Source organism: Natrix helvetica, assembly GCF_964273705.1.
Source record: "Natrix helvetica genome assembly, chromosome: 9".
Lineage (NCBI taxonomy): Eukaryota > Metazoa > Chordata > Lepidosauria > Squamata > Natricidae > Natrix > Natrix helvetica.
Window position 1 is genome coordinate 2757562 of NC_138560.1, and position 548866 is coordinate 3306427.

At 45.7% G+C, this 548866-nt stretch overlaps 21 protein-coding genes and 1 long non-coding RNA gene across 52 annotated transcripts; 13 read left to right on the forward strand and 9 right to left on the reverse strand.

The window, feature by feature from the left end:
- Positions 1 to 19283: 19283 nt before the first annotated feature.
- Positions 19284 to 57174, forward strand: MEIS3 (Meis homeobox 3). 4 transcript variants are annotated; one of them, XM_081961600.1, is made up of 13 exons: positions 19284 to 20610; positions 25674 to 25879; positions 33049 to 33196; positions 37099 to 37149; positions 38465 to 38515; positions 40262 to 40405; positions 45552 to 45663; positions 47791 to 47936; positions 50987 to 51063; positions 52322 to 52380; positions 53832 to 53918; positions 55045 to 55127; positions 56343 to 57174. In XM_081961600.1, exons 1-12 carry the CDS (start codon positions 20599 to 20601, stop codon positions 55092 to 55094), a joined length of 1143 nt encoding a protein of 380 aa, XP_081817726.1. In that variant the 5' UTR covers positions 19284 to 20598; the 3' UTR covers positions 55095 to 55127; positions 56343 to 57174. The 4 variants fall into 4 exon arrangements, with proteins under 4 accessions (XP_081817726.1, XP_081817725.1, XP_081817727.1 ...); XM_081961599.1 differs by having other exon boundaries at positions 19285 to 20610; positions 56402 to 57166; XM_081961601.1 differs by lacking the exon at positions 37099 to 37149 and having other exon boundaries at positions 19287 to 20610; positions 56402 to 57164.
- A 15786-nt stretch (positions 57175 to 72960) lies between these two features.
- On the reverse strand, positions 72961 to 130875 carry SLC8A2 (solute carrier family 8 member A2; the record flags this gene model as incomplete). The annotated part of the gene is made up of 8 exons (XM_081961651.1): positions 72961 to 75175; positions 76302 to 76577; positions 78921 to 79020; positions 80937 to 81061; positions 91809 to 91826; positions 92437 to 92540; positions 108751 to 110584; positions 130773 to 130875. 8 exons carry the CDS (start codon positions 130873 to 130875, stop codon positions 74799 to 74801), a joined length of 2937 nt encoding a protein of 978 aa, XP_081817777.1. The 3' UTR covers positions 72961 to 74798.
- A 2150-nt stretch (positions 130876 to 133025) lies between these two features.
- On the reverse strand, positions 133026 to 146699 carry KPTN (kaptin, actin binding protein). Its single transcript, XM_081962632.1, has 12 exons — positions 146288 to 146699; positions 145059 to 145141; positions 142584 to 142668; positions 141375 to 141429; positions 139713 to 139788; positions 138513 to 138586; positions 137438 to 137547; positions 137178 to 137291; positions 136873 to 136945; positions 136633 to 136768; positions 135307 to 135516; positions 133026 to 133492 (listed from the first exon to the last, which is right to left on the reverse strand). Exons 1-12 carry the CDS (start codon positions 146625 to 146627, stop codon positions 133352 to 133354), a joined length of 1497 nt encoding a protein of 498 aa, XP_081818758.1. The 5' UTR covers positions 146628 to 146699; the 3' UTR covers positions 133026 to 133351.
- A 7432-nt stretch (positions 146700 to 154131) lies between these two features.
- NAPA (NSF attachment protein alpha) lies at positions 154132 to 173744 on the reverse strand. The gene is made up of 11 exons (XM_081962792.1): positions 173491 to 173744; positions 168133 to 168215; positions 167377 to 167493; positions 163660 to 163706; positions 162901 to 162978; positions 161960 to 162015; positions 160270 to 160354; positions 158443 to 158547; positions 157432 to 157500; positions 156354 to 156404; positions 154132 to 155662 (listed from the first exon to the last, which is right to left on the reverse strand). Exons 1-11 carry the CDS (start codon positions 173592 to 173594, stop codon positions 155561 to 155563), a joined length of 897 nt encoding a protein of 298 aa, XP_081818918.1. The 5' UTR covers positions 173595 to 173744; the 3' UTR covers positions 154132 to 155560.
- A 1818-nt stretch (positions 173745 to 175562) lies between these two features.
- LOC309396981 (E3 SUMO-protein ligase ZBED1-like) lies at positions 175563 to 183345 on the forward strand. Its single transcript, XM_081962631.1, has 3 exons — positions 175563 to 176262; positions 177964 to 178117; positions 178965 to 183345. Exons 2-3 carry the CDS (start codon positions 177970 to 177972, stop codon positions 181016 to 181018), a joined length of 2202 nt encoding a protein of 733 aa, XP_081818757.1. The 5' UTR covers positions 175563 to 176262; positions 177964 to 177969; the 3' UTR covers positions 181019 to 183345.
- ZNF541 (zinc finger protein 541) lies at positions 183340 to 215712 on the reverse strand. Of its 5 annotated transcripts, none has more exons than XM_081962625.1 (18): positions 213570 to 213708; positions 212206 to 212235; positions 211258 to 211592; positions 209384 to 209624; positions 206028 to 207759; positions 205039 to 205097; positions 202859 to 203018; positions 200719 to 200862; positions 196675 to 197008; positions 196000 to 196063; positions 193437 to 193579; positions 192682 to 192785; positions 191594 to 191669; positions 190652 to 190740; positions 188928 to 189068; positions 187355 to 187536; positions 185360 to 185543; positions 183340 to 184173 (listed from the first exon to the last, which is right to left on the reverse strand). In XM_081962625.1, the coding sequence occupies exons 3-17, from the start codon at positions 211559 to 211561 to the stop codon at positions 185384 to 185386; spliced, it is 3933 nt and encodes a 1310-aa protein (XP_081818751.1). In that variant the 5' UTR covers positions 211562 to 211592; positions 212206 to 212235; positions 213570 to 213708; the 3' UTR covers positions 183340 to 184173; positions 185360 to 185383. The 5 variants fall into 5 exon arrangements, with proteins under 5 accessions (XP_081818751.1, XP_081818752.1, XP_081818753.1 ...); XM_081962626.1 differs by lacking the exons at positions 183340 to 184173; positions 213570 to 213708 and adding exons at positions 215373 to 215460; positions 215586 to 215712 and having other exon boundaries at positions 185315 to 185543; XM_081962627.1 differs by lacking the exons at positions 183340 to 184173; positions 213570 to 213708 and adding an exon at positions 213757 to 213775 and having other exon boundaries at positions 185315 to 185543.
- BICRA (BRD4 interacting chromatin remodeling complex associated protein) lies at positions 215663 to 290139 on the forward strand. Of its 8 annotated transcripts, XM_081962617.1 has the most exons (17): positions 219023 to 219150; positions 219233 to 219364; positions 259226 to 259267; positions 261475 to 261520; positions 262334 to 262376; positions 262819 to 262884; positions 264269 to 266269; positions 267307 to 267630; positions 271576 to 272271; positions 273376 to 273721; positions 274515 to 274642; positions 275038 to 275163; positions 276156 to 276220; positions 277208 to 277356; positions 278269 to 278360; positions 279510 to 279612; positions 280779 to 290139. In XM_081962617.1, exons 4-17 carry the CDS (start codon positions 261480 to 261482, stop codon positions 282020 to 282022), a joined length of 5424 nt encoding a protein of 1807 aa, XP_081818743.1. In that variant the 5' UTR covers positions 219023 to 219150; positions 219233 to 219364; positions 259226 to 259267; positions 261475 to 261479; the 3' UTR covers positions 282023 to 290139. The 8 variants fall into 8 exon arrangements, with proteins under 8 accessions (XP_081818746.1, XP_081818743.1, XP_081818742.1 ...); XM_081962620.1 differs by lacking the exons at positions 219023 to 219150; positions 259226 to 259267 and adding an exon at positions 215663 to 215796; XM_081962616.1 differs by lacking the exon at positions 259226 to 259267.
- Positions 290140 to 290595: 456 nt separating this feature from the next.
- On the forward strand, positions 290596 to 323806 carry EHD2 (EH domain containing 2). Its single transcript, XM_081962555.1, has 5 exons — positions 290596 to 291711; positions 296532 to 296629; positions 311173 to 311585; positions 316096 to 316260; positions 317628 to 323806. The coding sequence occupies exons 1-5, from the start codon at positions 291314 to 291316 to the stop codon at positions 318162 to 318164; spliced, it is 1611 nt and encodes a 536-aa protein (XP_081818681.1). The 5' UTR covers positions 290596 to 291313; the 3' UTR covers positions 318165 to 323806.
- A 4755-nt stretch (positions 323807 to 328561) lies between these two features.
- Positions 328562 to 341991, forward strand: NOP53 (NOP53 ribosome biogenesis factor). Of its 2 annotated transcripts, none has more exons than XM_081962553.1 (13): positions 328562 to 328920; positions 329811 to 329875; positions 331853 to 331937; positions 332103 to 332305; positions 332699 to 332769; positions 332861 to 332956; positions 333143 to 333247; positions 333801 to 334001; positions 335870 to 336045; positions 336522 to 336588; positions 339411 to 339487; positions 340558 to 340614; positions 341503 to 341991. In XM_081962553.1, the coding sequence occupies exons 1-13, from the start codon at positions 328577 to 328579 to the stop codon at positions 341606 to 341608; spliced, it is 1653 nt and encodes a 550-aa protein (XP_081818679.1). In that variant the 5' UTR covers positions 328562 to 328576; the 3' UTR covers positions 341609 to 341991. The 2 variants fall into 2 exon arrangements, with proteins under 2 accessions (XP_081818679.1, XP_081818680.1); XM_081962554.1 differs by having other exon boundaries at positions 341925 to 341991.
- An 8108-nt stretch (positions 341992 to 350099) lies between these two features.
- LOC309396952 (gap junction delta-2 protein-like) lies at positions 350100 to 357642 on the reverse strand. Its single transcript, XM_081962568.1, has 3 exons — positions 357318 to 357642; positions 353634 to 354099; positions 350100 to 350594 (listed from the first exon to the last, which is right to left on the reverse strand). Exons 1-3 carry the CDS (start codon positions 357386 to 357388, stop codon positions 350232 to 350234), a joined length of 900 nt encoding a protein of 299 aa, XP_081818694.1. The 5' UTR covers positions 357389 to 357642; the 3' UTR covers positions 350100 to 350231.
- An 8706-nt stretch (positions 357643 to 366348) lies between these two features.
- LOC309396960 lies at positions 366349 to 367215 on the forward strand. Its single transcript, XR_014176182.1, has 2 exons — positions 366349 to 366771; positions 367145 to 367215. It is a non-coding gene; the product is annotated as an uncharacterized lncRNA (long non-coding RNA).
- Positions 367216 to 368829: 1614 nt separating this feature from the next.
- Positions 368830 to 371893, reverse strand: LOC309396983 (thyroid transcription factor 1-like). The gene is made up of 2 exons (XM_081962633.1): positions 371558 to 371893; positions 368830 to 370587 (listed from the first exon to the last, which is right to left on the reverse strand). Exons 1-2 carry the CDS (start codon positions 371802 to 371804, stop codon positions 370082 to 370084), a joined length of 753 nt encoding a protein of 250 aa, XP_081818759.1. The 5' UTR covers positions 371805 to 371893; the 3' UTR covers positions 368830 to 370081.
- Positions 371894 to 376552: 4659 nt separating this feature from the next.
- On the forward strand, positions 376553 to 381618 carry SELENOW (selenoprotein W). Of its 2 annotated transcripts, none has more exons than XM_081962159.1 (6): positions 376553 to 376685; positions 379190 to 379214; positions 379391 to 379444; positions 379979 to 380053; positions 380473 to 380590; positions 381027 to 381618. In XM_081962159.1, exons 1-5 carry the CDS (start codon positions 376657 to 376659, stop codon positions 380545 to 380547), a joined length of 258 nt encoding a protein of 85 aa, XP_081818285.1. In that variant the 5' UTR covers positions 376553 to 376656; the 3' UTR covers positions 380548 to 380590; positions 381027 to 381618. The 2 variants fall into 2 exon arrangements, with proteins under 2 accessions (XP_081818285.1, XP_081818284.1); XM_081962158.1 differs by having other exon boundaries at positions 381061 to 381618.
- A 1403-nt stretch (positions 381619 to 383021) lies between these two features.
- LOC309397051 (histone H3.3A) lies at positions 383022 to 388200 on the forward strand. Of its 2 annotated transcripts, none has more exons than XM_081962744.1 (4): positions 383022 to 383164; positions 385291 to 385449; positions 386217 to 386370; positions 387387 to 388200. In XM_081962744.1, the coding sequence occupies exons 2-4, from the start codon at positions 385322 to 385324 to the stop codon at positions 387513 to 387515; spliced, it is 411 nt and encodes a 136-aa protein (XP_081818870.1). In that variant the 5' UTR covers positions 383022 to 383164; positions 385291 to 385321; the 3' UTR covers positions 387516 to 388200. The 2 variants fall into 2 exon arrangements, with proteins under 2 accessions (XP_081818870.1, XP_081818871.1); XM_081962745.1 differs by having other exon boundaries at positions 385294 to 385449.
- A 16682-nt stretch (positions 388201 to 404882) lies between these two features.
- Positions 404883 to 422953, forward strand: CRX (cone-rod homeobox). 3 transcript variants are annotated; one of them, XM_081962162.1, is made up of 4 exons: positions 404883 to 405012; positions 414828 to 415052; positions 418619 to 418770; positions 421077 to 422953. In XM_081962162.1, exons 2-4 carry the CDS (start codon positions 414956 to 414958, stop codon positions 421698 to 421700), a joined length of 873 nt encoding a protein of 290 aa, XP_081818288.1. In that variant the 5' UTR covers positions 404883 to 405012; positions 414828 to 414955; the 3' UTR covers positions 421701 to 422953. The 3 variants fall into 3 exon arrangements, with proteins under 3 accessions (XP_081818288.1, XP_081818287.1, XP_081818286.1); XM_081962161.1 differs by lacking the exon at positions 404883 to 405012 and adding an exon at positions 413816 to 413918; XM_081962160.1 differs by lacking the exon at positions 404883 to 405012 and having other exon boundaries at positions 414643 to 415052.
- Positions 422954 to 433791: 10838 nt separating this feature from the next.
- On the forward strand, positions 433792 to 526802 carry PRSS16 (serine protease 16). 2 transcript variants are annotated; one of them, XM_081962557.1, is made up of 14 exons: positions 433792 to 434057; positions 437568 to 437761; positions 438276 to 438375; positions 439776 to 439905; positions 440960 to 441083; positions 442143 to 442220; positions 443164 to 443211; positions 444447 to 444719; positions 445719 to 445860; positions 447210 to 447389; positions 448505 to 448650; positions 449902 to 450038; positions 450182 to 450329; positions 526793 to 526802. In XM_081962557.1, the coding sequence occupies exons 1-12, from the start codon at positions 433991 to 433993 to the stop codon at positions 449950 to 449952; spliced, it is 1533 nt and encodes a 510-aa protein (XP_081818683.1). In that variant the 5' UTR covers positions 433792 to 433990; the 3' UTR covers positions 449953 to 450038; positions 450182 to 450329; positions 526793 to 526802. The 2 variants fall into 2 exon arrangements, with proteins under 2 accessions (XP_081818683.1, XP_081818682.1); XM_081962556.1 differs by lacking the exon at positions 526793 to 526802 and having other exon boundaries at positions 450182 to 450460.
- Positions 450269 to 457910, reverse strand: LOC309396955 (uncharacterized protein). Of its 2 annotated transcripts, XM_081962576.1 has the most exons (4): positions 457818 to 457910; positions 457457 to 457545; positions 453195 to 453418; positions 450269 to 451616 (listed from the first exon to the last, which is right to left on the reverse strand). In XM_081962576.1, the coding sequence occupies exons 3-4, from the start codon at positions 453384 to 453386 to the stop codon at positions 451416 to 451418; spliced, it is 393 nt and encodes a 130-aa protein (XP_081818702.1). In that variant the 5' UTR covers positions 453387 to 453418; positions 457457 to 457545; positions 457818 to 457910; the 3' UTR covers positions 450269 to 451415. The 2 variants fall into 2 exon arrangements, with proteins under 2 accessions (XP_081818702.1, XP_081818701.1); XM_081962575.1 differs by lacking the exon at positions 457818 to 457910 and having other exon boundaries at positions 457457 to 457672.
- Positions 458436 to 465841, forward strand: DMAC2 (distal membrane arm assembly component 2). Its single transcript, XM_081962569.1, has 6 exons — positions 458436 to 458549; positions 460361 to 460548; positions 460848 to 460928; positions 461689 to 461828; positions 464325 to 464487; positions 465568 to 465841. Exons 1-6 carry the CDS (start codon positions 458532 to 458534, stop codon positions 465752 to 465754), a joined length of 777 nt encoding a protein of 258 aa, XP_081818695.1. The 5' UTR covers positions 458436 to 458531; the 3' UTR covers positions 465755 to 465841.
- On the forward strand, positions 467561 to 487607 carry B3GNT8 (UDP-GlcNAc:betaGal beta-1,3-N-acetylglucosaminyltransferase 8). 6 transcript variants are annotated; one of them, XM_081962564.1, is made up of 2 exons: positions 467561 to 467618; positions 485527 to 487607. In XM_081962564.1, the coding sequence occupies exon 2, from the start codon at positions 485537 to 485539 to the stop codon at positions 486809 to 486811; it is 1275 nt and encodes a 424-aa protein (XP_081818690.1). In that variant the 5' UTR covers positions 467561 to 467618; positions 485527 to 485536; the 3' UTR covers positions 486812 to 487607. The 6 variants fall into 6 exon arrangements, with proteins under 6 accessions (XP_081818690.1, XP_081818688.1, XP_081818687.1 ...); XM_081962562.1 differs by lacking the exon at positions 467561 to 467618 and adding an exon at positions 468034 to 468303 and having other exon boundaries at positions 485527 to 487606; XM_081962561.1 differs by lacking the exon at positions 467561 to 467618 and adding an exon at positions 468034 to 468313 and having other exon boundaries at positions 485527 to 487605.
- BCKDHA (branched chain keto acid dehydrogenase E1 subunit alpha) lies at positions 489403 to 502174 on the reverse strand. The gene is made up of 9 exons (XM_081962558.1): positions 502058 to 502174; positions 498160 to 498336; positions 497362 to 497448; positions 496601 to 496709; positions 494663 to 494824; positions 493627 to 493833; positions 492707 to 492848; positions 491843 to 492014; positions 489403 to 490955 (listed from the first exon to the last, which is right to left on the reverse strand). The coding sequence occupies exons 1-9, from the start codon at positions 502157 to 502159 to the stop codon at positions 490785 to 490787; spliced, it is 1329 nt and encodes a 442-aa protein (XP_081818684.1). The 5' UTR covers positions 502160 to 502174; the 3' UTR covers positions 489403 to 490784.
- On the forward strand, positions 503552 to 519286 carry EXOSC5 (exosome component 5). Its single transcript, XM_081961686.1, has 6 exons — positions 503552 to 503714; positions 505661 to 505774; positions 507571 to 507692; positions 509945 to 510085; positions 510834 to 510923; positions 518360 to 519286. Exons 1-6 carry the CDS (start codon positions 503567 to 503569, stop codon positions 518450 to 518452), a joined length of 708 nt encoding a protein of 235 aa, XP_081817812.1. The 5' UTR covers positions 503552 to 503566; the 3' UTR covers positions 518453 to 519286.
- An 86-nt stretch (positions 526803 to 526888) lies between the features above and the next one.
- Positions 526889 to 545975, reverse strand: TMEM91 (transmembrane protein 91). 5 transcript variants are annotated; one of them, XM_081962572.1, is made up of 5 exons: positions 543907 to 544031; positions 543866 to 543875; positions 531876 to 532347; positions 529420 to 529563; positions 526889 to 527640 (listed from the first exon to the last, which is right to left on the reverse strand). In XM_081962572.1, the coding sequence occupies exons 3-5, from the start codon at positions 532290 to 532292 to the stop codon at positions 527482 to 527484; spliced, it is 720 nt and encodes a 239-aa protein (XP_081818698.1). In that variant the 5' UTR covers positions 532293 to 532347; positions 543866 to 543875; positions 543907 to 544031; the 3' UTR covers positions 526889 to 527481. The 5 variants fall into 5 exon arrangements, with proteins under 5 accessions (XP_081818698.1, XP_081818699.1, XP_081818696.1 ...); XM_081962573.1 differs by lacking the exons at positions 543866 to 543875; positions 543907 to 544031 and adding an exon at positions 545648 to 545975; XM_081962570.1 differs by lacking the exons at positions 543866 to 543875; positions 543907 to 544031 and adding an exon at positions 542297 to 543122.
- Positions 545976 to 548866: the final 2891 nt, after the last annotated feature.

Here is a 548866-nt window from a genome sequence, read left to right on the forward strand (position 1 = left end):
TCTTTCCCCCCTCTTTCTTCCTCTCTTTTCCTGTCTCCCTCCCTCTCTCCCCCCTCTCTCTTTCTCACCCCTCTCTCCCTCTTTCCCCCCACTCTTTCTCTTCCTCTCTCTCTTCCTCTTGCTTTCTTTCCCTCTCTCCCCCTCTCTCTCCCCCCCTCTTTCCCTCCCCCTCCCCCTCTCTCTTCCTCTCTTCCTCTTGCTCCTTCTTTCCCCCTCTCTCTTCCTCTCTCCCTTCTTCTCTCTCTCCCCTTCTCCCTCTTCCTCTTTCCCCCTCCCCTCTCTTCCTCTCTCTCTCCCCCCTCTCCCTCTCACTCCCCCTCCCTCTTTCGCTTTTCCTCCCTCTCTTCCCTTCTCTTCCCCCTCTCTCTTCCTCTCTCTCTTTCTCCCCCCCTCTTCCTCTCTCTGCAGTTCTATCCATCTTTGCAGGAGTTTATTTTCCTAAAGGAAGCCTGACACTGATTGTCTTCCTAAATAAACGGGCCTGATAAATATTTAACACTGCAACAAAGGAACAGAGAAAAGCACTAATGCATGTATGCCAGTTCTGACAGCAGGCAGGCAAAATAGATGAGGAGGGTTTTGCTGATAGCAAGTTTAAATATATATTTCTCTATATACATATATATTCTTTCGATGATCCTTTGGCCTGGATCAACACCGCTTTGTTATTTCGTTTGTTTCTTTTCTAAAAAACAAAAACAAAACAAACACAAAACAAATATTGCACCGAGCGCTTTGCAATAATCAGTTTGCTAAATTCTCTTCCCCCCCAGGTTGGTGCCGAGACATTCCAGCATCATTTGTCAGCTCCTTTCGGTTTATCTGCCAGAAAATTTGCAATCTAAGCCTCGTTCAAATAAAGAAGCTTGCCACCACAGCACAATTCTCGCGAAAGCTTTGCTGGAATAAATGGACTCCTCTCCATTTGCCCGAGGATTGTGCTTTCCGTTTGATCCGGGCGCTGGGTTTTTTTTTCTTTTTTTCTTTTAAAGTTTTAAAACACGGGGAGGAAATATATATATTTTCTCCTCCTTGATTGAGCAGTGGGTACGTTCCAAGTAATTGCCAGAAATCAGACGCTCCTGCCGGTTCATTTGACCTCACCCCCCGGAGACAAAATTAATAGAAAATTTTATTCTTATTTTTTTGAAGTGATGGGCGAGGGAATGAAGATCAGAGCCACGGCCTGATTTTGCTCTTTCCCCTTTATTTTTTTAAATTTCTTCGGTTTAAGCATCCTCTTCAAGCAGGCCTCCTAAATATTTACCTTTAGAGAAGGACCAAAATTTCTAACCGGGGTGGAGGGCGGCGGGGGGGGGGGGGGGAGAGAGTGGATAGTTGTTCATATTAAGGCTGCATTATTATTACTATTAGTCTTCTCATCGTTCCTAACATCCATCTCCTCCCACTTATGACTGCAGGACTTTGTGGCTTGTATCCTTACGATTTATATGGATATTGTTTCCTAATTGCTTATTTGTACCCTGTGACTATCATTAAGTGTTGCACCTTAGGATTCTTGACGAATGTATCTTGTCTCTTTCTATGTACACTGAGAGCATCTGCGCCAAAGACAAAATTCCTTGTGTGTCCAATCACACTTGGCCAATAAAGAATTCTGTTCTATTCTATTCTCTAATCTATTCTATATATTATAGTCCCTATTCTATATTTTATCTATCCTATACTCTATATTCTATTCTATATATTCTTCTATTCTATTCTGTTCTCTATTCTCTATTCTATTCTCTATTTTCTGTATTTTATGCTCTCTATTCTATTCTCCTATATTCTGTTTTATATATTCTATTCTATATATTATTTTATTCTATCATATTCTCTTCTCTTCTCTTCTGTTCTCTATTTTATTCCATTCTATTCTATTCTCTATTCCCGTCTATTCCCTTCTCTTCTCTTCTCCTCTTCTCTTCTCTTCTATATTCTATTCTATTATTTGTGTTGCTCAGAAAAGTTGAACCGTTCTTCAGCTGCCTTCAAAGGAAGGAGAAACTGAGGCCCAGAATTAATTTGGGGGGTGCAAATGAAACCCCTCACCCTAACCCAGCTGAATGTTGTTTTTCTGGTTTTTTGCATTTGCGATACAAAACAGAAAGTAAAGTTTTGGCGGCCTTTGGTTTCACTCCTGGCCAGCGGCCTCTGCGGACAGAGCACCTCTGCTATTCCACCTGTGCTGTGTCGACATTTCTTGGTGATTCGTTTATCTCCCTTCCTTCCCTTCTTCCCGACTTCAATTTGTCCGGGCTTCTTTAATATGCAGAGGCCTCCTCTCGCCCCTTCGCTCCCCGTAATATATATTTCTGTGAGAAAAACCTTGCCTTAAGTTGCCAAACCTGATTCTCTCAGCTTGGCCCAAATGTTTCCTTGGAGTCCAAATTCGGTTAGGACAAGCAGGGTCAGAAAAGAAAAGACATTCTGGAGCCAAAGAAGCTGCCTTTATATTCTCATTGGTCAAAAATGAGATTGCTGGCAGGATACGAGGAGGACTGCAGAATCGGTTTCCAGGTGGGGAGGTCGGCAGGACACCCCCCCCTCAGTTTTAGGAGAAGGGGAGGGGCTGCTTTCTTCCCTTCCGCTAAAACCCAAGGGGTCCCCCCCACGGACCCTTCAACCAGGAAACAGATTTAGAACCCTGCAAAGGAAAGTTGCAAGTTAACTTGGGAATGAGCCTCTGCAAAGGAGGGGAAGAGCATCCTCACCCGTGGTTTCCAACCGTGGCCAGGGGAAGCCATCTCCAGCCCTTGTTGGCGGTTTTCCTGATGCAAAGGACTGGCCTGTTTAAGGATAAGGGAATAATGTGATTCTCCTTCCCTTCCTTTCCCCCCTTTTCTCCTCCTTCTTCACTTCTTTCTCCCCCTTCCTTCCTTCCTTCCTTCCTTCCTTCCTTCCTTTCCTTTTCCTTCTTTCCCTTCCCTTTCTACATCCTCTCTCTCCTTTCCTCCTTCCCTTCTCCCTTTCTTTTCTTTCCTCCAGTTCTCTCTTTCCTGCCATTCCTTCTTCCTTTTCCCTTTCTTTCTTTTCTTTGCTTCCTTTCTCTCTTTCCTGCCATTCCTTCTTTCATTTCTTCTCTTTCCCTCCTCCTTTTCTTTCCCTTTACCCCTTCCTCTCTCCTCCCCTTTCCTTCTTCTTCCCTTCTTCCTTTCTTCTTCCCTTCTCCTTCTTTTTCTGTCCTCCTTTCCCCTTCCTTCCCTCTGAACCACTGATGTGTGTGTGTGTGTGTGTGTGTGTGTATGTATATATGTATATATGTATATATGTATATATGTATATATGTATATATGTATATATGTATATATGTATATATGTATATATGTATATATGTGTATATGTGTATATGTGTATATGTGTATATGTGTATATGTGTATATGTGTATATGTGTATATGTGTATATGTGTATATGTGTATATGTGTATATATGTATATATGTATATATGTATATATGTATATATATGTATATGTTTTTTTTGTTTTTGTTTTTAAATTTATTTCTTAGCCGCACCCTCTCCCGAAGGACTCGGGGCGGCGTACAACAAACATATGAAATAAATATGTAAACAAGACAAACATATAACAGAGACATATACCGAGACATACACAAGGAGGAGGTCGGCTGATGAGTAAAAAACAATTAGAATACAGTGTTTAAAACCCCTAAATAATTAAATATAATTAAAATACCCAGTTAAAAAACCCGTCAGGAGCGATATGGTTAGATCAAAGTTGTATGTATCACACACATATATATGAACCATATACATATATATTTCATATTCTCTCCCTCCTCCCCCCCTCCCCAGATACTTCCAGATTCCGGCTCCCACCCCAAATCAAAGTACATCGACTTGTTTGTTTAATTGCCACCCTGTAACTTATCAGCCCCGGATCTGAAGGAATTAATTGAGTGTTAACGCATTTTATCTTTGAACAAACGAGCCCCCCAAATCTCTGCACTTAATTGCCTTGGCCTGGCTGAGAGGCGGTAATTATCTCTACATTAGCTGGAAATTTCTCCCCTGACTGGGAGAAGAGCAAGGAGGGGTGGTGGCAGCAGCAGGAAGGGAGAGAGAGAGAGAGAGAGAGAGAGAGAGAGAGAGAGGGAGGGAGGGAGGGAGGGAGGGAGGGAAGGAAGGAAGGAAGGAAGGAAGGAGGGAGGGAGGGAGGGTGGGAGGGAGGGAGAATCGGTAAGAAAGCCCAAGCTAAGGAAATCTAAACCCATCCTCACCCTACCTTCCTTTCTAACAAAGTCAGTTGAACGAAGCCTTGGGAATCTTTTCTTCAACCACATTCGCTTAATGACTGCTCAATTCACTTAACAACTGCTGGGGCTCACTTAACAGTCGTAGCAAAAAAAAAAAAAAAGGTCACAAAAAGGGCCACGGCTCATGGAACAAGCACCTTGCTGAAATTCTGCTCTCAACTGTGGTTGTCATTTGAGGATCACCTGTTCGAGAAATGTCTACTCTTCCTACTATTGCAGTCTGACCGATTCACCCAAAATTAACCCCTTTTCATGGCTAAAAAGACAGCCCTTCAAGCAGGAAACAATCCAAGTTCTTCTCTCTGGGCCGTGTTAAAAGCCACCGATGCAATAAGTTTCGGGGGAACTTTCCGAAAAGTGACACGCTGCCAGCAGCTTTAAAAGAAAGGACGAAAATTAAGAAGGTTTAAAGCAGGGGTGTCCAAACTTGGGAACTTTAAGACTTGTGGACTTCAACTCCCAGAATCCAAACTTAAAGTTCCCAAGTTTGGACACCCCTGCTTTAAAGGCTCGATACAAAATAATCTGTTTCTTTGTTAAGAGTGTCAGGAGAGGCCAGCCAAGGCAAGGCATGAGGGGCGGGGCCAGCCAGTAGTGGGATCAGCCAGTTCTCCAAACAGCACGCAAAGTTAACAATCAGTTCAGCTGAACCAGGACGAACCGACTGAATCCCACCACTGCAGAGGTGGTTTGCTCCTGTTTCGGCCTGGATTTGCCAAACCGGTAGTGGCGGTGCCCGGAGGCTCCGCTCACCTGCCCGGACGCTTCTGCTCATGAAGGGAAGGGAAGAGAAGGAAAGGAATGGAAAAGAGAAGGAAAGGGAGAAGAAGGAAAGGAAAGGAAAAGAGAAGGGAAGGGAAGAGAAGGAAAGGAACGGAAAAGAGAAGGAAAGAGAGAAGAAGGAAAGGAAAGGAAAAGAGAAGAGAAGGAAAGGGAAGGTAAGGAAAGGAAAAGAGAAGGAAAGGAACGGAAAAGAGAAGGAAAGGGAGAAGAAGGAAAGGAAAGGAAAAGAGAAGAGAAGGAAAGGGAAGGGAAGGAAGTAATTCGGCATCAGAACTAAATCCCCCCACCCTTCTTCTGAAGGCACATCTTGCAGCTGAAACTGGAACAAATCAGCTGAGGAACACTAGGAATTCCTTCTGTGGCTGAGCCATGAGAGGATCAGAACTGGATCTTGTCTGGGCCACAGATCCCATGAATCTACTCCGAGAAGGAATGGAACCAGGCCTCCAAACATGGCCCAGTTTATACATTTGGAGATCCGATGGGCTAATACGCTTCGTTCTGGATCTACCAATGACTCCCCCCACCCCCACCACCCCGTGGAGGTTCATCCCATCCTCAACTGTTTGGGGGGGGGTGAGCAGTAACCTTCCCCCCAGTTCTTCTGGAACCTCAAAGAACGGAGGGACCACAAACGAAAACGCTGGACCAGGGAGAGACCCGGAGGGGAAGATGCTGAAATTTAGTATTTAACTCTCTCGTTGCACACGAAGCCTCTTCTCCACCCTCCCACCCCCATTTCAGGCCACGTGACCAACACCCATCTGGCCTTTTTCCCATGCCGTGCCAGGCTGCGATGATGTGCGGCTTTTCCAGGCAAAAATGATGGATGGGCCGCCGTTTGCCCCCTCACCCCTGTTGCTACGTGGGAGCATCTGAATCACCATAACCCCCCCAGCCGCCAGCGAACCAGCGCTTTGGAAAGCTCTCTGGAAGGGAAATGTGGGATTCGGCTGGTGTGTGTGTGTGTGTGTGTGTGTGTGTGTGTGTGTGTGTGAAAACAGGAAAGGCGTCTGTTGGGGGGGGTGAGAAATCCAATATGCAATTCCCCCCCCCTCTTCTGTTCAATTGTGTCTGGTTCTGCCTGGAGAAGGCCCTGCCAGTTGGCCATTGCTGCCTTCCTAGGGCTGAGAGAGAGTGACTGGCCAGAGGTTCTCCCCCCTCCAGCTTTGAGCCTAAGGCAGGACTAGAACTCACCGCCTCCCTGTTTGTAGTTTGTTTAGTTCACCACATTATCAGTAGGGGGGTCACGGAAGACCAATACTTTAAAGAAATGGCTTTCTTTAACATCCCATTTTTTAGATTTTAAAAAACATTATTTTTATCAACTACTCAAGGACGAAAAACATACCTAATACTCCTTCCTCTTTTCCTCACAACAACCCTGCGAGGTGAGTTGGACTGAAAGAGGGAGCCCAAAGTCATCCAGCTAGCTTTTATGCCAAAGGTAGGACTAGAACTCACCGTCTCCTGGTGATTCTCCGAAGTCACCCAGCTGGCTTTTATGCCTAAAACAGGATTAGAACTCCCACCCTCCCAGTGTTTGGCCTGAAGTCACAAAGATGGCTTTTATGCCTGATGCAGAACTAGAACTCCCAATCTCCTGGTGATTAAACGGAGTTCGCCCAGCTGGATTTTATGCCTGAGGCAGAACTAGAACTCCCAGTCTCCCTGTGATTGGCCTGAAATCACCCAGCTGGATTTTATGCCTAAAGCATGCCTGGAACTCAAAGTCTCCTGGTAATTTTCCAAAGTCACCCAGCCAGCTTTTGTGCCTAAGGCAGGACTAGAACTCCCAGCCTCCCGGTGTTTGTCCTGAAGTCGCCCAGACGGCTTTTGTGCCTAAGCCGGGACTAGAACTCCCAGTCTCCCAGTTCCTTAACTTGGTACCTTCCCCACCAGACCAACGGAGTCTATTATGGGACGGCTGACAAAGCGAGAACCTTGCAAGGCACCTTAAATCCCTCAGAAGAGAACCGGTGAGTCTTTTCTAAGTCCGAGGCCATGAATGCCACCACCCCCCCCCCCGCCCTGCTCTTCCACCTTAGACTTTTGACATCACCCAAGCAGGGCCAAAAACCCGATCTTATCTGGATCCTCCCCTTTTTCAACAAAAATAAATAAAATAAAGCTTTCCGTTTTGTTTTGCCTTTCAAGTGCTGCGCCAACGTGATCCTGACCTCCTTTTATCTCCTTCCCCCCCCCTCTCTCTCCAATCCAGCCCCCCCTCAACCCGCCCTCCGAGTTGCTCTGTGTGGGGATGCTGCGGTCATAAATCACTGCCTTTCCAGTCCATAAAATCAACAGGACTGGAGTGTTTTAAGTTGCTGCATTAGACCAGCCCCTCCATTACAGGCAAGAAAAACACGTCAGAAAGGGCACTTTGGGCAATGCCCCAGACAAGTAAAAAAATATATTTACGGCCTGGCAGCTGTGAATTTAAAGGCCCGGGGCTAACATTTATGACCTCTCGTTACCTACAATTTTCCCTTAAAAGAAATCTTTGCTCTGCTCTTCCCCTTCCAATCTCCCTCCTCCCCTCTCTGGTGGGGCCATCCAATCGTTCTTGCTCAGGCTGAAAGCTGGGGGCAAAGACCCCCCCCTCCTCCTCCTCTGAGCTTCCTCCCCCTTTCTCCCTTTGCCTTATGAAACACTTTTCCCCTTGCCCAGATAAAGTAACTTAACTAAAAGGAGAACGCGTGGGGTGGTGCCCATTGTCACTTCCTTTGGAAAGAAAAACATCACTCCAATAAGGAAAGAAAATAGAAATAAGGAGAATGAAATATGGTAGGCATTTATTGGCTGCCCCGCTAGGGTTGGGGATGGGAAAGATCCTAAAAAGAAATGAAAAGAAGGAGAAGAAAGTCCTAAATTGGATAATCCATAAAGGAAGAGAAAGTTGCATTTGGGAGGATCATAGCCACCATATGATGTCCAAGCCACCAAATAACAGAATAATGCAGAATAACATAGAACAACACAGAATAACAAAATAACACAGAATAGCAGAATAACATGAAATAACAGAATAGAATAGCAAAATAACACAGAATAACACGGAATAACAAAATAACACGGAATAACAGAATAGCAGAATAACACAGAATAGCAAAATAACACAGAATAACACGGAACAGCAGAATAACACGGAATAACAGAATAACATAGAACAACACAGAATAACAAAATAACACAGAATAGCAGAATAACATGAAATAACAGAATAGAATAGCAAAATAACACAGAATAACACGGAATAACAAAATAACACGGAATAACAGAATAGCAGAATAACACAGAATAGCAAAATAACACAGAATAACACAGAACAGCAGAATAACACGGAATAACAGAATAACATAGAATAACACATAATAACAGAATAACATAGAATAACATGAAATAACAAAATAACACAGAATAACAGAATAACACGGAGTAACAGAATAACACAAATAGCAGAACAGCAGAATGGCATGGAATAACAAAACAGCAGAATAACCGAGTTAGAAGGGACCTTGCAGGTCTTCTAGTCCAACCCCCTGCTCCCTATACTATTTCAGACAAATGGCTGGCCTATCTCTTCTTGAAAGCCTCCAGGGATGAAGCACCCACAACTTCTGGAGGCAGGCTGTTCCACTGGTTCATTGTTCTCACTGTCAGGAAATGTTCCTTAGTTCTAGGTTGCTTCTCTCCTTGATTCGTTTCCATCCATTGCTTCTTGTCCTGCCCTCAGGGGCTTTGGAGAAGAGGTTGACCTCCACTCCTCTTCTTTGGGGCAGCCCGTTAAATATCAGACTGCAAATATTGGAACAAAGGGAAGTGATCACGCCAGCAATGAACACAAAAGAAACACAACCTTCTTACAAACAGGGCCCACATTTCCAAGCCAAAGAAGGGAAGGGAATCGGATCCATCCCAGCTGCCTGGAAAAACAGACGGGTTAAATTAGGCTCCTTTGCCAAACGGCCCCCAAACAGCTTTGTTCACACTTCCAATTCTCTTTGTTCACACCAGTGGCTTTCTCACACCCTTGAACTAAAGAGTTTCTCTGCCACCCAGAGCTCCCGAAGATCCAGCTGCTTGGGTTTTGCAAAGGACTCTGTTGCCCTCCCCCCAGAATCTAGACTCCTACATTTGTTTTTTAACCCCCATCCCCCCCCAAAACCCACCCAGAACTCCAAATTCCGCCAAAGGTACGGGCAGTTTTTGCATCCTGGATCCCATATTTGTGGGTTTTATTTTATTTTATTGTATGCCACCTAGTGTCACTTTTTTTTATTCCGACTTTATTTCTTTTATTAATACTCAAGGTGGTGAGTATGCATACTCTCTCTTTGTCCTCCCCTTTCACCCCACAACAACAACCACCCTGTGAGGTGGGCTGGGCTGAGAGACAATGATTGGCCCAAAACCACCAATCAATCACCATCTTCTGGGGATAGCCCCCAAATCACCCAGCCAGTTTTCATGCCTAAAGTGGGACTAGAATTCCCCATCGCCTTGTGATTGGTCCAAAGTCACCCAGCTGGCTTTGATGCCTAACTCAGAACTAGAACTCACCATCGCCTGGTGATTGGCCCAAAGTCACCCAGCCAGTTTTCATGCCTAAATCAGGACTAGAACTCACTGTCTCCTAATGATTGGCCCAAAGTCACCCAGCTAATTTTCATGGCTAAGACAGAACTAGAACGCACCATCGCCTGGTGATTGGCCCAAAGTCACCCAGCCAGCTTTCATGCCTAAGGCAGCACTAGAACTCCCAGCTTCTGGTGATTGGTCCAAAGTCACCTAGCTGGCTTTCATGCCTAAGGCGGAACTAGAACTCACTGTCTCCCGGTTTCTCACCAAACACCTCAACTGTTACACCAAACTTGATTGTGAGATGGCTGGCTTATATAAACACAATGCGTGAATAAATAAATACGTTGACTTTCTACGTTAAACATTTTCAAGCAGAAAGATTGAAGCGGGCTTAAACTGTCCCTGGTTAGGAGATGTTGATTTACACACTCCTGTCTTCTTGATTTATTTTAGTATAATTCTTTCACCGCCACTTTCTCTATTATATGCATCATGGATGATGTATGCTTAAAAAGCTGGGTGGAGAACCTGCCCACCCATTATTTTTTTTTAAGAAGTGTATGCAACTTTTGTCCCTGTATATATATTTTTAAAAATCATTTATGACAAAGGGATATTTCATATGCATTTTCTTCTGTTGCTGTTGCTTTGCCTTCTTCGAAAGAAGGGAAGGTTTCCCACTCAACCCCAGAAAGCAATTCCTTGTGGACACAACATCTGGAATTCCCATTCGGATTCCTTCCTGCAAAAACTCGGGAGAGAAGGCCAAACACCAGTGGTGCAGAGGTGGGTTTCAAATCCCAGTGCTTTTCCTTCCCTTCCCTTCCCTTCTCTTTTCCTTCCCTTCCCTTCTCTTTTCCTTCCCTTCCCTTCTCTTTTCCTTTCCTTCCCTTCCCTTTCCTTCTCTTCTCTTTTCCTTTCCTTTCCTTCTTCTCCCTTTCCTTCTCTTTTCCGTTCCTTTCCTTCTCTTCCCTTCCCTTCTCTTTTCCTTTATTTTCCTTCTTCTCCCTTTCCTTCTCTTTTCCTTTCCTTTCTCCCTGCCTCTGTTCTTGTTTTTCTTTCCTTCCCTCCCCTCCCCTCCCCTTCTCTCCCTCCCTTCTTCTCTGTCTGGCCTCCCCCTCCCTTCCCTTCCCCATTCCTCCTCCCTCCCTCCCTCCCCTCCCTCCCTTCTTTCCCTACAGCCTTAGTAATCACTTTTCTGCTTTTCATCCTCGTCCTCTCTCCATTCAGTTGCTGGATGATTCAACCTAGCAACACTGCAATATATAACCACTTGGGTCCATACTTGGGCCAAAGAACTTGGGGAATGAAGTTTTGGATCCCACCGCGGGAGAAAAAAAGAATTATAAATGAGGCCAACCCACTCCGGGCCTCACAAATCCACACGGCCACTAGATGTCAGCAAAGAGTTGCACTTGTCCCTACTTCCGCTGTGCAACCATAGTCCAGGGCTGTCCGCTGTCTGTCAAGATGGCATCTGCAACAGTCACTGATTGCATCCTTCTGATGCCATGCTGATGTTTTTGACCTCACCCTGGGGACACCCCTGGAATGGCCATCTGGTTATGTGCAAGTTGCAACCCAGGTGCAACCCTACTCTAAACCCCAATGGAAACTGCGCGGTTGAAACTTTTATAATTTAAATAGAACGGAATGGAATGGAATGGAATGGAGTGGAGTGGAGTAGAGTAGGAATTAGAATAGAATAGAGAATAGAATAGAGTAGAATAGAAATTAGAATAGAATACAGAATAGAATAGAATAGTGTAGAATAGTAGAGTAGAATAGAAATTAGAATATTATTTATTTATTTATTTATTTATTTATTTATTTAAACTTATTAGTCGCCCCCTCTCCCCACAGGGACTCGGGGCGACGTACACAAGCAACAGTCAGCACAGTGTCATACAGAGGAGGTAAAAAATAAATAAACAAATTACAATACTCAAAAAGGTTAAAACCCCAATAACATTAAAAGTTTAAAAACTAAAATTGACAATTAAAAATGACCTAGGGGTGGAAAAGTTGTCGAATTATGCCAGGCCGGCTAGCTGAAACAGGTGGGTCTTCAGTTTACTGCGGAAGGAGCGAAGATCGGTTGTTGTTCTAATGTCTGGGGGGAGGTCGTTCCAAAGGGTAGGGCCCGCCACCTACTCCTGGGCACCGCCCTCTGACAATCTCTAGAGGACGGCACCCGGAGGAGACCCTCTCTGTGTGAGCGAATGGGTCGCAGGGATGTATGGGGCAGGACACGATCCCACAGGTAACTAGGCCCTATGCCATGGAGCGCTTTGAAGATGGTAACTAACACCTTGAAGCGCACCCGGTAGGCCACAGGAAGCCAGTGCAGCTCGCGCAGGAGCGGTGTTATATGGGAGAACCTCGATCTCCCCATAATTACCCGCGCGGCTGCATTCTGGACCAACTGCAGTCTCCGGGTGCACCTCAAGGGGAGCCCCATGTAGAGAGCATTACAGTAGTCCAGGCGAGACGTCACCAGTGCGTGAGTGACTGTGTGCAGGGCCTCCCGGTCCAAAAGGGGTCGCAATTGGTGCACCAGGTGAACCTGGTGGAACGTCCCCCTCGCCACGGCTGCCACATGATCTTCCATAGCCAGCCGGGCATCAAGGAGGACGCCCAAATTGCGTGCCTGTTCCACCGGGGCTAATTGTTCATCCCCGATGGCCAGCGATGGAATGTGCTGGTTGTACCGGGGTGCCGGAAGCCACAGCCACTCTGTCTTGGAGGGGTTGAGCTTGAGCCTGTTGTCACCCATCCAGACCCGCACGGCTTCCAGACAACGGGACATCACTTCAACAGCCTCGTTGGGGTGGTTTGGGGTGGAAATATACAGCTGAGTGTCATCAGCGTACAGATGATATCTCACCCCAAAACCACGGATGATCTCGCCCAGTGGTTTCATATATGTGTTGAACAGGAGAGGCGAGAGGATCGACCCCTGTGGGACCCCACAAATGAGGGGCCTCGGGGTTGACCTCTGCTCCCATGTCAACACACATTGCGTCCAGCCAGAGAGGTAGGAGCGGAACCACCGCAATACGGTGCCCCCGATCCCCAACCCCTCCAGACGGCGCAATAGGATACCATGGTCGATGGTATCGAAAGCCGCCGAGAGGTCTAATAGGACAAGGATGGAGGAACAACCCCCATCCTTTGCCCTCCAGAGATCATCCACCAACGCGACCAAGGCCGTCTCCGTGCTGTGACCGGGTCGGAAGCCGGACTGGCGCGGGTCTAGATAATCATCTTCCTCCAGGTGACGCGGGAACTGCTGAGCCACCACACTCTCAACAACCTTCGCTAAAAAAGGAAGGTTGGAGACAGGACGATAATTAGAATAGAATATAGAATAGAATAGAATAGAGTAGAATAGTAGAGTAGAATAGAAATTAGAATAGAATAGAATAGAATTCTTTATTGGCCAAGTGTGATTGGACACACAAGGAATTTTGTCCTTGGCGCAGATGCTCTCAGTGTACATAGAAAGAGACAAGATACATTTGTTAAGAATCCTAAGGTGCAACACTTAATGATGGTCACAGGGTACAAATAAGCAATTAGGAAACAATATCCATATAAATTGTAAGGATAGAAGCCACAAAGTTACAGTCCTGCAGTCGTAAGTGGGAGGAGATGGGGGATAGGAAGGATGAGAAGACTAATAGTGATAGTAATGCAGCCTTAGTGAATAGTTTGACAGTGGGGAGGGAATTATTCGTTTAGCAGAGTGATGGCGTTTGGGGGAAAAACTCTCCTTGTGTCTAGTTGTTCTGATGTGCAGTGCCCTATAGCCTCGTTTTGAGGGAAGGAGTTGAAACCATTTATGTCCAGGATGCGAGAGGTCTGTAGATATTTTCACAGCCCTCTTTTTGACTTGTGCAGTGTACAGGTCCTCAATAAAAATCCAAAACTCTTCCAAAAAAACATGTAGTGTTAAAACAGAGATGGGCAACCTCTCCTTAGCTAGAAACAAGTTACTCTTATAATTCCCGTTTTTTTCTGGAGCAATGCTGCCTCAGGGCAGAGCTGAATCTCTCAATTTCTCCCTTTCTTGTTCTTGTTTTTTCTTCGGAAAGGAGCTCTGCTTTTAAAACTGTGCTCTGCTTAGCTTCAGGCACACGTCCTGGTGTGGTTGTGCACTTTACACTCAGAAGGACCACCGGGAATTGACACAGATCCTGTAGGGAATTCAAGGGCCCCCACGGCAGGAGGATTTCAGGGCCTCCAGGTTGCCAATATTAAAATTAAAGCCATAAAACAACCATCATTGAAAACAACAACAATAGGAAAACCATGCACGCTGATTTTCCCACCTAGGTTTTTAAGTCCATTCTCAATAAATAAATACGCCAATAAATAAATAGTTCAACAAATAAATTAAGATAGATGATAGACAGACAGACAGACAGACAGACAGATATCATGGGTGGATGAATGGATGGAAAGACAGACAGAGAAAGAATAAATAGATAATAAGAAATAGATAATCTAAAAAATGAGAGATAGATAGATAGATAGATAGATAGATAGATGATAGATAGATAGATAGATAGATAGATAGATAGATAGATAGATAGATAGATAGATAGATAGATATTGGCATTTAACTCTGATTCCTTTCCCTTCAGCCAGTAATAGTATTTTGGCAACAAAGTTTGCAAAAATTCCTCGCAGTGTTTTTTCCTTAAGCTTCCTCTTAGGGAAGATAATTGAGCAATTAGCAACAGATTACCTTTAGTGGCTCTTTTGCTTTAATGAACCCTTGTGTAATAAAGTGCCAATTAAAAACTGAAGAGGGAGGGGAGGGGAAAGAGCTGAGAAGATCCCACCCCATGGCTTTCTGGTGAACCCAAAATAGAAGGAAAATGTGAATCCAAAGAAGAAGGAAGGAAGGAAGGAAGGAAGGAAGGAAGGAAGGAAGGAAGGAAGGAAGGAAGGGAGAGAGAGAGAGAGAGAAAGAAAGAAAGAAAGAAAGAGAGAAAGACGAAAGAAAGTGAAAGAAAAAAAGAAAGAGAAAGAAAGTGAAAGAGAGAAAGAGACAGAGAGAGAGAAAAAGAAAGGAAGGGAGGGAGTGATAAAGAGAGAAAGAAAGAATGAAAGAAAGAAAAAAGAAAGAAAAAAGAAAAGAGAAAGAAAGAAAGAAAAGAAAGGAAAAGGAAAAGGAAAGAGAGAAAGAAAGTAAGATAAGAAAGAAGGAAGGAAGAAGAAAAGAAAGAGGCAGAAATAAAGAAGGAAAAAAGAGGAAAAGGAAAGAGAGAGAGAGAGAAAGAAAGAAGGAAGGAAATAAGAAAAGAAAGAAAGAAAGAAAGAAAGAAAGAAAGAAAGAAAGAAAGAAAGAAAGAAAGAATGAATAAGGGGTTTAAGTGAACAAGAAGAAAAAGAAAAAACTTCCAGAATTGGAAATTTCCTAAGGCTGGATTGGTGCGTACGATTTTAAGTACAGATAATCCTTGACCACAATTAAGCCTAACATTTCCACTGCTGAGCAAGTCAGTTGCTAAGTGAGTTTTAGCCCCATTTTATGACCTTTCTTGCCACAGTTCTTAAGTGAATCACTGCAGTTGTTAATTCCCCACTGGCTTTGCTTAACTGATGACCCCCCCGTGCTTATCTGATCACATGACCCCGTGACACTTCAACCGTCATAAATACAAGTCAGTTGCCAAGCCTCTGAATTTAGATTGTGTGACCACGGGGATGCTGCAACAGTCGTAAATGTGAAAAATCATCAGGGGTGTCGTAACTTCGAATGGTCACTAAACAAGTCAAGAACTGCTTGTAAAAGACAGCCCTTTATCTCTCCTTTGAATGTCTTTAATTGAATCCATCATTCTCTTGGCCTGGCTCTTGAATTTTCCTTGGCAAAGCAAAGTTATAAACAATATCCTTTTAAAAAGTATTGTTGTTGTTGTTGCTGTTGTTGTTGTTGTTGTTGTTGTTATTATTATTATTATTATTATTATTATTATTATTATTATTATTATTATTATACGATTGTATCACAGCGCTCAGTTGATTCGCCAGATATGGCATTGATTACTAGTCGGGCCCCACCCATGGGCCTAGGACGTCGTAACGTATTTTCGTAATATGTGTGCAGATCCAAGCAGTGCAGCTTTTTGCATTTGACTGATGGTGATTTTGTCAAGTTTTAACTGTTTTAAATGTAATTCCAGTGCTTTTGGAATAGCACCCAGTGTGCCGATTACCACTGGAATTACCACTGCTGGTTTGTGCCATAATCGTTGGATTTCAATTTTTAAGTCCTGGTATTTCGCGACTTTTTCATGTTCCTTCTCCTCAACCCTGCCATCACCTGGTATTGCGATGTCTATGATTGTAACCTTCTTTTTCTCAACCAGTGTGATGTCTGGTGTGTTATGCGCTAGTATTTTGTCTGTTTGTATACGAAAATCCCACAGGATCTTGACCATCTGATTTCCAGTGACTTTTTCAGGCTTATGTTCCCACCAGTTTGTTGTTGTTTTAATATTATAATTTTTGCACAAATTCCAGTGGATCATTTGTGCTACTAAATTGTGCCGCAATTTATAATCAGTCTGCGCGATTTTTTTACAGCAGCTGAGTATGTGGTCAACAGTTTCATCAACTTATTCATCTTATTCAACAATTATTTTATTCAACAATTCATCAATTATAATTATAATTATGATCATCATCATCTTTTGGAAGTTGCCCCTTTCAGCTTTAGTTTTTCCAAGAAATGATTCCCCCTAAGAGAGACACCTGGCCAGCTTCACATTCAAGATACTGTCAAAAAAGTCAAGATAGTGTCTGCAGTGGGATGATTGACACTTGGACTTTTATGCGCCTGCTTCTGTTGCATCCCTACTCTTCATTTTGTAGCACATCTCTTGCAGAAAATCCCCACAGTGTGTTATGTCCTGGTATGGACTCTTTGCATTTTTGTTTAGTGCAATTCAGTATGCAGCCAGGATGATCAATAACCACCATTGGTGGCTTTTTTCAAGTCATCTTGTTTTAGCCACATAGTTGGGGGAGGACCAGATAACTGGCTGGGTTTACCCAATCCATTTAAGCCATACAACGTGGTTTATGGCTCGCTAATGGCTGCGTTTTCGTACTTCATGAAAAGCAGACCATGATTGGCTTCCTGTAATGTTTTCTCACATCAAGCTGGTTAATTGAATATGGGTCTTCCCCACCCCCTCCCCAACCTCAGACAAATCCTGTCCTGTCCCAATAATTCCAGCAACCTTTTCCTTCCCACTTAGAAAGCAAACTTCTTGGTGGAGAAATCCATGAATAGAATAGAATAGATTGGAATGGAAGGGAGTGGAGTGGAATGGAATAGAAATAGAAATAGAAATAAATAGAAATAGAAATAGAAATGGAAATAAAATAGAATTTAGAATATAAATAGAATAGAATAGAATTTAGAATTTAAATAGAATATAGAGTAGAACAGAACAGAACAAACCAGAAAAGAAAATAATGGAATGGAATGGAATGGAATAGAATAGAATAGAATAGAATAGAATAGAATAGAATAGAATAGAATAGGAAGGGACCTTGGAGGTCTTCTAGTCTAGCCCCCTGCTCAATCAGGAGCCCCTGGCCTATACCATTTCAGACAAGTGACTGTCCAGTCTCTTCTTAAAAACCTCCAGTGATGAAGCACCAGGATTTCTGGTGGCAAGCTGTTCTACTGCTTAATTGTCCTCAATGTTAGGAAGTTTCTGCTTCATTCCAGGTTGCTTCTCTCTTTGGTTAGTTTCCATCCATTGCTTCTCATCCTGCCCTCTGGTGCTTTGGATAATAATTTGACCCATTCTTCTTTGTGGCAGCCCCTCAATTCCTGGAATTCTGCTATCATGTCCCTCCAAGTCCTTCTTTTCTTTAGACTAGCCAAACTCAAATCCTGCAGGAATCCTCCTTCCTAGGCTTCAGTCTCCAGGCCTTTGACTTGGGCTAATCCTTTGAATGAAAGCTTTCTCTGGGTCAAGTCATTCTGCCTTTGAACCCGGCAAGCCCATCCTAACTCTCTCCCATGGCTGGGAGTAGGGGGTGGGACATGCCAACACATCTAGAGGTATGCATTTGTCACCTTCCTCGCTGCCACCACCACCAGCAACACCATTTCTGTAGCTCTTGGATCCCAGAGGTAGAAGCCTCAAAGGAAGATGCCTCCCCCACCAAGGTCTGTTGAGATGACCCCTCCTCTGTCTGTCCCCATCTCTCCCTTCCTCCTTTTCTTAAGCTACCTTGAGCATTGATAGAAAAGTATATTGGTAGGGTTGAAATATGGTTCAGCCTCGGGGCTCCCCAAGCTTGGTGACGTCATCAGTGCTAGAAGGGTTTGGGGTTTATGGGAGGAGGAGGAAGAGGAGGAGGAGGAGGAGGAGGAGGAGGAGGAGGAGGAGGAGGAGGAGGAGGAGGAGGAGGAGGAAGACTATAGGGTCCTGGGAACTTGGTTGTTTTTCTTGCAGACATCTCCTTACCCAGTTGGGCAACAGCATCAGTGCTAGAAGGCAGGGAGGTTTGCAGGGAGGAGGAGGAGGAGGAAGAGGAGGAGGGGGAAAGAAGAAGAAGAAGACTATAGGGTCCCGGGTTGTTTTCTTGCAGACATTTCATTACCCAGCTAGGTAACATAATAAATGCTAGAGGGAGTGGGGTTTACAAGGAGGAGGAGGAGGAGGAGGAGGAAGAAGAAGACTGGAGGGTCCTTGGAGTTTGGTTGTTTTCTTACAAGCATTTCATGACCCAACTAGGGAACATCATCAGCGCTAGAAGGGAGTGCGGGTTGTGGAATGAAGGAGAAAAAGAAGATGAGGAGGAGGAGGAAGAGGAGGAGAAGGAGGCTGTGGGGGTCCTACGTCTGAGCTCGGCGATTTTCTGGCAGGCGTTTCATGACCCAGCTGGGGAACTCCATCAGGTGCCTTGAGCGTGTTGGGGAAGGGACGCCTCTGAGCCGGTCCTAACCTCCCATCCCAAACAGGTGCCTGGATGGAGAAGAGGAGGAGGAGGGAGGGGGGAGGGCCTGGGGGGTGTTCATCCGAGGCCGCCCCTTCTCCTGGCGGCAAACCCGAGCCAGGGGGGGGTCTGGGCCGCTTCCCGACGGAGCCGCGAGCCGGGAAGAGAACGAGTTAAAAGCGAAAGGCCCTTCGACTTCCGGATGTCTTCGGAGCTGCGGGGAGAGAAAACGCGCATCTTTCTCCGCCGGCCTCTCCTCCTTCCAGCCAGGCGACGCGGGAGGGGCGAGGGGGGGGGGCTGGGGTGGGTGGGGGGCGTCGAGGGGAGGGAAAAGGAGAGCAAGCAGCGGCGGCCTTGAGGGGGGGGGAGAGGAAGGCAAGCCGCCCCTTTGATCCTCCCCCACATCTTCCTCCTACCAGCCCCCCCCCCCAAGCCAAAGTCTCAAGTCACGGGGAGGGTTGGGGGGGGCAACTTGCTCGTTCATTTCCTCCTCTTTCTTTGCCCCAACCATTCATCCCCCCCGCCCCAAATAGATCCACTGCTGCTTTAAGGGGAGGAGTGCTGGGGGGGGGGGAAGTGGCAACCCCCGGCTAGTGTGTGTGTGTGTGTGTGTGTGTGTGTGTGTGTGTTTCTCTTTCTTTCTCTGCCCACCTCCCCCCCCCCCGGGCTCCGCTGATTCCGGTGGTGAGTTTGGGTAGGGGGAGGGTTTTTAGGGAACCTCTGAGCCACCCCTAAACCCCAGACCTACCTTCCTTCTTTCCTTTCCTCCCTTCATTTCCTTCCTTCTCTCCTTCCTTCTCCCCTTCCTTCCTTCTTTCTTTCTCCCTTTCCTTCCTTCATTTCCTTCCTTTCTTCTCCCCTCCGTTCCTTCCTTCGTTTCTTCTCCCCTTCCTTCTTTCATTTTCTTCCTTCCTTCTCCCCTTCGTTCCTTCCTTTTTCTCCCTCCCTCCCTCCCTCCCTCCCTTCCTTCCTTCCTTCCTCCCTCCGGCACCTTCTCTAGCTTTCTCCCTCTATCAACACTCCCACCAACGCTCCCTCCCCATTTCTCCGCCTTTGCATCTTTTGCCCGGATAGGACCGGAGGCGCGTTGAAAAAGGGAAAGGGAGAAAGAGCGACGCGCCGGGCGGGGGCGGGCGGGGGCGGGCGGGGGGAGGAGGAGGGGAGGGGAGGCAGGGCGCCCGGTTGGGAGTTGAGGTCCATTTTTTGAAGCCGAGAACGCGAAGAGAAGGGCGGGAAGATTAGAAAGGAGCGTGGAAAAGCGCCTTTTTCGCCTCTCTCTTTTTGGGGGGAGGGGGCTGTTTTCCTTAACCCCCGTCCCCTTTTCCAATTACCACCCGTGTGTGTGTTTGTGCGTGCGTGCGTGTGTGTGTAGACACACGCAGAAACCACCCCGAGGAGGAGCTCATCAATCATTGGAGGCTGACATTTCTCAGTCCTGGATGGGCAGCCGCGGTGGCAAACGGCAGAAGCCCAGATCTACTTGGGAGAAAGCGAGGGGATCTCTCCCCACCTCGGCCCCTCGATCTTCTGCCCTTTGCCCCGGCAGCCCCCCACTTCCACGCAGACCTCGGACCAAGCCAAGATTTCCTTAAACGCACTTAAAGAGGGAGGGTGAAAAATAAAACCTACATCCCGACAGGACTTCGGAAAGAGGATGGCGCGGTTTTCTTCGTCTTTTTAATTCTGCTTTCTTTAGTAGAGCGATCCGTTAGATCGCTCCCTTCCCTGCGGGGTGGAGAGAGAGAGAGAGAGAGACTCGATCCCAAAGCAAAACTCTTGGCCAAAGACTTTCCGGCTCCCAGCTCTTCTTCCCTCCCGGCGGCATTGGATTTGATGGGGCGGCAGCAAGGGGTCGAGATGAAGCTTCGGTTTGGGGGAGAGAAGTGACGCCTTTCCTGGCTCCCCCCGAACCCCGCTTCTCCGGGGGGGAGACGCCAGGAGGACGAGAAACGCTGGAGAAAAAACTCGGGAGCGTCTCATGGCCCAAAGGGTAAGTCGGGAGCCTCCCAGCCGCTTCCCCGACTTTTCAGCAGACTGGTTTTTTTAAAAAGGAATATTTAAAATAATAATAATCTAATAAACAGGCCCTGAGTGAAAGGTCGGGCTATAATTTTAAAGTTAGATCTTCCGGATTGGAGGGTTTTTTTGGGGGGGGGGGTAGGGATAGAGAGTGGTGTGTGTGTGGTGTGTGAAAGGTTAGGTAGGATCTTGAAAAACTTTAAGATGCGCTTAAATGGCTTTCTCTGAGATTCGCGCTCCGTTTGTGTAAATCGCTGGTGTTTTGTTGTAGTTTTACGCCCAACTTCTTACTTCCTCAATTGCTTTGCTGGTTTGTTTGTTGGGACACCCTGGTTGGTGGACTGGGAAGTCTCGGAACAAATTTGGGACTGTAGTGGTGGAAGGAAGGGAGAAAGAGGAGGGATAACTAGAAGATGATAGATAGATGATAGATAGATAGATGATAGATAGATAGATAGATAGATAGATAGATAGATAGATAGATAGATAGATGAGAGAGAGAGAGAGAGAGAGAGAGAGAGAGAGAGAGAGAGAAGGATATGTAGAGAGAGAGAAAAAGATAAATAGAGAGAGGATGAATGAATGGATGGATAGATAGGGATAGAAAGAGAGAGAGAGAGATGGAGAGAGAGAGAGAAAGAGAGAGAGAGGATGGATGGATGGATGGATAGGGATAGATAGGGATAGATAGATAGATAGATAGATAGATAGATAGATAGATAGAAAGAAAGAAAGAAAGAAAGAAAGAAAGAAAGAAAGAAAGAAAGAAAGAAAAAGGATAGGTAGATAAATAGATGATGGAGAGTGAGAGAAAGAGAGAGACATACAGATAGATATACATGTATAGACAGACGAACAGACAGAAAGATAAAGAGATATAGATAGCTACAGAGAGAGGGAGAGAAGGATAGGTAAATAGATGATAAATAGATACCGTAGGTGATAGATAGATAGGTAGGTAGGTAGGTAGGTAGGTAGAGATTATAGATATACAGAGAAACAGATGTACAGACAGAGAGATACATACATACATAGATAGATAGATAGATAGATAGATAGATAGATAGATAGATAGATAGATAGATAGAGACAGAGACAGACAGACAGACAGAGAGACATTTTTTTCTTTTTTCTTTTAAAAAGTCATTTCTCTCTTTCAAATGAACGCAGCCCTTGTCACTTCCCGAGCAAACTGGAGGCCCCAACTTCTCTTCCCCCTGCATTTAATTTTGTGAGTCGAGAGCTTCCCCCCCCGCAAAAAGCGTTGGGGGGGGGGAGGCTGGCGGAGCGGAGGGTGGAAGAGAAGAAAGAAAACCCCTCCAAAAACCCCAAATACCGACTGAGTGCCGCGCTGGGGTTGGTCTCCATAGCAAACTCTGCCCAAGAAGAGAAATGCAGAAGGGGAAGAAGAATTGAAAAAGCCAAGGAGGAGGAGGAGGAGAAAGAGCTTGACTTTCTCTGCGGCCCCCCTGGCCCCTTTGAAGTCCGGCTGCTCATTTGAAAGCTTCGTTCGGCGGGGAGAGGTTGGGGAACCCTTTGGGGCGCCTTTGGAAAGTTTTTCCCACCCCCTCCCTCTCCTGATCCCCTCCGGGGAGCAGCAGGAAAGAGTCAGGAGTTAATGTCTCTGCAGTTTGGGCTTGCAAGAAATTCAGGTCTATACCCTGGGAGCCTAAATCTCTCCAGCCACTGTTTCTTTCAAACTGGGGGAGAGAGAGGGTGGGGTGCTGATATCCCCAGGTCTGGAATCTCAACTATATTTATAATATAGATTTACGTGTAGAGTTGTATTTGGGGGCAGGTATAATTCCAGACAGCAGAGGGGGGGGGGGGGGGAGAGACCCGGTATTTTCTGCTAAGTATTGAGGGTATTATTATTTCCTTGGTATTTAATGACTATTTCATTCAAACAAAATGTAGCTTACATTTTCTTTCTTTCTTTCTTTCTTTCTTTCTTTCTTTCTTTCTTTCTTTCTTTCTTTCTTTCTTTCTTTCTGCTTTTTCTTTCTCCTATCCTTCTTTTTTCTTTCTTTCTTTCTTCCTTCTCTTTCTCCTACTTCCTTCCTTCCTTCCTTCCTTCCTTCCTTCTGTTTCTCCTATCTCTTTCTTTCTTCTCTTCCTTCCTTCCTTTCTTTCTCTCACTCTTCCTTCCTTCCTTCTTTCTATCTCCCCTCTCTCTTTCTTTCCTTCTCTCTCCAAAACTGTCTGCAACAGTATTTATTATTATATCCAGTTCTTTTCCGTCTAACTTTCCAAGATCTAGAAATCAATTGCTTCTGGTTTTTTCTTTTTAAAGGAAAGCAGGGAAGGGAAACATCCAAGTCAGTTACAATTTATTAATCCCAAAATCAGTAGGATCAATACTTTCCAAAGCACGGTCTGAATTATGATTTCCCTTTAATGTCTTTTTGTGAACATATAATGTTTGTTCGCCTGTGTATGTATGTATTCAGGCTTCCAAAACTCTTCCCCTCGGAGTATTTTCTTTTTCTTTTTAAATGTATTCTGAAAAGTCAGCGGAGTCTTTGCGGGACTGAGTGAAAGGGAAGAAAAGAGAGGGAGGGAAAGGTTAAACGGATCGGCTCCTCTTGGCTCGTAGCTGAGCTGCAAGAGATGATTTAAATAAGAATAGCTGTTTGGCAGGCTGGAAGAAACCCCCGCACTTCTCCCCCCCCTCACACACACACAGAGGGAGGGGAAGTTTTTCTCCGTTTTGCTTTTTTCTTTAAAAAATGATTGTAAAGTTTAAAGTGCAATGCAGGATTTAAACTCATTTATAAAGACGGTGACCTTCTAGAAAGAAAGAAAGAAAGAAAGAAAGAAAGAAAGAAAGAAAGAAAGAAAGAAAGAAAGAAAGAAAGAAAGAAAGAAAGAAAGAAAAGAAAAGAGGGAGGGGGAGAAAGACAGAAAGAAAGAAAAAGAAAGAAAGAAAAAGAAAGAAAGAAAAAGGAGGAAGGGAGAAAGGAAGGAAGGAAGGAAGGAAGGAAGACTCAGCACCATAAAAGGGTTGTGTGAATTGTATGAAGACAGAAAAGGAAGAGAGGGAGGAAGGGAGGAAGGAAAATTAGTGCATGTTGATTTCATTTGGGGACAGCAATTAGCAAAAAAGTGGGCTAGGTCAGACTGAAAAAAATTGGGAAAAATTGATTGAACATGAAAAAGATCAGGTTTGGTTTTTATTCTTCTTTTTCAATGCCCAATTGCAGAGGCGGAAATATAGAGGGTACATTTTCTGTGACAAAATCCCATTAATAAATAAATATACAAAGAATAAGATGTAAGCAGGAGTGGAGGAGCATCTACGCAGATCTGAATTCTGTCTCAAAAGTTTTGTTTCTTTCAAGGAAAAAAAGTGTCTCTATTTTTAAAAAAGGAAGGAAGGAAGGAAAGGGAGAAAAGGAGAGATGGAAAGGGAGAGAAGGAAGAAAAGAAGGAAAGGGAGAGAAGGAAGGGAGAAAAAGAAAGAAAGAAGGAAGGAAGGAAGGAAGGAAAGAAAGAAAGAAAGAAAGAAAGAAAGAAAGAAAGTTTCTCAAACAGCCACCTAGGCGCTACTGCTTCCGTTCTAGGAGCCAACCTGGGAGACGTAATTCAGTGAGAATAATGCATTTTTTTACGTGTGGAGATGTGCATTTAGTCAAAGCGAGGTTTGTGTGTGTGTGTGTGTGCCACATTTGTGGGTAGGGTGAGGTGGAGGATTTCAGTTGAAAAACTGCAAACTGAACGGCGTGGATTTTCCCCGGCAGACCTGCGTGGTGCAAACAGATTGTCTCGTTGAGTTTGGAGTTGAGATAGTTTTTTTTTAAAAAGCATCTCTCTGAATTGCGTGTGTGTGTGTGTGTGTATGTGTTTTGGGGAGTCCCCCAAAATCGAAGGCGCAAGGCCCGGTTGCGCTGCGGTGGGTGACGGGGGGGGGGGGATGAGAGGGGTCCGAAGTGGTGCTTGAACTCAACCAGCCCTCCCCCCACCCGCCGCGTGAAATTGACTTAAGTGGCGAAAGGCGCAAAAGGTGGGCAAGAACCCTGGTCAAAAACCGGGGTGGGGGTGGGGTGGGCGGAAGTTTGGGGTTTGCTTGTGGGTTTGTTCTTTAAAGAGTGAGCCGGCTACCTGAGCCCACAGGCGCAAACACAACCCGCCACCAGCCGCGTTTTAAGGGGTATTCGGGACGGGCGAGGGAATATGAAGGATACGAGGCCGCGTTCAGGGGAGAAGGGGCCCAGTTTTTGGCGTGTGTTGTGTGTGTGTGTTTTGAGGGAAGGGCTTGAATGCCCGTGCAGATTCTCAGCCATCCAGGACAGCGTTGGTTGCCTCAAAGGTGCTTTTTCCAAAGACAACTGGACTATTTATATATATATATAAGGCATAATACAGCCCAGGTTCAAATCCCAGTAAGGGTATGGCTAGCTGATGAGAGCTAATTAGCTCGAAATAGATCTATACTAGTCTCCCTTTATTTATTTATCAGTACAAATACAACACACACACACACATATGCATTCCTTGGGAAACGCTTCGCTACTCGTGATGAAGAGGCCTCTTCTTCTTCTTCTTCTTCTTCTTCTTCTTCTTCTTCTTCTTCTTCTTCTTCTTCTTCTTCTTCTTCTTCTTCTTCTTCTTCTTCTTCTTCCTCCTCCTCCTCCTCCAGGGGAAAAGAAAACACATTTCTCTTTGGAATTTGCCTTTGGAAAAAGCGCCTTGGAGGAATAAGGACTGGTTTGGCGCCATTCCTCTCGCCTCTGTCCCCTTCTGCCCCCTCCCCAAATACTTCACCCCATCTTGGGAACAACAACCCTACGGAGATGCCTGCTTTGAAAGCCCCCACCAGTTTCTGTTTGAGCGAAAATGTCTTAGTTAGGTCAGCCTGGATCGGGGCCAGCAATTTCCTAGTTGTAGGGCGGGGGATGATGGGGGGTGGGCGAGGAAAAGGGGGCTGCTCTGCTTAAATCGGGAGTCTGAAACTTTCTTTTTTTCCCCTTCTTTTTCTTTTCTTTCTTTCTCTCTCTTATCCCCCCCCCTCCCCGATCTGCGTCTGCCACATAGTACGATGACTTGGTACATTACGCCGGAATGGACGGAGGGGTCTCTCTGCCGGCCTTCGGAGACCCTCACTCGGGCAGGGGTCTGCAACACCACGCTTTGAACCAGGGAGGCCCCTATGGATCGGCGGGGGTTAACCACCGGCCGGGGATGCCTCCGGGACTGGGCTCCAACGACGCCTTGAAGAGGGAGAAGGACGAAATTTACGGGTGAGTTTGGCTGACGGTGGCGGGGGGGGGGGGTCCTCTTGGCAGCGCGAAGGGGGTCTCTTCCCTCCTCCTTCCCTCCCCCTTTTGGGCCGTCCGGACCAGACCTTCCTTCCCACTTCTCCTCCCGAAAGAAACAGATGGCGGCGACCTGCTAACTCGCGACGCACGTCGGAACCCCTCTTCCCGCAAAGCGGCCTTAAAACACGGGTGTCCAGGGAGTTGAAGGCGCCCAGGGCTGGGGAGGGGAGTGTTTATGAAGAATCCCCTTCCCCCCAAAAAATCGTGTCTGGTCTCAAGGAGTCAAGAAAGACCGAATAGCTCGGCTTGGCCAAATGAAATCCAAGGACAGGTTCGATTCGGCTGGACCGCTGGATTAACTCTTCCAGTAGATCGAAGGCGGATTTCCCTCCTGGTCTCTTCTCTCTCTCTCTCTCTCTCTCTCTCTCTCTCTCTCTCTCCTCTCTCTCTCTCTCTCTCTCTCTCTCTCTCTCTCTCTCTCTCTCTCTCCCTCCCTCCCTCCCTCCCTCCCTCCCTCCCTCCCTCCCTCCCTCCCTCTCTCTCTCTCTCTCTCTCTCTCTCTCTCTCTCTCTCTCTCTCTCCCTCTCCAAGAGAGATCTGACCGGCCGCCTTATTTGCCCAGGAACGAGGGCGGCTCGCGTTTTGCTTTCCGCGACCGACTCGATCCACCCTTCAGTCGGGAAAGCAGCAGATCCATTCCTGCTTTTAAGCTCGTCTTCCCAAACGCCAGATCCTTGGTTTTTAGCTAGGCCGAATTGCTCTCCCCGACCTCGACCTCCGATCCTCTTCTTTCGGTTGGGGGATCCACTTCTACCGGATCTCCTTTCCTCTGGGATCTTTTTTTTAGCCTTAACTTTCGGAAGATTCTTCCAACTTAGGTCGCTTAACTAATTGAAGAATCTTCTACTGAAGCTGGGAAATCGGAAGGATCTTTTCTCACCTTGTTGCTAAGAAATTTTGCTAGTGGGGGATCTGACTTCTTTTCGGGTTGGAGGAAGATCCAAGAATCCACTACCCCAAAGATTTAGAGATTTATCCCTTGCTCAGAAATGGATTTTTCTCTCTCTCTTTCTTCCTCCTGAGTATCTTTTTTGCCTAGAATCCCCTTCTTAAGATGGCCTGCTTGCCTTGGGTGGGTGGATCTCATGTCCGGGGGTGGGGGAATCAAGTACCAGCACCTTTTCTAGTGAAGCCCAGTGGTATTTCCTTCTCTTGACACCCTCCAGTTGGTGTGTGGATGCCTTGCCCAGGGCATGGTGAGAGCTGGGCCAGTTTTATCCTTAGTGGGGGAAATACAGCCCCACCCGTTAATTGACCATTTAGAAGCAGTGTTTCTCAACCTTGGCAGCTTGAAGTTGGGTGGACTTCAATTCCCAGAATTCCCCAGCCAGCATAGCTGCCTCTAGGGCCAAATCCTTGCAAAGGTCTAATTTGTACAACTGGAGTAATGTTTCAGAAGGAACGAGGATCTGGATGTAGTATCATCTGGACATAGTATTCATTTTCCACCCAGAGTTGCTTCAAACTGAATGTGTGGCAAATAAATTTAATAGATAGATAGATAGATGGATGAGAGACATAGATAGATAGATAGATAGATAGATGATAGATAGATAGATAGATAGATAGATAGATGATAGGTAGGTAGGTAGGTAGGTAGGTAGGTACTGTAGGTAGGCAGGCAGATGGATGAGAGACATAGATAGATAGATGATGATAGATAGATGGATAGATGATAGATAGATAGATAGATAGATAGATAGATAGATAGATGATAGATAGATGATAGATAGATGATAGATAGATAGATAGATAGATAGATAGATGATAGATAGATAGATAGATAGATAGATAGATAGATAGATAGATAGATAGATAGATAGATAGATGATAGATAGATAGATAGATAGATGATAGATAGATGATAGATAGATAGATAGATAGATAGATAGATAGATAGATAGATCAGATCGATAGAAAGAAGGATGGATGGTGGATGATAGACACAGATAGAGAGAGAGTGAGACAGGCAGACAGTCAGAGAGAAAGAGAGAGAGACAGACAGACAGATAGATGGATGATAGACACAGATAGTGAGAGAGAAACAGGCAGACAGGCAGATAGATGATACAGAGAGAGAGAGAGAGAGAGAGGCAGGTAGGCAGGCAGGCAGATAGATGGATGATAGATAGACACACACACAGAGAAAGAGAGAGAGAGAGAGAGAGAGACAGACAATAGATAAATACAACATGCCTTTAGTCAGGCTTTAGCAGCCTATACAGGAGGATAAGCGACTTTGGGCAACAGATTGAAAGAGCAGCACAATTAGGGCTTGATGGAGCTTCCCATTTCAGGGGCAATCTACCTCACACCACAGAAGATCAGGAGGGGGAGAGCCATTGCCCCCCCCCTGAACCTCCCATGCGATAGACTGGGTTGCTTCACAGGGGAAGCAAAATTCGGTCGATGCTCCTTAATCCATCCGCCCCAACTGGTAGGAATTTCTAAGACAGAAGTAAGGGGAGGGGATGATAAACTACTTGCTCCCTGCTCAGCCGAGGGGTTACTTTTCCCCCTCCCTCCTTCGTTTAATTAATGTGATTTATCATTCCGAGTTTTTGCATTTAGATGGTTCCACAAACAACAATTTGATTTCTTCCTGTATTGTTTGAGGTGGAAACTTTCAAGGGGGGGGAGGAGGGTGAATTTGGAAATGTTAAATCACTGTGGCAGGAGTGAAGCCTTTGTGTGTGTATGTGTGTGTTGTGTTTGTGTGTGTTTGTGCAGACTTTTGTCAGACCAAAGAACAGATCTGAATCTCAGCTTCTCCAAGGTCATCCCTGCAAGGAGTCGGACACAGTTTCCTTCTTATTGAATATATGAGTAAAAGAATTCCATTTATCACCCTGCGATAAGATTTAAAGCCCAATAAGGAAACTCAGAGAGTTTTTCATTTTGTGGCAGAGGGAATGAAGCATAAAAGGCTTGGGGAATCACTTAAATGGGGTGTCCTGAGTCCATCCAATCGGCGTGTTTTCATTCTGGCCAGGCAATGTTGCAAGCCCACAAAGAGAAGCTGGGAAATTGCCCAGATAGTCTGCTACCAGATCTGGAGGCTCCACTTCTCGGTTGGTATTAATTACTGCTGTTGTGGCTTTTTTCCACGGTTTTGCCCAAATGCAGCCTTTGGCAATTCTGAAATAACGAAGAATAGAACAGAATAGAGAATATATAGAATAAAATAGAATAGAATAGAGAATAGAATAGAAAATAGAGAATAGAATAGAACAGAATAGAATAGATAGATAGAGGATAGGTAGGTAGGTAGGTACTGTAGGTAGGCAGGCAGGCAGGCAGGCAGGCAGGCAGGCAGGCAGATAGATAGATAGATAGATAGATAGATAGATAGATAGATAGATAGATAGATAGATAGATGATAGATAGATAGATAGATAGATAGATAGATGATAGATAGATAGATAGATAGATAGATAGATAGATAGATGATAGATAGATAGATAGATGATAGATAGATAGATAGATAGATAGATAGATAGATAGATAGATAGATAGATAGATAGATAGAGGATAGGTAGGTAGGTAGGTAGGTAGGTACTGTAGGTAGGCAGGCAGATGGATGAGGGTTAGGGTTGACCCCTGTCCTAGTTTCTCAACCCGATTATTCTTGAGTTGGCACTCTTAGATGCCTGCACTGTTGGCATTTCTTTTTCTCTGCTCACGCATGGTAAATATTTGCGCTGCTGGATCTGCATATTATGGCTTTCTAATTACAAGTTCTTTTTAAAAAAAAAAAAGCTTAAAAGGTGGACGATGTAGAAAATTGAATTCTGGAGTTGCAGAAGGGAGCTCAGCTTCCCTTTCCGATCACTTCCTTTCTGTAGGGTTAGGAACTGAGACTAGAACAAAGAAAGCTGGAAGGGACGCTGGAGGTCTTTTAGTCCAACCCGCTGCTCAGGCAGGAAACACTTCTATCATTTCAGACAATCACTTCTTAAAAACCTCCAGTGCTGAATGTCCATGGAGATTTTCAGTCGTCCAGGTAATGGTTGTCCCCCAAGGTGGGGACAAAGTCCAGTTGTCTTTTGAAAAAGAACCTTTGGGACTCCAGTGTTGGAGTACTAATGGGTGGAAACTAATCAAGGAGAGAAGCAACTTAGAACTGAGGAGAAACTTCCTGACAGTCAGAACAATTAATCAGTGGAACAGAAGTTGCCTCCAGAAGTTGTGAATGCCCCAACACTGGAAGTCTTTAAGAAGATGTTGGGTAGCCATTTGTCTGGAATGGTATAGGGTTTCCTGCCTAGGCAGGGGGTTGGACTAGAAGGCCTCCAAGGTCCCTTCCAACTCTACTATTGTATTGTATTGTATTGTACCCACAACTTCTGGGTGGCAAGTCGTTCCACTGATGAATTATTCTCGCTGTCAGGAAATTCCTCCTTAATTCCAGGTTGCTTCTCTCCTTCATAAGTTTCCATCCGTTGCTTCTTGTCCTGCCTTCTGAGGCTTTGGAGAATAACTTGACTCCCTCTTCTTTGTGGCAGCCCCTCAAAATACTGGAATCCTGCTCTCACCCCAACCCTGGTCCTAGGCTAGACATCCCCAATTCCTGCAACTGAGAAAATTGGGTGCCGAAATCAAAACTGCCCATCCTAAAAGGCAGTCTAAGAAAACAGCAAAAGAGACAAGTTGATTACTTAAAGGGACATTTCCCACCCCTTTTTTTATTGACAGCTTTAAAGAGCTTCAAAACCGTTTTCAAGTGGCCCTTGAGACTGAAAGACCCTAAAGAAGATTGACAGATTTCTTTCCATCTTCCACTTGCATCTTAGAGACTGCAGTAGCAAGCTGTGGCTTTGATTTGCCATTTTCCTCCCCGTAAATTGTTGGATCATTGCAAGATTAATACACACACACAGACACACACATAGAGAGACAGACATACACACACACACACATCCTTGTTTTGTTTCTCCTACGAAATCAAAATGTTCTATAGAGCCACTCACTTAACGGTTACTCCGTGCCGGGCCTCTGTTGCAAATATTTGTGTAACATGTGGTGCGTGAACTTGTATAATGTCTCGTTGGGAACATGCTGCCTCTCCTTTAGCTGTCCATCCAAATTCAGCTGGAAAAGAAGAGGGGGGGGGGAAGGAGGAAAGGAATGGAGGGGTGGACTTTACGGGTTGGACACCCACCACAACATAAATCAGGGCAAGGAGAAAGCCGGCGTGCCCCCCCCCCCCCCCCCCCCGCCAGCAAGCCCAGCCTTTAAAATAACTTTAACCCTAGGCAGACCCAAAAGTTTCTTGGAATCTTTTCCTGGGGGAAAAAAAAATTCAGCATTCATTCTTTTCTTGCAAAGTTACAGATCCTTGCCTCGTTTCCGATGTAGAGAGAAATGGAAGAATGAATGGTATTTTTTTTTTTAAAAAAAAAAAAGGTTGCAAGGGAAAGGCTAAAATAAGTTTTTGTTTTTTGGGGGAAATAAGGAGGAATTTCCTGACCGTAAGAATGATTAAGCAATGGAACAGCTTGCCTCCTGGAGGTGTGAGTGCTCCCATTGCTGGAGGATTTCAAGAAAAGATTAGTCAACCCTTTGTCCCATAACGTTTGCTGTTTTGGGCAACGGGCTGGACTAGAAGACCTCTAAGGTCCCTTCAGTTTTAGGATTCTATGATTTTGTTCCCCGCCCCATTATGTTTCTTTTGGGGGGCAGGAAGCCTTGCTCTGATGTGTAGGTGGAAGTTCTGCAGCAGTAGTGAGATTCAAATATTTTTTACTACTGGTTCTGTGGGCGTGGCTTGGTGGGCGTGGCAGGGGAAGGATACTGCAAAATCCCCATTCTGGGACTCGGGAGGCAGAGAAGAGAGGGGGGTGGGGCCAGCCAGAGGTGGCATTTGCCGGTTCTCCGAACTACTCAAAATTTCCAGCCAGCTGGCTGGAGAATTCTGGGAGTTGAAGTCCACAAGTCTTAAAGTTCCCAAGTTTGAAGACCTTTGGCCTATAGCGTCCGGTTTAATTCCTGGAGCCTACCTTTTTGAAATGGGGGGGGGGGAGAAGAGAGGTTTTTAAGAGAAGCAGGCAGAGGGGGGGGGCTTTGAAGTCTTACTGAATTATGGGGGGGGGGACTTCCTTTCAATGGCAGCCGTAGGAGGCCTGTGGAGATGGCAAAAGTTGGGACTTTAGTGTCCTTCTGTTTCCTGGATTGCAAAATATGTTCCCTTCTCATGAAAAAAGTCTTGAAAAATTCAAGATTTCTTTGTGGGAGATATTGGTGCTCTCTGAGCCTGATGGTTTCTTTGCAGATGTTTTGTGACCCAACTAGGGAACATCATCAATGCTCGAAGGAAGGGGGGGGTTCCTTTCTGTTTATGAACCTCACTCCCTTCTAGCACTGATGATGTTACTTGGTTGGGTCAAGAAACACTTGCAAGAAAACAACTGAGCTGAGAGGAAACTAAGGATCCCACAGAACTCCTCCTCCTCCTCCTCTTCTTCTCCTCCCTCCTCCTCCTCTTCTTCTCCTCCCTCCTCCTCTTCTTCTTCTCCACCCTCCTCCTCCTCTTCTTCTCCTCCCTCCTCCTTCTCCTCCTCTTCTTTTTCTCCCCCCTCCTCCTCCTCCTCTTCTTCTCCTCCCTCCTCCTCTTCTTCTTCTCCACCCTCCTCCTCTTCTTCTCCTCCCTCCTCCTTCTCCTCCTCTTCTTTTTCTCCCCCCTCCTCCTCCTCCTCTTCTTCTTCTCCACCCTCCTCCTCCTCTTCTTCTCCTCCCTCCTCCTCTTCTTCTTCTCCTCCCTCCTCCTCCTCTTCTTCTCCTCCCTCCTCCTTCTCCTCCTCTTCTTTTTCTCCCCCCCTCCTCCTCCTCTTCTTCTTCTCCCTCCTCCTCCTCCTCTTCCAACTCCACTCCCAGTAGCACTGCTGATGTTCCCAAGTAGGGTCATGAAATGTCTGGAAGAAAACCCCCAAACTCAGAGAGCACTCACAACCCTGAGCTACCAATATTTTCTTCTGTGGGTAAAGATTTGAGTTTCTTCCCACCAAGAGCTAGGATGAACCAAGGTTTCAACTCTTGCAGCTGGTTCACCCAACACTGCTCCTTCATCTTCTTCTTCCTCTTCCTCTTCTTAGGCACCCCTTGTTCCCTCTGCTGGCCCTGGTCTTTGAGAAATGTGAGCTGGCCACCTGCTCTCCCCGCGACACGTCTGGTTCTTACCCGGGAGGAGATGTCTGCTCATCGGATTCCTTCAACGAGGACATCACTGTCTTCGCCAAACAGGTTGGTTTCTGGAGAAGGGATGGCATCACAGAGAGAGAGAGGGAGATGAATGGGTCTTGGCAGTAAAAGATAATAATAAAATATACCTATAAATACATTTCCTACTTTAATAGCCTCAAAGAATATTTCTTAGCCCACTGGTGAGCTGTAAATTATTTGTGGCCCACTTGGCTTTTTTTAAAAACAGCTCTTCATTGGAAGAGTTCTAAACTCATGGCAGGTGACCACGTGATGGACTCTTTATAAGCCTGCATTAAATTGAAAGTCTTGGAATAAAATCCGAAAGACACATTTCATATTTGGATAAAGATCTGTGGTACAAAGAAGTGGTGAGCTGTAATGTATTTCAGAAGATAAGGAATTCAGATGCGATGATAGATAAATAGATAGATAGGATGAGAGGGAGAGGGAGAATGATAGAAAGGTAGAAGATATATAGAGATGATAGATGGAATAAAAGATTAGATAGATAGATGATAGATAGATAGATAGATAGATAGATAGATAGATAGATAGATGATAGACAGACAGACAGACAAATACATAGAATGATAGATAGATATAGAGATGATAGATAAACAGATAGAATGATAGATATAGAGATGATAGATGATAGAGATAGATAGATAATAGAGATAAATACATATAGAGATAGATAGATGATAGATAGCTATAGAGATGATAGATAGATATAGAGATGATAGATAGATGTAGAGATGATAAATATATAGAGATGATACATAGATAGGTAGATAGGTAGGTAGGTAGGTAGGTAGATACAGGTAAACAGAGAGAGAGTAATGACAGGTAGATCATCCATCTCCTTAAAACAGCAATTATTAGAAAGTCCTCATTAACCAAATATTAACCTTTTCAATATATGGACACTCCATTTGTTGAACAGTGTCAAACATTGGCAGCAAAAAGCTATGGGAAGCTTATCCCACCAGGAGGCAGGGATAGATTGCCCCCAACCCCATGGAGATAGAGGGTCAGTGGTCGCCTTCTCACACCTCCCATCCACTTCAATCTGTGGATTCAGGAAAATTTCGCTGAAATCAGGAAGCGTTTTTCTTTCCCATCTTGATTCCGATCATAAAAATTATGACGTGGCCATTGCTGGAGACCTCAATTTGTCAGGTTCCTTGGTGGGAGATTGGGAGGGGCTGCAGTCAAAAAATGCAAGTTACCAACCAACCTTCATTTATTACATGAAAATACCCAATATGGGTAGTCCTCCAGTTACAACCACTGCTCAGTGCAAAATTTCTGTTGCTCAGTGAGACATTTGTTAAGCGGGGTTGTCCCCCTTTTTATGACCTTGCTTGTCGCCGTTAAGTGACTCACTTCGAAGAATCAAAATATACTCCTTCATTCATTGCCCCCCCACCCCCCCAAAAAAGTGAATCACTGCCGTTGTTAAGTGAGGAACAGGGTTGTTAAGTGAAGCAGGCTTCCCCATCGACGTTGCCAATCAGAAGCTCACCCAAGTTGATCACATGACTCCAGGACTCTGCAACCGCCATAAATATAAGTCTGTGGCCAAGTGTCCGAATTTTGATCATGTGACTGCAGCAAGGGTGAGTTCTTGCAGTTACTACTGCCGGTTCTCTCGTGGGTGCACGGCGCATGCGTTTCCAATCCCTAGTGCCGCGTAACGGTGTGAGCTCCCGTGACTTGTCCCAGCTTCTGCCAACCTAGGAGTTCGAAAGCACCTAAATAACTGCAAGTAGAAAAAGAGGGACCACCTTTGGTGAGAAGGGAACAGCGTTCCGTGCGCCTTTGGTGTTGAGTCATGCTGGCTACATGACCACGGAGACGTCTTCGGACAGCGCTGGCTCTTCGGCTTTGAAACGGAGATGAGCTCTGCCCCCTAGAGTCGGGAACGAATAGCACATATGCGTGAGGTGAACCTTTGCCTTTAAAGACAAGGCATTCTTGAGCATGTCCTTTCTGCAGAAGAGGAAAATCAAAGTGGTGATAAGAGAGAAGGAATCTCAGCTCTGGCTAAGTAGGAGTGCTAGGGACAGTTTGGGGGAAGAGAGAAAATGGCTTCCCACCCACCTCCTTGATGTGAGAATATAGGTATTTTCTCGTCTCACATCAGTTCAGAAGCCCCTGTGTTAGTTCTAGCTGAGAAACCATCATTCAAACCTAAATTATATATGTGGTTTGACCTTGACGTCTTGAGGTCTTGTATGGAAAGGAAGAAAATAATCGTACCCATACTTCCCCTCTCGGCTTGATATTCAGGCCAAAAGAATGAAATTCTGCTCCCCCTTCCTGAGTGAAATACTGAAGGCACCCATTGACCTGAGACAGTGTTTGATTAAAAATCCACATTTAGGATGATTCATTGGCTTGCTAACCCCGATCCATCCATCAAACGTTTCAAAGCCGAATTCTCCCTCACTTACCCAGGCTGAGTTTGGCTTTAGCAAAAAAAAAAAAATCAGTTTCTGTGCCTGGAACAAGGCAAAGGGCATTCGTAGGTTAGAAGATGGAATAATGATAATTTTACCCTTATGTTCTTTAGATTGGAAAATGGGGTTTAAGGGGAGGGGGGAAAGAGGATCGAGAGCTTTCTGAAAAAGTGGGGGGAAACAACTAAATCCTTCCCTGCGAGGATTTGAAACCTAAGTTTAAATGTAGTGTCACAAGATGCTTTAAAAATGCCCTACGCAAAAAAAAGTGAGCGATGGAAACGCAGCATCCTTGCTTGGGCGTGGGTGTGGGTTGGAAGGCTAAACGGGGCCCCCCGTTGCTTTTCAATTCTCCCAAGTCCTTTAAAAAGAAAAAAGAGGATTTGAAGCTCCTGTTTTACAAACGGTTTTGTCCTTGAGGGAGAATCTGGCTTTCTTTCTTTTTTGCAATTGACCGGACTCGGTTTTTATTTTTTTATTTTTTTACAGACAAAGCCAATTCAAAGACGGAGATTTAGCCTCTTGGCCTCCTTGGGTGCTTTTTTAAAAAATTAAAAAAAATATAGAAATAAACCTTATAGATTAGGGGTCCCCAAACCATGGATGCAGCCCACTACGGGGCCGGGGCCCATTCAGAACTGGGCCACGGAAGTGACAGGTAAAAAGGCCCGCAGCTCCATTTGCACAAGGGACAGGTGCACCAGCTCATGCAAACGGAGCTGTGTGTGTTTGTGTGTGTGTGTGTGTGTGTATGCTCACCCACCATGCGCATGGCTCCATCCTCTCTTCCCACCCCTACCCCCACCAGTTCACGGAGCTGGAAAGCTTAGAGACCTCCTGTTAGAGGCCAGTGTGTTTCTCAATTTGGACAACTTTAAGATGGATGGATTTCAATTCCCAGAATTCCCCATCCGGCTGGGGAATTCTGAGAGTTGAAGTCCACCCACCTTAAAGTCGTCCAAGTTAAGAAAAACTGGACAAGAGATGCTTTTGGGGGGGTTGATACCCTCCCTTCGGTCGGAAGCATCCAAGAATCCCTGGATGGATAAGATTCCCCACCGCAGGGATTTGATCAGATGGAGAGAAAACTGACTCGAAGAGGATGTGTGTGTGTGTGTGTGTGTGCGTGCGTGAGCAAACTTGGAGGAAGTTTAGCAAAGGCAGTGGAGAAAAAGACAACTTCGGAAAGTAAAATGCACAGATTTTTTCCCCCAGCTGGAATTCTGCAAGGAGGGAAAATGTCACTTCGTTCGCCATTTGTTTTGTGGGTTGTTGTTGTTGTTATTATTATTATCCTAGGAAATGAGAGAAACAGATTTTATTTCGGGTTTCCCCCCCTTTTTTTCTTTCTTTCCAACAATGCACGGCTTAGATTTCCCTCTGTGGTGTTTTCCCCTTACTAACTCTCCTTCTCTTTTCTTCTCTTTCTCCGTCCCTGCTCCTGCCTTCCCCATGTCTCTCTCTCTCTTTTTTTTTTAGGTTAGGACAGAAAAACCTTTATTTTCTTCCAATCCTGAACTGGATAATTTGGTAAGGATGCTACTTGTTTGCTTTTTAAAACAAAAAACAAAGAAGTGATTCCCCCACCCCCTCGCGAAGTGTTATTCTTCGTCCAACTTTGTTTTTGTTCTCTCTTTATTTCTCTTTTCCCTCGTAATGATCCCCCTTTTCATTTCTCTGTCCGGGTGAATCGGTCCCTCCTCTTTATAAATCCATCTATCCATCCATCCATCTGGGCTGGGGAATTCTGGGAGTTGAAGTCCACCCATCTTCACATTTGTCAAGGCGGAGAATCACTACCTAGAAGAGTTTCCAAAACATCTGGATCCAGGATTCCTGTTTGCCTAGAGAAGCTTAAAATGACCAATTAAAGAGAAGGACTAGGGGTGACGTGATAGCAGTCTTCCAATATTTGAGGGGCTGCCCAAAGAAGAGGGGGGTCAACCTACTCTCGAAAGCCCCTGAAAGCAGGACAAGAAGCAATGGGTGGAAACTAATCAAGGAGATTAGCAACCTGGAATTAAGGAGAAATTTCGTGGCAGTGAGAATAATTCACCAGTGGAACGACTTGCCTCCAGAAGTTGTGAGTGCTCCAGCACTGGAGGTTTCTAAGAGGAGATTGGATATTTGTCTGAACTGGTAGAGAGTGTCCTGCTTGAGCAGGGGGTTGGACTAGAAGACCTCCAAGGTCCCTTCCAACTCTGTTCTTCTGTTCTTCTAACCTACCTTTGAGATCAACTACCCATTTCCTTCTCTGTGCTTGTGAGATGCAGGGATCACGTCTGTCTCTTTAGACCAGTGTTGGCGAAACGTTTCGGCACCGAATGCTGAAATGGGAGCTTGTGCGTGCCTGCTGAAAACCAGAAGAGCAGCTGCCCGGCATGCATGCGCGCACCAGGCAGCTGCTCTTCCATTTTCCAGCATGCGCGTTTGCACACAGCCAGCTGGTCTTTGCGCGCACATGCGTGCCAGAAACTGGAAGAGCAGGTGGCCAGTGCACATGCATGCGTCAAGACCAGCTGGCTGGCGCACCAGAAAATGGAAGAGCAACGTGCAACGGCTCGTGTGCCCGGAGAGATGGCGCTGCATGCCACTTCCAGCACGCGTGCCATAGCTTTGCCATCACGGCTCTTGACATTTTAATTGGTCCGTGATGGTTCTCGTTGAACGTTGTGAATTTCCCCGGGTTAAAACCTTAAGACCCAGCTGAACTGTTGCATGGCTTGGACCCTGCGCATTCCAACTGAGCCATGATGTCCTGTGAAGTGCGCTGGAATAAACAAACATACGTTTACGCGGTGAGCCACAATCCACACTTTTCCCCTTCTCCTTTTTGTAATTGTAGATGATCCAGGCTATTCAGGTGCTGAGATTTCATCTCTTGGAGTTGGAGAAGGTAAGGGAGTTTCTTCTGAAGTTTGGTTCGTGTCCCTGTTGTGGCCCACCAGTGGCCAGCAGAGCTGGCAGCAGATTCGGACAGTGAGGAGGTTGGGGAGGAACAAGGGCCAGTCCTGGAGTCTGGGGAAGGCTCGGATGAGGGCTCTGTGTCAGAGGCAGAGATGGGGAAAGAGCCATATGCCAGTTATCAGCTGCCTTCGGAGTCAGACATCAGTGAGGCAGAAGAACAGCTGGAGCCTATTCCCAGTGTGTGCATGCGCAGAGTTGCCAGACAAGAGAAAGAGGCTCCAGCTGTTCATCTGCCTCACTGATGTCTGACTCCGAAGGCAGCTGATAACTGTCAGACGGCTCTGGCCCCATCTCTGCCTCTGACACAGAGCCCTCATCAGAGCCTTCCCCAGACTCCAGGACTGGCCCATGGTCCTCCCCAACCTCCTCACTGTCCGAATCTGTTGCCAGCTCCACTGGCGGGCTACAACATCATACATTTTTCCATGTTTCTGTAAAATTGTAATCACCACTTTGTCCTGGGGAAAAAAAATGTATGTTTTTGAGCTGTCTCTTGGAACAGTGAAGCAGAAAAATTCAGAATTTTATCTAGGGAGGTGAGGAAACCTTTTTAGCTGCCATGATGGAATTTGAAACAAAACAAAAACCAAATTCTCCTCCGGCAACAACAACAACAACAACAACAAATGCAAATATTTCCCTTTTTCTCGCTCCCAACAGCAGCTGGCTCCAATTGTGAGGGTCTCTTCCTATGGAAGCAACGGAGAGAGAAGGCTTAAAAATAGACTTTGAAAGCAGAGGGGTTGATCCAGAGGTCTGGTGCTAAACTCTGGGGGTACCCAGGAGAAGGCTGCCCCCCCCCCAATGCTTCTGTGCTTTGCTCAAGAGATAGACTTTAACTTAAGACTTTATACTGCTGAGGCTTTAAGGCAGCGTTTTTCAACCATTTTAGAAGCTGGGGAATTCTGGGAGTTGACCTCCACTGTTCTTGAAATTGTCAAGGTTGCAGTCACTGCTTTAAGAAGACTTTAAGGAGAAGTTCTATCATTTCTATATTTGTTTCTGCAACTTATATCCGGGTCAGTTCTGGAAAGACTCTTATCTTCTTCTGTTCCCCTTCCCTTCTTCCTTTCCTTTCCTTCTTCTCCCTTTCTTTCTCTTTTCCTTTCCTTTCCCCTTCCCTTCTCTTTTTGTTTCTCTTCTTTTTATCTTCTTCCCTTCCCATCACTGACCCCTCCCCTTCTCCTTCTCCTTCTCCCTTCCCCTTCCTTTCTTTTCGTTTCCTCTCCTTCCTCTTTCCTTCCCCCTTCCATCCATCCTTCCTTCCTATATTCAATATTCCTTTCCTCCCTTCTTCCTTTTCTCCTTTCTTATTTACTTCTTCCTTTCCTTTCTTTCCCCCTTCCCTTCTCTTTTCCTTCTCTTTTTCCTTCTCTTCTCCTTTCCTCTTGTCTCCTCTCCTCTCTTCCCTACTTCCCTTCGCCTTTTCCTTCCCCCTTCCTTTCCGTTCGTTTCCTCTCCTCTCCTTCCTATTTCCTTCCTCCCTCCCTTCCATCCCTCCCTCCTTCCTATATTCAATATTCCTTCCCCCCTCCCTTCTTCCTTTTGTCCTTTCTTATTTACTTCTTCCTTTCCTTTCCTTCCCCCTTTCCTTCTCTTTTTCCTTCTCTTCTCTTCTTTTCTCCTTTCCTCTCCTCTCTTCTCTACTTCCATTCCCTTCCCCTTCCCCTTCCAGGTTCATGACCTCTGCGACAACTTCTGCCACCGTTACATCACCTGCCTGAAGGGGAAGATGCCCATCGACTTGGTCATCGACGACCGAGACGGAGGGTCCAAGTCCGACCTGGAAGACTTTGGGGGGGCTTGTCTTTCTGACCAGGTTGGTCCAAAGTCGGGCGGCCTTTTTGGGCCAGACGGCCGAGGTGGGCAACAGCCCCACTTTGCCGGCAAACTGCCCGGGGCTGGGGTGGGCAGAGGCAGGAGGGGGGCCATGGATAGCCCCTCCCAGAGCAGAAATTGCAGACCCCAAGTAACACCCCTTCTCAGAAGTGGCGTTTTTTTGGGGGGGCACGATCCCTGCTCAGTGCCCTTGGCCGGGTCAGATGGCAGCGTCTTCCAGCGGTCTGCAAAGGTGGGGAATCGCTCTGACTTCTTTCTTCTGACAGCCACATGTGGAAGCCTTTATCGGCACCAGCAGATGTGCCGTTTTTGGCAGGAATCGGATTTCTTTCACAAAGGCTCTGGGGGAGGTTGGGGTGTTGTTGTTTTGTGAGCCATGAAGTTTGTGTGTTCTTGTATTGTTGGGCCGTTCAAAAGGGAAGCGATCTGGCAGACATTGCACAATGACTCTTATAGGCCATGGCACGTTGGCCATCATGGGAGGGTTGGGGGTTTTTTTTGGTTATTCTGTGGGAACTGAGGGTTGTGTTAGTTGCTTGTTGCGGTCGTTTTCCTTCACACTGGCTACCAGTTGCTGGACGGCCCTCTGAAAAAAGCTCATTTCTCACCCCGTGTGACTGCTTTATTGCTTTTCTTTATTCATCTTTGTTCTTATTTATTATTCAATAGTTTATTTTTTCCTTCCTTCCTTCCTCTTTCTTTCTATTTCTTTTTTTCCATTTTTTCTTTTTCTTTTTTCTTTCTGTCTCTCTGTCTCTATCCCTTCCTCTCTTCCTTCCTTCCCTTCCCTTCTTGTTCTTTTTTCTTTCTCTCTCCCTACCTCTCTTCCTTCCTTCCTTCTCTTTCTTTCTATTTCTTTTTTCCTTTCTTTTTCTTTTTTTCTTTCTGTCTCTCTCTCTCTCTCCCTCCCTCCCTTTATTCCCTTCCTTCCTTCCTTCTCTTTCTTTCTTTTTCTTTTTTCCTTTCTTTTTCTTTTTTCTTTCTCTCTCCCTCCCCCCCTTTATTCCCTTCCTTCCTTCTCTTTCTTTCTTTTTATTTTTTCAAAGCTGCAGCCCCTTGACCTCCCCTTCCCATCGAGGGTCCAAGGGCAGTAATGATAAGGGTTAGGGACAAAGCAATGCGATCTATTAGATGCTGAGCCTTCCATTTCTGACTTTGATTGGAGAAGAAAATGGTTCATTCTCAAACAGAAGCCAAATTTCCCCCTCTTGATTCCAGGACTTCACACACAGACACAAGAGAGAGAGAGAGAGAGTCAGAGACAGAGACAGAGAGACAGAGACAGAGAGAGACACACAGAAAGAGATACACAGAGAGATGCCGAGAGAGACAGAGACACAGAGACAGAGACAGAGAGACAGTGACACAGAGAGAGACAGAGACAGAGAGAAACAGAGACAGACACACAGAGAGAGACAGACACAGAGGAACAGAGACAGACAGAGAAGGAGAGAGAAAGACAGAGAGACACACAGACAGAGACAGAGAGAGAGACAGAGGCAGACAGAGACACACAGAGAGACGCAGAGAGAGACAGAGAGAGAGAGACAGAGAGAGAGAAACAGAGACAGAGACAGACAGACAGAGACACACACACACAGAGAGAGAGAGAGACAGAGACAGTGACACAGAGATAGTCAGTCAGACAGAGAGACACAGAAAGAGACAGAGAGGGAGAGTGAGTGAGTGAGTGAGAGAGAGAGAGAGAGAGAGAGAGAGAGAGAGAGAGAGAGAGAGAGACCCACCATTTCCACTCTTGCAACATTCATAAGTTGCAAAGAAAAGGGTCAGGGGCTTGTAAATTAATCACCCCTGACAGTCAGCTGGTAATGAAGGAGACGTAGTTGGCCAGCATGGTCTCTCCCACCCCTCAATTCTTCCCCCCTAACACAAATTCCCTCCTCTCCCTCCCCCCCTCTCTTTTTCTCTTCCAAGCATGCTAATGCATCGAAGTAGTTTTCTTGGCTGCAAGCGACTTGCCTGAATTTTTAATGCACCCACAGGCTATGGGGCTTATTGTTGGGAGGATTTGAGGGGGCAGAGGGGCTTTTTATTGGGGGGGAGACATAGGAGAGGAGGGGCAACGTGGGGAGGAAAAGGCCCTTTCTTAATACAGGCTGTCCTCAACTTATGACAGTTTATTTAGTGACCGTCCAAAGTTACAACGGTGCCGAAAAAAGTGACTTAGGCCCCTTTTTCACACTTACGACCATTCTAGCATCCACATGGTCACTTAGTTTATATTCAAATGCTGGACAAACTGACTCATCTTTATGACGGTCGTCGTCTCCCGGGGAGGTCACGTGATCCTCTTTTGTGACCTTCTGGCAAACAATGTTAATGGGGAAATTCGTTTAACGACCACGTGACTAATGTACCAATGGCCGTGATTCGCTTCACAACGGTCACAAGAAAAGGGGTGACTTTGGGTCAATCACCAGGAAGTGGTGAATTCTAGTCCGGTTTTAGGCATACAATCTGGCTGGGTGACTTTGGGCCGATCACCAGAAGACTGGGAGTTCTAGTTCCGCCTTAGGCACGAAAGCCAACTGGGTGACTCTGCGCCAGTCACCAGGAGGTGGTGAATTCTAGTCCGGCTTTAGGCATACAATCTGGCTGGGTGACTTTGGACCAATGACTAGGAGACTGGAAGTTCTAGTCCTCCCCGCTGAGGCATGAATACCAGATGGGTGACTTTGGGCCAGCCCAACCCACCTCACGGGATTGCTGCTGTGGGGAGAATAGGAGGGAGGAAGGTATGTTGGATATGTTCTCTGCATTATTTGTAAAAGCAATAAAGGCAGAAATACCAGTAAACCAGGGGTGTCCAAACTTGGGAACTTTAAGACTTGTGGACTTCAACAAAAAAAACTGTTTGAGATCCCAACCGTGTGAATCCCACTCCCTTAAAACCCCCTTATGGTGGACCTATGAGGAGGCTAAAAATGTTTGGAAAAAGATCAAAAATTGGCTGGAGGCAATAACGGGGGTTAAAATAGAATGGAAACCTGAAATTTTTTTATTAGGAATAATGTCTGCAAAATATGAAAAAGAAATCCAGTATTTAATACTACATATAATTACGGCGGCAAGGATTGCCTTTGCCCAGAAATGGAAAAACAAACTAACTCCAAGCAAAGATGAAATAATAAGGAAGGTTATGGACTGTGCTGAAATGGACAAATTAACTAAAGAAATTCAGGGAAAAGAAGAATCAGAATTCTATCAGATATGGGATAAATGGTATAGGTGGATGGAGGAAAGAAACAAGAATCAATGAAGGAATATAACAAAACTCAAAAATAATAGTTATGAGTAAAATAAGAGAGTTAAGAATGGTGAAATCCAAATGAAATACAATAGAAGGGGAAATAATATAAGGTGAGCGGTATCGATTGATAATTGCTATTAGAAAGAACAGGAAGCTCCTGTTATTGCATTGTGTAAATGTGTTGTACGTCTAAGTTTTCTGTGTGTGTGTGTGTGTGTGTATCTTACATGTTTGTTAATAAAATTGGGGAAAAAAATCCTTCCACCTCAAAAGCCCCTCTTGCTGCGGGGGTCCGGGAGCACTGTCCCTTTTTAAGGGGCGATGGGATCTTGCAGGGGGGAGGGTCTCAATTGTGCAGGCACTGATCAAGGCGCTCCGAGCGAAGCCGTCGGGTCTGGTCTTCATTAGCTGGGAGTGTTGCTCCCCTTTGCTTCCCAGAGCTCCTAACAGCGACCCCCTGACCCACCCACCCCATGCCCCCCTCCGCCTTTCCCCATTTACTATGGGCTGCAAGTGCCGAATCCCCTTCCTCTTAACCCCTTGAACCTCCCTGCCCCGTCTTTGCAGGACTCCTGTGATCAGCGGGCGGTGGGTTAATCAGGCAGGGCAACGGGGCTAGGGGCAAGCTCTCCCCCACCCCCCCTCCTGGCCAGGGGTGGGGGGTGGGCTGCAACCCGAGCCCCTTCGGTAGCTGTTGGTTCCTTCCCAGAGCAACCCACAGAGCCCCCCCCCGCTTGTACCCCTTTGAACTTGGTTCAATGGGTTGAAATGAGGAGGGGGCCCCAAGATAATGACCTGTGGGGGGGAGTGTGGCGGGGAGGGGGGAATCCCGTGAAAGCTGCAGCAGCCCTCTTGAAAGAGGTGGGGGAGAGGGCAAGGAGGGGGGGGCTAGGAGAGAAGGAGGGTGGGAGCGGCCCCACAAAATCAGAGAAGTTTTCCTGCACTTTCCACTGCTTGGTGATAGGCAGAGATTCATCAGGTGAGGCTGTAGTTGTAGCCTCCCCGATGAAGAATGGGTGCAGGAATCGGGTAGGACTACTCAAATGAATAGATGCGGTGGCTCAATGGCTAAGACGCTGAGCTTGTCGATCAGAAAGGTCGGCAGTTCGCCGGTTCGAATCCCGAGTGCCGCGTAACCGAGTGAGCTCCTGTTACTTGCCCAGCTTCTGCCAACCTAGCCGTTCGAAAGCAGGTAAAAAATGCAAGTAGAAAAATAGGGACTTCCGGTCGGTTCCAGAATTGAATGGGGGGGGGGGCTTCCGGTTAGGACCTTTGTGGCTCTTTGAGTGTTTAAAGTTGCCGTCCCCTGTTCTGGAGTCTCAACATCTGGAGTTTTTTTTAATATTGGGGGGGGGGACACCCAAATTGGATGACTTGAACCCGAGGGTTTAGTCTCTGTGAATGATTCACCTGTCAGGCCTGCAGCCATCTTTTCTGTTGGATCTTTGGCCTGCCAGACTTTCTAATATTCTGCTATGCCTTTTCTATGGTGGGAAAATGGGAGGAGGGATTGTACGGAGTTAGATGATAGGTAGCCATAACAAAATTCTTTCTAGAAAGCCAAGGTCATCCTTTGTCTCTCCACCTCTCCACCTGACAGGAACTGGATGGGTGGAACTTCCAGCATGGCAGTGGGAGACTGGACCATGGGATGGACCAGTGGGTGTGGGGGCAGGATCTTGAACTTTCAACTGGGTGGGGAAAACAGGGAAGCTTTCAGATTCGGCTTTTCCCAGATGCGCCAACATGGCTCTCTTCATCAATTGGAACTTTGAGCGATACTTTGCCTTGGATTCTGGTTTAATTTTGGATGCTATTTGGAACCCTGACAGCACACCATTCTCTTTGTGTGCAGAGCAACTCCTGGATCCGAGACCACGATGAGACGGGGTCAACGCCCTCAGGGACGCCGGGACCCTCCAGTGGTGGGATTGCCTCCCAAAGTGGAGACAACTGCAGTGACCAAGGTGCAGAAGGAGGCGGTGGAAGGCTTACATTTTCACTACGGGAGGAACTGAAGAGCGCAAAATGGACATACTGTGTTTCACCAAAAATAAGACCTAATGGCTCTTTCGGAAGCCCCTCCCCCAAAAATTATAAGACCGGGTCTTATTTTCAGGGAAAGACGTCAGGAGAAAGGGAATGGTGTGGTGGCCTAGAGGTCGAGCTCTCGCCTCACAATCAACAGGCTGTGAGTTTGATAGAGGCAGATATTTCTCTCTCTGGGCACACTGAGAATATATCTGCTGGGGGGGGGGCAAACTCCTCATCGGCAACAGGGAAGGGCATCCGGCCAGTAAACACTCAGCTCCATTCAGTTGCCCCCAGACTCCACCACACAAGGGATTATAGAGTCATTAAAAGAGGAGGAGGATGACGGTAGGAGAAGGGGACATTTTATACAATGTTTCGAAGGGTGGGTCAGGATAAGCTTTAACCCAGAGATCTTCAAACTTGGCAACTTTAAGACTTGTGGACTTCAACTCCCAGAATTCTACAGCTGTAGAATTCTGGGAGTTGAAGTCCTCAATTCTTTAAAGTTGCCAAGTTTGAAGACCTCTGCTTTAGCCAGTAGGAAAATTCTGGGAGTTGAATCCATACCTCTTACAGTGGCTAACGGCTAGGGAATTCTGGGAATTGAAGTCCATGCCTCCCAAAGTGGCTAAGGATGTTCTGATGAAGAGTTGTGCCATTTTTCTGATTCTCTTACATGCCCGCTCCAGTTGTGTGACTTTGCACAACTTCTTGGGGGGGCGGGGTGTGTTAGAAAGAAGCAGGGTTGGGTCAGTACTCATATAGGGGCTGATGAGGAGGACTGTGGGATGCATAATTTACATCCCCTCCAGGCATGGCTTTTAAGGACTTTTTTAGCCAGAGGATATAAGAGCGAAGCAGCTGTTTGAGGGGGTTGGAATTGTCAGAAGGAAGAAAAACTTGGACTTGGGACTTGTTAGGTAAGACAAGAAAAGTGTTTGTTACGCAGCAGACGTTACAACCACACATGCCATTTTCTCTTTTTTTGGAGTGTGGCGATGACCCAGTTTGAACGATTAAAAAAAAAAAAAGTCAGCAAGGGAAAGGAATAGAAACCATCCCTTATACAGGTTGTTGAATTTCAAGCTTCTAAGATTGTTGGCCCCGCAGGGACAAAAAAAGGGAAGACAAATCTAGTTTGTTATTGAAAAGGATGTTGGTTTATTGCTCTCCTGTAAGGAGCACAGAACCTCTGGCTGGCCTCTAGAGGGCTCTGCCTCTTCTGTCCGTGATCACACTTGGTGCAGTTTCAACACTTGCCATTAATATAGCTTTCAATGGGCACCCCCCACCCCAATTCCAGATGTACTGGGTCACATCAACTGTCAAGTGCCAGCCCAGCTGGAGGGCCTCATCCTGTTTCAAGAGGACCCCACTGTCCTAGATCTGAATTTTGCTGTTTCCTTGGCTTTGGACATCTAGCTAAAGCTCTTCTCTTCTCTTCTCTTCTCTTCTCTTCCTCTTCCTCTTCCTCTTCCTCTTCCTCTTCCTCTCCCTCTTCCCTTCTCTTCTCTTCCCCTTCTCTTCTTCATTCTCTTCCTTTCTTCTTCTCTTCCTCTTCTTCTCTTCTTTCCTCTCTTATTCCCTTCCCTTCTCTTCCCCTTCTCTTCCTTTTCTCTCCTCTCTCCTTTTTCCTTTCTCCCTTTTTCTTCTCTTCTCTCCATTTCTCCCTTTCTCTTCTTCTCTTCTTTCCTCTTTTATTCCCTTCTCTTCCTTTTCTCTCCTCTTCACTTTTTCCTCCCTCTCTCCCTTCCTCTTCTCTTCTCTTCCCCTTCTCTTCCTTTTCTCTTCTTCCCACTTCTTCCTTCTTCTTTTCTTCTCTCCATTTTTCCCTTTCTCTCTTCTTCCCTTCTTTCCACTCCTCCTCTTTAATTTTCTTCCCATTTTCTTCCTTTCCTCTTCTCTCCACTTTTTCTTTTCTCTCTTTCTCTTCTCCTCCCCACCCCACCCCATTCCCCTCTTTCTCTTAATTTTCTCTCCTTCGTTTCCCTCTTCTCCTCCCCTTCCCTCTTCTATTTCCACCTCCTCCTCTTTCCTTCCCTTCCCTCCACCCCTCGCAGGTGATTGCCTGGATAACAGCGTGGCCTCCCCTAGCACAGGAGAAGATGATGAGCTGGATCGGGACAAGAAGAGAAACAAGAAACGTGGCATTTTCCCCAAGGTGGCCACAAATATTATGCGCGCGTGGCTTTTTCAACATTTGTCGGTAAGAACTCAAATAGCGCTTGGGGTCTGAAGTCCAGGTTGTAGGCGGGCGGGCGGGTGTTGCAACCCAGAAGGCCCTTGGTGGGCATCCAGGCTAATGCCCACCGCCCAACCGCTTCCTGTCTGCCAGGCAATTAGATAGAGCCTCTCCCTGGTTAGTTAAACAAAGGAAAGTTAATGAGCGCTGGCCAATTAGCGGCTAATTGAAGGAGCTATAAAGCTATTAGAGGCTGGTGAAGAGTAATCAATTCTGGCCAATTACCCTGGACAGCCTTGGCAGGGAGGGGAGGGGGAGGCTGGGGAAGGAGGCAGCAACGGGTAAGGGAGGGGAGGAGGCTTTGCCCTGCCGTTTTCTTTGAATGATGATCGGTATGTGGCAGGCAGTCCTCGACTTACGCCCCGTTTGTTTATTGACCAAATCTCTATGGAGATTCTCAGTCATCCAGGTCACGATTGGCCATGAGTGCATGCAACCTTCCTAGGCTGAGATTCAAAACCCTCCTTCATTGCCCTGCGCTCTGGACGGAGGGGGCTGGGGGGGAACAGAATGATGGATGCCCTGCCTGCCTGTCTGCCCATATCTATCTATCTATACATCTATCTCTCTCTCTCTCTCTCTCTCTCTCTCTCTCTCTCTCTCTCTCTGTCTATCTATCTATCTATCTATCATCTATCTATCTATCTATCTATCTATCTATCTATCTATCTATCTATCTATCTCTGTGTCTGTCTATCTATCTATCTATCTATCTATCTATCTATCTATCTATCATCTACCTATCTATCTATCTATCTATCTATCTATCTATCTATCTATCATCTATCTATCATCTATCTATCATCTATCTATCTATCTATCTATCTATCTATCTATCTATCTATCTATCTATCTATCTATCTATCTCTTTCTCTTCTACCTACCTACCTACCTACCTACCTACCGTCTATCTCTCATCTAATCTTTCTACCTACCTACCTACCCACATCCACAGTATATTCCGCCGGCCAGCCATCTTTCTCCTCAATTTGGCCTCCTCCAATCTCGGTTACTCTCTGGCTGATAGGAGCCCACCCCCTCCCTCACCCTAAACAGTTGTGACATAGATGGAGGTGAGCAAGTCGTTCAGCCAAGAGCGAAAGGACGCTGGGCTGACAGAAAGCTGCTCTCTCCGTCCCTGCAGTAGCCGAGCCCATCAGCCATCAACCCCGCAGCCCCAAATCATTCAGGCAGCTGGTCTTCCTTCCCCGGGAGTGCCAGCATCCGAACAGGGCAGGATGAACTCTGAACTCTTAAATTAACCAGCTTCCTTTAGGGAGAAAATTCACCATGGCTAAAATGGATAAGAGCAATGGATGTTGCATTTCTAGTTTTTGTTTGTTTGTTTACTTTATTGTCATTGCATCTCGTAGGACGAAATGAAATGCCATCTTCAGTGTACATTATACATAAAAAATAAAACAAAAGCCCACAACCTTCACATTCTATACAATTGAATTTAAAAAAATTGTATTAATATTGCACTATACAGTAGAATTCAATGTAGTTACTGCCCTGGGATAGAAGCTTGTTTTTCAGCCTCTTTGTCCTTGCTTTTATTGCCCTGTACCGTCTGCCAGGTGGTAATAGTTCAAAAAAAAAAAGGGTGCCCAGGATGAAATGGATCCTTAAGGCAACGGGAGCTGTAAAGCTCTTCCAAAGAGGGGAGAGGACAACCCAGGATCCTCTGGGCAATGACGTTGACCCTCTGGAGCCCTGTTCTATCTTCCTATCTAGAGTGGCAGTCTCGATGTTTGCAGCAGACCAAATATGGACAGTAGTTGAGGGAGACAATGTCCCCATTGGTGGACAACCCCGTTTCCAAGTGGAAGCCCCAGCTGGATTGGAAACTTGAGGGGAAATGAAGGCCAAGGTGTCAAAAACCCGAGGGGGTAATGATCCAAGACTTGGAATTTGTCCCCCGGCTGGTGCCCCACTCCTGGTGACCTCTGAAGTCTGGGAGGACCGTTGCTCATCCATCACCTGGTTGTCAGATGGAGAGGTCTGGCTGTGACCTCTGAGCCCAGACTGGCTCATCCATCATCTGAGCTGGCAACTGAAAGGATGGGCGGGGAGGGAAGGAGAGGAAGCCAGGATGGGGTCCACCTCCAATCAAGGAGTAAGATGTCATTTCCCTTCTCCTTCTCCTGCTCCCCCTCTTAGTCTTCTTCCTCCTCCTCTTCCTCCTTCTCCTCCTCCTCTTTTCTCTCTCTCTCTCTTTCTTTCTCCTCTTTCTCCTCTTCCTGCTCCTTTTTCTCTTTCTTCTTCCTCCTCCTTCCTCTTTCTTCTTCTTTCTCCTCCTCTTCTTTCTCTCTTCCTCTCTCTTTGTTTCCCTTTCTCCTCCTTCTCTTCTTCCTCTTTTAATTTATTTATTTCTTTTTCCTCTTTCTCCTCCTCTTCCTGCTCCTTTTTCTCTTTCTTCCTTCTCTTTTCCCTTTCTCCTTCTCTTCTTCCTCTCTCTTTCTCTTTCTCTCTGTTTCTTTCTCCTCCTCCAGTTTCTCTTTCTCTTTCTTCTTCTTCTTCTTCTTTCTCTTCCTCCTCCGCTTCCTCTCTCTCTCTCTATTCTCCTCCGTCTGTTTCTCTCCTCCCCTCCCTTTCTCTTTTTCCCCTGCACAAAAACTGAAAGAGTTGGGGGCCCATCATTCCCTTTCCAGGACACGCCTCTCTGCAGGGCTGTTGTGTCTTCCCCATACATGATATCCCACATTCCTTCGGAGACAAGGCAAGCAATACAGAATGAAGGAAGAGGGAAGGAATTATTATTATTATTATTATTATTATTATTATTATTATTATTATTATTGTTGTTGTTGTTGTTGTTGTTGTTGTTGTTGTTATTATTATTATTATTATTATTATTATTATTTTGCTGCAGCTTAAAAAAAAGTCATAATAATATAAACATTGGTGTTTGAAAGCACAACTTTTTTGCCTTCGGTTCTGAAACCAGGGAGCAAACACAGTTGGCTCAATGTTTCGGAGAACACCTTCTCTTCTCTCTTCTCTCTGTGCAGCATCCTTATCCCTCGGAAGAACAGAAGAAACAGTTAGCCCAGGACACGGGACTGACAATTCTGCAAGTCAATAACTGGTAAGGATTAGAAAGTGAGAAGACAAGAAATAGGAAATCTTCCTTCGGCTGAATCTGCGTCTCATCTGCCCCAACCAGTTGTAAAATTCCCTTGGGAGGAGATCCTCCCTGTTGCCCCACTCAGCAAGACCTGTTGAAAGTATAGGTGGCTGGGGAATTCTGGGAACATGATGACTGGGGAATTCTGGGAGTCGAAGTCCACACATCTCCAAGTTGCTCAAGGTTGCAGAGAGTGGTGAGGACAGCAGAAAAGATTAATGTTCTATCCAGGACATGGCAGAGAAGCGATGCTTGAGCAGGGTCCGTCCATAGGATTGTCTGGGACGCTAAACATCCTCTTCACTACCTGTTCCCCTTGTGGGAGGGGGCTTTGTGGTACCCAAAGCAGAAAATCCAGGTTCAGTCACAGTTTGGTTCCAAACAGCATCAACCTTGTGAACTCTCAAGCTTCCTGACTGTAGAACAAGAAGCAATGGGTGGACACTAATCAAGGAGAGAAGCAACCTAGAACTAAGGAGAAATTTCCTGACAGTGAGAACAACTGATCAGTGGAACAAATTGCCACCAGAAGTTGTGAATGCTCCAACACTGGAGGTTTTTAAGAAGTTGTTGGATAACCTTTTGTCTGAAGTGGTGTAGGGTTTCCTGCCTAAGCAGGGGGTTGGACTAGAAGACCTCCAAGTCTCTTCCAACTCTGTTGTTCTATTCTATTCTATTCTGTCCTGTCCTATCCTAGATTCTATTCTATTCTATTTATTCTATTTCCTTCTTTCTTTTCTTTTCTTTTCTATTCTGTTCTGTTCTGCTCTGTTCTATTCTGTATTCTATTCTATATTCTATTCTGTTCTGTTCTATTCTATTCTCTATTCTGTTCTATTCTATTATTTTCGTTTCATTTCTTTTTTTCTTTTGTTTTCTATTCTATTCTGTTCTTTCCTTTTTTCTTTCCTTTCCTTTCCTTTCCTTTCCTTTCCTTTCCTATTCTATTCTATTCTATTCTATTCTATTCTATTCTATTCTATATTCTATTCTATTCTGTTCTATTCTGTTCTATTCTATTCTATTCTCTTTTCTTGTCTTCTATTCAATTCTTTTCTATTCTTTTCTTTTCTATTCTATTCCTCTCTCTGCTACACGTTCAAGATGGACAAGGATTAATATTTACATGCATTTATATGTTAGGGTGTGGGTATACACACAGCTTTCAACATTGAGAACAATTAACTAGTGGAACATCCTGTCACTTTATCTCCTGCAGGTTTATTAACGCCCGAAGGCGCATAGTTCAACCTATGATCGACCAATCAAATCGCACAGGTAGGAGGGATTCCATTCTACTAAGAATCTGCGGAAAGGGGTCACTCTATATATTGATTCCCCAGGATGCTCCTTTCCCACTCCATACCGTCCAGCCACTTTCAGGAGCCCAAAGGGGACCAAGCAGGTTGTAATGCCTTATTTTTAAATTTTATTTCTTTCAAGATGGCAATAATACTCTTTCCTTCTTCTTGCCCCCCACCCTACAACAACAACCCTGTGAAGCAGGTTGGACTGAGAGAAGTACTGGCCCAAAGTTACCCAGTTGGCTTTCATGCCTAAGGCGGGACCAGAATTCCCAGTCTCCTGGTGATTGGCTGAAAGTCATGCAGCCAGCTTTCATGCCTAAGGCGGGACTAGAACTCTCTGTCTCCTGGTGATTGGCCCAAAGTCACCCAGCCAGCTTTCATGCCTAAGGAGGGACTAGAACTCTCAGTCTCCTGGTGATTGGCTGAAAGTCATGCAGCCAGCTTTCATGCCTAAGGCGGGACCAGAATTCCCAGTCTCCTGGTGATTGGCCCAAAGTCACCCAACCAGCTTTCGTGCCTAAGGAGGGACTAGAACTCTCAGTCTCCTGGTGATTGGCTGAAAGTCATGCAGCCAGCTTTCATGCCTAAGGCGGGACCAGAATTCCCAGTCTCCTGGTGATTGGCCCAAAGTCACCCAACCAGCTTTCGTGCCTAAGGAGGGACTAGAACTCTCAGTCTCCTGGTGATTGGCTGAAAGTCATGCAGCCAGCTTTCATGCCTAAGGTGGGACCAGAATTCCCAGTCTCCTGGTGATTGGCCCAAAATCACCCAGCCGGCTGTCATGCTGAGGAGGGACTAGAACAGAAGTGGTATTCAGCCGGTTCTGACCAGTTCTAGAGAACTGGTAGTGGAAATTTTGAGTAGTTCGGAGAACCAGCAAGTACCACCTCTGGCTGGCCCCGCCCACATCTATTCCCTGCCTCCTGAGTCCCAGCTGATTGGGAAATAATGGGGATTTTGCAGTAACCTTCTGCTGCCATGCCCACTAAGCCATACCAAGCCCACCAAGCCACACCCACAGAACCGGTAGTAAAAAAAATTGAATCCCACCACTGGACTAGAACTCCCTGTCTCCTTGTGATTGGCCCAGGTTCATCCAGCTGGCTTTCACACCTGAGGTGGGACTAGAACTCCCAGTCTCTTAGTGATTGGCCCAAAGTCACCCAGCCAACTTTTCATGCCTAAAGTGGGACTAGAACTCGCTGACACCTGGTTTCTAGCCTGGTGCCTTAACCACCAGGACAAACTGGCTGATTTGGGGAACAGGTTCCAAACAGGAGGCCGTTGGATGGCCTCCCCCCATGCCCCAACCATCCAAAGCTGCCTTCTGTTTTAAATGCCTGCAGAAATCGGATACCCTTAAGAGTAGGGGATGTATCTACCTATTCTCTTTCCTCTGTAATGTTTCTCTCTTCCGAGCAGGTCAAGGTACGCCGTATAGTCCTGACGGGCAGCAAATGGGAGGCTATGTTATGGATGGGCAACAGCGCATGACAATTCATCCCCCAGGTGAGTCAGAATTGTACGGCTCTTCGACAAAGGGAGAAAGTTATCCTGGGTAGCCCAATCTAGTGTCAGCATTCCAAATATCACCCAGAATTAAATCAGAGTCCAAGGCAGAGCTTTCCTCAAAGCTCCAATTTAATAAGAGAGACATGTTGGTACAAACTGTGGAAAACTCGAATCTGAAAGCTTCCTGGGTTTTCCACCCAGTTGAAAGTTCAAAACCTTGGCCCCACACCCACAAGTCCATCCCATGGTCCAATCTTCCTCTGCCACGCTGGCATTTCCACCCATCTAGTTCCGGTCAGGTGCAGAGGTGCGGAGACAAAGGATGACCTTGGGCTTCTAGAAAGGAATGTTTCATTTTGACAACAACACAGTCTACAATTCTACTCCTTACTATTCCCACTCCCAATTACCCCACTAATGAAACAGCATAGTAAAAGGAGAGAGAGTGTGGCAGGCCAAAGATCCTAAAAGCAATATGACTGCAGGCCTAACATCTAGTTTTCCAGAATTCCCGAAAGAATATCCTTGGTGTGGGGGCTTTGTGAAAAGAGGGGGCAGTGGAGGGTCTCACTTGTCCGGTAGGAAGAACCAGGACCATACTTAAGTTGCAGTTAAGAAGATTTGCTGCTCAGCCCTATACACAAGAATGCAGTCAACTAACGTTCAACACTAAATTGGCACCGGATAAGAGTCAGTGGAATTCCAAAAAGGTTGAACTTAGTCCATTTGTGAGTGTTGTGGCCTGCCAATGGCCAGTGGAGCTGGCAGCAGATTCAGACAGTGAGGAGGTTGGGGAGGAAGATGGGCCAGTCCTGGAGTCTGGGGAAGGCTCTGATGAGGGCTCTGTGTCGGAGGCAGAGAGGGGGCCAGGGCCGTATGCCAGTTATCAGCTGCCTTCGGAATCAGACATCAGTGAGGCAGACGAACAGCTGGAGCCTGTTCCCAGTGTGTCCAAAGCAGAGCTCTTGTCTGAGCCTTCCCCAGCCTCCAGGACTGGCCCATGCTCCTCCCCAACCTCCTCACTGTCTGACTCTGATGCCGGCTCTGCTGGAGGGCCACAACAGGTACAGGAGTCATCATCCATAGGAAGGGTTTAATCTTCTGTTTCCTCCTCTTCCTCTAGGACCAATGGGAATGACGATGGGTATGGAGGGCCAGTGGCACTATATGTGAAAGTCTGAACTCTCTGTTGACATCAGAGGGGAAGTGAGTATCACGGAGACCCCAGTCTCTTCTAAAAGAGCAGCAGCAGGAGGAATGGGCCAACTCGCCATGGCCAACTCGCCGAGGGACAACTTAACAGTTCAATTTTATTCTTTAAAATAAATTTAAAACGTTTTTCATTTTCGTCACTCTCATTTCGTCCCTTCCTTTTGTAGCCTTTCTTTAATGGGTCTCCTCCACCATTTCTTTGATATTAGGGTAACTTTTGTCCCTCAGAGAGTTGTCGTATGGGGAGTTGACTGTGGCGAGTTGACCATGGTTCTTTGACCATGGTGAGTTGGCCATGGCAAGTTGGTCATGGTGAGTTGGCCATGGTGTGTTGGCCATGGTGAGTTGGCCATGGCAAGTTGGCCATGGTGAGTTGGCCATGGTGTGTTGACCAGGGCGAGTTGGCCATGGCAAGTTGGCCATGGTGAGTTGGCCATAGTGAGTTGGCCATGGCGTGTTGATCATGGTGAGTTGGCCGTGGTGAGTTGGCTGTGGTGTTGGAGGAAAAGGTCCTAGGCTCCTCTTGAGGTTGAGTATGAAATGATTGAAAAATTATGCCTCCTGGTGGGACAGATTGGCCCATGAGGACTAGCCCCTTCAGGCAGAAGAGGAGATCCACGCCAGAAGTCCCATCATAGCTTCTGGCAACCATTTTCCCCTACTTTCCCCCCTTCATCATGCCCAGATTGCCATTCCGCACCCAAGGTGACAGATTCCTCATGCCAACTTCACAAGGGCTGTATCTGCTTAATATATTTGATCGTCTCAATTAGCTGCTGCAGGTCCTAAGCTGGAGGTGACATCTCCCATGGCTGTGTCATGGCAATTTGAGAAGTTGGGAAGTTTATCATTGAGTGTGTTGCTCAAATCCAAAGAAGGATTTGAGTCAGAAAAATTGCTTCAATTTAGGGTTTGTTCTTCTCGGTCAACCAAAGAAGCTTTGTCCCACAATTGTCTTCCCACTTCCCACAATTTCTCAACCTTGAGAACTTTAAGAAGTGTGGACTTCAACTCCAGGAATTCTGGGAGTTGAAGTCCGCACTTCTTAACGTTCCCAACTTTGGGTAGCATTGCTCTAGAGTGGACGTCCTACTCTCCAACAAGGCCACCAAGGTAGCAGAAAGCTCTCCAGGGGACACGAGGCAGGGAACAACCCCCAGGCCTATTTTACCACCAACCAAGCAAGGAAATCTCTTCTACCCCAACCAGGAAACATTCCAGAAGAACTTCATGGCCTCCTCCTCTTTCTTCTTCTGTGGTTCTTGCAGGACTCCAGTTCTAGGCTTGGTGACCTTGGAGAAGACATTTCCTGGTTTACCTGCACAGGATTCATGGAGCATCTGGATCTGGCGTGCCCTCTCCTTGGACTTCCCCTGCACTTGACAAGAATGTCCTTCCTCCCCACGGCACACATCAGCTCTCTGCACTGCCACACCGCCCTCTCCTCCAGGAGACAACGTGCATGGACCACGTAGCCCATGCTTTTCCTTCTACACCTCCCTCTTTCCTTTACTCCGTTTCCCGAAGGAGGAAGTCTCCCGGCTACACGTCCCTCCGACTTCAAGGGTTCCAAAATGGCCAAGGTTTAGGCACCAGATGGTGGAGTGTGACAAGCAAGTCCTCCCAACATAAGAAGAATGGACAGATGGACAGCACTGGTCAACTCCGGAAGAGAACTAAGGGGCAGGGGGAGAAGCAAAGGGGTTAATTGTTAAGTTGTTGGTCTCTCTCTTTCTCTCTTTCTCCCTCCCCCCCCTCTCTCTCCCTCCTCCCCCCCCCCACAGAAAATATACATGAGTCTGTACGCCCCTCTCTTCCCTCCACCTGGGAGATTGCTGTTGGCCACATTGGCCATGCCCATTCATCTTTTCAAACAAGACAAAAATTCCCAAAGGTTGTGTTTGGGGTTGTTTTTTTCTTCATTTCTGTCCTTCCTTCTTTCCTTCTTTCCTTCTTTCCTTCTTTCCTTCTTTCCTTCTTTCCTTCCTTCCTTCCTTCCTTCCTTCCTTCCTTCCTTCCTTCCTTCCTTCCTATAATTTAATTATTCATGTGGATGATCAGAAAGGGGAAGTAAATTAAATGACACACTTTTCTTTTGTGTTATTTTGAAGGGTGGAAGAGATTTCTTTCTTGCTTTCTCTCTCCCTCCCTCTCCCTCTCCCCCTTTTCTCTCCCTCTCTCAACCTGGTATGTTTCTCCCACCCACCCCTGTTTGGTGGGGTTTCCAATGCTTACTTAATGTAAGATTTTTAGGAACATTTTATTCACTTATTGTTCTCCATAAAATAGAGGATGACTCGTGGGAACACACACACACACAACAGTGGGTTCTTTGGGTGGAAGCTTTCAGATTCGGGTTTTCCGCAGGTGTGCCAACATGTCTCTCTTCATAAATTGGAACTTAGAGCAATGCTTTGCCTTGGACTCGGATTTAATTTTGGATGATATTTGGAACTCTGATATTAATCCGAATCTGAAAGCTTCCTGGGTTCATGATCTTGTCCCCACACCCACAAGTCCATCACATGGTCCAATCTTCCACTACCACACTGACAGTTCCACCCATCCAGGTGCAGAGACAAAGGATGACCTTGGGCTTCTAGAAAGGAATGTTTTATTTTGACAACAACACATTTTACAATTCTACTCCTTACTATTCCCCCTCCCAATTACCCCACTAATGAAACAGCATAGTAAAATAATGAGAGTGTGGCAGGCCACAGATCCTAAAAGGAATATGACTGCAGGCCTGACACAAGTGTTATCTATGGTTTGGTTGGATGGAGATCCTAGAAACTGTGACCAACAATGTTTGGTTGGCACAGGATGTCCATTCCCGGTTCCTGGAGGTGATCCAGTCACCAGAGGGTCTACCCAGACAAGAGAGATCAAAAAGCCAATGTTACGCACTCATCAAATCATGAGATTGGAGGGGGTTTGGGAGGTCCTACTTCCACCCCCTCCCCAAGGCAGGTATTCTTCAAACCACCCCAGATTATCCCAGACAAACGACGGCTTCATACTTCTCACAGAAAGGAAAGTCCTCCTTATTTCCAGTCGGAATCTCTCTTACTCTTAAAAGCTTCCACTCAAGGTTCTTGAGAACTTTGGAGAAGAAATCCACTCCCTCCTTCTCTGTGGCACTGTTTCGTCTAGGTCTCAAAGCCCATCGTGGATTTTGTGGGCTTAGCACCACGGAGAGAAATGTGCTTGCGATTTCCCCCACTTACAGTACTGGTTCTTATTCAATGCGATGTTAGAACATTTGCTTCTGTGGAAATGCTTACGACAGTCTTGCACTGGCTGGGGAATTCTGGGAGTTGAGATCCACACCTTGTTCTTACCTAGGCTTCCCGAGAAAGCATAAACCACAATCTTAGTCCCCCAAACGTTCTTTTATTTAGACGGCTGTGAATTATGGTCATTCACAGCCCACAAGGCTTCCCCAACAGTCTGTGAAGATTCCGACAGATGTCTGCTCGAGTTGCCACAGTCTTTCAGGGGAACGTTGATAGGCAGCCACCTTTATCTCCCTTGAAACGCTACCAGAGACCTAATTGCCAAATTAGTTTTGCAAGGCCAAACTTAGCACAGAGTCTTAACGGAACTTCTCAGAGCTTGAACCGACCTGATGAACTAACTGCTTCCTGCAAAGGCTCACCTCCGTTTGCTCCTCTTTTATGTCTTATGGGAGGGGTCAATCATCTCCAAGCCTTACTCCCAAGTCGACCCTGTTTTCTTAATTGTTCTTGCCTTCTGGCAGCTCTGCGCATGCACACACTGGGAACAGCTCTCCCTGTTCCTCTGCCTCGCTGTCAGACTCTGGAGACTCTGGAGGCAGCGCATAACTCCCAGGTGGCCCTGGGCCCCCTCCCTGCCTCCAACGCACAGCCCTCGTCCGAGCTTCCCCAGACTCCAGGACTGACCCATCTTCCTCCCCAACCTCCTCACTGTCCGACTCTGCTGCCAGCTCCGCGGACTGCTGGCGCACCACAACACAGATCCTAAAAGTTCCCAAGGTTGAGAAATACATCTTTAGAATGACGGGAGATGTAAAATAACAAATTAAATTAACAACATCATGTCTACAAGCAAACATTGAAAAGAAATACTTCAGCTTCCTAATCGCCTCAACTCATAATGGGGTCTATTCAGCCCCAAATAACTTGGAAATCCCAACTTAGGTTCACACAAAACTCTTCAATTCTAAAAGCTAACCCAACATTACATGCTAAGATAGGATTTCTTGACATGAAAACTGGCTGGGTATTTCGGGCCAATCCTTAGGAGACAGGAAGTTCTAATCCTGTGTTAGGGTTAGGGTTGCCCAGGTGACTTTGAACCAATTCCTAGGAGACTGGGAGTTCTAGTCCTGCCTTAGCCATTAAAGCCATCTAGGTTATTTTGGGCCAATCACTAGGAGACTCTGAGTTCCATTTTGGGCATGAAAACCAGCTGGGTGTCTTTTGCCAATTCCTAGGCGATTGGGAATTCTAGTCCCGTCTTTGCTATGAAAGGTGGGCTGAGTGACTTTGGACCAATCACCAGATGACAGAGAGCTCAAGTCCTGCTTTAGCCATGAAAGCCAGCTAGGTGACTTAGAGCCAATCACCAGGTGACAGGGAGCTCAAGTCCTGCTTTAGCCATGAAAGCCAGCTAGGTGACTTAGAGCCAATCACCAGGTGACAGGGAGCTCAAGTCCTGCTTTAGCCATGAAAGCCAGCTAGGTGACTTAGAGCCAATCACCAGGTGACAGGGAGCTCAAGTCCTGCTTTAGCCATGAAAGCCAGCTAAGTAACTTTGGGCCAATCCCCAGGAGATTCTGAATTATACTCCTATCTTGGGCACGAAAACCATCTGGATGCCTTTTGCCAATCACTAGGAACCTGGGAGTTCTAGTTCTGCCTTAGGCATGAGAGTCAGTTGGGCCAGTCAATCCCTGTGAGCACAACCCAACCCCACCTCACAGGGTTATTGTTGGGAAAATTGGTGGAGAAAAGAGTATTAGGGTTAGGGTTATTCATAAAAATAATGATAAATGTGACAAAGCAGGTGGCATGGCAAGAACCCTGGGAAAAAAAAGGCAAAATAACCCCCTTGGGGAGGGGGGATACTGCACCTTTTTTTTGAAAAAGGAGGAAAAACAGCTTTCTCTCCAGAGGTCTGCTACCTCTTGTGACTTTTTTTTTAAAGCATTCTTTTAATTCAAAAGACAGATCAAGAAACTTGACTTTGGTCAAGTTTCCCTTTTGGTAAGAGTTGGCCATGCCCACTTCCCCAACCATATACCAGAATAACAGAGTTGGAAGGGACCTTGGGGGTCTTCTAGTTTAACCCTCTCTTCTTAGTAGAAAACCCTATACCTGGCAAACCTATGATGGCAAACCTACGGCACGCGTGACAGAGGTGGCAGGCACAGCTGTCTCCGTGGGCACAAGCGCCATCAACAGCTGCTCCCCTGGTTTCCATCTTCCATCCAGTTGATCTTTTCAGAGCACTGGAAAACGCCCCCAAAGAGGCCAAAAACAGCCCCCAAACCAGGCCTTTTTTCGGACTTTGTTTTCAGGCTGTTTTCAGATTGTTTGGAGGGCATGCCGGCCAGCTGGTCTTTGGATTTCTGGTACTCCGTTGCAGTGGGCATTGGCTGCTGAAAAGGTTCCCATTACTGCCCTCTACCATTTCAGACAAACGGTTATCCAACCTCTTCTTAAAAACCTCCAGTAATGGAGCACCCACAATTTCTGGTGGCAAGCTGTTCCACTGGTCAATTGTTCTCACTGTCAGGAAATTCCTCCTTAGTTCTAGGTTGCTTCTCTCCTTGATTAGTTTCCACCCATTGCTTCTTGTTCTGCCCTCAGGTGCCTTGGAGAACAGCTTGACTCCCTCTTCTTTGGGGCAGCCCCTGAGATGTTGGAAGGCCGCTATCCTGTCTCCCCTGGTCCTTCTTTCCTCTAAACAAGACATCCCTAATGCCAGCAACCGTTCTTTATTATGTCTTGGCTGTTGCCCCGATAAGATGCGCTGAGCAAAGCAGCAGTGAATTAAAGAGGAACCAAAACACGACACCATCCCACAAATTTGGTTGCCATGACAGGCGGTTAGTGGGCGAGCTTTCGAAACATTATTTTTTTAAAAACGATTCCATACATCCACGGTAGAGATCTCGGCTGGAGGATGCCAAGTTTATTTCCAGTGGTCCTCGACTTACAACTAGTTATTTGTGGTTCAAACCCCTTTCCTTTTCTTCTTCCTTTCCATTCCGTCTTTTTGTTTTCCTTCCTTCCTTTTTTTGCTTTCCTTCCCTTTAATTCTTTCCTTCCTCTTTCCCTTCCCTCCTTTTCTTTTCCTTCTTTCCTTTTTCCTTTCTCTGCTTTCCTTTCCTTCCCCTTCCCTTCCATTCTTTCCCTTTTCTTTTTCTTCCTTCCATTCTTCCTTTTTTTATTCTCCTTTCTTTTCCTTTCCTTTTTTCCTTCCCTTTCCGCTTCCCCTTCTCTGTTCTTCTCTTCTCTTTTCCTTCCTTCCTTTTTATCTTTCCTTTCTCCTTTCCTTTCCTTCCCCTTCCTTCTCTTTCCTTTCCTTTTTTTCCCTTCCTTCCATCCGTCCTTTTTAATTTTTATTTTCCTTTCTTTTCCTTTTTTCCTTCCCCTTCTCCGTTCTTCTCTTCTCTTCTTCTTCCTTCCTTCCTTCCTTCCTTCCTTTTTTCCTTTCCTTTCCTTAGTTTCCCTCATTTCCTTCCCTTTCCCCCTTTCTCCTTCTCCTTCTCTTTTTCCTTCTCCTTCTCTTTTCCCTGCCAACCTTCCTGGCCCCCATCACCTCTCCCACGGGCCTCTGCCCGCCAGCACCTGGCCCATGTCCCTTCCCCCCCTCTCTTCCCTTGCCCTGCTCTCCCTTGTCCAGGGACTGACGGCAACACAACCATTCCAGGTTCCTGATTCAGGCCTCCTAATTTACAGGGCCACTGCATCCCCTTGTCGTCAGCCTGATTCATACCAGCAGCCCCTGTTGTCGGTGTTGTGCCTGCGTGCATTTGTGCGTGGGGGGTGGGGGTGGGAGGGCGCAGAGGGGGCAGGGGGAGAAATGATGGATGGGCCATGCCAGAGAGGTAGAATTAGGTGTCGAAGACCCTGGCTCTCCAGAAGAGAAAAGAGGAAGGCGTAGGGAGGGGGGGGCAACGAGGAATCATAATAAAGTCATTTATCACTCAGCTACGCTCACCAGTCAAGCCAGCAATCCCGGGGGAGGCAAGAAGAGGGAGAAAGGAGGGAAAGGGGGGGGGGGGGGGAGAGAGAAAGCTGGTTTGCATGCATGTTTTCCAAGCTGCTGGTTTTTAAGAAATACTCATGTGAGGTTGCAGTGAAGGGAGGGGGGTGTTTCCTTCTTTGGTTGTGGAGAACGGATGAAAGAATGTTATCAAAGGCAAAACTGGATGGAGGGGGGGGGAAGCAACATGGCTCCCTAGGGCAGTGTTTCTCTGGCAACTTTGAGACGTGTGGACTTCAACTCCCAGAATTCCCCAGCCAGCATTCCCGCACATCTTAAAGTGCACTAGCAAGCTGGCAGGGGAATTCTGGGAGTTGAAGTCCACATGTCTGATCAGCCACCAGCATGCTGATAGTGGAATTCTGGGAGTTGAAGTCCACTTGTCTTACCGTCCACTGGGATGCTGGCTGGGGAATTCTGGGAGTTGAAGTCCACCTGTCTTTACAGTTCCCAAGGTGGAGACACTCTGGGTTTGAACCTCTCAATTTCCACAATCCACCCCATCCGATATATCTGTGAGTTGGAGAAATCCTGAGCTTTCCTGTCCGTCCGTCCCCCTTTCGCTCATCCTACATAGAGGCTAGAAGTGAAACTGCTGCTTCGCACCTGCGGAACTCCCCTCCCCATGAGCCTGAGTCAAGGGAGAAGTCGGCTGGCCTGTAGACAGTCCGATCGGATCGTGCATAGTTTGGGAGCATCTGCTGTGGCACCAGGTCGGCTTCGAAGGGGCTGTCAGGAGCAACCTTACGGGAGTTTGGGGAGGGGGGGAGACCTAATTGAATTTCTTGCATTCTCCCCACCTAGGAAGCCTGCTCATCATCTCCCTTTATGACGTGCATGGGCCATAAAGCACCAGATGAACGAAGGCTGCTGTATAAACAATGAAACTGGCATAAACAGGAGTGGCCCACCGGCCGTTTTGCTTTGCTTAAAAATCAAGAGCGCTTTCTGACAATATTTACAACTCTGATTAAGAAGCGTAAGCAAAGCAGGGTCTTGGGTTACAGCCCCCTCCCCTGACGGTACCCAAAACAGGGCCTGGAAACTCCATAGGTCTTTAAACCCACCCATCCTTCTCTCTTCCCAAATCGGCAATCGGAGCTCTTTAACCTCTGCTCTCCTTGCAGCGACAGAATCAAAAGTGTGTGTGTGTTTTGTGTGTGTTTTGGGGAGGTGGGGGGGGGGTCCATGCATGATTCCTGGCTAACTTCGGTTCATGGAACACTTCCCACCCTCCGTGGTCGAACTTTGCATTTTTCCAAAGTGTAAAAGCTGAGAAATTCTAATTTGTCTCTTGTTGGGTTCTTCCTAAAGAAACTCCCTTTTCGGACTTCTGCAGCGGTGACCGACAGGCAGGGAAGGTCAAAAAAGTCAAGATGGCAGCTACACGTACTTAGGGGCTGGGTGAAGAGGAAGGATAGCTATTCCTGGCAAATCCAAGCTTGGTGGCTGGGGAATTCTGGGAGTTGAAACCCACATGCCTGAAAGTTCACGAGCATGCTTTCTGGGGGATTTTGGGAGTTGAAGTCCACCCATCTTAAGGGTCATAGCCTGCTGACCAGGGAATTCTGGGAGTTGAAGTCCACCTGTCTTAAAGTTCACTAGCATGATAGCTGGGAAATTCTGGGAGTTGAAGTCCATCCATTTTAAATCTCATAGCCTGTTGAGCAGGGAATTCTGGGAGTTGAAGCCCACATATCTTAAAAGTTTGCTAGCATGCTTTTGGGGGAATTCTGGGAGTCAAAATCCACCCATCTTAAAGCTCATAGCCTGCTGACTAGGGAAGATAGTTAAATGTAAGCTAAGTAATGATATGGGGAAAAAATGGAGGGGGAGCTTGAAATATATTTTGATGAAAAAAACTGAGATTATAAAACTTGGGGCATGGATTGATGTATAACTATACAAAATTATTATGAGAAAAGCTGGAAACTGTCACCAGACCCACACTTTGCCCCCAAAATAAACTTTTTTTTGGCGGGGGGGACTAAAATGCAATTGCTATATATGTCTACTTTATTTTTATTTAAAGTAGGATATATATTAAAATTATTAATATGAAAGATATTTATTGAAATGAAACTACTAACACCATCAACAAAGAGGATTAGGGGACTGGAGACTAAAACATATGAGGAACAGTTGCAGGAACTGGGTATGTCTAGTTTTATAGAAAGAAGGACTAGGGGAGACATGATAGCAGTGTTCCAATATCTCAGGGGTTGCCACAAAGAAGAGGGAGTCAAGCTATTCTCCAAGGCACCTGAGGGCAGAACAAGAAGCAATGGGTGGAAACTAATCAAGGAGAGAAGCAACCTAGAACTGAGGAGAAATTTCCTGACAGAACAATGAATCAGTGGAACAGAAGTTGCCTCCAGAAGTTATGAATGCCCCAACACTGGAAGTCTTTAAGAAGATGTTGGATAACCATTTGTTTGAAGTGGTGTAGGGTTTCCTGCCTGGACAAGGGGTTGGATTAAAAGACCTCCAAGGTCCCTTCCAACTCTTGTTGTTCTATTCTATTCTAACATTAAATGGAGCCTGCTCAGACACTGAAATATGCCATCCATGCAAGCGAGATGAAGAGAGTGGAAGAGAGAAGGGAGACAAGAGGAGGAAGAGAGGGGTTAGGAGAGAGGGGTGGGGGGGGGAAGAGTAGGAGAGAGGGGTTAGGAGAGAGGAAGGGAAAGTAGAGAAGAGAAAGACAATAGAGGGAAGAAAGGAGGTAGGGAGGAGGAGAGAGGGAGAAGAGGCAAGAAAGTGATGGATAGGGTATAAATATGGCATAAGGGAAGCAGAAGAGCAAATGGTAAGAGGGATTGATATAAGATTGAATAATACAAAATAGTGTTGGTTATGATGTAATGGTATATACGTGGTTATTGGTATGAAAATTAAAAAAATAAACATTAAAAAATGCTGGAAACAGATGGGCAAAGGGCACTCTGGCCTCCTCCTGCCAAGCCCTCCCTGGGTCTCCGGGAAGGCGGCTGAAAACGCAAGGCTTGTGGCCCTCTTTGGTTCAATTGCAGGCTAATGAAGGGTCATTAATCATCCAATTATACACCTGTCAGGAGGGGAACAATAGCGCCGAGCCGAGGAAGGCTGGGGGTATCGGAGCTGGCGGGGGGAGCCCCTCGGCAGAACAAATCCAGGGGAGACAATGGGACACAAAGCAAGAGGCGACCCCCGGAGCAGGCAGAAGGCAAACCCAGAGGTTGGAGGGTAGCTGGGGGGGAGGGGGAATTCAGCTTGGGGAGGGGGTGTTGTCCTGGGGGTGGGGTGGGGGAGAAACAGGCAGCCCACCCTTGCACACCCAGTCAACGTTTGGGTGAGCTTTTTCACCTGCCGGTTGAGGAACAGCTCAAGAAAGAAGGAACGGTCCTAAACCCAGATTGCTGTCCGTCATTCCAGGCCAGGCCAAACAAGGAATCTAAGTTATGCAGGGCAATATTTGGCCTTGGTTGTAAAGTGATAGCAACAGAATCCTGCATGTCTGAATGTGCTCCCCCTCACCCTTTATCTTCGTGAAAATAGGGAAGGTCCTGGCCGAGTCGCTTCTTCACATTGCCTTTCTTTCCCCGGACTCATGTTTCTTTTATCTGATCTGTTGCTTTGAATTACAGCTCTTCCTCCCATTTCTCGGCATCACCAATGGCCAACCAGGGCACCTTTTGGACCTGTGGACTTCAACTGCCAGAATTCTTGAGCCAACCATGTTGGCTCAAGAATTCTGGGAGTTGAAGTCCACAGGCCATAAAGAGGCCATTGTTCCTCATCCCTCACTAGACAGACTCAAGAATGATGTTAGATTGTAAGGGGGCTCTCCAAGGCTGGGGCTCCACAAAGTTAGGAAGATGGCCATACCCATTGATCAAAGCTTCAACCCTTCAGCCATGGATGGTTGTGACACCCCTCTCCACAAACCTGGCCTTTTTTTTTTACCCCACTTGTAGATACCTTTCGGGGCAGATGCATTTTCAACACCTTTTTATTGGATGAGCTCCATCTGCCCAGATTCTCAGAAGTTCAAGAAATCCACCATTGACCACCCAACAATCAAATTCTTCACGCATGTTCTTCTGGGGTCCTTCTTGAGCATCTTCTTCATCTACCGTATCTTGATGGAACACTCTTTGATGGATAAGAGATGTGGGTGCCTGATGGGAGATTGTTGAACTTGGCAATGCACATCATCTCTAATCCCTTCTTGGGGAAGGAGAACTTGGCCATCATGAGCCATGTTTAGATTACTGAGAAGTGCTCTACTCTGGGCTTCCCTTGAAGAGTATCCTAACCTTCACCTGGGGAAAATTGACATGAAGCAGATAGTATACCTGACGTGTGATTGACAATTCAGAAACAGTTTCTACTTTAGTCTGAAGCTGCTGAGAACGTCGTGTTTTGAAAACAACAAGACAGAAGGCCGTCCATTTCCAACTTTTCCTTCACCTCTTTAGATGTTCTTGGACTCCATCTGCCAAAGTCTGAATGACCCTGGCTGATGGACATGGTTGGTGGAGAACAAAATAGAAGCTAGAGGACCATAAATTTAACAGGGAGGGGGGGGGAGAGATATGATAGAGAGAGAAATGATAGAGGTGGATGGACGGATAGATGGATGGATGGATGGATGGATAGCTAGCTAGCTAGCTAGCTAGCTAGCTAGCTAGCTAGATAGATAGATAGATAGATAGATAGATAGATAGATAGATAGATAGACAGACAGATGATAGATAGAGGAGAGAGATGATAGATAGAGGAGAGAGATGATAGATAGATAGATAGATAGATAGATAGATAGATAGATAGATAGATGATAGATAGATGATAGATAGAGGAGAGAGATGATAGATAGATAGATAGATAGATAGATAGATAGATGATAGATAGATAGATAGATAGATAGATAGATGATAGATAGATAGATAGATGATAGATAGATAGATAGATGATAGATAGATAGATAGATAGATAGATAGATAGATAGATAGATAGATAGATAGATAGATAGATAGATAGATAGATAGATAGATAGATAGATATGGGAGATGAATGGATGGGTAGATAGATGATAGATGGATGATAGATAGGAAGACATGCATATGTGTGACAGAGGGAGAGATGTGATAGATAAATAAAAATATAGTTAAATTTATTTTCCAATTTATTATGGAAAAACAATAATGCCTGAGCAACACTTTCCAGAGTTTTTCAGTTTCCCCCCCCTTGTTCTCAGTTGTATCTCTAAGGTGTGTGTATTGTACGTGTATGCACCGGCATTCGCAGAGCTTCGATTCCTCAAACACCTGAGCTTATACTGCCACCTAGCGATCCTTCTGCCTCACTTTTATGCTGAAAATTATTACTTTTAAGTCATGGACTATGTTCTTTCATTTTGACTACTCATGCCTTTTTTTTTTTTTCTTCATGGCAAATTTATTCAGGCTAGTGTTTCTCAAACCTGGGGACCTTAACATGGGTGGACTTCAACTCCCAGAATCCCCCAGCTAGCTTGGAATTCTGGGAGTCGAAGTCCACCCACCTTAAAGTCCCCAAGTTTGAAAAATACTGGTTTAGTATAGTAGGGAACATTGTTGCTGGCTTTCATAAAATTGTCAGCACTTGTGTAAACCCTCTTATTATGGAAATTTCACTGTATTTTTTTTTAAATTTCCTTCGAAATCTCTCTGATGCAACAGCCTAGGGGGGAAAAAAGGCCAAAGGAACATCAAGGCAAAAAACATGGTGCTGAAGTTTATTTTTCAGTTCCATTGAGTCCATCGGGAAAAAATTGTCATTAGGCCTCACCTCGGTGCTCTATCCCAAAACTATATTTTAAACCATTTTGAAGTGTGCATAATGTTATATTCTGAAGTTCCCATCGCGTTGCATACGCTCCGATGCATAGGAGCTAATGTACGTACACAGGGAGTCCTCGACTTACAACCATTCATTTAGCGACAGGTCACAACATTACAACGGCATTGAAAAAAAGCGACTTACAACTTCCCTTCCCTACGGTCCCATGAGCAAACGATTCGGCCACTTGGCAACTGGAATGGACTTACGACTGTTGCACTGTCCTTGGATGATGTGATCGCCACTGGTGCCAGCTGGCGTGCAACAAGAAAGTTAATGGAAGAAGCTTAACGGCCGTAGACATTCATTTAAGAACCATGGCAAAAAAAAGATCGCAAAATCGAACATGATTCACTGAACAACCACGTCGCCTAACAATGAAAATTCTGGTCCCAATTATCGTAAGTTGAGGACTACCGGAAAATGCCAGAGAATTTTATCCACAGAGGCACTAATTGAAAAGAAAAAAGAAAAGAAAATCAGAAATTTATCTTGAACACCATCGCATTTGTTTCACACCTCGTCTGTTCGGTTCTTCCTTCTAAAATTAATTGTATTCATAAAGCTTTTTGGGGTTTGTTTTTTTTTCCCTGGAGGAGATTCATGCAAGCTTTTTAAAAGCAACATACTTGTTTTTTTTTCAAAAAAAAAAACTCTTTTAGTTGTTTGCAGAACAAAAGGCAAGAGAATGCAACGGTTTATGGCAATCTGTACACCCACACACACACATAATGCAGAAACCAATTTTGTTTTTAAAAAAATGAAAAAACGTTAGAAAGAGCCAGAAAATTAGAAAAGAAAGAAAGAAAGAACTGTAAAAGGGTTTTTTTTCCTTCTTTTTTTTTTTTTTTTTTTGTCCCTGGGGATGCTAAACCAAAAACTCTACAAAGTTTCATTCATAATAAGGTCTTTTCTGTCCAACGGAATAAGGTCTTAAAAATACTGCCTGGATTCCCATCCCTTTAACGGAAGAACAGAGTTGGAAGGGACCTTGGAGGTCTTCTAGTCCAACCACCTCCCCCCTGCTCAGGCAGGAAACACCTATCCCAGTGATGGCAAACCTTTTTGGCACTGAGTGCCGAAACTGTGCACACAACAGAGCACCGGAAAGGAAAGACTAACTGGCTGGTGTGCACATACCTGTTTTTGGCCATTTTGGGGCCATTTTCAGGCCGTTTTGGGGATCATTTTCATGCTAGTTTTTTGGCTGTTTCCAAGACCATTTTCGGCCCGAAAACACCCTGAAAACAGCCTGAAAATGGCCTGAAAAGTGCCCCCAAATGGCCTAAAAATCACCCCAAAAAGGCTTGAAAATAACCTGCAGATGGCCCCAAAAGCCCTCAAAATGATCTGATTTTTGGGCAGTTTTTTGGCTGTTTTCAGGCCATTTTCTGGCACTCCAGCGCCCGTGAAGAGCAGCAGGATACGGCATGCATGCTGAGAGGGCTCTGGTGCCAGAGGTTCCCCACCTATCCCATTTCAGACAAACGGTATTTCCTCCCTTGCTGTTCCACATTTCCGAAGACCTTCCCTCTACCCTCAGCTTGCTTGCCGCTCTAGAATATCGTTCCCGGAATTTGCGTTGAGAAGAAAAAAGCGGGTGGGACTTTGGGAAGGGGAAAATAAATATTGCCCACTGGATTCTTTAAAAAAACAACAACCCCCAAACCCACGTCGTACGGCCTTGTTTGGAAAGTGGTTGGAAAATGAAAAGGGGAGAGGAATGCTGGTTAGTTGGAGACAAGCCAACATCGGCTTCACCTGCCGACGGTCAAGAGAGCATAGGGAATGCGCAAGAGAACGACTGGCACGAGGGTCATTTTGCTAAGAATTCTAGGTGAATTCAGTGGGGCAGCTCTTCTCTGTCCGGTGCAAATGTGGGGGGGCATCCATGGCTTTTCTCAGTACACCCACTCCCCATTTTTAAAAAAACAACAACAACAACAACAACAAGCAAGCATTCGAGACAGAAGAGTGAAAGCAGGCTAGTTTCTACGCTTGGCCATTTTACGGAGAGGCTGAATTAGGCGGCCCAAAGGGACATTAACTCTGCAAGCCGTCCACCTTTTAGCCTTCCCTTTCTCGTTCTGGATTGGTCCAAAGTCACCCAGCCAACTTTCTTGCCCAAAAGGGGACTAAAACTCCACCAGCACCTGGGGATTGATCCAAAGTCACTCAACCAGCTTTTGTGCCTAAGAAGGGACTAGAACTCACAGTCTCCTGGTGATTGGCCAGCACCTTAACCACTACACCAAACTGGCTATCTTTGCTATCCTCTCCTTCGTCTCCCTCCATCGTTGTTCCAGCTCCAGTTGGAATACTGTCCTTTCTTTGCACGGCTACCCTGTTCCGTCTTCTGCCTTGGCTCCCTTTTAGATCCGTTTGGAAGGGGCATCATGGCCTGTTTCTCTGGTCAAGCTGGATTATTCCCAGTCTTGGCATGAAGGCAACAAACGGCGGGGTTGGACGGATGATGGTTTATACCTTGAATGCCTGTGCAGTGGCCGAGAGTTGGAGAACCTGGAACCAGCAACATCTACTGGTTCTGAGGCCACGATCACCCAAACCCAGTAAGCTTCCTTGTGCTATTATGGTACAAGCTCTGATGCATTTGGGGGGGGGGTGCGCCCAGGGTCTGTGATGTGTGTACAAAAGAGAAAGACCTTACTTCAGAAAAGAGGCCAACGAGGCTTTCGTTACTCGCCCCTAGTAAAGGATCCTCCCGCTGGACAATTGGCTTGAAGCAAGTGCTTAAGTATCGTTTCTCTCATTCAGCAACTTCAAAATGTGTGGAACTTCAACCAGAGGTGGTATTTAGCCAGTTCACTCCAGTTCGGGGGAATCGGTAGCAGTGGCTGCAGGAGGTCACGCCCACCTGCCCGGACGTAATGTGCGAGCATGCGCAGAAGGCGGTGTGCATGCACAGGCTCGCATTTGCAAACCGGTACAGAGGTTAAGTGAATCCCACCGCTGACTTCAACTCTTAGAGTTCTGGGAATTGAAGGGCACATATCTTGAAGTTGGTGAGGTTTAGTTCTAGATATTCCTCCTCTTTGGCTGCCTCCTCTTCCTCTATCTCCCTTCTAACTGTTTCAGCATTCATCATCAGAAGGACGGCTCCTGCCACCCTAGAAAAATATTATTACAAACGGGAAAAAAATTTCCCTCGTTTTTCCCCAACGAGACGGGGGGGAGGGGGGAACCATCCACATGTGCTCATAATCTACAGCAGGGCTGACTGGGGAATTCTGGGAGTTGAAGTTCAGACAACTTCCAACTGCCAAAGTTGAGCAACAATGGCCTTGGGTTCCTTGGTCTCGGACCTCCCAAATCCTGAAAGGAATCAAGTGGCGTCATCAGAAATCTATTCTTGGGCCATCCCTCCTAGAAGACACGAATAGACCTCTGACTCAGGTGATCTGCATCCCGTCCCCCCAAAATGCCTCTGTTCCCTTTAATCTGCAGAAGTCAACAAATGCAAAATTGGGGTCTGTGAAGGATCAGCACCAGGTCTCCTAGGGAAGCAAAGCCATGGATGAGTTGCAGAAGATGTAGGCGCTCTAGCTTGGCCTGCTGTCCCTTAGGAGAGCTGTCCATGGTCCTGAAGAAAGCTTCACGTTTCTTCCCACCCCATCTAACCTCTGCGTAGAAAAGATGGGGGTAATATGGGGTGAAATTCAGCCGGTTCTGACAGGTTCTGGAGAACCAGTAGTGGATATTTTGAGTAGTTTGGAGAACCAGCAAATATCACCTCTGGCTGGCCCCAGAGTGGGGAGGGAATGGAGATGTTGCAGTATCCTTCCCCTGGAGTGGGGAGGGAATGGAGATTTTGCAGTATCCTTCCCGTGGAGTGGGGAGGGAATGGAGATTCTGCAGTATCCTTCCCCTGGAGTGGGGAGGGAATGGAGATTCTGCAGTATCCTTCCCCTGGAGTGGGGAGGGAATGGAGATTCTGCAGTATCCTTCCCCTGGAGTGGGGAGGGAATGGAGATTCTGCAGTATCCTTCCCCTGGAGTGGGGAGGGAATGGAGATTTTGCAGTATCCTTCCCCTGGAGTGGGGAGGGAATGGAGATTCTGCAGTATCCTTCCCCTGGAGTGGGGAGGGAATGGAGATTCTGCAGTATCCTTCCCCTGGAGTGGGGAGGGAATGGAGATTTTGCAGTATCCTTCCCGTGGAGTGGGGAGGGAATGGAGATTTTGCAGTATCCTTCCCGTGGAGTGGGGAGGGAATGGAGATTCTGCAGTATCCTTCCCCTGGAGTGGGGAGGGAATGGAGATTTTGCAGTATCCTTCCCGTGGAGTGGGGAGGGAATGGAGATTCTGCAGTATCCTTCCCCTGGAGTGGGGAGGGAATGGAGATTCTGCAGTATCCTTCCCCTGGAGTGGGGAGGGAATGGAGATGTTGCAGTATCCTTCCCCTGGAGTGGGGAGGGAATGGAGATTCTGCAGTATCCTTCCCCTGGAGTGGAGAGGGAATGGAGATTCTGCAGTATCCTTCCCCTGGAGTGGAGAGGGAATGGAGATTCTGCAGTATCCTTCCCCTGCCACGCCCACCAAGTCATGCCCACAGAACCGGTAGGAAAAAAAATTGAATTTCACCACTGGGGTGACATCTTCTACTCAGTCCTTCAAGCCCAACCTCACAAATCAAGCTCTACCACTACTGATTTCAAGGCGACCAAAACGTCTTACAGTACAATACAATAGCAGAGTTGGAAGGGACCTTGGAGATCTTCTAGTCCAACCCCTTGCCCAGCCAGGAAACCCTACACCATTTCAGACAGATGGCTATCCAACATCTTCTTCTCCCATCCTCAGAACATCTGTCAAGACTTGACTTCCAAGTTCTTCCATCTCTCCTATTGGCATGCAAGCACGACAGGGGGATGGCCCTATCTCTAAAAATCAGCAGTTGACTAAATCAGGGGTGTCCAAACTTGGGAACTCTAAGGCTTGTGCACTTCAGTTCCCAGAATTTCCCAGCCAGCATTCTGGGAGTTGAAGTCCACAAGTCTTAAAGTTCCCAAGTTTGGACACCTCTGACCTAAATGTACACCCAGATGCCACATTTGCCCCAAGGCAAAATCTTGACCCCCCCCCCCAGAAAAGAAATCTACGAACACTGGACCACACAGGTTGGAGAGGTGAACAGATGTTGCTCTAGATGGCACTCCTGAAATTCTGGTTCCATTCCGGTGCATTCACGTCCCCCTTGGCAGAAATCCAGCCCGATTCCTTCCTCTTCTAGCATTCCTAATGCAGGGAAATCCCTGCTTAGACCTTATTGGCCTCGCATTACACCGATAGCATCAGACAACAATGGGATCACAACCCCCATCCCCCCCCCTGCATCTGGCCACAAGGGAGTGAGAACCTGAGCAAAGATTCACCCATCCCAGCTGCCACCTTCACTCCCATTGGTCAAACCTGCCATCCAGCTGTGGTCATTGGCTTCTAGGGAGAAAGGAAGGCGTCATTCAAGGAGGTGGACATAAATAGAGGAGCAGAAGAAAGCATCCTGCCTTACAAGAGGGACATCAACTGGGGGGAGTGTGCAATCTTCCCAGGAATATGGGGACCAAGAAGGAACATGGTTTCTTGAATCCCTTTGTCCAACAAAGCAGAAGACTGGAAACCAGTAACTTCCACAGAAGTGTATAGATCTGCCCCAACTGTTTCCCAGTACCCATAAACGCAGCAAAATCCCTCGACTGAAACTCTGGTCTCCTGCCCTCCGGATCTGAACTGCGGAAGGGGCTGTACTGAGGCCAAATACACCCCCCCCCTGTTGTTCCTATGAATGGAGACAGATGCAACTGGTCCACCTTCTCCAGATCTGATTGCACTCCACTTTAGACCCTAGGAAAGGGCCTGGAAAAGGTCCAGCAGCAGGAGAGACTTCGTAACACGTCTTATTTTGCTTCTGACACAGATCTTCTTCTGCCTGTCTATCTCCCGAGTTTTATGAGCCATTGGCTTCAAAAAAAAAAGAGAGCAAGATCGGTTTCCAATTCTCTCCGCGTGTAGTCAAGGGAGTGCTGGATTCAGGCCAAGGGTACCAGCTTGGAGAAAAGGATATAGCCACAGGAAAACACTTGAGGAGAAACACAATGGGGTTCCTTGGGAGGGCCAAAGGATTGTGTAGCAATTGGGGCAGGGGGGTTAACACAATCCTCTGGGTTCGCACACCTAGCCTCAGTGCTTAGGAGACCCCCACCCAACATTGGAACAGACCAGGGTCCCTTTGCTAGAGGCCAGCAAGAAGGGAGAAGAAGTCTCTCAGTTGGAGAACAAGAGTTGGCCAACCATCAGAAGATGCCTGAAAAATATAGTCGGTCAAAAACGAACGGACAGGTAGAAGAGAGGGAAGGACATCTTCCGTCTCGATCCGTCTCCCATCGTAGATGGCGGAGGGTCTTTGTCTTCAGAAGAAGCTTGAAACCGTGGAGAAAGGGGCCACGGGGCCACGTGGAAGCTGCCGCCAAATGAGCCCCGTTGCGTCCACTCTCCCGCATCACCTCCTTCCGGGGTGGGGACCTCCTTCAGAAGCCCTTGATGTGGCAGTAGGCCTCCAGGCCGGCAAAGAGGATGTAGATAAGCCACAGGCCCACAAAGAGGCAGGTGGTCAGGATTTTGGCGGTTTGGGGTCCGCCCAGCTCTCCCCCTATGTGCGGCCGCCGGCGGTACATGAGGACGCTGATGCAGACGAAGGCAAAGATGGTGAAGAGGGTGACAGAGAAAGCCAGCGTGCCCGTCTGCACCTCGAAGTTCTTGCCTTGGAAAGCCCAGTAGATGGCCGCCACGGACCAGGCCACCCCCAAGCCCAGGAAGACGTTGACCGCGTTGCTGCCCGTCACGTTGCCGATCGACGCATCCGCACACTGGTCCTGCAGGGCGGCCACTTTGCTGGCAAACGTATCTGCGGAAAGAGGAGAGCGTTGAGCGTGTACAACAGGGGCGTCAACTTAAGGCCCGCGGGGCCCGTCCTGGTCTACCCAGTGGGAATGTCAGGCCTGGAAGCCGTCTTTTGCTTTGGGTTGCCACATTTTCTGCTGTGGGAAAATGGGAGGGGGGGGTTATATGCAGTAGGGGACATATGTATTCCGAATCTATGACACGCGTGCCAGATGTGGCACACAGAGCCCTCTCTGTGGACATGCGTGCCATTGCCAGCTGCTCTTTTGGTTTTTCGGCATGCATGGTTTCCAGATGGTCTTTGGGGGCACCAGAAAACGGCCTGAAAACAGCCCAAAAATGTCCCAAAATGCCCCCAAAACAAGCTGGTTTTAGAGCCGTTTTAAGACTCTTTTCAGGCCTGAAAACGGCCCCTAAAATGGCCAAAAACGGTGATTGCAAGTGGGAAGAACAATCCCAAGCCACTTTTCCCAGTAATTCACTAAACAAACGATTGCAAGTTGTTAACCGACTGGAGTCTGATTTTTCCGCCTGATTTTCCAGCAGAAAATACAAAACAAAAAACAAAACAAAAAACCACCCCATCCCACCGATTGGAAATGCTGAATTCACTTCTTCATTCTTCCTGGTTCGGTTAATGACTATGTGATTCATTTTACGACCATCCTAAAACAGTTGTAAAATGGACACAAGGTGCCTCAACTGACAACCGTAATGCCTTACGACCAGTGGTGGGTTCCTAACCAGTTTACTACCAGTTCGCTTGAGAGAGGGCATTCTGTGCCCGCAGAAAAATTTTGCGTGCACGCTGCTGGCTTCGCTTACGCGCCTGTTGTGCTGTGCATTGCTGCACATGTGCAGTTTACTAAAAACTCTTCTGCACATGCGCAGAAACAGGTCAGCAACTGCAGAAGAGACGGGGAATCAGTTCGGAAGTGTGGCAGGCCTGGGTTACTGCTGGTTCCAGCGACCCGGGGCGCCAAACCACTAACCAGGCCGAATCGGTAGGAACCCACCACTGCATACGACCAAAATTCAGGGCTCCATGATGGTCATAAATCAAGAACCACCCCGGAGGTGGCTGACTGGGCTAAGGGCCTTGTGACGAATAGGGCAGGTGGGTAGCACACCTGGGATGGAGGTGCCCAAGGCCACGAAGACGACCGCGTTGACGGAGTCCTTCAGCCCCACGGTGCAGCCGAAGTGGGAGGCCAGGTCGCCGATCAGGGCGGTCAGCATGCCGATGACCAGAATGCTAACACTGAAGCAGGCCCAGCCGTTCCAGTACTCGGTGGGCGGCACGCAGGCGAAGAGAACCTTCCAGAAGACGGTCAGGAAATGCATGACGTAGTCGAAGCAAGATGGCAGCCTCTCCTCCCTCCCGTCTTCATCCTCGTCTTCCACACCTGGGGAGAAGAAGGATACCTGAGCCAGACGTTCGGCGCAGACGGGAGAAGGTGGGCAGAAAAAGATGGGTAGGGAGTTGTGATCCGAAGGTGGTGTAAAACAGGTCCTTCCCATGAGGTCCTTGGTGGTCTCTGACTTAGAGGGGAGTGGGGTTCAGGAGGAGGAGGAGGAGGAGGAGGATGACAACAACAACTATGAGGGGTCCTTGATGCTCTCTGAGCTTGGTGGTTTTCTTGCAGACGTTTCATTACCAAACTAGGTAACATCATCAGTGCTAGTAGGGAGTGGAGTTTGCTCTCATTTTGTATCTAGTAGCCCTGTCCGTGTTGGTGGGAGTGTTCTTGATGATAAAATGAGAGGAAATCCCACTCCCTTTTAGCACTGATGATGTTACCTAGTTTGGTAATGAAATGTCTGCAAGAAAACGAACAAGCTCAGAGAGCACCAAGTACCTGTAGTTGTCATCCTCCTCCTCTCCACAAACCCCACTCCCTTCTAGCACTGATGATGTTCCCTAGCTAGGTAATGAAACATCTGCAAGAAACTCACCAAGCTCAGAAATCATTGACTCCACAATCCTCCTCCTACACTTCCCCTTTTCCTTCTCCTTCTCCTCCTTCTCCTTCTCCTTCTCCTCTCCACAAACCCCACTCCCTTCTAGCACTGATGAGGTTACCTAGCTGGGTCATGAAAGGTCTGCAAGAAAATGGCCAAACACAGAGAGCACCAAGGACCCCATCAGTTCAACCCTGAGCTGCATATATTCTCTTCTATTGGAACTCCACAGCTGTATGTATAGCTGGGAACCATCTGCCACTTGAAACTGATGGGCTCCCATTGCAATCAATTGGGTCAAGGTTTGGAGCGTTATTTCATAAGCTTTTTAGCCTAGTTTCCTCCTCCTCCTCCTCCTCCTCCTCCTCCTCCTCCTCCTCCTCCTCCTCCTCCTCCTCCTCCTCCTCCTCCTCCTCCTCCTCCTCCTCCTCCATCATTGGTAGAAAGAACATTCAGAAAAAGAAAGCGGAAAGACATGTAGCGTGTAGCAAAGTTGTCTTTTTCCTTGCCGCAAGTTGCAATGGCACAGCTGTTCCCAGGGCCCTTTTTGTTACAACTAGAGAAATTAAAAGCCAGGCCAAGGGATGGATGAAAAGAGCTGAATATCCCGGTACACGAATAGAGAATACAGGCAAAGCTTTTGACCAGAGCCAAAATATTGCCAAAAAACCCAAACCCATGGCAAAGAAGTTTCACATTTCTGCTATGTAGGATGTTGACCAATAGAGGGCGCCCTGGCCTTGCAAGAACATCAGTGCCAGACCCAATGGCAGGGTGGTGGGGTTTTTTTTTGGGGGGGGGGGGTTATCATTGTCCATTGGGGGGGGGGGATAAGAAGATAAATAAGGAAATCCCCCTCCCCAAAGGGGTTCAACTCCAGCCCCTATTATATCCTTCTATTAGTCTAGGAAAGATCAAAAGTGTGCAGAACTTTATGCTGGCATATAGTCCCAGCCGCCAAGAAATTAAAAGGCGCTTGCTCCTGGGGAGGAAATCTATGGCAAATCTAGGCAGCCGACTAAAAAGCAAAGACATCACCCTGCCAACAAAAGTGCTTATAGTCAAGGCTCTGGTTTTCCCAGTTGCAATGGATGACTGTGAAGGTTGGACCATAAGGAAGGCTGAGCGCCAAAGAATGGAGGCCTTTGGACTCTGGTGCTGGAGAAGACTCCTGCATTGAGTCCCTTGGACTGCAAGGCCATCCAACCGGTCAGTGCTAGAGGAGATCCACCCTGACTGCTCTTTAGAAGGCCAGATCCTGAAGAGGAGACTCAAGTACTTTGGCCACCTCATGAGAAGGAAGAAGGACTCCCTGGAGAAGAGCCTCATGCTGGGAAAGATGGAGGGCAAAGGAAGAAGGGGACAGAGAAGGAGGTGGCTGGATGGAGTCACTGAAGCAGTCAGCGTGAGCTTCAATGGACTCCAGAGGATGGTAGAGGACAGGAAGGCCTGCAGGAACGTTGTCCATGGGGTTGCAATAGGTCGGACACGACTTCGCAACTAACAACATGGTCAGAGTCGCTAAGCAAGCATGTAAGTATTTTTTTCAGACCGTTCTATCCCTTTTATTGACAATTTGGCTTACAGAATGGTCAAAGTTTTCTTCTGATATCTCGCCCATCTTCAACCTGTCAAGGTGGGACTCTCTTATCCCAGCATTTGTCTGCAAGCTTCCTGGCAGTTTCATTTCGTGGAGCAGATTTCCCTAAGGGCCGTTTCCTCGATGCCTCCGAGCTAGCTCCAGTGGGAGGGGAGTGGCGGTGTGTGTGTGTGTAAGTGTCACTTACCTGCACTCACAGTGATGGCCTCCAGGAACTGCTCCCGCCAGGAGTGGGTGCCGATCACCAGTGCCAAATTGGTTTTCTTGATGAGCTTGTCCACCGTGTTCTGTGGCAGAAAGAGAGGGGGTGAGGAGGCCGGGTGGAGGAGCAGGTCTTGGAACTGGGATCAACTCCAGGTAGGCAGAGTGGAGGCGGGAGCAGCAGCAGAGAAGGGGTCTGTTGGGGCAACCCTGGGTAAGATCTGGACTGCAACCACAACTGGTTAAACCTTGTGGTTTCCAAATGTCCCATGAGGCCTCTAGAATGCTAGGCCAGGGGTGTCAAACTCGATTTCATTGAGGGCTGCATCAGGGTTGGGTTTGACCTGGGGGGAGGGGCATGGCCAGGGTGGGTGTGGCGAGCTCGACATCACTCATTGAGGCCCCGTTTCCAGCCACAACGGCCTCCTGCAACCCTCTGCCAGTGAAAACGGAGCCCGGGAGCCCTGCGTGTGGTCCTCCTGAGCCCCGTTTTCACTGGCAGAGGGCTGCAGGAGGCCGTAATGGCCAGAAACGGAGCCCGGCGGGAGCCCTGCGTGTGGTCCTCCTGAGCCCCGTTTGCACTGGCAGAGGGCTGCAGGAGGCCGTCGCTTTTTGCATGCCAAACCAGCCATAATGCCGGTAGCAACACACTCCCAGTGGGGAGGTAACAGCGTTCCATGCGCCTTCGGCATCTAGTCATGCCAGCCACATGACCACGGAGACGTCTTCGGACAGCACTGGCTCTTCGTCTTTGAAACGGAGATGAGCACCGCCCCCTAGAGTCGGGAACGACTAGCACATATGTGCGAGGGAAACCTTTACCTTTAGTTTAGTTTACTGTGGCAAGATTCTGTCTATAGGTGCGCGACTGTAAAGAAATCTACTTGGTAGGTTCACCGTGTGACTTCCTTGGTTTTGGGAGGCCCCTGACAAGTCCCCTCTCTATTCAGCATCTGGCAAGCATCAGTGTAGGAGGGTGGCACGGGGAGATGTCACACCACTTCCCGGAAAAATACGCAGCCTCCCCATGTCATTCCCTGGGGGGATCTTGAAAGTCCCTACAGGTTCTCTATGTACATCTCCCCAGTACAGCAGCGCCCCCCAGGGAATTTCTCAGCCCCGGAGGAATCCGACTGAAGGAACCAACTGAGGCAGGGACAGGCGCTCTGCGCAACGTCCAGAGGGAGCCCCGTTTTCAGTGAGCGGTCATAATAATGACAATAAGAATATTACGCTCTTCTTAAAGGAGCCGTGGGTGGCGTGCGATGAGCCAATCCGTCTATCTGTCTGTCTGTGTCTGTCTCTCTGTATATCTATAATATCTATCTATTTATCTATCTATCTATCTATCTATCTATCTATCTATCTATCTATCTATCTATCTATCTATCCATCCATCTATGGTACCTATCTACTATCTATCCTCTATTTACCTATCCTTCTCTCTCTCTCTGTATCTATCTATATCTCTATACCTTTCTCTCTGTTTGACTGTCTCTGTATGTATATCTCTCTGTATCTCCTTATCTCTCTCTCCATCTTCTATTTATCTATCTATCCTTTTCTTTCTTTCTTTCTTTCTTTCTCTATCTATCATCTATCTATCTATCTATCTATCTATCTATCTATCTATCTATCTATCATCTATCTATCTATCTATCTATCTATCTATCTATCTATCTATCTATCTATCTATCTATCTATCATTTATCCATCATTCATATCTGTCTGTCTGTCTGTCCGCCCATCCGTCCGTCTATCCATTCCCTCATTTGTCCATCATCTGTCTGTCTATATCTATCATCTATCTGATAACCATTTATTTTTATTATTTATTCTCCCTCCCTCTCTTTCCCATCCATCCATCTATCCATCTATCGATCCCTGAGCTTAAGTTGAAATAGTCGTCCAAAACCGCCCAGGGAATTGTTTCCTTCAGACCCGAACTGAATTCCTCCACTGTCTCTCGCTTAAAGGGAAGGGAAGCTGCCCTGTTCCTTACCTTGAAATCATAGGACTCTTCTATGATGACCTCCAGGCGGGAGTTCTCCCCCAGGATGGGCTTCCCCATCTCAGCGATCCGCCAAGCTTCCTCCTCCTCGGCCGAGAGTTTCTTGTCACCATCGGCTAAGTCAAAAAAGAAATAACATCACCCAACATCTAGATTGGATTGGATGGTTATTTTATTCCAATGTTCCCTTCCTCTTTTCCTCTTTTTTTCATCACAACAAACCTGCGAAGTAGGCCATGCCTGTGCTGAACTGGAATGCAAATCTAGAGCTCTCCAGTCCTAGTTTAGTCTGGTTTTTTTTGGGTTGGTGGTTTTTTTGGTCCATTTTCTACTAGATAGAGATACACTGCTCCTAAATAGGGAAGATCCATTTAGCAGTCAGAATAAAGCACGCTTGATGCATTCCTTAGTTCTCCTGCTGGTTGGGAATTCTGGGAGTTGAAGCCCACGAGAGGTCAAGATTGGAGAACTTTGCTTTAGAGAAGGGGTCACCAACCTTTCGGACCTCAGGGACCACGGCTTTCATAATTTTAAATCCCACCATTGGACCCAAGCTGTCCCGAAGAGACAGTGGGAGGTAAGGGGAAATTCCGGGGGACCCAGAGACACTCGCAAAGTCTCTGGAAACCCTGGTGAAACCCCTTTTTGCCTGCGGTCAGGAGCCAGCCCCCGGGCTGCCAAAGCGGCTGACGGCTCCGTGAAGCAAGAGCAGGAGAGAGAGAAAGCATGCCGTGGTTTGGTGAGAGTACTTGAAGAAAGTTTTTCTTTTTTGCTTAAATTATACAGAGGGCACTCTTAATTTGGAAGATTAAAGGAAATAGAAAATAACCGATGACTTAGCGGCGGGTTTGAATAGAGCTAATTGAAACCATTTGGGCTTTTTGTTCTTCCCTTTTTATTTACTGGAAACCAGACGGGACTTTTATTACTGTTGTTACAATTGCGGTTGAAGCTCTCTTTATTTTTAACTCCCCCTTCCTTATTTTTTCTTTTTTTTTTAAAGCGACTTTATCAGAGCCTTTTTTCTTATATACCTTTTAATGCCTGAAAGATTTTTTTTTTTTTTCCTCTTTGTGCTGAGCTTAACTTTCTCTTTTAGGCAGCGCTTCGAGGGGCTAGGGACTGGATACATTTTAACACTGTTACTTTAACACTGCCATCTAGCGGACTTTGAAACATTGTTGCCAATTCCTACAGCTGGGATTATTTTGAGAAAAAGACATTTATTCAAGGTCAGGACCTGATAAGAAGCAAGGAACACAGATGGTTTTTGCAGGCTGTTCCTTGTGGAGCTGTAAGGTCTGGAAACTTATCTTGGAAGACTTATAAGAGAAAACTGGAGTGACTTTGGAAATTACATCAAGTGTTTATACTATTCTCCTGGGGATGTGATGACTTTTTCCCTTTTCTAGTTGGTGCGTGTGTTGTTTCTTTCTTTCTTTCTTTTTTTTTTGAAGTCCTGGAGCCTGGAAGCGCTGAACAATTTTTTCCTTCTTTTTTTTTTCTTCCTTGGTCTGCAATTTTTTCTTTTTCCATTTTTCTTATTTCCCCTTTTTTTTTCTTCTTGAAATAACAGAGATACATTTTTTTTTCTTTCTCTCCTCCCGCTCCATTTACCCACCCTTATTTTTCTTATACAGATTGTCTTTTTCTTTCCCTTCCCACCCACTTTCTCTCTGTGCCCCTTTCCCTCTTCTGCCTCTCTCTTATATCCTATATCAAACCTTGCTTTCTCCCCCTATTACTTTTATCTAACTACTATACACTCTCTTCCCCTATTTCCCCCCCCTCCCTCTTTTCCCCTTTCTACCTTCTTTTTTTTTCTAGTGTTAACTGCAATTGGACTGAACCACAAAACGAAGAAGAAGAGAGAGTAAAATAGCAAGATGAGTAGAAAGCCAACACCAGTGGGTTCTACAACAACAACCCCTGCCTCCTCACCGGCAGGAGGACAAAGATCAATACAATCTATGATCCAACAGGAAAAAGAGAAGACCATATCATTAGATTCAATTATGCAAGCAATACAGAAACTTCAAACAAGCTCTGATGAAAAATTTGATACACTTGTAAAGAAGTTGGACAATGTGGAAACGAAGATGGAGAACATAGAAAAAAAAACAGACGAAGCAGAGAGAAATATAAAAGATATACAACAGTGGGTCAAAAAACAAGAAGATGTTATGCAAAAAATTGCTGAAAGAGAGAAGCAGAGAGAGAAGAGGGATGAAGAGTTTGATTCCAGATTGAATGAAGTGGAAACAGAAAGCAGTGTAATAATTGGACTGGAGATGGAGCGCTCTGAATATTTTTTGAGGTTTCAAAATATAGTAGAAGAAAAGGGTGAAAATCTGCCACAAATAATATCCCAAATTCTCATAGAAATACTAGGGATACCTGAGGAGAAGATAATGGACGGGATAGATGAGACATTTCGAGTTAACACAAGATATGCAACGAGGAGCTCCCTCCCAAGGGAGGTCCATGTAAGATTTACGAAAAAAGCACTAAAACTACAAATCCTGCAAAACACAAGAGATAAAAAACTGCAATACAAAGGCAAGGAGATTGCAATTCTTAAGCAAATACCAAGACGGGTGAGAGAGAAAAGAAGAAAATATCAATTCTTGACTACAGCCTTACTTAAAATAGGAGTTAACTATAGATGGTTGATTCCGGAAGGCCTCATGTTTGTATGGAAAGGACAGAGATATAGAATTGATACAATTGAGAAGGCAGAAGCTTTCTACACAGAACATTTGAGAGGAAAGCCAGAAAAGCCTGGAAATGAAGAGCCACCGGTGCAACTGCTGGATCTACCCATAACCGAAATTGAGAGGACAGAGGGTGCTGTAGGTGGAATTGACATTGAAGAAGGTGCTGTTGGGGGTGTAGAGAGTAGAGCACAACGGGAACCAAGATCAACTAGAGCTATAAATCCTATATATAAAACATAAGGATGGAAGGAATAAAATTACTCTCAATTAATATAAATGGACTTAATTCGCCATGTAAACGAACGAAAATATTCCACAAATTAGGGAAATTAAAATTAGATATAATTTGCTTACAAGAAGTACATATTCAACAAAGTAATAGTCATTTATTAGTACAACCAAAACTGGGAAAAAACTTTACTTCGTTAGCGGACTGTAAACAAAGAGGTGTGACCTTCTACATTAAAGATAAAATCCCTGCGAAACAAATCTACACAGACGAAGATGGAAGAATTTTAATGGTGGAAATAATGGACAATGCTAGGAAAATACTGCTAATTGGAATTTATGCCCCTAATGAAAAACAAGATGACTTTTATAAAAAAATTCACAAGAAAATTTCTGATCTAGACTATGCTGACATTTGCATGATGGGAGACTTCAATGGTATTGTAGACCAGAAACTGGACTATAAGACCCACAAAACAACAAAACAAAATAGAAAAACACTCCCAAAGTCCTTCTTCAGGATGATGGATGAAATAAATCTAAAAGATGTGTGGAGAGAAAGGAACCCCATTAAAAAACAATATACCTTTTATTCAAATAGACACTCATCGTTCTCTAGAATTGATATGATTTGGGCTTCAACGGGCATATCCAGCAGCGCACTAGATGTGGAGATTGAACCAAACATCTGGGCAGACCACAATCCAATGGCAATAGGTTGGAGACAACAAAGAAGAAGATCGAGATGGACACTAGATAACAGGATATTGAAAGAGAAAGAATTTGTAAAGAAAATGGAAAAAGAATTGACTTTCTTCTTTAAAGAAAACAAAAAAGAAGATACGTCTTTACAGAATCTTTGGGATACAATGAAGGCCTTTTCTAGAGGTTTGATAATAGACTATATAAGAAAGAGAAACTTAAAGAAAAGACAAGTGTCTAAGGATCTAGAAAAAGATTACAGCACATTGGAAAAAGAACTACAGAAATCTCCACAAAAGAAAGAGATTAAAATAAAGATGGACACAATAAAACACAAACTTGACCTATTGGAAAAGGAGGACCTGGCCCAAAAAATCAGAGGCGCCAAACAGAACTATTTTGAAAATGCAAATAAACCAGGCAGATGGCTGGCTTATAAACTGAGAAAAGAAAGAGAGACCAAGAAAATACTACAACTAAGAGATGAACAAGGACAATTGCATCATGGAAATATGGAAAAAAGGAAAATTATTCAAGATTACTATGCCAAGCTGTATGAACAAGAGAACATAGAAGAGAAAGAAGTGAAACAATATTTACAAAACGCCAAACTCCCCCAAATACCAAATGATACTAGAACTATATTTGAAGATAAAATAACAATGATGGAATTAACTGAGGCCCTTAAAAGACAAAATAATGGGAAGGCCCCGGGACCGGATGGCCTTCCTGTGGAATTCTATAGAACATTAGAAAAATCCTTGGCCGTTCCATTACTAGAAGTCATGAATGAAGTAATGATTGAAAGTAAAATACCTAATTCATGGTTGGAGGCATATATTACATTAATACCCAAAGAGGAGGCAGACCATACGCAAATTAAGAACTATAGACCTATCTCCTTGTTGAACTCAGACTATAAACTATTTGCCTCAATACTGGCAGAGAGACTGAAAAAATACCTAAATGGGTTTATCCACCCGGACCAAAATGGTTTTTTACCAAAGAGGCAAATTAGAGATAACATAAGGACAATTCTAAATACCTTAGAATATTATCAGGTCCACTCTGAGAAGCAAATGGCTTTGATTTTCTTGGATGCGCAGAAAGCCTTTGATAACGTGAATTGGACATTTATGACTCAACAAATGGAACAAATGAATTTTGGCAAGAATTTTATTCAAGCCATACAAACGATATATCACAAGCAAACAGCCAAGATAATGATAAATGGAGAGCTGACGGATCCAATTGAAATTAAAAGAGGTACGAGACAAGGCTGTCCACTGTCACCACTGCTTTTTGTTTTAACATTAGAAGTACTAAATAGAAAGATTAGAGAAGAGGAAGAAATAAAGGGAATGATCATTAAAAAGGAAGAATACAAGTTGCAAGCATTTGCTGACGACTTAGTCTTCATCCTTGAGGAGCCATTTCAATCTGCACCTAAACTGATAGGAGAAATCGAGGCGTATGGAAAAGTTGCAGGTTTAAAAATAAACAAAGACAAAACAAAGATTTTAACAAAAAATATACCCCGAAAACAAAAAGAAGAATTGGCGGAAAATTTGGAAATGCAAATCACAAACAAAGTTAAATATTTGGGGATTCACCTAACAGCCAAGTGCAGCACTCTCAAAGAAGATAATTATATTAAATTGAAGCAACAAATTGTAACAGACTTGGCGAAATGGAAGAATCTTCAATTATCAATGATTGGTAGAATCGCAACAATCAAAATGAATATCTTACCTAGACTGTTATACCTGTTTCAGACTATTCCAATTAAGTTGGGGAAAGGATATTTTGAAGAATTAAATAAAATAGTGTTGAAATTTATATGGCAAGGGAAAAAAGCAAGAATAAAATGTAAATTGTTACAAGATTCCAAATCAAGGGGAGGGTGGGGTTTACCTGATTGGGAGTTATACTATCAGGCAGCTAGTCTGATGTGGATCAAGGAATGGATAATGCTAAGAAATGATAGGCTTTTGAATCTAGAAGGTCATGACTTGCTGTTGGGATGGCATGCATACTTATGGTATAAAGGAACTAAAAAACATGGTTACTTTAGAGACCATTCTATAAGAGAGGCTCTGTTATTAAACTGGCAGAAGGTTAAGAGGTCGCACTACTTGAAAATTCCAGTCTGGATATCAACTATTGAAGCCTTTTCATATCCAATAATATTTAAAAGGGAAGAAGCAGTTAGATATGCTGAATTATTGAATGCAGAGGGTGAACTTAAATCTATACAAGAATTGAAACAAGAAGGTATTGAACTCAATTGGTACTCATATGTGCAAATACATTCTAGATACAATGAAGATCGAAAAAATGAGGGTTTTTATGATAAACTGACTGAATTAGATAAAATTTTAACAGGTAACGATGAAAAATTAATTAAAAAATTTTATGATTATTTATTAGAGGTGAAATTATATGAAGAACAAGTGAAAGGAACTATGTTAGCCTGGGGAAAAAACTTTGGACATGGGATTGATTTAGAAAAATGGCAAAAATTGTGGACTCAAAATTATAAAATGACAATGTCAACTGCATATAAAGAAAATTTGTATAAGATGTTTTATAGGTGGCATTTATCCCCATCGAGAATAGCAAGAATGTCGAAGAATAAGTCTGAAAAATGCTGGAAATGTCAACATACACCCGGCACATATTACCACATGTGGTGGACTTGTCCTGAAGCTAAGAGATACTGGACTAAAATACACATGTGGTTGGAGAAAATGATACATAAACATATAGACTTGAAACCAGAACTTTTCTTATTGGGAATAATACCAGAAACATACAATAAAGACTTGAAATATTTGATCATAAATGTCTTAACAGCTGCTAGAATTGTATTTGCTAAATACTGGAAAAATGAGAAAGTACCAACAGAGGAGGAAATTGTTTGGAAGATAATGAACTGTGCAGAAATGAGTAAACTTACATTTGAAATTAGAGAATTAGAGGATGAGCAATTTTATAAAGTATGGGACTTGTTTTATCAATGGTTGGATAAAAAAACTTGGAAGTGAATCTTTTCTTTTTCTTTACCCTATCTTATATGTAATAATAATAGAAAGTTATACTTAATGTTTTGAAAAAATCTCTCTCTTTTTTCTTTCTTTTTTTTTCTTTTCTCTTTCTATACATATTAAGTCTTTATTATGAAATAGACCATTTACTTATACGAGATAAGAATAATAATGTATTTAATATATAAGAGTGAGATGATTTAAACTGTTAGGTATGATTATGGCTGGTGACTATTTTATAATATAAAATGGAATAATGATGATGTAATGAACAATGGATGTGAATATAGATTAAAATATTTAATGACTACATGGATTGACAAATAATAATGGGAAATTAAATTTGGAGTTGAGGATGATTGGAAACTTTAAGATTAATGGAAAATAGAAATGTCTTATATGAAGTAATGAGTTTCTTTTTTTCTTTGACTTAATCTCCACTTTTATTTTTGAGAGAATGGTGATACAATTTTATAAAGACCTATTGTTACCTAGTACATAATTGTAGAGATAAAGAAATAAGGGTTGTCATAAAAGAAAGAATACTATGGTAACTTGAACATGCAATGCTCAATGAAATATTTAACTATATTTAATGGATAATTAGTGAACGCATCCTTAATTGTAAAAACCATCGCACAAAAACTTGTAACCAAACGACATGCTTGATGAAAATGTGTTTTTTTTTTACTTCCCTGCTCTTGTATCTTATGTGTTGTCTTGTCTTTTTAAAGAAAAATAAATAAACATTTATAAAAAAAAAAAAAAAAAAAAATAATTTTAAATCCCACCAACCACTAATATGATCTGCCTAATGACCGGCTAGGTGGGCGTGGCTAGGTGGTCATGTGACTGGGTGGGCATGGCCAACTCAATGTCACTCATGTCTAGGGGCACCTTGCCGGACTCTACTCGCCCCTCTCCTCCCAACCCCTCCTCGCCTGCCTGGGCTCCTTAGGGCCCCAACAGGAAGCCGTTGTTGGAGCTAAGCAGCCCCCAGGAGAAAGAGTTGGCAAAACAGTTCAGTTCAAATCAGATCTGACTGAGAAGGAGGCTCAGTGGAAGCACCTCACTGAGGACTAGGAGCATAGGCTTTCCAAGCAGAGGGAAGACCTGCGGGAATGCAAGGCCAGGTGCCGGTGCCTGGAGGCTCAGCGGGCTGAGATGGTCAACCAGTTCCAGGCCATGATGCAGTCCTACTGGAACGAGGCCCTCCGGCTCTTTGCCACCAGCGGCTCTTCCCCCCAGCCTTCACCCAAAGCCCCCCACCAGGAGGCCGAAGCAGACCCCAAGTCAGAATTTCTGCCCCCCTCCGACCCCCACAAAAAGACCCCGAAGGGGGAGACTCTCTGCAGCAACACAAGCCTTCATTGCACGTATCCGTCCCAGGGTCCGTAGTTTGAGGACGCCTGATTTAGTGCCATATAAAAAACGCAAATAATTTTTCTGCGGACCCCCAATTGGTGACCCCCTTTTTTAGAGCACTCTTCCTGGATTGTGTGATGAAACAACATTCTTTGTTTTTCTTAGTTTATCTTATTCTTGGGCAGAATTGAGAGCTAGGCAGAACCTCAATCTCCACCCCCACCCCCACCCCCAAAAATGGAAGAAAAAAATCATCAGAATTTATTGCGCATTCCATCGTCAAGTTTCCCCTCCACCATCCCAAGATCTGTCACAGTTCTCGAATTCAACAGCTCTTCAGCTGGGTGGATTTCAGCTCCCAGAATTCCAGGGCTGGCTGGGGAATTCTGGGAGTTGAATTCCATCCCCTGCCTGTCTCTCTCTGTCAATAAAGGAGAATATCTGTAGCTCGGGGTTGGCCTCGCTGCCCTCCGAGCTCGGTGGCTGTCCCTCAGAATTATCCAAACTAGGTAGCATCATTTCTCCGGGATCCAAGACCCAACCAGAGAGGTTTGGAACATTTTGCACGGACATTTCGGCTGGATCCTTGATTTCGGCGGGTTTTAATTTTGCCTTTGGGCAGCCGTGAAATTCCGTCCCTGTGTTGTCTCCCTCTGCCGCGCCCCTCCCGTAAAACCCCCTGGTCTTTTGGCAGGTGCTGCAGAATTGTGGGGGGTGGTCTTCTCCCAAGCAGAAGGGGCTTTAGAAGCAGGATGGGCTTGATCTCTTGGAAGCGGCTGCACATTCCTTGCACAGTGCATAGTTTCTCACCCACACACTCCCTCTCCCCCAGAATGGAGCTAACGTACAAAATGCTCAGGCGCAGCGCATACAGTTTCTCCTACGCACTTCCCTCCCGTGGCATCCCCCGCTCCCCATTGCAAAGGAGGCCTCCTCCTCCTCTCTGGCACAGATGTGGAGAAGAAGGCAGCTGTCATGGATCTGGGATCTGGGCGCTGCCCGACGATGTATTTTCCTTCCAGGCCTGTCAGGTGGTGGGGCAGGATGGGGTTCGCCCCCATTTGCCAGCAAGCAAGGCAGGGCGAAAGTGGCCAATGTTTTTTTTCTTCTTCTGGTTGACAGGTGCTGTTTCCCGCACCTGGGTCAGGAGGTGCGAAGAAGGCACGTGCATGGGCCGATCTGTGTGCCTGCTCACTCCCCCCACTGCCCCTCCCCACTCCCCGCAAAGGAATTCTTTCACCGTCCTTAGAAATTCTTTTCACATTTTGCGCAGGTGTTTTTGTCAGAATGACAAGAGTGGGGAAAGGGGCCTTGGAGGTCTTCCAGTCCAACCCTCCGTCGCCCAAGAAGGTGACCTCATCCCATTCTGGACAAAGGGCTGTCCTGTCTCTTCTTTTTTAAAAAAACAACAACAACAACCTCCCAGGTTGATGATAAAGAACATGTGAAATTGGGCTCGATGTTCCCTTTGGTGCAAAAGGCTACGTAAGGGTGAATGGGATATATTTAGCAGTAGCCATAGACTTATATGCTGCTCCCTCTAAGCGGTTTACAGAATCGGCCTCTTGACCTCAATAATCTGGGTCCTCGTTTGACCGACCGCAGGAGGACAGAAGGCTGAGCCAACCTTGAGCCAGTCAGGATCGAATTCCTGGCAGTGGGCAGAATCAGCATGCAATACTGCATTCTAACCACTGCACCACCAGGGCCCTTCCTTCCTTCCTCAATTCCTTCCTTCCTTCCTTAATTCCTTCCTTCCTTAATTCCTTTCCTCCTTCCTCAATTCCTTCCTTCCTTCCTCAATTCCTTCCTTCCTTCCTTAATTCCTTTCTTCCTTCCTTAATTCCTTTCTTCCTTCCTTAATTCCTTTCTTCCTTCCTTAATTCCTTCCTTCCTTAATTCCTTCCTTCCTTAATTCCTTCCTTCCTTAATTCCTTCCTTCCTTAATTCCTTTCTTCCTTCCTTTCTTCCTTCCTTCCTTAATTCCTTCCTTCCTTAATTCCGTCCTTCCTTCCTGAATTCCTTCCTTCCTTCCTTCACACTTAGCAATAGCCTTAGACTTATATACCGCTTCTCAAGGCTTTATAGCTCTTTCTAAGTGGTTTACAAAGTCAGCCTCTTGCCCCCAACAATCTGGGTCCTCATTTTACCCACCTCAGAAGGATGGAAGACTAAGCCAACCTTGAGCCAGTCAGGATCGAACTCCTGGATGTGGGCAGAGTTAGCCTGCAATCCTGCTTTCTAGCCGCTGGGCCACTATGGCTCTTTACACACCCAAACCCTTTGATAATCATCGATCACATTGAGGAAACATTTAAAAAAGGGGTAAAATGGGTGCAATAAAACACCCGAGCACATTACTTTGAGGCAGAAAGGGAGAACCCAAACGTATGGCAAGCGAGCAGAACATCAATAATTTTAACAAACTGGACCCCAAAATGCCATCTAGGCCTGGGCAGTACTGGTGGGTGCCTGCGATGCATTCTGAGTAGATACCCCCATTATTATCTTATTATTATTTCATTAAATTTATCGGCCATCTAGCTTGCCGTGGGGGCAGTCTAGAGTGGCTTACCAACAATAAAAAGAAAGAAACGAGAAGAACAGAAGTAAGGTAATAGAAGAATAAAATAAACAAGGAAAGAGAGCATAACGAGAAAGACATCTATAGGATTACCGAAAAAGAAAGAAAGATGGACAGGCAGAGAACAGCGAAGTGAGAAGGGGAAGTCTGCGGTCAGTCTAACTGTGGATGGAAAACTGGCTGGACAAGTGAGAAAAAGGGGAAAGGGGAGGGGGCTTACCTTGATGGAGCAGGAGAGCTGCAAGCAGAGAAACAGAGGGAGAGGGAGAGAGAAATTATGCAATTAGTATAATTGCATAATATTTAGCATAAAGGTAGCACCAAAACCTGAGACCCTAAATTGAGTGGGGACTCCCATCAAACGAACCCTTTGTAGATAGTCCTCAACTTAATAAAGCATTCGTTTTAACGACTGTTTGAAGTCACAAAGGCAATGAGGCCTGTGATCGGTCCTTGCACTTACGACCGTCGGGTGGACTTCAACTCCCAGAATTCCCCAGCCAGCATGCTTTAAAAGGGGTGGACTTCAACTCCCAGAATACCCCAGTCACATGCGTTAAGATGGGTGAACTTCAACTCCCAGAATACCCCAGTCACATGCGTTAAGATGGGTGGACTTCAACTCCCAGAATTCCCCACCCAGCATGCTTTAAGACGGGTGGACTTCCATTCCCAGAATTCCCCAGTCACATGGTGGACTTCAACTCCCAGAATTCCCCACCCAGCATGCTTTAAGACGGGTGGACTTCCATTCCCAGAATTCCCCAGTCACATGGTGGACTTCAACTCCCAGAATTCCCCAGCCAGCATGCTTTAAGATGGGTGGAATTTCCTCTTCGGTCACTTACCGGAGATCCCTCTTTTCAACCAACGGGGTTGGCCCAGTTCAATGAAGAAACTGTCTTTTTTCTCGTATTCTTCCACGTCCACAATTTTCACATGCAGCGATTTTCTGTGCAGCGAAAAAGAGGGAAGAAACCAGGCGAAACGGATGAAAGTGGAAAGGACTTTCTCGGCCTAGAGAAGCTTCAAAGCGTCTACAAGGCATCTGAAAGGCTGCCCTAGTAACCCCTCCCTATGTGGGTTGATTAATTGATCTGACTTTTATCCTGACTTTATTCATTGCTTCTGAAGAGCACAAGGTGGCGAGCGTATCTACCTGCCTCCGTCTATTTCCCCCCCCAACAGCAACCCTGTGAGGTAGGTTGAATTGAGAAAGTGATTGACTGTCACCCAGCCAGCTTTCATGCCTAAAGTGGGACTAGAACTCACCGTCTCCTGGTGATTGGCCCAAAGTCACCAGCCAGTTTTTATGCCTAAAGCAGAACTGGAACTCACTGTCTCCTGGTGATTGGCTCAAAGTCACCCAACAGACATTCAGGTCTAAGGTGGGACTAGAACTCACTGTCTCCTGGTGATTGGCCTCACCAGCAGTTTTTATGTCTAAAGTGGAACTGGAACTCACTGTCTCCTGGTGCTTGGCCCAAAGATACCTCCCCCAGGCCGGCTTTTATGGCTAAGGTAGAACTAGAACTCATGTCTCCTGGTGCTTGGCCCAAAGATACCTCCCCCAGGCTGGCTTTCAGCACTAAGGTAGAACTAGAACTCACTGTTCACTCAATTTTGTCAGAAGCACTAGTGATAACCAAAGATAAGCTGATTGAAGAAGCAGATGGAGGGTTTCAAGCTTATACAAGATATGCAATAAGCAATAAGTTGCGAAGAGAAGTGCATACAACACTTACTAAGGAAATAACCAGAATACTGAGGCCACAAATGGCAAGAGACATAAGACTGCACTATTACTGGAAAAACACAGGTTGATCTAATCTAATGAAAGCATATAATAAAAAAATTAAGTCAAATGTAGTTAAATTTAGAGCATTATGTTTAAAATGAAGGGATAATGGATATAGTTAAATAATTGATTGATAATGATAATAATGCATATATATGTATTGGTTTGATAAGAGGAAATTTGATATAAATTGCAAATGGTGATGACGAAAGGAGGTTTAGAAACTCTGTTATTAAATATAACCAATTTTTATTTAGAACATGTTATAAAGATGTAATGTTACTGGGTGATATTGGGAAGAGCTAATGGAATGGGATTATGTGGTTTTGCTTTATCTCTGGAATATTTTATATAAAAGGACATAAAAACAATTATAGTCAAATGAAGGTTGAGGTATGATGATAGTAATATATATATAAATATATTTGATTTAAACTATATGATTTGATATGAATTGTAGGCGATGACCGTGGAAGGGATGCAAGGAAGTTTTTTGTAACCAATCGACACACTTTCTACAGTTTGTAATGGAAGATGGTTTTGTGTGTGTGTGTGTGTGTTTTGTCCGTTTGTGTTTATTCAAAATTAAAATAAAATTATATTAAAAAAAACACAGGGCAGCCACTAAGACCACAAGGGACCCCTGATGGATACAGGCAGAGAGGAAGAGGACTCTCCCCAGCCAAAACCCAAAGACCCCTTCGGCCCACTCCCCATCCGCCCGGCACCCGCCCATGTGCCCACTTTCCTTCTTCAAATTGCATCCCTTCAACGGAAGCAAGCAGATTCGGGACTGGCACGAAAGGAAGGAGTGGGCACCGCCTTCCACCGGCCCCCTCCTGGGCGCAGCACCGGGGAAGGGTTGCCATGGTAACTGAGATTTTTGTTGTTGACCTGAAGTGCTAAGAAATCAATTACTGACAAACGATCAGGGGGGGGGCGTTTTCTCTCTCCCCCCTCCCTGCCTCCAAAAGGAAGTGGCTGATGGGTTGGGCAGTCAGAGAAAGAGATCAAGTCCACCAGAGGGTTGGGGGGGGGGAGGGGGAGGGGGCTCAAGCAAAAAATAGAGAGGGGAAGCGCAACTGATTTTGATTGATTGGTTTTGGATTGATCGATGGGCTTGATTCCAGTTTAGCATCCCTGATCTTAATTGCAACATTTAAGAAAAGAGGGGGGGCCACATGAACAGGCCCGATACATCGCCGTCCATGCGCCCTGGCCCAGAATCTAAGTGCATTGCAAAATCAAGAAATTGCCAAACTACACAATTATATCTATCAGATTTAAAACTGGTTTTAAACCACGCTCAGTGGCTAAGACGCTGAGCTTGTCGATCAGAAAGGTCGGCAGTTCGGCAGTGCGAATCCCTAGCGCCACGTACCAGAGTGAGCTCCCGTGACTTTTCCCAGCTTCTGCCAACCTAGCAGTTCGAAAGCACGCAAAAAATGCAAGTAGAAAAATAGGAACCACCTTTGGTGGGAAGGGAACAGCGTTCCGTGCGCCTTCGGCGTTGAGTCATGCCAGCCACATGACCAAGGAGACGTCTTTGGACAGCGCTGGCTCTTCGGCTTTCAAACCGAGATGAGCACAGCCCCCTAGAGTCGGGAACGACTAGCACATATGTGTGAGAGGAACCTTTACCTTTTGGGAAGATATGTTGGGTATTCATTTAATGAAAAGAAGGACTAGGGGCGACATGATAGCAGGGTTCCAGTATTTGAGGGACTGCCACAAAGAAAAAAAAAACATATTAAGAACAATTAATCAGTGGAACGGCTTGCCACTAGAATAAAATAGGGCACTATCTAATAAAATGAAATTCAATGGTGAGAAAAGTCAGGTTTTATATTTAAGCTAGAAAACCCAACTGCACAGGGACAGTATAGGTGGTACCTTGCTTAATAGTAGTAACTGCGAGAGGGATCTTGGAGTCCTAGTGGACAACCATTTAAATAGGAGCCAGCCGTGTGCAGCAGCTGCCAGAAAAGCCAACACAGTTCTAGGCTGCATCAACAGAGGGATAGAATCAAGATCACGTGAAGGGTTAATACCACTTTATAATGCCTTAGTAAGGCCACACTTGGAATACTGCATTCAGTTCTGGTCGCCACGATGTAGAAAAGATGTGGAGACTCTAGAAAAAGTGCAGAGAAGAGCAACAAAGATGATTAGGGGATTGGAGACTAAAACATGTGAAGAACGGTTGCAGGAACTGGGAACGTCTAGTTTAATGAAAAGAAGGACTAGGAGAGACATGATAGCAGTCTTCCAATATCTCAGGGGTTGCCACAAAGAAGAGGGAGTCAAGCTATTCTCCAAGGCACCTGAGGGCAGAACAAGAAGCAATGGGTGGAAACTAATCAAGGAGAGAAGCAACTTAGAACTGAGGAGAAACTTCCTGACAGTTAGAACAATTAATCAGTGGAACAGAATTTGCCTCCAGAAGTTGTGAATGCCCCAACACTGGAAGTCTTTAAGAAGATGCTGGATAGCCATTTGTCTGAAATGGTATAGGGTTTCCTGCCTAGGCAGGGGGTTGGACTAGAAGACCTCCAAGGTCCCTTCCAACTCTGCTATTGTATTGTATTGTATAAGTTGTGGATGTTGCAACACTGGAGGTTAGAGATTGAAACCCTGCTGTCGTGTCACCCCTAGTCCTTCCGTTCATTAAACGAGACAGACCCAATTCCAGCAACCGTTCTTTAACGTGCTTTTTAAAAATAAACACCTTTGGAAAAACAAGTCCGTCTACTCTAACTGTGCAACATTATCCCCAAGGGGGCCCGGCATTAGCCTGTCAAAACATCCCTCGGTATCGCCGCTCCAGAGCCTGACACTCCCGAGATACAAACAGGCAGATGACGGAGTGGCTTGGCAACCCTTTCGCCTGCCTCTAGCAGCTGGCTGGCTGGTGGGGAAGAAGGGTTATTCAGATCACGAGACCCATTATCCTCAGCCAGCCTGCCCGACAGCATCATGCCTCATTAGATGGTTTGTAAGCCCTGGCTGATAAGCCAACCAACCTCCTAAAGCAGTGATGGAGAATCTTCTCAGCGCTGAGTGCCAAAGAGGTTGTGTGGAAGTGTCGCGTTGCATGCACTCATCACGGCTGCACTCCAGGAAAGCCGAACTTCCAGGTTCTAGCATGCATGCGCACCCAAGGATAAGCTGGCCAGCACACAGGCACATGCTGCTTTTTGGCACTGCTGCGCGCACGAAGGATAGCTGATTGTGGTGGGCGCAGACGGGCCACCAACCTGGGAGACAGACTGGCAAGGCCTCGCATGCTGGGCGACATGGCTTCATGTGCCACTTTGGGCACACGGGCCATAGGTTCTCCATCACCTGATCAACCTCGGCTACTTGAAGACGGGGGGACTTCAACTCCCAGAATTCAGAATGCTGGCTGGGGAATTCTGGGAGTGGAAGTTCCACCCACCTTCAAGCTTGAAAGGCCCTGACCTCCCATAGAGGGGTGTCCCCAACCTCCCACCATTTCCTTCCGACGTCATGTCAAAGGAACCATTCTGGGAGACAAGCTGGACTCCAAATAATTTAACAGACCTGTCCCTATAGTGGTGGGATTCAATTTTTTTTAATACTGGTTCAGTGGGCGGGGCTTGGTGGGCGTGGCATGGCCTGGTGGGCGTGACAGGGGAAGGATACTGTAAAATCCCCATTCCCTCCCAATCAGCTGGGACTCAGGAGGCAGAGAATAGATGGGGCGGGGCCAGTGGTGAAATTCAGGTTTTTTTTTTTACTACTGGTTCTGTGGGCATGGCTTGGTGGGCGTGGCAGGGGAAGGGTACTGCAAAATCTTCATTCCCACCCCACTCTGGGGCTAGCCAGAGGTGGCATTTGCCATTCTCCGAATTACTCAAAATTTCCACTACCGTTTCTCCAGAACTGGTCAGAACCTGCTGAATTTCACCTCTGGGCGGGGCCAGCCAGAGGTGGTATTTCCCGGTTCTCCAATCTACTCAAAATTTCCGCCACCTCGCCTTCAAGGAAGCTCCTCTCTAGAGTAGGCTTATTCCGTATTCCTTTGGCTTCCTCTGTAGGAAATGGAGTGTCAGCAACTGGGGGCGGAGTTAAAAGAGGGATTAGCCTAGAATCTCCACATAGTCACAAGCAAGCTAAGCCCAGCTCCTCTTGGATTCCACCGTTATCTAACGTCAAGCAAGGGCTAATGCTACTTGAGAAGGTTCCTTCGCAGACACTTTTTAGCAATCAATCCAGTTTCATCGGACCTTCACGGAGGCACGGGGCCTTCCACGCCTGACCCCTTCCAAAGTATTTAGCTCAAGTTCCCAGCTACGGATTTCCTCATCGCCGTTGCTAGTTTGCTTCATTTCCCCACCCCTCCAAGATCAGTCCAAAAAGTATCCCAGCGCTGCTCCTTTAAATTCGGTCCTCCAATCGGGACCAAAGACAGACGAGCCCCCATCGAGGGAAACCCCCCCTCCCCAAGGTCTCAGCAGCAAAAGATCCATTCTGCTTCCACCTGTCCGATTCGCAGCCCTCTTAATTCCAGAGACGAGCGGGATTTTATTCACAAGATTGCCCAGCTACCTGGCCCATCAGGCAGGGCAGCATTTCCCCAGAGTGAAGGCAGGGAAAGGTTGCCTGGTTCTGTTTTTAAATCTTTTTCCATGCGAGGGAGAAGCCAAACTGGGCATCTCTTGGGCGCTTGCAACTCTAGGTGGATCTCGGTCAGAAGAGATTTGCAAGCCGGGAAGCGTCTGGAGTTTAACCCTTTCTCTCCCTTCTCTTCAAGGCCGACTTACTCAGTGCCAGATCCCAATCGTGACCATATCGATAGAAGAGAAGATTTGTAGCTGGGGCAGAATTGTGGGGTTCTGGGGGCTCCCTGAGCTTGATGGGGTTTTTTTGCAGATTGTTTCGTGACCTTACTAGGTAACATCATCAGTGCTGGAAGGGAGTGGGGTTTGCAGAGAGGAGGAGGAGGAGAAGGAGGAGGACTGTGGGGTCCTTGATGCTCTCTGAGCTTGGTGATTTTCTTGCCGATGTTTCATGACCCATCTAAGTAACATAATCAGTCTATAAGGGAGTAGGTTTGCAGGGAGGAGGAGGAGGAGGGCTGTGGAGTCTTTGGTGCTCTTTCAGCTTGGTTGTTTTCTTGCAGATGTTTCGTGGCCCAACTTGGTAACATCCTCAGTGCTGGACGGGAGTGGGGTATGTGGGGAGGAGGAGGACTGTGGGGTCCTTGATGCTCTCTGAGCTTGGTTGTTTTCTTGCAGACATTTCATGACCCAATTAGGCAACTTAATCAGAACTAGACAGAAGTGGGATTTGCAGAATGGAGGAGGACTGTGGGGACCTTGGTGTTCTTTCAGCTTGGGGGTTTTCTTGCAGACCTTGGATTACCAAACTAGGTAGCATCATCAATGCTGTAACAACAAGATGCTTTGCAGGCCTTCCTTTCTGGGGGTTGCAACAGGCCGGTTTATTTTCCTCCATCCAGAGGCTGATGGACCCCTTCCTTCCTTCCTTCCTTCCTTCCTTCCTTCCTTCCTTCCTTCCTTCCTTCCTTCCTTCCTTCCTTCCTTCCTTCCTTCCTAGCCATTCTCCTCTCCATCTGTGGAACTGTTAAAATTGCAGCTTTTCCAGCCACGTCCCTCTCCCTCCACCCACAACATAGGAGGTCCTTCAAACTAAAGACCATCCCTCTCTCTCTTTCTCATTCTCTCTCTCTTATTCTCTCTCTCTTATTCTTTCTCTCTCTCTCTCTCCATCTCTCTTTGTCTCACTTTGTCTTATTCTCTCTCTCACTCTCTCTCATGCTCTCTTTCTCTCTCATTCTTTCTCTCTCCCTCCATCTCTCTCTTTCGGTCACTTTCTCTCTCTCATTCTCTCTCTCTCCATCTCTCTTTCTCTCACTTTCTCTCTCATTTTCTCTCTCTCGTTCTTTCTCTCTCTCTTTCCATCTCTTTCTCTCACTTTCTCTCTCTCTCTCTCTCATTTTCTCTCTCTCATTCTTTCTCTCTCTCTCTACATCTCTCTCTCTACATCTCTCTCTCTCTCTCACACACACACACACAGACACACAAACCATTTTGGCTCTTCTGTTCTCGGACCCTCCTCCTCACCCCGTGCTAAATTTAGCCCGGCAGACAGAAACCTGTGACAGGTAGCAAATAAATAAGTTGAGCCGAATAAAAACCCTCCGCCTTTGGGAAAATATTGGAAAACATCATCCATCATCTCCGGGCTCTTGAATGAAGAGAGGCCAGGGAGGCTCTTGACACCGGCTGGCTGGGAGAGAGGAGGGCGGCGGAGGCGGCTAAATTACACTCCCGAGTGGCCTGCTCGGAAATGCACCCAGAGGCAGGAGGGGGGGTTGTGAGAAGGGTGGGGGGAGACAGCAGGGTCTCTCCTGCGGCTGGCTGATGGGAAGGGGCTCAGGCCGCCTTGTTTTGCTGCCTGGGAGGGAGAGGTTTAAGGTTTATTAAATTTATAGACCGCCCCCTCTCCCCGTAGGGACTCGAGCAAGAAGGATGGTGGAATAAGAGTTTAACAGAGCAGGAAGGGACCCTGGAGGTCTTCTAGTCCAGCCCCCTGCTCCAGCCAGTGAGGTTCGGAACAGAGGAAAAGGGGAAATTCTTTTGGCCCAAATGCATGAAGCGAAACCCACTAATGGATCTGGCCACACCACGGAAAGGCTTTCAATCCGTGAGAGATTCAAAGGCAGTTTGGATTCTGTGGGTCTCCTGAAAGGATCTGGCCCACAGATAACAGGATAAGAAGAGTCGGAAGGGACCCTAGAGGTCGTCTAATCCAGCCCCCTGCTCAAGCCCTGCTCACACAACCTGCTGACCAGTAATCCCAAGCAGCCCTTAGCCCAGGGGTGTCCAAACTTGGGAACTTTAAGACTTGTGGACTTTGAAGTCCACAAGTCTTAAAGTTCCCAAGTTTGGACACCCCTGCCTTAGCCCCTCCGTTCCCTCTGCAGCCCTTGGAGCCCCTCCGGCCTCCCCCCCCCCTTTGACCAGCAGTTAAGGAGCCTCCGCACCGGCGGCCGGAGAGGCGGCCTCGCAGCGCTGCTGGCGGGAACGGGCTTCTCGTGGGGCGGCGAGCGGCGCCTGCCTGGGCTGTGTGGGCGGATGGTGGAGAGAATTCGCCGGCTGCGACGGCGGGGGTGGATTTGACAGCCGCCAGAAACGAGAACACGCGCGAGGGTGCGAATGGCATGTGCCGCTGTTGGAGCAGGAAACAGGCGCTTCTCAGGTGCGGAGCTTGGATGCCAGGACGACAGAGAAGGGAGGGAAGAAAAAGAAAGAAAAGGAAAGGAAAAAGGAAGGAGCGAGAAAAGAAGGAAGGAAGGAAAAAGAAACCAGGGAACGAGGAAGCAAAGGAGGAAGGAAAGGGAGGGAGGAAGGAAAAAGAAAAAAGAAAAAGGTAAGGAGCGAGAAAAGAAGGAAGAAAGGAAAATGGGAAAAGAGGGAATGAGGAAAGGAGAGAGGAAGGAAGGAAAGAAGGAAAAAGAGAAAAGGAAGGAAGGAAGTCCTCCTCCCCATAAACCTTACTCCCTTCTAGTACTGATGACGTCGTCTAGATGGGTCATGAAACGTCTGGGAGAAAACACCCAAGCTCAGAGAGCACCAAGTGTTAGATCTGGGCAACGAGAGACAGACTGCGGACACGACGTGACTTAACAGCTCTTTATTAGTAATAGTAGTGATCCAGCTTACTCTGTGGTCGGAGGGTTCCCCTTTTATAGGGATGAGGCACGCCCATTGACCAATCAGAGGAATACCTGTTTCCCGCTGTAGGAGCGGACCTGAGGGAAGACTTATCCCGATATATGCTAATATCTAACACCCCTCCCCTCCTAGATGGGACGTTGCGGTAGGTGACATAGTCCTTTAGGTAGGTGGGTGTTTGTCTTGCTCGGGAGGAACGTCGGAGTTCAGGTTGTGTTGGAGTACTTGCAGGATTGGTTTCCTGTTGGGTTGAAGTAGTTGCAGGATCGGGTGCTTTTTCTGTTTCTGGAGGTCTTGCGTTTTCGATGCTCTTTTCCCTGGTATCTTGTTCGGCTGCGATGACGGGGGTTTGCTCAGCGGCTGTGATGACGGGGGGTTGCTCAGCTGCGTGCGTGATGTCCTGTCCCCCGCTTAGCTCGCCGGTGTCGTCGTTTCCTGGGATGAAGTTTCCCTGCGGTTGTCTTTCTGTGGACAGGAAACTTTCGCCCTCATCCCTTAAGTTGGAGTGTGCTAGGCGACCTCGAAGCTGATCGATGTGCCTTCTCCAATTCCGCCCATCTTCAAGCTCTAACAAATACGATCGAGGGCCCATGATGCCAATGACCCTTGCCGGTATCCACAATGTCCCCCCTGTGTAATTTTGAGCATAAACAGTGTCTCCTTCTCTAAAAGATCTGACCTTACTTGTAGAGTCTGGGGGAGCCGAGGTAGAATAATTCGGGTGGAGCCTGTCCAGGTGAGATCGTAGGCGGCGACCCATTAGTAGTTCAGCGGGGCTTCTACCCGTCGTTGCGCTCGGGGTAATGTGTTGAATGAGGAGGTAATGGTCAATGCGTGTTTGCCAATCCCCCGGGCCCATCCTGGCGAGGGCCTCTTTCGCGAACCGCACCATTCTTTCTGCCTGACCATTGGACGCTGGATGGAATGGCGCGATGAGGGCGTGTCTGATTCCCAACCCTGCTAAAAATGTTTCGAACTGCATGGCCGTGAATTGGGGCCCGTTGTCCGATACTAACAGATCTGGTAGACCATGGGTGGCGAAAAGCCGCCTAAGAACCTTTATAACTGCCTCTGCCGTGGTTGATGTCATTAGGACTACATCCAACCATTTAGAATAAGCATCTACAACTATGAGGAAGGTTTGACCCTGGAATGGCCCTGCAAAATCAATATGAATGCGTGACCAGGGTGCCTTGGGTTTCTCCCATTCTGTGGCGGGCGCTTCCGGGGGTGCTGGTCTCGACTCCTGGCATGGATCGCAAGTGGCCACCCACTCCTCTATTTCTTTGTCCATATTGGGCCACCACACATAACTTCTCGCTAACGCTTTCATTCTCACGATCCCCGGATGCCCCATATGTAAAGCATTCAATACCTTTTTTCGTAGCGCAAAAGGAATAACAACTCGATCCCCCCACAACAAACATCCCTGTAACACGGAGAGTTCGTCCCGTTTAGACCAAAACATTTTGAATTCCGGGCCCACATTTCCCTTTGGCCACCCCCTCCATACCCAAGTTTGCACTTGTTTTATTAAATTGTCCTTCGAGGAGAACCTTGCAACGTCGTAAGAAGAAACCGGTCCCGAATCCAAACAGTCAATGAGCAATACCGGTACTTCTGGAGTGGGGTCTGGCAAAATGTCTGGTAATGGGCAACGGCTGAGCGCATCTGCGTGCCCTAGAGTGGAGCCCGGTCGATGAATTAACTTGTAAGAGTACGCAGCCAGGAAAACAGTCCACCTGGTCATACGTGGAGAAAGGGAGACCGGAGTGGGGCGATTTCCCGCCAAAAGTCCTAACAGCGGTTTGTGATCAGTAATGAGTTCAAAATCGCGGCCGTAGAGGTATTCATGGAAACGTTTCACACCTGCAACGGCAGCCAATGCTTCTCTGTCCATTTGGCTGTAGTTCCTTTCGGCCGATGAAAGAGTTCTGGAGTAGAAAGCAATGGGTGCTTCTTTCCCGTCGGGCATCCTGTGGCTGAGGACTGCTCCAACCCCGAACGGCGATGCGTCGCAGGTCAATACCAGCGGGAGGGTCTGACTGTATTGTACAAGTAGTGAGTCAGTGGTGAGCAGGCGCTTTACCCCGGCGAATGCTGCAGCTTCTGCTCGTCCCCATCTCCATGGTGCGTTCCTCTGGAGTAGACGGTGTAGTGGCTCAGCAACGGTCGCCTTCTGTCTCAGAAAAACGCTGTAGAAATTAAGTAGTCCGAGGAAGGCCTGCAACTCGGTTTGATTTCGTGGTGTGGGGGCGTCCTGGATCGCCTTAATTTTCTTTTCAGTGGGGTGAATTCCCTGACCATCAATTCTATAACCCAGGAATTCTACGCTAGGCACGTTAATTTGGCATTTTTCTTTTTTCAGGCGGAGACCCTTCTCTCTGATTCTGGCCAAAACCGATCTGACTCTTTTGTTTAGTTGCTCCTCGTTTGCAGCGGACACCAAGATATCGTCAAAATATGGGACGACTCCCGGTATCCCTTGCAACAGTCGTTCCATGACGCTCTGGAACAATCCTGGAGCAATACTTACGCCGAATTGTAGCCGGTTGCATTTAAACGCTCCTCTGTGCGTCACTATAGTCTGGGCCTCCGCTGTGGCGCTATCTACTGGCAGTTGCTGGTAAGCTTGTGCCATATCTAATTTAGCGAAAACTTTTCCTGGCCCCAATGAGTGCAATAGGTGCTGTACTACGGGCACCGGATATGCGCTCTGTTGTAGCGCGACATTAATTGTGCATTTATAGTCTGCGCACAAGCGGACTGATCCGTCTGACTTAACTGGGGTCACGATAGGTGTCTCCCAACGCGCGTGATCTACCGGCTCCAGGATTCCTTGTTCCACTAACTTATCTATCTCTTTATCTATTTTTGGGCGGAGTGCAAAAGGCACTCGTCTCGGTTTAAGCCGGATTGGCGCCACATTTGGATCTAAATTGAACGATATTGGTTTGCCCACATACTTACCAAGACCGGAGCTGAACACATCCTCGAACTCCTTAAAGATCTTTTCAGCGCTGCTGTTTCTCACGGCGTTGATTCCGGTGACTTCTAATCCCAGGGCTTCAAACCAATCAAGCCCCAGGAGGTTCTGCAATGGCGCGCTGGAGATGGTCACGGGCAGCTGGGCTTCGATGTCCTTAAACTGGATGTGGAATGTGCCTTGGCCCACGATGGGGACTTGGTTCCCCTGGTAGTCTCGTAGCAGGACGTCAGGAGCGCGCAGTTGGCTCTTTCTGAGGCTGGGAATGGCCTGTTTCATGGATGCCCATGAAATGATCGTCAGGGTTGATCCTGTGTCAACCTCCAGCTCGCAGGGTGAGCCCTCCAAGAGGACTGTGACTTTCAGCCTTTTGGGCCGCTTAGGGCGGACCTGATGTATCGTGGTGAGATACGTTCGCAACTCCTCTCTCTGGGTCAACTCTATCTCATCGTCTATATCCTGAAAATACTCTCGTTGAGCGTCTTGGTAGAACGCTCTTTCGGCTCTCTGTGTGAATTCTCTCTGGGGATACGCTCGCTCACTTTCTTGTGAGTAATCTCTCTGGGAATACGCTCGTTCAGCTCTTTGGGGAGTTTCTCTCTGGGTAAACACTTGTGGATTTTTCTCTGGGCGCCCTTTTTGATTTCGCCAAGCCCCTGGGTTGGGCTTCTGTTGGCGGTACATGGGTGGCTGCCGTGAGGCAGGGACTCCGCTCCGGCACACTCGTGCGATGTGCCCAAGTTTGTTGCAGTGCGAACAAACAACGTTCCTGAACCTGCAAGTAGACCTGGGGTGATTCCCTCCGCAGCTTGCGCAGGGCGGCAAACGGGATCCGGGTTTCCCCCCAGGCCTCCAGTGACTGCTCTGCATTAGGTGACTGTCCTCGAACTCGGGATCCACGTAGTCGGGGCTTGCGTCTTCGTAGTGGACTCTGGTTTGTCTCGGTGCTGGCTGGGTTTCGTTGACCCTTCGTTGTATGGTCACTGCTGATTTCTCCGCTGATTCCGACGCTCTTGCTTTGTTCAATGCTGACTGTAGGGTTAGATTCGGGTTGGCTAACAGTTTCTTTTGCAACGAAATGTCTCTTACCCCACAGATGAATTGCTCTAAGATATGCTCTTCCAAATCCCTGTATTCACAGTGGGCTGCTATTCTTCGTAGAGCTGCAACAAATTGGTTAATGGATTCTCCCGCCTTTTGAGTCCTCATGTTGAACTCTTTGCGGCTGACATGGCGGGACGGTTTTGGCGCGTAATGTGTTTCCAAGGCTTGTTTCAGCGTCGCCCATGGTACTGCTTGTATTGGAGTAGGCGCGGTGAGGTCTCTGGCCGTATTGAAGACTTCCTTTCCGCAGTAGCCGAGGAAGATATTTTTCTTTCTTGCATCGGTGATCCCCGTGTACTCATTTGCTTCGAGGAAACACTCGAAGCGAATCATGAAGGCTTCCCATTCGTCGGTTGCTGGGTCGAAAGGAGCGGGGGGAGCATGCATCGCCATCTTCTCAGTTTGAATTTGCCGCGCTGCGGTGATCTGAGATGGCTGCCGGAATTTCTGCCGAATTCCTGGGCTGGATCAAATCCGGAGATTCTTGAAGTAGCGTTCTTCGTCCTATCTGTCTCTCAATCCCACCTTCGTCGCCAATGTTAGATCTGGGCAACGAGAGACAGACTGCGGACACGACGTGACTTAACAGCTCTTTATTAGTAATAGTAGTGATCCAGCTTACTCTGTGGTCGGAGGGTTCCCCTTTTATAGGGATGAGGCACGCCCATTGACCAATCAGAGGAATACCTGTTTCCCGCTGTAGGAGCGGACCTGAGGGAAGACTTATCCCGATATATGCTAATATCTAACACCAAGGACCCCCCCCCCAAAGATATATTTTTTTTTTATTGTGAAAGCTCTGGGTAGGACTGAAGGTCTCCAGCAGAGAAGATCCCCGATTGGCCTCCTTTTTCCTCTCCCCAGGATGGCCTCCCCAGTCCCTTCATCCTGCATCCAGGAGCCCTGGGGGGATAATTGCTTCCTTGATCCTTGGGTTTACAGGAGATTAAGCCCTACTTCGCATGATGACTTGGGAGGGGAGGGGAGGGAGGGAGGGAGGGAGGGAGGGAAAGGGGGATGAGCAGAAGAAGCTGATGGGCAGTAGGGAAGGGGTTGACCTCCCTGGGGAAGGAGCAGGAGGCCCAGCCTTGGTAATCACACACCAGCAGTGGGCAGCCTTACTTACTTACTTACTTTATTCATATTTATAGACCGCCCCCTCTCCCAAAAGGGACTCTGTTCTGCTCTGCTCTGCTCTGCTCTACTCTACTCTACTCTACTCCACTCCACTCCACTCCACTCCACTCCACTCCACTCCACTCTATTTGGCAGTTCGAATCTCCCCAGGCTCAAGCTTGACTCAACCTTTCATCCTTCCAAGGTGGGTAAAACGAGGGCCCAAATTGTTGGGGGCAAGAGGCAGACTCTCTCAACCACTTAGAGAGCACTATCAAAGCACTGTGAAGCAGTATATAAGTCTAAGGACTATTGTCCTTCCTTTTCCCCTTCCTTCCTTCAAAGCATCATACCAACATGTCAAATCAATATCAATCAATGCCTTTTTTCAGTCTGGGGGATTGGGAGGAGGCAAGACGAAGGCCAGAGAGGAGGCCAGGCCAGGACTCTAGCTAACTATCTTGATCTATCTATCATCTATCTACCTACCTACCTATCTATCTATCTATCTATCTATCTATCTATCTATCTATCATCTATCTACCTATCTACCTATCTATCTACCTATCTTTAGCTATATCTATCTATCTATCTTTCTCTATCTATCATCTATATCTATCATCTGTCTGTCTTCTATCTATCTATCTGTCTATCTGTCTATCTATATCTTTATCCTATCTATGTATCTATCTATATCTATATCTTTATCAATCTATCATCTATATCTATCTATCATCTATCTATCTATCATCTGTCTGTCATCTATCTATCTATCTATCTATCTATCTATCTATCTATCTCTATCTATCTTGATTTATCTATCATCTACCTATTTATCTATCTTGATTTATCTATCATCTGCCTATCTATCCATCCATCCATCCATCCATCAGTTATGGTCCTAAGTTGAGGACTTCCTATGAATCTAACATCACCGATTCCATTTTCCCAAGATATAGACATCCCTTACCAAGGACAAGTTCTCTCCCTTCTGGAACTATGTTTAAAACTCTGGAACTTGGATTTTACTCATCTGGAAAATGTTTCCCAAATTCATCTCATGGGAAACCGCCCCCTTCACTGACTTTCTGCTCCCGCCATCATCGCCCTCCTCCTCGGTGGCCCCAGGTCAGCTATTTCGGTTTCAAATCCCAGCCTGAAAAGCGAGCGATGGCCCAGGAAGGAGGAAGGTGTCTCACATTCTCCACTCAGCTATGTTGGCTCTGTTCCCAGCCTTTCAAAACGTATCAAACCCCCCCCCCTCAATTTTTTGGGACATCATCCCAGAGAAGGGGGGCGGGGGAGGAAGAAAGCAATCCCCAATTATTGCTTTAATTCACAAAGCCCCAGATTGAAGGGAAGCTTTGCAAACCAAATCCCTTCACCCGGGATAATGAATTTAAATTGTAGCTTTATTCTCTTTTGCTGACTTTTTCTAATAAAACATTTTTTAGGTGGGGGAAAAAGAGCATCTTGCAGGGATGGGGATAAAGTTTAGGCTGGGTCTGGAAAGAGGTTGTCTTCATTTTAAAAATAAATATTCCGTTTGAATGCTTTTACAATCTGCTGCTGGCTTAATCTCCCTCTTCTTTTAAACAACAAAGAACAACAGAAGAGAATCTTTGGAGCTCAGGATTGGACTGTTGGGATCCTTGGTGGATTTCTTACAGATGTTTCATTACCCAGCTAAATAACATCATCAATGCCAGAAGGGAATGGAGTTTCTGGAGAGGAGGAGGAGGAGGAGGAGGAGGAGGAGGAGGAGGAGGAGGAGGAGGACGACTGTGACTTTGGGCCAACCACCAGGAGTCAGTGAATTGCAGTCCTGCCTTAACCATGAAAACTGGCTGGGTGACTTTGGACCAATCACCAGAAGACAGTGAGTTCTAGTCCTGACTTAGACATGAAAAGCAGCTGGGTGCCTTTGAGTCAATTCCCCTCTCAGCCCAAACCACCTCACAGGGTTGTTGTTGTGCAGAAAATAGATAAGAGGAAGGAATATTAAATATGTTCACCATCTTGAGTCATTTATAAAAACAATAAAGGTGGTTTATTTATGTATATAAATAAACGAGTTTGAAGACACCCTTGAACCATTCTCCCTATGCTCCAGATTAAACTATCTTCCCAAGATGGACATCAAGAGAACCAACTCAATTCAACCCAACCCAACCCAATGCAACCCAATCCAACTCAAGGCAATTCAACCCAACTCAACTCAACCTAATGCAACCCAACACAATTCAACCCAACCCAACTGAATCCAACCCAACCCAACCCATCTCAACTCAATTCAATTCCATTCATTCCCCTAGTAACCACCTGTTTCTACTGTCAGGAATGTGGTTTCAAACCTTCATTCAGGGTATCTAATTTCTGTCCCCCGCTCAGTATCACAATTGACCTCCACACAAGGGGCGCTCCGTTTACTTACACGGTTTCATCGTCCTTGAACTCCAGTTCCCCGCAGGAGTCCTCATAGTCCACACCCCCTCCTTGAGCCGTTCCCTCCACTGTCTGGTAGGGGACCATCACAGTCCCTCGGGCTCCTGAGCTCCGGCTGACTTTGACCTCCAGGGTCCCTTGGCACTCACTGACCCTTAACAGTTTGTCCTGGAAAGAAAAAATGCCTGCATGGTCATCGTCCAGGATAGTCACGGTGGCCACGAGCGGGGCCACCAAGCGTCCCTTGGGGTGCTCGGTAGAGTCCGACTCAAACATGCCTTCCGCGTCGCCCACCCGCAGGTTCAGAAGCCGGACGAAAAAATGTTCATCTTCTTCAAAGATGTCATCATCAATGATGCCGATCTTCAGCTCCTTCTGGGTCTCGCCAGGTTTGAAGATCAGGGTGCCCTCGCTGTACTCGTAATCTGAACCTGCTTTGGCCGAACCGTCCTCAGTCTTGTAGTCTACGTAGAACGTGTTGTAGGTGTCTCCACCTTGTTGGCAAGTCACGGTCAACGTGACCGAGCCACAGTTCTCCAAGCAGTGGTACATGAATGGCTCAAAGAAGATCTTGCTGTAGTTCTCCTCCACCTCGGCTTCTGAAGGCACCTCCAGAAGGTTGGTGGACTTCTTGGAGAATTCTGTGACATGCTTCTTGAGGATGTTGCCTGCCCCGGTCATCATGCGTGTCGCCTGGATGCGGTAGAATGCCCGGCTCTTCTGTTGATGCAGTAGTGCATAGTAGTTGGCAATCTCCACCAGCTGCTCCAGCTCTTTATCGGGATGCTTCTGCTTGAGGTCTTTGAGGATTTGGATGACTTCTTTGCGACTCTCGTCCAACTCTTTCTCCTCCTGGGTGATGACGGGGAGGGGAGCCACGGACGCCGCACTGCCATCCACGAAGGCACTCTCTCGGTGGTCGTTGGCCACGAATCCTCCGTCCATCTCGATGCCTTTGGGGAACTCCCCCTCAGTCCCGATTATGATCCCACTGCGTGGGTCTGCCCTGTACCGCTTGTAGACGTACTTGTAGAACAGCAGCCGTTTGTCAGCTATCCAGGCAAAAACGACACAGACCGGGAAGAAGACCAGGGTCAACAGAGCCTCCCATACTTGGACGATCCCTGGCGAGATGACCGCCAAGATCAGGTACAACCAGATGTAGGCGAAGATGCTCCAAGAAGCAGTGACAAAGAAGACCCTCAAGTGTTTGATCTTGCGGCTCTCACCGGTGGGGATGACGTAGACACAGATGGCGATGACCACAAACATGTTGAAGGCCGCGCTGCCCACAATCGTGCCAGGACCCAGTTCCCCCGCCTGGAAGTTATGGCCGCAGACCTCGATGACAGACAGGAGGATTTCAGGAGCCGAGGAACCCAAGGCCATGAGGGTGAGGTTAGAGACCGTCTCGTTCCAGATCCTCACGGTGCCAATGCTGGTCTCCCCGTTGGCTTTGGTGATGGTGATCTCCTTCTCTTTGGAAGTGATGACTTCGATGGAGGCCATGAAGCGGTCAGCAATGATGGAGACCCCCAAGAACATGTACATCATGGCCACAAAGTAGACAATGGCCCGGGCAGCTTTGTCTCCAAAAGAAGGGTTGTCCGGTTGCCAAACCGGGAGGAGAACTCCGGGTTGACATTTAGTATATCCTTCGCAGGTGCCGTTCGCTTCTGGGTCAACTTTGTTGGCACCAACCCAGGAGACATTCCCAGCACAAAAGACCCCAGCGAGCAAGATTTTGGTAAGCAAGGAAGAGGAGACCCTCAGCTGCCGCCATGGAAGCTGCATCCTTCTTGACTCGTTGGGGGCCACAGGATCTGGGAGGGAAGGAAAGAAGAAGGATTAAGGCACCAGATTAGAAAGAAAGAGGCGGTGATTTCTAGTCCTGCTTTAGGCATAAAAGCCAGCTGGATAACTTTGGGCCAATCACCAGGCGATGGTGAGTTCTAGTCCCACCTTAGGCAGAAAATCTAGCTGGGTGACTTTGGGCTGATCACCAGGAGACTGTGAGTTCTAGTCCCGCCTTAGGCATGAAAGCCTGTTGGGTGTCTTTGGGCCAGTCCTTCCCTCTCAATGCAATGAACCTCCCTGGGTTGTTTTGGTGGGAAAAATAGGAGGAGGAAGGTAGGTTTGCTGCTTTGGGAAAACCACACTTGGATAATTGCATTTAGTTTCGGTCACCCGAGAAATTCCCTGACAGTGAGAACAATCAATCAATGGAACAGTTTGCCTCCAGAAGTTGTGTGCTCCAACACCGTAGGTTTTTATGAAGAGACTGGGTAGCCCCTTGTCTGGAATGATAGAGGGTCTCCTGCTCGAGCAGGGGGTTGGACTGGAAGATCTCCAAGGTCCCTTCCACTCCTCTTACGCTCCGAGTTCAAATCCTATCCTAGCAACATTCCGCGCACCTCGTTAGACAAAGTGTTTTCTGAGCCTGGACGACCCCTTGTTTGCTTCATTATCCGGCAAGTAAACAAATGAGTCATTTGCCCACTCAGAGAAAAAATTAGCAAGGGAAGGGGGAAGATAATAATTATTATTTTTTTAAATCTGCTTTTAAAACAATTCCTGACGGAACACAATATTTAAAGAGCAATAGCAAGAAATAGTGGTAAGCAGGGAGGGGAGAGAGAGAGAGAGAGAGAGAGAGAGAGAGAGAGAGAGAGAGAGAGAGAGAGAGAGAGAGAGAGAGAGAGAGAGAGAGAGAGAGAGAGAGAGAGAGAGAGCATCACACTGTAATTTTAAAAGCCAAGGAACAATCTGCTAATCCAAACTTTTTTTAAAAAAAATAAAAAAGCACAATGTTGTTGTTGTGATGGAATTTGCCTGATTCTAGAAGATGAGAAAAGAGCGAGGACCAAAGGAGGTTTTGCCAGGGAGAAAAGGATTAAGGGATCCTTTATTCTATTCTATTCCATTCCATTCCATTCCACATTCTATTCTATTCCATTCCATCCTATTCTTTTATATATTCTATTCTACCCATTGCATTTATTTGTCCCGCATCTTGTCATCTCTGGGCAGCTTTTGAACCATCGCTAAGCAATCTGTCGTAAGCCGAGGACTCCTTGTCCTTGCCTCGATTGTCCTGATAGCTCTGGATTACGGGGGCTCCATGCTCCACTGCCGGCTCTCCTCTGGGGGTAGCAAGGCATTGCCCTGTGCTGAGCAGCTGCTGCCTATGTGATTTTCCAGCTGCAATGAGGCTGCTGACTCAGGGCTTCCTCCAGTTGAGAAGCCTCGGGAAAGCAAGCTGGTTGGGAAATCCCTCCGACTTGCAGCAGGGAGAAAATCGGGCTGGAAGCTCCATCTCCTTCTCCAGAGGCTCCGGACCACTTCGACCCAAGTCGCATTGGGAGAAGGCGGATGAGCTGGGTTGGTGAACAAGAAGGTGTCAGAGTTCCAAGAAACACCCCCAACGAAAGAAGACTCCAAGGCTTGAGATTCCTCAAAGTTCCATTTTATTAGAGACGTCATGTTGGCACATCTGGGAAAACCCGAATCTGAAAGTTTCCAAGTTTTCCCCACCCAAATGAAAGTCCACGTCCCTGCCCAGCACCCCCACGTCCATCACATGATCAGAATAGAATAACAGAGTTGGAAGGGACCTTGGAGGTCTTCTAGTCCAACCCCCTGCTTAGGCAGGAAACCCTTCACCACTTCAGACAAATGGTCATCCAATTTCTTCTTTAAAACTTCCAGTGTTGGAGCATTCACAACTTCTGGAGGCAACTTCTGTTCCACTGATTGATTGTTCTCACTGTCAGGAAATTTCTCCTTAGTTCTAAGTTGCTTCTCTCCTTGATTAGTTTCCACCCATTCTTGTTCTGCCCTCAGGTGCTTTGGAGAATAGCTTGACTCCCTCTCCTTTGGGGCAACCCCTGAGATATTGGAAGACTGCTATCATGTCTCCCCTAGTCCTTCTTTTCATTAAACTAAACATACCCAGTTCCTGCAACCGTTCTTCATATGTTTTAGCTTCCAGTCCCCTAATCCTCTTTGTTGCTCTTCTCTGCACTCTTTCTAGAGTCTCCACATCTTTTTTACATCGTGGTGACCAAAACTGGATGCCGTATTCCAAGTGTGGCCTTACCAAGGCATTATAAAGTGGTATTAACCCTTCACGGGATCTTGATTCTATCCCTCTGTTGATGCAGCCTAGAACTGTGTTGGGTTTTTTGGCAGCTGGAGATGCCTCCCAGTCACACCACTCCAGGTGCAGGGCAAGGTGTCCTTGATTCTCTGAGAAAGGAATGTTATTTTGACTATATCTCTCCCTTCCTCCATATAATCTCCCCTCCCATTTTCCCACAGGAGAAAATGGGCCAGGCCTGAAAGCCCAATGCAAAAGTTGGCTTCCGGGCCTGAGAGAAGGTCTCAAAAGGGCTCAGAGGTTGCTGGCCTCATGCTTGGAAGCCAGTCAAGGAGAGAAGCCACCTACAACTAAGGAGAAGTTTCTTGGCCGGGAGAACAATTGAAGATAGTCCTTCTTACAAAGGTTCATCTTGTAAGCATCACAAAGCATAGAGTTGTAAGTAGGGCTACCTGTATCGGATGGGTAGGGCCTTGGGTAGCTAAATAATTGTTTCTCGAGTTTGACACTTGAAGATGGGTGGACCTCAACTCCCAGAATTCCCCAGCCAGCAAGGCTGGCTGGGGAATTCTGAGAGTTAAAGTCCACACCCATCTTCAAGCAGTCAAGAATGAGAAACTCTGTGTAAAATAGTTTCCGAAACATCTCGATCCAGGATTCCTTATTAGTTAGAGAAACTTAAAATGGCCAATTAGAAAGTAGGACTAGGAGTGACATGATAGCAATTCCAATATCTCAGAGGTTGCTACAAAGAAGAGGGGGGTGGGGTGGGGGTCAGGCTATTCTCCAAAACCCTTGAGGGCAGGACCAGAAGCACCAGATGGAAACTAATCAAGGAGAGAAGCAACTTAAAAGCAACTAAGGAGAAATTTCCTGACAGTGAGAACAATTAATGAGTGGAACGACTGGCCTCCAGAAGTTGTAAATGCTCCATCGCTGGAGGTTTTTAAGAAGAGATTAGATGGCCATTTGTCCAGAATGGTATAGGATTTCTGCTTGGGCGGGGGCATGGACTAGAAGACCTCTAAGGTCCCTTCCAACTCTGCTATTCTTCATACACACCCACTTCTGCCAGTCCACTTATTTCAGGCAAGAAAGCACTTCTCAGCTGCTGTTTTCTATTAACCAAAAAAGACACCTGCTGAAAAAGGCCACTGGATCAGAAAATCCTCATTTTGTCCACAACCACGAGAAGCCTGTGGCCGATTTTGCAAATGCCAAGGCTATGTGGCAAGCAGGAAAGCCACTGGATTCCTGGCTGTGTGATCTTTTCTTCTCGGTGAATTGTAAACTGCAATAAGGCATTCTCACCTACGCCTTTTGCAGGTCTAGCCAAGGTTAGGATGATTTTCTGCAGAGGCTCAACTACGTTTTCTGCACTTTTAATTTTTTTGTACCAATTCTTCTTTTTCCATTAGATTCAATTTATGTACTATTAGTGCCATTTGATTTTTTTTTTAGGTTTTTTTTTTGTGGTTCTTTCTGTAATTCTAATTGTAAAGTTTTGTGTTCTTTTTCTGGTGTCTTTTGATATTATTTCTTTTTTCTTGTTTTTTCTTCCTATATAAGTTATGGCTAGTCCCGGGAAATACATTTTGCAATGGTCTCTTCTTTTCTATTCTTTTTTTAAAAAGAAATCCATGTCTTTTCCCATTGTTTCTATAAACTTTGTCTTTTAATATGGATTAATTCAACACCCATCTCAGTTTTTCTTTTGTCTTTTCCAATTAACGTTTTCTGGATTGTGATATATCTATCTATCTATCTATATCTATATCTATATCTATATCTATATCTATATCTATCTATCTATCTATCTATCTATCTATCTATCTATCTATCTATCTATCTATCTATCTATCATCTATCTATCATCTATCTATCTATCTATCTATCTATCTATCTATCTATCATCTATCTATCTATCTATATGTGTGTGTGTGTGAAATACCACTCACACATCATCATGAAATCTCCAGAACCATAAAGCCTACAAACTTGAAATTTGGCACATATGTTCCTCTTGGCTTCTAGTTGCTTGCTAAGAAAGGATTTTTCAAAATGACCATTAGATCATCAGTATTTCTTATACAGTATATTTATATAGAGAGATTAACACACTCTGATGCTAAGGAGTTAGATATTCTACTCCCCCTCCCCACCTGAAAAGAACTCTGCTCCAACTTCCAGTTGCCTCACATTCTGTTACCTCAGTTCAAACTGGCAGATGTTCCACTCCTCCACTCAGGAATGGTCCGAGGTGCCTTACAGTACTAAACGTTGGTACCTCACCAAAATGTCTACGCTTTCAACCTATGGAACTGCTTCCAGACTCAACATGGCAGGAGCGATATTCCCCGTATGTGTTTCAATCACCGACCACCCCCGAGCTAAGGGATTGTGAACTGGATTTCTCCTGCATAGCCCAATCACTTAGTTTCATTGCGAAGCACGGGTATCCAGCTAGTTTCCCATATATTTGCTTCTAACAAATAGGCCCCAAAGAATTTAACCTGTTGGAGCCAAAAACCTTTTGCCTTTATTTTAGAATGAATAAGTTGGCCTCCAATATTAAATCCCCGGTGATCTCTTAAATAGAGATAGCTGTGTTACTACCGAGACAGAAATTACTGTAATTTTCTCCCTCTCTCCCCCTCTTCATGCTTTATCCTGTTTTGATTACTGTCATGGATAGCTGAATACTAATTTGATTTTAATAATGACCTGCTGGCTTTCTTTAAAGGGCAGAAAAGATTTAACAACATAAAATTAAACTAATGTCAGGCTGAAAGTTATTGTCTAGCATATTCAATTTTACTCGAGTGCGTGATGTTTGGAAATGTTCTGCTTGTTCCTGATGTGTTTTATTCTGTTTTGGTTTCCTTGGCTGTTTTTGATTCCCCCTTTAATGAGACACGAATCAAAGGAAACACAAAAAAAGAACAGAGGTCATGTAGTCCAGCCCGCTCTTCCTCGCTACGGAGGGACATAATCTTTAGACTGTCAATCTTGCAAAGCCATGTATGTATAGGTCGTCCTTGACTTGCCAATGTTTGTTTAGCGACCGTTTGAAGTTATAATGGCACTGGTGGGGAAACAAGTAACTTAAGTCTGGTCCTCACACTTACGACATTGGCCATCCCCAAACTCCCATGATCAAAATTTGGGCATCATCCAAAATTTGCAACCAAGGTGTTTTAAAAACAATTGCAGCATCTCCCAGCCAGCTTCTAGCAAGGTAAAGTCAATAGGATTCACTTTAACAACCATGTGATTCACTTAACAACTGCAGTGATTCACAGAGCAACCAGGACAAAAAGGTTGTAAAATCAGATGCAAGTCACTTACCAAACCACCCTGCCTACGTATTTCCCTTATTTTGTATATGTATGTTACCTATATATTTCACATATTTTGCATATGCATTTTCACTATATATTTTCCCAATATTGCATAGGTATTTTAACTATATATTTTACATATTTTGCATATGTATTTTACCTATATGGTCTACATATTTTGCACGCGTATTTATCTCCCTCTTTGAAGGGAGATTTGAAAATGTGAAGCATAAATAAATATGTCAAGAAAAGGATGCTTGGATGGGGGGGGTGGCCCCATCTGTTTCTTTTTCTTCTTTTTTGCTTCTTCCCTGATGCCCCGATTTTCTTTTTAGCGTGGACTTATACTTTCGTTTAGGAAAATCAGAACAAGCAGCGGGGAAAAGTGGTCTCTCCTGGAACTGCTGACGCGACTTTAATAAACGAAAGAAAGCCGATGCTTTCTCTCTTTGCAGTTTTTCTTAAAATAAATAAATAAATGCAAAAACATTATTTCAGAGAACGAAAGACGCCACACTTTCCAATGAGATCAATTCCCTGGGATCCATGCGCCTACCATGTCACTCAGTGGAAACTGAATTGCCAGGAGCCATAAGAATCCAAAGGGTCTTGTGTGTGCGTGTGTGTGTGTGTGTGCGTGTGTGTGCCCACCCTTTATCAAGTTTAGCCTAGGCGAAATGTAGACCGGGAAACGTCACGTCTGTGAAAAACCCATCTGCGCCCGCTTTGGAAGGCCACCTTTTGCAATCCTCGCTGTGCTCAAGCCGTTAGCAACGCCACTGTTCCCGTAGCAACTGTACTATAAAAAGGATGCTAAACGCTGGGATATAAAAAGAAGGAGAAGCATGACGGATGCTGCAACAGAATAAAAGAAGAACAGAGTCGGAAGAGACCTCGGAGGTCTTCTAGTCCAATCCCTTCTGCTCAGGCAGGAGACCCTACATGGGCATTTTTTCAGACCAAGGGTTGTCCGATCTTCAAAACTTCCAGTGTTGCAGCAGCTACAACTTCTGGAGGCAGCTGTATTTAGCGTCTTGAGATCAGCAATACCGTGTTTCCCCAAAAATACCACCTACCCTGAAAGTAAGTCTGTTCTGAGCTAGGCTTGCCCCCAAAGCACAAGGCAGAGTCCTGGTCCCGACAAAAAACCCTTTTATTAAACAAATGTTTAATACATTTACCCTTTCAAAGGAATATTTAAGACTAGACCTTATCTAGCTTGGAAAGCTGCCCTGGAAATATTTTCCAATGAGGTGCTTTTGCAAGGAAAGGCTGGGCACAGAGTCTCGGAGATTCACGGACAGATCTTCACACTCCTGAAAGGAATCTAACGCCCGAACGAACGAATCGTTTCCTGCAAAAGCCCCCTCCCCTTTCGCTCCTCTTTTATTTCCTATGGGAGGGGCCATTCACCTTCCACCTGTGGCTTTACTCCCAAGTCGACCCTGATTTCTGAGCTGTTCTTTTCTTCTAGCAGCTCCGCGCATGCGCACACTGGGAACAGACTCCAGCTGCTCCTCTGCCTCACTGCTGTCTGACTCTGAAGGCAGCTGATAACTGGCATACGGCTGTGGCCCCCTCTCTGCTTCCGACATAGAGCCCTCATCTGAGCCTTCCCCAGACTCCAGGACTGGCCCATGGTCCTCCCCAACCTCCTCACTGTCCGAATCTGCTGCCAGCTCCGCTGGCCACTGGCGGGCCACAACAAAGTCCTATCCTAGCTTGATTTTTACACCTGCACCCCAAAACAAGCCCTAATTAAGACCGCGCTCAGGGTGCATGGGTAAAAATTAAGCTAGGGTGGGGATAGGGGGTGCAGCTGCCCTGCTACTTACCTTTGGACAGTTGCAACCAGGCCTCATGGACCCCAACACCTGCCTTGCTGGCCCATTTCTTCTACAGCCGGCAAGACTAGCAAGGTTTTTCTGAAGGCCTCTGCATAACAGAGCCCTCGGTCGATCTGGAGCTCTGCTATCGGCCGCAGAGACTTTCAGGAAAGCCAGTCACAGAAGAAGACATTCCTGAAGGCCTTTGACAGTGAAAAGAGATCAGGGACGACACCCCCAAGTGAGGTGGGTCAGTGGATGCAATCCCCCCAAAATAAGACCTGGTGCCTGTCACTGCGTTAATTGTTTGCTAGCTGAACTGAAAAGTTACTGCGCAGGTCATAGGCCTTATCAGCAATGATTTACTGCGCAGGCTTCTTAACACGTTTCTTAATACATCACACATTCCAGAGACTTCTGTACTTTTGCTCTTCTGTTCGTCTGCCAAGAAGGTGGACGACAAACTGCTCTTGCCAAAATGTAACAATTAGATAGATTTGTTTATTTCTTATTTTCATATTAAAAGTTTTGTTTTAATTAGAACATGTTATCGGGTCTTACTTTCGCTTTTTCTGAAGATATGCTTTTTAGGAAAGCTGACGGTCTACACCTCATTAGCTCAGGGTGAAATTTCCCCCGACAATGCCTTGTTTTAGTGGCAAACAAATAAAACAACACAGGATCTTATTTTCGGGGAAACCTGGTAGATAATCATCACATTGCAACCATTCATTTAATGACTTTGGGAAGTGACGACGGCACGGAATTCCCAGAATTTTCCAGCCCACCGGAAGTTGAAGCCCACCGGTCTTAAAGTTGCCAAGCTCAGACACTCCTGGTTTAAATAATACTAGCAGTCATGATCTGCACAATACAAGTCATCCTAGACTTACAACGGTTCCGAAGAGCCAAGGTGGTTAGAGTTTCAGGGCTGCGGGCTACTTCCGCTGACTGCTGGCTGCAGTTCAGCAGTTCACATCTCACAACAGGCCCCCAACCCTGCCCCACCACGGCTGAGGGAAGTAAGTAGGCTTAGTAAGTAGGTTTAGCAGGTAAAGAAGGCTTGGGAGAGACATGACAGCTGTCAAGCCTGAGTTTGATTTGATGCATCTTCCAACACATAGCCACAGGGAAGAGGGGATCAAATTACACTCAGGATAGGAGAGGAAGCAGTGGATGGAAGGTGGTCAGAGGGAAATGAGGAGGCGTTTCCTGACAGGGAGAACAATTAATGGGAGGCCTTGCCTCCTGGGGTTATGGGTATTCCATCGCTGGAGGTTTCCAAGAAAAGATTGGTGCAAGGGCTCCTGCCTTGGGCAGGAGGTTAGACTGGAAGATCTCCAAGGTCCCTTCCAGCCTTAGGATTCTATAATTCTCTGAATCCATGTTCTCTGGTGCATGTGGGTTTAACGTAGATCAGTGGTTCTCAACCTGTGGTTCGGGACCCCTTTAGGGGCTCGAACGACTCTTTCACAGGGGTCGCCTAAGACCATCGGAAAACACCTATTTTCGATGGTCTCAGGAACCGAGAGACCAATTTTATGGTTGGGGGTCACCACAACATGAGGAACTGTATTAAAGGGTCGCGGCATTGGGAAGGTTGAGAACCATTGACTTAGATCAAAGCCATGGGGAGCTGTCCAGCATTTCAGGAGCCGATGGGAGAAAGAAGTCTCTAGCGTTTCCAGGAAGGAGAAACCAGGACTTCTAGTTTCCAACATCAACATTCCTGTAATTAACATAATAGCCTCATTAAGCGTATCTGGGTGAAACACCAATTAAAAGATCCGGGAGTCTCGTTCTACTAGAGGACAACAATGGGCCTCGAATTAACATGTCTCCCCTTTCCGATTGAGGGTTTGCTACTTCTTAATAACTGCCTTAAGCGGCCTTCATGACTAATACAGACACAGACACACAAACACACACACACACACCCCGAGTGGCACATTCAGGACTGGAAATCCAGATGGTGTGTCTCCTGATGTGAAAGCGGCAACAGACTCTTTGGGGTAGGAGACTGGGTCTGCCAGGGGCTTTTGGGAACAGGTGTAGGGGATGAAGAGGGAGGCTAAACAGGAACATGGCCCAACAGGTGGGGTCAAGACAGACCTATTTTAAGGGCCCCATCTGGAATCCTATTGGCTGCCTCCTGTCGGCCCCTGATTGGTGGAGGTGAAGCTGCAGTACCACCCCACAGCCAGCAAAAGTTGGGGGGGGGGGGCTGTGGCGTATCTCAGAAAAGGCACCTCCTTCTGGCCCAGTTGGGCAGCTCTTTCCCACCAAAGCACCAAAAGAAGCAAGTTACGACCAGTCCTCACGCTTACGACGGTGCTTCCAACAAACAAAGTCAACAGGGGAAGCCGGATTCACTTCACCGCCCTGGGATTCCCTTAACAACAGCAATGGCTCACTTAAGAACTGTGGCAAAAGGAGTTTATAACACTGGACGGGTCTCACTCCACCATCTTGGTTAGCAACAAAAATCCGTGGCCTCCGTGTCATCGTAAGTCGAGGACAACCTGTATTGCCCAAGAGCCAGAAACAAGCATCTTCCTTGCTTTTGGGCTTCAAACAGGCTGATTCCCCCACTCCACCCCTAATAACCTGGCCCCAGAGGCAGGGTGGCAGGGAGTTTTTGCAGTTCCTCCCCTCTCCCACAGGTTTTCGGACAGCCAAGGACCCGCCTCCCAATTGGCTCACCGTTGGCCTCACATCTGCAGGTTTCTTATGACAGCGTCCCTGCCTTTTCCAGCGGGATCCCACAGGGAAGTCCACCAAGAGGACAAGGGAAGGTTGTGATTGGCAGATCAAGGCTGCCAGCTTGATGCTACTCATCCCTCCCGCCCCGCCTCCTGCAGCTGTCCCTGTCTTGTCACCAGGCAAAACGCCTTGCGAAGAACCTGTTTCTACAGCAAGTCTACCTTGATTTTGCAGTCCAAAAAATACCTAATCCAATCATTTCTTTGCGGGGGTTTTTTCTGCCCCCTTCCAACTTGCCTTTTTGTTGTTGTTGTTGTTGTTGTTGTTTGGTGCCTCTAAACACAACAAGGCAAAAGCGCCAACCAGCTTTGGAAGAAGGAAAGAAGCTTCTTGGATGAGAAGTGAATGATCTTCAAAAAAAAAAAAAAAAGCAGGAAGACCGGTTGCCTCCTGAAGAAGCCCCTTTGGGACCGTCGTGACCTGGATGGCCGGAGAATCTCCGTAGAGAAGAAAGCAACTAGTAAATGTTCAGCATGGTGGAGACTCCATGTTCAAGAGCAGTATTCCTCTACCTAACAGAGACACACTGTAATACCTTCATTGAAGACTGGGATTCCATATACATTCAGTCACTGTGTTACAGTTACATTTATTTGTTTTTTATTAAAAATGAATACATCTTTTCTAGGCAATGACTGTATCTAATGCTCCCTGCTCCTCCCATTTTCCTGACCAGAGCAACAATCCTGTGAGGTGGATTGAGCTGAGAGAGACCGACTGGCCCAAAGTCACCCAGTCAGCTTTATGCCTCAGGTGGGACTAGAACTCACCGTTTCCTGGTGATTAGTCCAAAGTCATCCACTTGACTTTCATCCCTAAGGCGGGACTAGAATTCACTGTCTCCTGGTGATTGGCCCAAAGTCACCCAACCAGCTTTTATGTCTAAAGTGGGACTAGACTTCAGCATCTCCTGGTAATTGGCAAAAATTCATCCAAATGGCTTTATACAATACAATACAATAGTAGAGTTGGAAGGGACCTTGGAGGTCTTCTAGTCCAACCCCCTGCCTAGGCAGGAAACCCTATACCGTTCCAGACAGATGGCTATCCAACATCTTCTTAAAGACTTCCAGTGTTGGAGCATTCACAACTTCTGGAGGCAATTTCTGTTCCACTGATTAATTGTTCTAACTGTCAGGAAATTTCTCCTCAGTTCTAAGTTGCTTCTCTCCTTGATTAGTTTCCACCCATTGCTTCTTGTCCTGCCCTCAGGTGCCTTGGAGAATAGCTTGACTCCCTCTTCTTTGTGGCAACCCCTGAGATAGTGGAACACTGCTATCGTGTCTCCCCTAGTCCTTCTTTCTCTTAAGCTAAACATACCCAGTTCCTGCAACCGTTCTTCATATGTTTTAGTCTCCAGTCCCCTAATCCTTTGTTCCTCTTCTCTGCACTCTTTCTAGAGTCTCCACATCTTTTCTACATCGTGGCGACCAAAACTGAATGCATTTCTGTCCTATGAAAATATTCTTCTTTTGGAAAATAACACATAAAGGTCCCTCCAAGTGGGTGGGTGGGGGGAAGACCAGAGGTAATAAGTCAAGCCGCTTCCTCTTGATATTTAAAGTTTCTTGCAGAATCAATACTAACGTTTATTCTGGCCTTCTGGAAGAAAAAGTCTTTAGATTAAGGAACATTCTCCCTCTCCCTTTGGAAGTACATGGGGATTAGCACACGTTTGAAATACCCCGACCCGGCGAGGCAAGGGAGAAAATTAGTCAAAATTAAAAAGGTCTTTTCTCATTAATGTGCAGAGCGGCTTCCAAAGTAGATTGCAAGTCAATAAAGCCTCATTAGAGAGGGGTGGGATTTAATACCCTCTTGAGAGCCGTGTGTTCTGTGCGGGAGAAATGGACATGATTCCTAAGACCGGCCTCACATGTGCTCCCGAAGGGGGTCTCAGCTTCCCCTGCAAAGGGATAGGAGTGGGCTCCCATTGAACGATCCCAGGTCACGTCATTTCTACCGCTAGAAACAGTTGCTAGGGAACTCCTTTGGGCCCACCCACTTTCCACAGCCTCCGCTCTTGCACACGTCTGTCTATAATTAGTGTGCAAAAAAACACCAGCAATCGATAGATGCACCGAAAAGGAGAATGCATCTCCTTTTAGGACAGAGTTTTTCCAACTTGGCAACTCAGAGAGGTGTGGACTTCAACTCCCAGAATTCCTCAGATAGTGTGCCAATGAACTTGAGCTCTAGTCCCACCTTAGGCATGAAAGATGACTGGGTGACTTTGCGCCAATCACCAGGAGACGGTGAATTCTAGTCCCACCTTAGGCATGAAAGATGACTGGGTGTCTTTGGGCCAATCACCAGGAGATGGTGAATTCTAGTCCAGCCTTAGGCATGAAAGATGACTGGGTGTCTTTGGGCCAATCACCAGGAGATGGTGAATTCTAGTCCAGCCTTAGGCATGAAAGATGACTGAGTGACTTTGGGCCAATCACCAGGAGACGGTGAGTTCTAGTCCCGCCTTAGGCATGAAAGATGACTGGGTGTCTTTGAGCCAATCACCAGGAGACAGTGAGTTCTAGTCCTGCCTTAGGCATGAAAGATGACTGGGTGTCTTTGGGCCAATCACCAGGAGACGGTGAGTTCTAGTCCTTGATTAGTTTCCATCCATTGTTTCTTGCCTCGCTTTCTGGTGCTTTGGAAATCAGGTGGACCCCCTCTTCTTCGTGGCAGCCCCTCAAATATTGGAACTCTGCTATCATGTTCCCCCCGGTCCTCCTTTTCACTGAACTAGCCAAACCCAATTTCTGCAACGTTTCTTCAAATGCATCCAAAGAGATGCTTCTCCAGCTGCAGGAAGGTCAGAGTTCCAGTTTGCATGAACAGACTGGAAAGCAGAAGGTTTTCTTAGAGAACTTAACCCATAGCCTTGCAGTTGTCACCATGACAAAAACACATCCTTAATCTGGGCTCCTGCCAACATTGCCTCTAAATTCTTTAGAGACTAGGATGGCAAATTACAGTCCTGGGTTTGGGGAGGGGAGAGTGGGGCACTGGGAATGTCTGCATACTTAAATCTTGAAATATTATACATGCATGTGATGCTGCATCTGTAAAGATGCTATACCAGAAACGGTTTTAGGAATTAAAAAAACAAACCAGAACATCTGCATTCAGCAAAGGAGGCTCCCTTTCTGTTTCTTGCAGTTTCTTATTTTTATCAAATCTGTACAAATGCCAACCATTCAAGCTGGGTTTTTTTTTTTGTGTGTGTGTTTTTAAAAGGGGTTGCATTAATATTTTAATGTACTTGGGGTACAGGTTACTTCAAACATATGCGGTTTTCTTTGCAATTTTGTTAAGCTGTGCAGCTTTTTTTCTCCTGAAACGTCTGGAGATCGCATTTCCATAAATACATGCATATTTGGACAGACTTCTCCTTATTATACCCAGCGCCGTTACATTTTAAAACGAAAACCCGATATTCAAAGAACGATGAATAGGTAGGGTTGGAAAATGCAAAACGGCGTACGTCTGCATTCCAGTGGGGATCATTGGGGGCTCTGTATCTCCCCCTTTCCCACAGCCCCATATAGGTTCGGTAGCATCTCCCGGGCTCCGTTTAATCTCTGGGTGCAGGAGATAAAATCTGGCAATTGTCGTATGCCAGCATGTCTTTTGTGCCTCTTTCCTTTCAGCGGTGGAATAAGGTGGCAAATTAAATCTGAGCTAGCCCAGGGGTGCACATCTACCAATTCATTTCTGGGTGTTGCCTATTCTATTTGTGGGAAAATAGTTCTACAGTTTGTAGAAAGAGAGGAGCTGCAGGAGATCACAAAAAGGAGAGTTTTGCAAACCACAGGAGGGGAGACCACAAAAGCACAGGAGTTTCACAGGGGAAAGTACTGTATGGGCAAAGGTAAAGGTTCCCCTCGCACATACGTGCTTGTCGTTCCCGACTCTAGGGGGCATTGCACATCTCCGTTTCAAAGCCGAAGAGCCAGTGCTGTCTGAAGATGTCTCCGTGGTCATGTGGCTGGCATGACTCAACACCGAAGGGGCACGAAACGCAGTTACCTTCCCACCAAAGGTGGTCCTTATTTTTCTACTTGCATTTTTTTACGTGCTTTCGAACTGCCGAAACTGGGACAAGTAATAGGAGCTCACTCCCTTCTGCGGCGCTAGGGATTCGAACCACTGTCTTAGCCACTGAGCCACTGCATCCCCTTATTGTGTGGGAGGGGGTTACAAATACTATACTACAGCAAGGTAAGGGGTGGGGGGGAGGAAGTGCCTTTTTTGATGGCAGAGAAAGGTGTGGAAGAGATCTCTTCCACATTTTGATGCATGGATTTAGCCATCTGGATTTTTCCCCCGTAGCAGATTGGGACTTGTTACTAGGATATCTGCCTCTTGGAGTAGAAGGTAGTTGGTGCAAATTTACTCACGCATGGCATGGAGTAAACAACCAGCTACACCTGTTCCTTTTCCCTCCTCCTTATCACTTCCTTGGCACTAACAGCAAATTACGAGGCAGCGATACAACACACCAGTGCTTTCCGTTGAGCTCAGCCAAGGTAGCAATGGGAGAACATCTGGCTTTTTTGTCTATGGCAGGGGATTCCAACCTTGGCAAGTTTACGCCCGGCAGACTTCAATTCCCAGAATTCCCCAGCCAACAAAACTTTTAAGCCTGGCGGACTTCAATTCCCAGAATTCCCCAGCCAGCAAAGCTTTAAGCCTGGCAGACTTCAATTCCCAGAATTCCCCAACCAGCAAAACTTTTAAGCCTGGCGGACTTCAATTCCCAGAATTCCCCAGCCAGCAAAGCTTTAAGTCTGGCGGACTTCAATTCCCAGAATTCCCCAGCCAGCAAAGCTCCAGAAGTCCTCCAGGCTTAAAGTTGCCAAGGTTGGAGATCCCTGGACTATGGAGATTCTCAGTCCTCCAGCTCACGGTTGTCCCAAAAGTGGTTTGGAAGACGTTTCGCTTCTCATCCAGAAAGCGGAAGAAGCTTCTTGGATGAGAAGCGAAATGTCTTCCAAGAAAATCCAGAAAGTCCAGTTGCCTCTTGGGGAAAAAAAAGCACCTTTGGGAAATCTGGTTTGCATGCAGCTGTAATCTTTCCCAGGATGGGGAAGAAAGGATAATAAAAAGTAAACGTCTCCCTGTGTAATGCAATAGTAACCGATCATGAAAAGATTAAAAGATTTGAGGGGCTGCCCCAGAGAAGAGGGGGTCAATTTATTCTGCAAAGCACCAGCAGGCAGGAGAAGAAGCAACGGATGGAAACTAAATCAAGGAGAGAAGCAACCTAGAACGAAGGAGTTCCTGACAGTGAGAAAAATTAATCAGTGGAACAACTTGCCTCCAGAAGCTGTGGAGAAGCTCCAACACTGGAGGTTCTTAAGAAGAGGTTGGAGAACCATTTGAAATGGTAGAGGGTCTCCTGCTTGAGCAGGGGGTTGGACTAGAAGACCTCCAAGGTCCCTTCCAACTCTGTTATCCTGTTACAAAACCAGTCTGGCACTTTGGCTTCAGTGCCAAATCTTGCGTGAGAAACGGGACAGGCCTGCAAGCGTATAAACTTCCTTCCTGTCTTCCCTAAGAAAGGCTCAAGGCATGTACAGGAAATCCTCGATTTATAACGGTTGGCTTAGCAACCGTTCCAAGTTACAACGGCCCTGTTAAAAAAAAAAGTGGCTTAGGATTGTTTGTCACACTTACGACCGTTGCAGCCTCCTCGAATGTCACGTGATCAAAATTCGGACACTCGGCCATGGGTTCGTATTTGACGGTCGCAGCGTACTGGGGTCACATGATCCCTTTGGGCGACCTTCCGACAAGCCGAGTCAAGTCAAGGGGGAAAACGGATTCGCTTAACAAACCGGGTGGCTAACTTAGCCAACTGCAGCAGTTCGCTTCCCAAAGGGGCCAGACAAGGCTGTTAGAAAAAGGGAGCAAAACTCACTTAGCCCCCTGTCCTCGCTTAGCGACAGAAATGTGGGACTCGATTGCGGCCGTAAGTCGAGGACAAGCTGGGTACCGTACAACTGGAGAACCCCAGGCGGAGGACGGAGGATCTAAATTCAATATGAGGAAGAAAGGAATCCCTGCCAAATTCACACATACACACATACACACAAACAAATTGTCCTGTGGATAGATGAGAGCACTTAACTCTACAGAGGGCCAATTTAGGCATTTGAAGAGATTTTAAAATCAGAAAACATCCTTTTTCTCCAACACCTACCTACCTACCTATCTACCTTCCTTCCTTCTTCCCTTCTTCCTCCCTCCCTCCCTCTTCCTTCCTCCCTTTTTCCTTCTTCCCTCCCTCCCTCTTCCTTCCTTTCTTCCTCCCTCCCTCTTCGTTCCTTCCTCCCTCCCTCCCTGCTTCCCCCTCTCCCTGCTTCCCTCCCTCTTCCTTCCTTCCTTCTTCCCTTCTTTCTCCCTCCCTCCTCCCCTCCCTCCCTCTTCCTCCCTCCCTCCCTGCTTTCCACCCCCTTCCTTCCTTCCTTCCTTCCTTCCTTCCTTCCTTCCTTCCTTCCTTCCTTCCTTCCTTCCTTCCTTCCTTCCCTGGTGCAGCTGAGATGTGTAATGGTTTGAAGGGATTTCTGCAATTTCACACTTCTCCTTTTTCCAGCCAAGGGGCTCACACAGGGCCATTGCTTCCTCAAGCTCCCCTAGCTACAGAGGCCCTGGGACACCCCCCCCCCCAATCCCTGCCACTCCAGCAAAAAAACGCTTCCTTCACATTGCATATTTCCTGGGGGCTTCGTGCCCATCGTTTCAAGCCCGTTCCAAATGTTTTATTCTCTGCTTTGGGAGCCCATCAGCCAGCCTTCCAAGCCTGGAACCTGGGCACCCGGATGCCAAAAGATGGGCTTGTTTGTTTGTTTTTAAATCAAATCACATCCACTGGTTGTTTAAAACCCCGGGAATCTGGATGGAAGATACTCGAGACGAAAACATACAAATGCTTTAAAGGCATTTAACGGGCAGGGTGGGTTGCCATCCCTAAATCACTGTAACGTTTGCGATTGGCACCTCCCCTTCAACGTTTCAGCCCCTCCCGTGCCATCAAGCTCTCCTAGAGACCCCTATTTGCAACTTTTTTTTGATGGTGGTGGGGGAATTCGAACCCTGTGCCAATTCCCGGGGGCAACCATTTCTCTGGATCGACGTATACAGACCCCCACACACTAAAGATATGTGCTTGCTGGACGCATCCCCCTCCCTCCCCTCACCCCCAAGATCCTGCGTTCCTCTGCCCTCCCTCCCCCCTTGCCCATCCCATTGGTCCGGTGAATCACAAAAACATTTTTGAGGCTGGTGAGACGGGAGGGGTTGGGTAGGGCTGAACGCGTATCTTCCTCCCCCCGCCCGCCGCCGCCCCGCCCGTAGCGAGGGAAGAGGTGGAAAACGATCTACTCGGCACCTCGGAAGTTGTGTCTATAGCAACTGTCCTAGCCCGACGCCTGGGAGGCACCCAGGGAGACAGAAAAGATGGTTGTGGGGGGGGGGGGGAGAAGCACGATAGAAGGAAGAAGGACAAGGCTGCTTGCTCCTTTTAGTCGGTTCTTTTCCATTGGAGGGGGGACGCAGAGACCCCTCTATTTCCTATCCTCCTCTGGGTAAAATCCAGCTGGCTCTCGGTCCTAACTGGCCAACAATTCCTCGAGGGTATTAAAGCTGTCTCCCTCCATCCCTCGGTCCTCCCACACCCTCGCTGGTAGCCAGGGAGGGGATCCCCCAGCAGGAAGGGACGGAGGGAGCCCCCGCGCCAGCCCAGTCCAGGCTGGAGAGGTGGGGTCGTAGCAGAATCCCAAAAGGCTGGGGAGGGTTAGACGGGGCAGCAGGCGAAGGGGCTGGCGGTGGAGTGGAGCCAAGGAGCAGGGAATGCTCAGCCCCCGGGAAAGCGGCATTGAGCCCCGCCAACAGCTGCGATCGCCACTTACCTCCCCAAGCCCTTCCTTCCTCCTTTGCGATGGCTGAGCCGAGCCCACCCGGTCACTTCCTAGCCATGCGGGCCTCCGGGGTGGGTGGCTTCGGTGGGGCGGCCGGCGAGGCGGGAGGCGGGGGGGAGACCCCAAGACAGGAGCCCCGGGAGAGCGGCCGCTGGCAGAGAAGCGGCCCCAGCCAGCCAGCCAGCCCGCCCGCCCGCGTGCCTCGCTCGCAGCCGAGAGAGCCCGCCTCTGGGGGAGGTGGCGAGGGCTGGAGGGAGGGAGGGAGGGAGGGGTTGGCGGGCGGGAGAGGAAGAGGAGGAGGGAGGGGAGAGGAGGAGGAAGAAGAGGGAGGAGGAGGAGGAAGGAAGGAAGAGGAGGAGAAGAGAAGGGAGGAGGAGGAGGAGGAAGGGGGAGGGGAGAAGGAAGGAAGAGGAGGGGGAGAGAGGAGGGGAGAGGAGGAGGAAGAAGAGGAAGGAGGAGGAAGGAAGGAGGAAGAGGCGGGAGAAGGAAGAGGAAGGAAGAGGAGGAGGGGAGAAGGAAGAGGAGGAGGAGGAAGGACGAAGGGGGGAGGGGGAGGAGGAAAGAAGAGGGGGAGGGAGGGGAAGGAAGAGGAAGGAAGAAGAGGAGGAGGGAGGAGGAAGGGGGAGGAGGGGAGGAAGAAAGGAAGAAGGAAGAGGAGGAGGAGGAAGAAGAGGAGGGAGGAGGGGAGGAGAGAGGAGGGAAGAGGAGGAGGAAGAGGAGAAGGCTGGGCATCGGGGAAGGGGACCCTGAAAGGGTCGGTGGAGGGGGTCAGCGCCCTCCAACAGCGGAACAAGAAGGCGCCCATCAAAAGATGGGGAAACTACAAGCCCCATCATCTCCAGTAGCCAGAGGCTGAATCCATCTGGGGTCCTCGGATAATGCCGGGTCCGGAATGCCTTGGCAGGAGAGACACAACATAAAGGGTCAACTCTGCCAGTTCTCCCCACTTGGCCTTCCTAGACTCGCTCTCTCGCCCAGGGACGGAAGAACCATTTCAGCACCAGGGAGGCCGGACAGCTCCCCATCTCGGACGGCGCCTCCAGCCGCCTTGAATTTGATTTCCTGCCTACCAATTGGCCGAGTTTAGGCTTCTACCTCCCTCAAGCCTTCCCACGTTCATTCAGGGAAAAAGCCCGACCTGAAGGCTGGAAGGTTTGCCTTTTGGCCTCACCGGATGCAGGACTCGAACCCAAATCCTAGCCGGCAGTCCCAGGGTGCTTCTTTCCCAGTAGAAATTATTTATTAGATTTTTATCCCACCTTTTATTACTTCATTGGTAACCGGAGGCTGCGGCCATTCCTAATGCAGGTGATCCTCGACTTACAACCACAATTGAGCCCATTATTTCTGTTGTTACGTGAGATGTTTGTTAAGCGAGTTTCGCCCTGTTTTACGACGCCACCCTTGTGAAGCGAATCACTGCAGCTGCTAAGTTAACCACCGGGCTGTTCAGAGAATCTGGTTTCTTCCCCGTTGATTTTGCTTGTCAGGTCGCAAAATGGGACCACATGAACCCAGAACGCTACAACTGTCATAAATAAGAAACCAAGCTTGGGGATGCTGCAACGGTCGTAAGTGTGAAAAACGGCCACCCGTTGCTTTTTTCTGTGCCCTTGCAACTTCAAACGGTTACTAAACGAACTCTTGTAAGTCAAGGACTACCTCTACTCCTCCCTCCTCCCATTTTCCCCACAACAACACCCCTGCGAGGTGGGTTGAGTCGAGGAAAAAGGGATCTCCCTTTCCAAATCTCGAAAATGGGAATGTTGTGTGGATATTTTCCTTCTAGGCAGGTTTGAAATCCCACGGTTCCTAACCATGGTCTACTAGCTGGATACATGTACTTCGCGACGAAACTATGTGATCGGGCTATGCAGGAGAAATTCAGTTCACAATCCGTTGTCTGAGTGGTGGTCGGTGATTGAAACACATAAGGAAATATTGCTTTCTGCAGCTTTTAAGAAGCTCGTCGGAATAAGAGATTTTGCAGAATCTGTTTCCAGCCCTCCTCAGAATTTGGATTCCTGGATGTCAACAGCCCGAGGTACGCATGTACACACCTCCATCCCCAGGAGACACGCTGCTGTGTGACTTATGCAACGAGAGGAACTCTGGCTCCACCTCCTTCCCAGCCGTGGGGTGATTCCTCTCGCCTGAAGGCATCTGAACAGCCCCCACACTTCCTACAGGTGAAGGCAAACACACCTTGCGTACCAAGGAGACGCTGTGGGGCTTCCTGACCTGACAAGGACACGGCTACGGTCGCCCCCTCCCACCCTTTCCCATCAGGCTAAGATACCCCAACCCCCCACCCCACCCCTAATTGCAATGCTGCAAACTTCAGCTCTCTTCTTTCTCCCAGGCCATCTGTTCTCATTCGCCAGCAAAATCTGGAACAGGGACAGCTTTGTCGCTGTGCTGAGGAATAGGAGGAGGAGGAGGAGGGAGGAAGAGGGGGAGAGGAGGAGGGAGGAAAAGAGGAGGAAGAAGAGAAGGGAGGAGGAAGAGGGGGAGGGAGAAGAGGGGAAGAAGGAGGAAGGAGGAGGGAGAAGAGGAGGAGGAGGAAGAGGGAGGAGGAAGAAGAGAAGGGAGGAGAAGAGGAGGAAAAAGGGGGAGGAGGGAGAAGAGGAGGAAGGGGGAGGAGGGGGAGAAGAGAAGGAAGGGAGAAGGGGGAGAAGAGGAAAAGAAAGGAGGAGGAAGAGGAGGAAGAAGGGAGAAGAGGGAGAAGAGGATGAGAAGGAGGGAAGAGGAAGAGGAAGGAGAAGAGGAGGAAGAAGGGGGAGGAGGAAGAGGAAGAAGAGGAGGAGGAGGAGGGCCAGAATCTGGAGATGTTGGTGTGGGGAAGAGCAGGGACACCCACAGCCTTCTCCGTTAGTACCAACACCCCCTCAACAGGCAGAAGGCTCAATTGATGGGTATTCTTAGCCTCAACTCTGAAGGGGGTCTTTGACTCGCAAGCCCATGGGGCTGCCTCTTCCTTTCAAAGGGTTAACGATAGAAGTTACCCCAGCTGTTGCTGCTCCTGGCCCCAGGGCTGAAAGAGGAGGCTCCTTCTTTTATTAAAAAATCTGCCTGGACAAAAAGCCAGAATGAGAGAAAAGCAGAGTTGGAAGGGGCCTTGGAGGTCTTCTAGTCCAACCCCCTGCTCTACCGGTTCCAGACTGTCCAACTCTCTTCTTGAAAACCTCCAGTGTGGCAGCACCCACAACCACTGGAGGCAAAAACCGTTCTCCCGATTTCACTGTTCTCACTTTTGGGAAATTTCGCCCCAGTTCTAGCTTGATTCAAAACATCCAACACTCCCGAGCAGCTCCCAAGCAAGAACTGGGTTCGAGTTCCTGCCAGGGTAGATTGCATACATCTTGTGTGAGCTGATATGGCATCCAATGGCTTTCGGCTGGATTCCTTCCTTTTCCATCGGCTTAAAAGGTAAAGGTTCCCCTCGCACGTATGTGCTAGTCATTCCTGACTCTAGGGGGCGGTGCTCATCTCTGTTTCAAAGCCAAAGAGCCAGTGCTGTCCGAAGACGTCTCCATGGTCATGTGGCCGGCATGACTCAATGCTGAAGGTGCACGGAACACCGTTTACCTTCCCACCAAAGGTGGTCCCTATTTTTCTACTTGCATTTTTCACATGCTTTCGAACTGTTAGGTTGGCAGAAGCTGGGACAAGTTAACGGGAGCTCACTCTGTTACATGGTGCTCGGGATTCAAACAGCCGAACTGCCGTCCTTTCTGATCGACAAGCTCAGAGCGTCTCAGCCACTGAGCCACCCTGTTAGAAGAGTAAGAGGACTTTACTCTCAGAAGCTCTGGGGAACTGCGCGGTGGACAGAGAGGACTCCAGGTTCGAGTAACTTAGCAGCCATTATGAGCCTTGCCCTTCCAGATTATCAGTCCTGACAGGGAGGAGACCCCACTCATCATACACATAGTCCTTGACCACCATCGAGCCCAACATTTACGTCGCCAAGTGAGAAATTTGTTCAATGAGTCTTGTCCCATTTTTCTTGCTACCGTTGTTAAAGTGACTCACCAAAGCTGTTAAGTGAGTGACACGGCCGTTAAGTGAATCTGGCTTCGCCCCATTGACTTTCTTTGTCAGAAGGTCGCAAAAGGGGATCAGATGATCCCCTGGCCCCTGCGACCGTCATAAATAGGAAGCGGTTTGCCAGATTTTGATCTCGTGAGCCCGGGGATGCTGCCATGAGTCGTAAGTGTGAAAAACGGTCATATGTCACTTCCCCCCCCCCAGAGCAGCCGTTGCAACATTGAATAGTCACTAAACCATCTGTTGTTAAGTCAAAGGACAGTCTGTACAGATATTTATTTTCTATTTAGGATAGTTTGGGTCATTTGGAGTAGCGCCCCCCACTGGAGGCCCAGAGTCAAGTAAAGTTACTAAAGTTTGCTGGCCGCAGAGCACTTCCTGTGTTTGTGGCACATCGTTTCTGCTCGGCCGCAGTTATGCCGGCGAAAGCGTCACGGGAAGGGATGGGTCTTCTCACCGCCCTTCGCAGCCGCCTCAATGAAACTTCCACGCTCTTTCCGGGGCCCTGCAGAAGGGAGTCCTTCGGATGAGGCTTCCTCGTTTCTCGGGGATGAAAAGAGCAGGGGGAGGGAAGGCACAGCCCAGCACCTCACATTCTTGGTCCTTGGCCCTCCGTATCCTCAACCCTGGAATTTTGCTCCTGCACGGAAACATTCGGTTGGGGAGCCCGGTTTGCCGCTTCCACCCGAAGCCGCCCTAGGAGGCACTGGACGACGTCGGTCAGGCTGTGCTGCATTGAGGGGGGAAAGACGTTCGCTCGTTTGAAAATGGATATTGCCGCCTTTTCGCACATGGCGACTCAAAAGCGGCTTACAGGGATACAAGAACTCCGAAAATTTGATTCTGTTATGTTGTACTATATTAATGTATTTGATTCTTTCTGTTCGTTTTTATTGTTTGAAATGTGGTTTTATATTCTGTAAGCCACCTTGAGTCACCCTGGGAGAACAGGTGGCAATATAAATTCAGTAAATAAATCATCATAATATAATATAATATAATATAATATAATAATAATAATAATAATAATTATAATAATAATAATAATAATAATAATAATAATAATAATAATAATAATAATAATAATATATGTTGTATTTGTACTGATGAATAAATAAAGGGAGACTAGTATAGATCTATTTTGAGCTAATTAGCTCTCATCAGCTAGCCATACCCTTACTGGGATTTGAACCTGGGCTGTATTATATCTTAGGCAGGAGTCTTAGCCACTAAGCCACAGGCTTGCCTCCTTATCAGTTGAGCCAGGGAAATAGGTATGTATTTGTGTTACAACCCCTGGTATGCCTAAATATGTGAGGAAGGTCACTACTCCCTCTTTCTGTCCTTCGGCTCATCACAGAAGACCATGCAGGCAGAAAACCATATTTTTATTTTTAATGTTGCCTTTTTATATTTGTGTTGTATTTGTACTGATAAATAAATAAATAAATAAATAAATAAATAAATAAATAAATAAATAAATAAATAAATAAATATATATATATATATATATATATATATATATATATATATATATATATATATATATATATATATATATATATATATATATATATATATTATTTCTTTATCAGTACAAATACAACATATATATATATGTGTGTGTGTGTGTGTGCACGCGCGCACGTGGTATGTATATACATACATACATACATACATACATACATACATACATACATACATATATATATATAGGCTGTATGTATGTATGTATGTTCCAGCATAACTCTGGAGCATCTCGAGCAATTTCAACCAAACTTGGTACACAGATGACTTACCCTCTAGAAACAAATACTGGGGGGTTAAGACACCCCTGGTGTGTGTGTGTGGTGTGTGTGTGTGTGTGTGTGTGTGTGTGTTCCACCATAATTCTGGAATGCCTGGCCCGATAAGGAGAGCAAGTGTGGCGTCCTAGAGCAGCAATTGTTTCTGATGTCAGTTCCTTCTCAGCTTCCTCTGGAAAGCAAGGCGTAATGTTTGCCCTCCAGTGGACCAATGGGGAAGTGCCTGATGGATTTGGGGCAAAGTGCCAGGATCGTAGACAGGGTGGGAAAGAGGAGATCCTGGGAGGAGGAAGAAAGAGGGCAGGGATGATGGGCATGGGAGTAGGAGGAAGAAAGGTCCCTCTCAATGGCTCCCTGTCAGACGAAAGCTTCGACGTTTATAAATACCCAGGCAACCCTGGGTAACCAGCTAGTAAATAAATAAATCAGGAACCAACGCAGCTCCCGCAGGAGAGGTGATACATATCCGCACAAAACCATGCAGGCCACCGCATTTTGCGCCAATTGGATTATTCCGGATGCTCATAGGGGCAGTTGAAGGAAACAAATACATTTAGAAGGGACTAGAATTTTTGCAGGGTAACCTATTTGTAATTGTTCGTTGTAAATTGAATTGTAGTTCAATTGTAACTTGGACATGAACATTCTGGTAAATGCTGCTTCTGCCTCTAGGGGGGGCTTTGCTGTAGGTGCCTTCTACACCCTGCCCCCCCCCCTCTTCTTCTCCCGGCACACAAACCTGGAGTATGTGCAGCCCCTTCAGACACACCACAGCCAGTTCGCAGAGTCCGTCGCAGGTCAGGTCTACGTAGTCCATGGACAACAAAGGGCTGGGGAAAGTGCGCTGCCAGAGGAGGTGGAAGCCCCCGCGAGGCTGCTGGGAACAGGGGCGTCTCGCTGTGGTCGCGACACAAGTGTTTTCAGCCCGGTATTTGTAGCATAAAAGCTCCTAAAAGACAAGAGGGTTGCATAATACTGCCAAGCAGGAGATGGGGGGGGGGGGGAATCAAGCCATGTAGGTCTCTAGAAATCTCAGTACAGGTAGTCCTCGACTTACAACCGTTCGTTTAGTGACCGGTGAAACTTACAACAGCCAGCACTGAAAAAAAGTCTCCTTTGGCTGTTTTTCACATTTACAGTCGTTGTAGCTTCCCCGCTGTCATGTGACCAACATTCAGACGCTTGGCAAATAATTCACTTACGACGGTTACGGTGTCCCGTGGTCACTTGATCCCCTTTTGGGACCTTCTGGCAAGCAGTCAGTGGGGAAGCCAGATTCACTTAAGAACTACTTATGTGACTAGCTTAAAACTAACTTAAAATTCGTTTAGCAACCGGGGCAAGGAAGGTTTGATAAAAATGGGGCAAATCTCACTTACGCACCGTCTCGCTTAGCAACATAAATCAGTTGCTAAGCCTCAAACATCAGGCAGTTAATGATGGCTGCAGCGTCCCGGGGGGGGGGTCATGTCATCATGTGAAAAAATGGTCATAACTCGCTTTTTTTTCAGAGATGTCGTAACTTTGACAAACTGTTGTAAGTCGAGGACTACTTGTGTTTGAAATGCTGAATTGCTAGCTATAATATTTAAATTTAAAGCCATTTATGTTTTTACCCAACAAAACCTGTCCAATAATCTAGGACTGGGGTGTCAAACTTAATTTCATTGAAGGCCGATTCAGGGGTGTGGTTGAGTGTGTGTGTGTGTGTGAGGGGGAGGGAGGGAGAGGGGGAGAGGGGGAGAGAGAGAGAGAGAGAAAGAGACTGGGTGGGCATAGCCAACTGGGTGGGCGTGGCCAGCCTAACACCACTACCCAAACTGCTGGCATGTTTCCTCTTTGCATTGGGTGGACCGGGCTGAAGCGATGTGGGCCAGCTCCTTACATTTTCCAGGATGGAAAATTTTCCAGGAGATTTTCCGTCACCACATCGCGGGCTGTATCCGGCCCACAGGCCTTGTGTTTGACACCCCTGATCTAGGAAACTACCTTTAATCGTAATTTAATTGGAAAAAAACCAGACAGCCACACTTTGCCCCAAGGACAGGAATGGCTAACCTCTTACCTGCCCGTAGGTGCCCAGCAGGATCTCCGGCTCGCTATCAAAGTCGACATCTGTCACCAGGGCACAGAGCACGCTGTCGTACTGGTCACTCAGGGGCAAGACCAACTGGTCCTCCAGACCACTCTGCAGCACGCTCCTAGAAGGAATAGGGGGGGGGGAGGGGATGGGACACAAGCTCTCAAGCAAGCGGAAGCCAGTTGGGTGGGGGATCAGATTTCCCATTCCACCTACTTTACTCACCGGTAGACGACCGAGAGTTCGAGGGTGCTGGTTACGAGGACGCTGTAGCTTTGAGGGTTAGGATCGGTGGAGCCTGGGTGAGATGCAAAGGAGCAGAGAAGTTGGGTTGAGTGAACGTCGTGCTTCCCATCCTTGAAGGGTGGACTTCAACTCCTATGCTGGCTGGGGAATTCTGGGACTTGAAGTCCACCCCTCTTCAAGTTGGTTGAGAAAGGTGGAGATAAGGATTTACATGGCTCCTCTGGGCCACCAAGGGGGGAGAGTCTCCTTCCCAATTCCCCTTTCCCCTTCCCTTCCGGTCTCACCTTTCGTAGACACAATCCCGGGTGGGTCACCTGGCTGGCCGATGCTTGGGAGAGCAAAAACCAGGACCTTGGAGATGGGACCGTCCTGTTGGATGCTCCAGCTCTGCAGCACCACTTCAGTCCAGAAGAAGAAAAAAGGCACCAATCAATCCACCCAAGCGACCCTCCCTTACTAGGCTGCAGTCCAAGCTTTGAGGAGGAGCCAGAGCTAAGGCCCCCTGGAGGAAAGGAGTGGAGGAGGGAGGGTGGGGGGGTCTTACCTCGCTCGGCTGGTTCAACCTGAGCGACTCGGATGTATCCGCTCTGGCAGCCAAAAGCTGTGATCCGATGCCCCGAATGGGGAATGTTGTAGACGTCGAGCCACAGGACGCTGCGAAGAGGGGAGGGGTCGTGAGAGAAAGATTTGGGGGGAAGGAGGGCGGGAAGGAGAGAAGGGAGGGAGGGAGGAAAGGAAAGAAGGAGAGAAAGAAGGGAGGAAGGAAGGGAAGGAGAGAAAGGAGGAAGGGAAGGCAGGAAGGAGAGAAAGAAGGGAGGGAGGGAGGGAAGGAAGAAAGGAAGAAGGGAGGGAGGAAAGGAAAGAAGGAGAGAAAGGAAGGGAGGAAGGGAAGGAAGGAAGGAGAGAAGGAAGTGAGGTAGGGAAGGAGGGAAGGAGAGAAAGAAGGGAGGGAGGGAAAGAGAGAAGAGAAGGAGGGAGGGAAGGAAAGAAGAGAGAAAGAAGGGAGGAAGGGAAGGAGAGAAAGGAGGAAGGGAAGGCAGGAAGGAGAGAAAGAAGGGAGGGAGGGAAGGAAGAAAGGAAGGAGAGAAGGGAGGGAGGGAAGGAAAGAAGGAGAGAAAGGGAGGGAGGAAGGGAAGGAAGGAGAGAAGGAAGTGAGGTAGGGAAGGAGGGAAGGAAAGAAAGGAGGGAGGGAGGAGAGGAAGAAAGGAAGCAAGGGGAGAAAGAAGGCAGGAAATGAAGAAAAGGAATGAGAGAAAGAAGGGATGGAGGGAAAAACAGAAGGGGGAGGGAGGAGGGAGGGAAGGAAGGAAGGAAAATGGGAATGAGAAGGACAGAAGGAAAGTAACAGGGAAGGAAGGAAAGAAAAAGAAGGAAGGTCAGGGCTCCATTATGTCATAAGCTGAGGATTACTTGTGTTAAGTCCCTACCGCGTCTAACGCACTAACCTCTGGTTTCATTAGCAAGCCCCAATGGTTGGTTTCGGACAAGATGTCCAACTAAACCCAATCAGCCCCATTACGGCTTAGCGGATGATTGAGCCAAGTCAAGACCCGTCGTCCCCTTTCATTCTGCCGCCCCCTCCCCACTTCAAGCCTTGATAACAAACTGGGTTTGCCTACTTGCTTGGCAGCTCCTTAAGCTCTGGAAAGAGATTCTCGACCGGCTGCTCCTCGAATTGATGGAGCTCTTCATTCTGCAAAATCAACCAATCAATAAAACAAGGTACAGGTAGGTCCTGCGGGATGAAGAAGAGGAGGAACAGCTGGGTCCAGGGCCTAACAGAAGGCAGAGGAGAGGAGAGCAGTGGAAATCTATGGGCTGGTCCTTGGGACAGAAGAGCCACTGTTGCTAGTGAAGCCCCTCCCTAACTCTGGGGATAAAAGGCAGGGGCGGAGATGAATAGGTGTAGCAGACAACTATTCATCTCGTGCTGTTAGCCTGCATTGAGAGAGAAACTTTTTGCTGGGGCTGCTGGGGCTCCTAATCAAGGCCTCAATACAATATAATAGCAGAGTTGGAAGGGACCTTGGAGGTCTTCTAGTCCAACCCCCTGCCTAGGCAGGAAACCCTATACCGTTCCAGACAAATGGCTATCCAACATCTTCTTAAAGACTTCCAGTGTTGGGGCATTCACAACTTCTGGAGGCAATTTCTGTTCCACTGATTCATTGTTCTCACTGTCAGGAAATTTCTCCTCAGTTCTAAGTTGCTTCTCTCCTTGATTAGTTTCCACCCATTGCTTCTTGTTCTACCCTCATTTGCCTTGGAGAATAGTTTGACTCCCTCTTCTTTGTGGCAACCCCTGAGATATTGGAACACTGCTATCATGTCTCCCCTGGTCCTTCTTTTCATTAAACTAGACATACCTAGTTCCTGCAACTGTTCTTCGTATGTTTGAGCCAGTCCCCTAATCCCCTTTGTTGCTCTTCTCTGCCCTCTTTCTAGAGTCGCCACATCTTTTCTACATCATAGTGACCAAAACTGAATGCCGTATTCCAAGTGAGGTCTTACCAAAGCCTTGTAAAGTGGAATTAACCCTTCACGTGATCTTGATTCTCTCCCTCTGTTGATGCAGCCTAGAACTGTGTTGGCTTTTTTGGCAGCTGCTGCACACAGCTGGCTCCTATTTCAATGGTTGTCCACTAGGACTCCAAGATCCCTCTCACAGTTACGACTGTTGAGCAAGGTGCCACCTATATTCTGCCTCTTTTGAGTTCACTTCGGAGGGCTTGTCGTGTTTGGGGAGCTGGGTCAGAACAGCACTGTAGAGGAGAGGGACTAGAATACCCAGGCAGGGAAAGTCCATCTGGAGGTCTCACCTCTTTGTAAAGATGAATCGCTGGATCGTTTCCACTCAGAAGGAAGACGGTCTCAGGCCGATCAGCAACCTGGACTCTACACCATCAAAAGTAGCATCGGATAGGTCAGCTTTGAAATCCCACCATCATTTTCCACAAGGAGAATAGATAGGTTTTCGCTACTTTCTGCCCTCCCCAGCCCCCAGGAGCACTTTGCAAGCCTCCCAAAGCCTCTGCACGTCCATTTCTGCAAAGGGGGCGGGGTTTCGGGAGGTCAAAAGTGCTGTATTCAGGGTATAAGATGCACCCAAATTTTCACCCTCTTTTTTGCGGGGGGGAAAAGGTGCATCTTATACTCTGAAAAATATGATAGGCATTGCCAAAGGTGAGATAGGGCCATAGAGGGAATTGCTCTCTTGCCAAGTCCACTTAAATGGAGACTGGGGGAAGGAAGGAAGGAAGGAAGGAAGGAAGGAAGGGAGGGAGGGAGGGAGGGAGGGAGGGAGGAAGGAAGGAAGGAAGGAAGGAAGGAAGGAAGGAAGGAAGGAAGGAGAAAGGAGAAAGGAGGAATGATCCTGTGTTCCTGATCAGATCCTTGTTCCTTCTCCAGTCCGGAAGGATCTGGGAGGAGACCTGGCTAAGATAGTGACTCACGATGAGGGATAAAGGACTTTCTCATCGAAGAGGAAGCAAGGCTGAGTTTAACCATAGTAACAACTTTGGGGCTGCAGTACACCTCCAACTATTTTAATTTAGAAAATTCTTGGAGCTCTACTCATCAGCTGGGTGGAGAACGCAAGCATCTTGAGTGCAGCCGAGAGCCAGTAGCTCAGAAAGTGAAGCAGACAAATATAGAAAGGGTATGTTTTCCCCGAATTACATTAGTCATGACAGACTTACGTCATCTCCAAGTTCAAGGCCATAAACATCATTCACTGGAGAATAACTAATTTTCCTTCCTTCCTTCCTTATCCCGCCTTCCCCTTCCTTCCTTTTTCCCTCCCTCCCTTCCCTTCCTATTTCCTTCTTTCCTTCCTCCCTCCCTCATCTTACCTTCTCCTTTCTCCTATCTCATCCTTATCTTGCCTTCTCCGTCCTTCCTTCTTCCCTCCCTCCTTTCTTCCATTCCTACTTCTTTCCTCCCTCCCTCGTCTTGCATTCTCCTTTCTTCTCCTCCTTCATTCCTTGGCTTGCCTTCTCCTTCCTTCCTTATTCTTCCTTCCCCTTTCTTTCTTTTTCCCTCCCTCCCTTCCCTTCCTATTTCCTTCTTTCCTTCCGCCCTCTCTCATCTTACCTTCTCGTTTCTCCTATCTCATCCTTCGTCTTGCTTTTTCCTTCCTTCTTCCCACCCTCCCTCCTTCCTTCCATTCCTACTTCTTTCCTCCCTCTGTCTTGCATTCTCCTTCCTTCCTTCCTTCCATCCTTCCATTCCTATTTCTTTCCTCCCTCCCTCCCCTTGCATTCTCCTTTCTTTTCCTTCCTTCCGTGTCCTGCCTTCTCCCTTCCACTCCCATTCTCTTTCCTCTCCTGCCTTCTCTGCCCTTCTTTCCTTTCCTTTCCGTCCTTCCTTGCCTTTCCTAAATGACAAATAAACACTGATGTGTGGTGCTTCCACATGGATACGTCTGCGTTAACGTCGGCGGGGGAAGGCAAAAGATTGGATAGGTTTGTTGAGGTACGTACTCTGCGTGGCACAGCTGGAAAGGTGTGAACTGCAATTCCAGGTTCAAGCAGCTTTCTGGGAAAAACCCCAAAGGGGAAAAAAAGTTAATACGTATAAGCACCAATGAGAAACAAGCATGATACCGGTAGCCCTTGACTTACAACCATTAGTGAACATTCAAAGTCACAAGAGCACTGTAAAAGAGACTTACAACCAGTCCTCGCACTTACGACCATCACTGCATCCCGACAGTCATGTGATCAAAATTCAACCAGACTGTATTTTCAATGGGTTGAAGCATCCCAGGGTCTTGTGATTGTCCTTGGGGGGTCCTTCCCCACTGGCTTCCAGCAAGCAAAGTCAACGAGGGAAGCCGGATTCACTTAATGACCACTTGATTCACTTAACAACTGCAGTGATTCACTTACGCATGGTTAAGGAGGTCACAAACTCAGGCCCGTCTCACTTAACAAATGCCTTCCTTAGCAATGGAAATCCTTGTCCCAATTCTGGTTCATAAATTGAGGATTATCCATAGAAAGGGTTGTTGAACCTTGGCAAAGTTAGGCCTGGAGGACTTCAACTCCCAGAGTTCCCCAGCCAGCTGGCTGGGGAATTCTAGGAGTCGAAGTCCTCCAGGCTTAACCTTGCCAAGGTTGGAGACTTCCTGATCTGCAGGGTTTTACATTAGGCAGGGGTATCCAAACTTGGGAACTTTAAGACTTGTGGACTTCAACTCCCAGCATGGCTGGCTGGGGAATTCTGGGAGTTGAAGTCCACAAGTCTTAAAGTTCCCAAGTTTGGACACCCCTGACATTAGGGGATTAGGAGAGTGCCCAAGAGAAATAATATCCTCAAATTGAAGGGAAATTATCACCCTCAAGAAATAGGTACTATTATCCCAGCTGGGTACAATTTCCGAGGTATTCTTTTAAAAATATACCAAGCCAAGTGTCGGCAAAAGGGAGTCTCTTGATTGCAAGGTAAAAGGCACTGCATGCTGGGTCTTGTAGTCATCATGGTTTCTATCACTTGGGGCAACTCACTAAGTGTCTCTTTTCTCTTGCTAAAACAGGCGCTGTGGGGAATCAATTGTTTGAAACACATTGTATTGTTTTATAACAAGAAAACATTTGTCCCTGCATGAATGAATGAAGGTTCTCCCTATTTTTCTTATATCCATTCTCTTAAAGGGAAAACCTCGAAGAGGCCAGGGATGGAAAACTCACGTGCAATGGAATCCAGATTATATTCAGAGCCGGGCTCATAGTCACAGTAAATATTAAGAAAAGGGCTGGCTTTGTCTCCAGAATCCTGAAAAGGAAAATAAGACCATTAAAAAAAAAAACACGAGATAGTTCTTAAGTGAGCTCTGCCCCATTTCACAACCTTTCCTGCCATCGCTGTTAAGGAAATCCCTGCCGTTGTTCAGTTAGTCGCACTTCGAACGGTCACTAAATTAAACCCTTGTAAGTCAAGGACTGCCTGTATTATTCACCGACCTGTCACTAAGTGGATAAAGATGAGTGATGGAGAACCCTTGGGCACAGGTTCGAGGAAAAAGATGAGAAACGGGTAGGCAAAAAAAAAAAAAAGGAAAAAACCCCCAAGAGAAAATTCACACACAATTATCGTATTAATGTTTTTTTTTCTTTTAACACCAGCGTTGCATGTTAATAAAGCCTATAAAATATTCCTTGGTCTTCTGCCAATCATTCCGTCCCACCCAGTTGCTAAGCAACAGCAAGAAGAGGCGGAATAACCAGTAATAGTCAACTGGGAATATGAGGGACAGGAGATACCCCCACACACACACAGAGCGTATGAGACATAGAAAAGCAGAGATCTCAGTGCCTAGAGTAGCCTCTAGATTTTATCTTATTAAAGCAGCCTTGTCCATATGTATGGGGACGAGTCTCCTTTGATTTGAGGGGTGAGGCCCAGTGGTTAGAATACAGGCTACTTCTGCTGACTGCCGGCTGCCTGCAATTTGGCAGTTCGAATCTCACCAGGCTCTATGTTGACTCAGCCTTCCGTCCTTCCAAGGTGGGTCAAATGAGGACTCAGATTGTTGGGGGGCAAGAGGCCGACTCTGCAAACCGCTTAGAGAGGGCTGGAAAGCACTGTGAAGCGGTATATAAGTCTAAGTGCTATTGCCCTTCCTTCTATTCTTTTCTTTCCTTTCCCTTCCTCCCTCCCTCCTTTTCATAGTGGTTAGAATGCAGTATTGCAGGCTAATTCTGCCAACTGCTAGCAGTTCGTTCCTGACTCAGTCTTCCGTCGTGCCGAGGTGCATAAAATGAGGACCCAGATTGTTGGTGGGAAATATGCTGACTCTGTAAACAGCTTAGAGAAGGCTGTAAAGCACTGTGAAGCGGTATATAAGTCTATGTGCTACTGCTATTTATGCAAATGAAAAATCCGGACAAATCCGTGGATTGAAGGAATCCTTTGAAGTCACCTCTGACCACTGCACGGCCTCCAATAATTCTATTTCGCTTGCAGTCAACCTCCATTTGCCCAAAGGTAAAAGGCTATTTTGTTCTTGCATCGATGCTGACGGGTTCAGCTTTAGACACAGAAAAGAGAGCAAGCACTGGGCGCCTTCCATCGTCCCAAGTTTGCCCTCTGCTGTTTTAAATGGTAGTTTCCGTGCTGCCAAGAATAAAGCCGTGAATTGCTCAGAGGCACCAGGGAACTTCAGAGGCAGGATAGTCGGTGTCGGTAGGCAAAGGTTTCAAACAGTATACAAGTGTAGGTGGTCCTTGACTTACAGCCATTGGTTAAGTGGCTGTTCAAAGTTAAAACGGCACTCCAAAAAGCGACACATGACCCTTTTTCGCTGTGCCCCAGGCAGGGGTGGGCTTCAAGAATTTTAGCAACGGGTTTTCTGCCTGGTTGCTGGGTGGGCGTGGCCTAATCAGCCTCCTGCACCACACTCTGTGTGTGTGTGTGTGTGTGCGTGTGTCTGTGTCTCTGTGTGTGTATATTTTCACCTCCCCGAGCTCCAGAGGCTTTTGTGAAGATTCCAAAGGATGACCTAATTAATTTACGAGCCTCGAGACAAAGTTCAAAAGAAATCCATTCATTTATTAGGATCAACATTCTGGCATGTTCTTTGGTAGAGCCGAAACTGATTCCCACTTAATTGCGTTTGAACTTTACCCCTGTATCCCCTCCCTTCTGTCTGTGTCATAAATCACATTCACCAACAAGATGCTACAGCAGGCTATGAGCATGCGCATTTCACATACACCAGCTGTAGGAATATGAGACCTGACTCTGGCCAAAGGTATGCATGGAATTCTACTCCCCCCTTTTTTTTAATGTCGACTTGATAGTCATGGAAACGCTTTACAAGTTGACATCTGGCTCCCCTCACTTCACTACTATCAAGTCGACAGCTTTCCTCAAGACTCTGGGAGGGCAAAAATGGCCTCCAGAAGCTCCCTGGAGGCTGGATACGGGGCCATTTCCGGCATTCCAAAGCCTCCAGGATCCATAAGGTACCTACTGAGGACAGCCGCTCAGTAGTCCAACTTTGTGATCAACCTGAGTTTTCAACAACAGCAAAGAAAATGTTTGATTTGCAGCCTGCAGGATTTCTGCAAATATGCCACATACCTTAAGTGAAGCTAGCAAACGGGGGCACGTCACTTGTAACGAATTGCAGGGAAAACGAATGAATGAAATGACCTGCATACCTTAATGAAGGTGATTCCCACGACAAGGCCTCTTTTGGGAGACGGTTTGTTGAAAGTGTCAATAGAAACAATTTCAGCATCAACTGGAGAAGAAGAAAAAAGAGCTACTTAATGTTACGCAACCCTACCAAAGATCCCACAAAGAAAATAATCTCTTGCAGATAATGACATTTTACAAACGTATCCTTTACGACTAGGAATCTCCTTCCTACACAGGTAGCCCTCGACTTAAGACCACATTCGAGCCCAAAACTTGTGTTGCTAATTGAGACATTTGTTAAGTGAGTTTTTGCCCCATTTTATGACCTTGCTAAGTGAATCGCTGCAGTTGTTAAGTTAGTAACATGGTCATGTAATGAATTTGGCTTCCCCATGGCCTTTGCTGGTCAAAAGGTCATAAAAGTTGATCAAATGACCCCAGGACACTGCAACCATAATAAATATTTGTTGATAAGAATCAGAATTTTGACCATATGACCATGCATATGAGGATGCTGCAACGGTGATAAGTATAAAAAAGCCATTCCACTGATCAATTGCTCTAACCATTAGGTTCTAATTATCCTCTGAAGTCTGTGTCCGTCTTGTTGGGTTGCAGAGCCAAACCAGACAGTGATGGAGGTGCTAGATTTACACCCTTTTTAAAAAAACAACAGACTAATTAACAAGGTGCAGGTCCCTTACATTGACGTGGCAGAGACTTTCCTGATGAACTTTTCCCTCTGATAGAGAAAAAAGAGTCCGGCATGTCTTCATAGCTTTTAATAAAATATATATATATATATTTTGGCAGCGTGTTGGGAGTTTGGTCTATTATGATATCTTATCGCTGCTTCTGAAACAACGAGAAATCAATATGTCCAGGATGCGAGAGGTTTTGGATATTGGAATTGGAACATTGTTATCACGTCACCCTTAGTCCTTCTTTGCATTAAACTAGACATGCCCAGTTCCTGCAACCGTTCTTCATGTGTTTTAGCCTCCAGTCCCATAATCCTCTTTGTTGCTCTTCTCTGCCCTCTTTCCAGAGTCTCAACCTCTTCTTATGTGGATGCAGGATTCCAGGCGTGGTCTTACCAAAGTATTATAAAGTGGCATTAACCCTTCATGTGATCTTGATACCACCCCTCTGTTAATGCAGTAGGGAAGGCCAGGCAGGAGCCCTCAGCCCCCCACTCCCAAACCCCCCACCCCAGACATGGGCAGCCCTCCCCACCTCCCACCCTTACCTGGGATGTAGGTGAACTGCACCTCCCTGGCCACCGGCCGCAGGTTCCGCTTCATGTCTTGGTAGCGGAAATAAATGACTTTCCCTTTGAGGGTGGCCGCCAGGAGCCCCCCAGGGCCTTCCCCAAGCCCCCCCGCCTGGCCTGGCGCCCCCAGCCCCGCAGAAAGGTCTGGTTCCCATTGGGAGAAGAGCTCTGCCCCGGCATCCTCCGCCCCCGCCTCTTGTCCTCGCCCGCCCCCGCGAGCCGCCCCGGGCAAGGCCGCCAGCCCGTAGACGTTGCTTTGGGAGGAGAAGCGGGTGAAGCTGTCCTCCAGGAAGGGGAAGCTGCGGGGAGGCTCCATCCTGATTCAGGCACCGCCAAGGACAGCCCCGTCCGCCATGTCTTCTCCCCCCCTGAAACAGGACGCGACGGTCAAAGGGGAGGGCTTTCGACGGTGCAGTCGCACGGCGGGTGACGTCACCGGGCGGAATATGCGCTCTTTGATGGCAGCGAAGCTGGAGGCGAGGCGGTGACGTCATCTAACAGCCAGGCTGGACTGTTTAAACCAGGGTTTTTTTTGGCTTTTGTTTTAATTCTGATCTAAATGGAAATTATTTCAAAATGTGGGCTTCGTCGGGCAGCCCTTGTTCTTTCCGCATTTAAAGTATTGTGTCGTTTCACCCTTCGACTTTGCTTCATCGCTAGAGCCGCTTGTCCGAAATAGTGTAGGCACAGGGCAGGGGTCCCCAAACTTGGCAACTTTTAAGACTTGTGGACTTCAACTCCCAGAATTCTGCAGCCATCTCTGAATTCTGAGAGTTGAAGTCCACAAGTCTTAAAGTTGCCAAGTTTGAAGACCTCTGGTATAGAGTCTTCCTGCTTGAGGAAGGGGTTGGACTAGAAGACCTCCAAGGACTCTTCCAGTTCTATTTTGGTTGATGGATTGATTGACTGTAAGAAAGCCTATGGGGACCTTAAAGTCACTTTTTAGGAAAACTGGATTTTTCTAAAGGGCAGCTGCAGCATTGTGAGAGATTTTTGGGACTCAACATACTTGAAAAGGTTGTTTGTCATTTCAAAGGTCTCCACAAACACAATGGATTTGTAACCCATTAAAATTAATTGATAACATGCTTGAAGTTTAACTAATGCTCACTACCTATCTTCTTACCTAAATCCCACATTAGTCATTATGCCTTTAATAAAAATGGTCCAATTCCTGTAATATAACTTTACTGGTGCTTTCTCCCAATTACAGGTAGTCCTCAGCTTACGACCACAATTGAGCCCCAATTTTTGTCGTTAAGTGAAACATTTGTTACGTGAGTTGCCCCCCTATTACGACCTTTCTTGCCACAATTCTTCAGGGAATCCTTGCAGTTGTTAAATTAGTGTTGTTAAGCGAATCTGGCTTCCGCATTGACTTTGCGTGTCAGAAGATTGCAAAAAGTGATCACACACACATACACACACACACGACACTGCGACCGTCATAAATGTTAGTTTTCAAGCGTCTGAATTTTGATCACGTGGAAATGCTGCAACAGTCATAAGTGTGAAAAACAGCCGTCTTTTTTCAATGCCACTGTAACTTGAACGACACCTGTATTATACCACCTGTACATTATTTTTTTATTTCACCTGTCACCTTAGTCGAAATCTCACCCACCCCCAACCATTTGTGTTTCGGCCTCTTCAGAATGTTTCACTGGCTGTGCAGTGTTTTTACCAAAGGGCATACAGAATTAAATACACACACACACACACACACACACACACAGGCAGCCAAATTCAAGCATGCAGGTGTATTTTTAGACAGGTAGAATTACAGCCAGTGTCCAGGATCACAACTTAGAAGAACTGATGGGAAAGAGAATCAGAAGGGGAATCCAGAAGGAAAGGGAGCAGGGAAGGACAACAAGGAGAGATGGGCCTGAAAACAAGACTTTGATAGAACGACCGTTGACTTACCTGAACGGTCCTTCTATGTGCGCTGCGAGGGGAATCCAAGCATGGGTTAACTTTGTCCATTAGCCTAGAGACTGAGTTATGCAAATTAGATGACCACGCCTCCTCTGCCTGGAATATTCAGTTTTGCACGAAGGACAGCCGTTAGAGAGGTAAGTCAAAGTCAGTCACGACGGCAGTCGAAAGGTATCATAAGTCACGTCCAATATAAGTCACGTCCAGAATACAAAGGTCAAAAGTCAAAAGTCACGAGAAGAAGACCCGGACCAGCCCAATCATCGGGCGGGATTGGATTCCCCTCGCAGCGCACATAGAAGGACCGTTCAGGTAAGTCAACGGTCGTTCTCCTGTGCGCTGCTTGGGGAATCCAAGCATGGGACATGCCAGAGCAGTTGACCTAAGGGCGGGAAGTAGGCTGGTCAGGACCCGCAGAGGAGGCGAGAACCTGTTGTAGCACACGCCGCCCAAAGGATGCTTCAGCCGAAGCGTAAGAGTCCACTTTGTAGTGCCGAATGAATGGGGACGGCGACGCCCAAGTGGCTGCTCTGCAAATATCCTCAACCGAAGCCTGAGTGGACCAGGCCGCTGTTGTCGCCGCGCTCCTGGTGGAGTGAGGAGTAATGCGTCTGGGAACCGGCCGGGATTGAGAGTCATAAGCTAGTGCGATGCAGGCTTTCAACCAACGTCCGATGGTATTGGGGGAAACTTTCTGCCCCATGGAAGAAGGCTGGAATGAGACGAAGAGTGCCTCTGTCCTGCGGAATGCAGCCGTGCGCTTCACATAGCGACGAAGGGTCCTCCGAACGTCCAGATGATGCCATTGTCGCTCCTGCGGATGAGAAGGATGCGGGCAAAAGTCTGGGAGGACAAGCTCCTGCGCCCTGTGAAACAAGGTATTGACTTTGGGCAGGAAAGATGGATCCAAACGGAGAACCACTCTGTTGGAATGGAAGATGCAAAGATCAGACCGAACTGAGAGAGCGGCCAGTTCCGAAACTCTCCTGGCAGAAGTAATGGCCACCAGGAATGCTGTTTTGAGCGTAAGTAGACGCAAGCTGATGGAGCGGATGGGCTCAAAAGGCGAAGATGTAAGCGCCCTGAGTACCAACGGAAGATCCCAGGTAGGATAACGGTGGACAGTTGGAGGCCGGATGTTGGAGGCGCCCTTCAGAAAGGCCTTGACCCGCGCGTGTTGAGTTAGCGACCGGGCCCGACCGCCACTAAGGACTGTGGACAGAGCGGCGACCTGACGGCGTAGAGTGTTCGGTGCCAATCCCTTCTCTAGGCCCGATTGTAGAAAATCGAGGACCTGGGGAACTGATGCTCTGGTCGGAACGATGGTATTGCGACGGCACCACCTGCAGAAAGCCTGCCACGTGGCTTCGTAAATACGAGTAGTGGAAGGCCTGCGGGCCGCCTGAATGGTGTCGATGACAGCGCTGGAGAAATGAAGACTGGTCAGCTTAGCCCGCTCACGTGCCACACAGCTAACTGCAAGAGCTGAGGATTCGGATGAATGAGAGCCCCCTGGTTGAGCTGGATCTGGTTGTCCGGGATGCGCCAAGGGCGGCCGATGGACAGGTGGACGAGGTCGGCGTACCAGGGACGTCGAGGCCACATTGGCGCCACTAGGAGAACCTCCGCCTGTTCCGAAAGTATTTTCTGGATGACCAGAGGGAGAATCGGCAGTGGCGGAAAAGCGTACAGTAGGCCGGGCGGCCAGGGGCTGCGTAGAGCATCCGTGCCCTCCGCCCCCTGAGTTCGGAACCGGGTGTAATATCTGGCTGTCTGAGCATTGCAAGGCTGGGCAAAAAGATCCACCTGCGGTGTGCCGAACCGGTGAGTTAGCTCCCGAAAGAGGGAGGGATGGAGCTGCCATTCCGCTTGGTCGACCGTCGCTCGGCTCAACCAATCCGCCTGCGTGTTGGAATCGCCTGAAATGTGCTCTGCCTTCAATGACAGCAGTCTGGCCTCCGCCCAGTGATGTAACTTCTCCGCCTCCAGCATCAGGGCCTTGGAACGGGTGCCCCCTTGACGATTCACGTGGGCCTTGGAGGCTACATTGTCCGTCAGAATTAGAATGTGATTGTGTGACACAATGTCCCTGAACTCCAGAAGGGCCAACCGGATGGCTCGGAGTTCCAGCCAGTTGATGCTGTTGTTGATTTCCTGGCTGGACCATCGGCCCTGTGCTACCCGATCCAGTACATGGGCTCCCCACCCATACAGACTGGCATCTGTTGTCACCTGGATGCGATCCGGCTCCTTGAACGGGCTCCCCTTGAGGAGTTTGGAAGAAGCCCACCACCGGAGGGATCGGAGTGGCTTGGGTGGTAGACGCACCTTGATCTGGGTGTGGCTTGTGTGAGCTCTCTGGAAGGGTAGCAGGAACCACTGGAGAGGGCGAGAGTGGAATCGGGCCCAAGGAACCACATCGATGCACGATATCATCTTTCCGAGTAACTGGGAAAGAGTGGCCAAGGGGATGAGTCTTTGAGATGATATCCGACTCACCAGCGCGCAGATGCTCTGCCGTCTGTCCTGGGACAGGAACACTTCGCACGTCCCGGAGTTGATGATCGTGCCCAGGTGGAGCAACGACGTGGTTGGTCGTAAGTGGCTCTTGGCGAGGTTCAGGACGAAACCGTGGCGGCGCAGGGTGTCCATCGTGACTTCCAAGTCCCTTACCGCCTGGGCCCGCGTTGAGGACAGGAGCAGGATGTCGTCCAGGTAACAGTTGACCCGGATGGGCACTGTGCGAAGCGAAGCTGCCACAACTGCGAGAAGCTTGGTAAACGTGCGAGGGGCCGATGATAGGCCAAAAGGCAGGGCCCGATATTGGAAATGACGGCCCGCATAGTGGAAGCGGAGAAACCTCCTGTGGGCCTGATGTATTGGAACATGGAGGTATGCTTCCTTTATGTCGACCGATGTCATCAGGTCGTCGCGACGTATGGATGCTAAGATGCTTCTGAGAGACTGCATCTTGAATTTTTGATATTTTATGAAGAGATTGAGCCGCTTTAAATCCAGGATGGCCCGCCATCCTCCGGAGCTTTTGGGAACTAGGAATAATATTGAATAAAAACCTAGCCCCTCCTGCCCTTTTGGAACCTGCTCTATAGCCTCGATGGACAGGAGGTGTTGAATCTCTTCGTTCATTAGGCGCCTTTTTTCTTGGCACCTGGGTACCGGACAACGGATGAAGCGTCTTGGTGGGAGGGACAGAAACTCCAGAGTGAGGCCCTGCCTCACTACTTGAAGGGCCCAGGCGTCGGATGTGGTCTCCGCCCATTGATGAGCGTAGGCCAGAAGCCGAGCGCCTATGGCCCCCTCCCCCTGGGAGTCACCGGTACCTGCGAAAGGACCGGTTACCGCCCCCTCGAAAGGGCCGCCTAGACTGAGCCTGTGGTTGGGACTGCTGGCGACTCCTATCCCTAGAACCGAAGCGGTCCTGGCCCCTATCCTGAGCTTGATTGCCTCGGTTATATTGGGGAACGTAAGGAGTGGTGGTGAATCCCGAGTCCCCAGCCCTGAAGTTCTGGCGTCTATTATATGGTTGCTGTCTCCTATCATTGCGTCTGGTGGCAGAAGGGAGGACTTTACGTTTGTCCCTAGTCTCGATAAGAATAGGATCAAGAACGGAACCAAACAGAGCCTCACCCTTGAAGGGCGTGGAAGCTAAACGCCATTTAGAACGAACGTCTGCCTGCCAATGGCGAAGCCACAACAGGCGACGAGAGGCTACATTAGAAACTACGGCTCGGGAAGCGAACTTGGCCGCGTTAAGAGTGGCATCCGCAGAATATTCCAGAGCCGCCATCAATTTTGTGACATCCTGGTGAAGTCTCATGTCATCAGGGGCAAGCCTAGCTTGTAGTTGCCTGAGCCAGACCAAAGATGTACGATTAAAGAAGGACGCCGCAGAGGCGGCGCGCAAGGCCCAGGCCGCTGCTTGATGTGTCTTACGTATGACCATTTCGGCCTTGCGGTCCTCAGCCTTCAATCCCTCAGAAATCTCCGAAGGAATGAGTGCAGGGGAGGCCAGGGCCGCAATGGGGGCATCCACAGAAGGAAATTGGAGAATCTTTCCCAATTCCGGAGTGGAGATGTATAATTTCTTGTCCCCATTACTAGGGGGGGCCACAGCAGTGGGCTGCGCCCACTGCTTCTGAATAACGTCGCTAAAGAGCTTGGGAAAAGGAATAGCTTCCTGTTCTGAAACCTGCTCTGCAAACAGGCGCTCCGTGGCATCCAATCCCACAGCGGTGCTATCCTGGGTGGTGGAACCGCCCATATTAGTAGTAGCCTTGGCCTTATATAATAAAGACTTAAATAAGGTTGGGCGAAATAACCCTGAGGAGGGTTGGTCCACTGGAATGCCCTCATCATCGGATAATTCAATATCTAACACCTCCCCTTCCTCCATCAAGGCCGATTCCTCACTATATTCAGAGGGAAAAGGTGAGGAAGGCTGGGCCTGGGAAGTGGAAGCCTCCCTAGGCGCTGAAGGGGCCCTGGGGGTGTAGGATCTACGCTGTAACTCTGCATCCACCCCCCTCGAAATGGCATCAGATATCATTTGATAAAATTCTGGGTGAAGGCCCATTTCCTGTCCCTCTGGAGGCCTGAGGCCTGCAGCCGTGGGTGTGAAGGTTGCAGAAGGCCCAGCCCTGGGCTGGGCCGAAGCCACGCCCTGTGCTGGCAAAACCGGGAAAGATTGGCCTTCCAAGCCTCCCTCCTCGGCAGATGGGGCCTGTGGTAAGGCGAGGTCTGGAGACCAGCCTCGATTGCCAGGAGAAGCAGGGGGGGAATGTGGTGTGGAGCCCTGAGGGGTCAGCACCGGAGGCGAGGGATTGGCCGCCCTGGGGGCCCTGGATGGTGCCCTGGTTCTGTCCCTGCGCCTTTGGGCCCTGTCCGGGGCTGCAGAGGAGGCCCGAGAAGCATGGGTGGAGGCCCTGGTTGCGGCCCTACCCACCCTGGGGGGAACATCAGCCTCGGATTCCGAGCGGGTCACATTGGTGGTGTTTACAATACCTCCAGAATTAGTGGATTCTGCCATACTAAATGCGAATGGAAGCGAAAAGCTCAATCTCCTCACAAAACACCTTTAACGAAGGCAAGCAGTAACACTGAGAAGCAGCTGCAACGAACTATCTCTAGCCGAGCGAACCAGGCAAGTGAGAAACGTGGGAGAGAGCCGTTGACGCAGCGTCGCTAATTAGGAGGGAAAGGAAGCCCCGCCTTCCTTCCCCCATGCAAAAGCGCGCGAAGAAATCAATCCAAAATGGCGCCCGCCATTCAGGCGGGACTTTTAAAATGCGGCTTGACTGCAGCGCTGTGCAAACAGCAGCGGAGAGCAGCGAAAATAGGCAGAAACCGATTGCATCGGCTTGGGAGAAAGATCGCACTTCGCAAAGTGAATCGCTCCCTTAAAGGCGCGGAACGGAGCGGCGAACCAGCCCCTGAGCGCAGCAAAGCGGCTAAAAGGGCGGCGAACCAGCCTCTGTTACAGCCGAAGGAGTAAACAGCAACCTCCTGCTGTGCAAGCTTTGCCGGAGATCAGCGTCTCGGCTGAGCTGATAAATGAGCTCCTCTATTCATTTCCAAGGTCGTAGTAAATCCAGGCTTAGAGGAATCCAAATCTTTTAACTTACTTTGTCGATTAGTCTAGAGAAGATTAGAATTGCGTCTCTTCAGGCTGGACTGAGTTAAAAAACTGAATATTCCAGGCAGAGGAGGCGTGGTCATCTAATTTGCATAACTCAGTCTCTAGGCTAATGGACAAAGTTAACCCATGCTTGGATTCCCCAAGCAGCGCACAGGAGAAGCAACAGAAAATTTGAAGGGGGGGGGTATCATTATACGCGACGCTAATGAAGTTTCCACATGCAAAGTTGCTTTTTTTTCTTTTTATTGTTTGTTGTGTGCAAGTTTATTTCACTATTAGTTGTTTTCCGGTAGACATTTTGAAACATGCGACAGAATTTGAAGTCCACCTTCCAACAACGGAGTAAGGAAACATTAAATATGAGAAACCTTCATGAAGGGGCTAGATTACATGATAAAGCTCTTTCTCTTAAAGCAAAGACAAGGGGGGTAGGGGGAAATAGGGCAGCTTTCATGACGATGTATACAGAACACTAAACTGGAGAAATGTTCTTTTCAAACTAAGCCAGGAGGGAGAATCATGCGAGACGAGAGATCAAGACAGCTTGCACACACAGCTTCTACGTTTCAAATTTTAGGAGGGGTGTTGGTTTTTTTTGGCTACCTGCTGCATAGTTTCAAGATTGATCTGCCTCTTGCCAAAGAGGGACGGGAAACTGAATGTCCTATATATCACTCTTGACATGGATATACAATGCCATACTTCTGCCCCAATCTCTAAAGCCGGGCTGTCCAATCTTGGCAACCTGAAGACCTTGTGGGCTTCTTGCTGGCTGGGGAATTCTGAGAGTTGAAGTCCATGAGTCTTAAAAGTTGCCAAGGTTGGACGCTCCTGATCTGAAGGGGTCAAACTGGGTTAATACACATAAATTCAAGGTAATTCAGGCTGCGAGAAAGGAACATGGAATGAAGCAGAATTATTTCATACAGCTCAACGACGACAGCTAGCATTTGTGAGGGAGGGGGAAGGGTTTGGGGTTTCCTGCATTATTTGAAACAAGGCAGGTGAGAGACGCTTAGCAAAGCCCAGCTCCTTCATTTAGAGATCAGAGCCATTCTGTCCACCTTTAAAATATTATTTTGGGAAGGAGAAGGGTTGACTGAAACTCAGGAAAGGGGCTCCCTAGCCTTGCAATGCCTGTTGGAAAAGGGAATTGGAACTGCTATGGTTAAAAAGGGGGGGGGGGGAGAGAATGAGATGAAGCCACAAATATCACACAAGGTGTTCTTTCTGCGGTAAAGAAGAAGCTATTTTCCCGTATCAGTTTCCATTAAGATTTTGAGAAGGGAAGGGGGGGGGGACACACACACAAGAGAATGGCACCATCAACAAAAAACGAAATTACTAAAGATGCTTTAAATATTAAACCATCAACGAAGCCAAGGGGAGGATGTAAATGCTGACTCGGGAAGTGAGGCAAGGCTTGGAGGACTTCACATCTCTCTCAGAGTGATCCACAGGTGACGCATCCCAGCCCTGTTCACTGCAGCGCAAAGAGGCGGGATGAGAAAGGAAGCGAAAATGAAGAATTTGCCACTTGAGTCTAATTCCTTCGTGCCAAGATCCTCTTTTTTCCCCCACCAGAGCTGATCCAGGCAGAGTTCTGCAAATAACAGGCCAGAGGATGGAGGGCAAGAGGGTTGTGGTTGTTGTTGTTAACGCAGATCTTCCTCTTCACCCTGTATGTTTTTCTTGATGCGCAGAAGCATGGTGGTTAGCCATTGGTCCAGGCGAGAGATTGAGTCGTATTCCTTCACCTGGAGGGAGGGAAAAAGAAAAAAAAAACTGTAGCCAGGAATATTCTAAAGCCACACAAAGCCTTAACAGGGATTTTAATATAGGTAGTCCCTGACTTACGACCGCAAATGAGACCAAAATTTCTGTTGCTAAGGGTGACCGTTGAGTTTTGCCCCATTTTATGACTGTTCTTGCCACAGCTCTTAAGCGAATCACTGCACTTCCTATATTAGTGACACCGTTAAGTGAAGCTTGCTCCCCCATTGATTCTGCTTGTCAGAAAGGTCACAAAAAGGGGATCTCATAACCCCGGGAAACTTCCGACCGTTATAAATATGACACAGTTGCCCAGCTTCTGAATTTTGACCATGTGATCACAGGGATCGTGCAAGAGTTTCTAAGCGTGGAAAAACTCATAAATTATTTCCTTCGGTGCTGTAACTTTGGAACGATTGAAAGGTTGTACACTCAGGACTTCCTGAATTCCCACCCTCCCTAGTCAATTCCCCTTCCAGATGAGATTCCGGAATTCCAAGCCGTTTGCAGCCTTCCGGTCTGACGTTCCCTAGGTATTTCTGATATTTGATCCTCCATGATCACATCATTGAAACTCCACATGTCCAGGAGGCAGAGGAAGCTGGGGGAGGGGGGGAGACAACAAAAAAATCGAACTGGACAGCAACAGAAAGGAGGAGGATAAACCAAACTTACTGATTCAGTGTAACTGTCAATATTTTGTTCCTCGTGAGCATCCAGCAATTTCTAGGAAAGAAGACAGGACAGGTGTCGTTAGGTCAGTTTCCAAATAAAGCAGTATTGACAGAGGGCAAGGGTCAGCCATTGATGGAAGGGAATTAGAAGGCTCATTGGTTGGAGCGCAGATGTCAGACACTGGCCGAAGAACCTGTCCTTGCTCTTGTGGACATTGTGCAATCTTGGGTAAACCAACCTGATATAAACCATCGAAGAGAAAGGTTTCCTCCCTATTTGTCCCAAAGTTCTGGGTTTTTTTTCCCAAGAGGCAACTGGACTTTCTTGGGGTTTTTTGAAGATGTTTCGCTTCTCATCCAAGAAGCTTCTCCAGCGGCAAATCCTTCCATTCTCCACCATCCGGGCAGAGCTGAAGAAGCTTCTTGGATGAGAAGCGAAACGTCTTCAAAGAAAAATCCAGAAAGTCATGAAAAAGCATCCCACAGTCAAACATCTCCAATCTTTTCTGGAAATCTAACCCCCCACCCCACCCCCACCCCCCAGTGCCTAAGAATAATGCCATTATTGTACGGCTTAACTCCTAGCTCCTCCCCACTCCTTGCTGACCAATCATATTACCAATTTCTAACTCACAGCTGTCGTAATCTTTGCATAATGTCATTCAAAGTCTTGTACCTAACAATCTAATCCAAATTCACCTTCTGTACTTTGAGACTGAAAATGTCACCCTCCTCTCACATGCATACGTTCAGCGAGACTGGCCTTAAGACTCAATAATATATGTGGGTCTATGCATAATTTTGTATGCATTTATTTATTTTGTCAGTTTATGTCAGAGGTCTTCAAACTTGGCAACTTTAAGACTCGTGGACTTCCACTGTTGGCTGGAGAATTCTGGGAGTTGAAGTCCACAAGTCTTAAAATGCCAGGTTTGGGGACCTCTGGTTTATGTAGTGTATATTGGAGGTGGAGACCCTTTGAGAGCTGTAGGCGACAGAATTTCATTTTAATGTAGGACATGCACATTCAAAGTGACAATAAAGTTATTCTAAGTCTTCTGAGTCTAAGAACTACTCACCTTAACCAGTTTGCATTCTCTGGAATCCGTGAAAGCCGGGAACATTTCTTCGTACTTCTGTACAGCCAGCTGATTGAAACGAAGGAAAAGAATGGAATGCCAATTAGGGGGCTGGGTGAATCTGAAGGTATAATAATAGCAAAGGACCTCACAAGAATATTTTCAACCAATTCACTTGCTTGGGATTAGATATGGGTCAGTGGAATTCAAGGGGAGATTGCACTTAGTTTGCTTGTGGCTACTTAGGGATTGTAAGATGACCCCTCTTTTCACCCCACCTTAAGGTTCTGCCATTCCTTCTCCCACAAATATATATCTTTGCATTCCATTTTACCTTATGCTGTTTTATCTTACTCTTTTATCTTTACTCCATTTTATCTAGTGCCTTTTAGTCTATTTTATTTCACTGTACTCTATTTCACTGTAGCCAAGAAATTAAAAGACGCTTGCTCTTGGGGAGGAAAGCTATGGCAAATCTAGACAGCATACTAAAAAGCAGAGACACACCCTGCCAACCAAAGTGCGTCTAGTCAAGGCTGTGGTTTTCCCAGTCGCAATGTATGGCTGTGAAAGTTGGACCACAAGGAAGGCTGAGCACCGAAGAATTGAGGCCTTTGAACTCTGGTGCTGGAGAAGACTCCTGCGAGTCCCTTGGACTGCAAGGCGATCCAATCGGTCAGTCCTAGAGGAGATCAACCCTGACTGCTCTTTAGAAGGCCAGATCCTGAAGAGGAAACTCAAGACTTTGGCCACCAAATGAGAAGGAAAGACTCCCTGGAGAAGAGCCCAATGCTGGGAACGATGAAGGGCAAAAGAAGAAGGGGGCGACAGAGAAGGAGGTAGCTGGATGGAGTCCAGAGGATGGTAGAGGACAGGAAGGCCTGGAGGAACGTTGTCTATGGGGTTGTGATGGGTTGGACATGACTTCGCAACTAACAACAACAACAAGTCTATTTCATTGCATTTCACTATCCTATCTTATCTCATTTTACAAAACGACATGGTCCAAACCTTGGCATTGAGCATGTCAATGCAGAAATGACAGAGGGCTGCTTTGAAGAAGTATTCCTTTGCACTGTATTTCAGCAAGGGACTGTCCATGGCACTGGTCCCGACCTGGAGATTGCAGAAAAGGTGGGGGAAAAGAAGAAAATCAGAAAAGGGGTTTTGTTCTGAAGGAAGTTTTTTTTAAAAAAAATGGAAGAAAATGATATGGTGTTTATACCACCATAGTCAGGATACAGCACCTGCCACAAAAGAGATATGAGGACATCTGGTTTGGTTTTCCTAAGGAAAGTCAGCAAATCTTACAACAACGAGGAGTCCAAAGATGGCAGAGCAGAGAAGTGGGGTGGGCAGGGGTGTGGTTGTTATATGAATCTATGTTATTATTCATTGATTTGTATCTGTGATGTTGTTGTAGCCCGCCAGCAGCCAGTGGAGCTGGCAGGAGATTCCGACAGTGAGGAGGTTGGGGAGGACCATGGGCCAGTCCTGGAGTCTGGGGAAGGCTCTGATGAGGGCTCTGTGTCAGAGGCAGAGAGGGGGCCAGAGCTGTATGCCAGTTATCAGCTGCCTTCAGAGTCAGACATCAGTGAGGCAGAAGAACAGCTGGAGCCTGTTCCCAGTGTGCGCATGCACAGAGTTGCCAGACGAAGGAAACAGCTAAGGAACAAGGGAGTAAGGCCACAGGTGGATGTTGAATGGCCCCTCCCGGGGAGATAAAAGAGGATCGAAAGGGGAGTGGAGTTTGCAGGAGACAATTAGTTCATTCCCGCATTCTTGCCAAGTATTGCGGCATCTGAAAGATATCGTCCTGGCCAATATCTCCAAGCCTGATCAAGGTCGGTAATTGTGAACTATCTTGAAAGACTGTGGGAGAGGAAAGACTGCTGGCGAGGAATTCACTGTAAATTAAATAAAAGGGGTTTACTGGGATGAGGACTCGGCTTTGTGCTGCTGGGGAAGCCTAGGTCAGAACAGATGCCTCCCTTGGACGACTCCCCAGATACCTGCTCAGATGTCAGCTCAGGGGAGGATGAGCCCATTCCTGGCACGTCAGGAGCAGAATTGATTGATAGCTCTGAACAACTGCCTTCTGCACCTCATCTGAGAACACGTAGGGCAGAGAAAAGGCAGGAGCACCCCATGTTTGGAATTATGCCTTGGAGTCCCGATCTTGCAATCCTTTAAACAAATAAATCTTGGCGCTCTCTGAGTTTTGTTGTTTTCTTGCAGACGTCTCATGAGCCAACTAGGTAACTTCATCGGTGCTAGAAAGGAGCGGAGTTTGCAGTTTATAAACCCCACTCCTTTCTAGCACTGATGGTGTTACCTAGTTGGGTCATGAAACGTCTGCAAGAAAACCATGAAGCTCAAAAGAGCACTCTTCTATTGAAACAAATCATGAAAATAGTTTCTTCCCCCAAGTTATGGAGGGAAGTTTGCTTTGTGTCCATTTGGTACTGACTGCTTGGGTTATGGTGTATGTATGTACCTTCCTCTGCCATTATGCTGATCCTTATGTTTGTGCTTTAATGTATACATTCTTTGGAGTCAGTGTTGATCTGGGTAGCCTTATAAACGAGCAAAGTCATGAATTACCTGACGTTTAGCAAAACCAGAGCTAGTCACAATAAATCTGTAAAACCCACAGAAGCAACATTCCTGTTTCTCTTAACTCAAAATTCCGACTTGCCCCCCTTTTATTAAAACTGGCAAATCTCAGCCCTGGTAGATATTCGTTTTCACATCTCTATTGTGACTCGGTATGTTAAGGAGGTGCAGTTTTACGAGGGTTCAATGAAAGGCGGCGAAAAAGAAGAAAAGCAACTGTACCTGCTCATAGATTTCAATAGCTTTCTGGTACTGCTCCAGCTGAGCTGCATAGGTGGCCACTTTCAGCAGACATTTGTTGGCAGAGCTGCAGGAAGAAAAGAAAAAGGATTGGAGGCAACTGGGCACGGGAAAACCAGCAGCTCCTCTTCCTCACCTGCCAACACAGACTCCATCATGCCCACCCGGGCAACATCAGGGGACTCCCAAAGTATCCAAGGCCCAAATGCAAAATATGCAAATATGAGTTTTAAAAGTAGCTTGAATGGGAGACGGTTGGGTTTGAATTTTCCCCAAGGCTTTTTCTCTTGCTAGTCTAGAGAGACTCCAAGTAGAACTGCACCTCTCCAAGGCAAGGACTGAGATAATGTGTCTATAATGAAGATTTCCAGAAAGGACTCCTAGCAACCAGGCCCTCTGCTCTACCCAGGAGTCAAGATCTTTTCAAACTTGAGGACAAACATGAGGGTGGAGGGTCACCTAAGAGGCATTTCTGACTTCTTAGGGGTCTTAAAGCTGCTACCGAAGCAATAAATCTTTTCTCCATGGTAACTGCATTCAGAACAATCCATTCAGAGGAGATAACCCATAAGGAGTTGGGCCCTGGGTGTAAAGAATTATGAAAAGTATGATTCCACCTTGGATGGCAGATGGCCTGAAGACACTCCCAACGCCTTGTTAGCCTCCCAGCTTTTGAAACTTTTAACCTGATTCATTTCAACTTGTACGTTTTAGCTTGTTTTAACCCTGTTCTTAAGCTATGCTGTTTTTATGCGTGTGTTTATATGGTTTTCCTTAATTTGTTGTAAAATGCCCAGAGTCACTGAGGTGAGCGGAGGGGTGTAGAAATTTCTGGGAGTGATGCAGCTGCTCGTTCTGATGCCAGAGATAATGTGTGCCTGAGGCACCAGTCAAGCTGTGATAATTTTGCCCACAGCTCCTATAGCAATAGGAACAGGAACAGCACTTAAGTCTTATAGACTGCTCCACAGCGCTTTTACAGCCCTTTCTAAGCGGTTTTCAGAGTCGCCTCTTGTCCCCAACAATCTGGGTCCTCATTTTATCGAGGATGGAAGGTGGAGTCAACCTTGAGCCAGTCAGCATAGAACTGCTGGCAGTTGGGAAGTAGCTTGCCATGCTGCATTCTAACCCCTGCACCACCACAGCTCTAGGAAAATTCTTTTTATTGCAAAAGTACCCATCTGGGGCAGACTTCAGACAAACTGCTCCAAATCTCCACCACTATCCCAAAACAGACCAAGTCTAAGTTTATAGAGAACTGTATTTCAAACCTGCAGCAGCCATTCACACGGGGAAAGCAAAAAAAAAAAAAAATCTAATAAACTAAGCAGTCAAAATAAGGCTGGATTAGTAGTGTAAGATTTAAGTCAGAGAAACTCGTGAAAACGTGAAGTAGCAGGCAAGCCAGACCGCATTCTCGTTGCCCAAAGCACAGGCTGTGACGAAATATTGCTTCAGTTCTGCCTTCAGGGAACTGAATCACAAGATCAACTCGAAATATTGTGTTAGCTCGCCATCAGTGGAACACAAAATTCCTCTGGCCATTTCCAAAGCAGAGAGGCTGTCCATCCAGCTTTGATCCTTTTAAGCCAGTCTGTTTTCTGACAAACAGGAACAGGAAACATCACAAAGCAGCCCGGAGCAGAAATGGAAACCGGAATGCTTAAATTACCTGTTTGATTCTTCACCTTTGTAGTAATCTGCCGCTTGTTCGTAATGAGCTATTGCCTGCAAAGGAGGGAAAAAGAGAAATGGAAAGGAAACTGAGCATATCTGTGGCTTGAGTTGAGACCAAAAGTACACACACACACACACACACACACGGACTGTTTCCCTGCAAGACCTTAGCAGATTCTTCCTAAATAGCCAGTTTTCCTTACACAATAGGACCTTGCATGCCAAAGCTGCTAGACACAAATATTTTTTTCCCCTCGTGCCATCACTCTGCTGAACACCTAATTCTCACATGACTGTTTTATGCCTAAAGATATTTACTCAGGCAGTAGGGCTGTGTTACTATTATCCTTCTCATCTTTTCTACTACCGTCTCCTATTGATATCTCATGATTATATTACCTTGTTTCGTATGTTCCCGGAGAGCTTAGGCACCAGAGGCAAATTCCTTATGTGTCCAATCACACTTGGCCAATAAAATAGTGTATTCTAGTTAAATATTCCAGCCTTTCTCCATTTTGGCAATTTATTGTACTAGCGTCAACTCGCAAAGCATCCCTGGCATGACCTGACTACTAAGGCATTTGCAATGGGAGACATGATCCTCTTGTCTTTCCAGTCAAAAGTTGTTCCAAAGGAACTTTAAGTTCCAACTGTAACTCTGACTGAAAACTGGCTTAACGAAGCACTAAACCTAATTCCTGGAGTCCATCAGTTCCCCTTCCCTGCCCATCTGCCAACTAAATCCTTTGATACTTTTCCAAAGTTTTCACAATCTCAGGGTAAAGCCGCCAGAGCAGTTCTTAAGAGTGAGAGGAACGGCACATAAATTGAATGAATAAGGCGTGCTAAGATCACTGGGGTCGCGAAGAGTCGGACACGACCACTGTAAGCAAGCTTGTTCAGACAGGGTCTACATGATTGGCCTGTTCGCCATACCTTTTCAATGTCCACCAGCTCAGACTCGTAGATCTCAGCTATGGTTATATGGTGCTTGGCTGCAATGGTGAAACGGCCCTGAGAAAGAAAGGCCCGGGAAATAACATGAATTAGAAACCAACTTTTGGGGATACCTGGATGTCTGCGTCCCGCTCGAGGCAGTGCTAATCCATGGCTTATCCTCCTCAGCTATGCCGAAATCAGGAAATTATCCTTAACCTCCAGATAAAGGTCGTCAAATTAGGCATGGCTTATTTAACAACCACCTTGTTTAGCCACAGAATTCTGGACCCGATTTTGGTCATAACTCAAGGACTATCTGTAGTTCACTGCAAATTCTGTAGCAAGAAGCACAAAATGTCATGTACCTCTAAAGGGGGGGGGGTGTTTATTTCCTCTATGCACAAACCTTTGTCAGCATTATGACGGTACTACACAATTTGTGTGTTAGCCAGACAACCCGTCCCCACCACACACACCATTTGTGGTTCCTTGCTTGGGAGCCATGTCTTTAAAAAGCCAACACGGAACTCGTGAAAAGCCACCCTCTATGTCATGGGTGTCCAAACTTGGGAAGTTTAAGACTTGTGGCCAAGGCTAGCTGGGGAATTCTGGGAGTTGAAGTCCACAAGTCTTAAACTTCCCACGTTTGGACACCCCTGCTCTATGTGGATTTGCCAAGTGAACGCTTTTGTCAGGCATAAAATGTTCCCTGTTTTTAATTGAGAAGGGGGTTTCTGAATTATATAAGCAGCTTACCATGTCTGTGTAGATCTCAATAGCTCTGAGGAGACAATTAATGGCCTCTATTAGAAAAGAAAGAAAAAGAAAGTAAGCCATTTTAAATACATGTAACATGAAGAAACGAAGCCATTCATCCATGCAGCTCCAGCTAAGCTCCCTTGAAAGGGAACAGAAGGCAGGAATATTTATAGCATATTTCTTTTCTTGGATGAGATCAAGAAGCACTTAAGGGAAAACTGCGGAGTTCTTCTTGGATCCGGGACAGAGTATCTCGAGAACAGAAGGGACTTCCTGAAGTGAGACCTGGGCAAATTGTTGGGCGCCCTACTGCCAAGGATAAACATTAAGCAACCCTTGGAAGGGTTCCAATGCTGCCATCGTGTGGCTGCTTGAAGAACTGCAACACTTAACCTCTTAAAACACTTGTACAGGTAGTCCTCAAGTTACAACAACCATTCAAAATTACAGTGGCACTGAAAAAAAGTGACCCATGGTCGTTTTTCTACAGTTACAATTTTTGCATCCCCCTGATCATGGGGTCAAAATTTGGATGGTTGGCAACTGACTCGTATTTATGACGGTTGCAGTGTCCCCGGGTCACGAGATCCCCTTTTGCAACTTTCTGACAAACAAAGTCAATGGGGGACCCAGATTCACTTAACAACCATGTTACTAAATTAACTGCAGTGACCCACTTAACAATGGAGGCAAGGTTGTAAAGTGGAGCAAAACTTACTTAAATGTCTCACTGAACAACGCACCAATTCTGGGCTCAGTTGTGGTTGTAAGTCGAGGACTATCTGTACTGAGATTGCGGAGAATTGGGTGACCTCAGGTCCAGCTTTTGAAAATAACCCTTCTGTGGCCTCATTTCTGATTTTGTTGACACAAATTATACGTAACAGCCGCCTGTCGATCCACATTTCAAATGCTTCTGGTCTCCTCAAGTGGCTTTCTGTGCAGAGATCAACTCTCTACTCGGTAGAGCAGGATCGAAAAGATGTAACGTCTGACAAGCCTGATTTTCAGTCTTAGGCTTATGTCGGAACTGCAGAAGACCTTTTCCATGTTGAAGGAATGCTGTTCAAGTTTTCTCTCTCCTTATCTTTACTTACTGGCATTATTCCAAGTATTTTTTTTAATCAAATTATAAGCAGCAGAAAGTTTCCATGTCCCGCCATTTTCTGCTCAAGAGAGGGCATTTTTTCAGTGGCTCAAAGGAGTCCTCAGAGCATCCTGGCCTGTCTCTACCTCCAACACACTATTTTAACAAGAGAATGAAGTGACCGCTAAAGGCTTCCCCTAACCAGATTTCCCCTTCAAGATCAGAGCTCTGGCCAATGTCCAAGACAACACAACTGCATCCTAATTTGTTTTTCTTTGGAACACCTGTTCTGAATGGACAAGGACCGCCGCCCCCTGCCCCCCCGGGGGTACAGATTTGTAACCGACACTGTTTGGCTCCAAAGCATCAGAATTGTTTCCTTTTCCAGACTCCAATCCTAGGAAAAGCCTTGTTTAATTAAAAATAAATAAATACGGGCAACCCAAAGGCGAGAAGCACCACATTAAAATCCTTTGGGGAAACTTGGTGCAACAGCTTGGATCGTCTCTTATTTCCTCTCCCTCTCATAGCCGATAATCAGCTTCCAAGTCTCCAAAAAGATTAAACAAATCCCTGGTGAGGATTAAATGTGTTTTCTCCTCGAGTAACATTTTCATCTTTCCAAACTATTGTCTGAATCACAGTAGCTACCGGAAACAGATCTCTTGATTCAACGGCCTGCCGTTTTCTCATTAACAAGTGCTAGCAAAAAAGGCCAAAAAAAGGATTTCTCTTCCCAGAAATAGACCCAAAGGTGAGAAGCCGTGCCTCACAAATGGTGGCTCAGTTAGGAGATCTTGCCAGGTATTACATTCAAGAGACCTCCCCCTCCCAAAAAAGGTAAAATCTTCCTTGTAATCCTCTCCTAATAACAAAGGCCGGGGGTGGGTGGGTGGGAAGCAGATTCATAATGCAAAGCTCAGATTTACTCTAAGCTACAGAAAAAGCTGACTTCTGGGCAAGCCCTCCTAAACTTAAAACTGTAATGCATTAAAATGAATTTCTGCACTCATCGATTAGAATTAGGCAGAGTTATTAAACTGCAACGCTGCACCTAAGGGAAGATATCTCTGTATATCCCGTCAGGAAGTGAGCTGCCAAGTTTTTGCTCTTCGGTATTTCAGCAACCTGCAGCTTGATGGCCCATTTAAAGGCAGATCAAGTTGGTTAAGCATTAAGAGGCAAAGTGTAGTCCACTAATGACATTGGATTAATAAAGCAGGTACTCAGAAGTAGAGGATATTTTGCAGCTTGGGGCTAAACTGTGAAGTCCTTGGTGCTCTCTGAGCTTCAGTGGCTTTGTTGCGGATGTTTCATGGCCCAATTAGGTAACGTCTTCAGTGTTAGAAGGGAGTGGGTTTTGGAAGAGGAGGAGGAGGAGGATTGTGGGATCCTTGGTGCTCTCTGAGCTTGGTGGTTTTCTTGGAGATGTTTCATGGCCCAACTAGGTAACGTCTTCAGTGTTAGAAGGGAGTGGGGTTTGGAGGAGGAGGACGACGACAACTGTGGGGTCCTTGGTGCTTTTGTTGCAGACATTTCATGACCCAACTAGGTAATGTCTTCAATGCTAGAAAGGAGTGGGGTTTAGAGGAGGAGGAGGACTGTGTGGTCTTTGGTGCTCTCTGAGCTTGCTGGCTTTCTTGCAGACATTTCATGACCCAACTAGGGAACATCATCAGTGGTATGTGATTATGCTACTACTGATAATGTTACCTAGGTGGGTCATGAAATGTCTGCCAAAAAAAAAAAAAAAACAAGGCTCAGAAAATACAAGGATCCTGGATACTCAAAATCTTTTCATCCCTATGAAGTATTTAATCAAAATCTAATTACTCATATTTTCTTATTTGAGTTGAACCAGCTGAAACTATGATTCACAGTTGCTCAAGAGAAGCCAGGGTCTTGAAGCTATTTCCATAGGCCAAGGAGGTGACCTCACAACAGGAGAAGGTGCTGCACATCCAGGTGGCAGGGTCATGTGTGAGTTGGCCCCTGAAGCCATTGCTTAGATCAGTTCTTGTCTTCCCCCCTCCTAGTCATGCTCGAAGTGACCAAAAGGGAAATAACTATCAATAAGTCAACAGCTATGTTGACTTATTTTCTTTTTCCTTTTTGGGGGGAGGGGGGGGATGAAATATATATTTGTTGAAGCCTAAAGCATTGTTGGATACACTGCATGATGAAAACTCACATAAATTGGAGGTGTCAAATTCAACGCCTGGGGGGCAGTTTCAGCCCACAGGGTGCTTAGATCTGGCCTGCATGGCTGCCCTGGAAGCAGCAAAGGACTGGCCCATGATGCCTCTGCCAGCCAAAACAGAGCTTGGGAGGGTCGCTGGCAGAGGGCTGCAAGAGGCCGTCGCAGCTGAAAACAGAGCTTGCTGACAGAGCGCTCGTGCCACCTCCTGCGCCCCCCGACATGAGTGATCTCGATGCCAACCTCGGGCCGAGGTCAAACACAACCCTGGAAATGGCCACGAAAGAAATCGAGTTTGACACCCCTGCTGTAGATCAAACCGGTTTAGTGGACGTGATGGGAGATATGAACAGATCATCCTTACAGCCTGAGGGGTAATCCTATCTTATTCTGCTAAGGCCGCAGGAGGACCTTACCCCCCTTTACTTACCTTGCGGATCAGCCTTTTTGAAAGCGTTACCGGCATCCACAAAGCTCATAGCTGCGTCATGCTTGTTCTGCAGCTGGAGGTGGAGCTGAGCAGCCTGACAGAATGCGTTCCCAGCAGCTAGGAGAGAAAAAAAGAGTCAAAAGGGGTGGGGTGAGGGGAATGAAAGGCTGGGGACTTTTTAATATATCACTTAAAAAGTTCAAAACCAGGTCTAAATTCTGAAGAGTTTGTGTTTTATCCTCCTCGGTTAGAAACGAAAGAGTAACAGGAAGGAAAAGGCTTGGAGCGTACAATCTTAGTCACTTTGTCATCACTGCTATCAAATCTTAGGGTACACCCCCACTGCTTCTAGAGCAGTACTTAAAACTGCAACCACCTCCACAGCTTTGGGCAGTGGCAATTCCACAGCCAAAGAGGTTGGTGGGAATATGAGTCATTGTTCCATGAAACTAGCCAGAACAGCACTTGCCCAGCCCTTCCTGGTTCTGTAAGGCTGTTCGGGCACTTCCAACAACTCGGGCTGAGGAACGTTCCTCTTTGAGGATGATCTATCATAGGGGTCTCCAACCTTGGCAACTTTAAGACTTGTGGACTTAAACTCTTTGCTGGCTGAGGAACTCTGGGAGTTGAAGTCCACAAGTCTTAAAGTTGCCAAGGTTGGAGACCCCTGATCTATCAGCAGACAAAGTGATGTACGTGTATCTTAGCAAGCCAAATATGCCACAGGATGGGACACAGGGTCAAACAGCTACATACCACTCCAGTTCTTGGCCATTTTGAACATGTTAGCCGCTCTGGCATAGATATCGCATGCTTCTTCAATCCTGGAGGAGCCACCTCTAGGGAGGAAAAGAACACGGTGCATCAGCAGAGAACAGGTAGAATCGTTTACCTGCAAAAGTGTAGGAGATGACCAGGCTGAGCCAGAGGGAGGGGTCAAACGGGTCATCAGTCACAAGTCCCTTCGTGCCCACAAGGCATCTAGGTCCAGCCCACCTTGATTCTATTGACTCCTATCTACTGCCAATTTGCTTTGACCATTAGTAGTTCAGATTCTTGTAGAGAGCTTAAACTTGCAATAAATCTTCTGATTTCCCTGGCGCTTGATAAGAAGTATCTAAAGAAAACCCTCTCTTTCTCCATACTGAATATCCAACAGTTGTAGCACTTAATATGTTGGCAAACAAAAGAAAGAATATAGTTATTTTTTCTTTGTGCATAAACATCAACATGTACCTTTTTGAATAAGAAGCTATTATTAGTCACATAATTCTAACAAAAACTCTGCATGCAATTATATAAAGGCATGGCTGTAGGGCCCCCAAATACAGGTTATGTATTTCACAACAAGAAACATGAATCAAAGGAAAGGCAAGTATAGCTTTATTTCAATCCAGAGAGTAATATGATGTATGAACAAAACAATTGTTGTTTAAAGTATATGCTTTTATAAGACATGGAACTGATTAAATTAGATCTGCATTTCTTAATACTTAGAAAATACTAAAGCAATTTTCTTTGGAAAATTAAGTCCCCCTCTTAGAAATAAAGAGAACTGTGTGCTACTGAATTGTATTAAACAGACCCCAACATAAATACTAAAAAATAGAGCTTTAGATTTATAGCATAATCAAGTCACACAACCTGTACTTTATTGGATTTTAATGTTTCCGTTCAAATAGCATTGGCTACTGAAACTTTTAAAACATACAACTTAAAAACGCTAATGCTTTAACTGTGCCCACTACAGTTAAACCTATTAAACGAGACCTCATGGCTGGAGCTCAGGAAAAATAGTTGATTCGTGTTTTCCAGAAACCAGACATCATATCTGCCACAAAATGCTGCACCTGGTTATGCCAGCTCTGCTCTAATCCCAACAGTTTGTAGAAAGCTTAAATTTTGTCCTACGGTTCCAGCATATTCCCTTCCAGAAAGCAATTTTCCCTGCTCTGTGACTAGAAACCTACAATTCATTTTCTTCGAGAATTACTTACAGATGGCAGCCAGACTTTGCCAAATGCCAGAGTTTCAACCAAATAAAACCCAGGAAAAGAAAGTATTTTTAGTTAATGTTCTCTTGGAACATGAGAACAGAAAGGAAGGGGCCAAATTTAAGGGGCCAAAGAACATAGAAATAATATCTCAACGCATGTATTTTGAGATGTTAAATTTCTTCAGTCAGTTCTGAAAAATGTACAGAATCCAATTTGGGAGATTTCCAAGCCATAGTGGTTGGAAAGCTTGCAGCCTCTAAGGAAAGTTGTCAGTCACGGCTTAGCTCAGAGACATGAGTGATAAATTCCAGAAAAACATTTTAACTGTTGCCCAAGATACATGGAGTATGCTGGCCTGGGAACAATTCACAGGGCTGGATGCAAAGAGGCATTTCAAATACAAAAAAACTCTCAGAAAATTTTGGACAATTAAATAGAGCCTTAAAAAGGTGGGCCATTGTATATCCAACATATAAGCTAAATGCTAGGGAGCCAAAATGTTTTCTCAGACTACAATTCTACACATTTTATCCTTGTTAACTAAGGAGAATTTCTTAAAAGTAATCCAAAATGCTGCCTGCCAAATAGTTAAGAGGACTTTCTCTTAACCCCCCCCCCCCAAAAAAAACCAACCCACCACCATGCTATTTTCTTATTTTTTCCGAAGAAGCCAAGGTCATGTTCAACATGGAAGGGATTTATGTACTGTGTTATATTAACTAGCCAGTCAGTGGCATGTAAACAAAATAAATAAGTGTAAGAGGCGAATATTTTAATCCACACAATGCATTGGCTGCCCTCACGGGTCCAAAGCATTTAACCAAGTGTGTATTTTTAAGCCTTTTAAAACCAACACATTCCAATTTACAGAGTTGGCATTTGCTATACATGCTATGGAAATTGTCTCTTGGGACCTTACTAATTTTGTAATGGACAGAAGAAATGTAGAGTAAGTTTGACAGGATCACAAACCTTGACCAATTTAGCAGTCAGAGTTCTTATCCCGGGAATTGCATTTTGCTATGTGGTAGATAATTTCGACAGCCTCCTTTCACAGTACTTCCATAACATTTTTTTTTCTGGGAGTAGACATTGTTCTACACAAATCCCACCTAGTTACTACCAGTGTGTGGCGCCCCCCTAATTGCCTCTGTGCACATAATTATTCCCAGCAAACCTAGCATAAAAACAGCTAGGTGGCATCATTATTGCCTGCAGAGGAAGTATCTGGAAAACGAGCATCTTCATTATTAGTTTCTCTACCTTCTTCCAGGTAACACACACCATCAATGCTGGCAATAAGGTCTACAAATCTACAAATTTTTGCCATACCAGGCCTTTATTCACAGTCTGTGGGTGAAAAATAAACACCAATGTCCTGCTGCAGAAGTATGTGCCACCTCTCAAGTCCCATATTGACATTATATAATAATACAAGGAATTAACCTTTGCCATACACCCTCCATTCTCTCTTTGCCCACTTGGCAACAGTTGGTTGCATTGTCTGTGGGAGGAAAGACATATAGCTTTAAAAAAATGAAGATCAAACTGCTGCACTTCCACTCACTTACATCATGCTTTCAGGGAGGAAAAAACATTTTCGCTTGAACTAGAGACATTACTTGGATGCATGAAGAAATAACCTTAAGCAATTGGTTGGGAAATATTTTGTCCCATTTAACTGACCTACTTTTGGCATAGGGCAACTTTTAACTTTGGTGACTTGGTTATCTAACATCTATTCTAAATTTGACTTCTGCACCAGGCCACTCCCTGAGTGAAGGCTCATTGTAGTGTGTGTGCATTTCATTCTCCAGCTCTTTCTGAAATGCAATGGGACTTTCATTCACTCGGTTTTGTAAGTTGACTATGCTGCCCCATTGGTCTTATGCCTGCCCAACTTACTCTGATCTGCAAGCTCCTAACCCTACAGGTGGTCCTTGACTTACAACCACTCATTCAGCAACCACTGCAAGTTATGACAGCACTGAATGAGCAGTAGTTATAAGCGGTCCTCAAAGTTCCAACTTGTAGTTACATGATCACGATGACACAAGCGTGGGGCAACTGGCTCACATTTATGGCGGCTGCAGTCACTCATGATCACAGAATCGTGATTTGTGACCTTCCTTGATGTCTTCCCACAAGAAATTCACATAAGTTGCTGACACCATTTTTTCTTGAGGGGTTCTACTCCTTGCTCACTAGTAAGTGTCGTAAAATATCACATGACAGCAGCGTGATGCCGCGAGTTTGATACCCGTGTCATAGCATATGCATGCAGCCCTCACCAGGCCCCTGTGCTTCCTGGTGCCAAGAGCACCCTCCACACTCCTTGCCTGGAGCTCTCATCTCTTCCCACTTAACGATCCACATGGTCCTGTAGTTATGATGGCAACCGGGACCAATGTCACTAACTGGAGTGGTCACATGAGGTTACACTTTACAACCACATCATTTAGCACCAAGCGTTTTGGTCCCAATCGCGATAATAACTTGAGGACTGCCTGTAGAGCTCAGCAGAATTTTAACTTTAGTCAAATGAAAATTCATGAAGGTGAAACAATGAATAATAAACTACACTGTTGTTCTCTGATAATATCATTCATACCTCTGTCATTCCTTAAGATTAAATTAGCATAGGAAATGTATCCTCCTTATGACCTCCTTCAATCTTGTTTTGGCAACCACTAAAATCTGCTTTTTTTTCATACTGGGCTTCAAATAAAGATTAGTGCCTTAAATCAAATAGATTAGCTGTTCTACAGAGCTTAGCCCTGCTGCCTGCTCCAATTTTTAGCAATTATATTTCTACTATTTTAATAGTAAAAAAAAAAAAATTCCACTAGCACCATATTACTACTAAGACCCATACTTTACAATTTCTTTGAGTTCCTGGAAGTCTTACCCACACATTTCCAGACAGTTGTTGATTGGGCACCTTATCATCATTCAGCATCTTTTTTTTAGATCAGTATAAGCCCCCAAATGCGAACAATTATGCCAATTCAAATAGAGCGCAAACCCACTCCTTCTACCACTGAAGATGTTCCCTTATTGGGTCATGAAACGTCTGCAAGAAAACAACCAAACTCAGAGAGCACCAAAAACTACACATTCCTCCTCCTCCTCCCATTCCCTTTTGGCATTGAAGAAACTCAGAGAGCACCAAAGACCCCACAGTCCTAATCCTCCAAATCCATGTGGGAAAACCAGTTTCACTGAACTGCACCAACTGCGGTGATTCACCCTTAACAACTGTGGCAAGACCCCTCACTTCCTGGACATACATTGTCTCAACTCCTGCCCTCAAAAATTAGGCTATAGAGCACTGCACACCAAGACAACGTAGACGCAAGAACTGTTTTTTCCCTGAACGCCATCACTCTGCTTAACAACTAAGTACCACAACACTGTCAAACTATTCACTAAGGCTGCATTATTATTACTATTAGTCTTCTCATCATTCCTAACATCCATCTCCTCCCACTTATGACTGCAGGACTTTGTGGCTTGTATCCTTGCGATTTATACTGGTATTGTTTCCTGATTGCTTATTTGTACCCTGTGACTATCATTAAGTGTTGCACCTTAGGATTCTTGACGAATGTATCTTGTCTCTTTCTATGTACACTGAGAGCATCTGCGCCAAAGACAAATTCCTTATGTGTCCAATCACACTTGGCCAATAAAGAATTCTATTCTATTCCAATTTTCTACTCTACTCTACTTTACTTCTATTCTAAAGTCTTCATTATTCTATTCTAAACAAAAAACCCTTCTCGCCTGGCCACCTAAATTGGGGGGGAGGGGGGGCTGGTCCCTTGTGGTCGTAAGTCGAGGACTTCCCGTACCAGAGTCCGCCTAAAAACCGTTTTCTGCCCCTCAAAAAACCCCACCGCGAACCTGACGCAAGGCAGCAAGGCCCGCATCCGAGAGACCGGGGCCCGCCTGACAGCTCGGCCGTACGGGCCAAACGCCTCCGGGCCCCTCACGGCGGGAGAAGCCGGCCCCACCTTCTCCTCTCCCTCTCTCTTTCTCTCCCTCCCTCCGTGTCGTCGGCTCTTCGCCTGACAGGCCGCCCCTGACAGGTTCTGCCGGCGGCGCTGGGCCTTACCCGAAGAGTCCCGAGAAGAAGCCGTGGGAGCCGCGGACTTTCTTGTCCGCCTCGGCCAGCAGCTGCAGCGCCTCCTTCTCCTTGCCGCTGGTGTCCATCGCCATGGCCGGCGGAGAACGGCCCCGCGCCCCGCGGAGAAGCCGAAGCTGAGGGGAGAAAGAAGAAAAAAAAAAGGCCGGACAGACGAACGAGCCTAACTGTCTCCCCTCACCGCGGTCGCCCTCCCTTCAGGCTGAGGGGGAGAAAAAAAGAAGAGACGTCGCCTGACGCCCCCACGTCGGCACGCACAGCCAATGGGCGGCGGCGGCGACTGTAATTCCCGCCCCCAACCCCGTCGGCACGTGACCTAAGCCGCGCCCACCGCCGGAGTCTCCCTCACGTGACTCAAGGCCATGCTGACTCACCAGCGTCACGTGAGCCCGGGCGACGCCGCAAGGGAAGACCGCTCGGGTGGTAGAGTCCAGAAGAGGGGAAGGGGACGGGGAGGGGGGTTTAAGGCCGAGTTGGGCTGTACCATTTTTTTTATTTACGGGGCAGATTTGAAATCCAATGCTTCCGCTCAAAAGAAACTGGAACTGCGGACTTTTTCCAATGGGCGCTTCGGTTTTTTTGGTCCTCCAAATTGCCCATGGTCCGCAGCCAGGTTGGTTGTGGATTATGGGAGTTGTAGTCCAGTGAACTCTTGGTACACCCAAGCCAGGAAGTTCTTGGGAGGCTTGAAAATCAGGGGAAAGAGCACATTTTGCAGGCGCCAAATTTGCAAAATGCAAAATTGCAGCAGTCTGGCCTTTCTTGATTTGCTCCAATAAAGCATTGTGGCCATCTCAGGATCTCTTCTAGATCTGGGGGTGGGGTGGGGGTTGTCTCCAAACGTGGCTATTTTTTAAGACTTGGGGGGCTTTGACACCCAGTATTCCTCAGCCACCATGTCTGGGGAATCCTGGGAGTTCAAGTCCCCAAGTTTTAAAGTTGCCAAATTTGGAGATCCGTTAGGCATCTCGAAAAGGGTGGCTCAGTGGCTAAGATGCTGAGCTTGTCTATCAGAAAGGTCGGCAATTCGGCGGCTCGAATCCCAAGCGCCGCATAACGGAGTGAGCTCCCGTGACTTGTCCCAGCTTCTGCCAACCTAGCAATTCGAAAGCACGTAAAAATGCAAGTAGAAAAAATAGGGACCACCTTTGGTGGGAAGGGAACAGCATTCCGTGCGCCTTCGGCGTTGAGTCATGCCGGCCACATGACCATGGAGACGTCTTCGGACAGTGCTGGCTCTTCAACTTTGAAATGGAGATGAGCACTGCCCCCTAGAGTCAGGAACGACTAGCACATATGTGCAAGGGGAACCTTTACCTATGCATCTTGTAGAGGAAACCAGAATCCCAATTTCCATTTTCCAAATTATTGAAATCCAAGCATGCTGGCTGGAGAATTCTGGGAGTTGACATCCACATATCCGAAAGCTATCAAGATTGAGAAACACTGATCTAGCCCACTTGAACTGGCTGGACTTTTGGCCTAAAATCCAGAAAGATTCTTAAGCTGCAAACCATCCTAAAAGGGCCGTTATATAAAGACAAGTTTGTGGCTTCACGTCACTCTCAACCCCTGGGGAGTGCCTGGACTAGTTACTGCAGTTTTTCTTGGCAACATTTGCAGACATGGTTTGCCGTTGCCATCTTCCTAGGGCTGAGAGCGTGCGACTGGCCCAAGGTTACCCAGCTAAATGCCTAAAACAAGACTAGAACTCACAGTCTCCCGTTTATTAGTCTGGTGCTGCTTTTAGCCACTACACCCAAGAGGCTCCAAGTGGCTGTTCAATCCCCTCGAGAATCAAAAAACATTTTCAACATCAAGGTGCTTTCCAACTCTGTTATATCGTCACTCAATCAGAATAAAGCTGGGAGGGACCTTGGAGGTCTTCTAGTCCAACCCCCTGCTCAAGCAGGAGATCCTATAACATTTCAGACAAGTGACTGTCCAGTCTCTTCTTAAAAACCTCCAATGATGGAACAGCCAATAACTTCTGACAGCAAGCCGTTCCATTCGCTAATTGTCCTCCCTGTTAGGAAGTTTCTCCTTAATTCCAAGTTGCTTCTCTCCTTGATTCGTTTCTTGTCCTGTCCTCTGGTGCTTTGGAAAATATGTTGACCCCTCTCCTGTTTGCAGCAGCCCTTCAAATGCTGGAATCCTGCTACCGTGTCATCCTAATCCTTCTTTTCTCTAGATAAGGCAAACCCAAATCCTGCAACCATTGTTTTCAATGTTAATATCTGTTAGCTCTTGTCCTCAGCATTTTTCTTCTGCGGAAAACCAGAAAGCTACAGACTTCGGACAGTCTTTGCCAAGGAAGTCCAGCATCCGGGTAGCAAATCCCAAATGCTGAGGACACCTGAAGGGGAAAAAAACGTAACACCACTAACAGCACGATAGCAAAATAAATAAATACATAAAACTTTGCAGCCATCGCCCTCCCAAGCATTGAAAGGGGGCTTCTAACGGCTACGCCAGATAAGGGCATCCTTTGTGGCTTTCCAGCTAAGCAGGAGAAAGACAAGCTTTCAAAAATAAAAGGCAGCCTAATTGTCCCGGGAAGGAGCCCCCTCGCAATCCGGGGTGGGGTGGGGGACGCTTTTAGCCCTGCTGTGAACTTTTTAGAGGAGCCCTACTGGAATCACTTCCCCCTGTAAAGGTTAGCCTGTAATCCCATTTTGCTGCACCAGGAGCTGTGAGACCGCAAAGACCCAGAGGCTGCCCTCGTCTCAGGATAACAAAGGAGTGAGTATCCCTTTGCAGCCTTTGTTTTATCTCCCTGTTAAGGATGGCAAGGGAATCTGGGGTGCCAATTCGGTTGCCTTTGGTCCTTGGAAACTTTTCGCCTTGCCGTTCACACTCCCAAAAGCTGCCTTTGACGCATTTGGGGGGAATGTTTTAACGGGAAGGAGGCGGGATGGGCAGAGTGGAATTCCAGCAGCAGAAAATTCACCTGTCTCTAAGGAACCTTTTGGCTTTCCTGATGGATGGATGGATCCGGCGTGTGTGTGTGTCGGCAAGATTGGGTTGAGCCCCTGGTGGGAATTAAAACCTAATTCGCCTTGCCTCCCTCGGGATTCAAGTAGGTGCGTTTTGAAGCATCTCTTCGGCTATCGGATGAAATTGGTAACGGTGAAATTGATGTCATTGGAGAGCTCGATACAGGCAAAATAATGCATTCAAATTTGCATCCTCGTTTTAAATTGCTGTCCCAAACAAGCCCGCTGTTGGCACAAGCACAATATGCGTTTATTTATTTATTTTCTTCTTAGGTGGTTGCAGCAGCATACAGAATTTTTTTTTGAGGCAAGTGTGCAACAGATAACAACATCGTGGAGAACGATGGGGGTTGGAATCTGCCCCAGGGAAAGCTGCCCCAGCAATATGGGGCTGCAAGCTTGAATGGAATAAATCTTGTGCGATTCTGAGATTGCAAGAAGCAAGCGATGAAATAAATTGTCTCATTAATAAAATATATTAAACATACATTATGTTTTATGTATGTGTGTGTATGTGTGTATATGTGTGTGTGTGTGTGTGTGTGGTATTTGTGCTGATAAATAAATAACCACAAATTTATTTATTTATTTGTGAAGCCATAAATAAATAAATAAATAAACAAATAAATAAACAAATAAATAAATAAATAAATTGGGCATACCAGGGGTTGTAACACAAATACACACACACACACACATATATATACATACACACACACACACACACATACATACATATTACTGTAATTATAATGTACATTATAATACATATATATAAGCCAGCCATGCTAAATAGACAGACTTTTTTAAAAAAACCAAAAAAAATCTGGGACAAAGAGATTTCTAAACAGTTTGGTGGTATTAATAGTCTATCTCGGAAAAGGGTATCTGATCTTGCTGACTTAATAATTAAAAGCTGGCTGGGGAATTCTGGGAGTTGAAGTCCAAACGTCTTCAAGCTACCAAGGCTGAGAGGCACAGCATTAAATCTGATTTCTGAATTGTCCTCTAATATAATTAATAAAAGATCCTCACCCTTACCAGGACACTATGATGTTTTAAGTGATGGGTGTTGTAGTCAACAGCATAAGAACATTAAGTAGAACAAGGATATTTTTTTTCAGGGTGAAATGAGGGTGTAAAAACCAATATAATGCAATTGACCAATCTCTTATCATTTTATATGTCAACCTTTTATATTAGCACTGGATTACAGGCCTGTGGCTTGTCCCAAACCAAAATATGCAAAGATTCTGCTAAGAAGGTCCCAATCTTGTATAAATCCGTCATTTTTCATTTCGTTCTCCTGCAAGGTGAATTGTGTGGAGTTATTTAGCCCCGTAGCTCTTGAGGAAGTCACTATGCGAAAAAGCATGAAGATTGGATTCGCGTATTGTTTCTGATCCTCTTTTGCCCTTTTTCTCCCCCTCTTGATCCTCACTTTAAGACCGCAATGGAAGATGTGAGTTCCAAAAGGGTCAGCAACTTCTTGCAGAAATGTGTCAAGCTTGAGGAGACTGATGGGGAGCCCCCACCCAAGGAGATCTTGGAAGTTCAAAGTCTCCCTCTACTCGCTCCATCCTATCCTCAGACAGTGCAAGGTATGAGAATTTCTCCAGGAATCGCTGCACCTAGAACGGTGTTTTTTCAACCTTAGGACTTCAACTCCCAGAATTCCCCAGGCAGCAACTCTGGGTGTTGCTCTCTTTAAGTAGAATTATTCATGTATTTCTCTATTTATTGATTAGGGTTTTTTCCCCTCCCTTTACGACTTTGTAAATAAGTCAAGGTGGCAAACATACCTAATACTCTTTCCTCCTCCTACTTTTGCCACAATAATTCTATGAGATTAGTCGAGCTCAGAGAGAGAGAGTGAATGGCCCAAAGTCACCCAGCTGGCTTTCATGCCTAAAGCGGGACTAGAACTCACCATCTCCTGGTGATTTGCCCAAAGTCACCCAGCTGGCTTTCATGCCAAAAGTGGCACTAGAACTCACCATCACCTGGTGATTGGTTCAAAGTCACCCAGCTGGCTTTCATGCCTACAGTGGGACTGGAACTCCCAGTCTCCTGGTGATTGGTCCAAAGTCACCCAGCTGGCTTTCATGTTTAAAGCAGGACTAGAACTCATCATCTCCTGGTGATTGATCCAAAGTCACCCAGCGGGCTTTCACGCCTAAGGCAGAGTAGTGATTTCTAGACCAGCCCCTTAACCACTAAACCGACACCCTGGCAATTTGTAAAGGACAAGAGTGATTGTATCGTAGAAACTGGGAATGCACCTAAGATAAGAATTGTCATGAGATCCAAGTAGCCGAATAATAAAAAGTGATGTCAGTCTTGGACGATGGTGCTCCCTCTTCCCAATCCTTTGATATGTGGCCCATTCAACTATGTTGAACCACAAATGTTGGGGTTACTATGTCCTCTCCCCTTCCATTTTGACAGAGGAGATTTCAATGGTTTTCAATACTTGTGCAGTGCCAGCCAATCTGGGCCCCTGTGCCAGGAGGCGGCGCGAGAAAGGCAACGGCCACGACGGGACCAGCACGTCTCTCTACGTCGACCGCCGGAAGTCCAAAGTGTGGAACTACTACACCAAGCTGGGCGACGCCTACGTGGAATGCAACGTCTGCAAGAAGCAGCTCTCCTTCCACAACAGCACCACCACCATGAGGGAACACCTGGTGCGCAAGCACAGCATCCGCGACACCCTCCTCTCGCAGCTGAAGGACGACCAGGTGCCGGAGCCCGACTACGTGGCTCAGGAGAGCGCCATCAAGAGATTTCGCCAGCTGACCCCCGAGAGCAACAATCCCTACCACGCGGGGGTGACCTGCACCGAACCCAGGACGGACGTGATTCTGGAGCTGGTGTTAGAGATGATCTTCCGGGACCTGCATCCCCTGTCCGTAGTGAAAGACAAAGGTTTCGGCCTTCTCATTGGCTACTTAGAACCCACCTTCGTGCTCCCGTCCCCTGTGCAGCTCTCTAGCATGCTGTGGCATCGATACAACGTCGTCAAGCAGCACTTAGAACATTACTTGCAGACCGCTCAGTCAATTGTCATCTGCGCCGAGTTCTGGCTGTCTCACCCCAACCAAAGGTACCTGACCATCGTGACGAATTTCATTGATGGAGAGTGGCGGCGGGCCAGGTGCATCCTAGAAACCCAGCAGGTGCACGAGAACAAAGCGGAGAGCAACCTGGGAGAGCGGCTGTATGCGGCCCTCACAGACTTCGGCTTGTCCAACAAATCGGTCTTCTGCATGATGCACGACAGCCTGCAGGGTCTGGAGGCCCACGGGTCCCAGCTGAAATGCGGCTACGGCTGGACCAGTCTGTGCTGCGCGGCTCACCTGCTGCACCTTTGCGTCAAGGCCGGCCTCGAGGCAGAGCAGGTGCAGGAAGCGCTGGCCACGGCTCGGAGCCTTGTCCGTTACTTCCAGCAAGACGCCAAGGCGACTTGCTCCCTCAACAGCAAACTGGAAGCCATCAACAAGACCAAGCTGAAGTTGGTGACGGACACCGGGGCTCGGTGGATAACCACCATCGAGATGTGCGAGTGCCTGCTGGACCTCAAGTGGGCCGTCATGTCCGTTTTGGAGGAGCATCCCAAGGGGCCGTCAGCGGTCCAGAATTTGGCCGATCACCAGTGGAAGCTCTTGCAGGACCTGGTGCCCGTGATGAGGACGCTTAAGATCGCCACGTCCTTCTTGCGAGAAGAGCAGAACTTCTCCATCTCCTCCCTGATGCCTTGCATCCACGGCATCATCACCGCCATCGGGCAGCAGTCCGAAGAAGCCAGCGGCGTCATCAAAACGGTGGTCAACAACATCAGAGGGGAACTCACCCAGCGTTGGGGTATTTTGGAGGAGAATAAGTTGCTGGAGAGCCCGGCGGTGATCGCGTCGTTCCTAGACCCTCGGTTCAAGGAGATGAGATTCCTCAGCCCAGGTCTACGGAGCGAGTTGCACAAGAAGGTCAAGGCCATGTTGTCCCAGTTCTTCAACCCTCAGACCCCGCCGACCAACCCCTTCTGGGTGCCCAATGCTGACTACAAAGCAGAGGTGAGCGAATCCGCCAGCCAGCTGGCTGCTCCTAAGGACAGAGGTTCAGGCGGACAACCTCAGAGTATGTATGACATCCTTCTGGGGAAAGACCCAACGGAGAGCATGCCCGAGATCCATCAACAGCTGGAGAACTACATCGTGGAGCCTCTTTGCAAGCGAAGCACTAACCCTTTGGATTGGTGGAAGAGCAACGAACACCGGTTCCCTTCGGTGGCTCGGTTAGCCCGGCAATATTTAGCTATACCGGTGACAGTCGTGCCGCCGGATCAGGCCTTTGCTGCGAGTGAAAGTGCGCTGGGGCACCGGAGAGGCGTGCTGGCTCCCGAAAACCTGGACCAAATTCTTTTCTTGCACCAAAATTTTGACTTTTTAGAATCGATGCGAAACGCAAACGAGAATCTGAGTAAGTCTGGGCACAGCCAGTACTGAATAATTAAAAAAAAAAAACCAGGCGTGGGAAGAGCATAAAAATCAGCGTATCCTGATGCAGCCAATACACCGGGAAGGGAAGGAGGGAGGAAGAGGACAATCAGTTTTAGAAAAAAAAGGATTAAAAGATGATTTTCAGGTCACTTTAGTCAAACTGGAATCGGGGATGAGCTCATCCTTCGGTTTAAAAACCAGTTTGCCTCCTGCCTAAGCTTTCCCTATAGTGTAGATCAGTGTTTCTCAATCTTGGCGACTTTAAGTCTTGTGGACTTCAACTCCCAGAATCCCCCAGCCAGCACAACAGTTCATTTAGTGACAGTTCAAAGTTACGACAACACTGAAAAAAGCGACTTACGACCGTTTTTCACCCTTACGACCGTTGCAGCATCCCCATGGTCACCTGAACAAAATCCAGACAAGTGGTTGATATTTACAACCGTCCTGGGGTTACGTGATCTGCATTTGCAAGCTTTCAACAAGCAAAGTATGTGGGAAATCCAGATTCCCTTAACAACCGTGTTGCTAACTTAACAAATGCTATGGTTCGCTTGAATCCCACCACTGCTCGGTAGGATGTGAACAGCTCAAACGCAGCCCTAACTGAATTAAGAAGCAAGAGTAATACAACACAATAGCAGAGTTGGAAGGGACCTTGGAGGTCTTCTAGTCCAACCCCCTGCTTAGGCAGGAAACTTTATACCGTTTCAGACAAATGACTATCCAACATCTTCTTAAAGACTTCCAGTGTTGGGGCATTCACAACTTCTGGAGGCAAGCTGTTCCACTGATTAATTGTTCTAACTGTCAGAAAATTTCTCCTTAATTCTAAGATGCTTCTCTCCTTGATTAGTTTCCACCCATTGCTTCTTGTTCTGCCCTCAGGTGCCTTGGAGAATAGCTTGACTCCCTCTTCTTTGTGGCAACCCCTGAGATATTGGAAGACTGCTATCATGTCTCCCCTGGTCCTTCTTTTCATCAAACTAGACCTACCCAGTTCCTGCAACCATTCCTATGTTTTAGTCTCCAATCCTCTAATCCTCTTTGTTGCTCTTCTCTGCACTCTTTTTAGAGTCTCCACATCTTTTCTACATCGTGGCAACCAAAACTGAATGCAGTATTCCAAGTGTGGCCTTCCCAAGGCCTTATAAAGTGGTATTAACCCTTCACGTGATCTTGATTCTATCCCTCTGTTGATGTAGCCTAGAACTGTGTTGGCTTTTGTGGCAGCTGCTGCACACGGCTGGCTCCTGTTTAAATGGTTGTCCACTAGGACTCCAAGGTCCCTTTCACAGTTACTACTGTTGAGCAAGGTACCACCTATACTGTCCCTGTGCATTTTGTTTTTCTTGCCTAAATGTAGAACCTGACTCTTTTCACCATTGAATTTTATTTTGTTAGATAGTGCCCAATGTTCAAGTTTGTCAGTAGCTTTATAGGAGCGCAGGAGGAAAGGAAAGCAAACTCATGGAAACCAATAGGTGAAGATGTGCAACCACCAATTGCGGTTAGTGCCTGAAATCAAACAATAATTTATAAAATGCCAGGATATATGCCTGCTTTTCAAAGTGTTTCATTTTAAATAGAACGCCCTGGAGGAACCTGGGTTTTGTTGCCATCCGTAAGACACGTGCTGGCTATATTGCAAGTCATAATAATGGCCTCTCGCTTTGAAAAGGTTCATAGAGATAAAACTCATAGTGCTTATTTATTCTATTTTAATCCTGTTTAGCAAGTAATCAGATGCAAAGCTAGGTGTTCTGAGCGAGGCTTCCCAAGAGCCTGAACAAACTTCTTGTCCTGACAAAAAACCCTTTTATTAGTTTACTGTGAATTCTGCTCATTCACATCCAGCAAAGCCTTTCAAGGGAGGATTTACGGTCACAGACCTTATTTGGATTGGAGAGCTGCCAGGCTGATATCCGCAAAATTTGGCAAGGAGCCTCGGAGAGTCACAAACCAATTAATTGAACTTATTGTCTCCTGCAAATTCCACTCCCCTTATGGGAAAAAATGGTTTAGTAGTCATCATTTTTGGTACTCATTGTGCCCCCCCCCCGAAAGAATTAACAATGAGTGCCAAGATACCACTGTATCTGGCAGGGAGGAGTAAACCACATTCCCTTAACCAGGATTAACAAAATTAATTTAGGATGATGTTCCATACTTTGTTTCCTCTTTCCTATATGGGCTTGTCAATAAACCGAAAGGAGGTTAACAAGATAAGCACCCAGTCTATTCACCGAGGTGAATAGATTCAGTGGATAAAATAAAGAAAATAATTCAGTTTATCTGTCTAGTGTTGTTACTGGGCAGTGCTGAGCTTTATGTAAAATTATATTGACTATGTACGCGAAGACGCCTAGAAAAATACAGGTAGTCCTTGACATACAACAGTTCATTTAGTGACCATTCAAAGTTACAACGGCACTGTGGTTGGATCCGGCCCACGAGGCCATCCTGGAGAATGTAAGGGGCCGGCCGTGTCACTTCAGCTCAGTCTACCCAATGGGAAGAGGAAACATGGCAGTAGTTTGGGGAGTGGCGTCAAGCTGGCCACCCCCACCCAGTTGTCCATGCCCAGTGAGTGGCGTCAAGCTGGCCACGCCCACCCAGTTGTCCATGCCCAGTGAGTGGCGTCAAGCTGGCCACACCCACCCAGTTGTCCATGCCCAGTGAGTGGCGTCAAGCTGGCCATGCCCACCCAGTTGTCCACTCCTCCCCCCACCCCCAAGGTCAACCGCAGCCCTGATGCATCCCTCAATATAAATTGAGTTTGACATACCTGCTCCAGACTTTTGTTTCCTGGTCTAGTCTACCTGGTAGGGTAATGGATTCTGATCAACACACAACAACAGAGTCCCCCATTCTCTCTGGATTTCCGATCATTTGGATCGGAGCTAGCTAACCAAAGAATAAATCCAGAAAGCTGTTTGCAAGTTTTTTGGTTGCAAAACCCAATTTAATAACCAACGCTGAGGGCATATAAAATAACAAGAACAGATCACTTCGGCACTATAGGGTGAATCAAAAAGCAGTTGTACAATATCCGTCACAGAAAAAGATACGAAATACAATGGCAATTTCTCACTGATCGGTCTACTTTATCCTCCTTCAAAATAAAAATAGTAATATTAACAGAACTCTACAAGACACAGCTGGGGAGGGATGGGGGGGAGGGGAGAGAGAGAGAGAGAGAAAGAGAAAGAGAGAATTAGAGTATCATAACATTTAAACTGAACAAGATATGCAACAAAATACGCTAGGCAGAGGATGTGATTTGCAAGTTTAAATCAACTTGTTAAAATTACCTGTTAAGGTTATACCTTCAAATCTGGAAGTTAATCCTCTGAAATCAGCCCGTTTCGTACGGAGCCCCCATAAAACCCGTCTAGTTCGGAGGATTACGTTCCAGAAAACCATTCTTAAAACACGCCCGATCAGAAGATCTTGCCATGCTTAATAAACATACTTCTAAGTCTTTGTATCTCAAATTTAATGCAGTCTTAATTCGTGAAGTCACATAGGATGGAATAGGAATATATCCGATGCAATAGAATGTTGAGTTTTTTAAAGAAATTTAATCTGTACTGGCACAGAAACTCCCCCCCCCCCCAAATACCTTTAATACAAAGGGTTAAAGCTGACATCGTTAAGTTGATCTGTGAGATGCTGTTATTCTCTTTTTGTTTCTATTCGGTGAATGCTTCTTGGAAGAGAGATGATAGGGGAGTCTCTTTGTGTTAAAATATACGCAACAAACTGCTGGAATCAACAGTAGTTCGACCATCTTCGTTTTCCCCTTATTTCTTGTAAATTTTACGAGTCTCCCTATGCCTGTTTGTCACAGTGAATTCCCTGTCTTCCCCTTTGTCAGCTTGTCTTAGAGCAGGGGTCCCCAAACTTGGCAACTTTTAAGACTTGTGGACTTCAACTCCCAGTGGGATTTTGGGAGTTAAAATCCACAAGTCTTAAAAGTTGCCAAGTTTGAAGACCTCTGTCCTAGAGTGGAACGCAGAAGCTGAAGACATGATCGTGTCAAACCGTACGGTGAATTTAGCTACTTGTAATGAAGGATGGAGGAGGGTGGGGTTCTTAAAATTCTTAAGGGCACCCCTGTGCCATCCAGGATGTCAACTCCTGGCCTTCAATACGATAGTAGAGGGGTGAATGAACTTTGCAGGTGTTAAGCTGGCCTCTCCCTTGCTAACTCAAACCCAGGTATGTCAAAACTCGTCTTTATCTATTGTGGGAGTGTTAAAACATAATTTTTACAAGAAACCTGATTTTTTTCTTGCGCCCCCCCCCTCCCCTGGCATCTGGTAGTTTTAACAGCATTCTTACCCCTGAAACTGCTCCTTCCCAGTTTTACCACTGGAGGAAATTCATGTCCAAGTTTTTCTCTTCCTTCTTTGGTTCGTTTTTCAAGTGCTTTATGGGCCACTTAATTTTTATCATTGGTTCCATTTGTTCCTGGAGTCGATGGCGCTTCATGTGGGCATTCCGACTTTTTATCTTGTCAAACACCCTAGTAGTAGACCAGAGGCAGCACTCTTCAGTTGTACAGTTCTATCCCTCTTTTTCTCCCTCCTTCTCTCTCCCTCCCACCTTCCCTCTCTCCCTTTCTATCTCCTTCCTCCTTCCCTCTCTCCCTTCCTCCTTCCCTTTCCTATCTCTCTCTCCCTCCTTCCCTCTTTCTCCTTCCCTTTCTCCCTTCCTCCCTCTTTCCCTACCTTCCTCCTTCCCTCTCCCTTTCTCTCTCCTTCCCCATCTCTCCTTCCCTCCTTCCCTCTCTCTCCCTCCCTTCCTCCTACCCTCTCCCTTTTTCTCTCCTTCCCTATCTCTCCCTCCCTCTTTCTCCTTCCCTCTCTCTTCCTCTTTCCCTCCCTCCTTCCCTCTCCCTTTCTCTCTCCTTCCCTTTCTCCTTCCCTCTCTCTCTTCCTCTTTCCCTCCCTCCTTCCCTCTCCCTTTCTCTCTCCTTCCCTCTTTCTCCTTCCCTCTCTCCCTCCCTCCTTCCCTCTTCCTCCCTCTTTCCCTTCCTCTCCCTCCCTTCCTCCTTCCCTCTCCCTTGCTCTCTCCCTTATCTCTCCCTCCCTCCTTCCCTCTCTCCCTTCCTCCCTCTCCCTTCCCTTTCTCCTTCTCTCCCTTTCTCTCCGTCCTTATCTCTCCCTCCCTCCTTCCCTCTCTCCCTTCCTCCCTTCTCCCTCCCTTTCTCGCCTTCTCTCTCCTTTCCTCCTTCCCTCTCTCTCCCTCCCCCCCCCCCATAAACACACAGAAGCAATTATTATCAGCCAGTGTAAGCGAACACTAGTAAACGGTGCCAGATACATGGCAAATGTAGCACCACTTCTGCATGAGCTGCACTGGTTACCGGTGTGTTTCGGAGTGCAATGCAAGGCTCTGGTGGTTACTTTTTAAAGCCTTGCATGGCTTGGGACTGTGGTGCCTGAGGGGTCACCTTTGCCCAAGACCCTCTGCTCACCCAACCAGATCGAGAGGAAGGGCCATGCTGCAGATCCCGTCGGCCACAGAATGTCGGGGACTAGACTTCTCCATGGAACATCCTCCCTTCGGAAATTAAGAGTGGCTCCAACCCTGTTAAGCCTTTTTTTTAAGGTCCTAAAACCCTGGATGAGTTCTGGAGTTTGAGATGCTGAACCTGCTAGGTTTCCCCGCTGTATGGTTAACTGGCCAATTGTCTTGGCTGTTCTGTATATTTATTTTGGATATCTTTATTGTTTTAAAATGTTTTTAGCATTCCAAATGTGATGTGTTTTTTTAAAAAAATGATAAGCCGCCCAAAGTCATTGACAAAGACGGGAGGCTGTAGAATGAATGAATGAATGAATGAATGAATGAATGAATGAATGAATGAATGAATGAATGAATGAATCATCATCCCTTGCAGGGTGGAGTCTGGGCAACTGAATGGAGCTAAGTGTTTACTGGCCAGATGCCCTTCCCTGTCGCCAATGCGGAGTTACATTCAACAGATATATTTTCTATGTGCGCAGAGAGAGAAATATCTGCCTCTACCTAGGAGCAAACTCAAAGGCTCCTGATTGTGAGGAGAGAGCCACTGCACTACTGGAATGAATGAATGAATGAAAATAAAAGTAAACATAAAATAATATAAAATGAAGCAGGTTCTCTCTTTGCTCCAGCTTTTTCTAATGCGCATGGACCAACGGCCATCAGAGGAAGGCAAAGCTTTCTGAGAGGCCGCAGCAAATGAGCCCACAGATAAAACATGGAAGCGGGGAACTCCTTCGGAGATTAAGCATCGTAACCGAACACGACCGTAAAACATCAAAGAGCACAAATAAACGGGCGTACTACCTGGCACACTCCTTACAAGGGAAGACCCCCTGGCCGCTTGTGCTTCTGGGGGCATCTGGAACGTCCTTTTGGCTGCTGGCTGGACTGAAGGCACCAGGCGTTGCCTCTTTGTAATTTCTCGATTTCGGCTTGTTCTCCTGTTCAGGGAGGTGGCAGTACCGTTTCTTGGGGCTGCATACCATCTGCAAATCATGGAACATCCACACGTTGGTTTGATTACAATTCACTCAATTTCCCAATGACCAAAAGCTACTTGAGCCATGAAAAGCCCCATCGTCCCAAACTGTCAGTCAGTCACAGTAGAAATCAAGAGGTCCCCAAACCTGGCAACTTTTAAGACTAGTGGACTTCCAACTCCCATGCTGGCTGGAGAATTCTAGGAGTTGGAAGGCCACAAGTCTTAAAAGTTGCCAGGTTTGAAGATCTCTGCAGTAGATCAATACAATAAACCCTAAAAAGCCATGTGAAAAACAGAAATGAAGACTGCACCTGCCATCATTATGTACAATACTCTTTTAACTTATGGACCTTAGTTGAGCCTGCAATTAGGATAGAATAAGAATAGGAATAGAATGGAATGGCATGGAATAGAATAGAAAAGCAGAGTTGGAAGGGACCTTGGAGGTCTTCTAGTCCAACCCCCTGCTTAGGCAGGAAACCCTACACCACTTCAAATGATTATCTAATCTCTTCTTTAAAATTTCCAGTGTTGGAGCATTCACAACTTCTGGAGGCAAGTTGTTCCACTGATTAATTGTTCTCACTGTCAGGAAGTTTCTCCTTAGTTCTAAGTTGCTTCTTTCCTTGATTAGTTTCCACCCATTGCTTCTTGTTCTGCCCTCAGGTGCCTTGGAGAATAGGTTGACTCCCTCTTCTTTGAAGCAACCCCTGAGATAGTGGAACACTGCTATCATGTCAATCTTAGTCTTTCTTTTCATAAGACTAGACATACCCAGTTCCAGCAACCGTTCTTCCAATGTTTCAGCCTCCAGTCCCCTAATCCTCTTGGCTGCTCTTTCTCTGTGCTCCTTCAATTTTGTTTATATTTGGAGTAGGGTTCTAGGACAGGGATTGGATCCCTGAAAGCCTCCGTTTTTATTTTAAGGATCAAAATAAAATCAATTCGCCAGCCATTTTGGGAAAGTGCAAAGTGCAATCTTCAAATGGGTACAGTACAGCCGCTTCTAATTCATGAGGCAGTCCGTCCTTAACAGTTTATGAGGAGCCCATGGAGCCATAAAGGAGCTGCAACAACTTTTAACCTGAAAATCAACAAGCTGCAACGGTGTGGAAAGAACCACTTTCTAGATTGCAAAATACAAACACGGAAAAAATACCACGGATTTTTACAGAACAAATATTTATTCCGACAGCTTCACGAAAGGGAAATCAGAATCGGATCAGGGAAATCTCCTGCAGGACCCTGAAAATTAGCTGCGTGAATTCTGTGTTTTCTAAAGTAAGCAGTGGATATGGTGCAAGGAAGCGGGGGGGGGGGGGTGTAGCTTTTTAAAAAAATCCATCTCCTAAATCTCAGCTGTTGTTCCTAACCAACTTTTCAATCTTGCTCTACCTTTTCTTCCTCCAATTCCATCTCATCCTGCTTGGTCCTGGGTCTCTTTTCTCCCACCTGCGCTCGGGTGCAGTCAAATTTGAGTATTTTTTTCCAGCTGTAGTAGTATTCGACACACTGAGAAACGGTCTTAGTTTGTATCTATTGAAGGAGGAGGAAAGAAAAAAAATCATTTCAATATGGGCAAAACAGAAGGAACCGTTCTGACCTGGGCTTCCCCAAAAAGCAGGAGGCAGAGTCCTGGTCCCAGCAAAATCCCTTTTATTAAACGAATGTGTGTCATTCCCATTCAGCCAAGGCCTGGCAAACAGTCTTTCAAAGGAATATTTATGACTACAGACCTTATCTAACTTGGAAAGCTGCCATGTAATTTTTTTTTCCAAATGAGGTGCTGTGCAAGGAAAGGCTGGGCACAGAGTCTCTGAGATTCACGGACAGATCTTCACACTCCTGAAAGGAATCTAATGACCGAATGAATGAAATGTTTCCTGCAAAAGCCCCCTTTCCTTTCGCTCCTCTTTTATTTCCTATGGGAGGGGCCATTCAACGTCCACCTGTGGCTTTTCTCCCAAGTCTACCCTGATTTCTGAGTTCTTTTCTTCTGGCAACTCTGCGCATGCGCACACTGGAACAGACTCCAGCTGTTCCTCTGCCTCACTGCTGTCTAGCTCCATAGGCATCTGATCACTGTCAGATGGCCCTGGCCCCCTCTCTACCTCTGACACAGAGCCCTCGTCCGAGCCTTCCCCAGCCTCCAGGACTGGCCCATGTCTCTCCCCAACCTCCTCACTGTCTGACTCTGGCTGCTGTCAGGCCACAATAGGAATTCTTTTAAACAGTTCAATAAAGATGTAGATGCTGCCTTTAGAAGGGTGCAAGATCAGATTTAAGATTCAGGTACAGAAAGTCCTCAACGTATGACCACAACGGAGCCCAAAATTTCCACTATTAAGCGAGACCATTTTACGACCCTTCTTTTCACAGTTTTTTTTTTTTTAGTGCATAATAAACATTGTGTTGTCAGGGTATTCAATTTGCTTAACAATACATATTACTAAATTCTTAATCTCCACCCTTTTTTTCCCAACCACTGATAAAATAGATTCCATATTTGATAATATTCTGTATCTTCTTTCTGTTTCATTTCTAATGTCAGTCTGTCCATTTGTGCACACTCTAATATCTTAGTCATTTCTTCATCTCATGGTGTTTCTTCATTTTTCCAGGATTGCAATCCTCGCTGCTGTCAAAACGTGTGATATTCATACTTTTCCTATCAAGTTCTGCTGATATTATACCTAGTAAAAATAGTTCAGGTTTAAAATCTACATGCTTTTCTATCATCTTTTCTAGCTATGTATGTATTTTTTCCCCAAAAGTTTCTTGCTTTGTCACAAGTCCACCACATACGATCGGTTGTTCCCATTTTTTGATTACATTTCCAACATTTGCTAGACATATTTTTAAAGTGTGAAAAAAATGGTCGTCGGTCACTTTTTTTCATTGCCGTTATAACTCTGAACGGTCACTGAATGAACAGTTGTAAGTCAAGGAGTACAACTTAGGATAAAAGTGACCTCAACTGCTCAGTGTAAAATGAGCCACTGGGCTGTGTGCCCTGAGAACAATGGATTGTAAAGGGAACAGAAGAGCTGGGATATTCAAAACAAAGGATGTATTTTTGAAAGAGGAAATGAAAGCGCTCCTTTTGTGGAAAGGCCCACCTTCTTTTGTATGAGGTAGAAGTCCTTTTTGTGCAAGGCAAAAGATTTCTTGAACAACTGCTTCTCAGCAGGCGTCCACAGATGTGAACCTGGAATACCAACAAGAAACAAATGAGCAATAGAAGCAATCTGCTTAACAAAATTAACCTCTTTGTTGCCTCCCTTTGGCTTATTTTGGTCTCCTGAGGAAAACCGCCTTTCTTAGCGAGTTTATTGATACCTCTGAAAAACTCAAGAGCCTGTTTCCCTTTATTAATTAACATTTAACGGCCACACAGGTGAACTAACCAAGGCACATTTCCCAATAAAGGATACACAACATTAGACGTATTTCCTATCACAGTAGTGGACAAAATGTCCAATTTTCCACAAAATTTAAATTTAAATCAACAGTTAACTGACATCCCTTTTTATTATTGCCTAACTCCTAATTTTTAAACCTTGAAGCTTCTTTTCTTCCAAGGACTTACTTGCCAAATATCACTGACTTTACAATGAGTGCCCAAACTGTAATTTTCCATTTTGCATTTTTAAGAACGGCATTCTTTCCTCCCATCAAATGAAGGATGGTGGGAAAAGGGCAAGGAACTTAACAAGATTTCCAAAGGGTACAACCCCCTCTATCCCCAAAGAATGACATCCTAGAAGAAAACAGAGATGGGCTCACTGCACAACCTCACTGCTCCAGCTGCTAAATTTCACTGCTCCTCACTGCTCCTCACTGCTCCAGCTGCTAAATTTAAATATCTACCGCTACTGCTGTTCTGTTAGGGTCAACAGAACAACGAAGCTCAGAAACTCCCCCTCCACAACCACCACAAGCCAATCGACCACAACGGTGTGTTCTGGCTGACTGCACAGCCCCACTGCTCCAGCGGCTGGATTTAAACATCTGAACCCCATGGCTGTGTACCCTGACCAACGGAGGTAATCTTCTTTTACCTGAGTAATGGTAGTTAGCCAGAGGATGGCCAGGAGGCTTCTGGGGCCCTTGGAGTAACATCATCTCCAGTGCTTCCTAGAATTGGGTTTAGAGAAGACCATGGTTAACTCTACTTGTCAAGGAGAAAGAGCCGGGGAAATCTTAAATGATATGGGTGTATGGACTATGCCAGGGATGGCCAACCTTTTTGGCACCCAATGCCCAAACCGGAATGCATGTGCATATATGTGCACATGCCAGAGCACCGGAAACCCAAAGACCAGCTGGCCGGGGCACGCATCACTTTTCTTTTACTGTTTTTGGCCATTTTCCAGGCCATTTTCAGGCTGTTTTTTGCCCCCCAAAATGGCCCAGAAACAGCCTGAAAACAGCCCGGAAAATGGCTCTGAAAATGACCTGAAAACAGCCCAGAAAATGGCCCAGAAATGGCCTAAAAACAGCCCGGAAAATGGCCCAGAAACAGCCTGAAAACAGCCTGGAAAATGGGCCAGAAACAGCCTAAAAAGAGCCAGGAAAATAGCTCTGAAAACGACCTGAAAACAGTCCAGAAATGGCCTAAAAACAGCCCGGAAAATGGCCCAGAAACAGCCTGAAAATAGCCCAGAAAATGGCTCAGAAAGGGCCTGAAAACAGCCTGGAAAATGGCACAGAAACAGCCTAAAAAGAACCAGGAAAATAGCTCTGAAAACAGCTGGAAAACGGCTTGAAAACAACCCAGAAAAAGGCTTGAAATGAAAACGGGCTTATTTTTTGTCAAAAAACCGGCATGGATAGTCTTTAGGAAGTCTATAGAGTGCTGCTGGGGGGTTAAAATTGAGCAAAACATGGCCCGTTTCGTGCTCATTTCTGCCCTCCCCAGCCCCCAGGAGCTCTCTGAAAGCCTCCTAAAGGCTCTGCACGGCCTTTTTGGTGAAGGGGGAGCGGCTTCGGGAGGCCAAAAATGCTGTATTCAGTGTATAAGACACACCCAGATTTTCAGCCTCTTTTTTGAGGGAAAAAGGTGCGTCTTATACTCTGAAAAATACGGTAGCTCCCCCCCCCCCCCTTTCTTTCCAGTTCAGCTGGATATCCCACTGCAGCATCTTACCAAAATGTTTCCTTGGGCTTCGTGCAGACAATGTATGGCTAGCTCTAAATTGGTCCCTCCGCCTGGCATCGCGCTGGAGCAGGCCAACTTTAGCAGATCTGCCACTGCAAGAGAGAATTCGTTTTAAAAAGGATTTGTTTAAGCCAGGGGTGTCCAAACTTGGGAACTTTAAGACTTGTGGACTTCAACTCCCAGAATTCCCCAGCCAGCCATGGAGTTGAAGACCACAAGTCTTAAAGTTCCCAAGTTTGGACACCCCTGGTTTAAGCTCTTCTGCTCAGCAGGGACTGCAACAACACAAGTACACAGGCAGTCCTCGGCTCACAACAGTTGGCTTGGTGATCGCTCAAAGTTACAACAGCTGCCGAAAACAGCGAGTTACCACTGTTTTTTCCACGCTTGCCGCATTCCCCGCCATCACGTGATCAAAACCCCCACGCTTGGCACCTGACTCACGTTTATGACGGTTGCGGTGTCCCGTGGTCAAGCGACCCCCCCCCTTTTGCAACCTTCTGATCAAGCAGAAGCCAGATGCACTTAACAACCGTGTTTCCTAACTTAGCGGTTGTAGCGAATCGCTTAACAACTGTGGCAAGAAAGGTTGTAAAGTGGGCCCAAGCTCACGTAACAACTTAGCGACGGAAATTCTGGGGCTCAACTGCGGTCGTAAGTCGAGGACTCCCTGGAGAAGTCAAAGAAGAGTGCGCAAGTGGGGCGGGAAGAGCCTCAAAGAGGAGGAAAACCTGTCCTTGCACCTCTCTTCTGGGTCTCCTTGTTGGTGACGATGTCGCCCCAGGGCTTCCAGACCAGGGAGGCTGGGTGCTTATAGTCCTCTAGAGTTGATCTGTCTTGGAGATCGGGTATATTTGCCTGGAATCGGCTTCCAATGTTAATGTGCCTGAAACGACAGTAAGAAGAGATGTGGAACAGTGTCGTTTATTTCTTTTCTTTTTTTTTTAAAAAAAAAAGCATGAACGAGGAGGTAACTGTTGAAAAGGAAAAAGAAGAAGAAAAATGGATGCTTGTATAAAGAGTGTCTCTGCGCAGCCTTAGAAGGGAGAATTTCTCCAGCTCTGTTTCCTGAAACTGACCTAAACTCTAAGGAACCCTTAGCACAGCGGTTCTCAAATAGTGGGGCGCGCCCCCCTGGGGGGGCGCGAGGCTCCGTAAAGGGGGGCGCGAAGGCTCCCTTTCCATCTGGGTGCAACGGCGGCGAAGGCGTGGGTGAGGCATAATATATCCCGCCTGGAAGTGGCAGCACTTCGGACTGTGGATTTTCATTGGAGCCGCGGGCTGGAGCTGTGCAAGAAGCCTGCTCGGGCGGGGGTGGGAGGGAGGGAAGCATGGGACCGCCCGTCTTCGCCACCGCGTAGCTCGCCTCCCCGCTAGCAGCTCCACCGCCAGCATTCCGTCTGGAAGCTCCACCGCAACAGCCGCTGTTGGGGAAGGGACAAAGGGGCGGCGGTCGCCCGATCTTGCCACCGCTACCCCTTCGCCCCTGGTAACGGCGACTGTTGTGCTGCTGCTTCCAGCTGGGATGCTGGAGGAGCTGCTGGCAGGGAGGGAGGGAAGAAGGGCAGAAGGGAGGTGGAAGGAAGGAAAGAAAAGCAGACACGCCGGAGGGAAAGAGGAAAGAAGGCAAGCAGGCAGGAAGGAGGCAGAAGGAAGGAGGGAAGAATGGAACTGGAAGGGAGGCAGGGAAGGAGGGAGGGAGAAAGGAAGGATAGGAGGATAGGGAAAGAGGAAAGAAGGCAGGCAGGCAGAAGGGAGGGAGGTGCAAGGAAGGAAGAAAGCATAGATAAGCAGGAGGGAAAGAAGGCAGGCAGGCAGGAGGAAAGAGGAAGGAGGGAACTGGAAGGGAGGCAGGGAAGGAGGGAGGGAGAAAGGAAGGATAGGAGGATAGGGAAAGAGGAAAGAAGGCAGGCAGGCAGAAGGGAGGGAGGTGCAAGGAAGGAAGGAAGCATAGATAAGCAGGAGGGAAAGAAGGCAGGCAGGCAGGAGGAAAGAGGAAGGAAGGAACTGGAAGGGAGGCAGGGAAGGAGGGAGGGAGAAAGGAAGGATAGGAGGATAGGGAAAGAGGAAAGAAGGCAGGCAGGCAGAAGGGAGGGAGGTGCAAGGAAGGAAGGAAGCATAGATAAGCAGGAGGGAAAGAAGGCAGGCAGGCAGGGGGAAAGAGGAAGGAGGGAACTGGAAGGGAGGCAGGAAGGAAGGGAAGGAGGAAGGGAGGGTGGAAGGAAGGATAGACAAGTAAGAGGGAAAGAGGAAAGAAAGCATGTGACTACGGTGGGAGACGAGGAAAGACCGGTGTGCTATGTTATGCAGAGGTGTACTTATAACAATTTTATAGACAAATGATACTATTTACAGTCGCGCAGGGGGGGGGGGGCGAAATGTTTTCTTCTTCCTAGTGGGGGCATGACAGAAAATAATTGAGAAGCACTGCCTTAGCAGGAAAGGGGGGGGGGGAATAGGCACCTCTTGAGTTTGCTGGATCTAGAAACAATTTTACCGCTGTTGTTTAATACCTGATTTAGTATCCGCCAGTGCTTGATCAAAGATGGAAGACAGTGCAACCAGTGGTGAAATTCAAAAAATTTCCCTACCAGTTCTGTGGGCGTGGCTTGATGGACATGCGACCGGGTGGGCGTGGCTTGGTGGTCATGTGACCAGGTGACGTGGCTGCACAACTGGTTCACCCGCCATGCAAAAGCAGCTGGGCTTCACACAAAACGGCCCCTGCAGCAAGCGGGAACCTCACAGAGTCGCAGAGAGCTCAAAAACAAACGATCCCACCTGACACAAAAATAACACAAAACCTGCACCGCTGACTCACACACAATGCAAAAGCAGCTGGACTTCACACAACACGGCCCCTGCAACAAGCGGGAAGCTCACGGATAATCGGGCACAATAGGTAGTAAAAAAAAATGCTAAAAAAAAGTTCCGGCACAGCTGATTGTTGCACAGCTGATCATTGGAACTTTTAAAAAAACTTTTTAAAGCATTTTTTCTACTACCGGTTCAGGCGAATAGGTAGTAAAAAAATGCTTTAAAAGTTTTTTTTTTTTTAAAAGCACAGCTGATTGTCTTTCTTTTCAATTGTGCCCTCAAGTTTGTCCTTTGTTTTTGCAAATCACCTTCTGAGGCTAAAAGAATAAAAACATGTGGATAAATTAAATAGCCAAGAGACGATTTGAGCACACAGAAGAAAGAAAATGGAAGAATAGTTACGACAGTCAAAATATTGTGCTTGCTAAGCGACACGTCACTAAAAAAGAGAGAACACGAGGTGTTATTGCACCCACTGATGTCACTTACGGTTCTATGTTAATTTTGGTCGTATCTTTCACAAGGGAGAATAAAAGGGCTCCATCCATTCCATCTGAAAATAAAAGCACAAGTTAGAAACAAAGTCAACGTTTATGAAACCTCTCTCTTCTCTTTATCATTGTCAACTGCAACCTCAGCAGCAGGACGAAGGACTGGACCCAGTTAGTGGTTTCTTCTATTTTTCACTGCTCTTTTACAGGTTTAATCACAAACCTTTCAAAAAAAAAACCCCACAACTTTTTTTTTAAACCCCAAAAGGGCAAAAATGGAGATAAAAATGCAGCTGTTTGGTGAGGATAGACCATTTTCAATGGTTTATTTTTTTAAATAAAATTTATCTTACCACAGGGTAACTCTTTATCAATAACTATGATAAATAAAGACAGAACTATACTCTTTTGTTGGTGGGGGAGGCTGATTGGAAGCAGGAAGAGGAGAAAGAAAGAAAGAAAGAAAGAAAGAAAGAAAGAAAGAAAGAAAGAAAGAAAGAAAGAAAGAAAGAAGAAAGAGGTAAAAGGGAGGGAAGGAAGGAGAGAGAGAAAGACAGACAGATGAAGGAAGAAAGAAAGGAGGGAGAGAGGGAGAGAAGATACAAATAGTGGATTTATTTTACATTGGGCAGCTTTATACAAATCTCCCAGAGGAGGAGTGCTGGGTAATTACCTAAAACGGAGGTGTACATGGAGACAGGAGTGGGATTGGTAGAAGTAGAGCAGAGGGTGTTGAAGTAGAGGCCGGAGCCCTCGCGAATGGGGCTGAGCATGGGGGGAGGTGTGTACGGAGAGCACTGCATTAAGCCTTGAAGAAAATGGTCCATGAGGAAGACAGGTGAGCGAAGGTTACTCTGGTAGCATCCTCCAGTCCCAGGCTGAATCTCATTCCCAGCAGGGGAAGGAGGTGGGATGAGCAGGGATTTTGGGTGAGCTCGCTTCTTCTTCTTCTTGGGGGGCATGCCTTCCTGGAGATCTTTATCATCCTGGCTTTCCTTCTCGTTAACCTGATCCAAAAGAAATGGAGCCAAAGACTAGATTTAGATTGATGGACTGGAAAAGAAAAAAAAATGAAGGCGGCCTGCACAGTTGTGTATCCTTAAAAGGAATACTGCATCTTTGTCCCAACTATTCAAGATATTAAAGACCACCTAGAATCCCACTGCAGGGATCCTGCAATTATAGGATCTAGTCCAACCTCGGCTTGGTTTCTCTAGAATCCACTCTACCCAGGTTGTCTCTTACGCTATCAAAGAGCTTTGACTTAAGAACCTTCTTCTATTTTTTCCCCCTTTTTTAATGACCCCGTAATCTCTTGCACCAGGGTGGAGTCAGGGTGACTTGAGTGGAGCTGAGCATTTACTGGCCGGATGCCCTTCCTGACACCTACACGGAGTTCACAGCAGGCATTTTCTCTTTGTGCCCAGAGAGAGAAATATCTGCTGCTACCTAGGATCGAACTCACAGCCTCCTGATAGTTGAGGTGAGAGCTCAACGACGAGGTCACTACACCCCCTCTAAGACGTTTCTCCTATGTTTAATTAAAATCATTTTCCTAACCAGTTTTATGCTAGTCATTGCTGCTCTTTGGAATAACAGAAAATAAATCTGCCTCACCTTTTACGATGTGTCTTAAAATTATTTTATTTGTATCTCCCGCCTGTATTATTTTTATAAATAAGCCAAAGCGGTGAACATATTCAACACACTGTCCTCCACCTATTTTCCCTAACAACAACCCTGTGAGGTGGGTTGGGTTGAGAGAGAGAGTGGCCCTAATTAACCCAGGCGGGTTTCATGTACACCCTAAGGCGGGACTAGAAGTCACCGTCTCCTGATGATTGGCCCAAAGTTACCCAGCTGGCTTTCACGGCTAAGGCGGGACTTGAACTCGCAATTTCCTGCTTTCTAGCTTGGTGCCTTAAGACCAAACTGGCAAATTATGTTTCTTTCGCAAACATATCCAAACCATCAGACTTGGTTTTCTCTCCCCCCCCCTTCCCGCCCCAACCAATCCTGCTAACCAAAGATTTTACAGGTATTAGCCTAACCAAGACAAATAACAATCAAGATCTACCCACAGTACCAAATATATCAGGTTTGATACCATATTAAATGTTATCTCCCCCAGGGAATCCTAGGAATTGGAGCCTGTCAAGAGACATTCAGAAAATCCGTTATCTCTACCGCCTGCCCCATGCCCAGAGGATTTCAGAAACTCGACACTGAATAACCACATTTTTTAAAAAAAGAGGGGGGGGATCAATAGCAAAAATAAATAAATAAATTACTGCTACACTCTAGTTTTCATTTTAAAAAAAAGTACTTTAAAGTAGGTTGAAAGCTGCAATCCTGAAGGGAAACTGAAAATGCCAGCTCCATTGGCGATGGGATTATGACATCACTATACTGTTCTTCCAGCTGCAGACTTTCTACCTGTAAGTGTTGAACTGGGAGGGGGAGGGGGAGAAAACTATGGTCCCTTTATGACTTGTGGACTTCAACTCCCAGAATTCCTGAGCCAGCTATGAGAATTCTGGGGAGCTGAAGTCCATGAGTCATAAATGGGCCACCTTTCCCCGCCACTGGCTTTAGGACTCCACCCCCTCACGTAGCATTGATAAAAGTTGCCTAGGGAGCCCTTAAAACGTACACATTTGTAATTTCACCCACTAATTGTTTTCATTTAACGACCCCCATAATCAGGGGTGGGTTACTGCCGGTTTTACTACCGGTTCGCAACCCGCACGCACATCGTTCAATGTAAATTGTTGTTCGCGCATGCGCAGAACAATTTACAGTGAACTGAGCGTGCGCAGTCACTAAAAACCAAAATGGCGGCCGCCCAGTGGAACCGCTTCAGGGGTGTGGCAGGCCTGGGTCGCTGCCGATTCTGCGACCCAGGCCTACATTCCACTACCGGTTCGACCGAACCGGGAGCAACCCACCTCTGCCCATAATCCCTTGTGGGGTGGAATCTGGGCAACTGAATGGAGCTAGCAGAGTGATTTAATGGCCAGATGCCCTTCCTGTCACCAGCGCGGAGTTTTGTTCAGCAGAGATATTCCCACTGTGAGAACCCAGAGAGAAAATATCTGCCTCTACCTTAGGATCGAACTCACAGCCTCCTGACTGTGAGGCGAGAGCTCCACCTCTAGGCCACCGCACCACTCCATTTCACCCGCTAAAATTTCACCCACTAAACGACTATAAAACGGAGGTTCGCTGGACTTTGGCAGCAGCCCTACCCTATCTGTTGAGGACATGATGGTTTTGGCGTTTCTTGAGGAGGGGCAGAAGAGATACTGGGAGCAGGGATTTAAGAAGCTGAGCCACTGGGAAGCAGAAGGGCCTGGAGAACTTCGAGGCCCAACCAGGAGGAGAAGTAATGGCCTACCCACCGTGGCCTGTTTCCCTCTAGGGTTTGACTTGTGACATAAACATGGCTGTGCTCAAATCAGGATGCTGGTGAGCTGCATCACAACTGGATCATGATTAGGTAGCTGTAGGCAAATCATTGTTTCTCAGTCTTTTCCCAGGCAAACTCCATCTGTCCCCTCCATGGGGATAGCCTGACAGGCAGATAAAACCCTTACGAGATAGCAATAGCATTTAGCATTTGGACTTATATATAAGCCCATCGTGCTTTACAGCAGAGGTCTGCAACCGTGGCCACTTTAAGACTTTTGAGGGGCGGGATGTCGCACACGCCTTCCATTATGGGTGTGGGCACACCTGTGCGCGCTTTCGACAAAAAAAGATAGCCGTCGTTTGAGTCTGGAACTCTACTGTAGATATGTTTATGTTCCTGAAGACAGAGTGAAGCTCAAATATTTCTAACAATTGCTGCACGTTTGGGAGGTTTAAGTTTGAAAAGGATGTGCTTTTCCTATGCATTTCACTCACCTATTTCTGTACACCAGGCAATCAGCTATAAGATGTGGAAAAACAATGCTCATTTTTTTAAAAAAAAGAGCTTACAATTCACAACTCTTAGTCTCATAGAATAAGGAGCTGTGGTGGCCCAGTGGTTAGAGTGGGGTACTGCAGGCTACTTCTGTTGACTGCCGGCTGCCTGCAGTTTGGCAGTTCGAATCTCACCAGGCTCAAGGTTGACTCAGCCTTCCATCCTTCCGAGGTGGGTCAAATGAGGACCCCCATTTGTTGGGGGGAAACAGGCTGACTCTGTAAAACTGCTTAGAGAAGGCTGTAAAAGCGCTATGAAGCAGTATATAAGTCTAAGTGCTATGAGCAATAAAAAATGGTGAATTTCTCATTCTTCAAAACGGCGAATTTTGCACAGGGAGGGTACTTTACATATGCTGCTACATGACATGTAAAGGTCCATGAATTGCTGTTGTTAAACAGAACTTAAAAGCAGGGGTGAAATGCTACAGTTTCGGACAGGTTCGCGCAAACCGGTAGTAAAAAAAAATGTTTTCCCAATAATCAGCTGTGACCCGCGATTTATATTAGCTAAAAAGCATGGTTTCCTACTTTCTAGCTAATCTAAGTGGCGTGGCACAGCGGATTCCCTCCGCCTCGTTCGCTTACCTTTGTAGACGCGCTCTGCGCATGCGCAGAGATGGTGGATACGAGCGAAGCGCGCGCTCGCATTGCTACCAAACCGGTAGCGGAGGTAAGTGGATTTCACCCCTGCTTAAAAGCAGTTCATTTTATCTGTCATTTAAAATTTGTACTGCAAATCAGCACCCACTTGCTGTTGATTGGCAGCCATGATGGGTACCGAGACGGGCATTACGATTGGCGCGACTGCTCCATCTTCTGAAAACCTTTTCGTTTCGGGAGGAACCGCTCGGTCCGCTGCCACCTGGAAGGGCCACTTCTCTGCCTCATAGGCCTTAAAAGGAAATATAAAAAAGAAATATCTATTCAAGCAACAAGACTGCAAATTGTAACACAAATGCCAGTTTGTTCTTTTAAATTGCGAGTAAGTTCTCGTCTTACGACAGTAATGGAGCCTGCCCATTATCGGTCATAAGTCTGGATGGTCCCAAACGCCGGTCATCACAGGACTGACCCAATTTTATGACCTTTATTGCAGTGGTCATTAAGTGACTCCACAGTAGTTAAGCAAACCCATTGTTTGTCATGGGGAATGTTTGCCCCCCAAATTGGAAGTAGATGCTGGGTTTTCAGCCAAAAAGTTGTAAATTGCGAACACGTGACTGTGGGATGCTGCAAATGGTCGTAAAATGCTTGAAACACGATCACGTAACAGGGGAAGGGGCTTTGGGTTGGAAGTACCTTTCGGGGGGAACTTCCATCATAAGTTTGAACGGCCGCTAAACGACAGCTCGTAAATTGAGAGCTACCTGTCTTTTGTCCCAGATTTTGTATTCTAAACTTAATCTGGAAATAAATATTTAAGATTTGAAAAGCAAGCGGAGAGAAATATTTTTTTGTTTTGCTTTTGCTTTTTACAACCCGGTAATGTCTTAATGCAGGGTAGAATCGGGGTGACTGAGAATTTACTGGCCAGATGCCCTTCCTGATACCTAACATGGAGTTCGCAGCAGATATTTTCTGTTTGTGCCCTGAGAGAGGAACATCTGCCACTACCTAGGGTTGAATTCTCAACCTTCTGTGTGAAAGGCGAGAGGGTTCACCACTAGGCCATCACGCCACCCTGGAAAGAAATATCTAATGAAATAACACATCAAATTGTTCACAATGGTATAGGGTTTCCTGTCTAGGCAGGGGGTTGGACTAGAAGACCTCCAAGGTCCCTTCCAACTCTGTTATCCTAAACAAAGCTGTTAGAACTGCAATCCTAGATAGATTTAACTGGCAGTTAAATGTCATTTTATTCAATCTAGTCAGACCTTCCTGGAAGCCTACCTGAAGTAATAACCATGCTGGGATATGTTCAAATAAATAGTCAAGATTGAATTGTGGATTGATAATTCTTAACATTTTATGTAGCGATTTCTCAACATTTGAAGCATTTCACACGATTATCTTCTTTAAAATAGCTTCATATCCCCATTGGCAAGTTCACCCTCCCTTTTTAATGCAGTGGGTTGTTGTTTTTTTCTACATGGATTATTAGCTGCCTGGAGCTGTGGGATCCTTAGTGCTCTCTGAGCTTGCGGGGTTTCATTGCATACGTTTCATGACCCAACTAGGTAACATCATCGGTGTTAGTAAAGAGTGTGGTTTGTGGGAAAGAGGAGGAAGAGCAGGGGGAAAGGGAAGGGAAGGAGGAAGATTGTGGGGTTGTTGGTTCTCTCTGAGCTTGGTGGTTTTCTTGCAGATGTTTCATGACCCAACTAGGGAATGTCGTCAGTGCTAGAAGGGAGTGGTTGAGGAGGAGGGAGGAGGAGGAGGAGGAGGAGAAGACTCCTCTGGGGTCCTCGGTGCTCTCTGAGCTTGGTGGTTTTCTTGCAGATGTTTCATGACCCAACTAGGGAACATCATCAGTGCTAGAGGGAAGTGGAATTTGCAGGAAGGAGGAGGAAGACGAAGAAGATGGCGAAGGAGAAGGAGGAGTGTGCAGTCCTTGATGCTCTCTGAGCTTGATTGTTTTCTCGAAGGTGTTTCATTACTCAGCTAGGGAACATCATCAGTGTTAGAAGGGGGTGGGGTTTATAAACAGAGAGCAAACCCTGTTCCCTTCTAGCACTGATGACATTCCCTAGCTGGGTTATGAAATGTCTGCAGCAAAAACTGCCAGGTTCAGAGAGCACCAAGGACCCTACAGAGAGCAGAATCCAAATCTAAGTCCGATTAAAAGCAATTGAGGTTTATTATCCGTGACGGCCTCCTCCTTTTCACGGGCTACTTCAGCATCAGCGATAAAGAACATTGATTTACCCAGGTGAGATTCCCTTTACCTGCTGCTTTTCCTTCCCTGACGGAGACTGCCACTGCTCACCACAGAAACACAAGTGACTGCTCAGGCCCCTTTCGGTATAAAACAGCTGATTGCAGGTTGTACAGCGAAAGCTGTTCCCTTTCTCACTCCTGTCTCCAGGATCTGCCTCAGACTTACTACTGTTGGCAACAATCGACGTAAGCAAGGTGAGAAACGGAGCGTTAGGAAAACGGTGGTTTATACGACTCCAAACCTTATGACAACCTTAACTACGTTCTTGCACTTCGGAGACCCTTTGAAGCCAGCCTGGGGGGGGGAGGGAAGGGGGGGGAATGTTTCGATGGGTGATTTGCCACTGAACCATGAATTGGGAAAGGAATCTCACTGGGACATCATAGATCCGTGATGGGGAACCTGTGGCACGCGTGCCGGAAGTGACACGCAGAGCCATTTCTCCGGGGTTAAATTCAATTTTTTTTTTACTACCAGTTCTGTGGGCGTGGCTTGGTGGGCGTGGCAGGGGAAGGATACTGCAAAATCCCCATTCCCTCCCCACTCTGGGGGCCTCCAGCCAGAGGTGGCATTTGCCGGTTCTACGAACTACTCAAAATTTCCGCTACTGGTTCTCCAGGACCTGTCAGAACCTGCTGGATTTCACCCCTGCATTTCTCCGGGCACGCAAGCTGCCACCTGATGCTCTTTCAGATTGCGCCAGGCCGGCCAGCTGGCCTTGACATGTGTGAGAGTGCCGGGAACCGGAAGAGCAGCTGCCCGTTGCACATACATGTGTTGGGAAGATGATCATCCGGTTTCCTGGTCTTCTGGTTTCTGGCCTGCGTGCGCCCCCTCCCATTCTGGCACTCCCTGCAGAAAAGGTTCGCCGACACCGTCATAGATAACCAAGGGCTGCTCAAGAGATAACTGAAAAGGGGAAAGCTGCTTAGGGCCACAGGCTGCCAGCCCAATCAAAGGTATTACTTATTTTCTTGGGTTGCCTGCTTATAAATCACTTTCCACATTCCATCGTTGGAAGCGCGGATTGTTTCTCTGCTTCCCAGGTGTCTTTCCCCATAGATGTAACTGAATTATCATCTGTTCAATGCCGGAAGCTTCTTTACCTCACTCAGTTTTATTAGCACGAGGAAGAGAAACCTCACCTTCTGTTTCTTCCTGGGCTTTCCCCAATTCTCTCTCTGGTAAGGCTAAAATTAAGAATTATTACGAGTGGGCCGGGTTTTAGCTCTCTTTTGGTTTATTTTTTCGGGATGCCTTTATCAGACAGGGGAAGTCATCTCAGGGAACCTAAACCGGTACAGCTGAAATTACCTGAACAAAAGCTGTGTGTGTGTGTGTGTGTGTGTGTGTGTCTGTCTGTCTGTCTGGAGTGTTGGCTAAACTATGGTGAGGGATATTTGTTTTGTAACCATAATTGCAATTAAGTCACTCTCTCTCTGTGTAGGTATGTGTAGGTATGTGTGTATGCATGCATGCGCGCATAGAGAGGGAGAGGGAGACTGATACACAGATATAGCTATACATACATACACTGTATATATATATATATATTTCTGTATGTGTATGCATATACCCTATTTCCATAAAAATAAGACCTCCCCGGATAATAAGCCCAATCAGGCTTTTGAGTGCATGTGCTAAAATAACCCTCCCCCCCAAAATATGCCCTCCCCTGAAATATTTAAACAAATACGCAGCCGGTCTCTGCCATTTCCTGGAGGAGGGGGGGGAGAGGGGGGGAACATGCCCCACATGCACCTGTCATCCATACAGGAGAGCCTTGTGGAGGCCGCTCCTGCAAACCCTGGCTACTGCACCCCTTAGTGGTGGCCGCAAAAAAAGTGGCAGGCCCAGCTAGAGCTGGCAAGAGTGTGCGAGAAACAAAGACAGAACTTCGGGCCCTCTCTGGATCAGCTGATCAGCAGGCGGAGGTTAAGAGGCCTCCTGCACCTCAAAAATAATAAGATCTCCCTGAAAATAAGGCCGAGTGCTTATTTCGGGGGATGGGGGGGGTCAAAAGAAAATAAGACCCTGTCTAATTTTTGGGAAAACACAGTATATATTAAAAAATGCGTGTGTCTGAATGTATGTGTGTATGCATGTGTGTATGTACACACATAGACACATACAGTTACACACGCTAATATTTTAGGCAGTATTACAGCATAATAAATCCCTGCTTACCATCCAGGGGAAAAGCATTCCTCTTTGACTGCGTTAGTAAAGCTGTAGATATTTCCACCCTGTGTTTTAGAAAGAAGGAAGGAAGGAAGGAAGGAAGGAAGGAAGGAAGGAAGGAAGGAAAGAAGAAAGAAGGAAGAAAGAAAGAGAAAGAAAGAAAAAAGAAAGAGAGAAAGAAAGGAAAGAAAGAAAGAAAGAAGACGAAGAAAAAAGAAAGAAAGAAGGAAAGAAAAAAGAAAGAAAGAAGAAAAAAGAAAGAAGAAAGGAAAGAAAAAAGAAGGAAGGAAAGAAAAAAGAAAGATGAAAGAAAGAAAAGAAAGAAAGAAAGAAAGAAAGAAAGAAAGAAAGAAAGAAAGAAATTAAATAAATAAATACACATAGGAGGAGGTTTTTCTATCTACAGATGAGGGCTATTCTTTAGAAGACTTTACAAGGTAGAGATTATCATAAACTTCAAGGAAAAAGAAAAACAACAACCAAGGAAGGGCAGTTGCTTTTAGGAACAGCCACCCCTGGGACCGCCATACTCGAGATCAGGGGTGTCAAACTCAAGGCCTGTGGGGTGCTTAGACCTGGCCGATGGGGCTGCCCTGGAAACAGTGAAGGACCGGCCCATGGTGCCTCTGCTAGCAGAAATGGAGCTCGGGAAGGCCACAATGCTGCCCTCCCGAGCTCTGTTTTCAACTGTGATGGCCTCCTGCATCCCTCCCGCCAGCGAAAATGGAGCTTGGGGGGAGAGCTGCAGGAGGCTGTCGCAGTCAAATACAAAGCTCGGTATATATTTGTGCTCACGTTTTCGCTGGCAAAGGGCTGCAGGAGGCCGTCCCAGCCGAAGACGGATGTCGAGCCGGCCACATTCCCCCACCCCTCGAGGTCAAACACAACCCCGATGCGGCCCTCAATGAAATCGAGTTTGACACCCCTGACCTGGATGGCTGAGAACCTCCATAAACCTATTCTGATTTTTTTTTAAAAAAGCCTTGAAAACATGCCTGAATTCTGTTGAAAATCGTCAACTTGGGCTTCGCTCTGGACACGCTCTCGAACGAGGTGCTGGGCAAGGAAAAGGAAGCCATGGCTACTTGACTAGGAGAGGCCATGGAGGTGATGTCAAACTTGGGCTTCTCCTTCCGGCGGGGTCTACCGCTGCGAGAAGGTCCTTTGCTGCCGGACTCTTTAGCGCAAGCCTTGGCCTTCTCTTTCTTCCCGGCTAGAGGAGAGTCGCTTTCCAACTCCCTGGGCTTCCCGTAAGTGTGGTTCCCTGGGGTGTGTTCATACTGATTGGGGCTGGAAAATTCTTTACACTCCAGGCACCTTTTGGAAGGCCGGGAGTGCTTGGCGTGGGAAGCGCTGCTTGCGGTTACCGGGGGCAGGGCCGGCGAATGAAAAGAGGGCAGAGGCGGCTGGTGCCCGTCTTTTTTCAGATCAGGCGAAAAGTCTGCTTGAAACGGAGTGGAAGGAGGCCCCTCGTTTTCCATCGGCGGTACGGCCGGGCGAGCCAAATCCGCCGGCTGCTGAAACCCACGGAGGACCGCTTTGGCTCCCGCCTCTTCGGCCTCCTTCGACGGAGCCAACACCTTGGTGTGGGACACGATGTGCTGAGATTTGGTGATCCTCTGGAAGAGGTGACTCTGGACTTGGAGCTGATCCTGGCTCAGAGAGGACTCTTTGGATTTCATGAAGAGCTGCCGGAAGAGAGGCGTGGCCTCGCCCTTCTGGAGTAGGCTATGTTTCGGGGCATCCGACAGCCTCGCCGCTGGGCTGAAGGTCTCTTCGAAGCATCGGAGACGGGCTTCTCCGGAAACTTCCCCGTGGGCCTTTAAAGAAGCCGGAGGGAAGGGCAAAACATCTGGACACTCGAAGGTGGGTCTCACGGAGTCAAACGCATGAGACGGACCCATTATCCCTTGGGAAGCTTCGTGACCGGCAGAAGACAGTTGCGCAACATAAAGGCCGTGTCCTTTGGCTTTGGCGCCAACCAGGGGCGCGTTTCTGGCCCACTGGACGCTGCTGCTTGGCTGTTGGGTGGGAGCGGGAAACTTCTGGCCCCTGAATAAGGGGAAACGAGGCATACCGCTGTTGGACCAATACTCCAAAGCACCGGCTTCTATAGGGAAGTCGCGTTCCTCAAGGGAAGGCCTGTCTGGCAAATTTGCGTGGCTCTCCGACGGCCCGAGGATGGACAAATTTCCCGTGTTGATGATAGTGTACATGCTGGAAGACGGCAAAGTCTTTCGGCAAGGGTAAATGTCCTTCATGGGTTGCTCGCCGGGGGTTTCCCTCACTGCAGTAGCGGTGCAGGTGGGCGCACAGGAAATCTGACCGTAGACTGTAGAGCTGGAAGGCTGGAAGGGTCCCCTGGAGTCGGTTTCACTCAGCCCTGCGGATGAGGACGGAGCGGACGGCAACTTCGGGCCGACCAAGCTGCTAACGATACATCTCAGCAGGTCTCGGTTGGGCAAGAGGGAATGATTGGGCCCCGCTGGCGATTCCGGGTGGACGGCCAAGCTTTCTGCCGCTCTCAAAGCCCCCTGTCCCGCCTGGGGGTGGGAATCGTGCGGAGGCGGCGTGCTCTCGCAGGCTTCCTCGTCCTTCAACAGCCGCAAGCCATGGTGCATCTCGTAATGCCGGCGCAGCGACCGGTGGTCCGAGTAGCTCTTGTTGCAACCTTCTTCTATGCAAATGAAGGGCTTTGTTTTTTGGTGGGTCAGCATATGACCACTCCTTTTTTTTTTTTGAAAAGAGAAAAGAAAGAAAAAGTTGAAGCCGTGAAACATGCCAAGGAGATCTAGGCTTAACCCTCATGGCTACCCAATGCTAAAATCACTTCCATCCACACACACCGATACAGAGGAGGATGCAAGAGGAGGAGTATGGTGGTTGGAGCCTCTGGTACCCAATGTAAGATCCGCTGTCTTAGCCAAAGGCACTTCTGGGTCTACTGCTCCTTCAGTTGCTTTGACCACAGAAGTGGGCAGAGCCCGCAGAACGATAAGGAAGGCCAGGCTGAATAAGCAGTCCCTTCCCAATCATTCTGATTTATAGGGTGGAACATTTCCCCCCTCCGACCCGTTATTATTTTTTTAAAGACGTTTAAATCAAATCAAAGAATCCACCACAGCCTTCTAACACGCTTCCCCCCCCCCAATCCACAAGGGCTTTTCTGATTCAAGTTACATTCCCTCCTGTTGGCCTTTGCCTTCAGACCGAAATGATACCGCCAAGCACAAATTCATCAATGATCACACGTATACCAGCATCGTACTGTATTATTAATAAATGTTTACATCAATTCATCTTACCATCAACTCCCCAAAACAATTATTGGCTCTTCGGCTCTCCATACACCATATTTGCACCTTATCCATCACTTTCTTCTCCCTCTCTCCTACCTCTCCCTCCCTCCTTTCTTCCCTCTGTCATCCTTCTCTTCTCCACTTCCCCTTCCTCCCTCTCTCTCTCTCAATAAATGTGATTATATGTTATAAAAATGAAAAAAATAAAAACTTTATACATATACAATTTCTTTTATCAATGATCACTTAACTCTGGTTTCCATGCAAAATAAAAATAAAAAAAAATTCTCACTTTGTGATTTCCCCTCCACAATGGGAGAGCTGTAGAAAGAGGGCCAGGCGGATATGTTTTAAAGCAGAGGTGGGGAGAACGAATGGCCCTTTATGACTTATGGACTTCAACCCCCCCCCCCCCGAATTCCTGGCTCAGAAATTCTGGGAGTTGAAGTCCACAAGTCATAAAAGGGGCCATCGTTCCCCCAACCGTGTTCTGAGCAAAGTAGTTTTAACAATTTGCTAGCAATTAAGCTTATTTATGACTTGTTCCCTGTCCTCACAACCCATCACTCAACTGCTTCCACACAGTTAGGGAAGATCTGGGCATTTTATGGTTCTCTGGTCCTTCAGCTATCCCTATCCAATCTGTGTGAATTGCTTTTATTTTGAAGGGGCCTGCTATTTCTTTTCTTTTTTTCCCCCCAATGTACATATGAGAATGGGCGCATGCTTGGGACACTTTCACAGCCCTTGTGATTCAGCCCCTCCACAAGTCTCAGGGCCACTTCGTCCCTAAATATCCTGGCTCAATTAGCGCTGAACAATACGTGAAAATTTTAGCAACGCAGTAAAGCACTAGCAGCTCCATTAAGAAGAGCTAAAGTGGCAGCTTTGCCTTTTTTTCTGGACAGGAAAAAAACAGCAACCCGACAGCACATTTGACTCCGTAGCCCACCCCACTTGCGAGCCCCTGCATGGCGCTGAGGGGATTCCACCAGGGATGCTTATGGCTTATGCAGCACTTAAAAGTCGCTTCGCGTGGAGAAGATACCTACAGGTGGTCCTGTCGCTTGAAAGCTTTGCTGCAGATCTTACAGATGTGCTTCCGTTCCTGGCTATGAGTCACGTAGTGCTTGCTGAGGGAACTGGTGCTGCTGAACATTTTCCCGCAGAGGCTGCAATCCACGAAAGGGGCTTGAAGGGCATTTTGCTGGGGTCTTCCTTTCTTTCCGGAACCGGATCTGCCTCCTGGCTCCATTTCTTTCGGTGCCGAAGGGGCCGAAGGAAGCCCCAATTCTAAATGAGTAAGGCCAACTTTTAGCTCACCGGCAGAGACTCTACTGCAAGGCACGCAGTACAGGTAGTCCCCGACTTACGACAGCTGGCTTAGTGACTGCTCAAAGTTACAACGGCGCTGAAAAAAGTGACTGATGACCAAATTTTGCAGTTACGACCGTTGCAGCTTCCCCACAGCCGCATGATCAAAATTCGGACGCTTGGCAACTGACTCTTATTTATAATGGTTGCAGCGTCCCGGGGTCACACGATCCCCATTTGCGACCTTCTGACAAGCAAAGCCCATGGGGAAGTCAGATTTCACTTAACAACACTTTGAGTAATTTAACCATTACCGTGATTCACTTAACAACTTGGGCAAAAAAAAAAAGGCTGTAAAACTCATTTAACATGTCAGGATTCCAAGTAATAAATCCATATCAAGCAAAACTCCGAGGCCAGAAGATTCCTCAAAGAATAGCTTCATTGGAAATCTCATATTGGCACAGATCTGGTGAAAACCGACTCTGAAAAGTCCCATGGTTTTCGCCTAATTAAAAGTGAAAGATTTTCTACTTTCTCAAAACAATCAGTCACATGGTCCAATCACAGTGCGGTCTGGCTAGCATCACTCTGCCTTCCTCCGACAAGGTGTGAAAATGCCCTTGGTTCCCAAGAGAAAACCTTTTGTTTTGACTACAGGGTCCCAGCTATCTCAAAAAAACCCTTCCCTATCCCTCAGCTCGTGTGTGGCAACACTGAAGTGGTCAAAAGTGGCTTCGGTCAGGTCAGCTTCAGGGTTGATAGAACAAATTTAGCAACAGAAATTTTGGGCTCAACTGTGGTCATAACTCAGTAGCCCTGGATTTACGACCACAACTGAACTCCAAATTCCCAGGTAGTTGTTAAAGGAGTTGCATCCCGTGATGCATTATGATTATGATCTTTTCTGCCAATCATGTGGTTGTTAAGTGAGTACGACTCCCCCCCCTCCAGACTCTGCTTGTCGGGATCCAGCTGGGAAGGACCCCAGGAAAATGCAACTGTCATAAGTACAAGCCTGTTGCCAAGTGCCTGAATTTTGATCACCTGACCGTTGCAATGGTTGTTAAGTGTGAAAAATGATCGAAAGTTAATGATAAGCTAGTCCTTCGGTTGTTAAGTGAATCTGGCTTCCCCACGGCTTTGCTTGTGAGAAGGTCGCAAAAGGGGATCGGGTGACCCCAGGACATGGCCACCATCATGAGCTAGTTGCCAAGCATCTGAGTTTTGAACAGGTGACCCTGGGATTCTGCAAAGGCGGTTAAGTGTGGAAAACAGTCATAAGTCACTTTTTCCAGTGACGTAACTTTCAACGGTCACTAAATGAACTGTTGTAACTTAAGGACCACCTATCTATACAAAATATACAATTGCCTCTCCTTTTATATACAAAATATACCCTAAGCAAACAACTTCCTGGCATGTTTCTTTATATCGGCTAAGAATTCTTGACAATTGAAATCCCAACCATTCTGGGAAAACATCCAACTAAAGACAACTATCTTAGCTGAAAGAATATGAAGTTTAATAAGGCAAAAGACCTGAATCCATGGCTGAAATAAGACAATTCTCCTTATGTATTACCACCTTAGCTCTGCACTGGACTACTCACCATGCAAAAGCGGTTGTGAGTCTGTGTCACACTCATCAAGGAGTTTAGCGGAATCACAGTCTTTTACAGAGTACAAAGACAAGGTGTCCAGGTTGTCTTCCAATGAATCGCTGTTTATATTTGTAGTCGAAAGACTGGGATCCACATCCAGATTGTTCAGTCCAGCATAAATCATGTCTCTCATATCTGGGCAGAGATCATGGCTGAATGTATCACTACAGTCCAAAGCCTGATTCCCAGAAAATTCAGGGAGCTGAATTTCAGAATGGAGTGAACTGTCATCACTCAGATGATACTGGTCCATATTTAATCACTTCGGTATTTGAAGTTGTTCCCTAAACACACACACAAAAAGAAGCAAGGGGGCCCTCTCTTCAGTCAGCAATATGTAAGGAATTCAATAATTAAGAATGAAATCTATGAAGCAGAGCTATCCCAAACTGTTTCTGCTAAGGGAAACCTACAATGTCTGCAAACTTATTGGATCTATTGTTTCTTATGGGAAACAGCTTTGTCCCTTTTATTGTAGCTCTTTTTGTTGCAGCTTTATGTGTTTGTTGTGGTTTTATGAAGAGTATACATTTTGGCATACTATCTTATTTTTAATGATGCTATTCTTGTATTGCTTTGTGCAACCTTGAGTACTTTTAACAAAGGCAGTATATTGAAAAGTATTACTTTTTAAAGCAAATGTGCGATTGTTTTGTCTCTTAAAACAGTAGTCTTAATTTAGTAACAGGGCAACAAATAACTTATATTGCAAATTTATGCATGAAGATTCATGTTTACTGAGTCAGTAGTTTTCTGCTATAAATCCCTTAATTAAACATTTGCTTAAGAGGTGTGATTCACTAGCAATAAAGTTAAAATCATCAGCACTTATTTTATTATCAATAGTGAAAACAAGTAGCAAAATTTCAGTTATCTGTATTTTAGGCCATAACATACCTTTTGGGAAAATCCTGGAAAAGGAGTCTCCTTCGAATAAAAAGAGTAAAAGGAATTTTAACTCACATTCACTCAGAAATAAATTCAGTATTTAATCTGAAGTTCTAATCAAATTAGCTATTTCCGAGCGTATGTATCTTAGCTTTTTTTAAAAAAGAAACCTATGTTCATAAGATGCATCATCTATAAAACACACTTGTCTTGTCATTTAATTATTATACAACCATTTACCACTAGGAAAACTAGAATGGGGTAGTTTTGAACAAGGGTGGGTGAGGGTGAGGAATTCACTAGATAGTAAAGATAAACATGGAAAAAACTTTATAACTATCAGACTTTTAGGGGATTTTTAAAAACTTTTTGTTAAAACTGACTTTTGTTAAAATATGACTGACAATAAAGATAATAGCCATAGCACTATTTTCAAGCAATGTTAATGCAAACAAACTTTTTTTTGCATTGTGGTCAATATCAGTCAATATGCCTGTGCAAAATCATGCATTTGTTGATGTGCAAGTTTGTTTAAAAAGATCACTTTAACAGCAGGAAGATTAATCAACCAAAGCCTTTCAATTATGTCCTTCAAGATGCTCGATATTCACTTGCATCATATTGATTTTTCACAATAGTTGTGCTGCTGGTAAAAATAAAACCAGTGTTTAAAGGAAATTGTGCCATTCTATGACCCAAATAAAAAAAAAATCTGATCAAAAGGGGGGAAAACTGCAGAATTTGATTTTAAAAAAAACTTGATTAAATGGGTGGCAGAAAAGTAGTTTTAAAAGATGGGGGAAACAGATTTTGAATTTCTCCAGAGTGGTTTAGAAGGAAGACCTGCAACCACCAACAGAAAAGATCTTCCATCACATCCACATTCTATTTCTTGGCCATAAAATATTCCTTTTTTTTTCCTTCCCACATTTGCTCCTGTTTCCTCCAGACAACTTTGAACCAACCAGGAATACCGATTATCAGTCATGGGTGTCCTGCTAGGCTTTTAAGGAGCCCCATTTCAAATTTGGGTTCAAACTTTAAAAAGTTGTTTTTTCCACTATTTTTCTCCAAAATGGGCCTGGTTTTCCTTCCCTTCCAGGCCAACTCAAACACATTTTTCACACCTTCCCCAACTTGGCAACCTCACAAAGGGAGGGGGGCACTTCCCACTCCCCCCCCCACTCAGAGGCCCAAAGCACCCCCTTCTCTGAATTTCAGGAGCCCCAGCAAAGCCCAGGCTGTGCAATGGCTGCAGCCCCCCCCCCCTCCTTGGGGGGAGCCTAGAAACAGCCTTTTTTGCACCCAGCCTAGCAGAAACCCCCCCCCTCCTACTTGGGGAGTGGGGCGCGTGGTGGTGGGAGGCCTCTTACCACAGGCCCAAAGGGACCCCTCTTTTGTTTGCTCCTCCAGCGGGACCCCCTGACAGAGAGTGGGGAAAAGGGGAGAGTGTGGCTTGGAAGGACTACAAAGCCCCTTCCTCTTTTCTGCTGGGAAATGGGGACGTTGTTGCACGCACAGGCGCAGGGGGAGGGGGGAGGCAGAGAGGGCTGTTCCCACCCTTGGAAAGGGAGGGGGGGTCCCTGAAGAGACGCGGGGGGGGGAGAGGAAAGGGAGCTGTTTGAGGGGCGGGGCGGTTGCATCTGCACCTGAAGGGGCGGAGCGAAGTTTGGCGTCTCCCCCAAAGAAACGGAGGGAGAGATCCAAAGTGGGACCGCCCCTATTCTGAGGAGGCGGAGGGTGGGGAGGGCGAAAGGCGAGCGCGCGGGGCGGAGCGAGCGAGCCAAACCCAGCGACTGGCTTTACCCGTCGCCTCGCGCCGGCCCCTCCCTCCCTTTTTTTTCTCCGTCGACGTCATCGTTCTTCTTCTCTTCGGGCTGGCTGGGCAGAGCGCGACAAGCGCGCAGGCTCCGCCTTCTCCCCCCCCTCCGCCCACGGACGGCGAGGGGCCGCCCACGCGCCGGGGGGAAGGGGGGGCGAAAGGGGCGGGGCTCGCTGGCGACCTCTTTTTTTTTTTTGTCTTTCCATGTTTTTATTTCTCCTCCTCCTTCAACTCTTTTGGGCGGGAAAAAAAAATAGAGGCGCCGCCATTTTGGGAGGAAAGGCGCGAAAGCGACGCTCGGGGAAAGCCGGCAGGGGGATGCCTGAGGGGAGCCGGCCGTGAGGGAAGAGGACGCGGGGGAGGGGATGTTTTATGAGGGAAATACCTGTGGGGATTTTTGAGAGGAAAAAAACACGGGGGGCGGTTGTGTGTCTTCCTCACAGTTCGGAGTTGTTGCAACATTCATTCCTAAGGCGCCGAACTTTCCGTCAGTCCCAGAAGGCGAGGTTGCCGAATTAGTTAAACTCGAGCCGCCCGAGAGTCACTTTGCATAGTTCTATAATATATTGTGCTCCGCAACCAGCCCAAACAGTTTTGGGGATGGTGGTCCAGCACACGTGGGAAGGGCCTGTTTGGGTCTGGGTTTCCTTTGTGGTACCAACCCTTTCCTTTCATTCACTTTAGACCAATGGTTCCCAACCTTTTTGGGGCCATGTCCCACCTAAGCATCTCTAAAATCCTGATGCCCCACCCAAATATAATTCTTACTTTACTCAAAAAGTGAACTCTACTCAACATGGGGGAGGCCTAAAAGGCCATTGGTTTAAACAAGGTTCAAATTGCCCCCATTAAAAATCAAATTGCTCCCCTGGGGTGTGGGCCCCACGTTGGGAACCACTGCCTTAGACCAACCAAGTGCCATTGAGGGGGCTTTTATTCTATTATGAATCCACCTAGTTTAAAACTACCTTCTATATAATTCCTTACATTCCTCAAACTTTACAAAATTGACTGCATATTTCCATCATATGTGCACCATAGGACCATATTACATGCTCCTATACAATTTTATTACTGCTATCCATGTGCTCTATATGCCACATGCTAAATAAATGAGGGCTTTATAGTTCTAGCTGGAAGCGTCCCTATTTTAGTTCATGCTGGCTTAATTTTAGGGACTGTCTTATTTATTTACATTCTGCCTTTATTACTTTTTAAAAATAAATTCAGGGTAACAAACACAGTGCAGGTGGTCCTTGGCTTACAACAGTTCATTTTGGGACCATTCAAAGTTACAACGGGTATTGTGAAAAAGTGACAACTTTTTCACACTTATGACCGACAAAAACCTTACCCAAATTTTTATCCATGTTAGGTTGGTCTTTACAAAGTATTGTGGCTTCCTTCTCAACCGCTGAAATTCGTCATTTATTTGATTTGCACTAAAAAGTTGGGAAGGTAAACACACCAATTAAAACAAGCTATATCAATAAAAACTATCCACAATGAGGAGTCAAATAAGTCAAGATAGAGACAATTATGCAACTACAGGTAGTCCTTAACTTACAATCGGTTGCTTAGTGACCAAAAACGATGACAGATCTCCCAAAAGGTTTTTTCCTAGTAGTTTCCTGAAAGTGCAGGGTCTTTTTTTCAGATCAAGTGTTGATCCATTGGTTGCAACAGGAATTGACCAACCCGCCTGCTGTTTGAGAGGAAAGCCTGAATCTGAAGCAAGAGAGTCTTCTGCTAGAAAGATTTGCAGATCCACAACATACGTAAGTAAAGATAATAGGAGGGTGTGAACACACTCCTGTTAACAGACTGTAAAATACTATCTGTGATTATGCAGTGGAAAATGTTATAGTCTACTTATGTTTGCCAGTGTGCCAATCATTCAAAACTCGGGACAAGCTGTATTAGGACTGGCTTAAAACAATTTGAGAGAATGGCTGTGTGGTAGTTCTAAACTCAAAAAATGATGCTAGTGCTATTCTCATTGTCAAGATACAGAATCTGGGGTCCTGTTTATAACTGCCACAGGCCGCTGCTGTTCATATACCCGCTTGATTTTTAAAATAATTTTCAAATTGGAAAATGCATGCTGTATTTACAATCAACATCCTTGCCCAGTCCCATTGCAAAGTCCTAATTTCCTAAATCCCGATTTCAGTAGCCTGAAAGCTCATAACTTCTCTATATGTAGACTAGATCACAGGTGTCCAACTCGATCATGTTACGTGACACATTGTGATATATCGCAACATTTTTTGTCTCTGCGAAGTTGGGGTGGGCGTGGCCTGTGCGTGACGCATCCAGCCCATGGGCCGCCAGTTTGATACTCCTGGACTAGCATAATTAATAAAGCAAATGTAATCCAGAAAATAAGTTTGAGACATCAAGTGAAGATTCAATAATTTTCATTTTGAATTACAGTACTGATTTTTCTAGAGTACCATTCTTTACCTCACAATCTTTAAAATTAGGTTGCAACTTAATAGCATTAATAACAATCTGTTCCTCCTACAGTCTTCCATTTTTAATTCTCCACCATGTGAAAAATGCTAGGTAGAACTATTTCCCAGAGAACACAGGAGGGGGGGGAGAGAAAAGAGAGAGAGAGAGAGAAACTGATATACACCAGTCCACCAAAGACACGGAAGTCTGTCAACACACTCTACTCCTAGCTTTGGCTTTGTATACATTAAGCCTCCCTCTCCCTCCGTGTATATACAGTACAGAATTTAAAGACAGTTCAAATCCAGCCAATTACAGAGTATAAACATTACGAAATTCCACCCTTTTAATTACCAGCGATAGTCAATCACATTTAACCTGTCTAATCAGGGTGCCGAGTACTGCTTTTAGCCCATCCCATTACTTTCTGATCCACTTCACTTTTGGCCAATCAGGAGAGCGCTCTCTCCGGTGAAACCAGTTTTTAATTAGTACGCCAAGGACCCTTTCCTTAGTTGTGCTTTCAGCTGCCTGATAACAATGCTTGTTTTAAGATGATGCCTGATTTGACTGTTCAACCAGAGTTAAGAACATCCGCAGAGACTACTCCAAAAGTCGCATTTTACTTTGATGGTTTCAGTTTTGTTTACTGTAGTTTTCAGAGCAGCAATGAATGCTGGCCTGTCAACAGCATTGCCAAATGTAATGAATCCATAATACTATAAAATCAACTTTATGTTTGTGTTTCTTTCAATAAAAAGTAGAGTGACCTAGTCAAACATTTATAATAGCTTTAAAATGTTAAACTTTGAAACTGTAGTACAAATCTATATTGTTAACCAATAAATTACAATTATTTTGATAAACGCAATTGGGTTGTTCTAAATAGCCAGACTCGTGTCTTTGGACTACTTGAACAATTTTCCTAAACTAATATTTCATTGAGTAAAGATTTATTTTATTTATTCCATCAGATTTATTTCCTGGTCAACCTGTTTAGGATTTGGTGCGATACCTGCTGCCCTACACGTACATTTCAATACACCTTACTTTACACCACAGCCCTTTGTCCTCTGGAAAGATGCACTGGTTTACACTTTACCAAGCACAAAACCTATTAGAACCGATACTATTATTTGGATAAAATAATATGCAATAAAGCAACAGACAACAGGTTTAATGGATTCAGATGGATTCCTACATCATGCTAAACCAAAATATTATTTGTTTGGTTTAATACATTATGTGAATCCAGTCATTGTAGTTATGTTTAAACAAACTATGGTCTGGCACAATGTACACACATCCATATTTATTTATTGGGTGTTTCTAAACTGCAATTTAGTTCAGAATATCTTGTTTATTTCAGTCAAATATACTCCCAAACACTTGTGATTGAATTGTTGTTGTTTAATGTGACATCTATAGTTATAGCCCTATATTAGAAGATCAAAAAACCAACTATTTAGCTAGCTACTAGCGAGTATTATGAACTCAATTTGTGTAGTTGGTTCAGGGTTCAGTGAACCCAAAATTAAATTAGATTGAGCCTATTATCCATAGGTAAATAAGCCAAGTTCAATACAACTAGCCTGTTGTGTGTGAAAATTTCCCTTAAACCATGCTTAATGATATCAATTGTTCATTTGGGGTGGTGTGACGGAGTCTTAGTTAAATTTATTTGGCCCAATCTGGATTATAAAATCCAGATAAACTGCTTCCGGCTGCTTAAAATCAGCGGCAAATAAATCCATCACATACTTTTTTTTAAAAAAGCCCTCTGAAATGTTTAGTAGAATAAGGCAGATTTAGAGTTATGTTTGGGCCTGCTTAGTGGTTGGAAAGGAGACCACTAGGAAATCCCAGGGCTGGAGATTGAACTAAAAAACATTTTTATAGCACTGCCAAGAAAAGTGCACGGATGTCTCCCTTTAGTGTCAAACTCGGGGCTTTCTGCTCCCCCCCCCCCCAGTGTAAGATTTATGTCCGTAACACAAGTTGAGGAAAATAAGACTCGCACCACCAGGCTTGCCTTATTCCTCCGTTTCCCCACGTGGTCCATCACATGATTCCATGTGATCCTAAGTACATTAATTTCTAAGTAGATTCTGCAAAAGTCCAAAGTCTGATCTCTTAATGTAAAGCACGACTAAGATCGAGGTTAAAACGATGAACGACGGTGTTAAAACCATTCCGCTGTGAGCTTTCTCTCCCCCCCCCCGCCCGATCCTATCTTCACCCCTTGAAGTTTATTTATTTATTTTCTTCTAACCCCATCCGTATTTTTTTCCTCCCCAAGAGCTTTCTGGAAACGAGGATTTCGAGCGTCCTTTCCGCCTCTCCAAACCGCCGACCGCTGGTCGCGCAAAGCCCTTCCTGCCTGGAAAGCGGGCTAGGGGGCACAAGCGAAGGCGTCCGCCGGGGGGGGGGCGCGGGGGAGCTCCGCTGGCGGCGCCTGCCCCTTTAATGCACCCTTCCTTGACAAGCCCGGCCGACGGACGCTTCGCTACAATGCTCCCTTTTGAGCGTGCGCGCGTGCGGCGACAGTATTTTGAAAGAGCCAGAGGGGTGGGGCAGCACCAATGCAAATTAAGCCGAGTGGGAGGAGGGAGGTTGCTATTTTTTTATTTTTTATAAAAAAAGGTTTAGCTGAAAATGTACAAATAAAACTGCCCGTTGGTATTATTTTTTTACCTTTTTCCGCCCGCTTTGGCTTTTTCTTCCTCTCTTTATTTTTTATTTATTTTTATCTTTCAGAGGAAACCATCGTCGGTTGCAATCAGGCATTGAGCTGACCCTCTATGAGTCTGTGCCTGCTAGGGTCCTGCCTCCGGAGCCCGTGCGGGGATGTCTCGGAGACCCCGCGCTGACTGCTGCTCAAACATCACGGTGAGTTTGTTACAATGTAGCAATTTCTCTTTAAATCTCTTAACTCTCTCTACCTGCAACTCAGGGCTGTGACAGGGCGAAAAAAAACTGGGGGGAAGGGGAACCGTGTCCCCCCTCCTTGGGTAGTAGCACTGATCTCTTTCCACTGCTCCCCCAATTCAGTTCTGCCCCCCCAAACAGCCTTCTATTCCTGCGTCTGTAGAGCACGTCTACAGAATACAATGTAGCTTAATAAAATGATATACAATCTTCTAATCGTTGTTGCGGGGAGCGCTGGGAGATTTTCTCCCCACCCCCATCTCTTCGCATATCTCTACAGGATTCTAGAATAGATTTTCCCTCTCTAGCAGAAGGGGTGGGGGCTTTGGGGAGCGGGGAAAAAGAGAGGAGGTTATCATTCGCAGGGCTGGATGATTATGTGTAGCTTTTTTGTTTTTCCGGTTGTAAAGGCATCGTCTATTTCATTTTCCCCCACCCCCACGCCATCTCCAAAGTAAAAGCAAAGGAGAGCCCCAGCCGATGGGTCTTCTCCCGTGGTTTCTGAAAGGCTGGATGAGGAGTTGCAAAGCAAAAACATTTTTTTTTTGGTGTCTTCCTTAAAAAGGGAAATCAGACGTTTACACTGCTTACTTCTAAAGGTATTTCCAAATAGTATAAATTCATTTATTTTGATAACGTAAAAAGGTGTTTTTGAGCTCGGTAAAACAAGGAAGATCTGCCAGGTGAGGTTATCCTCTATTAACCTGGTCTTCTCCCATCTCCCTTTATAAAATCTCTACTTATGATTCCAGCCTTGTCCCTGCAAACACCCTACATGTCTATTTTGTGCTGATTTGGCTGAAGAAAAACAGCAGTACTACACAATTGAAAACAAGTCATTTGTTATTTTTTACCAAATTACTTCATTTCAAATGTTATTACCCCTTTCTATTATTCCTACCCTTAAGTCTCATGGCTTTCTGTGGAATAAAAAACACATTTCTTGCTTTTCAGTTATCATTTTAGTGTACATTAATCATGGTCATTGGCCCGTTTTCTGCAATTTTATTTTTTGCATGTTTTCTACCTGTTTATACATTGGTGACATGTACAGACTCTAATTCTCCAGCCTAGCCTCTTCTGTATACTTAAGTTAGTAGTCCAATTAGGTTTAAACTCTGATAGTTTATCTGAACACTTGCATGCCTCAAAGTTCATAGTAATAAAACACTACAATATGCCAGAGGTCATTTTGTGAAGGTTTTGCGAAGTCCAGAAAACACCATTTTCATCCTTACCAAGAGCATGTCAATGTTTCAATGATGGAGATATTGAGTGGGCATCTCTGAGATAAATGTTAGTAGTCTTGGAAGTAATTTTCAAACGCTAGAGTGAAATGGAAAGTTTAACAAGTGTGTTTGGGGATCTTTGAAAGCAGAGATGAGGTTCTTTCTGCCACTTTGTTCCTTGTCTCAGGATAGTTAAAAACTGGCTTTTAACAATTTATGTTGAATGCTTCCCAAGCTTTGTTGATTTGGAAGTACAGTGGAACTCTCCTTAGAATAGTCTTTTTTTTAAAAAAAAAATCATGTTTGCGTTGATTAGTAACTCACTAGAAAGGGCTAAAGAGCATCTATATACTGCTACTTTATCCCATCATGTGCACATACCTCATTAAGCAGGGACAGAGGCTTAGCTGAAGCCATATGTGTTTTGCCAACTTAGAGCTATTTTCAATTTGTAGAAACCAGGTTTTGAAATTAAACCTTGGTTTCAAATGTCCATATCCCTAAACAGTGGAAACTGAGCTAGCTGAAAGGTAATTAACCACAATTCATAGCATAATTTCTCACTGGTTAAACAGAGTAAATATGACTTAGTATGGACTATAGGTTAGATTATAGTTAAAGAGCTATCACATAGCTAGGAAATTGAACGTAGGAACATAGCTGAAACTATTTTGTGTTTTTACTCCTTTCAGGCCCATAGGGTTCTTTTTAGGTAGCAAAAACTTCATTCCATCACTTCAGATATAGTGGCTCACAAAATCAGAATAGTTATACTTTGTAGTTATTTGCAGGGGGGGGAGGCAGGAGTGGGCCTGCCACCAGAAAATTGTTGAGCTATGAAACTAAAATGGAGAGGGAATGACAAACAAATTCTACCTATGGTTTGGGTGAATTTGTTAGCATATGACAACTGACTTGCTTTAAATACAGATAATGTTCAACCATTGTGTCATGAACAGTGATCAATTACTGTACTAAATTAAAATATGCTAAACTATCACTTGTTAAGTATTATTTGAATAATCCATATCTGCCTGGGTTTACTTAGGAAAGCATACATTTACAAATCACAGTTCATATATTTATATAGAAAGCTAAGCAAAAATCAAATAGGTTGCATAAAAATTTAGCATACAATAGATGAATCCAGCCAGTTGTGAATAGTTCAGTAAATAATTTTAATAATCCACCAATAAACTTTGTGTGATCTACAACATGTTAAAACACAATCTGTTTGGTTTTTGTTTATTGTATGTGAGCCCAACAAATTATAGTTTATACATCAAACCATGAAAAAGCTGTTTTAGAAAATTATGTATCCCACTTATAGAAAGTATCCATAATATTAAGCTATGATTTAATCGAGGTTTGAAAAAAAACATAGTTATACCTATGGAGCAAATTTAGGAACACCACATTATAGTTTTGTGAGTACTCCTATAACCTGATTAACACATAAGCACATTCTTAATAAGATGAGTTGAATTAGCTATGGTACTTTGGATTAACTTTTTTGTGAGTTTATGTCCTACTATGACAAAAACAACCTGTATTATGAAAAAGCTTCTTGGATTAGAAGCTAAATGTCTTCAAAGAAAATCAAAGTCCAGTTGCCTACTGAAAAAGCACCTTTGAGACAACCTGTATTATGGCTTAGCATTTTGTGTGAAATGGGCCACTTAAAGTATGGATTCTATTTCAATTACATTCATTATCAGTTAGTATTAGATTTCTAAATATTTACTTAAGCACTTGACCAATCTGTTTTTTCCACACTCACTAGTTATAAATGTGCACAAATTATGCTACAAACTCTGAATTTACATCTTCAAACAGGTCCTTTACAAATTGCCAAGATAGGTTTATAAATAGGTTTCAGATAAACTTTTTCAATATCAAAACTCAATTAGTACTCTAAAGCAATTTGCTACATAGCTTTTGCTATATTGTTGTTAAAGCGTTAAATACAGTAATTATGGAGGGAAATTGAACAACTAAGACTTCTTAGCTGCCATAGTTTTTGTTGATATTGTAGAAACATGGTTTATGTTTTTCATGAGTTGCCATTGTTTATGTTTGTGCCAAATTACTTGTGCCAGTTGGTACAGATCCACTATATTTAATCAAGTGGGAGCTTGTGTTTTGTATCTTTTAATTATTTTTCATCAAAGTAGTAAATGTATATTTTATACTTGACAGCCAAGAATGTTTAGGGAGAAGTTAAGGTAATTGATAATATTAAAATTTAGAATTCTTGCGATTTTGTTGGAATGAAGTTATCATATATTCCGTTCTTGTCCTTTTTAATACAAATGCAAGAAATAAAAACTTATAAAATATGGAGGCTAACTCTAGAGTATATGCTATTTGCATTTTAGAATGTATGAGATATTTTTAAAAATTGCTTTTAGAACCAATTTTCCTTTCTATGCATCTTCTCTCTCTTCTCACGACTTTTTAAGATAGTGCCCAGAAAAAAATCTGAAAAGTTACTCAGTTAACATTTATGTGTACAGGGAAGAACAGTATTTAATATTACAAAATGTTAATGTCACATATTTGAAAATATTAATCTGAATGAGGGAGAACAAACTGAAATTTGAACTAAAACAGATGTTATTAATTAAGAATCAGATGATTTAGAAATCAGGGGTTCATGCTGTTTTGCATGATGTGCACTATATAGAAAAATCAGTATTATTGGTGGAGTCGTGAAATTGGATTTGCTTCTGAAATATTACCTTGGGACTCAGGAGTGCCTTTCTTGAGCTTGGGTGATATGCCAAATGTGCTTGATCACAGGAAAGGCAGAATAACACATGCAAACTATATCCAGAATTGATTCATTCTATATGAGGCTGCCCTTGAATAGAAACCTCAAGTAGTCCAAAATGCAAAAGAGAAGGTCTTGATTGGTGGTTTTGGACTAGGTGACATTGATTTGCAAGAATGACAGTGGCTTCCTCATTTCTCGCAAAGTTTAAAGGACCCATTTAAATGATTTGCTTTCAGAATAACAGAACAATCAAAACAATTTTCAAACAGTTATGAGGAACCTTTTGGTTGCTCAGTTCCTCATCTCTGCCTTAAAAGCTGTAAGGGAGGCATTTCAGATTCTCAGGGTACTTGCCCAGTGGTTCATGGAGTTGTATCTTTTGTGGCAATATCTAGATTATGGAATCCCGTGCCTCTAAAGATTCCCTTTATCCCCTAAAAAGAGCATTGCATTTAAAGACATTTTGTTCAAACAAGGCTTCAGCATATTAAAGTTATTAGAGGTATGCTAAAAAAGCTTTTGAACACAATCTGCATAAGATGTTTTATCTGTTGCGTAGGTTTCCATTTTAACGTGTTCTTTATTGATATATTTATTAATATTTCTATATAGTCTTGAGTATTGTTTTCTTAAATAAATGTATCCCTTAATCCAGGGGGGAAATCCTCCCAGGCCTTAAAAGCATGATGTTAGCATTAAGAAGTTTCAGGCAACAAATCAAAATGTTCATAGTTTTACAGGTTGAGGACTTCCCATTCCATGGAGGAACATCAGTTTGTTTTTTTCTAAGTCCATGGCTTCAGGAAATTTCTTATACTTGGACAGAGTCAGTCTAGCTAGTTCTTGGATCATTTTTCTTGCCAGTGAGATAGCTTACTTAATGTCATACGAATGTCAAGTCAAACAAAACCCTGAATTTCACTGTTCTCACTTTGCTTTTTAGCATATCTTTTTCAGATATATATATAGACTACTTGAATTTGCCTTTGAATTGTGTTTCCAGGTAATGTAAAGTCTTTATTTCGTTGGAAACCATTACTTTTAATTATTATAGGAATCAATCGATGTATAACTTGGTTCAAAAGCAGATATTCACCAATAAAACCTCCAAAACCTTGTGCAAACAATCCAGTTTGGATTCCATTTGTAAATAGCTGTAAAATCTCTGATTAAAAAATGTAAAATGCCGCTGTGCAATGCCGTGTTCTTCTAGTGGTCATGTTTGTACTTTGTAGTAATTTAAATTCTAGTTGATCAGATTTGCTTTGGCCCTCTTGCCCATGAAAAAACTAACAAAGCAGAGAAACTCCTGTGATTTGTTTACCATGAATTGAAACCTTCTGGCTTGTCTCTGCCAAACAAGCCAAGAACCAGAAGTTTTCAACCAGTCTGAGGGAACAAACCAAACGTTTTGGTCTCTGTTTCCTAGTAAATAAACTACCAAAAGATCTTTCATGGTTTATTTACCTCCTCACGCAGGGAGAAGGATTTAAACAGGAGTAACAACAGTATGTAGCAATGGCCAAATTAATTCATAGTAAGCCAGAATTTTGAAGATTTCTGTTTTACTTCAACATAGGTATAACTATCTTCTGGAACACTAGAAATTGGGCGTAAGCGAAATTTCAATTATTCCAATTGCTCAAATGTTACTCTTTTGTTTTAATCAAAGCTATAAAATAATGTTTAATTTATTTTTATTAAATCAGTTTTGCTTATTTAGTAGTTTCAATTTTTAAAAAATGAACTTCAGCAATTGGAATAATTGTAACTAACATAATTTAATTTTAAATAGTTTTTCATATGACATACCTAGGAGTTTGGGCCTTCTAATGCCAAGATTCTTCCACTTTTGGTCCTCGGATGGCACTGCTCCAGATAGATCCGGTATGCAATCTTGATTCGTGTTGGAAGAACAGTTGGCAGCTCTGGTCAAGAGGCTTTGGCACACCTTTGGGTTACGCGCCACTTGCACTCATACCTTGATTGGGAGTCTCTGCTCATTGTCACTCATGCCCTTGTGAGTGACAGACCTTTGGTCTGGATTTTTCTAATGTGTTCTAGGGGAACTCCCCTTGGAAGGGCATTTGGAAGCTTCAACTGGTACAGAATGCAGCTGCACAGATAGTAAATGAAATTGGGTACTTGGTACATGTAACACCACTGCATTAGTTGCTGGTGTGTTTCTGGATGCAACTAAAGGTGCTGGTTGTCACCTTCAAAGCTCTTTATGGCTTGAGATTGGCTTACCTGAGAGACCGTCTTCTCCCAGTTGTTTCTACCTGTCCAATCCAGTCCTATCAGGATGGGCACGCTCCAAGTCCTGTCAGCCAAGGAACGTCAGCTGTCATGGACTAGGCTACATGCCTTTTCTGCCATCGTACTTGCCTTCTTCCTTCAGAGATTAGGACGGCCCCATGTTCGCTCTTTGTAAGAACTGGGAGTCAGGGTTATATACCTGGGCCTAGGGTCCCGAGTATGTGAAGCATTCTGTTTCCTGGATATCTACAGATCATCATTTTCTCAGCTACTGTGTATATTTAATTTTTGTATCCTGCTTGTAATTTGGTTTTAATTGATTTTATGACAGTTCGCCCAGAGTTATTTGTTTGAGATGGGTGGCTATATATATTGAACAAATATATCTCCATCAGATTTTAAAAGGCAAATCAGAGGGGGGACACACTCACATATATACACAATGTACAAAACTACATGATTAATTATGATTTTTAATTGTAACTTGATCAATACAAAATATCCTAAAACTACAATCAGTCTGGGCTCTAATTATGGAAGGACCTCATAGATTACAGAAGAATTGTTTGTTGAATTACGTATTTTTTTGTAATTTTCCTGATTGCAAATGTGTGGATATATGTAATAAATATTATACACTGCAAGACACACACTCACATACACACACAATTAGGTAACCAAGTTTATTCAGTATTTATTAGAGAGCAAACCCTAAACTAAGATGAAAACTACTTGAGTATCCATGTATTGTGACCAATGCAAAATAAAAAAGCATTTTTTCTGAAAGTTAGCTCTTGTCCCTATTTGGTAGAAACTTTTTGATTTTATTTTCTATCCCATGTTTCTTCCACTTAGGAAAAGAGAAGATAATTTAATTTCAAGTCAACAATCCAAAGTCTTTAAACAACCTGATCTCTTCTTGGCACCAGAAAATATTGTCAGGACCATATATAACTTCCTGTGGGGCAATTTTACACATCAATATTGCAATGAAAACTCTGACTGAGAAGAGTCAAGTCAGGATAACATTGTGGTTCCCCCACACCTTTTCCATTGAGAGAGATGTTAGAAGCTGGAAAGGAGGGTTTTTTTGTTTTTTGTTTACCAAGGATAGCTACTTTATATTTCAAGAGGCTTTATATGCAGTTGTTATTTAAACTGAAAATTTCAGGTACCAAACTCTGTATGAATTAACTTCAGTAGGAGAATCATCATACACTTGTTCCTGGACTAGGTCTGGTCTCAAGAATCACTATCACCCATCAATTCAGAGACTAAGAAAAATGAGTAGTTCTTTTGGCAATTCTAATGAATGGCATGTGTTTGGGGAAATATTTAAAATATCTAGCTGATATTGGGAGAAATCATAGACAATCCAATATTCTGTCTTTATTTTTTTAATTTTGAACTCACTTGAGATATTCTTGCCAGTTGATTTCATATTGTAGAATTGTTTGCGTATACTGGTAATAAATGAACCTGGTTTAAATCCATCCTTGCAGTAATTTAGTTACAAATGCAATCACCTATTTCTGTTAGATTTCCCTTCCAGTTTTATTATTTAGTAATCCCTAATGTACAATAGTCCTTCCCATTTTGCATTTATAAGAAAAAACTGTTCATTAGCATATGTCTATCTCAACCCTGTAGATGTCCAGATTAAATACTTGTTTCATAGTATTTAATTCATTACATTAATTATAGCCACCCACTTCAACAGATGATATATGATTAATCCTGATGTTCCTATTCCAATTTTCTGAATTCATATAACACTCAGATATAAACTAAGTACACAGGTTGAATCACAAACTATGTTTAAAACTTATTGATTTATTTGTGGTTCAGTGTATCATACAAATACTGCCACTGGCCAATAGTGGAAAATATCTAACAATATGCGCATTAGTGTTACATTGATTTTCAAATACTGAGATTTCAGATTTTTCTACATTTGACCATGGAAATTCAATCTATTTATAGTCTGCTTAGAAGCATCTCTAGAGGCATTTGAAGCTTACCCATAGCAGCCTACCTGCCATTGCAAGCTGATAATAAGTTCTAGAAACTGTTTCAAATTTATTTGATGATATGGTAACTTCTTGACTGTTACTGACCAAAATGTAGAATCCGTTTATATGACTTGGGAAAATTTCACTTTCACACAGACCATCATTCTTTAAAAGTTATAGAGGTTACCAAAGCTAAACTGATAATTGCATGAGTTGGGTAAACCACTATAAAAACTCTCTTCAGGGGACTGAGGCTGGATTATAAAACAAATGAATGTTTTTAATGCTTCTGTGTCCGAAGAGTGTGTTATTTTTGACTTTAGAGGAAATCTGTACTATAGTTGGCTGGGTAGTTGTCCCAGAAGGACTTTAAATTTAATTCAAATTTGTTTAAACTGGAGTACATATACCCTTATCCTTGTTCAAATAAAGACAAGATTAAACTGGCTGTTAGGAAGAATAATGCTAGGAAATAAACATTCTTTGGTTGTTTTGAGCTGAAGTCACTAAAATATCTTTGGTCAATGTCTGTACTCTGAACCAGCAATATGGCATTCAGACAAACGATAAAGAAGTTAATTGAGTTGTGGCTCACACTGTTTGACCTCCAGGACTCTTATTACACTGCAGGCTGAAATGCAGAAGTTGCTCCAAAAGAAAACTGCTGCTTTTGAAATATTCCCTTCCTCCTCCTTCTGCTACTCATATTGACAAATTTTGGATCTCATGGTGTTTTATATATGTGTTCAGAGAGAAATAACTAAAAAGAGTTATTCTCAGGTATTGGGATAATTGGGAAAGATAAATGCATTTGTTTAATGCAGTTAATTGGGAGACTTAATAAACTTGTTATATTTAGGACTGCTTGCTCTCTCTTGGGGATCTTCTTAACTGTAATGCAATGAACCCTACTGGGATCTCTTTGTAATCCATATATTGCAAAGAATATTCAGTCCCCCAAGATTCATAACGATTGTTAGTTTCTCAAAAGAAAATTTGGCAGTTAAAAACAAGGGGACCTGGTACCGTAGATACTTTATTTCTATAGTAAACATTCACTGGATAGGTCATCAGATTTCTTATTTTCTCTCTATCTCTACCCCCATTTATTGTTCCTTTATTCTTTAAGCTGCATTTTATGTCACTTACCTCATCTTTTAGCTATCTACATTGCAATAGTTAGTTTTTAAACAGAGCTGTATTTTGCTCTTCATCTTTTCTTTTTTCAATTGGACTTCACTACTAGCACTTTCTTGATATTTCTTTCAGAATCGTGAGAATGCAGACACATTTAGCATTTTTTGTTTTGGGGATGGGTGCATACAGTTGTACATATTTCAATTTGCAGTATACCCACTTTGCATTTATTTCTTCAAAGACCTTTGTACTTTGACCGATTGCTTGCCATAATATATTGTTTTAAAACAAAAATCAGCACAGAGAAAGTTAGCTACTAGTCCATATGCTGGGTGGAAGGGTTGTTTGTTAGGTGTTTTATTTTAAATTGTGCAATACTGTAAATACATTACACTACCACATTTTATTGCTTTCCATTAAGATCCTATGTTCCCATAATATGGTTCACACCTAGGACTAAGTCATAGCATGGATTTTGGGCTTAGTTAATGTGTAAATCACCTATTTGTATTGAGTGCAGAATGGGCCATTGTAATATATTCAATAAAACATGGTTTAAAAATCCTAATCTAGCAATTATGTGAAAATATTCTCCCTTTCTCCCCTACAGAATTCAGTATTATATGGAATTGGATGTCATACCACAAAAGTCATGCCTCATTAGTAGCAATTGTCTGATGCACTCTGTGGTTCTTTAGTTGTGGATATATAATCCATTCTCATTTTAGGCATCAGCAATGCAACACTGTGACATTGGTACACTAGGTATGGTGTGTACTAGCCATAAGCAGCATTGGTAGGCTGTTCTTTAGATTCTTTGTATATTCCCAAAGGACATGTCGATCTAGACATAAAAATATAGTAGTTCAGAAATACTTGAAGGACCCCATTTGTTCTGTGCTATAATTTGTCTATAATTTGGGAGGAAATTGGATTTGTATAGGTTCAGCCCTACAGGCAATCCTCGACTTAACACCGCAATTGGGACCAGAATCTTGATTATTGAGTGAGGCGGTCATTCAGCGAGATGCCCACATGACCAATTTGCTCAATGACTGCAATCCCAGCTCTCCCAAGTTGCAGTTGTGTGTGTTGCTATGTGGAGTATGGCATGCCTCAGGCTGGGAAGGCTCTGGTGGCCTTCACTGGCTACAGGGTTCACTGGTGCAAGCAAAGCTGCTGCAGGGCAGTCAGCCTCAGCCAGTTGAAGGGCCCAGCAGCATACAGAAATTATTCCATTTACATTTATGTCCAGCCAACACAAGGTGCCTTCCTATAGAGGCGGCCTTGCACCATTCTGTAAGAGTTCTTTCAAGGCCACCTAGGTGTGTTGAAATGGTGAACATGATCTGCACCCCGCAGGAGTTCAACTGATCTTCAGGCACAGAAGGAAACTCCTCCTGTGGGGTGCAGAAATGAAGTTTAAATCATGAAGCTCCAAAGTCCCTTTCTGTACCCTACTGGGTGCAGGAAGTTCCTTTCCGTGCATCGAGCTAAGCTGATGTCCTTCCCCAGGTTGAAGAAATGGAGCTTACATCTCCATGATCTAAGCTTTGTTTCTTCATCCCATGGAAGAATGTCAATTGTCCTCAGCCAGCAGTTATTTCAGCCAGCCCCTAAAGACTAGAAGGAGTCCTCCTGACATGTAACCTGATTTTCTGAGGAAGCCGGCAGAGAACACTGCAAATGGTGGTCACACAGGGCACTTGGTAACCAAATGCAGGGTGGGGGTGGGTGGATAAAATGTTTTATGATGGCCAGAATTGCTTTATGGGCCATATTGTACCTTATCTGAGGTCATCATAACTACTAACTGTTGTTAAACAACCAGTTGTAAGCTGAGGACCACCTGTATAACTATTCAGGGGAATACAGTTGGAAAATTGTTAACCTCCATAATGAGTCAGTACAATGTTGTTTCTTTATTTTATTTATTTGTATCTCTCTTTTATTATTTTTACAAATAATTCAAGGCAGTGAACATTTCCAACACACCTTCCATTTTCCTTGCAACAACAACCCTGTGAGGTAAGTTGGGCTAAAAGAGAATGACTGGCTCAAGGTCACCCAGCTGGCTTTCATGCCTAAGACTGGACTAGAAGTCATTGTCTCCTGGTAAATGGTCTCAAACTATCATGTCTTATAAAATTTAAAACAAAAGGGTTGGGGGCCCTTTTCATTTTTTAAAAATTTTCATTTCCAACAGAATGTGCAATACAGTAACAAAAACAATATAAGGATTTTATATTCCCAAGGAGGTACATCAAAACTTTACTGCAGGGGTAATAACTTGTTTTTTATGTTATTTATTGAATTTGTAGACTGCCCCATCCCTGACTATTCCGGGCAGCTTTACAAAAATTAAAGCAACAATAAATATAAGCAACTCGGCATTAAAAAAAGCATCCCTTTAGGGAATCACCCCCCCCCCCCCATCAAATTTCTTACAACTCTCAGAGCCTGTCCATCACCCTAAGTCGAGTCCTGCAAGAAAATACAGTTTTTTTTTCAATTTTATTAACAAACATGTAAGATACACACACAGAAAACTTAGACGTACAACACATTTACACAATGCAATAAACAGGAGCTTCCTGTTCTTTCTAATAGCAATTATCAATCGATACCGCTCACCTTATATTATTTCCCTTTCTATTGTATTTCATTTGGATTTCACCATTCTTAACTCTCTTATTTTACTCATAACTATTATTTTTGAGTTTTGTTATATTCCTTCATTGATTCTTGTTTCTTTCCTCCATCCACCTATACCATTTATCCCATATCTGATAGAATTCTGATTCTTCTTTTCCCTGAATTTCTTTAGTTAATTTGTGAATTTCAGCACAATCCATAACCTTGAAAAGACAGGTTTTTAAAAAGCACTTGGAAACAGTGAACAGAGCTCATCCCTGTTCCAATTTGCACTTTTTTCCTTTTGAATCAAATTGAGATTTTACTCATATTGAACTTCAGCTAATTCAAATCATATATAAATGTGAAATCTTTTTATTGATACAAAAATAAGTGTATCTAACCCAAACCATGGACATCTGGCAGTTCACTTAAAAGACCAAAATCTAGGATACATAAGCCAGACAACCTTTTTTCTACTGTCCTCTTAGCACATCCTAAATCAAGTTGGTCAGATGAATTGAGGATGATTTGGGATACTCTTCAAATAGGACTTGTCCCTCTGTTCAGAATGCCAGATGAAGACCAATTTACACAGTCAGTGTTGGCAGAGTTATAAATATCTTTTTATTAAATGTAGTTCAAAACTCATATGCCCTGGTTGCTTTTGCCGTTCTCCCCATCATTCAGTTTATCCATTGTCTTTTAACAACAACTTATTGCCCTTTTCCCCCTATGTCTTTTATAAGTCTGGCTTAGCTTAGCTTTGGTACAATTCCTTACTGAGGCACCTCACCTTTCTGACTGCTATTTAATACATTTCTACTCAGGTCTGCTATAATAGCAATAGCACTTAGACTTATATACCATTTCAGTGCTTTACAGCCCTCTCTAAGCAATTTTCAGAGTCAGCTTATTGCCCCCAATAGTTTGGCTCCTCATTTTACCTACCTCGGAAGGATGGAAGGCTGAGTCAATCTTGAGCTGGTCAGGATTGAACTGCTGACAGTCAGCAGAACTAGTCTGCAATACTGCATTCTAACCACTATGCCACCACAGCTCTTGTAAGTAGCTGGATCTAGCAACTCACTAGGCATATAATCTTAATTGGTTGTTATTCTATTGTACAATGGCTATGCCTTTTAAAAACAGTTGTATGTAACATCAGCCAGATGGCCAATTTCTGCTCCAAGACACACTCTGAAGACAGGGCAATTTCTAGTGGAAATGCAGCAGCTTGAAGAGTGTTGTTGTCCTTCCCCCACCTCCAGCTTGATGGCTTTTTCTTGCTGGGGTTTCAAACTCGTGTCTTATAAACAAGGAACTAAACCCCCAGCTTTTATTGGGGAAAGCAGTAGAGAAAGGGTTAACTGTAGACCAATTCTGTCTTATAAATTATCTCATCCAGAATGTATTTTCAGTGGAGATAAAGTGAACTAACTTTTTATGCAATTTTAAAGTATTCTGTAGTTGATTCTGGAAAACACAGAATTTGAGGTAATCAGAAAACCAATGATAAGAGGCAATAGTATAGTTTTTATTTGTGCATTCTTATTTGCACCTCTTCAAAAATAAAATTCATGGAATTTAGTGGTGCTTCATCTCAGAAAAGAATTGCCATCCTAATTTTAGATCTTAGATAGCTATTTCCACTTTCATCTCGACCTGAATCATGGAGTCCAGACACAAATTCAGTTGCCTCTGACAAACATTCCTTAACATCTCATTAAACATATCTTAAGTATAATGATTGGTATTTTGTGGCACTGCCTTTTTGTTTATTTATTTTTGTTCTCTCAATAGAGAAAAGAAACTTTTAAAATATTTGAAGTTTTTACCTTTGTGCTTTCCTCATTATATTAAAAGACAGGTAAGCAGAATTAACCAAATTATTATTGAGGGTTGCACATCTTCCCATCTCTGTCAACTCTTTTATTTGTTGTAATAAAAGTGTCCTACTTCACTGCACTAAGGATAGAAATGACAAATTAACACACCTACTGTATTTTTATTTTAATCTGAAAATATTAAGCCCTGCAAACATTTGCTCTCTGTATGTGTAAATAATGCAGAATGATTATATTGGACAGAAGCTTGCCTTGATGAAAGCCAAAGATTAGGAAGAATTAAATACTGTAGCTGTCGACATCCACGAGTTTATGGATTTTTTTTTTCCCTGGTAAATAATTTCAGTAATATTCTAAATTAATGACAGAGCTTCTGACAAGTTTCTATTAACAGAAAAATAGACTGAAATATTGCCTTTAATATACTGTAATTGTAGCTTATTATAGTCTAAGAGGATGATGGAGAAATTGAGAGATGATCTTGAGACTGCTGTATTAAATGCTGCTTAATAACCCACTCAAAACATGCTCTGGATCCTGTTGTATGATGTTTTCGTGACTACAGTGGAACCTCCGGTCACGACTGTAATCCATTCCAGGACTTCAGTCGCAACCAGATTTGGTTGTGACTGGAAGCAAGACTGACTGCGGATGCACATACAAAAAAAAATGGTGCAGAAGGGGAAATCGCTGTGGCAGGGGAAATCGCCGTGGTTGTGTTTGATCGCCACCCGAGTATTTGTTTGCGACCAATTGCAAAAAATGTGCAAAATTTTTGGTCGTCACCCAATTTGGTCATGGTCAAAAGCGTTCATGACCCGAGGTTCTACTGTATATCTTTCACTTTTGTTTAACCAACTTCTTGTCTTTCAATATATTAGTCTCAAGGATGGTTTCTAATTCTTTGTCTACATATTTGTTTTCCAGCAATCCTGGATTTTTAAAGCTAGTCCATCATCCTATTTTGTTCTGGGCCCATTTCTTTGCCTTTCTCACAACTACTGCTATTTTTTATGGAAACATATTCAAAATTCAAAGGGTTCACAAACTTTTAAGCACCACTGTATGCCTTTTTCACCTCCTTTATTATCTATATGACAATCATCTTTTAATTAGTCTTAATATGTTGGGAGTGAAAAGCATTTCCAGAGAAAAAAGCAAGTGAGCTAGTGAAGGATTCTTGGGTTCAGAAGTTGGGACTTTTTTTGCATTTAGATTAACAAAACTATGGAATGCAATTTGCTGTATTAGTGGATTCTCTGCCAAGATGTCTGCAACTGATTTTTGTTGCCATTCATAAGAACCAAAGTCTTCAGATTTCCTAAAACAATCAATTTGGCAACTTTTTACTAGCTTGAAATTCATATAAATAATTTGCAAATAGAACATGTAAGGCTTTTGTCAAGACAGCTTTTAAAGACATTTCTTTAAGTAAGTAGGGGTAGTGTGAAGTGTGTCTGGATTTCTGCGAATGAAATAATGTTTACCTGCAAGACACTAAAAAGTGTGTGTGTGTTTGTGTGTGTGTAATTATAAATAAATCTGAGCTTTTTATCTTTTTTTTCCTCCCTATTTGTTGAAAAGAGAATACTCTGCCTCCCTTTGCACTCTCCCTGCTGCTCCTGCTGCGGTTTGAGGGAATGCAAGTCTGGAAATGATTTCAAGCAAATGTTAGAAGTAAATACAGCATGTTTAGGGGGAAGGGAGGAAGAGAGGTAGAGAGGGCAGTCCAGCATGACATTTTGTTAAGAAAAGGAAGTGAATGAGGCATTTCAGTCCCCATCTATAGTCAGTATAAAATAACTCAATCCAGCCACTGAAAATGTCTCTAATGTTGTTCAGCCACTTTGGATATTTGAAGACAGGTTATCAATTTCCTGACTTCAGTTTGTTAACATGTACCCCCGTCCAATTATTCAGAAGAAGATTTTGTGTATGTCATTTTTTCTATACTGCAATGTTTCTCAATCTTAGCAGCTTTTAGATATATGGATTTCAATTCCCAGAATTTCCCAGTCATGGCTGGCTGGGGAATTCTGGGAATTGAAGTTCACATATCTTAAACTTGCTGTGGTTGAGAAATACTGCCATGCTGTAATTCCTAAAAGGAATTCTTCTCTTGCAGAAATTTACCTCAACCATTTCTACTTTTTTACAATGATTTTTTTTTTTGCTAGTCTGCAGTGAATAAAAATATGCTTTACCCATCCAATAACTTGAAATAAATGCACATAAACATTGCATGGGTTATTGTGCTTTGGATATGAAAATTAGTCTTTGTGTTGGTTTCTATTTATGCAACAGGAGAAGAATCTGAGAGCAGTTGTTTATTTTCTATATACAAGCATTCACCTTTAATATGGGGGTACAGTATAATACTCCTTTATTTATTCTCCTTTATTGGTATAGTACTGTTTTTTCAAAACTATAAATGCATACTATTGATTTTTCCAGATGCAATTCATGTCAGATCATTGTCTTGGTGCAACAGGTACAATTATCTGTCATTCTACAGAAGATATTAAATCAATGTCCAAAAATAATACTATACAACATATTTATTTGCATTTGTATTTTTAGCTTATTTTTCAGACATTTTTTTCCTAAATTAGCATCTATCAATTTTCTGGCATCCTTTTTATACATACTGAAGTTTAAGTTATCTTCTAACTTAGTCTATATAGGCCGGGGTAGAAAACATTTCTTAAGCTTTGAAAGTAACTCATGAGAGTTTTACTTCCTACTTATTTTATCCTGCCTGCTGTCACCTGTGGTCATACAGGTTTTGAAACAATACAAAACCTGTTTAACCAGTTTATCAGGTGAGAAAAGGAGATGAATATGGTTACAATGAGCTTCAGCCTCTCAATTAAGCCACTTATTTATTCCAGCCACAGATACTCAGGTTGTATATAAACAGTGTAGTTACATTTTTTTTAAAAAAGTCTGAATTTATGAACAAATTGTGGGACAGGAACTGAAGTCATTATGCCACAGTAATCTGGGACCAGGAATTAAACAGGGATTGTGTTCTTTCTCTAGGTCTTTCGTACAGCATCATTATCTAAAACAACACTTCACAGAAACGGATCCAGAATGGAGAGTAACTGCAGGGCACATAGAAGTTCAAAAAGAATGAATCTGAGAAAACTCTGCTACACTTATTTAGATTTTGTTGTGACCACATCACACTTGCTTGATGTGGTGCCCCAAGATCTGATGGCTGCTAGTTCTGATTATTTTAGTGATGGATGTGACAAATTCATGGCAGAATAGATCTATCACAGTGATGGGTTTTGATGTCTAGCTAGACATCAGAGGCAAATGCAACATTGAAAACAAATTACTGAGGATGGAGGTTAAATACTTGTTTGTGGTTTTCCAGAAGCATGAATTAGTCACTGTGAGAAACTGGATGTTGAACCAGATGGGCCTTTGGTCAGTTTTAGCGAGATTGTGTGCTTTCTCTGTTGTGGCACTTGCTTTCTCCAATGACACACACACATTATGCAGTTTCCATTCTAATGACATGCAGAAAATCATTAAAACTTGATTGTTCTCTTAGGCCTTGAGTTAGAGTATTTGCATAGTCCCTGTGGCTTTAGTTGTTATTGTTGTCTTCTATCAGCGATGGGTTTCTTTTCTATATATGGTTTTTTTTAATTTTCATTATAAAATTCTTCAAGTTGTTAAGGAAGCAGGGCAGCCTCAAAATTGAATTGAATTGAATTAATTAAATAATTGCTTAGGGACAAAGATGGATTGGAAGTTAAATAAGAGTCTTCATAATCAAACTTTGCTAATTACTCCGATAAAATTAAGTTACATGAATTTTGTTTGAACATTTATAGACCTGGCAACATAAGGAGCTGTTAGAATGAATATTTTTCATGTATTGGGGCAAGACATGGCATTTAAAAAACCTCATTTCTAAATTTTTAGAAATATTGTTTACTGTTTGACTTACATGAATTAGTTTAATAGCTATTTTTATTTCGAGAATGAGAGATACAATCAAATATAATATTGATTGTATAATCATATAATATTGGGTGCTTTTTAAAAAATAAATCAAATGGTAGAATCCAAAGATATGGAACCCTCTACAGCAGCGGCCCCCAATCTTTGGGATACCAGGGACTGGTTCCATGGAGAGAGACTTTTCCGTGGACTGGCGGGGGCGTGGTTTAGTGTGCTGCCTGCATCCCACAGATGTGGCTTCACTTGTTTGCACGGACCAATTTCTGGCAGGCTGCAGCCTGGTGCCAGACAATGGACTGGGGGTTGAGGATCCCTGCTCCACAGTACAGGTAGTCCTGGAGTTACAACAGTAATTGGACTGGACTTTCCATCACTAAGCAAGGCAGTTGTAAAGTGCAAAGTTCATAAGCAACAGCAATCCCAGCAGTCTCCATTGCTGTTGTCAACCAAATCCCATTGGTTGTTAGGTGAGAATCGAGCCCAACTCAAATGATTTCCTCACTTGGTCTCTCCTGGTCTCAGTAAAGAAAGGGACTGCCTCTTCTTCAACACTCCCAACCACCTATCTCCCCTCCCTCTCTGCCCTTTGTCCCCCCCCCTCCCCTGCACAGCAACATTTCTTGGAGGTGGCAGCATCTCTAGAACTGAAGAAGGGGGGGCAGGGTTTTTAGTAGTCTTGCTGTTACTGCTCAAGGGGTTCTACTTCAGCCCCAGTGCTGCTAGGGAATGCTGCCTGAAGACCCACACCACAACCAGCTACCCAACTGCCACAGAGTAAAGCACCAGACACCCTGTGCTCCTCAGGCCCTGCCACATCCAGATAACCTTGATTGTCTCTCTAATGCCAATGAGATATGCCTGGTGTAGCCCTATGCTGGTCCCTTGCAACTCTATCATTCTGTTCTGTTCTGAAGCAGCTGCTGGACATGTAAGGCCTTCTATCCAAGGCCAATTATACTGTTCTCCAAATAACACACCACCATTCTCATGATGTTTTAGAAAGCATCTGGTCACAAATGGCAATCATGTGGCCATAAGGGCTCTGCGATAGCTGGAACCTCAAGGAATGCTCATACGTCCCATTTTTTTTCAGCACCACTGCAACTTTCAACAATAGCTGTATGAATGGATGTAAGCCAAGGGCTACCTGGTGCTGTAGGTCAATCTATTATTGGTGTGAATGAAATATATACTTCTGTCATACACGCCTTTTCCATTAAAAAGTGCAGTTAGTGTTCAGCAGAAACTGTTTAAAACATGCTCCTTGACACAGTTTATAGCACTTTATCCATGCACAAAGCTAGCTCCAAGAAAATTTGGGTTATATCACTACATTTAAGCCTTAACTTTGGGTTTCTGCAATCACTTTGGACTCAGATGAAAAAGAGAGATCAAGTTGGGTGGTGCTGGACACGGATGATGCTCTTAGCTCTGGAATTGTCAGGTGCAAATAACCAGGAGCATTGCTGAGTTCAAACCATAGAGAAGTTTATTACTGCTACTTCTAAAAGAAGAATATAGTCAATTAACAGTCAAAGCTTAGTTGGTGCCAGACAAAGTTGATGGAATTTGCGGGGGCTGGACTTAGGCCTTTTGTGAAAATGCAATGACTCTAAACTGATGACATGTTTAACCCCACCTTCCAGCTCAACCTCTTTTCTTACAGGAATCTTTTAATAATTTCACACAGATGCTGAAATATACAGGAAACATGAAAACTTCTTAGGCACCTCTCACATAATGCTTCATGGCGCAAAGGAGGGAAGGTTTCATCAAAGTGATGGTCTCTAGACTGTTAATGCTTATAATCAGCCAATGAGACTATATACTGAATTTTTTACATAAATGAAAAGTGTTGGTTAACTATGTAGATTCTTTCCGGTAATCAATCACAGGATGAAACATAGTTTGAACTTGCTTCTTTCTCAGGAACAGATTATACTTAAAGCTATTTTTGTTTAGATTCAACTATGTTTACTGCTAAGTATCAAATGGCAGTGAGCTTGTAAGGCAAGAGGGAAGTTTATAGTTTTGAACACTTTATGGAATCTCTTAATATTTTCTCATTTTCATTTATTATTCCACTATACATTTTAGGATGAGGAACAACATATCTGAAATCAGAATAAAAGTAACAGGCACTATTGCCTTTTCACTGATCATAGATTACTTTTGTGATTATTCTATCAGTTGTCAAGAGTTTTGGCTGACTATTATTATGAGATAAACCCAGGAGCAAAACACAGCACACAGAGCCTTTAGACAATTAATAGTTGTTAACTGTCTAAAGGCGCTCTAAGGCTGAAAGTGTTCTGATATAGTCTGGGGCACTATAAAAACTAGGTCTGGATGCAAAATCTCCTGGTGTTCCTCCCAGTATAAGAACCGAGTGATGGCATTGGATATGGACTTAATTGGGTTAGTTTTGTAAGGTAGATGGTTAGAGACTGAAATGATAAAGCTAAATAGCTGAGCTAGGCCAAATTCATATGGTTGGATTCTAGGTTGGATTGTAGTTTTGTGCTTGAGGTTGGAGGGCTTTCTGGGTTGGAGAAATAGTGAAAACCAGAATAGGTGCTTTCATGGGAAAATGGGGTTATGGTCATGTCAGGCAATGAGTCATCTGGTGGGAGGCTGAGAAAATGACGTACCCCATACTCTGAAAGGGGAGTTCAATATCTCCCCCTTCCTGGTCTCTCCTCTCATCCCAAGAACCAGGTACTAAATTCCTAAGGCTTTGACTCTTACTACTCTATAGTAAAACTATCCTACTCAGGAAGGCTTTCTCACAATTACATGTATGAAGGTGAGGTGTTTTGTATGCTGAACAAAAAGCTAAGTATAAATTTAACAAATAAATATTCAATGTAAGACTATGTCAGCCTTGTCCACACTTAGCTGCTTAGCCTGGTAGATTTAATTAGTTTTTATAGACACAGGAGTAGAGGAATTGCTGCTAAAACAAATTTAGTTAGAATTGAAAAATATAGTAATTGGAAGCCATTAATAGCTATTGTAAGAAGTGACATTTATTCAGGAGCAGAAATATTTTGCCAGTGGCTTCACACTGTTAATTAATTAAAAAAAATTAAACTTGCTGTGACTATCTGTATCTGTAGTCTGTTGACACAGATTAGACCAGTGGTTCCCAACGTGGAGGGCAATTTGATTTTTAATGGGGGCAATTAGAACCTTGTTTAAACCAAGTTAATGGCCTTTTAGGCTTCCTCCCTGTGAATAGAGTTCACTTTTTGAGTAAAGTAAGAATTATGGGGGGGGGGGCGCATCAGGATTTTAGAGATGCTTAGGTGGGACATGGCCAAAAGAAGGTTGGTAACCACTGGATTAGACTATAGTGGAAGCAGTCGGTTGATTGTGTCTTTGTTGGGTTACTGCAATGATCTTTGTGCAAGTTACTTCTAAAGAGTCTTCACGGATTCTGGTTTGGTTGGTTCAGATTTTGGCACAAAAATGTTGGTGAGCACTTATGGAGCTTCACTGATTACCAATCTGTCCCTAAATACAATTTAGAGCAGTGGTAATTACATTAAACCCTTAAACAGCTTAAATCCAGGATGCCTTAGGGACCACCTTCTTCTACAAAGATCTATTCATGCAGTAGGAACAGATAGACTGAGCCTTCTCCAGATCCCAGTTACAAAGAAGGCTCAGTTGACAGGAATGAAAGACTTTAACCATCATTCCCCAACTATGGGATCCTTTGCCTGTGAAGGAAGTTATGCTGTCTTGAATCTTATTTCATCTACTCCAGAAAGCTTTTGCTTTACTGGGGAGATGATATATCTTATTCATTTTCTGTGCCAGCTTATTGAACTGTCTCTTTTTGAGGGGGGGTATTTTAAAATAAAGTTGTTTTACAAAACCAAATACTAAATTTATATAAAATGTCTTCTAGTGAAAAGAATATATGAGTGGAATAAATATTTCTTTATATTCCTGTGTAACGATATATACTTGGTGAGACTAACTACAGTAACTGAGGTTAGGATGAATTACAATCACTTTGATGTAAACTAGAAGAGATGCAGAAAATGATTAGTGACACTTTACTGTTTAACATGATCTGGAGGGCTATCCAGAATTCCCTCTTTAATTTCATTAGAGCACTTTTTTGTGTGAGTTGTTGCAAGGAAAGAACATTTTACATTTGGTAATCCATTTGAGAATGTTGTATGCTAATATTAGCTAATGCATGCTAATATGCTGGCAACTGACTATTGCAAGTAGCTTACCCTGACAGTTAGTTGTTATTCTATTACAGTATCATTACCTTTTTAAAATGTAACTATGTTTCTGGTAGATTGACTAGAAGAAAAAGATTTAGTAAAGAATTGTTGCCAGAAATACTACACATTTTTTTATAAAAGAGAAAACAGCATAATTGACTCTAAAGCTCTAGGGTTTATTTTGAAGGCGTTTTTCTTTTTATTCAGTTTGAACCGTTCTTAAGAGAAAAATGTTGCTTTTGGATCTTATTTGGAAATATGGCTGCATAGGCATATTTCTGCAGGAATCCCTCTTCAAAAAGCTGTTGACTGTCCCTTCTTCCTCCACCCGCATTCCACATATACAGCTGAAGGGAAGAGGTAGTATCCCTGCTGGTTATGCATTGAAATGGAGATTTCCTGGATTCCCAGTGGAATTCTTGCAGACTCTACAAATCCCTTCCTGTAGGGAGATTTTAATTTTCAGTAATATGTACTACAGTATGCTTTATTGTTGTTGAGATTTCCTCATCTATATATTCCTTTACATATTTAATGGAAAATATGTGCATTGTGACATCAAGCAAACTCACGTAAAAGTCAAGCTTCCTTCCAAATGCGCATGTCTATGATTATTGCCACTGTGGTTGTGTTATATTAATGTCATAGTCTGCAGTATGGAATGCTAAACTCTCCAGAGAGCTGGTATTCTCCTCAGATCCTCCCCCCCCCCTTACTGTAATAATCTCTGATTCCTTTTGCTTTTATTCAGTCCTTATATTTGGGGGGGGGGGGGACACAACGACAAAATACCTAAATGGAAAAACATTCCTTAAAAGACTTCTTTCAAGAATGTTCAATAGTTCAAGTAACTTCTAATCCTTATTTTGTCTTTTCTCCATTGCTTCTGCTTTGCATTTCTATGTACCTGTCCTTTAAAATGATATCCTGATGTAAACATGTTTTTTTTCTGTTTTGCAGCAAAACTTTTTCAAAATGAGGGTTTTTTAGATGCTGCCTTTGTAGTTACTGACTTATATAGAGGTTTTCTAGAGGTCATGGCGATAATTTGGCAATTAACACTAGAGGTCAATAAATCCTTCACTAAAAGGAAAGAATAATTTAAAGTATTGTGGTTTAAATTACTTTCCCAGCTTTTATTTGCTGCAGCCTCAGGAGGTTGATGATAAAAATTATGAATATATCAAAAGAATAAATCCACATGCTGTATTCTCAAAATGATGTTGCTGTTTTTAATTCCTATTCTAGCATTTTCAAACAAATTTGTGTACACCTAAGATCAAAGAGAAACTGACAATTGTTCTGAAATCATAATTGACTGAGTTTTTATTAAATACGGAGGCAGTTGCAGACTGCATACATCAGAATCAACATTTTGTGTAAACCCAACCAACTATCTCTATCCCAGCCAATTATCTCTATTTACTAGTAAAATTCTCATCACTATGAGTTGAAGATTGAGAGAATCTTTGAAGTGAAAGGGGAGGCTGGTTTTATTTGTTTTAGTGGTTTATGTTTAATATTTTTCATGATAGTGAATGACAATATTTATAGAAGTAAGTAAAATAATCTTAAGAAAGCTTTAGGATATAGCCAGTCTTGCTTCCTCACTTGATGGCATTATTGAAGAGGGAGAACAGGCTTTTAAGTTCATTGATTTCAGCTCCTTTTAATTTGGTGATGTAGAATTTATTAATAACTGCAGGCTTCCCCATTGACTTTGCTTGTTGGGTGACCCAGAGTCCATGAGATGGATGGCCAAATAGATTTATTAAATGAATAAATAAAAAAGTTGTAGGACTTCGTTAAAATGATGCATCCTTCAAGTTTTCATGATAAGCACTAATATTATGAAGGTTTTATATGTAGGAAATGTTGAATTGCTGTTAGACTTAAATTTCTCCTAATTTAATTTGCTAAAATGCAGAAATCATAAACATTTGTTTTCTCCTATTTGGAGTCAATGAGGTAGACCTACTTAAGTATCTCAGGCAGAGCACTGCATGGATTTCAACTCCCAGCATAATATTTTCCCCTCCTGGATTCCAAAGGTAGATCATAGTTATAAGCTAATTACAGTGCAGCCTGTTGGCAATCATAGATGACATTTACCTATGTAACAAGCTGTTAGTTTTCATGAGATGGCACTCTTGGGTTCTCTGTACTTATCTGCCTGAATTTTTTTTTCCTAGAATATGTCCCTATGCATTTGAAGATCTAATACATTGTCTTATAAAAAAAAGAATTGTGTGTTCCACAGACATTTTGTTTTAATTGCAACCTGTAATTGTGTTGACATGGAAATCACCAAGGATTAATTTCTCTGCTAGAAAGGATAAAATGCGAATACTCAGTCATAAAGTAAAAGCTCTCTAAGAGGTATGGTAGTGTTAATTTTGAAGTAAAGTTTTAACAACGTGTCTTTAACGCAATATCTTTTTTTATTTGGGGGTATAACAGCAACTAAATCAGCTTTCATCAACCTAGATGCCCTGCAAGTGGAGTATTGTTGGTTTTTTAAAAAATTCCTCATTCTGGGATTCGAAGACCTGAAATCTACAAATCGGGGTACACCTAAATTTTGGAAGTTTGAACTGAATGGTTAGTTTTTGGGGAGGGAACCATAACTCAGCTGTGTGTGTGTGTGTGTGTGTGTGTGTGTGTGTTGAACCTCCCAAATTTTGCTCAGGGTAGTCCCTACAATTCCTGACCTACAGTTCTTCTGACTGCAGTAAACAGTTATGCCCCAAAAGATCGGAAGAGCACCAAGTCGCCTTCCCATTATAGAAGATGCTGAGATAGATGAGCAAATTGTTCCACTCTCTAGCCTTCAGAGGCCACTTGTTGGTTGCAGAACATATGGAAAAAATATTTTACTAACTCTTAAGAATTATCCGAATTTTGAAGCTTTGCCCAACTTTCATAACCTTCCCATGAAGAAATCACAGCCACCTTCATTGTTTATTAGAAAGGCAATGTATGCTTCCTCTCTAGAAATAAAATAACTGCAGGTCTCCCATTGAGACTCGTGTAACACAACAAAGTGTCTTGTGATTTCAGTCAACAATACAGGTAGTCCTCGACTTAAAACAATTCATTTAATGATCATTCAAAGTTACAACAACACTGAAAAAAGTGATTTATGACCATTTTTCACACTTAACGACCATTGCCGCATCCTCATGGTCATGTGATCAAAATGTGGATGCTTGTCAACTGACATATTTATGATAGCTGCAATATCCCGGGGTTGTGTGATCTCCTTTTGCAACCTTCTGACAAGCAGAATCAATGGGGAAGCCAGATTTACTTAACAACTGTGTTATAACTTACCTGTATTGGTTCACTTAAGAATTATGCCAAGAGAGGTTGTAAAATGGGACAGAACTCATTTAACAAATGTCTCACTTAACAACATAAATTTTGTGCTCAATTGTGGTCGTAAGTTGAGGACTACCTGTATTTTCGGAGCCATGTTTTGCCTATTTCTGTTTAATGGCTGAAAGCAGAATAAGTGCCAACACTTGGAACATCCATATGTTTTTGTCTTTTCAGTATGTTTTATTTTACATTGATACTTGGGGATTCCACACTTAGTGGTTAAAATGTTTAGAGTAGCTGATTTCCAGAAACCTTGACTGTTCTCTTCCTATCAGTGTCATGTCTATTCACTTTTTTAAAAAAAGTGCTACAAACTGAGGTTAAATAATAAATAAATATTTATTTCTTAGCCGCACCCTCTCCCGAAGGACTCGGGGCGGCGTACAATGAAACATATGAAATAAATATGTGGACAAAACAAACATATAACAGAGACATATACCGAGACATACACAATTGGTTGCTTCAATTCTATTGCAAATGGTGCCTCTAGGAGACTTTTCCTTGTTTCACAAGTGTGATGTGTCTCTGGGTGTGAGTTCTAAAAATAGGTGTAACACTGAATGTTATTGCATCATAAATTGAGTTAGAGCTACTGTTGGCAGGAAGCATCCCCTTGCTTTAAGTAGAATGAAAACTGTGGCTAGCTCCTCATATTATTACAGTCAATTCTGTGTACATTTGCACAGCTGTTACTGAAACATTTAAACATTCTTATTGCCAGAAATATGTTCTCCTCTGTTCTGACAAATAAAGAAGAGGTGAAATAAGAAGCCCAGGCAAAAAAAAAAAAATTCTTAGAATCCAAGCTATGTTACAGTAAGCATGTTTTTGTCTTTAAGCTTTCGTCTTAACTTTTTCCCAATTTAGCAAATTGTTTGGAAAATAAGAGCCCCATTCTTGGCTCTTGATATATATATATATATTTTGCTTCAAGATTTTGACTGTCCTGAAACCATTTACTCACAAGTAGTTTCTGGATTGTGGCTTCTCAGCTTTCATATTTTTTTTTTAAAAAAACATTTAAACATAGCTAACTTGAATATGGAGAAAGTAATAGATAAAATACCCGCCTCCCCTTACTATGGCATATGAATATTTCCCATCCTTTCCCTGACATGCCAGGAATGCCTCAGACTTTTGTGAAAGCATTTCACACTTCCCCCAAAAGCTTATATTGTACTGAAGAATATTTGCAAAGAATAAGTGAGCACAGTTGTACTTTTGGATCATATATTATAAATAATGCAGCAAATTTTACAGGGTGACATCAAAAATACTGACTTATGGCAGCAAGATAGCATGAGCATATGAGACTCCCAAGTGTGGGAGTTGGGGCGTATGGATAAACTGCAGACAGATTAGTCACAGTGTCTATAAGTCATTTAAAGCATTGAATGAGAGGAAGTAAAATGAAAACAAACTGTAAATAATACACAACATTTCTTCAGGTTTTACTTATTTGTTAACAGAAATTAAGATAGTTTGAAGTATTGCATCAGCTGCTCTTTAGGACATGATAAAATAGAAGGAGAAGACAGCTCTTCCTCTTTCTAAGTTGATCTCATATGTGGTTTTATGTGAGCCTTGTATCTGTTTTATTGTTGCTGCAAAGTTAAAGGCTACAGAATTGTGAAAGCTCTTTTCATGAAAACTCCACTGGGGACGGTCATATAAGTTTATGAGAAGAAAACCAAGAAGTGAACTTACTTTGCTGTGTCTTATGGAGAAATTGGCCAGAAAGATAGTGGTCAGGCTTTAGGGTCGGATGAAAATAAGGAAAACAAGCATTTGGTGTTCAAAATCAAGGAAATCTCGAAGCTATGTTCCATATATTCAAATTTAGACAAATTGTGGTTAGTGAGAACTATAAGGGCTCTTCTCCATAGTGAGGGGAGGAATATCCAGGATGGGTTTACCTCATTCTCTCATTGGTTGAACTGAGTCCGATAAGCTCTTTAAGACACGCCTCTATCATAGGCGTATCAGGTAAGTACCAACGCCCTGTTTCAATAGAGTTTCAGACCCAGGCATAGTAGTTCTCAAGTTACAACAGAAAAAATGACTTATGACCATTGTTTGCACTTATGACTGTTGCAGCATCCCCACTTAATACCTGTGGCAGGAAAAGTCATAAAATGGGGCAAAACTCACTTAACAAATGTTTCACTTAGGAACAGAAATTTTGGGCTTAATTGCAGTTATAAATTGAGGATTACCTGTACTCAGACTGCATTAATGTTCTTTGGTGGGAGCATGATGCATCCCTCCTGGTTCTCCTTGATCTCTCAGATTTTGGTAACATTGATCATGGTATTTTTCTGAACAGGGTCTGAGGATTCGGAGGAGGGGTCAGTATTACAGTGGGTTTCCTCCTCCTCCTGTAAATATTGATGTGGACAGAGAAAAAAATAGGGACCACTTTGGTCAGAAGGTAACAGCGTTCCGTGTGCCTTCGGCGTTTAGTCATGCCAGACACATGACCACAGAGACATCTTCAGACAGCGCTGGCTCTTTGGCTTTGTAACGGAGATGAGCACCTAGAGTCGGGAATGACTAGCACATAAGTGCGAGATGAACCTTTACCTTTACCTTGGAGGTCTTCTAGTCCAACCCCCTGCTCAAGTAGGAAACCCAACCCAGCTTGCTTTTTGTAACATATTAAAAGCCTGAGCATGAGTTGAGGATGTCAGGTGGGCCTGCTCATTATGGGCCTGGAGTGCAATTTATATTTATATTATTATAAAAATATTATATTATTCTCTACTATTCATTTCAATTTCACTGGATTTTTTTCTTAAATCAACTACTGTGAGTTGCAGGTACAGATTGAGCAGCCATATGAATTCATATAATAAATGGCATCAGGAAGCAAGCCTGGTTCATTAACCTAGGATGAAGATAACTTGTGTTTCCTTTTTAATATAGTTAACATTAACCTGAATGTTGCTGAGATTGAAAATAGCAAAGGCAATTATCTGAAAACGGAATGAATTTACTCAGTTTTTTAATAGTTGCTGAATGAGGGGGATACACCCAAATGTAAGGCTCGTGCAACTAAAACAAAATTTGGTATAATTTCCAAGTTTGAAGACCTTATATCTTTATTGGGTCATTTTTCTCTGGCCAGGACCTCATGGGGGTAAGAGAAAAGTTTTATCTAAGTTTGGAAAATTCATGAAAAGTAATTGTGCAATCCAGTCAGTTCATAACAATATTTTATGGTTACTCGTATTTTAACATGCATAGAAGGACCCTTAAATTGGAAACACTTCAGTAATTTCCTTAAAAATACAGTAGTAATACTACATTTTGTCATGAACAAAAGCAATTTGAAGTTCACAATTAGTCCTAGCTGCTTTAAACATGTTGCTCACTAAGTGAAACAAACAGAAATCAAAATCAATTGGTGGCTGTCAAGGGAAATGATTAAGTAGCTTGTTTCAAGATTAAGGAAAGTATAAATACTATAGAAAATTGAGGGGAGATGAAATGAGGCAAATAGATTAGACTGGATGGTAAATCCAAGACTGCAATTCTCAGAAATGGAGAATATCAGCAGAAAGGATGCTTTCAAAAATGGAATGAATGAATGAATGAATTAGTGCTTTATCTATATAATTATGAGAAGAAACATACTTATATTCTACTTATTCTTTTGAAGCTATGTAGCCCTTTTATGTAGAAGGTGCAAGGCAGTATGTATAGAGTTTGCATTGACATATAAAGTATTTTAGTTTATCAGTAGGGTCTTTGTCTTTTAGGCCAGCCTTTTGTTAAAAATGTGCTGATGAGGAGCAGGAAGTACTACAGCAGGGGTGCTTAAATCTGGCCCATGGGGCCGGCCTGGAAATATCAAAGGACCAGACTGCGGTGCCTCTGGAAGCCAAAATTTGGTGTGGGGGGACCACACGCAGCCCCCCACACCCTATTTTGGCCAGCAGAGTGCTGCAGAAGGCATCTGTCCCGTATCTTTCCCCACCCAGCTAGCCCATGGAGAGTGGTGGGTTCCGGATCAGGTATGACGCACGCATGCATCATACCTGCCTGCGACGCCTCCACAAGCCTCCGCGACACTCCAGCTGCTCGGCGGAGCATCACACAGGTGTTGTACATGCCATGCACATGCGCGGAAGCGCCAAAGGCTTAAAGGACAGGTAAGGAGCTCGGGTGGGCCCTCCGGAGCACCGTACCAGAACAGTACCAGATGCTCCGGGAAGGCTCCGGTACACCCGTACCAGGGCGTACCGCCTGCAATCCACCACTGCTGTGGAGGAGAAATACAATGCTGATCCAGCCCTCGAAGAAATCCAGTTTGACATTCCTGTATTATAACATAAGTCAGTTCTGTTCCTCTCCTCTTCACTCATTCTTTTCTGAAAAACAAGACCCTAGCTTGACTTCCGATTAAATGGATATGTTATAGCAGCATATGAGGGGGGTGTGGTGGCTCAGCCCAGTTAGGACTCTGAGCTTGTCGGCTGGAAAGCCAGCAGCCCAGGTTCGAGACCCGAGTGCCACGTGACAGGGTGAGTTCCCATTCTTACTCCAGCTCCTGCCAACCTCGCAGTTCGAGGTACCACAATGCTGGGAAGGTAACTGCTCTCCGTGACATTATGCTGGCCACATGACCATGGAAACATCTTCAGACAACGCTGGCTCAAACGCCGTGAAACAGAGATGAGCACCTCCCGCTATAGTCAGTAAAATCTGCAGGGATTCCCTTACCTTTTACTTTTTTTATAAGGGCATATAATTTCGCAATAGCATCTGCTGTGTTAAGGGATACCATCTAGGACATTTATCCCTATAAATTAAAATGTGTTTGTCTCTTCCCACTTTGCATTTTGCCTGTTTATTACACTTTCAAAAATTTATTTTTTACAGTGCAGAGATTTAGAGGTAGTTAATAAAAATGTATTGTTTACTCTGCTATTGTTATACTGTCTATTATGCTTTGTCTCTCTTAGTGTTCAGCATTGTTCTTAGAGTTTAAAATGGAAACAATCATCCTAAGAATACCTTCTCTCCAGGTATTACCTTCATTCCCAAGTTGCTTCTAGGTGCTTTTTAGCCATTAATTAGTCTAGCTTTATAACTCTCCTAGGAGACTGTGAAATATATTCTGACTGGTAAACAGAGTCACATAAAGGTGAAGGTGTTCTCTGTAGGCATATGCTTAACATAAAGAATTTAGGAATATGGAATTCAGAGAATCCTTGCACCCCATTGTCCCATCTCATTAGCCCCTGTTTCTTTTTGGATTTGGAACTGAACTGTTCCTCTCCTTTACAAGGGTACCCAAAAGTCCTGCTACCTGCGCTATAGGGTATTTTTAATTGTCCCTGCCCTAATTCTTACATGAAACGTGTAACAGTCTAGTTTCTGGACAATTCCGCCAAATCAAATGTTTAGTTCACAGGTAGTCCTTGACTTATGACAGGACAAAGTTACAAAGGACCACTCAAAAGCTGTTTACCAGTTTCGAAGTTATAGCTGCTGCAGTGCCCCTGCAGTCATGTGCACAAAATTTGGGCTGATTCACCCTTACAATCGACTGCAGACACGCTGTGTTACTTGTCCAAAAAGAGGCCATTATCCTTATTCCAGGAATGTGTTTAATGTGCAGTGCAACATTTCTTACAATTTTAAAGTACAATGTAACATCTTTTAGCTTTGTTAACATTTTTCATGTTGATAGTATTTTCCTTTTACACTTTGTTGATAGCATTTTCAAGACTACGTTAGTGGTATGTTTATGTTAAGATTCCAGATACCTCCAGAAGTTAATTGAGTTATAAATATTACATGTCCAGTGACAAATTATTGGTCACTATAAAATTGTGTCATTTCCCACATATATTTGTGTGTTGCACTTCTAGGTTTTTCATTACACCAAATTTCTCAGGGCTCACTTTGTAAACTGTAGTACATATGAATATAGCAACTATATGAACTACTCCTTGCTGCATGGTAATCTCCTTGGCTGACCTCTTTGACTCCATCTCAGGGTTAGTGATATAATTCTCTGGGCTGTGGATTTCAATCTGCCTTCCTTGGGCATGGGCCTGAGGTGACTCAGACGTTCGGGATCATTGTGATGGCTGAGAGTGTATCCCCAACACAGTATACACCTGATCTAGTTTTCTTGATAAAGGAGTGGCAACGTGGATGGGAATTTGGGGAGCTGTGGTCTCCTTTGTGGTTAGGATCAAATGATATCCTGGTAACCATGAGATTCTTTGCCTTCCCCTTCCCCCACAGGAAAGCTGAATTTATTAGATTAGACTGACCCAAAGGGATCCAGGGGTTATTCCTGATGGTCTGCTCCATGAAACAACTGAGACTCTAGTCATTGCTTGGAATAAGAGAGGGGCTGACCTTGGACTTGTCTCATATCCATGCAGTCTCTCCCAACCTATGGTTCCCATCACTTTCTATGGTTCATAGAGGAGTTGAGAGAAATAAAATGGCTTAAGAGGTGTCTGGAGCACTACTGGAGCACAATGAGGAATGAACGTGGACAAACATAGCTGAGATCCACTATTCAGGCCTTCCTTGTGGCACTGAGAGTGACAAATCACCAGTGTTTCTCCACCTTGATCGCTTCCACGGACAGCCAAGTGGCAGTCCTATTTAATGTTGTTATTTAGTTTGGGTAATGAAATGTCTGCATAATTATAATCAAGCTCAAAGAACACCAAGGACCCCTCATTTCAACCCCGAGTTACAAATATTCTCCTTTATTGGTATTCTGCTCTCCATGCCCCTTCTTGAGCCTGCCCCTTAATTGAAATCTGTACTGTCATTCAACTTGTTGAGGAGCCTTGTGTAATCTGAAAGTCTAAATGGTCCGTTAATCTCTTCGAAATCTGTTTGTCTTCCAAATTTGATTTAAGGCAATCTAATTTTCAGGGTAGATAATTTCCTTATATAAACAGCTTGGCACTTTCTTGAAACAGTCCATTATAAGTGCAACTCTTTTTCTCAAAACAATCATTAGTAGCCTGTTGTATCTCTTCCTTCTCTGGCCAAAGACACCCCCTTTACTCAACAACCCTTTGTGGTTATAGTGGCATTTCAGTCCCTTCTTCGCCCCCTGCTGCTGCTCGGCAGGCAGTCTTGCTGCTTTAGAGATTGCAGCGATTCAGTCCTAGTGCTATTGGTCAGGACATGAATCCCAGCCAAGCTAAAAGGAGGGGGAGGGGGGAAGAATGACACACCATGTGTTGGCACACAATACCAGATGCCGGGTTTTCATAATGGGGAAGCCTTTTTGGCCCCAGGCATTGCTCATTGTTCATCAACCCCTCCAGAAGAACTGTAAAAATAAAACCTCTGATAGGTGAATGTAAGTGTAAATGGGGTGGCATTCTGGGTAATTTTTAATAGACTATACTGCTTAACTGAAAAGGAAATACAGCAATATTGCTAGCTCTTTGCCTCTGTTTGGAATGGCTTGCATATTTTCTGCAATTTTTTGCTGTAATAAATGGATAGCCGTCTTCGAAGCTTTATTGCTTTTCTGCCCGTTTTGTATTTATGTAGAGACTAATGGGATTGCTAAAATGAAAGCTTGGCAAAAAATAGTCTCCAATCCACTTTCCATTCAGAGCTCTTTTAAAAAACCCTGGACTCTAATAGTTGTCTTCTTTCTAGATATGTGTATTTATGTTAACTGTCAATAGAAGTAGGGGATTTTTACCATTAAAGAGCATTTCTACTTGTTCTGAAATTTTATTTATGGCAGATAAGCCCTGAATAAGAAACACTCAATTGCATACTGCATAGAAGAAAAAGGTTTGAAAGTAATGTACAGTATTGTGCTTGTATATGTATATATACATATACATATACCGTAGCTACTACATGCACTACTCTTAATACTGCAATTTCGGAAATACTTTTGTTGCATAAAGTATAGAACATCTTACTGAGTCTGAGATGCTGATGGAGATGGAATTTAAAATATGATGGCCAATTAAAAGTGTTTAGGTCCTACTAATTCAGCTTCTTTTGTAGCTGGATGACTTAGAAAATGACACCACCATGGCCACCCTTGGCTGATCTCAAAAGCTAAGAAGGATCAGAACCGATTAGTAATTCAATTGGAGATAATGTGGAAATTCCAAGGATGCAGGTTAGACTGGGAAAACAAAATTGAAGGAAGGCATCTGCAGATAGATCTCGATTTACAACCTTTCATTTGAAGTTACAATGGCACTGAAGAAAGTGACTTATGACCTTTTTCCACACAAGAATTGCAGCATCCCCATGGTCACATGATCAAAATTCAGATGCTTGGCAACTGGCTTATATTTATGATGGTTGCAGTGTCCAGGGACAGGGTGTGTCAGGTGATCCCCTTTTGCGACCTTGTCACAAGCGAAGTCAATGGGGAGGCCAGATTTACTTAACAACTGTGTTACTAACTTAACAACTGAAGTGATTCACTTAACAACTGTGGCATGAAAGGTTGTAAAATGGGGAAAAATTCAATTAACCATTGTCTCACTTAGCAAGAGAAATTTTGGGCTCAGTTATGATTGTAACTGAGAACTACCTATACCTTTGTACAGAATATTTGAGAAGGCTAATGTAATTTCTTTTTCTACTGCATCTTGGTTCTTCCTGCCAAAGGAAATCATTGTGTTTTGAAAGAGGATTCCTCAAATTATCTCAATTCTTAGAGAATGGATGACAGTATTGGTGGTCCTCAGCTTACATCTGGTTGCTTAGTGACCGTTTGAACTTATGATGGACCTACTTCCCTTGGCACTACTTATAACCCAGATTCAAAGTTCTGATGGTCCTGCCCTCCAGCAGTCATGTGACTGGATTTTATGATGGCTTTTCTGAAAGCCAACACTTAATGTCAATGGTATTCACTTAATGACTACCACAAAAAAGTTCGCCCCGAGTCCCTTGGTGGAGAGGGTGCGGCATATAAATTGGATTAATAAATAAATAAATAAAATGAGGTTGATCACGTGACCAATACATTTTTATGACCGTCACATCTTATAACCATGATGGGCAGGCTTTCTTACAGTGATAAGTCAAGGACTACTTGTAAGAAATGCTTCTGTTAAGGATCCTTGAAAGACGTTGCCTGAAGAGAGATGTGAAAACTAGTGGTTACTTGACAACTAAATATATAGGCTGTAGATGTATAGAGACAAATTACTCTAGATCAGTGGTACTCAATCTGTGGTCCGCAGATTCTTGAGGCACGATGTTGTTACAGGGTGTGCTGTGGAATAATGGGAAAAGGGAGAAAGTGCAGTAATTAAAAAGAGAGCAACTTTAATATTGACTGGACTATATTTTTGCATCTGAAAATAACTTACTGTGGGATCTGTATTTTTAAAGAAAGAAACTGTTTGGCTCTGTATTGTATATCTGGGCTAACGTGAACCTACTTCCTTTCTTTCATAATGACTTCCTTTCTTTTGAGTTACTTTTTGACCTAAAATAACCCAGCATCGAATAAGCCACAGATATCATTGGTTGAACTGTTACTGTAGTTCATACAATGTATTACCAAAAATTAGTTGCACATGTAAGCTTAGTGAGTATGAAATCATTTTATCATTACTCAAGATATGCATCTTTTCTGTAGTACCTGTGAAAACTAAAACCAGAAATGAAGCAGGTTTCTATTTCATTTATGATAGCAGTTCAGTCTCAGTATTTCATTTTCTTGGCTCAAAATACATGCAAGATCATTTTAAAATGAGAATGGACAAATTCTCTTCAGTAAGGCTCATAAGCTCTAGAGCTGCTTGCCATAAAAGTCTTCTGGGACTTAGTTGCATGCATTGTTGCATCTGTATATCATTTTGCCCTCAGCAATGTTGTGATTCTTTTAATATGAATTTAGAGAAAAGCAATAACTCAATTCATAGGAAATGGTGCCTCGGATATCAGTTGTTCTCTAATAGATCTTGGATAGTTAAGGTTTAAAAGTCTCTGGCTTTGATAACAGTAATAGTAGTGTGTGGCATATGTGTACACACACACACACACAGTATGCGTTACAGCTGGAGCCTAAATTATTCTATTTAGCATTGCTTTTCTATATGGAAAAAAGGAAATCACAGTTGATGTATCACTACTGCTGCTATTCAACAAAATTGGCTAGGTGCTAACTAATCTTATTGTACTAATGATCCTGATTGTTTACATTTTGTGCATAGAAAAATGAAAATACTGTTGATATTAATATTTTACATGTTCCCACGTAATTTTGAACCAGTAGCATATGCTATCCTTACTTCCTTGAACACAGTTAGTCTTTGAGGGTTTTACAGCTGTATATTACATCATTCAAAAGCTTCAGGATCTGATGTGTATATATCTATCTGGTTCTTGTGTGAAATTAGAAATGTCTAAATCCTAACTTTTTCAGCAAAACTATTGACTTTTTGTGGCATCAGGCTAGAAATTGGGAGACTGTGCATTCTAGTCCTACCTTAGGGATGAAGCCAGCTGGGAGACTTAGACTCTCTCAGCCCTAGGAAGGAGACAATGGCAAACCACTTCCAAAAGACCTTGCCAAGAAAATCCCAGGGACTCATCCAAGCATTCACCAAGAATTGAGGCAGCCCCTGCCCCATAACATGGATGTTTATCCAATTATTTCAATGCCCATCATTCCCAAAGAAATATGGCTGAAAATGATGGACACTGGAATCCAACACATCCAAAGAATGTCTGTTTGTGGAAAGTTGGCATAGGACAACTGTTCTGCCATCTTTCAAAAGAGCAATGTCTGCCAAAAGAGTACATTTCCTTTTATGACTATATCTGCTCCATTGTACATAAATGTTGCAGACTGAACCAACTGCACATCTTTCACAATACTTAACACAGCTTTTCTTTGTCTCTGTGAACATGAGACATAACCGTGACTTTTATGTAATAGAATTGCTTTGTGTAAAAGAAAGACATTTATGGCAGTTCATTTGACTGCTCCTTGGAATTGCTAGCTGTACTGTATAATAACCTATGGGTCTGTTTGAATCCAGATTGATTTGACTGCCAAAGTTTTGATTTGCTTAGTGTAGATGCATGGGAAATGTGCTAGGTAGGGTGAGGAAGCACTATTAGAAAGACACCCACTGCCTTGCTAAAGACTGGTTTACAAGCCACGTTTAAGAAAAAAATAGAACTTTTCTTTTGTAAAGAGAGAATATTGACATGGGGGGAATCTTATTTTTCCATAATGGATTATAATATGATCTCAATCATCTTTTATTTTGCTGAACTCTCATTTCAATTCAGTATCTGGGTAATTAACAAGCTTACTATTCACCTTTTTATGTAGACATTTTACAGAGCCTTTTCACACAAAGTAAAAAAGGATTCCCCTGGGATGTGTTAATGGATGCTCTGTGCTTGTTGAAATGTCTTTGGATTTAAAATTAGGAGGGGAAACAAGAAAAAATGGATTTAAATAAAATATCAGTAGTGTTTGTAGATTGTAGATTGATGTTTTATATCAGTTGGCAAATGTTCTGGCAAGTTAAGTCCCTTTATATCTAAATATTCTGTCTGTGTGAATATAAATATATTTGTATTGATACTTTTATTCTACTAATAAACATTCATCCAAAATTTTAGGAAATAATTATGGTGACTAAAATTTCTGAATTTTGTTGAACTGTCTTAATATTTTTCACATTGGTTTTCTCTGACACCAGTTTTCTTACACTCGGTTGAGATATACTGGGATGATTACTGTACACCAGGACATGGCAAGTGTAAAAGGATTGAGCTGAATGATTTAAATCAAGAGCTAAGCTTTGCTCTACAAATGTTTCCACAGTATGTATTTTATGGATGCAGAATATGTGGCCATCCTAATATAGTTGAGCTACATCTCCCAGCATCCCTCATTATGCCTCAGGTTAGGCATAATGTGGGTTGATGAGGCAACATCTGCAGAAATGTGCATTGGGCACCACACACATTCATCTTGCCATTTGATATAAACAGAAATGTTACTATTGCGTTCAGATTATGTAATTTCTAGATTTCTTATTTAGTCCAGATTCTTCCAGTAAATTTAATGTTATTGCTCTGTTAATGTTGAATCTCTGATGAGGAAGATTCCTTACTTGATTTATTTATTTATTATTTATTATTCACACTTATAGACCGCCCCCTCTCCCGGAAAGGACTCGGGGCGGTGTACAGTCACTAAAATACATTCTAAAATACATACATAAACAATTAAATTAATACTGGTGAAGGAGGTTATGAGACTGTAATCGAATAATAAATATAATACGTTAAAAGCCTATAAACCCTTAAAACCCAATTAAAATAAATAAATCCCGGGAGGTAAAACTAAGACGGTGCCAGGCCAGCTGATTGAAATAGGTGAGTCTTTAACTTTTGCCGGAAGGAGCGGAGGTCGGTGGTGGTTCGAATGTCTGGGGGGAGGTCGTTCCAGAGGGTTGGGCCCATCACAGAGAAGGATCTACTCCTAGGTGTCGCCCGCTGGCATTGCCTGGCAGACGGCACCAGGAGGAGCCCCTCCCTGTGTGAGCGGATAGGTCGCAGGGACGTGTGTGGTAGGATGCGATCCTGCAGATAACTAGGTCCTCTGCCATGGAGCGCTTTAAAGATGGTAATCAATACCTTGAAACGCACCCGAAAGGCTACAGGTAGCCAGTGCAGCTCGCGCAGGAGAGGTGTTACGTGGGAGTAACGAGTGCTTCCCATAATAACCCGCGCGGCTGCGTTCTGAACCAGCTGCAGTCTCCGGATGCGTCCCAAGGGAAGCCCCATGTAGAGAGCATTGCAGTAGTCCAGGCGAGACGTCACCAGCGCATGAGTGACCGTGCGCAGGGCACTCCGGTCCAGTAGGGGGCGCAATTGGCGCACCAGGCGAACCTGGTGGAATGCCCCCCTTGCCACGGCTGATGATAAAAGGGAGCTCATATTCATTAGACCTGATTGGTTATTGTTATATTAAGCAAGGCTATCAGCCAAAAAGCTGTTTTGCTGTTAAATGCAGAAATCTGCTAATTGCCCAACATTTCCTTAGCTTCTATTTGAAATTCAGAGGTGATGATTGTATTTTAAAAGCAACTTCAAAAATTCTATGTAGGAAAGATTTGAAATTCATCAGTCTGATGTTAGGAATTGGAGAGAGAACGATGGCGGTAATGAGAATAAGAAAGTGATTATAATGTAGCACAACTAGTGAGAGATATGACTTTTTACTTCAGTGGATGGTATGAAAACCTTCTGGGTCATTGGTACCAGAATAGAGCACATAGTTCTTGCTTTACAAAGTCTTACTCTGAACCATTTATCGTGTCTTATATAGATTCTGTATTGCAGATTATGTACAGTAAGCTGAATGGATGATATCTACTCAATATATACCAAAATTTACTGTCATACATATGCATTTCTTCCTTTAGAATAGATCAAAAGGATTTGTTAAAACCTTTTCTCTTTGATTGTTGTATGTAAATATACATCTCATGTATTAACATAGTTGACCAGATTTTGAGCACAGAAAAAAGTATATGGTGTATTTGGAAATGAATTCTCCTCAGCATTTGAGCTTGAATGCTACTTTGCCATTACCACAACATGGATGTATGCATTAGGCTTGCCTTGCTATTTAGCCCAAGTTGTTGCAACTACAACTGACTCTTTTGTCTATTGGGGCAGAGGCAGGAACTCTTTAAATTGAACTAAGTTTTGGAGCTGTCAGCATTCTGAAGCCAAGCACAAGGACTCGACCAGTGTCTCTCAAACTTGGCAACTTTCGGATGCGTGGATTTCAACTACCAACCAACAAGGGCACGGGTGTCAAACTGGCAGCCCAGGGGCCAGATGCATCACACACAGCCATGCCCACCCCGGCTCTGCAAAGGCAAAAACTGTTGTGTTACATCACATGACTTCATGTGACGCGATTGGGTTTGACACCCTTGAACTAGGGTGTTCACACATCTCAAAATTACTAATATTGAGAAACACTGGTGTAGGCTGACTCCTAACTTTTTTTCAGTTCTAAGATCAGGAGTGCTATGCTAAACTTTAGAGGCATTCTTAGTGGTTGTAAAGTGTAGAAGTAGAAAGACAATAAACACATCACATTCTTCACAGCAAAGAAAGTTGTTTCCTGTATTCAGCAAATTTGTGAATTTCACAGTAAAATGCATTTAAAGTTTGTTTCCTAGTACTACATCCACTTGGTTTACTTTTCCCCATGCTTTTTGATCAGCTAATAAAGAAACACAACTTACCAAATTATCATTTTTATGGATCTTTGTAAATTTGTCTTTTCAGAAACAATCCCATCCAGGGATGTCAAAGCAGTCTTTTTTTCAGGTAAATACCATTGTTGATAGGAAGTGTGATAGAATATTAATCATTCTGATTTTTTTAGTTAAGACTCTAAAATTATGTTATATAATGGTATCAAAACATTAAGTAGGTTGAAAATTATTATTTTTTTAAATGTGACAAAAAAGTTCCAGTCATTTTAGAAGATCTACTAGACAACTGGTTCAAGAATTCTACAAGGAATACAACAGTGTACACTAGGCCTTCACAACTTGGAATGGGGAAAGGGCGACACTGATAAATTAATCATGAACCCACAAAGTAACACTTGGTGCTCTGATCAGCTGTTTAGCAAGAGATTTGGAGAGGCTCAGCAGAGTGTTTTCAAGGTGGCAGCGGCAGCAATGAATTTATTGACTTTTTAAAAAAATGCTGGCAGGCCACACAAGGCTGCTTGGTGGGACATGTATTGTGCCAGCCTGATTTATATCAAGTAGTAATGAGGATGCTTGCCTTTCAGACAAAACTCAAGCGTCAAGGAGATGTGTTTTCTGTAGTGATAAAGTGGAGGTGTGTGTCAGAAAACTGCACTTGGCATCACTCATTTTGTGGCCTGCAAGTTGAAGCATTTCTTCTGTGCATAGTTTTGAATGAAGTCCAACAAATCACTCATACTAGATGTGTATGCTGTGTGTCTGTTTCTATTCCTTGATTAGAATATTAAACAGGCTCTACTGGTTAAGATTAACATTGATTATATATTTATCTTTGCATTTTGATATGCACTTATGATTGAACATACTTCTTGAATCCAATTCACATTTTAGTTTTAAAACTTGAGTAGAGTATATATCCAAGATTGTGTGTTCAAAACTTTGATTATAGGATACCCGTATACCTAGCAAGTTGTTATAACTTACTAAGTATCCGTTTTGTTTCTGCTGTAGAACTCAATATTTCAGAAGCATTGTGAAATTTGTGCAATTCTTCCTTCTGTATTTATAGAAGATAATTCAATATGTTTTAAACAAATGTTTTATATATGAATACTTTTACATCTCCAAAATGTCAACTTTCTTTCACAGTTGCCGATTTTTTTTTCTTTTGATTGAATTCAACTGGTATTGTCCAAATATTATTTTAACCCACCTTTCCCTTTCATGTATTTATATATTTGGTCAACTCAAGGCAACATACCTGTTATGAGAGTTTGAGCTGTTAAACAAGTTCTAATGGGTGATCTGTTTGATTGCTATTTTTTCTGATTTTGGAATGATTTTTAAATTGAAAATTTGAGTTCTTAATGTGAGCTGCTTTGGATTGAGCATGGGAATAATTTCTTTTATATTGCTTTTGCCTTAAACATTCATAAAACATTACAATATCTTTGCCAAACAAGAAATAAATATAGCCTAAATGTCTTCCCCTAGAATTTTTTGGTGGTAATACTGCACATATAATAAAATATAGTTGGATTATCACCAGAAGAAAAAAATGACACAATTATCATTTATGCATGGGTGCATTGCCAGTTCCAAAGAATGATTAGTTGTAGCATATGCATGATTGCAAAATTGGCCAAGTACCACAATTCTCAACAACTGTCATTTTTAATTTGCAGAGAGTACCAAAAACTGATAGAAGCACTATAAGAAAATAATTTGAAGTGCCAAATTCTTTCAGGTTAATAAAAGTATAAATGAGGATGACTCACTCCAAACCTTGGAACTAGCAGAACTTAAATTGTAGAAATGTATGTAGAAGCTTTTGTGGATAGAAGCTTGCTACAGTATTTTGAACTAGCACCTTAATGCGCTACAGGTAGTCCTTGACTTACAACCACAATTGAATCCAAAATTTCTGTTACTATGAAAGGCAGTTGTTAAGTGAATTTTGCCCCATTTTACAACCTTTCTTGCCATGGTTACCAAGTGAATCACTGCAGCTGTTCAGTTAATAACACGTTTGTTAAATGAATCCGGCGTCCCCATTGACCTTGCTTGTCAGAAGTTCGCAAAAGGGGATCACATGACCCCAGGGCACTGCAACCATATGACTCAGTGCCCAAGCACCTGAATTTTGATCATGTACCATGGAGATGCTGAAAAAGTCATGAGCGTGAAAAATGGTCATCATTTTTTTCAGTGCTGATGTAACTTCCAATGGTCACTAAAAAAAACTGTTGGAAGTTGAGGACTATCTATATATGGTACCTTACTATTTTTAAAGTGGACTCAAATATCTCATTTCAGTTGACATGGATGATGAAGATGGACGATGCTTGCTAGATGTAATTTGGTGAGTATGCCCTTGATGTGATTTACACAGTATTTTCTTTTCCACTCTTGTAGCAAAGCATTTGGTCACAGATTTCTGTTAATTTTCACAAATATCAACCAAATACTTTTTCATTCATGCTTGGTCTATAAATTTGGAATGTCTCCTATGTGGCCACTAGTTGCTTTTCCAAGTGAAATTTGGCTGAACGCCACTTGGCTTTTTCTTAAGCTTTTTGGAGGTGAGAATAGAACCAGAAGCTTTTGAATTGTGTCTCTAGTGACAGCTGGATGGAACAGTTGTACAAGAAAATAGTAGACCAGCTTTCCCCAACTTAGTATCCTTTATATATGCCAGAAATGTAGTTCCCAGAATTTCTAATAAGCTGGCTTTGGAATGCTGAGAATTATTCGGATGTACAAACATTGAGGAATGTTGTTTTAGATAGCAGTAGGTCAAACCGGAGTAACTCAGTTGTTATATTTTAGAACAATATTTTATATTATAGTCTGTTTCATGTAAACAAACATTATTAATGGTTTAAGAATTAAAATCCTAAATAAGTGGAACCAAATGTCTTTGTCATCCAAAGTAATAGGAGAGAAACCAAGAAATCATTAACTTGTAAAAATTGAGATTAATTTTATATAAGTGTTTATGGGTATCCTTTTATCTTACCTATACATATGTTTGTGTTTCTTTCTATATAATGTGCATTCTGCCAGAATACCAATAAATCAATGTTGCATACTAATGTAGCTTGTAAGCTATGAAGACAATAGATAAAATACTTCTAGTCATCCTTAAACAAATTTATCTCAACTATTTTTTTAGTGATCCTCAGGCCTTGAATGATTTTTTACATGGATCTGAAAAGGTAAGGCTTTATTCTTCATTTTAAATGAAATTAAATGTTTAATTCACAAATACCTCTGTGCAATAATTACTCTTGGCTCATATGCCTTCAAAAAGAAAAGTGATGCAGAAAATGGTACCACACTTAGAACTAATGACCTGAGCAGACTTTTCTCCAGAAACTTTGAATGGTGGAAAATAAATGTTATCATAAAATTACTATGTAGGAGGATCAACTATTTATTTCCTGACTAAAGTGAAGAGGCAGATAATTTCACCTCATAAGTGAAGTATATGCTTAGCTTCCGGAAATAAACCTAGCCACTGATAGGAATTTAAACATGATCTTATCCAGATAAAGTTGTACCATTTCGTCTCTTTTCCATAAAAGTCCAATTCCTCAAATACAATCAGCTTTAACTTTACATACAATAACAGTATTTTTATTTTTATTTTAATAACAGATTGACAGCGATGATCTCTTGGACAACACAGGAGATGCAGCCAGTGCCTTCTTTGAGAGTGCTGGGGTATGTATTTTTCACCTCATTTTTAAAGCATAAAGCTGAACATAGTATGACATAGGAGACGTAGTACTACCAGATCTTTTGGCATTTGTTCATAGCCTAAAACAGTTATGGGGAAACTTTTTTGGCTCGCATGCCAAAAGCGGGGGGAGAGCAGGTGGGTTGTGCACAGGTGTGCCACACCCACAATGCAATGCGCGACCCCAGCGCGTATGCATGCATGACCATCGCTCTTCCCCCCCCCCATTTTTTGCATGCTTTTTTGCCCTCCCCAGGCTCCAGAGGCTTTATAGGAGCCTGGGGAGGGCGTAAACAGCCTCCCCCACCCCGGAGACATTCCGGAGGCTTCAGGAGCTTCCCTGAAGCCTCTGTAATGCAAAAAACCAGACTTCCGGTTTGCTCGCAGGGCTGGTTTTAGCCTTCATGGGCCTTCCAGAGGCTTTCCTGAAGGCTCTGGAGGGCAAAAAAGTGACCCTACGAGCAAACTGGAAGTCAATTCCGGTTTGTCTGTAGGGCTGTTTTTCGTCCTCTGGAGCCTTCAGGGACCTTCAGGAGGCTTCCCTGAAGGCTGTAGAAGATGAAAAACGGCCCTACGGACAAACTGGTTTTCTCGTAGGGTCGTTTTTTTCCGTCAAGTACCTTCAGAGAAGCCTCTGGAGGGCTAAAGCCAGCCTACGAGCAAACCGGAAGTCCGTTCCTGAACTTCCAGTTTGCCCGTAGGAGCAGTTTTTTGTGCTCCAGAGACTCCAGGGAAGCTCCTGAAGCCTCCAGAGGGCATCCAGGGGGGTGGGGAAGGCTGTTTTTGCCCTCCCAATGCTCCTATAAAGCCTCTGGAGCCTGGGGAGGGTGAAAAATGGCCTCAAAAAAAGGCTGGCCAGCTGACAGGGCAACGCCTTGCGTGCCCTGACAAATGGATCCACGTGCCACAGGTTCGCCATCCTGGGCCTAGAAGCATATGGGGGTGGAGTGGATACGAGTTAGAACCAAGGGTAAGAATGAAGATTGAGTTTTAACTAAGTTTCCCAGAACTATTCCTCAACTTGAATCATCTCTTCCACTCAGTTTTTTCCACTTCATTAATTATCTAACTTTTCTTCTGTGTGGCTAATAGAACTGGGTTTAATAAGAGAGGTTTTTCTTATGGTAATTATTGAGTAGATGTGGGAAATCTAAAACTAGCTAATATAGATCTAAAGAAAAGTAAACCATTAAATTTTATGCCTTAAATAATAGATAAAGGTCATTAACATGAGGAGGTGATGGAGTAATAGAATTGTTATTTATATACTAAAAACATAAAGCTACAGAACACAGAAAGATCCACAAGTTCTGTTCCATTAATAATTTGTTTCACTCTCATTGTGCTTTCATTTTCACTTGTCACTAGCTGCATGTGCAGGAAACCTCTGGTAATCATTTGAACGCTGAGCAAAGCCAGCCCACAACAAGTGTTGATTTAGACTTCTTGGAAGATGACATTCTGGGCTCGCCTTCAGGAGGTGGAGCTAACCTGCAGAATTCAGATCAACCATGTGATATCCTCCAACAGAGTTTGCAGGAGGCAAACATCACCGAACAGACTCTGGAAGCAGAGGCAGAACTTGATCTGGGTTCTTTTCAGCTCCCTACGCTCCAACCAGTGGTGCACACTGCCTCGGATGGTACCCCGCAGATTTTTTCCAGTGGGGCTGACCTCATTGGACTACAGCAACCCGCTGTCCTAACTCATCAAGCGCTGGTGCAGCAGTCTGTTGGGGCTGACATGGTCAACAAAGCCATCAGTGTGCAGCCTTTTCTTCAACAAGTTGGCTTAGGAAATGTCACCATCCAGCCGATTTCTAATCTTCAAGGGTTGCCCAATGGCAGCCCGAGTGGGGCACTGGGCATTGGGCAGATTCAAGTTGTTGGCCAGCAAGTCATGGCAATTAACCAGCCTGCTCAACAGATCATTGCTAAGCAAGTTCAGCCTTCCCAAGTGGCCACTATGCCCGTAGGAAGTTACATCACTCAGACGGCCCCAGAACAACAGCAGGTCACCCTGGCCTCCGCTGGTGTATCCCCGCAGAATGCCAGTCTTGTGATCCAGAAGAACCACCCAGCAGTGGCCACTACCACTCTGAATGGAAGCTCAATGTTTGGAAGCGTATCAGCTGCTCAGGGTTCCCAACCACTCACGGTCACATCAAACTTGAGCAGCCCACTTGTTCAAGCCCAAAATGTCATCATTCAACGGACACCCACGCCGATTCAACCCAAACCTGCAGGTGTCCTTCAGCAGAAGCTGTACCAGATTACCCCCAAACCCTTTGGCCCCAACAACACCACGCTGACCCTCCAAAACGAGGCTGCTCTCCAGCAACAGAAAGCTCAGCAGAACTTAACTTTCATGGCAGGCAAAGCGGGACAGAATGTGGTGCTTTCTGGCTTCCCACCAGGGCTGCCTGCCAACATGTTCAAGCATCCACCGCCACAGCAACAAACTCTGAATAAGCCAATGAGTGTTCATCTGCTTAATCAAGGCAGCAGCATTGTTATCCCCGCACAGCATGTCCCTCAGGCCATGCTCCAGGGTCAAAATCAGTTCCTCCTCCCAGGCCAGCTCACCGGAACGTCGACTGTTCAGATCCCTCAGCAGCTCTCGGCATTACAGGCTAACATGGGTGGTCAGATTCTGACAACGTCACATCCTAGTGGGCAAACTCACATCATCACCAGCCAAGGCCCAGGTGGGCAGCTAATAAATCAAGCACTGCCTGCCCAAATTCTCACCAATCAGAACCTGGCAAGCCAGCTGAATTTGGGACAAGTACTCGCCTCACAGAATGCCCATGGAACAGCTCACATTCTTTCTGCCCCCATTCAGTTGCAACCAGGGCAGGTGGGCCAACCAACTCTCTTCCAGATGCCTGTCTCTCTGGCTGGTAGCCTGACAACTCAGAGCCAGCCCACTGCTGTGCCCTCACTGACCGGTGGTGCCATCAATCACAGCGGTCAGACTGTTATCCAAGGAGTTACACTGCCTAACCAAGTGGCTATGTTAAATGCTACGGAGAGCCTCAACCAAACTGTGACCATACAAGCACCCCCTAATGCCGCCAGCCAGAGCCCTGGTCTTCTTCAGCCACAGTCAGCCTCCAGCACCAACCTGCTACCCAGTGACCAAGCCAATATGCTAACTGTCCAGTCCACCTCTCAGCCCTCTGCTCCTTCTCAGCTTCAGCTGAATGTTCAGCAGCAAACACCACCACCTCAGCAACAAGCACAAGTACCCGTGACTTCCCAGTCCAGCCCTAATTTGGTGGCATCAAGTCCTGAAAAGATTATTTTGGGCCAGACAGCTGCTGGAACTGTAATCTCCCAGGATTCAATGCAGATGTTCCTACAGCAGGTAAGTTAAATCATTCTCGGCATCACAACTATTGCTGATTCTTTGGTTAGTCTGTTCTGTCTCTCTTGAAGGGTACTCCAATTTATTAGCACAACACGAGTGGATAAAGAGTCAAGACAGTTTGTGGCCGTGACAACTCAGAGCCTTTGAAATTTGGAATTTGGAAACTTTCTAGTCTTAATCTTAATTAGTCTTAATATTAATCTTTGCAGGCCACTTGGTAAAAGTGAAGAACAGTGGAAAGAGAATGGCCAGCTTTCCATTAACAAAGTATAGCAGCTTTTATATTCTGTCTTGCTTCTTTTTTTCCTATTCCCAAATCTTGATATGCAAACTTCATTTCTTTGACTTTGCCCCAAAGACTCAGCATTTCTTTCTGACAGCTTGTTATTTGTAACCATATCTTCCCCCTGCAAATCTTCAGCCTTTTGATGTTCAGAGTAAGGCTGAACGGGTGACGTAATTTAAATCAACAAATGTAGATATCTTAATAATCATATAGACAAAGAATAAGAGTCAACACTGATTCAGTGACACATAATCAATTGAATAATTAGGGGAACAATCAAGTTAGCAGACTGCCGACATGAGGTGAGGATATACCTTCTCAGAGGTAATACTGATACTTGTTTACCTGGGTCAAATTTCAGGAGGCTCTCTACACACAGCAAGTAAACAGAAAAGGCTGGATGTGTTTGCTTTTCCGATCCCTTTGTGATTAGAAACTACATTCTTTAAAGGGCCAAGCCTGATTTGAATGTGAATATACTGTAGATTGTGTGTGGCTTCCATTAATTATGAGCTTTTGTACATTACCAAAGAATTTTTGGTGACAAAATTACGCAGAGCACAGCTTCGGGCACGACTTTCTACATAAGCTTGATTTTTGTGACCAAGGGGAAAGCAGGGAAGGAGAGTAATAATAATAGTTTTTCAGTTCAGTAAAATTTTTACATGTGAATCTAAACAATAACCAGCATTGCTAAAGGTGGGCAAATAATGTGAAGATGGTCCATGCTAAATCTCTTGGATTACAGAAGGATCAGAGCCAGCAGCAGCAGCAGCAGCAGCAGCAGCAGCAATTTTATTCACCAGCTCTGAAAATGCAGCAGGAGAGCAGTATGAATGACTCTGCCGTTACTCCCCATCTGCCAATGCCTCTGCCCATCTACAGCCTAGCCACCACTGCACTCAGCACCACAAGCAGTGTCCCAGCCTCGGTGATAGTCAGCAGCAGTGTAGGCACAGCCCTGCAGCCGCCTGCCAGCCGAGAGCTGAATCAGAGCCACAACCTGCCACCGGTGGATTCCAAAGTACCACAGTTCTCAACCGGCCCTTCCCAGCAGGCACTGGCTTGCCAGGTAGACCTTACCTGTTTGCAGATCCGTAAAGTTGCCCTGCTTTGGCCTGTTCTCCTGCCTTACTTCCTCCTGTCTAACATGTCTGCCCTTCTTCTTAATTTTCCCTTCACCTACTTGCTTTGTCCTGCACGTTCTCAGTGCAGAACATAGAGAGAGAGAATGAGAAGGAGGGAAATATTAGCATCTCATCTAGGTTTGTATTCTCCCACACTTCAAAACAAAGGCTTGGGTGTTGGTGGTTACGTGATTTCTTTTATTGCAATGGAAGTCTCCCCCTTGTGGAAATAGTATGAATAATACAAAGGGGGAAATTCTCATCAGAGCAGTTGCCTTCTGGCTAGCAACCAGGATAAATATTTCTGTTTAAATATAAGATTATCTCCTCCTGTTCAAGTTTATAGCACCCATAGCAATAGACGTACGAACAAAAATAAAACAGAAGCATTTTTTCCTACACTGAAAATAATTTGACTGAAAATGGTAAATTCTTTTGTACCCAAACATTATTTTGAAGAACTAGAGGGAACAAAACAGATAAATATTCACTTCTTCCTGCACTTATTTTATTTCCTTGGTGTTGCTGTAGTTCCATGAAGCAAAAATATTTTTAGAGAGAGTCAGAGTAGATAAAAGAAGATGGAAACAGCCACCATGTTTATTTGTCTTGAAGTGACTATAAAAACAGAAGGAAAAAAAACCAAATTAGTTCAAATCTCTTTTTAAAACAGAAAGAAATTTTCCCCCTTTGTATTATTTCAGTCAAATTATTTTCAGTGTAGGAAAAAATGCTTCTGTTTTATTTTTGTTCGTACGTCTATTGCTATGGGTGCTATAAACTTGAACAGGAGGAGATAATCTTATATTTAAACAGAAATATTTATCCTGGTTGCTAGCCAGAAGGCAACTGCTCTGATGAGAATAACGCATACCCAGAAATCTGAAATTTTGAGGGTGTCATTTTGTATCGACCCAGTATGTGTGGGTTTTTTTAGGTTGCAATCCTGTACCTGCTTAGTTGAACAGAATTGTTTTTAAGTAAATGCGGGCAGGACTGCGGGGCTTCGTAAGAGTAGATTGAAAATCCTACAAACGCTGAATACTAAAACAAGATCAGATTAAGTTCACGGGAAAGAGTAGCACTGAACAGTACTTTGGATTGGATTCTGAAAAGGGGGCTTTGGAATGCCAGTCACTAGCAATTGGTTAAAGGGTCCGTTTCTTTGATTGTGCAGCTGCTGCAGGGAAGCTTCTGCTGCAGCCATCAGGCCCTGGAAATAGGTGTGGCTGCTTTCAAGAGTTGCCAACGGAGGGTATATCCACATTTCTCTCCATTCAAAAGCACTCTGTTGGAATCAAATCTGATGCATTGTACAGCCCTAGTAAATACAGGTAGTCCTCGACTTACAACAGTTCGTTTAGAGATTGTTCAAGCTTACAATGGTACTGAAAAAAGTGACTTGGGACCGTTTTTCACACTTATGACTATTGCAGCACCCCCATGGTCACTTGATCAAAATTCAGCTTCTTGGCAACTGGTTCATATTTATGACAGTTGCAGCCTCCCAGGATCCTGTGATCTCCTTTTGCAACCTTCTGACAGGTAAAGTCAATGAGGAAGTCAGATTACTTAACAACTGGGTTACTAATTAACCACGGTGGCGCAGTGGTTAGAGTGCAGTACTGCAGGCTACTTCTGTTGACTGCTGGCTGCCTACAATTTGGCAGTTCAAATCTCACCAGGCTCAAGGTTGACTCAGCCGTTCATCCTTCCGAGGTGGGTAAAATGAGGACCCAGATTGTTGGGGACAATAGGCTGACTCTGTAAACTGCTTAGAGAGGGATGGAAAGCAGCATATAAGACTAAGTATCATGTTTTCCTGAAAATAAGACTGGGCTTATTTTGTTTAATCCCCGAAATAAGCACTTGGCTTTTTTTGGGGAGGTTTTATTATTTTTGAGGTGCAGGAGGCAGTGAGCTTCATCATCTTATTTATGGCTGCTGCAGTGTTGCAATATTTTCGGGGAGGGCTTATTTTAGAGGTAGGGCTTATTTTAGCGACTGCGCTCAAAAGCCCAATTAGGCTTATTATCCTGGGAGCACTTATTTTCAGGGAAACAGGGTACTGTTAACAACTACAACTATGCACTTAACTGTGGCAAGAAAGGTTGTAAAATGGGGTGAAACTCTCCCTTAACCTCATAAATTTTGGGCTCAATTGCAGTTTAAGTCGAGGACTACCTGTAATGACATGCAATCTTGGACAGCCAAGCTACATTACATTTTATATCATAAACATTTTGGATACCTTCAAAAGAAGAAAAGTTGCAAAATGTTCCAAGATAACAAGCTAGCTTCATCTATCGTAATTGAAAAGCTTCCAGCTGTAAACATAAGGTGAGCCATATGAGCCCAGAGTTTGGAGAATATGCCCAAGTAGTCCCAAAATAGGCAACTATCCCAGTCTCTGATTGGTGGGACCGAGTCTGCTAAACCGTCTTTGCCCTTCCTTGGATCTCTGTGGCCTTCACTGTTTGTCTTTTCCCTTGTTGCTGCTCTTGCTTGCTTCTCTTTGATTCCAACTAACCCCGGGAATTGGTGGTAGTAGTGCTGCTGCTGTTACCACCTTTTGTTGCTTTTCTCCTGTCTCCCCTGCATTGCACTCATGGTACTTTTATCTTTGACTAAAATCTGCATCTCTCTTTGTTTGTTTAAAGGGGTGTGATTTGCAAACTTGACTTTTCTGAATATTAGTGTGTATAGTAGCCCATATGTCCACAGTATTGTAATGTAAAATCTTGTGCCTTCCTAGTATAAAAGGGTGGCATAGCCGATATTCAAAGATAATGATTTGAAACTGCTTCTTGACATGAAACTAGACAAGGTTAACAATAGGACTTGAAGATATACAGATAGTCCGCGACTTACGCCAGTTCATTTAGTGACCGTTCAAAGTTACAATGGCACTGGGAAAAGTGACGCATTGACCTTTTCTCACGCTTACAACTGTTGCAGCATCTTCATGCTCACGTCAAAATTCAGACACTTGGCAACCGACTCATCCTTAATACAGTCGAAGTGGCCTGGGATCACGGGATCCCCTTTTTAGACCTTCTGGCAAGCAAAGTCAGTGGGGAAGCCACTGTGTTATTAACTTAATAATTGCACTAGTCCACTTAACAATTGTGGCAAGAAAGGTCATAAAACTGTCCCCCTTAGCAACAGAAATTTTGGGCTCAATTGTGGTCTTAAGTTGAGGACTATTTGTATCTAATATTAAGGTTGATTCAATAGCATCTAGGAAGATTTTGAGGCCAAGACAGGAAAGATGGAAAGGGAAGCAAAGTACTTTGCATGGGGCTACAAAACCTTCTCTGGTATCAAATAGCCAAAAAAAAAACCCTTGCTGATATGGAGACCCAGAAGGGCAATAATATAGTTTGGAGTTTTGTTGCGATCTGCCTCTATATAACATTTTGGACTTATATTTCTGCTTAAACTCTCTAAGAAAGCAAAGGCAGAGACTTTTTAGAGACTTTTAATTTGCTTTTCTTCCAAGACCAGGTAACTTTAATTTTATTTCAATATTGATTCATTTTCATCACTATAATTTTAAAAGACACATCTGTAGAACAACATATTGAAAGAAAATTTGCTGGCATCAAAAGTTTTCTTCATGAATGTTTCATATTCTACCCTTGAAATCTTCCCTTCATGGCACAGGATCCCTTCCAGAATAAACTGGGAATGAAATTAGAGAGGGGGGGAAACTGCTTATTTTTTATTAAAAAGATTTTGCTAAAGTCTTTTTTTCATAAGTTGACAATTGTCAGTTTGGTATTTGCAAAATGTTGGCTGCCCCTATTGCATTCTGGTGCCAGCCACTTCAGAATGCTGTGTCTTGACCCATTTACCTCTATTTCTTCCTTTTTCTTCCTCTCTTTCAGTTGCCTTCAGGGCAGCAGAAACTTCCTGGAGCCTCCCCTTCCCACTCACTACCTCATCCTTCAATGGGGGAAAACCCCCAGCTCCAGCCCACGCACCTTTCCCAGATCCAGTCTCCACACCAGTCCCGTCCTCCATCCCAGCCTCAGCCCCTTTCCCGGCCACCTTCCCGGCCTCACTCAAGACCCCCTTCCCAGCCCCAGACTTTATCCAGGCCGCCTTCTGAACCCCTGTCACAGTCTTGCACCCCTCAAACTCAGATGCAGAACTTATATGTGATCCAGAATCAGATTGCTTCCTCTCCTCATGGTTCCAACCAGCATCCCCTACGGCCTCCCTCGCAGCCTCAGGTACCGTTTCAAGCCCCTCAAGCCCAGCCAGAGGGACAGCCTCAGCTAGCAACCCCTCCACATCTGTCATTACAGGTGCAGCTTGCTCCTCAACTCCAGCCCCAGTCTGAGGCTCAGGCACGGTTGCAACCCCAGATCCAGGCATCTTCTGAAGTGCAGCATACTCATTCCCCCCATTTCCAGTTACAGTTCCCTGCCCAAGGCCCTATCAAACCACCCACCCCAACCCAGACCCTTCACCTGACATCTGAACAACAGAGGAACTTTCAGATGGTGTCCAATCAGTTCCAGGCTCTCTCAACAATCCCAGTTCCTCAGCAGAAACAGCTAATGGATCGGTTTCAGCAGGTATGGTAATAGTGTTAAATTAAAAAATTAATCTGAAAGAACTTGTGTGCAGTGGGTCCCTCATTATTGCAATTATATTTTCCCCTATAAAATAGCTTCCAAATGCTAATTAGTCATTTATAGTGTTTATGAAACCTCCATGTTTTAGGTATAATAGAAGAAAAGTTCCATCCTACAGCTTTTGTTGTTGTTCCTGAATTCTTACATATGGTTAATGTTTTACCTTTTTTTCATTGACTTTCATTGAAACTACAGAGAAACTTAACCTGAAACTATTTAAAGCATGTTGGATTTTAAAATTGTGTTCATATGGCAGAATTTGTGCAATCTAAATAATCAGTATTGTTGCTGCCTGTGTGTACTGACTCTCGCCATCAGAACGACTTAATTTTGAACAAAATCCAAAGTCAGTTCTCATCTTGGATTGCTCCACCAGTTAAACAAAAGAAAGCAAAATGTATGTTTGAGGAAAAACTTGTGTCAAGAATCGTAAATGATGGAGGCAAAGGTGGCTTTTCTATTTTTTGTATTTGGTATCTGTGTTTGATGCCTTCAGATCAACATTGATTTCTGGAGACTGCCTGGACTAGTCCCTGTGGTTTTCTTGGCAATATTTTCAGGAACAGTTTGCCATTACCTTCTTCCTAGAGTTTAGAGAGAGTGACTGGCCCAAGATTTTCTGGCTGGCTCTGCTTAAGGTGGGACTAGAACCCACGCTCCCCTGTTATCTAGCCCAAGGCCTTAAGCACTACACCAAACTGGCTCCCCTGTATACGATACACTCTTTATCCTTTATAACCACAAAACCTTTATCCTCTTTATAACCACCAAACTGATTTTTGAGTTACTGTCTAGAATAATATATATTTCCTGGGATTTAACTGATCTAGAAACCCATTTTCCCATTAGTGTTGGTATTATAATTCTTGAGTGAGCAATAAAAAATCTACATGCTCAAAAAATATTACTTTCCACATTCCCAGGTGCTCAGGGTTTGTTCTGATAAAATCAATGCTATATCCAAAAGGAAGGTGTGTTTTCCAATCATTTGGGATACAGTTTTTGGATTTGACTTTTCCTACTCTACCTTCATATCTCACACAGGTTCCCCAGGGAATTATCCTGCAAACAAAACAGTCAACGTCCACTAGTCAGGCCCCACCCGTCCTGAGCCAATTTAGCAACCAGTCCTCTTCAGTGTTGGTTAGCAGCCAAGGGCAGCAGCTCACAATGACAACAATTCCGGCTCAGGCACCAGCAGTTCATGGCCATACGCCTGTTCCCACAACCATTCAGTCTTCCAGTACAGGTTCCAGCAAAGCAGTTCCTGTGCTTGAAAAGGGGCAAGTACCAAGGGGAACAACAAGTGGAGGAGGAGGTCAACAACCTGCACAATGTACAGCGGTTCTTCAGCAGCAAACTCCCGTCTTGGTCAAATCAGCATCAGTATGTAAGTTGATAAAGAACATTATATGTCTTGGTGTCCTTTAATTTGCGAAAGGGAATAATTTCCTTGCTTTTCAGCTTTTGACTTGTCAATTCATATTTATCTGCTTGTTATGAGAATTGAATGAGATTCCTTCTTATATGCAGCTTCTAATAGTTGTATCCCATCACACACACACACCTGTATCTTGAAAGGAATGGGGTGAGTGGCAAAGATTCCTTTTTCTGCCCTGTCCTTTTCAATAACAATAGATCTTGACTTACAATCACGTTTAAGCCCAAAGTTTCTGTTACAAAGCAACAGTTGTCGAGTGAGTTTTGCCCCATTTTACGATTTTTCTTGCCACATCATTGCAGTTGTTAAGTTAGTCACATGGCTGTTAAATGAATCTGGCTTACCCCTTGACTTGTCAGCAAGTCACAAAAAGATATCACATGATATTGGCATAAGATTCATATAATTTTTAAATCTTGTATCTTGAGATCTTAAATGCTAGTTGAACCTTGTGATGAAGATTGGCTGAAAAGTGAATTTTACACAATTGTTTTCCTAATCATATAATTTAAATTTCCAAGTATATGGAAGGAACTGGCAAGCAGGCCCCACACATTTTATCATGAGCAGAGGCGCATAATTCTGTTTTTGGTCCCGTATAAATTATCTTGTTTCCAGAATTATGTAAGATCTAGGATATTAGCTCTTAAAAAACCCAAGGTGACAGTGTTGGGAATTTGTTCCTATATCTCATTCTAAAATCTTCTGTATGTGTGTCTGTTCCTCTACCGTATTTCTCCAGCAGTTGCTGCTGCAGTTCCTACCGAGAATAAAACATTTTCCAGCAGCTCCACCATTATTTCTGGAGGGAAAGCAACTTCGGGGCAAGGAAAGGCCACAATTCCTCATGCTGTACAACAGTCAGTTCAGGTGGGTTTATTATAACTGGCAACCCATTTTTGCAAAAACATTCATCTTTGCTATTATTATTGAATGTTCATTTTTAGCACAAGGCAATGCTCTAGGGACTACTGACTTTAACATGGTAGTGAATACTGTCAACGACTACAGTTATCTAAACATTATATCTAGGCCTGAAGGATTTAAATATTTTTAGGGTGCCAGAATGTTGATCATGTGACTACGGGGACACTGAGACCGTCATAAATGCAAGGACTGGTCATAAAATTACTTTGTCAACACCTTTGTAGAACAGTCTCTAAACAGGACAGCCTTTAAGTGAGGCTTGTCTTCTTTTTTTTTAAATTCCTTCCTTCTAATCCATTTGATATAAAGCTGCCTTCTTGGTTTTTTTTCTTTGTCAGGCCAAGCCTGGAGTCATTAGCTCCACATCAGGCCTGAATCTTGGGAAAGGGCAGCTGCCACTCCAGGTAGTTGGAAAAGGCTTGTCACAAGTCATGTCTTCAGCACCAGCTCAAATCCAGCAGCAGGTGGGAATCTATGTTGTTTATTGTAAAATTACTTGATAAAGGGTTTGTTTCACAAATGAAGGCAAAGGATAATGTTGCAGGATCCAATCTGGGTCAGTCACTGGGACCAGAGGTTTAGTCTTCCGAACTTTTGGACTCATGCTGGAGCCCATCCTCAGGGAACTTCTCTCTACTAGAATGTATAGACATTCTGGCAGACCCAGATTGGATCCTACAAAGAGGGGTGTGTGTGGGTGTGTGAACAATGTCTGAAAACTGCACTATATTTGTTCATATATTGAATTAAGAGGTACAGTATACACAGCATATAACTGTTTCATATGTATTCTTATTGTTTGGAATTTTTTAATCCCCACATTCCCCAGAAAGCCTTCAAAATGGAAACCAATCACTTAAAGCAATAAAAAATGCAGAAAGCAAATGTTAAATTTAATTTCAAAAAGAGCTATATTAGTCCATTGTGACAAACTTGAAAAGAATAATGGCAGCTTAAACTAACAGGTTTACTGTGACATAAATTTTCATAGGATATACAAACCATTTTTATTAAAAGAATTAAAAGCATTGAGTAAAGCAAAGTCTCATATGCTGGGAAATCTTTATTAGTGTAAGCTCTATATCAAGCACGTTATAAGTAGTCCTCGCTTACCAACCACTCGTTCAGTGCCCATAATTAGGACAGCACTGAACAAGGGGAACTTACAATCAGTCCTCAATGTTATGGCCATCATAGTGTCCACATGGTCACGTGATTGTGATTTGGGCCATTGGTAACCAGCTTGCCCTTGTGACTGTTGCAATGGCCTCGTGGTCACAATTTGCACCCTTCCCTGCCAGTTCGCCATCATCAAAGTCATTGGGGAATATATTTATATTTGTCTTTTTATTAACCAGAATTCATCTTGAACCACTTTCATAGATATGCTGGATTGTGCTTTATTTGGAACTCCACCTAACTACCTCTTTGTTCTTACATTTTCTTTCTTTGCTAGTATGACAGCAAGCTGGGAAGCTTGAAGAAAGCACCCCCGATGCTACAACCGAGCAAGGAAGCTTGGTAAGCCTAAACTAGAGCAATCCAACAAACAGGTAGCATAGAACAGAAGCACAACAGTAAAAAACATAGTGTATTAATGTCAAAATAGCAAGCTCTGGGGATTTCCCACAGATAAAGCATGCCAATTTTGTATGAAAAATGAAATGTATTTAATTATTATAATATAGTGGATCAAATGTTAGTAGTATCTCAGTAGTACATCATTTAAATTGTCATCCAAAGCTTTCTGAATGATGATCTCTAGCTCTAACTTAATTCATTTTTTTCTGAGAAAAATATACATTTAATTTTTCTACCTTATTAAGTTATTTGTTATTTACAAAGTTTTAAATTGTTATACAGGTAGTCCTCAATTTGCAACCACAGTTACAACCAGAACTAAGCAGTTGTTAAGTGAGTCACGTGTGATTTTATGACCTTTTTTCCCCCACAGTCATTATTTGAGTCATATTTTGAATCAAATTTTGATCACACAACCATGTGTTGATCACTGTGACAGTTGTAACTGAGGATTGGTCATAACTCATTTTTTTCAGTGCTGACATAAACTAGAATGGTCGCTAAATGAGGATTACTGGTATAACATAAAAGTTACATCTAGAACCATAAGGATGTTATTTGAGTGAAGCAGTTGAACAATTGACTATGGTAAAGATCTTTAACAGGGTCATCCTAAAAACAGCTTGTGACATCAGGAACCAGATATAGGAGATAGCAAAAATGAATTGTCAAACAGTAGTATAAGGGTTTTTTTCCCCAAATGTCATGTTTGTATCAAGATATATTACATAGAAAGTAGAATAATTTATTATCTCTTGTAGATTAGCAAAGGAATCCAGGATACGGCAATGTCAAAAAAATGAAACTTGTTTTTGTTTTGTGGCCAACTTACTAGAAATTTCAGCAGGATGAAAGAATTGTTGCCTGTCTTTGTTATAATATAGGGAATGGCTCTCTGTGTTCATTGTTTTCTTTTGTTCCCTTTAGCTTCTTGGAACAGCTACATAAACACCAAGGAGCCGTTTTGCATCCTGATTACAAAACTTCATTTAGGTCATTTGAAGATGCTTTTCAGAGGCTCCTACCTTACCATGTCTATCAGGGAACACTGCCTTCTCCCTATGACTATCGGAAAGGTGAATTCATTGGGACTTTTCCACATTAGATGCAGATAGATCTTATCAAGCTGTCTGTTACATTTTTTTAGTCTTAGTTGCCCACTCTTTTACTGATTCTAATAGCACTTTTTCCCCTAACTGTCCAAAGTGTTTCAATATGTTATTTTCATTCTGGTATGGAGTGGTATTCCTCACTTCAGAAGGTAGTTAACATGTACAATATAATACAGTCATTTAGTCAGTGATGACAAAGATATGATTGCTTTCCACATCCAATAACTGAAGGGAATAAAGAAGAAACCCTCCTTCTGTTCAGTCCGTTGAGGTTTTCTGCTTGTTGATCTCTTGGATACTTATTATTGCAAATTTTGTTATACTGTACGCAGATATTATGTCATTTATGTCTGATAGGAAGGAGGTTATAAAGGGCTCCATTTGCTATACAGGTAGTCCTCAAGTTGCAGCCACAATTGGGATCTGAATTTGCATTGCTAAGTAAGGTGTTTATGCTCGATTTTATGACCTTTTTTTGCCATGGTTATTGAACCATTGCAGTTTTTAGGTAAATCTGCTTCTCTTGTTGACTTTGCTTGTTGGCTAGGAAAGTCACATAACCCTGGGGAGCTGCACCTATCATAAATACATGCCGTTTGCTAAGCACCCAAATTGTGACCATGGAGATGCTGCAATGGTCATAATGCAAGGACCAGTTGCTTTTTCAGTGCCATTGTAACTCCAAGCAGTCACTAAATGAATAATTGGAAATGGAGGAGTACCAGTATGGAATTGTTGGCTTTTTTGACACTCTTAGTGAATTAGTGAACATCTTCCAAATAATTTGAATAGCTTTCTTTATTACACTTCTCATTCAAGAGAAGACGAGTTTTCTTCCTTGGTTTTCCTTTCTCATTGTGTGTTTTTCTCTAATAGATGAAGAATTTGAAATGGTGTCCACGCAGCTGTTGAAACGTACACAAACCATGCTGAACAAATATCGGTTACTCCTCTTGGAAGAGTCCCGGGTAAGATTTTTTCCCCCTCGTTTTCCTCGTTGAACAGGTATAACATCAGCAAGAACCTCTGCCCTCTCATTGGCCTTGGGTCAACTGATTGAGTTGTCATGGAACAGGCTAAAAATTGATAACATTTTTATCATATTTGGGAGAATCTGTCACAGTAATATACAATATTCCATATTGGAGTTGTGTGTTTCTTTAATTAGAATTTAACAAGCAGTAGTTGACATTTTTTATAAAAGATGAATGGGCAGCAGGGGTTAAGCAGTAGCTGGTTCTAAAATATTTTACCATGTTAGCACTTCCAAATTAAAAATAGTGAAGTTATTAATAATCAAGACATATCAGGGTCAATGTGCCTTTTAAAAAGCTATATTATTTCAACAAAGATAAGAGTCTGTGTGAGTCCTAGCATTGGATATATCAATCCAGGAAGCTGTTCTAAATACCGTAATACAGAGTTTCCAGAATGCAGTGAAGTTAAATAAAAACCCCGAAATTGTTTATTAAGGTACTTGGTTTTTTAAATGCTTTTCTTTAAATTTATTTATTGCATTTAAAATACTGACAGAAAAAGAAGAAAAACCAAGGAAACCAGATATGAAAATGCATAATAAAAAATACATATCGTGTTTTAAAAAGCTGAAAAATACAACAAAAACAAAATATAAGGTTCAATATGTTGTTGCAGTAAACAGATACAATAAACATTGCACACATATATACATACACACATATTCATTTCTAATATCTTTATCATGTTTTCAACCTATTGTATTCTGTATAAATGAGTCCCATATTTCATTATATTTATCCATACAATGTTTACAACGATATGCAGTTCACTCATGAATGACAAGTGTAGTCATATTTTCAATCCATTCAATAAACGGGGACACTTCACAGGGTTAGAACTTGGTATTATTGATCTATGAATTAAAAGTCATTTCATTAATTCTTACCCTTCTCAATTTATGGCTTTAAAGTGTATTTAATAAAGTTGGGTCTCGTATTGAGCATCATCAAGTTTTTCAGAAATAAGAGATGGCAAAAGGAAAGAAATGACCATGGATGTACAAATTTGAGGGCATGGGTTATTAAGAAGCTCAGATTGGTGATTCTGATCACATTTGCCAATACTGCTTTCTATTGCAGAGAGTCAGTCCTTCGGCAGAGATGGTGATGATTGACAGGATGTTCATACAGGAAGAAAAAACTACCTTAGCTCTCGATAAACAGCTAGCAAAGGAGAAGCCAGGTAAGGGAGCATTTGTTTCAGCATTTTGGGTATCTTATTTTTTGAAAGTATCTACTGCCTTCCATCATTCTCTTTTTCAAAATGTTATTTGTCCAATAAAACACGAAGGATTTCCTAGTCTTAAGAGTTCGTTCTTAAGCCACTACATTTCCAGTGGCTCTCATGCTACAACAGTAACACTTTTCCGCAGAGCATCGAAATACAGAAAATTTGAAGGAATCGGGTGGGGAAGAAGTTAACTGAGGTTCTTGGCTTGTGAAGGTTTGATTTTACCCTTAATTGTTAATCAGTGCTGATTAAAACAATGTTCAGTTAAGGAATGGAAGCTGAATTTGGACAGTAAGATGTTGATTTAATCAGCTAAAATATAGAGGAATTTTATGTTTGTGCATGCAACTTTTTATTCTTCCCTTCACAGTACAACTCAGTAGGATGTGGAAGTTGCCACTTGACCAGGCTTTCCTGTTTTGTCCAAGTCAGAAATTATGGTTACTTATTTTAGGACAGAATACACATCCTAATACACAACTTGAAATTTAGTTCCTAGTTAATTGTGAAGATAATAACCTTTAAGAAGATTATGGTTATCTGGAAGTGGCCATGCTCCATAGTATCCCATAAAGGGCAGAGGTAATCCGCAAAAGACATTTTTATATTCTGTTTTAGTAATGATTAGTAATGACCATTTAATATTTGGCCATCCACAACTTTAAAACGAAAACAACTCAAAACCCAGAGTAGATCACAGACCAATTTTTTCTTATGTCCATTTACATATCCAAATTTTAATTATTCTGTGACATTTTGTAAAGTTCCACTTATAAGGAAAAGAAGCAATTGAGCTCCTTCCGTATTTTTTATCAGTATCTGTAGGCAAGATGGCAGAACTGTTTCTAGAGAGCCAAAAGCGCTGGTTGGATACTCCCCTCCTAGGAGCATCCTACGTTTCTTTTCTCATTGAGTGAACTTGCTGTGGCACAGTGGCAGCAGCATTATATAATTGTCTATTTATGAAAGGGGCTGGATTGATTTACTTGGTCAATTCCAGTTTCTGAGAAAGAGAAATTGGCCTTCCCTAGATTGAAGTTTATTATTGGTCATTTTGCCAAATTTCATTTTGCAAATCCCTTTTGACTAAACGAACCATCTACGTTCTTCTCTTGCAGACGAGTACGTCTCCTCATCTTCCCGCTCACAGAGTTTTGCTTCTTCTTCTTCTTCTGCGGCTCAAGGGTCTCTGCCCAGCCATGTTCCTTTGACCTCCGAGAACTTGAAATCGCCTCCGGTACAGATGCCAACTCATATCAACCCCACCAAACTGGTCATCAAGCACAGCGGAGGATCTCCATCTGTAACGTGGGCTAAAGCGTCTCCCTCGTTGGATGGCGACGATGATGCCCTGCCCTCTAGGAGTAGGCCACCCATTAAAACCTACGAAGCCCGGAGCCGGATTGGGCTGAAGCTAAAGATCAAACAAGAAGCCGGACTTAGCAAAGTGGTCCATAACACTGCACTGGATCCTGTTCACCAGACACCGCCACCCGTGTGCACAGTGATCAAAACGGCTGACCAGCACTCGTCCACGTCATCCGTTAACACCACTACAGCTACGACGGTGACCGCCACGGCCTCAACAGCGGGACAAATGAACGGGACCGTTGACCATATCGGTGCAGCTCCAATGGAGAAAAAACCCATGGCAACCTACTGCAGGCTTCCTCTTCGTAAAACGTACCGGGAGAACGTGGATGCTTTTGTAGCCGAGAAGGCTCCTGATGCCTCTCTCAAAGGGAGTGTTTCAAAATCCGATACGGTGCCAAGTACTCTTATCATCAAGCAGGACGGGGGGTCCCGAAGTGTTATCACATCCCACAAATCTCAGGAGAGTCCTTCCGGCGTGGTGGCCGAGAAGAGCAGGTCGGAGGAAAACACCAAACACACTTTTTTCAACCGTAGCGATGCCCGCTCTTTGGTGATGCAAGGAAGCCCTGCCCCTCCTAAGACCGACGATTCAACCAGTGGCCTTATGAAGGAATTGGCAGAGGTGGAAGATGAGTTTTACCATCGCATGATAAAGACTGAGCCACTTGACCACGGGCCGGCCTCCGAACTCGCGTGGGAGGTGCCCTTGCCCCCAGCCAAAAGAAGAAAGTCCGAATCTTTTGATGTTGACAATGCCAGCTTCTCCAGCGACAGCCCCCCTGATGACTCGCTAAATGAGCATCTACAGAGCGCCATTGACAGCATCCTGAATTTGCAGCAACCTCAGGCCGGGAGCCAGACTACGCGAACGCCCTCCTCTTCCTACAATTCGTCCTCTTCCCCTTTCTCCTCACCCGTCCACCGCACGGACACGTACCTTGCCCCCAATCACAACGGTGGCCTTGGAACCAGGACGTTAAACAGATAACAGAAACTGAAAGCGAGTCAAGACTGTAGAAAAAAGGAGAGCCAAGGACTGAAGCTGCAGCAGCTTCTGCTGGCTGGGAACGGTTGGAAACCAAGGTGCCACTTCCCAGAGACCTGCTAGAATAGGGCTGATACCAGAAGGGAAGAGTGTGGGGGTTCTGGGGTGGTGAGGGCAACAAGAATATCCTATAGAGGCTTCATCCATCCAAGTGTTGATTTGATGGGTTTCGGTTGTTGTAAAGTACAAGCTTTGGCTGGATTTACAATATACTCACCTCATCACATAATGCACCATTAAAAACAAAGGAAAAGAAAAGGTTCAGCAAATGCCAAGCAGGCAGGTGGGAGGGGGTTGGATCGGGGCCCATAGGTAGTGTTGGCTGTGTAATATTTAGATTCTGTAACAAATTTGCTAATTTGAATCTCTGATGATAATTGGGTTTGTTTTTCTTCCTCTCCCCAAACTCCACTACTATATTTAGGACAATTTAACAAATCTTAAATCAGAAGCCAGCAGGGAGGCCAAAGGACCGGGGCAGGGGGTAAAGTGACAATTTCCAGAAGGAGTTGGCACGTGGGGCAATTATGTAATTGATTTTGTCAGGTTTCTTAAGTTATTTTAAATATAAACTGTCTGCTTTTTATATATACATATATATATAAAAAATAGATTCTGAACAAGATGCAAAAAATATATATAAACACTAATGCTTACAAACCAATAAGCATGGATGAATTTACAAATAAATCACTTTGAAAGAAGAAACCAGTCCAATTCTGGACATAGATGGGTGTCGTTACCATAACCATGATGGGTGGAACAAGGGATGGTCAAGAGGATGTGCATTTCTCTCTCCTCTTTTCCCCTCCCATCCTAAAAGAAAGAAAGAATCAAGTAGGGATTTTGATCACTTGATGGTCCAAGCGAATCATTTGCATGCCAGGGCTTAAGTAAATGTTTGCTTGGAAGCTGGTCAGTTGCAGAAAGACAAGCTGGCTCCCTTTTCTATATACTGATGATATTTTGCTCTGTGCCACAGTTGCCTGTGTTTGCCTATATTTGCCTCTCATGGTTCAGTCCCCACTGTGGTTGTTCCTATTTTTAAAACATGATTTGGCCATGCCTTGGTTGGAAGGTCTGGGCAGCCCCCAGGAGTCATGTAGAGAAGAAGAGAGTGATGTTACTTTAGTACTCCTATCCAAACTCAGTGATTTTTAGTTCCCCTTAATATCCGGTGAATTTTGGTTGATCTTACTGAAGTTTTCCCACAGAACCTGGTTGAGTCCATGTTACTCCGGGTCTAATCCCACAGCTTCTTTGGAATTCATGTTCCCATTTGTCTCTGCTGTTCTAATCCGCTAATAGGAATAAAGACACCCATCCTTTCAGATTTACTTAGTTTTCTCACTAGACAGTTGCACATGCTCATAATTCATTGACAAGCACTTCATTCCTGGTTTCCACATGTCACTTCTTGTCCACCACCTTTTTGCCTCACAACCTAGACTTTTAAATATAGGAATTATAGGACTATTAGACTTGTACAAGAACAAGAAATACCTCTCTTCCTCCCAAATTAGGGGTTTCTCATAAATTTAAAGCTTTTTGTAAATCGAAACAAGATACGCCAAGCAGTTTCCAAGATCATGAACTATCTTAGTCTTGATTTATAGATAAGCATAAAAGGAAATGTTCTTCCCACGTTATAGCTATCATAGGAATCATTTGTATGAATGTTGAAATAGGATACAGCCTTCATTAGTACTGGCCTGGTAAAACAAAAACTCAATCAGTGTGAGGGACTAACGTGGAGCAGGCATATAAAACAGACCTGTTTGCCCCATAGTCCCAGTTCTAGAAATAATTAAAGAGGCAGCCTTTCACAAAAGTATTCGCTGCTATGCTGATTTAAAAAGTCTTAATTCCTTTTGCACCTTGGAATTCCTTCTAATGGCATTATCTATAGCAGGGCTGGGGAACCAGGGCCCCTTTATGACTTGTAGACTTCAACTCCCAGAATTCCTGCGCCAGCATGCCCTGATCTATATAGCCTTGTGCTTCTGGCCTCTGTTAGTTGTAAGCTTCACGGATAAGGGTGTTCACTCACGTCTTCCCTCTTCTACTTTCCTGGGCCTAATAAGATCATGCTCAAACCTTTCACAACCCCTTATTTTCTTCCTCCTTGTACGTCTTACTCGTGTTGTCTATTGCTACTTCCTCTGTAAGTGGGGGTGATTTTCATCTTGAAAGTGTACTCATGGGCAATACAGCCCGCTGTTTTAGATGACATTATTTAGCTTTCTTTGAAGAGTTGGGTGCATTTTCAGTTCCTCTTTAATTGGATTCTGCGAGAGAGAGAGAAAGGAAAGATAGCTGAAGAGATCCTTTGTTGGCATACAGTTAGACTAGAATAATACTCAAGTCTGTTAGCAGAGAAGGCAATCTGAAAGACCATTGCTCTTAGGCTGTTTCTTCTTAAAAGCAGGAGTACTTTTTAAACATTTCCAGTGTTCAATGGCTTGTTATGACCAATTTTGGTGCTGATCTTACAAAAAGCAATGAATCGAACTATATAAAGTTCAAAAAGCTGACAGTTTCTTCCTTATTTGTAACCACGCAAAAGTATCTTTGCTCTTATCTCTTTTGTCCAACACAGAGTTCTATTATAGCTTGAAGGCTTCTTTGCTTTTTCTGCCAAAAAGCCTGATGAAAACGGACTTATCTTTTCTTAATTTGTATCTCTCTCTGGTTCTATTACGATGGTAGCACCCCACCTCAAGTGTTAATCTTTTGAGTTTTCACAGAAGCTCCATAGCAGTTAGCTTTCATTTGGCCATTCTTCATTAATCTTGTTTCGACCCAGTGGTCCAGTGAAGCTATAAGAGTATAATGTTGGGTTTGAGTCTTAATGCTAGAAAGCATCAGAAAAAGTAACTCCTGGTGAGAGATTTAATGCAAAAACAAAGAAACCGAAATCGTATTCTTCTGCTTTTAAGTATCAAAAGTTCCTATGGCCTCACTGCAATTCTACCTCTTCCCGTTACTGTATATTACAGTAGGTATATTATGGAAGGAACGTGAAGGTACAGACAAAGGTTCCTACCAAGTATGAAGGAAAGAAAGTGAAAGATATAAACCTCTTCAGAACATTTATCACAACTGTGTGTGTTTGGTGGGACTGTTTACATAAACACAACTCACCTAACTATCAGCCTTTTTAGGGGAAGCATTTAGTGGCTGTCACCTGTATCATTTGGAAATGCATGTAGAAATCCTCCACTCCCTTTTTTATTTAAAAAAAATAGATTTTCTACAATATAGAGAGCTAAGAAGACAAAACAATGGGGTAATGGATCAGTTTTTCATAGTAGTGTCAGAGCACAAGCTTGGTTCATTGTACCAAGCTGTCTTAGTTGATGTATGAAGTTAGCCAGCAAAGAAGCAGGGAGATAAGCACGGTAGACTGGATGAGAATTGTTCCTTTCTCCTAAAACAGCAGGTGCTGAATCAGCACCTTAGCAGTAGAAGTTAGCTTTCTTAGCAGTAAGCAAAGAAGAAGAATCTGTTTTTTGTTTCAGTATGCAGTTGGAAGCTCCTACATAAGAGTATGATACATTGTTTTTTTTTCTAGTTTATCAAACTGCCAACAGTACCTTCTGTATTTTTGTTGGGACCGATCCAGTTGTAAGCACCACTGATACTTAACTTTAGTACGTGTTCCCCTTTTAGCAACCATTAACCTTCAGTTTGCATTTTCTTTTTTCCCACATTTGTATATTATCTGAAATTGAAAGTCTTATGTGCCACCTTCCATCCAATTCGGAAAGCAGCTGGTGCTGCTCTCTTTGCCAACCGTCACTGCCAGAACTGCCTAGTAACAGGCTGCAAAATTGCTACTGCAAAATTGAATTGGTGGCATTGCATCCCCCCCACGCTCCACTACCTGCATGAGAATGAAGAGGTACTTTCTTGACATCAAGTTTCACATTTCTTGTCCCACAAGTTAAATCAAGAAGCAAAATACAAAATGTTCAACTTGCGGATAAGTTGTCCTTTTGGAAATGTGCCAAAGGAACTGTATTTAGCCACTGCTGTAAACCTTTCATTTACTCTCCATTTCTTTCCAAGGAAAAAAAAAAAGCTTAATTTCCACATCCAAATCTGCTGCAGATATTTTCTAGATTCTTTCACTCTCCTTTTTATGTTTGGTGGAGTTTTGTTTTGCAGGCAGCTATAAAACAATGTATTTTTGATACTTTTCTTCTCCTTGTCTCATTCTGGCCTGCCCAAACATAGATAATATCCTGAGAAATGTTAAACTTCATTTAAAAAACAAATTCTCCCACTTTTTGGAGAGAAGGGTGCAAAAATGAGAAATCCATATACAACAAATTTTCATATTAAAATAACAGAGCAACCACCTATTTTCAGATATCATTTGGTAAAATTGGGTATGCTCCTTTTAAAATATTAAAAATAAACTTCAAAAATGGATAAACACATGTTCTTAAAGCCAACTCATCAGAATGATTTGGCAATTGGAACTGTGAATAAGTTCAGCTCTTTTAGGTGCAAAAAACCTAACACTCTTAGAGCATTTTCCTTTTGCTGTTTTCCCCCTGCTCCAAATGACAAGCACAAATAAAGCCTTAATATCTTCTATGTATTCATCCATACATCCATTTAAGAAATAATGATCAGTTTGTTTAAACACAGAGATACATACATTCGTATAATATTGTGGTTTTGATGCTTTCAAAAAGTCTAGTTCTTTTAAGACAGTGTTTCTCAACCTTGGCAATGTTAAGATGTCTGGACTTCAATTCCCAGAATTTCCCAGCCAGCATTTCCACTTGTGTGGACAGGGGTGATCTGAGCAATTTTGCCTCATCCTTGCTCTCTGTTAGGTGTATGTTGCTTTATTAATTTTTATTATTGTCTCATTCTCCTTTATGAATTGGTGCCCACAAGCCTACTTGAATATACATTTATTATCATACAAATATTTTAAATATAGCTAGTCAGCTTCAAAGCATATTTGATAGATACCTACACAGTTCTAAAATTCAAAGGTAGAGGACCAAGCAGTGTGTGTACTTTTAACTAAATGAAAAAAGGACTGAACTTAGGCCTATTTTAATTATATATGTTCTCCCTCAGAGATCATGTTCTATAACCCCATTAATAACACCTTGCATTTCATTTCTTATTCCAGATCCTTTTTATTCATTATACAGTATAATATAACACCTGTGTTCATTTTTCTGAAGTCTGGATTTTGCCCCTTGCCATTCCTTACACTAACTTCCAAAGATAAGGGCCATATCAGCTGTCCCTCTAACCCTAAAATATACACGTGAAAATGCTCAAAAGAAATTGTTGTGGACCCAAGACTATTCATTAGCATCAGTTCCATCTCCTTTAAAATTTAATTCTGTCTCGTGGTGTTCTGTCGTGGGATATTTTGGACCTTAAAAATTAAGTTAGGAAAATAACAGAACCAAAAAAGAGGGGGAGGAGTTAAGAGGTCTACATTTTTGTATATCCAAATCTCTTTGTCATATTTTTGCAAAGGGTTCCGACTTGCTTAACAAATTGTACACACACACACACATAGCATCTTCCCAGCTTTGTGTATTCCATTTCAAAGAGTGCCTTGCGCGTATGAAGTTGTGCTTATATTAGAATTTGCAGGCAGGATTGCTGGATCGGGCTCCTGATCATCTTGAAAAGATAACAATTCTCCAGAATTCCCAATCTGAAAACTGTCTTGAGGGAATATGTCGGAAAACTCTACTGTGTTCCCGACTCTTTATGCTTTGTAGCCGTGTGCAATTGAATAGTATCGCTCCTGTTTTAATTTTTGGCTTTTTATTTTGTAAGGTGACATGTATTGCGATGTATCTTTCTTGTTAAGGTGAGGAAGCTTTTCGTCCATGCTCCAAAAGCACTTGTCCAGCGGTTATACCTCTTCCGTCCACACACACCCCTCACCTTTCTAAAGTGGCTCTCCATGGTGGGACATTTCGCCTTCTGGAAGGAAGTTGCTCTTAGCAATACGTTCATGCGGTCTGTGATCCGGTGCCCTCCAGGTAGACCATGCCTGTGCACATAGGTTTTACCAGCACATGTGCAATGGAGCACACACACACAGTTCTTCCCTCCACTGAATTCAAAGAAAGGCTGCTTTGGATGCTCCTGTAATAAAACAATTGTCCAAAAAGAGCATCCCAAACGACATCAGATTTGTTGTTTGTGAAAATCATTGTTTGCTAAAGTTACAATGCAACCATGGTTTCTCAACCTTATTCCAGTGGCGTGGCGGGCAAGGGGGGAGGGATAACAAATGGTTAGTAAGCAATAAAAGGGACGTTGAAAAAGAGAGAGAGAGAAATGTATATGAACTTGTTTGGCTTTTTGTTTAGTGTCCTTTTTATGTTTTCCTCCTTTTAAAAAGTGTAGATTTGGGATGTTAGCTCATTTGGTTTTTAATCTATTTATTAATCAAATTTGTATAGCCACCCGTTTCACCCAAAGCGACTCTGGTTGCTATTGGGGTTTTTTTGTGGGAAAGTTCTTCCCTTCCAATTAAAACCTAATAATGAATTAATGTGCACTGTTATGGAGAAGTATGTGTAACACCTTTTCCAGTATTTTGAACAAAGTGATTGTGGGGTGTCCCCCTCCCCTTAATTTTCATAGGCACAAAACCAGAAGTGAAATTCCCATCTCTTTGCGCTTAAAGTTTCATTATTATTATTGTTATTATTTTATTATTATTATTATGGTTGGTCATACAGCCAGCCAGATATTGCTATTACTGAGAGAGAGTGTGTGTGTGAAAGAGAGGGTTATGGGAAAAAGGAGAGAGATAGATCACAACTTTTGGGAAGGTTCCACCTGCCTAAATTCAATTAATCCCCAATTTTGATCTTAAGTGGCTTTGAGAGGATCGTTCTAAAAGGACACTTAAAAATTAAGAACATACATTTACATTCTTCCAGCTCTTTCTACTTTCCTACCCAATACAACCAAATAACAGGAAGAGTTTCCCTATAACAGGAAGCCAAAAGTAATACCCCACTTGTTTTAATATTTGAAAGAAATAACAAAAAAAATATCTCCATAGACAGAAAGAAATAACCAATTTTCTTTCTTTCCTCCTGCTGGTACCAGTTTGAACATCACAGTTCAAAAAAAAACAAAATATAGTACTATAAAATAATTTTGTACTGTATTTATTGTGTATAACGATTTTTTAAAAGAATTATGTACATTTAGTACTTCTGTGTAAATTAAATTGCTCTTTTTAAAAATGGTATAGAAATTGCCTTGGCTTTTCTTGAACGAAAGAAAAAGTGCTTTGGAAATAACCAGAAGTTCACCGAGAAAGGCTTTTGTTCGGGTCTTATACAAGGAACAACCGTGACCTTAATGCAACCACTGGAAGGCAAAACCTCTATTTAAATTGTAAACCAAACTAAAAAAAAAAAAAAAAAGCTTGGTTCTTCTATTATATGCAACTAATCACAGTTTGTGGCAATAATACATTGTGTCCAAAATTTGGGGTTTAGCTTGTTTGGGAAACTTTCAAGTTCTTTGCGGACTCGTTGGCCATTGCTCTGTGGTCTAGTATCAGTCTGCTTTTTGGCTGGACGTAATTGGGACAGTTCTGGGGTTTTGGTGAAGGGAATTGCTGGGGAATATTAATAAATCCACTAAACCACTGTTATTACTGCAATTTGCATCCTTGGAATCTGTTTCCAGAGGCAGGTTGGTATCTTCCCATTAACATATGCTTGATGTGCAAACATTCCCAGCTGAGAACACTCCACAGTCTTCATCGGTTGTTTTCTGAATGTGGCTCTGTAGTTGGCGGATTGCTGTGAAGGCTTCGACCTTCTGTCTGAGAACGAGATGTTCTAATGTTGGATTTTCCCCCTTACCAGAGGGAGCCCCCTTGTGGAGTACTGTGAAGTTGTTACCAACTCCACTGCACTGTGCAGTAGAAGCCATTTTACGGCAGTACAGTAGAAGCCATTTGAAGGCACAACAGGCTGTATTATAACAGAACACAAACTCCTAGGGGTGTCTTACCCCACAGTATTTGTTTCCAGAGGGTAAGTCATCTGTGTGCCAAGTTTGGTTGAAATTGCTCTAGGCGTTCCAGAGTTATGCTGGAACATACACACACACACACACACACACACACACACACACAGAGCCGTGTGTGTGTATATAACGATTCTGTGAAACCCATTTTGATGTGTACAGTTCTTTGCAAAAAAAATTCAAGCTTCCATCCTTCTTCCTCGTCCACCACTTTTACTGTTACTTTTACTTTCTCCTCTCCAAACCACATGGTGGCATCAGAGGCCTTTAGCTACCAATCCCACATTCCTTTAGCTTGGGAAGGGGGGGGGGTGTTTCATGTGCATCATTTTTTGCGCATTACTTATTCTCCAATTCTTGGCCATCCTAACATTCTCCTCCCTTCCTAGATAATTTATGCTAATGCAATTCTTCTCCCTGCACGCCTCTTGACAGCCAACTTCTTTTCATGCAAGAGGACTCTTCAGATATTCTTTGGGACCCCTGAAGTGGGGGGAGGGAAAGGGTGGGGGGGGAAATCAGGATTTCTACAAACAAACAACCAAGAAGGATTTTTCCATTCGAAAGTGACATCGGTGTGTGGCTCTTTTGTGTCCCAGCCTGCCCTTGTCTGCAACATATTTTCTGCTGGCTGCTTGCCTCTTCCCACAGCCTTTCCGAAAATAAAGTGACGTATTTTACCCAAAGGCTGAAGGAGCTCAGTGATTCCTCACCTAGAAGGACCCCTTTGCCTGCTCAAATTTTTCTGGAATCCTGTGCCAAAGCGCGACGCCCGTGTCTCTTCCCAACCTGAAGCTGTAGCAACACCGAAGATCTATCCACTTCTGCAAAAGAGATTTTCTCTCTCTCTCTCCAGGAAATCAAGTGTAAGTCCTGGACTTCCTACAGCCGGCTCGCTAAAAGTTCATCGACTTTGGAAATCTTGCATTCCTAAAAGATTAAAGGATCCATGAGCCTCCTGGATACTCTTGGGTAGCTTAAGATTTTTTAAATTTCTATTTTAGCTGGATCGAGTCCCTGGATTTGATCGTTGGGCCTTGCCCATTGTTGACATTCCAGATCGATCTCTCTTTGAGGTCTATGATCCCCTCTGCCAAAGCTTCCAGCCGTACCTTCACCTGTGTTTAGAATTTATTACCAAGGAGGCCATCAGGGTGCCAAGTTCTCAGGGCGGCCAATATGTTCACCTGGATGAAGAAGAACGAGAAGAAGATTCCCGAGGTCATCCGTACGGTTACCGAGGGTTTGAAAGACCTCTACAAGAGGAAGCTCCTACCTGTGGAAGAATTTTATCGCTTCCACGATTTTCACTCGCCGGCTCTGGAAGCTGCCGACTTTGACAACAAGCCCATGGTATTGGTGGTGGGCCAGTACTCCACCGGCAAAACCACCTTCATTAAATACTTGCTGGAGCAAGATATCCCTGGGAGCCGAATCGGACCTGAACCCACCACGGACTCTTTCATTGCTGTCATGCACGGCGAAACGGAGGGGATCATACCGGGCAATGCCCTGATTGTTGACCCCAAAAAGCCCTTCCGAAAACTCAACCCTTTTGGAAACACCTTTCTCAACCGGTGAGTACCTCAAATTGTGACCTCTTCCTTTCCATTGGCCTTCATATTTGTGAAGATTCTAGCTTTGAATGAAAGTGTACCAAAGTTCTGGGCATCCATCATTCCAGGACAGGGCATTTATTAATTTCAGTATGCCACGTGGCACTGAACCTGGAAAATTTGTGCATGTGTGTGCGTGTGTGTGTACTGACCTCATATGGACAAATTATCCACACGCAGAACTCTTCTGCTTACCTCACCAATAGCCTTCCAGGGTGCCGAATCCAATGTAGTATTTCTCTTTTCCTTCCTCCCTGCTTCTAATGAGCCAGATATGATTCCCTCCAGCACTCCAGAATTGAATAATAACAACAGTTGGAAGGGACCTTGGAGGTCTTCTAGTCCAACCCCCTGCTCAAACAGGAGACTCTTCCATTCCAGACAAATGGCTACCCCATGTTTTCTTAAAGACTTCCAGTGTTGGAGCACTCACAACTTCTAGAGGCAAGTTGTTCCACTGGTTAATTGTTCTCACTGTCGGGAAATTTCTCCTTAGTTCTAGGTTGCTTTTTTCCTTCATTAGTTTCCATCCATTGCTTCTTGTTCTGCCTTCGTGTGCTTTGGAAAACAAATGGACCTTTTCTTTGTGGCAGCCCCTCAAATACGGGAAGACTGCTATCCTGTCTCCCCTAGTCCTTCTTTGCATTAAACTAGACCTCCCCAGTTCCTGCAACCGTTCTTCATATGTTTTGGCTTCCAGTCCCCTAATCATCTCCGTTGCTCTTCTCTGCACTCTTTCCAGAGTCTTTTTTGCATTGTGGTGACCAAAACTGGATGCCGTATTCCAGGTATGGTCTTACCAAAGCCTTAAAAAGCGGTATTTTGAGGCATCCCAACCACATTGATGAGGCAGGGAGAGATTGACAGAGCCAAATTGAGCTTTCTGACTGCGTGGGCTTTAAAACCTTATAGCTCCACTCCGGTGCCACACCCAAAGCCAGACTTCCCGACGGCAGCTGTTAAATGGGCTCAGTGTTATCCTTATAAAGCTAGAAGGCATCAGACTGGCAAATGGGGTGCAAAGGGTCGGCAGATGACCAGGTCATCAATACTACACCACCGATGTGTTTGCGGAACATGGGATTTGGAGTCCAACAAATCTGAAACGGACCTTAGCACCTGAAGGCATGACAAGTAGCAATGGGTGGAAACTGGTCAGAGGGTGGGAGAGCCAATCTGGAAATAAGGAAGGATTTCCTGATAGAACGATTCTCTATTGCTGGATATTTTCAAGAACGGAAATGGACAACTATTTATCCCAGGATGGTATAAAGACTCCTGCCCTGGGCAAGGGGGTGGTGGTCAGACTAGAAGACCTCCAACGTCCCTTCCAGCCCTAGGATTATTATTAGCACTTATATACCGCTTCACAGTGCTTTACAGCCCTCTCTAAGCGGTTTAGAGAGTCAGCATCGTGTGGAGGATGGAAGGCTTTATCTTCCTTGCAGGCCAACGACCAGACAACTGCAAGGAATATAAATCCTTCCATTCAGTCAGAACCGAAGAGGTTTTTTGGAGAAGAGAAATGTCTTCAAGGAAAAACAACATCCAGTTTCCTTTAAAAAAAAAAAGCAGCTTCAGGATCTCCAGAGAATGGCAACCTCTGGGATTTGATGCCTCTGGTTAGTGTCACAAGAGCTCCATTTTTAGCATATCTGTTTAAACAGGCTATGCTTCATCCTCTGTCAAGGCATTTTGAAAAAACTTCAACTCCACCCTTTGCCCCACTCAAAAAATTTGGCAGCTGTTGCTGTCATTCTTTCTGTCTTTACTACTTCCCCCACCAAAGGGACTATCAGCTGGGACTCCAAAATTGAATTTAGACCTAAAGAAAATATTACAGAAGATGAATTTTGAAGACTGAAGGAGCATACACAGTGGGCAGACAGATGTACTTGAAGGTGAAAAAAACACAAAAATTGCCAGCATCCTCTTGATGTACAATGGAACAGAAGAGAACAGAAGAGAACAGAATTCTTTATTGGCCAAGTGTGATTGGACACACAAGGAATTTTGTCTTTGGCGCAGATGCTCTCAGTGTACATAGAAAAAGACAAGGTACATTTGTCAAGAATCCTAAGGTGCAACAATTAATGATAGTCACAGGGTACAAATAAGCAATTAGGAATCAATATCAATATAAATTGTAAAGATACAAGCCACAAAGTTACAGTCCTGCAGTCGTAAGTGGGAGGAGACGGGGGATAGGAAGGATGAGAAGATTAATAGTGATAGTAATGCAGCCTTAGTGAATAGTTTGACAGTGGGGAGGGAATTATTCGTTTAGCAGAGTGATGGCGTTTGGGGGAAAAACTCTCCTTGTGTCTAGTTGTTCTGATGTGCAGTGCCCTATAGCCTCGTTTTGAGGGAAGGAGTTGAAACCATTTATGTCCAGGATGCGAGGGGTCTGTAGATATTTTCACAGCCCTCTTTTTGACTCGTGCAGTGAACAGGTCCTCAATGGAGGGCAGGTTGGCAGCCATTGTTTTTTTCTGCGGTTCTAATTATCCTCTGAAGTCCATGTCTGTCTTGTTGGGTTGCAGAGCCAAACCAGACAGTGATGGAGGTGCTAGATTTACACCCTTTTTTTAAAAAGCAGATTGAAACAACGAGAAATCAAGATCGGAATTGTTAGTCTGCTACTGCTGGGCTCAAGGAACTGCAGGCCCCACTGTTGAGACTGGCCACCAGTGCCAAAATTCCTGGGAAGCTTCAGCGCTGCTAATAAAGAAAGAACAGCTGCTTGTGGGGTAACGGAGGAAGAGGAGGAGGGTGGCTCCTTTCCAAAATGCGGAACTGGGATCCATCTCAGCTGCCAAGGTAGCTCTGTCAAAGGGCAGGAAAGTGAAAACTGGCAGATGCTACACAGGAGAAATAACCGTGCTGGAAGGGACCTTGGAGGTCTTCTAATCCAACCCCCTGCTCAGGCAAGGAACCATACACCATTTCAAACAAGTGTTGTTTAATCATCATCATCTTCTTCTTTTAACGACCCCAAAATCCTTGTGGAGTCTGGGCAATTGAATGGAGCTAGCAGAGTGTTTACTGGCTGGATGCCTTTCCCTGTCACCAATGCGGAGTTTTGTTCAGCAGAGATATTCTCATTGTGAGAACCCAGAGAGAGAAATATCTGCCTCTGCCTAGGATCAAACTCACAGCCTCCTGATTCACCTCTAGGCCACCACACCACTCTTAAATTCAATCTCTTAAAAACCTCCACTGTTGGAGCATTCGCAACTTCTGGTGGCAAGTCGTTCCACTGGTGAATTGTTCTCGCTGCCAGGAAATGTCTCCTTAATTCTAGGTTGCTTCTCTCCTTCGTCAGTTTCCACTCATTGCTTCTTGTCCTGCCTTCAGGTGCTTTGGACAATAGCTTGACCTCCCCCTCTTCTTTGTGGCAACCCCTCAAATGCAGATAGTCCTCAACCTACGACCACAATTGAGCCCAAAATTTTCTGCTGCTAAGTGAGATATTGGTTCAGTGAGTTTTGCTCCATTTTACGACCTTTCTTGCCTGATTTGGTCTAACTTTTGCCTCCTCCTCCTCCTCTTTTATTCCAACTTGGAAAATAACACCATATGAGATTGTCATTATAATAATGTTTGCTGGTGTGTTTATCACATGTATACCCTTCCCCAACCCCAGGGGACTGTTGACGGTTTTAGAGCAATACACAGATGACTAAAACAGCCACCCTCCCTTTAAAAATAGCATTCTTAAAAACAGATTTATTTCTCCGTTAAGAGCATTGATATGGCCACCCAAAATCACTCACAGTGACTCTGAGCTGCTTACAAAGATAACCCCCCCACACACACTACAAAAAGCAATACACCCCCTCCCCACCATCCTGGTGACAACAATCAGACTATCCACTTGATAGGGGGAGGTCCATCTCACTCTGGGGACCCCAGGCCCGTTGGCAGAACCCTGTCTTCAGGACTTTGCAAAAGAAAAGGAGGGCAATCTTGGGATGAAGTCTGTCTTCTGTCTGTCTGTCTGTCTGTCTGTCTGTCTGTCTGTCTGTCTGTCTGTCTGTCTATCTATCTATCTATCTATCTATCTATCTATTTATCATCTACCATCTATCTTTCTCTCATCTATCTATATCATCTCTCTATCTATCTATTTATATATCTATCTATTTATCAGCTAGCTAGCTCTCATCTATCCATCTATCTTTCTCTCATCTATCTATATCTAGCTATCTCTCATGCATCTATCTATCTATCTATCTATCTATCTATCTATCTATCTATCTATCTATCTATATATATATATATATATATATATATATATAATCTATCTCTCTATATCTCTGTCTGTCTGTCTGTTTGTCTATCTATCTTATCTTGTACGCCGCCCTTCTCGTCAAAGATGACTCTAGAGGAGGGTGTCAAACTCAATTTCATTGAGGGCTGCAGCAGGGTTGTATTTGACCAATGGGGAGGGGATGAGGGGGCGTGGCCAGGATGGGCATGGCCAGCATAACATCACTTTTGTTGGGGAGGCGCCTGTGATGGTCCGAGTGCTCTGCCAGCGAAAATGGGCTCCCAAACTCCGTTTTCGGCTGGGCTGGCTTCCTGCAAACCTTCTGAGCTCAGGGGGTGAGCGCAGGTGACCCTCCCGAGCTCCGTTTTCACTGGCAGAGGCACCATGGGCCAGTCTTTGGCTGTTTCCAGGGCGTCCCCGTGGGCCAGATCTAAGCACTCCACGGGCTGGAGGCCTTGAATAAAACCGAACCAACAGGATTTCATTCCATTCTTTTCTTTCTCTACAGGTTTATGTGTGCCCACTTGCCCAACCAGGTTCTCGAAAGCATCAGCCTCATTGACACGCCGGGCATCTTGTCAGGAGCTAAGCAGCGGGTCAGCCGAGGTAAGGTAGAAGGGGGGCGGGGGTGGGAGCCTGCCTTTTCTTCCCCCTTGGAGACAGGGCTGTGCTTGAAAGTCAACCCAGGGCCCTCCTGTTCAGGGCTGGGACATCTGTGGCCCTCAAGGGGGTTTAGAAGTGCCGCTCCTGTCCTTCCCAACTCTTGACTTCCATAGTCGTAAGTGATTTACACCAAGATTTGGCAGGGTATGTAAGCCAGAGTCTGTCCATGGTGGACTAGAAGCAGAATTATGTCTGGTTGTATTCATTTTCTGCATGCATCTCCTCATCTCCTCTTCCTCCTTCTCCTCTTCCCCCTTCTCGTTCTAATTCTCCTCCTTCATACCTTTCTCCTTTTTCCTCCTCCTCCTTCTTCTCTTTCTCCTCCTCCTTTTTTCTCTTCCTTCTCCCCCGCTCTTCTCCTTCTTCCCTTTCTCCTTCTTTTTCCTCCTCCTTCTCCTCCTCCCCCTCTTCCCCCTTCTCATTCTCTGTCTTCTTCTTCCCTTTCTCCTTCTTCTTTCTCCTCCTCCCTCTCTTCCTCCCTCTTCTCTTTCTCCTTCTCCTTCCCTTTCTCCTTCTCCTTCCCTTTCTCCTTCTTCTTTCTCCTCCTTTTTCCATTTCTCCTTTCTCCTTTTCTTTCTTCCTCCTCCCCCTCTCTTCTCCTTGCCCTTCTTCCCTTTCTCCTTTTTTCCCCTCCTCCTCCTCCTGTTCTTTCTCCTCCTCCCTCTCCCCCTCCTCCTCCTCTCTAACTTCAGAGTGCAGAATCAGTTAACTTTTTTCAGAACTTCAACTCACAGCAGCCGGGCCAATGGTGAGGGGAATGTTCTGAGTTGTAGTAACTCAGTATCTGAGTGGTCATTGGTTCTTGAACAAAATCCCTGGGCTTCAGAAGCTTCACAATCCATCCGTCCTGCGAATATGTTTGGCCTCCTCTCCTTCTCCGCTGATTGACACCTGTCTCGAGGGCTCTTGACATCTCTCGGAATGTGAACGGTCCACCTCAGAGCCATCTTTCTCCCTGGATTCTCTTGCTCCTCCTCGCACATTCCGTTCCCACTCAAAGCATCCTTTGCAGCAGCTTAATTCCCACCTTTACTAAATATTTCCTTCCCTGTCTGATTTTTTTTTTAAATGAATGGAAGCAGAGGTCACACGCACACACTTTCCAATTTCGGAAAGTTTTCAGGCACCACAGATAACCACTGTAGACCAGAGGTTGGCAACCTTTTTTTGGGCCATGCCCCACCTAAGCATCTCTAAAACCCTGATGTTTCCCCTCCCCCTGTGACATATAATTCTTACTTTACTCAAAAGGTGAACTCTGCTTACGCGGAGGAAGCCTAGATGGCCGTTAACCTGGTTGAAACAAAGTTCAAATTGATCCCATTAAAAATCAAATTGGCCCCCTGTGGGCCATGGGCCCCACGTTGAAAACCACCGCTGTAGACTATTTATCTGTTTAGCATTGGTAGAAGTTTCTAGAAATGGCAAGGAAGGGCTGGAAAACACTGGATCTGCTCTATTGCTGCCTGCTGCAGTGCCGATGAGGAGAATCTGGAGGAAAAAACCTTGCAAATTTAGTCAGTTCACCCCTCTCTGGTTCTTTATGCTACAGATCTCCCCGGGATCCCTTTAGTTTCTTCTGTTTTGAAATGAATTTGTACCCTCTTTGTTTCTTTCGAAAGCAACTTTTGAGACCAGGTCAATATTTACTAGCAGGGGCAGGAACTCGAGAGATCCTCTTAGTGCCAAGATCTCTCCATAACAATATCTGAAGGATGCCACCAGGGAGGGACCAGACCAGCTTCATATTTTGCAACCGGTGCCAGCTTGAGATGAGAAAACGGAGTCTGGCCGTCCCAAGAAAAACAGGCCATCCTTGAGTTCCAACGTTCATTTAGCGACCGTTCCAAGTGACAACTCTGAATTCTGATCACGTGACCATGAGGATGATGTTGTGACGGTCATAAGTCACTTTTGTAACTTCGAATGGGCACCAAACATAGTGGGCAGATGAAGGTAGATAGATATGTGGATGAAAACATCCGTTACAATAACGGAGAGCAGAATTCTGCCTGCTAATCAAACCGTTTGACTGGGATGGCACAAGGCTGCTACCTTGGGCAGGAGGCTGGACTAGAAGACCTCTGAGGTCCCTTCTATCCCTAGGCTTCTGTGATTCTATGACTAGATGAAAGTTTGTAAGATGAGGATTACCTTTAATCAAGACTGCTTCCAGACAAGAATTTATTGTGAGATAACTGTGGCATATTCATTGACAGCCTTCTGGGGGTTCCTTATTACAGCTTACAGCTTAACAGAGTTGGAAGGGACCTTGCAGGTCATCTAGTCCAACCCCCTGCCCAAGCAGGAGTCTCTACACCATTTCTGACAGATGGCAATCCAGCCTCTTCTTGAAAGCCTCCAGGGATGAAGCTCCCACAACTTTTGAAGGCAACTTCTGTTCCATGGGTTGATTGTTCTCACTGTCAGGAAATGCCTCCTTATTTCCAGGTTGAATCTCTCCTTGGTCAGTTTCGATCCATTACTACTTGTCTGGTCTTCAGGTGCTTTGGAAAATAACTTGACCCCCTCCTTTCTGTGGCAGCCCCTCAAATATTGGAAGTCTGCTCTCATGTCTCCCTTGGTCCTTCTCTTCACTAGACCAGCCATGCCCAGTTCCTGCAGCCGTTCATTATATGTTTTATCCTCCAGTCCCTTCATCAACCTGGTTGCTCTTCTCTTCACTCTTTCTAGAGCCTCAACATCTTTTTTATAGTGTGGTGACCAAAACTGGATGCAGTACTCTAGGTGTGGCCTTTACTAAGGCTTTATAGAGTGGTATTAGCACCTCCCTTGATCGTGACTGTATCCTGACTCTGTTAATGCAACTTAGGGCCGTTCAACGTCACATGGAATTTCTGGATTTTGTATTCTGGTTTGCCAGAGAAAACCCAACAACTCCCAGAGCAGGAGAGAAAGTCCTGCATTCTCCATAGGCGTAGAAGACCTTCCCTCTTTTTCTTCCGTCTTTTTAAGGGGCATTTAAGCTTTGAAGTGGATCGAACAAGTACACCTATGTTCTGGCTGTGGCCATTTCAGGTTCTTCGCCTGCCAAGAGTTATGGGTGGGGTCATCCCATCTGGGGAGGAAAAAAATCATGGAAGCAAGCGAGAATAAGCTAAAAATGAAATGTTTATTTGTTTAAGCACATCACGATGTCACATTTATTGCATTAACGGAATCCATTGAATGCAGTGGTTTGTTCTCTCTTTTGCTCGCTCACTTTTCGTTTACATTGTGCTTGGGGCAATAGATTTGGGAGGGGGGGAACCGTAACTTCATAAATCAGAGCTGAGTAAACATTCAGCCTAATCTTTACATGATCAGCTGCTCTTTCAATTGTCCTGTTTCTTTGTTTTTTTAACTTCAGCTTTTGAGGAGGACTAAGAACGATCCTTTTAAGAGAAATATAATACAGTGTTGTAGCTGTGTTGGGATGTTAAACTTGTTTTACACCGGTCGTACGCCAAGGATGGCAAGCAGCATACTTAAAAGTACTAAGTGTCTCCTTGGTTTGTGAATTACCCAACAGAGAAAAATCAGAAATGAATAGTGGATATAGGTTTACAAGAGCACTTAGGACAGAGGTCTAGTGGTGAAGGCACCAGGCTAGAAGCTAGAAGACTGGGAGTTCTAGTCCTGCTTTAGGCATGAAAGCCAGTTGGGTGACTTTAGGCTAATCCCCAGGAGACAGGGAGTTCTAGTCTTGCCTTAGGCGTGAAAATTGGCTGGGTGACTTTGGGCCAATCACCAGGAACCAGGGAGTTCTAGTCCCACCATAGACATGAAAGCTGGCTCGACGACTTTGGGCCAATCACCAGGAGCCAGGGAGTTCTAGTCCCAGCTTAGACATGAAAGCAATTGGGTGACTTTGGGCCAATCATCGAGAGATAGTGAGTATTACTTCCACCTTAGTCACAAAAGCTAGCTGAGCAACTTTGAGCCAATCACTCTCTCTCCGTCCAATGACCTCACAGGGTGGGGAACTAAGAGGAGGAAGGAGCACTATATGTGTTCACCGCCTTGGAATTTTTATAAACATAATAAGGCAGGAAATAAAAATATAGGTGACAGAAGGAGGTTTATCAATAGATGGGGAAAACTGCGTAGAGACTGGGGAGGGTACCAGGAATGGTTGGCAAAGTTAAAAGTTAGAATAACAGAGTTGGAAGGAGCCTTGGAGGTCTTCTAGTCCAGCCCCCTGCCTAGGGAGGAAACCCTCTACTATTTCAGACAAATGTCCAATCTCGTCTTAAAAACTTCCAGGGCTGGAGCATTCACAACTTCTGGAGGCAAGTTGTTCCACTGATTAATTGTTCTAACTGTCAGGAAACTTCTCCTTAGTTCTAGGTTGCTTCTCTCCTTGATTAGTTTCCACCCATTGCTTCTTGTCCTGCCCTCAGGTGCTTTGGAGAATAGTTTGACTCCCTCTTCTTTGTGGCAACCCCTGAGATATTGGAACACTGCTATCATGTCTCCCCTAGTCCTTCTTTTCATTAAACTAGACATACCCAGTTCCTGCAACCGTTCTTCACATGTTTTAGCTTCTGGTCTCCTAATCCTCTTTGTTGCTCTTCTCTGCACCCTTTCTGGAGTCTCAAAGGACAGACCTGAGGGTTAAGAGTGCCTTTGTGTCTCATTTTCATGTTTGCGCATTCCATTTCCATCCCATCCCCTCTGCTCCAACCGTTGTTGAGCAGAGCTCCCATCCGCCTTCCCAAAGTTGGCTGTGACTGCTGGGAACCGTAGCTTAACACATCTAAAAGACCCAAAGGTGCTTTTCTTTCAAGAGGCAACGGGACTTTCTTGTTTTTCTTTGAAGAGGTTTCACTTCTCATCCCAGGAGCTTCTTCGGCTCAGGGGGAAAAAACCCCAGAAAGTCTAGTTTTGACTCTTGAAAATAAAACACATTTGGGACAACCATGACCTGGATAGCTGAGAATCTCCATAAATCCAAAAGACAGGCGATTGGAACAAGCTGGTGTATCTATTACTGTTTCTTTCCATCCTCCACAGCCATCGAGTAGCTTTCTGGAGGCGCAAGGATAAAAGTGGAAGCCTGCCAAAAGACGTGGTTTTGTGGGAACAGGCTGTGGAAACGCACACGTTCCCCGCAGACGAGGCCAGCCTCAGGCCTGGGTGCTCACTCCGATCTCAGTAACGTCTCCTGGCGTTTCTGAAGAAAAGCGGGGTGTGGCCCCATCACCCTCCAAACTCTACTACTTTCATTTCTGCCCTAACTAGAATTTCTACCATTTAGAAGTACATTTCTGGATCACCGGTCAGTTCACTAGGTTTGTTTGTTTTTTCCTGCTGCTCTAAGCGTAACCAATGCGAAGCACAGTGCAGCCCTGAAATTAAAAAAAGAAAAAAAAGCTGGCAGGGCTTGTGAAGGTCTTTTGATTAATCAGAATCGAGCTGGAAGGGACCTTGGGGGTCTTCTAGTCCAACTTCCGGCTCAAGCAGGAGACCTGGCCTAGACCATGTCAGCAATTTTTTTTTTAACTACCAGTTCTATGGGCGTGGCATGGTGGGCATGGCAGGGGAAAGATATTGCAAAATCCCCATTTCCTCCCGATCAGCTGGGAGGCAGGGAATCGATGGGGCGGGGCCAGCCACAGGTGGTATTTACTGGTTCTCCGAACTACTCAAAAATTCCGTTGCCGGTTCTCCAGAACCGGTCAGCCCCTGCTGAACGCCACCATTGCATGTCAGATAGATGGCTGTCCAGTTTCTTCTTAAAAGCCTCCAGTGACGGAGCAATCACAACTTCTAGAGGCAAGCTGTTCCTCTGGTTCATTGTTCTCACTGTTAAGTTTCGCCATAGAATAGAATAATAGAACCAAACAGTATTAGAATTGTTGGAAGGGATCTTGGAGGTCTTCTAGTCCAACCCCCTGCTCAGGCAGAAACCTATCCCCAGTGATGGAGAACCTATGACACGTGTGCCCAAAGTGACACGCAGAGCCATGTTGCCTGGCACGTGCAACGTCACCTATTCCTCTTCTGGGTTTCTGGCGCGCATGCGTGCATGGCGATCAGCTGGCTACTGCATGTGGTAGTGCTGGAAATTGCAAGAGCTGGTTTTCTGTTTTCCGGCCTGAGTATTGATGGCAGCCAGCTGATTGTTGCACATGCATGCACGGCAGTAACTGGAAGACTAGCCGGCTGGCGTACAGGCGTGTGCCAAAAACAGAAAGTTTGCTTTTTGGGTGCGTGCATGACCCCTGGGTATCTCCTCTTCCGGGTTGTGGCCCAGACGAACATGTGTGCGCATGCAAAGCGCGGGCACGCATGCATGTACTCCCTTTTTGGCACTCAGTGCCGAAAAGATTGGCCATCCCTGCCCTATCCCATTTCAGACAAGTGATTGTCCACTCTCTTCCTAAAAGCCTCCAGTGAAGGAGCACCCACAACTTCTGGTGGCAGGCGGTTCCCCTGGCTCATTGTTCTCAATGTCAGGGAATTTCTCCTTAGAATAGAACCATAGATCCGAACTAGAATTAGAATGAGAAGAGTGGGAAGGGACCTTCGCGTCCATCCCCCGGCTGAGGCTGAAAGAGACCCTGTCCCATTTCCTTAATTCCAGGTGGCTCCTCTCCTTGGTCAGTTTCCCATCCGTTGCTTCTTGTCTTGCCTTTCTGCAAGGAGATTCCAGGGGAGAAGCTGTCGTGGGCAAGGAAGCCAAGACATTCTACCCTAGTTCCCCCGTGAGGACAAAATGGGATATTTCTCACCCTCCCTCGGATGTTCACATTCCTCTACTCTCCCCTCCGCTCCTTGGAACCACAAGTCCCCTCCCTGGCAGGGTTGGGTTGGGTTGGGTTGGAGTGTTCCACTCTCGCCTCTCCTAGGAAGCCCCATAGAGACGCTTATCTCCAGATTTCAGGCTAAAGTATGCGGAGAATCTGGATGTGCCCCACCTTAGGCTCCAGAAGCAGGGAAGGCCTTCTCTCGATGTTCCATTTTGGTCTTGTTTATCGGGACTGCTTGCCAGGAATTTGCATCCTCACGGACGAGAGTTTTCCCCTGGCTTCCTTGGCAAGAGACATGTTACTTCTGTCTTCTCTGGTATTCAAGAGCAGCCTCCTCTATCAAGCAGGCGTCCTCCGTAGGTGTCCGTCTGTCTGTCTGTCTGTCTGTCTGTCTGTCTGTCTATCTATGACAGAGAGAGAGACAGAGAGACAAGAGACTGATAGATAGATAGATAGATAGATAGATAGATAGATAGATAGATAGATGATAGATAGATAGATAGATAGATAGATAGATAGATAGATAGATAGATAGATAGATAGATAGATAGATAGATGATAGATAGATAGAGATAGAGATTAGATATAGATATTTTAAGCAGGCTGCTTTGGGGCCTGAGGACTCCTGACTGGTGCAGTTTTTATTTCTTTATTAAATAATACAATAGCAGAGTTAGAAGGGACCTTGGAGGTTGTTAGATTGTTAGAGCAAGTATCTAACGGAGGTCTTCTAGTCCAACCCCCTGCCTAGGCAGGAAACCCTATACCATCATCTTCTTAAAGACTTCCAGTGTTGGGGAATTTACAACTTCTGGAGGGAAGTTGTTCCACTTGTTAATTGTTCTCACTGTCAGGAAATTTCTCCTCAGTTCTAAGTTGCTTCTCTCCTTGATTAGTTTCCACCCATTGCTTCTTGTACTGTCCTCTGGTGCTTTGGAGAATAGTTTGACTCCCTCTTCTTTGTGGCAGCCCCTGAGATATTGGAAGACTGCTATCATGTCTCCCCTAGTCCTTCTTTTAATCCAAGTAGACCTACCCCGTTCCTGCAACCGTTCTTCATATGTTTTAGTCCCCTAATCGTCTTTCTTGTTCTTCTCTGCACTCTTTCCAGAGTCTCCACATCTTTTTTACATCGCGGCGACCAAAACTGAATGCAGTAAATAGATATAGGCAATCCTCAACTTACAACCAACAATTAAGCCCCACCTTTTTATTTATTTATTTATTGGGTAATCCTCATCTTATGACCAACAATTAAGAATCTGGCTTCTCCTGTTGAGTTTGCTTGTCAGACAGGTGCAAAAGGTTATCCCATTACCTTTTGCGGGGGCACCGTCATAAATATGAGTCAGTTGCCAAGCCTCTGAATTTTGATCACACGTGATCGCATAAATTGCTTTTTTGAAAGCTGCCAGAGTGAGTTTGGGCCAATCACCAGGAGACAGCAAGTTCTAGTCCCGCCTTGGGCATGAAAGCCACACACCCTCAGCCAAACCCAACCTTGCAGGGTTGTTGTTGTGAGGAAAAATAGGAGGAGGAAAGAGTATTTTGCATGTCCGCTGCCTTGAGTTACTTATAACAGGGGTGTCCAAACTTGAGAACTTTAAGACTTGTGGACTTCAACTCCCAGAATTCCCCAGCCAGCCATGCTGGCTGGGGAATTCTGGGAATTGAAGTCCACAAGTCTTAAAGTTCTCAAGTTTGGACACCCCTGACTTATAATAAAGATGGGATAGCTTCTCCTGAATTTGACTTGGTAAAATTCTGTCTGTGTGTCTGTCTGTCTCCATTTCCTCTCCCTCCCTCCCCTCTCTCTCTCTCCTCTCCATCTCTCTCCCTCCCTCCCTCCCTCCCTCTTTCTGTGCAATACTTCACACAAAGAAAGTAACTCACTAGTATTTTTACTGTACAATTCCACGGAGCTGCACCCTCTGTGGTCTGTAGACGAGAATTAATTCCTTCCTGCTCACCTCCCCGTGTCTTCGTCTCCCACCATGGATTAGAATCTTATTGTCTGCCAAGGAAGCGTCAAAGTCCTGCCAGCCTGGGCCTGCCTGCCGCCGCCCTACTAATCGTCTCCTTCACCCACACGGTTACGGAACCAGGCATGGGCTTCCTAAGTCAAGGGCCAATCCCTTGGGCGAGTTGACACATGCCGGATTCACCTTCGCCCACCCATCGGCCTCAAGCCTTGTTGTCTCTGTCCAATTCTTGCATGCAGAGAAAAACTCCAGTGCCATTTGAGGACACGTGGCCGATGTGTTCACAGCCGTACGATCAGCCCAAATTCAACAGGTAAAGCCTGAGAGATCCAGGATGTGCCCAGATGGGAGCCTTTGCTTTTGCGGTGGGTTGGTGCTCGCCCATCCTTCTGCAGGGCAGGGCCCAAACAAATGTTGTATATTCCGTTGTTGGCAAATGAGAGCCTTATATATATATCTTATTACGTTTCCTATTGCAAAGGAATTCACCTGGCTTCGCTCCTAAGCAAGGTGAGATCTGTTTCACCTTTTGTACACGTCCATTAATCTTCTGCCTTTCCCAACTTTGCTCTGGTTATCACCTGAACACACCCTGCAGCCTGGAACTTCCTTTGCTTATTATTTGGCATCAAGTGTTTCCTTCCTAAATCAAATAGGAAATCCAGAATAGTTCGATCAGTTGAGAGAACAGGCCCAAGCGGAAAAAAAGAGCACCCCAATAATGTTGCTTGTTCAAGACCCATCATTTTACAATGCATTGGTTTAGTGGTGAAGACACCTGGCTAGAAAGCTGGGGACAGTGAGTTCTAGTCCCACGTTAGGCATGGAAGCTGACTGGGTGACTTTGGGTCAATCACTAGGAGATGGTGAGTTCTAGTCCCTTCTTAGGCATAGAAGCTGACTGGGTGACTTTGGGTCAATCACTAGGAGATGGTGAGTTCTAGTCCCTTCTTAGGCATGGAAGCTGACTGGGTGACTTTGGGCCAATCACTAGGAGATGGTGAGTTCTAGTCCCTTCTTAGGCATGGAAGCTGACTGGGTGACTTTGAGCCAGTCACTAGGAGAGGATGAGTTCTAGTCCCATTTTAGGCATGAAAGACTTTGAGCCAGTCATTCTTACACACACTAGTGACATTGTGCACACATTTCAACTTGGGAGACATTGAAGCACAAATGTCAGTGTTGCAGAAATCAGGAGAAATCTGTTTGGCAGCGCCCTGTCATTTCTTAATAGTTGGCCTTGCCATTCTTTTTTTTAAAAAAAATTCACCTCTGCCTTTTATAAACCAGCTGTGTCCTATTATAAACTTTGTAACTGGTCTCAGCCAGTCCTAATGTGCTGGGCCAGTCTTTGTTGATAAATTTTTGCACAAAGTTATACTGTTACCTACAATTCCTGTATGTTCTGTTTTTCTTTTTTGCCCCTAAATATTTTCATCTTGGGGGGGGGAGTCCAAAGCTTTGAGGGTTTTTTCTTTCTTTAAGACTAAATATTTGCCTCCATTTGGAAGTATTACAGATAACTTTCTACCGTTCGTTTAGTGACTGAAGTTACAACAGCACTGAAAAAAGGGACTTATATGACCATTTTTCACACTTACGACCGTTGCAGCTGGTCACGTGATCATCAAAATTCAGAAGCTTCGCAAACGACTCGTATTTACGACAGTTGCAGGGACCCGGGCAGGATATGTCACACGATCCCTTTTTGCGACCTTCTGACCAGCAAAGTCAATAGGGGAAGTCAGATTCACTTAACGACCATGTCACTAACTTAACAACTGCAGCGGTTCACTTAGCGACGGTGGCAAAGTTGGAAGGCTGAGTCAACCTTGACCCTGGTGAGCTTCGAACGGCTGGCATCCAGCGATCAGCAGAAAGTAGCCTGCAGTACCGTACTCTAACCACTGCGCCACCATGGCTCAAACTGGGGCAAAACTCACTTAGCAACTGCCAGCCACTGAAATGTTGGGCTCAATTCTGGTCATAAGTCAAGGACTATCTGTATTTTGCCCCTCCTCTTCCTATTATATGAGTGAAGGAAAATGTAAAAAAACCAAAAACATTTTCCAGCGTACGATGGCTTCTCCCCAAATCTTTCTGCTTCGTGCAGCTTCAACTGGGTCCAAAAACTTTCTGCCCCCAGGGGACTGGCATTGGTGTGGGTCAGCCCCCCTTGAGTGTGGGCTCTTGGGGGCTGGCCACAATGCGAATTCTGCTCCCGAAGGTTCCTTTGGAAACGTGCCATCTGCAAGGAATGTTAAAACAATATCCTTGCGTACTTAAGAGATTTGCGTACATGAAACCCTGCCGCTTTTAAAAGTCGAAAGGAAACGCCACGGCTGACGACAAAGGCTGAGTGACCATTTCCGGCATGGTCTCCTGTCCAGAAATGTTGATTTACTAAAAGCCCAGCTCCAACCTTCTTGGAAACTATAATTTTCATCCCTAGGCTCCTTTTCCTCCCTTCTGGCATGAGTCAACCTGGGTTTATCTTTTGAGCAGTAAGGGGACAACACACCACACACACCCAGAACGGTGCCTTCAACCTCTCAATCAATCACTCAGTCAATCAGAACAGAGCTGGAGGGGACCTTGGAAGTCATCTAGTCCAGCCTCAGAGACCCTATACAATTTGAGACAAGTGCCTGTCCAGTTCTCCTCTTTAAAGCCTCCGCTGATGGAGCACCCACAATTTCTGGAAGCAAGCTGTTCCATTGAATAGTTGTTTTCTACTGTCAGGAAATTCCTCCTTAGATCTAGGTTGCTTCTCTCTTTGATTAGTTTCCACCCATTGCTTCTTGTCCTGCCCTCAGGGGCTTTGGAGAATAGGCTGACCCCCTCCTCTTTGTGGCAGCCCCCCAAATATTGGAATACTGGAATATTGGAATACTACCATCGTATCACCCCCTAGTCCTTCTTGTCTCTAAACTGGCCATAGTCGTCTTCTCCAGTATTGGGAGCATTAACGACTTCTGGAGGCAAAACTGTCCCACTGATTTATTGTTGTAACTGTCCGGAAAGTCCTCCTTAGTTCTTCTAGGTTGGTTTTTCTCCTTGATCAGTTTCTATTTTTTTATTTTCTATTTCTATTTATTTGTCTTTGTATTTTGCTATCTTCTTTCTATTCTGCTCTCCCCAGGCATTTCCATGTTCACGTTTTGATTCATTATTATGCCTTTGAAATATAAATGTTAACATCTATCCCCTGGTAACAGAGCAGTACAAATGAGCTGGAAGGGCCCTTGGAGGTCTTCTAGTCCCACCCTCTGCTCAAGCAAGGGACCCCATCCCATTTCAGACAAACATCTGTCCAGTCTCTTCTTAAAGACCTCCAGTGATGGAGCAGCCAGAACTTCTGGTGGCAAGCTGTTCCACTGGTTAATTATCCTCCCTGTTAGGAAGTTTCTCCTTCATTTCCAGAGAGCTTCGGCATCTCAATCTTGCCAGGCGAAAGAATTCCGTTTCTTCCGCTGGAGCCAAACACGAGCCATGATTGAGGTGACCTTTGTGCACCTCGTCTTCCCTTTCGGGCGCGAGAATCCTTTTGGTGGACCGAGATAAGGCCGCCTGGCCAGCCCCTTCCCCTTCCCCCCTCCCCCTTATTTAGATCTCCCATCTTTATGAGTTTTTCTTTAATCGCTCAGAACAATGAGGCCCTTGGCTCAAACTTTCCTATGGAAGGAGTTGGCTTCCTTTTTTGGTCCTGTAAAACAGGCCCTCTGAACCTCAGCTGCCAAGAGACCGGCAGGGACGGCCCGGGTTGGTGGCTCGGCTCCAGCGGGAAGCTTGTTTAGATCCGAGGGAGGGAGGGAGGGAGCCAAGAGTCCTCCAGTCCATGGAAAATCTGCTTCATGGGACAGGAAGGGGGTATCCAGGTTGGGGCGAGGGGAAGGAACTGCACCAGAACACGTCTTGCTGGCTGTTTTTTTCTTTTTTTCCTTTTTTTCCTCCTTGCTCTGCCTAAACAAAAGTCGGCTCTGGGTTGTTGTTTTTTTTAAACAGACACCAAGACTGGTGAGAGTGTAGAATAGAATAACAGAGTTGGAAGGGACCTTGCAGGTCATCTAGTCCAACCCTCCGCCCGAGCAGGAGACCCTACACCCATTTCTGACAGATTTATTGAATGCATTTATTTATTTCGTCAAGCATGCATTAGATAACAGGTCTAAGCGTAGACCTGATTGTGAATACATGAAATGAATATGAATACAAGGGAATATTAGGACAGGGATGGTAGGCAGGCTGGTGGGCTTATGCGTGCCCCTTAAAGACCTCTTAGGAATGGGGTAAGACCGACATTAAACAGTCCAAGGTTAAAGTTTTGGGGGTTTGGAGGAAAAAACCCACAGTATCAGGTAGTGCATTCCAGGCGTTGACAACTCTGTTACTGAAGTCGTATTTTCTGCAATCAAGTTTGGAGCAGATGGCAATCCAGTCTCTTCTTGAAAGCTTCCAGTGATGAAGCTCCCACAACTTCCGAAGGCAACTTCCCTTTCCATGGGTTGATTGCACTCACTGTCAGAAAATTCCTCCTTATTTCCAGGTTGAATCTCTCCTTGGTCAGTTTCCATCCATTGTTCCTTTGTCTGACCTTCAGGTGCCTTAGAGAATAGCTTGACTCCATTCCTCCTCTCTGAGGCAGCCCCTCAAACATTGGAAGGCTGCTATCCTGTCTCCCCTGGTCCTTCTCGTCACTAGACTAGCCATGCCCAGTTCCTGCAGCCGTTCATCGTGTGTTTTAGCCTCCAGTCCCCTCATCATCCTGGTTGGTCTTCTCTGCACTCTTTCTAGAGTCTCAACATCTTTGTTATAGTGTGGTGACCAAATAGCTTGACCCCCTGTTCTTTGGGGCAGTCCCTGAGATATTGGAAGATTGCTATCCTGTCTCCCCTGGTCCTTCTCCTCACTAGGCTAGCCAGGCCCAGTTCCTGCAACTATTCATCGTGTGTTTTAACCTCCATCCCTCTAATCATCCTGGTTGCTCTTCTCTGCACTCTTTCTAGAGTCTCAACATCTTTTTTTATAGTGTGGCGCAGAGGTAGGTTGCTGCCGGCATTACTGACGGTTTAGTGCTTGCATAATTTTGCGGAATTCTGGGAGTTGAAGTCTACAAGTCTCAAAGGAATTCTGGGAGTTGAAGTCCACGAGTCTCAAAGGAATTCTGGGAGTTGAAGTCCACGAGTCTCAAAGGAATTCTGGGAGTTGAAGTCCATGAGTCTCAAAGGAATTCTGGGAGTTGAAGTCCACGAGTCTCAAAGGAATTCTGGGAGTTGAAGTCCACGAGTCTCAAAGGAATTCTGGGAGTTGAAGTCCACGAGTCTCAAAGGAATTCTGGGAGTTGAAGTCCACGAGTCTCAAAGGAATTCTGGGAGTTGAAGTCCATGAGTCTCAAAGGAATTCTGGGAGTTGAAGTCCACGAGTCTCAAAGGAATTCTGGGAGTTGAAGTCCACGAGTCTCAAAGGAATTCTGGGAGTTGAAGTCCATGAGTCTCAAAGGAATTCTGGGAGTTGAAGTCCACGAGTCTCAAAGGAATTCTGGGAGTTGAAGTCCACGAGTCTCAAAGGAATTCTGGGAGTTGAAGTCTACGAGTCTCAAAGGAATTCTGGGAGTTGAAGTCCACAAGTCTCAAAGTTGCCAAAGTTGTAGGCCCCTCCCTTAGAGAGCACTAGGCTTCTTGAGATGAAAAAAGGAGGATGGGTGTAGAAAATGACCTCTTATTCCCCAAGGCTCTTCTTTCCTCCACAGGTTACGACTTCCCAGCCGTGCTCCAGTGGTTTGCCGAGCGCGTGGACCTCATCATCCTCCTCTTTGATGCCCACAAGCTGGAGATATCCGACGAGTTCTCCGAGGCCATCCGGGCCCTCAAGGGCAACGAGGACAAGATCCGGGTGGTCCTGAACAAGGCCGACATGGTGGAGACACAGCAGCTGATGCGGGTCTACGGCGCCCTGATGTGGTCGCTGGGCAAAGTGTTCAACACCCCTGAAGTGCTGCGTGTCTACATCGGGTCCTTTTGGTCGGAGCCCCTGATGATCTCCGACAACCGACGGCTCTTTGAGCTGGAGGAGCAGGACTTGTTCACTGACATCCAGAACCTGCCCCGGAATTCTGCCCTGAGGAAGCTCAATGACCTGGTTAAGAGAGCCCGATTGGTCAGGGTAAGTGGCGGGAAAGGGGGAAGGAGGAAGGGGGGAAGGAAGGAAGGGAAAAGGGAGAAGCTAAAAGAAGGAAGAGAAAAGGCAGGAAGGAAAAAGGGAGAAGCTAAGTCCCTGACTTACGACCACAATTAGGAGCAGAATGTCCATCGCTAAGCAGGGTGGGTGTTCAGTGAGTTGAGACTGATTTTATGACCCTTTTTTAAGCCACCGTGCCCAGCGAGAGAAATATCTGCCTCCGCTTAGGATCGAACTCATGGCCTCTTGATTGCGAGGCCAGAAGATACACCTCTAGGTCCCCTAGGCACCACTCCTTTAGCCCATTAAGGCTTCCATTGTAGTGATGACTCTTCTGCTGAATCCTTCTTGACCACGGGTGGAAGATTGGCATTCCAATGGAACCGGAGGGTAAGATATGTCCTGGGCATTAAGGAAAACTTTCCTTCAGCCTGCAGAAAATAAAGAGGAAGAAAGGTGAGGCCGTCAGTCACAGTGACAGGAAAACAAGGCAATTCGGTTAAGGCAGGGGTGTCCAAACTTGGGAACTTTAAGACTTGTGGACTTCAACTCCCAGAATTCCCCAGCCAGCAGTTTGGACACCCCTGGGTTAAGGAGAAAAAACGGAGGATAGCATGTAGCACTTAAGATTTATATACCGCTTCACAGTGCTTTTAGAGTCCCCTCTAAGCGGTTTGCAGAGCCAGCCTCTTGCCCCCAACAATCTGGGTCTTCATTTGACCCACCTCGGAAGGACCGAAGGCTGAGTCCACCTTGAGCCAGTCTGGGTCAAACTGCTGGCAGTGGGCAGAGTTAGTCTGCAATGCTGCACTTTAATTACTGCACACCATGGAAGGGAGGGAGGAAGAAGGAAGGAAGCTTTACAGCCCTCTCAGCTTAGAGCCAGCCTCTTGCCCCCCCCCCCCCCAACAATCTAGGTCCTCATTTGACCCACCTCGGAAGGACGGAACGCTGAGTCAATCGTGAGCCGATCAGTATCGAACTACTGGCAGTTGGTGGAGTTAGCCTGCAATGCTGCAGTCTAACCACTGGGCACCATGGAAGGGAGGGAGGAAAGGAAGGGAGGGAGAAAACGAAGAGCAATAGTACTTAGTACTATTACTAGTGCTTAGTACTAGTACGCTGCTTCATAGTGCCTTACAGACCGCGCACACGTCACCTTCTGTGCATACGCATGCATTATGCATCATGTCAGGGCGGGTGGGCAGAGCTGGGTTCGCCCGAGCTGGTAAGAAGCAGCAGACCACCACTGACCCCCAGGGCTCCTTCCCTTAAATCTCTCCCCTCCCTGGATAGGGGGCCTCCCTCCTTCCCATTGGAGAAGGCTGTTGCCGGGGTCCCAGCATTTATTGCTGCTTTTCCTGTTGTCCACAATGGCTCCATCCCACAAAGGAAGTCGGCATTGTGCTGCAAAGTACAATCTGTTTACGGGCCCCTTTTCCTATTTCCCATACTCTCTCTCTTTTTCTCCCCTCCCCCTTTCTTTCTTCTCTCTCTCTCTCTCTCTCTCTCTCTCTTCTCTCTCTATCTCTCCACTCTTCCTCTTCCTCTCGCTCTCTCTTTCTATTTCTCTCTTTCTTTCTTCTCTCTCTCCCCCTCTCTCTTTCTTCTCTTTCTCCCCCTCTTCTCTTTCTTCTTTCTTCTCTTTCTCTCTGAGTGGTGGGATCCTGCCGATTAACAACTGGTGGGCCAAACTGATTGTCAGAGTGAACTGGTTCGCTCTTAGCTGATCGTCGGAGCTATTGTTCACTTGAACCACTCCAAACTGGCTGAATCCCACCCCTGCTCTCTCTCTCTCTCTCTTTCTTCTCTCTCTCTCTCTCTCTTTCTTTCTTCTTTCTTTCTCTCTTTCTTTTTTCTTTCTTTCTTCTCTCTCTTTCTCCCTCCTTCCCTCCCTTCGGCTCTGGTTTTCCAATTAAGTATTTTCTAATGAGGTTGCGCCTTCTGTAGCCCTGATTAAAAGAATGGCTGATCTTTGGTCATTCCTGGAAAAGGAGCCAAGGAAGGAATAGGGGAAAAAATATTACGCACAAAGTTTGGTCCTTAAGTCGCATCATTTCCTATCTGTGACATCCGCCCTTCTTGCAAAGAGAATCGTCCATCGTGTTTGTCTCCACCAAGGGACCTACTGTGTCCTTTGACCAGCTAATTATGAATGGGAGCTAGCTTAGAAAAAACCGTTTGACCTGCTTCTCCGTGGCAGAATCATAGAAAACTTTCCCAGAATGAGGAGTCTGAGTCTCGGCTCCTCCAGCTCAGAACGATGTAGATGGATTGAGGGCTGATCTTCAGGATTTCAACCCTGATTTAGAGGTGCTGGGTCACTTTTTTTTCAAACTAGGCAACTTTAAGAGGTGTGCATTTCAAATCGGGGAATCAATTTTCATGCTGGTTGAGAAATTTTGGGCGTTGAAGTCCACCCAACTTAAACTTATATGATGACTGGGGAATTCTGGGCTTTGAAATCCACCCATCTTAAAGTTGCATGATGACTGGGGAATTCTGGGAGTTGGAGTCCACCCCTCTTAAGTTGCATGCTGGCTGGAGAATTCTGGGCATTAAAATCCACCCATCTTAAAATTGCATGCAAACTAGGGAATTCTGGGAGTTGGAGTCCACCCATCTTAAAGTTGCATGATAACTGGAGAATTCTGGGAGTTGAAGTCTAATCATCTTAAAGTTGCATGCTGGTTAGGGAATTCTAGGAATTGAAGTCCACACCTCTTAAATTGCATGATCACTGGGGAATCCTGGGAGTTGAAGTCCACCCATCTGAAACTTAAACTTGCGTGATGATGGCTGGGGAATTCTGGGAGTTGAAGTCTACATCTCTTGAAGTTGTCAGGTTTGAAAAACCGTGTGATAGACCCACCTCCCCCTGCCATTCTCCAGCTCTTAGTCTCTCCCGCTCTGTGTGAGATGCTTGTTCCAAGCAAGTGAACCACATCAAAGCTGGTTCATCTCGTTTGCTGAATGGCGGATAGTTTTGTGCTTCCTTCATAACAATGATAACATTCAATACCAATTTTGCAGGCGTGTTTCAAATCAGCCACAAGACTAATTGTGCTCAAAATGCAGATGCTTAACTCAATTAAACATTGTGTAACTGCAAACTGGAATGAAATGGACTGGACGCCCCATCCATTCAGCAATGAATTTTGAAAAGATCCAATTTTAATGCTTCTCGTGGTGAGAGTGGGGGGGGGGGGTGTTTCAACAGAAACCCACATCAAAGGATCGGGGCTCCTGGATAAAGAAATCTCCAAGTCACCCTACTTGGTGTAACTTTGCATTTCACAGAATAACAGAGTTGGAAGGGACCTTGGAGGTCTTCTAGTCCAACCCCCTGCTCGAGCAGGAGACCCTCTGCCGTTCCAGACAAATGGCAGTCCAGTCTCTCCTTAAAAACCTCCAGGGATGGAGCACCCAACAGCTCTTAGAGGCAAGCTGTTCCACTGGTTGATTGTTCTAACCGTCAGGAAAATTTCTCCTTTGTTCTCGGGTGCTTCTCTCCTTGATTAGTTTCCATCCATTGCTTCCTGTCAGCACATTGCCCCCAACAATCTGGATCCTAGTTTTACCCACCTCAGGTGGACGGAAGGCTGAGTCAACCTTAGGCCTAGCGAGATTCAAACTGCCAAATTGCAGTCAGCTGGTAATCAGCAGAAGTAGCCTGCAATAACACAGTGGCGATAGATAGATAGATAGATAGATAGATAGATAGATAGATAGATAGATAGATAGATAGATAGATAGATAGATAGATAGATAGATAGATGATAGATAGATGATAGATAGATGATAGATAGATAGATAGATAGATAGATAGATAGATAGAGATAGAAATAGAGATAGATAGAAATAGAGATAGGAAGATAGATAGAGATAGATAGATAGATAGATAGATAGATAGATAGATAGATAGATAGATGATAGATAGATAGATGATAGATAGATAGATAGATAGATAGATGATAGATAGATAGATAGATAGATAGATAGATAATCAGATAGATGATAGATAGATAGATAGATAGATAGATAATCAGATAGATGATAGATGATAGATAGATAGATAATGAGATAGATGATAGATAGATAGATAATCAGATACACAGACAGACAGACAATAATAGCAATAGCAATATCACTTAGACTTATACACCGCTTCATAGTGCTTTTACATCCGTCTTTAAGTGGTTTACAGAGTCAGCCTCTTGTCCCCAACAATTTGGGTCCTCATTTTACCGACCTCGGAAGGACTGAAGGTTGAGTCAACTTTGATCCTGGTGAGATTCGAACTGCCAAATTGCCGGCAGCTGGCAGGCAGCAGAATTTAGCCTGCAGTATGGCACTCTTAACCACTGCGCCACTGCGGCTCAGTGGATGGATTGGTATTTGTCACGACTCTTCCGGAACCGCTTCCTCCTCTTTTAATGTATTTATTTGTAACGGCCAAACGCCTTCTTTCTCCCGCAATTCCTTTCCCTCTCAGGTCCATGCCCACATCATCAGCCACCTCAAGAGGGAGATGCCGTCCGTCTTTGGCAAGGACAACAAGAAGAAACAGCTGATCAACAAACTGCCCGTCATCTTTGCCAAGATCCAGCTGGAACATCATATTTCACCTGGCGATTTCCCCGACTGCGACAAAATGCAGGTGAGGGCGAGGGGCATCTAAGGAGCAACAGACAAAGCGAGTTGGAAAGGACCTTTGGAGGTCTTCTAGCCCAACCTCCTGCTCGCAAAGGAGAGCCTATGCTATTTTGGATAAATGGCTGCCCAGCCTCTTCTTAAAAGCTTCCAGCAATGGAGTGCCCACAACCTGTGAAAGTGTGCCGTTCCGATGATTATTCGAACAGGGATTATAGAATAACAGAGTTGGAAGGGACCTCGGAGGTCTTCTATTCCAGCCCTTGTTTGAACGGGAGATCCTATACCATTCAGGAGAAATGGTTGAGGTTTCTTCTTGAAGACCTTCAGTGATGGAGCATTCACAAGTTCTGGAGGCAAGTTGTTCCACAGGTTACTTGTCCTCACTGTTAAGAAATTTCTCTTAGTTTCCATCCGTTGCTTCCTGTCCGGCTTTCAGGGGCTTTGGAGAATAGTTTGATTCCCTCTTCTTTGTGGCAGCCTCCCCCAAATATTGGAAGACTGCCATTATGTCACCCCTAGTCCTTATTTTCATTAAAGTAGATATACCCAATTTCTGTAATCATCTTCATATGTTTTAGCCTTTGATCCCATAATCATCTGTTGCTCTCCTCCGTGACCAGGCACAACAGTAAGGGGTTCCTGCTCTCCCTTGTTCGTATTGTTGTTGTTGTTGTTATGGTAGGTTGCACAGTCAGGGATGGAGGGAAACAAGAAGGAAGGAAGGGAAACAAGGAGAAGGAAGGAAAGGAAGCCCGTGGTGGCACAGTGGCTATAATGGTGGCTCGGGGTGATTCAGCCTTCCGTCCTTCCGAGGTGGGTCAAATGAGGACCCAGAGACTTGGGGGCGAGAGGCAGAGTCTGTAAACCGCTTAGAGAGGGCAGTTAAAGCACTGAGAAGCGGTATATAAGTCTAAGGCAGTGGTGGCATCCAGCCAGTTCGCACCTATTCGAGAGAACCGGTTGTTAACTTTCTAAGCAGTTTGGAGAACCGGAAGAAATCTCCTTTTGTTTTTCCCCACTTTCCAGGGCTAATCCTGTAAGGAAGGCAGGAAGGAAACATTCTGTTGTTGTTTCTAGCTTAATCTTTATTTTACCCTGCTTACAGAAACCGCCTCTCCAGTTAACCCTTATTCCATTGTCACAGCGAAGGCGAAACGCCCATCGATGTGAGCGACGTTGAGTTGGCCATGCCTACCCAGTCACATGACCACCGAGCCCCACCTACCCAGCTGGTCATTAGGGCAGAGAACCAGTTGTTCAATTATTTGAATCCCACCACTGTTTTAAGGGCTGTTGTGATCTTCTGAGTTATACACGGGTAAATCAATAACTGAGCCTTTAATCCATCTTCTTCCCCCGGTTTCCTTCTAGGAGATGTTGATGGTCCATGACTTCTCCAAGTTCCATGGGTTGAAGCCCCGCATGGTGGATGCCCTGGATGAGCTGCTGACCCTCGACATCGCCAAGCTGATGCCCCTCTTGCGCCAGGAGGAGGTCGAGGTCCCCGAGCAGATTGTCCAAGGGGGAGCCTTTGACGGCACACGCAACGGCCCCTTTGTCGAGGGGGCCACCGAAGGCGCCTACGAGGGCATGGACGACGACGAGTGGGTGGTGACCAAGGACAAGCCCAAGTACGACGAGATCTTCTACAACCTCTCCCCCATGGATGGCAAGCTGAGCGGCACCAAGGCCAAGAACTGGATGGTGACGACGAAGCTGCCCAACTCGGTTCTCGGGAAGATTTGGAAGCTGAGCGACGTCGACCGGGATGGCATGTTGGATGACGAGGAGTTCGCTCTGGCCAGCCACCTCATCGAGGTCAAACTCGAAGGCCACGGTCTGCCCTCTGACCTGCCCCACCATCTTGTTCCCCCTTCCAAGCGCCGGCAGAAGGGCTCGGCTGAGTAAGCGGCTTCCTGAGTTGGCTCACCCCACCCCCACATCCTAACACCGGGCTTGAACTACTTCAGGAGGTGCTGGGCCTTCTCTGATTTTCCTCGAAGCAAACTTCCAGGAATTGAATTCCTTAGGAAGGCCTCACCTAGCAGCCGAGCACAGCATAGGAAATCTGCTTTCTGCTTTCAGGCCAGGCTCCCAGCTCAAACGTCTCCGTCCCTTCTGGTCTTTTCAGCGACTCCTGTCTGCCTCGCAAAGCCTTGATGTCCTCATGCAGAATTAAACCAGTTGAACTCACAATGTCTGCCACCCCAAGTATCTACAGTGTTAAGACTTCTCTTCCCAGGGGGGTCTCTCTTCCCAGAGACCAAACTCAACTTCGTTGGCTTCCTGAACTACCTAGAAAATATGACTTCCTCCATGCATAGTTTGAAACCGTTCCTTTAGGCCACAGTCTAGCCCACATCAGATCCTCCTTAGGTTTTACTTCTCTTAGTAGTCCATGGCCAGATCTGCTGTCAACCTAGGCTCCAGATGGTCTCGACCTTCAAGCTTTCTTTATCTTTGGTCAAGATCTTTCCTCCGTTCCATCTGGCCTTTGACCATCTTTTGTCTACAACTCCCTTAGCTGATTGCTTCTCCCATGACTAGTTCTGGATGGATGGATGGATGGGAGGAAAGGAAGGAAGGAAGGAAGGAAGGATGGATAAACAGGGGAGCAGAGATAGGAGACTGGAAGCAGTCCATCAGAACCACAAACAATGCTGATCCCATGGTTGAAGGTGGATCTGAAATGACCATAGCTCAGTCCTCGAGATGTTTCCCTTCAGAAGCAGAGGGGTAGCAGAGATGAGAGGTGGAACGAGATCCTTCTGGCTTAAAGCAGGGATATTCCATACTCTCCACTCTTTCTTTGGTAGAAGAGACGAATTGTAGAAGACCTTCTTTCTCCAAGCAAGAATAGGCAGTGAGAAGACTTATATACCGCTTCACAGTGCATTACAGCTCTCTCTAAGTGCTTTACAGAGTCAGCCTCTTGCCCACCCACCCCTCTAACAATCTGGGTCATCATTTGACCCACCTCGGAAGAAGGGAAGGCTGAGTCAACCTTGAGCCTGATGAGATTTGAACTGCCAAATTGCAGGCAGCCGGCAGGCAGCCAAAGTAGCCCTGCAGTACCGCACTCTAACCACTGTGGAGATGAAGGAAGACCTGTCTTCAAAATCAGCAGCCGCTTTCAAAGGGAAAGAAAAGCAACAGGAAACGAGAGGAAGTCGGGCAGGAACAAAAGCAGAGTCTTTGTTAGAAGAAAAAAGCAGGAAGGACATGTTCCCCAGGAATTTGGTCCCGGGATCTCCATCCAGTGAGGAAGTCATCATGTGAAGTCTGAACTTCACTTGCAGGATACATCAAGCAGCCGAGAGATTCTGACATATCTCAGTATTGGCTAGAGGCCAATATTTGAGGCTGGGAAAGCTGCAAGCTCTTCATGCCACAAGAGAACAGCTGCCTATCAAATCACATACCAGGGAATCTAGAATTAAATGCAAACAATGTGCAGATATTATTTTTTTTAATGCACGGCAGTGGGAAGCTTGAGTGGCGCAGTGGCCTAGAGGTGGTGCTCTCACCTCACAATCAGGAGGCTGTGAGTTCCATCCTAAGTAGAGTCAGGTTCTCACCATGAGAATATCTCCGCTGAACAAAAACTCCGCATCGGCAACAGGAGCAGCATCCGGCCAGTAAACACTCCGCTCCATTCGGCGGCCCAGACTCCACCCCCGCGAGGGATGATGGGGTTGTTAAAAGAAAGCGACGATAGCCGTGGGAAGCTTGAAAACTGCACAGCCAAAACAAAGAACATGGTGCTGCGTTTGCATCCCTGCTCTTGAACCAAGGGTGGGTTCCTGCCAGTTCTAAGCTCTTCTATAGAAGAGGGTCCACAAATCTACACTGCCGTTTAGAACCGGTTCCAGCTCCCTCCCCCCCGCCCGTCCGCACATCATCAAGATGAAGAGCAAGAGGAAGAATTCTGGTCTTGTAACTTGACAGCTTTAAGACTTGCGTGCTTCAAATGCCAGAGTTTCTGAGCCAACATTTTGGTTGCTAAGCAAGAGCGTTGTTAAGTGAGTTTCACCACATTTTACAAGTTGGTCACACCCACCTGGTCACATGGCTGGCAAGCCACTCCCACCCGGTCACATGCCCAGCATGTCACTCCCACCCAGTCACATGGCCAGCAAGCCACTCCCACCCAGTCACATGGCCAGCAAGCCACTCCCACAAAGCAGGCCACACCTACAGAAGAGGTTCTTAAAAAATTTGAAACCCACCATTGTCTTGAACCCAGGTCAAGCTGGACTTTCCACCCAAGAGCCAGAGCGGCTTTTAACATTCGAAGCCCAAATGAGGTGCATCCAGTTTTGCAAGAACAATGTCCTTCCCGCTCATCTAGAAAAGCCCGAAGCCCTTCTGAAGGACCATGGGTGGTCTGGAAAGGAGCTATCCTTTGGTGCTTGACCCAACTGGAGAGCTCCATTTGGTGTTGAGGATAACTCTTTCCATCTCGACCTCCCGCTGCAACCTCTACAGAACCTTTTCTGGGGACCACCCAGGGGAGTGAATAGGTCACCCTGGGCATTGCCAAGTTGCTTCTTCAGATCTGGGTGAGGACTGTACCGAACGAGGACATCTAGATTCATACTGCTGGCTTCACTCAAAGAACCCAATACTTTAAAAAACCCAAACACCTGGAGAGCTGTGGAGCAAAATAACAAGCCCCTGTGTCTCTTTCTGAAGTTGATGGCCACACCTTGCGATTTCTTGAAGGACCAAGCATTTTGAGGAGTCCCATCTAGGCATGGACCATGTGGTGTAGACAGAAGAACCTTAAATCGTGAATGGATGAGGGTCCAACATTAGACTCTTGAAAAAAGAAATGTGGGATTTTTCACGGCCCCTGGCTTTAGGCTCACCTCTGGTTTTGAGAGGTGGACCGATGATCTCTATATTGTTTGTGGTCCCTTTAAAATCATCCGTTGAGCCATTGGGATCTTTGGCAAGGTGTACAATTCACCTAAGGTAATTAAGGAGGGACGCAGTGGTGGCACAATGGCAAAGATGCGGAGCTCGTCGATCAGAAAGGTTGGCAGTTCGGCAGTTCGAATCCCTAGAGCAGCGTAACAGAGTGAGCTCCCGTGACTTGTCCCAGCTTCTGCCAACCTAGCAGTTCGAAAGCATGTAAAAATGCAAGTAGAAAAATAGGGACCACCTTTGGTGGGAAGGGAACAGTGTTCCGTGCGCCTTCAGCGTTGAGTCATGCTGGCCACATGACCACGGAGACGTCTTCAGACAGCGCTGGCTCTTCGGCTTTGAAACGGAGATGAGCAGAGCCCCCTAGAGTCAGGAACAATTAGCACATATCTTTTTACCTTTACAATTAACCTATTTAGAATTACCGGTAAGACTGAATATAGAGAGAGATTACCCAACACAAGGTTTCTATTTTTTTTAAAAAACAAGGCTAAGGACAAATTAAAAATATCCATAGAAATCTAGAGGCTAGAGGATGTCGAAACCAGATTTAGAAGAAGATCAATTGAGATTTCAGATACCAGTTCAAAATGCTAAATCTTTTTAAGCATCCAGATTTTTTGTGCCACATATTTGTATGCATTTCCTTCACTTCGCATAGCTTTTTCGCTGTTCTCTGATCAAGGGGATTAAAAAAGTAAAAAGGCACGCTTTTAAAAAGACTTAAGAACCGTTTCTCTCCCACGTTGAGGTCTAGCCACTTGCTTTAAGAGAAGTGAAAATGAAGAGGCAACTTGCAAGCTTCATATTAACAGTACACATCAAGCCCACATTAGCTTTCTTAAGCAAATGAGCAGAAACAAAGGTTTAATTCAGCTTCCAGCTGCCCTGATGACGAGGCGGGATCCAAACCTCCCTTTACTCCACGCATACTTTGATATTTTTTTTTAAAAAAACCTTCTTTTTCCCCCTATAGTTAAATCTCACATTTGATCCGCTTCCTTTTCACCGTTCACCCCTCGATTTTTATCATAATGTATTGCTACAGCAAAAAAAGGCATGCATATTATTATTATCATTATTATTTTGTTACCTGTAACACACATTTTTGTTTTAATTTACCGATCTCGCTCGGACGGTGTCCTAGGGATGACCTGAGGCTGTTGGAGAGAATTTTGGGACATTTCTTCCTTGAGCGGAACTTATAAAAAATACAGGGAATAAAAAACGGAACCTGGGTGGGAAATTCAGGAGGTGGCATCTCTTAATTTTTTTTTATTCCTGTAAATTCCCTTAAATCCACTGCACAGTCTCCCGTACGATAACCAGAGATAGTTCCCATTTTCTTCACCGCCAGGGAAATATTCAGCCTCTTGAAGCCAAGAAACTCCCTCCTCCAAGCGTGCAACCAGAACAACGAAGCAAATTTAACATGGAAATACAAGTACAAGCAAGTCCTTGACTTACAGCAGTTCATTTAGTGACCGTTCAAAGTTGCAACGGCGCTGAAAAATGTGTCCACACGAACGACCTTTGCAGATCACGGGAATAAAACTTGGGATGCTTCGCAACTGACTCATATTTACGACCGGTTGCAATGTCCCGGAGTCACAGGATTATCTTTGGCGACCTTCCAACCAGCCAAGTCCACGGGGGATTCGCTTAACAACCGTTACTCATTTATGGATGGCAGTAATTCGCTTAACAACTGAGGCAAGAAAAGTTGCAAAATGGGACCAAAACTCCCTTAACAAATTTCTCACTTAACCACGGAAATGTTGGGCTCAATTGTGGTCGTAAGTCGAGGACTGCCTGTAGTCCTCCACGTACGACTACAATTGGGAGAAGGATTTCCGTGGCGGAGCAAGGCAGCTGTTGAATGAGCCGTAGCCTGATTTTACGACCTTTTCCCCACAATTATGATGCAGTCGTTACGCGAATCTGGCTTCCCCCCCTCCCCCCAATTAATTATGCTTGTTGGAATCCGGCTGGAAGGTCGCCAATGGCCTGGAACGCTACTACTATCCTAAACACTGGTTGCCAAGCACCCAAAGTTTAATCATACGTAGAGATGCCGCAACGGTCGTAAGTGCGAGGACCGGTCATAAGTCACTTTTTCCCCGGGCTGTTGTAACTTTGAATGGTCTCTAAACAGATGTTTATAAGTTGAGGTCCACCTGTTTTCTTTTGTTGTTGTTGGCTGGGTCCTTTTGCTGCCCCCAAAGGGCCAATTTCCCTGTTTTAGAGCAATTTTAGCTGTACATGAACCCCTGGGCGAATCGGCAGTCGTCTCTGCCGGAACCCACCTCTGTTGTAGAGGGCACCTTTCTCTCTTCTAAGGAGGTGTGGGGGGGGGGAGGGGGCAAAATCCAGACCCCCTTCAGAGTCGACCAAACGCACCGGGGTGCTGAAGAAGGAGAGGGCAGTTCCTCTCCGGGAGCTGCGGAGGCTTCATCCCATTGCTGTGGGGCAGGAATGGGGATGATCAAACTATCTGGCTGAACCACCTTTGGCTGAGAGTCCGAATAGAGTCGAGGCCTCGTGACCACCTCTTACAATACGTCTCTTGTTATTGTAACTATCCTCCCGTGGGAATAAATAATCGTATTTACCGATCTAAACCATGCCTGGCTGTTCACTCTGGGTTGCTTTGCACAGGGGCGCGTGGCGGTCTTAATAACAGAAGGGACCTCGGAGGTCTTCTAGTCCAACCCCCTGCTCAAGCAGGAGACCCTATCCCATTCCAGGCAAATGGTGGCCCAATCTCTTCTTTAAAAACTCCTGTGTTGGAGCACCTACAACTTCTGGTGGCAAGGAGTTCCACCGGGGCAGGAGTTGGCAACCCGTGGCTCGTTCACCCCTCTGCTGCGGCTCCCTGTACTAAATACGAGCCCAGCCGTTGAATTCTGATTACGTAGCCACAACGGCAACCGCTGTTAAGCGTGACCAACCGTCATAAGCCTCTGTTTTTTTCCAGGGATGTTTTAACTATGGCCGGTCGCTCAATGAAGTGTTATACAATAATACAATACAATAGTAGAGTTGGAAGGGACCTTGGAGGCCTTCTAGTCCAACCCCCTGCCTAGGCAGGAAACCCTATACCGTTTCAGACAGATGGCTATCCAACATCTTCTTAAAGACTTCCAGTGTTGGGGCATTCACAACTTCTGGAGGCAACTTCTGTTCCACTGATTAATTGTTCTCACTGTCAGGAAATTTCTCCTCCTTATCAATCAAGGACTACCTCGCCTGTAGTCGTTCCCCATCGGAAGGGTTGCAAGAGGAATGTTGGGTTGCGAAGATGCAGCCGGGAGCCCCAGCCTGTGAGTCAGCAGGGGCTGAGCTGCTGCCAGCCTCTCCCAGGCTGGCCAAAGGGGAAAAAAATGCATTCTTTCTTTTCTCTCCGTCGGAAAAAAACAGGCGTTCCCTGGCTGCTCCGATCATGGGCACAGGGGCAAAACACGGGGCCCGACGGCCTGGAACGAGGGAGGTGGAATGGGTAGGGCACTGCTTAAATTTCCGTTACTGCGGATGCCTTTGGGGCTGGGCCATATTATTTTGGTAGAGCTCAGAATCATGATTTGTTCAGCTGATTTGAAGGCCTGGCCTTGGCAGGGTTTGAGCTATTCACGATCTGAAACGCAAGAGAGGAACACCCCCCCCCCCAATTCCCAGCATTTTTAAAAGCCACAGCAGCCTTGAAAACGCATCGGCCAGAAACCAAGGAGCTTTTCCAAATGCATTAGCCTGCTCAGCTATATTCCTACCGATCATTTGCAGGTTTAAATTCCCTCTGTGCTGCTGGCTTTCAAATTCTTCATTTATTAGCAAAGTCCCCCTGACCAGTGTTGTGGCCCGCCAGAAGAGCTGGCAGCAGATTCGGACAGTGAGGAAGTTGGGGAGGAAGATGGGCCAGTCCTGGAATCTGGGGAAGGCTCTGATGAGGGCTCTGTGTCGGAGGCAGAGAGGGGGCCGGAGCAGAATGCCAGTTATCAGCTGCCTTCAGAGTCGGAGATCAGTGGGGCAGAAGAACAGCTGGAGCCTGTTCCCAGTGTGCGCATGCGCAGAGTTGCCAGACGAAGGGAAGCACTAAAGAACAGGGGTTGACTTGGGAGGAAGGCCACAGGTGGACAATGAATGGCCCCTCCCAGAGGAAATAAAAGAGGAGCAAAAGGGGAGTGGAGTTTGCAGGAGACCTTTTGTTCCCTTCATTGGTTCATGACTCTCCGAGACTCCTGGCCAAGTTTTGCAGATATCAGCCTGTCAGCTCTCCAAGCCAGAGAAGGTCTGTGACTGTAAATCTTCCCAAGCCAGAGAAGGTCTGTGACTGTAAATCCTCCCTGGAAAGACTTTGCTGGATGTGAATGAGCAGAATTCACAGTCAATTTATAAAAGGGGTTTTTGTTGGGACAAGGAGTTTGCTTCAGGCTCTTGGGAAGCCTCAGTCAGAACAGCCAGTTGCCGGGAACTGATCTGTAGTCACCAGAGGTAAATAGAAGAAATGTTGCTCACAGATGTTTATGGAGATTCTCAGTCATCCAGTTCAATGGTTGTCTCAAAAGGGCTTTTTCAAGAGGCAACTGGACTTTCTGGGTTTTGTTTTTTTTCTTTGAAGACGTTTCACTTGTCATCCAAGAAGCTTCTTCAGCTTCTTCAGAGTTGAAATCCCAGTCCCAACTGTAGTCATAAGTCGAGGACTACAGGTTTGCTGGCTGGGGAATTCTGGGAGTTGAAGTCCGCCAGGCTTAAAGTGGCCAAGGTTGGAGACTTTATGCCATAAGACCATAATGCTCAGTAACTCCATAATAGTCTTAAGGACGTTGCTTTAAAAACCTCTGATGACGAGTAAGAATATTGCTTGCAATGGGGCTAGGGAAGAGCGGATCTGTGTGTGGGGAGGTTGACAGAAAATACTCCAGCACCTTAGATTCGCTTCCTCCTCTGGAAACAGTTGGGCGTGTTCCCCACGGAAGCAAAAGAAAATAGAGACAGTTGTTCTCCAGCTGAATCCCTCCAGCTGAATGCAGGATTTCCCTTTGGGGCGAATGTGTTTTTCTGCCATTCCTTCCTGATGAATCTGAAATGCCCAAGTGCACATTTGGGATTAGGAGCAAAACCAGAGTGTGCCAGCTGCTTTCCTGCAGCTTCACCCCACGTGCACACAACGTGCACACAACGGAATGGAGCAGAAGATGGAAAAACACGAAGGGAAACAGGCAGGGTTTTCCTGTTCCCTGCTGTCTTGTGTAGGTTGAGTAGAAAATAAAAACCCTTTAGATCAGTGTTTCTCAAACTTGGCGACTTTAAGTCCTGTGGACTTCAACTCCCAGAATTCCCCAGCCAGCTATGCTGGCTGGGGGATTCTGGGAGTTGAAGTCCACAGGACTTAAAGTCGCCAAGTTTGAGAAACACTGCTTTAGATAGAAAGAGAGAGTTAGAGTTAGAGAGAGAGAGAGAGAGAGAGAGAAAGGAGGGAGGAGGAAGGAAGGAAGGAAGGAAGGAACAGAGGGAGGGAGGACAAGGGGGAAGAAGAAAGAGAAAAAAGAAAGGAAGGAGAAAAAGAGGAGCAGAGGGAGGATGGAAGGAAGGGGAGGAGGAAAGGAAGGGAGGAAGGAAGGGAGGAAAGGAGGGAGGGAGGGAGCAAGAGGGGGAGGAAGAAAAGGAAAAGAAAAAAGGAAGGAAGGAAGAAGAGAGCAGCAGAGGGAAGATGGAAGGAAGGGGAGGAGGAAAGGCAGGGAGGAAGGAAGGAAGGAAAGGAGGGAGGGAGCAAGAGGGGGAGGAAGAAAAGAAAGAAAAAAAGAAAGGAAGGAAGGGGAAAAAGAGGTGCAGAGGGAGGAGGGAAGGAAGGGGAGGGGGAGAGGAAAGGAAGGGCGGGAGGGAGAAAAAGGGGAAGAAGAAAAGAAAGAAAAAAGGAAGGGGAAAAATAGGAGCAGAGGGAGGAGGGAAGGAAAGAAGGAAGGTAGGTAGATAGGTGAGTAGATGGAAGAAAAGAAGGAAGGGGAACAAGAATGGAGGGAAGTAGACCGAGAAAGAGAAGGAAGGAAGGAAGGAAGGAAGGAAGGAAGGAAGGAAGGAAGGAAGGAAGGAAAAGTCTAGACCAGCATTTCTCAATCTTGGCAACTTTCTGATGTTTGAACTTCAGACTCCCAAACCGCCCCAGCCAGCACAATATGAAATGGTTGCCCGTTGTGTGGCTCTCGGTGTGACCCACAACTGTGTGCCTAACCCTGAGTCTTCCCCACCTTTTTGTGCACCCCCTGCTGTGGCTCCCCCCATTTTCCACCCCCCATCAGTCTCTCCCTCCCAGCATCGGAGGAGGAGGTCGGTGGCAGGGGCCCAAAGCCTCTGCTTTTCCCTGAAAGTTTGTTGGGAAGGGCACCCGCAGCCTCCTTCAGCTTTTCTAGGCCTATAAAAAGCCATTTGTATTTATTTATTTATGCATTTATTTATTGGTTTTGGGAGGGTGCCGAGATGACTGTCGACTTAACCAAGTGGGACCGACTGACTCATAGGAAAGACACACATCCCGAGCCCCCCCCCCCCAATTTGCCTTGTGAGAAAACAGATTTCTCCCTGCCTTCCCAGCCACACCCAGCTCCCCACGCACGGCAGCGCCAGAGCCCTGGGACCGGCCTGCCCCCTAGTGGCTATACACAGAATGAATGATCACACCCACCCACACCCCAGAGGGCGAGGTGAGGTGAGGGGGGGATGTCTATTCTGGGCATCCAAATATCCAGAGCGAGGAGGAGACAAAAACCCGGGGGGGGGGGGGGGCTTTTCATGTTCCAGGTTTCTGTGTCAAGGATTAGATTCAGAAAGTGTCTCCCATCCCATCCCACATTCTATTCTATTCTATTTTGTTCTATTCTTATTTTTGTTCTATTCTTATTCTATTCCATTCCATTCTATTCTATTTTCTATTTAAATTCTAAATTGTATTCTATTCTTATTCCATTCTTATTCCATTCCATTCTATTTCTATTCTATTTTCTATTCTATTTAAATTCTAAATTTTATTCTATTTTCTGTTCTGTTCTATTCTTATTCTATTCCATTCTATTCTATTTTATTTTCTATTAAAATTCTGAATTCTATTCTATTGTATTTTCTGTTATATTCTATTCTTATTCTATTCTATTCCATTCTATTCTATTTTCTATTTAAATTCTAAATTCTATTCTATTTTCTATTCTATTTCTATTTCCATTATTAATTCTATTCTATTTTCTATTCCATTCCAGTCCATTCTATATTGTATTATCTATTCCTATTCCGTTCCACATTCTATTCTATTCTATTTTTCCATTCTATATTCTATATTCTATTTTATGCTTTCTCCCTCCTCTTTGTGATTTAATGAGGGGCGACCTCCTCCCTCCTCCACGCAAATGGCGCCACCTTCCGCCGGAAGCCGCCTTCCCTATTCCTATTCCGTGAGGGCGGCGCTCTTTCCCCTCCTCTTCCGCTTCTCTCTCATTCCCACGCTCTCTTTCTCGTGGCGCAAGATGGCGGCGCCGGGTGCTGCCCCTCAGGCGGCCGCGTCTTCTTCCTCTTTTCTGGGCTTCGGAGCCAACTCGCGTGACCCCAGCCGGCTCCCCTCGCGGCGGGTGGGCGGCCGGGGCGCCCGGAACCGCAAGAAGGGCTGGAAGCGCTGGCGGGGCCCCGAGGCCAGGCTAGGCCGGGACCTCGGGGACTGGCTGGAGGAGCGGGTCTCGGAGCAGCGGCACTTGGGGTGAGGCCCGGCGAGGCCCCAGGGAAGCCGGGAGAGCCCTGCTTCCGAAACTGGGGGAGGGGATGCATAGGCAAAATAGAACCTCCAGGCTCGGAGGCAGTCTACCCCTGAGGGCCAGCAGCCACGACGCTGTGCTTCTGCGCATGCGCGGGGTATCCTGATGTGGAGTTAGGTGTGGAATTGCAGGTAGTCCTCGACTTACGACCACCACCATCCCCAAACTTTTCTATTCGCCCCGCTATGACGACCTTTCTTGCCACCGTTGTTAAGCGGATCACCACAGTGGTTACCTTAGTCCAGAGGCCTTCAAACTTGGCCACTTGGAAGACTTGTGGACTTCAACTCCCAGAATTCTATGCTGGCTGGAGAATTCTGGGAGTTGAAGTCCACAAGTCTTCCAAGTGGCCAAGTTTGGAGACCCCTGCCTTAGTCTCATGATTGTTAAGTGAATCCGCCTCCCCCATCTACTTGGCTTGTTTAGAAGGTCACAAAAGGGGATCCCGTAACCCTGGGATACTACAACCGTCGTAAGTACCAGTCGGTTGCCAAGTGTCCGAATTTTGATCCTGTGACCCCAGGGATGCAGCAAGGGTCATTATATCAATGTGAAAAAAAGATCCTAAGTCCCTCTTTTTCAGTGCCATTGTAGCCTTGAACGGTTGCAAAATGAACTGTTGTAAGTCGAGGACTACCTGTACCGAGGGCTTTGTGAGGGCATTTCACGAAGATGATTCCTCCCCCCCCCCGCCCCCCCAATGTTAAGAGTTGGGGAGAAGAAGACTGGCTGCTTCCCATTCCTGAGAACTCAGGAATGGTTTAGCTCTTGATTGAAGGCCATGAACTGTTTCTACATATGATTTATATATTTATAAATATATGTTTCTCCCCAGAGGACCAGTGTCGGAAAAGCCCGATGAAAGCCTCTTCTTCGTAGATACAAACAATGAACCACAAGGTGAGAGGTTGCAACAGAGGGATGGTGTTGATGTTATCATGGGGCTCCCCTTGAGATGCACCCGGAGACTGCAACTGGTCCAGAATGCGGCCGCGCGGGCAATTATGGGGAGAATGAGGTTCTCCCATATAACACCTCTCCTGCGCGAGCTGCACTGGCTCCCTGTGGTCTACCGGGTGCGCTTCAAGGTGTTAGTTACCATCTTTAAAGCGCTCCATGGCACAGGACCTAGTTACTTGCGGGATCGCATTCTGCCCCATACATCCCTGCGACCAATTCGCTCTCACAGAGAGGGACTCCTCCGGGTGCCATCCACCAGACAGTGTCAGAGGGCGGCGCCCAGGAGTAGGGCCTTCTCTGTGATGGGCCCAGCCCTCTGGAATGACCTCCCCCCAGACATCAGGATAACGACCGATCTCCGCTCCTTCCGCACGAAACTCAAGACCCACCTGTTCCAACTAGCCGGCCTGGCTTAACTAGAACTTTCTAACCTCCCTGGCAATTTTAATTACGGTAAATGTAAATTTTGGGGTTTTAAATTATTTTAACTGTTTTAATTTATTGTTATTTATTTTAACCTAGTGGCTTTTTATTGGAATTTTATTTGTTAAGCATTGATGTCACCACCTCCATGCCACATCTGTATATTTGTTTTGATTGTACGTCGCCCCGAGTCCCTTTGCGGAGAGGGGGCGACTGATAAGTCAAATAAAATAAAATAAATAAATAAATAAATCCATTCAATTGTGCCCCACCCTTGGCGATTCTAAGGGCCAGGTCTCTCCACATCTCCCAATCTTGCACTACTACTTTGAATTGTTCTGTTGCAGGGGTGTCAAACTTGATTTCTTTGAGGGCTGCATCAGGGTTGCGTTTGACCTGGGAGAGGGGGGCGCCTATGGTGGCCCAAGCACTCTATCAGCCAAAACTCTCTCCCCTAGCTCCGTTTTTGGTTGCAGCAGCTTCCTGCAACCCTCTGCCAGCGAAAACGGAGCTCAGGAGGACAACAGGCTGGTTCTTCACTGTTTCCAGGTCAATGCCACGGGCCAGATCTAAGCACCCCGTGGGCCAGGTTTGGCCCCCAGGTTTTGAGTTTGATACCCCTGTTCTGTTGAGTCTGTTTTCTGTGCCAGGGGTCAGCTTGGGTGGTGTCCAGCCACTGTGTTCCCTGGTTTCTTTTTTTCTCTTCCAAAAGTAATTGCTTTCTCCAGTGAATTCCCCCACATGACAGGGCCAAAATAAGTGAAGCGCAGTTTTGTGATTTTGCATTTCAATGATATGTCTGGGGTTAGGTGTTCCAGTACTTGTTAGTCATCTTCGCTGTCCAAGTAATACGCAGGAGCCTTTTCCAGTTTTCCTTCCTGTTTTTTTAAGGTCCAACAAAACCCTTTTGGCACTTGGGTACCTTAAAAAATGAGAACGTAGGACTAAATTGAGGGGGAAAGTCCGTTAGACTTGAGGGTAAGACTAGTAGTCATTTCGGTGGGTTACAGTATCCCTGTGATCTGTTTCCTTGAGATCATCAATGATCCATTCTGATCGCTTCCCCTCGGTGGTGGTTTTGGGTTCTTCCTTTAGCTGGCATCTTAGAAAGTGAAGATGGGCAGGATTTATTAAATTCATTTCTATAGCTGCCCATCTCAGTCAGTGACTCGGGGCAACTTGTAGTTCAAAAATACGTTACAGTTCAAACATCAAAGCATGTTAAAACAATTAAAAATTCATGTTTTAAGCCCTGATCATCTTTTTAATGAAAACATAATAAAGGGAGTTAGTTACAGTTCTTTTTGTAGCTCGGCTTTAGGGCCACTGGGAAATCGAGGTTTTGACAAGGGACTTAGGAGGCAGAGCACAGTAAGTGAAAGAGACCTAATCAGGTGGCTTCACCGCAAGAGTCCCACTCCTCACCTTGACTGTTGCCACCCCTGGTGTGACTGGTGGTCCTGGGCTCATTTCCTGCCTACGTTCTTGTTCCAGGTCAGAAAGAACAACCAACCAAAGAGAAACCACTGAAGATCGACCTGATCTTACAGCCGGATTCCAAGGTCCCCCCGCCCAAAGAGTGAGTTTTGTCTCCGCCTTTCATTGGGAGATGGGTGTGGGGAAGCCGGCATTTTCATTCCTTCTCGGGGTCTCATTTCTGTCCTATTTTTGGGGGCAAGGATGTTTTTGAACCACACCGAGCTGTCCTACTTAAAACCTTCCTCCCCCCCCCCTTCCTCCTCAGCATCCTTTCGCATCAGGTCCCCAATGGACGGAAGTTGAAACGGAAAGAGCGACTCTGGGAGAAGCTGGCGGAAAAGGGGGTGGTGCCCCGAAAAGAACGGCTCCTTCAGCAGAGGTTACACAACCCTCCCAAACCCAAGATAGCTGGAGCAGACAGCGGGACCAATCCCTCCAGGGCCTTCTATGACATTTGGGCAGATTCAAGTAAGCCTTTGTTTATTCAACTTGATGGCCAAATAATAGTTCAGGTCGGTTGAAATCGGGAGTGAAATGAAAAACATTTCTGACTGGCCCAAAGTCACCCAGCTGACTTGCCTGCCTGAGGCGGGACTAGAACTCCCAGACTCCCGGTGATTGGCCCAAAGTCACCCAGCTGACTTGCCTGCCTGAGGCGGGACTAGAACTCCCAGACTCCCGGTGATTGGCCCAAAGTCACCCAGCTGGCTTTCCTGTCTGAGGCAGGGCTAGAACTCCCAGTCTCCTGGTGATTGGCCCAAAGTCAACTTCTATGCCTAAGGCAGGACTTGAACTCACCACACTTTCTAGCCTGGTGCCGTAACCACTGGACCAAATTGCCTCTCGTTTTCTTGCCATCAGACCCCCTTGACCAAGCTCTAGCTGGGCAGGACACCTTTTTCCTGGAACAAACCAAGAAGCAGCCCGTGAAGGTAAGCGCTGGGCCTGTTCCCTCGCGGGGGGTGGGGGGGTGGGAGGGTGGCCTGCCAGGCAGAGCCTCACACCCTGGGATGTTTCCTCCAGCGCCCTGAGCGCCTGAAGAAGAGCCCGTCGGAGCTGCCAGCCATGGAGATCATCTCGCCAGGCGGATCTTACAACCCCAGCTTCCAGTCTCACCAGGTATTGGCAACGCTTGGCAAATCGCCGTGAAGGCAGGGAGGTATTTTTCCCCTCCTGCCTGGCACTTGGAGAATCCTGCGTGATCCGTTGGGGTGGATTTCACGCGGGGCCCCAGGTGGGAAGCTTGCTGAGGTCTGCGTGAAGATCTCACTGGGTTTGTCGTCTTCTTTTCTCCCTCCCCCTCAGGCATTGCTCCTCCAGGCCTTTGAAGCTGAGCTGGTGAGGCAGAAGGCAGAGGAGAGGCTGCAGCGTCAGTTGAATTTCCCCACCGCCGCAGAGGCCCCCACCCAGGTGAGAGCTGGTACCCAAAATGCAAGGAGGCCCAGTCCCAAACAAGGGTCCTGGATTCTGTCCTGCATTCTTGGGATAGAATTATCGAGAGAGGAGATTACAACGATTGGAGGAAGGACTCACAATTCCGATGGGGACAGCAAGATTGGCCTGTTCTGACTCTGCATTGTGTGAAAGAGATGGTATCCGTGGAAACGGGAGACCCAGGCCCATTTAAATATGGGAGAAAGAAAGCAGCCGTGTGGAAGAAGATAATCTTGTTTTCCCCTTCTCCCCCCCCCTTTTCCATTTAATAGTATGTCATCTGAGTTCTATATTTTCTCCCTACTTTCTTTTCTAGCTTGCTTTCTCTAGCCAATCATAAAATCTCCCCCCCCCATCTTGAAGTACTCCGATTCCTCTTTGTCCTTTATTTTCATTGAGGGACACGCAGTTTATTGTGAGTCTGTTGGGCGCAGCGAATCCCAGAGGCCAGTCTCTGAACGCCTGGGCTACAGCGGGCACGGGGCTTGCCTCCCCTTTTAGCTCCTCTCCTCTTTGCCCTCTTTCCCAGGAGTCCGTGTTTCAGGAACAGTGCGAGGGCCTCATGGAAGAGGAATCGGAAGGCGAGGAAGGGCAGGGCAGCCCACCAAGACCCCCGGAGCAGGATCCGCAGGCAGTCTCCGACGAGGCCTCCCCTCTCTTCACAGCAACGGTGGTCAGAGAAAAGAAAACGGAGCAGCAGCGCAAGAAAGAAAAAGCCGCCAAACGGTTGGTGAGTTCGCCTAGCCCAGGGGTCGGCAACCTTAAACTCTCAAAGAGCCACAAAGGTCCTAACCAGAAGCCCCCCATTCAATTCTGAAGCCCACCGAACGTCCGGGTTTCTTTCCCCCCCCCCTCTCCTCCCCCAATAGAGTCTCTTCCTAGAGCGGCATCCTTTTTCCTCTACGTGTCCTAACCGAAAGCCCTATCAATCGTGGAGCTGACCGGCGACAGGGAGCCGCAGCAGAGGGATGAAAGACCCACCTGTGGCTCCAGAGACACAGGTTGCTGACCTCTAAAGTAGCCCCTGGAGGCTGGGAGGGGAGGGAAATCTGCTTTGCACAAAAGACTTTAGTCTTAACCCTTCTAGAAATCTCAATTTCTAGAAGGGTTAAGACTACAATCCCCTTGGTTCCCAGCCCACGCGGGCTTGCCGTTGAAGGTAGCAGTCCCGCCTTTCCCAGCGGCTCAGAAGTGTTATTTCCATGACAGCAGACAAAGCCTGCAGAAGGTAGAGGTTGGTTGCCTTGAAAGATTTCACTTTCCACTGCGGGAGAAAATCTACATTTCTGGCCCTCCGTGGAATATGCAGATGGGGAGATTTCAAGATAAAACTAGCTGATAACCCGATGTTGTCTGGGTATTTATTTATTTATTTATAGGGGGAAAATGTCCGGACCAAACATAATTTCTAATGTTGGATTTTCCCCCTTACCAGAGGGAGCCCCTTTGTGGAGTACTGTACAGTAGAAGTCATTTTGGGGCAGTACAGTAGAAGCCATTTTAAGGCAGTACAGTAGAAGCCGTTTGAAGGCACAACAGGCTGTATCATAACAGAACACACACTCCTAGATGTGTCTTACCCCCCACAGTATTTGTTTCCAGAGAGTAAGTCGTCTGTGTACCAAGTTTGGTTGAAATTGCTCTAGGCGTTCCAGAGTTATGATGGAACACGCATGCACGCACACACAGATATATGTGTGTGTGTGTATGAGTGTAGAGAGAGGGGAGGAGGGGGGAGAGAGAGATGTATGTATGTATGTATGTATGTATGTATGTATGTATGTATGTATGTATGTGTTACAACCCCTGGTATGCCTGGTACAACCAAGGGTTGTAACACAAATACATACCTATTTCCCTGGCTCAGCTGATAAGGAGGAGAGCCTGTGGCTTAGTGGCTAACAAATCTGCCTAATATGTAACACAGCCCAGGTTCGAATCCCAGTAAGGGTATGGCTAGCTGATGAGAGCTAAATAGCTTGAAATAGATCTATACTAGTCTCCCTTTATTTATTTATCAGCACAAATACAACATATATATATGTATGTATGTATGTATATGTATATATGTTGTATTTGTGCACACAGTGCTTGAAATAATTCACAGCTTTGTTGTTGTAAATGAGCAATCCGGGCACTGAATTCAAATTCTGTTAACTTTGGGAAAGGCAGAAAACAGAAGCCCCGGCGCTGTTTCTTTTGTGTCCGCCGGTGTTGTGTGTTGTGTGACGGAACATGGCAGGGATTCCTTGCCAAGCTCTCCTTACTGTCCTTGAAGCAACAATGCCAGCGTTCCGGGAGTGCCTTCTGGGCCCCTTGCCAATAGGCGCTTATTGAACCTCTCCGCCGAGGATGTTGTGGCTCACAAAAAACGCCCCACCATCTGGCCCAGCCTGGCGCTGCCATCTGTTCCCTGCGGGAGCTCTGCAAAAGCAGGGGAGATGCCAGCTTGCGGAGGGCGGCTGCGCCCACAGAGACCACGCCGGCAGGGGGTGGGAAGAAGACGCGGCCCTTTGCTTTGTAGTCCCCGAAGGAAAACCCAACTGCTCCCGGCCTCACGCCCTCCCTTTCCCCCCGCCGCTGCTTCTCCCGGCACAGAAAGCCCGCGAGCTGTCCGAGAAGGCCGCCCGGCTGAGGAAGCAGGAGCTCTTCCAGTTGAAATCCATCCGGCTGCAGCTGAAGCAGCGGGAGGCCGAGCTGCAGCGCCGGAAGCAGAGGCGCGAAGCCAAGCGGAAACTGGAGGCCATCAAGCCCAAACGGCTGGGGAGGCTCAAGTAAGTAAGGGAGGGGCAGAGGGGGCTGGAGGCTAAAAATGTACGGAGGACGGTGGCAGGAATTGGGTAGGTCTACTCTAGCGAGGGCTCAGTGGCTAAGATGCTCTCACTTCCCCAAGAACCTAAAGAGCTGTCCCTGCCAGATAGCTTGGGGCTCTAATGGGGGGGGGGGCATCACGGAGGTGATTGATCGATTAGCAACAGGTCCCACTCCTCTCCCCCCCCTGCCCATTGTTTTATTGGCCCACAGTATTTGGCATTTGCCTTTTGTATTGGTTTTCCCTTCTAAAGACTGCAAGCCGCCCAAAGTTATTCACCTGTGGTGCGGTGGGCGGCCAGTAAACTTTGCAAATAAAAGAAATAAATGAGGGCAGGATGGGCATGCCCAGTGGGGGTAGAAGGAGAAAGGGGGGGTGGCAGGAAGAAAAGGCGCTGGCCGCCTGTTCCTCAGCGAGGCCCCGATCCTTTCCCGGCAGGTACGAAGAGCCCGATGTGGACGTACAGTTGAGCAGTGAACTGGCGGAGTCCTTGAGGACGCTCAGGGTAAGCGGCACTCCGGGTTTTTTGGCACACCTGCAAGGCAGAAGATCAGCCCAGGTGGTCTCACTGCCATCTTCCCTTCTGCTTCAGGCCGCTTGTCCTTCTGTAGATCTCCTTCGGGTGAATTCCGTGCCACTGTTCTGCCTCGGGCGTTGTCGGCTTATTCGGGACACGCAGTTAACTCCACCCTATTCAGATCAAGTTTATTATCAGGCATTCTTAACAGCAACACTTACAGTTCAGTGTTAAGATACTTCTGACTTCCCATAATCTCGTCCCATCGCGTGATGTAAAAAGATGACGATTTCACTCCCATGCTGAGCGGAGATACAAAACTCTTATTATTCCGGTTCACAAGGGCATTCAAACTGACCGGCTATAAACTTTGCAGGCGGGCTGACTGCCCCGTTGGCCAATCAGAAACACAGATGTGATCACATGTTATGGAGTTACATTTCCCATAAGGCAGTCTCTGCCTACATTTCCCATGAGGTAGTTTCTTAAAGGAGACAGTCCTTAATCCCTACGCTAGCTATATACTGTCTGGCCCCTTCTCAGTTCTGCACTAGCCGTGGCTTAAATCGGAGGTCTTCAAACTTGGCAACTTTTAAGACTGGCCAGCTGGCTGGAGAATTCTGGGAGTTGAAAGTCCACAAGTCTTAAAAGTTGCCAAGTTTGGACAGCCCTGCTGTAGAGCCTTGGGAGAGATCTGGCCCGGGGGTGTCCTTCCCCAATAATGGAGGATGAGTAACAGAGAGACAATGCTTCTCCTCCTGAGTCTCTGCTGGGCGCCCTGGGTTCTTCCCTCCTCCCCCAATGGTGTCCAATGATGAGACCCATCCTTGCGCTCGGAGAATTTGCAGCAGCCGTTGCTGGGAATGTGAAGGACCCCAGGGGAACCCCTGGTCCTACCGAGTGGGTAAGGATCAGGGAACTGAGGCACCCTCCGGCACCCCCTCCTCCTTCCTTTTCAGCATGGAGGGCTGGCTTAGCCAACATTGAAAAGCACAATTATGGGCAAATGTGAAACCTCTGCTCCATTTACACATTTCAAAAAGTTAGGACTATTTTTATATCATCCGAACATGACAGAGTCGGCTACAGAAAGTCTCTGGGCTTCCCCTGATCTGGGCTCCAAAGAGTTTTGCAAAAGAAAAGACTTGTAAGCCAAGGACTGTACTGTAAATTGGGTTTCCTCCCTCCCTCCCTTCTCCTCTCCCTCTGTTCTTGTTCTTCCTCCCATTCCTCTCTTCCTCCCTCCCTCCCTCTTCTACCACGGATCTATCTTATGTTGCAAGGAGAAGGAAATGCTAGGTTAACCGCTGGGGGTATTGCGGCTTTACCTATTCCTTCTGGGAGGTGCTTTTCTGAGGCCTCCCCTTCCTCCTTTCCCCCTCCCTTCAGTGCTAGCAGTGATGGGGTTATCTAATTTGAGTAAGGAAACGCCTGAATAAAAAGGGCCAAGCTGAGAGAGCACCAAGGACCCCACAGTCCTCCTCCTCCTCCTCCTTCCTTTCCTCCTCCTCCTCCTCCCTTCACCCTCCTCCTCCTCTTTCAACAAACCCCACTACTTTCTAACACTGATGATGTTCCCTAGTTGGGTCATGAAATGTCTGCAAGAGAACGAGCAAACTCAGCACCAAGAACCCTACAGTCCTCCTCCTCCTCCTCTCTGCAACCTCCACTTTCTACTAGCACTGAGGATGTTACCTAAGGTAGTTTGGGTGATGAAACGTCTGAATAAAAAGAGCCAAGCTCCGAGAGCACCAAGGAGCCCTTCCTTATTTCAACCCTCGGTGGGCTCTTTGCACCGCTCAGGATGGCATTGCCCGTTCCCTTCCCAGCTTCCCACCCCGGCAGATCCCGAGAAAAATCACTCTGACCTCAGGCGAGCAGGAAGGCACCTCCCCGCATGTACGCGAGGAGCTGAGATGGCGTGAAAAGTCCTGCATCTGTCGCCTGCAGAGTCTCTTCTGGAGGTGTCAGGGAGGGGGAGGAGAGCGGAGGGGAGGGGGGGGTTCTCACTTTGCTTTTTTAAAAAAAAAAGATATTGGGGGGTTTGCAGGAAAGCATTCAAGGTGTGTCCTTTATCACCACATCTGGTTTGGGCAGTTGTGGTCGAAGATGTTGCTGGAGACAGGAACCCAGGTAGTCCTCGGCTTACGATGCTTCGCTTAGTGTCCACTCGAAGTTACAGCAGCCCTGAAGAAAGTCACTGGCGATCCTTTTTCACGCTTAACGACCTTTGCAGCATCCCCACGGTTGCGTGATGTACATTCGGATGCTTGACAGCTGACTCACACTTATGGCGGTTGCTGTACCCGAGTCATGTGATCACCGTTTGGCGACCTTCTGACAAGCAAAGTCAGTGAGGAGACCAGATTCACTGAACAATTGTTTTTACTAACTTAACAACTGCAGTGATTCACTTAATAACTGTCTCGGTTAGGAACGGGCCTTTTGAGCTCAATCGTGGTTGTAAGCCAAGGACTACCTGTACTGTAAATTGGGTTTCCTCCCTCCCTTCCTTCTTCCTTCCCTCCATCCCTACCTCTCTCTCCCTCTGTCCTTGTTCTTCCTTCCTCTCATCCCTCTCTCCCTGTTCTTGTTCGCCTTCCTTCCTCTCATTCCTCCTCTCTCCCTTCTTCTCACCTCCCTCTCTCTCTCTCCCTCTGTCCTTGTTCTTCCTTCCATCCCCTGTGGGCATCTCTGATAGCTTTCCTGATTGACCTCTGAAGCAAGAAGACAAGCTGGGTCTCTCCCTTCCCCTTCCCCGTCTCTGCTGTTGGGCATCCTGGGCTCATGTTTGTTTTCTTTTCCCCCAGCCGGAAGGCAGCATCCTGAAGGACCGATTCAAGAGCTTACAGAAACGCAACATCATCGAGCCCCGAGAACGGGCCAAGTGAGTAAACGGGGTGGGATGAGAAACAGCGGAAGGGAGATTGTCAGATGCTGGTCACCAAACCTTCCCTCTTCCTCCAGCTTCCTTCCAGGGGGCTTCCTTTTCTTGTGGGTCGCTTCTCTGACCAGCATCTGGGGCTGCCCTCCTCTTTTGAGTCGAAAGTGGTACCTTCCATCCATAGCCAGGACCATAAGGCAGGGGTGTCCAAACTTGGGAACTTTAAGACTTGTGGACTTCAACTACCAGAATTCCCCAGCCAGCATGGCTGGCTGGGGAATTCTGGTAGTTGAAGTCCACAAGTCTTAAAGTTCCCAAGTTTGGACACCCCTGCTTTAGGAGGCTTTCAGAGTGCTCCTGGGGGCCGGGGAGGGCAGAAATGAGTGAAGAACAGGCCATTTTTTGCTCAGTTTTGCCCCTCCCAGTCCCCAGGAGCACTTTGCAAGCCTCCTAAAGGCAATTCATGCCCTGGGGGAGGGGGAGGTCCTGTTTTTGCGAAAAATGGGCCATTTTGGGGAGGTCTTTTTTACTCTTCAAAATCTTGGTGTGTCTTATACCCCGAAACATACGGTTATCGCTTTGGTTCTATACCAATTCCAAATTCCTCTCGATCTTTTTTGTATCTGGTTTGTAGTTTTAACAGTTCACAGGTTGGTGAATTTGTCCCTGGAACCTATTCTCGCGTTAGATCAGGAACCGTTGAATGACACAAATCATCTGACACTTATTTCTTTAAGAGATTAAAAAAGCTTCCCTTAGCTAAGTGCTGTGGATCGATGGACAAGATACATCAACGTTATTTATAGTCCTACGTCCCATTGCCTTTCACACAACCTCTTCCAACAACCTCTTGGGGTGGAAACAAGCCGGTTTAATCTCCTTCCTGCGTGGGAGGGACGTGTCTCCGCCGTAGATGACTCTAAATCAGTGTTTCTCAACCTTGGCAACTTGAAGATGTCTGGATTTCAACTCCCAGAATTCTAGGGAATTCTGGGAGTTGAAGTCCGGACATCTTCAAGTTGCCAAGTTTGAGAAACACTGCTCTAAATAATGGTGGTTTCTTTCCTACCCAGGTTCAAGAGGAAATACCGACTGAAATACGTTGAAAAGCGAGCGTTCCGGGAGATCACGTAAGTGGCTTGGGGCCCTGGGGAGAGCTCCGGCTGACCGGTCCAGTTGGGTGCTCTAAGGCTGTCCTTCCCAGGGCTGGTGCCTTTGGGATGGATTACAACTCCCATCAGGAGCAGCCGTCATGTGCTTAACGGGCTTTCTAAACTGGTGGGGGAAATCTCCCCTTGTTCCTCTTAACGTTTGAAGTGGAGAACCTCGTGTTTTTGCTTACTTCTTTGGGGGGGGGGCCTAATCCCGAAATCCGAAGCTGGTTGTAAGTCCCCTGGACTCTTCAGTTTTCAGTCCTAAGGAGGGGTGCCTGGAGTCTGAATCACCCAGGTCATAATTGTCCCAAAGGTGCTTTTTCAAAAGACTTCCTTTTTTTTCCTTGAAGATGTTTTGCTTCTCATCCGAGAAGCTTCCTCTGTTCTGACTGAACGGTGTGGGATGGAAGGATTTATATTCCCTCCTGTCATCTGGTCGTTAGTCCTCTTTCTGAGAGTCCCTCCTCCACCATTCAGCCAGAACGGAAGAAGCTCCTCGAATGAGAAATGAAACATTTGCGGAGTGGTGGGGGAAAGACCCCAAGAAAATCCAATTGCCTTTTGAAAAAAGCACCTTTGGGAGGTCTAAGAATGGAAGAATTTCATCTCCGTGGGAAAGATAATCATTAAGTAAAGCTTAAAGATAGAGGTTCCCCTCGCACATCTGTGCTAGTCGTTCCCGACTCTAGGGGGCGGTGATCATCTCCGTTTCAAAGCCGAACTGCCATCACTGTCTGAAGACGTCTCCGGGGTCATGTGACCGGCATGACTCAACGCCAAAGGCGCATGGAATGCTGTTCCCTTCCCACCAAAGGTGGTTCCTATTTTTCTACTTGCATTTTTTACATGCTTTCAAAGTGCTAGGTTGACAGAAGCTGGGAGAAGCAACGGGAGCTCACTCCGTTACGCGGCACTAGGGATTCAAACTGCCAACCTTTCTGATCGACAAGCTCAGCGTCTTAGCCACTGAGCCACCGCCTCCCTTAAAGAAGTGAAGCTTACACCACCCAAAAAAGGAGACTAGGACTTCTTGGCCCAGGGTTGAAATCCAGTTGGAGGAAGCTTGCCCCCACAAGAGCTGAGGGTTTCTACCCCATCTGGGCTCGTTGCTTCAATGATGACCTGATTTAGATCTATTTTTTCCCCTTTTCTCTCCGGCACTTCTCACTTTTGGGGGTAGCGAGGGGTGAAAAGCAAACTTCCAGCTCCTCCTGCTTTTTTGTCGTTTTAATTATGGCACACCTCGTTCACCCCTCTTTTCTCTCCCCTCCTTGTCTTCTCTGCAGATTATAGAAGCGTGAAAATTCGCGTCCCGAGATCTCCCACGTCTTTCATTAAAACGCCACAAACCAACCTCAAACGTCTCTTCCACTCGATTCTTTCCCCTTTTCTCTGGGTTATCCCCACTATCTTCCCCAACCAGAGACCCTCGCCAATTCCCCTTTTTCTTCAACCTGGGGATCGGTGGGTCTGGCAGGGGTTCCCAACCAGGGGTGCGAGACCAGGGCTGCAAAAACTTGGGTTTAGAAGTTTCAAAATTATAGTCTATATGTATTAATTAATATGCATATAATTATTTATTTCTTTAAGGGGTGCGAGAATATATTAGAAGTGTTATACGGGTGCGGGGTATAGAAAAGGTTGGGAACTGACGGGCTAGAGGATGTTTTGTGGCCCGCCAGCAGAGCTAACAGCAGATTTGGACAGTGAGGAGGTTGGGGAGGAACATGGGCCAGTCCTGGAGTCTGGGGAAGGCTCCGATGAGGACTCTGTGTCGGAGGCAGAGAGGAGGCCAGGGCCGTCTGACAGTTATCAGCTGCCTTCGGAGTCGGACATCAGTGGGGCAGAAGAACAGCTGGAGCCTGTTCCCAGTGTGCGCATGCGCAGAGTTGCCAGACAAGCTAAAGAACAGGGGTCGACTTGGGCGTAAGGCCAGAGGTGGACAATGAATGGACCCTCCCAGAGGAAATAAAAGAGGAGCGAAAGGGGAGTGGAGTTTGCAGGAGACAATTAGTTCGCTTAATTGGTTTGTGACTCTCCGAGACTCCTGGCCAAGCTCTGCAGAGATCGGCCTGGCAGCTCTCCAAGCCAGAGAAGGTCTGTGACTGCAAATCCTCCCTTGAAAGACTTTGCTGGAGGTGAATGAGAGGAATTCACAGTCAATGAATAAAAGGGGTTTTTGTCGGGACCAGGAGTTTGCTTCAGGCTCTCGGGAAGCCTCCGTCAGAACAGGATAATGGGAATTGTAACCAATTGAAGGGGAGGAGGAGATGAGCAGAAGATCGACTTCCCTCCCTCCCTCTTGTCTCCTTTTTCCCAGAAAGAACAGATCCAGCCAGATCTTCAAATCTGCAGCTGGGGAGACTTGAGCTCTGTCTTAATCGGGGAGATTAGCAATCATTTGATTACTTTGGATAAAATGCGCCTCGGGCCCCACCAGCGCGGAGGGGAGGGAGCTTCACAATTGCTTTGAAATCTGCTCAGTTTTCTCCCACCGCCCCTTTTTCAGCCCCCAATTCTGGGGGCTGCAAATCTCGGGGGGGGGGGGGCTGCTTCTATAAGTAGGCCTCGACTTAATGACCTCAACTGAGCCCAATTGCTAAACGAGACATTTGTTGCGTGAGTTTTTTAACAACCTTTCTTGGCTGCCATTGTGAAGTGAAATTCCTGCAGTCCCTTCCGTGCGCATCTGCTTTTCAAAACCAGGATCTTTTCTCATTCCGGCCTGAATCTCTCTCCTTCCTTTTGTCTCCTCGACAGCTTTTCCAATATTAAAAGGGCCGTCGATTCCCCCCACCCCTTTGCAGGCCAAAAGCAAAGAGGATTAAAGCATCCCCGCTTCCAATACGAAGCTCAAGGATTTATCTCTCGCCCCCCCCCCCCCCCAAGGGTCTCTAATTCTGCTCCAGGTTGAGCTCCCAGCTGGGGATTTTCCCTGCCCTGGGCAGGACATAATGAGCTAGTCCAGGGGTCTCCAACCTTGGCAACTTTAAGCCTGGAGCACTTCAACTCCCAGAATTCCCCAGCCAGCTTTTCCCCTAGCCTACTTTATGCCTGGAAGACTTCAACTCCCAGAATTCCCCAGCCAGCTTTTCCCCTAGCCTACTTTATGCCTGGAGGACTTCAACTCCCAGAATTCCCCAGCCAGCTTTTCCCCTAGCCTACTTTAAGCCTGGAGGACTTCAACTCCCAGAATTCCCCAGCCAGCTTTTCCCCTAGCCAACTTTAAGCCTGGAGGACTTCAACTCCCAGAATTCCCCAGCCAGCTTTCCCCCTAGCCAACTTTAAGCCTGGAGGACTTCAACTCCCAGAATTCCCCAGCCAGCTTTTCCCCTAGCCTACTTTAAGCCTGGAGGACTTCAACTCCCAGAATTCCCCAGCCAGCTTTTCCCCTAGCCAACTTTAAGCCTGGAGGACTTCAACTCCCAGAATTCCCCAGCCAGCTTTTCCCCTAGCCTACTTTATGCCTGGAGGACTTCAACTCCCAGAATTCCCCAGCCAGCTTTTCCCCTAGCCTACTTTATGCCTGGAGGACTTCAACTCCCAGAATTCCCCAGCCAGCTTTTCCCCTAGCCAACTTTAAGCCTGGAGGACTTCAACTCCCAGAATTCCCCAGCCAGCTGGCTGGGGAATTCTGGGAGTTGAAGTCCTCCAGGCTTAAAGTTGTCACGGTTGGAGACTCCTGGTGTAAGCTATCCGCTCCACAAGCATGCTGCAAAATTATATCTCGCCAACTAGATCTCTGGGAGATTGGCAGCTGGCAGGATACTGGTTTATCTCGGGCATCGGTTGGATGGGAGGGGTGTCTCTAGGCTGCAATGGCCCCCTTTCCCTTTGATCTTTCTGTCTCCTTCCTGCCAGCTCCCTCGAAAACTCTTGATCCTCACAGATAAAGGACCCAATTCCTTTCGCTGTTTTGAGTCCATCTGTGGCCCAACCAACCTATCACCCTGGTGCTTCTGGCTTGCTTGTTTGCTTCCCCTCTTCTTGCTGGGGCCACAATGGACTTCTCCTTTTTGGACGTTTATATCAATTTTATTAATTTATGAGATACAAAAAAATACAAAAGCAAAAAGAAGGAGAAGTAGGGAAAGAGTGGAGAAGCAGCGGGGATGGGGGTGGGGAGAAAGAAAAGGCATTGATCTCTGACTCCCTTCGGTGCTTGTAAAATAAGGCATTCACATCAAACTTCCACTTCTTTTGCTTTGACAAGCAAAGAGGGTGGGAGGGAAGGGAGATGGAAGGTAGGGAGAGGAAGGAAGGAAAAGGGGGAAAAGGAAGGTGGAAGACAAGGAGGAAGGTAGGAGGAGAAGGAAAGGAAAGCAGGGAGAGGGAAGGGAGGAAGGAACGGGTGGAAAGGAGGAAAGGAAGCAGGGAGGGGAAGAAGGGAGGGAGGGGGGAGAAAGGAAGGTGGAAGGCAGGGAGGAAGGAAGGAAAAGGAAAGCAGGGAGATGAGAGGATGGAAAAAAGGGAGGGGGAGGGGGAGGAAGGAAGGGGAAAAGGAAGATGGAAGAGGGAGGAAGGCAGGGAGGGGGGAAGAAAGGAAGGTGGAAGATGGAGACGAAGGAAGGAAAAGGAAACGAAGGTGGAAGGCAGGAAGTAAAACGGTGAGGGAGGAGAGGAAGGAACGGGTGGAAAGGAGGAAAGGAAGCAGGGAAGGGAAGAAGGGAAGGAAGGGGGGAAGAAAGGAAGGTGGAAGGCAGAGAGATGGAAGGGAGGAAGGTAAAGGTGGAAAGAAGGAAGAGAGCGGGAAGGCAGGGAGAAGAAGGGAAAGGGAAAAAGGAAGCAGGGAGGGGAAGAAGAGAAGGGCGGCAGGGCGAGGGAATGGAGGAAGGAAGGAAGGGAGGGAGGGAAGAAAAGAGGAGGAAGGAAGGAAAGACCATGGGTGATGCCATCTTTTCTCCCTTCCTGCCCATCTTTGCCTTTGAATGCGGCTGACGGAGACGGGGATCAAGGCGAGTGTCGTCCCAGCCCCCCCCCGATTTCACCCCTTCCCTTTTCTCTACTTCAGTTCTCTTTCTGTGTCCCCCCCCCCCCAAAGAAATCCGTTGCTGCTTCAGCTCTCAATGGCACCTCACAGGAGCCATGCATAATTCACACCCTTTGCTTGTCAGGTGCCAAAGCGCCTCTAATCCGGGTGCAAAAATAGCAGAAGTCACCTCGCCAGAGTCCCGAAAGTGGTCTTGCCTGCCCTGAGTCCTGAACCCAGGACTCTGAAGTTGGGTGGGGTGAGGGGGCCGATGGGATGCCCTGTCCCAGGTCTGGGGGGGGGGGGTTTGGCTCTGTAAAGCGGTGTATAAGTCTACAGCTATTGCTATGATGTTCCCTAGGTGGGTAATGAAATGCCTGCAAGAAAGCCACCAAGCTCCGAGAGCACCAAGGACCCCCCCCCCCATCGCCCTCCTCCTCCTCTGCCCCCTCCCCAAATCTCCCTCCCCTCTAGCACTGATGAAGTTACCTAGCTGGGTAATGAAACTCCTGGAAGAAAGCCACCAAGCTCCGAGAGCACCAAGGACTGTAGTCTTCCTCCATCTCCATTCTGCAAACCCTTCCTCTTTCTAGCCCTGATGATATTACCTAGCTTGGGAATGAAACGTCTGCCAACCAAAACCAACCAAACTCTGCCCCAAGAGCCTCACAGTCACTCTCCTCTTCCTCCTCCATCGTCTCCTCCTCCTTTGCAAATGCCACTCTCTTGTCGCACTGATGATGTTAGCTACTTTGGTAACAAAACGTCCAAGGAAACAACCAAACTCCGAGCACCAAACATTTCCCAAACGCCTGGCTCTCCTCCTAGCTCGAAGGATGCTGCAACCACTGGAAATATACGCCGGCTGCCAAGTGCCTGGATTTGGATCACGTCATCGTGGGAACGCTGTGACGGTCATAAGTGTGAGGAGCAGTCGTACGTCCCTTTCAAATGGCTATTAAGCGAATGTCTTGTCTAGGGGAGATTTCAATCGTCCAGGCCTCAGTTGCCCCGAAGGTGCTTTTAAGCTTAACCCAATTCCAAAATTCTTGTCATAAGATTATGATTATTGATGAGTGCAGAAACTGGGCTGGGTTTGGGGGTTTCCTTCCCCCCCCCCAAAAAAAAGGACCGCAGTCTTCTGCATTTTGTGCCGTTCCCCCCCCCCCCGCCTTCCTTGCAGTCCCAAATCCCGCGTTTCCTTCCGCCTCTCACTGCGGGAACGATGCCAGCTTGGCAGCTGTTAGACCTCTGCAGGTACGGGCATAAATCAGATCACCCTTCCTTCCCAGTGGGAATGAGTCAGCCTGGAGAGGAGAGATGGTCGAGAGGGGGGGCTGTCTGCCCACCCCCCCACTCCACCCCAGAAAGTCCTTATTAACACTGGACTTCGTCATTGATAACGTTACCTAGATGGGTAAGGAAACGTCTGGAAGGAAACCACTAAGCTCAGAGAGCACCAAGGACCTCACAGTCCTCCTCCCTCCACAAACCCCCCTCTTAGCATGGATGATGGTACCTAGTTTGGCAATGAAATGTCTGCAGGGAAACCACTAAACTCAGCACCAAAGACTCCACTGTTGTCCTCCTCCTCTCCACATACCCCCCTCTCTTTAGCCTTGATGATGTTACCTAGCTGGGTCATGAAACGTCTGCACCACCAAGCTCAGAGAGCACTAAGGACCTCACAGTCGACCTCATCCTCCCCTCTCCACAAACCCCATTCCGTTTTAGCACTGATGATGGTACCCAGTTGGGTAATGAAGTGTCTGCAAGGAAACAAGCTCAAGAGAGCATCAAGGACCCCATAGTCACCGTCCTCCTCAAATCCCGCTCCCTTCTAACACTGATGATGTTACCAAGCTGGGCCATGAAACGTCTGCAAAAAAGCCACCAATTTCAGAGACTACCAAGAACCATACAGTCATCCTTCTCTCCACAAACTCCCTTCTAACACTGATGATGAAACCTAGTTGGGTTGTGAGACATCTGCAAGGAAAGGAGGGAAGGAAGGAAACCTCCAAGCTCAGACATCACCAAGCGCCCCACACTTCAACCCTGGGCCTCAACTATAGTCCCTTCTATCAATACCTCAAGCCTGCCCTACATTTTCCTCTTTCAAACTGTGACCCCAAAGGGTTCCTGTCTTGGAGGCTGGGGGGGGGGGGAGTAGCCAATAGCTCCCTGCAGGAAGATAACGCAAGCACAGCCTGGAAATGCCCACACACAAACACACTTTCAGCCTGCTGCCGTTCGTTCGTCTCCTGAGCTCCCCACGCTGAGCTTTGATCCCTTTGCTTTTCTGGTTGGGGCAGCAAAGCGGCTTAGGAGGTGAAGCTCTAAATACAACCCGGAGTAATGTCGGTGGAAGAGCAAAGGGGGGGGGGAAAGAGGGGGGAGTCAGAAGGCCCTGCCCTTTGCAAGGGGGGAAAAAATCAGCGCCTCTGCAAGGCTATAGGAAGCAGATGGAAGGGCTTGGCTAAACCCCCCTTCCACCCAGCCAAAGAACGGCTGGAAGCAGCATCTCCTGAGCATGTGCAAAGAGTACACAGAAAGGGCTGGGGAAATACCCCTTTCCTTGGCAGCCTGGCTGAGATTGAGAAAATGAGTCTCAAAGGAGGAATCTGGATCTCACGATGAGGAAGGGGAAACCGTGGGTCCCAAAGAAAGGACGGCTGATCCCTGAGCATGTGCAGAGAGCAGAGAAGGGCTGGGGAAACACCCCTTCCCTTCAGACAGCCTGGCTGAAATTGGGGAAGTGAGCCGTAAAGGAGGGATTTGTATATTTCCGTTCCAAAGGAAAATGCCCCCACGGAGAGGTCTGGGATTAAGATTTTTATATGCTATTTATAGTCCGGGATTATTTTTTATTGATTAAGGCTGACTTCCACAGATTCTCTCTTAGGTTTTTTACAGCAATCTAACCTGCCCTCCAGACACAAAAATACTCCACTTCCTCCCCTTTCCTCTTCCTCCTCCAACCCCTTGTAACACTGATGATGTAACCTAGTTGGGTCATGAAACGTCTGCAAGAAAGCCACCCATTTCAGAGACTACCAAGAACAATACAATACAATACAATAGTAGAGTTGGAAGGGACCTTGGAGGTCTTCTAGTCCAACCCCCTGCCTAGGCAGGAAACCCTATACCGTTTCAGACAAATAGCTATCCAACATCTTCTTAAAGACTTCCAGTGTTGGGGCATTCACAACTTCTGGAGGCAATTTCTGTTCCACTGATTAATTGTTCTCACTGTCAGGAAATTTCTCCATACAGTCATCTTCCTCCTCTCCACAAACTCCACTCCCTTTTGACACTGATGATGTAACCTAGTTGGGTCGTGAGACGTCTGCAAGGAAACCCCCAAGCTCAGCGAGCACCAAGGAGGGAAGGAAGGAAGGAAACCATCAAGCTCAGAGAGCACCAAAGACCCCTCATTTTAACCCTGAGCCTCAAATATTCCCTTCTGTTAGAAATAAAGATTTTGCCGGACATTCGACCCATCCTATATATATGGTTTATAGGCCCCAATTTCATTTCATTCCCTCTAATTCTGAAAACCAGCCTAGCACTCTTTCCCAGCGCTCCCAAGTCAGAATATTTGCAAAAAAAGAAGAAAACATTCCTTTTTATTGCATTCTTTACTGGGTTTTGTTTCTTCTTCTTTAAAAAAAAACCCAAACAAATGACATTTCCTTGTTTGTTACACTGCGTAATTTTTACACCACAGCAACCGAGAGAGAGAGAGAGAGAGAGAGAGAGAGAGAGAGAGAGAGAGAGAGAGAGAGAGAGAGAGAGAGAGAGAGAGAGAGAGAGAGAGAGAGAGAGAGAGAGAGAGAGAGAGAGAGAGAGAGAGAGAGAGAGAGAGAGAGAGAGAGAGAGAGACAGAGACAGAGACAGAGACAGAGACAGAGACAGAGACAGAGACAGAGACAGAGACAGAGACCTGGGGCTGGTGGGCAGAAACCTCTTATTTTACTGCCTCCCTTCTTCTCTCTTTTCTTGCAAAAATAAAAAATAAACATTTAAAAAAAGACCCCTACCCCAAATAAGCAAGCAAGCATGCCAGTTCTCTGCCCTCTGGCTCAAAAGCCCTCTTTCCGATGCCCCTATCCTGCCCCGGGTCCGTCGGAAGAAAGTCCTAGGCACAAGTTTTCATGCATCTGACGATGGCTTGCACCATGATTGATTGTGTGTGTGTGTGTACAGAAGATTCATTGGGAGCCAGCCGGAGGGGGTGGAAAAAGAGAATATCCCTCTTTCTTGGCTGGATGTCTCCCACCGGCCTTTAAAGTGATTTGGAAGCCCCCTCCTCTTCCCCCCCCCTTGCAATGGAGGAAGGGGCCTGGAAAAGCACCCGCTGATATGATCAGGGGTCTCCAAACTTGGCAACTTTAAGACTGGTGGATTTCAACTCCCAGAATTCTCCAGCCAGCTTTGCTCTGCTCTGCTCTGCTGGCTGGAGAATTCTGGGAGTTGAAGTCCACCAGTCTTAAAGTTGCCACGTTTGGAGACCCCTGGATTAGATGGTTCACCTGGGAGGTACAACGGTCAGTTTTGTTGTGTGTGTTTGGTTTTTTTGCATTGGCGGTGTCCACTTGGCCGAGGGCCGGCCCGGCCCGACTCAAACATAAGCGGACTCGCTGGATTGAGTCCGCCCCAAGGTAGGCACTTGGGCCAGCGAGGAAAGGTCCTTCTTCCGCACCTCGCAGATGGATTTCCGCCTGGCTTGCACGCCCCGGATGGCGGTCTTGATCTTGCGCCACCCCAGGTGGTTCAGCTCGGCCAGGTTGAGGACGACACAGATGCCGCTGACGGCGAACATGAACACCAGGAAGACGGTCTTCTCGGTGGGACGAGACACGTAGCACTCCACTTCCTTCACGCACGGATAGCGGTCGCATTCGAAAATAGCCGGGACATTGAAGCCATACAGGAAGTATTGCCCAGCCAGGAATCCGATCTCCAAGGCATTGCGAAAAACCACCTGGCCCCAGGAGAGAAGCGGTTAGAGAAGTGCCCCGCTTTTTTCCTTCTATTTCATTTTGCATTTATTTTTATTACATTTTTCCTATTATACAGAATAGAAATAGAAATGGAATAGAATAACAAGAGTTGGAAGGGACCTTGGAGGTCTTCTAGTCCAGCCCCCTGCTTAGGCAGGAAACCCTACACCACTTCAGACAAATGGATAGCTAATCTCTTCTTTAAAAACTTCCAGTGTTGAAGCATTTACAACTTCTGGAAGCAAATTGTTCCACTGATTAATTGTTCTCACTATCAGGAAATTTCTCCTCAGTTCTAAGTTGCTTCTCTCCTTGATTAGTTTCCACCCATTGCTTCTTGTTCTGCCCTCAGGTGCTTTGCTTGACTCCCTCTTTTTTGTGGCAACCCCTGAGATATTGGAACCCGTCTATCATGTCTCCCTTGGTCTTCCTTTTCATTAAACTGGACATACCCAATTCCTGCAACCGTTCTTCATATGTTTTAGTCTCCAGTCCCCTAATCATCTTTGTTGCTCTTCTCTGCACTCTTTCCAGAGTCTCAGCATCTTTTCTACATCGTAGCGACCAGAACTGAATGCAGTATTCCAAGTGTGGCCTTCCCAAGGCCTTATAAAGTGGTATTAACCCTTCACATGATCTTGATTCTATCCCTCTGTTGATGCAGCCTAGAACTGTGTTGGGTTTTTTGGCAGCTGCTGCACACGGCTGGCTCCTATTTAAATGGTTTTTCTTCAAGGAACTTGTGGGCCATTTTTCTGACCAGCATCTGTGACTCCTCTCCTCTTTTTAGTAGAAAGTGGTACTTTATGTCTTGCTGTGGCCTGTCGGCCCCCGGCCCCTCTACCAGCCAATCAGGGTAGGAGGAAGGGTGGGAGTCAGGATCAGGAACTCCGAGGGGGGAAGAGGGAATGGAGCTGGCAGAGGGAGAGAGAAAGAGGCAGAGCCTGGCTGTCCGTCAGCCCTCAATTGGAGAGTCAACAGCCCCCAGGTCTGGAGGTGACTGATGAGGAAGAGGAGGAACAGCTGGGTTCAGTGCCTGATGAATGGATGCATAGAAGGCAGAGGAGAGGAGGGCAGTGGAAATCTATGGGCCGGTCCTTGGAATGGAAGAGCCACAGCTGCTAGTGAAGCCCCTCCCTAACTCTGGGGATAAAAGGCAGGTGGCGGAGATGAATAGGTGTAGTAGGTAACTATTTGTCTTCCGGACGGACAGACTTGTTAGCCTGAGAGAGAAACTTTTTGGCGGGGCTGCCGCCATTCCTAATAAAGGCATCTTTTGAGTCACCTCAGATGGGTTTGTGGTGTTTGGGAAGCTGGCTCAGAAGACGTCTTATAGCCAACCCCATAAGCTGTTTCATATTTTCATTTTTGAACTATCCATCTCCCTCACATCTGGATGGACCCTGGGCGGTGCACAATAACATGTTAAAATGCAGGGAGCCCTCGACTTACAACGGTTCATTTAGTGATCGGTCCAAGTTACAACCGCAGTGAAAAAAACTGACTTGGGGCCGTTTTTCACACTTAACGACCATTGCTGCATCCCCATGGTCACGTGATTTACTTTCAGAGGCATGACAACTGACTCACATTTGTGATGGTTGCAGGGTCCTGGGGTCATCTTTGGCGACCTTCTGACAAGCAAAGTCAATGGGGAATCCGTATTCACTTAACAACCGTGTCACTAATTTAGAAAGTGCAGGGCTTCCCTTAACAAATGCGGCAAGAAAAGTCGTAAAATGGGGCCAAACCCACTTAATGACATAAATCTCGGGCTTGATTGTGGTCATAAGTTGAGGACTACCTGTATTACTTTACAAGTAGAAGTCACCATGCTCCTTCCTCCTATTTCTTTTGCACAACAGCCCTGTGAGGCAGGCTGGCAGGGAGGGCCCAAAGTCACTCACCTCATATTCATGCTTAAGGTGGGACTAGAACTCCCTGTCTCCTGGCAATTGGCCCAAAGTCACCCGGTTTTCTTTGGGTCTCAGAAGTTTTGCCGTTTATCCAAAGAGGCCAAAAAAGTTAACAGGTCCCAGCGGTGACAGGCGGTCCTTGACTTTACGACCACAATTGCGTTCAAAATGTGCTAAGGGAGTTTTGCCCCATTTTACGACCTTTCTTGCCAGCGATGTTAAGTGAATCCCTGCAGTTAAAATTAGCAACCGTCATAAATGCAGGGCAGTTTCTAAGCATGCAAATTTTGATCACGTGACCACAAGGATGTTGCAATGATCGTAAGTGTGGAAAAAAAGGTCAAAAGTCACTTTTTTCCAGTTCCACTGTAACTTCAAACGGTCACTAAATGAATGCATTTCCATTTCCTTCCTTCCTGGCTCTCACGTGCCTCCTTCCTTCCTTCCCTCCTTCCTTTCTTCCTTCCCTTCCTCCTTTCTTTCTTTCTTTCTTTCTTTCTTCCCTCCCTTTCTGCTTCCTTCCCCTGTCCCCTTCCTTCCTTCCTTCCTTCCTGTCCTCTTCCCTCCTTCCTTCCTTCTTTCCCTCCCTCCTTCCTTCCTTCCTTTCCTCCCTCCTTCCTTCCTTCCTTCCTTCCTTCCTCCCTCTGTCTCCTTCCTTCCTTCCTTCCTTCCTTCCTTCCTTCCTTCCTTCCTTCCTTCCTCTGTCTCCTTCCTTCCTTCCTTCCTTCCTTCCTTCCTTCCTTCCTTCCTTCCTTCCTTCCTTCCTTCCTTCCTTCCTTCCTACCGACCTACCTACCTACCTACCTACCTTCCTCTTTCCTTTCCTTTAGATTAGGAATTTTTCCCTTCTGAGATGCTCCCCAGGCCCCTTTCCTTCCATGGGCTGCGTTGCCTCTTCTCTGTCCACCCTGCAGCTCTTCCCCCTCCGGTCTCCAAGGCCATTTGCACAGGGCATTGCAAGGGTGCCAGCTTCTCTTGGATCCCCCTTCTGAGCCTCCCCCTTCTGAACCTTCTCCAGGCCCTCCAGAAGGCGGAGGGCCTGGAGAAGGTGCCCAGCCAGAAGGCCCTCCCCCCTTAACAGGGCCACCTCCCGTGCCAACCCACCTGGATGATGTAGAAGCGTGAGATGCCCTCCTGCCGCTTGACCTTGGCGCTCTTGGGGGGCCTGAGCGGGGTGCTGGGGATCTCCTTCACCTCCAGGCAGTCGGGCTCCTTGGAGGACCCCTCGGGGTTGGGCACCAGGATGCCGTTGACGTTCTTCACCTTCCTGCCCTCGCAGAGCGCCTCCTTCTCCAGCAGCGGGTAGAGGAAGGAGTAGCGCCGGTCCCGCTGCTTGGCCGACTGGTGGACGGAGTAGGTGATGAAGCAGAGGCTGGGCGTGCAGACCAGGATGATCTGGAAGACCCAGTAGCGGATGTGGGAGATGGGGAAGGCCTTGTCGTAGCAAGCCTGATTGCAGCCGGGTTGCAGCGTGTTACACATGAACATGGCCTGCTCGTCCTCGTAGACCGTCTCGCCCACGATGGCCACGATCAAGATGCGGAAGATGACGACCACCGTCAGCAGGATCCTGGGCAGGGAGAGCAGCCGGTAAGAAGCGGCCCCCTCCCCAAAGCCCCCGCCCCAAAGCCCCTGGAATGCCTGAGCCGGCTGGGCGAGGGAAGGGTGGGAGCCCTAGTCCATCCCAGTGGGAGGGAGCCCCAGGGGGGACTCGGGGCCATTCCCACCACTGTCTCAGGACCTTGAGAGGACGCGCAGGCTGGCTTTTCGGTTGTTACTCCTGCATTTATGTACTGAGTTACATCGTCTTTTGTTGTTTTTATAAATAGCTCAAAGTGGCAAATGTGCGTAAGGCTCCTTCCTCCTCCTATTTTTTCCCTCAACAACAACCCAGTGAGGTAGATTAGCCTGAGAGAAGGGTTGGGCCCCAAAGTCACCCAGCTGGGTTTCCGGGCTAAGGCGGGACTAGAACTCTCACTATCCTAGTGATTGGCCCAAAGTCACCCAGCCGGATTTCATGCCTAAGGCGGGACTAGAACTCACTAGTTTCTAACTAGCGGTCAGTAGGCCAAACTTTTCCAATTTCCAAAACATGCTCTCAGTTCAGGATGCAAACAATTGTTCTAAATCTGGGACGGATACAGTTTGAAGGCAGTTTGCAGGTTGTTGGAATGTAAGGTGTGGAGACACCCCCAGTAGCCATTACGTCACCTTTTTCTCCTAACCTGGGGGTGGGTGGGGTGGCAAAGCATTTGTATGTATGGCTGGGGAATTCTGGGAGTTGAAGTCCACAAGTCTTAAAGTTCCCAAGTTTGGACACCCCTGCTCTAATAATTCAAAGAAGAGCCAGTGAATAAATTAGAACCTAGGGAGGGGGCTAAGGAGCAGGACTAGACAATGGATCCGAGTCAATGAAGGCAGCAGCACCTGCCGCAAGAGCATCTTGGGACACAGGATCCTTTTCTTTGTCTTTCTTTTATGCTCTGCTCTCTATTTCGAGCTTTCAAGAAATATTGTGTGGGCTGGCGTTGAGACGAGCGTGTTGAATGTGTCTCTGGGCGTGAGGGTCGCCGTGCCACTGCTGGGTCTCCTAGGGTAGCAAGGGGGAGGGGGCTTGGATCAAAGCATCTCCGGCTCTGAATTAGGGAGGACGGGGATAAAATTGCAGCTGGGGCCAAATCCTGCCTCCTTTGAGGTGGTTTACTTCCCATTTGCTCATTGTGCAGAGAAAGGGGACAGGAATAGAAAGAAAATGATCCCGGACAAAGAGGGTGACGAGAATATTGTTTCTATAATTATTAGAACAGGGTCACTAACTGTGAACCTTTGTTCTGATTATAATATAGGCTGGCACTGTTTCCCTTTCCTACAAAACCTTCAACAGAGTCTGGATGAGGTCTCCTCCTCCTCTTATTATTATTATTATTCTCCTCTCCCTCTCCTTCTCCTCTTTTTCTTGATTCTTCATCCTTCTCCTTCCCTCCTCCTCTTCTTATTTTCCTCTTCCTCTCCTCCTCCTTCTCTTCTTATTCTCTTCCTCTTTTTCCTTTACTTCTCCTTCTCCTCCTCTTTTTCTTGACTCTTCATCCTTCTCCTTCCCTTCTCCTTTTCTAATTCTCTTTCTCCTCCTCCTCCTCCCCCCTCCTCCTCTATGGAACTGCCTGCCACTTTGATGGCGGGAGGGAGAAAAAACAAGCCCTAAACATTAAGGAAAGGAAACCCTTTAAAATCTTCCACATTGTAATTCACCACTCAGAATCAAAAGACTTCAAAAAGAGACACCTTTCTTCAATCCACCAACCAGAAGACATTGCTAATGTGGTCACATGAATTTAGGGCTTAAAAAGTTTTCTTTTGCAATACAGGTCTTTAATCAGTCCAGAAAAAAAATATTTCTACACAAACACATTCTATCTATCATCTATCTATCTATCTATCTATCTATCTATCTATCTATCATCTATCTATCTATCATCTATCTATCTATCATCTATCTATCTATCTATCTATCTATCTATCTATCTATCATCATCTATCTATCATCATCCATCTATCATCTATCTATCTATCTATCTATCTATCTATCTATCTATCATCTATCTATCTATCTATCATCTCTCTCTCTTTCTCCCCCCCTCCCCCTCTCTATTTGTATCTCTCCAGGCATCGCTCTCTCCCTCCCTCCATCCATCCATCCATCCATCCATCCATCCATCCATCCATCCATCCATCCATCCATCCATCTCCCAGGATATATACTGCATTTACAGTCTTCCCCAAGCAGGAAACCTACAAATTGCAAAGACTTTTTATTTTTTTTTAAAAAAAAAGACGCTCCCATCTTTTTTAAAAAAATGTCCTATTTTTTTCCTGCACTTCTGGAAACTGACATAAAAGTTGCCAAGTAAGGATAAGGCTTAAAGGATCTCCTTCTTTGGGGAATCAGGCTTGAGAAAACCGGCTTGCTCTATGGTTCAGGAAGGGGACAAGAGAGGAGAAGCTGCCAGCTCCGGGGGTAACTCTGGCCAAATGCAGCAGCAGCAGCAGGAGCATCTCAGCCGCATCTCAAAAGGATACGGGAATGGATGGACCACTTCTCTGGAGAAGCAAAGCATCTTTTTCACTTTCTTTTTCCTCCCAGATTTTGTCTGACTTCCAGGGCAGGTTCTCAGCTGCCTCTCCAACCCTCTGCCTGCTGCCCACCCTGGATCTCCCCAGGCTCTCATCCTCCCTCTACTCCCCCCCCATCCCTTGACAATCTGCCTTTCCCCACAACCTCCTCCCCCCTCCCCAAGTCTGGGTGCAGCTGCCCCAATTCCAAAGGGAGATTTGGAGGGATTTCAGAGAAAGGGAGGGACTGAAGGGCTGAAAGAACTGGAGAACCCAGCCTGCTTCCTGGCAAAGGCTCCCAGTGGTCCTATACTGGTCGGGAGTCATGGGAATTGTAGTCTTCTTCGGAACCTGGAATCAGGCTGCTCAGAGCGATGTTGAAAACTTAAGGGTACTAGACAAGAGGGCTCAAAAACGGTCGATGGCAAGACGGGGGGGGGGCGCCGAGTCTGGCCTCCCTCCCGGTGCAGAATTGGGGAGGGGAGCTGCGGATCAGCCCCTTTTCTGCCCCATACCCCAAGCCCAACTCGGTCGGCGAAGAGGGGAACCAGGAGGGGCCCTCCGGCGTTTCTACCCCTCCGCCAGCCTCCTCTACCCCTGCAACCCTTTACGCGGGCATCTCCGGGCCAGGTGGTGCCAAGGCGCTAGTCCTCTTGAAGGACTAGAAGTGAAACCCACCTCCCGATCATGGTGGAGTGCTGTTGCACTGCAGCCTCCAGCAGCCGTTCCAAAATAGTCCACTCTCCCATCGCTTCGGGCTGGACGGTCCGCCCGCATCCGAGGGCTTCTCCGACAAGGGACGCTGGGGGCCGCCGATGCCTCCGCCGCCGCCGTTCGCCTCTGCGCCGGCCGCTTAGAGCCCCCGCCGCCGCCGCCGCCGCCGCCACCACCAGGGGCCCCGGCTCGCCATCGCCTGGGCGGGAGGGGGGTGGCCGCGGGCGCCCGCTCGCCTCGCCTCGCCGCCTGCCGCCCTCACGGCCGGGCGCCGTTCAAGGGCACCGCGGGCGCAGATCAGGCACCGAGCGCACGGGAGGCGCAGGGCGCGCTCCCGCCCCCTCCCCTCCCTCCCTTTCCCTCCCCACTCTTCCCCTCCTTCCTCCCCCCTTCTCCTCTCCTTCCTTCCCCTCCCTCTCCTCCTTCCCTTCTCCTCCCCTCCCTCCCCTTCCTCTCCCCTTTCTCCTCTCCCCCTCCCCTCCCTTCTCCTCCCCCTCCACCGAGGTGGGCACTGCGGCGACCGCGCAGGGAGCCGGGACCGCCCAGAGTCTGGAAAGGGGGGGGGCACGACGACGACGACGCGGGGATGGAGAAAGGGTGGGAGGCAGGCGGACGCGGACACGCGTGGGCCGCCGGGGCGTTGCGGGCTTTCTCCGCACCTGCCGACGCTGGAGGAGGAGAGGAGGAGGAGGAAGGCAGCAGCGGCGGCAGGTGCGCAAGGATGCTAATTCTTGGCGGGGGGCGGGGCATCTCCAGAGCGGGGCATCCCGTTGCAATCCAGCTTCCCCCCCCCCTACCCGCCGACCCCGTGGCCAGAAACTCGTGGAAAGGGAGATTTCGGGTGCAGTCGCCCGCGACCGCCTCTCTTGAGTTGGAGTTTCCCCCGGGGAGTCCTCGGAGTCTTATGGAGGAAGGATAGGAAAGTATCGGTCTGTGACATCCATCTAGACATTGTTAATGAATGGGGAATTCTGGGGGTCGAAGTCCCCACCTCTTAAATTTCCTGAGGTTGCGAAAGACTAACCCACGATGCATCTAACTATAGACTCATCCTTGGCTGGATCCTGGCTTATTGGTTAAGGCAGGGGTGTCCAAACTTGGGGAAGCTGGCTGGGGAATTCTGGGAGTTGAAGTCCACAAGTCTTAAAGTTGCCAAGTTTGGACACCCCTGGGTTATGGGATAGTTAAGGGAAGAGCGCTAAGCCCACCAATCATGGAACCGCAGCAGTTCCGGAAGAGAGAGGGGTGGTTGGTGGGTGTTTGTTTGTTTGTTTGTTTGTTTGCAATTTGGGGCGGTGCCGGTTGCAAGGTGGGCGCAACTTGGTTCCTGCCCCTTTGTGTGGCCCTCTTTGGGAAGGGTGGCATCAAGTGGGTGATGGGCTTTTGAGGTGGCTGGTGGGCTCCGAGAAGCTGGGCAGAGCTGAGGTCTCCTCCCTTTGAGGAGGGACCACTCGAACCCCCCCTCCCACATCTGGGAGAGATGTTGGATTTCTGGTGTTCCTGAGCGACCGTTGCCACGGAGACAGCGAGGAGGGGGGAGGCCTTTTGTGACCCCAGTTGCTGGCTTCCTCCTTCCCCCCCCCTTTCTCCTAGTGGGGAGGGGGCAGTCCTGACTTTCTGGCCATCCGCCCCCCCTTCCTTCCCCGTGGGTGGTCTTTCCTCCCCCTGGGCTCACACGTGGCCTGAACCCTGGCCTGGATAACGGTGGGATCCGAGGCCAACAACGCAGGTGGCAGGAAAGAGGCTTGGAGCTTCTCAGGAAGGGATCCAGATGGATGTTCTTTTAAATTTAAACTAGCCAGGCGATCTTTGCTAAGCAGATAATGGGGGCTCCCCGTAGCCCTGGGCCAGGTGGCACTGGGAATTGGAACCGATCCGCAGCAATTGGAAGGCAGAAAAAGGGGGGACGCCAATTGCTCCCCCCCCTCCGGTTTCCTTTGAAGTCAACCCCCGACTGCAAACCCTTCCAGGAAATAGTTCAGCCAATCCACATACAGGAATAGTTTTCTGGTGATGGCTGTTGCTCGTTCCTTCCTTCCTTCCTTCCTTCCTTCCTTCCTTCCTTCCTTCCTCCCTCCCTCCCTCCCTCCCTCCCTCCCTCCCTCCCTCCCTCCCTCCCTCTCACATAATTCATACAACCCCTTTCTGGTACACAGTCTTCCTGACTGACTGTCTGACTGTACTTATGTCTTTCCATCCATTCACACAATCCACACAACCTCTTTCTGGTGGTTGTGGCTCTCCTTTCCTCCCTCCCTCCCTGCAGTTTCCTTGACAAAATTATTGGAAGTGGTTTCCTGCCAGCTTTTCCCTTGCAGACAGAGAGAGAGAGAGAGGGAGGGAGGGAGGGAGGGGGAGAGAGAGAGAGAGAGAGAGAGAGGCCCTAAGTCACTCCAGCTGCTTTTCACACAGAAAGGAGGATTTGAACTCACCACCCCCCTGGTTTCTCTTGCAGCCCCATCAACACGGCACCAACCTAACCACATTATTTGACTTCGCCCAACGTGCTCAGCTACCCAGGACCCCGATGGGAGCCCGGAGGTCAGGCGAAGGCAGCCGTTTGATTTCTAACTAACTTGATTAAAGCCCATTAATTGGATTCCTGGGCTACATCGTTAAATCTGCACCAGATTAAGGAAGCACAGTTGCTACGTTCTCCCGGAACATGCATTGCTCTTCAAATGAAAGCATATTACAGCTTAAAGGGCTGTGTGTGTGTTTCTAATTAGGGTTTCCTGTGAGTAAATCAAAACTACGCTTTGTTCCCTGCATCACCAGGGCACAAAGTGAATTTCATGCCCGTTTTTCGAGGCATCTCAAGCAGGGGGTGCGAATAAGGCTGGGCTAAACAGGCAAAGCTTCAATCCCACCATTGCAGCTGTCCACTTCGTTTTTTCTTTTTCTTTTTGCAAAAACCTCCCCAAAGTTGCCCCTTTGGGCTCTGCAGACCGGCCTCCTTGGGCCAGGCCGAGCGCATCCAAAGGACCCTGTCCAAAGGCTTTCTGCGTTGGGCGAATCCCCATCCTGCGCCATTTCTGCTCACTGCTCTTGACAAATGAAAATGTAACCTATAGACAAATGACATCCCGCCAAGTCTTAAAGGTTGCGTAATTAATCTGGTCTTGATCGGCGGCTAGAACCAACATGCAAGCGGCGTTAGCTTGGGCATTTCAACAAGGGAGGCTGTGTGAGTAGGGAAGAGCTCCCTTCGCATTGACAGCAGAGCTGTGGCTCAAGGGAAGGACCCGTGATAGCAATAGACCTCAGACAAGGGCTGCTTCACAGGGCTTTTAAAAGTCCTCTCTAAGCGGGTTACAAAGTCAGCCTCTTGCCCCCCCCCCCCCGCCAAAAAAACAATCTGAGTCCTCATTTTACGGAACTCAGAAGGATGGAAGGCTGAGTTCACCTTGAGCCGGTCAGGATTGAACTCCAGACTGTGGGCAGACTTAGTCTGTAATGCTGCATTCTAACCATTGCACCATGGAAGGGAGGGAGGGAGAATGGGAGGAAGAAAAACAACAACAGGTAGGGAGGAAAGAAGGAAAGGAAGGACGGAAGGAAGAGTAATAGCATTTAGGCTCATATACTGCTTCACTGGGCTTTAACAGCCCTAAGTGGTTTTTCAAAGTCAGCCTCTTGCCCCCTCAGAAGGACGGAAGGCTGAGTCAACCTTCAGCTGGGAATACGCGAACCGCCAATGCTGGCAGCTGGCAGTCAGCAGAAGTAGCCTGCAGTACTGCACTCTAACCACTGTGCCAGAGTGGCTCAAGATATCTGTCTGTCTGTCTGTCTGTCTGTCTGTCTGTCTGTCTGTCTGTCTGTCTGTCTGTCTGTCTGTCTATCTATCTATCTATGTAGGTAGATAAGTACATAGGTAGATAGATAATGGATGGATGGATAAATAGATGATAGTGATAGATAGATGATATAGATAGATAGATAGATAGATAGATAGATAGATAGATAGATGATAGATGATAGATAGATAGATAGATAGATAGATAGATAGATAGATAGAGATAGGTGATAGATAGATAAAGATAAGATAGATTGATAGATAGAGATAGCTTATAGATAGATAGATAAATGATGATAGATAGATAGATAGATAGATAGATAGATGATAGATAGATAGATAGATAGATAGATAGATAGATAGATAGATAGATAGAGATAGGTGATAGATAGATAAAGATAAGATAGATTGATAGATAGAGATAGATTATAGATAGATAGATAAATGATGATAGATAGATATAGATAGATAGATAGATAGATAGATAGATAGATAGATAGATAGATAGATAGATAGATAGATAATTAGCTGTTATGTTTCGGAGTGCAGAGCAGTGATCGATAAAGTTAGAATTATGGGAAGGTCAAAATATTTCGCCCAATCTGTCAAACTACCATGGAAGCAAAACTAGAGGGGGGAAAAAACTTCAGAAGGAGGTTTGGGGAGAACGGAAGGCTGTGTACCATTGGAGCAGCCCAGGTGAAGTGGGGGGCTTGGCCAAGCGCCAGTGGCACACCTTTGCTCCCCAACTCTGCCTTGGCTAAATTCCAGAGTCTTGAGGAAAACCGTGACTTGCCGTAGGGAGGCGCCAGTCTGTTCCAAGGCAGTGGAGTGGGGGGGGGGGGAGGTGAGATGGTGCAACCCCCAATTCAAGGCCTTGAGATGCTGAGCTTGAGTGGCTTGAGTCACCCTCCGGGAATACGCCGTCCCGGCTGCCTGCCCCACAAGAGGGTTGTTTGTTTAGCACTTGTGGGCTGGTGTGCCACAGCTTTTGCCAGCTGGCTGTGCCAGGCGCGTTGAGTCAGTCATGTTTGCTGGTTGGTTTGGAAGAGGAGCTCTTGAATGCGACCAAGTCTTCCTTAGAGTTTGTTTGCTTTAACGTGGCATTGTGTATTGTGTGTTCACTCCGCACAGAACAGGATAACAAGAGTGGGAAGGGGCCCTGGAGAGGCTTCAAGTCCAGAAGTGTCAAACTCGATTTCATGGAGAGCCGCATTTCACCTCGGGGGGCTGGGGTGGGCATGGCCAGTTCAATTTCACTCATGCCGGGGGTGTCAGGCCTCCAGTCATATTCCTTTTAGGATCTTTGGCCTGCCGCACTTTCGATTATTCTGCTATGCGTTTTCTATGGTGGGAAAACGGGAGAGGGGGGATTGTAAGGAGTTAGATCAGTGTTTCTCAAACTTGGCGACTTTAAGTCCTGTGGACTTCAACTCCCAGAATTCCCCAGCCAGCTATGCTGGCTGGGAGATTCTGGGAGTTGAAGTCCACAGGACTTAAAGTCGCCAAGTTTGAGAAACACTGAGTTAGATGATAGGTAGCCATAACAAAATTCTTTCTAGAAAGCCAAGGTCATCCTTTGTCTTTGCAGCTCTGCACCTGACCGGAACTGGATGGGTGGAAGCTGCCAGCATGGCAGTGGGAGATTGGACCATGGGATGGACTTGTGGGTGTAGGGGGCAAGATCTTGAACTTTTAACTGGGTGGGGAAAACCGGGAAGCTCAGATTCGGTTTTCCCCAGATGTGCCAACATGGCTCTTTTAATAAATTGGAACTTTGAGCGATACTTTGCCTTGGACTCTGATTTAATTTTGGATGTTATTTGGAAGCCTGACGGGGTGCCTGTGGGGGCCAGCTCTGCCAGCAAAAACAGGCTCTTGAGCTCCGTTTTTGGCTACTGCGGCCTCCTGCAACCAGCGAAAATAGACCTCAGGAGGGCTGGTGTGGCCCGTCCTTCCCTGTTTCCAGAGCAGCCCCCCGGGCCAGATCTAAGCATCCCATGGTTCCTATTCGACCCCCTGGCTTTGAGTTTGACACCCCTGTTGTAGTCCAACCCCCTGCTCAAGCAGGAGACGCCGTACTATTTCAGAGAAATGTCTGTCCAGTCTCTTCCAGTAAAAACCTCCAGGGATGGAGCAATCACAACATCCGGTGGCAAGCTGTTCCACTGGTGAATTGTTCTCACTGTCAGGAAATTCCTCCTTAGTTCCAGGTTGCTTCTCTCCTTGATTAGTTTCCATCCCTTGCTTCTTGTCCTGCCCTCAGGGGCTTCGGAGAATAGCTGGACTCCTTCTTCTTTGAGGCAGACTCTTCCTTGCAGGAATTGGTTATGTCTAGTCTAGCTTTATAAAACTTTAGTAAGGCCACACCTAGAATGCTGCATCCATTCACATCCACCACATTACAAAAAAGATGTTGAGACTTTGGGGGGGGGGGAAAGTGCAGAGAAGAGCAACTTAAGACGATTAAAGGCCTGGAGGCTAAAACATTATGAAGAACGGCTGCAGGATTTGAGTTCGGCTAATCTAGAGAAAAGAAGGGCTAGGGGATGTGATAACAGGATTCCAGTGTTTGAGGGGCTGCCCCAGAGAAGAGGAGGGAGTTCTCCAAAGCCCCTGAAGTCAGGACAAGAAGCAACGGATGGAAACTAATCCAGGAGAGAAGCAATATAGAACTAAGGAGAAATTTCCTGACAGTGAGAACAATGAATCCGTGGAACTCCTTGCCTCCAGAAGTTGTGGGAGCTTCATCGCTGGAGGTTTTCAAGAAGAGACTGGACTGTCATTTGTCAAAAATGGTGTAGGGAAGGGGTGTCCAAACTTGGGAACTTTAAGACTTGTGGACTTCAACTCCCAGAATTCCCCAGCCAGCCATGCATGGCTGGCTGGGGAATTCTGGGAGTTGAAGTCCACAAGTCTTAAAGTTCCCAAGTTTGGACACCCGTGGTGTAGGGTCTCCTGCTTGGGCGGGGGGGTTGGACTAGATGACCTACAAGGTCCCTTCCAACTCTGTTATTCTATACTCAGTGGAATGACTTGCCTCCCAAGGTTGTGAGAGCTTCATCACTTGAGACTTCCAAGCAGAGGCTGGACTGCCATGGGTCTGAAATGGTAGAGGGTCTCCTGCCTGGACTAGAAGACCTCCAAGGTCCCTTCCGACTCTGTTATTCTTCCACCAGGTTAGGAAGGTTGAATTTGACAGGCACCAAGAAGGAAGCTGAGGGTGATACAGCCCTCACTTCAGCAAGCAAAGGTAGGGGTTGAACCCAGGACCAATACATCCAGCAGAGCCTTTTGCTGATGTTTTTCAGGCCTGAAGAGCATTGGGGGGGGGGGGGAACGGACGAATGTCCCCGATAGCAACCTGCCTGGGGGTCATTTCCTGTTCAGAGTGACCCACCTTCAAACAATTGGCGCCTTTAATCTTCAGCGTAGAGAGGAAAAGTCAACAAGATTGCGTTCCTCGCTGGCGCCACCGAGAGCTTGCTTCTCCCCCAAGTGCTTTCTAGCAAGCCAGCACAAAAAGCTGCATTGGAGGTTGGGATGGGGGGGGGGGGAGAATTGGGGTGGGGGGGGGCAGAAGGAGGGCTGGGTGAAAAGGACAGTCAATATTGGGAGAAGCTCTTGAGGAGCTGAACTGCATGAGCTCACGGCATTCTTAAGGCTCCTGGGGTTAGACCAGGACGGGACGTCCTGTACAACTTGGGGAAGAGGGATACGGAAGGATGTGGTTGGATGGGGACCTCGGAGGTCATCTAGTCCAGGGGTCTCCAACTTTGTCCACTTTAAGACTGGTGGACTGGAGTTTAAGACTGGAGTTCTCTGGGAGTTGAAGTCCACCAGTCTTAAAGTGGAGAAGGTTGGAGACCCCTGTGAAATCTAGTCCAACCCCCTGCTCACGCGGGAGACCCTATTAACAGGAGATCAGGAGTAAGGAAAAGAAGGACTAAGGGTGACATCGTAGCATCGCTCCGATATTTGAGGGGTTGCCCCAAAGAAGAGGGGGGGGGGTCAACCTGTTCTCCAAAGCCCCTGAAGGCAGGAGAAGAAGCAACAGAATGGAAACTCATCAAGGAGAGAAGCAGCCGGGAACTAAGGAGAAATTTCCTGCCAGTGGGAAGAATTAATCAATGGAACTACTTGCCACCAGAGGTTGTGGGTGCTGTACCCCTGGAGGTTTTTAAGAAGAGATTAGACAGCCATTTGTCTGAAGTGGTAAAGAGTTTCCTGCTTGAGCAAGGGGTTGGACTAGAAGACCTCCAAGGTCCCTTCCAACTCCGTTGCTCTGCTTCTATACCATTTTGGACGAATGGCGGTCCAATCCCTCCCGCGTTGCAGCACCCACAACCTCTGGAGGCAAGGAGTTCCACTGCTTCCTTGTTCTCACGGTTAGGAAGTGTTTTCCTTCATTCCAGGTTGCTTCTCTTCTTGATCCGTTTCCATCCATTGCTTCTTCTCCTGCCTTCCGTGTTTTGGAGAACAGGTTGACCTTTTCTTCTCTGTGACAGAGGTGGTCCTCTATTTATGACCCCCCCTTGAGCTGAAAAAATTCTGCTACTAAGTGAGGCATTGGTTAAGTGACTTGCGTGCCCCATTTTTCTATGACCTTTCTTGTCACAGTCGTAAAACGAATCACCGCCATTCTTCAGCTAGCAACGGGGTTATTTGAGTGGCTTTCCCATTGACTTTGCTTGTCATAAGTTGTAAACGTTGTTTTATTGGCTGAAATCTAGAAGCTACATTTCCCAAGCGAACCACACTTAATTAGTTTTAATTCTGTTTGTTAATTTGTGCAGTTATTCAGGGAGGCAGGTCTTAATCTAACCATGTAGTAAGCTACATTTTGCAACCTGAGAATCTTATGTGACTTCGATAAGGAAGTTGAACACGTTTTTGTGCCAAGTCACTCATTGTGTAGAATGTGAAGGATGCGTGTTTGTGTTTTACTTTTGTGGTTATAATGTACATTGAAGATGGCATTTAATGTCGTTGTACAAGGTGCAATGGCAATAAACTAAACTAATTAAGGGGATATCTGGAAAAATACATTATTTTTTTTTATCTTTAACACTTATTAGAAGAATCTTCCTTTCAGGCCCCTTGTGAATATATTTGCATCTTTTATTCATATTTCATTTGGCGTGCGGATGTGTGTGCTACTTTAACCCAATAGAAACATATTTTAATCTGTTTTGCAACACAAGTTAAGAATAATTTGGAAAAAGTCACAATCAGATAGACTCACGTCATAGATAGGATTCTCTGCAAGGAAGAAGGGAGATTTATCTGAGTTAAATCAGCAGATATTCCACGGGCTCTGATGCAAAATGTATTTATTTAGGTGATCTGAAGAAGTTTATTGACAAGAGCGAGCTAGCAAGTCATTCATAACAGAAAAGAGAAAGCCGTTAATGGATGCTGGGAAAAAATTCTGATTCAACTGGCGTTTTTTAACACAACGTATTAAAAAGACAATCGTTGAGGAAGAAAGAGAAAAAAGTGCAGAGAATGTTTCTTAGGAGAGGACATGCAAACAAATGTATTGACAAATTTTAAAAACGGTCTTATTTCAACATATGAAGCCACAGACTTCCTTGTAGATTTCACTCTGTGGTGAGATGGGTAAAGGGCTAATACTATCATGCCTTAATCCCATCACCCTGGAGCTGAAAGCCTAGGCAGGGGGTTGGACTAGAAGACCTCCCAGGTCCCTTCCAACTCTGCTATTGTATTGTATTGTAAATAAGATCTTTGTTATGTAGAATAGACTGGCTCAGGCCTTTTAATGGCCCATTGACAAAGGTGGGGGCTATTAAGAGTGAGTCTGTTTCCTGCCTAAAAACACGTTTCTCCACTTCTGATCCAGGGAAATATAATATTCTGCCTTTTCAACATTTCCCAGGATATTTCATTTTTCTAGAGGAGGGGTGGGTTTTAGCTTCCTACAATATGAAGCCACAGACTTCCTAGTAGATTTCACTCAGTGCTACAACAGCGTCCTATAAAAGCAAGGATTGAAGGCAGGGCTGGCCCCAAATCTGGGTAAATTACCCCAAAGTGGTTTTTTCCCCCCTTTGGGCTCAAACCCATTACTCAATCACAGCAGTTTTGAAACTGACCCCCATCTCTGAAAGTTTTCAAGAGGTTGGACAGCCAATTGTCCAGGATGAAACAGGATCTGAGAAGGGGGTTGGTCTAGAAGACCTCCCAGGTCCCTTCCAACTTCCTATTATTCTCTGTGTTCTAATCTAGATTTTTTGGGGGGGAGGGTATGAAAGGCTTCCTGATAAGGTGGAAAACAAATGGGAAAGCCCTGCTTTTCATGGTAAGCAATCCTTTTAGCCTGCAGGGTTAAAGTCATGCAGATGTTGCTTTTTGTCCTGGGGGAGCTTTGCAAAGAGTCTCCCCCCCTCCCCATTGTACGAACTTGGCACTTGGAAGTTGAGGCTTAGGCCATTTGCAGACCCCCAGGGCCTGAGGGCCAGGGTCGGCCCCACCCCTCTGGCTGAGCAGGATAGCCTCCAGCTCAGCTGTTTGCCCCAGGCCAAAAACAACCCCCCCCAGCACTGCAAATGTGAATTGCAATAATCTGTTCCCTTCCTAAGAATCAGCCTTTCTCAAGCTCATGGATTTTAAACCCCCCCCCCGCCCCTGCCCCCCATAGACTTCAACTCCCAGAATTCCCCATACACCCTTGTTGTTAGTTGCAAAATCATGTCCGACCCATGGACAACGTTCCTCCAGGCCTTCCTGTCCTCTACCATCCTCTGGAGTCCATTTAACCTCATGCCGGCTGCTTCGGTGACTCCATCCAGCCACCTCCTTCTCTTCTTCTTTTGCCCTCCATCGTTCCCAGCATGAGGCTCTTCTCCAGGGAGTCCTTCTTCCTTCTCATGAGGTGGCCAAAGTCTTTGAGTTTCCTCTTCAGGATCTGACCTTCTAAAGAGCAGCCAGGGTTGATCTCCTCTAGGACTGACCAGTTGGATGGCCTTGCAGTCCAAGGGACCTGCAGGCTAAGAGCTTGGCTAAACCCTAAACCAGAGTCCATCTGCCTACAGGATCAGGCCCCTGGTGGGTGCTGGGAAACCTAATCCCTGCTTCCCAGTTTGGAAATATCTGGCCCTGAGCCGAAGAAGGAGCTCTCTTGGTTGTCCCAGCCCCACGCCCCAATTGCCCTACGTGGGCCCTGCCTTGGGACAGCTAGTCCCTTGCAAGGGGGCTGCAGTGAGGAGGAGAGGAGGAGCCCAAGAGTTTCCGTAAGAGGCCTCCACTTCAGAAAACCCTCTACAATTCAGGGGAGAGGAGGGGAAGAGAGGGAAGCCGAGGTGAGGAAAAGAGTAGGAGAGAGAGAAGGAATGGAATGAGGAAAGAGAGAAGGAGAGAGGAAGGGGAAGGAGAGAAGAGAGGGATGGTAGAGGGAAGAAATGAGGTAGGGAAGAGGAAGAGAGGGGATTGGAGAGAGGGAAGCCAAGGTGAGGAAAAGAGTAGGAGAGAGAGAAGGAGCAGAAAGAGGAGAGAGAGAAGGAGAGAAGAGGGGGAAGTAGAGAAGAGAGGGATGGTAGAGGGAAGGAAGGAGGTAAGGTGGAGGAGAGAAGGAGAGGAGGTAGTAGTGCTGTGCAACAGGGTGTAATTAATATGGTGTATGGAACGCAGAGGAGCAAATGAGAATTATTGTGGGTGGATGGTGAGAAGAATTAATATAATTTTGGATAATGCACAATAGAGTTTGTTAAGATGTAATGCGATACTTGTGGATACTTAGATAAAAAAAAAATTAAATAAAAAACTTTTCCAAATAAGAAAAAGAAAAACCCTCTTCAATTCCTCCCCCTTTCGGTGCCAAATAACCGGCAACGCCTTCCTTGCTATGCTCTCCTGCCTCAGGGCGCCAGGGCGCACGGCTGCTTCTCCGGGTCGCGTGTCCGTTTGCAAGAAACCCTCTTCTGAAAAATGGTGAGCAGATCGGGGCGGGGGGCTGTCTTTCATTTATCTCAGCCCCCCTCTGATGCTCTGGTATCTAATGGTCTCTTTGCAGCGGTCGGCATAAGCACGATTAAACGAATGACCTGACCTCGTTTCTGAGATCTAGGTAGTCCTCGACGTACGACCACAGTGGAGCCAAACATTTCTGTCGCTGAACCAGACGTTTGCAAAGCGAGCTTCGTCCCGTTTTACGACCTTCCGAGGCGAATCGCTGACAGGGGTTCAAATTAGTCACGCGGTCGTTAAGCGGATCTGGCTTTCCCACCGTGACCTTGCCAGTTGGAAGGTTGCAAAAGGGAGAATCGTGTGACCCCGGGGACGCTGCAACCGTCATAAATACAAGTCAGGGGCCATGCATCTGAATTTTGATGACATGACAAAGGAAGAGGCTGCAGCGGTTGTTAAGTGTGAAAAATGTATGTGTGAAAAACGGACTTTTCTTCCGTCCCGAAGCTGGAAATCTTTCAAGACCGAGGCTCCTTGAAAAGTTCCAAATGTTCGGCTGCCATTGGATGGATAGAACCATGCCGTGCCCTATGGAACTCTCTGCCACATGAAGTTCAATCGCCATCCCTCATTTTAGCCTCTTGTCATGCCTCGAAGCCCTGGCCTGGCAGCTCTCCAAGCCAGAGAAGGTCTGTGACTGGAAATCCTCCCTTGAAAGACTTTGTTGGAAGGAGCAGAATTCACAGCAAATTAATAAAAGGGGTTTTTATTGGGACCAGGAGTTGGCTTCAGGCCCTTGGGAAGCCTCGCTCAGAACAGTTTGATCATTTGAATAGGATTTGTCCTTTTGGGTTTTCCACCGGGAGCCGTCCAGCAGGGGTTGAAAGACGGGCACGGCTATATAAATAATAAAACAAAACAAAACTTTTGTCCTGGGCTCCGTCGCGCTCCTTGGACGGAGCAAGTCATCTAGCCCTGGCCCATGGGGCAATCCCCGGACCAACTACCACAGTTTCCCAAAGAGAAAGCCGTTTTCAGGCGCTTCGACGGCGGGTTGGGAATCGGCGGTGGAGCTGGGGCTGGGAGACAGGTGCTGCAGGAGTAGCTTCTCTTCCGCGGGTGTCCGGTGGAACGGGTAGCCACAGGGATGGGCCACGGTGCTACTGTCACAGGACGGGGGCCCCTCCTGCGGCAAGCCGGCCTTCGCTTCCACCGGCTGCCCCTGTAGCTTCTTCAGCTTGTAGCGGTGGTTCTGGAACCAGATCTTCACCTGGTTGGGGGTGAGGCGGGTCAGGGAGGCCAGGTGCTCCCGTTCGGGGGCAGTCAGGTACTTCTGCATCTCGAACCTCTTCTCCAGCTCCTGGACTTGCGCTCGGGAAAAAAGCACTCGCCGTTTGCGCTTGGAGGGGTTTCCCGCAGAGAAGGAGGGCTGCTTGACCATCTCTCCCAAGTAGCCGATACAGTCTGCCCCGGGCATGCTGAAGCCAGGGCTACCCATAAACCTGCAGACTGAGGCAAGAAAAACCAAAAGGACACCTATAGAAACCAGACTTCATGGCAGTAATAATGTGAGAGGGATCTCGGAGTCTTAGTGGACAACCAGTTAAATTATGAGCCAGCAGCGGGCTCTCTGAGCTGGGTGGGTTTCTTGCAGACATTTCGTTACCGAACAAGGTTACATCATCAGGGCTCGAAAGGAGTGGGGTTTGTAAAATGGAGAAGGGAGGAGGAGGAAGGGTGCGGGATCCTCCGTACTCTCTGAGCTTGTTTGTTTTCTTACAGACATTTCATTACCAAGCAAGGTTACATCATCCGTGCTAGAAGGGCATCTGAAGCACTGATGATATGACCCAGTTTGGCTAATGCAGGGGTGTCCAAACTTGGGAACTTTAAGACTTGTGGACTTCCAACTCCCAGAATTCCCCAGCCAGCCATGCATGGCTGGCTGGGGAATTCTGGGAGTTGAAGTCCACAAGTCTTAAAGTTCCCAAGTTTGGACACCCCTGGGCTAATGAAACGATCGCAAGGAAACAACCAAACTCAGAGAGCATGCAGGACCCCCCCTCCTCACTAATTCCCCCCCCCTTCGCACCGAGTGGCCTTGAACTGCGAGAGTAATGGCAAATAAATTGGTGAAAACTAATGGATCAATAAATATATATCTTTGCCACCTTGTCTGCGGAGATTCTCAACCGTCCAGGTCATGGGTGTCTCAAAGGTGTTTTTAACCGAAAGGCAGAGGGACTTTCTGGTTTTGTTTTTCTTCTTTCTTTCTTTCTTTCTTTTTCGCTTCCCATTTCTTCTTTTGAAGTGAAGAAGCTTCTTGGATGAGAAGCGAAACATTTTCAAAGAAAAAAATCAAAACAACCAAGAAAGTCCATTAGCCTTTTTTTGGGGGTAGGGAGGGAAGCACCTTTGGGAGGTTTGAACTAACCCAGTTTACCCACTCAAACTGCCAACAGCCGAGACAGGCACTTACTTGAAGGGTAGGGTCCTTCTGGTGGGCTGGGGGCATACCACTCCCCGTTCCTGAAGCTCTCCTGGGGGTAGGCAGGCAGTTCCGCCGGGCTGGGGAAGGAACCAGGGTAGCACCCCAGCATGGTGTTTTGGGAGAGGCAGTGGGCCAGGGAGAAGCGGGAGCCCACCAAAGCTGGCGGGTGGGTCCCTGGCATCCCCTGGGAGAAGTCCTCCAGGCCGTCCATGGCGAAGCCCTTGAGATCCTCCATGGAAGGGACCAGCAAGGATGCCCGCAGCTTCAGAGCTGACCTCTTGAGTCCCCCCTTCTCTGCTCGCTCTCCGCAGAGGCCGGCTGAGCTTCCTGTCCACAATCTGGGATTTTTATCTTAAGTCTGCACCTTTATCAAAGATTAAGGGCTGCACCTCCCACCCCTGGAGGTGGGGTAAGGTGAGGTTGGGGGGGGGGGGGAAGGAAGGAACCTCCCTTTCTTTTGACAAAGCTTAACCAAACAAAATCAGGAAAAGAGCCCAGGCCACTTCATGGAAGCCCCAAGCTCCTTGGACCTCCGAGGGATGTACCAGGTAGTCCTCTACTTACAACGCTTCGTTTAGCAGCCTTTCTTAGTTACACTGGAAAAAGGGACTTAGGACCATTTCTTTATTTTTTTTAATGCAAATAATACAAGCATAGACATATAGATCTAAAGAGGAAAAAAGAGAAAGGAAAAAAAAACACACCTAATATTACAATGCACTTCTACACACACACACACACCGGACCTTGTTTCCCCTCCCCTTAAATTTCTTCTTCTATAACAGGGGTGTCCAAACTTGGGAACTTTAAGACTTGTGGACTTCAACTCCCAGAATTCCCCAGCCAGCTAGACTGTACTATGCTGTGCTGGCTGGGGAATTCTGGGAGCTGAAGTCCAGCCGTCTTCAAAGTTGCCATGGTTGATAAACACGGCCATACAGAATGCAGTCCCATTCCCCCCCCCCCCCCCCAAAAAAAAAAACCTTTTCAAATTAAATCTTGTGCCAGAAAACTTTACTCTCAAATTAAATATTGATTTACCACTTGAAGTAGTTTTCTGAACATTATATATTAACCCTGCGGCTTCAATTGAGCTATTTTCACCACGAATCCGTGTGTTGCAACTACTAGGCTGATTGACAGAGAAGGGAAGAGCTGAAGAAGTGAGTTAGCCGGAAAGTTGCAATAATAGACCAACTCCATAAAAAAAAACACCACATAGTTCAAGAATCCTACCTACGAGAGATGGGTAGACTGCAATGTTTTTCCTTGCCCACTAGGGGGCAGTAGAAATCAACATTACCTTCCATCCGTAGCCAATACAGGTTGTCCTGGACTTACGACCAAAATTGAGTCTGAAATTTCCCTTACTAAGTCATGGGAACCGAAATGTCCTATGATCTCATCGTTCAGCCACAGCTGGAGTCCTGGTGACCGTCGTAACTCCAGGCACACGGGACATTTAGTGGGAAGCAGAGGGAATCCCAGATAAGGTGCGCCTGGATGTCCTGGAGCAGGGGTGTCAAACTCAAGGCCCACGGGCCGCATCCAGCCTGCGATGAGGTCAGATCTGGCCCATGGGGCTGTCCTGGAAAACGTAAGGGGCTGGCCGGCATCACTTCGGCCATGTCTACCCAATGTGAGAAGGAAAATGCCAGCCGTTTGGGGAGTGGCCTCAAGCCTACCCAGTCGGCCACCCACTCCCCACAAGGTCAACCACAGCCTGGCGCGGCCCTCGATGAAATTGAGTTTGAGACCCCTGCCTTGGAGGGAGAGGGAACTCCTGTGGCTGCCGTAAAGAAGAGGGGGTCTGCCTGCGCAGAAGCAAAAAACAAGATGGCGCCACCGTAGAACCAGTTTGGGGGCGTGGCAGGCCAAGCTACTATCTACTCAGCCGAACCGGGCTGAACCCACCTCTGCTACAACATCATTGCTGTAACTACGAATGGGGGTAAGTTGAGAACTATCTGTATGCATTCAGGCAGGGGTGAAATGCTCTGACGTCTGCTACCGGTTCGCTTTCCTACAGGTTCGCTTCGCGCACAGGTGCACCGCAGGCAATACCGCGCAGCGCTGGAAAAGGAGGACGAAGAAGCCTTTTCCGAGTCTGCGAAGGTAAGTAGAACAGCGAGTGGGGGGGGGGGGAAACAGCTGTACCACACAATTTAGTTTCATAGGAATCAGGATTTCCTGCTTTCTAGCGAATAAAAGTTGTGATTGTTGCACAGCTGATCGTGAGAACTACCGGTTCGGGAGCATTTCACCCCTGGATTCAGGGACCATCACCCCCCTCACCTACAGTGATGGAAGGCTGTTTTTTCATTGGCTCTGCAAAGAACAGTCATCCTTTGGAATGGGATTTCGCGCTCTCTCTGCAGAAAAAGGCATGCTCAGCCTAACCTTGCCAGTCTCATGATGGAAAATGGCGTGCTTCTGTGGCTGTTTTGCTCTTTCTTTAGAATTGCAAATTGTCGCTCCAGGCAAGCCGGCCTTGTGTTAGCCGACCATCATTCTAATTTTGGTATCTTCGGAAGAACGCTGTTCGACCACAACCGATCGGGCGATAGGCGTGAAATATTTGATGTGAGAACAGGCAGTATCTGATGATTCGTTTTTAAGCAAGGCGGCTCCAATCGAAGACATCTCAACCCTGGCAAAAACATGAATGGGACGTTTGATGTGATCTAAACAGGAAGATCATCTGGGTTATTTAATTAATTCATTTTCTGGGTTCTCTAAATATATCGACCCGTAAAATAGCCAAACCCAGCATAAGGCATGAAGCGGCCAGAGAGAAAACTAGCAAAACTTTGTATGTTTCAAAAATGCAAATCTTTGAGTGATTATCGGTTGCAACGGTGGAACATCTGCAAAATCTCAGACAGCTGCAGGCAGTCCTTGATTTACGACACCCCCACCACCATCACTACTGGGAACAGAATTTCTCTTTCTAAGCAGGGCCGTTGTTAAGTGAATCACGTGACCTTCATCGCCACCATTGTTAGGTGAAAATTGTTTTTTTTCCTTTCTTTTCTTGAAAACCTCGTCTGGATAGAACCGGCTGAATTCCACCACTGCTTCGAACGGTCGCTAAACAAACCCTTGTAAGTAGAGGACTACCTGCATTCCAAGCCCTCCCTCATGCAGTCTGCAAATATTTTCCTGTAATTATCCATAGAAAGTCTATGTCCATAGACATCATCGGCTGATTACGGAATCATTCGTCACGCCCACGGAACAAATTTGGGGGAGCGGTCATTTGTCTTTCCAGTGTATGAGCCTCGCTGTTTCAATGACCATCCATCCATTTATGCCGCCCATTTATCGAATTCCAATTACACGCCGCTTACAGATTTCAAGAGAATAATTTCCCTTGAATATTTTATCAGATCAACTAAGTCATATGTGGAAGACCAAAGGATCCACATTTATTCACCCTCTGGTAAATTAAAACAAAAAACAAAACATTCTCGCTCCAGGCAAGCCGGCCTTTTATTAGGGTAAAATCCTAATTTGGGGGTTCTTCAGATAAACCAAAGCTTAACCAAATGGTGTCGGTAGTCATGTAACCTTTCACATTAAATGGGCAATAAAATGACCGTTAATGACCGTTTATGTCTGATGACTTTCCCACATTTGCCATACGGCCGGCATTTCAGCTGGTTCACCACAGGTAGTCCTCGACTTACAACCGTTTGTTTAATGACCATGCGAAGTTTCAATGGCACTTAGGACTGGTTCTTGCACATACGACCCTCATAGCAGCTCTACGATCATCACTTACATTTAACGACCCCATAATCCTTTGCGGGGTGGAGTCTGGGCAACTGAATGGAGCTAGCAGAGTGTTTTAATGGCCGGATGCCCTTCCTGTCGCCAGGACAAGGTTTTGTTCAGCAGAGATATTCTCAAGAGTGCCCAGAGAAAGAGAGATCTGTCTCTATCTAGGACAGAGTTTGTGAGGCAAGAAGCTCCACCTCTAGGCCACCACAGCATTAGGGTCATGGGATCAAAATTCAGGTGTTTTGGCAACCGGCACGTACTTATGACCGTGGCAGCGTCCGGGGATCACCCGATCCATATTTACGACTTTCCCAGACTGCTTCCAACAAGCAAAGTCAATGGGAGGGGTGGGTGGAAGGTAGATTTGCTTAATTACCACCCGATTCCCTTAACTCAGGGGTGTCCAAACTTGGGAACTTTAAGACTTGTGGACTTCAACTCTCAGAATTCCCCAGCCAGCATGGCTGGCTGGGGAATTCTGGGAGTTAAAGTCCACAAGTCTTAAAGTTCCCAAGTTTGGACACCCCTGCCTTAACTGCAGTGATTCGCCTAAGGACCCTGGCACCAAAGGCGCTCAAATTGGTCACGGCTCACTGAACAACCATCTTGCTTCGCCGTGGGGGCAGTTATTGGTCCTAAGTTGAGGAATACCTGCGCTTGCATCATTGCAGTTTCCTGGACTTCTTTGTTAACTACCTTTTATCGGGACTCAGCCAACCAACTACGGTCGGGGCCAATCATGGTTTAACACCAGCTTCTGTGCAAAGGGGAATACAACTGCAACTGTGTAACTCCCTGGGCTCAGTGGTTACTTTTTATTAGAATCTTTCCAAGGACAGTTAAAATCGAAATGTCATTTATTTACACTTGAGTATTTCCCTTCATTAAGTTCAGGGAATTGCAGAACGGTCTCTGGCTCAGGTTACGGACTATTTAATCGCGCTTTTTCCCCCTCCCTTCGGTTCATTTCACGCACACATTCCATGCACTATTTCTATTCACTTTGAAACAGCGATTTGCAGGTCGCTTCGGGGGCGGAGAAACAAAAGGGGGGGGGGTGATTATTTTAATATTTTTTTTAAAAAAATCCCCATGCTCAGCTCTGCGGTTGTCACGTGACTCTGGTCGCCGCTAGAATAGTTTGTCCAGAAGAGGGGGGACACATATATATCCACCCCTTCCTTTCCCCCGCGCGGTGGTATCTTCCGAGCGTCGGGTTAAAACCCTGGGCGACACAACGCTCCAAATCAGAACCTTGGAGATCCGAAAGTTCTGTCGGCTCTTCCGAGGCGGCGCGCGCAGCCATGGCGGTCAAGATCAAGGTGGTTTATTGGTAAGGAAGCGCGGCCCGGTGATCCCCGCTCTTCCCGCTGGGCGAGGTGGGCTCTGCAGCCTTTGGGGAAGGGGCTTCCAGCCAGGCGGGGCCCTCCTTTTGGGAGAGAGGCAAGAGCTTGCTTTCTGGGTTTCCTAGGCGTTTACAGGTGGCGTTTTATAGTCGTCGGAATCTTGCTTTTTTTTTTCCCGTGCAAATTTTTTTAAAAATGAATGCAATGGAAAATGGGGCTCCCGATTTCAGCGAAAGTTTGCTGTTGCCTAGGGGAAATGAGTAGGGGAGCCCCTCTGCATCCCGTGGGGCAAAGCAGCTGCGCCCTGCGGTCACGTTGCGGGCAATAAGGAGAGTGCATCACGGCAGAAGCCAGTTTGAGGAAGTTAACCATGGCTTACTGAATTATGTTTGGAGAGGGGGTTGCAGGGCCCTGGATCCTATCACTGGTATCGTGGAGCTAACAAATAAATAAATAAATCTGGTGGGTGTGGGCTGAGCCTTGTGTTCAGAGCTGGAGGGGAGATGGGAAATCTTCAAACGTTTTCTTGAACGTGAGATTTGCAAAAAGTTGGCTGTGCATGCTGTGGAGTGGTTTTGGGGAGGAGGGAGGGGGGAGTGATTTTTAAACAATGGGGCATTGATGCTGCCTTTTGAGGGATGAAAATGCATGAAGAGTCAGATGGGTGGTCTGAACTGGATATAGAAATAAAATTAGAAAGGCCTGGGTGCATTCAGGGCTAGACTTGGACTGTGTGCAGATAGTCATTGACTTACGACTGCAGTGGTGCCCAAATTTTTTGTCATAAAGGGAGACACTTGTTAGGTGGATCCCCCCCCAATTTTATGACCTTTCTTGCCACTGTTGCTAAGTGCATCACTGTGGTTGATAAGTGAGTAACCCGGTTGTTAAGTGATTCTTACTTCCCCAATGAGTTTGCTAGTAAGAAGAGGGCAAAAGGGGATTGCATGGCCCCAGGACACTGCAGGTGTCATAAACATGAAGCAGTTGCCCCGTGTCTGGATTTTGATCAGGCAACCCTGGGGATGGGGCAACAGTCACAATTGTGAAAACTGATCATCAGTCACTTTTTTCAGTGCTGTCCTAACTGTGAGGGATCAGTAAATGAATGGCTGTAAATGGAGCATTACCTGAACTCCAAGTCTATAGGGAATGGCTTCCCCGACCCCTGAGTAAAATATTGTCACCGAAGGAATGAGGCACCTGGATAAGTTCCAAAATTCCTCTGCCCCATCTAATTGTCCAATTTGGACTCGTAGAGGGTCTTGGATTCTGCATAGCCAATGGGAATGCAACTGTGGCTTGCTGGTAGACCAAACTCAGCCTCCCATACTGGGCTCTGTTACCTTACGAGCGGCACTTCCATCTTGGTCTCCCCATCCAAGGGGACAGCACTGTAACCATACAGAAAAATACATGGTTATAGATGGAAACAGAATAACAAGAGTTGGAAGGGATCTTTGAGGTCTTCTAGTCCAACCCCCTGGTCAGGCAGGAGAGCCTATCCCATTTCAGACAAACGGTTGCCCAATCTCCTCTTAAAAACTTCCAGTTTTGGAGAATTCACAACTTCTGGAGGCAAGTTGTCCCACTGATTGATTGATCTTTCTTCTTAGTTCTAGGTTGCTTCTCTCCTTGATTAGTTTCCATCCATTGCCGCTTCTCCTGCCTTCTGGTGCTTTGGATGATAGATTGACCCCCCCCCCTTCTTCTTTGTGGCGGCCCCTCATATTAAAACACTGCTTGCACGTCACCCCTGGTCCTTCTTTTCATCAGACTAGACATACCCAATTCCAGCAACCGTCCTTCATCTGTTTTAGCCTCCAGTCCCCTAATCCTCTTGGTTGCTCTTCTCTGCACTCTTTCCAGAGTCTCCACATCTTTTCTACATCGTGGTGACCAAAACTGGATGAAGGATTCTAGGTGTGGCCTTACTAAGGCATTGGTATTAACACCTCATATGATATCGATACTAGCCTTCTGTTAATGCAGCCCAGAACTGTGTTTGCTTTTTTGGTGGCTGCCGAACAATGTTGGCTCACACCAGTCCCTAAAATGTGACAAATGTTCTTTATTGTCTTTTTCCATGGCAAAACAGCAGCCGTGACTCAGTTTCTCTGACGCAAGGTTCCTGCATGTGGCTCTTGGGCTTTCCCATTGGATGGAACCACGTCTAGCTATCTCCATTGACTGGCATTTTTGGCACCACCCTGCTGGGGTGGGCAGCAGCAACATTGGTCCCAGTTGGGTGGTAAATCAAGGACCGTTTCTATTTTCCTCCAAGAAAAAATGTTATCTTGAGGTTTTGGCAGGTCCAGGAAAATGTATCCACTGTCAAAGTCAGTCAAAGTTTCTGGATTTGCCATTATAGGGATCTGATTGAGCACAATAGAGAATGATGATGATGATGATGATGATGATGATGATGAGACAGCTCCTTGTGCTGACAAATGGGCAGAAATGTTAATTTTTCCTTTCCTTTTGCTTCTAGTGGAGCCTGAGGCTACAAACCCAAGGTATGTCAATTATTTTTAATGGTGAGCTGGGAGTTATTTTTAATTGTCATATCTGGGAGTTCTGTCTTTTAATTGCATTTTATATGCTTCTTCCAAGTGAGCTTTAATTTCTCTGAGAAACTATTTAGCTTGGATCTTTCTGAACTTTACAACTTTCTCCTTTTTTCCCCTTGTAGTTTCAACAGCTCAAGAAGGAACTCGAAAAGGAGTTTCCAGGCAAGCTGGAAATTGTGAGTCTTTCCATCCGTTCCCGATTCCACCTTCCTTCCTTTTCTTCCTCTGGTCATTTCATGGGGTTCCCTAAATGAGAAGATTAAGTAATTTATCAACTGCACTTTAAGGTTTCGGCTCTGTAAAGACATGATGGAAGCTGAAAAACTTGCTTTAAAAACATCTGATCTTTTACAGTCCCCTTCCATGTAGTATAGGGAAAGTTGCTGAGGTTGAGAAATAGTTGAGATTTCTGCAGGTAGTCCTTGACTTACAACAGTTCCTTTAGTGACCATTTGAAGTTACAATGGCATTGAAAATAAATGGACAACCATTTTTCACACTTGACCAACACAGCACCCCCCTGGTGATTTACACTTGGATGCTTGACAGTTGCATCCAGGTTGGATTCAGTCCATGCACTGGACTGAGTGTGGGAGAGGGATCTGGGTTCAAAGTTTAGGAGATGGTGATTGGGAGATCCCTGACGGGTGCATGTTTGTGTTTCGACTGTGGTGGTTAAGGGGTGATGATGGTGTCTTTGTTCCATCTAGAGCGGCGAAGGGACTCCACAAGTCACAGGATGGTTTGAAGTGATTGTAGCTGGGAAGACGGTGCACTCCAAAAAGGTAAGCAGCTCAACAACATCAAAAACCCTTCTACTGAAGTCAACAAAGAACACAGAGGGCTTGTAACCCTGCTTTAACCGGTATTTCAGATAGACAGGAAACCTCTCCTTGTGGAAGAATTCAAAGGCACAATTTCCTGGGGAGAGGTCCTGAAATGATATTCCAAGAAAGACGGTTGAGCATTCTTCCCCCTTTTGCCACGCTAATTTCTGTTGCGTTGAGAAAAATGCTTCCTCTCATTAAGAGCAAATCTAGTTCACTGAAGGGCAGATTTCTTTTTCCAGGAAAAGTAATAAATCTGCCTGGAGGCAATGGCTTGAGCGTGCCCTGGCATGAAGAGTCTTTGCTATTTTTAGTAGTGCAGCAAATTCCTTGTGTCGTTTACACAGCAGAACTGAATCTTTCCTTCTTTTCTCTAGAACGGAGATGGCTTTGTGGACGATGATGCCAAACTCAACAAGATAATTAAGGCCATCAAAGCAAATTTGGCATGAGGACCACTTTAGGCGTGGGCTAGCAGTTCAAAATGCAACAAAGGTAAAATCAGAGTTATTTTGAAGTTCCTTTTATTTGTTGTATTTTGTCTAAAAAATATCTGCTGTAAAGAATGATGGGTCTGGGGCCCCTATGGGGATGACATCAATCTTTAACTTCTCAAAGGGTCCCAGTAAAACGTTGCCCTTCCCCAAAATGGAATAAGTTCTTTTTCTTTTAAAAAAAATGTTACAGAAAAAACACTTTTCTCTAAAAGCAGTGGATCTTTTATTAACATTGGCTTGGAGAATTTCTAGATGGCTTTGTCCATGTGTTGCAGATCTGAAATATAAAAAGACTAGCATGTATTTAAGAACAGCTGCTACCCTGCCTCCCGCAAATAATCAAATGTGATTACTTTTAATGTTATTTGCAAACATGGCAACAAATATTAGCAATCCTTCATTCTAAAGAATCTTTTGTTTCCTTCCACAAGCAGGATTTTAAAAACAAATTTCTTCTTTGTTTGGTAGCTCAAGAAAAAATCTGTTTTGTTCATCTTGGCGAATCGCTCAATGACGGGAGCTGCTGAAATGTTGCTTGACACCTGGCAGTTCCCTGAAAACTTTGCGCTGGATGCCAACCTGATCAAGGCCGGATGGAAAAACTTGGGCTCTAATTCAGTGCTTGGGTGTGAATTAAGTCTGCAACTCCTAACATATCTGCCTTCTGTTTTCATTGTGTGCTGCATGCAAATACAGTTTTCTTTGTGTGTGTTTTTTTTAAATACTTGCATTATTGGCCATTAATTGTGAAAAAGGAGAAAAAATAGGAAGAGTGGACATTCATCAAATGTTTGCTTTCGTCGTATCCAAACGCTTCCAATATTTGATGAAACCAGATGCAAAAAAACCTTTGTCTCGAACTACAATTTTAGAATCCTAAAACATCTTAACTTGAAAATGTGCATTCTTTCTTTCCTGCTGCTCCTCACTTCCCTATTACAGGATTATGTGCTTTATACCCACTTCTGACTTCTTTGCTCAAACATTGTCAAACGCACTGAACTTTTAATAAAATGTTACTTCCAAGATGTTGCAACCTGTGTGGAAACCCACCTTGGAAAGATGAGTAGGTCATAAATCATAGTTACAATCATTAATGATAAGATGCAAACAAGGGTTAAATCGTAAGATTACCAACAGGAGATAGTAGGAAAAGATGAGAAAATATGAATCTGGCTCCTCCCCCCCCCCCCCCCCCCGACTTTGCTACAATGATCATGAGGGTGAGGACTGGTCATAATTCCCTTTGTAACTGCTAGCTAGCCAGTTTGGTCTAGTGCAGGGGTGTCCAAACTTGGGAACTTTTAAGACTTGTGGACTTCAACTCCCAGAATTCCCCAGCCAGCCATACTGGCTGGGGAATTCTGGGAGTTGAAGTCCACAAGTCTTAAAAGTTCCCAAGTTTGGACACCCCTGATCTAGTGGTTAAAACAAGCTAGAAATCTATAAAATTCCATTAGGTGATTCTGGGCCCATTGCTCACTCTCAGCCGAAGCAACCTCAGAAGGTGATGGTTGTGGGGGAAATATGAGCAGGAAGCAGTATTACATAAATTTGCTGCCTTGAAGTATTTAAAATTAATGGAATATATCAAATAATGACTTAAGTATAGGCCTGTCTACACGCAGTCCTCAACCTGCAATCACAGTTGACCCCAAAATTGATATTGCTAAGGGAGACGAGTTTTGACCCATTTTACGACCTTCCTTGACATAGTTAAGTGAATCACTGCAGCTTAGTCCCAGTTAATGGAATCTGGGTTCCCCATTGAATTCGTTTGTAAAAAGGACACAAAACGCACTCACATAACCCCATTGCAACCGTCATAGGTACGAGTCAGTTGCCAAGCATCTAAAATTTTGATCATATGACTGGGGATGCTGCAACAGTCATAAGTATGAAAAATGCCAAGTCCCTTTTTTTCAGGGCCGTTGTAACTTTGGACGGTCACTAAGCGAACTGTTGGAAGTCGAGGGTCGCCTGTATATTATACACCCGCACGCTTACATAGCCCTTTATAGTCCACCTAGATACCTGATATAAAGGCATTAAAGGCAGAGGACGGCCATAGAAGAGATATAAAACAGATACGAGATTGGTGAGAGAGAAATTCCCCTCAGGAAGGCAACGGATCCGACCGGGATCCTTCTACGCCCCCTTCTCTCCGGGCTGACCGCGTTATCCTGCGAAGCCAGATTTATAAATCTCTATTGTATCCCCTGGTTGCCTCATCCCAGCCGCCCTTAAGCCGACAACATTGACTCGCGGCTGCCGCCAAATCCACCCGGGTTCGTTAAACTGGACGACGAGGCGGGAAGGCCGCGGGGCCAAGATGGCGGCCTACGCGCCATGTTCACCTCAGCTGACCCTCCCCCTCCCTCCCTCCTCCGCTGGCTCCCGCCTCCTTCTCCAGCCGCGGTGCATGATGGTTAAAAAGCCTGGCCTTGGAACCCGCCATTTTCTGTGGGGGCAGGCGGGAAAGGCGGGAAGTCGGCGAGGAGGCAGCGCGAGCGCGGCCGCGACACGACCAACGGCGCCCACGGTCGCAGAAGCGCGAGGCGGACGAGCTGAGGTAAGCCCCACCGCCGTCTTTTCCGTAAGCTCTCTTTCGACGCCGGGTATGTGTGTGGGGGGCAACGGAAAAAAAAGGGGGCGCATTAAAAACTTGAGGTCGTTTGAGGCGATGCGTTTCATTTTCTTGCCCCCCCCCACACCCGTAGAGCTTTAATCCCGCCTTCCGTGTGCCTCCCCCGGCGATTGGTCGAAAGGACGACGATTACGGCCGCATTCGTGATAGGTTGGAAAGGTGGAGGCTGATTGGCGCCCAGTCGGTGTCAGTCTGCCTGGAGCCTTTGAAGCCATTCCCCCCCCCCCACCCTCTACTCTTTAGCGAGCCCGGGCTAGAAGGCGATTGGGTGCTCGCGCGCTGGCCAGTGGGAAAGAAAAGCTCCGCGGCGTACGTGCGTTCAGGGGGGCGGCGGGGGCATGGTTGGTGTTCCTAACGTTCCGAACAGCCCATTGGAGGAAACGGTTTCCGCAAAGGCTTCTGGGGCGTGGAGTCTTCTCTAGTCTCGCGCAACCCAGCTGGCTCTGTTTAGGTGCTACTTCAACTCCCAGAATTCCAAGCTGTTTATTTGGGAAGGAGCTTCTAAGTAGGAATTCTGGGAGTTGAAGTCTGATGGCTCTGACAGTCTCACGATAGTTGTATCTTAAATTATTTCTAGATGTTAATTACGAGGCTGCCGAGTTGTGTGTTTGTGTGTTTTTCTCTTCCTCGTTTTTTGTTCCTGGGCCCTGATCCTATCTTAATATCTGTTTCATTTATTACAAGGAATTCTTATTCCGTTTTAATGATTTTTTTTTTCAGTGTCTCTTCAGTAAAAGTTGTTGCGTGACACAAAAACACAAATCCAAAGCTGGATTTTTATCTATGGGTTTTGCAAATATTTAAGATTTTGCTTGTACTGCAAATTTATTGCTTGCCAATACGTTAATCCTTGTTTTAATCCTCAATTTATGACCACAATGGAGCCCCTAATTTTTGTTGCTAAGTGAGACATTGAGTGCTAAGTGAGCTTTGTCCCATTTTACAACGTCTCTTGCCATGGTTCTTAAGCGAATCACCAAAATTGATAAGTTAGCAACCCAGTTGTTAAGTGAATCTGAATTCCCCATTGACTGCTTGTCAGAAAGTCGCAAAAGGATATCCTGGGACACTGCGACCGTCATAAATATGAGTCAGTTGCCAAGTGTCTGAATTTTAATCACATGTCCACCTGGAGGCTCGAACAGTCATAAGTATGTTAAACGGTCATAAGTAACATTTTTCAGTGTTGTTGTAACTTCGAATGGTCACTAAATGAACTGTTGTAAGTCGAGGACCACCTGTATTTACTGCAACCTCTGGGCCTCTTCAATCAGAGTTTTTTAAAAAACTTTTTAAATGTGGTCCAGGAGGTCCGGTGGATCCTACTCGGATCCAAGGATTAGTAGACATGCCTTGTGGTTTTACAATAGCAATAGTCCTTGACTTACAACCAGTTCCTGCAAAAGGTACTTAGCACCCAAATTTTGAAGTTACAGTGTCCCCCCTGAAATCACAGGATCACATTATGGGGGCTTGGCAACCGGTTCATCTTTGCAACATCCTGCAGGCGCTTAACTATCATTTCCAACATTTTTTGCTGGTTTCTGGTGCTTGCTTCCGATTTCCAGCAAAAAAACCAACACCCATTGGATAAAATTGATCCATTTAACAACTGCTAGGAGGAGAGGTAAGCCCTCTCTTGCAGTGTCCAGGACTCAGAATATCACTTTTTTTCTGAAGCTGAGTGGGTTGTAAACAGTCAGGAAAAAAATATGATTTTACATTAGTTTACAGAAGAAACTCCTGAAAAAAGTATGTTGGAAGAAAAAGGCTGTTTCAAGAAACTCACATTCTCCACAGATTTTGGTTGCCAAAGTAGGAAAGTTATTTTTTGAAAGGCTTTGGAAAGTTTTTTCCCCCCTTTCTCTTATTTTTTTCTATTTATAAATATATTCCTTGTAAGCAGACTGTTTTCCAAGAAAGCGAGTTGACTTTGTACATCAAGATAAATATTTGAAAATTGTCAGGCTTCTTAGTGTTTTGTTTTAAAACATGGAACATGTTGGAAGAGTGTTAATGTCTTATAATGAAGGATCCTCTCTCTTCGTTAGCAGACGTCTTGCATCCTGAGAAACTTCCAGAATGGCCCGTACCAAGCAGACTGCCCGTAAATCCACTGGTGGGAAAGCACCACGAAAGCAGCTGGCCACGAAAGCTGCTCGAAAAAGTGCACCATCGACCGGTGGAGTGAAAAAGCCTCACCGTTACAGGTATTTGGATTAAGCTTTTGCTGGAATTGGGGAGTGGTTGATGTAGGCCCTGCAACCCAACGAGTTCCCATTCTCACCTCGAGAATTATTTCTCCATTGGGGAAGTTTGCATGTCCATTTTGTTTGATTGCCATCATTAATAACTTTTCTGTGGAAATCCCGAAGGTGCTTTCTTAGGAGGCAACTGGACTTTCTTGTTTTTTTCTTTTGAAGATGTTTCGCTTCTCATCCAAGAAGCTTCTTCAGCTCTGACTGGATTGTGGGGAATGAACTATCTATGTTCATTCATAGATTCACAACATAGATTCGTAGTTTATATCTCCCACTATGAGCCGAAGAAGCTTCTTGGATGAGAAGCGAAAGGTCTTCGAAAGAAAAAAAGGAAGTCCAGTTTCCTCCTGAGAAAAGCACCTTTAGGACTACAATTAAGGAGAAAATTTCCAGACAGAACAATTCATCAGTGGAACAACTTGCCACTAGAAGTTGTGGGTGCTCCAATACTGGAGGTTTTCAAGAAGAGATTGAACCACTCTTTATCCAAAACGGTAGAGGGTTTCCTGCCTCGAGCAGGGGGTTGGACTAGAAGACCTCTAAAGTCCCTTCCAACTCTTGTTATTCTGGTCAGAGGTGGAGACCCATGACCTGGATGGTTGAGAATCTCTACAGAATTTTTCTGTGGAAAGAACTTTCCCGATTCTCAAAGGATCCTGGGAGTCGCTTGTGGGAGGTGAGCCGTGTTAAACTTACTTCCACATTATCCCACCCAGGCCTGGCACTGTGGCCCTGCGAGAAATCCGGCGGTATCAAAAATCCACAGAGTTGCTGATCCGGAAGCTGCCCTTCCAGCGCCTGGTCCGTGAAATTGCTCAGGATTTCAAGACGGACTTGCGGTTCCAGAGTGCCGCCATTGGGGCTTTGCAGGTCAGTGTTTGTCCTCAAAATCTCCCCCTTCAGTGTTTTAAAGTGTAGTTAGGCAAGTATTCCGCTGACAGCCAAGCCTATCTCAAAAGTGTTGTCCCAAAAGCTCTTGTCTGCTCTAGGACTGTACCCCCTAATACTGCTAGTGCTAAATCTTCTGGCAGAGGGGTCTCCAACTTTGGCCAGAACAAATTGAAGTCCACAAGTCGTAAAGTGGCCGAGGTTAGAGACCTTTGTTCTGGCACATAAGCTTCTGCTGTTTAGTGTGCTTTGTTCTGTAATGAGAGGGCTCTGGATTTCTGCAGAGATTCTCCTTTTTGTGCCATGCTAAGACTGGCCCAGTCTTGGAAGACCCTTCCAGAGCCTGGAAAGCTGTCTTTTGAATACATTGATAAGGTGTAGGTGTGTGTGGGGGACGACGACGACGACATGATGGGATGGGGAGGACACACTCTGAAATATCCTCTTCCAAGCACAGGATAGATTTAAATCAACTCGATTTAAATCATAATTTTTAAAGAGCAACTGTCATCTCTGTCCTGCAGCGGTCCTTCCTTTGACCCATTGTTGCCTCAGCGCCAGTCCCAATATTGCAGAATATACTATTCTGCTACACAATGAAGCTCCGTTTCGTGCTGAAATAAACTAAATTATGCACGCATCTTCAACAGAAAACTATCTTTAGAAAACATGTTACTATCCAAAATATATTTTATTAAAATATATTTGATTTTTCAAAATCCAATTTAAATTTTAAGATTTTATTGATATTTTTTTTAAATCATCAATTTTTATCCACCCTGTCCAAAGATCTTTTTTTTTTTTTTTCATTGGCGATATCAAGAGAGCAACAGTTGCCCAAATAGAATAGACACGGTATGGATGTGACCTGGGAGGGGAGGAAGGGGAGCAAGGAAAGGTCAGAAGGTTAACGGCAAAGTGGAATGTATAATCCCATCCCGACTTAGATTGTGTAACGATCAGTCCCTTTTCTAATTGTTCCTTTCTGTATTCCTTAGGAAGCCAGCGAGGCCTACCTCGTGGGCCTGTTTGAGGATACCAACTTGTGTGCCATCCATGCTAAGCGGGTCACTATCATGCCAAAAGACATACAGCTGGCCCGCCGCATCCGTGGTGAACGCGCTTAAGTTCCGCTCCCCTTCCAACACTTAAACCCCCTTTTCTTGGCAGCCCCACCCTGCTTGTGTATTAGAATACACTCCAGGTTTTCCTTCTCTCCCCCCCCCCCCTCTTCCCCTCTCCCCCTCTCCCCCCAATATTCCTGTTTGTAGTAGCTAGGACATGTGGAGAAATGTTAGATAATCTATCATAGTAGCTCTCCAAGGTTCAGGAGATCTGATTGCTGTTCATCATGTACAAGCAAAAAAAAAAAAAATCCAGAAAGAAAACAAAACCTTTGAAATCTGCAAGACATCTGGATAATGTTTTTTTGTAAAACTTTTTTTGTTTCCAGAATTGCAAAAAAAAGAAAAAAGAAAAAAAAAGAAAAAAAAATCCAAACCCAACAAAGGGGACACTTTTGAAATGATCCGGTTTTATATACGAAACTTAAAAAAAATATATAGGTGTAGGCGTTTCAAGCGATATAAAGAGTTTTTTTTGGTCTTGAGTTTGTAAAAAGTGTTTTTGCAAAACACTACACACTTTTGTTTTACCGTGTAGGGTTTTCTTCTTCTTTGTATTTAGACAAGGAGTGCTTTCTTTTCGTTTCCTCTTTTCCATTTGTCTTGTGTCTGTGACTCTTAACCTTTGTATCCATAGGGAACTACCTTGAGTCAGTAAGGAAACAAAATAAATGTTGAATGAAAACAACCGGGCTCCTTTCCTTTCGCCTTAACGGGATACTTTTTCTCAGACGGACAGACAGCTGTTGGGTTTGCGAAGCTCTTCAACCAGATGTGCCAGAGTAGGAAAGAGACAATACGGGACAACAGAAGAGATGGAAGTTTGGAATAACAGAGTTGGAAGGGACCTTGTAGATAACAATAATACAATAATACAATACAATAGCAGAGTTGGAAGGGACCTTAGTGGTCTTCTAGTCCAACCCCCTGCCTAGGCAGGAAACCCTATACCGTTTCAGACAAATGGCTATCCAACATCTTCTTAAAGACTTCCAGTGTTGCCACAAAGAAGAGGGAGTCAAACTATTCTCCAAGGCACCTGAGGGTAGAACAAGAAGCAATGGGTGGAAACTAATCAAGGAGAGAAGCAACTTAGAACTGAGGAGAAATTTCCTGACAGTTAGAACAATTAATCAGTGGAACAGATGTTGCCTCCAGAAGTTGTGAATGTCCCAACACTGGAAGTCTTTAAGGAGATGTTGTATAACCACTTGTCTGAAGTGGAGTAGGGTTTCCTGTCTAGGCAGGAGGTTGGACTAGAAGACCTCCAAGGTCCCTTCCAACTCTGCTATTGTATGATATTATTGTATTATTGTTATCTAGTCCAACCCCTGCCCAAGCAGGAGTCCCTACATCATTTCTGACAGTCCAGTCTCTTCTTGAAAGCCTCCAGTGATGAAGTTCCTACAAATTCTGACGGCAGCTTCTGTTCCATGGATTGACTGTTCTCACTGTCCGAAAATTTCTCTTTATTTCCGGGTTGAATCTCTCCTTGATCAGTTTCCATCCATTGTTCCTTGTCTGGCCTTCGGGTGCCTTGGAGAACAGCTTGACCCCCTCCTCTCTGTGGCAGCCCCTCAAATATTGGACCACTGCTATCACGTCTCCCCTGGTCCTTCTCTTCACTAGACCAGCCATGCTCAGTTCCTGCAGCCGTTCATCATATGTTTTACCCTGCAGTCCCCTAATAATCCTGGTGGTTGTTGTTCTCTGCACTTTTTCTGGAGTCTCAACATCTTTTTTTATAGTGACTAAAACTGGACGCAGCATTCTAGATGTAGTCTTACATCTTTATAGAGCGATATTAGTTACCTCCCTTGATCTTGATTGAATCCCTCTGTTAATGCAATTTAAGATTGCGTTGACATTTTTGGCTGTCACTGCAAACTGCTGAGTCATATTTAATTGCTTGTGTCATTCATAAAACAATCTCGAGTAGAAACTTTGATAGCTTGTGCAGCAATCCTGCATATATTATCTTTATCCCCAAGCAGAAAAATAGAGTAGCACACAGATTTTTTTCCCCCCTTAAGGAATAAGATACTGAGTCACAAGGCAGCCCACACTGATAAGTTGTGGCTTGCGCATTGAGTACCAAAGAAACAATGAGTACAAAATTTACATGTCAAAATGTACCGAATTCGATGAGTTTCAACGCAATTGACTACCAAGGTACCGCTCTAAAGTTGCAACCTTTTGTAAAAAGTCCCAACACTGAACTTCCTGTAAAATACCTTCTGATCAGCAGAGGGCAGTAGAGTCTCATTCAAAAACTACCAAGGAGATTTTTATACACAGAAGTGCCACAAACTCAGCAATACGTGGCAAGCCTGTGGTTTTCAGAATCAGAATAGAGCTGGAAGAGACCACGGGGGGGGGGGCTTCTAGTCCATCCCCCTCTCAAGCAGGAGACCCCATACAATCTCAGACAAGCAACTATCCAGTCCCTTCTTAAAAACCTCCCGTGATGGGGTCCCCAGGATTTCTGAAGGCAAGCCCCTTCCACTGGTTAATTGTCCTGTTTGGTTTGTGTGTCATCTTTAGCTCTTAACATGGTTTGTTTGATTTCAACTTAGCTAGTGTAATAGTGGCTGCTGTATATATATATATTTTCTCCTCTTCACTTTGTTTGGAATGGAATAGAATTGAGCAGAGTAGAATAGAGTTGGAAGGGACCTTGGAGGTCTTCTAGTCCAACCCCCTGCTCAGGCAAGAAACCCTATACCATTTCAGACAGATGGTTGTACGATCTCTTCTGAAATGCTTCCAGTATTGGAGAATTCACAGTTTCTGGAGGCAAGTTGTTCCACTGGTTAATTGTTTTAACTGTCAGGAAATTTCTTCTTAATTCTAGGTTGCTTCTCTCCTTGGTTGGTTTCTACCCATTGCTTCTTGCCCTGCCCTCAGGTGCTTCGGAGAACAGCTTGAAACCCCCCACCCTCAAGTATTGGAAGACTGCTATCCTGTCTCCCCTAGTCCTCCTTTTCATTAAACTAGACCTACCCAGTTCCTGCAACCGTTCTTCATATGTTTTAGCCCCCAGCCCCCCAATCATCCTTGTTGCTCTTCTCTGCACTCTTTCCAGAGTCTCCACATCTTTTTTACATTGTGGAATCTCAGAGTTTAATAGAATCTCCCATATGCTGTTATTTATAGTTAAAATATATATTTTAATATAATTAGGAGCTGGTTGGGTGGGGGAAGCTGTAACGCCCTTGAATTCACCAGAAGAGCTCAGGATATCCAAACAAGAAGCCAAGGAAGGGCAAATGACCCAGGGATCCAGTTGTGTAGGTAGTCCTAGACTTACGACCGTTGGTTTAGCGTCCGTTCGAAATTACAACATCACTGAAAAAAGTAATTTTTAATTTGCATCCTTCGCAGCTGGCTTCCAACAAGCCGGATTTGCTTAGCGACTGCATGATTGACTTAACAACGGCAAGCGATTCACTTGACAAGGAAGGCAAAAAGTTTGTAAAACGGGGCAGAGCTCAACAAAGGCCTTTCTTAGCAAGGGAAATTTTGGCCGTAAGTCGAGGAGCACCTGTACATGCTCCAGTCTGTTCCTGTTTCCCCTCTCCCCCCTTCCCTCCGATAACTCTGCCCTGGAACTGCACAGGCAGCCTGTGTCTCCTTCCTTGGAACATTTCTGATGGTATTAACAAGGGCTTGGAATTCCTGGAGGGATTTGCACACAGGGGTAGTTTTGTCCTGGCTGTGGTTTCCCCCCCCCCACTTGGACCTTGGAGCTGGGGGGGGGGTTGGAGAAATGGCCTTACTGAAAGGGTCAAGTGTGTACTCAAGAGAACATAGAATCCTAGCGCTGGAAGGGAGCTCAGAGGTCTTCTAGTCCAACCCCTTACTCAGGTAGGAAACTATACCATTCCAGACAAACGGGCATCCAGTCTCATCTTAAAACCTCCAGTGATTGGAGCACCCACAACTCACCCATCAAGAAATTTCCCCTTGGTAGTAAAAATGGAGTAAAATGTTAATTTCATTGACTAAACCCCACAGAAAAGGCATTGGAAAGAAAGATAATTTGGCCCAATGCAAATACTTTTGGGGCCTTAACCATTACACGCTATCTCAAGAACGATTTTTTTTTCTTGATGTAAGAAATATCTGTAGGATGTGAGCGAGGGGGAATATATCAAGCCAATGTGATTCTTCAGAATTTTTCCCCCCATATGATAAGGGCTTTCCCCCACATGCAAATATGTGTGTTTTTGCATGCAAAATTGTTTCGCTTGCAATGCGGATGTGATCTTGCATGCAATTTTGTTTTGGTCCAAATGCAAATACATACAAACCTCAGTCTCGAAGGCCTGTGAGTGGTGAAAAATCTCCTTAAATAAAGTTATTAGGACTGAACGAGTGAAATGCCTTTTTCCTCTTTATTTCTTTGTGCTTCCAGAGTCATGAGGGTATCCCTCAACCTTGGCAATGTGAAGATATGCAAACTTTGATTCTACGAATTCCCCAGCTATCTCTCAGAAGTGGGAGCAGGATAAGGCTGGGGCTATTTGGCTGGAAGGCTCAAAATTAGTAACTTAGTTATTCGACCACTCTCCAAAAGAGAAGATATAATTTGGAAGTGAATTGGGAAGACGCCGCTTGCGCTGCAAATCTGCTTCCAAATTAGCTATTTCCTTGTGAAATTCTCCAAATTAGCTATTTTCTTGTGAAATTCTTTTAGCGCAACGAACTCCTTTGCTTTTCAAACCAAACTGATTAGAGAAGAGCAACAAAGATGATTAGGGGACCAGAGGCAAAAATGCATGAAGAACGGTTGCTGGAATTGGGTATGTCTAATGAAAAGAAGGACTAGGGGTGACATGATAGCAGCCTTCCAATATCTCAGGGGCTGCCCCAAAGAAGGGGGGGGGTCAAGCTATTCTCCAAAGCCCCTGAAGGCAGGACAAGAAGCAATGGATGGAAACGAATCAAGGAGAGAAGCAACCTAAGAAGCAACTAAGGAGGAATTTCCGAATAGGTAATTTATAATAGATAACCCCTGAAGGGTTTCTTTCCAAAAAAAACCCCCAAAACTTTGTGCATATTAGCTTTCGCTCAATTCTTTGCTCCTGGGGAGGAAATCTGTGGCAAATCCAGACAGCAGACTAAAAAGCAAAGACATCACCCTGCCAACAAAAGTGCTTATAGTCAAGGCTGTGGTTTTCCCAGTTGCAATGGATGGCTGTGAAGGTTGGACCATAAGGAAGGCTGAGCGCCAAAGAATGGAGGCCTTTGGACTCTGGTGCTGGAGAAGACTCCTGCATTGAGTCCCTTGGACTGCAAGGCGATCAAAGTGGTCAGTCCTAGAGGTGGTCAACCCTGACTGCTTTTTAGAAGGCCCGATCTTGAAGATGAAACTCAAATACTTTGGCCACCTAATGAGAAGGAAGAAGGACTCCCTGGAGAAGAGCCTCATGCTGGGAACGATGGAGGGCAAAAGAAGAAGGGGACGGCAGAGAAGGAGGTGGCTGGATGGAGTCACTGAAGCAGTCAGCATGAGCTTAAATGGACTCCAGAGGATGGTGGAAGGCAGGAAGGCCTGGAGGAATGTTGTCCATGGGGTCGCGATGGGTCAGACACATCTTTGCAACTAACGACAAGAACAATTCTTTGATTTTTGCATCTACAGATTTTGAAGGATAAAAGATAAGACTCAAACTTGCATTTTCCTATTGTTTCACTCCAAGGACCTCTAGCATCCTATCTAGGGTTTCCTGGAGAGAAAAAAATAAACCAGCACCTTCAACGCTTCTCAAAATCTGTGGATTCCTGCAAGATTAGAAACCCGGCAGTTTTCCTGCTCCACTCCAGGGTAAACATACCTATCTCCCTTATTTGAATTGCTCTGTAGATGATCAAGATGTCCCATTAAACTGGCATTTCTCCCAAACTCTTGTTTTCCCTACAAGTTTTCTGCAGGAGAGAAGGGAGGTGTTAATTGAGACTCCTGCCCCTGGGGTTGAGTGAATGAGAAGGCCTGTTTGTGCCTCCAATTAACTCCATTTCCATACTGACTATGTTGATTCTAATTAACCAAGGAGGAGAAAGGCTCCCTTGGTGAAATTGGAAGACAAAAAGCACAGCAAAGAGTAGTAAATTAATTGCAGCCTGCAAAACTCCTGGGTGGGTTTCCGGAATCATCTTTTACTAGCTAATCCCCAGCCTATTGTTTCTGCCATGGACTGTCAAAATGTTGGTTTAATTTTTATTCAAACCCAGTTTCCTATATACCTTGAGCGTCCCACGTTGCGTAAGAGATCGATAACTAACAAAAAAAAAAAGGAAAAAATATTTGTTGCAGCATATTGAGCATTGTGTTAGAAACATTGAGTTGAAACTGTCCTTTGTAACTCTGTCTGTCTGTCTGTCTCTATCTATATCATCCTATTTCTTAACCTTCCATCTGCTTTTAAGCATATATGACCTCAGATATCAAAATTATTTTTATTACCTCAAGTTTTCTTAAAATTGGCATGTCCCACGCTAAAAAAAAATGTAGATGGAATTGCTTGGAATGTTGTTTCTTTGAACATGATTGCTTCCATCTACAATCCAACTACACTGCATTACAATCAAACATTAAACTTCCAATAGGAGATACTTCCACTTGATACTCTCTGAACTTGGTTGTTTACTCACAGACATTTCATTGCCCAACTTGGTAACATCATCAGTGCTAGTGAGTGTTGAGTTTGCTACCTCCTCATAAACAGTAGCTTGCCTTGCCAATGTTGGTGGAGGTATGCTTTTCTCCTTCGTAGATCCTTGATCGGGGTATTGTTTTCCGCTACATTGTTTGTCTGGTGTCAATCCCTGCTTATCTAGATGGGCATTGCTAGGAAGGGTGTGTTCCAGACCTCTTGTTTCCTTCTTAGCTTTTTGCTGTCTCTTGAATGGTGTGGAAAGGTGATCGATCTCTATGTGTCCGGTGATAGCTGACCATAAATCCCTTCGAGAGCAACCTGACTGTATTCATGAACAACTTAACAGCGGTCTCATTCTAATTACTCTAACAGCGCTTCGCGCAATATGCCAAAGCCAGCCGAATGCGCTTGGGCAATTTTGCATGGAGCATTTTATTGAAATTACTGTCCAGCTGTTTTTCCAGCCTGTTGCATAAACTGGGCCTTCCTGTTAAGCTTTAATGTACTTGGCTTGTTTGGAAGCCTTTGTGCGATAGGAACACAACTCGTCAAATTTGTGGCTTTGTGCTTTAGTTGAGCGCAACCCAAGTGTGAGCGAACATGGATGCAGGCCACGGAGGCTTAATTTCGGAATAAGCAGGCAGCAGAAAAGCAGGTCATTCCTACAACTGAGGAAAATCTACCGGCTTTATATAACAGAATCAGAATAGAGGTTGGAAGGGAACCTCAAGGATCATCAAGCCCAGCCCCATGCAAGAAAAGTCTATTAAACTTCCCTGGAGAGGTGACCATCCAGTGATCTTCACGAAACCCTCCAGAGATGGAGAAACTACAACCTCCATAGGAAGGCAGTTCTTCTGTTCCACAGGTAGTCCTTGACGTACAACTACAGCTGAGCTCAAAATTCACATCGCTAAGCGAAAGGGTGGTGAAGTGAAAGTTGTCCCGTTTTACAACCTTACTTGCTAAGTGAATCGGTGCAGTTGTTAAGTTGTGAAGTGAATCTGGCTTCCCTGCTGACTTTGTCAGATGGCGGCAAAAGGAGATCATGTGATCCCGGGACTCTACAGCCGTCATAAGTACATGCCAGTTGCCAAGTGTCCGAATTTGGGTCCCATGAGGATGTTGCAGTGAGCCTAAGCGTGAAAAATGATCGTCAGTTTTTATCAGGGTTGTGGGAACCTCAGTCACTAAACAAATGGTTGTAAGTCAAGCACTACTTCTATCTGGCTCTTATCATCATTTAACGACCCCATAATCCCTTGTGGGATGGAGACTGGGCAACTGAATGGAGCTAGCAGAGTGTTTACTGGCCAGATGCCCTTCATGTCGCCAATGCGAAGTTTTGTTCAGCAGACCAGTGGTGGGATTCAAACATTTTACTACCGGTTCTGTCAGCATGGCTTGGTGGGCGTGGTTTGCCTTGCCAGCTTGGCAGGGGAAGGATACCGTAAAGTTTCCATTCCCTCCCCACTCCAGGGGAAGGTTACTGCAAAATCCCCATTCCCTCTGGGGTAAATGTTCTGTTACAATACAGCCTGTTGTGCCTTAAAATGGCTTCTGCTGTACTGCCATAAAATGGCTTCTATTGTGCAGCGCAGTGGAGTTGCCATGTTAACGGCTTCACAGTACTCCACAAGGGGGCTCCCTCTGGTAAGGGGGGTAAATCCAACATTAGAAATTACGTTTGGTCCGGACATTTTCCCGCTATAAATAAATACCAGGCAGTGCTGTGTTACCGGCTAGTATTTTTATAAAATTGCCAGGAAAACAGCCAAGGGGATTTTAAGATATTGACCAATGACTGATCGGGCGTGATTGAAACCATGCTCCTTTTTAAGGTACATAGAACATGTAATGCACACGGAAAAGACGCGGTCCAGTCCCAGCTGCCATTTTGACTTTTTTGACCCCCTCAACGCAGACCTCCCCCAATCAGCCCGGCTAGGAAAGATGCCCCTAATTACATCACCTCCGCCTGCCTGATTCTGTATCTCAACAAGACCAAAAATATCTTTTTCCCTTCCCCTCCCAGCCAGGACCGTGTTTACAAGACTATACTGCAAATTGTGTTTCCCCCCCTGCTAATGCTTATTTATTTCATCCACCACCCCCCATGTCTCTCACTCTCTCCACCCCCCTTTTTATTTTTCTTTCAAACTCCCCCCTCCCCTTGTTACAATTTCCCAGCTAAGCCTGTTGGACAAATTAAATTGTAAGTGTGTAATTGCAGGCAGCCTATTTTTGGGGGGTGGGCGGGGGGTGGCTGTGAAAATTGGGAGTTGGATTAAGCTTTGCTGGAAATCCATTTTCATCTGCGTTTTTTAATACGTCGGGACCTGCTGCTCTAGAATCCAAGACTCGATGCCAGATCCTCGCTGCCGCTGCTGCTGCTCCATGCCGTAATTGAAATGCGCGCGTGGAATAAAGGCGGCTGTAATTCCAGGATTATTAGCTCACTGAGGTCATTGGGACGCACATGTGCGCGAATGCTTGCTTGCAAGGGAGAGGCCAGGGGGTAGCTGTGGACGCTGCCCCAAAAATCTAACACGGGGTTCTTTAACCGTGGCAACTTGAAGATGGTGTGGTGTGGGGGGCTTCAACAGTCAGAATTCCCCAGTCGGCATGTTTTAATATGGATGGACTTCAACTCCCAGAATTCCCCAGCCAGCATGCTTTAAGATGAGTGAACGTCAATTCCCAGAATTCCCCAGTCGACATGTTTTAATATGGACAAACTTCAAATTCCAGAATTCTGTAACTAGCATGCTTTAAGATGGGTGAACTTCACTCCCAGAATTCCCTAGTTGGCATGATTTAAAGTGTGTTGACTTCAATTCCCAGAATTCCCCAGCCAGCATGTTTTAATATGGATGGACTTCAATTCCCATAATTCCCCAGCCAGCATGCTTTAATATGGACAGACTTCAAATTCCAGAATTCCCGGACTAGCATGCTGTAAAATGGCTGAACTTCAATTCCCAGAATTCCCCAGCTGGCATGTTTTAATATGGATGGACTTCAAATTCCAGAATTCTCCAGCCAGCATGCTGGGGAATTGAGTGGATTTTAACTCCCAGAATTTCCCAGCCAAAGTGAATTGAAGAGGACACCCCACCTCGTATCCTTCTCCAGGACAGCCAAAAGACCCTCAAGATACTTCAACCCGGTGCCTTTCTCCTGCGGTCTTGGAGGGCATTGACCTGTCCTGCTGAAGTCCTACTCGTCCCCTTCGCCGTCCGTGGCCAACTTAATCCGTCCAGTTCTATTCTCGGGCTGGGATTTTCAATTAAGAACGCTTACCCCCCCCCCTCCTGTCCTCCCCTTTGCTGTCATTCCCTTAATGAGGGGTGGCTGGTGGTAAATTAATTGTCCTGGCAATAGCGTGACCCTAATCCGGCTATGTATTATAATTATAAGGGGCGAATGTGTCTGTGTGCACTTGACCAAGGAAAAGTCTCTGGTTATTTCCAGACCGATGTCTTGTAATTAACTAGCACGTGGATTCCTCGGGCAAGAGATTATCAGGACCATTTATTTCCTTAGGACTCGTTAATTTATTTCCACCCACCCAGTTGGGATGGCGGGGGGGGGGGGGCAGTGCTTCCTTGCACCGATGTCTTTTTTTAAAACTTCACGGCCTGCCGTTGTCCACTGCAACTCCCCCTCCCTGCCATATTTTGCAACCCTCCCGTTCTTTCTCCAGGTCTTGGATCTCGGACCTCTTCGTGGTGTCGGACTGGAAAAATTCATTTTTTCTCAAAAGTGAAGCGCATGGTTTCCCAGTTCCAAAGACGACAGTTTTATCCTTTTGCTTCCTTGTCCTGTTTTTCAGGGCATCGGCTTAAGCTGCCTGCAAGATCCCAACGGGAGGAGGAAAGATGATTATGTCTGTTTGCTAACTTGAGTTACTCACAAAGTAATCAAGATGGGATAACAATCTAATAAATAAAATACTAGCAAGCAGCTCAAGGCAGGTGTGGGTGAGACTGGAGGATTCTTCGTCATGATTCACAAACTCTGCCATCCAGAATTTTACAACCTGGCTACCCGTGATGCCCGCCTTCACACATACAGTAGTCCTCAACTTATGACCAGAATTGAGCCCAACATTCCTGTTGCTCAGCGAGACAGTTGTTAAGTAAATCACCATAGTTAAATTACTAACAGGAAGGTTAAGTGAATCTCCCTTCCCCATTGACTCTGCTTGTCAAAGGTCGCAAAAAAAGGGGGGGGAGTCACACTATAACCGTCATAAATATGAGTCAGTGCCCACAGGGATGCTGCGACGGTCGTAAGTGTGAAAACCTGCCATTTTACTTTTTTCACTGCCATTGAGGCTTTGGTCACTAAACGAACTGTCATATGTCGAGGACTACCTGTACGGGCGGTTGTGGCATCCCTTCCTGAGTTTTCCATATTGCCAAAATTTGGTCTCTGTGGGTGCTCCATCATTGGAGGCTTTTAAGCAAAGACTGTCAGTCATTTGTCTGAAATGGTATCAGGTTTCCTGCTTGAGCAGCAGGTTGGACTAGAAGACCTCCAAGGTCCCTTTCCGACTCTGTTATTCCGAACTTCCATCCCAATCTTCTGCCCGGGGTTATGGTCCACCCAAAGAATCCACTCCCGTGTTCATTTAAGACCACCTTCCATCTTCTCCATTCTCTCTTGGACATCTGGACCGGCTCAAATGGCCCACTAAGAACGACCTGCAGATGTTGTAGAAATCACATTCTCTGGGATGGGAGTTCCATCCATACCTTCTCCCCAGGATTTGGTCCACCCAAAGAATCCACTCCCATGTCCCTTTAAGGCCTTGTTCAACTCCTCCATTCTCTCCTGGACATCTGGACCTGCTCACATGGCCCGCCAAGGTCCCTCCATGCCATTCTCTCTCCAGGAGGTGATCAACCTAATTACAATAGACATTAGGAAAAGTGGATTAATGACTCACTGCCAGAATGGTGGTGGACATCTTGGCTAAAGTTACCTTGACCAGGTGGCCCCCTCCTCTTCCTGGATTAGTGGGTAAAATATAGACCGTGACAATTGACATCACCGCCTCCCTTTCCTTAAGGCATCGGAGTGGTACCCAACTCTTCACTTCCCCCTTCCAATTTTTTATTCCCCCAATTTCTTTCCTCCATACCCCCTTCTCTCCTTCTGCTCCCCAGCCAAGGTCCTTGCCTCGCGACGTTCAGGTGAGCCTCTCAGGTCTCTGCGCTAACTTTTCCAACCTTATGTATTTCTTTTTCCACGCTCCCCGAAGAGGAGATACGTGATTATTTGCAACTTATCCAGCTTTAGAGGGGTTTAGCCCTCTTGATAAAATTATATCTAATGACTTAAAGTCTTTATGCTTGTAATGCAGCTTGGGGAGGCTTTATCAAGCTTAATTAAAAAGGTGGCTTGGCGGGGGGGGGGGGGGAGGTTGGGGGTTTGGAAGGGCCATTTAAAAAAAAAATTCTTCCTACACCCCGGCTGATATATTGGGATTGCATGCAATGGGTTTGTCTCTCTAGAGAAAATCCGTAAAAGATTGATAAGGGAAGAGTGGGGAAATGAAGAAGGGTGGTTCATTGTTTGAAATCAAAGGGGGGGAGTTGATAAAACAACAGTGCTATTTCAACAAAGAAAACAGTTTTGAATTATTATTATTTTGTCTGCAACCCCCAGATGAGTAAAATAACCGATGTATTTGTCCCCAGGGACTGTGCAAATATTTGCAAGGTTCCTCTGAAATTCAGTTCAGGACTCAGCAAATGTAAAGTCATTTGCAACCTTGCTTAGTGTGAATTATTTGGGCTCCCTGCCCCCCTGGCCCCCCAGGCTATCTTCTGCCTTTGGATATTGTGTTGATATGTTCCTTTTAAATGCAAATGGTGTTTTTGTCTGTGTGTGGTACTCAGTTCTTTTGCAATCTTGCTTCACTAGGAAGGAAGGGCTGGGATTTAATTATGTATTTAGACTGGGGTGGATTGTGTTTAATTTACTTCTCTTATTATAACCCCTAGAAAAACTCTTAATTTAACAACAACAGCAACAGAGATTTGCCAAATGACATCTCTAACAGCCGCTTGCTCCAAGCGGAGTGATATTTTGTATTTTGGTGTATAATATCTACTTTTCTTTCCCAACTGGTCTGTTTTTAGAAAAATTCTTGGTGAAAGGAGAATTTTTGTCTGATCCTCCTGGAAGGCGAGGATCACTTTTTAAAAAACAGTTGTGATACGAAATCTGGAAATGGTGTGGATGTAACTTAGAACACACCCAAATATCTAGAGCTGAAATTGTGGTCCTGAAGCTGAAGGTTTTTGGTTCTGTCTGTTAAGTGATTAATTGCAAAGAAGGATGAATTCAGAAGGTAAAAATCATAGATTGGATTGGAAAGGATCTTATGGATCATATAGATCACTGTTTCTCTATCTTTTTATTAGTTTATAATATAAAATACAAAAATAGAAAAGAAAATAGTAGAAAGATAGGGGAAGAAGAAGGGAAGGGAAAAGTGTAGGGAAAGAGTGGGAAAAGGATAAAAGGCACTAATTTCTGAATAAGTAGAATAAGGTAATAACGTGAAATCTCAACTTTTTTTTTTTGGCAAAATAGTACAAACTAGCCATTTCTATAATAACAAACCTATCTAATCGGTAAAATCCAAAATCAACGTTTCTTTATTTCCCCACCTCGAGCACAAAGTCCAGAAAGGGTTTCCAAGTAAAAATAAAAGTAATTGTGGTTTTTTTTTTTCTCTTTTAATCAAAGCAGTCAATTTAGCTATCTCTGCTAACTCCATCAATGTTTGCAGACAAATCACTGTTTCTCAACCTTGGGAGCTTGAAGATGTGTGGACTTCAACTCCCAGAATTCCCCAGCCAGCATAGCAGCATGGTTTAAAGCATATTGGTTGGGGAATTCTGGGAGTTGAAGTCCACAAGCTGTCATGGTTGAGAAACGCCAATCTAGGCCAACCCTTGCTAAGCTCTGATTTCTAGCCTCACTCATCACTAAAGCAATTGGTGTTGGCCTAAAGCAGGGGTGTCCAAACTTGGGAACTTTAAGACTTGTGGACTTCAACTCCCAGAATCCCCCAGCCATGCTGGCTGGGGAATTCTGGGAGTTGAAGTCCACAAGTCTTAAAGTTCCCAAGTTTGGACACCCCTGGCCTAAAGCAAAGATGGAGAGGTCCAGATTCCAGCTTTCTGCTTCTAAACTTGTAATATCTACCAGTATTTTTATATCATAACCTAGTGTCATGCTAACATGATCTAAATTTACCTCACCTCATAACTGACTTGGTTCAGACAATACACGTAGGCATAACCTACAGCTAGTTTGGTCTAGTGATGAAGGTACCAGGTTAGAAACCAGGAGACAGTGAGTTCTAGTTCCAATTCAGGCATGAAAGCCGGTTGGGTGACTTTGGGCTAATCACCAGGAGACCGTGAGTTCTAGTCCTCTTTACGCATGAGAGCTGGCTGGGTAACTTTGGGCTAGTCAACAGGAGACTGTGAGTTATAGTTCTCCTTACACATGAAAGCTTGCTGGGTGACTTTGGGCCAATCACCAGGAGACGGTGAGTTCTAGTCCTGCCTTAGGCATGAAAGCTGGCTGAATGACTTTGAGCCAATCACTGGGAGAGGGTGAATTCTAGTCCTCCTTACGTATGAAAGCTTACTGGGTGACTTTGGGCCAATCACCAGGAGACGGCGAGTTCTAGTTCCACTTTAAGCACAAAAGCCAACTGGGTAACTTTGGGCCAATCCCTCTCAACCCAACCCACTTCACAGAGTTGTTATTGTGGGTCAAATAAGAGGAAGAAGGGATATTAGATGCATTGGCCACCTTGTGTGGCTTATAAAATGAAGACGGTGTCTAAATAAAATAAAAATAAATAACCTGAGTACCCTGTTTAGCCGTTCCAAAAATAACACATACGCAGAAGCAGCACTGCCTTAGAAGAATAAGCTAATCTTGCTCTTCTATTTTGTCCTCTGTCCCCTTGCCTTCACATTTGCTCTGCAATTCCATGTAGCCATCCGTGCTACTGGGGTGGAAAAAAAAAACACCAGAACCTAAAAAAAACTAAGCGGCATCTGGAACAGCAGAAAAGAGGGGATTAAAGGACATTTGCCGCAGACTATTAATGAGCGTGTAAAAAGGACTGAAAATTTTGCTCTCTCGGATCCTTCCCCTGAAATTACTCTGCTAAGAAGCTTAGCAAGGAAAAATGTCCAAGAAAGCATTTAGATGTATTGTGCAACAGCTCTCGAAAAGAAAGAAGATTTTATTTTCCTGCCGGTGGCGAGTTCAGCCCACACTGCTTTACGTTTTTAAGAAGCCGGAGAGAAGTCAAATGAACATTTAGTGTTTTGATGGAAAACGCTGAAGTTATAAATATTCTTCCCCTCCCCACCCCCCCTTGCAATCCTGATCATTTGTGAGCATTAGGACCCAAGAAACGAAATCTCGGCTTAAATGGGCATCCTATTTTCTTTTTTTCATTTTACACACATTTCCTACGATCTGGTTTAAAGATTCCTCTGCCAATTTAAAAGTCTGCAGCATTTACAGCTGGGAAGCCAAATAAAGTTTAATGAAGATGTCTCTTTGCGGAAAGAAAAGGAAAAAAAAAGTTTTGTTTGGACTTGATTGGGCTCATCATTTTCACAAACAAAGGCTATGTATGTATGTATGTATGTATGTATGTATGTATGTATGTATGTATGTGTGTTACAACCCCTGGTATGCCCAAATATTGAACCAGCCCAGGTTCAAATCCCAATTTGAACCAGCCCTGGTTCAAATCCCAGTAAGGGTATGGCTAGCTGATGAGAGCTAAATAGCTTGAAATAGATCTATACTAGTCTCCCTTTATTTATTTATCCGCACAAATACAACACACACACACACACACAATATTACATAGATTAAAATATTAGAATTAAAATAGTATAGTAATAAAAGCCCATCGAAGTACAATCTGTGACATGAAAAAAAGTTGGCAGAAAAGGATTTCTTAGGTATGGAAAATGTATGATCAGTCCCGGGTATGCTTTCATCAAATAAAAGGCAGGTGACAGTTTTTTGTGGTGTAATTTGTTGGCCAGGAAATAAGATGGAACATTTTTATTGTTTACTTACATAAACAGTAAACCTAAGCACACACTTAGTCCCAAAAATCCTCTTTTTATTTCAAGCGCTGTGAGTTATATTCATTCACAGCCTATAATGAGTCCCAAATAGTTTGTAAAGAGTCCAACAGAAGTCTGCCAAAGTCTTTCAGGGTAAGGCTGATAAGCACCCACCTTTATCTCCCTTGAAAAGCTACCAAAGACCTAATTGGCAATTAGCTTTGCAAGGCCACAAGTAGCAAAGAGTCAAAACGGAGCTTCAGAATTTAAACCGACCAGAACGAACAAAGTTGCTTCCTGCACTTTGCTCCTCCTTCATGTCTTATGGGAGGGGCCAATCATCTCCAAGCCTTACTCCTGAGTCGCCCCTTTTGTCTTAACTGTTCTTGCCTTCTGGCAGTTCTGCGCATGTAAGCACTGGGAACAGGCTCCCCCTGTTCCTCTGCTTTGCTGATGTCCAACTCTAGAGTCTCCAGAGGCAGCACATGACTCCCAGATAGCCCTGGTCCCCTCTCTGCCTCCGATGCAGAGTCTCATCCAAGAGTCCAGGACTGGCCCATCTTCCTCCCCAACCTCCTCACCGTCTGTCTCTGCTGCCCGCTCCGCAGGCCGCCAGCGGATCACAACACAACTGGGGATGTCGGGGGTTGACACGAAAGCAGTCTTCCAATAACTAAAGGGCTGCCCCCAAGAAGAGGTGGCTCAACCTATTCTCTAAAGTACCAGAGAGCGGGACATGGAAACTAATCAAGGAGAGAAGCAACCCAGAACTAAGGAGAAATTTCCTGACAGTGAGAACAATCAACCGGTGGAACAATTTGCCTCTAGGTAAATTGTGGATGCTCCACCACTGGAGCTCTTTAGAACAGAGTGGACAACCATTTGACCAGGATGGTACAGGATCTCCTGCTTGAGCAAAGGGTTGGACTAGAAGACCCCTCCCCGCAAGGTCTCTTCCAACTCTGTTATTCTATTATCTGTTAACCTCCCCGGAAGCCAAGCGCATGGGGCCTAACCTTAACCCCCAAATGTGTTTCTCTCCCCCCCACCAAAAATGTCACCCACCCTCTTAATGACTTAGGGGCCCTGATTCTACCCAACAGCAGAAAACCCAACATATTTATCAACCTGCAAGGAAACGATCTTTCTACTTATTAATCTTGGGAGCATGGCTCTAATACCAATCATGTGAGATCTCCGGAGCAGCTCTTTAGAATGGACTCTGGACAATGTGTGTGCACCCAATTGTTGCTGAGCATACCCTTCCCCCACCCCCCTATGGTGACCGCCGTGGCCACCATCCCCATCACCACTTCCCTGCCGCTGCCACCACCACACCCAGCTTTCCTCTAGGGCTTAAGAGGAGAAAATCTCAAACCTTCCCATCTCAATGCTCAGAGAAGTCCCAGTCTACACACAATCTCTTCCCCAGCTCTAAATCTCTTTCAATTCAGGTTAAGCTTCTCTTTTTATTACAGATTATAGGGAGTGATCTCCCACTGTATTTCTACGGTTATCCTTTTAACACATTTTGCTCTTTCTAGCTAGGGTTATTTTCTCTGGTTTCATGGGGTCAGGGAACAGCTGTCTTGGGTTTTTCGGTTGGAGTCATCCCCAGACCAAATCTTTGCTATGTTTTCTTCCAGAAGCTCTCCATTGTCCCTAGGCTGGGCACCTACATGTTGGAGCCGTCACCGAGAGAAGGTAAGGACGTTTTGTTTTTTTAATGAAACTCCGAAGCAAGACGGTATTTTGTATAGGGGTGTGTGTGTGTGTTTGTGAAACAGGACTCCAGAACATTTATTTCAGTCTCAGGAGAGCAGTCGATGGTGACAGTTATCTCCATCCTAACAGAGAAGAAAGAAGAAATATGTATTGGGTAGACTTTATAAGACGCCACAAACATAAACCTCCGTTCATTATTTGCGATCCAGCCTAGAAATCTTCAACCATCTTCAATATTCTGTCCAGTTTAGCTTTCTTCTTCTGCCCCGCTAAGAATTCTTGGCGACTTGGAGACTTAGGAACCGGGATACTGTCATAGAATAATTTTATGCATTTTGGAGGTCCACCACAGAAATCTTCGAACATTACAAATGCATTCTATAATGCATCCATGCAAGCATGCTTTGTTACTGGTTAGAGGTTTTCAGAGCTTTGGAAAAAGGAAAAAGGAATTAATTATGTGAAAAGAACATGGGGTGGAAATTCCGTATAATTTCATGAGTTTACTTTCGGCTGCTTCTGAAAAGTATCTTGAAAGTAGAAGTTACTAGAGACTCTATCTATCATCTCCAGCAGGAAGAGGTAGTCAAAGCAATTCCTGTTTGTTAATGTTTATAATTATGATTTACAACCAAGGAACCCAAACTGGAAAATATTGGATCCTTTACAGAATATTATCCTATCAAGGTGTATCCTTCAAGAGAAAAGCAATGTTTTATATAGGATCCATCAGGATGTCTCCACATTAGTCCCGGGAGATGAATAAAAAGTCCTAATTTCATCCTTTGAGATTATTACAGAGTTTCGTTGCACGAAATCAACGCTTACTCATTTGGAGGGAGAGGATGAAGGTTGAAGAAGAGAAGAAATGTAACATTTCTTTGGGACTTATGTATATATTACTGCAGAGTTTAAATCAGGACATTCTACTGCAGTCAAGATTATAATGATAAAATGGACTGCACGTTTTCTCTCAAAATTAAAATAGCAGTGCTAATTTTCTACTCTTAAGAGTGCTATTAGGGTTTCCAATTTCTATGCTTATCCCAAACACAGTATCATCAACTTTTAGTTGCACATTTTCCACCAAATACAAATATATTGGACATTGTTTAGTTATTTTCTATTGCCCTTCCCAGAATGGATGCTGGTTTTATTTTGGATTAATAGCCCCCTCCTATCTCTCGAGCGAGATTATCACGCTTAGATTTGCAACAGAAAGCAACATATCTACAAAAGAAAAATTCAAGGTTTTTGTTTGCTTTAAAGGATTTTCTCTGCATCTTTCCCCCACTTTATAAACCTATAATCCCAGATACCGGAAAAAGATGCCATCCCTTTAAAAGGGGAAAAAAATATCTAGGGCAAAACAACATCTGCCTTTTTTTGCTAAGCCCCAAGTTCCTTAGATTAAGAATCTGTTATATTTCTGTCTCTCCTCATGGCTATATTTGAATAGATATTTGGCAGCTTCCTTTTCAACTGCCTCCCTAATATAAATGAAATAGTTCTAAACTCCCACGGAAAAGAAAACCACCTTTTAAAAAATCAAGGATATTTTGCTCTCCTGTTTTAAGGTAAATAAGAGCACAAAGCAACATGCAATAATAAAACAATAAAAGATAAATAGAAGATAAAAGGAAATAATTGCCTGGGTTATATATTGCAAAAGACAGAACCTAATCAATAAAACTAAATAAATAAAGCCAATTTGGTCTAATGGTTAAGGCACTAGGCTAGAAAAATGGCAGACTTTTGAATTCAAATCCCACCTTAGTTATGAATGATGGCTGGGTGCCTTTGGGCTAAACACCAGGAGGCTGTGAGTTCTAGTGCTGCCTTAGCCATGAAAGCCGGCTGGGAGATTTTTGGCCAATTACCAGGAGACAGTGAGTTCTAGTTCCACTTTAGCCATGAAAGCCAGTTGGGTGATTTTGGGTAAGTCCCTCTCTCTTAGACCAACCTACCTCACAGGGTTGTTGTTTTGGGGGGGAAAGGAGGAATGAGTACTATACGTGTTCACCGCTCTGAGTTATTTGTAAAAATAATAAAGGTAAGATATAAATAAATACAGGGGGAAAAAGAAAGAAAAATTAAACTTGGTTACAATAAACCCACGTTAGTTTTTTATGGTTTAAGATGCTGGGCAAATCAAGGCTCACCTTTTGGTGAGCTTATATTTCTTTATGTATTTATTTGTAAAATTCGTTGGCCGCCATCTTATCCAGGGTGATTATGGGAAACTACGATTCAGTGCAATGGGTAAACTCAGAAAATGGGTGAATTCAGCAAGGTAAACCCTGCCATTCAGTACTTAATTTTCAAAGTTGTAAGATGAGTGGCAGATAAATGATAGATAGATAGATAGATAGATAGATAGATAGATAGATGATAAATAGATAGATAGATAGATAGATAGATAGATAGATAGATAGATAGATAGATAGATGATAGATAGATGATAGATAGATGATAAATAGATAGATAGATAGATAGATAGATAATCAGATAGATGATAGATAGATAGATAGATAGATAGATGATAAATAGATAGATAGATAGATAGATAGATAGATAGATAGATAGATGATAAATAGATGATAGATAGATAGATAGATGATAAATAGATAGATAGATAGATAGATAGATAGATGATAAATAGATGATAGATAGATAGATAGATAGATAGATAGATAGATAGATGATAAATAGATAGATAGATAGATAGATAGATAGATAGATAGATGATAAATAGATAGATAGATAGATAGATAGATAGATTGATTGATTAAAGGAAGGAAGGAAAAGAGGAAGGAAAGAAAAAGAGAAGGAAAGAAGGAAAGAAGGAAGAAAGAATGAAAGAGAAAGAAAGAAAAAGGAAAAGGAAAAAGAAAGAAAGAAAGTTTTATCCAGATTGAGAAATGGGGATATAATTTTTCAGTGATCGGAAAAGGATCCTAAAAGAAAGATTTTAAAAATCCCTTGTTAGATTTCCCAATATCATGAATACATCCGAAATCTGCACTTCACTCACCCAGAGACCTTTTCAAGAAACTCTTTGGGACTTACTCCTGTGTAAACCTGCCACACAGAGGTCTACAACTAACCAGGTGGTGTCTCTTATCAGGTGCGAAACAGCTTCATTACAGAAAGAATATTTCCCTGTTTGCAAACCTTACACCTGCCTCCTTATCTTAAGTGCTTTTTAAGAACTAAATAAACATGTAAACAAATTCCCTTTTGTTTTTCTTGAAGGGCCCCAAAAAAGCTAGAATAGAATGATAAAAAAAAAACTCGACTTAGATGTTCTTGATTTGATCATCCCAAGACCTCTCATGCAAATGGACAGAGTGATAAATACCTCGGTGGGGGATCCCTGGAGATCTGGCATAATGAAATGATAACCATGGTTTACATACACAGTTTGCATGTCCCTTGCTTGTTGATTATGATGTTACAGCCAAGGCAAGGGCCGTGTGTGCGTGTGGGTATGCAAGCTCCCCTGGTCCATAATGAGATCATGATGAAGTCAAGTCCTTAATGGAGGACTTCCTCAACCGGAGGTCAGCCTCCTCAATCTGGTTAGCCAGCTGAGTTTACAGCAAACATTGAACCTTAAATCCAGGTTAACCAAGTGGCTGTATTTACATAACTAACCGGATAAGCCCTGTTGTGGCTCAAGGAACTGAGGAGAAATTTCCTGACAGTGAGAACAATTAATCAGTGGAACAGCTTGCCTCCAGAAGTTGTGAATGCCCCAACACTGGAAGTCTTTAAGAAGATGTTGGATAGCTATTTGTCTGAAACGGTATAGGGTTTCCTGCCTAGGCAGGGGGTTGGACTAGAAGACCTCCAAGGTCCCTTCCAACTCTACTATTGTATTATTGTATTGTATTGAAATGGTCCTTTCACACAATTCAATACATTGTATTGAAATGGTCCTTTCACACAATACACAATGGTCCTTTCACACAATACACAATACACTAAGACAAATGTTGGGTTTCTCACCAAAGAACCCACAGCAATTCTACTGTATCATGCTGCATTACTCAGGTCATTGGTGGATTAAGACTCTTGGAGAGCTGGATATTTTTAACATTCCTCAGGACCGATCTGGAGCAGTTCAAATCCTGCATCCAACAGCCTTCCTACTTTGTGGATAGCTACATCTTCCCTATTTATCTCGTCACAGCCACACCAGGAGCAGTTAGAGATGGTTGGCTTCCTTAGGCATCCAATTAAAACATCCCCCCTATTGCAATTCTATGGCTCCATATTATGGTGATTTTATTATGGTTTTATCTTAATGTAATATTTTATCTCCTATTTTGTATTGTCCACATCATAGAGATAATAGATGAGGTAGGTAGGTAGGTGGGTGGATGGATAGCTAGATAGCTAGATAGCTAGATAGCTAGCTAGCTAGCTAGCTAGATAGATAGATAGATAGATAGATAGATAGATAGATAGATAGATAGATAGATAGATAGATAGATAGATGGTAGGTAGATGATAGATAGATAGATAGATAGATAGATAGATAGATAGATAGATAGATAGATAGATGATAGATAGATAGATAGATAGATAGATAGATAGATAGATAGATAGATAAAATATATAGATAGATGGAGAGGTATGTATGTAGGTAGGTAGATAGGTAGGTAGAGATATAGAGGTAGAGATAGATATAAATATATAGAGATGAGAGAGAGAGAGAGAGAGAGGTAGGTAGGTAGAAATAGAAAGATATATACAGATATAGAGATGATAGATAAAAAGAGTGATGATATAGATAGATAGATAGATAGATAGATAGATAGATAGATAGATGATGGATAGATAGATAGATAGATAGATAGATAGATAGATAGATAGATAGATAGATGATAGAAGGGGGAGGTAGGGAGGTAGGTAGAGATATATACATATATAGAGATGATAGATAAAAAAGTAGAGTGATGATAGAGATAGATAGAGATAGATAGATAGATATAGACGGAGAGAAAGAGAGGGAGGGAGGTAGAGATATAGAAATATATACATATATAGAGATGATAGATAGGTAGGTAGGTAGATAGATAGGTAGAGAGATGGAGAGAGATAGTGAGGGAGATCTATAGCTATATAGATATAGATTTGCTGACACTTTATTTAAACTAAATTTGTATATCAATTATTGCATGACCCCTGCAGATACCATAAGCTAAATAAATAAATTAAATAAATTTCTTATTTTTAAGAGAGCCAGTTTGGTCCAGTAGTTAAGACACCAGGCTAGAAAGCAGGAGACTGTGGGTTCAAGTCCTGCCTTAGCCACAAAAGTCAGTGGGATGACCTTGGGCCAGCCCTGCCCTCTTAGCCTAACCCACCTCACAGGGTTGTTGTCGTTGGGAGAAGAAGAAGGGAAGTATGTTGGACATACTATTTGCCACCTGGGGTTATTTGTAAAAAAAAAAAAAAGGATGGTCCCATAAAGACACACATAAATAAAGACATGTATCATGTATTAATTTAAATTTACAACCACTCTGGGTGACTTAAAATAATTAGGGGGGGGGGGGAACTTCTTAAAAGTTTTGAAGTTTTGTAAGTTTCCTCTTTACAAAGTGACTGTTAGCTCTCCTTTAAAGCTGCCCTCTTTTCCCCAATCCACAGATTTTAACTGGGAGAGAACAAAAGCCATTCAAATGTCTCTTATGCAAAACATAAAATTAAATTAAATTAAAATAAAATAAAATAATAAAATAAAATAAAATAAAATAAAATAAAATAATAAAATAAAATAAAATAAAATAAAATAAAATAAAATAAAATAAAATAAAATAATAAAATAAAATAAAATAAAATAAAATAAAATAAAATAAAATAATAAAATAAAATAAAATAAAATAAAACAAAACAAAACAAAACAAAACAAAACAAAACAATAAAAGCTGAAACTTCACCAAATCTCTGTTTAGACAGAGAAAAGGAGCTAGGAAATCTGATTTTTGCCCTTCCCCCCCAAAAAAAACTCCCCAAGTCTGCCTCCCCACCCAGTCAAGGTGTCAAAAAGCAGTTAAATGCCTGTCTATCACTTCGCCCAGCCACTTTTTTCCTTCTTCCTTTCGGGGTTGATCAGCCCAATCCCAGTTTGTTAATTGAAATGGAGTGGAAACCGCGTGTTTTGATATATATATATATATATATATATATATATATATATATATATATATATATATATATATATATATATATATATATATATATATATATATATATATATATATATATATACATACATACATACATACATACATACATACATACATACATACATACATACATATTAAATCCCCAAGCTTGGAAAAACTCGAAGGGCGTCGTGTTTATTTGCTGTGGCCGAAGGGAGAGGCAGGCTCCCGCGTGGGTCTCCGTGGGACCCCCGGCAAACTGAAGAGCCAAGAAGGCAGGGGTGGGTCAGGGAGAAGGGAAGGTGGCGGGTGGAGAAGCAGCCATTCAAACAAAAGAGAGGAGGGGGAGAGGATTTAAACCCCCGCGGAACACGCGTGTAAATTCTTCCGACGTGATGGGAAGGGAGAGGAAAAGAAAGGATGCAATGTTGTAGGAGGAGGGAGACTGAGGTTGTTTATAATATTCAGCCTTGCATTATTCCCTCCCCGCCCCCAAGTGCTGGTTTGTTTTTTTAAAAAATAATAATTGATTTTCTCTTTACATACAATATGAGCTTTTGATCGATTTCCCCCTGAGTTCCAGAGGTAGATTTGGAAACCGGAGGCAGAAAACTTTTAGACGCTGAAAGGCTGAAAGGTTCCCTGTCTTCCCTTCCATCTCCACTGAGAAGGTTCGTTGGCTTCTCTCATTCCCTACTCCACTTGTAGTCCCCTTCAGTTAAAAGTCAAAGGAAAAGAAGAGAGAAAGAAAACAGGAGAAGGAAAAACAGAAAATTAAAAGGGCAGAAAACATGAGCGATAGATGGATAGATAGATAAATGGATGGATGGATTGATGGATAGATAGAAGAGAGAGAGAGAGATGAATGGATGGATGGATTGATGGATAGATAGAAGAGAGAGATTATAGATAGATAGATAGATAGATAGATAGATAGATAGATAGATAGATAGATGATAGATAGATAGATAGATAGATACAGTGGATGGATGGATGGATGGATGGATGGATGGATAGATAGATAGATAGATAGATAGATGATAGATAGATAGATAGATAGATAGATAGATAGATAGATAACTGATACAGAGACAGAGAGACAGACAGACAGAAAGAGATTGCTTGCTACCTAGCTAGCTACTGATAGATGCCAAAAGATAAATAGATAGATAGATAGATGATGGATGGATAGATAAGATAGTAGGTAGGTAGATAGGTAGGTAAAATGATAATCTCAACAAATTGAGAAATTATGAGGTGGCAGAAGTTTCTCTTTTGTGGCTATTTTTGCCTAACCTGTATTTTTGGACCATCCCTTCTTATCAGCTTGAACTCATTTTTATGTTTTATTTTTTTTACAAAGATAATCTGGTTTTCTGGTTTTAAAATCTAAGGCTTTGATGACTCGTTTATTCTCTTCCAATCTTTTGGTGACTCACTTGCAGGGATTTCTCCCCCCCCACACACACACACACACCATCCTTCCCATCTGACTGCAAGGCAAAAAAAAAATTGATTCATTCTTAGGATTATTTCGTTTTATACGGTCTTCATCTTTCTCGTTGCAAGCTTCCTTTTATGCCTCCTCTCTCTCTCTCTTCTCTTCCAAACAGGCATTCATTGAGTAAGCAAAATGAGAGAGATTGAGGTGCAGAGTCTCCTGTGCTTTGCATCTGATATTTCCTAATGCCAAAAAGAGGAGAAAAATGTGTTATTTTCCTTGTTGCCCCCTCCCCAATGACATTTTTTCTTTTTTTTTCTTTTGCATATAAAAATTTGCATATCCAGTTTTACAAATCTTCCTTATAACATCAAGGTAAAGTAAAGGTTCCCGTCACATATATGTGCTAATTGTTCCCGACTCTAGCATTATAACAGTATATTATTATTCTCTATTCATTAAACATAATAATAATAATAATAATAATAATAATAATAATAATAATAATAATTACATTAGTCCTTCTCTTACATTTCTAACTTCTGTTTTTATCAGCTAACCATGGATAAAATGAATCCCATGTTAAAAAGTATTCAGTTTCTTCCTTTTTCTTAATTTTAAGTGTTAGTCTATCCATTTCTGCCCATTCTAGTGTTTTCTTAATTACGTTTTCATCTGTAGGGAACTCTTCACTTTTCCATTGTTGTGCAAATACAATTCTAACTGCCCCCAAAGACATTTCGAAAGCAGGGAAAAAAACAACCCAGGAAATGGCGGGAGGCTTGCAATAAACTAGTATAAAGGATTAGGCATAATTCTTTGCAATAGTTCAGGGGTGTCCAAACTTGGCAACTTTAAGACTTGTGGACTTCAACTCCCAGAATTCCCCAGCCAGCTTGGGTTTGGACACCCCTGCAATAGTTTATTAAAATAAGATTTCCACAATGTTTCTGCTGTTTGTTGCATTTTAGTGGGATGCCAGAGTCCTGGGTCTTAATTTCCAAACCACTTGGGGATCTGATACCATGATCTGGTGCCATTATTAAGAGAAAAACACTCTCTACATGCTCAGCCTCTATTACTGTCTGAACCGTAAGGAGCAGAGTTTTAAAGAGCCCACCCCACCCCCCAATTTAGTCTTGATTGTATTCAAACCTACAAACCCATCAGCCAAGGATGAGAATTTAAGCTTGGATGCAGCCAGCATTTTCAAGTTGTCTGCCAGTTTATCATCTCATCCATGCTGGGAAAAAAACAACAACCCTGTAAGGTAGGCATTAAGTCAGCCTCAGACTGTAAAGGGGGGGCTATCCCCCTGTGTTTTCCTCTGCATATAAGCTTTTTGCTCTACAGTATAGTCCTTTAACAGGGTTTTTTTAAGAGACCGGACAGCATTTTTTATCCGGAATGACATGGGGCCTCCTGCTTCAGGGGGTTAGACTAGAGGACCTCCAAGGTCCCTCCCAATTTCTGTTCTTCCCTAATTTGGTCACTCCAGAGCAAAATAATATCTGAACTCAGACAAGGAGTCAACACTTCACCAGAAGAGGGAATTGAACACAAAGGATCTCTTTCAAAATCTGAATTTTGCCGGGCTTTTAAGTGCAAATTTTGTTTTCCTGGAAGAGCAAAATCAACTGATACTGTAGACCTTCAACCAGCCTCTTGGGGGGCCCTGCAAAAAAAAGAAAAAGAAGAAGAAAACACAGTTCAGAGGGGGCCATCGATACCATTTAATGAATTGACTTAACCTGCCCATTTGAGTAAGAATAGACTCACAAAAGATAAGGATGATTGGTTTTATGGGGAGCCATTAGCTTTGTCCTTTGAGTTGCTAAACTGCCAGCCCTGTTAGCTCCTCCTTCACTCTGGATGGAGTTGCCCGTGTGTCTTTGTGTGTGTGTTTAAATGCTTCTTAGAGGGTGGGGCCCCAAAGTCAAGTTTTGAAAAGGCCCATTTCAGCCGGAGCTGCAAAGCAAAGCTGGGAAGCATTGGCTATGTCGGGCAAGAAAGGAAGATCGATCAGATGACCTCCTGGTCTTCTCCAAGCCTTGCCACACCACTTCTGAACTTCTCTTGTTCTTCTGCTCTCCATTGGCCGGGCTGTTCTCTACCTCTGGCCCCTTGGGGTGGGGACCAACAATTTCCCGTGGGTCTTTTTTTTCCATCCCCAGCTGCCCTTCGATGCTGAGTGGCCGGGATAAGCCTGAAGATTGTCTTCTCAAAGTTCATTGAGGGCCAGAAGGAGCATCAACTTGACTCCAACCCAAAAGGAAGACTTGGATACACCATTTTTCTGAGCATGATGTCTTACATCAAGCAACCACATTATGCCGTCAATGGATTAACTTTGGCTGGACCCGGGATGGATTTATTGCATTCAGCGGTTGGATACCCCAGTAAGTGAATTTCTCTTCCCCCCCCCCCCCAATATAAATTGCCTTTATCGTCATTGTACAAAATAAATACAATGACATTTTCTTGTTTTGGTCTTTCGGTATTGTATGGATGATCGGGTTCTGGATATTGAGAGTCAACGCGGTTAGAAAAGGAAGGAAATTCTGTAAATTTTCACAGACCATCCCCTCCTTCAAAATTCCCGCGCCGCTTTATTTCATATTGAATAAATCAAAACTATTTGCGGGGTGGGGGGAGAGCTAATCACTTTTAAAAGGGTAAAAAGTTCCCATTTCTCCATTCAAAGAAACTTTAAATTGTGAACTTTGCGCTTTCTTTAAAAGATAAAATAAAAGGTAGAATTTCTCTAACTCAGAAGATTTGGGTTGTTCTTTTGTAAATAAAATTAGGCAGAAGAGTTTTAAGAGTTGTATTCCTTGTGTGACTAGAATAAAAATAGCTGTCCCCAATCTGCCCTCTTTCAGTTGTACTAGAGTTTTCAGGAATGTGGTTTTATTTAAAAAAATACGGCTGTAATCTATTGATTAGCTCATTATTTTTCTGTGGATTTCAGGAGGAAAATTACAGTTCAGTTTACACCTTCCTCCCTTCCCCATATTATAAGAAGGAGGTAATGACTGATTCTCACCTAGAAAATCTTGGGAGGAATTAGAAGTTAGGGCAAATGAAAGAAAATTGGAAGGCAAGATTTAGAATAGTAAGCAAATAAATCAGATTTTTTTTTATCAAACGGGGCAGCTTTAAGATGTGACTTCAACGCCCAGAATTTCCCAGCCAAAAATAATAAAATTATTTCTTTATAAAGGGTTTTTACTGCTTTAGGCATAAAGACACCTATTTCTATCTTGGGGGGGGGAGGGGGAGAGAAAAGAAAATGATAATATATCAAGCAGTTTGTAACAAAGTAGAACCATTACAGAATGCAAAGTTTGCAAAGCCGAATGTAACACAATTTGTAGTATAGAATAGTAATGTAGAATGTATTTGTTGAAATAAAACCAAACTGGCTTGTTTTTTTCTGTCCAGAAAAAAAAAGGCAACTGGGGGAATTTATTTATTTTTTTACAATTCGGGACCATGTTAAAAGTGTGTTGTGTCCTCCTCCCCTCTCCTCGCCCCTCAAATGTGGATTTTAAAGCCAAAATTTGCCATTGCCTCCATAAATATACATGTGCATTTGGAAAGAGCTGAATATCTAAGCCTAAATAAGCAATGACCAAGAGCTGTGGGGTTTTTTCCCCCCTGGAATATTTTTTTATTATACCCATTGCAATTTGAAGGAAGCATTAAAGTAAAATAATCCATAATAATCAGTGAGGAAGAAGAGAACAAAGATTCTGAGACTACTTCAGCTAAATTACGCTTAATTGTTGTTGTTTTTTTAAATCTATTAATGCTGTTTAAAATTATTTGGTCTCCAATTCTTTCTTGATTCCATTGGGCAGTTCGCTTTTATTATTGCATTCACCGTTCTGCAAATCAAATATTCATGTAATAATAAACTTTTTCCCACACTTCCTCTGAGGAATTCGGTGTATGTACCTGGCATTTCCGATAAAGTTTAGCAATTACAACAATACAGGTTGACTTAAGTTTAGTTTAAAATCCCTCTCCGTTTTCCTAAATGGAAAACAAACATTAACAAGCGAAAATCAGCAGAAAACAATTCACTTGATATTTTACATCCAGTGAGCAAAACCAGCCAACTTTATTCATCATTGATAGCTATTCTGATGTCATAAAGATCATTAATATAACCCACTAATATTCATGGGAGCACAGATCTGATATTTAGAGGGTAATGATAAAAATCCTAGTTCAGCCCTGTTGCCTTCTTAATTTTAAATTCTGGTGCAGGAATTTCAGCCTATCTACAGAGCTTTTAATAATCTTTTTTTTTGGTCTTTTATTAATCATCTTTAATGATTTGTAATCATTTTTTTATTTCCACCTGGCCTCTGAGGAATTGGGGTAGACTTCAACTCCCAGAATACCCCACTCAGCTTTGGGAATTCTGGGAATTGAAGTCTATCAAAGTGGAGCAACAGACAACTAAACACTAAAAAGCAGCAGCTAATTTTGACTTATTTTAACAATTTTGGTACTTTGTCCACCTTTGGATTGCTAGCAAATTCATCCAGGAGGTGCAGTTTAAACCTTAACACTTTTTAAGTGGTTGTGTGCACCGCATTTGGCTGAGAGAGTGCATTTGGCTGATCTACCTAGCCCAGGGGTGTCCAAACTTGGGAACTTTAAGACTTGTGGACTTCAACTCCCAGAATTCCCCAGCCACAAGTCTTAAAGTTCCCAAGTTTGGACACCCCTTACCTAGCCATCAGTGATGGCTAAATACAGGTAGTCCTCAACGTAGAGACCACCATTTCTGTTGCTCAGTGGGACAGTTGTTAAGAGAGCTTTGCCCCATTTTACGACCTTTCTTGCCGCCATTAAGTGAATCTGTGCAGTCGATAAGTTAGTAACAAGGTTGTTAAGCGAATCCGATTTTCCCATAGACTTTGCTTGTCAGACGGTCGCAAAAGTGGATCCCATAACCTTGGGACATGGCAACCGGCATAAGTATGAAGCTGTTGCCAAGCGTCTGAATTTTGATCACAACCAGCTAGGTTTAAAGCTAAGAAAGGACGAGAACCCATGGTTTCCTGGTGTCTCATCTGGTGCCTTTAACCCCACACCAAATTGACTCTCCCTTACCACTATCGTGGTTAAAGTTTGCTTTTTAGAAGCTGGTTTAATCCTCCTTTAAATCACTAAGCAGGCGGTGTAAGAATGTTCAATATTTGTAGCTATGAAGAATATTTGTAGCTCAAGATTGAACTGTGGGACCCTTGGTGAGGAGGAGGAGGAGGAGGAATATGGGGCCCTTGGTGCTCTCTGAGCTTGGCAGACATTTCATTACCACACTAGGTAATTTCATCAGTGCTAGAAGGGGGTGAAGGAGGAAGAGGAGAATTGTGCACAAGAAGGGGTAATTTCTTCCCTCACCCCAGATGACTCTATGATAATTCTATGAGGCCTCTCCTCTACAGGGCAGCTGGGAGCTCTGCAGGAGAGGAGTCAAAAAAGTCAAGATGGCTGCCCCAATGACATGATTAAGTTTGCAGAGGAAAGAGGAGGAGGACGACTGTGGGGTCTTTGGTGCTCTCTGAGCTTGGTTATTTTCTTGCAGACGTTTCATGATTCAGCTAGTTAGCATCCTCAGTTTATAAACCCCATTCCCTTCTAGCACTGAAGACGTTACCTAGTTGGGTCAGGAGACATCTGCAAGACAACAACCAAGTTCAGAGAAAGCACCAAGGATAAAACACTAACTAACCCATATTGTTTAGGGAAATTCATGGCCAAGATGAGTGGAATAAAAGGATGCCAACAAGAAGAGTAATTTTGTGGGATGGGGTGAAATGAACTATGAGTAGAGAGATGAAGGTTGAGATGGAACCACCCTGGTGGATGGATGGATGGATGGATGGATGGATGGAACGGACATGCATTTTTTTGGCCTTCTCTGACTGTTCTTTTTTCCCTGCAGCGACTCCACGGAAGCAGAGACGCGAGCGCACCACTTTCACACGGGCCCAGCTAGATATCCTGGAGGCCCTGTTTGCCAAGACCCGCTACCCGGACATCTTCATGCGCGAAGAGGTTGCCCTGAAAATCAATCTGCCTGAATCCAGAGTCCAGGTGAGCTTTCTGCAAAGCTCTGGCCCCTTTTGATTATCGTTATGCTTTAATGTGTGGGTGAAATGCTGTATAACGAAGGACAGCTATGGGACCACCCAGGGATTGTCCACCGTAGCGATTAGGATGAACTGAAACCCAAGAGAAGGAATGGGAAAAAGACTCGAAGAAAATTCAAACTAGAACCATCCTTTAGTGTAGTGTTAAATTGAGGCCATCTAGAAACATAAGTAAATGCTCCATTTATAGAACAGAAACAGATGGATGGATGGATGGATGGATGGATGGATGGATGGATGGATGGATAGTAGATAAATAGGCAGACAGACAGACAGAGGTAGGTAGGTAGATAGACAGAGAGAGAGAGAATGAGAAAATGAGAGATAGAGATAGATAGATAGATAGATAGATAGATAGATAGATAGATAGATAGATGATAGATAGATATAGTAAGGAAGGAGGGAGGGAGGGAGGGAGAGAGATAGGGAGAGAGAGAGAGAGAGAGATGGTAGATGATAGATTGATAGATTGATAGATTGATAGATAGATAGATACCCTGTTTCCCAGAAAATAAGACCCAACTGGAAAATAAGTATGATTTCTTTTCAGGATGCTTGTAATATAAGCCCCCCAAATAAGCCCCAGTTAAGATAGTCAAGCCAGACAGATGCATTTAGTAACCATATTTTCCCCAAAATAAAACCTAACCGGAAAATAAGCCATAATGCATCTTTTGGAGCAAAAATTAATGTAAGACCCAGCCTTATTTTCGGGGAAACATGGATAGCTTTGCTGGCTGAGGAATTCTGGGAGTTGAAGTCCACAAGTCTTAGAAGTTGCCAAGGTTGGAGACCCCTGGTTCAGATGATGGTGGAGCAGGAGAATTCAAGGTGAAGGGCCATGAGGTCCACTCTTTGGAATTTGGTGTGTGTCCTGTGCCCTCTAGTGGACAGAGCTCCTCTCCCACCCTAATAGGGCTTCCCCCAATTTGTCTCCTCCAGAGATTTTTCAGGGTGGTCGCTGGTTGGGAATTGGGAGCTGCATCCCCATATATCTGGCCGTCCCTTCATGGGGCCATCACTGAGTGGTTGGGTTCCTTCCTTCCTTCCTTCCTTCCTTCCTTCCTTCCTTCCTTCCTTCCTTCCTTCCTTCCTTCCTTCCTTCCTTCCCTCCTCCTCCTCCTCTTCTCCTCCTCCTTCTTCTCCTCATCCTCCTTTTCCTTTTCCTTCTCCTGTCATATCCGTCATCGGACGTTTGCAATCATGTTGTTGGAGATCCTATTTTTATCAACAGCCGCACGAAAACATGCTGTTGAGTTTTCTCCAAACCAGTCCCTTAGATGTTGATTCCTTCCCCCAGGGACCAGTTAAACACTTCTGAACTCACCTCTTGGATAGATATGGTGGGCTTCCACCATTTCTTGTTCTCCTGAGCAATTTGCAAGTCAAATGTGAAAGCAGGGTGGAAACCACCATTATAAGTGGTACCTGGAAGATATAGCAGACGGAAACCAGTACTGTCCCAGTACGGCTTCCTAGATTTGTGCAGATGCTAAGTTCATGAGATGGTAGCAGGTAGCAGTTTCATAGGTTGAATAACTCGGGTCCTAAGAAGATGGCCAGCCAACAGAAATAGATTTTTAGCTCCTGATCTCCCTTGCTGTTATCTCATGACACGATTGTCCCCTGAGAGTCTGTTTGGACTTGTGGTTAAGGCACCAAGCTAGAAAGTGGGGGATGGTGAGTTCTAGTTCCACCTTAGGTGTCAAAGCTGGCTGGGTGACTTTGGGCCATTCACCAGGTGACTGTGAGTTCTAGTCTTGCCTTTGCATGAAAGCCAGCTGGGTGACTTTGGGCCATTCACCAGGGGACTGTGAGTTCTAGTCTTGCCTTTGCATGAAAGCCAGCTGGGTGACTTTGGGCCATTCACCAGGTGACTGTGAGTTCTAGTCTTGCCTTAGCATGAAAGCCAGCTGGGTGACTTTGGGCCATTCACCAGGGGACTGTGAGTTCTAGTCCTGCTTTAGGCATGAGAGCCGGCTGGGGGACCATGGGCCAATCACTCTACTCCTTCTCTCAGCCTAACCTTTCCCGCAGGCTTGTGATTGTGGGGACATCAGGAGGAGGAAGGTCTGTCGATTACGTCCACTCCTTTGAATTATGTGTAAAACTAAGAAGGGAAGACAAACAGACGACATTTCCAGATTCAATCTCTCCTGTGTCACATTTAAATGCCTCCTCTGCCCAGAGGGAAACGTAACCCTTCTTTTCAGTTCTCCCCACACACACCTATGCTCTCCTTTCTTCCAGGTGTGGTTTAAGAACCGCCGGGCCAAATGTCGCCAGCAGCAACAACAGAGTAGTGGACAGGCCAAAGCCCGGCCGGCCAAGAAGAAAAGCTCTCCGGCTCCGGAGACCAGTTCCGAAACTAGCGCCAATGGGCAGTACAGCCCTCTGCCTACCGGCACCTCGGTGGCACCCAGCTCGAGCGCCAGCGCCACCGTCTCCATCTGGAGCCCGGCTTCCATCTCGCCGCTCCCAGACCCGCTGGCCTCCTCCACCACCCCCTGCATGCAGAGGTCGGCCGCCTTCCCCATGACCTACACCCAGGCGCCGGGTTATACCCAGACCTACGCTGGCTCGACTTCTTACTTCAGTAGCCTTGACTGCAGCTCCTACCTGTCTCCCATGCACCCCCAGCTCTCCGCACCTGGTGCGGCGCTCAGCCCCCTGGCCACCCCAACCATGGGCAGCCACCTGAGCCAGTCCCCGGCCAGCCTCTCCAGCCAGGGCTACAGCGGCGCAGGCATGGGCTTCAGCTCAGTGGATTGCCTGGACTACAAAGACCCCACGGCCTCCTGGAAGCTCAATTTCAATGCTGCCGATTGCTTGGATTACAAAGATCAAAGTTCTTGGAAGTTCCAGGTCTTGTGAATGGGTGAGGCCTGGGGACCCACCTAGGTAGGAGGAAGCTCTCGTTTTCCTTGATGATGTTGTCTTTTGGTGGGTCAACCGTCCTTCTCTCTGCTCTTGAACTGAGATGTTTTGCCTCTTGGCTCGATTGATCTTCTCGTCTTGTCCTTTTTCCCCTCCCCGGTCCTGCCTATGGAAACATCTGCCATGGCTTGCTTTTTCTACTGCTGTTGAGAAGCCATCCTCTTGAGAGGTGGAATGGGAGAAGCCAGAAGCCCAGTCTTTGGGAGATGAAACTGCTTTCCATCCGTTGGGGCTCTTCACCCTTCTTGGTGGAACTCTGATGGTTAGACTTCTGTAAGAACTGAAGCCCAGATTGGGGAGGACCATCTCGCTTCCAGAAGGATTGAAGCTCCAACTCATTGGAAGGTCAACAAGCCACTGTGAAGACCAACTATAGGACCTTCCAGAACTTACATTCCAGAGGATTCTGTTTTCTCCTGAACACCATCTTTCACCACTACTAGGGTGAGCAAGCTAGGTGGCACATGTACCAACATCATGGCAGCCAGCACCGAGCAGGAAGAAATTGATTTTGCAGGAGTCAACAGCTCATCAAGTGTTGGTTGGACCAGAGGTAAACCTCCATCTCTTCCTCCTTGCCTGAGTTTGCGCTGAGACTGCTTCAAGGGGGCTTTTTGAGTTGACCAGACTCATGGAACCTTTTTGGCACCTTTTTTTTCTTCAGTTCTTTGGAAGGGTAGGATTTCTCCCCCTGCCCCCCAGTTTTTATTAGTTCATCGTAGAGCCTCACACGAGAGCCAGTTGTGAGTTCCTTCTTAGTTCTCCTCCAGAAATCCTTCTTCCGAATGTCTCCTTGGCCCACGAGGCTCGTTCCAACAGGAGGGAGAAAGCCCATCCATGAAGGAGTCTCAAGCTACGGAGAAGTCCCTAAGGGTCAGCCACAGATCCTCCAGGAACATAGTCTGGTCCAAAAAAAATCTCTGCTACGTCCATCGCAGCCAACAGTATGCACTTCTCCAAGTCTATCTGAGAGTACTTTGCTCCACAATGATGTCCTCCTAGCTTTCTTCTCTTAGCTGGTTTCTCCTTTGTGCAAACAACTACACTGAGAAAATTACCTTTTAATCGACCATCTCAATTTGCAGAGGAGCGAAAACCTCAGGATCGATCCACCTAATTCGTTCTCAGAAACCTGTTAAGAATATTCCAGCAATCCCTTTGTGGCTTTCCTATCTTCCTAACTGCTCCCCCTCCCCCCGCAAAAAATAAAAGCAATAGGTTTAGTTGGAGAGGCTAAAACAGAAGAGCTGACCAAGGTATGTAGAGATAGACACAACCCTAAAGCCATCCATCTGGAGAAGGTATCAGATGGGGTACATGCTAACTCTCCAGGGCATTTCCCCCCACTACCTACTTTTCAAAGACTTGAGTGTCCTAGCGATTTCAGTATCTCAGATTCCCCTTTGAGAAATGGGATTCTAGACCCAGTGAAATATGGAAGGCCAACTCTTCAACTGTTTTGTCCCTGCCTTTGCAGAGATTAATTGGGATTTTTAAAGCCATCGCGGGGGGGGGGGGGGGGTGTAAATTGATGTGGTTTTCCAAAAACCAGAAGGATTTTGGATCTTGCCTGAGAACCAACGCAGAATCTCTCCGTTTTTTGATGAAGGCAGCAACATTGGCCGTTTAGTTAGGGAAACTCACTGATTCTTCCCCCACTTTACTTTTTGTAAAAATAAAAATTAATAAACGTTCTATCCATTTTTTAAAATATGTATATATATATATATATAAATATAAAATAAGATAGCATGGGTGCCCCGGGAAAAAAAGTTGGTGGAAGGAAAATAAAATTGTCCCCTTGTCAAAATGTTTTTTAAAGTAGGAAACGCTTTGATGATTTTTTTCCCCCCTTCCCGCTTTTTGATTCAAACCCCCCCCCCCACTCCAACGTAATAGAAGTGCTAACTGAATTTTGAACAATTGTAAAAGAAGACAGCCTGGGCACCTTAAAAAAACAAGTTAGCGGAAGGAGATAGCAATGATCAAAGTCAAAAACATCTCTTTAAGTAGGGAATGCTCGGAGGACTTTTTCCCCTCTGTCCAAACTTTGCAAAATAAAAATAAGAGAGTTCCATCAGAAATTTTTAAACATGTAAAAATAAGCAACACACAGCCTTGGAAAAAAAAAAAGTTGATGGAAGGGTTAGCCAATGGCCAACTTGTCAAACCATCTTTTTAAACGGTTGCTTTCGTCTGCAGGCAAAAACGTTTTGCTTCTGGTGGCCGATCCATTCTGAATGCAGGGCTGATTCAAATAGGAATCCACATTTTAGACAACAGTCCCAGGGATCATTTTCCATTCACGTCTAAACTGGAGAGACAGTTTTTGTATTTTATGATCATTACGTTAATCCTTTAGACCAGGGGTGTCCAAACTTGGGAACTTTAAGACTTGTGGAGTTCAACTTCCAGAATTCCCCAGCCAGTCTTAAAGTTCCCAAGTTTGGACACCCCTATTTTAGACTTTTAAAAAGCAACGAAACCTTTTGCTAGTCATTTTTTAAAAACATTGAGTTAAAAAGAGGTGACAGCGGGCTGGAAATAAATAAATGCAGACATCTAACAGTTTTTATGGCTTCATTTATCAAAGCTGTATTTTATTAAACTGTACAGGTTAAAAACAGTGATAAGTGTTTATATATATATATATATATATATATATATATATATATATATATATATATATATATATATATATATATATATATATATATATATATATATATATATATATATATATATATATATACATATATATATATATAATTTTTACTTCTCTTCAACACATTTTAGAACAGGACTTTTCAAATTTAAAATAAATGCTTGGTGTTAGATTCTTTTTTTTTTATAGTCTAGTGATCTTAGTCATTTTTTTAAACAAAAGAAACCCCTGTCCTTTTGCTGTAGACGGAAACACTTCATGCACATTATTTTTGTGGATGGATCTCTATTTATTATTGTCTTAGTCTGTGGCAAGCTGTTTCCTGTGCAGTTACATCAAATTGTTGGTGGGTTTAAAAAAAAAAAAAGCAAAAAATATTAAAATGTTTTAAAAAACACCCCCACACGTCGGAATTTATTAAGGATTTGTGTGTGTGTGTGTGTGTGTGTGCGCGCGGGTGGCGTGTTGTCCTTTTCATTTCTGGTCAAAATAATTGGTTCTGCAGTGATCAGATAACAAGACAAACTGACAAGCATTTGTTTAGTCACCATTCAAAATCACAACAATGCTGGAAAAAAACGCGACTTACAACCAATCCTCGTACTTACGACCATTGCAACAGCCTCCCAGGCACGTGGTCGCAATTCGCATGCTTGGCAACTGGTGGTGTATTTATGACGGCTGCCACATCCCACTGTCGTGGGATCGTTGCTGACGACCTCCCCAGCTCACTTTCTCACCAGCAAGTTAACCCCAGGGGATTGGGGGGGGGGGGGAGGATCGAATTTCCTTAAGGACACTTAACAACCATGACCAGAAAGGTAAAATTGGTGTAACCTGCTTAGTAACTGTCTTGTTTTAGCCCTAGAATGATGGTGGCGTGTCTATGGAAAGTGTGCCAGAGGTGGCATCCAGGGCCCTCTCCGTGGGCGTATGCGCTGTCGCCCCAGCTCTGTTTCGGGTCTCTGCGCATGCGTGCGTGCGTCCTGTCGGCGACTGGTCTTTGGATCTCTGCTGCGCATGCATGTGCCCACACCTTGCAGTTTAAGTGCATGCCACACATGCACTTTGGGCACTGGGCGCCTAAAAGTTTTGCCATCGCTGCCCTAGAGATTGTGGTACCCGATTGTGGTTGTAAGTCTGGAACTGCTGCCTGGACTTCGATTCGCTCTGCTCTGCAAACAGGCTTTTGCAAGCTAGTTTAAATCTTGATAAAATGCAGGATTAGGACAGGAAAGGTGGCTCGGTGGCTATGACGCTCGGCGGTTCGAATCCCTAGCTCTGCGTAACGGAGGGAGCTCCCATGACTTGTCCCAGCTTCTGGGGCAACCTAGCAGTTCAAAAGCAGGTAAAAATGCAAGTAGGAAAATAGGGACCACCTTTGGTGGGGAGGTAACGGCGTTTCGTGCACCTTTGGCGTTGAGTCATGCCGGCCACATGACCACGGAGGCATCTTCGGACAGCGCTGGCTCTTCGGCTTGGAAACGGAGATGAGTGTCGCCCCCTAGAGTTGGGAACAGCTAGCACATATGTGCAAGGGGAAACTTTACCTTTTTAGGAGAGGAAATCATCATAAATTCAGGTACGGACAGATGGTCATTTTGTCCGAATCGCAGCCCAGTTGCGCCTTAACAGCAGCTTAAATTGTCATGCTTCTTCCTGCTGGCAAAACAAGCTTGTTGTCTGTGGACGTCCTTGTTCAAAAGTGCAGAAGGAGATGTAATAAAGAGTTGAGAACATGGTTTTGGGGTCGAGGAATAGAGATCTTTTTGAAAACAAGCAGTGGCTTGAATGTGGAGTGACAGCTGGGCCAGATGCTTTTTTGCCTTCCATCCATGGAAGCTATTGATCTTCTTTGGCCTTGGATCGATTCCCAAGATTGCCGCCAGCCGTGTCGCTCCCTCAGATCTCTTGCAAGCTCAATCTTTTATGCACAACCTAAAGTGGGAAGTAAGCTTTGCGTGTTGACGGAACCTACATCCTTTAGAACAGTGTTTCTCAACCTTGGTGACTTTAAATCCTGTGGACTTCAACTCCCAGAATTCTGCGATCCTGGGAGTTGAAGTCCACAGGACTTAAAGTCGCCAAGGTTGAGAAACACTGCTTTAGATGATGGTTTATTTAGATGCTGGTTGACGATATCGTGCAGAGCCCCTAAGAGTCGGCTCAACCACTCTTAGCCCAGTGAGGTAGCTAAACCGGGAAGCCAGCTCAGATGAAGGAATTCTACTTTATTGCAAGATTACCTTAACAGAATCTCGCCCCTCTCAAGGGGGAGCGTTAAAAGAGGGACCAGACAGGAATCCCTTATGTAGTCACAAAGGAACTCAATTCCCATTCCCCCTGGGGTGCCGGTGGCCCTTATCTAACTTCATCCAGGTACAGGTTGACTTCGACTTGTGAAAACACTGGGGCCCAACATTCCTGTTCTAAGCGAGAGAGTTGTTAGGTGAGTTTTTGTCCCGTTTTACGACGTTCCTTGCCACAGTTAAGCAAAGCACGGCAGTTGTTAAGTGCCGAACACGGTTGTGAAGGGAATCTAGCTTCCCTGCTGACTTTTGTTTCTTGGAAGGGTCCCAAAAGGTGATCACGTCACCCCAGGACACATGCGACCGTCATAAATGCACGCCAGTTGCGCCCAAGCCTCTGGATTTGAATCATGTGACCATGGGGACGCTGCAACAGTGCAGAAACCGGTCCTAAGTCACTTTTATTTCCCAGTGGGGTTGTAACTTTCCATGGTTTCCTAAACCAATGCTGGTAATTTGAGGGCTCTTTGTGTGGACCATTGATTGAGAAGATTCTTGTGCAGAAGATTCTGGAAAAGCACCTTGGAGACAACCATGACCTGGATGACTGAGAATCTCCGTAGACCTACTTGTACAAAGACTATAGCAATATAAATCGGTTTAATGAAACCTTCAAGTGTGGACGTGATCTTTCGCGCCTGATAAAAAGTTACCTTTCTCCCTCCCCTCCCCTTTTACAGCCCAAGAAACTAGGGAAGGTGCCTTCTGAGACATTTGCCATAGACCAGGGCTCAGCAAACTGCGGCTTCGGAGCTGCATGTGGCTCTTTCCTCCCTCTGCTGTGGCTCCGTCACCGGTCGGCACAATTTTGAGAGGAGCTTCCGGTGTGTGCGGGGGGGGAAGAGAAGCGCAGAGCGCCAGGAGGACTCTCTATGGCAAGGGGAGGGTTTTCCAGTTGTCTCCACCATTGAGAGGGCTTTTGGTTAGGACGGGTAGAGGGAAAAGGACGCCGCGCTAGGAGGAGACTCTATGGTGGGGGAATTGAACTTCCGGTCAGCTCCAGAATTGAACAGGGAGCTTCCGGTTAGGACCTTTGTGGCTCCCGGTGTTTTCTTCTCTGTGGGAAACGGGTCCAAATGGCTCTTTGAGTGTTTACGTTTGCCGACCCCTGGAATAGACCCAATCCTTCTAGGGGCCCAGCGGCCTCTTATCTGATGCTGCGTTTTTCCATCCATCTCTCAGGTTCCTTCCTACATACCAATGGTGGGTTCCAGATCCCATTGCAACCGGTACGCTACAACAGGGCTGGGCATCCACCACGGGCCCACTCACGATTTCTGCTACTGGTTCGCGCGAACCAGTCTGAACCGTCTGAATACTATCTCTGCCCTTAACTCAAAGCAACGTGCATTCTGCTAAAAACAAAAACGAAGTAGCAACTGAGTCTGTTTCTCTCAAGAAGGGTAAAAACCAGGCCTGTTTTCTTCCACTGTGGGGGGTGCCACTGCCCCCGCCCCGATGCCCTCACCTTCAAGAAACAGCTCCTGCCCTCCAGATTCACCGCCCTCCCTGTCCTTCCAACCGAGTGACATTTGTTATTTTTACTTATCTAATTTAGCAAATGCCCGCAATCCTCTTAGGGCCCTCCAGATTGGTAACTGAATTAGTGGGGATTAGAGGAGCTGCTAAGGATGGCAAATTGGTTCTCTCTTTTTTGGGGGGTGGGGGGGTGGGCAGTGGCATCTGCTGATCGGTGCACCGTCCCCTGGGGTAACCTTTTTAATTAAAGAGAATAGGGTTTAGAATTAAAAGGATCAGCCCAGGTTAGGAGACACACGGACGGTGCCTGGGCCCGAACGTTGTTTTCGGCAACGCCGCATTAATAAATACACGGGGACGGCTTTTGACTCAACTCTGGTGTGGTTGCCGTTGGGTGCGCAGCCCTTTGCCAACTCTGGACGGCCTTGAAAAGTCAACAAGGTCCTTGGGGGAAAAAAATCTTCACCGGGAATGGCATTCCCTTGATTCCAAGGCTTCAGTAAGCCGCTTTATGGAGGGAAAGAGGAAGTGCTAAAATTTATATTTCTCTCTCTGTGTGTTAATTTATCTCATTTCAAATAGTTGCCCCTCTTAAGAAGTATGTCAGGCTTCCAAATAGCATCCGAAAGTAAATCAGAGTCCGAGGCAAAGGATTCCTCAAAGTTCCAATTTATGAAGAGAGCCATGTTGGAACATCTGGGAATACCCGAATCTGAAAGCTCCCCAGTTTTCCCCACCCAGTTGAAAGTTCAAGATCTTTTCCCCACACCCACCAATTCATCCCATGGTCCAATCTCCCACTGCCATGCTGGCAGCTTCCACCCATCCAGTTCCAGTCAGGTGCCGAGGTGCAAAGACAAAAGATGACCTTGGCTTTCTAGAAAGAATGTTGTTATGGCTACATATCATCTAACTCTGCACAATCCCCAACTCCCATTTTCCCACCATAGAAAATGCATAGCAGAATAATAGAAAGTGTGGCAGGACAAAGATCCAAAAGAAAAGATTACTGCAGGCCTGACAAAGTGATTCTGGGTAGCGTACATCATCAAACTTCAAATCAAATGAAAAATAATTTAAACCATATAAGGGAAATATATATATATGGTCATAGAATGGAACCACTGCTATGGAGGCTAATAACAGGGAAGAAACAGGGTCCTTCACGCACTTGGGGCCCCCAGGCCTGGGCCCCTAACCAGGTCTTGAAAAGGCTAATAGGCTTCCTGAAGGGAGGATACAGCTAGTTCTCGACTTACGACCACAATTGAGCCCCAAATTTCTGCTACGAAAGGAGACGTTTCTTAAGTGAATTTTGCTCTGTTTTACGACCTTTCCTGCCACGGTGGCTAAGTGAATCCCTGCAGTTGCTAAGTGAGTAGCGTGGTTGTTAAATGAATCCAGGACAGCCTTTTCGTAAACACCTAAATTGCATTTTTCAACTGCTAGAAATATAGTTTCTTGCCAATGGCTGAAAGGATCCAGGGGCAGAAAATAATCCACGCTCTCTTTTTAAATATCCAGCCATATACAGTATATGTATATATATTCCTAATGACCTGGTTGGGATTAGGACCAGGTATTCCAAGGGGACACTTCAAAGGAGCCTTTCCTTAGGCCATTTAAAGAAATTTGACAACAATCCATGTATGTTCAGAGACATCTCACCCTCCGAGGATGTAGTGGGGGGGGGGAGGAAGAGGAAGAGGAAGAAGAGGAGGAGGGAGGAGGAAGGGGGAAGAAGGAGAAGGAAGGAGGAGGAGAAAGAAGGGGATAAGGAAGATGAGGAGGAAGAGGGAGGAGGAAGAGGGAGGAGGAAGAGGGAAGGAGGAGGAGGAAGGGGAAAGGAGAAAGAGGAGGAAGGGAGGAGGAGGAAGAGGAGGAATAAGACAGAAAGGGGGAGGAAGGAAGAGGAAGGAGGAGGAGGAGGAAGGGGATAAGAGAGGAGGAAGAGGGAGGAGGAGGAAGATGGGAAGGAGGAGGAAGGGCATAAGGAAGATCAGGGGGAAGGGGAAGGAGGAGGAAGATGGGAAGGAAGAGGAGGAGGAAGGGGGTAAGGGAGAGGAGGAGGAAGGGGGAGGAGGAAGATGGGAAGGAGGAGGAAGAGGAGAAAGGGGGAAGGGGGAGGAGAACTAAGTCCGGCTTGTTGCTGGCTGACCTGCTGAATTGGAAGAAAAATGGGGGAGGGGGAAGATGGATGGATTGGGAGGGGGGAGGTCAGAAAATTTAATCTCCCAACCTGTCAGCAGGTTTTAAAGCAGGGAAGTAGAGAGAGGCAGATTGGATGATAATCTCCTTGATCCTCCAGAGACAGATGGGCGGAGGGGACCTTGGGAAGGTGAAGCCAGGAGCAGAGGAGGAAGAGGAGAAATAATTGATGGGGGGGGAGCGCCAGGCAGGCAGGATGGAGTGGGTGGGTGGGAGCAGGGAAGGTTAAGCTTGCTTGCAAGGTTTCCAATGCAAAAGATGCAGAGGGGGCTTCATTTGGGGCTGCCCCCCCCCATTGCAAGCTAAGACCGACCCTCCTCCTCAGGTGTCACTCTCCTTCCTACAATTCCCAGCCTGCCTTGCGGTTTGGGGTGTCCAGTGGTGGGGGTGGGGGTGCGGGAAAGTCGAATGGCCTGACCTGCTTAGGGCAGAAGGTGGGAAATGCATGCAAGACCCTCCCCATCGTGTCCCTCTTTCTGTGGGGTCAGTGGAACTCCCAATTTGTTTTGCAATGTCCTTGCTTTTCAAAATTGGGCACTCTAAAGGTCTGATAGACTGACCTGCCCGCCCGCCTCGCCCAGACTAAGCTGAGTCTGCAGATGAGTGTGGACAGGGGGGGGTCGCCCCTGTCCCCGCCGCACATCTGGGGGGCACCAGGTTGGGGGAAGGCATTCCCCTCCCTCACCCTTTAGATCCGCTTCCCAATGGGAGCAGAGACCCCCAGCCTGGCTTTGGGACCAGCTTAGTTCAGGGCTGGGTATTTAAACCCCAAATCTGGGTTTGTCCATCCCCGCCTGAGTTTTGAGTTGTTTTTACTTTAAAATGTAACTTGTTATATGAATAGCCATCTAAACTCTCATTTGATCTTTATATCCAAAGAGGCTTTAAGATAGAAAGACTTTAAGAACAAATAGGTTTAGAAATAGTTCCTATCCTTGGGCTGTCAGACTGGTAAACACAACCACAATCACTCCACACATACACGTGGAAACGTATGACTAGTCTTTCTTTCTTTTCTCTAATTACTTGAATAAGGATTATTCGTTATGCTATTTATGTTGTTTGCACTTGTTGTCATGGATTGCACCAGTGAGGGTAAAATCAATTTCCTTGTATACATGATGTACAATGACAATAAAAGCCATACTATACTATACCATGCTATGCTATACTAAAGGTGGCTATTCGATATAAAAAGCGATGTATCCTATACATACATACATGTGTGTGGATGTATGTATGTATGTATAGATGCATCACTATATAAGATAGCAGCTGACATATACATTTAATAAATGACGCATTCAATACATCGAATAACTTAGTTAAAACTGATTTATTGTGGGTCTCTGCTTGCTATCTGGGTTGTCTGGCCAGAATCTGGGTTTATTTGAACAGTAAACTTTGATGGTTTTTAGGAAACTTCGCTGGGGCTCCTAAATGTTTGGGAGCGCCATATTTCTAGGCCCTCTCTAAATTTTAGATAGATAGATAGATAATCAGATAGATAGATAGATAGATGATAGATAGATAGATAGATAGATAGATAGATAGACAGACAGACAGACAGATAGATAGATAGATAGATAGATAGATAGATGATAGATAGATGATAGATAGATGTAATCAGATAGATAGATAGATAGATAGATAGATAGATAGATGATAGATAGATGTAATCAGATAGATAGATAGATAGATAGATAGATAGATAGATAGAGAGATGATAGATACATAATTAGATAGATAGATAGATAGATAGATAGATAGATAGATAGATAGATAGATAGATGTAATCAGATAGATAGATAGAGAGAGAGAGAGATGATAGATACATAATTAGATAGATAGATAGATAGATAGATAGATAGATGATAGATAGATGATAGATAGATGTAATCAGATAGATAGATAGATAGATAGATAGATAGATAGATAGATAGATAGATAGATAGATGATAGATGTAATCAGATAGATAGATAGATAGATAGATAGATAGATAGAGAGAGAGATGATAGATACATAATTAGATAGATAGATAGATAGATAGATAGATAGATAGATAGATGTAATCAGATAGATAGATAGATAGAGAGAGAGAGAGATGATAGATACATAATTAGATAGATAGATAGATAGATAGATAGATAGATGATAGATGATAGATAGATGTAATCAGATAGATAGATAGATAGATAGATAGATAGATAGATAGATAGATGTAATCAGATAGATAGATAGATAGATAGAGAGAGAGATGATAGATACATAATTAGATAGATAGATAGATAGATAGATAGATAGATAGATAGATGATAGATAGATGATAGATAGATGTAATCAGATAGATAGATAGATAGATAGATAGATAGATAGATAGATAGATAGATAGATAGATAGATGTAATCAGATAGATAGATAGATAGAGAGAGAGAGAGATGATAGATACATAATTAGATAGATAGATAGATAGATAGATAGATAGATAGATAGATAGATAGATAGATAGATAGATAGATAAAAATGGATAAACAAATACAAATAAATATAAATGAACAACAAACAACAAACACAGCAATACTGCTGCTAGTACTACTACTACTAATAATTCGGCATCCCACAGCTGCGAGCCTCGGCGGAGATTCACCGCCGCGACTCTGCTGCCCCCTGGCGGCGAGAAAGTTTTCCGACTTCGCGGAAGGCGGAACCGAGACGTTCTCCGCTTTTACCGGAGTTTCCCCTTCAGGTTCGTGGGAACCGTCCGCCTTGGCCTAAAGATCCGCTCCGAGCGTGGGAACAGTGAAATGAAACCATTAAGCGATCGTTCGCATCACTGAGAACAATGAATCCGTGACACGACTGGCCTCCAGAAGTTGTGGAAGTGTTTAAAGAAGAGATTGAAAAAGTAGTATTTCAATACTATTGGTCTCCTGCTGCTTGAGCAGGGGTTGCGGGTTGGACTAGATGACCTCCAAGGTCCCTTCCGACTCTTTGTTCTTCTGCTTTGCGCCTCTGGAAACCCCAGCACGTGAAAACACAGCGGGTATAGGTCTTACATTTTGCGGGGCAAGGGAACGAGAGAGGGTTGGGGGGGGGGGGCAACCGGCAAGGTTTCAGGGACGCCCGGTTGGCAATGCAGAGAGCTGGGAATCCGTGTCAGCGGCCGCGTTCACACACACAACAGGGCTAACGCGCGTCCCAGCCACCTTCCCACGGTCCCGAGGGTGACTTCATCCATGTCATCACGTGAACCCCTCACATGCCTCTTGGATAGGTGGCTGGGGTGGGGGGTCGCGCATCACATGAGGTCAGCTGTTCGGGCTCGGTGGGTCACGTTTGTGCAAACGCAGCAGATCCGAGGCGGGCAAGGGAAGGCAAGTCCCGGCCTTTGAACCCGGGGCCAGCCCGACCCGACTTCCCTCCTCCCCGACCCCCTCCCCCGTCCCTTCGCAAAGTGAGGAGGGCCAAGAGGCGGGGTGAGGCAGCTGGTCATGTGAGCGAGGCTTTTTCTGGCCCAGGGGACGAGCGCTTGGCTTGACTTCGTTGACTTCGGGTGGGTTGGAAGATGCTGCCCCGCTGCCGTCTCTCCTGCGGGCTCCTCTTGGTCGCCCTGCTTGCCTTCGCTCACGCAGGTGAGTGCCGAAGTCTCTGAGGTTACCGGGTGGTCTCCTTTCCGCTCCGTTTGCTTGGCTTCTGGGTTGGGACCAGCGGGTTCCAGTTTCCCATACAAGCCAGTTCAGTATTGGTGGTGGTGGGGCTTAAAGGTGGGGGGGGGTCAGCATGCTTAATCACAGCCCCTTCCCAGCCAGGGGATACTCGGTGGTAGAATGCGCCAGCAAGGGGAGGCTCCGTTTCGTTGATGGTAAAAATAGCCAGTTATTAAATTTACCTGCTGCCTATCTCAACGTGGGGCTCTCCAGGAAGTAAAAGCAGGGACATTTCTACTTTCAGGGTGCTTAAATAGCTCCCCCCCCCCCGCCCTTTCTGGTGATAGTGGTAGAATGCGCTGGCAAGGGGAGGCTCAATTTTGTTGGTGGTAAAAGCAGTGAGTCCTCCACTTCCAACATGCTTCATTGCAGACCTTGCTTCACCAGGGGAGGCTCACTTTTACAGCTGCATTATTTGTTAAATTTACTTATTAAATTTATCTGCTGCCTATCTCACCGTGGGGCTCTCTGGGTAGTAAAAGCAGGGACATTTCTACTTCCAGGGTGCTTAAATGTGGCCCCTGCCCTTCCTGGGGATAGGGGTAGAGTGCGTTTGCAAGGGGAGGCTCATTTTTACAGTTGTAAAAGCATCCTCCACTCCCTCCAAAATGGTGTGTGATTCAGGTAGGCTGCTCCTTCATCTAAAGGGGTTAGCCTGCAGTGGCTTTTGCCTGACATTTTGAATCTTTGGTTAATTGGAGGTTATTGGCTCCTTTGAGCATACACAGAGTGCCCTATCTTTCTCCCCCTGCACCTCCCAGGCTTTAAAAAAAGATGCCAAAAACCCTGAAAAGAAATTCAAGATCAGCTTTTATTTAGACCTCAGATGACCAAAATAGAGCTGGAAGGGGCCTTGGAGGTCTTCTAGTCCAACCCCCTGCTCAAGCAGGAGAGCTTAGACCCTTTCAGACAAGTGACGGAAGAGAATCTTTTCATAGAGAATGTTCTCCAGCTTGGGAAAAATCTCCCATAATTATTTGGGGAGGGGGCACCACTTCTAATGAGGCTGGGGCGGGGAGAGACATCCATGCACCTCCCCCATCCCTGAACTTTGACCTCAGTTATATTGCACGGTTTATTCAAAATTTATTTCTACACAATATGGGAAGTCCTCGCCTTACGACCGCTGCTGAGCCCAAAGTCCCTGTTCCTAAAGGGAACTTTGCTCCATTTTACAACCTTTCTTGCCGCCAGCGTTAAGCGAATCGCTGCCATTGTTAAGTTAGCGACACGGTCGTTATGTGAATCTGGCTTGGCAACGGGGGTTGATGTTTCTTGTCCAAAGGTCGCAAAAAAAGGATCACGTGACCTCAGGACACTGCAACCGTCGTAACTACGAGTCAATTGCCAAGAGGCTGGATTTGGATCACGTGACCACGGGGAATGCTGTGAGAAAATGGTCATAAGGCACATTTTTCAGGGTGGGTTGTCACTTCCAACGGTCACTAAACAAACATTGGTGAGTCAAGGACGAATATTCTGAATTTCTTTTCTGCACAATGGGCCTGGGATTTATTTCCGCCCGATAGATTCTGAAATTGATTTGCGCCCAGTGCATTTGGAATTCCTTCTGTGCAACGTATTCTGAGTTCATCTCGGCCAGGTGTCCACCCCCACCCCCATCGAATCAAATCAAATCTTGAACTGGGGCTGATAAAATTTGTGAGTCACTGTCAGCAAGTGGGTGTCTTGTGACTGATATATATATATTTGATAACGTTTAGCTTCTGAGAATTAAGAAGCTGGAACGGATCTTCCCGGCTCGGTTTCATTTCTCTAAAAGCAGCTTGAAAAGAGTCTCTGGCTCCTCGCCCTTTGAGAGAGAACAAGGAACTAAAAGTGACTTGTAATTTACTTGGAAGTTTCTTGCGATTGCAAAAAACAGTGTTGCTTGTAATTGGAGAAAGGGTTGACTTCCAGGTATGCGGAGAAACTCAACGGATGCCTGAATGGGCCGCTTGCCAGGGACAAATGTAGCTAAGCATGCAACAGATTAACAGTTTGAAGGGACCTTGTAGGTCATCTAGTCCAGCCTCCCCCCAATCGCTCAAGTTGGAGACCCTACACCATTTCTGACAGAGGGCAGTCCAGTCTCTTCTTGAAAGCCTCCAGGAATGAAGCTCCCACAACTTCCGAAGGCAACTTCTGTTCGATTGGGTTGATTCTTCTCACTGCCAGAAAATGTCTCCTCATTTCCAGGTTGAATCAATCAATCTGAATAGAGTTGGGAGGGACCTTGGAGGTCATCTACTCCAACCCCCTCTTCCCAAGCATGAGACCCTAAACCATTTCTGACAGATGGCAGTCCAGTCTCTTCTAGAAAGCATCCAGTGATGAAGCTCCCACAACTTATGAAGGCAACTTTTGTTCCTTTGGTTGATTGTTCTCACTGTCAGAAAATTCCTCCTTATTTCCAGATTGAATCTCTCCTGGGTCAGTTTCCATCCATTATTCCTTTTCTGGCCTTCAGGGGCTTTGGAAAACAGCTTGACCCCCTTCCTCTCTGGGGCAGCCCCTCAAATATTGGAAGATGCTTTCACATCTCCCCTGGTCCTTCTCTTCGCTAGACCAGCCATGCCCAGTTCCTGCAGCCATTCATCGTGTGTTTTAGCCTCCATCATCTTGGTTGCTCTTCTCTTCACTCTTTCTAGAGTCTCAACCTCTTTTTTATAGTGTGGTGACCAAAACTGGATGCAGTACTCTAGGTGTGGCCTTACTACGGCTTTATAGAGTGGTATTAGTACCTCCCTTGATCTTGATTGTATCCCTCTGTTCATGCAGCATTGGTTTTTTTGGCTGCCGCTGCACACTGCTAGCTCTGGTTGTCTACTAAGACTCCAAGATCCCCTAAGCCACAATTAAACTACAAGTAGTCCTTGACTTACAACAGCTTGCTTAGTGACCATTCAAAGTTACAACAGCGCTGAAAAAAGATTGTTTTTCACACATTCAACGGTTGCAGCCTCTCCTTGGTCGTGTGATCAAAAATTCAGACGCATGGCAACTGACTCGTACTTACGACAGTTGCACAAAAGGGCTCATGTGATCCCTTTTGGGGGATTTTCTGACAAGCAAAGCCCATGGGAAAGTCCATATTCCTAACAACTGAAGCAATTCACTTAACAACGGTGACAAGAAAATCTGTAAAATGTCACAAAACCCGTTTCACCGCTGTCTTGCTTAGCAACAGCAATTTGGAGCCCGATTGTGGTCCTACGTTGAGGATTGCCTGTGTGGTTTATCGAAACCAGCTTGATATGATAACGTCAGCTAATTCTTAAAGGTAATTTCCCAACTTCAATGACTGGGCAGATGAGACAGGGTTCAAAGGAGGTTTAACTGGAAATCACCTTGAGTTTTGGCAGGGTTTACACTGAAGTATTGTGGAAAGTTGAGGTTTTTTTTTAAAAAAATCTTTATTTATTTTCCCTTTAGGCCACGTTTTCTGGCTCTTCCGTAAGCATGTCGAGCGGCAACACGAAAAACAGGCGAGGAAGGAAGTGCAAATTCGTTGGCAGCTTCAGGGCCAACCAAGGCCAGGGATGCGAAATTTTATCCATGCTAAAGTGGGGAACATCACTCAACCTCTGGATCACTTCAACCGGCAGGAGAGACGCGTCTTTAACCAGGTGAAAAATGGGGGTTGAGAACTGACAGCTGTCTACATTCCGGTTGGCACTGCCTTGGTGATGTTCCTCAACCTGGGCGGATTTAAGAAGTGTGGACTTCAACTCCCAGAATTCCCCATTCACGGTTCTATTAGGATAAGCCAACTTCAACTCCCAGAATTCCCCAGTCAGGATGCTATTGAAGTTCTAAGATTTATGGATTTCAGCTCCCAGAATTCCCCAGTCAGTGAGCTATTGAATGTTAAGATGTGTTGACTTCAACTCCCAGAATTCCCCAGTCAGTGAACTATTGAAGTTTTAAGATTTATGGATTTCAGCTCCCAGAATTATGCTGGCTGAAGAATTCTGGGAGTTGAAAATCCACAAATCTCAACATTGCCAAGTTTGGAGACCTCTGCGGTATTGGATGCGAATTTGAACAGTGCCCCGTTCTTAATTCTCAGCGGCTTTTCTTGGCTACTAATTTTATACTCAGTGATTTTGATTCTCTTCCGTCTTTCTTTCTGAATTTCAGCGCTACTGGATTAATGAGCAACCCTGGCAGCGCCCCACAGGGCCCGTTTTCCTCTACATAGGGGGGGAATCAGACCTCACGGAGTTATCTGTGCTGGACGGTAAGTGAGTCGAGCTGAGTGGTGGCAGCCACGTAGCCACTCTCTGAAGAATAGTGTTCAGCTGGGCTTTTTTTTTGCCTGGAAAGAAGCGAAGCTGGGATGGGCAGCCGGGAAAATGTCCAGGATCCCGGCTCTGCAAACTTAATCATGTCATCAGGGCCGCCATCTTGACTTTTTTGACTCCTTCCCTGTAGAGCTCCCAGCTGCCCTGTAGAGGAAAGGCTTCATACAGGAGAGGCCTCATAGAATTATCATAGAGTCATCTGGGATATGAGAAGAAAATACCTCTTCTTGTTGTGCACAATTCTCCTCTTCCTCCTCCACCCCCTTCTAGCACTGATGGCGTTACCTAGTTTGGTAATGAAATGTCCACAAGGAAACCTCCAAGCTCAAAGAGTGCACAGGACCCGGCATTCCTCCTCCTCCTCCCCCTCCTGCCCACAAACACCATTCCTTTTTAGTACTGATGATGTTGCCTAGTTGGGTAATGAAACGTCTGCAAAAAAACAACCGAGCTGAGAGAACACCAAGGACCTCACATTTCTCTTTCTGTTCCCCCTCCCAAACCCAGCTTTCTTCTAGCATGGATGTTGACACCTAGTTTGGTAATAAAATGTCTGCAAGAAAGCCACTAAATTTGGAGAGCACCAAACATCCCACAGTCGTCCTCCTCTTCCTCCTCTTCTCCTCCTCCTCCCCACCTCCTCCCCACCTCCTCCCCACCATCCTCAATCCACATTCCTTTCTAGCACTGATGACATTACTTAGTTTGGTAATGAAACATCTGCAAGAAAACCACCAAGCCCCTCACAACACTCTCTCTGCATCTCTGTAGTATTTGAATTTCTGCACATTGGATTCTTTCTATCTGGAGCCCATTTCAAGTATATGCATTCCCTGAGCTTATTGCTTCTTGTTTTTTAATTTTTTAAAAAATTTATACGATGTCCATCTCACTGTCCAAGGGACTTTGCCCACTTACGAGAAAATAAAAGTGTCTGGATCAAAACGATGAAAATAAGCAAAATCTTCTTTGCCCTTCCCATGCGCACATCTCTTTTCCTGCTGGGGAACAGATATAATTTCTTTCTTTTTCTTATTTTTGCACCATGCTTCTGTCATTTGCGTTGCACCCTTTTTGGAGGGGCTGCAAAAATCCCACAGCATTAGGAACCCACCTGCCTTTTTTTTTGCCAGCGGTGGATTGTCCTTAAAAATTAGACACACACACACACACACACACAAATTTGAATTGCAGATGTGGAGGCAAGGGGAAGCTCTCCAGATGTTGGGGTTTGCCACTGCAAAAAAGGGACAAGGCCTGTGGCTAGATACTGCAGCTGGGTGAGGAGTCCCTGCTGAATTATCTGTCCCCCTGTTGCATTTTATTCCGATTTCAGGGCATCATGTAGATTTAGCTGAGAAGTACAAAGCCATGGTGGTCGCTTTGGAACATCGCTTCTACGGGGGCAGCCTTAACCCTGATGGTCTGGAGGATGAAAATATTCAATTCTTGTCGAGCCAGCAAGCGTGAGTTGCCCCAAATTCGCCAGTTTTCAGTTGAGGGTCTAGCCAGACTCCTCTTCCTCCTTCTGGAGTTTGCTAGACTGTTTTAGACCAAGGGTTTGTCAATATTAGCCATTTTAAGAACTGTGGACTTCAACTCCTAGAATTCCCCAGCCAGCCATTCTGGCTGGCTAGGAAATTCTGGGAGTTGAGGTCCGCAGATCTTAAAATTGTAAGGTTGGGACGTGCTGATTTGAACAGCTAGAAATCTTCAATGTGTTCTCTATTTTGGTCTGTATTTGCAAACAAACAAACAAACCCCGGGCTGTTTTATTTTATATATTTATATAAATTTTGTATTTATTTATATAAATATATATTATTTAGAATATATACATATATTATTTATTTTATATTTATATAACTATAACTATATATAACTATATATATATATAACTATAACTATAGTATCGGACAGCGTTGGCTCTTCGGCTTTGAAACGGAGATGAGCACTGCCCCCTAGAGTCGGGAACGACGAGCACATATGTGCAAGGGGAATTTTTACCTTTACCTTTATATATATTTATTTTAATTTAAATCTATATGTCGCCCATCTCAGTGACAAGCGACTCTAGGCAGCTTGTAACAATATTAAAAACACAAAATAAAATGATAAAAGCATCAAATTATCAAAAACCTGCAGCAATTAAAAGTTTCGACTTACAGATTACCTATTCTAGATATGTGTGCAGAAAGAACGCCAAATGTCCGGAGTATATAATTCTGCAATTCCTGGTTTTCAGATTCGAAGTTCAGCATCTCTGCCTTGTTTTATTCTGACCAGACTCTAAACAAGTTGAAGTCTATTTTTACTGCCTTGAGGTCTAGAAACCTGATGCGCCTTGTTAGCGACTGGTTATTGTATTGACCTGAACTCAGGCCCAGTTTAGACAGCTTTTCAAGGGGCAGGAAGAGCTTAAACACCTTGTCTGGGGTGCCAGGCAAAATCAAGAAGCTTTGGAGTGGAGAAATACCCGCCGTGTCTTGCTAATATTCTCTTAAACGTTCTCCCTTTCAGTCTCTCTGATCTGGTTGCCTTCCGCCATCTTATCACCGAGAAGTACAACTTGACAGCAAATCACACCTGGATCTGCTTTGGAGGCTCGTATCCTGGTTCCTTGGCTGCCTGGTTTAGGCTTAAGGTAGGATCTGTTGTGGTGCGCCAGCAGCCTGCGGAACTGGCAGCAGAATCGGACAGGTTGGGGAGGAACATGGTCCAGTCCTGGAGTCTGGGGAAGGCTCGGACGAGAGCTCTGCATCAGAGACAGAGAGGGGTCCAGGGGCATCCGGGAGTTATGTGCTGCCTCCAGAGTCAGACAGCAGCGAGGCAGTTGAACAGGGGGAGCCTGTTCCCAGTGCGTGCATGCGCAGAGCTTCCAGAAGGCAAGAACAATTAAGACAAAAAGGGGGACTCAAGAGTAAGGCTTGGAGGTGATTGGCCCTTTCCATAGGACATAAAGGAGGAGCAAAGGCACATGAGCCTGTGCAGGAAACAACTTTGTTCGTTCTGTTCTGTTTAAATTCTGAAGCTCCGTTTGGACTCTGTGCTCCGTGTGGCCTTGCAAAGCTAATTGCCAATTAGGTCTTTGGCAGCATTTCAAGGGAGATAAAGGTGGGTGCTTATCAGCCTTATCCTGAAAGACTTTGGTAGAGTTCTGTTGCACTGTTTACAAACTATTTGTGACTCATTAAGGGGCTGTGAATGAACATAATTCACAGCCGTTGAAATAAAAAGAGGGTTTTGGGGACTAAGCGTGCGCTTTTTACGGTATCAGGAAACCTAGGTCAGAACAGGATGTGGAAAGCAGCCAAAATACAGAACTCCCTCTGCTTAACCATCCGTGAGACCACTTAACGACTGCAAGAGAATTGCCGGGATTGTGATCGTTGAGTGAAGCAGTCACGAGACATTTTGCTTTACAACTGCTCTGCTCAATGACTGGGATTGAAATCTCAATTGTGGTCGTTAAACGAGGATTAGCTGTAGGGAATCAAACTCTTCTTGCAGAAACTGGAACGTTGAAGGAGGGGGGTCACGTTAACGGCTTCTTCTGCACATCAGAAACGGCTTTGAGGTCAAAGGCCAGGGGAAAGTTAGTTGAAAGGTCACCTCTCTTCCCTCGCCAAAAATCCCAAAACTCACAGGGAAATATATTTTTTTTGCGTTCCTTGGTTGACCACCTTTCCTTCTTTTCTTCCAGTTTCCCCATCTGGTCTTTGCCGCCATCGCATCGTCAGCTCCAGTTAGAGCCAAGATGGATTTCCCTGGCTACAACAAGGTCAGCTTTTGTACCTCGTCAGAAATTAGCAGATTGGTCTGCATATATATATATGGAGTTTTCTAACTTGGAAGAGAGGAAGGGGGGGGGGGGGGGAAACAAGCACCATAATTTATTTCTCTAGTAGCTGATAACCCAGGTATTTAGCTATTCCAACCCTCCTTCCCCAAATGTTGCCACAATTTCTAATGTTGGATTTCCTCCCCCCTTACCAGAGGGAGCCCCCTTGTGGAATACTGTGAAGCCGTTACTATGGCAACTCCACAGCGCTGTACTAGTACAGCCATTTTAAAGCAGTATGGTAGAAGCCATTTTAAGGCACAACAGGCTGTATCTTAACAGAACATACACCCTGAGAGGTGTTAGGGGTGTCTTCCCCCCCCCCACAGTATTTGTTTCCACAGTGTAAGTCATCTGTGTGCCAAGTTTGATTGAAATTGCTTGAGGCGCTCCAGAGCTTTGCTGAAACGCACACACACACGGCCATTTATAGATAGATAGATATAGATATAGTTGTTTTAGTATGGGCCACTTTAAGATGTGTGGACTTCAACTCAAAAGAATTCCCCAGCAAGCAACACTAGCTGAAGAATTCTGGGAGTTGAATTCCACACACTTTTAAGCGTAAAAAACACTGACCCGTGCACTGTGTTTATCCAATGAAAGAGTCGCCTACGTATTTCATGGAAGGAAACAAAATCAGTGTTTTCCACTGTGCAGGAGGAAAAAAGGGAGAAGGAAAGCAGCAGGGTTCCTGCACAAACTTAGCTCTTATCTATTTGTTTTTAACACATTGGTTAGCCACAGGAAGTCTCTTGTGAAACCTTCCCCTCCAGATTGAAGCTGCAATATTTTAGAAAGAGGCTGGATCATATACGTTGGAGAGATCCCGTAAATGTCGTTTTTTCTCTTCTTCTTTTTTTTTTTACTTCCATTTCTTTAGGTTGTCGCTGCGAGTCTGTCAAATCCAGTGATCAAAGGTTCCACAGAGGTCAGTTGTCTCAAAAAAAAAACACATTGTAAAAAGAAAACGTTTGTGTAAAGTAAGAACAATGCAAATTTAAGGAAAAAGAAAACAAAGTAAAAGTGAGAGGAAGAAAGGAAGGAAGGAGAAGGAAGGAATTCCAATCTTCTTTACAGCAGCTATAAATAAGTTTATATTTTATCCTTTCTCTCTTAGGTTGCATCCCTTTTTTTCCAGTCTACCCTTTCTAATCATTGGACCCCCTAAAGTACAAGATCCTTTTTTCTCAATTTTTAGCAAAAAATCAAAAGCTGACAAATGGACAAGTCTGAAATTTGGGTCTCTGAGCTTATGTTCCCTATCAATTATGTTCCCTATCACAACCTCCTGGGCATGTGCAGAGTGTCCATGATGACGTCTGGGTAGGTGGGCGGAGCCCCCTGCAGCTGGTGCTACTGGTTCACCCAAACCGGGGCAAATGGGCAGAATACCACTTCTGGTCCTGTTGATTTTTAAGGCCAGAAATGTTGTGATCCAGTGGTGAAATTCAAAATTTTTACTACTGGTTCTGTGGCCGTGGCTTGGGCGCGGAGTGGCTTGGTGGGCGTGGCAGGGGAAGGATACTGCAAAATCTACATTCCCACCCCACCCTGGGGCCAGCCAGAGGTAGCATTTGCCTGATCTCCGAACGACTCAAAATTTCCGCTACCGGCTCTCCAGAACCTGTCAGAACCTGCTGGATTTCTCCCCTATTGTGATCCCCATATCCCTGGATCTCAACAGGTTGCCGAGGCTGTTTCTCACTAGATTCCCTCAACCTACTTTCTGCTGCACCTTTGGGCAACCTAGGAAACCGAGACCAGAATCCTTTAACTGCATTCACGCCTGAGGCCGACACGGGCAGTTTCAACAGGAGTATTTGCAGGAGCGCCCAAATTGACCGGAGGGTGCATATGGGTGTTGGAGCTTTGCCCTCCAACCACGGAAACCCCCCACCCCCAAGCATTTGAACCCAGAACCCAGACCTCTTGGCTCGCTAGCTCAGCTCGATGGCTTAGCATACTTCGCGAAGCCAAACCTAGGTAGAACTCACCATTCAGCAATGCAAACTTGATGGTGAGCGGATCTCAATTTTCCCCCCTAACTCTGTGTCCATTCTTCCATTGTGTTGCTTTCTGCTTCCTATCCGTGAATGCCACCCCCTCCCCAACGTCCAAAGACCGTCCTAAATTGGGTTGGGGCTTCTCTGCTTTCTCCTGCAGTGCCTGCAAAACGTGAGAGAGGCCTTCGCTTCCTTGGACAGCATGATGCGTGCCGGGTGGCTGGCAAAACTCAGCATAGATTTCCACTCCTGCAGCCCTTTGCAAGGGGAAAGCGACTGCCAGGTGCTGGTCACCAACCTAGCCGACATCTTCATGGGAGCCGTGCAGTACAACTCCGATGACGATCTGTGGGACAACGTGGAGAGCGTCTGCAGCATCATGACCAACAGCAGCATCGGCTCTCCATATCGGAGGCTCGTTCTCATCAACATCGTAAGGCATTTGTATTCCTGAGGGGGACACCACCGAGAAGGCCATGCCCTGGGGCCTGACTGGTGACCTCAGTGGAGCCGGTAATGAGTGTGGGCAGAGAGAGCCAGTTGGGCTGGGGGTTAAGACACCAGGCTAGAAACCAGGAGACCAGGAAGTGGGGAGTTCTAGTCCCACCTTAGGCATAGAAGCCAATTGGGTGACTTGGAGCCAGGCTTCAGGAAACTGGGACTTCTAGCCATGAAAGCCAGCTGGGTGACTCTGGGCCAATCCCTAGGAGACTGGGAGTTCTAGTCCCATCCCAGTCGTGAAAGCCAGCTGGGTGACTCTGGGCCAATCCCCAGGAGACGGTGAGGTCTAATCACACCCCAGCCATGAAAGCCAGCTGGGTGACTTTGGGCCAGTCACCAGGAGACTGGGAGTTCTAGTCCCATCGTTAGCCATGAAAGCTGGCTGGGTGACTTTGGGCCAATCCCCAGGAGATGGTAAGTTCTAGTCCCACTTTAGGCATAGAAGCCACTTGGATGACCTTGGGCCAGTCATTAGGAGACTGGGAGTTCTAGTCCCACCTTAGCCATGAAAGCCAGCTGGGTGACTTTGGGCCAATCTCCAGGAGACATTGAGATGTAGTCCCACTTTAGGCATAGAAGCCAGCTGGGCGACCCTGAGCCTGTCCTCAGGAGACTGGGAGTTCTAGTCCCATCGTTAGCCATGAAAGCCGGCTGGGTGACTTTGGGCCAATTCCCCAGGAGATGGTGAGTTCTAGTCCCGCCTTAGGCATAAAAGCCAGCTGGGTAACTTTGGGCTAGTCCCTCTCAGCCCAGACCCCCCTCACAGGTGGAAAGACGAGGAAGAAAATGTGTTGGATACGTTCTCCGCCTTGAGTTATTTGTAGAAATAAACAAGAAGGGACGCCGATTCAGTAAATAAATAAAGAAACCCAGAGGCAGAATCCCGACAGCCCTTCAGTCACCAGGATACCTTGGGTCTTATTTGTGGTAGGGCATCATGGACAAGCTGGGAATGCCGTGTCTGCAAAACTCTCAGGAGGGAATTGTGGAGGAGTTACGCAACAGCAGTATTGGGCTGGCGTTCTACGCTATGAGACAGTGGTACTTCCAGACCTGCACAGAATTTGGCTACTGTAAGTGAGCATTGAAAGAATTCGGATCTTTTCCCATCCTTTCAGGCCCCTCCCCTCTTTGCCAGCCCATCCGAGCTCCCCCCTCTCTTTTTCAACCTCTCTCTCTCTCTTTCAACACATCTCTCCTTCTCACTCTCTTTCTCCCCCTCCTCCTTTCTCCTTTTCTGTCTACTCCTCCCTCTCTTCCTCTTCTTCTCTCTCTCTCTTTTAACCCCTCTCTCTCCGCCTTTATGTCTCTGACCACTCTCTACTTCTCCCTCTTTCTTTCTCCTTTTCTGTCTACTCCTCCCTCTTTTTCTCTCCTCTTCCTCCTCCTCCTCTCTCTCAACCTCCTTCTTTCTCTTTTTCTGTCTACTCCTCCCTCTCTTTCTCCTCCTCTCTTTTGATCTCTACCTTTCTCCTCTCCATCCTTCTTTCTTCTTTTCTGTTTACTCCTCCCTCTCTTTCTCTTCCCCTTTCGACTCCTCTCCCTCTGTCTTTCGCCTTATCTGTTTACCCCTCCCTATCCTTCTCTCTTCCTCTCTCTCTTCCTCTCTCTCTTCCTCTCTCTCCACCTCCTTCTCTCTCCTTTTCTCTCTACCCCTCCTTCTCTCTCTTTCTCCCTCTCTTCCTCTTCCTCCCTCTTGCCTCCTCTCTCCCTCTTTGTTTATCTTGTTTTTCAGTTTGATCTTGAATCAGGAGGCAACATTTTGCCAAATGAGGGGAAAAACATACTTGCCTTTTACAAGGATAGTAGATAGGGTTCAGAAGACCTTGGAGGTCTTCTAGTCCAATCCCCTGTTCAAGCAGGAAACCCTTCACCACTTCAGACAAATGGTTATCCAACATCTTCTTTAAAACCTCCAATGTTGGAGCATTCACAACCTCTGGAGGCAAGTTGTTCCACTCATTAATTGTTCTCAATATCAGAAAATTTCTCCTTAGTTCTAAGTTGCTTCTCCCCTCGATTAGTTTCCACCCATTGCTTCTTGTTCTACCCTCAGGTGCCTTGGAGAATAGTTTGACTCCCTCTTCTTTGGGGCAACCCCTGAGATATTGGAAGACTGCTATCATGTCTCCCCTAGTCCTTCTTTCTCTTAAGCTAAACATACCTAGTTCCTGCAACCGTTCTTCATATGTTTTAGTCTCCAGTCCCCTAATCCTCTTTGTTGCTCTTCTCTGCACTCTTTCCAGAGTCTCCACATCTTTTTATATATTGTGGAGGCCAAAAGTAGATGCACTACTCCAAGTGTGGTCCTCTTAGCAAGGCCTTATAAAGCGATACTAACACTTTGCCTGATCTTGATTCTTATCCCTCAGTGTAACTGCATAGTAAATATTTTCCGAAACGGCTTTTCCTCCCATTTTAGACCTCACCTGCGAAGACCCGGACTGCCCCTTCTCTCCCCGAATGACCTTAGACTCCCAGTTAGAGATCTGCCGTCAGGTTTTCAACATCTCCTATCGCAACGTCAGCGAAGGCGTCTCTTTTACCAACGACTATTATGGGGCCAACCATCCCAAAGCCAGCCGGGTTCTTTTCGTGAACGGTACGAGACTTGATCGCCAGGGGGTGAACTCTGCTTTTGGAAAGCTTAAGTGGCTTTGCAACCGGTCCACGTTAGGAGAGGAGACCACGAGGAAATCCCAGGAAGGTTGCAAAACCCTTCTGCCAAGGCATGGCAACGTGGACGCCGCGAGAAGAACGTGGAGCTGACAGCAGCCAAACTTGATACCTAGAGTGGGTTTTATTTTGCTGGGAACGGAAAACACGTCAGCTCACTAATAAAGGAGAATATTTGTAGCTCAGAGCTGACATGAAGGGGTCCTTGGTGCTCTCTGAGCTGGGTTGTTTTCTTGCAGATGTTTCATGACCCAGCTAGATAATATCATCAGTGCTAGAAGGGAGGGAGGTTTGTGGAGAGTAGGAGGAGGAGGGGGAGAAATAATGTAGGGTCAGGGGTGAAATGCTACCGGTTCACCCCTGACTGGTAGTAAAAAAAAATGCTTAACAAAGTAAAAAAAAAGTTCTGACGATTAGCTGTAGTGAAGGATGGTAGGAACTTTTTTTAAACTTTTTTTTTTAGCATTTGGGGTCCGTTTTTGCTCCCAGGGGGCTTCCCTGAGGCCTGCTAGGCCAAAAACGGGGTGGGTGGGTGGATGGAGGGTGCTGCGGAAGGAAGGAAGGAAAGGAAAGGGAGGGAGGGAGGGCAAAAGGAGAGGGAGGAAGGACCACAAACCTCGTACTAGACGCTGCATCAGAGGATACCTTGAAAGGGCATAGCAATGCAAGGCTGAAAGGGAACTAGAGGTCATCTAGTCCAACCCTCTGCTCTAGCAGGACATTGTTAAACTGAGCGCCTGTCTTTTGCCTCCCCTCCCCCCTTGGTCATATGATGACATAGCCACGCCCACCCAGTCACATTACCCCCACCCCCAAGCTGTGCCCACAGAACTGGTAAGCAAAATGTTTTAGATTTCACCACTGTGTGGAGTCCTTGGTGCTCTCGGAGCTTGGTGGTTTCCTGGCAGACATTTCATGACCCAACTAGAGAACATCATCAGTGCTGGCAACACGACTGTAATTGAGCCCGGAATCCCTGCCTGAGACTGACTGATTTTTTCCCCCCTCTTTCGTTTGCTTTCTTTTTTCGACCCTTCACAGGGGACATAGACCCTTGGCACCCCCTGAGCGTCCTCAAGAACGAGTCCGATTCAGAACTGGCGATTTTAATCAACGGCACCTCGCATTGTGCCAATATGTATTCGCCCGCACCCGGCGACCCTTGGTCCCTTATCCGTGCCAGACAGGTGAGGCTGCTGAAGGAGGCTGAAGCAAGCAGAGTGGGGGGGGGGGGGGGGGAGGAAATTGCAATGGGTGGCATAATACATTTTTTAAAAAAATCAACAAATAATCAGTCTGACATCGAGACCCCCCCGTGAGGTGTTCCCGTTCGGGGTTTCAATTTGGGGCAAGGTGAACCTTTTCCAAATAAAAATAAGTAATAAAGTTATTCACATGGTAAGCACCTGCTAGAAACTGTGAGGCTGGGAGTTCTAGTTGTACTTTAGGCATGATAGTCAGCTGGGTGGATTTGAACCAATGAATAGAAGACAGTGGTTGTAGTCCCGCCTTAGGAACAAAAGCCGCGTGGGTGACTTTCAACCAATCACCAAGAGATGGTGAGTTCTAGTCCCATTTTAGGCATGAAAGCCAGGTGAGTGACTGAGCTAATCACCAGGAGACAGGGAGTTCTAGTCCCATCTTAGGCATGAAAGCCAGGTGAGTGACTGAGCTAATCACCAGGAGACAGGGAGTTCTAGTCCCATTTTAGGCATGAAAGCCAGGTGGGTGACTGAGCTAATCACCAGGAGACAGGGAGTTCTAGTCCCATCTTAGGCATGAAAGCCAGGTGAGTGACTGAGCTAATCACCAGGAGACAGGGAGTTCTAGTCCCATTTTAGGCATGAAAGCCAGGTGGGTGACTGAGCTAATCACCAGGAGACAGGGAGTTCTAGTCCCATCTTAGGCATGAAAGCCAGGTGAGTGACTGAGCTAATCACCAGGAGACAGGGAGTTCTAGTCCCATTTTAGGCATGAAAGCCAGGTGGGTGACTGAGCTAATCACCAGGAGACAGGGAGTTCTAGTCCCATCTTAGGCATGAAAGCCAGGTGGGTGACTTTGGGCCAATCCCCAGGAGACAGGGAGTTCTAGTGTCAGCTTGGAAAATGAAAGCCAGTTGGGTGACTTTATGCCAGTCACTCTCTCTCAGCCCAAGCCACCTCACAAAGTTGTTGTTTTGGGAAAAAGAGGAAAGGGGAAGGAGTATTCTGTGTATTTTACAGCCTTCAGTTATTTATAAAAATATTAAAGGAGGGATAGAAATGAATAAATAGAGGAGGAAACAAGTAAGAACAGAAGATTGGCAAAGAGTCCCTTTCGGGAGAGGGGGCGGTCTATAAATATGAATAATAAATAAATAAAGAGTCAGCTGAGAAGGCAAACTAATACTTCTTTGAAGTTAGTAAAATGTGCTCTTTTTTTCCCTTCCTTTCTTTAGCAAATTACTTCCTGGGTTGGCAAATGGCTGAATTTAGCAAAAATTCACTGAAATAACCTGCGTACACAAGAAAGGAAAGTAGCTGAAGCCTTATGCGTAGCTAGCGATACGGAGCAAAGCTGTTTGGACTCGCCTTCACTTAGAGCAGGGGTGTCCAAACTTGGGAACTTTAAGACTTGTGGACTTCAACTCCCAGAATTCCCCAGCCAGCCATGCTGGCTGGGGAATTCTGGGAATTGAAGTCCACAAGTCTTAAAGTTCCCAAGTTTGGACACCCCTGACTTAGAGACTTTCACGAAATTCTTTCGCCACACACCAAAACTACCTCTTTTTGCCACTGTGGCTTGCTTTTTTTAACTTTTTTATAAAAAAACAACAACACACTGCTTTCCAAATGCACATTTTTTAAAAAATGAAGATTTTTCTCTGTAGATCTCGGCTGACGTAGCCTGCGGCACGAAGCCCTCGCTGGGCTGGCTTTGATTTTGCGTCGTGTGAAACCTAGTCCGTGGGGACAAAATGTAAATTTATAACAATAAAAGTCATACATTTGATAAAACCCTAGTTAAGCATGTTGTCCCTTTGGAGGGGGGTGCTGTGATTGTTGTGAGGTCGCTTGCCAATGAAGTCACAACTCTTTAAGGAAAAGAAGGCTACAGAAGAAAGTTTGCCGGTTTTAAAAAAAGTAATAATTAGTGGCTTGCGATAGAAGAAAACTTAGCCATGATGAAACTTTTTCCCTTTATAGGTAAACCTTGCCTTACAATCACCATTGGGCCCAGAACTTCCATTGCTAAATAATGTGGTCATTAAATGAATCGGGCCCAATTTTATGACCCAGTTCAAGCTGTTCTTAAGCCAATCCAGCTTTCCCCATTGGGAAAATTTGAATAGTTATAATTTCTTAATTAAAATATGGATATTTATAATTAGGATATTTGGGTCATAATTTACAACTTTCCCAGTTGGGAAAGTTGTAAATTATGACCCAAATATCCTAATTATAAATATCCAAATTTTAATCACAGGGCCGCAGACAACCTGATGTTTGCAGAGAAGAAGCAGCATACAAAAAGAGATTCAAATCATCAATATTTAGACACCTATGGCCTACGGCCCCACTCAGTTGAGACTAAAATCTAGGAAAAGGTTTTTTAAAGGTAAAAGTTCCCCTCGCACATGCATGCTAGTCGTTCCCGACTCTAGGGGGCAGTGCTCATCTCCGTTTCAAAGCCGAAGAGCCAGCGCTGTCCGAAGACGTCTCCGTGGTCATGTGGCCGGCAAGACTCAACCCCAAAGGCGCACGGAACGCTGTTCCCTTCCCACCAAAGGTGGTTCCTATTTTTCTACTTGCATTTTTCACATGCTTTCGAACTGCTAGGTTGGCAGAAGCTGGGACAAGCAACGGTGAGCTCACTTATCAAATGTCTCACTTAACAACTGAAATTTGGGGTTCCCTTGTGTCCAGTTACATTTTGTCCAGCGGGTTCAAACAGGAAGCTGTGGTCTTTTTTTCAGATGGTCAGTTCAAAAGCGGCTTCCTGCTGGGTCTGCCCAGTTGTTTTCCTGTCTCCGGTTTGATTGGTATCCTCTCCTGCCAGCTCCTCCTTTGAGAAGTTCACCATCTCCTGATGTAACTCGCTGAGATCCTGAATCTCCAGGGCAAGGAGGTAGAGATGACGGAAAAGGGTCAGATCGCTCCTTCGCAGACGCAGCTGGGGAGGGAAATGTCAAACCAAACAGCTTTTATTAGTCACCAAGGACGGTGATGTGTTTTTTGGGGAGGGAGTCCTCTCTAGAAAGAATAACTTTTTTTTTTAGAACAGTAATAAATTTTTTCTCTCTCTCTTTTCTTTTTAATTTAATACCTGCAAGATCTCAGTGCAGGGCGGGGTGGACAGGTTTATACAATCTCAAATTGTTTCATAGTGCAACCTGTGCAAGCAAGAAATATGACAAACATTGTCTTCCATTTATAAACATCTACTATTATAGGCAAAAAAAAAAGAACTTAACCCATATTCTTAGATGAGTGACTGTTCACATTTTGTACATATACAGTTTTTAAACAGTTCCAGAAAGAATCACTTTTATTGTTGTTTTATTTAGATATATAAAATACAACGAGAAGTAGAAATGGGAAATTAGAGGAAGGAAAAAGAGAGGAAAAGAAAATGTAAGATACAAGTGGGGGAGGCATTGACTCCTGACTTTTTAGCTCTATCTAGCTATCTAGCTATCTAGCTATCTATTTATCTATCTATCATCTATCATCTATCATCTAAACTAATCAAGGAGAGAAGCAACTTAGAACTGAGGAGAAATTTCCTGACAGTTAGAACAATTAATCAGTGGAACAGAAGTTGCCTCCAGAAGTTGTGAATGCCCCAACACTGGAAGTCTTTAAGAAGATGTTGGATAGCCATCTGTCTGGAACAGTGTAGGGTTTCCTGCCTAGGCAGGGGGTTGGACTAGAAGACCTCCAAGGTCCCTTCCAACTCTACTATTGTATTGTATTGTATTGTATTGTATCTATCTATCTATCTATCTATCTATCTATCTATCTATCATCTATCTATCTATCTATCTATCTATCTATCTATCTATCATCTATCTATCTATCTATCTATCTATCTATCTATCTATCTATCTATCTGTGAAAGTTGGACCACAAGGAAGGCTGAGCGTTAAAGAGTGGAGGCCTTTGAACTCTGGTGTTGAAGAAGACTCCTGCGAGTCCCTTGGACCGCAAGGCCATCCAACCGGTCAGTCCTAGAGGAGATCAACCCTGACTGCTGTTTAGAAGGCCAGATCCTGAAGAGGAAACTCAAAGACTTTGGCCACCAAATGAGAAGGAAGAAGGACTCCCTGGAGAAGAGCCACATGCTGGGAAAGATTGAGGACAAAAGAAGAAGGGGACGACAGAGGAGGAGGTGGCTGGATGGAGTCACCGAAGCAGTCGGCGTGAGCTTGAATGGCTCCAGAGGATGGTAGAGGATAGGAAGGCCTGGAGGAATGTTGTCCATGGGGTTGCGATGGGTCGGACACGACTTCGCAACTAACATCAATGTATATGTAGAAACAGCTCATATTTAATAGATTGTCCACTAAGACTCCAAGATCCCGCTCATAGTTACAGCTATTAAGCCAGGTATCTACCTGTATAGTTGCTATGAGCTGATTTGATAGCATGTTGTCAATAAAAGGACTTCTAGAAAACAACAAAGGACTTCTGGAAAACAACATCTCTCAGGCCTTTCCCTGCCCTCTGAAGGGAAAATGGAGACCCTCACCATTTCTCTCTGCACCCAGGAGATTTTTCCATGGAGACTGATGGGGTCCCCCTCCAGGGGTTTGATCTCTTCCTGCTCTGCCATCTCAGGGAGAGGTTCTTGAGACAGAGGAGCCCCCCAAAACATTTTAGGTAAGGGGGGCAGCCCTTTGAAGGGAGGTGCCTCCTCCTCTTCCTTGGTCCAGGTGTCCATGGAGATGGGTTGGGCTCTCCTTTCAAAGCTACCTGAGAAAAGATGGCAGGGTTAGTTCATTCTTTGGAAGTTCCTTCTCTGCAGGAGGACCACCAGCCTGGTGATCAGGAGGAGGTCTTCTATCCTAAGCAAGGCCCCTCTGATGACTCATCCATCATGGCGTCTTCACTCATTCCTACACGATTTCTCCAGGAGGAATTCTCACTATGTGTCTTGCACAAACTTTGATAAGAAATCCATCTTGAATTCCTGGTCTCCAATCTTACGGTCACTCCATTCAACAATATTTGAGGGGCTACCACAAAGAGGAGGGGGTCAACTTATTTTCAGAAGCGCCAGAAAGCAAGACAAATATTCTCATCTATCAAATATAATAAAATAACAGAGTTGGAAGGGACCTTGTAGGTCATCTAGTCCAACCCCCTGCCCAAGCAGGAGACCCCGCACCATTTCTTTATATATATATAATTTTATATAACGAGAATTATATATATATAATTTTCAAAACAAACACAACCCAAAGAATCCTCCTTCTTTACATACTGTAGAAAGTGTTATCAGTTGGTTACTAAAGGCTTCCGTGCATCTCTTCCACAGTCATCAACCATAATTCATATTAACTCAAGTATTTTAACTCAGATATTTATACGTTACCATCATCATACCTCCATTTTCATTTGACTATAATTGTTTAAACGTCTTTCATCATAAAATATACCAAGACTTAATACATAACCACATACTGGCATTTCATTTACTATTTCTAAAATCCTCCAATAACACTGAATCCTTATGTCCTATTCTAGCTGAACATCCATAATATTTAGTAACAAAATTTTCTAATCCTCCTTTCCAAATCACTGTTTACAATTTACATCCAGTTTCCTTATGTTGTACCCATACATATACATACGTTGTTATCATTATCCCTCCTTTATTTGACTATATCCTGCATCATGACATTTCCCCCCTAATAATCAAGACTTAACTGAATCTAACTTAGTTCTTTTTTATTAATCTTTATATATAATCCAAAAGGATTTCTAATCTTCCTTTCATGGGTACCATTCAATATTCATATCCAATGATTACTTATCATAACACTACACATTGTATACATTATTATCATTATCAATTATTTATTTAACTATATCTATTGTCACTAAATTTCACTAAGTTTAACTAGTTTTAAATTATACACTTCCAGCTATCAACCTGTATCTTTCCAGTAGCAAAACAGTCTCATGTCTTCTGCCATTTGTGGTATCAGTCCTCTAATCAAATTTGTATGGACTCCTCTTTGCAACTCATTGCTTATTAAGTTGCTCATGTAATTTCAATGCCCTTCTTCTGTTTGTTTGATCAGCTTATCTTTAATTGTCAGTGGTGTTTTCAATGATGTTGCTAATAAAAATTCTCTCTTTAAATCCATAAATTCTTTTATTTTTCCTTCTTCTGTATCTTTCCATCTGGGGTTGAGTTCCCCTCCATTTAATTCCTCTTTCTGTATTCCACTCTTTCCATTTCTAGACGCAAACCAATCACCATAGATGTCAGCGGATTCTCAATTAACTTTAAGTTTTTTATAGGCAGTCTCTTTTAAACCGGTAAAAATTCCTCACCAGCTGAAAACACTTTCTCTTTCCGTATCCTTCCGTTTTGGAGCCGCCCCAACCTCATCAGCCTAGGGGCTATGCTTTTGTCGCCAGCTAGAATAATTTCTCCTGGATCGATCAGGGACTTTGCGATGTCCCTGAGATCGGCAGGACGTATTCTTCCCGTTCACCGTCTCTGCGGGATGGTTTAGGTCCGTTTGGACCACCCAGCGGCAAAAGTATCACGGCGATCTCAGAGTATTGAGATCGCACATCGTCTCGTCGTGACATTGGCTCCTCCTCTCGACCCTGCACCATTTCTGACAGAGGGCAGTCCAGTGTTCTTGAAAGCTTCCAGGGATGAAACACGGCATGGAAGAAGCTTTTTAGGGGAAAGACCAAACTTTACCTGAATGCCAGGGCCCACTAAATTTGCTATGATCTGGAATAAAACTAAGCAGGCTTAAAAACCACCCGGAAATGCCAGGGCCGAAGAGGGAGGTTGAGAAATAGCACTATACTGGATTTCCTTCTCTAATGGAATTTTATTCCCCTGCAGAAAAACAAACAAATCCACCCAGGGAGACGGAAATAGCTGTGGGAAAACAGCTGTAAATCCTTATTTTTAAAAATGCGGTTTCCCATCCTCTCTCACAACCCTACACACACACACACACACACACACACACACAAGCCAAGAACTGCAAATTGGCAAATGTTTGAAGGAAAACATTGGTTGCTAATCTTGCGGTGACTTGTGCGTTCTTTTGCCCCAGCCTTTTTAGAACTCTCATTCTTGTTATAAAGAGAAAGAAGGACTAGGGGAGACATGATAGCAGTGTTCCAATATCTCAGGGGTTGCCACAAAGAAGAGGGAGTCAAGCTATTCTCCAAGGCACCTGAGGGCAGAACAAGAAGCAATGGGTGGAAACTAATCAAGGAGAGAAGCAACTTAGAACTGAGGAGAAATTTCCTGACAGTGAAAACAATTAATCAGTGGAACAGAAGTTGCCTCCAGAAGTTGTGAATGCCCCAACACTGGAAGTCTTTTAAGAAGATGCTGGATAGCCATTTGTCTGGAACGGTATAGGGTTTCCTGCCTAGGCAGGGGGTTGGACTAGAAGACCTCCAAGGTCCCTTCCAACTCTGCTATTGTATTGTATTGTATTGTAACTATGTCCTGAAATCCAGTTTCATAGCTATTGTTAACATTACTATAACAATTGTTTTAAGTTATTAATTTAACTAGATATCCCTGGAAAAACTGCAATGTCTCAGCCCTTCCTCCTGTTGTTGCTATAATGATGACTTCATTATAATCAGAGCTTTCTTATATCAGTTAACCAAAGGAACAAAACGAAGGTGAATGCTGCAAAACACACACACACACACACACACACACACACCCTAACCTCGAGTGACAGGATACTGCCTAGTACATTACTGATTAAAGTTACAACCGTACAACAATTCAATCTGCCTACAATGTCACTCCTTTAGATATTTAGGTCGTTACTGCATTGGTTAAAGGTAAAGGTCTCCCGCGCACATATGGGCTAGTCGTTCCCGACTCTAGGGGGCGGCGCTCCTCTCCATTTCAAAGCAGAAGAGCCAGCGCTGTCCGAAGACGTCTCCGTGATCATGTGGCCGGCATGACTTAACGGCAAAGGCTGTTCCCTTCCCACCAAAGGTGGTCCCTATTTTTCTACTTGCATTTTTACGTGCTTTCGAACTGCTAGGTTGGCAGAAGCTGGGACAACTAAGGGGAGCTCGCTCCATTTACACGGCGCTAGGGATTCGAACCACCAAACTGCCGACATTTCTGATCGACAAGCTCAACGTCTTAGCCACTGAGCCACCGTGTCCCTTAAAAACAGAGCACTGATGATGTTATTTAGTGGGGTCATGAAACATCCGCAAGAAAACTACCAAGCTCAGAGAGAACCAAGGATCCCTCAGCCCCCCTCCCCTTTCTCCTCCCCTTCTTCATCTCCGAAAATCCCCCTTCCTTCTTGCACTGATGATATTACCTAGCTGGGTCATGAAATGTCTGCAAGAAAATTGCCAAGCCACGAGACCTATAGAGTGTCACACGATCTCCTCCCCAAAAAATTGGAGTTTCAATCTTACTGTTGTGGCTGTTTATTTTGACGCTGCTTTTGAGGGTTTTTTAAAGAGGAAAATTCCTAAAATAATCTATGGAGATTCTTAGTAATTCAGGTCATAGATTGTCTCAAAGGTGCTTCCCCCCCCCCTCCTCCAATTGATGGATGAAAATGCTTGGCTAAGAAGCATAAAGTCTTCCTCTCCTTCCTTAAATAAACCCCGTCCAGTTGCCTTTTGAAAGACAAAAAAAATCACCTTTGAGATCCTAAAATAGCCCCTAATAATTCCTAAATTCCTCATTTCCTCTTCTGCAAAGTTTGAAGAACAGGATTTTCTGAAACTTCCCAGCTCTGACCCATCAGCACTTACCTTCCCAATTCCATTCTTTGCTTTTTCATCCCATTTTAGGACGTCTCCATCGAATTCTTCAGGATGGGACGTCCAGCTATTTTCACCCTCTGGAAAAAAACAACACAAGGAATCGTTCTCCCAGGGGAAGTAACCCAGGTGGTCAAAACTGGAAGCAGGTTTTTAATTTAATTTCATTTAATTTTTTGTTTTTAAGGCTGGATTTTGGGCCCCTGTTCGCGCTGGAGTTAGCTCTGGAGGAAAGAACAAGTTACTAAAAGGTGCCCAGTTCTGAAAGTGAACTGGGAGGGGAAGAGACGGGGGGGGGGGGGGAAATTATATCTGAGCAGGTAACTTACTCATAGCAACCACCCTAACTCACCTTTCGGTGAACCTGAAAATTGTTTACCTGCTGGGCTTGTCCTGAAAATGCCTCTGTGTGCTTTAAAAATCCACACCTAATTCTCTGGCTGCCAGCAGGGCAGTTAATTCAAAGTTCACAGGTGCCCAGGTGTGTGTGTGTGTTTGTGTGTGTGTGTGAGAGAGAGAGAGAGAGAGAGAGACCGTCACAGAATCCCTATGGTCCCCTTATCAAGATTTAGGTGCTTGGCAAGTGGGATGTATTTTAGATAATTTTAGTGTCCCCGGATCACACAATGACGACTTTCCCAGGGGATTGGGGAGAGCCAGTAGCTTGGGCAATCAATTACCCAAAGAAAAGAGTGCCTCTGACCATGTGCAGAATTTTTATTTTTCCATGGGGGGAAAAAAATCATCATCCCGCATACTACAGAATATTCCAAGACTTCAATCCTGAGTGTGATAAGGCAAAGCAATTAATTGATCATTGCAATTTTTTTATTATTATTATTATGATCAAGGACTGTCTTCTTTCCAAAGGCTATTTGAAGGCACATATTCAAATAGTTTCAATATTGTACCGCAAGAGGCGCTAATGCCAAGTAAGGGCAAGGCAAGGTCGGGAGGAGTTTCACTTCTCACGAGTGAGCATGCCCGAGACTACGCACAGGCGCAGTCTCAGCAGGTCGCGGGAAGGTCCTTTCGGCCGGCGGGGAGTCACGTGACGCGCTTAAAGATGGCGGCGCCGGTGCTGGTGAGTAGTTGGGGGGGGGGGTTGTTTGCTTTTCGTGGCAAACCCATTTCAGAACAAATAGACCGGATTTGAACTCGGTACCTCGGTTTTCGATGAAGGGCAAGGCAGGAAAATGACTCCCAGGGGTGTCAGCCCCTCCTTTAGCTCCCCTCCCTCCTTGTCCATAGGTATTTGGCATTATTAGATATTTATTTTGCCTTTATTTATGTATCTGTGCATGTGAGTTGCTTCAAATCTCAGGCAGCCGGAGTGTGCGTGGAGCTGCACACCTATTCCCTGAAGTTGGGAGTGAAAAAAAAAACACTTTTACCTTTGCAAAAGAGCTTTTCCTACTGAAAATACAGGTAGTCCTCGATTTATGACCACAACGGAGCCCCCCCATTTCTTTTGCTAAGTGAGACCGTTGTTAAGCGGATTTCTTTCTTGTACGGGAGGGGGGGCTAAGTGAATCACTGCAGGTGTTAGGTTGGTAACACGGTCGTTAAGTGAATCAGGCTTCCCCCTTGACTTTGCTTGCTGGAAGGTCGCAAAAAAAGGGGGATCACGTGACCACACGGCAACCGTCATAAACACGAGTCGGTTTGCCAAGCGTCTTGAATTTGGATCACGTGACCACGAGGATGCCACAAGGGTCGTAAGTGTGAAAAATGGTCATAACTTACTTTTTTCAGTTCCGTTGTAAATTCGAACCGTCACTAAGTGAACTGTTGTAAGGTGAGGACTAGCTGTACGAATCAAGTAATGCAGGCAAAGCAAAATGGATTTTTTAAAAAAGAGGTATGTGAAGTTTTTTATAGGGTGGAGAAACAAACGATGCATACATTCAGTACATGTGATACACGAGTAAGTAAATAAATAACAAAAGTCGTAGATTGCACATGAAGTTTGAATAATCGGAAAAAAGTGATTCTAGATAACCGTCTACAAGGGACTGATTTATGGGCTACTTCACCTTTTTCCCAGCTAGGTTAGAATCTTTCTTGAAAGTTGCAAGCGTATTTAAGGTCTTTCAGGCTAGGCTTCCTATTGTGTGGTTGCTGAAAGTGCAGATTCGGGCAGGCCTAAAAAAATAATCTTAGTTAAAAGAAAAACGTGCTTTCTTATAGATTGTCTGTATTTGTATCCTGCCTCTACGGTATTATTTTTACAAATAACTCAAGGTGGCATATACAACACACTTCCCCTCCACTTGTTTTCTCCACAACAACAACCCTGTAAGGTCAATTGGGCTGAGAGAGAGAGAGACTGGCCCCAAATCACCCAGCCATCTTTCACGCCTAAGGAGGAACTACAACTCATAATCTCCTGGTGATTGACCCAAAGTTAGCCAGCCAGGTTTCATACATCAGGCAGGACTAGAACTCACTATCTCTTGGTCATTGGCCCAAAGTCATCCAGTTGGCTTTTATGCCTAAAGCAGGACTAGAACTCACCGTCTCCTGGTGAGGGGCCCAAACTCCCTCAGCTGTTTTTTTTGTGCCTAAGGTAGGAGTAGAAAATAGTAATTTGTGAAGCTCTAAAAAATACTTGCTGTGTACCAAAAGTGCTTTTTCCAAAGGCAAGTGGGCTTTCTTGTTTTTTCCTTAAAGACGTTTCGCTTTCGAAACTTTTGAGACAACCGTAGCCTGAATGACTTTTAATCTCCATAGACATTTATTTGCTGTGTAGCTAAAAATGCTGACCAGCTGGTGGTGCTGTTAATTGACAGTGACAGTAAACTCAACTCAACAACTCAACTCAACTAACTCAACTAAACAACAAGGGTTTCTTTCTTTGTAGGAAATATTGCTTCTGCTTCCTTCTCTTTCCAGCTCCGGCAAAGCAAACGTTTGACCTCCTTATACGTCGGCTGTCAGTTTAGCAGCACTTCCGAGGGTCTTTCTTCAAACCGCCAGAAAGGTGGGATATTTCAGTATCTCTCCAGCCGCTTCTACGACATTGAAAGCTTTGTCGAAATTGGCCGGAAATTAAAGAGATGGAAAATGGAAAAAGGAAACAAGTAGGTGGACTTGGGAGGACTCTAAGAATCTCCCTCTAATTCCTGCTATAGTAGTGGATTCCTGAACTGGACAGAGATGGATTAGATTCCAGCATGGTGGCTGGGGAATTCTGGGAATTGAAGTCCATGTGTCTTCAAGCATGGTGGCTGGGGAATTCTGGGGATTGAAGTCCTTGCATCTTTAAGCATGCTGGCTGGGGAACTCTGTGGATTGAAATACACACATGAAATATGGAAGTTTTCTATAACCGACAAAGAGTTTCCCAAGGAGGTTTTTTTAATACCTTTTCCACCCACAGGTATGACACTCACCTACACCAGCTCTATGGCAGTGATATCGGAGCCGCCATCTTTGTCCTGAAGCTGCAGGGAGCCATTCGGTATGTGCAACGCCTATTTTTATCCACCGCTGCATTGTGGGAGGGTTGTATCCTTTCCTCCCTCCCAGTTCTGACCTAGGCTTCCCCAAAAAGCACAAGGCAGAGTCCTGATCCCGACAAAACCCCTTTTATTAAACGAATGTGATTTCCTCTCATTCCCATTCAGCAAAGGCCTGGCAAACAGCCTTTCAAAGGAGTATTTATGACCACAGACCTTACCTAGCTTGGAAAGCTGCCATGTGAATATTTTCCAAAGGAGATGCTGTGCAAGGAAAGACTTGGCACAGAGTCTCTGAGAGTCACGGACAGATCTTCACACTCCTGAAATGAATCTAACAAATGAATTTTTTCCTGCAAAAGCCTTCCACTTGTGAGTTTACTCCCAAATCGACTCTGATTTCTGAGTTGTTCTTTTCTTCTGGCAACTCTGCGCATGCACACACTGGGAACAGGCTCCAGCTGTTCGTCTGCCCCACTGATGTCTGACTCCGAAGGCAGCTGATAACTGTCAGACGGCCCTGGCCCCGTCTCTGCCTCCGACACAGAGCCCTCATCAGAGCCTTCCCCAGACTCCAGGACTGGCCCATGTCCCTCCCCAACCTCCTCACTGTCCGACTCTGATGCCAGATCCGCTGGTCGCTAGCAGGCCACAACCCTCCCAGACACCTCGATTCACACTTGACCACAATATTTGTTGAGATCAGGAGATTTTTTATTATTATTATCCCCCACCCCAAAAAACAGGTTTATTTTGCTTTAGTTTCCAGGACCAAATGGATTGGTATCGTGTGGACCCTAAAGAGGAAGAAAACATCAATTTTAGAGATTATTGTGGGAAATCCTTGGAAGGCATCGACCTCAGCGGCTCCTTCATCAATTACATCGGCCTGAAAAACTTCGGTGAGAAATCTCGGCCTCCGTTTGGGGCCTGGGAAGGTTTGGGTGGCAGTAACCCCTTGCCCCCTGCCCCTCCTTCCCTCCTATTCCTCCCCCCTCCCTCTCTCCCTTGTCCCTCCCTCCATCCCCCCGTCCCTCCTCCCCTCCTCTTCCTCCTCCCCCTCCTCCTCCTCTTCCACATCCTCTCCCCCTCGTCCCCCTCCCCCATTCCCCCATTCCTTCCTCCTGCCTCTCCTTCACCCCTCCTCCTCTTCCTCCTTCCCATATTCCCCCCTCCTCCTCTTCACCCTCTACCCCCTTGTCCTCCTCCCCCATTCCTCCCCTTCCTCCTCCCCTCCTTTTCCTCCTCCCTCTCTCTCCTCCTCTTCCTCCTCCTTCCCATATTCCCCCTCCTCCTTTCCCCCTCCTCCCTCTCCCCTTCCCCCTCCCCAACTTCCCTATTCCTTTCCTTCCTCCTTCCCCCTACCTATCTGCCCCACTTCCTCCTTCTCCCTTCTCTTCCCCATTTCCCCTCCTCCCTCTTCTTCATCATCGTCCTCCTCCTCCTCCTCCATTCCCTCCTTCTCATTACCCCTTTCCCTGTCCCCCATTCCTCCCCTACCTCCTTCCCCCTGCCCCTCTCCCCATTCCTTCTCCCCCATTCCTCTCCTCCCCCTACCCTATTCCTTTCCTTCCTCCTCCCCCCTACCTATCCGCCCCTCTTCTTCCCTCCCTTAGTTCCTCTCCTCCCTCTTCCCCATCCCCCTCTTCCTCCTCCTCCTCCTCATTACACTTCCTCCCGCTGTTCCTTTTCCTCCTCTTGACGGGATGCTTTACATAGCAAATTCCCATTCTTTACTACGGCCGCAGCACATTTGTGAGGTGCAACTGGGAAGAACGACAGCTCAGACATCACTTGCAAAGCTTTCATGGCGGGGGTGGCAGTGGGTGGGTGGGTAGGTAGACTTGGCAGTGCCTGTCTCTACACTCCCCGTCTGGCACCACAGCCACTACCTCACCCTAACTGTCTGGCGTGTCACACCTTCATCATCTGCGCCCCATAAATCTTAATGACTTCTCCCTCTTCTCCCCTCCATGAGTTATAGGGCCATTTGCAACTTTTGCCCTCTGTGTGTGTGTGTGTGTGTGTTTTTAACGCAAACGATCTCAGGCGTTTCCCAGATTCTCCCGGTTGTGCATTTGATTCTGTGCCCGTTTTCTTTTCTTTCTTTTTTTAAATAATTTTTATTGAACAATTTTCTTCATTTTGTGTCACAATTTCAATCTTTACAACGCTCTGGTATCGGTATATCTAATGCAGGGGTGTCCAAACTTGGCAACTTTAAGACTTGTGGACTTCTGGCTGGGGAATTCTGGGAGTTGAAGTCCACAAGTCTTAAAGTTGCCAAGTTTGGACACCCCTGATCTAATGTGTACATTCAAGCTACTTACCTTATTTTTTCCTTTCCTTTTATGTAGGTATCTATTTTATACAGTGTGCTATTATTATAACTACATCACTATGTGTATCACATCTTCCTTTCCTGGAGCATTCTTGATCTTTACTTCTATTCTTAAGCAATTATACCACGTGTCCCAAATCAGAGCATATTCCCTTTCTCCTCTTTCTTTAATTTCCATTGCTAACTTCTCCATCTCCGCACATTCAAGCACTTCTATCACCGTTCCATCAGAGGGGACGCTATTGTGTTTCCCGTTTTGCGCCTGTATGATTCTGTCTGCTGTTATTATGAGTCACACGATATATTGCCGTGATGGCGAAGCTATGGCACGCATGCTGCAAGTGGCACACGGCGCCATTTCTGAGGGCACACGAGGCGTTATCCTCTCAGCTCCAGCGCGCCTGCGAGTGCTGGCCAGATGATTTTTGGGCTTGATTTTTGGGCTTGATTTTTGGCCGTTTTTCGCCCACTGGAGGCTCCAGGGAAGCATCATGAAGCTTCTGGAGGGTCAAAAACCACCCAATGCAAAAACCAGCAGAATTCCAGAATGGACTTCTGGTTTATGTTGGACTGTTTTCCACCCTCCAGAGAAAGAAAACCGCCCCAATGGGCAACCTGGAAGTCCGTTCCTGAACTTTCAGTTTGTGCGTTGGGTGGTTTTTCGTCCTCCGGAGGCTCCTAGAAAACCTCTGCATCCTGGGGAGGGCGATAAACGGCCCACCGGAAGTCGGAAAATGGGACATTTCCAGGCTCCGGAGAGCCTCCAGGGTGGGGGAGGGAGAGGCCGTTCCCCCCCCTCCCCAGGCTCCAAAAAAGCTGTGCGCGCATGGATGGAGCAGTGGGGGGGGGGAATTAACGCATGCGCAGGGGGCACGGCACAGGGGGGCATTAAATTATGGGGGTGGACACGATCGCATACTTTTGGCCCGCGAGGAGAAAAAGGTCGGCCTTCCCTGCCATATTGTGTTTTTTTTATAGTCCTTTCCTCTTAATATGCCTAATAAAAAATCCCATTCCCCTTTTCCATCTCCTCCAATCCCCTGGATTCTCCCCGCAGCGAACCTGAAAGGCCTGAAGCATCTGGACCTGAGCAGGTGCCCCCTCGTTGACGACTGGTGCCTGAACCTGCTGCACCCCTTTGGTTCCACCCTGCAGACTTTGAGTTTGGCCGGCTGTCCCCGGATCACGGAGAAAGGGCTGCCTTGCCTCCACCACTTTGAGTAAGTGCAGCCGTGTAGGGACGGTGGGTCTCCATCCCAGGGAGGCTTCTTCACTCCAGGGCAGGGAAAAAGAGAGGAGAGAAGCAGAGATGGGGTTTTTCCAGGGAGTGCCAAGCGCCTTAGATGGTGGCGCGAGTCATTGCGTCCTTGAATTGGAAGGGAACTTTAGAGCAGGGGGTCTTCAACTTTGGCGCCTTTAAGACTGGTGGACTTCAACTCCCAGAATTCCTCAGCCAACCGTGGCGACTTTAAGACTGGTGGACTTCAACTCCCAGAATTCCTCAGCCAACCGTGGCGACTTTAAGACGGGTGGACTTCAACTCCCAGAATTCCTCAGCCAACCGTGGCGACTTTAAGACTCCTGGACTTCAACTCCCAGAATTCCTCAGCTAACCTTGGCGCCTTTAAGACTGGTGGACTTCAACTCCCAGAATTCCTCAGCCAACCTTGGCGCCTTTAAGACGGGTGGACTTCAACTCCCAGAATTCCTCAGCCAACCGTGGCGACTTTAAGACGGGTGGACTTCAACTCCCAGAATTCCTCAGCCAACCTTGGCGCCTTTAAGACGGGTGGACTTCAACTCCCAGAATTCCTCAGCCAACCGTGGCGACTTTAAGACTGGTGGACTTCAACTCCCAGAATTCCTCAGCCAACCTTGGCGACTTCAAGACTGGTGGACTTCAACTCCCAGAATTCCTCAGCCAACCGTGGCGACTTTAAGATTGGTGGACTTCAACTCTAGTCCCGCCTTAGGCCTGAAAGCCCACTGGGTGACTTTTGACCAATCACCAGGGGACGGTGAGTTCTAATCTTCCCTTAGGCATGAAAGCTAGCTGGATGAGTTTGGCCAATCCTTCTTTTTTTAGTCCAGCCCACTTTGCAGGGTCGTTGTTGCGGGGGAAATTAGAGAGAAGAAGTCGTATCAGGTACCTTTACCACCTCAAGCTCTTGCTAAAAACAATTAAAGGCAGGCTAGAAATAAAAATGAAATAAGGAAACGCCAGTCTGATCTTTTCAGGGTGTGTGTGTGTGTGTGTCAATGGAAGCAATGAGAAAATCCCCTGTATTCATTTCTTGCAGAAATTTGCAACGCTTGGATGTGTCCGGCCTCCGTTCCGTTTCTCACCCGCTGTTAATTCGGATTCTCCTGGAAGAAATGCTGCCCCAGTGTTACATTGTGGGGATGGACGACCAGGGTGACACGGACTCTCCCACCGAGCCAGAAAAAGAACGGATTTCCCCCACGCTCAGCAGGATCTCCACTTGAACCGGAACGGACGAAACCAAAACAATTCTTTAAAGCAGGGGTGTCCAAACTTGGGAACTTTAAGACTTGTGGACTTCAACTCCTAGAATTCCCCAGCCAGCATAGCTGGCTGGGGAATTCTGGGAGTTGCAGTCCACAAGTCTTAAAGTTCCCAAGTTTGGACACCCCTGCTTTAAACCTTTGCGTCCTGATAGACGCACACAGACACCGTTGTTCTAAAGCTGACAGTTGTTGACCCAACTCGTTGTGGATTGTACGAGTCGAAGCCGGCACAACTGATGTGGCCCCAGGTGGGGGAACTTCTAAAGCAGGGGTGTCCAAACTTGGCCACTTTAAGACTTGTGGAGTTCAGCTCCCTGGCTGGAGAATTCTGGGAGCTGAACTCCACAAGTCTTAAAGTGGCCACGTTTGGAGACCTCTGTTCTAAAGGATGCCAATGATTTCATTTTTTCTTTTTAATGGCAGCGGGGTAATAAATGGGCTCTCCCTATTTAGGGGGTGAGGTAACGCTGGAGGGGCTCGTTCCCCACTTTTTCAAGGATCACTTTGAATAGATCACTTTAAAAAGAAAAAATTGCACCTTTGGTTTAATGAACGGAAAATCTGAACGATTCCCTTGATAATGTACCGTACTACCAGATGGGCTGCATTGAGTTTTGCATATCCAACAGGGAGAGCAGGGGTCGGCAACCTGCAGCTCCGGAGGCCCATGTGGCTCTTTCATCCCTCTGCTGCGGCTCCCTGATGCTCAAAATATATGTCACAACCGCCAATGTGCCACACCTGCCCAGCCCAAGATTTATTTTAGCTTTTCGAGCCCCCGGTAGGTCAACCATGGACAAATCCAAGAAAAGAAACATTTCAGAAGAAAACAGGACATTTAATGCATACATGGCTTAGCAGTAAATAGTAACAAGAGTTGGAAGGGAGCTTGGAGGTCATCTAGTCCAACCCCCTACTCATGCAGGAGACCTGAACTGCTGACTTTTCTGATCAACAAGCAACAACAAAAAGTTGAATGACGCAAGGCTTTCCCACACTAAACCACGCAGCCTTTGCTGAAAAACATCTGGATGGAGATGAAAGAGAAAAAAACCCATTTTGGAACGGATACGGAAGGTTGATTTGAGCAAAAAAAAAATCATTTCAAGAAGGGGATGAAGTCTGCAAATTCGACTACTTAGGATAGTTTTGTGAGCTGTTCAATGATTTCATAAACGCAACACACTCTAGGTTTTTTTATACGTAGCATAAAGGTTAAAAAAACGATAGAGGCAGTTATCGTTTTAGATGGTTTTATAGCTCTCGGCGGGTTTTTTTCCCCGTGGGAAAAAACGGGTTCAAATGGCTCTTTTGAGTGTTTAAGGTTGCCGACCCCCTGAGCTAGAGAGAGAGATGAGAAAAATGCCCTTGAAGAGGATGGATCGTCACTTTTGGATTCGAATTTGGATTTGAAAAAGGAGATTTGCTGGAAGAGAATTAAAATAAACAATTTTTTAAAAAAAGAATCCCCCAGAATCTACTTTTGTCTCTCAGGGAAGAACTCAGATTGGCAGGTAAAGGTTCCCCTTGCATATCTGTGCTAGTCGTTCCCGACTCTAGGGGGCGGTGCTCATCTCCGTTTCAAAGCTGAAGAGCCAGCGCTGTCCGAAGACGTCTCCGTGGTCATGACTAAATGGCAAAGTCACAGGGAACGCTGTTCCCTTCCCACCAATCCCTATTTTTCTACTTGCATTTTTACGTCCTTTCCAACTGCTAGGTTGGCAGAAGCCGGGACAAGTCACGGGAGCTCACTCCGTTACGGGGCGCTGGGGATTCGAACCGCTGACCTTTCGGATCCACAAGCTCAGCGTCTTAGCCAGTGGTAGGTTGCAAATATTTTTACTACTGGTTCGGGCTTGCTCCCACGCGCATGCAACGCTTCTGCTCTTAGCCACTGAGCTACCAGGTCCCTAGATTGGCAGGTAGACTCCTCCTGAATAAGGAGGTTCTGCTTCTCGGGGGAGGGGGAGCATCAGCTGGTGTTAAGAGGTAGGGCAGGCGCTGGTTTTCAGGAGGCGGCTGGGAGGGTTCACCTTGAACCCTGCTCACCTGGGGAAGGGAAAACGCTTCCCCTTCTTCCTCGCTCTTTTACATATGCAAATAGGTGCTGGTTTATCCTGGCTCCTATCTGCTTTTCCCCACCGTCCTTCTACCCGTAATCGGTGCTTTACCCATCTCGGTTTACAAGACCTGCCCTTTCTGTCATTGTCATCCAGGGGAAGGTGGTTGATACCTCCGGGGTGGAAAGCCGCAGCTGCAAGCCACCTGAGCCGCCACCCGCTGCAGGCAGTTGATGAAAACAATCTTTTTAGTATGATTTATCGCTTGCAAGCGGGGACATGCCTTGGTGGCGGGCCGGCGAGCAGCAGGATCTGCACGAAGGCGCCCTTTGCGATGGCAGAGTAGGGGAGAAGGCGTGGGGCTGTTCAGCCTGTTCCCTGCGTTCTTTACACGCATGCCCACAAGACTTGGCACAGCTTCGGTCTCCTCTCCCAGAGGCGTTTGGGGTACGTGAAGGTAGGAGGACCCGTAACGGCAGGAGGGGCGCTGGGTGGCTTCGTCCCGCAGAAATCTTCCTCATTTCAGCCAATGCATCCCCCTGTAGCCAGGGGAGCTTTTCAGCCTTAAAAGCCAACCTTGCACGGTGGGGATTTAAGAGTTCCTGGTGGTTCTTGCAGCTCCTTGGCTCGTAAGAGTGCTGAGCTTGTCGATCAGAAAAGATCGGCAGTTCGGCGGTTCGAATCCCTAGCGCCGCGTAACGGAGCGAGCTCCCGTGACTTGTCCCAGCTTCCACCAACCTAGCAGTTCGAAAACACGTAAAAAATGCAAGTAGAAAAATAGGAACCACCTTTGGTGGGAAGGGAACAGCGTTCCGTGCGCCTTCGGCGTTGAGTCATGCCAGCCACATGACCCCACAGAGACGTCTTCAGACAGCGCTGGCTCTTCGGCTTTGAAACGGAGATGAGCACCGCCCGCTAGAGTCGGCAACGACTAGCACATAAGTGCGAGGGGAACCTTTACCTTTATTCCTTGACTTACAACCGTTCATTTACGACGACACTGAAAAAAGTGAAGTCACGACTGTTTTTCACACTTAAGGACCATTGGAGCCTCCCTGCGATCAAACTTCAGACGCTTGGCAACCGGTTCCTATTTCTGTCCTGGGGTCGCGCGATCCCCTTTTACGACCTTCCTACGAGGCAACGTCCTTGGGAAAGCTGGGTTCCCTTAACAACCAGGTTGCTAACATGACCCAACCGCAGCGATTTGCTTAACAGCAGCGGCATGAGAGGTCGTAAAACAGGGCAAGGCTCACTGAACCAATGTCTCACTTGACAAGCGAAATGCTGGTCGTACGTCGAGGACTTCTACTGTATTAGTTCTGTAGTTCTCCCCCCTGGCCCTAAATGACGCTCCTCCCTCTTTTCTCTTGTCTCTGCATTCCCCTTGCAAGATTAAGTGTGTGTGTGTGTGTGTGTGTGTGTGATAGATCTATCCCTTTTGAGCTGTGAGCTCTCTCCCCCACCCCCCCAATCTAGAGAAAGAACTGTTGTCACCCCTTATTTTTAACCATCTGCATCTCCTCCCGCCTGCCCAGATCACAGTCCTTTTTAACGCCTCCTTCGGTTCTGCTTGGTTCTGAAATAGAGGTGTTAAAATTGTAGGTGATTAAATTGTGTAACAAGCCCATGGCTCCTCTGACACACGCCTTGTGAGTCCTTCCCTCCTTCCTTTTCTGTCTTCGCACAATTCATACAACCTTTTCTGTCTTCGCACAATTCATACACCTCTTTCTGGTGTTGATTGATCCTTCCTTCTCTTCTTTCTTCCTTCCTCCCTCCCTGTCCTTCCTCCTTTCCCTTCTTCCCTCTCCTTCCTTCCTTCTCTTCCTTCTTCTCTTCCTAATTTCTTCCTTCCTCCCTCCTTCCTCCTTTCCCTTCTTCCCTCACTTTCCTTCCTCTCTTCCACCTTCCTCCCTCCTTTCTTCCCTTCCTTCTTTCCCTTCCTTCTCTTCCTCCTTCCTTCCTCCCTTCCTGTCCTTCCTCCTTTCCCTTCTTCCCTCTCCTTCCTTCCTTCCTTCCTCCTTCCTTCCCTGCCTTCCTTCTTTCCCTTCCTTCCTGCCTTCCTTCTTCTCTTCCGCCTTCCCTCCCTCCTTGTCCTTCCTCCTTTCCCTTCTTCCCTCTTCTTCTCTTCCTTCTTCTCTTCCTAATTTCTTCCTTCTTCCTTCCTTCCTTCCTCTTCTTCCTTCTTTCCTTCCTTCCCTTCCTCCCTCCCTTTTTCTTTCTTTCTTTCATTCTTTTTAAAATTCTTGGCAGGCCTTCTGCGGTTTGACGGCTGACAAGTTTGGGTTTTGGTCCCCCGCCCCCCTTTTTTAAAAGATGCGTTATGTGTTAAGTTTTGCCAGGGACGTAAGGCGAGTCACTAAAAATGGAAAACCTTTTCGTCACACCTCTGAGCGTCGCCCACGGCTCCTTGGTTTCCTTAGGCGTGTGTCGGTGTCGACTGTCCTGGGCACCTTCTGAAATTCATCTTTTAACCATCTTTTGGATGCCATTCTGGTTTTTTTTTTCCCCCTTTCCATTTGGGAGAATTTCTTCGTTGGAAGAGCTACTTCTGTTTCTCCTTGGAAAGAGTGACACAGGCAGTCCTCGACTTAACAACCAAAAATATGAGACAGTTGTTAAGTGATTTTGGCCCCGTTTTACCACCTTTCTTGTTACGGTTGTGCTACCAGGCGCCTGATTTTGGGCTGACATGACTCTCCTAATAGATCTTGTTAGGATTTTTGTGCAGAGGAAATCCTTTTCTGGTTAATACATTTTTAATGAGGCATATTTATTTGCATTGCTAACGAGAATGTCCCAATCCTAAATTCTTCCGCAACGCATAATTACCATTGGAATTTGAACGAATTATCCCGATGATTCATTTTTAATGACTGGGCAGGTGGAAAAACCACCTGAAACCCAAATGTGATGACCAAATCGATTCCTTAGCCAGCGCAAGGAGCAGAATAAAGCGGGAAATTTTGGCAGAATCCAGATTTGGATTCCCCCCTTAATAGTAAATAATGATAATGTTTAATTTATATAAATTATATTTATATATTTTATATATTTTTCACACCTACAACCGTTGCAACATGCCCATCGACACAAGATCAACATTCAGGGGCTTGGCTGATATTTACGACGGTGGAAGGGTTACGTGATCCGCTTTTGCGAACTTCGGACAAGCGAATTCTCACGCAGACACGCTTGTCCATTTCTCCCGCGGCCTGGATTCAAACAGGGCGTGGCCCGGGCAGTGTTGTGTAGCCCCCGGGGTTGTGGACGCCTCCTTTACCCCCTCCCTGCGAGGTGCTTTTTGCAAAACTGGTTCTCCAGCTTTTAGGGTCACGATGGTGGGGGGTGGGGGGGCAGCCAAGAGTGACATTTTAATTCTTGAAACGTTTTCTGCCCTCGGGGAGCTCAAGTCGTTTGGCTGAATCGGGTGGCCTGCGGACTTTCCTGCATTGTCCACCTGAACGTCCATCTCTCTGGGCAGAGATCCCGCTGGAAATTTCCACCCAACGTTCTCCGCTCCGTCAGCGATGAGTTTGCCCTGATTGCCCGCGAGGCTGCCGGGATCTTAATGTGGGCTACCAGTTTTGACTCTCGCTTCCTTTCCTTTGAAAATAATAAAAGAGTTTTTAAGCCTTACCTGGCAACGCATGACAGGTTGTCCTCGAGTTACGACTGGAATGGATCCCAGAGTTCCCGTCGTAAGCCGAGGCACCCATGTGACAACCTTTTTTGGTGGTTCTCGTTAAGCAAATGTCATGGCCATGAAGCAAATGGATGAATCCCTATAGGCGTTTTTGCTAGACATTGGCTAAAAAGGCACGAAACCGGAAGTCTGCAGTATTGCAGGCTGAATCTACCCATCTGTACTAATAGGGAGTGGGGTTTGCGAAGGAAAAGAGAGGAGGAGGAGGAGGAGGAGGAGGAGGAGGAGGAGGAGGAGGAGGAGGAGGAGGAGGAGGAGGAGGAGGAGGAGGAGAACAAGGACTGTGAGGTCCTTGGTGCTTTCTGATTTAGTTATTTTCTTGCAGACATTTCATGACCCAACTAGGTAACATCATCAGTGCTACCAGGGGAGGAGGAGGATTGTGGGGTCCTTGGTGCTCTCTGAGCTTGGTTGATTTGTTGCAGATGTTTCATGACCCAACTAGGTAACATCATCAGTGTTAGAAGAGAGAGGGTTTGCTCTCATTTCTTTGAAGTTCAACATTTATAGAAAAAAAATATCTGTTGTTACACCAGTCATGAGTGGGGCCTTCAGGGTGATAACAATAACAAGAGTTGGAAGGGACCTTGGAGGTCTTCTAGTCCAACCCCTGCTCAGGCAGGAGTTTCTATACCATTCCGGACAAGTGGCTGTCCAATACCTTCTTAAAAACCACCTTCCTTTAGATATTGATATGGAATATGGAATTTATCAGAACCTGTGGAAAGACAGAGGCCATTCCTTGGCGATAGGCCAAGCTGTGAGTTGGGGGCTCTGCCCAGCGTGACAAAACCAGCATAGCAACAGACACCCAATTCTAAAGAAACCAGCCGGTTGAGTAGGCGGGATGCTAAAAAGGTTCTTCCCACGCCGTGTGTGGTTAGGAAGGCGTCTCTCTCTCTCTCTCTCTCTCTCTCTCTCTCTCTCTCTCTCTCTCTCTCTCTCTAGGCGGGGAAAAGAATCTCTAAAAATAAGAAAGAGAAACTTGATTGGGAGTTGTTATTTGCAAGCCTCGCTCGGTCTGTGCGGTTTCTGGTGGATAGAGAGTTCTCCCCTAAGACTATTAAAAGCCAGAGGCTGTAACTAAAAATAAATTCAGGGGAGGGGTATGGATTTTGGGGAGAAAAGGAGCACTTGGAAACCAAAACACTTATTCGAAAATATTTTTGTTTTCTTAGCATTTGACTCCGCTTAACCTTAGAATCAGTCCAGTTTTGCTCCCGTTGCTTCTAGTTGGGACAGAGAACAAAAACCTATTAGAAAATGTTTGTTTTCCTAGTACTGAATAGAGTAGAGTAGAGTAGAATATAGAATAGAATAGGATAGAATAGGAGTAGAATAGAATAGGAGTAGAATGGAATAGGAGTAGAATGGAATAGGATAGAATAGGAATAGGAATAGGAGTAGAATAGAATAGAATAGGAGTAGAATGGAATAGGAATAGGATAGGATAGAATAGAATAGAATAGGAATAGGAATAAGAATAGAATAGAATAGAATAGAATAGAATAGAATAGAATTCTTTATTGGCCAAGTGTGATTGGACACCCAAGGAATTTGTCTTTGGTGCAAATGCTCTCAGTTTACGTAAAGAAAAAATAAAATAGAATACATTCATCAAGAATCTTAAGATACAGCACTTAGTGATTGCCATAGGTTACTAATAAGCAATCAAATCATACTAGGAAACAAATAAAACAATATAAACTGTAAAGATACAAGCAACATGGTTATGCTCATAAGTGGGAAGAGATAAGTACTAGGAAGGATGAGAAGAATAATAGTAATGCAGTCTTAGTAGATAATTTGACAGTGTTGTGGGAATTAGTTGTTTAGCAGAGTGATGGCATTCGGGAATAAACTCTCCTTGTGTCTAGTTGTCTTGGTGTGCAGTGCCCTACAGCCTCGTCTTGAGGGTAGGAGAGTTGAAACCATTTATGTCCAGGATGTGAGGGGTGTGTAGATGTTTTCACAGCCCTCTTTTTGACTCGTGCAGTGTGCAGGTCCTCAAGGGAAAGCAGGTTGGTAGTCATTGTTTTTTCTGTGGTTCTGATTCTCCTCTGAAGTCTGTGTCTGTCTTGTTGGGTTGCAGAGTCAAATCAGACAGTGATGGAGGTGCCGATGACAGACTCAATCATTCCTCTGTAATACTTGACTACTTGACTGAGTTTGACCTTAAAGGCACATTTAATTTGCTCCTTCAGCTTCTGGTTTGGTCAGAGAACAAGGGTTCGGGCACTCTTAAGGGTGGGTGTTTTCCAGCAGGCTGTCAAATAGGAGAAAGAGCTTTTCTGAGGATATACAGAGTGCTTCCAAGTTCATCCCAAAGGAGTTAGAACTGGAAAGATCTATGGGCCAATTACTAAAAAACAAATGAAATCAAGAACCAATTGGGCCTTCGCTGCTCTTCTACAAGCCCAGGAACCGGACTCCCTCCCCTTCAGCTCCTTCAGATGTAATCATGAGGACTAGCGCCAGATTCCAACCTGCCAGCTTTAAACGGCTGCCGGACGTTCCCCAACTCTTCCATGATTCTAGAGAGAGAGAGACTCAGGCGTTTCGTCCAAAGATTGGGACGGGGGGTCCCGTGTGTCCCCCTTGAAATCGGGAGCGCGCAGGCTGCGCTTTCCTTGCTCCGCTCCTGCCTGCCCGGGGCAGCGAGCGTTGCCTCGGCGCTTCGGCCCCGGCAACGCAGGGGTCTCCCCGCTCCGGTGTCGGGAGAAGCGCGTCTCCAGGGTATTCCTGCGGGAGACGTTCGGGCAGCAGCAGGAGGAGGAAGGAACAGAAGAAGGAAGGGTGAGAAATGGGAAAGGGGGAGGTTAAGGAGATGCAGAAAGATAGGCGAAGGAAAAGGAGAGGAAGGGAGAAGGAAGGAGAAAGAGAAAGGGAAGGCGATAGAGAGGAGGAGGAAGCGGGAAGGAGAGAAGAAGGCGGGGAGAAAAGGAAAACAGGAGAAAGAGAAGGATTGAGAAGTCGAAGATAAAGAGAAGGAAAAAGAAAACAAAAGGAGGAGGAGGAAAGAAAAGGAGAAAAGGAAGGACATAGAGAGGAGGAGGGAAAGAGGAAGCAGAAAAAAAGGGGAAGGAGATAGAGGAGAAGAGAGGAAAAAATAGAGGAAGAGGAGGAGAAAGAAAGGAGGAGGAGGAGGAGAAAGGGAAGGAGATAGGAGGGAAGGAAGAGAAAAGGGGGAAGGAGGTGGAAAAGGGTAGAAAAAAGATAGAGGAAGAGGAGAAGGAGAAAGAATAAGGGGAGGGGAGAAGGAAGGAGAAGGTGAAAAGGGAAGCAGCTAGAGGAGGAGGAGGAGGAGGAGGAGGGAAAAAACAGGAATAGCAAAGGGGGAAGGGGAAAGAAATGGAGGAGAAAGAAGAAGAGAGGAAAAGGAGGGGGAGGAGGGGGAAAGGGAGGAGTAGGAAAGAGGAAGGAGAAAGAGGAAGAGAGAAAGAGGAAGAAGAGGAGGAGGAAGAGAAGGGAAAAAGACAGGCGTAGCAAAGGGGGAAAGGGAGAAGGAGATAGAGAAGGAGAAAGAAGAAGAGAGGAAAAGGAGGAAGAGGAGGAGGAGGAGGGCACCGGACGGCGCAACCGCCCCGATTCTCCCTGGGATTCAGGTGAGCCCCACCCTCGCTTCTCCCTTCCACTCCCTCCTTCTCGTCGCGCTCACAAGGCAGCCGGCCAGCCCAGCGCCGGAGCCAGCATGCCGGCCAGACGGACGGAGCCGCTTCTCAGCCTTACCCGGCGGGGCTCCTAGGGATCATCAAGCCCTTGAGACCTGCGCTGGGATCAACCCGCCCCATCGACTATGTAAGCCTGGGGACTTTAACCCTGGGGGGGGGGGGTTCTACTCTCTTCCTCTAGGAAAGCCCCCCCCTCCCAAAGCCCAAACCAGGGCTTTCCTTTCCTTGGTTTTTTTTTTGGGGGGGGGTCTTCAGCCTGGAGACCCTTCATGGGTAGGTGGTGGGGTTTGGAAGGGAAAATGCCGATCTGCTTAGAGTTATTTGGGACTTGGGGATGTCAGAGACATGACGCCTCCTTGATCTGGAGAGGGTCTCTCAAGAAGCCCCCCACCCCCTTCCAAATTAGAAAGACAGCCAGCCGGGAGGCTTCAAAGTTAAGAGCAAAGGATCTGGAACCTACTGGAGCTTCCGGACCCCTCCCAGATCAGAAAAAAATTCAATCAAAGCCAATAAATACGTTGCTGTATTTATAGGATGTAAGGTGCATTGAAGGGTTAATGTACACAGATTAGTATGGCTACCCCCACCCCCCACCCTGGATGCTCGTGGGGCCCGAGGCCAAGGACCCGTCAGGCCCAGGCTTTAAGACAGCCCCGCTTCAAGAGGGAGAGAAGGAAGTTGGTGGAGGTAAGGAACCCTCCAGGAAAAATGGAAGATACAGGTGAAACTCAAAAAATTAGAATATCATGCAAAAGTTCATTTATTTCAATAATGCAACTTAAAAGGTGAAGCTAGTATATGAGATAAGACTCATTGCATGCAAAGCAAGATAGCTCAAGCCGTCATTTGTCATAATTGTGATGATTATGGCGTACAGCTCACAAAACCCCCAAATCCACCATCTCAGAAAATTAGAATATTACATGCAATCAATAAAACCAGGATTGTACATAGAACAATATCAGACCCCTGAAAAGTATAAGCATGCATATGTACTCAGTACTTGGTTTGGGCCCCTTTTGCAGCAATTGTTGCCTCAATGCGGTGTGGCACGGAAGCTATCAGCCTGTGGCACTGCTGAGGTGTTATGGAAGACCAGGATGCTTCAATAGCAGCCTTCAGCTCTTCTGCATTGTTCGGTCTCATGTCTCTCATCTTTCTCTTGGCAATGCCCCATAGATTCTCTATGGGGTTCAGGTCAGGTGAGTTTGCTCGCCAATCAAGCACAGTAATCCCACGGACATTGAACCAGGTTTTGGTGCTTTTGGCAGTGTGGGCAGTTGGAAAATGAAATCAGCATCCCCATAAATCTCGTTTGCAGAAGGAAGCATGAAGTACTCCAAAATCTCCTGGTAGACAGCTGCGTTGATCCTGCTGTTAATGAAGCACAGTGGTCCAAAGTCCTCTTTTCTGATGAGAGCAACTTTTGCATCTCATTTGGAAACCAAGGACCCAGAGTAAGGAGGAAGAATGGAGAGGCCAATCAAGCACAGGAATCCCACGGTCATTGAACCAGTTTTTGGTGCTTTTGGCAAAAGTTGCTCTCATCAGAAAAGAGGACTTCGGACCACGGAGCAACAGGACTCCGAGAAAGATGAGAGACATGAGACCGAACAATGCAGAAGAGCTGAAGGCTGCTATTGAAGCATCCTGGTCTTCCATAACACCTCAGCAGTGCCACAGGCTGATAGCTTCCATGCCACGCCGCATTGAGGCAGTAATTGCTGCAAAAGGGGCCCAAACCAAGTACTGAGTACATATGCATGCTTATACTTTTCAGAGGTGCAATATTGTTCTATGTACAATCCTTGTTTTATTGATTGCATGTAATATTCTAATTTTTTGAGATGGTGGATTTGGGGTTTTCATGAGCCATAACAAATTATGACGAATCACGGCTTGAACTATCTTGCTTTGTATGTATGAATTTTATCTCATATATAAGTTTCACCTTTTAAGTTGCATTACTGAAATAAATGAACTTTTGCACGATATTCTAATTTTTTGAGTTTCACCTGTATGTCAGGCTCCGAAGATGCCTCTCCTTCTCACGTTCATTCGAGGAGTCCAAGGAGGTAGAGGAGGACGTGGAGATGAATGGAAAGGGAAGGGGAGAGATGAAGGGAGAGGGGGAAGTGGAGTAGAGGGGAACGGAGGAAAGGAGAGGAGGAGAGAAAGGTCAAAGGAAGAGGAAAAGAAAAGAGAAGAAAGAAGAGGGAAATAGAGAGGGGAAAGGAGAGAAGGAAATGGACTAGGAGAGAGGGAAGGAGAGGGAAGAGGAGAAGAGGGGAAGGAGAAGAGGAAAAGGGAGGAGAAGAAATGAGAGGAAAGGAGAGAGAGGAAAGGAGATAAATATAGAGAATGTTATGGTACAATCATGAAAATAATGTCTATAACTATGATGTATAACAACATCTATTTAAAAGAGATTATCAATCTATGATTAAGAGAATATTGATTATAATCAGGGTGTATAAAATATGTATACTTAAAAAGGACCGGATACACTGCCGCTGCAAAACTGGAAATGTGGTGTATTATAAAGAAAAATATACAATTAAAATATTTATATATATAAAAAAAGGGAATGTGGAGAGCCGTCTTGGGCGTCTTAGGAGGGCGATGAAGATTGCCAAGTCTTCCTCTCAAGTGAGCAAGTGAGGAGTCATCACCCTTGGCACTGGAAGGAGGAGGAGACTCCGTGGGAGGGAAATGAAACCACAAACCACCGGCTTTGAAGTGGCATTTTTGAAGCCCGTTTAATGCACGTTTTATAACTTGTAAGAGTCTCAGAGTCACCTGTGTAAGGGAGATGGGTGGAATAAAAAATTGATAAACAAATAAAAGGCAGGCAAAGCAGAATATTTGTAGATCAGGGTTGAACGGTGTGGTCCTTGGTGCTCTCTGAGTATGGTGGTTTTCTTGCAGACGTTTCATGACCCAGCTAGGTAACTTCATCAGTGTTAGTAAGGAGTGGGGTATGTGGAGAGGAGGAGGACTGTGAGGTCTTTAGTGCTCTCTGAGGTTAATGGCTTCCGTGCAGACATTTCATTACTAAACTAGGTAACTACATCAGTGCTAGAAGGCAGTGGGGTTTGTGGGGGGAGGAGGAGGAGGAGGAGGAGGAGGAGGAGGAGGAGGAGGAGGAGGAGGAGGAGGAGGAGGAGGAGGAGGAGGAGGAGGAAGATTATAGGGTCCTTGATGTTCTCTGAGCTTGGTCATTTTCTTGCAGATGTTTCTTTACCAAACTAGGTACCATCATCAGTCCTTGTTGTTCTCTGAGCTTGGTCTTGTTCCCCTCCCTTTCTTCTTTCTTTCTTTCTTTCTTTCTTTCTTTCTTTCTTTCTTTCTTTCTTTCTTTCTTTCTTCCTTTCTTTTTCTTCCTTCCTTCCTTCTTTCTTCCTTCTTTCCTTCTTCCCTCATTCTCTCTCCCTCCCTCCCTTCCCTCTGTTCTTGTTCTCCTTCCTCCCTTCCTTCCATCCATCCAAAGTGCAACAGATTCATTTACAGAAAGATTCACTTAGTAAACGTGTTGCTAATGATGCGTGCAGGGAATTCACTTAATATTGATGGCCAGAAAGGTTGTAAAATGGGAGGAAAGTCCCATAACAAACGTTTCACTTAGCACCCCACATGTTGGCCTCCATTTGGGTCGTAAGTCGAGGACTTGCAGCTGTATTGGCCCAGAACGGGGAAAGAGACTAATGGACTCGGGCTTGTTGTTTTCGTGGGAGATGGATTTCGTTCCCCTGCCAAGGAACAGAAAAACAGAAGAGGGCCAAATCCCAGAGCCCATCAGGCTGGGAAATGGCTCCGGAAAAAGCACTTAGCAACCAGAAGCCTCTTCCCGCTGCCACTTTCCTCTCTCAATTAAGCCAGGAGGCACCTGTGCCTTTTTCCCTTTCCTGGATCTCGCTCTCCGAAAAGAATTAGAGTTGGCTTTTTCAGAAGATGCTTTGGGCCAAGCCAGGGAGGGGAGAGGCGGAGAGGCCGTGGGGTGGATTGGGGGTTTGGGAGGAGCGTGAGGGTCGATCCAGGAATTGGGGTTTGGAGTCACTTTGGTGGCTGGGATGGGTTTGGCCAGCGTGAATTGCTTGGGGGTTATAGGTAGCCCTCCATGGAGAACCACTTGTTTAGTGACTGATTGATGTTACAAGGGCAGGGAAAAAAGACTTGTGACCTTCCTTCCTCCCTGCCTCTGTTCTTCTTTCTTTTCTTTTCCTTTCCTTCTTCTCTATCTCCTTTCCTTTCCTTCTTCTCCTTCTTCTCTGTCTCCTTTCCTTTCCCCCTGCCTCTGTTCTTGTTCTTCTCCCTCCTTCCCTCCCTCTGTTTTCTTCTTCCTTCCTTCCTTCCTTCTCTCCCTCCATCCTTCCTGACCTTCCCTTCCTCCCTACCTCTGTTCTTGTTTTCCCTCCTTCCTTCTTTCCTTCCTTCCTCTCCCTCTTTCCGTCCCGACCTTCCCTTCCTTCCTCCCTATCTTTGTTCTTGTTTTCCTTCCTTCCTTCTTCCCTCCCTCCATTTTCTTCTTCCTTCCTCTCCCTCCTTCCTTCCCGACCTCCCCTTCCTTCCTCCCTACCACTGTTCTTGTTTTCCTTCCTTCCTTCCTTCCTTCCTTCCTTCCTTCCTTCCTTCCTTCCTTCCTTCCTTCCTTCTTTCCTCTTCCTCCTTCCTTCCCGACCTTCCCTTCCTTCCTCCCTACCTCTGTTCTTGTTTTCCTTATTTCCTTCTTCCCTCCTTCCATTTTCTTCTTCCTTCCTTCTTTCCTCTTCCTCCTTCCTTCCCGACCTTCCCTTCCTTCCTCCCTACCTCTATTCTTGTTTTCCTTCTTTCCTTCCTTCTTCCCTCCCTCCGTATTCTTCCTTCCTTCCTTCTTCCCTCCCTCCCTCCCCTCATCCATCCACCCACCCACCCAAAATCCAGCAGACTCATTTACAGAAAGATCGGACGGCTTCTGGCTGTTCTGCAGACAGTTCCAAAGTCCTTTTCGGCTTGACCTGCTGTTTTATTTATGTCCAGGAAAGATATGAGCCGGCCATAAACTTCCCCCACTGGCACATTCCTTTCCTTAAAAAGCTCTCCTGATAGGATGTTTTTTTCCTCTTTACGCCTGTCAGATTCCTCTGGGCTCACCTCCCACCATTCTGGCACCCATGCCTTCAGATACCAGCACTTCGAATTGGCTGCCCAGGCTGCCCGTTGGCATCTGAGGCTGACTCGGTCCCAGCAGCCTCTGGAGGGAATTTTCAGATAAACTGGGGTGGTTCTTATTTTTGGAGAAAATGCATAGCTCTTTGGGGCGGGGGGGGGGGGGTGAGGAGATACAGATAATCCTTGATTTACAACTGTAATTGAGCCCATAATTGTGGTCATAAATTGTGTCAGTGGTGAAGAGTGTTATTACATCACCGTGCATAATTTTATTTTATTTTTTGTGGCAGTTGTTAAAAGAACACCAAAGTCATTAAGCCAGGGGTGTCCAAACTTGGCAACTTTAAGACTTGTGGATTTTAACTCCCAGAATTCCCCAGCTGGGGAATTCTGGGAGTTGAAATCCACAAGTCTTAAAGTTGCCAAGTTTGGACACCCCTGCATTAAGCAAATCCATTGTCCACCATACGCTTTATTTGCCAGAAATTGGTAATTAACCCCCATTTCCAGCAAGGAAAAAAAACACCTTGCAAATTGTGGTCTAAATACAAGCCGATTACCAAAGACACAGCATGCAATCCCCTAGTTTTGCCCCCTGAAAAGAATAACACAGCTGGAAGGGACCTTGTAGGTCATCTAGTCCAACCCCACTCAAGCAGGAGACCTGACACCATTTTTGACAGATGGCAGTCCAGTTTCAGTCCAGTTTCTTCTTGAAAGCCTCCAGCAATGAAGCTCCCACAACTTCTGATGGCAACTTCTGTTCCATGAGTGTTCTCACGCTCAGAAAATTCCTCCTTATTTCCAGGTTGAATCTCTCCTTGGTCAGTTCCATTATTCTTTTTCTGGCCTTCAGGTGCTTTGGAAAATAACTTGACCCCATTCCTCTCTACGGCAGCCCCTCAAATATTGGAAGACTGCTATCCTGTCTCCCCTGGTCTTTCTCTTCCCTAGACTAGCCATGCCCAGTTCCTGCAACCGTTCATCGTATGTTTTAGCCTCCAGGCCTTTGATCGTCTTAGATAAGTTCAGATTAACAGAGTTGGAAGGGACCTTGAAGATCATCTAGTCCAAAGCAGGAGACCCTACACCATTTCTGACAGATGGCAGTCCAGTCTCTTCTTGAAAGCTTCCAGGGATGAAGCTCCCACAATTTCTGAAGGCAACTTCTGTTCCAAGGGTTGATTGCTCTCACAGTCAGGAAATTTCTCCTCATTTCTAGGTTGAATCTCTCCTGGATCAGTTTCCATTGGACATGTGGGGATGGATGCCCAATCATTCCTGGCCATCAAAATGTAGAATCCGACTTCTAAATACAGGTAGTTTTTGAGCCCCAAACTTCCTTTTGCTAAGCAAGGTTCACTGAGTTTTGCTCCATTTACAAATCACTGCAGTTATTTAAGTGAATCATGAGGTCATTCGGTGAATCTGGCTTCCCCATTTGACTTTGCTTTTCAGAAGCCAGTTGGGAAGATTGTAAACGGTGATCACACGACCTCCCAGACTCTACAACCATCAGAAGTACCTGCCAGTTGCCAAGCATCTGAATTTTGATCACACGACTCTGGGGATGCTATAACAGTCAAATCTCAGCCACTGGAATTGGGGTGGACTTCAACTCCCAGAATTCCCCAGCCATCTTCTCCAGCTGCTGACATTTGAGTCTGGTGGAGGAATTCTGGGAGTTGGAGTCCACACTTTTTCTAGTTGCTGAGATGGAGGCTGGCTGGGGGATTCTGGGAGTTGGAGTCCACCCCTCTTCCAGGTGCTGAGATGGAGGCTGGCTGGGGGATTCTGGGAGTTGGAGTCCACCCCTCTTCCAGGTGCTGAGATGGAGGCTGGCTGGGGGATTCTGGGAGTTGGAGTCCACCCCTCTTCCAGGTGCTGAGATGGAGGCTGGCTGGGGGATTCTGGGAGTTGGAGTCCACCCCTCTTCCAGGTGCTGAGATAGAGGCTGGCTGGGGGATTCTGGGAGTTGGAGTCCACCCCTCTTCCAGGTGCTGAGATGGAGGCTGGCTGGGGGAGTCTGGGAGTTGGAGTCCACCCCTCTTCCAGGTGCTGAGATGGAGGCTGGCTGGGGGATTCTGGGAGTTGGAGTCCACCCCTCTTCCAGGTGCTGAGATGGAGGCTGGCTGGGGGATTCTGGGAGTTGGAGTCCACCCCTCTTCCAGGTGCTGAGATGGAGGCTGGCTGGGGGATTCTGGGAGTTGGAGTCCACCCCTCTTCCAGCTGCTGACATTTGAGTCTGGTGGAGGAATTCTGGGAGTTGGAGTCCACACTTTTTCTAGTTGCTGAGATAGAGGCTGGCTGGGGGATTCTGGGAGTTGGAGTCCACCCCTCTTCCAGGTGCTGAGATGGAGGCTGGCTGGGGGATTCTGGGAGTTGGAGTCCACCCCTCTTCCAGGTGCTGAGATGGAGGCTGGCTGGGGGAGTCTGGGAGTTGGAGTCCACCCCTCTTCCAGGTGCTGAGATGGAGGCTGCCTGGGGGAGTCTGGGAGTTGGAGTCCACCCCCCTTCCAGGTGCTGAGATGGAGGCTGGCTGGGGGAGTCTGGGAGTTGGAGTCCACCCGCCAGTCGCTGAGATTGACAAGCACCTCTGTAAAAGTGAAGGAAGATCATAAGCCTAGTGGCAGTTTCACTTAGCAGCTGCTTCGCTTAATGGCCACGTTGTTGGTCCCAATTATGGTCGTTGAAAGAGGACTACTTGGAATATATTTCTTGCTTAGCTGAGAGAGCCAAGTGGTGGGTTTCCGGCTGAAAGCTGCAGGGCTGCTGAATGAAGAAACCAACTTTTCTGGTTATGTTTGTCTAACTGGGTCTGTGCGTGGGAATCAAAAGAAACCGGCAATTACATCTCCCATGCTGGCTTCTGGTGAGACTTTCCCCCACATTTGAGAAAAGGAAGAAACCTTACTGGGGAAAAAAAAAGCAATTTTAGGAAAACTCTTCCTGTACAGCTAGTCCTCGACTTACGACCACAGTCGAGTCCAACATTTACGTTGCTAAGTGAGACATTTGTTAAGTGACTTTTGCCCCCTTTTTACGGCCTTTCTTGTGAGCATTCGTTAACAGAATCCCTGCAGCCGTTAAATCCGTAACACCGTTGTTAAGCAAGTCTGGCTTCCCCATTGATTTTGCTGGTCCGAATTCCTCCAGGGCGCGACAAACTGTCACAAACGCGAGTCACTTGTCAAGCATCCAAACATGAATCAGAGGAAACAGGCGGACCCTGCAGCGGTCATTAAGTTTGAAAAACGGTCATCAGATGCTTTTTTCGGTGCCGCGGTAACCTCGAAGGTCACTAAAATGAACCGTTGCAGGATGGGGACTACCTGTCTTTCAAAATTGCTCTTTCAAATCAGGGGTGGTATTTCGCACTGGTTCGGGCGACCCCGTTAGTGGCGGTGGCACGAGGCTCCGTCCACCTACCCAGGCGTCATCAAGCTAACAAACTGAAGTCTGTGCCAGTCACCTTGGCCCATTGGCACGGGTAGGAGGCCGTTCACCTTGGAATTGGCAACAGGAAACTTTAACAACATAATCGCAGTTGTTGAGGAGGGTGGAATTCCAGTTAATTGTTTTCTCGGGAACAGGTTCTCTCTCGCTTTTGCAAAACCGTCTGGCCTAAACTGAATCGCTGGATGCTGAGGGCCACTACAGTGGGGGAGAAATTTTGATCGACTTTGGAGAAGAGCTGATCTTGTCCAAAAAAGGGAGGGGGGAGAGAAAGCTGCAATTTGAAACAGATGTTTGCATTATGAATATTCTTCACTTCTTAAGCCAGGTTTCTTGCTTACGTAACCCTTACGTAGCAAAGAAACTTGGCTTAAAGAGCCATTAGCATATTCTTCCTGTTATGACATCCTGCGTTTAATGACTACCTTTGAGGTGGAGAGAAGCAGCAAGAAGGCGTAATGCAGGGGTGTCCAAACTTGGGAACTTTAAGACTTGTGGACTTCAACACCCAGAATTCCCCAGTCAGCCATGCTGGGAGTTGAAGTCCACAAGTCTTAAAGTTCCCAAGTTTGGACACCCCTGGCGTAATTTATTTATTTGTTTATTTTCAATATTTCTAGACCGCCCCCTCTCCCCGAAGGGACTCGGGGTGGTGTACAGGTGTGTCATTAAAACGAATACAAAGGACGAATATCCCATACCCTTAAAAACGAATTAAACCTCATACAACTGTACAGAAAGTAAAAATTAAAAATTAAATTAAAAAACAACTAAAAGTATACCCCTAGAAAATTTTAAATGGGATCGCAGTTTCCTTGCAAGCTCTTTAATCTTCTCTAAAAACCACTTTTATGGGCTAAGCAGCAGCGTTAGAGAAAAGAAGGACTAGGGGTGATGAACAATGGATGGAAACTAATCAAGGAGAGAAGCAACCTAGAACTAAGGAGAAACTTCCTAACAGGGAGGACAGCTAACCAGTGGAACAGAAGTTGCCGCCAGGAATTGTGGGCGCTTCATCGCTGGAAGTTTTTTAAGAGGAGACTTACAGGGGATGCTGCAAAGGTCGTAACTGAGAAAGATGGTCATAAGTCCCTTTTTTTCCAGTGCAGTTGTAACTTTGAACGGTCCAGTAAGTGAACTGTTGTAAGTTGAGGACTACCTGTATTAACTCTGGTTTACTGTTGATCTGGGGTTAACCTCGACTAAGAACAGTTCACTGTTGGTCTAGGGAACACGGTGGCTCAGTGGCTAAGACGCTGAGCTTGTCGATCAGAAAGATCGGCAGTGCAGCGGTTCGAATCCCTAGCCCTGCATAATGGAGTGAGCTCCCGTGACTTGTCCCAGTTTCTGCCAACCTAGCAGTTCGAAAGCACGTGAAAAATGCAAGTAGAAAAATAGGGACCACCTTTGGTGGGAAGGGAACAGCGTTCCGTGCGCCTTTGACATTTAGTCATGCCGGCCACATGACCACGGAGACGTCTTCGGATAGCGCTGGCTCTTCGGCTTTGAAACGGAGATGAGCACCACCCCCTAGAGTCGGGAATGACCAGCACATAGTGTGCAAGGGGAACCTTTACCTTTACTGTTGATCTGTTTGTGTGAACCCAATTTGTAATCGTCAACACAAATTTCATGATCTGTCTTTCTTCTCTCTTTGCATGTCGGCTGCTTGTTCTCCACTCCCAGGAGGAGAAAAATGAATATTTCCCGCTGCCTCTCGATCGCCACAGCGTTGCTAACCCTGGTGGCCCTCAAGGCCTACATCGAATGGACGGCCGAGCAGGAGGAACAATTCCCTGCGCCCCACACCGCTCGGGAGCAAACCATCTCCATCACCCCCATCGAGCCCTTCGAGGAAATCTCTCCGGCTTTTGTCTTCCATCATTTTAACGCCTCCTTGCAACAATTCCGCCACAGCATCCCAAGGGCCAAAGCTTATTGGAACGCTAAACAACACAAACATTTCCGGGCCTTGGAAGAAGGTTCAGCGGGCAACGCTTCCTGGAATAAATGCCCCAGTGCCGACCTGGAGGAGCTGGCCACCAATATCAAACATTTCAACTCGTATCCGGAGCTTTATAAGAATTTCATTCTCTACGGGGACTGCAGGAATTACTCCCTCCTGATCAACGAACCCCGCAAATGTGCCGAGACCAAGAATGGCGCCTTCTTGCTCTTGGCTATCAAATCCGTGCCTGGCAATTTTGCTGCCCGCCAAGCCGTGAGGGACACTTGGGGGCAAGAAGGAGAACCCGGTGGTCTGGCCATCCGGACCGTCTTCTTGCTGGGCACGGCCGAGGGGCAGTTGGGACCCCACTTGCAACCCCTGGTCCATTTCGAGAGTCAGAGTTTTAGGGACATTTTGATGTGGGATTTTGAGGACACATTCTTCAACCTGACGCTGAAGGACTCCCTCTTCCTGCGCTGGACGCTGGACTATTGTCGGGACGTCCGTTTCATCCTCAAGGGGGACGACGACGTGTTCATCAACACCCCGAAAGTCTTGGGGTACCTAAGCTCGGTGGATGCCAACGAGCCCCTCTACACGGGGCAGGTGATGTCCAACGCCTCGCCTTTCCGGGTTCATAAAAGTAAATACTATGTGCCGGAATCATTTTACGTGGGTCCGTATCCAGCTTATGCAGGAGGCGGGGGCTACATCTTCTCCGGACCCCTGGCCCGCTTGCTCCTCCTCATTTCTTGGCATGTGGCCTTCTACCCCATCGACGACGTTTACACGGGGCTTTGCTTCCAAGCTCTGGGCATCCCCCCTCAGCCCCACGCCGGCTTCATGACCTTCGATATCGCCGAGAAGGACCGCGAAGACCCCTGCGTGCACAGCCAGCTGCTCTTGGTCCATCGGCGCAGCCCCCAGCAGACCCTCCGTCTCTGGAAGAAAATCACAGATCCGAATCTCCGATGCGGACCTGAGGTGTCGAAACCCCAAGCAGAAAAGCCACCGGGATTCTAACCAAACGGGGGAATGGATCAGGTGAAGCTATTGCGTCCTCTGGGCTGCAACGGGGAGATGCTCAGGCCCAAATCCCATTGGAGTATTTCAGGGGAGGGGGACATCCCAACTTTTAGTGCACTTTTGAAGGACAGGAGTTGGGGATGGGCACCCCCTTAGTGTCTGGTGGCTGCGATGTTCTGAAATTCCTATTTGCCTTTTTGGAGATATCCCGGTGGAAGGCAGAGCCGTACCAACAGTCCAAGAAGCGCCGTTTACAGATCTAAGAACCGTCCTTATTTTTCCCAGCAGGCTGGTCGGAAAAGGGCCACAACATTTGCCTGGCCCTAGCTGAGAATGCCAGGGCTTCAAGCTTGCTTCCTCCCCCCCCCCAAACCCAATGGCCTCCCAATTGGCCTGCAATTGCTGGATTTCTCAAAGGAACCTTCCTCCACATCTGGAGGCAACGCAAGAGGAAGAGAAATTCCTGGCTAGCTGGCCCAACCTGCCTAGATTGCAGAGAGGGGAAGTATTGTCCACAAGTGTTTTGTTTTATTTTTCCTTTAGGCCCCCGAATCTTTGAGGGCCAATCCCCCCCTCCCCCACAGCTGGATAAACCAAGAAACCGAGGAACGAAGCCGAGCCTCACTGACCATGGTGTGTTTCAACATGGGCGGAAGTGGAAATAAGGCCCTCTAGAAGGGATGGTCGCTGTGGTGAGAATGCAGCATTGCAGGCTAACTCTGCCGACTGCCAGCAGTTCGATCCTGACCGGCTCAAGGTTGGACTCAAGCCTTCTGAGGTCGGTCAAATGAGGACCCAGATTGTTGGGGGGGCAAGATGCTTTTGGGGGGGATGTCATTTGGATCCTAGGGTAGCTTTGATGCCCGATAGGCTCTGTCCCACCTTCGCAGGGGTGTCCAAACTTGGGAACTTTACGACTTGTGGACTTCAATTCTGGGAGTTGAAGTCCACAAGTCTTAAAGTTCCCAAGTTTGGACACCCCTGCCTTAAGGCTTTTGACTCATGGGCTGTTTCTGTAGCTCATCCCTAGCAGAATTCCTGGTTCATGCACTTTAGATGCCCAGACCCACATTATCTCTCCACCTGTCAAAAGAGTTTCATGTAATATTCGGGGTCTGCAAGGCTACGAAGCTGAGCTGTGAAAGAAGAATCTGTACATTGGTTGGAAAACTTCGGCCCCTCTCAAAAGCAGCAGAGAAATGTACTTGCTTTGACAGGTCCATCAGCAGACACTTCCACTTGTCCAGGCCTTATATTCCAAGCCCCTGGAAGTATTCGAGATAAGACCCCCCAAAAGCCATCTCTCGTTTACAGATTACAGGACTGAGGACTTGCAAACGGCGAACCATTTCCTTTGCTATGACGCAGACACTAAGAGGGGGAGAGAGGGGACTGAATGTATTCCTCTAAGAAATCCTTTTAAATGACTTTGTAAACTGCTTAGAGCCTCCTCCTCTTCTCCTTCCCTCCCTTCTATCCATCCTTCCTCCTCTCCCATCCTTTCCTTTCTTCTATCCATCCTTTCTTCCCTTCCATCTTTACTTCTTTCCCCTTCCCATCTCTCCCTTCCCTCCTTCCTTGCCTTCTAAACATCTTTCCTTCTCTCCCTTCCATCCATCCTTCCTTCCTCCTCTCCCATCCTTCCTTCTTTCCTTCCATCTTCCCATCTCTTCCTTCCCTCGTTCCTTCCATCCATCCTTCCTCCTCTCCCATCCTTCCTTCTTTCCTTCCATCTTCCCATCTCTCCCTTCCCTCCTTCCTTCCTCCTCTCCCATCCTTCCCTCCTTCCTTTCCTTTTCCTTCCTTCCTGTGTGAAGCAGTATAAAGGTCTAAGGGTTTTTGCAATTGCTGATGGTTTAAAGAGGGCTCAGTTACTTTTGACTTGACAAAATGGGGAGGGGGCAAATGGGATTCCCCCAACCTCTCCTGCCCACCCTGTCACAACCTCCGGCTGTAATAAAAATGTGACTTGAGTACTGTCAGTGTTGGAGAATGTCGACTGTTGATTTGTGACTGCGGATTTTTTTGGAAACGTTGGGCTGGGATCCTTCAAAGGAGCAGACGACAGGTGGTCCTCAATTTATGACCACCATTGAACATTTCCATGGCCAAGTGACACATCCAAGTGAGTTTCCCCTTCTTTTACGACTTTCCTTGCCACCGTTGTTAAGTGAACCAAGGCAAGGGTTAAGTTAGTAACCCGGTTGTTAAGTGAATTTAGCTCTCCCGTTGACTTGGCTTGTCGGAAGGTCGCAAAAGGAGCTCACGGGGACCCCGGGACGCTGCAACCATCATAAATCTGAGTCAGTGGCCAAGCGTCTGAATTCTGATCACGGCGATGCTGCAACGAACGGTCCGAAGTGTGAAAAACACTTGTCTCGTGTGACTTCACTAAATGAACGTCGAGGACTACCTGTATTTCCTGCAGAGCATCTCCAATAAAAACTCTGATTTTTTTTCCCCAAGGAGGCAGCCAAGAAAACTACACCTACACACACCGTGCTGGGAAGACCATTCTGACACGTCGCAGGGCAGATGGTTTCCCTCCACAGGTATTCACACACACACGGGCGCCGTTTGCCCCAAAAAACAAAAAAAAACATTTATTGATTTTCCAACTTGCCCGATATGTGGGGTACGAGAGAGGCTGGCACCCACCCCTTATTCCTTTTAACCTACAATCACCGTTATTTTCAGTCGTAACAGCGTTGGCGTAAGAGGAAGAGAACGGTGAATTCCATTTTAGGAAGGTGCTGGGAAAATAAATAAATGCACCGAGCATCCACAAGGAGACGCTCAAATGCAGATCCCTGCGTCTCGTTCTCACAACCCCAAATCTATTCGTTTCTAAAGCCCCCCCCCCCCTGTGCATAATTTGCCAGCCTCCCCCCTCTCATCCCCTTGTTCAAAGTCATTTCCCTCCCAAAGAAAATCCACAAACACGAATCCTTGGCAACCGTTTTCTCGGGAAGCGTTTTGATAAATTAGCTGGCGCTTCGTTGGAGGCCGATCTCCGTGCCCCGGCAAAGAAATAAATTTATCATGTCTCTTTTCAGGGTGGAACATGAGAGGAGGTGGGGGAACCTCACTTCAAGCCTTTGCACCCCCACCTCCCCTTCTATGGATTTTCCTAAAGATATTCATTCCCCTCCGGAGAGCAATCGGACAAATTTAACCCTTTTGACAGGGGGACGCTAAGGTGACCCGAGCTGAATTTGGGCTGGGCAGCGAGGAAGGGGTGAACCTGTCAAAACCCAGAGTCTAAGTTGAAGGAAGTTTAAGGCAACTCCAGTCCATCACCAGCAAGCTGGGAGATGTTTCTATGCATTTAAGGAAAATCTCTGCAGCTTTTACCACCTTTTTGTGCAAAAAAATAATCGTTTTGAGACTATTCAATCAAAGTCTTCGAAGATCAAAGCAGGCCGAAAGGAACAACCCCCCCCCCCCCCCAGTTCTAAATGAATCTCATGACAGCGTTAGCATGAAGCAGTGATAGCCGGAGAGAGTCCACCTCACCCTGGGGAGGTACAGAAATGCACCTAGCAGTGCATTAAACCTCCTTTGAACTGTGGGGGTCCCCAGTCCCCACTTCGGTCTCTTGCCCCACCAAGCCCGAGTGGCGGATGGGGGGGGGGGTGTCTCTCTCTCTTCTTTTGGGCTGGCCTTTAAAAGGAAAAAAAGAAAAATGAAAGGCAGTCGAACGACAGAAAACAAAGCAGTCCTTTTGTAAGAAAATATCGGCGGGATGCAGAGATTCTTCGGGCTGAAAGCGAAAACGAAGGATGGATGGAAAGCCAGACGAGCATCCTCACGCTGAAAGAAGAGAGATTTTGGGAGGGGGGGTGGCGACCGGGGATGGGTGCTGGAGATGCCAACGGGCCCATCTGGCACCCTGGAGGAAGGGGGGGGCAGCCCTAGGGGTTGGGGGGGAAGTGGGATGTGAGGAAGGCGTCCCCCGCTAGGCCAAGATTCATTTCTCGAACTGAGCCAGAGGGTAGTGTTCCCCGTATTTCTTCAGATGGCGCTCCAAGGAAGTCTGCTGTTTGGCGATGTGCCAGGGCATCTCGCTGTAGACGTCCGAGAAGAGGAGCTGAGGTTTGGGCTTCAGCTTCCGCTCGGCCTCCTCGAGGGCCTCCATCACCTGGAGAAAGAGGGGTAAGGAGAACGCGACAGTGAAGCCGAATAACGGAGTTGGAAGGGACCTTGGAGGTCTTTTAGTCCGGGGCAACTTTAAGCCTGGCAGACTTCAACTCCCAGAATCCCTCAGACATCCAAGCTGAAGTCCGCCAGGCTCAAAGTTGGATGGGGAAAAGCTGGCTGGGGAATTCTGGGAGTTGAAGTCCGCCAGCCTTAAAGTTGCCAATGATGGAGACCCCCGTTGTAGTCCAATTCCCTGCTCAGGCAGAGCTGTCACTCAAAGGGCTCCCACCCGTTGCTATTCCTTCTCCTTCAGCCAAAGAGGGACAGGAGGGTGTCACCATTTGCTAGACTGTCACCCGGGTTTATTTCACAGAATAATGAGAGAGTGGGAAGGGACCTTGGAGGTCTTCTAGTCGGACCCCCTGCTCAAGCAGGAGACCCTATGTCTTTTCAGACAAATCTCTTCTTAAAGACTTCCACTGTTGGAACATTCACAACTTCTGGTGGCAGGCTGTTCCACTGGTTAATTGTTCTAACTGTCAGGAAATTCCTCTTCAGTTCTAAGTTGCTTCTCTCCTTGATTAGTTTCCACCCATTGCTTCTTGTCCTACCCTCAGGGGCTTTGGAGAATAGCTTGACCCCTCCTTCTTTGGCGCCCTCAATGAAATTGAGTTTGAGCCCCCTGCCGTAGACATTCTCTCTGAGACTTTGGGGAAATTAATCGCCCGCCCTTGGCCCTCCCCACACTGAGGCGTGGAGCAGTGGTGGATCGCAGGCGGTACGCCCCGCTACGGGAATAACGGAGCCTGCCCGGAACACCGTAACAATTAGAACGGGATCCGGAACCCACCACCGGGGTCGGGATGTCTTTTGGCCCCAGCCACTGACCCGCTTGCGCGATTTCTTCCGCCAGCTTTTCTCCTGCTCCTCGTCCCACCAGTTCCGGTTGGCCATGTAGTGACGCAGTCGTGAGATGGGGTGGTCCTGCTTGTCCCAATAGTTGACCTCGTCCACCGAGCGGTAGGCGGAGCTGTCGTCACTTGTGCTGTGGTGCCCGATCCTGGGAGAACAAGGCGGTGGGGGGACAAAGTAGATCTCGGCCGGACCCCTCCCTTCCAGCCCCCTGGTCTGACCTCCCTTCCACCTTTCACCTCCAAACCTCCCACCAGTGGTGGGATTCAAAAAATTTTTTACTATCCTGTTTCCCTGAAAATAAGACCTCCCTGGATAATAAGCCCAATCGGGCTTTTAAGTACATGCACTAAAATAAGCCTTCCCCTGAAAATAAGCCCTCCCTGTAAATATTGCAGCGCAGCAGCAGAGGTGACCACGCTCGTCATCTCCTGCACCTCAAATATAGTAAGACCTCCCGCCTCTGGCTGGCCTCGCCCCCTTCTATTCTCTGCCTCCCGAGTCCCAGCTGATCAGGAGGGAATGGGGATTTTGCAGTATCCCTCGCTCTGCCACGCCCACCAAGCGCTTATTTTGGGGGGGGGGAGAAAATAAGACCCTGTCTTATTTTTGGGAAACACGGTACTAGTTCCGTGGGCCTGGCTTGGTGGGCGTGGCAGGGGGAGGGATACTGCAAAATCCCCATTCCCTCCCGATCAGCTGGGACTCGGGAGGCAGAGAATAGAAGGGGGCGAGGCCAGCCAGAGGTGGTATTTGCTGGTTCTCCGAACCACTCGAAATTTCCGCTACCGGCTCTCCAGAACCGGTCAGCACCTGCTGAATATCACCTCTGCTACCTACCTGTAGGTCATGGCCTCAATGAGGAACGGCTGGTTCTCAGCGACGGCTCTGCGCCGGGCCTCCTTGGTGGCGTTATACACGGCAAAGATGTCGTTGCCATCCACTCGGATGGATTGGATGCCGTAACCGGGACCCCGTGCGGCTGCGGGTTCAAGAAGAGCTATCACCATCCTGGGATTTTGTCTTTCCAGGCCTCTTTTGCTAATTCTTTTTTTTTAATCTAAAGTTTACATTTAAAAGTTAAGTTTAAAATCTACATTCAGGAAGGCTTCCGGAGTCATGATTCAGCTAGGCTAAACAAGACAACAGACAGTTCTTAACTTACGACCGTTTGTTTAGTGGCCATTTCAAGTTACAACGGGATTGAAAGAAAAGGGAGTTAGGACCATTTTTCACACTTACGACCACTGCAGTGTCCCCACGACCATGGGGAGGACTACTTCTAACTTCCTTAGGATTAACAGAGACAGCTTAAAACACAGAGAGAGGAAGTCCTCAATTTACGACTGGAATTAGGACCAAGTGTTTCCGTCGCTAAGCAAGACCATTATTAGGTCAGCGGTGCCTAATTTTAACGGTCGCTGAGCCAATTCACTTAACAACGGCAGTGACTCGTGCAGTCATTAAGCCAATTTGGCGTCCCCAACCACTCTGCTAGTCGGAAGACAGGGAACGCTGATCCCAGGATCCCATGTGGGATGCTACCACCGTCGTAAATACATGTCGATTTGCCAAGCCCCTAAATTTCGATCACATGACAATGGGGCGTGCTGCGTTCAATGGTCGTAAGGGCGAGGACCAGTCCCAAGTCACTTTTTTCAGTGGTGCCAACATCTCGCTTAACGACCTAAATTTCGGGCTCAACGGCAGTCGTATGTTGAGGACGGCCTGTCTTCCCTTCCCCGACCAGGGAGTCTCACCGATTCCGTCGCCCCGGTATTGTTCGGATGTGGGAGTGGAGATGGCGTAGCCGTTGTTCCGGCAGAAAAATATAACCGGGCACTCGAGGGTGGCAGCAAAATTGAAGCCTGCGTGGGCGTCCCCCTCGCTGGACGTCCCTTCGCCGAAGTAACAGATGACCACACGGTTTGTGTTCGCCCGCTTGAAGGAGTAGGCGGCCCCCACCGCTAGCAAGGGAAGGAGAGAAATGCCAGGATGTTAATTCTTGGGGAGGGTTCCCCCCCCTTCAAATATAAAAGGCTGCCTTTGTTTGGGGGTGTTGTGGCCCACCAGCAAAGCTGGCAACAGATTCGAACAGTGGGGAGGTTGGGGAGGAATATGGGCCAGTCCTGGAGTCTGGGGAAGGCTCTGAGGAGGGCTCTGTGTCGGAGGCAGAGAGGGGGCCAGAGCCGTTTGCCAGTTATCAGCTGCCTTCGGAGTCAGACATCAGTGAGGCAGAGGAACAGCTGGAGCCTGTTCCCAGTGTGCGCATGTAGAGTTGCCAGATAAAGGGAAGAGCTAAAGAACAGGGGTCGACTTGGGAGTAAAGCCACAGGTGGACGGTAAATGGCCCCTCCCATAGAGAATAAAGAGGAGCGTAAGGGGAGGGGAGTTTGAAGGAGACAATGAGTTCCATTCATTCAGGTGAAGATCCGTTCCTGACTTCTTGCCAAGTAATTGCTGCTACAGCATGGCGTTTGGAGGATGTCGGCCTGGCAGTTCTCCAAGCCTGATCAAGGTCGGCAGTTGTGAAATCTCTTGAAAGACTGTTGGCCGGGACTTTGCTGGAGAGGAATGCACTTGAAACTAAATAAAAGGGGTTTTATTGGGACGAGGAGCTTAGCTTCAGGCTTTTGGGAAGCAACTTTAAGACTTGTGGACTTCAATTCCCAGAGCTTTGCTGGCTGAGGAACTCTGGGAGTTGAAGTCCACAAGTCTTAAAAGTTGCCAAGGTTGGAGACCCCTGAGTGGGGGGCTGGGATGTCGAGAAGAAGCTGGCCTCTGACGGTGCCTCACCTTGTGGGATCTGGGTGGCCAGCGGGGAGGAGATGGTGACGAAGTTCAAATCTTTGCAGCCATAATGCACGGGCATCTGACGACCTTTTCCGGGGTCGCTGGTATTGCCGTAGCATTGGGCCATAAACAGGTCCAGAGGATACCCCCTGTGCATCAGGACACCTGGGAGACAGAGAGACAGAGAGAGAGAGAGAGAGAACGAGACAGACAGACAGACAGAGAGAGACAGAGCGACAGAGCAGATTAGTGGCTTCAGATGGCATCTGGCACTAGGTTGGCATTGGCATTGTGGCACCAGATGTTGTGCTCAACTTTTGTGCGTGTGTGTGTGGGGCGTGTAATAAAAGGAAAAAAAGAAATATATGAGACACAATCACAAAATAATAGTGATAAGCTGAGATTTCTTTCTTTCTTCTTCCCTCCCTATTCCCTTTTTCCCCGACCTTCCTCTCTCTTCCTCTCTACTTTTTTTCTTCCTATCTTTCTTTTTCTTTCTTTCTCACTTTTTCCTTCCTTTCCCCCTTCCCCTCGCCTCCATTTCTCCATCTCTCCTCTTTCTTTCCTTCCTTTTTCTTTTTCTTCATTCTTTCTTTCTTTCTTTCTTTCTCTTTCTCTCTCTCTCTCTCTCTCTCTTTTTCCTTTTCTCCCCCTCCCCCCCTCCCAGTTGCTACTGGCTCTGAGTAGCATACATACTCCACACTTACTGCAATTCCTCTTCTTAGACACCAAAGAAACCTTCTCTACCTTCTCTTGTCCAAAGCATCTGATTGACTAGCTGCCCAGTTAACGCCTCTTCCTTTTCAACTGCCTGCAATCCACCAACTCGTGCCCTTGGCGCTTCCTTAAAGAGGGGACGTTTTCCCCCTACATGAGGCTGCTGGATTCCAGAAAATGGGGGTCTGGGATCAGGAGATGCCAATAGGAGGCCAGGCCGTCTTTGATCTCTGTGCGTTCCTGGTATGAAGCCCTCTGACATTGACTCACTCAAACAAACCTGATCCTGGGTTCAAGAGGCTATCATGCCAAAGGCGGCTGCTTTAAAGAGGTGCCAGCTGGTACAACATGCACTCCAGAACAGCTTCTAGGCTTCGGATCCAAGCACTGCGTATCCCTAGGCTCAAGATACTAACAACGCAAGGGGGAAGGAAGGTCAATGTTGGAGAGTTTGATCTAGTGGTGAAGGAACAGGTTACAAATGAGCAGACGTGAGTTCTAGTCCTGCTGTAGGCATGAAAGCCAGCTGGGTCACTTTGAGCCAATCAACAGGAGACGGTGAGTTCTAGTCCCACCTTGCGCATGAAAGCTGACTGGGTGACTTTGGGCCAATCACCAGGAGATGGTGAGTTCTAGTTCTACCTTAGGCATGCAAACTAGTTGGGTGACTTTGGGCCAATCAATAGGAGACAGTGAGTTCTAGCCCCGCCTTAGGCATGAAACCCGGCTAGCTGACTTTGGGCCAATCACCAGGAGACAGGGAGTTCTAGTCCCACCTTAGGCATGAAAGCTGACTGGGTGATTTTTGACCAATCACCAGGAGAGGATGAGTTCTAGTTCCGCCTTAGACATGAAAGCCAGCTGGGTGACTTTGGGCCAATCACCGAGAGAGGGTGAGTTCTAGCCCCACCTTAGGCATGAATGACAGCTGGTGGTCCAGTCATTCTCTCTCAACCCAACCCATCCCACAGGGTTGTTGTTGGGGGGGGGGGGCATTGGAGGAAGAAGGTATGTTGAATACGTTCGCTGCCTTATTTGTCAAAATAATAAAAGTGGGATACAAACCAACCAGGTAGAATAAAGAAAAGTTAGAAATCTTCTCCCACACAGGACTCGGAATAAAACCACAGGAAGCTCGTAAACCAAGATTCTAGTCCTCTGCTGTAAAATGCTGCCCCCTGGTGGCTGCTTAGCTAAGGGTGAAGAAGCCTTGCAAAAGGTCACCTGCTTCTCGATATTGTCCGAAGACCAAGTCAGCATCGTCCAGAGCTGCGACGCTGCCCACGTGGGTGCCTTCTTCTCCGTAGTTGGTCATATAAAAGGAAATTCGCCCCTGGGAATAAAAAGGGGGGCGGGAGTGTGAATGCTGCCCAGGGTTTCCCATCCGAAGCCTGAAAGATGCTAATAAGGGGAAATGTGGGTAGCTCAGGGTTGACATGAAGGGACCTTGGCTGTTTTCTTGCAGACGTTTCATTACCAAACTAGGTAACATTATCAGTGCTAGAAGGGAGTGGGGTTTGTGGAGAGGAGGAGGAGGAAGAGGAGGAAGAGGAGGAAGAGGACTATGGGGTCCTTGGTGCACTCTGAGCTTATTTTCTTGCAGACGTTTCATTACCAAACTAGGCAACATCATCAGTGCTAGAAAGGAATGGGGTTTGTGGAGGGAAAAGGAGGAAGAGGAGGAAGAGGAGGAGGAGAAGGACTGTTGGGTCCTTGGTGCTCTCTGAGCTTGTTTATTTTTTGCAGACCTTTCATTACCAAACCAGGTAACATCATCCTTGCTAGTAAGGAGCACAGCTTGCCATCGGTTGATATTCTGCCAGCCAGGCCCCATGCCAGGTAAGGCTTTCTAGGCAAACAGCCAAACCCTTGTCTTGGACCAGGGTACAAACGGTCACCCAACGGTGTTGCCATGAGATTCCCCTGCCCTGACCCTCCCTCCCTCCCTCCCTCCCTCCCTCCCTCCCTCCCGGTTATCCTCCCACCTGTCTCTGGGACTCGTAGAGGATGCGGTCCATGGTGTTGAGCAGAGTCATGCTCTTGTAGAACTTCAGCACTTCCTCCTGGGAAATCTGCAGAGGGAGGAGAGACGGAAAGTGAAAGCCGGGCTTTGGGGCATGTTTTGTGGGGTTCTGGGAGTTGAAGTCCACAAGTCTTTGTTGTGGCCTGCACAGCAGAGCTGGCAGCAGATTCGGACAGTGAGGAGGCTGGGGAGGAACACGGGCCAGTCCTGGAGTCTGGGGAAGGCTCTGATGAGGGCTCTGCATCGGAGGCAGAGAGGGGGCCAGGGCCATCCGACAGTTATCAACTGCCTTCGGAGTCAGACATCAGTGGGGCAGAAGAGCAACTGGAGCCTGTTCCCAGTGTGCGAATGCGCAGAGGTGCCAGACGAAGGGAACAGCTAAAGAACAGGAGTCGACTTGGGAGGAAGGCCACAGGTGGACAATGAATGTCCCCTCCCATAGGGAATAAAAGAGGAGCGAAAGGGGAGTGGAGTTTGCAGGGGACAATTAGTACGTTTAATGGTTTCGTGACTCTCCGAGGCTCCTTGCCAAGTTTTGCAGATCTCGGCCTGGCAGCTCTCCAAGCCAGATAAGGTCTGTGACTGTAAATCCTCCCTTGAAAGACTTTGCTGGAGGCGAAGGAGCAGAATTCACAGTCAATTAATAAAAGAGGTTTTTGTCGGGACAAGGAGTTGGATTCAGGCTCTCGGGAAGCCTCGGTCAGAACAGTCTTAAAGTTGCTCAGGGTGGAGACCCCCCCCCCCCCGGCCTAGATCTCACCTGGGGGTCCTCACTGGGGTTGACAATCTGTCCCTGTCGGTCCATGACCCGGTAGATGGGGATCCCTGAAATGACGTTGGGTTGGATGAATTCCAGCTTGTCGATAAACACAGCCGAGGCGCCCGGGAACTGGGGCTTCTCCTCCAGGGAGGTGAATTCCTGTTGTCGAAGGCCTCCCTGGTGGGGGAAAGAGGAGAAATAAGTGGGCATGAAGGGGTGAGCAGAGCTGCCCCATAATTAGCTTGGGAGGGCGACCCACCAATCAGATTTATAGGGAGTCCCCAACCTTATGACAGCTCGCTTTGTGGCTGGGGGGAAATTCAGGGAGTTGCAAGTACCATGCACTTTCAAGGTGTCACGGCTGAAAGACGCATCTTTGGGCTGTGACAGAATGAAAGAAGCTAGCTTTTATTTTATTTTTTAATTCTAACCAGTTCAGTAGAGATTCTTTGAACAGCTGGCAGTGGCACAGTACCCCATCCAAACCTTAACCAGGTCGGTCTATGCTTGGATTTTTTTTTTAAAGATCAATCAGGATTTGATAGGAGATAAGATAGAAAAGGGAGAAAAGGAAGGAAGGAAAAAAGCAAAATGGGAAGAAAGGAAGGGAGGAAGAGAAAGCAGACAGGCAAGAGAAAGGGAAGGAAGGAAGGAAGGAAGAAAGAAAAAGAAGAGAGGGAGGAAAGGAGAAAAGAAGGGAAGGATAGAAAGAAAAAAAGAGAGAAAAAAGAAAGAAAAAGAAAAAAAAGAAGAAGGCAAGGAAGGAGGGAGGGAAGGAGAAAAAGAGAAAAGAAGGAAACGATAGAAAAAAAGAGAGAAAAAATAAAGAAAAAGACAGAAAAGGAAAGAAAAGGAAGCAGGAAGGGAAGGAGGGAGGGAAGGAGAAAAAAAGAAGGAAATGATAGAAAGAGAAAAAGAGAGAAAGAAAGAAAAATAAAGAAAAGGAAGAAGGAAGGGAAGGAAGGAGGGAGGGAAGGAGAAAAAGGCAAAAGAAGGATAGAAAGAGAAAAGAGAAAGAAAAAAGAAAGAAAAAGGAGGAAGGAAGGAAGGAAAGAAAGGAATGAGGGAGGGAGAAAGAGAAAAGAAAGAAAGAAATTGATCCTTTTTACTGGAAAGACAGCATCTATGTCATAGATTCATAGAATCTCATAGATTCTATGAGAATGATTCCACAACCCTATAAACTAGAAGATTCAGCTGAGAATGAGTGACAACCTCACAATCCCCCCCCCCAAAAAAAACTTTAACCACTAGGCCTTCCACATGAAGAGGCCTGCTGTGGTTTCCATCTGCTCCATATTCTCTGGCAAGGCAGGTTGTTGAACTGAAAACTCTGCCAGCTGTTCCAGATGAAAAGTTCACTGGCAGGAGAAGAATCTTGAATTCAGAAACCAAAACACTTTTTGTGGGCATAAAAACGCCCCTCCGTTCCCACCAGGGAAAAGCTGGATTGCCCTGAGTAAATAAGCACGATGCCAATCGCTGTTGCCCGGGGAACGCCAGGGAGTGGGGTGGAGGGAGCCTGACCTGCCCCCAACACGCCCCTTGAAACGGACCAATCGTAGGAGGCGCTCACAAGGGCACCCTCTGCCCTCCTCCTTTCTGCCAAGGAACCGAAGGCTGGCCCATCGGCGGGTGACACCCCCCCCTGCCCTCAGTTAAAAATGCCTTTGTGCAAAGAACATTCTTTAAAAGCAAAGCGGGCATTTTCTGCCCAAGGCTTCTCTTAATTCCAGAGTTCATTGTTTTTGGCGTTATTCTTATTCTTATTTTTGCATTTTTGAATTGGAGGGGTGGGCTTCAGCCCAGACGCTTTGGCAGTGCTTTCTCAGATGCAAATCCCACTGAATTCAGTGGGTCTCACCCCCCCTGCCCCCCGGAAGGCTGCCCACCATTGCAAGTTTCTCACAAACAGAAGAGTAGTTCATTCAAATATTCAATGCAAAAAAAAAACAATGGATTTTGGAGTTTTCCTGCTGCATCAAATGCACCAGAGTAGCATCCCATTAAGATGTGGTCTAGTGACCAGGAGATGTGGTCTAGGAAGAGCCTAGCGACCAGGAGATGGAGAGTTCTAGTCCCGCTTTAGGCATGAAAGGCAGCTGGGTGACTTTGGGCCAATCACCAGGAGACAAAGAGTTCTAGATCCACCTTAGGCAAGAAAGGCAGCTGGGTGACTTTGGGCCAATCACCAGGAGACAAAGAGTTCTAGATCCACCTTAGGCATGAAAGGCAGCTGGGTGACTTTGGGCCAATCACTAGGAGACAAAGAGTTCTAGATCCACCTTAGGCATGAAAGGCAGCTGGGTGACTTTGGGCCAATCACCAGTGAATTCCAGTCTGGATGACTGTAAATGCCATGGTGATATCATGATTACTTGAGAGCCAGTTTGGTCTAGTTACTAGACTCTAGTAGTTAAGGCACCGGAGTAGAATGCGGGAGACTGGGACTTCTAGTTCCGCATTAGGCATGAAAGCTAGATGGGTTACTTTGGGCCAATCACCAGGAGTTGGTGAATTCTAGTCTAGTGATTTGGGTCCAATCCTTCTCTCTCAGACCAACCTCACAGAGTTGTTGTGGGGAAAATAGCAGGAGGAAGAAACATTAAGGCTGCTCACTGCCTTGAGTTTATTTATAAATGTTAATTCGGGTGGATACAACGAAATAAAATGAAATAAATGGGTCTAGTAGAACAACAAGCCTTGTAATTCAACAGACCTCGAGGGCAAAAGTGCACGGACACACACAGCTAAATACATCTGATTTCAAACAAGCCTCCTTCTCAATCACCAAGAATTGTGAGATCATTTATTTATCTTTGAGATTGCATCCCCGACTAGTTAAGCCAATGTTTTTCAATAATCTAACTAGGGGATTCTGGAAGTTGAAGTCCATAAGTTAAGAAACAACAAGTTAAGTCTTGGAGAAGGGGCTGGGGAACTGGGAAATCTAGTTTTGCAGGCGTTCTCGGCCAGATTGATGGCGGATGGCCCAATCTCTCTTATTTATGGACATATTTGTTTGATTTCTGCAGTATTATCCATCCACCTCAACAAGGGACACTGGACAGCAGCCATTGCAAGGTTGTTGTTGGGGGGGGGATACCTTTGCACATACATGCAACACATTATTTGCACATACGTGCAACACATTATACACAGAGGTGTAAATGTCCTTGGTTCTCCACCCCACATACTCCTTTCCCTCTCTTTAAAACAGAGCTGCCGAAACATGGGGACTTAAAGGACGTGTGGACTTCAATTCCCAGAATTCCCCAGTGGCCGGCTGGGGAATTCTGGGAGTTGAAGTCCACACGTCTTCCAAGTCCCCAGTTTGTTTTAAAAGATGGGAGGGGGCCCATCTTGCCAGATGTTTTCAGAAAAGTGAAAGGGGGGGTCTCATCTTGTGGAGAGTCCAGCCCCCTCTTGACCACAAGGTCGCTGGACAACCATACCCAATGTCCTTGGCTGGGCTGGCTGGGGAGTGTGGGGACTGTAGTCCCTCTGCTCCGGAAGGCAGGGGACAAGGGGTCATATCAGCCTTCTCTAATCACTCCTCGGATCCCCAAATGGTCGTTTCTCATCATGTCAGGCCACCCCCAGCCCCCTTCTGGGGGAGGGGGTCTCTGTAAAAACAACTTTGCAAACTGTTTGGGGAGCCCCCCAATAATGCCACTTGCCTGATTAAGGGAAGCCCCCTCCCCAACGTTCCTCCCTCCCATCTGGGGAAGCCCCCCACCCTATCCCCATAACTCTCACCCAATTCACTGGTTGTAGTTCATGCACAACGACCAACGACCCAAATGGAGACCCCCATGATCTCCCCCCTTCTTGGAGCCCCCAAGACCCCCTTGCAACTCCAGCCTCCTCCCCCAGGAAGCCCCCTCCCCAGACTCACCCCTCCTGCGCTCAGCCCCCGGATCGCGGCCGTGCCGGGCAGCCGAAGCCCACGCAGGAAGCCCACCCCGGCTCGACCCACCGCCGCCGCCGCCGCTGCCATCTTGCGGGAGAGGCGGAGAGCCAGCAAGCCGCGCCCGGGAACGGGCGGAGCGCAGAGGAGCGCCCGGCCACCCGCCCGCCTCCTCTTCCTCCTCCGCCTTGGGCAGGGCAGGGGCGCCTCTCAGCCTCCCCGGGAGCCTCGCTGGCGATGGGCGGGTGGGCGGTGGGGGCGATGTGCCAGCCTCCTGGAGAGCGCCCGGTTGGAGGAGAAGGGAACTCGAGGCTGGGGGTGGGTGGGTGGGTGTCGGTGCTTATTGGAGGTTTACGTTTTAGGTGATGGAATCCTGCAACGTTTGGGCCCCCTTCGCCCCTGTGCAAATCTCCCCCCAATCTGCAAGAGAGAGAGGGGGGCAGATATAAGAAGGAGAGGGAGGGAGGGAGGGAGGGAGGGAGGGATAGATGATAGCCAGATATCAAAATTATATAGAAATATTAGAGATAGATAGATAGATAGATAGATAGATAGATAGATAGATAGATAGATAGATAGATAGATGATAGATAGATAGATGATAGATAGATAGATAAATAGATCAGATAGATAAATCAGATAGATAGATCAGATACTTGGGTGGATGGATGGATGCATAGATAGACAGATAGATAGATCTATCAGATAGATAGACAGACAGACGATGATAGATAGATCTATCAGATAGATAGATGGATGGATGGATGGATGGATGGATGATCTGGAAATTAGAGATAGATAAATGGGTGGATGGATAGAAGATGATATATAGAAACAGATATAGAAATTAGACAGAAACATTATAGACATTTAATATAGATATAGAGATAGATGAGAGATAGATGATGGAGAAATGAATATAGAGAGGGATGGATAAAGGAGAGATTGATAGACGAGATAGAGATTAGATGGATGGATGGAGAGATGATAGACAGATATAGAAATGAAATGAAAGATTAGATATATTAGATAGATATGGAAATTAGATATAAATATTAGATATAGAATAGATAGATGATATGGAAATTAGAGATAGATAAATAGATGGATAGATGATATATAGAAACAGATATAGAAATTAGATAGAAAGGTGAGATATAGAGATGAGATAGACAGACAGGCAGAATAATAGGACTGAAGAGAGATAAAGCTACATAGATATAACGCTTAGATTTGCTGCCCAGAGTCTTCTGGAGTATAAGCGCTCATAAATTGAATAAAAAAATAATAGTCGCAACACAACAGAGTGTTTTGTGTGTGTGTGTGTGTGTGTGTGTATGTCGTTTTCTCCCCCCAACCTCACAGGCATCCTGTTGCAAAAGCCACCAAGGGCCTCCTAAGGCTCTGGGGAGGCGGACCCTACAGTGCGGGGGGCGTGGCGTGGCGCCCAACCGCCAATCAGCCGTCTCCGCGCCAGGCTCAGAAAAAAAGCCCCGGATGCGGAAGTGCGGCGAAGGGAACCACGTGGGCAGTATGGAGAGCGATCAGCGGCGCTTCGATTCCGGCGATCTGCCCTTTTTGCGCCGGATCGTGTGCGAGCAGGGGCCGATCTCCCGTCCCGACGGCTCCGTCTCTTGGATGCAGGGTGCGCAGCGCGGCTTGCTGTCCTCCCGCCCAGCTTCTCTTCCCTCCCTCCCTCCTCTTGATCTCCTCGTGGGGTTTTTTCCCTGATTATTTTTTTTATAGTGGGAGTGGGATCACCCTTCTCTAATCAGGCGCCTTCGCGATATGGACTCCAACTCCCATTCTCGCACGTCTGTGCGGGTCAGGCAGGATGGGAAAGGGGCATCGCCAGCTTTCCTGGAATAATTCCTTTAATTCCAGAAAAAAAATGTAGAGGTCAATTCCTCCCCTGGGGTGGGGGTAGGGGACCACCAGTGGTGCTCAGAGGCATGTTGGATATGTGTCCTGGCTGATTTCTTTCCCTGGCATTAAAAGATGGTTTAAACCAGGGCTCTCCAACCGTGGGCACTTTGAAGACTTGTGGACTTCAACTCCCAGAATTCCTTCGCCAGCAGAGCCCACGAGTCTTAAAGTGGCCAAAGTTGGAGACCCCTGGTTTAAAACCTCTCAAACGTGATCCTTTTGGGAGGTGTGGACTTCAACTCCCAGGATTACTCTCAGCACAAACCCTGTTAAAAATTATGGAGGATTGCCAAAGTTGTCCTTTGGATAACTGCCCCAAAGGTGTTTTTTTTTCAAGAGGCAAAACTGAACTTTCTGGTTTTTCTTGGAAGACGTTTCACTTCTCATCCAGGAAGCTTCTTCATTGGGGAATGGAAGATGGTGGGGAATGGAAGCATTCCAGTCAGAGCTGAAGAAGTTTTTGGGATAAGAAGTGAAACATCTTCCAAGGAAAATCAGACAGTCCAGTTTTGCCTCTTGAAAAAGCATCTTTGAATAAAGGGTGATATAATGAAAAGTTAGAATAAGAGATAGAAATAAGAGAAAGGGGGAATATCAATACAATACAATACAATACAATACAATACAATAGCAGACTTGGAAGGGACCTTGGAGGTCTTCTAGTCCAACCCCCTGCCTAGGCAGAAAACCCTACACCGTTTCAGACAAATGGCTATCCAACATCTTAAAGACTTCCAGTGTTGGGACATTCACAACTTCGGGAGGCAATCAAAAAACATACCAGTGTATATATTTTTATATAATAAAATAAGAGCAATAACAAGAGAAGACGGAATAATTGAATAATGGTGGACTGCAACTTAATATAATTACGTATTACCATTAGAAATAAGCAAGTTGGTTGAATGCAATAATTGTGATCAATTTTATTAGTTTTATTTGTATTAGAGTGCACGACACCCAGGTGCCACACTTATTTATTTATTATTATTATTTATTAGCGTTTATATACCGCCCCCTCTCCCGAAAGGGACTCGGGGCGGTGTACAGTCCGTATCAAAATACAACAAATTAAAACATAGTAATAACTACATAAATACGTATATAAGAGGAGGATAAAATATGCCAAACTGTACCGCTAAATAAATAAATTGAAATGTATAAAATTTAAAATCCCAATGTCATATCAAATTAAATTTAAAAAACTATCCCTCTAAAAACACTGTTCACGCATTGATAGGTTGTAAAAAACAAACAAAAAAAAACTTAATTAAAAGGGTGGGGGAAAGCACCTTTGGGACAACCACTGGCCTGGATGACTTAAGAATCTCCATAGACCAGTGTTTCTCAACTTTGTCAACTTGAAGATGTCTGGACTTCAACTCCCAGAATTCCCTAGCCAGCTCGCTGGCTGGGGAATTCTGGGAGTTGAAGTCCAGACATCTTCAAGTTGACAAGGTTGAGAAACACTGCCGTAGACCTTTGGATAACTCTTGAAACACCCCCACCCCCATTATTAGTAATTCAACATATTTGGGCTGCAGGCCGGTCTCCCGCCCAAAAGGGGGATTTAGAGTAGAGAAATTTCTATCATTCTATCACTTTCTAGAGTTCAGCTGAAAGTGGCATGCTTAGAGCCTTCCTTTTTTTTTGGATTATTTCCAGGGGATACCTCCGTGTTAGTCGGGGTTTATGGACCTACGGAAGTGAAGGTCAGCAAGGAAATCTACGATAAAGCGACTCTGGAGGTGCTGCTGAGGCCAAAAGTGGGCCTGCCAGGTGAGGGGGCCAGCCAGCTTTCATATATAAGGCGGGACTAGAACTCATCGTCTCCTAGTGATTGGCCCAAAGACAGCTAGCCAGATTTCATATATAAGGCGGGACTAGAACTCATTATCTCCTGGTGATTGGCCAGACACCCAGCCAGCTTTCATACCTAAGGTGGGACTAGAACTCACCATCTCCTGGTGATTGGGCCAAAGTCACCCAGCTTGTTTTCATGCCTAAGGCGGGACTAAAACTCTCCATCTCCTGTTGATTGGGCCAAAGTCACCCAGTTGGCTTTCGGGCCTAAGGCAGGACTAGAACTCACTATCACCTGGTGATTGGTCGAAGTTACCCAGCCAGCTTTCACATATAAGGCGGGACTAGAACTCATCGTCTCCTAGTGATTGCCCGACACCCAGCCAGCTTTCATACCTAAGGCAGGACTAGAACTCACCATCTCCTGGTGATTGGCCCAAAGACACCCAGCTTGTTTTCATGCCTAAGGCGGGACTAAAACTCTCCATCTCCTGGTGATTGGGCCAAAGTCACCCAGTTGGCTTTTGTGCCTAAGGCAGGACTAGAACTCACCATCTCTTGCTTCACTTACCATTGGGGCTGCTGTGTGTTCACTGAAATGAATTTGTATAGATTTTGAAATCCGCACCCTCATGCTCGTCTTTATCCTTGCACATTAGAAAGACAAGAATATTACTCCTTTACCTAAGTCGCGAGGGTCACGCCGTTCATTTTAGACCATCCTTCCAGATTCCATTACAGTCGTAAGTGGAGGACAAACCACAGTTCAGCTTGGCATCCCCAGCGGGATGGATATGCAAACCCAGGGAAAGTGCAACACAACCTACGCCTGTCTTACGTTGGAGCGTGGGCGCTGTGTCCAGCTCTTCCTCTGATTTAAATTCTTGGGCATCCTCCCTATTGCCCCCCTGCTTCTTTGAAGGGAACAAGATCCAAAGGCGAAGTGATCTGTTATCTCCATAACCAAGCAAGCCATCTGGAATGCCAGCAAGAACACCAGCTGGTATTTTGTTCCCTCTGCCGGGAGCTGACAAAAGGATATTGTTGGCAAGAGGAAAGAGGAAACAATTAAAAAAAAGAAGATATTCCCTTCCCCGAGACTCTTTTCAGTGCTGACAGATCTCCGGAGGAGCCCACTTCGCTGGAAATGGTGCAGTTGAAAAACACAAACGGGTTTATTTCCTTTGTAGGAAACGAGAAAAGTTCTTCTGAAAGATCTTACGGATCCATTGGATCATAGAAAATGACGGTAGACGCAGAGAGGCTGCTTGGGAAGGCGTGAGCAACTTGGGGGCTTCTGTGTTTAGGGATACAGGTAGTCCTTGATTTAGGACCCCAGTTGAGCCCAACGTTACCGTTGCTAAGCAAAACAGTGGTGGAGTGAGCTTTGCTTCCATTGTACCATCTTTTTCTTGCCACCATTGTTAAGGCAATTGCTGCAGGCGTGAACACTCTCCCCCCCCCCCCCAAACCCTATTTTTGGTTCCAGGAGGCTTCAGGGAGGCCTGCTATCACCAAAACGGGGGTTGCGCACGCATGCGTGGTGGGGGAGGGCATAGGGTTATGGGTGTCGGCACGCATGTGCTATCGTGGCCCCTGAGGGACAAAAGGTTTGCCATCACTAAGCTAGACCTACCCAATTCCTGCAACGGTTCTCCATGACTCCGGCCCCCTAATCCTCTCTGTTGGCTCTTCCCTGCACTCTTTCTGGAGTAGCATTTTTAGCCTAATTTCTAACCCTTCTAATGTCTAATCCACGTCCCCTTTTGCAGGAGTCTACGAGAAAAGCAGAGAACAGATGATCAAGAAGACCTGTGAGGCGGTGATTTTGGGCAACTTGCATCCCCGTTCCTCCATCACAGTGGTTCTCCAGGTGATTACGGATGCTGGATCTGTATCCTTTTTAGGAAAAAAACAACAACGGTATTTTTTAAAAGTTTTATTTTTATTTTTTCATTTTCATAACCTATGATCACATGTATACTATTACATAGCCAACATCGTATTGTATTATTAAATGTTTACATCAATCTGTCTTACCATCAACTCCCCAAAACAATTATTGGCTCTTCTGCTCTCCATACACCAGGGGTGTCCAAACTTGGCAACTTTAAGACTTGTGGACTTCAACTCCCAGAATTCCCCAGCCAGCTGGCTGGGGAATTCTGGGAGTTGAAGTCCACAAGTCTTAAAGTTGCCAAGTTTGGACACCCCTGCCATACACCATATTTGTACCTTATCCATCACTTTCTCCCTCTCCCTACCTCCTTTCTTCCTCTGTCATCCTTCCCTTCTCTACTTCCCCTTCCTTTCTCCTTCTCCTCTCTCCCCTTTTCACTCCTCCTTTCTCTCCTCCTCTTCCCCCCTGCCCTCTCTCCCATCCCTCTCTTCTTCCCTTGCCTCTCTCCTCTACTTCACACTCTTCATCTCATTTACTTGGTGTATTTCAGCTTCTGAGCGAGCTCCATTTTATGTTGATGATATTTATAATTCCTTTTCAATATACATATTTAATTTTGACATATATCTTCTTCCTCCTCCTTTAAAAAAAATAGAACAAAAAAGTATACCTATATAGTCATTGTGGTTTTAATCTCCACCCACATAATGTTTCTCAACTTCATATTTTTAAGATGTATGGACTTCAACTCCCAGAATGACTGGGTAATCCCGGCAGTCAAAGTCTTTATTTATTCTGCCCGTGGTTGAGGATTTTCTTCCACTTCTCCTTCCAAAGTTGGTGGGCTTGCAACAGAGATGAAATTATTGGGCAGAGCAGAGGGCGGCAGAGGGCAGCAGCGGCCTTGAAAACCAGCATCTATTTTTTTTAAGCCTTGCCAGTCAATCCCCAGGTAGCTACTTATCTGCAGCCTGCAGAGGGCAATGAAGCATTGGCAGAGAGCTGGAGAACTTGAGAATGAAGAGGGAAGAGAGGCTGGCAACCTTTTTTGCATGTTAAAACGGGCAGCCTGGTCAGCAACTGGCATTGCAGGGCTCCTGCCATCAAACCCCCCCCCCCCCAATTTCCTCCCTTTCAGGCACTCACTTTCTCCCCTTGAAAGCAGCTGGAAGGAAGAATTGGCAGGAGAGAAGAGAAATTCCTTATAAATCCCAGGGATGGGAAAACGGGAGAATGGATTGCCCCGAGATCAAAATATTAAGATCCTTCTTGTGGGATAGCTAGCTTTCTCCATTCTGGACTACGAACAGGGTAATCCTCGATTTACGACCAAAATTAAAACCAAATTTCCGTTGGTTTTTGCAAGGCAGTTGTTTAGTGAGTCACACGTTTATTTTTTGCCACTGTTGTTAAGGAAATCACGCATTCGTTACGTGAATCATGTGCCATTGAGAGCATCCTGTGGCCATTAAGTGAATTATGTGATCGTTAAGTGAAGCAAATGGTCATTAAATGAATCATATGGCCATTAGCAATAGCACTTAGACTTATATACCGCTTTACAGTGCTTTACAGCCCTTTCTGTGGTTTTACCTCTTGCCCCCAACAATCTGGGTCCTTCATTAAGCAAATTGCACAGCTGTTAAACGAATCAGGTGGTCGTTAAGTGAACGGCTTCCTACCAATGACTTTGTTTTGATGGGAGCCAGCTGGGAAGGATGCAAAAGCCGATCACATAACTCCAGGACGCTGGAGCTGTCACTAAATAAATTTGCCGGTTGCAAAAGAACCCAAATTTTGACCCTGTGTCTGTGGAAATGCGTGATGGTTGTCAGATTGAGAACGGGACATAAATCCGTTTTCTCAGTGGTCACTAAACGGATGGTCATAAGTTGAAGGCTTGCCTGTATAGAGCAGCGGTCACCAACTGGTGGCCCATGAGAAAATGTTGGTGGTCTGCAGAAAAATTAGTTGCATGTTTTATATTGCACTAAATACTATTTATCTTTTTTAAAAAAATTCATATTAGTAGTCCGCGGGATTTAAAATTATGAATTTAGTGGTCCCTGAGATCCGAAAAGTTGGTGACCCCTGGTATAAAAAACATTGCTATTAAAATATATATACCACATGATTTCCCAGCAACTGGGTGCCTGGGAATCCAGATCTGGCCCGGTTTATCCCCTTCCCCATCCTTGTCTGCACCTGTTGGATTGTCTTCCCTGAATCAAAAACTGCCCCTGAAGCTGCTCTCCACCTGTTTGAACGCCGCCTGCGTGGGATTGATAGATGCGGGTCTGCCCATGAGCTCCTTGTTCTGCGGAGTGACCTGTGTCTTGGACGCCGATGGAAACATCCTCCTGGACCCCACCGCGAAGCAAGAAAAGGTGGGAATCCTCGTTCATTCCCGGCTGGATAAATGCAGGTGTTGTTTTTTTTTGGTGGCAGGGAGTAGCTAAGGTTCTGCTGGGCACTGTGGGGGAGCAGTCTGGAAGACAATATGTGCAAAGATTTGGTAATCTTATCATTAATGGAACAGCCATTGTTTCTCAACTTCTGTCCCTTTAAGAGGAGTGGTGGACTTCAATTCCCAGAATTGGCTGGCTGGGGAATTCTGGGAGTTGAAGTCCACTTCTCTTAAAGAGGCAGAAGATGAGAAACATTCACCCCAAAGAACTCACACACCTGAATTCTTAGCACCATCACTCCCACTTCCTGAAGGATGGAGCTCTAATCCCATGTATTTCACCCGGAGGCGTAGAGGGGAGTGGGCACGAAAAGCCGACCCCCTCCTAACCATGCCGGTGGGCTAGGAATCCTTTGGTGAGGGTGGTTTTCCAATCCAAATTCAGGGGGAGGCAGTCTAACCCTAATTCAGGGGTGTCCAAACTTGGCAACTTTAAGACTTGTGGACTTTAACTCCCAGAATTCTGGGAGTTGAAGTCCACAAGTCTTAAAGTTGCCAAGTTTGGATACCCCTGCCCTAATTATTTTAGCTTCACTTTTGATAGTTCCCGGCTTTCCTGAGAATTTGGGGGCTTGTATCCGGCCAGGATTACGGGGTACAGTTCCAACTGATATTGAAATGGATATTTTCTTTGGCGTTGGGGAATGCAACGTTCTTTCTTTCTGCAGGACGCCCCTGCAGTGTTGACCTTCGCCATCGACAGCGTTGAGAAGAAACTCCTGATGTCCACCATGAAGGGGACGTGTTCGGAAGAGCAGGTGAGGGTAACGGCCGGTGGGTATGGCGTGTCCGAATCTGGCCTTTAACACTGGTTTGTGGGGGGGAGGAGGGGGTTGTTGAGCGCTTTGTTTCCAAATTCCCTTTTGTCTACTGTGAATTTCTGATGAGCGTCACTAGAGATTACCCCTGCGAGGTAGTCCAGTCAAGGACAGTAAGGTGTAGTAGTTCCTGTTTTTTATAGCAGCAACTCAGCAATCTAGAAGTACAAGCAATACTCTACTTAACGACCGTTCACTTAGTGTCCCTTTCAAAGTTGCAACGGCACTAAAAAAAAGTAACTTATGTCTGTTTTTCACCCTTATGACCTCGGACTCCAGGACACTGGCACTCACATTTATGACGGTTCCAGTGTCCCGGGGTCACGGGACCCCCCTTTTGCGACCTTCTAACAAGCCCAACATTTCCGTTGCTCAGCGAGACATTCGCTCTGTCAGTTTTGCCCCATTTTACGACCTTGCCACTGTTGTGAAGTGAATCCAGCTTCCCCCATCACTTGTCTTGCCCGAAGGCCACCAAAGGGGGGAAATCACGTGACCTCCGGGACACCGTCATAACTGTGAATCAGTTGCCCAAGCGCCTGAAGTTTGATCGCGCGACTGGGGGTCGCATTGCAACGGTCGCAAGAGTTCAGAAACGGTCGTACGTCCCTTTTTTGGAGCGCCGTGGTCACTCCGAACGGCGCATATTTGAGAGAAAACGCGGCCTTCCAGTTGTTGAGGGATTCAAGAGGTGGGAAACGGTATAAAATCAAAGTGAGGGAAATCTCTAGTCCAGTGTTTCTCACGTGTGGCGACTTTAAGTCCTGGGGACTTCAACTCCCAGAATTCCCCAGCCAGCTGGCTAGGGAATTCTGGGAGTTGAAGTCCCCAAGGACTTAAAGTCGCCAAGCTTGAGAAACACTGCTAATCGACTTTTAAAACGTTCAATTGAATCCACAAGGTCCCGAGACTGTTGTCATTTTTTTAAATTTTTAATTTTAAATGAGGATTTAAATGAAATCTGGGTGTTTGTACACCAGGGGGATGGCGAATGGATTTCCCCCCCGTTTATCCTTTCCCCTCTGCCTGTGTTTTTCAAGGGTTGCCGAGCGCTTCCCATCAGGAGGCAGGCCGAAATACTTTCAATCATATTAATAATAATAAATCAGCGCCTGGCACCAGGAGGCGCCTGGTTACCGTGGCTATCACACTCACTCACTGACAGACGGTTACGTCGCATTTGACAAAGCAATTGGTGATTTCTCTCCCCCCCGAGCACTTTCTCTTCGTCTTGGCAACGGCAGCCCTAACCGTGTGTTTTTCTGCCAAGCGGGCTCAGCTTGCTGGCAAGCACCTTAATTGGAGGCAGCCATCCGAATCGGTTGAAGTACCTGTGCCACCCCATCCATCAGCTCATGACTGCTTCTCCGAGGGCCGGCCCACCCATCTTGTTACGTGTGTCAGGGATATCTGTAGGGCACGGTCGAAAATATATATATCAAGAGCACCTAAAAGTCAGGCGAAGTTTCAAACCTGCATCGTTTTGAGGGGTTAGAAAGAGTGCAGAGAAGAGCAACGAAGAGGATTAGGGCACTGGAGGCTAAAACATGAAGAACGGTTGCAAGAACTGGGTAGGTCTAGTTTAATGAAAAGAAGGACCAGGGGAGACAGGATAGCAGTCTTCCAATATCTCAGGGGTTGCCCCAAAGAAGAGGGAGTCAAACTATTCTCCAAAGCACCCAATGGTAGGACAAGAAGCAATGGGTGGAAATTAAACAAGGAGAGGAGCAACCGAGAACTGTGGAGAAATTTCTTGACAGTGAGAACAATTGACCAGTGGAACAGTTTGCCACCAGAAGTTGGGGGTGCTCCATCACTGGAGGTTTTTAAGAAGAGACTGGACAGACACTGGTTTGAAGTAGTGTCCCCTGCTTGAGCAGTGGGTTGGAGTAGAAGATCTCCAAGGTCCCTTCCAGCTATATTCTGAATTGAATTGATTTTGGGAGATTTGGTTTGAATAGAATGGGATAGGATAGGATAGGATAGAATCTTTATTTAGAATAGGAATAGAATAGAATAGAATATTTAGAATAGGAATAGAATAGAACGTTTATTTAGAATAGGAATAGAATAGAACGGAATGGAATAGAATAGGAATTGGAGAAGAATAGAATAGAATCTTTATTTAGAATAGGAATAGAATGGAATGGAATAGAACAGGAATAGGAATAAGAATAGAATAGAATCTTTATTTAGAATAGAATAGAACGTTTATTTAGAATAGCAATAGAATAGAATCTTTATTTAGAATAGGAATAGAATAGAATGGAATGGAATAGAACAGGAATAGGAATAAGAATAGAATAGAATCTTTATTTAGAATAGAATAGAATGTTTATTTAGAATAGCAATAGAATAGAATCTTTATTTAGAATAGCAATAGAATGGAATGGAATAGAACAGGAATAGGAATAAGAATAGAATAGAATCTTTATTTAGAATAGAATAGAACATTTATTTAGAATAGCAATAGAATAGAATCTTTATTTAGAATAGGAATAGAATAGAATGGAATGGAATAGAACAGGAATAGGAATAAGAATAGAATAGAATCTTTATTTAGAATAGAATAGAATGTTTATTTAGAATAGCAATAGAATAGAATCTTTATTTAGAATAGCAATAGAATAGAATGGAATGGAATAGAACAGGAATAGGAATAAGAATAGAATAGAATCTTTATTTAGAATAGAATAGAACATTTATTTAGAATAGCAATAGAATAGAATCTTTATTTAGAATAGGAATAGAATAGAATGGAATGGAATAGAACAGGAATGGGAATAAGAATAGAATAGAATAGAATAGAATAGAATCTTTATTTAGAATAGGAATAGAATAGAATCTTTATTAAGAATAGAATGGAATGGAATAACAGTTGGAAGGGACCTTGGAGGTCTTCTAGTCCAACCCCCCGCCTAGATAGGAAACCCTATACCATTTCAGACAAAGGTTGGGTTTGGTTTGATTTGAGGGTTTGCTTAGCCAAACGAAGCCTTCAGCAGAAATCTGGACCACCTAAAATTGAGGCAAAACTTCAACCTCCACCGTCATGGAAGCCATCTTGACCTCAACCTATTCTCCAAAGCCCCCAAAGGCTGGACAAGAAGCAACGGATGGAAACTAACCAAGGAGAGAAGCAGCCTGGAACGAAGGAGAAATTTCTTGACAGTGGGAAGAATTAATCAATGGAACTACTTGCCACCAGACGTTGTGGTGGAGGTTTTTAAGAAGAGGTTGGACAGCCAGTTGCCTGAAATGGTATAATATTTCCTGCCTGAGCAGAGGGTTGGGATAGAAGACCTCCAAGGTCCCTTCCATCTGTTATTCTGTTCTGGTTTTTTTTTTTAAAGTACTCTTGTGTCTATGCATCGGCCAAAGGCCGTTAGCATTCCACACGAGGCGCGTCGAGTCATTTCTCATTACCGTCTCGGCAAATGGCCCCGGACGCCGAGCCCGTCCTGCTCCGAAGGGACAATTAGGAACGTTTAATGTGCTATTGAACGGCACAGGCGCCATTAATTAGGCCAGTGTTTCTGTCAGGTGGAGATGGCTGGGTTTTCATTTCGGGGCGAATTGTAATCAATTGGGGGCTCTTGAAAAACAGAATTATTGGCCATCAGCCCAGGGGAGAACGTCAGATCAGATTTCTCTTGGGCTGAGGTGGGTCTCTTCCTTCTTGGGAGAAAGCTGTTGCCGCCATTATCCTGCTTGGAATGAAGACTCCCCATTTGAAGGAAGAGGAGAGCCAGGGTGATCTGTGGAGACTTTGAGGCGCTCAGAGTTTACTTGTTTGCTTGCAGGCGTTTTATTACCCGACTAGGTAACGTCATCAGTGCTGGAATGGAGTGGGGTTCGTGGCGAGGAGGGGGAGGGGGACGACGACTCTGGTGTCCTTGGTGTTCTCTGAGGTTGGTTGTTTTCTTGCCGACGTTTCCTGACCCAACTAGGCAACAGCATCAATGCTAGAAGGACGCTGAGTTTGAGCTTTGTAAAACCCTGTAAACAAAGTGCTGATGATGTTGCCTAGTTGGGTAAGGAAACGTCTGCAAGAAAACCAACCAACCGCAAAGAACCCCAGGGACCCCACAGTTCAATTCTGAGCTACAACGATCCTCTTCCTTCCAGTGGCCATTTGTTGAATATGCAAATGCAAATTATTCTTGGACTTGGACTAGTGATTCCCAACATTTTTTTGGCCATGCCCCACCTTACTTTACTCAAAAAGTGAACGCTACTCACACAGAGGAAGCCTAAAAGGCCATCAACAAGGTTTAAAAAAGGTACAAAATTGCCCCCATTAAAAATCAAATTGCCCCCCCGGGGGGGGGACCACTAGACTAGATCACTTTTTTTCAACCGTGGCAATTTTAAGATGAGTGGACTTCAACTCCCAGAATTCCCTAGTCAGGGTGCTTTAAGCTGAGTGGATCTCCCAGAATTCCCCAACCAGCAGTAGAGGTTTCCCCACCTCCCCAAATTACTTCCAGTTTTAGGCCCACGTAACAGCCACTGCATTTGCGTAACAACCACATAAAACAGAGCTCGATCACGCATTGACCCACTTAATGACCGCCATGACCTTAGGTCCATAATTCCCGGCTCAATTCCGGTTGTAAGTCAAGAACTTCCAATACTGGAAGTCTTTAAGAAGATGTTGGATAGCCATTCGTCTGAAACGGTATAGGGTTTCCTGCCGAGGCAGGGGGTTGGACTAGAAGACCTCCGAGGTCCCTTCCAACTCTGCTATTGTATTGTATTGTATTAGCCCTTTGTAGTTTTCCTACTGAAAGTGTTTTGGGCTTTTTTTTTTTTTTTTTTTGTGCCCATCAGCTGGAAGATTTCCCTGCTTGTCGATGAATGTCAAATTCTGCAGCCCATTTGTCTGCTTTCGTGCCGCTGGCTCTTTTATTTTTATTTTTATTTTCAAACATTGTTTTTCAGGCTTGACGTGAGCCCTGCTGCACTGCTTCCTCTCCTCCCCCTCCCCTATTTAGCAGGAACTCACCTTTGGGGGGGGGGGTGTCTTTGCCAGCATTGTCTCCACCTCTTTAAGCATTCATCACAACCTCCATCGCCTCTGGCTAAAATCGGCACTTAGGTGACGGGGAACGGAGGGGGCGCAGCCAGGCGTCCATTTTAATCAGGGCAGACTCCACAGAAGCCTTGACAAACATCGGCCCTGCGTCTGATGCCTGGCCTCGGTTTTGCACACGTCCCCCATTTCCCCATCGCCCCCCTAAATGCTCTCCTTGTAATTTGCACGGAGGGTTGCAAAAGAATCTTGCAAACGAATCCCACATTGGGCAGGTAGGAAGAGGAAAAATAGCCCCGGGTTTGTTTTTTTTCCTGGGCTCCCCATCCCTAAAAGTTGTCCAACATCCTCGGGCACAGGAAAAACTGGAGACCACAGAAGTCTTTTTTCCAGCCTGCCCTTGGCAGGTGTCTTCGTCACCTGGGCACCCGTGGGTGGTTGGCATCGGCCCGCAAGGACAGAAAATAATTATCATTTACTTCCACTTGGGATCTGAGCTCAGGGACACCGGATGGCATGCTGGCCTCAGTGGTGGTTTGAAAGCTTAGCCGGAAGAGGTGGGATGACGGGGGAAGCAAGCAACATCTTTCCATCATTTTCCACGGTCAAGAACTCCCGCGCCCAGCTGGGGTCTTTGTTCCTGGACAAATTGCAAGGCCACTTGAAATGGGTTTCCTTCAATGGCTGCCCGGTTTTTGCAGACAACCACGCAAAAAACCCTTGGGCCGTTGGGGGGGGAGGGGGGAAGCGATGGCCGGACACGGTGGATTGCTTTTCACAGCACATTTAATTTGCCTTCTGCAATGGCCCATTATCTGGAGGCACAAAATGTGTGCTGTTGTCTCCCAAACAATTCCACTGTGCTGGATTGAAGGCAGACGAAGCCACAGGCTTCCTTCCATTCTGGTTTCGCGCAGTGCCGTCTTTCCGGAATTCATGTTACCTCATGGACAGTTTCAAACCCATCTTCGACGATGTTAAAACTGCCGCGACAAGACGATGGGATGGAAAGAAATAATTCTGCGCTCGGGAAGATGTTTCCTTCCAGAGTTTTTTTTTTTAATTATTATTATTATTTCTGTTTGGCCAAGACGGGGTGGGACCGATTGGCGGAGGAGAAATTCACCGTTTTCCCGCGATAGTTCCTGCACCACCGCACCTGTTCGGCGTGCCCCCGAGAAGATGGATGGCCCCTTGAATTGAGCAGGACAGCTGAACTGATTCCTTATTTGTAGCCGCTTGTCTGCCTTCCCGCCGGCTGCGGACTCATATACTACGGCCACGCCGTGTGCCGCTGGTAATTGAGCTGAAAAGGCATAAACGAGCCAGACAGTTTTTGACAGTTCCGCGCGAACAGCTCAGCTGACATGGAGGAGGAGGAGGAAGATGGGGGTGGCATGGAGAACCGGGTTGCTAGTCCCCCTCCGTACATGGAGTGGGGGAGAGAATGGATGGCTTCCTTTGCATATAAATTGACTAATTAAAACACAGCCTTGCGAGTAGACCAGATAAGAAAACTCAAAAAGATGAGCCAATTGTCCTTTATGGTGAGGCTGCATTAACAGGAACCTTGCAAGCCAACCTCCCACAAGTCTCTTTTTATCACCTGATTCATCGTCATATTTTAATGACCCCATAATCCTTTGCGGGGTGGAATCTGGGCAACAGAATGGAGCTAGCAAAAGTATTTTACTGGCCGGATGCCCTTCATGTCACCAATGAGGAGTTTTGTTCGGCAGAGATGGAAAGGGAAATCTTTTTCTGTGTTTATTTTTCTCGGTCCGTTCCGCAGCTGAGGGCTTCTGGCTCCTTTATCTTACCGTACGCGACGCAGCACCTGTCTTATCTCCCGAGGTCGTTCTCACATACAGGTAGTCCTCGATTTGCAACTGTTCATTTAGCGACCGTTTGAAGTGACAAACGGCCCTGGAAAAAAAGTGACTTATGATCCTTTTTCAGCCTCTCCATGGTTGTGTGATCAAAAAAATCAGATAATTTGCAACCGACTCATAGGGTCAGGTGACCTGAACTTCGATCACGTGACTGTGGGGGAGGCTGCGGCGGTCGTTAAGTGTGAAAAACGGTTGTAAGTCCCTTTTTCCAGGGCCGCTGAAACTTTTGAACAGTCACTAAATGAATAGTTTGTAGGGAAAGGACTACCCCTTTAATTGAAGGCTGTGCCATGGGTGTAATTGAGATCTGGGATTGGGGGTCCTATCAGGGAGGGGCAGAGATCAAGGCCTGTGCTGCCTCCCTCCCCCACCCCAAATCTGTTTGGAAGGGGTCTTTTCCTTCCTTCTTTCCTGCTTTTAACCATCTCTCCTTCCCTTGATTTCTGCAGCTTCAGCAGTGCATCGCCACCGCGCAGCGAGCGGCCGAAACCATCTTCCGCTTCTACCGAGACGCTGCCTGCAGGAAGTACTCAAAGTGGTGACTGCTTCCCCCCCCCATCACCGGTGCAATGGGACATTCCTAAGGAAGAGAGGCTAACACAGTCAACATCCTTCCCGCAGCGGACTCCGCTTTCCAGATGTGTGTGGGCTGCTGTTAACCCAGGTTGAGAAACCTAGCCAACAAGCTAGGAATGCTGGCTACCTAAAACACCGACAACTCTCAGCACCCAGGACTTCGAAAATACATGTTAAATATCAACTTCCTGCCTGCAGAAAAAGTTTCCGGATCCAGTTTGATTCTTGCTCGGTTTTACCTATTTCCCCCAACTGATTCGATCCATCCTCGTCTTCGCTATTTCTCTTCTCTCCTTGCTGGGTTCTTCTTCCGTGCCATGACCAGCAAGGAGCAAAGGAATAATTCGTCCTGGTTTTGCTTAAAGGAAGAATTCATCCTGGTTTTGCTTAAAGGAACAATTTATCCTGGTTTGCTTAATGCTTGCCATATATATATATTTAGTCTCTTGCATGTCAGTTATGAGACAGGTTCGTACGTTACCTGAAACGACCAATTTTGAACGGCCGGCTCGATGGCAGGGGGTTGGACTAGAAGACCTCCAAGGTCCCTACCGTTATTCTGTTATTCTATTCCGCTTGGTTGGAGAAGCAGCATGGTGGACCAAGATTCACCAGCCTTGGGTGGGTCACCTGGAAAGGATCAGTTGCTGTGCAAAATGTCATCTTTCTTCTTTTTCGAGACATCAATCTCCAAGCCATTTTTAAAAAAATAAATAAATTTTGAGATGTTGAAGGCGGGAGAAACAGATAACAAGACTTCAGGAATGACCTGTTAAGTTTTGGGTTTTTCCCCTCCTATTATTTAAAAACAAACAAACACTTTTCCTAATCGGTAGAGGGAGCTGTAACACCGGCAGAAGAATTTCAGGGCTGCGACACCCTCTGTTAATGAAGGGAAAAAACTGCCGTTGATTGAGGACTGGATTTTTGCTGCCTCTGTAAAGAAATAAATGTTATGAATAAAATAGCAAAGAGGAAATCCCAGCTCTGCCCTATTTTTTTTGGAGCGAATTCTCTTGGAAAGATTTTGCAGATCCAAGGTGGGTGAGATCAAGTAATTGTTGCGGTGCACATTTTATACATCATCACGACACATTTAAAAAAGGTGTCAGTCACATGTCAGGGTTGCCATTTTGACTTTTTTGACCCCCTCTCTGCAGAGACCCTCACACACAAGAGAGAAACTGCAGCATGCCCCCCCCCCCCAAATATATATATATATAAATACATTTCTTCTGTTTTTGCTATTCTGTAAACTCCATATTCCGAAGCCTCTGACTGCAAACTGTTGCCCTAAGCCACTCTTTCTCAACCTGGCCATTTTTAAGATGGGTGGACTTCAACGCCCAGAATTCTCCCAACCGGCATTTGAAGGAATTCTGGAAGTTGGGAGTCTGCCCTTCTTAAAATTGCTCAAGTGGGAAAAATACTGCAATTGCTGAAAAGCTGGACTTTTGAGAAGTAAGGGGAGCAGATGGAGACGGGGGCAGCTCTATGTTGAGTTTGATGCTAAATCAACGCAGGCTGGGGGACTCGGAGTTGAAAGATGTTGAGACACTAGAAAGAGTGCAGAGAAGAGCAACCGGGATGATTAGGAGACTGGAGACTAAAACATGGAAAGAATGGTTGAAGGAACTGGGCATGGCTAGTGTAGTGAAGACACGCGAGCATCTTCCAATATTTGAGGGGCTGCCACAGAGAGGAGGGGGGTCAAGCTATTCTCCGAAGCACCTCAAGACAAGACAAGAAGCAACAGATGGAAACTAATCGAGGAGAGAAGCAACCAAGAACTAAGGAGAAATTTCCTGACAATTAATGAGTGGAACAACTTGCCTTGAGAAGTTGTAAATGATGCAATACTGGAGGGTTTTAAGAAGAGATTGGATAACCATTTGTCTGAAATGGCGTAGGGTTTCCTGCCTGAGCGGGGGAGGGGGGAGGGTTGGACTAGAAGACCTCCAAGGTCCCTTCCAACTCTTACTCTATTCTATTCTACTCTGTTCTGTTCTATTTGCTCTATATTCTATTCTATATTTTCTATATTCTATTCTATATTTTCTATATTCTATATTTTCTATATTCTGTATATTCTATATTCTATTCTATATATTCTATTCTATTTTCTATACAATATTCTATACTCTACTATATTCTATTCTATATTCTCTATATTCTCTACTATATTTTGGCTATTCTATATCTCTATATTCTATTTTCTATTCTATTCTATACTCTATACTATATTCTATATATTATTCTATTCTTTTGTTGCCCTAAGCTTTGAGCGGAACATAATTGTGGGATGTGATGCATGAATTCAGACAATGATTATGTTTATCCTCCAGGGTTTATTTAAGGCTCTATCAGCCAGCGATTCCCACGAGAGCTTTCTTCATTCTACCTTGTTTTTCTCTGGCTGACCACGTTATGCAAATCCAACTTGTTTGGTTGCTGCAGAGTTCTATGCAATGCCCAAACTCTGAAATTAAGGATAATTCCGTACAGGGAGAATCCTCGACTTACGACAGCAATCGAGTCCAAATTTTCTGTCCTTCAACGAGGCATTTCTTCAGTGAGCTTTGCCCCATTTCAACAACTTTTCTCACCGCGGTCCTTAAGCGAATTGTGGCAGTGGTGAAGTCAGCAATGAGGTGGTGAGCGAATCCGGTTTTCCCCCTTGGTTTTGCTTGTCGCCGAAGGGGATCGCGGGGGCTTTCGGGACACTGCAACTGTCATAAATATGAGTCAGTTGCCCGTTTTGATCCTGTGACGTGGTTGTAAGTGCGAAAAAACCCCTGACGTGCAAATGTGCAGAAGGCAAAGGAGAGGAGAGCAGTGGAAATCTATGGGCCGGTTCTTGGGATGGGAGAGCCACCGCTGCTGGCAAAAACCCTAACCTTAAGGCCCTTTATTTCAGTGCCGTGGTAACTTTGGACGGTCGCTAAATGAACGGTTGCGAGTTGAGGACTACCTGTATGTCAAAACGAAACAGGCAAACACAGCCTTTGTCGGTTGCCGAGTTTTGAATCTGCTTCGTGGCTTCATCCGCTGTTGCAATTGACTGACAGAAGATTTCTGCTCCAGCTTTCCCTCCCCCCTCCCTCTGGAAGACCCGCAACCTCCCTTTGGGTCACTTTGATGACAAACCTTGAGTTGTGATGGAGTGTCTGGAACCTCTGTACCGTATCTGGCTCATTATTATTCTCTGGAACTTTCCGGCTTTTTTTTTTGGTTGTTGTTGTTTTAATTTGGCATTTTTGGCAAGCAGGGCACGAAGATTCTTGGGGTTGGTGCCAAATCCACTTTGCAATCATGGCTTGGCACGCGCCAACGGCTCGAGGGTGGGGGGGGCAAGCTAGGAAAGCAATTGTGATCTCCCAAAGGACTCCCCCTCATCCGGTGCCTTCCCCCCCTCCCCAAAAGTTAAATCCGATATCTCAATCGCTGTTGCAGTTTTGGGGGGAGCTGAAATGCCTCCTTCCTGAATTCCAGGACTGCGGATTTTAGAAAAGAGGATGAGACACTATTTCCCTCCTCCCAAAAGGCCGGTGGGGGGGGGGGTTGTTGTTTTCTTAATAACTCACTGAATGCAGCATCTTAGTTTTTAATTATTCCCTTTCCCCCCCCCCCTTTATCAACACCTACCCACCCACCAAGAGCCATCCTTGGAGGGTAGAAAGATTGAGCCTTTCTGCATTCCTTCTAAAAGCCATTTGAAGACATCCTTGCTCAAAGCTGAGCATCGTTGACCTTAAAAGAAACTCCTGGACCCAGCAGTCACCAACTGGTGGTCCACGAGAAAATTTTGGCGGTCCGCGGAAAAACCTTTGCATTTTTGCATTTGTTAGGTAAAGCAAAAGGTTCCCCTCGCACAGATGTGCTAGTCGTTCCTGACTCTAGGGGGCAGTGCTCATCTCTGTTTCAAAGCCAAAGAGCCAGCGCTGTCCGAAGACGTCTCCGTGGTCAAGTGGCCGGTATGACTCAATGCCGAAGGCGCACGGAACGCTGTTCCCTTCCCACCAAAGGAGCTTCCCATTTTTCTACTTGCATTTTTACATGCTTTCAAACTGCTAGGTTGGCAGACGCTGGGACAAGTCACGGGAGCTCACTCCATTATGTGGCGCTAGGGATTCGAACCACCAAACTGCTGACCTTTCTGATCGACAAGCTCAATATCTTTGCCACTGAGCCACCGCCTTCCTATTTATATTTATATTTGCTTCACATGACTATGGGGATGAAGCACTTTCTGCAAGGGTGAAAAACGGCCATTTTTCCCGTGTCGTGGTATCTTGCGAACGGTCACTAAGCAAGCGGTTGTAAGTCGAGAACTACCCGCAGCAGCTCGGGCAAGCAATGATGGCTTGTTAAGGATGACACCCTGCTACCAAACTTCAAACCTAGGCTGCATCAACAGAGGGATAGAATCAAGATCACGTGAAGTGTTAATACCACTTTATAAGGCCTTGGTAAGGGCACACCTAAAATACTTCATCTATTTTGGGTCACCATGATATAAAAAAGATGCTGAGACTCTAGAAAGAGTGCAGAGAAGAGCAAATAAGATGATTAGGAGACTGGAGGCTGAAACATGAATGATTGCAAGAACTGGGCATGTCTAGTTTAATGAAAAGAAGGACCAGGGGAGACATGATAGCAGTCTTCCAATATCTCAGGGGCTGCCACAAAGAAGAGGGAGTCAAGCTATTCTCCGAAGCACCTGAGGGCAGAACAAGAAGCAATGGGTGGAAACTAACCAAGGAGAGAAGCAATTTAGAACTGAGGAGAAATGTCCTGATATTGAGAATAATTAATCAGTGGAACGACTTGCCTCCAGAAGTTGTAAATGCTCCAACACTGGAGACTTTTAAGAAGAGATTGGATAACCATTTGTCTGAAATGGCAGAGGGTTTCCTGCCTGAGCAGGGGGTTGGACTAGAAGACCTCCAAGGTCCCTTCCAACTCTGCTATTCTATTCTAAACCAAAATCCTTCAGAGGAAAGTCTTGCTCAAAAGGGAGAATTCAGCTGTCGGGCGACACGCTTGCATTAAAGCGTTGAATATCGGCTGCAACCGTGTCGGATTGCAGCTTCTGGTTAAGGAGATCATTTCTCATTTGCCTTAAAACTGACAGCTCCTCACCCCCAGGGCAGGCTTGCAAGAGATCCCTGGCAAGCTTGTTTATCTCTCTTTCCCCATCGTTTCCCCCTCCTTCCCTCCCCACCTCCGCTTGCTTCATAAACGTCTCGTCACCTTCATCGCTGGCCAGGGAGGAGAGCCATCCTTTGCCTTAATTAATGAGTCTCATGGCACGGATGAAATTAAACCTGTTTTTCCTCGGCTGAAGCCAGCCTGTCCTCGTTGCAAAGTTTCTTTCACAAGGGCAAGAGTTCTGTTTCTCAACCTTGGAACTTTTTGAAAGAGGTGAACTTCAGCTCCCAGAATTCCCCAGCCAGCATGTTTTAAGATGGGTGGACTTTAACTCCCAGAATTCCCCAGCCAGCGTGTTTTAAGATGGGTGGACTTTAACTCCCAGAATTCCCCAGCCAGCGTGTTTTAAGATGGGTGGACTTCAGCTCCCAGAATTCCCCAGCCAGTGTGTTTTAAGATGGGTGGACCTCAACTCCCAGAATTCCCCAGCCAGCGTCTTTTAAGATGGGTGGACTTCAACTCCCAGAATTCCCCAGCAAGTGTGTTTTAAGATGGGTGAACTTCAACTCCCAGAATTCCCCAGCCAGTGTGTTTTAAGATGGGTGGACTTCAGCTCCCAGCATGGCAGCTGTGTGGAATTCTGGGAGTTGAAGTCCAGACACCTTACAGGGGCCAGGGTTAAAAAAAACCTTCTTCGGAGCCTCACAAGTGCCCACACACTTGCTCCTTCTCCCCCACATGCAATTAAAGGCAGAGTGACCTTGTCCCTTTACCCACCCACCCCCAAACAAACCCAGATTTAGTTAGTGAGTCTTCCTGCCTGCCATGTCTCAAAGGCATCATCTTATCCGGTTGCATTAAATCCCTTCACATCTAGTCTGCCCATCTCCCCTGCCCGCTGTATCCTGATGCGGAGCAATAAATAGGGGTTGCCACAAAGAAGAGGGAGTCAAACTATTCTCCAAGGCACCTGAGGGCAGAACAAGAAGCAATGGGTGGAAACTAATCAAGGAGAGAAGCAACTTAGAACTGAGGAGAAATTTCCTGACAGTCAGAACAATTAATCAGTGGAACAGAAGTTGCCTCCAGAAGTTGTGAATGCTCCAACACTGGAAGTCTTTAAGAAGATGTTGGATAGCCATTTCTCTGAAACGGTATAGGGTTTCCTGCCTAGGCAGGGGGTTGGACTAGAAGACCTCCAAGGTCCCTTCCAACTCTACTGTTGTATTGTATAATAACGGAGGTTTAAATTAGCAACTTGAATCTGAAGAAATCGGTAGAGGGGACCTGACAACAACCTTGGCAAAATAAAACAGGTGGGCGAGTGGCAGCCCCCTTTCAAATACCATTTAAAACAGTGGCCCCCACCTTTTGGGGCACCAGGGACCGCTTCCGTGGACAGGTTTTTCCGTGGACCGGAAGGGCCGTGGTTTCACATGCTGCCTGCATCCCACGGATGGGGCTTCACTTCTTTGCACTGGCTGTTTTTTGGCATGCCGTGGCCTGCAGCCAGTCCCCGGCCCGGTAGTTGGGGACCCCTGATTTAAAGGCATCAACATTGGTGTGCTGTCACTCCCTTCTCACATTCAGACTATTTACTCCGGTGTTTCTTGGCGTTGGTCACTTTTAAGATGTTTAGACTTCAAATTCACCCTGAAACTAAGGATGGCGGTGTTGCTTGTCAGCTGTTGCCCCTTCCAGCAGCCAAATTAGAGGAGGAGGAGGAGGAGGAGGAGGAGGAGGAGGAGGAGGAGGAGGAGGAGGAGGAGGAGGAGGAGGAGGAGGAGGAGGAGGAGGAGGAGTTGGGGTCAGCATCAAGGCAACCTGAGAGCTCCGAGGGGGAAGAGGGAATGGAGCAGTCAGGGAGAGACAGAGACAGACAGAGACACAGAGAGAGAGAGGGAGAGAGGGAGGGTGGGAGGGAGGGGCAGAGGCAGAGCCTGGGCCGTCCGTCAGCCCTCAGGTAGAGTCAACAGCCCCCAGGTCCGGAGGTGGCTGATGAGAAAGAGGAGGAACAGCTGGGTCCAGTGCCTGACATGCAGATGCACAGAAGGCAGAGGAGAGGAGAGCAGTGGAAATCTATGGGCCGGTCCTTGGGACGGAAGAGCCACTGTTGCTAATGAAACCCCACCCTAGCTCTGGGGATAAAAGGTGAATAGTTGTGGCAGGTAAGTATTCATCTCCCCTGCCGGATGGACTTGTTAGCCTGCAGTGAAAGAGAAACTTTTTGCAGGGGCTGTTGGCACTCCTAATAAAGGAATATTTGAATTAACTTCACGGTGTTTGTTGTCTTTGGGGAGCTGGCTCAGAACAGGCGGCCTCCCCTTCCAAAGCCCCCCCCCAAAGGTGACCTCTGGCGTTCTGTCCTTACACTCCTGTCTTTTCATCTGAGCCGTGACGGAAACGATTGTTCGTCCTGGAGAAAGCTGCTCGGGGACCCGGCATAAATATGTCATAAAGCATCCTTAATAATTCATAGCCGCTTTGGAGAAACGCAAAAGAACAAGGAAGGAACAGAACGGAGGGAGGGAGGGAGGGAGGAAAGGAGACCGAAAGGGGGAGAGATTTTCGGGGATTCACCACGTCCAGCTGGCCCCGCGTGAATGAGATCCCCCTGGAAGGGATTGGACGATTCTTCCTGACTGACTTAAAGGTAGTCCTCGATTTACACCCAGAATCGAGGCCAATTTTCTGTTGCTAAGCGAGACGTGAGTTTTCATCACGTTTTACGGCCTTTCTTTCTGGCCAAACTTGTGAAGCGAAACACTGCGGTTGTTCAGTTACTGACATGGTCGTTAAGCGAATCTGGCTTCGCCCTTGACTTTGCTGGTCAGGTGGTCACCAAAGGGGGTCACGTGACCCTGGAATACGGCAACCGGATGCTGCCATCTCTGCCTCCGACGCAGAACCCTCATCAGAGCCTTCCCCAATCTCCAGGACTGGCCCAGGTTCCTCCTCCCTTCTGAATCTGCTGGCCACTGGTGGGCCACAACAGCCAGGGGGCACAGGGGCTTCTCAGGGTCTCCACGCAGCCCATTTTTGGCGGGCAGAATGTTGCAGGAGGCCGTGGTGGCCGAGAACACCCCCCCTCCCCCCACAAATATCCAGGGTGGTCCTTTGATATTTGTAGTCTGGCCCCGCGGGCCAGATTTAAGCACCCTGTGGGCCGGATCCGGCCCGCGGGCCGTCAGTTTGAGACCCTCTGCCCTAGACATTTTGCTTTGTGGGTGTTGGTCAGCACGATGAGGACACAGAGGGGGCGCAGGGCATTGACCCTTTATTGAGTAGCCCTGACAATCAGACTATCACAGGCATGGCGGATTGAGTCGCTCTGTAGAAAAGGAGACATGACCGAGGGGCACAGATAAATTGGGGGCTTCGTAAGGGGGTCCGGGCAAGCAAAGCAAACACCTCTAAGCTGGTGCCCTCCTCCAATGATCAATGGTCCATCGGCTTCCTCCAAGTCCCTTGAGTTCTCCTTGGCTGGACAGTCCCTCCTCAAAACGCCAAGGACTGGTTGATGCCTTTCAACTTGAGATGCCCCAGGAGGTTGACCCTCGGCTGATGGTGAGCCTTTTCCAAGTTTCTCCTCGCCTTCTCGATCCGTTTTCCGGTTTTCTTGCAAGCGAACCTGCCACCGTGTCCTCTTAGGTCCCAAGACATTGTCCGTCTGAACACAACCCCATTGGGTTGGTTTCCTTCTTCACAAGACCAGGGTAGGGGAGTAGGTCTTCATGTCGTAATGTCTGCATTCGGTCACCCCCTCTCTTTCCTACTCCATGGGGAGGCAAGGAACGGGGTGACGAGTGGCTGGTTGTGGGGGGTGGGGGGGCAGGAGAAAGTCTTAGGTGGGGGCCTTGTTAGAGAGATAGGCGATGAGGGCCACCATGGCTCCGATGTAGGTGCAAATGCCAAGGATGATGGACAAGACCGCCAGGGCAAATGTTTGACGGGAAGTGGTCCACGCTCGGGGATAATCGCCCATGGCTGAAGCTTTGTTGGTCTGCAAGGAGGAGGAAGGGTGGAGAGAAAGGAGAACCTCAAGTCAGCATCCAAAAGTTCTCCAATAGGAGAGACTATTTGGAGAGGTATTCTTTTTGCTATAGAAAATTTTTATTTTTAGACAATCATAAACAAACAAAACATAAAACCATTTTTCATCACATACTGCCCCAACACTGGAAGTCTTTAAGAAGATGCTGGACAGCCATTTGTCTGGAACGGTATAGGGTTTCCTGCCTAGGCAGGGGGTTGGACTAGAAGACCTCCAAGGTCCCTTCCAACTCTACTATTGTATTGTATTACTGTGTGTCGACTGCTAACAAGGTTTTTGCGTATCCTTCCCATAGTCATCACATGCAATTTATATGAATTCACATATTATCAAATCCAATATATTTATATACATTGTTATCATTGTATCTTATTTGTTTGACTATCACTATTTATTCCTTCCCTTTCAACGAACTGTACAAAATATTGGGATCATTTATATTAAAACAATTCATTACATCATCTTCAATCTAGCTAATAATAATAATATATCTTTATATTATATTCCATGTCATTCTATTATTTTTGTACTGGTAACATTCTCTAGTATCTTTCATTTTTTTAAATCTAACCATTGATAAAATAAATCTCATGTCTTACAAAATTGTTTATCTTTTTGTTCTCTCATTTCAAATGTCAATTTACTCATTTCTGCACATCCCACTATTTTGTAAATAACTTCCTCCTGTGTTGGCATTTTCTCATTTTTCCAATTTTTAGCAAATACAATTCTAGTTGCCGTGAATATTTGGAGAGGTATTCGACTTCGTTCGTCAGAATATTTGTGGCTCAGGGCTGAAATGATGGGGTCTCTTTCAGACGTTTCATGACCCAGCTAGGTAACCTCATCAGTGCTAGAAGGGAGTGGGGTTTGCTCTCTGCTTATAATGATGAGGTTACCTAGTTGGGTCATAAAATGAAAGATAACCGAGCTCAAAGAACACCAAGGACCTCACTGTCCTCTTCCTGTTTCTCCTTCTGCTCCTCCATCCAAACCCCATTTCCTTCTAGCACTGATGTTGATACCTAGGTTGGTATTAAAACGTTTGCAAGGAAACCACCAAACTCAGAAAGCATCAAGAACTCCATAGTCATCGTCCTCCTCCTCCTCTCTGGAAACCCCACTGATAATGTTACCTACTTGGGCCATGAAACATCTGCAAGAAAACCACCAAACTCAGAGAGCACCAAGGACCTCACAGTCCTCCTCCTCCTCTCCCTTTCTCTCTGCAAACCCCACTCTCTCCTAGCACTGATGAAGTTACCTAGTTGGGTCATGAAACATCTGCAAGAAAACCCCCAAGCTCAGAGAGCACCGAGGACCTGACAATTCAGATCGCCATTTTGCATCTTCCCCTTGGCAGTTGGGCCTAGTGGTGAAGGCACCAGGCTAGAAACCAGGAGACCATGAGTTCTAGTCCTGCTTTCAACCATGACAGGTGATCTTTAGCCAATCCCTCTCTCTTTCTCAGCCTCTCTCGCAGGAGTGATGTTCTGGGGAAAAGGGGAGGAGGAGGAAGGGGTGTAGGATACGTCTGACGCTTCACGTTATTTGTAAAAAGAAAGAAAGAAAGAAAAATGGGATGGAAATAAATGAGTATTTCTGCTGGACCTTCGTGGAGATTCGTGGCTTCCAGATTTGGCTTTGTTTAGAAGAGCCATTCTCTCCCATTCAGTCCCAGTCTGTCCATCTATCCTCAACTCTCCCTTCCTGGTCCTTCACACTCACCTTCTGCGACAGGTAAAAAGCAGCGATGCCTAGTGGCCAGAAGCAGCACAGCATGGAGAAAACCGCCAGGCCCAGGTAATCCTGAGGCTGCAACATGGAGAAGCTGCTTTCGCTCTCGGTGTCACTGTCACTCGAGGAGTCGTTCTGGAGAGGGGAGGGGTGGGGAGAAGACGGATTTTCAGGAAGGACCCCCACCTAATGATGACATCGTGCAAATGCTACATGCCCTATGCAATGATGCCATGTCAACGTGGGTTGATGATGTCATTGCCCCAAGTCATCCTTTGATGATGTCACCATCCCCAAGTCATCCTTTGATGACATCATCATCCCCAAATCATCCTTTGATGACATCATCCCCATCATCCTTTGATGATATCACCATCCCCAAGCTTCTTTGATGATGTCACCATCCCAAGTCATCCTTTGATAATGTCTTCATACCCAAGTCATCCTTTGATGATGTCATCTCCCCAAGATCCTTTGATGATGTCACCAACCCCAAGTCATCCTTTGATGACGTCATTATCCCAAGTCATCCTTTGATGATGTCATCATCCCCAAATCATCCTTTGATGATGTAATTATCCCTAAGATCTTTTGATGATGTCATCATCCCAAGTCATCCTTTGATGATGTCATCAGCCCCCAAGTCATCCCTTGGGATTCGCAGCAAAGTGTTGGCCCGTGACATGGTTAATACTTGGCTTGTTTTAAAGAACAGCTTCATTTCCAAAGGCAATTTTTGAGCATTATTTGGAACAAGTCTCAGGAAAGGGGGCTGCCCCAAAGAAGAGGAGGGGTTGTCAAGCTATTCTCCAAAGCCCCTGAGGGCAGGACAAGAAGCAACCGATGGAAACAAATCAAGGAGAGAAGCAACCGAGAACTAAGAAATTTCCTGACAGTAGAACAATTAATGGAATGGAACGGAATAGACTAGAATAGAGAAAATAGAATAGAATAGAGAAAATAGAGAATAGAATAAAATGGAATGGAATGGAATAGAATAGAACAGGAACAGAACAGAACAGAACAGAATAGAATAGAATACAGAGAATAGAATAGAATAGAATATAGAAAATATAGAATAGAATAGGACAGGACAGGAAGGACAGAAATAGAAATGAATAGAAATGAATAGAAATGAATAGAAATGAATAGAAATGAATAGAAATGAATAGAAATGAATAGAAATGAATAGAAATGAATAGAAATGAATAGAATAGAATAGAATAGAATAGAATAGAATAGAATAGAATAGAATAGACCGTATTCTATTTCAGACAAATAGTTATCCAACCTCTTCTTTAAAACTTCCAGCCTTGGAGAATTCACAACTTCTGGAGGCAAGTTGTTCATGAATCAATTAATCAATGGAAGAACTTGCCTCCAGAAGTTGTGGGTTTTTTCACTCGACAACATAAATTTCAGTTGTGGTCATATGCTGAGGACTACCTGTATTAGTTTATGCTATAAACTTATTTTAAAAATGACAGGGGAAAAAAAAAGAAACATTACTGCAATAGTCCTGTGTTCCCTCTCCTCCCCTTCTTGCCTGCCCCTCTGGTCGAGGGGGAGGGTTTGATGCCTCAGTTTCCCTTTTGAGCAAAGAATTGAATCAGGGCACAAAACCCACTGAAGCAAAACCGCCCCCTCCTCTCTGAACTGGAAGCCAGATAACTCGAAAAGCCGAGCCAAAATACTTGTCACCAATGCCACTCCGTTGAGCCGAAGTAGGTCAGCCTCGCGAAATATTGCCGAGATAACAAAAGCCCGGAGTCAGTGGAATAAATGGCTTTTCATCAGAGCGATTCAGCATTAATAAAATAAAAAAATAAAAATTAGGTCCCACCGAGACATCGGTCGTTTGCACAGGAAGAGGGATGCTCGGAAAATCTCATTGAAAACCTGTCAGATTACTCTATGCACAAAAATGGAAGGACACTTTGATTCCTACTTGGGACGAGTGGCTGCAGAAGTTGATGGAGTTGACTGAAATGGCAAAATTGACTATGGCCATGGGGAGTTGGCCATGGGGAGTTGGCCATGGGGAGTTGGCCATGGGGAGTTGGCCATGGGGAGTTGGCCATGGGGAGTTGGCCATTGAGAGTTGGCCATGGGGAGTTGGCCATTGAGAGTTGGCCATGGGGAGTTGGCCATTGAGAGTTGGCCATGGGGAGTTGGCCATTGAGAGTTGGCCATGGGGAGTTGGCCATTGAGAGTTGGCCATGGGGAGTTGGCCATTGAGAGTTGGCCATGGGGAGTTGGCCATTGAGAGTTGGCCATGGGGAGTTGGCCATTGAGAGTTGGCCATGGGGAGTTGGCCATGGAGAGTTGGCCATGGGGAGTTGACCATGGAGAGTTGGCCATGGGGAGTTGGCCATGCTGAATTATCATAGACCCATCTCCCTGCTGGCTCTCCCCTGAAGGACCCCCCAAACCAGCCCAGCTCCTACCTCCACCTCGGGCAGCTCCATGTCCCCCACCTCGTAGCAAACGGTGTGAATATCCGTCTCGAGGGCGATCTTGCGTGGCAGTTCGCCTGCCGCTTTGACATCCCCGAAGGCAGTTTCGATATAATCTTTCTTCTTCCAGTTTTGGGGATTGCTGCATTTCCACAGCTCCGGGTAGAGCTTTGATTCGGGAAGGTTGGAGGAGGGGACGGTGGTCCTGGACAGGCTGTGGGGATTCAGGAGCTGGTTGGGTAGAAGACCGTTGCTGGGGGAGAGCCAGGAGAGATTGGATGGCACGTGATGGGTCAGCAGTCCAGAGCGGTCCTGGGAGCTTGCCCAGTTGAGCATCCCCCCAGGGAGGAGAGTTTTGCTAGCGGGATTTCCCAGGAGCGGATGTTGTAGTTCGTGGATATTCTCCATTGTGTGGGAAATTCAGGATTCTTCTTGCTTTAAGGGGTCCTCACTCTTCGGTTACCTGGAAAAGCAATTGGAAACAGACATCCGTTGCAAAGGGCTAACCTTTCCCAACCTGGCACGCTCTGGAAGCACTGGGACTACATCTCCCAGAATTCCTAGCCAGTACTGACTTATTTCACTTATGTAAGAGAGCCAGTTTGATGTAATGATTAAGGCACTGGCCTACAAACCAGGAGAAAGTGAGTTCCAGTCCTGCTTTAGACATGAAAGCCAGCTGGGTGACTTTGGGTCAATCACCAGGAGACAGTGAGTTCTAGTTCCATTTTGGGCATGAAAGCCAGCTGGGTGACTTTGGGTCAATCACCAGGATTGTGATGGGCCCAACCCTCTGGAATGACCTCCCCCCCCGACATTAGAACTACCACTGACTTCCGTTCCTTCCGTCAAAAATTAAAGACTCACCTGTTTCGATTAGCTGGCCTGGCACATTCTTAGTTTTTACCTCCCGGTGGATATATTTTAATGGGTAATTTTGGGTAATATTTTAACTCCTGGGTTATTAGAGCTTTTAATGTACTATATTTATTATTCTATATACAGTCTTACAACCTCCTCCACCTACGTATTTAATTATTTAACTGTTTTATGTATGTATTTTATAACGCATTTTAGTGACTGTACACCGCCCCGAGTCCCTTTCGGGAGAGGGGGCGGTCTATAAATATGAATAATAATAATAATAATAATAATAATAATAATAATAATAATAATAATAATAATAATAATAATAATAATAATAATAATGAGATGGTGAGTTCTAGTCCCACCTTAGTCATGAAAGGTGGATGGGTGATTTTGAGCCAATCTCCAGGAGACGGTGAGTTCTAGTCCTGCTTTAGCATGAATGCCAGCTGGGTGACTTTGGGCCAATCACCAGGAGATGGTGAGTTCTAGTCCCACCTTAGCCATAAAAACCAGCTGGGTGACTTTGGACACTAGTTCCTCAATCCAACTTACCTCAAAGGGATTTTGGGGGGTAAAATAGGAGGAAAGATTACTATGCATATTCAACCCCAATCAAATCGATTCATGTAGCAGGAATTCTGCAAGTCGCAGCCAGCAGGGAGTTCTGGGAATTATAGCTTTTTAGATTGTGGAAGGCCACTTTCTGAGACCCACATATGCCAAGTGGCTTTGGTTTTTTTGCAACCCTTCCAAAGGGCCAATAGGCGCCATTTGCAACGCATAGCCATAAATCAGAGGTCCCCAAACTTGGCAACTTTAAGACTCGTGGACTTCAACTCGCAGGATTCTGCCATAAATAAACAACCCCGAGCCCCCGTTTCATTTTCTATTTTGCTATTTCAGAGGCAAGGCAAACTTCTGCGAAGGCGAACGGGGATCTAATCTCCATAAGAAAGAATTTCCCCCCCCATCTCTCTCTCTCTTCTGCTTTGCAACCGATACACTCATTTATTCCCCCAGAGGAGAGGAGATGATTCACTTCCCATTAAAGAAGTCGCTAACCCCCTTCCGTCTGCAGAGACACCCCCCACCCCTTTGACTTATCTCTCCCTGCCCAGCTTCTCCGTTGTGTGGCCTATCAGATCCCCCTCTCGGATGGTTTTCTGAATCCTTTAAAACCCTGCCCGGAGATCCAGCACGACTGGCTTTCCCGAGAAGGACCAGGCAGGATGGAGATGCTGCTCAAAGATATTGTCCTAGGGAGGACATGGCAGTCAGTGTAAATGAGCTTGTTTGTGGGTGGGTGGGTGTGAAACGAGACCCTTGCATTCAAGAAAGGCCCAGAGAATCTCCCTTGCCTTTTGCACTCAAAATATGGACAGCAACTGCTGCTTCCCCCCACCCCCCTCCTATATATTTCTCCCACCCACCTCCAGCTCCTCTTCTTCCCGGCAAGAAAAACACGGCTTTGCTGATAAAAGAATTTGTAGGGAAACTAAGAAGTCTTTGAAAGTCCTGCCAGCAAAAATAAAAACCCCTCCCCTGCCCAATAGTCTAGTGGGTTCAACTGGTGAATGCTTATCTTGAGGAATGATATGGGCAGGAATAAAATGTCCTCTCATTCTCATCTTTGCAAAATTTATTTGATACGAGTCTGGGTAGGTGAAGAGAAGGAGGAAGAGGAGGAGGAGAAAGAAGGAGGAAGAAGAAGAAGAGGAGGAGGAGAAAGAAGGAGGAAGAAGAAGAAGAGGAGGAGGAGGAGGAGGAGAAGAGGAGGAGGAGGAGAAAGAAGATAGAAGAAGAAGAGGAGGAGGGGGAAGAAGAAGAGGCGGAGGAGAAAGAAGGAGGAAGAAGAAGAAGAGAAGGAGGAGGAGGAAGAAGATAGAAGAAGAAGAGGAAGAAGAAGAGGAGGAGGAGGAGAAAGAAAGAAGATAGAAGAAGAGGAGGAGGAGGAAGAAGAAGAGGAGGAGGAGGAAGAAAAGGAGGAGGAGGAGGAGAAAGAAGGAAGAAGAAGAGAAGGAGGAGGAGGAGGAGGAGAAAGAAGATAGAAGAAGAAGAAGAAGGAGAAGAAGAGGAGGAGGAGGAGGAGAAAGAAAGAAGATAGAAGAAGAAGAGGAGGAGGAAGAAGAAGAAGAAGAGGAGGAGGAGAAGAAAGAAGATAGAAGAAGAGGAAGAGGAGGAAGAAGAAGAAGATAGAAGACCCTGCAGACAGACAGAACAGGATCTCATTAAGTATCGTGCTCTTAAACAGAATTGGCCTTTTAAAAACAATGTGAATTCTAGATCTGCCTTAGGCACCAAAGCTGGCTGGGTGACTTTGAGCCATTCACCAGGAGACGATGAATTCTAGATCTGCCTTAGGCATGAAAGCTAGTTGGGTTACCTTGCGCCAGTGACAGTGAGTTCTAGTTCCCTCTTAGACACAAAAGCCAACCAGTTGAATTCAGATCTCTCTCTCTCTCTCTCTCTCTCTCTCTCTCTCTCTCTCTCTCTCTCTCTCTCTCTCTCTCTCTCTCTCTCTCTCTCTCTCTCTCTCTCTCAGCCCACCTCACAGGGATGTTGTTGTGGACCAGGCGGAAATGTGTATCGCCTATGTTTGCCGCCTTGAGTTATTTGTAATATGGATAAAGGCGGGATGCCAATGAATAAATTCCTAAATAAATAAATAAAACAGCGAGCCCGGGGTCTTTTTCTCCCAAACCGGCTGCTGAGTATGCTTGCATACAGCCAATATCAGGGGCAAGAAAGGGACCAGAAAGGCAGACTTGAATGAGCCCCAACTGAGCCTCTTGCTAACAGAAGTTTGCATTAAGTTATTTCGAAGTGCTTATCTCCAGCCGGTAAATGAGATGGAAAATGTGAAGCTGAATAGCCTTTTTTCCGCTTTTTTTTTTTTTTTTTTTGCAGAATTACCCCTGAGGACTGCAATTTATCGATTAGCAAGCTCTTTTTTTTCCTCTTGTTTTTGGTAGGTATTCTGGCTAGGGGGATCGTCTTAAGGAATGAGTTACTTTTTCAGCCTCCCCGTCCCCAGATTCCTCCCACCCTTTCGCTCCTTTTAATTATCTCCAGCTCAACCGTTTCGGCCCCAATTCTTTTGCTTTATGTTCCTTGCTCGAGTTCCTTTCGTTTTGGTTTTCCTCAATCAAGGACGGATTGATTCCCTTGCAGCAAAGGGACTGCGGGGCATATGGGGGAGGGCGGCTGCCTTTTTTTTAAACAGAAGATGGGTTGGGGGGGGGGAAGCCAAGAAATTATTAAACCGATCTAGCATCGGAAACCAGGAAGGGGACAGAAACACAGGCTTAACCGTTGGCTAAAGGGAAGCAGTGTGAAAGCAAGAGAAGAGCAGGCTTCGAAGAAAGACGCCCCCCAAAAATGCACTCGGGCATCACAATATGACAGTCACTTTTGGCCACCTTCGCGCTGACACACCGAACTTGCAAGGCGCCATCAGGCTGCCAAAACACCGCAACCAACTTCCTGCAATCTGGGGCTCTCCAGCTGTTCAAAATTCCAAGTCCAAGAATTCCTCTGAAATGTGGACTTCAGTTCCCAGAATCCCCCAGTCGGCCAAGCAGGAGTGTCCAATCTTGGCCACTTTGGGGGGACTTCAACTCCCAGAATTCCCCAGTTGGCCAAGCAGGAGTGTCCAATCTTGGCCACTTTGGGGGGACTTCAACTCCCAGAATTCCCCAGCCAGCCAAGCAGGAGTGTCCAATCTTGGCCACTTTGGGGGGACTTCAACTCCCAGAATTCCCCAGTTGGCCAAGCAGGAGTGTCCAACCTTGGCCACTAAGACATGTGGACTTCAATTCCCAGAATTCCCCAGCCTATTTCGGTTGTAAATCAAAGACTACCTCTACATATCCCAGCATCCCTCATTCTCAGCATTGCCCCCTTGAGGCTGTGACACCAGGCAGGCCTCAGCGCCTAACCGTCCCTTGTGCTGGCTGGGTCTGCTGGAATTTGTAGTTCGACTCCATCCAGAAGCTGCAGATTGCTCATCCCTTTGTGATGTCCGTCTTGGCTTCCAGGACTGACACCTTAAAATGAACCCATCTTAGGTTAACCATGCAATCAATCAATCAATCAATCCGTTTATTACTGTCTGAGATCAGAGACCAGAACAAATAAAAAACGCTCCGTGACTATCCAATTACAAATTGCAGAAAAAACCAAAAAAGGACAACTAAAATCTGTAATAAAATCCAGTCTGTCAAGTATACATGGTCTTAACTAACTACACTAAAATTACAATCCATTAGGCTGCTAACCATGATATCCACAGTTTGTTCTCAAAACACAGATAGATAAAAAATGATGCATTCAGATCCTGGCCATCCCCATCCCCCCCCCCCCCCAGCCAAAATCCAGTTAAATTAAAATTCAACTTTCTCAGTTCTTGCTGTGTAACTTTGTTCCTGTGGGAATCCCAGAGGGATTTTAAATTATAGCACAGGAGGTGGGAAGAAAAGAAGGGAATTACATCCAGCTTGGATCTGGAGTGGTTCCTGGAGACCGTTCTTTTAGCCTCACTTCCGTGCTAAAGCCCTCGGCCAAAACACAACACCTCAAAGCTTTGGGACCTCTTCTCCTTCCGGTTGGCCTGGGAGAAGAATCACAGAACATAGAACAATAGGAAGGGACCTTAGAGATCTTCTAGTCCAACCTATGGCTCGAACAGGAGAGCTTATACCTTTCTGGATGTCCAGTTTCTTCTGTCCAGTGGCTGTCCGGTTTCTTCGTGAAGACCCCTAGTGATGGAGCAGCTGGAACCTCTGGAGGGAAGAGGTTATGGGTGGGCTATCGCTGGAGGCTTTCAAAAAAGACGGCACAACCATTTGTCTGCAATGGTATTAAGGGTCTCCCACTTGAGCAGAAGGTTGGACTAGAAGACCTCCAAGGACCCTTCCAACTCTTATTATTCTGTTCTAAGTTGTCCCACTGATTAATTGTTCTCCCAGGAAGTTTCTCCTTCATTCCCGATTGCTTCTCTCATTGATTAGTTTCCACCCATTGCTTCTTGTCCTGCCTTCAGGTGCTTTGCCTCTTTGTGGCAGCCCCTCAAATATTGGAAGACAGTTATCATGTCTTTCTCTTCCATTAAACTGGACATACCCAGTTACTGCAACCACTCTTCAGTCCCTCTCTCTCAGTCCAACCCACCTCACAAGGTTGTCATAGTAGAGAAAATAGGAAGAGGAAGGCGTGTTAGATATGTCGTAGACTTGAGTTATTTGTAAAAATGATAAAGGAGGAGATTGGATTGAGAGGGGGGGAGGGAGAGATGGATGGAGAGAGATGATAGAATAGGTAGGTAGGTAGGTAGATAGATAGAGTTAGATAGATAAATAGATGGACAGATGAGATGGATGGAGAGAGAGAGATGATAGACATGGATGGATGGATGGATGGATGGATGGATGGATGGATGGATGGATGATAGATAGATAGATAGATAGATAGATAGATAGATAGATGATAGATAGATAGATGATAGATAGATAGATGAGAGAGAAAGAGATATAGAGATGGAGGGAGGGAGACAGCCAGAGAGAGATGAGAGAGAGAGGATAGATAGATAGATAGATAGATAGATAGATAGATAGATAGATAGATAGATAGATAGGTAGGTAGGTAGGTAGGTAGGTAGGTAGGTAGGTAGGTAGATAGATAGATAGATGGATGATAGATAGATAGATAGATAGATAGATAGATAGATAGATAGATAGATAGATAGATGAGAGATAGATGAGAGAAAGAGATATAGAGATGGAGGGAGGGAGACAAGCAGGGAGAGAGGATAGAGAGAGATGAGAAAGTATAGATAGATAGATAAATAGGTAGGTAGGTAGGTAAGTAGGTAGGTAGGTAGATAGATGATAGATAGATAGATAGATAGATAGATAGATAGATAGATAGATAGATAGATGAGAGAGAAAGAGATATAGAGATGGAGGGAGGGAGACAGCCAGAGAGAGATGAGAGAGAGAGGATAGATAGATAGATAGATAGATAGATAGATAGATAGATAGATAGATAGATAGATGAGAGAAAGAGATATAGAGATGGAGGGAGGGAGACAAGCAAAGAGAGGGAATAGAGAGAGATGAGAAAGGATAGATAGGTAGGTAGGTAGGTAGGTAGGTAGGTAGGTAGATAGATAGATGATAGATAGATAGATAGATAGATAGATAGATAGGTAGATAGATAGATAGATAGATAGATAGATAGATAGATAGATAGATGTTAGATAGATAGATAGAAATTACTTTGCCTAGCCAAGCTCTCTGGGAATATCCGTGGGGGTGAGCAGGAACCATCTGCTCTCCAGCAAAATCTGATTCAACAACCTCTCCTGCTTTTTACTGCCTGCTGGGTGTGTGTGCTGGGGCTGTGTGTGTGTGAAGCCCCTGTCAAGCCACGGCCACCTGGCGACAGGGGCCACAGGTAGCTAAGCCATCGGAGGAGGCAGAGGCCGTAAGCCGACTTCTTCAGAGACCCAGAAAAGAGGGGAGGGGGAGCGGAATTTGTGAGTCATCAGAAATCATTTCCTGGGAGAATTAAGCTGAATTGTGCAAGGTTTTTTCTCTCTCTTCAATCTCTTCATCGCCAGCAATTTCTCTGATATTATTATTATTATTATTATTATTATTATTATTATTATTATTATTATTATTTCTCCTCCCCCCTCCCCCCCTCCTTGCAGCATCGCTAATTGCACTGACGTATTCAGCGGATCTTTCCCCCCGCTTTTCAGAGTACGGCAGTTATTTCACAGAAGTAAAAATAGGACAAAAAAAAAACCCTGCTTGGCTTCGTGACAAAAACACGCCGGGTATTTGTTGGGTTGTTAAAACCTCCCCATCGCCTGCCCCCCTCCCTCCCTTAACACCTGTCGCTGTCCAGAGGAAGAGAGCAAATAATCGGAGTTGCGGGATCCCACAAACCAGCATGCAAGGGTCAGCCTCCAAAGCAGGTGCTCTTTTGCTAGCCGGAATGATCAAACCAGGATAGATCTGAGATTAGCAGTTTGAGCATCGCATGGCAAGCCAAAGAAGGCTTGTCTGAATCAAGTGTCTGAATCAAGGCAGTCTAGCAGGCCTGCGTTGAGTCACGAATTTGTTCGGCGTAGCTGGAGCCGAACTCTCCTCCACCCCATTCGCACAAAGGTACGTTCTCCCTCAGAGGTTGTGTGAAAACGCACGTTGGAGGACTCAAGGTTGTTTTGTTTGCAGGTCAGACACGAAATTAAGGCAGTTGTCATTTGCTTCGGGGGGGGGGAGGGGGGGAACCAAGGCCAATCCTAGCACCGGTGTAACGTGTGAACTTAGATTTACAATGACAGGGCTAGGAATGGGGTGGGCTCAGTTATACCTCGCTTCTGGCTAGGAATGCTGGCCTAAAGTTATAAGGTGGTTTAATGCTAGTCATTTTAATTGGGTGGTTTTGCAGGCTGTACAGAATTAAATTAGGTTAAGGTAAAGGTTCCCCTCGCACATATGTGTGCTAGTTGTTCCCGACTCTAGGGGGCAGTGCTAATCTCCATTTCAAAGCCGAAGAGCCAGCGCTGTCTGAAGACGTCTCCGTGGTCATGTGGCCGGCATGACTCAACACCGAAGGCGCACGGAACTTGCATTTTTACGTGCTTTCGAACTGCTAGGTTGGCAGAAGCTGGGACAAGTCACGGGAGCTCACTCCGTTACACGGCGCTAGGGATTCGAACCACCGAATTGCCAACCTTTCTGATCGACAAGCTCAACATCTTAGCCACTGAGCCACCGTGTCCCCTATTGGGTTAGTTTGGGATATTTAAAAAAAAGAAAGTTTGATGTTTTCTCCTTAAGCAGCTTTTCCTTCCCCCTCCATGCACCATTGGTGAAGAGCATTAGTGCCAAAGAGAAAAAAACACAGTCGCAAACAAACCTTTAAACTTTATAAATATTGCAAAAAACAACAACAACCAAGTCTTAAAATGACGTAGCCTTTTTCTGATCACTCGGGCAATTAAAACAACATCTGCTGAGATTCATTATGGCCAATGGCACCTCTGGGCAAAAACACAGGAATTGCAATCCAGGCCAGAAAAAGGATAAAGGCAGAGTTGGAGGGAACCTTAAATATCATCTAGTCCAACCCCTGCTCCGGGCAGGATTTGACAAATGGGCCATCCAGCTTCTCCACCGAAGAAGACCTCTTCACCCTATCAAGTGGCAGCCTGTTCCGCTGGCTGGCTGTTCATCAGTTATGGGTTAGAAGACCTTCGGATGGAAACTCACCTTGCTCAAGGGTCTCCAAACTTGACAACTTTTAAGACGTGTGGACTTCCATTCCCAGAATTCTCCAACCAGCATAATTCTGGGAGTTGAAGTCCACACGTCTTAAAGTTGCCAAGTTTGAAGACCTCTGCTCTTGCTGATTCTAAAGTGGTCCATGCATGATGGACTACAAAGTCCATCCTGAACCTCAGTTTTCCAAGACCCCGCTAAGCTGCTCATTTTCAGCAACCAAAACCCAGAAGAATCCTTGTTTCTGATCCTCCCAGGATCACCTCCCAAGGGGGAGAGCGGACTAGATGTCCTCAGTGTACCCCTGCTTCCCTAGCTTAATCTGTGGGGCCATCATTCCACAGCCTTCTTGCCCCAACCCGAGAGATCCCAGATGGCTTCCCCCCCCCCCCCGAAGAAGCCAAGTCCAAGAATTTGGAGAAATGGGGAGAAGGACCCCCGTCCGATCCTCCTGAGCAGCCCCTCCCCCCATCTGCTTGGAGCGTGGCAAAATCTCCCGTGGTAGCAAAGACGCGGCTGGGCGGCTCTGGCTTTGACCGGCCAGCCCAGCGGTCAATTCGGGATGGACTAATTGGGAGGGGGGTCTCTATTGACAAAGGGGGGGGGCACAGGGGTCCAAAGAGATCCAGGAGCGTTTCCCAACAGAAGCAGAGGAAAAAACTCACAGCGGCCGCCCTTCTCCTGTGCGCTCCAGCCGGAGTTCCACCCGCCAGTTCCTAACTCGGGTTTAGCGGGACCCGAGTCGCTGATGTTTCGCGCTCCAGCCGGCGAGCCAAAGGCTCCGGCCGCATTCACACAACTCCACCCGCCTCCTCGGGTCAACGGCGGTGCTTTGTCTACCCACACAACCCTGCAAACCATTCCGCGCCCCGGGGCGATTTTCCCACCAGGGGAGGCGGCGACGGAGGAAACCCCCGAGTCAAGGTAGGGGGATTCCGGGGAACGTGTGAATGGGGAGAGGAAATCAAGCCCAGGGGAGAAACCGCTTCCCTCTGCTTTCTCGTGTGGGGAGGATGGCAGGAAGGGATCCAGGCGGATCCACTGATGAGCCGCCCGGGGCTCGTTGCTGTGGCCGCCGGAGAGAGAGAGAGACCCCCGATCGTGTGGAGTTTGGCACCCCGGGAAGACGCGGCGCGCAGGAGATCAGCTGCTCCCGGGGTGGCTGTGGAGCAGGGCGTTGTGGTGGGGTGGCTGGGGAGCCTGGGCATTGTAGTCCGACGCCAGGAAAGGGGGTTTGCGGGAGGCACTCACCGCTTAGTTGCCGGCGTCCAGGTGCGGGCAGGTAAGCCTTGGCTCGTCCGCCTGGTGAGGGGGGCAGCGGGTCCCATCCCCCTAGGCTCGGAGTGGGGGGTCGGCAGCTGCATGGGGAGAGGGGGGGGGGACCCACCTCCAGCCGTGGCCGCCGCCTGCTACTGGCGAGGCAGGAGGACGCAGTGGCGGGAGGGGAGCGAGAGGGGGTCTCCCCGCCCTCCCTCCCTTCCCTTTACGCCCAGCCAGCGGCCAGGGGTCGCGCGTCCTCCTCGGCCAAGCGCCCGCCGCCCTGCTTTCCGGCAACCTGGCGCCCGCCGCTCAGAGGCGCGCGGGGGAGGAGGAGGGCGGTCGGGTGGAGCCTCCCCCTCCCCATATCTGGGGCGGGCAAGGCTTTTGGGGGGTGGGGGGGTGGGGGGGGTGGGAGGGAAGAAAGGCTTGCTCGGCTCCGAGCCAGGAAGGTAGGCACAGCGCTCGCTTTCCCCAGCCTTTCTTTGCGGCCCCTCCCTTTTTTGCTTTCTTGGGCTGGGGGGGGGGGGAAGAGCGAAAGTCTGTTTGGCTGCGATAAGCAAGCCAGGGATGGGTCCCTAATCGAGGTTTGAAAGGGAGGGAGGGAGAATAGAAGCGCCCCCTCCCTCGAAGCCTCTAACCCGACTTCGCTGCCCCTTCCAGGATTCCCGAAGGGATCCTCCTTGGGATCTAGCAGGAGCGATCCACCCTGCTGAGAAAGCCCGAGGTGTCTTAAGCAGGGCAGACGTTGGGAATGGAGTGCCGGATCCTTTCGATCCCCTTCCCCCGCTGACTCCGAGTCACCCGGGGACCCTTCACACGTTGCTTCGACCCGCTTTGTCTGGAAAAAGTCTAGGGACAAAAACGCGGAGGGGAGGTGGAGGGAGGGGGGGGATAAACGCCTTGCAACCCTGGCACCGCGTGGGGATTGGAAGCGGGGGCGGAGGGAGGGGGACAACGGGCTTGGCCGGCCTACATTTCAAACCAAAAGGAGGGAAAGGAGACCACCCAGAAATCCCCGTCTGGGAAGTTTCAAGAAACCCAGGGGGGAAAAAAAGGCACACCACCTTTCTGGATTTCTTCCAGAAAGGCTTAATGTCTGTTCTAGAGCCCAATGGGAGCCAGCAACGACTTTCCTCCTTTTTACCAACCAACATTGTAGCTTCATATTAAATCCAAGGCAGGGCCAAGACGGCTTGGAGGTAAACCAGGATTGCTTGGGGAGTAGAGCGGGTGGGCAGGGGGCGAAAGAAAGACAGACATTCTGCTGGGAGAGGTTTGGCTTTTTCCTCCATCCTCCCTCTCCAATCCCACTCCCCACCCCCCACCCCAGCCTCCCTTCTTCCATTCTGACTTATTAATCCTTCATCCTGACCTACTTTTTCTGCCTCTGCGGCTCAGGGTGACTCAAATCTCCTCTTTGGCTTTCAAGCAGCCAGCAGAGGCAGCCTGGCCCTTCCCAAAGCCCCTCTCCTCCTTCCCAAGACCCCAAGCCGGACTTTCGGGGCCCTGAAGAATGGAGGAGGGATGAGGAAACACACACACACACACACACACACACACACATTCCCTGGGGTGGATACCAGCAGATATCCCCGTTCCTTGGGTGCCAATCTCGGATGTCGTGGATGGTTTTGTCGTTGTGGTTAGCAGGAGACAAGCCAACATCCTTTTAAAATTCAGGGAGGAAGGGACACCAATAGAAGAGAAAATTGAATATTGGTCTCTGAGCTAGGTGGCTTTATGGCAGACATTTCATGACCCAACTAGGGAACTTCATCAGTGATAGAAGGGAGGAGGAGGAGGAGGAGGAGGACGCCGACGACTGTGGGGTCCTTGGTGGTCTCGGATCTGGATGGTTTTATGGCAGACGTTTCATGACCCAACTAGGTAACATCATCAGTGCTAGAAAGGAGGGGTTTGTTCTCTAGCACTTCTAGCACTGATGATGTTGCCTAGTTGGGTCATGAAACGCCTGCCAGAAAAACCACCAAGCTCAGAGGCCACCAAGAATCCCAGGGAGGAAAGAGTGGGGGAACGTGGCCTTTGTAGAGAGGGCAGCTCTGTTCACACAACCCACTAACCCAAGTTAGTTTGAAGACCTAGTGCCTCCATTTACACAATATATCACATTATTTTTTTCCCATGGCTCTACTTGTTGTGTCCTTTGCTGTATACGCGACCTTTGTTGCTTCGTGTCCTTTGAGCAAGTTGGTTTTCTCGCAGACATTTCCTTACCTAACCAGAGAACGTCATCAGTGCTAAAAGCGACTGTATATAAACAGAGAGGAAACCCTGCTCCCTTCTAGCACTGATGAGGTTCCCTAGTTGGGTAATGAGATGTCTTCAAGAAATTCCCCAAGCTCAGTGACTATTTTATAATATAAAATGGAATAATGATGATGTAATGAATAATGGATATAAATATAGACTGAAATACTTAATGACCACATGGATTGACAAACAATAATGGAAAATTACATTCGGAGTTGTGGATGATTGGAAATTTTATGGTTAATGGAAAGTAGAAATGTCTTATATGAACTAATGAAATTTTTTCTTTTGACTTAATTTCTATCCTTATTTTTTCGAGATTGATGATATTATAAAGACTTATTGTTACCTAGTAGATAATTATGGAGGTAAAGAAATAAGGGTTGTCACAAATGAAAGAATATTAATGGTAACTTGAACACATAATGCTCAATGAAATACTTAACTATGTTTAATGGATAATCAGTGACTTTACTCCTAATTGTAAAAACCGTTGCACAAAAACTTGTAACCAAATGACATGCTTGATGAAATTGTGGTTTTTTTTCTTTTCCCCCCTCCTTGCTCTTGTTCTGTATGTGTTGTTCTGTCTTTTTCAAAGAAAAAATAAAATAAAATGTATATATATATATACATTTTATTTTATATATATATAAAAGAAATCCCCCAAGCTCAGAGAGCACCAAGGACCCCACAATCCTCCTCCTCCTCCCCCCTAGTCTTCTTCCTCCTCCTCCTCCTCCTCCAAAACCCCACTCCCTTCTAGCAGTGATGGTGTCATCTAGCTGGGTAATGAAACGTCTGCAAGAAAACAACTAAGCCCCAAGGACCCCACAGCTGTTGCTCTCCTCCTCTCCACAAACCCCACTTCCTCCTAACACTGTTGATGTTACCTAAATGGGTAATGAAACGTCTGCAAGAAAACAACCAAGCTCAGAGAGCACCAAGGACCGTATAGCCTTCCTCCTCTTCCTCCTCCTCTTCCTCCTTCTCCCCATAAACCCCACTCCCTTCTAGTACTGGTGACGTTCCCTAGCTGGGTCATCAAACATCTGCAAGAAACCCACCAACCTCAAGAGAGCATCACAAGGACCTCACAGTTCAACCCGGCGCTATAAATATTCTCTCCCATCCATGCCTTTCCAAAACGTTCTCTCTTTGGGTCGCTTATTTTCTCTTCCCGAACCTTTCCTGGTGCTTTGGAGAACCAGGACAGCCGTGAGGCTTGTGGTGGAGACCCTGGGAAGGCCAGGAAAGACCAGAGCCCTCCTTCTCCAGAGCCCTCCTCCTCTGGTTTGCCGGGCCAAGATGTTTCGAAGCTGGAAAAAATCGCCCCGTTATTCCATGGGTTTTTAAAAGCACTCCATTCAGCCCCGGCAATTTTTATTTCTGGGATCACCCAGTGAAGTTTCCACCGAATGCCGTATTAAAATCACACGTTGCAGCTCGAAGGCTTTTAATTGTGAGACAGGATGTTGGGAATAAACAGCCCCGCAGGCAACGGGATTCGGGGAGACGCTGCTCCAAAGATACAGAAGACAAGAGATTAACAGAGTTGGAAGGGACCTTGTAGGCCATCTAGTCCAACCCCCTTGGAATTAAGGAGAAAGTTCCTAGCAGTGAGGACAATTTATCAGTGGAACGGCTTGCCTTCAGAAGTTGGGGGTGCTTTGGAGATTAGGTTGACCCCTCCCCCTCCTTTAACAGATGAACAGAGTTGGAAGGGACCTTATAGGTCATCTAGTCTAACCTCCCACTGAACCAGGAGAACCTACACCATTTCTGACAAATGGCAATCCAATCTCTTCTTGAAAGTCTCAAGTGATGAAACTGCCACAACTTCCGAAGGCAACTTCTGTTCCATCGGTTGATCGCTCTCACTTTCAGAAAATTCCTCCTTATTTCCAGGTTGAATCTCTCCTTGGTCAATTTCTATCCATTATTCCTTGTCAGGCCTTCAGGTGCTTTGGAAAATAGCTTGGCCCCCTTTCTCTCTGCGGCAGCCCCTCAAATATTGGAAGACTGCTATCCAGAATCCCCTGGTCCTTCTCTTTTCTAGAGTCACCAGGTTGCAAAAGGCTGTCCTCGTTAATCCATTGATTTTTATTTCCGCAGCAGTTTTATTCAGAGCCAGCTCAGGTGGCCCAGCTCTATTTCACAATTGTTAAAGCTCAGGGCTCAGGAGATGCAGGCTTGCTCTTATCTGGGGTTTGCAATGTTTTAAAGTTGGCGTGGGTGAAGGTAACGGGGGGGAGGGAAGCGTGGAAAATTCAAGCCGGCAAAACAAAGCGTTTGTGAAATCCTTCTTTCTTGGCAATATGCTCCTGATGCACGCAGGTTCTTCAGGAGCTCCTTTGCAGCTTTGCTGTATATATATATATATAAATAAATAAAAATAAAATGACGTGCGTTGTTGTGTTATGGGTTTGTTCTGGCTTTGTGGAGTGCAACATGTTCTCTCTCTCTCTGACAATTCAGATGCTTTTCTTCCGAATGTTCTTCTTGGCTGCTGGATGGGTGGAAAACTTGACTGAAATGACAAAGGCAAAAACAACAACAACACCCCAACTTGGGGTGGGTTTTTTCACCCAAGGTTCAGCGGCTTTGTGCTGAGGTTTTGCACCCCAAAAAAGGGGTCAATTGGGTGTGTCACTTTTGCAATAAAGATAAAACAAACCCTGCGTGAAAAAAAAAGAGGAGAGGTGTGACGAAGCTTGTTATCCTCGTGGGCTGCGAGCGGAGGTGTCTTGCTCGGAGGCTGCCTTGGCTAAACTGGGTTTCAGCTCCATGTGTGGGTGGCCAGGGTATTAATGCGGCTTTGCTCTTCGCTGCCATGGGGGTGGGATGGATGAGGCTTCTGGAAGTTTCTTTGCCCTGGCAGGAGGGCAAATAAGGGGAACTTGCTGACTGCATCCCTTGGAGGTTGTGTGATGGGTGGTGGGAGCAGCTCCTGTTTGAGACACAACAGGAGAGAAGCGATTTGATTCCAGCCGAGCAAAGGAAGGGTTTTTTTTACCTGTTCATGGAAAAGGGACTGGGATGTGTGCTTATGTGAGATATGGGGGAATGTTCCCTTTTTGGGGTCTGGTTTGAAGAACTGATGTTGTGACAAGGGAGGGAGGGAGGGAGGAGAGGAAGAAGGGAGGGAGGGTGGGTGGAAGGAAGGAGGGAGGGAAGGAGGGAGGAAGAAAAAAAGGAAGGAGAGAAAGAAGGAAGGAAGGGAGGGAGAACGAAAGGAATCTCCACTCTCTTCTAGTACTAATGATGTTCCCTAGCTGGGTAAAAAAAACATCTGCAAGAAACCCACCAACCTCAGAGAGCATCAAAGACTTCACAGTTCAACCCGGAGCCCCTCCTCCTCCTTCCTTCTCCTTCTTCCTCCTCCCCCCACCTCCTTTTACGGAAGAGAATCAAGGCTGGGCAATTTTGAGCTTCTTACTGACGCTTCCCCGTTTTCCTGGGCTAAAGGAAAGATTCACGGTTGACTCACGGTCATCCCTGTCCCCCTCAACTCATATCATGCCATGGCAAGTCATAGATTCAATCATTTAAAACAGGCTGGAAGGGATTCCTGGCCGGGTGCTTTGGAGAAGAGCCAAGTTTTCAAACCCTTTTGAAAGACAGGCGAGAACCATCCAGATTCCTGGCAAGAAGATGCCGTTGACAGGGAACCCTTCTAGATGACCCTGTTTAACAGGCGGGCCCCACAGAGGGTGTGCCCCTCCTGTCACTTCCGATTGGAAAGCCAGACCGAATAGAGACAAGCGTGAAAATGGCCTGTCCTTTTTTTTTTTAAAAAAAAGAATCCTCCATCTTCGAAGAATCTCTCCACGTACAAGTCTGCAGAGTGAACTCTTTGGCGGGAGGCAATTTGGTCATTAATAACGCGATGTAATAGGCAAATTAAACGTAATGGGCAAATTAAATGTAATGGGCAAATTAAACGGTAGCTTTTCAAACAGGACCCAAACTCATGTCTTTCTTGCCAGTTCCTCTTTCTTCCCGTTTCCACTTCCCTCTGATTTGTGAAGGCCTGAAGAAAGCTATTCAGACCGTACCTCTATGGCAGGGGTGTCAAACTCAAGGCCCAGGGGTGCTTAGATCTGGCCTGTGGGGCTGCCCTGGAAACAGTGAAGGACTGACCCGCAGAGTCACACGTGGCCCTCCTGAGTTCCGTTTTCACTGGCAGAGTGCTCGGACCACCACAGGCACCCCCCCAACAAAAGTGATGTCATGCTGGCCATGCGCCCCATGGCCAGTCCCCTCCCACGGCTCCCCCCCCCCATGGTC

Excerpts from the sequence above, each read along its gene's own strand:
- MEIS3 (XM_081961600.1), top strand. Across the intron at positions 51,064-52,321 it reads ATTCTGCAAGTCAATAACTG|GTTTATTAACGCCCGAAGGC; the intron begins GTAAGGATTAGA and ends TATCTCCTGCAG. Across the intron at positions 52,381-53,831 it reads CGACCAATCAAATCGCACAG|GTCAAGGTACGCCGTATAGT; the intron begins GTAGGAGGGATT and ends TCTTCCGAGCAG.
- KPTN (XM_081962632.1), bottom strand. The coding sequence starts at position 146,627 with ATGGAGCCTCCCCGCAGCTTCCCCTTCCTGGAGGACAGCTTCACCCGC. Across the intron at positions 138,587-139,712 it reads CGATTCATCTTTACAAAGAG|AATGAAGAGCTCCATCAATT; the intron begins GTGAGACCTCCA and ends TTGATTTTGCAG. Across the intron at positions 135,517-136,632 it reads TGCTGGGCACCTACGGGCAG|GAGCTTTTATGCTACAAATA; the intron begins GTAAGAGGTTAG and ends CTTGTCTTTTAG.
- NAPA (XM_081962792.1), bottom strand. The coding sequence starts at position 173,594 with ATGGCGATGGACACCAGCGGCAAGGAGAAGGAGGCGCTGCAGCTGCTG. Across the intron at positions 157,501-158,442 it reads TTGACATGCTCAATGCCAAG|CTGGCTGTACAGAAGTACGA; the intron begins GTTTGGACCATG and ends CGTTTCAATCAG. Across the intron at positions 156,405-157,431 it reads GAGAATGCAAACTGGTTAAG|AAATTGCTGGATGCTCACGA; the intron begins GTGAGTAGTTCT and ends CTTCTTTCCTAG.
- LOC309396981 (XM_081962631.1), top strand. The coding sequence starts at position 177,970 with ATGGAAGATGTGAGTTCCAAAAGGGTCAGCAACTTCTTGCAGAAATGT. Across the intron at positions 178,118-178,964 it reads CTATCCTCAGACAGTGCAAG|AGGAGATTTCAATGGTTTTC; the intron begins GTATGAGAATTT and ends CCATTTTGACAG.
- ZNF541 (XM_081962625.1), bottom strand. The coding sequence starts at position 211,561 with ATGGACCAGTATCATCTGAGTGATGACAGTTCACTCCATTCTGAAATT. Across the intron at positions 191,670-192,681 it reads AAGCCCAAGGAAACATTTTG|GAAGCACTGGAGATGATGTT; the intron begins GTAAGATGCTGC and ends ACCCAATTCTAG. Across the intron at positions 187,537-188,927 it reads TGGAATTGGAGGAAGAAAAG|ATGGTATGCAGCCCCAAGAA; the intron begins GTAGAGCAAGAT and ends CATGATTTGCAG.
- BICRA (XM_081962620.1), top strand. The coding sequence starts at position 261,480 with ATGGATGATGAAGATGGACGATGCTTGCTAGATGTAATTTG. Across the intron at positions 261,521-262,333 it reads TGCTTGCTAGATGTAATTTG|TGATCCTCAGGCCTTGAATG; the intron begins GTGAGTATGCCC and ends CTATTTTTTTAG. Across the intron at positions 266,270-267,306 it reads TGCAGATGTTCCTACAGCAG|AAGGATCAGAGCCAGCAGCA; the intron begins GTAAGTTAAATC and ends CTTGGATTACAG.
- EHD2 (XM_081962555.1), top strand. The coding sequence starts at position 291,314 with ATGTTCACCTGGATGAAGAAGAACGAGAAGAAGATTCCCGAGGTCATC. Across the intron at positions 291,712-296,531 it reads GGAAACACCTTTCTCAACCG|GTTTATGTGTGCCCACTTGC; the intron begins GTGAGTACCTCA and ends CTTTCTCTACAG. Across the intron at positions 316,261-317,627 it reads CCGACTGCGACAAAATGCAG|GAGATGTTGATGGTCCATGA; the intron begins GTGAGGGCGAGG and ends GTTTCCTTCTAG.
- NOP53 (XM_081962553.1), top strand. The coding sequence starts at position 328,577 with ATGGCGCCACCTTCCGCCGGAAGCCGCCTTCCCTATTCCTATTCCGTG. Across the intron at positions 328,921-329,810 it reads TCGGAGCAGCGGCACTTGGG|AGGACCAGTGTCGGAAAAGC; the intron begins GTGAGGCCCGGC and ends GTTTCTCCCCAG. Across the intron at positions 332,306-332,698 it reads TGACATTTGGGCAGATTCAA|ACCCCCTTGACCAAGCTCTA; the intron begins GTAAGCCTTTGT and ends TCTTGCCATCAG.
- LOC309396952 (XM_081962568.1), bottom strand. The coding sequence starts at position 357,388 with ATGGGAGAGTGGACTATTTTGGAACGGCTGCTGGAGGCTGCAGTGCAA. Across the intron at positions 354,100-357,317 it reads CACTCCACCATGATCGGGAG|GATCCTGCTGACGGTGGTCG; the intron begins GTGGGTTTCACT and ends CTCCCTGCCCAG. Across the intron at positions 350,595-353,633 it reads CACGCTTCTACATCATCCAG|GTGGTTTTTCGCAATGCCTT; the intron begins GTGGGTTGGCAC and ends TCCTGGGGCCAG.
- LOC309396983 (XM_081962633.1), bottom strand. The coding sequence starts at position 371,804 with ATGGAGGATCTCAAGGGCTTCGCCATGGACGGCCTGGAGGACTTCTCC. Across the intron at positions 370,588-371,557 it reads AGAAGGACCCTACCCTTCAA|TCTGCAGGTTTATGGGTAGC; the intron begins GTAAGTGCCTGT and ends TTCTTGCCTCAG.
- LOC309397051 (XM_081962744.1), top strand. The coding sequence starts at position 385,322 with ATGGCCCGTACCAAGCAGACTGCCCGTAAATCCACTGGTGGGAAAGCA. Across the intron at positions 385,450-386,216 it reads AAAAAGCCTCACCGTTACAG|GCCTGGCACTGTGGCCCTGC; the intron begins GTATTTGGATTA and ends TATCCCACCCAG. Across the intron at positions 386,371-387,386 it reads CCGCCATTGGGGCTTTGCAG|GAAGCCAGCGAGGCCTACCT; the intron begins GTCAGTGTTTGT and ends TGTATTCCTTAG.
- CRX (XM_081962162.1), top strand. The coding sequence starts at position 414,956 with ATGATGTCTTACATCAAGCAACCACATTATGCCGTCAATGGATTAACT. Across the intron at positions 415,053-418,618 it reads TTCAGCGGTTGGATACCCCA|CGACTCCACGGAAGCAGAGA; the intron begins GTAAGTGAATTT and ends TTTTCCCTGCAG. Across the intron at positions 418,771-421,076 it reads TGCCTGAATCCAGAGTCCAG|GTGTGGTTTAAGAACCGCCG; the intron begins GTGAGCTTTCTG and ends CCTTTCTTCCAG.
- PRSS16 (XM_081962557.1), top strand. The coding sequence starts at position 433,991 with ATGCTGCCCCGCTGCCGTCTCTCCTGCGGGCTCCTCTTGGTCGCCCTG. Across the intron at positions 445,861-447,209 it reads CTGCACAGAATTTGGCTACT|ACCTCACCTGCGAAGACCCG; the intron begins GTAAGTGAGCAT and ends CTCCCATTTTAG. Across the intron at positions 447,390-448,504 it reads CCGGGTTCTTTTCGTGAACG|GGGACATAGACCCTTGGCAC; the intron begins GTACGAGACTTG and ends GACCCTTCACAG.
- LOC309396955 (XM_081962576.1), bottom strand. The coding sequence starts at position 453,386 with ATGGACACCTGGACCAAGGAAGAGGAGGAGGCACCTCCCTTCAAAGGG. Across the intron at positions 451,617-453,194 it reads CCTGGGTGCAGAGAGAAATG|CTGCGTCTGCGAAGGAGCGA; the intron begins GTGAGGGTCTCC and ends TTCCCTCCCCAG.
- DMAC2 (XM_081962569.1), top strand. Across the intron at positions 460,929-461,688 it reads AAGCTGCAGGGAGCCATTCG|TTTCCAGGACCAAATGGATT; the intron begins GTATGTGCAACG and ends ATTTTGCTTTAG. Across the intron at positions 464,488-465,567 it reads CCTTGCCTCCACCACTTTGA|AAATTTGCAACGCTTGGATG; the intron begins GTAAGTGCAGCC and ends CATTTCTTGCAG.
- BCKDHA (XM_081962558.1), bottom strand. The coding sequence starts at position 502,159 with ATGGCAGCGGCGGCGGCGGCGGTGGGTCGAGCCGGGGTGGGCTTCCTG. Across the intron at positions 498,337-502,057 it reads GGGGGCTGAGCGCAGGAGGG|GGAGGCCTTCGACAACAGGA; the intron begins GTGAGTCTGGGG and ends TTCCCCCACCAG. Across the intron at positions 490,956-491,842 it reads GGAAGAAATCGCGCAAGCGG|GTGATGGAGGCCCTCGAGGA; the intron begins GTCAGTGGCTGG and ends CTCTTTCTCCAG.
- EXOSC5 (XM_081961686.1), top strand. The coding sequence starts at position 503,567 with ATGCGGAAGTGCGGCGAAGGGAACCACGTGGGCAGTATGGAGAGCGAT. Across the intron at positions 503,715-505,660 it reads CTCCGTCTCTTGGATGCAGG|GGGATACCTCCGTGTTAGTC; the intron begins GTGCGCAGCGCG and ends GATTATTTCCAG. Across the intron at positions 505,775-507,570 it reads GCCAAAAGTGGGCCTGCCAG|GAGTCTACGAGAAAAGCAGA; the intron begins GTGAGGGGGCCA and ends CCCCTTTTGCAG.
- TMEM91 (XM_081962573.1), bottom strand. The coding sequence starts at position 532,292 with ATGGAGAATATCCACGAACTACAACATCCGCTCCTGGGAAATCCCGCT. Across the intron at positions 529,564-531,875 it reads TGGAGCTGCCCGAGGTGGAG|AACGACTCCTCGAGTGACAG; the intron begins GTAGGAGCTGGG and ends TCCCCTCTCCAG. Across the intron at positions 527,641-529,419 it reads CTTTTTACCTGTCGCAGAAG|ACCAACAAAGCTTCAGCCAT; the intron begins GTGAGTGTGAAG and ends TCCTCCTTGCAG.